Source organism: Pan paniscus, chromosome 15 (genome assembly GCF_029289425.2).
Source record: "Pan paniscus chromosome 15, NHGRI_mPanPan1-v2.0_pri, whole genome shotgun sequence".
NCBI classification, from domain to species: Eukaryota; Metazoa; Chordata; class Mammalia; order Primates; family Hominidae; genus Pan; species Pan paniscus.
Window position 1 is genome coordinate 102,615,648 of NC_073264.2, and position 487,511 is coordinate 103,103,158.

The 487,511-nt window shown below is 47.5% G+C and overlaps 3 protein-coding genes, 5 long non-coding RNA genes and 1 other non-coding gene across 28 annotated transcripts; 6 read left to right on the plus strand and 3 right to left on the minus strand.

Moving 5' to 3' along the window:
- Positions 1-308: 308 nt before the first annotated feature.
- On the plus strand, positions 309-13,811 carry LOC134728998 (uncharacterized). The gene is made up of 3 exons (XR_010109835.1): positions 309-448; positions 9,852-9,956; positions 13,431-13,811. It is a non-coding gene; the product is annotated as an uncharacterized LOC134728998 (long non-coding RNA).
- An 86,608-nt stretch (positions 13,812-100,419) lies between these two features.
- LOC103784051 (uncharacterized) lies at positions 100,420-103,806 on the minus strand. The gene is made up of 4 exons (XR_609657.6): positions 103,369-103,806; positions 102,917-103,142; positions 101,754-101,955; positions 100,420-100,940 (listed from the first exon to the last, which is right to left on the minus strand). It is a non-coding gene; the product is annotated as an uncharacterized LOC103784051 (long non-coding RNA).
- Positions 103,807-104,491: 685 nt separating this feature from the next.
- DIO3 (iodothyronine deiodinase 3) lies at positions 104,492-106,568 on the plus strand. The gene has a single exon (XM_003846065.5). It carries the CDS (start codon positions 104,614-104,616, stop codon positions 105,526-105,528), a length of 915 nt encoding a protein of 304 aa, XP_003846113.5. The 5' UTR covers positions 104,492-104,613; the 3' UTR covers positions 105,529-106,568.
- Positions 106,569-156,337: 49,769 nt separating this feature from the next.
- LOC134729001 (uncharacterized) lies at positions 156,338-299,375 on the minus strand. 2 transcript variants are annotated; one of them, XR_010109837.1, is made up of 6 exons: positions 298,914-299,375; positions 298,033-298,174; positions 172,100-172,309; positions 171,684-171,780; positions 165,875-168,607; positions 156,338-161,156 (listed from the first exon to the last, which is right to left on the minus strand). It is a non-coding gene; the product is annotated as an uncharacterized LOC134729001 (long non-coding RNA). The 2 variants fall into 2 exon arrangements; XR_010109836.1 differs by lacking the exon at positions 156,338-161,156 and having other exon boundaries at positions 162,581-168,607.
- LOC117975901 (large ribosomal subunit protein uL24-like) lies at positions 217,006-217,675 on the plus strand. The gene has a single exon (XM_034938172.3). It carries the CDS (start codon positions 217,184-217,186, stop codon positions 217,619-217,621), a length of 438 nt encoding a protein of 145 aa, XP_034794063.1. The 5' UTR covers positions 217,006-217,183; the 3' UTR covers positions 217,622-217,675.
- On the plus strand, positions 269,350-271,470 carry LOC130540810 (uncharacterized). The gene is made up of 2 exons (XR_008954812.2): positions 269,350-270,919; positions 271,179-271,470. It is a non-coding gene; the product is annotated as an uncharacterized LOC130540810 (long non-coding RNA).
- A 167-nt stretch (positions 299,376-299,542) lies between the features above and the next one.
- PPP2R5C (protein phosphatase 2 regulatory subunit B'gamma) lies at positions 299,543-466,100 on the plus strand. 19 transcript variants are annotated; one of them, XM_008959110.4, is made up of 16 exons: positions 299,552-299,658; positions 301,818-301,883; positions 324,627-324,792; positions 395,359-395,558; positions 420,864-420,974; positions 421,956-422,048; positions 422,131-422,261; positions 428,737-428,796; positions 431,493-431,601; positions 433,000-433,053; positions 440,217-440,387; positions 444,959-445,086; positions 447,981-448,082; positions 450,796-450,868; positions 456,225-456,341; positions 463,503-466,100. In XM_008959110.4, exons 1-16 carry the CDS (start codon positions 299,617-299,619, stop codon positions 463,632-463,634), a joined length of 1,755 nt encoding a protein of 584 aa, XP_008957358.1. In that variant the 5' UTR covers positions 299,552-299,616; the 3' UTR covers positions 463,635-466,100. The 19 variants fall into 19 exon arrangements, with proteins under 19 accessions (XP_063452462.1, XP_008957360.1, XP_008957358.1 ...); XM_055098024.2 differs by lacking the exon at positions 463,503-466,100 and adding an exon at positions 460,347-463,491 and having other exon boundaries at positions 299,555-299,658; XM_055098022.2 differs by lacking the exon at positions 463,503-466,100 and adding an exon at positions 456,621-460,325 and having other exon boundaries at positions 299,555-299,658.
- Positions 332,985-349,188, minus strand: LOC134729002 (uncharacterized). The gene is made up of 2 exons (XR_010109838.1): positions 348,803-349,188; positions 332,985-335,490 (listed from the first exon to the last, which is right to left on the minus strand). It is a non-coding gene; the product is annotated as an uncharacterized LOC134729002 (long non-coding RNA).
- LOC112437152 (U6 spliceosomal RNA) lies at positions 341,815-341,919 on the plus strand. The gene has a single exon (XR_003025801.1). It is a non-coding gene; the product is annotated as a U6 spliceosomal RNA (small nuclear RNA).
- Positions 466,101-487,511: the final 21,411 nt, after the last annotated feature.

Below are 487,511 nucleotides of genomic sequence, written 5' to 3' on the forward strand. Positions count from 1 at the left end.
TTCTGACTTTCTATGAAACTTTCTAAGCTATGCTGACATCCTCGAATACAACTATGGAATTAAAGAGGAGAGAAAGGCGAGGCACAGTGGGTGCGCAAAGAAAAAGAGGTTCTCAGCGGAGCGTGTGTGAGGCGGGGGGTTACGGGGGAGGGGAGACGGGGCGGGTGTGAAGTCTGTGCCGGGAAAAGAAAAATATGAGTGTTCTCTTTTGTGCGCGCACAAACAGCCGAGCGCGGGGAGGTCGGGCCCGGGGTCACGCGGCTCCGGGCTGCAGCTGCCGCCGTGGGGCGGGGGGTCCCAGGCGGCCACCGGGCGTCGCGGCCGCCTGCGGCATCAGCATTCCGGCGGCGCGGGCGGCCGCTGTCCTCGCGCGACCCCAGCCCGTCCAGAGCGCGCCCCGGCACCGACCCTCGGGGCGAGGCGAGCGCAGCCCCCGCGGGCCAGCAAGGTAAGCGCGGCGCCGGGAGCGGTGGCCGGGAGCCTGGGCGCCAGGCGACCCCTCGACAGGGCGCACGGACCGGTTCTCCGCCGCGCGGGTCGATGACCGACGGGGAGGCCCGAGTGTGGCCCCGACGCCCTGGCCCGGTGTCCCCGACGCGCCTGGAGCCCGGGAGGGAGGCGCGGGCCTGCCCTGGGCGCAGGTTGGGCCTCACTCTGGGCCCAGGAGGATGGAGCCCGACTCAGGGCCGTCTCTCCCCGCTTGGGGGTGCTCAGGAGGGCCCAGGGTACCTGCGCGGGCACCTTGACGGCGGGTCACCCTCCCTCCGAGCCACTCCGTCCGTGGGCAGCGGCCTTACCAGGTCCGAGCCGGACGCTCAGCGTTGCCCTCCGCGAGCCCCCAGCCTCCCCTCGAGCGCCGCGGGAGCCCCAGGTGCACACACGCAGGCCTGGGCCGGGCCTCCAGGCCTCTGTCCTTCGGGCGGGCTGGGAGGTGGCCCGGCGATGCCCGCCGAGGGGTGGAGAGGGCGAAGCCAGGGCGGCGTCGGCGAGGCCATCAAAGGCCGGGGGTGGCGGCCCGCCGCGTTGCCCATGACCAGGCCGAGGGCATGAAAGGATCTTTATCCTCCAGTGACATTGCCAGGCCGGCGCTTTTCTCCGGCCTCCCCCTCCCGCGGCCCTAATTGGGGCCGGCTGCTAATGTGATTAAAGGCCAGTTAAACGTTTCTCCGAGCAGGGGGTGGGAAGAGGCCGAGACCCCTGCCCCCTCCCCGGGGTCACGCCAGGCCCGTGGTCGGGGGTCGGCGACGGTGCCAGCCTGGGACGGCCTGGCCAGGTGCCTGCCGATTGTTCACCCCCAGGCGGGCGGGCCGGCGGGCTCCCGGGGCTTTATGTAAGCCGGTGGGCTTTGGGCCCGACCGGATTTAGGGATTCTTTTCGCACAGTTTCCATTTTCTGGCCTTTGGAACTGCGCCCTAAGCCCTCGGGGCCCTCCCCCTCCGGTGCCCGGCGCTGGCGGGGCCCAGCCACGGGGGCAGGCTGGGGGTGCCAGGCTTTGGGGGTCTGGAGGGCCTGAAGCAGGTCGCGTTGGGGGTCTCACTACCTAAGACAGTGACTCAGGACAGTGGGACCTGGGTGCTGTGCTGCGGCCAGGCAGAGCCTGCGACCCGCGGCGCCCCCCGCGGCCTCGGCGACCGCCCGGTTCCCACGTCGGCGACGGCGTGGGTGGTCCCGCCCGCCCGGGAGGGCTCCGAGTCTTGGCCGCCCGGGGCGCGGGGCCTGAGAGCGAGTGTCTGCGCCGCGCTGCCCGCCGCGCCAGCTTCCGAGGTCGCCCGCGGACTCATGCCCTGCGCCCTGGGGCCCCGGGGACCTTCTCCAAGCCGGCCTGACCTGGTGGAGGCTGTGCGCTGCGCTCGGGGAAGGCCGGGCTGGTGCCGGGGGGCAGCGGGTCCCAGCTCTGAAGTGCCAGCGCCGGCGCCCCACTCCCCGCCTGCTACGGTGCTCTCGCCCGGAAAGGCCCGAGGCCCTGGAAGGAGCCCCGCGGGGGGCCGCCGTCTGGAGCAGCCCTCAGGGGCGCCGGGCTGCCGCGACGCAGTGGCTGTAATTGCTTCGGGGTACCTGGGGATCGATGGCGTGGCCCAGCCGGGTGTCTGCGCCTCTGAGGTTGCAAATCTGGAACCAGTTAGGATGCGGGAGGCAGATAATAAAAAGCCAAATGGGCGCCAGGTGGAGGAGTGAGCTCTGCACGTTCCATCAGGTGGCCCGGGCCGCGCGCTCGGGCGGCAGCAGAGTCTCTGGGGCACGCGGGGCGGGCGGCAGCAGGTGGGACCCGCGGCCCGACCCGCGCTAGGGCCGCCCACCCCCTCGGACCCCGGCCGGGTCTCTCCACAGCCTCCGTGCGCGTCCCAGAAGGAAAATGCTAACAAACCGGAAGGCCGCACGGGGCCGAGCCGGCCTCAGCCCGGCCAGGAGAGGCCGTCGGTGCCCCGAGGAGGAAGGGGACCCGGCCCGGGACGGCCGCCCCGCGGTACCCAGGAAGGACGCCCGCCGTTCCCAGCACCCCAGCGTCTGAAAAATGAATGTGAACTCCGCAAGCGTGCTCCCGCGGACATTTTACATGTCGGTTGTTCACATTTTTCAAATATTCTCTGAAATAGTCTGCAGAACTTTTTCACATCTAACAAATGTCAGATTGAACAGATCAGAAGATAAGAAATGAACATGACATTTTAATTCAAGTAGAGAGAAAGCAGACGGTATTTTTAAAATAATATTTTTGTAAAAACGTATTGTGGATCTAAGATTTTGTCATGTTCAAAATGTATAATTTTTTGATATTTAAAATACACATTTTGTACATTTTCAACCAAAAAGACAGGGAAAAATTTAAAAAGCAAAAGCTGGAAACCAAGAAAAGCCTGGAGAGAAAATGGGCGGTAAGGAACCAGAGCCGGTCTTTCTCTACACCATTTTTTTTCCTTCCTAATAGCCAGAAAGAAAAAGAAAAAGAAAAAAAAAGTGAAAATAAAATAATTTCATATTAAACTAACACAGAGAACTAATTAATTTCTTTCCAGATGGGTTGAAGGGACCTGGCTGTTTTAGTGTGCTCAGAAAATGCTAGACTCGAGTTGGTTTTCTTTCCTTCTGCTGCTCAGAGAATCTTACGAAAAAGTAAACAACCCCAGCCTAACCATTTTTTAATCGGCTTATTGAACACAGATAAAATTAGAATCCTTTTTTATTTGAGATAAAAGACACACAGGAAAAGACTAATTTTTTTTTTAACCATGGGAATATCTGGGGTTTTTTTTGTATGAAACTGTAACATTTAACTAACATGTAATGAGCTGAACGACCTTGGGTTTGTTTCACTCTAGCTCCTCCTGAAATCTTCCATTTTTTTCTGAGATGGCTTTTCCAGTGATCTTGTGTCAGTAAGAGAGGAATATACAGTGCAGCAAATAATTTGTGCATTTGTGGTCAATACATTTCTCAGTCAAAAAATCAAAAACAGGTCAATGGCTGGTTATTAGGAATAACCTTTGAACCGAACAGGAAATGGGGAAAATACCTGTTTGTCGACGCTTGCACGCCCAGGAGGAGAATTGAGGTGCAGTTAGTTTCACTGTGTGAGGGGGAGATGCCGCTCTGTCCAGAGGGTTTATTGGAATGCCAGGCCCCAGGTGTTTGGGTGTGTCTATGCAGACAGTTAGTGCTGACCCCTGAGGATTTTGATGTGTATAATCATGCCGTAAGAGGAAGGCAGGTGGGTCAATTGTGCAGTGGGAGCACAGGAGATGCTGGGGCATGCCGGAGCCTGGGGAGTTTCTATCCTGATACCTTCCGTGTCCATGTTTTAGTCCCATATTGAGGACATGAAAGGTCCATTTTATGTTTCTCTCCTTTAAAAACTCCTCAGTGGCCTACTCAGCAGCATTGCTGGGGACCCACTGGTCATTTTTCATAAAAATAAGACCACAGTGTGGACCAAAACTTGGGATCTGAGATGTCCTTGAGCTCACCTGTCACATCGAGTCACCACCTGGAGAAGAAAGATTTGCTGACCTCCTACAAGCCAGGCAATAGGACGTTCAGCCTCAGTCCTGATTACGGGTGGGCAGTTGGGTTTATGTGTGTGTGTTTGGGTTTTTTGTTGCTGTTTTTGTTTTGTTCTGTTTTTCTGGGAAAACAAAGGTCCCTTTGGGGGTACCTGGGCTGGCCAGTACGGCAAATGGGAAAGCCAGCCAGGTCAGGAGGAGACATGGCTTCACGTTGGAATGCCAGTTTGCTTTGTGATTGTTTATTACAACTGAAGGTTTTGTGTCATCTAGCGTTGCCCAAAGTAAAAGCCCATTCCCAGGATGGATGAATTTGTGGTAAGAGATAAACACAAGAAACAAATGCCCAGGGGAGGAGGAGAAGCAGATTGCCTGGGGCAGGTAAGAAGGCTACACCTGGAAATGCATCTGCTGGGGTCCTCACCCACACCAGAATCTCTGGTCAGAGCAGCTCTCTTTGAAGAATGCCAGACAAACAGAAACCTGGCCACACCCCCACCAGAGTTACCTGATTGAAACACAAATCTGATCACCGAAAGCCTTCCTGCATCCGTCTGCTGCACGCAGGAGGCAGCTCGGCCTCCTTCCCCAGTGGCCTCCCAGCCCTACCTCTAGAATTTCCTGGCCCCTGCCCTCCTGCCACCCTGATATCCCTTACTCCCTAAGACACTCGCCCTTGTCGCCGACACTGGCCCAGTGGTGAGAGAGGCTCTCTCTCTGCCCATTGCCCATGAACACACTGCGTTCAGGGCTTCTCAGAGCAGGCCAGCCTGGTGGAGCTGCTTTGGGGCCTAGCTCTGGGGGTCTCAGGAGTACCCCAGCCTGCAGATGAGGAACCCTATGCAATGTATAAGGAAAGGAAAGCATGGCCCATGTGAGCACAGCATTAGGGCCTTGGAACTCCGTGTTTAGCACCCCCCATGCTGCAGCCAAACATTGGCACCCCAAGTTCTAGGACCCCATGAGATGGTGCCTTGCCTAGCCAGCTGCGTTGATGTGTGGGAAGGGGCATGTTGCGGAAATCCTCCAGCAGGTCCTGGCTCCTGTCCTGTGCCCAGCACTGGCGTTCTTGTTCAGAGAACAAAGGCCCGGAGGCCCCTGCAGAACCAAGAAAGCCTGAAAGCCGTGGCTTTCAAAGCTTGCTGACCGTGGCTGGGGTAAGAAATACATTGTGCATCTCAGCCCACAGCAAGCCAGACAACTATGTATAAAATAATTAATTAACTATACCTAGATAACCAAAACACAATTTTTGCAAAAGAATGGTTATCTTACTAGACGTCATGAATGCTGATATCTGTTCATCCTATTTCTTTTTTCCAAATAATGGCTGCCACCCCTGAAACCATCCCATGATCCTAATGGGCTGCAGTGTGGAGTTTGCAGACCGCCCTTTAGAGCTGAGGTTGTGTGGGTTAAGCCTGAGTGGAGGGAGACCCGCAGTTCCTTCCTGCTGCATCTCCTGCCCCCACTTCCAGCCCTGGAGTCAGAACCTCCTGCTGGAATCCTAGCCACCACTTCCTACTATGACATTGAGAGGCCACCTCCCCTCCTGAGCTGGAGCCTCTGCTTCTTCCTCTTAGAATGAGGAGGACAACTCCCTGCTAGGGTCTTAGAGAGGGTTCAGTGAGATCATGTACCAGATGAGGTCTTGACTCAATGTGTCTGCCCAGGCTAGCACCTGACAATCATCTGTCACTTTTGATCCTGTGCCTCCCTGGGGCCCAAGATGTCTTCTCCCCTACCCCCCAGTAGCCCTCCGGTAAAATCCTCCTCCCCCTTCCAATTCCACTCCAGTCTTCTCCTTGGGCCAGCTCCTCCTCAAGCCCCACTGCAGATTTTGGGACTCACAGATCTGTGCAGCGCGGATTAAGGCCTGCCACCCTGGTGGACTCTCAGGCCTGGGCTCTGCCTGGCTCGCCGGCATTTATAGACACGTGCCTGATTGCCAGTTAGCCCCGATCCAACCTCAACAGCACTGTGGACACAGAGGCTGTGCTTCTTCCCATTTGCAGATAAAGTATATGGGGCCCAGGAGGTATCATCATGTGACCGTGAGTCGCACAGTTAGTGGCAGAGCTGGGGTAGGCTGGCTCTCCTGGCCTTCAAAGACCATCATGCTCATGGCCCAGAGTCCTTCCTCCTGGCAGGGCACTAGGGCCCTTTCCGACAGCCTCACAGCAAACAGATTTGTTCCCTGGCTGCCCACCTCCACCTCCTCCACCCTGGGAGAGCTGAGTTCATTTTCCTTTGACTGTTTTTTTAATGCTTCCCTCAGGGGGCAGGCCACAGTCTTCCTGCACCACCCTCACGGGCTCTCACTGCTGGAGCGATTATTACTCACAGATTTACCCAAGGAGAGTGTGTACTTGGAATGGCTGTCCGTGTGTTCCCTGTGCACACACACACGCATACCCGCACATACACTGTGGTGACCTGACACACACACTTCCGTGATCTCACACACTCATGCACACACACACACTGCCCTGATCTCACACAAACACACAAACACTGCCCTGATGTCACACACACACACTACCCTGATCTCACACACTCATGCACACACACACACACTGCCCTAATCTCACACAAACACTGCCCTTTGCCCTGATCTCTCTCTCACATACTGTCCTGATCTCACACACTCATGCACACACACACTGCCCTAACCTCACACACAGACACACACACACTGCCCTGATATCATACACACACACACACTGCCCTGATGTCACACACACACAGACACACACACACTGCCCTGATGTCACACACACACAGACACACACACACTGCCCTGATCTCACACATACACACACACATACTGCCCTGATATCACACTCATGCACACACACTGCCCTGATCTCACACAGTCATGCACACACACACACTGCCCTGATGCCACACACACGGACACACTCACACTGCTCTGATCTCACACATACACACACACACTGCCCTGATCTTTCTCACACATACACTGCCCTGATCTCACACACACACACACACGCACACTGCCCTGATCTCACACATACACATACACACTGCCCTGATCTCTCTCACACACCCACTGCCCTGATGTCACACACACACAGACACACACACACTACCCTGATCTCACACAATCATGCACACATACACACACTTCCCTGACCCTATCACTCTGCACATTGGAGCTAAGCTCATGAAGGCTGCTCATGCATTTTATTTGGAAAGTCTCTCTCACACCTTTAATCACACTAGCCTGCCCACTGCCAATCAATAAAGATTAGGAAATCGATTGCTGACTTACTCTTGGGTTAGATAATAAAATTGTTTGAAACATGCACCTGGAGGAATTTATCCGTGAAGGGTCCTTTCAGAGTTTGTTTCAAGCTTTGCAAGTCTCTCATGGCTCTGAGGTCGGGGAGGCTGTGAGGGATCCTCCATGCCCAGCAGACATGGAAGGAGCCGACGTTCTTACGGGAGATGGACAGACGGTCAGCATGTGAATAGTCCCCTGCATGCAGGTGAGGACTGGGGCAGTGCAGAGCCGCAGCAGGGATGGGCTACGCCTGGGAGCCGCCAGCTCTGGATCAGGTGGCCAGGGACGGTCATGCTGAAGAGGAAGGCTCCAGTGAAGCTCTGGAAGAATGTTCTGGTGCCTGTATGTACAAAGGCCCCCCAGTTCAGGACCTGGCCCTGTACAGATGAGGAGCAGGAAGGAGCCAGTGTAACTGAGGCCAGTGTGGCTGCAGCAAGGGGCTGGAGGCGTGAGAAGAAACAGAAAAGAACGGAGGGCTCTTTCTGCCTCCCCAGTCCGGATCATCCTCCTCCTCCACCCCAGAGCCCCAGGGTGCTGAGCCCTGCGCCCCTGCCCCTCAAGGCTATGGAATGTCATTGCCACTCAGCATGAAGGTTCTGGAGGGGACCTCAAACACCAGGACCCTCTGCCCAGAGAGCCCCAGTGGACCCGCTGAGCCAGGGACGTGCTCCTTGGAGCCAACCACCTTGTGACTTGTGAATTGTGTTGAGTCCCATTTCCTTTTTCCCTTTTGTTTATTGCTTTGTGTATCTGGCAGCTTTATCCCAAAGCTGCTCTCACGTGGTCCCTCTGTCCCATCCTGCCATTTTCCTCCCTCTGGGGCCCCTTGCATGGGAGACTAGGAGCAGCGTCCACCCACCACCCAGCAGAGGCTCAGGGCCTGGAGTTAAAACAGAAGCACAGGCAGGGGACGCTCTCCAAACTTCCTTCAGCCTGCATCTTTGAACTCTGCAGTAGGAAGACTCCTGGGCCCCCATGTCCCCATGCATATGCACCTGCATGCATGTGACACACTTGTTGGCCCATGGAGACGACTGTCCGCACGGGGGTGTGAGCTGCCCAGCACCCACTGATCAATTGCTGCATTCCAAGCTGCCTTTAAGCTGGCGTGGGGCGCCCTCTGAGGCACGCCCAGCCCCTGGGGCCTAGACTCTGGTGTTCTCTAGGAACTGTCTACCTCTGTGTGTGGGAGCCACAGACTTGGGCTTTCAGACCCCCACAATGGATGGCTCAGGCCTATGGCTCACCCCCAGCATCTGTGACCACTACCACTGCCCACCTTCTTTGCCTAAGCATTACTTCTGGGGGGCAGTTCTTCACTTATGTGTGCAAGCCAGCCTTCTAGAAAACTCTTTGCTCTCCTCTCATGACCAGGCAGGCCTTGCACAGTCCAGATGGTGAAGCCCAGTTCCTACCTTCCAGTGAGGAGCACCTGACCCTTCAGGGGTGATAGACGGGGCCCTGCACAGATGGGACAGGACAGGTGGGGTGCACAGAGGATGGCAGGTGCCCTCTGAGAGGCAGGGTCGGGGCAGGTCGGGCAGGAGCCTGGCATCTGTGGCTGACTGTTTGGCCCCTCAAGGCCTGTTTTGCTCACAGTTTTGCTTCCTCCTTGCTCTCTGTTTTCCCTGCCACCTGGACTTGGTTGCATGCTGCTTTCTGTCTGTTGCCCTCAGCCTCTCACCTCAGTCATGACCCTTAAGCCAGCACCTCGCCCATGCATCTTACTCTGAGGTTTCCCAGGAGCATGAGCCTCCTCCAGTGTCATTGCGGCTGCTTTGATCTCCTTAATGGTTTTGCTTGAGTGTGGATTCATATTCAGACTCTTTTAGGGACACAAAGACCCCCAAAGTGGATGAATGCCCTATGGAGGCAGATGCCCAGTTGGGGGCCTGAGGTCTGGCTGGCCTGTCCTCCCTGCCCAGGGTTTGCTGAACACCCCAGCCACATGCTCCAGGCACACACCGAAGCTTCAGCTCAAGATTCACCTCGGAGGAGGGCATCTAGTCCAAGCCACTTCATCTAAGAGGCGACCAAGGTGGCCAGGACTTACTTGCCATGAGACCTTGGCAAGTTGACAAGTGCTGAAAGTGGTGGGAGGTGACAGGCTTCTCTACCAGCATTGGCAAGCACTTAAGCCAAGCCCCGAGGCTCCAGCTGCAAACTGGGACGGGAATCTGATGACACCCACCCTAGAGGGATGGGGGTAAATGTAGATGACATAATTTCCATATGTCTGCGTTGAGCGTTCACATACATGAGTGTCCTCAGAAGCATTATCTCCTCATGCTTCTCCAAGGAATCTGCCCTTTTCTTAACCCCGGTTGACTGAGTCCTACCAAGGAAGGAAAGGTTTCAGGCCACACCCCAGGGATAGCGCTGGATGCCCCCAGCCAGGCCAAGGTGGTCAGATTTCCTTGCAAGAGTTTGAGCAAAGACACAGAGATTGAATTAGACTGAGCTGGGCCTGGAGGCTTGAGGTCCTGTCGACGAGGAGAGCGATATCTCAATGTATGAATCTGTGGGTTTTCTGTGTGCCCTTGCAGCCCTGGGGACCCTCATGGCCCTTGGTGAGCCCACACTGAAGGAGAAGAACCAAGAGGCGGCAGAGGATCTAGATTCAGGCTGCAGAAAGTCTTGCTACTGCAGAGGTGAGACGAGGCCAGGGCAGGAAGGGAGCAGGGGTGGGGTGCAGGACCCTGAGTCCCCTAGAGGCCACGGTAGGACATCAGCAGCACCAGGGGGAGTCACCAAAGCTAAGTGCCAAGATGTGGTCGACTGAGTACCTGCTCCTGGTGCCCGCCCCTTCAGCCCAGAGACCGTGTGTGGTCCGTCTCCACCCAGCACAACCGTCCTAAATACCTGAATGAGTTTCCTTGAGCTCCTGCAGCAGAGACCCATAAAATGCTTAAAGGAGCAGAAATCTACTCCCTTGCTGATCTGGAGCCCAGAAGTCTAAAGTCAAGGTGTCGACAGTGTCGTGCTCCCTCTGAAGGTTCCTGGGGGTGCCCTTCCTCACCTCCTCAGCTCCTGGTGACCCTGGACATCCAATGGCTTGCGGCTGCATCATCCGCTCTCTGCCTTTGTCTTTCCGTGGCTGCCCTCCCTCTGCATCTGTCTCTGTGTCCACTCCTCTTTTTATAAGATCGCCAGTCCTTGGGTCTAGGCCTTGGGTCTAGGGCCCACCCTAATGCAGCGTGACTTCATCTTAACTAATTACATCTGCAAAGACCCTGTCTCCAAATAAGGTCATATTTTGAGCTTCTGAGTGGAAGTGGATATGGGGGACAGTCATCAACCCAGCACAATGCCCCTCCTCCCCATGCTCTCTAAAGAGAGAAGGATCTTGGACATCTTGATTGGACACGATGACACGAAGACAAAAGTTTCTGACTAGCTAGGCCAAGGGTGGACACATTTTCCCTGGAGTGACAAGTCGGGGCAGTGATCTTGTAGGGGCAAGCCTACATCCAGGGCAGTGCTGGTATAGGGGCAAGCCAACATCCGTGGCAGTGCTGGTATAGGGGCAAGCCAACATCCATGGCAGTGCTGGTATAGGGGCAAGCCAACATCCGGGGAAAACCAAAGGCCTGTAGGAAAAGCCTATGGGGAGGATGGAGAGAAGAGGGATGGAGCCCTGGATGTAACGGGGACCTGCATCCTGTGTCCCTGTCCCTATGATGCTGTGATGGTGCCTGACTTTCTGTAGACCAAAGCTCTCCTTTTTTTTTTTTTTTTTTTTTTGAGACAGAGTTTTGCTCTTGTTGCCCATGCTGGAGTACAATGGTGTGATCTCAGCTCACTGCAACCTCCGCCTCCTGGGTACAAGCAATTCCCCTGTCTCAGCCTCCCAAGTAGCTCAGATAACAGGCATGCACCACCACTCCTGGCTAATTTTTTTGTATTTAATAGAGACAGGGTTTCACCATGTTAATCAGGCTGGTCAAGAACTTTTGACCTCAAGTGATCCACATGCCTTGGCCTCCCAAAGTGCTGGGATTACAGGTGTGTGCCAACACACCGGGCCCCAAAGCCCTCCTTTTACTGGAGCTATTTTGCACGGGATCAATAGGCTTCTGCAGTGGTGCTGGCCATCCTAGCATCCCTGGCTTTCCTTCCCTGCTGTGGTCTATATAGTTTGGGTGGAGCTGAACCCATAGAGTTGCCGGCTGCACATGGGACCAGTGCCCTCCCTTTGGATGCTGCAATCAGCTTGGGAGTTTACTCACAGCTGAATTTGAGCAACATGAGGAGGGGAGATTCATAAACTGGTAGAATGAACCATAGGGCTGACAGTCACCTGGCCACTTTGAGGAGAAGGCCTGCTGGAGAATGAAGACCTGGAGGAAGCTGAACTCAGACAGACGGACAGACAGACTTGGTGACGTCATTGGAAGCACCAGGTCCAGCTGAACCTTGAACTCTGTGATCACAGGAACCAGTAAATTCACCTTTAAGCCCAAGTTGAGTTTCTGTCACTCACCCCCCAAAAAAGTGCTGATGGGAGGGTGTCTGGGTAACAACTGCATGCCAGTTGACCACATCCATGCTGCTGCCAGCCCCGGATCTGGGGTACAGTCTAGCCGCCTGAGGGCATCAAGTTTGTGGCCCATGAGGGTCGTAGCCATGCTACAGGGCAGAGGACAAGAACCGGGTCCCCTATGAGACCAAAAGGAGACAATAGGTGGAAAGGATGGCCTGCACTGAAGCCGGGGCCACCAGGCTTGTCGCCCCTCACTCTGTGGACAGACTGGGTTGCACCATTTCTGAGGGAATCTCCATGACTCAGTCCTGGGCATTGCGGCTGGGGCCAGTACTCAAAATGGCAGCAGACGCAGTCGGCCTGCCAGCCCCTGCTAGCTCTTGTTTCAGGTCAGAGGAAGAAAGTACTGGTGGCCTCTGGGGATCCAGAAAGGACTGGTGGCCTCCAGGTGTCCAAGAGTCTTCTCTTCAACGAACATGGTGAGGGGGAGCATTGTGCTGGGTTGATGAGTGTCCCCCAAACCAACTTCCACTCAGAAGCCCAAAATATGACCTTGTTTGGAGACAGGGTCTTTGCACACGTAACTAGTTAAGATGAAGCCACGCTGCATTAGGCCAGGGCCCTGTGTCCAGGGCCTTCCCTGTGAGGTGGCCGCCAGGAGGCCGACCTCAGGGACACAAGGACTGGAATGTGGGGGTCTTTGGAGAGGCATGAGGCCCCCTCTGTGAGTGGACAGACATCAAGAATGAAGGGAGCCCTCAACGGGGATGGAGCAGCCCCTGAGACCTGAGGGTCCCACCCTGGGACAAAGGTGCCCTGAGCTCAAGCCAGGACACCCAGCAGCTGCCGGCCAGGCTGTGCTTCCCCCACAGCCTCTCCACACCCTCGCTGTGTCTTCTGTAAGATGAGGTCCCCTCCATTACCCTGGGCCAGGGATCTCAAAACGGAAGGCCGCCAACCAGTCAGCGGCCAGGGGCTGGAGCCCACGGTTTCCCATGGCTCCCACTAGGACACTTGCCAGAGAGGGGGTGGGTGAGCTGGTTCCCATGGAGACAGGCTCAGGATCCCCAGAGGCCACCAGTCCTTTCTTTGTCTGACCTGAAGCAAGAGCAAGGCCAGGGGCTTACAGGCTGACCGTGTCTGCCTCCATCTCAAGGGCTTAGACTGAGACTGGCAGAGGCCCTCCAGGTCACTCCCATTGTTTCACAGATGAGGAAACCGAGGCCTACAGGGAGGGGGGGGGGTCTTCCGACAAGTCACGGAACTGATCGGGGGAGAGCTGGATGCCTGCTACACCGTGGCTCTGCTGTCTCCCGTGGAAACCCGGGCCTCTGTTCGAGCCTGAAGTGGCCTCTCTCCACCAGGCTGCTGGGAGACCTGCAGTCACCAATGGCAACGTCACTCTTGCAACAGCCAGTGGGGTGTGGGGCAGCAGACGAAGCTCGAGTACCGCCTGGGTTCCAAGACAGAATGAGACAAAGTGAGGGGTCATATGGGTGCCTGGCCTTCCAGGCAGATGTTTCTGTTACCAGGTGGTCTTTGAATTCTGTCCTGGACTAAATATAGTTCCTTGGGCATTTTTGATCTTGGTAATCATACAACCATGGTACAGAAATAATTGGTCCGCTCTCTTCTTTTCCAGATTACAGTTCGGGGCAGCTGAGTAGGCCCTGGGTGGAGGGCACAGAGGTATGGCTCGGGTGCAGGCGGGACCCTGGGTGACACCCACGCAGGGTAGAGCCCCTCCCCCGGCCTCGGTCTCCCCACCTGTGTAACGAGGAAGTGGACTGGACATGACTCATGGTTCTTCCATGTCCAGCATTCTGCTTTCAGCATCACGGGAACGAGAGGTGATTTCCGTAAGCAGGCTCCAAGGTGCCACCACCAAGCCCGGGAGTATCTTTCCCACTTTGCCGATTTCCTACAGACCCAGTATTCTCTCTTCCATGGGTTGAGTTTCTAAAATCACATGACTGTATTTTTCTTTTAATACAGAAAAGCATAATAAAGGCATAAAAGCCCATGCCCCTCTGCAGAGCACCCTGTTGACATTTTCTGAAAGTAAGTCATCCATGTACCTGGGAAGAAAGCACAGAGGACTCAGAAAGGCCAAAAACAAAAATGAAAAAGCCCCACCTCAGCCCCTGCCCCTCTCCCGGAGGAGCCGGAGTTGTCAGCCCATGCAGCAGAGTTGGTCAGGAGCTCAAGTTCACATCTCCCAACCGCCACATACTACCTGTATCACCTGGGCAGGTTCTCCCAATACCTCAGTGTCTTCATCTGCAACGTGGGTAAGATGGGAATGCCCACCTCCTGGGGAACTCAGGACTTGCTGAGTTAACTGCATTCAGGGACCTGAAAGAGACTTGCCAGGCAGTAACCCCAGTCCACTTGTTCCATGCTGGTGTGAGCAGTGACTGCATATTCTTCCAAAAGCATCTACCCCATCTATTTTTTTTTTTTTTGAGACAGGGTCTCCCTCTGTCACCCAGGCTGGAGTGCAGTGGCATGATCTCGGCTCACTGCAACCTCCACCTCCCGGGTTCAAGCGATTCTCTCGCCTCAGCCTCCTGAGTAGCTGGGATTACAGGCGTGCGCCACCATGCCCAGCTAATTTTTGTATTTTTAGTAAAGACAGGGTTTCACCATATTGCTCAGGCTGGTCTGGAACTCCCAACCTCAGGTGATCTGCCCACCTTAGCCTCCCAACGTGCTGGGATTACAGGCGTGAGCCACCGCGCTGCCTATACCATCTATTTGTTAAGCCCCAAATGGATCATACTTTGGTTCAGCCTCTTGCATTCTTTGCCTTGTTTATTTTAGAGACCTGTCTATCTCAATCCATGCAGACAAATGCCTTGCTTTTTCTTAGGCGCCACCAAGCGTAGACACAGACCTCCCCAATGCCCCATCTTTCGCCATTAATCAACAGTGTTGGGATGGTAGGACACCAGGAGTTAGACATCTCGAAGCACCGGTTCTGGCCACACTGGTTATGCATATTGTACTCGACTGATTCACACTCTCATGGCCCTGGATGAGTGTCTCTGGCCATCCCGCAGTCTGGGTGCTTCCCAGTCTGAGCGTGGTGGCCTGTTCTTCTCATGGCTATTACCCCGGGCCTCTGTGGGTCCACCAGCCAGAGTTCTGATGCCCGGCGTGCTCACAGGAGCCTGACTTGGGGACAGCTTTATGAGGCAGTGCAGGGACCTTGAGGCCATAGTGGTGCAGCAGAGAGGTGGGGATGAGGAGGGGCCGCCAGGGCCCAGGGCAGCTCCTGGACGCACCAGGAGAGCCGAAGTCCACAGCCAGCTCCTCACGCCTTGTCAGGCCTGCCCTGCACTCAGCTCCCAGATTTTATTGAAGGAAGTCCCTGCCTTTAGGCCCAGTCAAAAAAAAATTGGACTGGGATATTAACAACCAACTTTCCCTGGTGCTTTCCTGAGTCAACCTCTGCAGCCGGGGCTGGCTCAGATGCCTGCCTTGGGGCCCTCTGGGGCGGCGTGTGGAGTCAGGGCCATCTGTGATCTCCTCAGCAGGTTCCATCCTGACCCTGGAGAGCCGGCCGACTTGTGGAAACAGCAGGATGCCATTCTGAGCCAAGCCCAGTGGGGAGGTTGACAGGGCCAACCCAGGTCACCCATCAAGTGACCACAGAGCAATGACACCCATCTGCCCCATACTGTCACTCGCTTAGAGAAAGTTCCAGAAGAGGGGCTCCAAGCATGTGTCCCATGATAAAGAGGCGGCCTCTGCAAGGGTTAATTTCAGTGTCAACTTGGCAGGGCCACAGCGCCCAGATATTTGACCAGACATCACTCTGGGTGTTTCTGTGAGGGGCTTGGGGATGAGACTCACATTGGAATCAGTGGGCCAGGTAAAGCAGTTTCCCCTCCCTAATATGGATGGGCCTCATCCAATCAGTTGACAGCCTGAATAGGACAAAGGGGGTCCCATCCCCTGAGTAAGATAGAATTCCTCTTGCCTGCCAGCCTTTGAGCTGAATGTCTAGCTTTTTCCTGCCTTTGGACTTGAACTGAAACGTCAGCTCTGTCTAAGCTTGGGCTGCTGTAGACTGTGTGGCTTAAGCATCAAATATTCATTTCCCACCATTCAGGAGGCTGGAAGTCCAGCACCACGGTGCTGCCAATTTGATTTTGGTGAGGGCCCACTTATTGCTGGCCTTCCTCTCTCTACGTCCTAATGTGACAGAGATCAGAGAGAGAGAGCTGTCCTGTCTCTTCTTATAAGGGCACTAATTTCATTCATTAGAGCTCCACCCTCCTGACCTAATCACCTTCAAAACACCCCACCTCCTAAGACCATCACATTGGAGGTTGGGGTCCACCATATGAATTTTGGGGGGACATATCTAGTCCCTAGTAGCCTCTTCTGGGTCTCCAGCTTGCTGACTGAAAATCTTGGGACTTATCAATTCAGTTATTCCAGGAGCCAGTTCTTTACAATAAATCCCTGTTTGTGTGTGTGTGTGTGCGCGTGTATGTGTGTGTGTGTACGTGTGTATGTGTGTGCATGTGTGTACATTCTGTTGGTTCTGTTTCTCTGGAGAACCTTGACTAATAACACTCTCCAAGGTGACAAGGAGACTGACAGGGGGAGAGTGAAGTTTAACACATCGGTTAAAATAGTCACAAGATTCTCATCAACTGCCACAAATGGCATCTGGCCACAGCCACTGAGCTTGGCCACTTCTCCGGCTTTGCAAACGCCGCTGGATGCGCCCGGCCTGCTGTCCCACCGTCCCACCCTGCCTTCTCCTACGTGTCCTTTCTGAACTGCCTTCCAAGCTCCTCCCAACCCCGTAGGGTCCACCTCATTGTGCCTCCTTTGTCTCCTCCTCCGCAGCTCCCCTCCCAACACTGGGTTCCTAGCTCCTCGAGGTCAGAGGTCACACTTTTCCCTCTCTCTGTCTCGGTAGGTGAAAGCAGTGAGTGGCACCTAACAGGAAGTGATGGGGTTGGTGGGGAAGAGAACAAAGCATGGATCAGTCCTGAGGAGGCTGTGCAAAGACCCAGTGCTGGGTCCAAGGCCCAACCCCAAGAACCAGGATCTTGTGCCTCAGTTTCCTAACTGTAAAAGGGGATGTTGGAATCACGTGTGTCAAAGGTCCCTTCCAATTCTGTTCTTTGTGGGTTTTCTCATGGCTAGAGCTGGAAGAGGGGAAGCAGAGAACGCCCCCGCCTCCAGGCCCCGAGCACTGTGAGCTGTCTGCCTGCACAGGGCTGCCTGACCCCACCCTCCTGACCACATCCCCACTCCTGGGGATGGTTCCCGGCCTCCACGGCATCCCGGGGAAGGCAACAGAGATGGACTGGAGGGCACGGGAGGACACGCATTCACTGACCATCCAGCCCAGCAAAGCAAGAAACCGTCAAAAAGTAAAAATTCCATTTGTAAACAAGATCGAATTATTTGATTGTGAAACCAGGGTCCATGGAATTTAAAATAATTTAATATGAAACAATATCATTTGAAATGCTGGCCAGCCAAGGACCTGGACGGGGAGGGGGACTCTGTCCTCCTGTGCCCAGACACGTGGAAACCCAGCCTCAGAGAATAATAACAAATCATTCTACAGCAAGTGTGGCTGAGATTCAGCTACGTGGCAGCCCCAGGCCAGGCCCGGGGGCAGCCGGCGAAGACTCCTCGTCCTCTCGGAGTTTACGGTCTAACTGAGCAGACCAGGGTTGGACAATTAAATAACGATGCCAGAAAGCAGGAGAGGAGTGAGTGGGTGGCACTCAAGCCAAAAGGGAGGCCTGATAGAGCCAAGGGGAGTGTGCTGTGGGCCATGGCACTGCCAGAGGAGGCTCTTGGGTGCTCTGGCACCGCAGTGAGCAGCTGGGGGCTTGGTAAGTAGGGAAAGCCAGCACTCAGAGGAGAAGGTGGCAGAAAAAGAAATATTCAGAATAGGAAGCGTGATCATTTGCAACCCCAGCTTTGTCTTGTACTGCCCATGCCAACTTGGGCAAGCACGTTATCCCAAGCCTCAGTCTTCTCATCTACAGAATGGGAACAATCCCAGTCCCTACTTCCTGGCTGTTGTGAGGGTCGGAAGTCATTCACGTGCAGCCCTCTGGGAGCCCGTGTCCCTGACTGACAGTGGTGCTCCAGGTGGAGCACGAGGCACCGCTGGCGCTGTAAGCAGATGCCTGTGGAGGGAGGGGAGGAGCAGGTTTCCTAGAGGCCTGGGAGGGGCTGATGCCTCTGCAGTGGGCTCTGCACTCAGCTGCCTTGAAATCCCAGCAACAGTGCCTGCCTGGAGTGACGGGAGCAGGCTCTTTGGTGACCGGGGGGTCAGGAGGGCACGTGCACGTGCCTTGCAGCTGGTGCCTCTTGGAAGGATGGGGAGGCGGGGGCCCGGCAGACCCTGGTGCACCGACACTCCACAGCCATGTCTTCTGCCTCAACATAAACACAATTGGGAATAGTTCAGGACTGTAAGAGCAAGAAAAACAAACCCAGGGAAACCAGACAAAGAGCGTGCAAATGCTAACTTTCATGTCACATCCAGAAACCACATGTTCATCAAGCCACCTGCGGGCTTGTAACTCAGTGGGGAGACACAGGGTTGTTGTCTTTAGAAAAATCAAGCTATCCTTACAGCTGCAAGGGGAAAAGTCCAGTTGCTGCCTCCCCTCCATCATCCTGGACCAGGTCCCCCCACAGAACAGCCCTTTGAGGCAGCCAGGGAGCTTCCCGTCGCTGTGGCCACCTGGGGCATGGCCCCTGAACCTTTCCGTGCACATGGGGTTGGGAAAAGCCCCGGACCTCCAGGCTGATGAGTGGCAGGCCCAGAACCCCCATCAGGGTGCCCAGCTCCCCAGTCTCCCTGTCTCACCACCACCCCAACCTGGGCTCAGCCGCCCCTGTTCAGGGCAGGCAGGACTTGTCCTGGCCTCGGGGAGGGGCCGGGGAAGAGGAGAGAAGACCCCAGTGGGGCCCCCCAGCCCCGCACGTGCCGCCCGACTACCTGTGGGCTTGGGGAGGGCTCCAGATCACTCCTGCCCTCGGAGACGGCGATGCTGAGAAGTGTTATTTTTATTCCTCCCCAAGCCTTGCCAGATTACACTGTCAAGGCCAGCACTTTGGAGATATTTCCTTGGTTTCGCAATTCACACAGTGACTAACACATGTTACATTTTGAAAACTTCTCTGGGTAAAAATTTAAGCTGAATTGTAAATACATAAAAGTCTCAACGTTAATGGGGTACATGATATCTCAGTGACTATTGTGTAACACCAAGATTCAGAAAGGATGCGGAATTCCATATAGTCGAGTGAGGATGCCGTCCCAGAGCTGCCCTGTGAAAGCATCATTGTGAGCAGCAACCTTGCCTTTCTCTGCGGTTATGTAAGTTACAAAACCCTTTGCCTCTTGGCCTGGTGAGGCGTCAGGACCCTCAGGAGGCTGGAACTGCAGAGCTCCGCCTGCGATGATGAATCCCCTCCAGGGGGCATGTGCACACGTGCCCGGCACACCCTGCCAGGGGCTTCATGTTTGTGACCTCCTTGGCACCATGAGGCACTGGGCTACAGGTGACAAAACTGAGGCACATGCATGTTAAGGGACTTGCCTAAGGACATCCCCTGACAGAGGCAAGCAGGACTCAATCCCAGACGGAATGCTCACTGCTATGCCCATCACCCCCTCAGCCCCTGGTGCTGGGCAGCCATGAGCCATGCTGTGCCGTGTCATGCACACTGCACCCACCCCCAATGATGGCACAGGATGGCCCCCACCAGGACAGGCGATTCATGGGCGGTCACCTGGGGTCACTGTCAGAGCATCTGGACTACGAAATGAAGGGGATGGGCCACTTGGCAGTGTCCCTATGCAAGCCAGAGCTACAGGAGCACCTGGGCATAGGTGTGGGAAGGAGGCAGGGAGAGAAGGAAGGAAGCAGAGAAGCCAAGAGTGGTTGGGGAGTGGCTGTGTTGGGAGCCAGTCCCCCCACTGCCCAGGCTCCTGCCCAGCCAAGTGCCCAGAGCCCTGCCCATCTGCAGCAGCCCTGCCCAGCCCTCCCGAGCCTCCACCTGCCTGTTCATTGCTTTGCTGGATGATGCTTATCAGCCTCTACTTGGCCAGTTTTCTGTTTCATTTCCCCGTTCAACATTGATCTCCACACAGGACTGTAGACTCCATGCAGGCAGCACGCTGTCTGCCGGGCTCCTGGCCGCATCACCAGAGCCTGGCCCCAGGACTGGGCATGGTGGGCATTGAGTAGTTATTTGTTGAATGTATGCACCTCCGAAAGAAAGAGGGAGCCACCATCCTCGCCTCGCTGCTGTGGCTCACTGAGTGGCTTTACCACCTAAGATGCCTGCTGCCTTTCTCCTGCTCCTTCTGTGACCTCAGACAGGCAGTGCAGGGGAGGGGTAGGCAGGGCAGCTCCCTCCTCAGCAGAGCTCACCTTGGGCCACTCAGGGGCCAGGAAGTGGCAGTGCAACTCGAGACGTTTATGACACAATCAACTCCCTGCTGAATATTGATTTTTCTTCAAAGCTCGGGGCCTATCTGTCTGGGCTCCTCCCAGCGCCACCCCCAGCCCTGCCTGGCGAGCCTGGAGACTCCAGCAGCAAGGCTTCATGCTCCCAGACGCTGTAGGTCCCCCTACTCCGCCCTGGTCAGGACCCTCCCCACCGACATCCTGGTAACTTAGACATTGCAAGCCACAGCTGCCGCAGTGTGCCAGAAAACATCCCTCCAAAGACACAGGATTTATGAAGGACTGTTCTCTGCTGTGTCAGGAAGGGTATTCACACAGGTTGGGAAGCATCTCATGTGCTCCTTTATTGACTGTGCTGGGAAATACTGAAGTGGGCAAATGCCGTCCATCTGAGCTCTCAGGACACGTGGGGGATAAAGGGGAGTTGAGGCTGACCAGGAGGCTATCACAGGTCAGTGTGATAAGCACAAAAATAAAAGTATGCCCAGGGCACCAGGACGGCAGGATCCGCTCGAAGTGGGGTCGACAGAGGCTTCCCAAAGAAAGGAAGTTTCCACCATCTCTTGCGATTTTCATTTGGCATCTCCAGAATGCCTGTTCTATTAGAACCAACTAAGGCCTTAATGGGATTACTCAGCTTTCAGTAATAACAAGTTTGTCTAGGTCATGTAGGGAGGTACTTTAAAGTCATTCTTCCTTCTCTTTTATTATAGCAATGACTTACAATGCTTGAAAAGACATTTTCCTTAATTCAATTACCAAGTGAGCTAAATGCATTTGCTGGAGATAATTAAGAATCTTTATAAATATAAAACAATTATCCCATCAAAATACAGTGCTGGATGCTATTATTCATGCTGGGTTTTCAATCAGAGCCCCCTCTCCCCTTTTAAAGCAATTCCAAAGCCCCCTGTGCCTGCCTTTGCTGGCCGTCCCTGTGAGCCCAGGCCATTTGTCCTGCCAGCTCTCCAGCACCATGGAAGGGCGCCCTGTCTGCCCGACCCCTGGCCCGGAGCCACCAGAGCTCTCTTCGCTCACCTCTCTGGTCCTAGTCTTGGCCCAGAGCAGGTATCAAAAACAACGTGACACAGACCAGAGGAGCCGGGGGAGACGTGACAACTAAATGCAATGAGGTCCCCTGGCGTGGGTCCTGGAACAGAGACAGGACATTAATGGGAAAACTAGCGAAATCCAAATAAAGTCTGGAACTGAGTTAACAATGGCCCAATGTCAGCTTCTGAGTGCTGGCAAATGTACCACGGTAATGTGCGCGGTTCACAAAGGGAAGACCAGGTGGGGGGCGAACGGGAACTCTCTGTACTATCGTAACTTTTCTATAAATCTAAAATTGTTCCAAAATAAAAGTTTATAAAAACAAAGCAAAACAACAAATGGGACTGAGTGGGCAAAAGAGAAGGCAGAATGTCTCCATTGCTGAAGTGAGTATTCCTGGTCTTCAGAAACCCGCCTGGCCCCCACACCCACCCCCCACCTCCAGTTGCAGTCCCGTCTCAGTTCCCTCTGAAGACGAGTCTCAGGGACCAGCTGCCTGCGGTTGCTGCCTCCACTTCAACACTATCTCTCCCCACGCCATTTGTCCTGAGCCACAAAGTGAAGGTGAGGTGTCAAAGCGAGCACCTGCAGGACGGCACCCTGGATGTTTAGCCTAAGAAAGCTCCCCTGTCCTCCTTAGAGAAGCCCTCACATTGCACACCAGGGAGTGAGGCTGAGGCAGTGCTGCTGTCAGTATTCTCCAAGGCCGCTAACTGGACCTCTGGACAACCTGCTCTTCACAGGGCCCCCTCAGTCCCTCCTGTCCTGGCCACAGGCCACAGCCTCCCTCAGACAGGCTGGAATGAAGGAACGCACTGAGCCTGGTCTGCAAACCCTGGCGGGGGCTTGTACTCGGCAGCAGTGCTGACGTGGGGTGGGCTGAGTATAGCAGAGGCATAACTTCCATCCCCCAGGTCTGGGTACAGACACAGGCATGACTTCCATCCCCCAGGGCTGTGAAAAGGAGACGCTGTCCAAGGCACCTCATCTGACGGTGCTTGCGATGACCGCGCAGGACATCAGAGGGGCCAGAAGCACCCACGGCCCTGAGGTCGTATTTACCTCATCATTGCCATGCCTTTGAGGAGCTTTCCTGGGCCTTCTGAGTGCCTGAGCTTGGGAAGTAACCAGTGGCTCTATGAGATTTACCCCAGAGGGCACTGCGATTTTCATGGGCCTCTCCCACCATAAAAATACCTGTATTTAAAAACGTGTTTAAGGAATACAAATCCTTCTACCATAAAGACAGGCATGTGTCCTTGCGGCACTATTCACAATAGCAAAGACATGGAATCAACCTTGATTCGCCTCAGTGGTGGACTGGATAAAGAAAATGTGGTACCTATATACCATGGAATACGACGCAGCCATAAAACAGAACATCAGACATCAGGTCCTTTGCAGCAACAGGGATGGAGCTGGAGGGATGGAGCTGGAGGCCGTTATCCTACGCGAATTAACGCAGGCACAGAAAATCAAATACTGCATATTCTCACTTATAAATGTGACCTAAACACTGAGCACACATGGATACAAAGGAGGAAACAGGGGACACTGGGACATACTCGAGGGTGGAGGGAGGGGAGAGGCTGAGGATGGAAAAACTACCTTTCAGGTATTATTCGGATGACCTGGGTGACAAAATTATCTGTACACCAAACCCCATGACATGCAATTTACCCATGTAACAAACCTGCACGTGTACCTTTGAACCTAAAATAAAAGCTGGGGGGGAAATGGTAGTAAATGTCCCTAAGTATGAAATAAATAAATAAAATTTAAAAATAAAAAAAATTAATAAACCTTCAAATGCTTCCACATATTTTTTTCTGGTTTAAGCAAAGTTAGAGAGATGTTCTTGGGCCCCTAAAGGTATCAGGTTGAGACAGACATCCTCGCCCTGGGCCTGCGGAGCTTAATGGACAGGCCGGGTCCCCAGGCCACACTTACCAGTTAAGTGACCTGGGGCAAGTTACTTAACCACCCCATCTTCAATCCCTCATCTGCAAAACAGGGATAATGATACCTGCTCTGCAGAGCTTTTATGAGGATTGCTTAAGCTAATGGGTGTAAAAGCATTAATTCCAGCCTGGCCCCCAGGAGGCGATCAATAAAGAAGCATTACTCTTGCGAAATACTCTAGCCATCAGAGCAGGCAACAATGTTTCTGTCTTCCAAAACGTTCCCAAGAGAGCCTCGGCTTTACTCTACAAATAAGACCTCTTGATTTTATTCTGTGAGTTTAAATATCTTTGATTCTCTCATTAGCTGAAACTCAAGGTCCTTAAATAGTGTCTGAGGCCCCTAAACGTTCCTCTAAGTGCCCTGTAGAGCCATCACTTAGTGGCTGAGACACACTCGCTGGCTTTCCCATTGACAGATGCCTCGGTGGCCCTTTCTGGATCATCTAATCCCTGCTCCAGGCCACTGGCTCAAGTTCCCTCATTGTAATAAGTGCAAGGGAGGGTGTTTATGAAGGAAAGGGGGTTTGACTGAAGTCCAGGCTGAACTCGGAATTTCCCTGTTTGCTTTCTCTTCCTCCCCAGGCGTGCTGATGGACCAGACCTGCGGGAGCTAACTCGACAGGCCTCCAGCTGCCAGAGATTTGAGATGTTAGTCAGGGCTCAGGGGCGGGGGGCTCCGGGAGCAGGGAGCAGGGAGCTGGAGCCCTGAAAAGACCTCAGCGTCTCCTTGTCAGGACTGAACTTCCACCTTGGGTCCTCGCTGAGTCTTATTTTGCTAATGAGATCAGACAGGCTTGTAATTTTAGGTAACTGCAATTGCTAAGACTGGAAGAGAGACTCATTCTCTGGCATTCCCACAAATTCTTCCCGTTTGTTTAGCTTAGGAAATTAGGCAAGAGCAGGTAGAAAAACGGCAGGTCAAACACAAGCCATTGCAAGAAACTGACTCATGCTTTACCAACAGCATTATTCATCCCCCCGTTCCTCTCCCTGGCTATGTATTTATTCGTTTATTCAGCAAACATTGATCGAGCACCTAACATGTGTCTCTACCTTTTCACACCCCCAGGCCCTTGCCCAGGCTGCATCCTCCGCCATGTCCTCCCATTGACCCACTGTGTATCCTTCTAGACCAGGTCAAAGGCTACCTCCTCTGGGAAGCCTGCCCCAAAGTTCCATGCCAGACCCAATCCCTCCCTCTCTGTAGGAAGGAGACTACCATGGCTCCCAAGAGGAGCACTGGCTGCCGAGTCAGAAGAGCTTGGCTGAGAAGCACGGCTCCAGGACATCCCTGATGTGTGGCTTGGGCAAGGTACTGAGGCTTTCTGCTTTCTTTCCTCTTCTATAAAGTGTGAATACTAATACCTCCCAAAACTAAGTGCCCAGGGTGCTACATAAAATACACTACACATCACTTTCCACGTGGAACTGAGCTTACAAGAAAGGAAAGGAGTTTCCCAGAGGCCAAAGGCAGGGGAAAGCCAAGAGTGAGAGTGATAAGTCGGTGCTGGCATGAAGCCACCTCAGGTGTCAGGCAGTCCCAGTGGCTTTCATTGGCCATCCAGGGGCAGAGAGAAGGTGGGATGGCAGGATTGCCATCCTTGCACCAAACCAGAACCTCAGAGGTTCTAACGCCAGTGGAGGGGCAACTTGAGAAAATCCACCTGCTGCATGTGGAGGCTTCTACTGCTTACCCATATTAAATGCTCTTCTTCCTCCAGGCGACAGATGAACACAGTCTCTGACCCCAGCAATTAGCCTGGGCTTGGGACTAGCTCTGGCCAAAGGGCTCTGAGAGGAAGAGACGTGAATCGCTCCTAGACTAAAGCCATTGACACCACCAGACTCGGCAGCGCCATCTCTCTCCTGTGGCACATGTGGAGGCCGAGCCTGAAAATGGTAACCTGAACCCAGGCTGCTCCAGGGAAGACATTTCCCTGGAGAGTTACTCAAGTCCCCAGCAAACTTTGCAGGAGCCATAAAAGCAAGAAATAAAGCATCTATTGGGTTTAGCCAGTGAGAGGGTTCCTTTGTTGCTGCAGCAGAACTTAGGCTATCCTGACTAATTCAGCTAATAAAAGAAGCAGCAGGAGCACTTGTCTGTCTCTCTCTGGGATCCAGGTGGAGGACAAGTCTCCCCTGACAATCACAGCCACAGACCTCACTTCACAGGAGGGTGGGGTTCGAATTCATACTCCCTTTGTGTTCAAGGAAACTCCAAACCATAAAATTAAAGATATTTCAGGTATGTAGTGTTCCGTGACTAGAAGCAAAGTCAAATCCCCCAACCTGACTTCACAGGATTCCCACAAATAAAGTCTCACCAGAACAGGCAGCCGAAATCCCAAATTCAAACCCCAAGAACTTCAAACAAAAATTACTCACTAGGGAATTTTTAAAAATAATTTTAATGCATAAAGAAATGAATTGAGAGCCAAAACTATGGGTAATTAGCAAAGTACTATCAAAAGTGACTAAATACATTTGAAAGAGAACCAAACAGAACTATGAAAATCTTATTAATGATATGAAAACCTATTTGGTAAAACTGCAGATTCAAACTGGCTCAACACAGAATTAGTGAAATAAAAGGTAGAATTGAAGCAATTACCCAGAGAATCACAGAGAGAAATGCTGCTGGAGAAAAAAAAAAAGGTGAAGAGGCATCGAGGCAGAGTGAGTAGCGTGATAGCTAATTAACGTTCTGGAAGAGGACAGTAGAAATAACAGGGCTGGGGGTGCATGCCTAAAGCTATAATGGCTAAGAATGCTCCAAGATTGACAGTAGATGTGAATCTTTAGATTCAAGAATACTAGTGAGTCTATAGCAGGTAAATAAAAATATGCCTTGAGATATCATAGTAGAACTGCAGGATACCAAAGACAAAAGGAAAGCATATGCTTATTATAAATTCATCAGATTTATTAATTTGTAAGAGAAAAATTTATCAAGCACCTACTAGGTGCCAGGCAGTGTTGTAGACACTTGGGATATAACCGTCCAGAAAGAGACAGAATTTGTGTTCATTGTCACCAGGAAGATAGGTGATAAAAAATAAACATCATAAATAAGTAAATCATACAGTGTGTTAGATATTGGTAAACGCTATCAATTGGAATATATGGAAAAAGAAAAAAAAAAAGGATGAGGAGACTCTGAGTATGTGTGTGGTTGGGAGAGGCTGAGCCAGGGCACCATATTTAATAAAATGTCAGGGGAGTTAGCAAAGGGAAGAGATAACCTACAGGATAGGAGAAAATATTTGCAAACTATCCATCCAACAGGGGGTTAATAAGCAGAATGTATAAAGAATGCAATAGCAAATAATAACAATCTGTTTTTAAAATGGACAATAGACCTGAATAGACATTTCTCAAAGGAAGACATACAAATGGCCAACAGGTAGTTGAAAAAATGGTCAACATCACTAATCATCAGGGAAATGCGAATCAAAACCACAATGAAACAGCATCTCACCCCAGTTAAAAATGGATATTAGCAAAAAGACAAAAAGTAATGGATACTGGAGAGGATGTGGAGAAGAACACTGTTGGTGGGAATGTAAAGTAATACAGTCATTAGGGACAACAGTATGGAGGTTCCTCAAAAACCTACAACTAGAACTATCACATGATCTAGAAATCCCACTGCTGGGTATGGATCCTAAAGAAAGGAAATCAATATGTCAAAGTGGTATCTGCACTCCCATCTTTATTACAGCACTATTCATAATAGCCAAGATGTGGGATCAACCTGAGTCCATCAACAGATGAATGGATAAAGAAAATGTGGTATATGTAGGCAATGGAATATTATTCAGCCATAAAAAGGATGAAATCTTGTCATTTGTGGCAATGTGGGTGGAACTGGAAGTCATTATGCTAAATGAAATAAGCCAGGCACAGAAAGATAAATATGGCATCACATGTTCTCAGTCGTATGTGAGAGCTAAAAAAAGTGGATTTCATGGGGAGTGGAATGGTGGTTACTAGAGCTAGGAAGGGCAGGAGGGAGGGAGAGAAGTTGGCTTAATGGGTACAAAAATACAGTTAGATGGAAGGAGTAAGTTCTAGTATTCAATAGTACAGTACAGAGACTATAGCTAACAATAAGTTACTGTACATTTCAAGATAGCTAGAAAAGAAGAACGGGAATGTTCCCAACACAAAGAAAAGATAAATATTTGAGGTGATGGATATTCCAATTACTCTGATTTGATCATTACACATTGTATACAGGTATCCAAATATCACAGGTACTCCCAAAGTACACACAGTTACTACATATCAATTTTTAATATTACACCTGAAAACAATTTCAAGAGAGGCTTCAATGAGAAGGTAAAATTTGGGAGGGGAATTGAAGGAGAGGAAGGAGTTGGTGAGACCGAGATATGGAAGAGTGTCTCTCAGGAAAAGAAGCAGCTAGGGCATCCTGGCAATTTGTGTATCTTCATTTACGAAGTGTCTGTCCAAACCTTTTGTCCAACTCTTTAATTGTTGCATGTATTATATTATTGAGTTGTAAGAATTTTAAATATATTCTGGATATAACTCTTTATCAGATATATGTATTGCAAATATTTTCTCCCTGTCTGTAACTTGTCTTTTCGTTTTCTTAACAGGTCTTTTCAAATGCAGACATTGTTTATTTTGATCATGTCCATTTTTATCTATTTTTAGTTTTATGCTTGTGGGATTGTTGTGTTCTGTTAAGAAACATTTGTCTTCCTCAATGTAACAAAGTGTCTAGAAGTTTTACGGTTTTGGCTTTGTTTAGGGCTGTGGTCCATCTTAAGTTAATTTTTCTGTATTGTGTGAGGTAGGGTTGAAGTTTATATCTTTATGGATGAATAGCTAATTATTCCAGCAACATTTGTTTAAAAGTCTTCCCTTTTCCCAATAATTTAGCTTGGCCCTTCTTTCAAAAGTCAATTGAAAAAATACATATCATATAAAGACTTATTATACTATATGTATTTTTCCAGACTCTTTATTCTGTTCCATTGAGCTGTTCTTACACTACCACACTACCTTAATTATTATAGTTTTATAATGAGTTTTAAAATTGAATACTGTAAGTCCCCCTCACTTTTTTTAAATTGCTTTGGCTATTCTATGCCCACTGCATTTCTATATAAATTTTACAATCAGCTTGTCCATTTCTACAAAAAAGACAGATGTGATTTTAGTTGAGATTAAGTTGAATCTATAGATCACTGAGGGCTGAATAGACATTTAACAATATTGAGGCTTCAGATTCATGAACTTGGTATATCTCTTCGCTTATTTATGCCTTCTTTCATTTCCCTCAGCGATGTTTTGTAGTTTTTAGTGTACAGGTCTTGCACATATTTGTGAGATTTATCTCTAGGCATTTCATACCTTTTATGCTATTGTAAGGGGTATTGTTTTTAAATATCTTTTTATTTGGAGGTAACGTTAAAATATCGGAAGAGTCACATCCACAGGACAGAGACTCCCTGTATATTATTCACCCAGCTTGCCCTCGTGCTAACATTCTACATAATCACAATCTAATCATGAAAACTAAGAAATTAACATTGGTACAATACTATTAACTCAACTACAGACTTTATTTGGATTCTACTAGTTTTCCACTCATGTTATTTTTCACTTCCAGGATCCCATCCAGGATCCTACATTGTGTTTAGTTGGCATGTCTCCTTAGTCTTCTACAATCTGTGACAGTTCTTCAGTATTCCTCTCTTTCATGACTTGAAGATGTTTTCATGGCTTGATGGTCTGTCAGATATTTTGTAGAGTGTCTCTCAGTTGGGTTTGGTTTCATATTTTCTCATGACTATTCGTGGTCATGCATTATCAAGAATACTACTGGAGTTTTATACCCTTCTAAGTGCATCAAACTAGGCAGTTACCTTGTTTATTACTGGTGATGTGAGCCTTGGTAACTTGGTAAAGATAGTATCTGTCCTATTCCTTCACTGTACAGTTACTATTTTTCTTTTTGTAATTAGTAACTCTTGGGAAAGATACTTTGAGACTGTGCAAATGTCCTGTTTGTTAAACTTTTGCCCACTAATTTTAGTATTTGGTGTTTAACTTGCCTCCAGCAATTATTGCTGTGGAATTTCAATGATTTTTCTATTTTCCTCATTTCTTCTACATTTGTTAATAGGAATTCTTCTTTAACGAGGTGTTGTTCCTTTTCTCCCATTTATTTATTTCTTCTATTATTTATTCAGATCAGTGTGAGCTGCTATAAGTAATACATTATTTATTTAATATTGATACTTATAATTTAATATTATATATTGCACATTATTTTTATAATGTAAAATATAAAAATTATATATTTATTATGTATATGTGTGTGTGTATATGTAAAATAACCTGAGGAAAAGATTTTATTATTTTGGTTATAATCCAATATTATTACTATTTATTTTGTTGCTCAAATAAATAGTAATAATACTATTGGCCATTGGGAGCTCTTTCAAATTGGTTCCTGTGTCCTTTCAGTACCCATGATCCTTTTGCTTTTTGAGTATATGGTTTATCATATGGTATTATTTTTTATTTCAATCACCAACTGTTCTTTGTTAGTATATAGACATGCAATTTATTTATGCATATTTAAAATGAGTTTCTTATAGACAACAGGAAAGTGAACCTTGTTTTTTTATCCAGTGTCACAATCTCTGCCTTTTATTGGAGAGTTTAGACTTTTACGCTTAATACAATTAATCAGTATCATTGGATTTAAGTTTACCATCTAGCTATTTGTTTTTTATTTATCCTATCTCCTCTCTGTTCCTTTTTCTCCTTTTTCCTTGCTTCTTTAAGGTTAATTGAGTATGTTTTTAGGATTTTATTTCTTCACTAGTATCTAACAAACTATCTCTTTGTTCTAATTTTTAGTGTTTGCTCCATTATTTAAAATATACATATTTAATTTATCACAATCTACCTTCAATTGATATTATATTATCACTTCATGTATGATGTCATATTCCTGCTACAGTATATTTCAATCTTACCCCACCCATCCTTCATGTTTTTGTTGTCATAGATACTACTTTTTAATATCATAAGCCCAAAGTACATGGTTGACATTTTGTTTAAAACAGTCAATTGTCTTTTAAAGACATTAAAAAGTGAGAAAAAAGTCTTTTAATAGATGTTTTTAAATGCATGTAGCAGAATAATGTAAACAGTTCATGTAAAACACCAATTTATATTCCATATATATATATATATATATATATATGCATTGTTTCCTTCAGGTAATAGGTTGGAAGGGTTTAGAATAAAATGAACATGCATCACATCTGTTATTTTAAAATATTTAATCAAGTTTTTAAAATGTTTATGGACCACCAGAATGCCACTGCCACAAGTATCATTACCAATAACCCGTCTTTTTTTTTTTTTTTTTTTTTTGTGAGACAGGATCTCACTCTGTCGCCCAGGCTGGAGTACAGTGGCATGATCATGGCTCATTGCAGCCTTGACTTTCGCAGGCTCAGATGATATTCCCACCTCAACCTCCTAAGTAGCTGGGACTACAGGCATGCACACCACCATGCTCTGCTATTTTTTATTTTATTTTATTTTATTTTATGTATTTTTGTAGAGATGGGGTTTTGCCATGTTGCCCAGGCTAGTCTGGAACTCCCGGGCTCAAGCAATCTGCCCAGCTCAGCCTCCCAAAGCGTTAGGATAACAGGTGTGAACCACCACACTGCCTACAAATAACCATTCTTTAAGTGGGCTTTTATTTGTTTAAAAAACTTTTTTGTGTTTATCTACATAATTGCCATTCTCACAGTCTTCATTCCTTTTGAGAGAGCCAGGTTTCTATCTGGTATTGTTTTCTTTATGCTTGAAGAACGTTCTTTAACATTTCTGGTAGTACAAGTCTGATGACGTCTTAAAATGTTTATTTTGCCTTCATTTTTAAAAGATATTTTCGTAGGATACAGAGTTCTAGATTAACAGCTTCTTTCTTGCACTTCTTTTGAGATGTTACCCCATTGACTTCTGGCTTACATTGTTTCCAAAAAGAATACTGCTTTCATTTTCACCATGTTCCTGTGTATGTTACACGTCTCATTTTTCTCTGGCTGCTTCTAGGATTTTCTCCTTAACGCCGGTTTCAGAAAACTGCTTATGATGTGGCTTGCTGTGGTTTTCTTTGTATTTATCCTGCTTGGTCTTCATTGCACTTCTCGGATTTATAGATTTATGGTTTTCTTCAAATTTGGAAATTTTTCATCCATTATATCTTAAAACATTTTTTGTCCTCTCCTTGCTTTCGAAGACTTCAATTTTTCCATACCTTAGATGACTTACTATTGCCCCATAGTCACTGCGAATCTGTTTATTGTTTTCCAGTCTCTTTTCTCTGTGTGCTGTGTCTCAGATCACTTATGGAACTATGTCTTCAAGTTCACTAGTCTTTGAACCAGCTGTCAAGCTTATCCAGTGAAATTTGCATTTTAGACATAGCTCTACCAGTTCCACGTAGTTTCTTTTTATATCTTCCATTTATTTTCTCACTATGGTTATCTTTTCATTTAAGTACTTGAACATAGTTATAATAATTGTTTTAACATTGTTGCCCGGCATTTCCGTTGTTCGTATCATCCTTTGGTCTGTTTCTATTGACGGCCTTATCCCCTGGCTATGGTTCACATTTTCTGGCTTTTTGGCACATGGATTTTGATCAGATGCTGAATGTTGTGAATGTTTCATTGTTGAGTGTCTGTAATTTGCCATCCTCTTTTAAGGAGCTTTGGGGTTTGTCCTGCTTGGCAGTTTAGTTACTTCCAGTTCAGTTACACACTTTCTAGGCTCGTTTTTAGCTTTATAGGACAGGTCTAGAGGATCCTTTGTTCTAGAGCTAGTTTGGGCCCACTGCTGAAGTGTGGCTCTTCTAAGGTGTCTACCGAATGCCCGGTGATCAGCAAGAAGGAATTCTGAACTGCAATTGCAATTGAGAACTTGAACGATCCCATCTCCACATGGACTTTATGAACGAACAGTTCAACGCAGCTCCAGTGAATTACTCTTTGACTGACCTGGTGAGTTTCACCTGACTCAGGCTTTTTTTTTTTTTTTTTTTTTTTTTTTGGTATTCAGCAAAGATTAAAGAGGACCCCTTTGCTCCTATTCTGTAGCTCTTTTTTGCAAAGATCTTTCCTTTTTGTAAGTATGACCCCCGGCTTTTGGTGACCCCCCTGGAGAAGGCTCAGTGCTCTGCTTAGCTTCCCACCCCCACCCCGAGTCCTACACAGCAGCATGGAAACCTCCAAGCAGAAAGTCAGGCAAAGAAAGGGCTCCTTCCTATCTCCCGCTTATCTCCTCCTGGGAGCGCAGTTGTTTGTCTCTCTTGCCCAATGTAAAGAGGAAGGTCAGTGCAGCCCTTGTTGCTCCATCATCATGGTTGGGAGCAGACGTCTGTCCCACCACAGGGTTTTGAGCTGACAATTGAAAAGAAACACTCTGGCTTCTGAACTGAGAACAGACAATAGGAGTGCAAGGGCGGAAGCAAGGAGACTTCCTAGGGGGCTATCGCATCACAGCCATCCAGAAAATGAATGGTTGGGTTCAAAATGAATGGTAACATTTTGAATGTAAAGCTTACAGAAATCCCTGATAGATTGGATGTAAGGAAACAAGACACTTTGGGAGGCCAAGGCGGGCGGATCACGAGGTCAGGAGATCGAGACCATCCTGGCTAACATGGTGAAACCCTATCTCCACTAAAAACACAAAAAGTTAGCCAGGCGTGGTAGGGGATGCTTGTAGTCCAAGCTACTCGGGAGGCTGAGGCAGGAGAATGGCATGAACCCGGGAGGCGGAGCTTGCAGTGAGGCGAGATCGCACCACTGCGCTCCAGCCTGGGTGACAGAGCGAGACTCCATAAAAAAAAAAAAGAAAGAAAGGAAGGAAGGAAGGAAGGAAGGAAGGAAAGGAGAAAGGAAGGAAGGAAGGAGAAAAGAAAAGAAGAAAAAAGTCAAGATGATACAAGGTTTGGGTCTGAGCAACTAGAATAATCTCGTTGCCATCCATTGAGATGCTGCAGTCTGTGGGTGGAACACGTCTGGGGCTATTGGGAAATTGTTTGGAGACATGAGCTTAAATGTCTACGAGGCACACACACGTGGAAATGTCAAGCTGGGACTTTAAATATACAATTCCTGAGCTTGTGCAGAGTTTAGGGTTGGAGATATAAATTTGGGGTGAGTGTAGGATAAAGAGAAAGAACCAAATCTAACACTGAGAGGCTGGGGCATGGAGGACCAGGAGGGCTCAAAGGAGACAGAAGGAGCAGTCAAGGAGGAGTCAAGGGCCGAGGACCAGGTGGGCTTTGAGTCCTGAAGCAGAACAGTGCGTGTGAGAAAGGAGGATGGACAGCAGCAGCATTGTAGGTCAAGAAGAACAGGGCATAGTAGACAACCGCTGGGTCTGACAGCATGGTGGTCCCTGGTAGAATCATGGAGCTAAGAGCCTGACTTTGGGGTAAAGAAAAAGGAGGAAAAGGAATGGGAGACAGAGACTACAGACAACTCCTTAATGAAGCTGTGCTCTACAAAGAGGAGAAAAATTGGGACGGTAGCTAGCATGGGAATATCCAATGACTGATCCATGTGGATGCAAACGCCTGTCCCCTGGCCTCAATTCAGGACACCTTGGCATGGCCACCCCAAGTCCAGGGATCTCTGTGGGCTCCACCAAGATTCTGGTTGCAGCTGCACCGCTGTTGAACTCCTCCGGCTGCTCAATCCTGCTCCTCTCTCTCCCCAGCAAGTACACAAAACTCCGAGTTGAACCCCACCCAAGACACTTCCCCTCCCTGCACCCCCAAATAAACCACTTCCATTGGAATCCTGTCTCAGCATCTGTTTCTGGGGAACCCAAACTTAGCCCAACAACAGGTCTCAAGGCTGACAGGAATGTGGGAAATTGAGGGAAAGTGTGGGAACCAGAGGAAGATGGGCTGTGGGACAACACTAAGCAGGTGGGGGGGCCTGGATCCAGCGCACAAGGCGAGGGCCTGCCTTAGGAAAGGGGCTTGTCACTTGCAGCACTTGGTGCAGGATTCAGGTAGGTGGCATCTGCAGAAGATCCCTTCGGAATAATTCTATTTTGTCAGTGAAGCCAGAAGCAAGGTTACTACTAAGCATGAAGACTGGGGAGAAGTGGGGTTTGGAGAAGAAAGGAGACTGGTTTGGGGGCGGGGGTTTGCAGGGAGGAAAGTGAACAGACTAGACAGTGAGTCACAGGACAACTGCGGGAGGACATCCTCAAGGTGCCTAAGAAAACAATAGTCAATCTGGACATATACCTGGTGAAACTGTATTTCAAGGAGAAAGGTAAAATAAAGATATTTTTAGATAAACACAAAAGGAGAGACTGTCCCACCAACAACTCTCACAAAAGGACTTTTGAAATGGATGCATTTCAGGAAGAAAGAAAGTGATCCCAGACGGAAGATCTGGGCAGGAAAAAGGAGTGAGAATCTTACGGAAGGAGACAGGGAGTTGTGGATCCATCAGGCCTGAAATGTGATGGTCACTTGGTCAGTTTTTGTGAGTCAACATATTGCTCTTTTTTTTCTCTCTTTTTTTTTTTTGGATTGGTGAGGTCTGGCTATGTTGCCCAGGCTGGTCCCGAACCCCTGAGCTCAAGCGATCCTCCCACCTCGGCCTCCCAAAGTGCTGGGACTACAGGCGTGAGCCACCACGCCTGGCTCAACACATTGCTCCCTAATGTTATTGTTGCTTGCCCCAAGTTCCGTGGAGTCTTCTATCACTTGCAGCTGAGCACCCTGACGGATCTACACAGCCGCTTGAGAGCGCGCTTTGCCGCGTGCTTGGCGAGAAGGCGCCGATCAACCCTTTAATCCAATCATGCAATGATTAGGGCCTTCCAGGTGGAGGTGGAGCTGAGGTCCTTCCGGGAGAGAGAAAAAGCCTTACAGCAGGCTTACTCCTATAAGGTGACACAGACACAATCTCGTCACAGGATGAGGAGTAGGGAAATCTCCCAACTTAGGCACACAGCGTGTGATCTCGCCTCGCTTTTCTCCCTGGAGGTGCAGCGTCATCACAGGTGCTGGATGGACAGCTGGCAACCAATGTAAATGCCCGTTTCCCCAGCTCTAATAAACGGGCTTAACAGCACATGCCCTCGTGCACCTTAGGAAGCCACATGTATTGCAGCTGGGCCACTGGGAAAAGGCACTTCTTTCTTTCAGAATAAGGGCCAACTGATGTATTATGAATGACCCAACAACCCTACCTCTTAAAACGCGGTCTGAGAGCCTGAGCAAACTGGACCTCGCCAGTGGCTGGTGAGAGCTCTGTGTTAATGGTGCTGGATTCCTGCAGGGGCCTGTGATTCCCCGCTCCGTGGAGAGTAGGACAGCACCCCGCTTCCTCCGGACATTGCCGCACAGTGGGTGAGCCACCTGCTGCCCTGAACAGGAAGGGAAGGAGGAGCCGTCGGAGCTTGGGGCTAAGGACTCTCAAGAAGACCCACCGGCCCAGGATGCTGCAGCCACCCACGGCCATAAGGCAGGGGCGGGGCCCCCTCGCTGCTGGACCTCCTCCTTGGAGGACCTCGGTGGGCCTGGCCCCCCTGCCAGCCTCCCTGGGAAGCTCCCAAGGTCGCCTGGGCATCCTCAGCAGCCTCAGTGCCCCACTCACAGTGGTTCCTCCGCATCTCCCAGGCTTTGGCCCCAGCGTGGAACTCAAACCCTTTCCTTCCTTTCCTTGAGAAGCCCCTCAGAATGCCCACGCTGCAGCACAGTCCGCACTGAAGGCAGCAGGAAGGGCTCCGCATCACAGCCCTGAGGACCCTGCGGCCCCGACCTTCCCAGCCCCCACCCTACCCCTCCAGGACCCCATGCTAAGGGGATCACCCTCCCCTTCCCGAGCGGTTACCCAGAAATTTTCCTCCCCACGAAGAGCAGGGCCAGGACTCACAAAATTTAAGACAGCGCTGAAAAAAAGTCTCAGTGATGAAGATGTCACATTTTAACCAATATTTTTAAAAATCAAAAGTAATGTGAAAATGGTGGATACCTGCTGGGACACATCTGTCCAAACCCATGGAATGTACAACAGCAAGAGTGGGCCCTACGGTGAACCCTGGGCTCCAGGTGATCACGCTGTGTCAGTGCGGGCTCACTGAGTGCAAGAGTTGGTTATGGGGGAGACTGTTCAGGTGTGGGGGTGGGCGTCTATGGGAAATCTGTTCCTTCCTCTCAATTTCGCTATGAACCGAAAACTGCTCTTAAAAATACACATTTAAACATTTTATTTAAGTGACACAAATGTAACTCAACAACAAAAAATTAGCAACTTGATTCAAAAATGGGTGAAGGACCTGAACAGACACTTCTCCAAAAATGCTATACACATGACCAATAAGCCCATGAAAAGATCTTCCATATCATTAGTCCTTAGGGAAATGCAAATCAAAACCAAACTGAGATCCCACCTCATACTCATTCCTGATGGCTGTCATAAATTGGTGAATACACACAGAGAATGAGGGCTGGCCAGGATGTGGAGACATGGGACCCCTTGTCCATTACGGATGAGAAAGCAAAATGGTGTAAGCACTGTGGAAATCAGTGTGGTGATTCATCAAAAAGTTGCATGATGAAACGCTGTCTCTACTAAAAATACAAAAATTAGCCAGGTATGGTGGCACATGCCTGTAATCCCAGCTACTCGGGAGGCTGAGGCAGGAGAATTGCTTGAACCTGGGAGGCAAAGGTTGCAATGAGCCAAGATCGTGCCACTGCACTCCAGCCTGGGTGACAGAGCGAGACTCCATCTTAAAAATAAAACCTAGAATTACCTTGTCATACAGCAATTCCCAATACCCAAAAGAAAACATCAAACATCAGGGACTCAAATGAATACTTGCATGCTCATGTTATCACAGCAGCATTATTCATAAGACTCAAAAGGTGGAAACAAACCCAATCAATGAAATGTGGTTTCTTCACACAATGGAGTGTTATCCAGCCCTAAAAGGAAATGAAATAATGACATGCGCTGCCGCACGGATAAATCCTAAGGAAATTATGTTCCATGAAATAAGCCAATCAAAAAACGACAAATACTGTACAATTCCATTTATATGAGGGACCTAGAATAGTCAAATTCATAGAGACAGAAAGTAAAGCAGAGGTTACCAGGGGCTGGCAGGGGAGGCAGTAGTGGGCAGTTGGTTAATTGCACCGAGTTTCAGTTTGGGAAGATGGAAAGTTCTGGAAATGGATAGTAGGGATGGTTGCACACATTGCGAACATTCTTGATGCACACCTAAAAATGGTTAAAACTGAATTTTATGTTGTGCGTGTTTTACCACAATTTAATACAAAAGTAATGCAAAACACCCATGATGAAAAAAATCAAAATTTTAGATAAAGATAAGATGAGCGCCATGCCAAGCCATATTGGAGCCTAAGACCAAGGGGGACACCACTGAGACTGATTCTGTCTTTATTTAAACTTGTGATATTTTGGTCATTCTGGATTTCGATTCTTAAATATTGCAGTAACCTATGATTTTTCTAGATTACTGGGTTTAGTTTTGGGCCCAAGGCAAGTGCCTCACTCTCCTCACCCTCATTCTGGCCCTGAGGAATTCCGTTTCCAGCTACTGAAATTAGAAGTGCTCCTCAGTCCTCCCACAGCACTGATCGCAGTCACTCCATCCCAGCAGGGCAGGCTGTAGGGAGGGGCGCTGGGTCAGGGCCAACCCCTTGCTCTCTGAATTTCCCACTGCAATCACTCCACAGAATAAAACCAAAGGCCTCCCGGAATACTACTCAGCCTTTAAAAACAAGGAAATTCTGACACTTGCTACAACATGGATGAACCCTGAGGACGTTATGCCAAGTGAAATAAGCCAGACACAAATAGACAAATCCTGTAGATCCCACTTACACGAGGTACCTGGAGGGGTCAAATTCATGGAGCCATGTGGGGAACAGGGAATGGGAATTGTTGTTTGATGGGCAGAGCTTCCGTTTGGCAAGATAAAAAGTTCTGGAGTCAGATGGTGGTGATGATTGTATAACAATGTGAGGGTACTCAATGCCACACTTAAAAATGTTACAAAGGGGCTGGGCGCAGTGACTCATGCTTCTAATTCCAGCTCTTTGAGAGGCCAAGGCAGGAGAGTTGCTTGAGCCCAGGAGTTCAAGGCTGGCCTGGGCAACACAGTGAAACTCCATCTCTACAACAAATTTAAAAATGTATCTGGGCATGGTGGTACACACCTGTAGTCTCAGCTATTTGGGAAGCTGAGGTGGGAGGATTACTTGAGCTCAGGAGGGTGAGGCTGCAGTAAGCCATGATCACACCACTGCACTCCAGCCTGGTTAACAGAGTGAAACCCTGTCTCAAAAATTAAAAAGGTTAAAATAGTAACTGTTATGTATATTTTACCACAATTGTGTGTGTGTGTGTGTGCATGTGTGTGTGTGTATGTTAAAGAAAAAGGTAAAAGGCAAACAAACCAACAACAACAAAAACAAACCAAAAGACAGGCCCTGGTCCATGACTCTCCAAAGTGGTTTTGCAGAAGAAGCATTCACAGTGGAACTGCCTTTCTCTTTTACCCTCTGAGCTCCATGGGCCAAAGTCACTGTGTACCTGGCCCCACTTCATCTGGCCAGAGGCCACTGTTTGTAAAGCAGCAAAGATAAATATTTTCCACCAGTTTGGTTTTTAAAGTAATTATGTGTTTTGTTCCCCAAACACTTTTTCTAATCCTACGTTGTCAACCCTTCTTAATTCAGAAAATGCACCGGGACCACTCCTCAGGTCTCCCTGCGATTCAGTCACCAGTCACAGCTCTGCTGGGACCGCACACTGTCCCCCACACATGCCGCCCCTGACTGTTGTGACAAAGAGCTTCCAAGAGCATCAGCATAACAACAGCATGCAGAGGCTGCAGGGGTGAGTGGGCACCGATTTACACATCAGACAGTGGGTGCACCCCAAGCCTCCACGGGACTAGCCAGGGTCCTGTAGCTGGCCAGGCCTTCCCCTGTGGAGTCTGGCCCCTCCTCCGTCGCGCTGGACTTGTCCCCATGCATCTTAACCACAGCCCATCAGGCCCCAGCCCCACGACAAGTAACGCAAGCAAATAGGAGTTCAGGGTGAGCCCCAGCCCTGTCCAGCCAGGACAGGCTGGCCCGCCGGGCCTGTTTGCTCCTCCCTGCAGATGAGGTTGGGGGTGTTCATGACGGGGGAGGGCAGAACCCCCTGATAACAGAGCTCTACTGGCTCGAGATGCTTCTGCAGAGCCGGCGTGGCACCGTGGCCAGCACCCACTCCCGGCGGGGGCTTCACTGAGCCCAGCCGTCCTTCCCAGCGGGCTCCACGCTTCTGCTTGGTATGCGGCAGGGGTCCGTGACAGGGTCCAGCCGCCTTCCCAGGCCATTCGAGTCAACTCCAGAAAGGCTTTTTGTTGTCATTACCACCCTCAGCCATTAGCAGGGGCAGTTTTTGTCTTCCCAAATGGGAAAGTATCTTTTGCTTTTCTCTTTTGACACTGACTATTTGGCCTAACGCAGGGACCAATTAAACTAATTAATCCCCAGGCACTGTGCCGATGGAGAAACTAGGCTCTCACACTTCGGATCACTCCAAAGGAAGTAATCTGATTGTTGCATCATTTGGGGACCCTTTGTACAGCTCTGACCTTTGTGACCCAGACCAGAGACCCCAGTCTTCCAAGTGGCCCCTCCCCAGGACTCCGGGGCTATGTGTCTTGCACCTCCCCATCGGCCACCTCCTACCCCCACATTCGGGGGCCGTCAGACCCTCCCACCTCACACATCCTCACCTAGGATACAAGCCAGGCAGCAGCTCCAAGGGGAACCGCTTGTCACTTCCATGAACAATTAGCACTTTCTCTAAGAAGAGGAAATAAAGAACCCCAAATACAGGGGGTGGGGGGGGCTGAAGCTGTCCGGCTCCTCAGACTGCAGAGGGAGAGCCTTCAGCTGAAAGGAGAGTGCTCAAGGTGAAGTTCAAAGGCCCCTGGAGTCCTCTAGCAAGGGCGGCTCAGCTCCTAGCTAACGGGTGCCTCGTCAAATGCATTTTCTTCATGGACAACAACAGAATTTCTTTGGCTCCGGCAGGGAGGAGCAGCTGTCCACACTGTTTATTCAAATACCATCCTGGCAATATTCCGATTTTTTTTCTCTCTCTCGTCCCTGCAGGATCTGAAACTATCAGTGGGGCAGTTGGAAGCACGTCTCTACACATGGTTTTCCAGGGTGGTATCTTTGCAGCACGCAGAAATCCTCTTCTGAAGAGTCCTTTGCTGTATTCCCCCGTGCCTCCCCACCCCCACCCTCCCACCCCCGCTAATGGGCATGTTTCCGTGAACACTGAAGACGAAAAACATGAGATTTTGAATGTGTCTCTTTCACGGTCACACATTTCTTTTTATTGTGCATCTTGGCTGAGCCACGCTTTAAAATTCCCAGCAACCGTTCCCAAGTCAGTTTTCAAAGAGTCTTGCACCTTTGACCCAATAAAAACCAGAGAGAACTGGACGAAGACTTGTGGCATGTCTCGGAAAGCATTTTGTTAATAAAAGTTTCATTTCTTTCCCTTTGATTTCCCATTGCTGCTTGGCGCCCTGGGCTTGCTGACCCAAGGTTCGCTCCACAGCCTTGCACACACTGTACATCTTGACAGGCACCGTGATCCAAGGAGAACTTGCACAGTGCTGTGGCCGCAAGCACTGACAATGCGTAAAGCTGTGTTTCCCTGTTACTTTCAGAGGACCTGTCATTTTCAGGCCTCGATGCACCCCCGTGGGCCTGAACACCGCCCTCCTATTAGGTCTCTCTTGTTCAGTAACTCTCAGGGGCTCCCAGGCCTTCCAAATTAAGTCCAAGGCCTTCAAGAGGGTGTTCTGGGCCCCATCAGCATGCCCCAGCCTTCCTGGCCAGCCTCATCCTCCAGCCCTCCCTATGTGTCCACACACTGGTCTGAGAGGCTACTTACCATCCAGCAAAGAGCCTGCACCTTCCTGGGCCTTTCCTCGTGGGTTTCCTTCCCACCTCGGCCCTCGCACCATCTCCATCTCAGCCTGCTCACCTCCCACTCCACCCCACACACAGGAGTCTCCTGTTGCTGTCATAACACATCACTACGAACTTGGTTGCTTAAAACAACATACATTTCAGATCTCCCAGTTCTGGAAGTGAGGAGACTGGGATGGCCTCAGTGGGCGAAAATCAGTGTGAGCTGGACTGGTGGTTTCTGGAGGTGCCAGGGCAGAGTCCATCTCCTTGCCTTCTCCAGCTCTAGAGGCGCCTGCACTCCTTGGCTCATGGCCCCTTCCTCCATCCTCACGGCACATCACTGCCACCTCTGCACATCTACAGGCGCATCTCCTGCTCTCTGTGCCCCACCCCCCCAGCCTCTCTCTTTCCCTATGAGGACCTTGGTGGCAACACTGGACCCGTCAGAGGATCCAGGATTATCTTTCCATGCAAGATCTGTGGGCCCTGGTTCAGCCGAGCACAGCACACAAGCACCTGGTGAGCACCTTCCAGCTCACACCCATTCACCTCCACGATCCCATCTTGATTTCCCAAAGCAACTTTGCCATTACCTAGACAAAATGTTTCATTCCGTGTTATGGGTAAAACCACTGAGGCCCACACAGCAGTAAACATCAGAGCAAGACAGGGCAGGAAAGTGAAGGCTCAGGGACCCCACAAGGACGGCCAGCAGGGCTTGTCAGTCTCACCCAGGGAGGCCTGGCTCCCAGGGTCAGGCCCAGCTGCTCTGATGCAGGCGTCCTGGCCCTCAAGGCGAATGGCCACAAATGCCCGGAGCAGGTCAGCAGCTCGTTCCCAGCTCTGGATTCCCAATTCTGAACGCAGTCATTTCACAGTTAGAATGAAGTCCTCACCTCCCTCCGCAGACCTGCCTCTTTCCCAGGAGCTGCCTAGTGAAAAAAAAAAAAAAAAAACTGGGCAGGAGGACAGAGGAGCCAGCAGACCTGGGTTGGAGCCCAGTTCCACCCCTCTGAAGCCACGTGGCCTTGGGCTGGAGCAGGACATTTAGTGTCCAAACAGCAGCACACGCTCCCAAAGGCCATGCACACGCACACACATACACTCACACTCAAGTGGCTGGACTTCTTTGAGCCCTAGATCCCTCCTCACCATGGGGTATGAGTGGACCAGCATGTACACATTCCAGGCCCTAGACCTAAAAGGAAGGGGCAGGGGCGTTGCCTCCACTTCCTTTTCTCAGAGTGGCCCTGACTGGAACGCGCATGGGATGGAGGGAGATGCAGCAACCATCTTACGCCACGAGCTCAGAGTTCCTTGTTGAGGAGAGCAGTGCAGCAGGCTAGATGGCTTCCAGGCTCCCATGGTCTTGGTGCTGCCACATCATCCTGAACTCCTTGTGTTTCTAATGTTACATGAGAAAGAAATACACTTCCATCATGTGTGAGCCCCTAGCTGGGGGGAGTCTTTGCTCTGCAGCCAAGTGCCTTTCTTGGCTGTTACAGGTTTTGCCTCAACCAAACCAACACTCCATGATGTGGGCTCCACAGACCAGGGCTTCCGTAGTCCAGGACACAGATTTTGTGAGGGACAGTTGTCGACCCTGGTTGCACTGTGGAAATCCTTTCATAGAAACATTCCCTGTGGTGCTTAGAAGTCAGACCACATCCTGACAGCCCTGGAACTCTAGAACTGGTTCTGAAAACTCAGAATGTAGGTGTGTGTTGGCTGCCACTTGCTTCTTTTAGGAAGTGATACAGGAGAGCTACAAAGATGGCTCTGTAGGAGATAAGAGGCAGGCTCCATCGTCTAAGCGCCTCCCATGCACAGCTCTTAGCCGGGCAAGGGCAGCCAGCCCAGGAGCCATCAGCTGTAGAGGTGCTGCTGTCCTCCCGCCCAAGCCTGCTGGTTCAACTCGCTACCCGGGAGTTACCATTAAATGAGCGAGAAGAAGATGGGCCAAGAACAGAGGCTTGGAAAAAAAAAAAAAAAAGACTTTTTAAGCACAAAAATCCAGCTCTAGACAAGATCTTTAGGTGAGTCCATGTGCAACATGGAACTGACCAGGTGCAAATAGACCAGGAGCCTATGACATTTTAGAGGACATTCTATTGCCAAATAAACCAGAAGTGTGGCTTTCAAGAGCGTGGGGTTTTTTGTTCTTGTTTTTTTTTACATTCCCCCCACTAAAAAAATCCCTGGACTCCCCAAACCCACATAAGCCAGAAATGTGTGATGGAGGTTGAGCTGCTGACACCCGCCCAGCTGGGCGCAGTCATAGCCATGGACAGTGACTGTGGCCTTGGCCCTTCCTCTCTCTTCCAGGGCCTGTTTCAGTAGCAGTCCTGCTGCTCCTGTCCCAGCATCATCTATGAAGAGGGGCTGCAGACCACTGCCTTTTATGTTTGGAGTTTGTGGCTCCCTGCTCCCAAGGCACTGCCTCAGCCAGGATGAGGGGACTGCACGTCCCCCACAGATCCTGGACTCGGAGCTGGACACAGGGGAGGGACTGCAGGGCCAACCCCATGTCAAGGAGCTGAGTGTCTTTAGAGCCCAAAGAGAGGGTCTGTGTGTATATCGGGGCAGGGGGCCCAAGGGGGTGGACACGATGTAGATTGTTAGTCATCCCCCCATATCCGTCTGGCCCTTCCTTCTTCAGTAACGGGACCCATGACATTTTATGAAGGCCCAGAACCATCCATAAGGTGATGTCCCCAGCCTCCCTTGAAGCTCGAGGTGACTGTGGATGGGATGGGATCTGGAACACACAGCCCCTTAAGGAAAGAGCCACACATCCCAAGCTCTCTTCTCCCTTTTCTGCTGGCTACACAGTGGGACTGAAGGCAGACAGAGCCTTCTTCCTTCTCGAGCTACAAGGTGGGAGGTGCACCAGGGCAGCAGTGCTGTGATCAAAGGAGCCTGAGCCCCAAACTCCAAGGAGCTGCCGCTTCAGCCCTACACGACTCATGTCGGAAGAAAGAAGAGACCCTTCCTTGTTATGCTCAGAGTCGCACTGGGATCTCTGTTACGGCGGCCAGCCCCGTGATCTAACCAATACGGCAACAGTGTCTGCTACACGTAGGTCCCAAAGCACAGGCTGGGGAGGGAGGGGACCCTGCGTGGTTTGAGGGTTTTTTGGGTTTTGTATATCTTTAACCAGGAATAAACTGTCGTGTGATTTCTGCCACTCCTTATGTCTCCCTCGCAGAGGACAAGGCTGCAGCGTCAGTCTCCATAGCGATGCAGGAGGCGCTCTGTGGAACTGACCCAGGTTTACACACGGATGAAGTTACTGCTGCTGGAGCCCGACTCCCCCAGCTCTCACCTGCTGGGTGGATGATTTGCTTTTTGGGTTCGGTTCTTTCATGAAATACTGGACAAGCTGGGATCCTCAGATAATTGATTCATCTGTGCCTCACTTTTATCATCCATAGAAATGGAGCTCACAGCCGTTGCTGCCATTTGGGGTGGTGGCTGGAATGAAACGAGGTGGTGTGGGCCAGGCACTTGGCACAGGGCCTGGCACTCAGCTGGCTACCAGCACGGCCGAGTGCTCAGAGTCCCAGGAACCCCGAGTCAGAAAGCATCTGAGATGCTGCCATCTAGAAGCACCAGGGAGAGGCCTGATGGGGGGACCCAAGCCGAGCCTGGCAGCTACGGGGGGGAATAAGAAAAGCTTATCAGGGACATGCAAAGTCCGAGGTGCCAGAGGTGCCTGAGACCAGGTGAGGTGACCAAAAGAGAGGGGCCTGGAGACAGCAGTGTGCAGCCATGGAGGCTCAGGTACCTGTGAAGACATCAACTAGAAGGAGGCATCTAGGCTTGGATGGGAAGCAGAGAGGTCTCTGGCCAAGCCCTGGAAAGCAGTGGCATTGGGAAGAGGACGAGGAGCTGGACAGATGATGGAGCAGCAGCAAGGCAGGGCTGACCACATCCAGTCCCCTATTGGGGTCTCACAGTAGGGCCACTCGGATCTCCCCATCTTCAGCACCATTCCCTCCTGGGCCACGGGCTCCAGCAGAGCAGGAACCATGTCAGAGTTGTCATTCTATCTTCCAGGGTCTCTGTTCCTTCAGTAGCCTCCCCACCTGTCTCCCTGCCATGAAACACAGAAAGCGACCTCATCACTCCTCTGCGGAGAGCCCTCCAACAGCCCTGCACTGTGCAGTAGGTGCTTAGTAAATGCCTGGTGGGTGAGGGCTTGGCATGAAGTAGGTGCACAGTCTGCATCTGATGAATGAACATAGCAGGTGCTCAATAAATCCTCAGTGCACAGGAACCTGTCACGTAGTAGGTGCATAGTCTATGTCTGACAAATGAATGTAACAGGTACTCAATACATGCTCAGCAGACGAGGGCCTGGCACGCAGTGGGTCATTGGGTCTCGTGCTCCGAGGGAATCCAGGGGCTCCCTGGCCTAGCTTACTCCACACTCCCCCCTGGAAACCTTGGTCCCCTGGCTTCTCCTTGGCCACCTCTGCCAGGATCTGGGTGTCCTCAGGAGACCCCAAGAAGCGGGTGCCACAGAACTGGGAGGCAGTGTTCCTTTCCGTCTTCCCATCGGGCTAAGACTCAAAACAAAACTGTCAGATTTCAGAACATTTCACAGCAGCAAAAATAACTGCACTTGGGGAAAAAACATGCAGACACTTCTCAAAGTCATCTAGTCGCTTCAACAATGTGCCAAAAGCTTCTGGAATTGACAGGTTCGGTTTGCCACGCACCAACTGCGCCTACCCCTGCCAGCCTCGTCTCCCTAGGCCCCCAAGCTCCTTGTGTGCCAAAGCCCCGGCACAGAAAAGGCATCCAGGGGGATGCCCAGGAGCCACCTTTGCCCGGCCCTACTAAGTGCTGATCCAAAGCCACGCCCAGGATCCATAAGCCACAGATGCCAAACCCAAGGTGGCTGCGGCAGGGACAGGAAAGAGGAAAGTAATGTGTGGATAGGCACCTGATTACCTGCCGGGCACTCCCTGTCTGCCCCCTCATTGGATCCTCACACCACCTTACGAAGAGGGTCTGCCCACTTTATAGACAGGCACTGGGGCTCAGGGAGAGTCCTCAGGGCAGAGGCAATTTATTTCCCACAGAGGAATTCTGGCCGGCCTCTTGCTCTTTTCTCTCCTTCCAACCCAAGTTGGCTGACCCCACACCTGCCCAGCCGAGATCATCTCTCCCTGCCACCTGGGCAGCCTGGTGCAACGGCATGGTGATATTTGTGCACCGGATATGAGCAGAAGGACAATGTCCAGTGCCCCTGTTGTGCCCTCTCCTCCTCCCGGGGGCAGCAGGAGCTGGAACAGCATCTCAGGTCCAGTGGTGGAAGTCACACTGAGAGCTGCAGAGCCACAAGAGGGAAGGAGCCTGGGCTGCTGAGGCTGGGCCACTGTGCTGGAGGCCTGGATGGCACATCCCATCCAGGGTTAGGGACATGAACACTCAACCTAGGTCACACACCTGGCAACAGATTCGGCACAGCTGTCTCAGTGGTTCTGTATCAGGAGCCCGAGCAGGGCAACCTTGTTGGCCCCATGGAGGAGGCTGGACTGTATCCCAGGAGGATGGGGGCTACTGGACAGGAGAGCATTGAACAGGGCAGTGATTTGGTCCGACATGTGTCTTTCAAAGCAACTGTGGCCGCTGTACCCAAGTGGATTGAAGGGGATGGTCGGGCCTCTGAAGAGTGAGAGACAGTGGTGCTTACAGCTGGGTGATGCCAGAGATGGAGAGAAGCAGAGAGATCCCAGACATGTTCTGGAAAAGGACACGACAGATGCAGAGGAGCATGAGGAAGACCCCGGGGCTGAGCCCTACCCTTGGCTTGAGCAGCTGGGGCTGAGTTGGCGCCATGGACGTGGCAGCAGAGAACACTAGTGGAAGGGCCAGCTGGGAGAGGCAGGTCAGCGCTCAGCTCGGGCGAGCTCAGTCCAAGATGCTGGGAGGTAACCAGGGGGTGATACCGAGTAGGCAGGTGGGTTTCAGAAGATGGTGTGGGGGTCTAGGGGGAACTCTCAGGCTATAGTTGGCAGTGAATACCGAGGGAGGCAATGGAGTCAGCTGAGAGGAAGAGTGCCACAGAGGCGTGTGTGGACGGGCCTCTCACAGCGCCCACGCTTAGAGGTTGCTAGAAAGGGAGGGGGCCTCAAAAGAGCCTGTGGGGAGCAGCCAGAGAGGGAAAGGGAGGCCACATGAGTGTGGGAGCCAGAAGTCCCGAGAACAAGCCACCTCCTGTGTCAAGGCCGGGAGAAGAGGTCGCTGCATCCTCTTCAAGAGAGGCCACACCGGATCTGCTAAGAGTGCGGCCGCGGGGGAGGAGGGAGTCGGAGCCTGGCTGCAGAGGGTCTCGCAGACGGGGGTGACTCCGTGCACATCATCCCTTGGAGAGTTTTCCCCAAGACAGAATGGGGTGTGGAGAGCTGGCAGGAGGTTGGGGTCTGGGAGGGGCCATTGAGAGAGGAGGTGCAGGGACACGTGAGCGCCAGCGGAGCCCAAGGCTGCAGGTGGCTGACGCCAACGCAGCTGGCCTTGTACAGGGCTTGGCTGATTTTCGGCCATCCTCCACTCTAGACCACTTTTTACTTCATATTTCTCTGAGATTCAATCCTAAATACTGCCACTTTTTAAACCTTGGCCTTTTTCTAGGCAATATTCTCAGTGAAATCAGATTTGCTAGGCTATTTTTTTTTTCTAATAAACGTGAAAACAAATATGTAACTATGCAAAAGGCCCATTCACGCACCTCAACGTGGCCTTGGGACCCACCAGGCCTACCTTCCTTTGGGAACTCAGGAGGGAGGAGGGCGGCCAGCTCAGTCCCTGGTGTCAGGTGGCTGGGATGGCCTCCCGGCTCCATCTCTCACAGGCAGGTTACTGAAGGTCCCCAGGCCCCAGTCACTCATCTCCCTCCACAGCAGGCTTGGAGATGGAGGACAGCAATCCACGGACAGCCCTTGGCAGAGCCGGCAGCTGGCTGGCCTTGTGAGGTCTAGGCTCAACCAGGGTTGCCACCGTTACTGTTGCCTAAGATGCGGGAGAGCCGCGACCCCCGGGGTGGCCCCCATGGACAGTCACTGGACACCTGTGCTCTGCCAGCTCCACTCTGGCCAGGGTTGTGATATATTCGGTGAGGCTCTGGAATATATTACAAACCATGAACTGCAGAGCCTTCCATGCCAAACATGAGCATAGGCAGAACCAGAGTGTGGCCAGTCCACCCACCCCTGGGGAGATCCAAGAGTCTCAGAGGATCTAGCAGGGAGAGATGCTCCAAAGTGCAGACAGGCCCCGCCCCTCCGGGGGTGGGTGAGGGCTGTGGGTAAACAGCTTGGTACAGAGGCTGCCACCGGCACCCAGGAGAGGGTTCCAGCTTCCCCAGGGGCTGGGGACACACGTTGCTCCCGGGCTCTGTCTCCAAGTGAGAGGTTATATAACCATGGCCGTTGCAGCAGCCCCACTGGCTGGGCCCTTGCTTCTCGCACGAGGGCTAGAAACAACCCTCCTGCCCCCTTTTCACCATTTTCTAATTTGGTCCTCTCTGAGCTACCAGGATCTGCAAATAAAACGTCACACTCCTTTTCTAAAGTGGCTTCCCAATTATCTCCTTTTACAGGTAGGAAACTGAGACAGAGAGAATCCCATGACCAAATTGTGGAGTAGGACCAAACTTTAAAGGACAATGAGTCCAATCTTCTCCCCATTTGACAGATGTGGAAACTGAGGCCCAGCAGGGCAGAGAACTAGATGCCATCACCCGGCAAGAAGAGGCCATGGCCTGTGTGGCTGCCAGAGGCTCAGGAAACTGTTCTCCTGGGACCTTGCTGTCCAGGCAATACCCCACTGCCATGCCACAGGGGCTGCTGGAGACCTCACTTCCCTCCCTCCTCTGTAAAGTGCCCCGCTCCTTGCACGGCAGTCTGGCTGGGTGGTGGCTAACCGGGCAGAGCAGGAACCAGCTGAGCTCAGGTCAGAGGGCAGAGCTGGATCGGCCAGGCAATGTGTGTGCTTCTACACTGGCTGAGCACTTCGCAAAGGGCACTGGATTCCAACTGACCGCAGGAGAGCCCAGGCCGGCCCCTCCTCCTCTACTCAGCACCAGGACCCAGCCAAGCCAGTGACCCAGAGGGGCTGGTCTCGTGCACAGATAAGAAGAGCCTGCGATTCGCAGGCTGGTCACCTGCCCCGGGACAAATTAGGCCCACAGGGCAAAGGTGAGCCCCTGCCCAGCCCTGCTCAAACGACTTCAAGTTCCAAACTCATCAGGTCCAAAGAGCAGACCCAAACATGCTTCTCTAAAAATGTGTTGAGAAAGAAGATTCTCTGTTCACACTGGCCCTCTGCCTGCTTCCACTTTGGGGTTCTGGGCAGACTTTTAGAAGCAAACTTCTCACCAATTACCAAGAGCAAAACAACTCCCAGAAGATCTGAGCCAGTGCCAGGCAGAGCAAGGAACAAACCCCTTTTGCAAAGAGTTTCCGCTCGGTCTCTGGAAATCCCAGGAGATGCCCCTCGCATTGGCACCAGCTGCATCCACAGCCAACCAAGTCCCTCTCCACCCTGCCCCGGCCCACCCCAGCCCCTCGGCTGTCAGCAGCCAGCACCAGCTCCCCACGGACATGCAGGTCCAGCACCCCGCACTGAGCAGGCAGGGCAGCCACCCTGGGATGCAGTCGCCCCCCATCCCTCACAGTCACTGCAACTCTTGGGATTCTGGGCACCAGGGCCAGGGCTCCGCCCCACGCCATGCAAGGACGGCATGTATTCTGGGACACGGTCTTGGAGGAAGCCAGAGACTGACAAGGAGAGGAAGGCTCCAGAAGGCGAATCTTTCCTCATCTCCCATCACGCTGTTGCTGATCAATTAAAAGGAAGAACAGGAGGAACGCACTTCAGACGCGCTCTGCTTGTGGCTACGGCCAGGGAAGTGGGCCTCGCCGTGTCCCAGAATGATCCCAATACACTCAGAACGGGGCCTTTCTGGAGCAGATTGGAAAATCCCCCGGAGCGGGTGGGGGCCTTGCCAGCTGCTTGGGAAAATGTCTTTTCAAAGCTTAAGGGCGTCCTCTCCTCATTTCCCTCCCATTCAGGCTGTGAGCTGCGCAGCCCCGTGCCGCGGGAGGGAGGCAGGAGCCTCAGAGAGGAATCCAGCCTGTGCCCCTCACCTTTGCTCAAGGAGCCTCCACCCAGAGCCGGAGACAGTCCTGGCCAGAGACAGTGGCAATCTTGCAGGATAACAGAGGGCCGAGCACTGTGCTACAGGGACCAGAGGAGAGGTGCAAGATCCAGGAAGGCTTCCTGGAGGAGGTGGCTCCTAAGTGAGTAGGAGTAAGTCAGAAAATAAATGAGGGAAGGAAATCCCAGAGGGCAGGAGAAGAGGTGCAAAGGTCAACAGTGTGAGCAGAAGTGACTTGTGAGCAGGGCTGTGACACAGCATGTGTGGCAGTGAAGACAGAGTAGGCCGACCCTAGCAGAGAGATGGCTGTAGGAAGAGTGGACAGGCAAACTTGGCAGCCTGGGGTGGGGCATCTGTGCCAGAGTGTGGGCTTTACCTGGAGAGCAGCGGGAGCCTTGGAGGGCTTCAAGTAGGAGGTGACACAGCCAGGGTTCATGTCTTGGAAAGGTTACTCTGGTAGCCACAGAGCACAGGGCAGAGTGGAGAGAGACAAGCCATCGGGGGAGCCGGGAACATCCTTTCTGATTCACAGCTGAATATTCCCCACCCTCTCCACCTGGCCCCTTCACCAGCCTCACAGTCCCTGTGCTATGATTTTCCAGCCTCTGAGCCTTCACATATGCTGTTCCTTCTGCCTTTCCTTGCTCTCTGACTGTAGGACAAATGCTCAGGGGTAGGCAGGATGGCCTCCTGGTTCACCTCCCTGTCCACCCCTCTTCTGGCAGCAGCCTGGCCATGCCCAGGTGTGACAACTCTCTGGTCGGGAGTCGAACTTCGACCTCCCTGCCAGGCTGGGAGCCCAAGAAGAGCAGGAATGTGCCTCTTCCCCCTGAATCCTGAGCCCTCAGGCAGAGTGAGGCATGCAGGGAGTGGGGTCTCAGGAAAAGCTTGGATGAAAGGGTGTCCCGGGAGGCCTGCATCTGAGGTCACTGTGAATCCACATGGCCTTGCCTCTAGCTCGTGCCCAAACAGACCAGCCCATGGGGACGAGTTCAATTTGCCCATCCTGGGCAGGATGACAGAGACTGGCTGAGTTTTTATTAAACCATCTCCCTTTTCCCTATAGCCCAAAGCACCCTATGGCTGAGTGCCACCTGGTGCAATGCGCTCACCCCTTCAGCCTGACCCCTAACAATGACCCATATGTCTGCTCTCACTCTCCCCCGCCTACCAGGGTGATGGAGACACCCAGTGGGGGCTCCAGGGCCCTAGGGGTGGTGGAGTGGAATTCCGTGGGAGCCACCCAGCGTCCCCATCTGGGAAAAGAATGTCCTCCCCCACCTCTGGGTGAGCTGAGTGGCAGCTCTCTGCTGCTGGCCCTCTCCGGAAGGTGACTCGGTTGAAGAGGGCTCCCTCACCCAAACCATGCCCCTTCCCAGCGGGAGCCAAAGCCAGTATCTGCCAGCAGGGGGGTCTCAAGGGCCCAGCCCTCCACCTTGGCCTGGGTCACTCTGGGTAGCCTTCCCAGCTGTAGAGCTCCCTGTGGGGTCATCTGAGGATCCCATAGAAACAGCACCATGGCCCGCCTTCACTCTCCCTCTGCCTGGCCCTGCCATGGGAATTGATGGCAGGTGGCCGTCAAGCCCATCACCACTTCGGAGTCTGCTTCCCGGGAAGCCCGGCCTGCGACGCATGGTGCCAGGAGTGGTCTAAGCATACAGCCATGGAAATGGGACTGGGGAGTTGATCACCCACCCCCTAGCTGGCTATGACCCCTATTGCTGGGTCCAGGTGGAGCACAGGCAGCTCTGGTGGGAGGAAGGCCTGCAGTCACGGAAATGCTCACCAGGGCAGACGGGGCTGGTGTTCGGTGAAGGGGAGTGGGGGTGGTGAGATGCAGCCGGCATCTGGGGATACTTGGGGATCCGGGGAAACAGCAGCTGTAGGGAGAGGGGAATGGGATGTGGCTGTTGCACAGCTCAGTCAATGCTTGACTGGACATGATTAACCAGCAAGGAGAGGCCACGTGTGGGGAAAGCCACCAGGCCCCCTTGGCAGGCCGCTGATCGCAGGACTTAATCATACCAAAGGCGGAGTTTCCGCCCCAGGCAGGTCTGCTCTGCCAAGGTCAAGACCATGGTTGAGAACCATTAAGTCCCTGACACATGGGACAGTGACTTCTGAGTTGATGCAAATTCCCAGAATCCCCTGCACTCCTGGAGCCTACAAAAGTCGCCCACTTGTCCCTACGAAGGGCAAACGTCACTGCTTGCAGAATTCTCCTCACTACAGAACAGCAGGCACCCCCTCAACACTCCCCTCCACCGACCCTCCTGGCCTGGAGGTCAGGGAGCAGCATAGCTCCTCCAGGATCACGGTGGAAAGGGGAGGGGACCGGACTGCAGAGGATTTGACACTTGGCCAGCACAGGACTGGATTCTGAAGGTTCTGGCCACGGGAGTGGGACATAAAGTTGGATGAGGGAGTTTCTCGCTCTGGGAGCACTTTCCTAGGGTGTGGGATAGAACACCCTGGCGAGCAGCATGGGGGATGGTACAGACACACTGGCAGAATGGCACCGAGAAGCACGGAGAAAGTGGCAGCCCACACTAAGGGAGGTGTCGATGCCAGAATTGCTGTGGCAGATGGTGGGAGGATTGAGCAAAAGGTTCAGAGATGTGGGTGTGTTATCATGGGTACAACGCAGAAGGCCAAAACGTCCGCCGGACAGCTACTTTCCATGGGAGGACCTGGAAGATGCACCATTTACCAAAGTACCCAGGAAGGAACCAGCACCCCTGAGAAGCTCAGCAGCGGCTGTCCCGTATAAGCTGGGACTCACTGGGGAGATACCCTTTCAGCCAGGCTCACTGGCAGCAAAGAAGCTAAGAGGGTCCTGAAACAAGAGAGGCAAGAGGGCTGCGCTTCACCACTGAAGCCAGGGGAAACAATGACTGTAATGAGCAGCAAGGTCAGACTGGCAGCCGGGGGGGCATGCAAACAGTTAATCTAGCCAATAGAACATGGGCAAAATGGGTGGGCAGCCAATGAGAGTCAAGCACAGTCTGCACCATGAAAAGAAATCAAGAATGGGCCATCAGGATACTGAAGACAGTGGCCCCAATTAAAGGTCACAATTCTTGGCCCAATTTCTGATCCTGAGCCAGTTTTTAGACCAGGATCCATTGACTGAAGGTGTAGCCAGTCCCCAGGAGGAAGGACCCTGGACCACCACACGTGTATGTGGTAGTAGCTCCCCGGATCTTCCCCGTATGAATCTAAGGCGACTTATCTGAGTATCTTTACACTGGGGAAGGGAGAATGCCCAACCATTTGGAGACTGTGGGACACGGAGTTTAAAGTGACTCTGACACCAGAGACTGAATGATCCTGTTAGAATGAGGCCTGTGAAGCCTACATAATAAGTTGGGTCCTGACCCAGGTGGGGTCCCCATGAGTCCCTTGGGTCTGTGGACCTACCCAGTAGTTACTTCCCTGCTTCTTACAACCCTCACCTTGGCCTTGTCTGAAACTATCTTCCCCCACCTGGGTCAAGAGAGTAAACTAAAAATAACATCACTAACAGGGGAATGGCACAAATGAACATCATCTTTAAAGACCTAAAGGATGCAAGGGTGGTGGTCCCAGCATATCTCCATTTAATTTTCTGGCCTGGCTCCAGAAAAATCTGAGGGATCTTGAACACTGGCAGTAGATTAATACAAACTCAACAATGTAGTTGCCCCAACTGCAGTTTCTGTGCCAGATGCAATTTGTTAGCAGATTCATATGGCTTTGGGTGCATGGCATAGGGCCATTGCATTCTTTTCGAAAGAGGCTAGAAGACAATTTGCATTGACCTGGAATGGACAATAATATACATTTACAGTCTTGTGATGGGGCTGTGTTCTCGCTCCCATCTCTGCCATGTTATAGGTAAGCCATGGAGGTGAGTAGAGTGCAAGCTGAGGCTGAAGGGAACTTAGACAGTACAGAAGGAAGATAATGAAGGTCACTTGCAGCCCTAAGGCCAGCTGCAGCAGAAGGGCTAGAGTTTGTCCATTTACCTTCCTCTTCTGTGTTCCTGTTAGGAAGAGAGGCCACCAGAATCCTGAAGAAGTGGTCCCAGAAGGCATGTGAAGAGGTGGTTCTGAGCAGTCAGGGCCGGCCTGTCGTGAATGCTGGTAGCTAGAAGGACTAGTGCTGCCAGTCCACCACCCTCAGCTCTCTGGCCTCTGGGACTGAGTTGGCTGAAGAAAGCTGCACATGGCCATGCCTTCTCCTGGGGGCAGCCCACATCCAGTGACTGGTCAGTGTGACAGCATAAAGGCCACCCCCTTCGGCCATACTTAGAACCATTCTGAAGGGCTGTCCCAGCTCCCGAGACCCCCATGGGGTTGCGGAGGCCTTGGTGAGACTTCATTGCAGCTCAGCCTTCCCCTCTGCACCATCCGCTTCCTTCCTTTCCTTCCTGGCCCAGAAAAGCCACTGCCAGCCCCTCACAGACCCGTCGGGTAAGACGGCACCAGCCTCATGGTTCTCATCACCCCCCACCCCGGCCCGGGTCCACCCCATGCCCCACAACCCCCTAGCGGCTGGATTTTCTCCCCCTGACTCACTGAGGTGTAAAGTGAACTGCCTGAGCCGAGCTGGGCAGCTCCTTGGCCAATTTCAGTGGCGTGTGCTGCATAAACATTCCCGCCACTAATGAAGGCCTCTGAAGAGGCCTGCTCCCGGGGGACCCCCGGCTTCCTGCTCCTCGGGTGTGGTGTGGGAACAGGAACATCTCTCGGGCGTCCTCATTGGGGGGCAGCTGGAGTCCACGGCAGCGGAGCAGGCTGTGGCTGAGCAGGCCAGGCAGTGGGGGCAGGCCAGGAGGAGAGCCATCCCGGGCCTCAGGAGTGCCAAGCCCACTGCATCCGCTCAGCCTGGCCACGCTGAGCCGCTGCCGTCCACCAGGCCCTGCGATGGGTGCAGGAGTTACAGGTGAGGAAGCCCAGGCTCAGGCCAGGGACCATCCAAGGTCACAGAGTGGGGAAATAAAGGACCTGAGACTGGAACCTGGGCCTGGCTGCTGATGGTGTTCCCTCCCCTGCAGCTCAGTGTGGCCGACAGGCCCCAGGTGGAGGACGGGACCTTCTCCACACACCTTCCCAATGCCCAGGGAAACCTGGTCTTAGGTGTCTGGGGCACTGCTAGCTGTGTGTGTGCCAGCATATGTGATGCTGGTAATGCAGATCCCACACCTGGGGGTCCTGCCTGGATTATCCTTCCAAGCCCATCTGGGATACTGGAGTCCCTGCCTCCAGGAAGAAGCACAAGAGTCCACGAGCTTTAAAGGAAGCAAGGGATGCTCACCTCTGCCCACAGCTGTTGCTCTGCTGGTAAAAGGCTGTGACCTGAGTTTCCATCCTCTGCCTTGGTCACCCCACAGGGCAGATGGTGTTGGGACCCCAGCTGTGCCATACTCCTCCTGGGTGATTGCAAGTAAGGGACTCCGCCTCCGTGGGGCTCAGTTCTCACCCAGGAGAGCCACCAGGGCTGCAAGGCACTCAGGTACCTACAAACACCTGCTGGTCAGGCGTTTGCACGTTAGACTCCTCATCTCTTAGACGGCCCCCACGTGGCCTAGACGGCCCCCACGTGGCCCGAATCTTCTTCCAAACTGCGCCACCTTTGCTGAGAGTTGGATGGGATGCACCTGGGAAGGCATCTGGATTCATCACATGGAGCAGGGGACCCTTTCAATCAGAGACCACTTCCAGAAAGGTGCGGAAGCAGCCACTGAGTGTTCTCCCGTGACCCGCTCCCGTGGGAATCTGGCTGTAAGCCTGGATCACAGTGAGGAGGGCCTTTGATCTTGTCTGGGGCCAGAATGGACTAGAAGGACCACATGCAGGGGACCCACAGCAACCCTGCAGGATGCGCCTCTCCCAGGATCTCATTCTCCCCAGTGAAAGCCTCTGAGGTGCTTGGGGCCTCAGAATGCAAGAGGGGCCTGGGAAGCTGGAGGGGATTAGGATTTGGGGCCTTGAATACCAGTCTGTGGAGTCTGCGCTTCTCATCGCCACCCCACCCTGGGTCAGCCTGCAGGAGCAGGCACCACAACGCCAGCCCTGCAGAGAGAGCGCCCACTTGAGCTGTAGGCCGTGTGGGGCCCCCAAACCCAGTCCCAGAGGTGAAGGACAAAGTAAGGTGAGGTCAAGCATGTCCCATGCTGCTGCCGTCTCCCTAGAGGGCCACCTATCGCCCTGAGATGGGCTCCAACCCTTTTTGCATCCAAATACCGTTCCTTTGTGGAGTGACGGTACCAGTCAAGGGTAGCTGGCATTTTGTTTTTGTTTTCAATGCTCTTAACTTGGCAAAATACGAACCTGGCACCCTACGACAGGAACTAAAGTTGATTTTTGAAATTTTAATTGTTTGCGAAATCCACGGGCCTGGGACTTCATCTGAATCATCTCATTTTGTTCCTACGACAGAACCCACAGGATGGGGCACAGGATGCCCACATTGCAAGTGAGGAGATGATGGGCGGGAAGGGCCTGCCAAGGTCTCACAGCCTGGGGGACGGGGGTGCGGCTGGAGCTCCCCTCCCTCCCTGACTCGGCCCCACCCACTGCTCCCTCCTGTCCTAGGACTAGCCCCCACCCTCCTCAGAGGGAGGCCTCTCTGGTCCCATGCAGCCAGCAGCAGATGGAAGGACAGACATCCTGGCATTGGCCTCCAATGTGGATCAGCCTGCCCTGACTGAGGGCTCCCCTGCCCCTCCCTTAGCATGTGGCTGCCACGGTGAGACCCTCAGCCCCATTCCTGTCTCCCCTGGCAGGTTGGAAAGCCAGCCCCCAGAACAGGCACTGCGCAGACTCAGCGCTCCTGGCCCTGCCAGCCCACGGGCCCCCTCCATGTCCAGGCTCCAGCCCACAGACACGGAGGTTTGGCCTGGGGTAGTGAGCCCTGGGGTCCTGGGCTGCCCTACCTGGGCTATAGGCAGCCCCACTGACCTGAAATGGCCTGGACAGACTAAAGGGTCTAACTGCAGTTACTCAATGAGAATGAGGACAAGTTGTTTGCCGTGGCCATGTGCCAAGGGCTCCAACTGAGGTCTTGCCTCTCCTCGAGAGACATCTGGGAAGGGAGAAAGCGTGTCTGCACCAGGCCCCTCCGGGGCAGCCCCATCCTCACCACTCCATGCTCTTCAGGGCAAGGGCGAGCTCACACTGGCCAACCTGCTCCCTCCAAGCTTTTCCAGTAAACACCAGACTCCACAGACTGGTATTCAAGACCCCAAATGCTACCCCCCTCCAACTTCCCAGGCCCCTCTTGCATTCTGAGGCCCAGCCAGATGCCACCATCCCCTTCACTCATGCTGTCCCCTGTGACCGGAGTGCCCCGCCTCCCCTCCCCCTCACTTACTGGGTCTGTTCACCCCGCCCGGTCCCAGAGTCAGCCCAGCAGCACTCCCACCTCCCTGGTGCCTCTCTGGTGCCCCCTCTGGAAGGTCTCTTCAAGCTCTGAATCATGGTGGCACCTTCTCAGAGGCTCCATGTTTTCCTCTGTAAAGCAGGCACGGCAGTAGTGCCTAGCTTGGAAGGCTGTTGTGCGGGCCAAATAGGCAAGACAGTAGATGTCAATCTCAGTGACTCATGCTTATTAGCTGCTCAGTAAATGGGGGGTTGATTGGGAACATGATCACTGCTCATCCCCCTTGGCTGTGGGAGGTGCTCCCTTCTCCACCCACTCCACAAGTGCTGGCCTTTCCTGGAGCTCTCTCTGTATCCACTGGCCTTCTTCCTCTGCCACTCTCCCTGAGCAATCTCACCCTTTTCATGGCCTTAGCCACCATCCATGTCTGTCCTCAGCAGCCTCTCTCCTGGGCTCTACAGTGGCGTGTCCAGCTGCATTCAGACACGTTCACCTGGATGACCCTTAAGGGCCTCAAGTCCGCATTTCCAACACAGACACGCTATCCATCCCTTCTGACCTGGCAGTCTCTGCTAGTTGGGTGCTACAATATTGTTTCCAACACCACTCTTGATACCAAATCCTGTATTCTTTAGGAATGCCTTTGGCTACAAATAACAGAAGTCTCAGTGAATAACGAGTGGCTTCAGCAGAGTGGTTTGTTTTTCTGGCATAACAAGGAGCCTGTGGGTCGGTGCTTGCTGGCATGGGTTTCCTGGCCTGAGGCCGGGCCCTATTGGCTTCTTCTGGCTTTAGCTTCATTGTTTCAAGATGGCTGCCCCCGCTCCAAACATTCAAACAGTGTTCAAAGGCAGGAAGTAGGAAGAGGGGCGGGAAGGGCACTCCTCTTCACATAGCCTCTGTCTTGAGGGAGGACAAGTCTTCCCTAGAAGCCCCCAGTGAATGTCCCCATAGATCTCATCAGCCATAACTGGCTTACATGGCCACTCCTAGCTGCAAGGGAGTCTAGGAAGGCAGCATCCACAGTGGTGATCCGCACTGCCCTGTCACTCTTGCCAGAGACCTGTACCCTCCCCAGCCCCACCTGAACAGCCAGCACCCCCACTGCACTCTGCCTTCGCCCCCTCCTCAGCATCACTGATGCAGAGTTCACCCCCGCCACCCTTTTCTGACACACTCTGGGTCCCCTTCAGCTCTCTCCTGGCCCCCAGCCCACCTGCTCCAGTCCATGAAACAAGAAAAGTGATATTTTTCAAATCCAAACCTTTCCACAACCCCTGGCTTCTCTGGGAAAAGTTCAAGCTCCTTCATCTGTCTTCCAAGTCCTCCTGAATGGGCCCTGCTTATCTTTCCACCCTCACCTCCCACCATTCACCAATAACACCCAGACTTAGTATAGATCCCCCTTAAGCCAACCCTAGTCAGGGAATGGAGTGCTTGTGGTTTTGGTGGGCAGGGACCCCAGGAAGGGAGCAGGAAAGTTAGCCGGGCAGGAAGGAGCTAAGAAGAGCGTGCTGAAAAGCACCTCACCAGGTGGGGAACCCAAGCTGATCCCCGGTGCAGAACACTCATGATGGGCAAGGGAGCTGAGTACTTACCCTCCTCTCTCAAAGATCACTGGCCGAAGGCTGCTTCTTGAGGGGCAGGGTGGGAGTGAATTCTCTGGTTCCTGTGACTTTCCAGACTGACTGCTCCCTCGGGCAAAGGGTGCAGACTCTTGCAGCAGGAGCATGGCAGAGCTGGCCAGCCCACACCCCATGTGAGGCCAAAGGAGCACAACGGGCATGGGACAGCAGGTTCCCTCCCAGGGTACCCACCTCCTCCAGCATCCCCATGCTGCTGTTTGAGGCCCCACACCCCATCCAGGCTGCCGTCTCTACCTGCCCTGCCAGGATGTTCCCCTCCCCGTCGGCCCCACCCACCTTCAACCCAGCCCAACCGAGCCTCACTCCTTCTCTGGGACCGAGAACTCACTTCTTCCCCCAGTGGAACCCCATTCCTGCCCGACCGCAGCCCAGTCCTGCCTTGAGCCCTGGGTCAGTCTTCAACCCCTGCCCCTGCTGTGGCTCTGGGCCTAGGGACTTTCCCCAGCTCCCTGGAAGGGGAAACAGAAGAAGGGAGGGAAATGGAGACCAGAAAACACTGCCCCTCCCAGGTGCTGGCTCCAGCAGGCAGAAGAGCAGAGACTTGAGGGTCACCCACTCCACTGCTGGGAGTTGGGGAGGGGAACTGGAGACTGTGGCACTGAGGAGGGGGAGGACAACTTGGCCAGGACAGACAGAAAGCCCAGACCCTCACTGCAGCGTAGGAGACGGCTGACCCAACAAGGAAGGAGCAAGGTCTCTGGAGCCACCAAGGCTGGGCTAAAACCCTTTCACCTTGCTGGGCCTCAGCCTCCTCGTTAGAATGGGTACAATCACCCCGCATCATAGGCTGGCTGTGAGGAAGGCACAAACTCAGAAGGCCCAGGCAATGGCCAGCAAGCCAGGCTCAGCCCAGACCTTGGAGGGCCAAGAGACAGGCTGCCCCAGCCTTCCTGACACAGGTCCCCACACAGGCTGGCCCACTCTGGCTGCATGCCTTGCTTCTAAATTGGAGCTCCCGTTCAGTGTGCAAGGCCCAGTCCAAATGTTGTCTGACTGGGGCTCCAGGCAGAAAGGGTTGCTTCCTGCTCAGGCCTCCTCTCTTCAGTTGTCCCGGGGGGTGCCGGGGTCCATATCCTCACCAGTCCACCCTCAAGACTGGCAGCTCCACCAGGCAAGCCTGCACCCCCACTTCCCCCCTGGGGCCCAGCACAGAGAGTGCTTTCTCTGCCAGTGTTCCGGCGGGGTCGCGTCCTCGGGCTCAGCAGCCCAGCCCACGTGTGAGTTCCGTCTCAGGGCTTCTCCTGCACAGACAGCCCCACCCCAACCCCAAAGGGCAGGACAGGGCTGAGGGCGTCCCAGACTCTGGGAGTTCAGGGACCAGGGGCCCGGGGATCTGTCCCCTCGTGGGCCAGGGCTTCCAGGTGTGTCCTTTGGGCACATTCCAAGCCTGCTTCCCCAGATTCCCTCTGAATCCAAGCGACGGGAAGACCCTGAGAGGCCACCTGAAGGTGGGAAGGTGGAGGCACCAAGAGGGCAGAGAAGTGTCAGACGAGGCACGAAGAGGCCACACTCGGGCTGGGAGCTTCTCCCTCCAGCCCAGGAGCTCCCTCCTTCCCGCCTTCTCAGCCGGTGCCCTCGCTGAAGCAGAACCAGCCTTTCAAAGCTTCCTGGGCTGCAGGAAGGAGCCTGGGGCCTGGGGCCAAGGCCTGCAGCCATTCTCCTTCATTGAGCCTCAGTTTCTCCTTCAGGAAGTGGCCATCGGGGGCTCCTGGGAGACCTTCAAGCTTTAGCAGTACACACTGGGAGGGAGGTTGGTTAGAAAGGGCATGTGTGGCCTGGGGTGCCCTATGATGGAGAGGAGACCCTTCCCCAACTCTGTGTGTCCCAGGCCCATCTAACTGGCCCGTGGCCTCTGGGTGACGGAAGGCCAGTGGGGACAGGCGCAAGCACAGTGCAATGGAAGCAAGTTCCCAGGCCTCCTCCCCACTCCGAGGCCTTTTCCCCTGTGCCCATCCCTATCCCCTGGGGTTCAAGGGCTGATGGGGAAGGTGACTGAGGGCTGGAGAAGCTGCAAAGCCCAACCTCTTCTGACCTCTGCAGCCGGGTGGCGCCCGCGTATGGGCACGGGAAGGCTGCCAGTCTCACCAGCTGTGCCCTGGGGTGTGGGCCGCTGTACACCCGGCCCATGAGGCGGTCCGTGGGAGCAGCTACTTGGGCAGAGGTGGGGCTGGGAAAGCCCCAGGCTGTAGGCTGGGTTGGTGACAGGCGGCCCAGTGCCCAGGCCGAGGACAGGACACTGTGTTTTGATTATTTCCAGTTTCCTGACCCCCAAGTAGTGATTTAATGTTCCTGTTTACTCCGACGGTTAGAACAGGAGGCGGGACCACTAAGCCGGCCTCCCCTGGCGTCACCCCCAAGACTGCCAGTAGGAGTTTTGTGGCCAGAGGGAGCAGAGGATCCCAGGGGGTAGGCACGAGGCCTCTGCGTACATCAGGAACTCTTGGGATTGACTCAAAACTGAGCTTTGCATACAGCAGGTCCCGGGGAAGCATTGCAGATTGCAGGGTATGGCTGCCCACAGGAAGTGAGGCTGGGTGACCCGCCCCAGCAGGCCCGAGGGGCTCCCCCACTGTGGGGGTCCAGGGCCACAGAGCTCTCCTGGCCTGGTTAAGGATGGCTTCACCCTGGACCTCCCTGACATTATCCAGGGCTTGGACTTCAGCCGGGCCCATCTCCCCCATGGCATCTGAGTGTCTGGAAGGCGCTGCTAGGCAGGCAGGGCCAGCAGCCCGTGGCTGGCTGGGAGGGACTCCAGAAGTCACAAGCCCAGCCCCTAGCTTCTGAAATCTTGGCACATGGGGCCGGCTCTGAAAACCACTGGAAATACAGTTTTTCATGGCATCCTCTGAGCATGCATCTACATACAGCAAGCAAAGGGTGTTCATGCGGGAAATGATGACCCATGGGTTTTTTTTAAAACCAACATGAGTTTGTATCATTTGTTAGCAGAATATTAAAATGTCAATAGGTTTCAGCATAGGCATGTCCTACCCCACAAGGTCTATGCCTTTATTCAGAAAGCATCCACCTAGCAGGCACTGGGACCACGCAGACCCGTAAGAGGAAGGAGGGTGGCGAGGGAGGCGCGGAGGAAGGGCCTGGCTGGGAAAGCCCCTCTTGGAGAACCCCTGAGGGAGCTGCAAGGTGAGCACCCCAACCTCTGCCTTCAGCCCTGCCAGGTAGTGGGGCCAGAACAATCGCCGGCCCAGGCAGAAGTGAGGGGACGAGGACGGTGCCTGCGTCTAGTGCTGCCACGACTCCCTCTTCCCCTCTGTCCACTACCGGGGTGACAGCGAGGTCATGGAAGGCAGATGTGGGGAGCCAAGAATCCCAACAGTATCGGGTCCCCTTGAGGATGACAGGGACCAACTTTTCTTTGCCATTTCCAGTCTTCAGTTGGCCTTGGACAGAGCCCAAGATCTCATGAGGAAGGAGCAGAGAGGCCTTTTGGTGTTGCTGCAAACATCATGGGGCCCAGAAAAAGATGTCACTGAGATCCTGGGACAGCAGCACTGGAAGGGCCTAGGACATCACAACCCCACCCTGCTCCATCTTGACCTCAGTTTCCCCATCACTGGAACCAAACATGAGCTCAGGCTCATGTCCCCGCAAGTCCCCAGTCACCCACCATAACTGAGTGGGGTGGAGACGGAGGGGTTCGTTTTGGGGGGCACCTTGAGAGGCCAGACATGGCCAGGCCCTTCACGTACAGCGGGGCTGTTCCCGAACCTCCCACCTGGGACAGAGGCTGGTGGTGATGCCCCAGTTTGGCCTTCCTCACACCAGGAGTCACACAGATCTGGTGTCCAGCCCCTGCCCCATCACTTACAGCTGTGCAGCTTTGTGTAAGCACCTTGACCTCTCTGAGCCCGAGGCCACTGATGCGTGGAATGGGAATAAGTCATCACTAAGTGGACTTCAGAGTCTGCAGCGGCGCCCTAGATCACAGCGGCTCTGAGAAGGACTCAGAAACTGTGAAGGACGTGCACCTGGGAGGAATCCCAGCTACCAGGGCCGGGCTCGCCTTCCCTGAGCACACAGTGATGTGAGGTGGGGGCTGGGGGTGCAGACCCAGCCTGGAAGCCCAGTCCTGCCGTTCATTCATCAGGTGTCTGCTCCTCTGAGTGCTCAGGGTGGGGCTAGAATGATACTGGAGACCAGCGCCAGGCCTGTGCCCCGCACACAGCAGGCGCTCGGGAAGTGCTCACCAGAGCAGGCGCACGAGCAGAGGGGGCTTCAAGAAGCAGCCCAAACACTACGCCCTGGAAACCTCCAGGCCCAAGAGGTCAGACCTGCAGAACCCAGGGAACCACGCAGCCCTAGCCGCAGCCCCACCTCAGGGTGACCCCTGGGCTGCCATTGTGCCTGGAAACACTTGGACGGGTACCTAGCGGGGAGCTGTGGAGCTGCTTGTGGAAAGAAGTGAAACAATGGAAGCCAGATCATTCTGAGCTGAGTCCCTTCTTCCAGAGTGGTGATTTAGAAGGAAAAAAACATTGCCCAAATCACAGCGGCAAAATCCTGCAATTGCCAGAGAAACAGAGGTCGGTGGCCAAGAAGGATTGCAACACAATGGCCTGGGAAGACGTTCACTCGTGCCAAGCCCTGAAGGACCGAAGCTCAGGGCACCTTCCTGGCTGCCTGGCCTGGCCCCGGGGCCTGGAACCTGGACCCCTCACCCTGGATGTTCAAGTTCTACCCCCAGGGATGGACAGCATGCGACTAGGGTGGCCACAGGACTCCACAGTGTGCAAAGGGGTGCCCCGGGAGACTCCCGGAGCCTTTGAGCGTGGGGGTGGGGATGAGGACATCTAGAATCAGGAGATGGGGGAGGGGCTCGGACAGGTTTCAGGGATGGCTAGGGAGCCAGCTGTCTGCCTCCGCATTGGCACCAGCGGTCCAGAGCTGTGGGCAGGAAGCCTGGAGGAACTGAGAGGGGCAGGGGGGCCCTGTTAGGAGACACGGGAGAAGGGAGGGAGCCGGGCATTGCATTCCTGGAAAGGGGCCCTTGGTCCATACCCCCCCAGACCCCCATGGCCCCAGCATTGTAGCCCCAGCTCAGCCAGCCACCCCCGCCAGCCCTCCCACAGCAGGCCTTCCTGGCCATCCCCTGAACCGCGTGGGCCCGTGCTGCCAGGCTGCCCGGACTGGCCAGCTGAGCTAGGGATCATTTCCTGGACCCATTAATCACTGGATTGGGTTCCATGTCGGCAACAATAGCTCAACCCCAGGCCAGTTGGCCTCCGAGTCTGTCGACCCCCGCTCTGATGCCCCAGCTCTCCAGGTCTTGATCAAGGCGGTGGGGTTAAAAGTGGCCATCATGACTGTGTGCTGCCCACTTACTGTGTGCAGGGCCTGGGAGATCCCAGAAGAGAATGAGGCCAGTGCCCAGTGAGGACCCGGGGGCTCATGTGGGACAGGGAGCTAGCAGGGATGTCTAACACACAGCAGCACCCCCAGCTCGCAGAAGGGGCTGATGCTCACGAACCCCATTCTGCCATTACCTCCCTCCCCAAAACCCACATGTCTGATGCCCACAGCCCTCCACCAATAAAATACCGGAAAGGGAAAGGAAGGAAGAGGCTGCAAGTTCATCTGATGTCCAGACACTGGGTGTGGCGAGTTTCCCAGCAAGTGAGCTCACAGTTGGGAGTGGAAGCCCCCATCCTTCGGACCAAGGTCTTGAGAGCTGCAGCCTCAGGTGCCAGCCACGGCCATCACCCCTGCAGTCCACAGCTGCTGCCAGACAGTCTGGACTCCTGAGCGGAGTCTTGAGTCTCCGGGTGGGAGCAGAGCTGTTCTGGATGGGCAGTCTCTTCTAAGCAGGGTCTACAGAATCGTCCGTGGTGGGCAGTAGCCACTGTGGCAGGGCCTCCAGAGTGCAAGTGCTCAGATTTGTCCAGAAGCCCTGCCGGCCTCCAGAATCCTCAGGTGTGGAGGACATGGCATCTGCGGGCCTCGAAGGAGAGCAGGATGGAAGGGCACACTTCAGGTGTAAAGCACAGCCCAGGCAAAGCCAGGAGAAGGAGCCGTGCCCAGTTGAGAACCGGTGTGGTGGGCATGTAGAGAGGGCTGCGGCTCGTGACAATGTGAGCAGTGGAGTCTGGGGCAGGGTCCCAGCGCCGTGGGCCCAGGAAGATCCCAGGAATGCTTGCACTATCCCGGAAGTGTTCCTTTGGGGCAGTGTGGGGTGGCAGGGCCTTCCTCCTAACAGGGCTGCCACCAGATATGTGCATGTCAGGCCTCAGTGCCCTTGTACTTGGGCACACGGAAGCCCAGAGAGACAAAGCATTTCCCCAAGGCCACCCAGGGCCCTCGCCACAGAACTGGTCCCCACATGTTCTCCCAGATAGACGCTGCAGCCATCTGACCTGGCCATCTTGCTCAGCTTGTCTGAGGGGCAGGATCTCACAGGCAACAACCACACAGTTAGCGACTAAGGCAGTCACCAGCCCCTGTGATGCCTCTGTGATATTTAGAGAAAGGCACCTCCCCCAGGAGGAGGTAGCCCCCCCGGGGCCCACAGGAATGTGGGGATGGGCTGCATCCAGTGCCCTCACCCCTTGCTCAGCACACCCCCGCAGTAAGAATCCTGCCACGGTGGCGGCTGTATTTTAATGCTTACCATGCAGCAAGGCCTTGACGGTGCTTCCACAGGGCCCACCTGTGTACTGGATTCTGCTTGTTCAGGAGTGATTATATGAGCAAAGTTTGTCTCCCTGTAAGCAATGTGCAGGAGGATCCGGTTCTGTTTTGCTCAGCTGTGTATCCCAGCAACAAGTGTGCCCAGTAACAAACACTCCACAAACACCTATAGAACGAAGGGTCTCTTTTAGCCCTAATCAACCCCATTGTACAAATGAGGTTGGAGAGTTGACATGACTTGCCCCATTCATGCAGCTGCAAGTGGGGGGGCTGGAACTCCCAAAACCTCCTCTTCCAGACCCACCTGAGATCCCTCTGCTGACGGGGGCAGCCTCCCAGCCAGCAAGAAAGAGAGCCCTGTTCTACCGTTGACTTGTGATGTCCCTACTCATCCCTGAGCCTCAGTTTCCCCTTCCATAATACAAGATGTTTCAGCCCAGTCATGTCCAATATCTTTTCCTGAGACTCTGCACTCTACAGTTTGAAACAGGAATACTAAACCTACAGCATGCATGCCCTAGCTTGTACCCTCCATACTCATGGCAGACATCATCAATCAATCACCAATCAATCTTTCTCACTAAGCTCATATTAAACAACAGAATCCTTCTCCACATAGTGTACAGGGCAACCATTGGATCAAAAGTGACACATAAGATAAAACCTCTCAGCTGGCCAACATGGTGAAACCCCATCTCTACTAAAAATACAAAAATTAGCCAGGCGTGGTGGTGCATGCCTGTAATCCCACCTACTCAGGAGGCTGAGACAGGAGAATCACTTGAACCTGCGAGGTGGAGGTTGCAGTGAACTGAGATCGTGCCACTGCACGCCAGCCTGGGCAACAGAGCAAGACTGTCTCAAAAAAAAAAAAAAGATAAAACCTCTCTACCATCTCTGGCCTTCCCAAGGGAAGTCTCGGTGAATGGTGACTTCTGACTCCTGCTGGCAAGGAGCCCCAGGCTACACTGCATCCATGCCTGTCTCCCCATCAGACCCAGAGCCCCATGACCCAGCCACAAGACCCAGGCCCTGCATGCACCCTCAGAAAAGCTTGCCAAATTGTTGTCTCTGATGATTCCTTATTTCTGAGTGTGTTTAATGCTAACACCTCCTTAAGTATGAACTCAGATTTCATCTCGTCTGGAAATCCCCCTAAGATTTCCTCCCCTGTGTGAGTTAGGGGTCCCTGTTGTGCCTCTTCTAACAGTCCTGCTCTCCTTCAGCTGATCAACAAACACACATGTTGTATTTAGGTCAGTGCAAAATTCATTGCGGTTTTTGCCATTACTTTCAACGGCAAAAACTGCAATGAATTTTGCACCGACCTAAGTGTTTGAGTCTGTGAAGACACTGCGACCGTTCTCCAAGCCCAAAACCCAGGCTAGAGGAAGGTGAGTGAGCCTGCAGTGAGTGACAGGGCCGACTCACCTGCAAGCATGCATGGCTCATTCATTTATTCATTGACCAGGTGCGTGTTCCTGGGACACACAGGGATTCCACGCAGGCACCATCCTTGACCTCTGGAACTTACACGTTGGTGAGGAAGAGACTATTTAAGAAACAGTTATACATATAATTAAGTGGCCGTAAGTACGAGACTGTTTAAGAAGGGGACTGCAAAGGGGGGGCTCCCTGAGGCTCTGATGTGTGGTCAGAGCCCACCTTCTCTCATCGGTCTTCTCAACCACCACTTCGCAGAGGCCCCAAGAGGGGAGCATGCTCAAGGGCCCCCAGCCGGGAAAGAGAGGCAGATGCAGGTACCCAGCCCCCAGCTTCTCTCTGCGGTCAGACCCCACACTCCCCCTCAAGGAGAAGCATCCGGCACCAAGCTGGGCCCCTCTGGGTCTGCCTCCAGCTGAGCTGGGGACCAGGAAGACATCCCCTGGGAAACAAGGTGCCCTGTGGGTGGGAGTCAGCCCCAGGCTGCCGGTTCTGGTGGCAGGGCTGATTCCTTGTGCAAGGGTGACTTCAGCTCCATGAAGAGGGTGGGCAGGAGCTGGCGGGGGCAGGGGAGAGTCCCCACTCCAGCCGCACCTCGCCAGCACAAAAAGGTCGGCAGAGGAGTCTCCCCCGGGCCCCTTCCACCAGTGCCACTGGGTTCGTGCTGCCGTTGCGGTGCAGGGAGGCGCAGCGAGCAGGTCTGACAGCTCCCCCACCCACCCCCCTGCCAAATTGTACTTAATTATAATGATAAATGATGGCAGGCATCCACGACCACATCGCAGAACATGACAAACACTCCACGTCGCCGAGCCAACAAGCCCCGCTCCCTCCACCACCGTGTTTCTGAACAGGAGGCTGAGAGGGGGTTATCTGAGGCCACGGCTGGCTCCAACGGGGCCTGGCCCAGTCTGGACGCTGCCTGCCGGCTCAGGGTGGGCACTGCTGGGTAGCTGAGGGCCTGAACCCTCACCCACCCCGTTGTCCCCGGGCATCACCTGCTCCTCCTAGCAAAGCTTGCCTCTGCGCATGAAAAAACGGCCCACCGCCCTCGGGGAGGAGCTGAGCGAACACACTCAGCAGCCACTTTCTGGAGCCACACTGCCCACACAGGCGTCACCAAGGGGACCCTGAAAGGCTCTGGTGAGGCCACAGAGAGCACCCAGGGTGGGCGAGGCCTAGGAGCTCCTCTCCCCGACCGCAGCAAGTCTTCCTCACTCCACAGGGGTCGTGAGCATTCCTGGTACTGCTGGATCGAGAAAGGCATTTATCTCCCCTGGGAGAAGTCCCTGATGTGGATTCCAGCTCTACGAGGTGGAGGAGGGAAGGGGCCTATGCCCTTCCTCCTGATCATTGCCGCAGGCAGGGCTCTGGGACAGCGTGCCGGGGTCCTGGTCCCACCATGTGGCTTTAACATGACTGACCGCCCAGTGCTCTGTGCGGGCGTGCGGCCTCATCCCCACCACTCCATCTGCGTGGTGAGCCTTGCAGCGTCTGAGAGACAATAATAATATGGCAGCTGCCGCGGAGGTGGCCCTTCAGCGGAGATGTGATGTGTCAGGCGGCGAACCAGCAGAGGAAGGGTGACCATGCAGATGGAGCCTGTGTTTAAGGGCTCAGGGTCAAAGACGGCCTCAAACACACACAGGCAGAAATCACCCGAGAGGGGAGGCTGAGTGGCAAGGGGCTGAAGAGGGGGCTTGCCAGGGAGGGGAGTGAGCCCAGGCAGGCCCCATGGGTGGCAGGTGGATGGCAGGAAGGAGCTGCCTCCATGCTGGGGAGGGACAAGAACCTGGCCTATGGAGATGGGAGCAGAGATGGCAGGTGGGGCCAGTGGAGGGCAGTCACAGGACTTGGGGACAGAGGGAGGTGTAGCGGGAGGAGAAAGATCTGATTTGCACAACCAGGAGGATAGTGGTTCCACCCGAGAGATGGGGGTGACCCAGAGAAGCCAGTCAGCAGGGTGTTTGGGCTTCCCAACCCCCGCCACCAGATATCTCAGCACAGGCACCCAAGGGGCAGCTGGGGGCACGGGGCAGCCTGGCCTCAGCAGGGAGGCCTTGGAGCCAGCAGTGTTCAGCACCTATCCATGTTCAAGTGTGGGCGAGGTGGCCCAGGCAAGGTGAAGGCAGCGAAGACCCAGAGGCCCCTGGGCCCCGCCCCTACAGGTCAGAAATGAACACCCCGAACAGAACCCCGCGCTCTCTGGAGTTCTGGGCCCAGGGTGGGCCTGCCAGGGAGAAAGGAAACCAGAGCGTGAGGTCCCAGGCACCCGGAGAAGAGAAGGTTTCAGGAGGAGAGGTGTAGATAACCATACTGAAGGCCACTGAGAGGCCTGAGAAGGGACCCCTGGGTGGCAGGACAGAGGAGCCATGCCAGTCAGGGCCCATAGGAGACACTGGCCCACACAAATCAGGTGACATCAGGAACGCCTAGTAAAGAGGAGGGTTAGGAAGGTGTAGGGAGGGTGGGGGCAACGCAGGGCCTACTTGTCTTCCAGGGTAGTGACAGCAGGCACAGCTCCTCCCCACCCAGGTAAAGAAGGATGAGGGGAGGGACAGTTACTGGAGGCTGGAACCCAAGGGTGGAATTGGGTGGAGAGGACCCCAGGAGGGTAGGTCCTTTGTTCAGGGGAGCAGCCAGCTCACAACACTCGGGCAGGGGGTGGGGGTGCTGGAGAATCAGTACCCCAACTCACTCTCTACCCTCAGTGTCTGGGCAAACCCAAGCGGAAGCCAGTGGGCCCGAGTGCCCTGCATCACCACGGGGCAACTGGGACCCCCTCAGGACACGGAACAGGTAGCAGGCCGTGTTCTTGGAGCGGTTCCCAGGGGCGCACAGCAGCCATGGGCAGAAGCCTGCTGCAGGGAGGAACCCTGAGTGGATGACCTCGAATGTAGATTCTTCCACAAAGAGGAGGAAGGAGCTAGTAGGAGCTGGGGAGGCGGAGAGTTGAGGGCAGGTTTTGCTTTTGTTTTCTAAGTGCCTGGAGAGCATGGATTCAGGAGCAGAGAGCAGGGACACAGTTGATTCAGAGAAGACGTGGGAGTTGGTGGAACTGACAGCGTGATGAGAGGGAGACGGATCGGGTGGGTCTGAACCCAGCGGCCAGGCCACAGGGAGGGCCCAGGTGGGTGTGGTGGTTTGGCGGCAGGTGTGGCAGGGATGGTCTGCATCAGAGGGGAGTTTGCGCCCACTGGCCCTGCCACCTAGCTCTGTGTACAGGAGGCTCAGGGCTTTCCCAGGGTGGGGTCCTGCCAGGTGGGAGTGGCAGTGAGAGAGCTGAGGACTGGCTCAGTGGGACCCGTCCAGAGGGACTTGACATGGCAGGGCTGGGTGGGAGGGAAACTCAGAGAAGGTAAGGGGGGATGGGGGGCTGAGGTGGCAAGAACCAGGTACAGGGCGTCCTGAGTTGGGGGTTGGGGTATGGCCAGGGGAATGTTGGGGGACCCAGGCTTTCAGAGGCAGAGCACGCTGGTGTTGATGGAGTGTGGTGTGTCATAAGAGGGATGGGGAGGCACACTGGGGAGGGCTGTGGGAGCCGCGGGGCCTAGGACTGAGAGGCCAGGGTGGTGACTGAGGTACCCACAGGGATGTAGAGACTTGGGGGACAGCCAATGCAGGGTGAGAAGGAAGACTGAGGCAGGGTGGGGGCAGAGTGTGGCTGGCAGAAGGGTGGTCACGAAGCCCCAGGGGAGAGGAAGGCAGGGGTGTGGGGGCTGGAGCCACAGGAAGGTGACCTGGGGAAGGAGGAAGAGGGGTGGGCCTCCCCAGCGGGGCCGGGAAGATGGTGTTGACTTGCAAGGGGGGATGGGGGGGCACATCCAGGCTCCCTGGGCATCCTCAACCCACTGCATAGATGGGGAGACTGAGGCTTACAGAGGCAGAAGACGAGTGTCCACCCCCAAGGCCTAGACCTGCAGGACCCAGAAATGCCTCTCTGAGACCCCACTTCACACACAAGTCCCCCACTAGATTGTTTCTGCTCTTGTTGGGGGGGAGGGAGAGGAACACTGGGGCAGGGGGCCCACCAAGGGCCTTTGGAAAGCCCTGCCTGCAGGACCCGGGGGTGGGGGGCGTGGCAGGGGGCAAGCCCAGGCCTCGTGGGGGCAGAGAGGGGGGTGTGTCTGTGTGGAGGACAGAGCATGCTGGCTGGGCGGGTGATTGTGAACGCAGGGGTGCCCGGTGTCTTTTGGGAGGAGGTTGCAATTGTGTCTCCAGGCAGTGTGGGCAGCGGGAGGGGAGATGTGGGGGCACGTGGGGTCAGCTGCTGTGGGGGCTCTCTGCAGAGGGCATGGAGGGCCCAGGGTGGCCAGGGGCGCGGGGTGATCTGGGGTGCATCGGCAGCATGCACACACGTGAGCCTGCGTGTGGGAGGAGGGAGGATTCGGGTGGGTGGGAAGTAATTAGCTGGAGCCTGGTCTCCCTGCAGAGCCTGGACGCCAGCCCGTGTCTGGCAGCCTCATCTCTGCCTGCACCGCCCCCCACCCCTCAGTCTTACTGTGGCTCCCCCATCTGCCCCAGAGCCCCTGGCAGCCCACCGGGGACAGTCAGGCAGTCCTCACTAGGGTCTTCCCATCACTGCCAGCTGGGATGGGGCAGGGGTCAGCACAGAGATGATGTAGGAGGGCAAGGGAGGCTTCTGGTTTATCTCTGAGGTTCACATCCCCACGCTGGCTCCTAGAAGGCACAGGGGCGCTACCCAACCAGCCCATGATGGTCCACATGAGAAGCCCAAGGTGGAGGGAAGAGAAAGCACTAGCCCAAATCACAGAGCGTGTGGGAACAGAACCAGTTCTGCAGACCACCCCTACCCCACCCACACCTCTATGCTCAGGATCTTCTGGGGAATTCAAGCTCCTGGGCCAGCCTGGGGCAACAGCTGGGCTATCTGCCTCAGGCTGGTCCTGCCTCTGCTCCTAAGGTCACCTAATGCTTACATCTGCCCCTCTGAGGCAGCTCCTCCCCTCTCACCAACCCCAAAGGCAGCTCCCAGCCCTACCTACCTCACAAAAAACAAGGCAAACAAAGAGTTGAGAAAGGCAGGAAGGACTAACCCAGCCAACCAAGTGCAAAGCCGAATGCCCCAGGGAAACAGGAAAGGGGCCCCAGTTCTAGGGCTACAGGGAACAAGAGGTGGGCTCCTCCCCCGGCCCTGGCTCCCAATTGTCCTGGAGCAAGCACGGGCCTCTGGATAGAGCCAGAGGTCATCTAGGACCTGGGAAGGTCATCTAGGACCTGGGAAGGTCATCTAGGACCTTATCTGCCCACACCCCTCCACTCCTTTCCACTCCATTCTATGTGATTGATATCAACTCAACAACTATTCAATGCAAGAAGCTAAGGTGCATCCCCAGCCATTTCTCCATCTTCCATCATCATACTGCCATCTGCCCATGTGCCCATCTGTCCCTACACACCTCAGTCCATCAATTCACTGGTCTCACCAACCAGCTGGTAAACATCCTGTGATTTATCCAAATGGGTCCATCCATCTCTCTGTCCATCCAGCCTCCCATTCCTGTATATAATTCTGTTCATTCATTGATACAGCCAACCACTGGTCCACCCAGCCATCTGTCAATTCATCCAGTCATCCATGGATTCCTCCACCTACCGATCCACTATCCACTATCCACCCACAGTTGACTCATCTATCCATCCATCCATCCATCCATCCATCAGTAGATCCAGCCAGCCAGCTATCCAGCCACCCATGTGCCCATCCTGGGACCCTTCGCCCATTCAGTCATCCATGGGTCCAGACATCCATTCATCCACCCACTCACCCATCATGAACATCAAGCACTCGGGCCCCTTCAGAAGTCTGAGGAAGGCCAAAGCCCATTTTCTTCCTGGCCCCCTCAATTGCGGCTGACCCCAAACTGTGTGTCCTTTCCCATCACCTCTAGGCTTGCTGTCTGTGTACAGAGGTTGTTCTGTGGGCTCAGCCTCGGCTTCCCTCCTGGCCTACCAGACAGAAACCAGGAACAGCAAGTGATCCCACAACCACTTCCAGTGAAGGTGTTGACACCGCCCTGCCCCTGGTCCCTCTGACCGTATCCATGCATGACGAGCAGGGGACCTCCAATCCTCAAAACCTCCTCCCCACTTTCTGTCCATGCCCTGGATCCCATTGTAATGGCATCACATCGGCAATCATCACCCTCATGTATGTGGCACTTACTTGGGCCAGACCCTGTTCTGAGCACTCTACACATATCTGCTTACTTGATCCTGGCCATCACCCAGTGGCCCAGTCATCCTGTGAGGCTGGCAGTGCTACTACCCCCATTTTACAGACAAGGTGCAGACAGGTTAAGAGATGACCAATGATGCTGGTGTTGACTGGGCCCCGCCTACATGCCCGGCTATACTATGCTTCACATACATCATCCACTTAATCCTGGTGGAAATGGGAGTCCCTATTGCTGTCCCCATTTTACAGCTGGGTTCACTGAGTCCCAGTGAGTCATCCCAGGTCACAGACCTGGAAAGCGGGGATGCCGGAATTTGAACACAGCTGTCTGACTGCAAAGCCCATGCGCTTCACCAGCCAGGTTTCTGCAGTTGCTGCTGCGGCTGATATGTGCCCTGGAAATGGGGTTGTGGGGAGGGTGGCTGAGAGCCCAGGAAGCATTGCCCATCCCATCTGCAGGGAACACAGGGGTCCATCAGACCCCGGGTTGGAGGGCTAGGGAGATCTGGGGTCAAAGCAGGAAGTAAAGCCAAGAGGGAGGGAGGTAAGACAGAGCCAGGGCAGAGCGAAGAAGGACACTGCCGGGGCGGAGTGGTGACGGAGCCAAGGATCTAGCCAGGTGATGGGGAGAGGCCTCACAGAGGGTGGGGGCCCCACAGAGCCCACTGGCTGGGTCAGGGTCTCAGAACTGAGTCAACTAATGGGCCTACAACAGGAGTAAGAAGTGCAAGACAGGCGCCGGCATTTTCAAAACCTGTTCCAGACCTGAGCACCGTTCGGGAGGTCTCATCAGAGCCCTACCTTGGGAGCAAACCCAGGCAGGGATGCCTCAGGCGGCATTCAGGAGGCACTCAGCAGTCACTGGGTACCGCGGATGCCTGGCCTCCCCGGGGCTGTGGGCATCTGGAAGTTGCAATAATTAAATCCCTCCTGATTATTAAAACAAGACATAATACTGCAGAACGTTTTGGGAAATGAAGGAAAATGTGAAGAAGGAGAAAAACTCATCTGTGACTTGTGCCCAGGAACGCTGCAGGCTGCTGAGACGTGGCTGCTGGGATCTTAGGAAACGGCTCGCTCAGAACCAGCCCGGAGACTCCGCCAGCCTAAAAATATGCTCATTTCCCAGAGAGGGCTGTGTAGACACCTCCTCAGGAGAGGCAGTCTCCACCCAGGCCTCTGCTTTTCACATGCCCACTCATTCCTTCACAAACATTTATTAAGCACCTGCTGTGTGCTGGACTTTGGCCTGCCGGGGGATCTCCTGTCCAAGACAGGGGTGGGGATGGTGACAGGCATCGTGGTGAGTGGTGGCTTCCAAGCAAGCAGTTTCGAATCCCTGAGACCTCATACGGTAAAGTTTTTGAAGGTGTGATTAAGTCAGGATCTTGAGGGTAAGAGGTGATCCTGACTTGTCGGAAAGGGGCCCTAAACACCATCACAAGCATCCCTATGAGAGCCAGGCAGAGGGAGAAAGAACTGTGAAGACAGGCAGAGACTGGAGGGATGTGGCCACAAGCCAAGGAAGGCCAGCAGCCACCAAAAGCTGGAGGAGGCATCCTTATGGGTTCCCCTCCAAACCTACCGGGGTGAGCACAGTCTGCAGACACCTTGACTTGAGCCCAGTGAAACTGACTTTGGACTTCTGGCCTCCAGAACTGGAAAAGAACACATTTCTGTTGTTTTAAGCCTCTAAGTTTGTGAAGATTTGTTAGTGGTTGTAATAGTCAGGGTTCTCTAGAGAAACAGAACCATCAGGCTGTCTAGGGAGACAGGTTGAAAGAAATAGAAAGAGATTTATTGTAAGGAATTGGCTTTCCAGATTATGGAGACAGGCAAATCCTGAGATCTGCAGGCAAGCCAGGGACCCAGGATTGCCGATAGTGTGGTTTCCATCCAGAAGGCCAGCAGCCTCGAGACCCAGAGGGGCTGATGTTTCAGTTCAAATCCCCACCCCCACACTGGCTCCTAGAAGGCCCAGGGGCGCCGCCCCATCCAGCCCATGACAGCCAAGTCCAAAGGCAAGAAAAAGCCAATATCCCAGCTCAGAGACAGACAGGAAGCATTATCTCTTACTCAAGGGAAGGTTGGCCTTTTTGTTCTATTTAGATCTTCGGCAGATTGGAGGAGGCCCACTCACAATGAGGAGGGCAATCTACTGAGTCCATAGATTCAAATGGGAATCTCATCCAAGAACACCCTCACAAGCACCCCTGGAATAATGTTTGTGTGAATATCTGGGCACCCTGTGCCCTAGTCAAGTTGACACATAAAAACCAGCCATCAAAGCAGCTGAGGGAAACGAACACAGCTTCATGTGCCAGGATAAGGAGTTCTGCCTTGGTCCTGAGGACAATGGGGAGCCATAGAGGAGTATCCAGCAGGGGGTACACCAGGGTGAGGCTGGGCAGGAGGGAGATCCTGTGTGTCGTGGCTGAAAGAGAGATGGGGAGGAGGCCAAGGCCTGACAGAGGGGTGGAGAGACTCTACATACATCTATCTAGGAGGTGGGATGAGCAGGTCTGTGTGGTGAGGGAGGGAGAGTGGGGGTGACATGCAGGTTCCTGGGGCAGGTGCAGGCAGATAGCACGGGAATTGTGGGTTTTGCTTTGCAGGGGTGACCAGGAAACCCACAGCATTCACCTCTCCACCCCACATCTGCACAGACACCCATCACGGGGATGTGCTAACCTGGCGAGTGTGGCCACCGGATACTGGCCCGTGCGTTGGGACAGCCACCAGCCCCGGCCTAGGAGTGCTAGCCCTTGAGAGCGTGACCTTAGCCAAGGCCCAGATCACCTTAAAACTCAGGACTGGGGGTGGGGGGGGCACTGGGCCTGGGGGAGGAGAGGCTGAAAAGTGTCTTTTTTCATGAAGAAGACAGAAATCCTCGCCTCACCTCAGCTGTAATAAGCTAATTTTCTCTTCTAAATGGGGCGTAATCAAATTCAGCCCCATAGCCTCATTTCCAGGCAACTTTATTCATTGTTATTTTTATTCCAAGAATTCCTTGGCATTTTCTGGGAGCCACTGAAGTGTTTAATAGCTGCCTAAGTAACGGCGTGCCCTCTTTGGAGCAAAACTGAGGAGCAAAGATTCCTAACTGGGGAGGTCCTGGAAGGACATGTGAGGTCAGCTGGCCCAGGTGTGGGAATGAGGCCAGGGTGGCAGGGGCCAAGGGGCACCTGGCTGGCTCAGTGGGCAGGACCCAGGCTGGGCCGGGGCCTCCAGGTGGTTCTGAAAAGCCTGAGAGCTTGGGCAGAGGAAGCAGTCAGGGGCCTCTGGGTTGGTAGGGAGATGAGGCAGAGGTGCCATACCTGCAATGCAGAAAGTAGGGGGGTCCTCAGAGCTCCCACTCTCCATGAAGGCAGGGCTCCAGGGAACAGGGGGCTAGCATCTGCAGCTCTGAATCCCCATTAAGCCCAGCTTTGGGGCCCACAGGCTTCTTGGGGTGGCCCCAGCCCCTAGCGAGGAGTCGCCAGGCCTTTCCCATGCCTTCTCAGAGGCCAGACCACAGCACAGGGTGGAGGAGACCCTGTCCTACTAAGAGTGGGACAAGGTCTGCACCTCCTCTGTGTCCAGGACAGGGACACCGGGCAGCAGCAGAGGGCCAAGGATGAGCAGACAGAACAGAGGCAGCTCCAGAGGCCAGCAGGGAGGCAGCCACCATGGTCGGCAGGGTCTGGGCTGGGGCGGGGGGACAGGGGAAACTTCAAGGCAGACCACACAAAGGTGGCGAGTCCACCAGGCCGAGGGGACACTTGGATGTCCACAGCTTAGATACAGAGGAGGGGGCAGTGGGTGGCTGAGATGGACTGGAACTAGGCATCAGGGGAGGTTGATGGAACTTTGAGGAACCTGAGGAGGTTGGAAATGCTGGAGCCGAGAGCCGATGGGGCAAGAGGTTAGGGCTCACCTGGCTAGGGCTGCCCAGCCACTGCCAAACTCCGTGTCCCCTGACCATCCCCTCTGACACCTGTGTCCAGAGACAGGGCGTCCACTGCCCCCAGGAGTATTTTTAGCTTCTCCGGGTCCCCTCCATCCCCACTGCACTTGGCCACCAAGCCCTCCTGGGCACTGTAAGGAGCTGTGAGACCACGGTGGGTGCGGCCAGTATGGTTCTCATTCATGTTGCTTAAATCATTAACTGGCTCTTTTGTAAGAGTCATCTGACGTTCAGGAAGTCTTTTGATGCCTTTCAAAAGGCTTTTTTATAAGTGTTTCTAATCCTTTTCTCTTAAAAACAGGAAGTTACACTTTGCAACCCTAAACACCAGAAGGTCAGAATTTGGTTGGCGAGGCAGATGCCACAGGCTCCGGATGGCTGTTACATCTGCCCAGCCCTGGCCCAGCTCTCGGACTGAAGACACAGACAGGGGCCCAGGAGGAAACGGCTGGGCCCAGACCACCTCGTGGGTGATGCCTCCCCAAGAGAAGATGTGGTACACAGGTCTTCTCCAGGGCCCCTCCCCAGACAACGGACCCCCCGCTGCCCAAGCCAGAAAGCCGGGTGTCGTCCTCAGAGCCCCGTCTTCCTCAGCCCCACCCCCTGCTGCTGCCCTTTCTACTCCCTAGATCTGGCCCCTCCCTCCCTGCCCACTGCCTGGAATGGTGCTCCAGGGCCTTCACTTGCCTGTACAGGGCCCCCCAGGACTGGGTGGGGGGCTGCTTCTCTCCCCTTCCTTCCCACCTTTCACTCTCAGCTCCAACCCCAAACCACACTGTGGTTCCCTGGCTATGCCGTACCCTCACACACGCTGTTCCTCTGCCTGGACACCCGGTCTCCGCTTTTCCATGCAGTGAACTCCTACTCACCCCTCAGGGGCCCCTCCTCTAGCAAGTCTTTCCTTTTCTAGACTCCCTTTCCCCTGGATCCCAGGGCCTAAGTGCCCTGCCCTGGGCCTCCTTAGGAAAGAAGGAGGGTTGTATCTACAGCCTCTGTGCCTTTCACATCTTCTCTTCAACATGTCTGTGGGAACTGAAGCAACCAGCTCAACTGATGAATCTTAGCAGGAAACTATCTCACCAAAAGAACTTGGCCTCCACTCCATCTGTGCCCACGCCACCCCCACCCCCAGAGACCAGCCACTCTTGGCCACATTCCCCAGGGCCAGGCCTGCTGCAGCACCTGCTGTGTAGCAACTCTGGTCCAGCCATCCTTTCCAGGGTGGTGGGAACCCAGCCCTGCCCTGGAAGAAGCAGCCCTTTCCCCTGTTGCAGGATCCAGGCAAGTGCTGGGGCATCCAGGTCAGCCAGGCCAGCAGGGAAAGGGGCTGGAGGATGCGCAGCTCTGCCGAGGACGGTGTTCAGTATGGACAGAGCTGCCCAAGGCAGTGAAAGGGGGCACCCCATGCCCAGAGGTGTGCCTGTCCTGCCCCATACACCAGAAATGGAGTAAGCATGCATGCCCTCGATAGGAGTTGGATTTGAAGAACTGCCAGCTCCCTTCCAACTCACGAGTTGATTACCTGTTCATTCATCAAGGAGGTGCTCAGCCCTGTTGTGATAGATCAGAAGTTGGACCTGGTGGCCGGGGAGACAGAGGTGGACCAGGGACAGTGCTGCCCTCTAGGAGCTCCCAGCCCGTGGACTAACAGACCCAGAAATAAACGATCTGTCTAGAACGCTAAGCTCCATCTTGTTCACCACTGTACCCCACAATACTAGGCACAAGGGCTGGCATACAGTAGGTGCTCAACAAAGGTCTGCTGAATGACTAAGTGCTGTGATCGAGGCCCCACCAGGGGCTGAGGAGCCCCAACAGTATGTGGAGGAAGGAAGGTGAGGAGAGACCTCCTGGAGGTAAGGTCCCCAGGCTGAGCCCTTGGCATTCCCAGCTAATGGATCTGCTGGTCCAGGGCCAGCCAGGAGGCAAGGAAAGCAGGGCGCAGCCCCGAAGACACAGGTGGGCCGAGCACCAGGAGGCAAGGAAAGCAGGGCGCAGCCCCGAAGACACAGGTGGGCCGAGCACCAGGAGGCAAGGAAAGCAGGGCGCAGCCCCGAAGACACAGGTGGGCCGAGCACCAGGAGGCAAGGAAAGCAGGGCGCAGCCCCGAAGACACAGGTGGGCCGAGCACCAGGAGGCAAGGAAAGCAGGGCGCAGCCCCGAAGACACAGGTGGGCCGAGCACCAGGAGGCAAGGAAAGCAGGGCGCAGCCCCGAAGACACAGGTGGGCCGAGCACCAGGAGGCAAGGAAAGCAGGGCGCAGCCCCGAAGACACAGGTGGGCCGAGCACCAGGAGGCAAGGAAAGCAGGGCGCAGCCCCGAAGACACAGGTGGGCCGAGCACCAGGAGGCAAGGAAAGCAGGGCGCAGCCCCGAAGACACAGGTGGGCCGAGCACCAGGAGGCAAGGAAAGCAGGGCGCAGCCCCGAAGACACAGGTGGGCCGAGCACCAGGAGGCAAGGAAAGCAGGGCGCAGCCCCGAAGACACAGGTGGGCCGAGCACCAGGAGGCAAGGAAAGCAGGGCGCAGCCCCGAAGACACAGGTGGGCCGAGCACCAGGAGGCAAGGAAAGCAGGGCGCAGCCCCGAAGACACAGGTGGGCCGAGCACCAGGAGGCAAGGAAAGCAGGGCGCAGCCCCGAAGACACAGGTGGGCCGAGCACCAGGAGGCAAGGAAAGCAGGGCGCAGCCCCGAAGACACAGGTGGGCTGAGCAACATGACTGGGATTCTGTGGAGGGTGCTGGGAGACCCTGGGGTGCGGGGCCAAGGAGCAATGGGACCAGGTTTGTCTTGTGGAACAAGGATGGGCTGCAACATGTGGGAGACTCTGGGGCTGGGGACAAGGACAGCCCTGAGGGGATGCAGTGGGTTTGGCTGCACGTGGCAGGCCCAGAATGACAGTGGTTTAAAAAATAAGTTTACCTCTCACGGAGAAGTTTGAGCTGAAAGGTGCCCTCTGCTCCCCCAGGTCACGAGGGCCTGGCCTCGTTCCTGTTTCGGGGACTTCCCAGAGCGGGGCTCCTCCTGGGTGGGTAATCTGCTCCTACCCCATTGGACAGACAGAGTCACATGGCCACATCTAGCTGTAAGGGATGCTGGGAAAGGAATCTGCCGGGGCAGCCAGGTTCTGAGAGGAATTTTGCTGTTAGGGAAGACGAGAGAGAGGCTGTTGAGGGACAACTGTCAGAGGCTGTATCATGGGCACTGATTAGGGAGCACCTCGTGCTTTCCCTCTGGAGGGGAAGCATGGGGCCTGGGCCGAGACTGGCCAGGATGGAAGGCCTCTAGAAGGTCCCTGAGCGGGGCTGGGGCGTGGTGGGGCTGCCCGTGAGATGAGGAGCGCCAGAGCTGTGCAGGCAGCGTGGGATTTGGCAGAGGGAGGGCTGCGGGTTGCAGAGGTGAGTTGGGCCTTCTTGAGAGCGAACTGCCTAGGGAACAGCCCTTGGAGGTGTCCAGGTGAGGCTGGGGTGTGGGACCCACCTGCAGGAGAGGGCTGTGCTAAGGGTGGCTGGGCCAGGAAAGGCTGGAGGGAGAGGGGACCCTCCGGGGTTCACAAGAAGGAGGGGAAAGTGCAAAGGGGCCTCCCGTAGCTCCAAGGAAGAGGCTGGGACCACTGCGAGGACGGGGAGGGAAACCGTCCCTGAAGACAGTTTCCAGGAGGAGAGAGGAAGAGGTAGGGGCTGGGTGGGAGGGGCAGCAGTGTCCCCTTCTCAGTAAGTCCTCCTACCACCTGCCTGAGAGCTCCCTCTGGAAGAGGTGGGGAGGAAGACAGGAGGGGAGGCCCCCAGATGCAGGCCTGGAAGCAGAGCCATCGACCCACCTGAGAACAGCCAGCCCTTAGCCTGAGGGGCTGGGACAAGGTGTATAGCCTGGTTCACTCCTTGGGACACCGAGACCCCACTCCCAAGCCTTAACATCCCAGGCCCCTCCCAGCTGACAGCTGGGCTGGGGAAGGGGTTCCAGATCAGCCATCTCTTTCTCAACTCATGGGGGAGGGGTGCTAACCCCAAGTGGGATCCTGTACAAAGGCTTCATATCCACAATCTTATCTGACCCCACAACAATCCACCCTACAGAAGAGGAAACCGACGCCCAGAGTGGTAAAAGGCTGCCCACGGTGGCCCACTTAGGCGATGTGGAACCCTTGGCCGGGTGGTGGCACGGGATGAACACTCCCATTCCCCTCTTAAAGTCAGGGAAGCAGAGGCTCAAAGAGGTGCACAGCCTCCCTCCAGGTCACACAGCAGGTCAGGTCTATGCCAGTGCTGGCGCAGTCGCCCCAGCCGCTGTCTTTCTAGCAGGACCCTAGCTCTGTGCCATGTGGCTGCCCCTCAATAACCAGGAGAACAGAGCAGCCTGGGTGAAAGGGAGGGCCGAGGGCTTCAGGATCCTTCAGGATCCCCCAGGGAAGCCCAGCTGGTCTGAGAACTCCACAGGGGTTCATCTGGGGACCAGGGAACTGGAGGGGGGCTGTGCACCTTCTTCTTTACCCTACTGCTCCACTCCCCTCCTGCCAACAATGCCATAGCCTGGGCTGCCTCCACCACTCCCCATGCAACTCTGGGGGCCTGGCCTGGCCACAGACCACCACTTCCTGGAAAGAGTAACTGTTCCTGGAAAGCTGGAACTGCTGCCTCCCCAGCCCAGGTCGCCTCAACAGTGTGCAGAGGTCAGCCCAACCGGCAGCCCCGGGCCCCTCTGGGATCCCTCATATTTCCAAGAAAATTGCAAAACATGTAAAGAACAAATGGTCCTCATATCCCTCCCTCATTGGCTTAAAAAAGAGTACTGGGGATCCGGGAGAGAGCTGGGAAGATGCCACAGGCGGCTTCCTGATCCTCCAACCAAGCGCATCCCCAGGCATTCTGCAGCCAGGACACCCTGGGAGCGTGCAAGGTGGGCAGGGGAGGGCAGGGAGGAGGCAGCCAGCTCCTGGGGTGGGCACCTCCTGGGGGGAAGGTGGCTGAGACTCTGACGCTCTGGAACCTTCCTGCAATGCAATAAACAGAGCCTGTTCCCACCCTCTGCTTCCACCTCTCCCAGCCACAGGCCAGCCTCAAAGGGCAGGAGCCGGGATCCATTTACCCTGCGGGGATGGGGGAGAGCAGCTCTCAAGGATGGCCTCTGTTCTGGGGCCTCCCGCTGTGTAAGCCCTTCCCCCTGAGGGCAGGCTGCACCCTGAGCTCCACGTCCCAAATGGGACTGGGCAACCGGACCAGAAACTCCCAGATGCTTAGGTGCAGCACACGCCCTCGTGGAGCCTCCGTTTCCCCACCCGGATAGTCCAGAATTTCCCAAAAGGAAGTAACAAGACAATTTTGAAGGGTATCCAGAAAAAGTTGTTTTCTATTTCAATAGTTATTTATCTATATGGGTTGAGAAAAATACATACAAAACTAACATATCAAACCCAGGGCTTCAGAACCTATCATGTAGGTCATCAGTATTTAAGTTTAAAAAGCAAGTTGATTTTTTAAAAAATTAAGCAAATAATCAAGTTGACGATACAAGAATACAACATAAATCAAGTTGTGAGACTCCGCTGACCTGTATTTGTTGAGCAATGACTAAAATCTCCCCATGTCTACGTCACTGTTATTTTGCATCTTGTCGTGGTAGCCAACCTGGTTGCCTGACTCACGCCAGAGACCACGCAGCAGCCTGAGGAAAGATGTTCAAAGCAGAGAGAACAAAGAACTGAGCCCTCTTGGAGTCTTGCGGCTCTGCATTTGCTGAAGATGCAGCCCTGGAGTGCTGCTGGTGGAGCACCTCGGAACAGGACAAGAGGGCTGAACAGGACAGGGCCAGGTGGTCCAGAGCCCACCAGCCTGGCCTGCCTGCCCCCTCCCTGTGGTGGCCCTTGAAGCGTCTATTCATTCTGTGAAACCGTCTGTGTCTGCAGAGGCTGGAAGCCCTCCAAGGGTGAAGCCTCCCAGCACTCACCAACAGCTGAGTGCTGTTATCAGCCTCCCAGAACTCAGCGCCCACCTGGCAGAAAAGGTCTCAATGGATCTCGCTGAATAAATGAAACAGGGAGCCTGGGGACCTGCGAGTTCTGCCTCCAAACACCCAGTGGGCAGAGGGTCAGCCATGTTTGGAGGGCACCAAAGAGAGCCAGGAGAGCCTGGGTAGCCAGGGATCGTGGGCTCTCTTCCCTCGGAAGTGTGGGAGCAGAGGCTGCCGGGGGCAGGGCTGGGAGCTGAGGCCGAGAGTTGCAGCTCACAGCACTGAGTAGGACCAGGGAGGAAGCAAGTGAGGGGAAGCGGCCCCAGGATGGGGTTGGGGCAAAGATGCTGCCACTATTACCTCCCCACGCTGGGGCTCCCATGAGATCTCCCTGTCTGTCCCTCCTCAGCCACCAGGGCCTCTGGGGCCACAGGCTGGTTCAGCTCAGGGCAAACTACACCTGAGAATAAGCAGAGAGGCCATCCTCTCAGCTGGCGATCCTGGGCCCCAGTTGCCCTCAGGGGACCCACTGCCCTGCCCCGGGCCCAGCTTGGCCATACTGTCTTCTATTGCTCATGAAAAAATTGTCATCCTGGGCTGGGGGATGCTATCAGGCCCCCATAATCCATAGATTCAAGTCCAGAGCCCGGAGCAGGGCCTCTGGGGCCCTCCCAGTGAGCTGGCTGACCCCACCCTGCTCCTGGCCCACACTCCAGGCTCCAGACCCCAGACCCTCAATAGGTCCTCAGGGCTGCCCGAGGCCAGGCCCTGCTCCCAGGAACTCACAGAATCAAGGACAGAGCCTCACGCTTCAAATCATGCCGCACAGTAGGTGCCTGGAGAAGTTGGGGAGGGAGGTGAAAGGAGCCTGCAGACGGCGGCTCCACGGCAGGGAAGTCCTGGGAGTGCAGCTGGTCTGCACAGCTGGCTGGTGAGGCAGCGGGTGCAGGCTCCCCAAACACTGAGGGTGGGCACAAGGCTGGCAGAGCCGCACCTGCACTCCTCGACACACTGCTCTCAGCTAGGCCCTGCACTCCCCTCCGCAAGTTCCCTTCCAGCTCCTGACATGCTTATCCCTGCTCCCAATCACACAGAGCCATCTGATTGGCTTAGCTTGGTTGGTTGGTCTATTGGGCAGAGTCCAGCCCTCAAGTCAGGTGCCCATCCTCATCTACTCAGAGGCCTCCCCTAGCTCTCCAAAGAGCCCACATCTCCTGGGTGGTCAGGGTAGGTACCAGCCAGGTGAGGGCGTGGAGGGCGCAGTGAGTGGAGCTTCTCAGTGCCTGAGCTGGGCCAGAGCTGATTGACTTTGATTTCTAAAATGACACCCGGAGTGACACATCCGCAGTGGCAGAGGCAGACCTTGGTGAGCCTGGCAGGCATCTTTCAACTCCTCTGCTCCATGATGGAGTGGTTCTGGGTCTCAGCCAGCGGTACCTGCAGGTGGCCCCTGACTCCTGGCTTCTGAGTCCCTTCCCTCCCCTGCCCATCCTGGCCCCCAGCCCCTCCCCAGGCCAGCCCCCTCCTCCCAGCTGCAGCTAGTGCTTTCATTCACCCTCTGAGCATTCACCCAGCCCTTTTTAGGTAAGAGGCTGGTTCCAGCCCTGAAGGAGAGGAGCCTGTCCCTGCCCCGTGGAAGGGCATTAGCAACAGCCATGTCCTAGCCCCTCCACCCGCTCAGCCTCCAGGCTGAGGCAGCCTGGCCAGGGAGTATTGCCCACATCCACATCTGGCCATGGCCTTCCTCTTCCTAATGCCTCCCATGGCTCCCCATCACCCTCAGATAAGGCCAGACCCTGTGGCTAGACTTGTGCGTGCGTTACCTTCCATGGCCAAAGGGATTTTGCAGAGGTGAGTAAAGTAGGGATCTTGAGATGAGAGACGATCCTGGGTTATCTGGGTGGGCCCAGTGTCATCACACGGCTCTATTCAGTGTGGAAAGGGAGGCAAGACAGCAGGAGTGGTGTCAGACTCCAGGGCGTTGCTGGCCTTGACATTGAAAGGGGGCCATGGGTCAAAGAACACAGGTGGCTTCTAGAAGCTGGAAAAGGCAAGGGAACTGATCTCCTCTGGAGCTTCCAGAAGGAACACTGCCTTGCCAATCCACTGTGGACTTCAGACCTGCAGAACTGTAAGGTCATAAATTGGTGTTGTCTTAAGCCCATTTGTTTGAGGCAATTTGCTATTACAGCAACCATAGGCAACTCCTTGACGGGTCCCCAGGGCCTTTCTGATTCAGCCCTGCTGATGTCCCAGCCTTGGGCGAGCCCCTCCCCTCCCCCTTGCAGTGAGCTCCCTCTTCCCCGTTCCCGCTCCCGCTCCCCTACTTCCCTGGGCTCACCGCACCTTTGGCCTTCGCTCAGGCGGTCTCCTTGGCCTGATACAACCCTTCCCAGGGCCTGGCCAGCAGCTCCTCCCCCACACACCCATCCCAATGTCTCCTCCTCAGGAAGGGCCCCCATCCGCTGAGGGCTTGGCAGTAACCATCCCCAGGCCCTGGATCACCACCCAAGACTCAAGTTCTGCCTCATCATGGGCCATGTGCCCACCCAGGTCAAGATGGGGTGAGGCCCCTTAACTGATGGCCCTGCCCTGATCTAAGGGCCAAGGGAAGGGCTAGAACTTCAGGAATGCAGAGTTAACAGGTGCCCCTGCCCTCTCTGGTCCACCTCCCAAGGCTCGGTCACCTTGTCAGAGTAAGTCTCGCACTGGCACCCCTGTGTCCCCTCACCCAGCTATGGGTTCCTGAAGGGTGGCTCCTGGGTCAGAGTGGGGCCTGTTGCAGTTTGGACTCTCCCAGAGTAAAACCTGAGACGAGGATGTGGGTGCAGGTAGTGAACCCAGGAAGCTCACATGAGAAAGTGAAGACAACGAGGAGATGGGGGTGGGGGCGGAAAACCAAGAGAGGTGCACTAGGCAAGTGGGGCTCAGCCACTGAGGGCCCTCAGATGGGCCCGCTCGGGCCCCTGGTGGCTGAGGGTGTCACCTGCTGACACAGACTGCCTGGCATGTTCCCGAGCAGGCTGGGCAGGGATGCGTCCAGATGCAGGTGCTGGAGTGAACCAAGGACACCTTGCCAGGAATCGTCACCTGCAGCTGCAGGTCAGCTCAGAGGCTGAGGTCTCAGGAGGGGCATGAAACTCCCTGCAGGAAGACAAGGCCCTAAGTCTGGAACAAAAGAGGCTGGGAGTGTGGATTCCCTGAGCACACGCACCACAGACCCACAGAGGCCTCCAGAAAAGTCCCTACCCTCTCTGGGCCTCAATTTACCAGCTGTGAAAGGACCACCTCATATCCTCCCAGAAAAAGAAAGAGAAGAAAAGAATGATGGTGAAGATGAGAGACTGGAACTCTTGTACACTACGTTAGTGGGGATGTGAAATGATGTGGCCATTACGGGAAACAGTGTGGCAGCTCCTCAAAAAATTAAAAATAGAATGAGCCTATGACCCCGCGATTCCATCTCTGGGTACATGCCCAAAGGAATCGAAAGCAGGCTCTGGAAGAAATACTTGCACACTCATGTTCTCGGCAGCATCGTTCACAATAGCCAAAAGGTGGAAGCGACCCGAGTGTCCCCGACAGGTGAACAGATCAACAAAATGTGGTAAATCCATAAAATGGAATATTATTCAGGCCTGAAAAGGAAGGACATTCTGAGACATGCTGCAACACGGTTGAACCTTGAGGACATCAAGCGAAGTGAAACAGGCGAGTTACTAAAGGACCAATCCTGCAAGATCCCACTGATGAGAAGCACCTGACGTAGTCAGACTCATAGAGACGGGAAACGGAACGGTGCTCGCCGGGGGCTGGGGGAAGGGCAGAAGGGAGAGCTGGTGTTCAATGTTTCAGTCCTTCAGTTTTGTACAATGGAAAGAGTTCTGGAGATTGGTTATCCAATAATGTGAATACCCTTAGCACTACTGAGCTGCTACTTAAAAATGGCTAAGACAGTAGCCAGGCTCAATGCACAATCTGGTCACCCCGGCTACTCAGGAGGCTGAGGCAGAAGGATCTTTGAGCCCAGGAGTTCAAGCCCAGCCTGGGCAACATAGTGCTCATTGTTTTTATCTTAAAAAATGGATAAGACGGTAAATTTTATGTTACATGTATTTTACCACAATTAAAAATTTTTTAAAGGTAGTGGCTTTGAACTGCACTGTCCACTCAAACTAATTTTGTACAGTCAAGGAACTATCAGTTGATCACTGTATTACACCAAAGCTGAAGGGCACCCCATTCCCAAAGCAGGAGAAAGCAGGGCTGCCCAATTTGGAGTGGGGGTGTGTTAGTTCGTTTTGTGTTGCTATGAAGAAATACTGAGGCTGGGTAATTTATCAAGAAAAGAGGTTTATTTGGCTCATGGTTCTGCAGGCTGTACAAGCCTGGCCCCAGCATCTGCTTGGCTTCTGGGGAGGCCTCAGGAGGTTTTTACTCGTGGTGGAAGGCAGAGTGGGGAGCAGGCACACCACACGGTGAGAGAGGGAGCAAGAGAGGAGGAGGGGACGCCCGGCTCTTTTAAACAACTAGCTCTGCCATGAACTGATAGGGTGGGAACTCACTTATGACCGTGGAGAGGGCACCAAGCCTTTCGTGAGGGATCCACCCCCATGACCCAAACACTTCCCACCAGGCCCCGCCTCCAACACTGGGGAATCACATTTCAGCATGAGATTTGGAGGGAACACACATCCAAACCATATCAGGATGGGACCTCAGAGCCCACCTTCTCAGCCCCTCACTCTTACCTCCGCACCGGGTGACCCTTGGCACTTGGAACTCCCATCTCCACACCTCTCCAGCCCCTTCCAGGCAGGTGGCTCTTTGAATCGAGGGCTCCAAAGGTAGACAAATGCATCCTTTCCTGACTTTCCTGGCCAGAGCTGGAGGAGCCCTTTGTTCTCCCCTGGAGGTTTCCGAGGGATAAGGTCTGGCCCACAGAGCCAAGAGGTATGGGTACAGGGGAGATGAGGCAGATGGGGCAGTAGGTGGGACTCACCTGAAGGGGCAGCCAAGGCTAAGGGAGCACATGGGCAGCCTCTAGGGGCCCATCTTTCTGCAAAATTCAAAACTCCTAGAAAGGAAATCCCCCCCTCCTCCTCTACAGCCATTTCCAGGGATTCCAAGATCGTTCCTTTAAGTGTAAGAAAAGTCCTGGTGGAAAAAATTTGTTGTTACAAATGGAATGTTTCCATTTGGTTTCATTAAATCCACCCCCCTCCACCCCACCCCACTCCAGGGAAAGCTGGGGATTGCAGGGAAGAGGAGGGTGGAGGAAGAGGGGTGCTCCCAGTAAAGCCATTTCACCTGGAGAATTCAATCTGGAGAGGAACCAACGTGCAAGAGTGCCTCTGTCGCCATGCCCTTATGTGTGTGATGTCATCCGAGCCTCATTCTGCAAGGAGGACTGTCACCCCCATGTCACAGAAGAGGCATCAGGGCCACTGAGCCATTACTGACTTCCCCAGCATCCCACAGTTACGTGGCATGCCCAGCACTCAAACACACAGACGCATCCCTCTGTGACTCCAGAGCACCACAGGCCCTAAAAAGCAACCTCCACGCCGCGGCTCGCCAACCTCTGGTTAGTAACCGCTTGATCATTCTGCAAACAGTTGATCAACTTCTCTCTCTGGATCTATTTTAACTAGGATACATTTTGGCTACTGTAAGAAATGCCAAAATAACAGGATTAAACAGGACAGCGCCCCCCCACCCCCACCCTGCCCACCCCCCGCACAGCAGGCTGAGCTTCAGCAGTCTAAAGCTAGCGTGGTGGTGACACGGGCACACGGGCTTTTTGCAGCTTGTTGCTCTGTGATCCTCAACACCCAGCTTCCCTTCCATAATCCCACGGCTGCCCCACTCCTGCCATCACCTCGTTAATCCAACTGTGGGAACAGGGAGAAGAAGCGGGGGAAGGCACCTCTCTTCCCCCTAAGGTCAGGAACCCGAAGTTTCACAGGTCACTTCTTCTGCGTCATTGGCGAGGATTTGGTCAGATAACTACGTGTAGCTGCAAGGGAGGCTGAGAACTTGAATCTTTACATGAGCAGCCACGTGTCCAGCTCAAAGCTGGGATTTCTTTTACTTTAGAAAGAAGAGGAAAAGGGACACTGGGGGCAGCCAGCAATCTCTGCCACTGGGACACAGTCTTCACCCCTTTGCCGGACCATGGTGAGCCAAGGTCGTGGGGAAAAGGTAACTGCCATCTGGCGGGGAGAGAGGTGATTGGATGAGGAATCGGAGGAGGCTTCCTGGGAGGTCTGACATTTCGGCTAAGCCTCGAAGGACAGGTAGGGCTTGGGAAGATGAGATGAAAGGGAGCTCCAAGAGAAGGTGCAAGTAGCCACCTTGTATGGGTGGGAAATTCTAGCTCAGTGAGAGAGCCTGAACTTTGAGCCAGGAGACCCGAGTTTGAGTGCTGATGCACAGCCGGCACAGCCGTGCACGGGTTTCCTGAGCCTCAGGTGGCTTCCTCACTAAATGGCTGGGGGTCCTCAGTACGTCCCCTTGCAGGCCTGCTGGGGAGGGCAGGCATGTGGCAGGGCAGCTGTGGCAACATTTCCCTGGGCGGCGGGGGTGTCAGTTCAGTGTCAAGCAGGGACAGGGGCTGGAGCTGAAAAGGGAAGCAGAGACCCCATCTGGAAGCCCTGAAGGCCAGGCCAAGCAGTCTGGATGTTTTCCAAAAGCTGCAGTCCGTTCCATGGTAGGGCAGCCTCCCAAGCAGAGAGTGACCTAAAACATGAAGACATCTAGAAGACAGAGAGGAGGAGATGAGATCAGAGATGTAGAAACCCAAGAGGAGGCAGCTGCAAAGTTACCAGGGAGACAGCATGGAGGGGATCAGGCCAGAGCCAAGGAGCCCTTCCATCCCAAGCAGGCAGTCAGGGAAGACTTCCTGGAGGAGGTAGCCCGAAGCTGTCCCAGCCAAAGCAAGAGCTGTTTAGAGCCCAGGGAGTGGGGCTGCGGGGAGGGTTTGCCCTGGAGGGGACCAGCCACAGAAGGAGGGACCAGCCAAAGCCAGGCCATGCCCAGGGACAGACAGGCCCCACCGCTGCCTCGAGATACCCCTACCCCAGCCAATGTGAGCACCTCACGGAGCACAGGCTGCACCTGGCACCACATCCCCATCCCAGTGAATCTTCCCAGTGACGTCACAAGGTGCAGATCCTTGCCCAATTAATGGAAGAAGAAGCTGGAGCCCAGAGAGGGTCGGCCACTTCACTGAGGCCACACAGCAAGGATTTGGGTCCGGCAGTCAGAATCAGTGTACCCAGCACTATTTGACCCTTCCTGGGGCTGGGGGTGTCATTCAGAAACACTCTGACATTATCATCCTGGTCTCTGGAAGGGGTGAGGAACAAGAACTGCTCTATCCACATCCCATCCACAGCCATCCCTTACAAGGCAGGGACAGAGATGGAGTTACCCCATTGGACAGAAAAACAAACTGAGGCTCCAAGAGGTGAAGTCGCACGCGTGGGTCCGCGGCCCATCGGTGGCCGGCAGGACTTGAGTCCAGGTCCTTCTGACTCCGTGTCCTGATTCTCGGTGATTCTTGCTGAGGCCTTTCTCTCCCCTCCTACCCCTCCTCCCCCCCCAACCATCGCTGTTTTCCTGGCTCCCTCTCAGGGAAAAGAACATGCTCTGAGTCTCTGTTTCCCTGGGAGAAATCCATTTTCAGAATCTGGAGGTGTTGAAATGTGTTCTTTTTTCCTCTCCAAAGAGCCCTTCTTGAGGACAGAGGTGCCCCCGGAATCCCTCCAAGGCCAGCACCGGCCAGGTGGGGGGTGGGGATGCTGCCTGTAGGGGCCAGGTCTCGGAGACCCTTATTCACCCAGGATAAGGAGCAGTGGGGGCACTTCAAGAGCTCAGAGCACACCCTGGCCCCCCAACCCAGGACCACCCACCCTGGCCTCAGAAGACCCCACTTGCTATCCCTGCCTGGTTCCTGGCGACAGGCTTTGTGGCTCCCAGTAGCAGGGCAGTCACTGAGCCTGCCTGGTGGAGGTGTCCAGGGGAGGGTCCGTGGTCTCCACCAGACTGCCACCCTCCCCATGACAGCTGGGCTCCAATGGTCGTGGTTGCAGAAGTCTCTTGCTGTAAGGAGCCCAGCCCTCCCTGTGAGCATCTCCTAATGCATGCGGAGCCAGGCCCTGGGGAGCACGGGGTGGTGGGTGCAGGGGCTGCTTGCCACGTGGGGAAGGAAGGAAAGAGGCTGGGAGGGGCAGGTGGGAAGGGGCACAAGGGGATGAGATAGAAGGGAAGAGGGAAAGGAGGAAGAGACGGGGGAGGGCAGAGGGAAGGGAAGGGAGGAAAAGGCAAGGAAGGAGCTGGAGAGGGAAGAGGAGGCGGGGGGAGGAAAGGGAAGAAAGAAGGAAGAAGCAGGGAGAGAAAGAGAAGAGAGGGAAGGGAGGGGAGGAAAGGATGGGGGAGGGGAGGTGGTGGCTTGGTGTCCACATACACCATCATTCTTCCTTCAGGCCCTCTCTCCCAATGCACTCCCCTTACACTTGCCCAGATGCCTCCCTGCCCTTCCTCTTTCAAAATGTGCTCCAGCCTGGGGCCTGGGCAGCACCCCACCTGTCCTGGCCTCTCCACCCAGTGCTTGCATCTCCTGACCACAGCTTCCTGCAGCTGGACTAATCCCTCTCAGGGTTCCAGTCCCTTCCCCCAGGCTGCCCTCAGCTCCTCCAGGTCCCCACTGTACTCACCCCCAGTAGGGACCCCCAGGAGGCCTCGGTTCTCGGGAAGCAGTTCCTGGGTCTCCTAGAACCTATGTTCCAAAATTGTGAACCCGTGGATCCCACAGGCCTGGAAGGCCCATCAAGGCCAACCTACCCAGGACCCACTCCCCAGGCCCCCACAGCATCCCCGAGGAGGGACTCCCGGCCTCCATGTTCCGAAAGGAACGGACAGAGCTGGAGCTCAGGCACAGCGAGTCCATCGCCCCCAAGACTGCATCTCCGGGGACAGCCCCGAGCACCCGGCACCTGCCTGGGGGATGACACAGGCCCCACCTGCCTAAGCGTGGTGCCCAGACCCTGGGACTGCAGCCTTTCCCATCCACGTGGGACATGTCCCAGCAAGCGGCAGCCTCCTCGTCCTTCAGGGTGAGTTCTCCAGGGCTCTCCAAGAGATTCTCCCTCAAATGCGCCACATCCCTTCCCTCCTGAGGGACTTCCATGCTCCTGGCCTCCCAGCAGGTCTCCCTGAGAAAGCTCCTGGCCACCCTGAGATGCCGGGATTTTATCTCCAGGGCAACAGGAATCACTAGAGGACCTGAGGCGACAGCACCGTGGGAGAGATTTGGTTTGTGAGGCGAGGGAGGTTGTCACTAGAGCCTGGGTCCGTGCCCGTGCTAGGGTCCCACACGCTGCTCCAGCTTGGCTCACAGCACTCCGGCCCAGCCACCGAGGACACCAGGGGACCCAGGGCCAGGATGTCCATGGTGGCCTCAGGGAGCCCCACTGCAGGTGGTCATGAGGCTATTCTGCCGCCCCCCACCCCACCCCCAGTGCGAACCCACAGAACCCTCTACATCCCCAAATGCATCACACTGAAACTCCAGCAGAGTGATTGCTATACGGGTCATGAAACTACCTGTAGGAAGCAAGTCCCTGCAGAAGCCCCCAGTATCATCATCCTGTGCTGCTGGCCACAGGGGATAGAATCAGGACCAGGCTGTGCACGGGTTTATAAGGATAGCCACACAGTCTTCTATGGGTTACAGCCCCACCTCCTCCTGGACCCTCAGTCAGTGCTCTGGGGCCAGCATCCAAGCCAGCCAGTCATTCCAGCACTCACCTCCCAGACCAATAGCCCGCAGAACAGGCTCTAGTCTGGGTCATCAGAAAAGTGAAAGTACTGCAGATGCCAAATGGATGGATGGATGGACCGGTGGGTGGATGCAAAGATGGATGGATGGATGGATGGATGGATGGATGGATGGATGGATGGACAGGTGGACGCAAAGACAAATGGATGGATGAATGGATGGATGGATGTACTGGTGGGTGGATGCAAAGATGGATGGATGGATGGATGAATGGACAGGTGGATGCAAAGACAAATGGATGAATGGATGGATGGATGGATGGATGGATGGATGGATGGATGGATGGATGCATGGACAGGTAGGTGGGTGGGTGGATAGATGGATGGATGGATGGATGGATGGATGGATGGATGGATGGATGGATGGACTGGTGGGTGTGTGGGTGCATGGGCGGATGGATGAACTGGTGGATGGGTGGGTAAGTGGATGGGTGGAGGAATGGCCTGAAGGGTGGGTGGGTAGACATGCTATTCTACCTCTCCACCTCCTGGTTGGACTTTGGACACATGCTCCCCTCAAAGAGCCTTCATTCCACAGCTCTGCAAAGGGCACAGAGATCCCTACTGCAGGATTAACATGTGAAAACACACTAAGCTTAATATCTGGCACACAGTAGGGACTTAATTAAAGTTTGAAAACATCCCTGCTACTTCTGCCTGCCAGGCAGAGTAGTCTGTGCCCCCATCACTGTGCTCCTGAAAAATAAGTCAGCAAGGATTTTCCACAGTCATCCGGGTAACTCCATCTCCAGCATCTTGAACTGCTTAACTGCAACAGACTCCTGTCCCAAATAAAACCACCCGCCCCTCCCAGGAACAGCCACCCCCTAGGAAGGGAAGGGAGACAAGGCTACAGAGCCCTGCTTCCAAGGGACCCCCCACTCCCACCCCAACCCTTCTGCCCACAGAATTACCCTGCAGACCAGCTCCCAGGCTCTTAGGGTGAGGCCATTAGAATCATGGAAAAGGGTTCACATCACATACCCATCCCCCAACCCTCAATCCCTGCACGCTCCACCCCCCACCTCCGCTGAGGGGGGCTTGCAGAAGAGGAAGAGGCAAATAATTAGAGGCAGAGACTAGGCCTGTCCCCTCTTTCTCTCCATGGCTCACTCTCACCCTTACTCTGTCTCTCTACAAAGAGACTGAACCACAGCCCTGGGTGGTACCTTTCAAATCCCAAGTCCAGCCTCTATGGTACAGATGAGGCCACAGAGGCCCAGGGGGGCAGGACAGCACCCAAGTCTCCTGGCAGGACCATGGCCAAGAGGGATGCTGGGTCATTCCCTGGTTTGTCCCATAAGTCTGTGCCCTTCGGAACACAGGAGACCTCTAGCCTCCCACCCTGTCCCTGAAGCTGCCTTCCTATGGCTATGGAGTCCACCAGCCTTGGCTGCGGTTGTGGTAAGTGACGTGGCAAGGATCTGTCTTTCCCTCAAGACAGGCCTAGGTCTGGTCCAGCTGGAGCACCCAGATGGTGGGTGACGAGCACATGATCACCATCAGAAGTCCCAGGGTGACGCCCTGGCTCACTCCCTGTGACAGATTGCAAAGAGCCCTAATCTTCACTTCTCCCTGCACCAGACCCTTGGCTGAGCAGCCTCGCCGGGCCCTCTGCTCCCATGTGAGTGCTCACCCGTGGCTGCCGTGAGCCCATGCGGGGTGAGCAGACACAGCACAGGCGGCTCCCTGCCACTCATGTATGGGGGCTGCTTTCTTCGTGTGCCTCTGCCATTGCGGTGAGATCAGGCCTGGGCGAGTCTGCAGAAGATCAGAGGCGTGGAGCAGAGCACAGCGGCCACCACCCCAGCCGGGTCCGCCAGGGAGCCTGCCCTGGCTGACCCCTGGACCCACTAAATCCCCCGGCACCTGAGAAACGAGCATTCATTGTTTCATGTTTATTTGTTACCCAGCATTACAGTGACAAAGATGATGGACAAAGCTCTCAACTCACCAGGTAGCGCTACCTGCTGTGAGATGTGCCAGCACAACCCCTCATGCAACGGAGGCTGAGGGAGGCGAAGGGCTTGTTCAAGGTCACACTGGAAGTTGGTCCAAATCCAGAGGCCTCTTGGGACCTGCCCCCATGGTAAGCTGGCCTGGCAGACACAGGTGAGTCCAACTCTGCCCTGTCATCCGGGAGCCACAGTCTGGTGAGGAGGATTGAGTTGGGGAGGGGTAGGTATATTTGGGAATGTGAGGAGGAAGGGGCAGTTGTGCCAAGCCCTGAGGGATGAGATCAGTTTCTGCAGCTGGACAACGAGGAGCAGGAAGGCCCAGCCTTCTTGGTGGAAGGACCATCCTAGTCCACTCTGACCACATAGCTACAACTGCTACTGCATTCACAGCCCCTGACGCTGAGGCCAGGTGCATTTCGCCTGCCACCTTTCCATCAGACCCATCGGACGCCTGCAAAGGAAAAGCAGTTAACTAAGAGCTGCAGCTTGAGCCCTGTGTGCTGCCCCACCCTCCATCTCCGAAGCTCCCCATAAACCCATAAGGAGAGGCTACCATGACTCTTTCACAGATAAGCAAACTGTGGCCCAGAGAGGTTCCAGACACGCCCAAGGCCACATAGCCTCTAGGAAGCAGAGTCGGAATGTGAACCCCTGTCTGTGAGATTCCAAGCATCCCTCAGAAAGGGGTGGCCCTCGACTGGCGTTGGTGCCCTGGCACAGCCCAAGGGGCTTGGAAATGCCATGCTCAAGGTGTTTGCCCTAAAACAACGGCCAGAGAACTTCAGGCCCTGTGTCTGCCGACTACAAGGGCCTTGAACCTGTGGCCACAGTTGTAGACACTGTCACAGGCCCAGGCCGCAGCCTCTGCCATGCAGGTTCAGGCTGCCTTCTCCACCAAATGGGAAGTGCTTCCTGTCAGCAGCCGCCTTCCCCCCACCACTGTGAAATTCCCAAAGCAAAGCAAACAGCCATGATTCCCAGGATGCCGAGGCTCATGCCTCTGACCCCCAAATCCTGAACATCTCCTGAGGACCATGGACACCTCCAACTTAGCATATGTGCCCAAAAAACTCAGCAGCCTCCCCCATAAACCTCCTCTTCTCCAGGGTTCCCTCCCCATTGTGCAAGCCAGAGGCCAGGTCCTGGTGTCCCCTCCTCTTGGCCTCCCCTCTCCCCACCTCTCCACCTCCCTTCCCTCACCAGGCAGGCTCCTTCTGCCCCCAGACTACCCTGGTGAAACACCTCTTGCTAACTTGTGAGTGTGAGTTGTGGGGTCAGACCTTAGCTACGCGTCCATAGGCAAATCACTTCACCTCTCTGAGCCTCAGTTTTCTCATCTGTAAAATGGGGATGATAAAAGCCTCTCTATATCCTTAAAAGGTAGAATTTTCTAGCACACGTCATAACTTCTCAAGAAAGAGCAGCTTCTACTATTGTCACTATCCTTGCAGGGAGTGCAGTGAATGTGTGTGTATCTGCCAGCATCTCTCCTTCCCCATCCAATCCAGGATCTGCTCAGTTTCTGTGAATGGGGACTTTTCTCTCCCAGAGATGGGCACGAGACCCAGATCCGACCAAAGAGAGCCGACCCCCTCCCTCCTGTTTCCACCAGCTTTCTGCCATGGGAAATGATGCTTTCTCATCTGGGGATGGCCAGGACAGGTGCTACAAGGACTCCATGAGCCAGAGCTTCTGGGGCCATCTCACCCATGTGCGGAGAAATCCACCTACAGTGACGTGGACGCAGCAGAAGGCAGGAGCTGACAGCCTGCAGGGCAAGGTGTTGGCTGCACCTGTTGAGTGCCTGGATACACCTGTTGAGTGCCTGGATGCAGCCGTGCCTGAAGGCATGGCTCCTCCTGGACTTTTCACTGACTGGAGCCAGTACATTCCTTCTTCGCTGAAGTTGGTGTGGATTAAGTTTCTGCCATGTGCAACCCTAAAGGGTCCTAACAAAACACATGAATGGGGGATAGGAACGTGCTTGGGACCAAGAGGTGTCACAAAGCTGGGCTTCTGTGATGGGGAAGCCCTGTGACTTGTTGACCTGGCAGGGCCCTGGTAGGAATTTTGTGGGAAAGGAGTGGCCAAAGGTGGTGGCCCCTGGCCATAGCTTGTGAAGTGCCCAGAAGCAGGAGTCGTGGCTCTGGCCCACGGTGCTGGCTTATGTTGGGGGCTCAGTGCCAGCCGCTACTATTTCCCTACAGAGCACTCTGGTGCCCTGGGCACTATTCTAGGGGCTGTGCGGACGTGCCCCCACCTGTCCTCACAACACCCTCCCTAGGAGGTGGGCTCGGATGTGCCACCCATTTTACAGAAGACGAGATGGAGGCGCAGAGTTCAGGTAACTTGCCCGAAGCCACCCAGTGAGGATGTGGTGGCGTGGGCATGAAGCGGCACCTGTGCCGGGACACAGCCGCACAGGCACAGCCTCCTCTTGTCCTTCGCTGTCCCCCACCTGCTCAGAAGGTCCTGCAAATGACTCTTGTCCCCCTACGAGAAAAGAGCCCACAGTTTCCTACCCAGGCAGGTGCAGCTACCACAGGTCTGTTCCCAGGCGCCGGGCTTCAAAGGGGAGAGGCAAAGAACTGGAAGGCTGTCCCTCTGCCCATGGCCACCTCCTGAGATGCCTCCCAATTTGGCCCCACTTACCAAGTGTCCCTGCTACCTCCTGGAGCACCCCCATCCCACCCCGCCCCGCCCTGCCCTGACCCTGGGCCCTGCCAGGCTGGGGGACTCCTCGGGGGCAAAAACGTGCCTGACTCCTCGTGTGCCCAGAGCCCCTCCAGGACCAGTGCTTGAGTGGAGGAGGCCTCCCTGAAGGTCAAACGGTCCAGGAGGACACCTGCCACCACGACACAGCCCTGGGCCTGCAGTGTAGCATCATCAGTGAACACACCACCACGCACATCACCGTCACCTCTTGCAGGCATCTCCGAGCCACGGCGACAGCAATCGAGACTCCCTCTCCTCTCCGAGCTCTCTCCGTACACCTCGTCTCACTAACTTCACACAGCCCTGGGACATCTGTGCTCTGAGGATCCCAAGCTTCAGGCTTCAGCCGGAGCCCTGCGTGCCTCCCAAGCAGAGGGGCTGGGTTTCCGACCTGGCGTGGCCATGCACAGGCATGCGTGTGGCTCCGCTGCACCGCCCGTGTTTATCTTCTGGACACCGGGAACCATAGCCAATCAGACTTTACCACCAGGGTAATCAGGGCAAAACCTGCAGCTGTTCCATGGCCCAAGCGGAGGACACTGCGGCTGTACTTTGTCCCCTTATGGGAAGTATATCCTTCCTCTTGTTTTATTTTTTCTTCTCACTTGTGGTATCTTCTGGCATTCCAAAGCTTCTTAGAGGAATCCTGAAATCCACTCTGGAACAAGGCTGGGTTTAAGTAAACAGACACACACACACACACACATACACATACACACATACACACACACACATACACATACACACATACACACACACATACACACACATACACACACACATACACACACGTACACACACATACACACATACGCACACGTACGCACACATACACACACATACACACACACACGAACTCACACATGCACACATATAGACTTTACACTTGCCCCTCATGTCATGGTGAACACAACACATTCAAACATTAGGCCCGCCTCTCCAGTGAAGAAACTGAGGCTCAGAGAAGCACATGGACCTGGGATGCCTATCTGCTGGTCGGTTGAACCCCACCTTTTTCCAGAGAGGATCACAGATGGAAAGGAGGGACTGACTTGCAAGGTGGCCCTCCAGCCAGCCTCAGGGCCCGGCTCAGAGCAAGATCTGTCTTGGCACAAGTAGCCCGGCATCCCAGTGCCCCACCCAGCTCCAGGCAGGACCCAGGCACCCACAGGCAACCTCTGGCAAGGCATCATCCTGTGCCCTGGGGTCTGGCTGAGCACCAGGGAGCACAGTAGCACTCATGCCAGGAACAAGTCAGAGCCCAGGCCGGGCTGGAGGGCCCTGAGCTGCGGCAGGAAGCGGGCAGGTGGAGGCGGTACTGGGTGGAAGTGGCAGAGCATGAGGCCAGGTAGGACCAGCACTGGGGCACCTTCGTCCCCAAGTGGGGCTCTCAGCAGCCGCAGAACAGCAGTTAGAGCCAGAATAGCGTCTCCTAGAACTTCCTAGAACCTTCTGGCGTGCAGAATGACCCATGGGGAAGGCACTGGAAAGTCACCACCCAACCCACTCCTGATGCAGACGAGACCTGAGGAAGGGGCCAGAGATGCACAGGGTCACACAGCAAGTAGCCAGGGCACTGCCTCCTAGGCCTTCTCCTCTCCTTGGCCGGGAGCCCCAGACCTTCTCCAACCCCCAAATGCTGCCAAACACCCCTGCTAGATCCAGGCCCTGGGGCCCTGACAAGCTGTCCTGGCTGGGATCCCAGCCTGCCCAGTCACCCCAGAGTCCCGCCACCTCCCCTATGCCTGCCTCAAACTCCCAGAGGGATGGAGGTCTGCCATGTTGAGGACACCGCTCAGACCAGAGCTCTGGGTCCCTCAGCCATCTCCCACCCCATCCCCTGCAGGGTGTCCCCATGCTCAACCTAGCCAAGTGTTTGGATAGAAGAATTCATTCTTAAAGTAAATGAGAAGTGTAAATACCTCCATGGGAGGGCCCAGGTACCCGTGGGAAGACCTGTTTAGCCCAGAAAGGGAAATGGATTGGCCCAGTGACCAGGTGATGGGTGCATTCACCAGACACCACACCCCAAGGGGACTTCCCAGGAAGTGTTGTCTGCTCACAGCGGCAGGTCCTGACCCACCGTGCTCAGCCCTGGCTGCCGACATGCCGCCCCGGCTCACTGCTGCAGGTGTGCAAAAGGACAGAGTGAAATACCCTGAGTTTCTCCCCAGACAAGGAGTTTTCAGTAAGTACACACCGCACTCATTTACTCCATTCACGAAGGTTTATTGGGTCCCTGCCTGGTGCTGGTTTGGGTTAGTCACTGCAGAGGATCCATCTGGGCCAGCCTGGGAGGGGCAGGTCTGGAGTCCGAGGCAGACACGAAACCGGGGGTGACACCCAGGGGCTGTGGAGGCTGCCATGCCGAGGACAGCTCTGGGAGGACCGCTGAAGAGGATGACTAGCGGGTGGGGAGTGGGGTTTAGCCATCTCCCAGGAGCTGGGAGGGCCCAGGTGGAGGTGAGGGCAGCAGAGGAGGAGGAGGAATGGGGGTCTCCAGGTAGAAGAAGGGAGCAGGGAATAGCATGAGTGGAAGCCCAGAGGAAGGAAAGTACCCGGAGGGTCTCTGTGCTTCAACAGGCCAGTGGAGGGGACAGAGACAAAGGGCCAGTGGTGAAGCAGGGCTGACACCCAGGCAGCAAGGACACTGAGGCACACACCTGCCATTCACCAGCACTCTCCTCCAGGTGTGCACCAGCTCCTGCTCGAAGCCTCAGGAGGTCCTCCTGCAGGGGAACACAGGGCCACCAGAACCCACCCCACCCCAGAGGGAAGTCTCAGTGACAGCCTCTCTGGGCCCTGGGAGCTGCTCTACTGGAATGGAGAGAGAGGCTGTACCCATTGCAAACCCGCCTACCACGCCCCGCACTGGGGCAGTGAGGTCCGGCGGGGGGGTCCGCACCAGGGTTCACCAAACCCTCCCTTTCAAGGGAAGACTGCCCCAGGAGGATGGGCTTGGGATCAGAAGGCCATCCAAAGGCCAGCCCTCCCCTGGCTCTGCCAGGGCCCTGCTGCCTGTCCCCTCCCCGCCTCTCTCCAAGTTGTTCCTGGACACCAAATGGACCCCATCCAACTTGTCCCTCCTTTTCTTTCCCCTGCCCGCCCCCTGCTGGAGTTGTAAGAGGGCAGGCAGAAAGGGAGGTGGGGGAGGCCCAGCCAGGCTGGGGGACAGGAGAAGCAGCCCCAGTTCTAACTCTGCTTCCCCCACAGCAGAGCCTGCCAGGCCCCCGAGGGCCGGGACCTCTGGGTGATGCCTGGCGCTCCCCTAAGTCACAGGTGGAGCTGGGCCTTTGGCCAGTACTCTCCCTCCTGACCACTGGGATGGGACAAGACAGTAGGGGCAACAGGTAGGAAGGGCCAGGTCTAAGGTGAGCTGGGGGTGCAGCCCTAGAGAGAGGTAGGAAGGAGGGACAGGGGTTGCTCCGGAGGAGAGAGGGTTGCTCCAGAGGCAGAGGGAAAAGACAACTGGAGTGGGAGTCAGTGAGCCAGGTTCTGTGTTCCAAAGGCCAGCATTGCCTGGACCTTGGGTCTGTCCTCACCTGCATAAGAGGCTGCAGGAGCCAAATGGGCCTTCCAGCCTTGTCCAATATTATAGAGTCCCGAGGTGTGGAGTGTATTCTGTGGGCCCAAGAAACAGCAACAGATCCCCAGAACAGATGACAGCCCTAAAGAAAGGCTGCTTTCCTGAGCATCCCTGGGGCTAGAAAGAGTGTGGATCAGGTGCTTCCTATTGGGCTGGGCCTGCAGAGGGGACAAGAGGGGCCAGTCTTACAGCCACCCAGACCATACTTTCCACACACATGCACATGCACACACACACTTGCACACACACACACACACTTGCACACATATGCATGCACATGCCACCAGATCTCAGCCAGCACAGAAAGGCTCTCCCAGCCTTAGGTGGCTTATGCATTTTCTGAAACTAACTGTGGGAAAAGGGCTTGGGGAACCATCCCATGTGCCTGCACCAAATGCTGTGTGGGTGGGGCAGGACACAAGCCCTACACTGACACCTCCCAGAAATCAGGGAATCAGAGCTTGAGAGATTCTCCAGTAAAAGTTGGAACCCTCAACACCCCGTGACTCTGCCCAGGAGGAGCAACCTCCGAAGTCCCCCAAAACCTCCTCTCAGAGACCTGCCGAGTAGGAGGCTTCTCTCTCTACTCTCCTCCCCGCAAAAAAAGAGGCCAGAAAAGAGGATGATTGGCTCAGAGGTGCCCTGATGGAGGGGAGCAGACAAGGGGACTTCCAAGGAGAATTCCCTAGCCCACCTGAAAGACCCCTACCCAGAGTGGTGAGGGGCAGCTTAGGAGCACTGACGCAAGGGGGAGAGACCAGGCTGGCTTCCCTTTGGTAGTAAGTTCCTGGGGTGTGCGCCCCTGCCCCAGACAGCAGAGAAATCGCCTGACTGGGAGATGGAGAAGAGGGGCCACCTTCTCATGCCACCCCGCCGCCAATCCTCCAGGCACACTCGGGCGCTTGACCTGCTGAAGCCTGGAGCCTCAGGTCCAGTGAGGAGCTCACGGGACAGAGGGCCCTACCAGAGCCACGAAAACCGGAGGGGGGGACCTCCGCCCAAGGCAGGCGTCTCTGCGCGCCCGCTGGGGCCCTGGTCCTGCAGTTGGCTTCTCCCGACACGTTCCTTCGCTGCCGAAAGCGATTCGCTCGCGCTCTATCGAGCCCAGCCAGCTCCTACCTCGGCCCGGGCGGCGAGCGCTGTCTCCGTCCCGAGAAGAAGTTTCGCGGCTGGTCCCGGGGCGGCAGGCGCACGGGACGCTGGCGGCAGCGGCGGCTTCGGACTTGGGCTCAGACCCCGCCGCTCCAGACAAGTCCCCGCGACTGCGACAGTGTCTCGGGCAGTTCAGCTCCCCAGACGGGAGACAGACCCTCGCGACCTGGTTCAGTCCTTGCCCTGGGGGACACTGCAGTCCAAGGCGAAAGGAGACTTGCTCCCGGCCTCTGGGTCCCTAGGTCAAGGCACCTCCCCGCCCCGCCGCCCCTGAGCCCAAGTCGCCAACCCCGCGCCGCGCGCAGCGAGGGATCAGAAGGTCTCGGACGCCGCGGCAGGGCCGGCCAGGGCCCCACGAGTTAGGGAGTTGCCCCGCACCCCTAAACGCTCAGCACCCATTTACGGTTGAAAGTACGCACTTGACGCGTCCGGGCGCCTCCGCGGTGAGTCGCGCCGCCGCTCTCGGGGTCCGCGAAGGTGGCTCAGTTCGGGCGCTCCAGTCTCGACGTTCCCGGGGTAGAGAGCAACGTCCGGGGACGAACGGGACGGGTGCGCCCAGCGGCCGGGGCTGCGCTGGGCGAGGCAAGCGGCGAGAGGGGAGCGCTCCGGCGTTCAGGCAACAGCTACCCCTAGTGGGAGAGCCGCCCGGGGCCGGCGCCGCCCCGCGCCCGCTGCCCCGCGCCCCACGCCCGTGGCGCCCCGCGCCCGGGTCGGCTGGGGGCGCAGGGCCGGCGCCGCTTTCCCCAGCTCTCCGGTCTCCGGCGCCCGGCGGTAACCCGCCCGCGGGCTCTGCCCTCCGCACCTCTCAGCCGGGCCCCGGCGGCCGCTGACCCAGGAACCGCGGCGCCCCGCTGGAACGAGATGGGACGGGGCGGGCGCGGCCAGGGCGGCGCGGGCTGGGGCGGCGCGCGGCAGCCTCGGGCAGCGGCGGGGGGCGCGGAGCGCGGTGTGCGTGGCGGGGCGGTGCGGGGGGCGGCCGTGTGCGAGGCGCGAGTGTGAGCGCGCGCGGGAGGCGGGCGGGCGGGCTCCGGCAGGCGAGCGGCGCCCGCGGGCGAGCCAGGAAGGCGGCGGGAACGCAAAGTTGCCTCCTCGCTGGCCCGCGTCCTCGGTGGGGCTGGAGCCGGGGCCACCGAAGCGGCGGCCGCGGACCCGGCCTCCCGCGGCACCTGGGCAGCGGCCCCGCACGAGCGGCAGCGGCGTGGGCGGCGTTGGCGGCGGCGCGCGGGAAGCGAACCGGAGCTCCGGCGCGGCTCGGCGGCCGCCGGGGAGCTCGGCTCAGGTGCGCGGCGAGGGGGGCGCGGGCCGGAGCCAGGCGGCGGGGACCAGGGCGGCGCGCAGCGCTCGCGCCAGCTGGAGGACCTCCCCAGCGGACGCCCAGGTCCCTGGTCGGGCTCCCGGTCCCCAGCGGCAGCGGCTACCGGAGTCCCCCGCCCCCGAGAGCTGGCTGCGGGGCCCGGGCCCGCCCCCACCGGCCCCAGGCCCGGCCGCTCCGCCCTCCGCCCGCCTGCGCCCGCCCTCAGCCCAAGATTTCTAGGGCATTGGCCGCGCTGCTGGGTGATCCCTCCGGGCTCAAGTTGCAAGGGGGCGGGCCGGGTCGGAGGTGGAGTCTCCCGCCAATTGAAGCCTCCGCTATAAATTGAACTCCCTGCACTGCCGAAGCCCAGATGCCTCGCCAGGCCGCGTCGCGGTTGGTGGTCGGAGAGGGCGAGGGGTCCCAGGGGGCTTCGGGGCCTGCAGCCACCATGCTCCGCTCCCTGCTGCTTCACTCCTTGAGGCTCTGCGCCCAGACCGCCTCGTGCCTCGTGCTCTTCCCGCGCTTCCTCGGCACGGCCTTCATGCTCTGGCTTCTCGATTTCTTGTGTATCCGCAAGCATTTCCTGGGCCGCCGCCGCCGGGGGCAGCCCGAGCCCGAAGTGGAGCTCAACAGTGAAGGCGAGGAGGTGCCCCCCGATGACCCGCCCATCTGCGTGTCCGACGACAATCGCCTGTGCACCCTGGCGTCGCTCAAGGCGGTGTGGCATGGCCAGAAGTTGGATTTCTTCAAGCAGGCGCACGAGGGTGGTCCGGCGCCCAACTCCGAGGTGGTTCTGCCCGACGGCTTCCAGAGCCAGCACATCCTCGACTACGCGCAAGGGAACCGCCCGCTGGTTCTCAATTTCGGCAGCTGCACCTGACCACCGTTCATGGCGCGCATGAGCGCCTTCCAGCGCCTGGTCACCAAGTACCAGCGCGACGTCGACTTCCTCATCATCTACATCGAGGAAGCGCACCCCTCCGACGGCTGGGTCACCACGGACTCTCCCTACATCATCCCACAGCACCGGAGCCTGGAGGACCGGGTCAGCGCAGCGAGGGTACTGCAGCAAGGTGCACCCGGCTGTGCTCTGGTCCTCGACACCATGGCCAACTCCAGCAGCTCGGCCTATGGCGCCTACTTCGAGCGTCTCTATGTCATCCAGAGTGGCACTATTATGTACCAGGGCGGCCGTGGCCCCGACGGCTACCAGGTCTCTGAGCTGCGCACTTGGTTGGAACGCTATGATGAGCAACTGCACGGCGCTCGGCCCCGGAGGGTGTAAACATCCAACGGACAATTGACTGAACTTGGTGGGCTGGGCCTTCGAGCCTTCGAAGCCCACGTGCAAGCGCCTCAAACCAAGTCACGCTTGGCGAGGCCCCAGTGACACTGATGTGCTGAGCCACCATTTCAGACTGAGTCTGCACCCTCAGCCACATGAACAATCTCCCCTACCTCCCTGGGACTCTGCTTCTGTAACTGTCTCATTCACACCTGCCTGGCTCACTGGAAATCCTCTTTTGAGCGCGGGATATGGCTTGCCCTTGTCCGTGTGCCCCCAGGACTTTGCCTCTACAGCATTTTCTTACACCCCCTCCCCAGCGTGCCCTCAGCCAAGTGCTTTGGCCCGGTGCTTCCCGCAACTGCACAGAGACCTTGGCCACGCCCGCGCGCCCTGAGCGCAGCTGGGTTCCAGGAGACTCTCAGCTCAGCTGAGCTAGTTGCCTGGCACCCACCTGTCGCGCGCGGAGAGGGGGTTCCCTGTTGCTTTTGTGTCTGTTTCCTGTCCCTGGTAGGGGAAGTGATGTCGGGGATGGGGAGGGGGTGGGCAGGGTAGTTTCCCCCGCTTGTTTTGGGTGCACAGGAGCCCCACTGCTGATGACGAACTATCTCTAACTGGTCTTGACCACGAGCTAGTTCTGAATTGCAGGGGCCTCAAAGCAGCACCTAAACCTTGAGGGGGAGGGTGCTCTGGGTTTCCGTGAGGTAACCACCTTAAATGGGAGGGAAGTTGGGGTGTCTGCTTTGGGACCAGAGGAAGATAGCTTGAGAGCCATTGGCGAGGTTCGCAGCGCCCCAGGGAGAGAGAAAAAGCGGAGACTCCTGGGGAATGACGTTGGGGTGATGGAGTCCGGGGAAAGAGAGGTGGGGGGAGAGCCTGAGGTCCCCAAGTGAGGGGAGTCCTAGGCAGAGCTGCTGATTGTGGGGCTGGGAGGTGGAGGGCCCCTGATTCGAAGGCCATTTGGTGAGTGTTTTGCTGGAAATATTTCCTGTATATAAACTTCTTTCAATCTACAATAATAAAGGCTTGAGGTAAACTGCTTTCTGGTTGCCTTTGGTCCCTTTATTTTCTTTTCCCTCTGAATAGCGGCAGGAATTAAACACAAATCCCTCCCTCGCGTCCCCGTAGTGACCTTGGGAAGCGGGACGGGAAGGAGCCTAGGCTGGCAGGGGCGCTGGAGGAGGATGGAGGAGGAAGAGGGTCTGCGGCGGTGCCCGGGGCGCTCCTACAACCGCACGCACCCACCTGGACGGGGAACTTAGCTGCGGGAGAAGAGCGAGGTAGCGGAGCGCCGCGGGATCCTGGAAAGCGGCGGGAGAGGCAAGGGGGTCCTCTCTTGCTCCCGCGCGCGCACACACAGACCGAACAGATGCAGCTGCCCCTGCAGCCGCCGGTCTAACTTAACTGAGTATCCGGCGGTGTGTGGAGGGGGTTGGGTGAGGTGGAGGGCGAGAGGGGCTTTGGATCCGGTACAGCCTGGCTCCCGACCGCTGCAGGCACCACTGCGCACCTGACTCCTCCCTGGCCCCCTTCCGGCACCTGCAACCTTGCCTCTTGCCCACCCGCTCCAGGCAGCTGAGGTCCGCGGGAGGCGCGCCTTGGCAGAGGGGCGCCCTCACTCCAGCTGCGGCTCCTATTGCCGGGCCAGCGTGCTGCTGGGTGCGCCCCCTGCCCAGGACCCCCCCTCCTCCTGTCCCTCCTCCGCTTCCCCAAGCTCCAGTCAAACCCCACCACCCGCTCCGGGCTGGGAAGCAGAGGTGGGAGGCCGCTGGGATGAAGAGAGAGAGACAAGGGAGAGGTGAATGGTGGATTCCAGGGCTGGGGCGGGGATTCGGGGCCTTAGGCACAGGTCCCCTCTTGCAGTCACGGCCAGGGGCTCGCTCTCGCGCAATCCCCGCCCTCACTGTCTCGCCTGTTGCGCCCGGAGTGAGGGCGACCCGGGGGGCGCGGGATTAGCTTAGCCCGCAGCCCCTGTGCCAGCGAAACCTTGAACATGAAGTGAAAGGTGGGGGACACAGTGAAAGCCGCTGAGGCGGGAGTGTACGGATCCAGGTGAGGGGACTGGGCACGGCAACTTCCCTGGCGCGCCAGGACAATGCCTGGGAACCCAGGACTGTCAGGGTCGCCGGGGGTGGGGGTGAGTAGTGTCGGTTTGCGCGCTTGGATGTGAGCGCGGGTGTACATGGCAGGGTTGGGTAGGGGCGCAGAGGGGCGCGGCAGGCAGGATGGAAGAGACGCCCGCGTTCAGCCAACGGCGTCCCTAATTCTGCGCCCAGCCCCCACGCTGCTCCTCCGTAAAAACTTTTTGAAACTGACATCCTAAATTTGTGGATTTTTTTTTCCTTTAAAAGTATCTCAATTGAAAAATAACTTTAAAGAAAAATTTGGCACCCACGAAATTTCTGCATCTCCTCCCCACTACCACCACCCCCTACCTACCTCCGCGAACGCTCCTTCTCATCCCGAAACCGCCAGGAAGAAAAGGAGATCGCGGCAGGGACGCGGCCCGGCACCTGGGAGAGTCCTCCCTGACCTCCCCGCACGCGCGGCTGGCCGGGACTGGAGCTTGGTGGCGCGGAGGGTGGCCTGGGACAGCGTCAGCCTCCCGACCCAGCAGAGACCGCTCCAGCCGCTCCGCGTCCCTACCGGTGGCTTGGGGGTCCCCTTGGACGCGCCAAGCGACCTCTCCTACCCGGAAAGCCTGCGCCCCCTGGGCCTCCTGGAGCTTCCCAGATCGAAACTCCAAAAAGCGCTTTCGCGCCGCAGCGCCGGGACCTGCAGCGCCAGCCACTCCCCGCACGGGCCGCACTCGCTCTGGTCGCAGCTCCAGGGAAGTCCCACCACCCCCACTTTTTTATTTCTCTCTTCTTCCTTCCCTTCCTCCCTGCTTCCCCTTCATCTTTCCTTTTCTTTCTCTCTTCCTTTCCCCTCCTTCTTTTTCTGTTTCTTCCTTTCCTTTCTTCTTTCTCTCTTTTCCTTGAAAATGTCCCCTATGAAAGCAATGCAAGCTCATTGCCGATACAACAGAACTCCGAGAAGGAACTAAAACCAACCCAACTCTTCCTGCGTGTGGAGCCCCCTCACTCCACACTTGTCTCTCTGTGTCCCTCTCCCTCACACTTGCAAATACATATTTTGAAAACAAGGGCAGGGTGGTGTTATCCTTTTGTAGCCTGCCAGTAACTTCTTACTCCCAGGGCGCCCCTTCTTTCCTGCACCCTTCTTTCCGTGTCCATAAATAAGTCTTGAATAGCCGCGCATCGCACTCAATTGGATGACCAGCAGGGGTCCATGCGTGGGCATCCCAGATGTTAGGGATGTTTCATTATTACAAACAAAGTCGGGGTGAGCAGCCTATGAGCGCAGCTCTGTACCCGGTTACCCCAGCTAGTAACGTGTCTTAAAGTGAAGCAGCTCCGATGAGAAGTATGTACACCTTTAAAGAGATCTGTTTTGCCGCATTTTGCTGAGCTGCCTTCAGGAAGCCTGTTTGACTTTTATTGTTTTGTATTTTCCCATTGCTCCCTCTCTCTCCCTTTATTTTTAAGTGAAAAATTACAAAGACAATAGTTGAATCCATCCTCCATATTAAATTTTAAATACAGAAGAACACAGAGCAGAAAATGCAAACCCTCCCTCAGAGCAGGAGCTTTCAAACTATAAATCAGGGCCCAGCAGCGGGGCATGAAATCAATTTATCAGATCAAGTCAAGCATTTGGAAGAATGAAATAAAATAAACACAGTAAGAATAGCAGCGTACATTTCACCTAGGGTAGCTGGAGTTTCTGCAACTTTGGCTTCAGTTATACCTATCGTGTGAGTGAGTGTGTGTGCATATGTGTATGTGGGAGTGTATGTGTAAGCATGTGTATGTGTGTGTACCAGGCGGTTGAAATGAAGCGTATTTCTCCTGAGGGATCAAAAATGTTTGCAAGCCACCACCTGATCATCCCCATTCCTCCCTCAACCAGGACAGCCCCTGGTGACTGTTGGGTGCGTTTCTCTCCAGATTCTATTTCACATATTGACCGTCCAATATGTAATATCCTCAGATGAGAACAAGCACATTCTCAAACATATTTTCCCTAATTGCAATCATGCCACATAGTGTTTGATGACCTCCCCCCGCCCCGACTCACACACACACACATACATACTCTGTTCTCATGCCGTTCCTACCCTGGCCCCCTCACCTGTCAATCCATCTAATCTGAGCAGGTCTGCACCTGTAGGTTGATTTGTGCCTGGCACCATCTGGATGGCTGAGGCCCCTTGAGGAATGCTGGGATCAGTGGGGAACAGAGTGAGGAGACAGCCATTGCTGGTGTCGCAGTTGCCATCACCCTCACAATTAGTATCTTTTCAAGGTCCAGTGTGGCCTTAGCAGATGGTTTAGCCTTGAGCAAGGAGAGAGAGGAGGGGCATTAAAAGAGTTCATAGAAAGGGTCTTATTTGCCCCTCGAAGGCACAGGTGGCTCCCCAGGACGGCATAGATAGAAGGAAGGGCATCCCTGGCAGAGGGCACTGCCAGTGCAAAGCCCTGGAGGCCTGAAGGTGTATGTCATGTTCAGAAAGCAAGGAGTCCTCAGTGCGGCTACAAAGCAGGAGGGTGACAAGGGCAATGAAGAGGGGGAGAGGCAGAAAGGGGCCCAGCCAGCTTGAGAAGAGCTTTAGGCAACTCTGCTGAGCCTTTGGGGACAGAAGCCTCTGACAGGAAGGTGGGGCAGGCAGTCAGATGGGGAGGACCCACGGGAGGCCTGAGGATGGGGCTGGGGGCACATCCATCTACCCACCCCGATGGGGGTGGGCAGGTGCACTTTCAGGGCTCAGGCTGGCATCTCCACCTTCCACCCAGCAACTCTCCTCTAGGAACTTACCTGGAGGGAATAACCAAACTGGTGAGCAAAGGGGTGAAGAGGTACCAGGAGGTTCATGGCCCCCTCTGATCCACCTGCAGGGGAGCAAGAAGAGCAGGGAGTGACACTGGGGCACTTGCTCCGGGGGCCAGGTGCCAGGCAAGTGAATTATCAGGACGACCTGATTTGGTCATCCTAACACTCCTCTTACATGAATATGACCACTCACCCCATTTCATCGACGAAGACACTGAGGCTCAGCATGTTTGGAGTGAGCTGGGCAAGGCATCATGGGCTGACCTGTGTTCCTCCAAAGACTTTGTTCCCCAAAAGTCTTTGTTCCCCCAAAAGACATGTTGAAGTCCGCATTTTTGAGGAAATGCGGGTTGTTTGGAGATAGGGCCTGGAAAGAGGTGAGTACGTTGAAATGAGGTCATTAGGGTGGGCCCTGATCCAATATGACTAGTGTCCCTAAAGAAGAGATCAGGATACAGATACACAAAGGAAAGACCATATAAGGACACAGTAAGAAGGTGGCCATCTACAAGCCAAGACAGACCTCAATAGAAACCATCCTGGCTGACATCTCAGTCTTGGATTTCCAGCCTCCAGAACTGTAAGAAAATTAATTTCTTTTGTTCAAGCCGCCCATCTGCGGTATGTTGCTATAGCATGCCCAGCAAACCAATACGCAAGGTCATGTACTACAAAGTGTTTTTGACCATAGGCCCGTCTGACCCCAGTGTCTGGGGGTTTCACTTCAGGCTCCCCAGCATCCCTTGCAGAGGCTAAAACAACTCAGGACACTGAGATTTTGCAGTCTAGAGTGACAGGAAAACTCAGCTTATAGGACAACAGGTCTGAACTGGGGCAGTGAGTGTGTGTGCTCTTTTATAAATATCTGCAGAGACACTCACACACATACAGCTCTAGAAAAATCTACCCCGAGGTATTCGCAGTAGTTGTCTTTGTGTGGGTGGGATTATGAGTGTTTTCTTACTTTCTTCTTGTTGCTTCTCTGTAGCCTGTGATTTTTCTGTAGTGAATGTGTATTCCTCTTATGGCAGAAAAATAAAACACAAAACAGCAAAAACAGTGGCTTTGGTAAGTGGAATCCTGGAGGCGGGGAGGCCAGGGCATGAGGCAGACAGAGGTTCTGGCTGGAGATGGTGGGTTCTGGGCTAGGCCTTGGGTAGGAGATAGAGAGGTGGAGCCGGGGGAAGGGGAGAAGGAGCAGGGCAGTGCTATGGCAGTGAAAGGCTTGGGGGCATTGGGGGGATGGCAGGGGTAGGGCTGCTGAATAAAGTACAGGACACCCAGTTAAATCTGAATTTCAGATAAACAATTAATACAAAATGTTTTTGGTATAAGTATATCCCATGCAATATCTGGGACACACTTGTGCTAAACAATGATTTGTTTTTCATCTGAAATTCACATTCAGCTGGACAGTCTGGATTGTTTGTTTATTTTTCTAAATATAACAGCCCTGAGCGGAGGAAGAGTGGACAATGGTATAATCTGAGGCCCTGGGAGGAGCGGTCTCAGAGCTCAAAGGATGGGTTGAGAACAATGAAACCATGGTCCCTGAGGTCTTCAGTTCCAATTTCCAGAAATAGTTGAATGCCTGTGGCCAGACAGAGGCCCCCAGACTCTCCAGAGACTGCATCTGATGACCTGGGGCTAAGGAAGAAATGACCATCAGCACAGCCAGCTACATAAGCTGCAGGGCTCAGTGCAAAATGAAAATGTGTGTTCCCATTTCAAAAAGCAGGGGAAGGTGCCACTAAAGCTACCACATACAAAGCCTTTTCCTTTCTTCCATGGCATCTCAACTCGTCATGGTGTTTATTTGCTATATAATTCATTACAAATAAAGAAAAAGTAACATTTTAAATTATGTGTTAGTCTGGGTTATTCAGTGAAACAGAGCTAATAGGAGATAGATAGACAGATTGATTGATTGATTGATTTTGATTTACTGCAAGGAATTGGCTCATAAATATGACCCCAAAAGCACAGGCAACAAAAGCAAAAATAGACAAAGGAGATTGCATCAAACTAAAAGGCAAAAGAAACAATCAACAGAGGGAGGAGGCAACCTAAGGAACGGGAGAAAATATCTGGAAACCATGCATCTGATGAGGGGTTTATCTCTGAAATAGACAAGAAACACAAACAAGTCAATAGCGACAAAACAAATAACCCCAGTTAAAGAAAGGGCAAAGGCTGAAGTTGGTGGCTCACCTGTAATTCCAGTTTTGGGTGGCTGAGGTAGGGGGATTCCTTGAGTTCAGGAGTTCAAGACCAGCCTGGGCAACATGGCAAGACCCTATCTCTAAAACAAAAAAAAAATTAAATGGGCAAAGGACCTGAATAGGCATCTTTCAAAAAGAAAACATACAGACAGCCAACAGATACAGCTGATCCTTGAACTATACAGGTTTGAATTGCAAAGTTCCACTTATCTGTAGATTATTTGCAATCAAACACAGGTCGAAAATACAGCATTTGCAGGATATGAAACATGCATATACAGAGGGCAAACTTGATTTTTTGTATATGTGAGTTCCACAGGGCCAACTGAGGGACTTGAGTATGCTCAGATTTTGTAAATCCATGAGTCCTGGACTTAATCCCCTGTGTACACAGAGGGGTGAGCATATGTGAAAAAAAAAAAATGCCCCACGTCACTAATCATCAGGAAAATGCAAATCCAAACTACAATGAGCCATGACCTCACACCTGTTACAATGGCTGTCAAAAACCAAAAGAGATAACAAGCATTGGGCCGGGCACAGTGGCTCACACCTGTAATCCCAGCACTTTGAGAGGCCGAGGTGGGCAGATCACGAGCTCAGGAGATCAAGACCATCCTGGCTAACACGGTGAAACCCCGTCTCTACTAAAAATATAAAAAATTAGCCAGGCGTGGTGGCGGGCACCTGTAGTCCCAGCTACTTGGGAAGCTAAGGCAGGAGAATGGTGTGAACCCGGGAGGTGGAGCTTGCAGTGAGCCGAGATCACACCACTGCACTCCAGCCTGGGTGACAGAGCGAGACTCCGTCTCAAAAAAAGAAAAAAGAAAAAACCAATGTTGGCCAGAATATGGAGAAAAGATAAACCTTGCAACACTGTTGGTGGGAATGAAAATTGGTGTAAATTGGTGTAAACTGGTGTAGCCAATATTGAAAACTGTATGGAGGTTCCTCAAAATATTAAAAATAGACTACCATATAATCCAGCAATTCCACTTCCAGGTATACATCCAAAGGGAATGAAATCAGTGTGCCAAAAACAGCTCTGCACTCCCAGGTTCACTGCAGCACTGTTCACATTAGCCAAGATACAGAACCAGCCTAAGTGAACATCACTGAATAAATAGATAAAGAAAATGTGATACATATATGTAACGGAATATTATTCAGCCATAAAAAAGAATGAAATCCTGTCATTTCTGACAACATGGATGAACCTAGAAGACATCATGTTAAGTGAATTAAGCCAGACACAGGAAGACAAATACTGCACAACCTTGCTTACATGTAGAATCTAAAAAAGTTGAACTCATCGAAGCAGAGGGTAGAAGAGTAGTTACCAGGGGCTGAGGGTGGTGGAGAAATTGGTAGATGTTTGCTTGTCCCTGGGCTAGACACTGTACAGGCAGCAGTGGATGCTCGCCACCACAGTGCACCGGTACTCAGGGAGGCCATGGCCAGGGCTGGGCAGAGGAAGATACCAGAGAGACGTAGCTGTGTATGCAAAGGCCAAGAAACTGCAAAACACATCATTCAGTCAGATATGTAATGCAGGTGTGTGCCTGTGTGTGATGTGTGTGTTATCTGTGTTCATGTGTTCATGTGTATAATGTGCACATGTCTGCACATGTGTATGTGCTTTTGTGCATGTGCATATGTGATGATGCATGTGTGTCTGCATGTGTGTTCGTGTGTGGGGATGTGTCATGTCTAACGTGTACATGTCTGTGCACGTGTGTGTGAGAATGTATGGGGGTATACCACACAACGTCATCACTCTCTACAGCCTTGCTGAGTCCCTGATGCCCAGCAGGCCTGTCCCTGTCCCCACTGCCATCCTAACAGAGCAGACAGGATAGCTGGAGAAAAAGAAATCAACAACACAGAAAGCCTGAGAGGTGGGAAACCCAAGGAGGGAGGTCAGGGAGAGCTTCCTGGAGGAGCTGTATCATGAAGAAGAATTGGGGGAAAACCTCCGGAATGGAAGAAATGTCATGTATGGTGCCTTGGCAGTGAGGGCCATCCTGGCAGGTGTGGGCAATGGCAGTGAAGTCCACGAGACCAGGGAGGGAGAGGGCATGGACAAAAGGTGACGCTGGAAGGCACTGTATGGAGTTGACCCTTTACCTTGAAGGCCCAGGGGAGAGATAGGAAAGCGCCATACACATAAGCAGAGGGGGAAGGAGGAGGGTATCTGTGCTGAGGGGCTGCTGCTACATCATGATGGCCTAATCACCTGAAGGAAGATGGTGGGTTCCAGCTCTATCTGGGCCACAGCACTGTGTTCTCTGGCCTGGGCTTCCTCCTCCACTTTTTGGAACTACTGGGCCCAATCATGATGCTCTGGGCAGAGCTCAGGGCTGCCAAACACAGCAGTGAGAGCAACACCAGGCTCCAGCTCCATGTGCACAGCAGTGAGGGCAGCACCAGGCTCCAGCTCCATGTGCACAGCAGTGAGGGCAGCACCAGGCTCCAGCTCCATGTGCACAGCAGTGAGGGCAGCACCAGGCTCCAGCTCCATGTGCATAGCAGTGAGGGCAGCACCAGGCTCCAGCTCTATGTGCACAGCAGTGAGGGCAGTGCCAGGCTCCGACTCCATGTGCACAGCAGTGAGGGCAGCGCCAGGTTCCAGCTCCATGTGCACAGCAGTGAGGGCAGCACCAGGCTCCAGCTCCATGTGTACAGCAGTGAGGGCAACACCAGGCTCCAGCTCCACGTGCACAGCAGTGAGGGCAGCGCCAGGCTCCAGCTCCACGTGCACAGCAGTGAGGGCAGTGCCAGGCTCCTGCTCCATATGCACAGCAGTGAGGGCAGTGCCAGGCTCCTGCTCCATATGCACAGCAGTGAGGGCAGTGCCAGGCTCCTGCTCCATGTGCACAGCAGTGAGGGCAGTGCCAGGCTCCTGCTCCATGTGCACAGCAGTGAGGGCAGTGCCAGGCTCCAACTCCATGTGCACAGCAGTGAGGACAGCACCAGGCTCTTGCTCCATGTGTACCGCAGGTCCCAGCCCCCCAGCACCGTCCCTGGGGAAAGCACTTGAGCCCTCTCTAACCACCCCTGCCTGTGGCTGCACCCCAACCTTCACAGCCATCCCTATGGGGACCCATCCTCCTCTAAGGGCAATACAGAACCAGAAACCACAACGCACTATTCTTGTATGGAACACACTGAAGCCCCAGAGTAGATTCCACTTAAAAGTTCCACTGGTTGCAGGAGTTTGCATACTGTTGGTCTTCCCAGATTCATCACTAAATCCAATGCAATTCCACACAAAATCCCAAGAGGGTTGTTTACAAGTATATCCCAGCATTCACATGAAAGAGTAGAACCAGGCATAGCCAGGAGAAATTTTGGAGAAGAAACAATTGGAGAGACATTATGCACCCACTCCTTCCTTTGACAAATATTTATTCAAGGCCTAAAATGAGCCAGTCATGATTCCTGCTCCACAGGAAACAGAACCAGCAAAGTCTCACCCAAATGGAGCTCACACTTAGCTTAGGGGAGAACAATAATAAATACATAAGCTTTGGGTGTTAATAATAAGTCAACATCAAATAGTTTGAAGGTGTTATGAAGAAAAATGAGGTCAGCATTTTTGTTATTTATTCATATGCAATGGATCACCCCAAAACACAGTGGCTTAAACCAACAGCAATTATGTTATCATCACTTCTTGTAGCTCTGGAGGCTGACTGGGCTCTGCTGGGTGGTTCGTGCCTGAGGTTTCTCTCAAAGTCGCGGTCGGATGGCTGCTGGGCTGGTGTCATCTCAAGGGCTTCACATTTCTGGTGGCTGTGGCCGGCTGTCAGCTGGGAACTCCCTAGGCCTGAAGCTGGAATACCCACATGGTATCTCTCCAGGTGACCTGGCTTCCTGACCACAGCTCAGCCTGCCCTCTATGTGAGCATCCCAAGAGAATCCACGTGTGGTGGTGTGACAGCTAAGCCTCAGAAGTTACAGAGCATCACTTCAGAAAATTCCATGTGTCGAGGCGGTCACAGGGGTCTGCCTGGCTCCAGGGAGGGGACGTGGACCCCCATTTGATAGAAGTCTCAAGGTCACACTGTGGAAAGAGCATGGGGAAAAAGAAAGACGGCAGCTGCCACCTTTGGAAAAAACATACTGCCAAGTCCAGCATAAGGGAACAGAGCGACTTAGAGTCAGAATGAGGAGGCCCAGGAACACGCAGGATATACAGGTAGACCACAGGATAGAGCAGAGCCTGCAGAGAGGCTTGTCAGCATGTGGGGGCACAGCGTGCAGTTGAGGGGCTGTCAGCCATCAGTGGGAATGGAGGGCTGCTCCGTAAATCTTGTGGGGACCAATGAGGAGAAAAGCACAGTGGAGGAATGCCACGCAATCCTCAGAAATAAGTAGCTCATGGATAAAGATCTGAATATGAACAACAAACTGCTCTAACACCTAGAAAAATACATAGAAGAGTATCTATGTGCTGCAAGAAGACACCACCTCACACCCATTAGGATGCTACTATATTTTTTAGAAAGGCAGAAGGTAAGTGTTGGGGAGGCTGTGAAGAAATGGAAGCCCTTGTGCAGTTTGGTGGGAATGTAAAATGGTGTGATAGAAAACAGTATGGAGGTTCCTCAAAACACTAAAAATAGACTTGCCATATGATCACGCAATTCTACTTCTGGGTATATACCCAAAAGAATTGAAAGCAGGGTTTTGAAGAGATATTGGTACACTCACGCTCATAGCAGCGTTGTTCACAGTAGTTTAAATGTGGGAGCAACCTGATATGGTTTGAATGTCCTGCCCAAATCTCCTGATGAATTGTGATCCCCACTGTCATCCCCAGTGTTGAAGGTGGGACCTGGTGGGAGGGGTTTTGATCATGGGGGCGGACCCCTCATGGTTGGGTGATACCCTTGCAATAGTGAGTGAGTTCTCGTGAGACCTGGATGTTACAAAGTGTGGCAGCACCCACCCCTCACTCTCTTTCTTGCCCCTGCTTTCACGATGTGAAATGTTTGTTGCTGGTTCACCTCCACCCGTGAGTAAAAGCTTTCTCAGACCTCCCCAGAAACAGATGCTGGCACTATGCTTCCTCTACAGCCTGCAGAACCAGGAGCCAATTAAACCTTTTTTCTTATAAATTGCCCAGTCTCAGTTATTTCTTTATAGCAATGCAAGCACGGCCTAACACACAATGCAAGTGTCCATTGACTGGTGAATGGATAAACAAAATGTGGTCTGTCCATACAATGGAATATTATTAAGCCATGAAAAGGAATAAAATCCTGACACAAGCTGCAACACAGATGAATCCTGAAGACATTATGCTGAGTGAAATTAACCAGACACAAAAAGACAAATACAGTATGATTCTACTTATATGAGGTACTTAGAGTAGTCAAATTCACAGGAACAGAAAGTAGAATGCTGGTTGCTGTGGGTGGGGGCAGAGAGAGAAGGGGGAGTGGAGAGCGATTTAATGGGCATAGAGTTTCAGTTTTGTAAGATGAAGACAGTTCTGGGGATTTTTAATTTACCACAATTAAAAATTATATATATACATGCATACATATATATATAATAAATTGTGTGTATATATAACAAATTGTACATGTATATACAATTTTTTAAAATAATGTATTCATGGTCTTACATAATCTTAGGATAGGGAAAATTGTCCTATTTAAAACAGGAAAAAAGCACCCATAAAGCAAATATTGCTATATGACCAAATTGACATTTTCTCTGGAACAGAAGATGCTATCACAAAGCTGGGACATGCACTGTATTTACCCTGTCCCTGCACACCCGTGGTCACCTCTGCATCTCTCTGCCCTGTGAGACAGGTGGCCGTCTGGACTCTCCAGCCACAGCTCTCTTCCTTGGGTCCTGTAGGAGGGCTTGGGACTTGACCAGCAGGAGCCCAGGCAGGAGGCTGTAGGACTGAGAAGGGCCAGGTGAGGAATCTTAGTCCCAGGACCCTGCAATAGCATCACGTGGGCTTGCATAAGACCAGCTAGGCAGCTTTCTGCACACAGCTCCATCTCCCTCCAGACCTGGGGATGGCAGGGCTGTGGCTCGGTGCCTGCTTGGGGAACTGCAGCAGCCCCTGTTGGTTTCTCAGCACCTTTGCCATTAGTCCCTCTCTTAAACTCTCATCAAATACCCAATTTGAGGGTGCCAGTTGTTTCCCTGTTTGTTAGAAAGGGATAAGACCAACACTAGAAGCATATTCCTGGCAACCATAACCCATGGGAGGATATGCAGCCAGCCCTCCGTATCTGCAGACACTTCTGCATCCTCAGAGTCAGCTAGCTGAGAATCAAAAATATTTTTTAAAATAAATAATAATAATAGGCCGGGTGCGGTGGCTCATGCTTGTAATCCCAACACTTTGGGAGGCCCAGGCAGGCGGATCACCTGAGGTCGGGAGTTCAAAACCACCCTGGCCAATGGAGTGAAACCCTGTCTCTACTAAAAATACAAAAATTAGCCAGACATGATGGCATGCACCTGTAATCCCAGCTACTCGGGAGGCTGAGGCAGGAGAATGCCTGAGCCAGAGAGGCGGAGGTTACAGTGAGCCAAGATGGCACCAGTGCACTTCAGTCTGGGCGACAGAGTGAGATGTCATCTCCAAATAAATAATAATACAAGTTTGAAAAATACCCTTTAACAACTACACACGTAGCATTTACATTGCATTGTCTATTACAATCTAGAGATGATTTAAAGTACAGGGAGGATGTGCATAGGTTATAAGCAAATACCATGCCACTTTAGATCAAGGACTTGAGCATCTGTGGATATGGGTATCTGTGGGAGGCCGGGAACCAGTCCCCCAGGATACCAGGGATGTCTGCACACAGTGAACATCTACAACACAATAGAAAGATGACAGAGTGAAAACTGCTGATTGCCTAAATTGGAAAAGCGAGTGACCTACGAACACACATAAGGGGAGAGTCGCCTTCTGCACTCAGCAAAGATGTCCCATCCTAATCCCCAGAAGCTATTTATGTGTCACCGCGTATGGCAAAAGGGACTTTGCCGATGTGATGAAGTGACTTTGAGATGAGGCAAGCATCCTGGATGACCTGGGTGGGCTCAGTGTCACCACAGAAGTCTCAGTAGTAGAGGAAAGAGATGAAAAAACACTGCACTGCCGGCTTTGAAGATGGAGGAAGGAGGCATGAGCCAAGGAGAGAAGGTGTCTCGAGAAGCTGAGAAGGGAGAAGAAAAACATTCTTTCCTAAAGTCTTCAGGAGGGTACAGCCCTGCCGACACCTTGCTTTGCCCAGTGAGACCCGTGTCAGACATCTGGCCTCCAGAACTGTAAAAGAATACAGCATCTATGTTGCTTTAAGCCACTAAGTGGTGCTGATTTGTTTCAGCAGCAACAGGAAACTCACACACCTTCACTAGGAATCATGAAGAAGCAAACAAAAATGAAAATGGCACACATTCCACACCAAACAGGTGACACCGAAGGGTCCAAGACACAGAGAAGCTGGAGTGTGGGACAGGAGGCTCACTTGGGAGAACAGCTTAGCAGCATTCCAGGACACTGGACGCACCCACAGCCATGACTTGGCGAAGCTGCTGTGAGCCCTGTAGCCCAGTGTAGGGGCTGGTCTCGGGGATGGCCCCCAGTAGCCACGCATGTGTGGGCCCCTCCCACATTGGTGCTGGGTGAGCTTGTGACTTGCTTTAACCAGGGGAAGGCACAGCCTGGGTGTCTGTGTCCAGGCCATAGGGAGGCCTGGCGATTTCTGCTTTCATACTTCTGGGGGCCCAGAGCCCTGATGGATGGGCCAGCTACTCTGCTGGAATGGCCACAGGGACAGGGAGAGAGGCCCAGCCATCCCAGTGTCCCCCTCAGCCTTCCACTCTAGCTGCCATCTGACTGTGAGTGAGACCAGCAGAAAAACAGCCTGCTGCGCCCAGTTAAGCCACAGAAGCAAGAGAAATAATCAACAGGTTGCTTTAAGCCACTGAGTTCCGAGTGGTCTGTTATGCAGCATTAGGAAATCAGAGAATCTGGACTGAGGACCTTCCCCAGGAGCACAAGGAGAATCCCTCCACTGGTGAGGCCCTGGAATGATATGCAAGGGGGGTGGGCGCAGGTGGGTTCACCTATGATCTACAAAGCAGTGGACTCCTCACAGCAGCTAGGATGAAGGAGCTGGATCAACACGTCCCACCACGGGTGAGCCTTGGAGGTATCATGTGGCTATCGGATGACTCCATTTATGTGAAATTTCCAGCAGAGATAAATTCACAGAGACAGAAAGCAGATTGGTGGTTGTCTGAAGTGGGACTCCGGGTCGGGGGGCCGGTGTACTGCTTCATTGTATGAAGTCTCCTCTGTGGGTGCCAGAAATCTTTCAGAACTAGATAGAGGTGATGGTCACACCGCGTTGTGAATGTGCTGGGTGCCTCTCAGGCATACACTCTAGAATGGTTAATTCTATGTTGTGTGAATTTTACCTCAATAAAAGAAAATTATGTGGAGTGGAAAAAGCCATTTGCAGGAGGATATGTGCAAACTGATGTGTATGAAAAAGTACTCAAATAATCTCAAATGGATTTATGGACGTACACAGTAAAAACATAAAAACATCTACAGGACAGGTGGTAATCAACCTCAAAAGAGTGTCTCATCCAGGGAGAGAGCGGGGAATGAGTTCTGAAAGAGGTCGGGGCAACGGCGAGGGAGCGGGGTTCCAGCTGAATCAAATGTTTATTTCCTGTTTAAAAACCAAAAGCAAACGTTGCTCTGCATTGAATCTGAGTAGTGGGCGTGGACAGGGTTATACTTTTCTGTATGTTTGAAATATATCATAATTTAGCATAAAAAACAGAGCCCAATCCCATTTCCCTGCCCTCCCAAAAAGGAGGCGCCCTGGCGCTGGCACGTTGTCAGGGTTCTCTGAGAGGCCCTTCCGTGGGAAGATCTCAGGCCCTGCTGGCCCAGGGTGGTGCACGGGGCCAAGGTTAGGGCAGGCAGGCTCAGAGGAACTCACCCTAGGAAAAGCTGACACATGGTGCTTTCTCCAGCTGGCCCCCTAAGTGAATCTTCACAGCCACACTCCAAAGAAGGCCTGATTATAACTCCCATTTCGCAGATGGGGAAACTGAGGCATGGGCAGTGACATGACCCAAGTGGCAGGAGACAGAGCTGGGATTCTACCCCAGCCAGCTGAGCTCACAAGGACAGGCCTGACTGCGTTTACTACCCTGCCTGGCACCCCAGACAGTGTCCCACCTGAGTCCAAGTGATTGCACACGTCTGCCTGGGCTGCACCTGAAGTCCTAGGGGTTGGCAATTCCTTTTCAGAATATGTGCTGCCCTCACCAACCCACTGCCTGTGAGCCTCACTTCTACAAACTTCCAGCACCCACCCTCAGACGAGCCAAAGGAAGAGGAAATAACAGGTGAACCCCACAACCCCTGGGAGCCCCCAGATAGGGTCTGAGGGCTCTGAAATTGGCTCAGCGATCACCTTTGACTCCTAGTCCAGACAACTCTCCGCTATGACACCTGGGGTGCCTTGCACTCAGTGTCACCCGCAGACATGTACAAGGAGGGTTTTCAAGCCACTCCTCTGAACCTGGTGGAGAGCTACCCAGCTGTGAGCCTGGGAAGCCCCTGACACCACTGCACAGCCTCTGGGTAGCAAGTACAGGGGACAAGCAGCTGCTGTCTCGCCAGGCCTCAGTTGTCCTCCCCAGTGAAATGGGGGTGGTCCTGCCTGCCTCACGGGTGTGTAAGGACTGAATGGGCTGGTACCTGCAAAAAGCTCCCGGGGCAGTACGTGGTAGCCAGCCTTGATATTTCTGGATGTTGCCATTACTGATCAGGAGAGGTCTGGGCTGGGCATTGGTGAAGCGTTTGCTCTCAACTTTACTGCCACCATCAGTGTGCTGAGCTCCTTCCCTCCTAGACTCAGTGCTCACATCGGTGCAAGGGGTGAATAGACAGCCTGGAGGCAGAAGAGCTGCCCAGACCCTGCCCTGAGGCTGAAAGCCCTTCCCTCTTCCTGGGCCAGCTGGAATCCCTGGAGAGCCTGATGTCCCTGGAGCCCCTGTCCCCTCTGCTGTGATCCCCAGCAGAGCCTCATGGGCAATCTCCCCAGCTGGCCCTGCCTGAGCTCCCTGGCTGTCCCCCAGCAAATGCCCACAGAGCCCTGTGAGGTAGGATTCCTTCAACGGGGTGTCCATAGGGCTCACACTGCCAGGAAACTGCAGAGGTGGGATTTAAGCTCAGGGCTATGGACCCCCGAAGCCCAACTCCTTCCCCCTCCTTGGGAAAGAGCACAGTTACCACTGCATTCAGGCTCTGGGGCCAGGTGGCCAAGGCTGAATCTTGTGCTACCACTTATGAACTGTGTGAGCAAGGAAGAGCTTGTTCTGTTGTGCCTGTGTCCACATTTATAAAAGAGGGGAAAATAGTAGCACTGATATCAAAAAACAAAAGAATGATCTCATTCTTTTTCTGTGGCTGCATAGTATTCCATGGTGTATATGTGCCACATTTTCTTTATCTAGTCTATCATTGACAGGCATTTAGGTTGATTCTATGTCTTTGCTATTGCGAGTAGTGCTGCTATGAACATACGTGTGCATGTGTCTTTATTATAGAACAATTTATATTCCTTAGGGTATGTACCCAGTAATAGGATTGCTGGATGGAATGGTATTTCTGTTTTTAGGTCTTTGAGGAATCGCCACACTTTCTTCCACAATGGTTAAACTAATTTACACTCCCAGCAACAGTGTGTAAGCGTTCCTTTTTCTCTGCAACCTCGCCAGCCTCTGTTATTTTTTGACTTTTTAATAATGGTCATTCTGACTGGTGTGAGATGCCGTCTCACTGTGGTTTTGATTTGCGTTTCTCTAATGATCAATGACGCTGAGCTTTTTTTTCATATGATTGTTGGTCACGTGTATTTTTCTTTTGAAAAGTGTCTGTTCATGTCCTTTGCCCACTTTTTAACGGGGTGGGTTGGCTGTTTTTCTTGTAAATCTGTTTAAGTTCCTTATAGATGCTGGATATTAGACCTCTGTTGGATGCATGGTTTGCATAAATTTTCTCCCATTCTGTAGTTGTCTGTTCACTGTGTTGAGAGTTTCCTTTGCTGTGCAGAAGCTCTTTAATTAGATCCCATGTGTCAATTTTTGCTTTTGTTGCAATTGCTTTTGGCGTCTTCATCATGAAATCTTTGCCCATCCCTGTGTCCTGAATGGTATTGCCTAGGCTGTCCACCAGGATTTTTATAGTTTGGGGTTTTACATTTAAGTCTTTAATCCATCTTCAGTTAATTTTTGTATATGGTAGAAAGAAGGTGTCCAGTTTCAATCTTCTGCATATGGCTAGCCACTCATCCCAGAACCATTTATTGAACGGGGAGTCCTTTCCCCATTGCTTTTCACCAGGTTTGTCGAAGATCAGACAGTTGTAGGTGTGCAGCTTTATTTCTGGATTCTCTATTCTAGTCCATTGGTCTACGTGTCTGTGTTTGTACCAGTAATCATCTTGTATTATTTCAAATATTGTCCAGGCCACTTGAGAAGGAAAAGCAGCCAGTGGTCAGGAAGAGGGAGCTCAGCACAATTCCTAGAGTTATAAATTGTCTTTGGATGCCTGAGTAAAAAGGGGCTTAGAGAGAAATTTGTCCAAGACCCTCATCTTACAGGGGATGCCTGATGTCTGAATGCTGTTGTGACAGGGCCACCCAGCAGCCAGTGGTTGGAGCCGGGATGTGATACCCACTACAGCCTTCTCCTGCTACATCCCTGCAGCCCCCGGCTGGCGGCAAAGGCGAGCAGCAGCACTCGTAAAAGAAAAATTATAAATAAGTGGGACTTTCTAAAGCACACAGAGGCAGGAAGAAAGCAGAGCAGTCACCCGGGGGCTGTGTCACACAGAGTCTGGCATGCTGCAAGCCTGATACAAGTGGAAAGAGGTTCTCTGCAATGCTGGGCTGGAGCCATCCCTGCAAGGTTCTTTCCCCTTCCTCTTGGAAGGAAAAGGGCTTTTCTTTACCTAATGACTTTCTTTCCATAGCCATAACTTGGGAGAATGTACTTCCTGTCAACAGGCACATCAGCCTGGGGGCTTCTGGGGCTCCTTACACCCTGTGCCACACAGCAAGGAGGGAAGCGTCTGATCAAGTAGCCAGCTGCAGAGAGCAGAGTCCTGGGCGAGACAGTGGGCTCCAAGCCGTGCCCTCAAGGGGTCGGCTCTCGGCGGTCTGGTAGCACTAGTTTCATCTGGAATCTCTCAGGGCCAACCTGGTTCTTCCCATGTGCCCTGGGTCCCTGCTCCACACCAAGCCCAAGGCCAGGATGTTGGACAGCACCGAGTCAGGCTGGAGGAGCTGGTCTAAGGGAAAAAGCTCCCTCAGTGCTATACAGAGAGAGGCCTCGGTCAGAGTGGGCTCTGCCTGGGATCCAGGTGGGCCAACACTGGATGTTTGGCCCATAAGACAGTGAGGGAAAACATGTCAGAGATGTGGAAGGAATAGGGCAGGCAAGAAATGGGGCTGCAGTGGGCGGGGGGGGGGGGGGGGGGGCAGGGATTTTGGCAGAACAGAAAATGGGAGTCAGGTGGATCTGCACTTATTCAGAGCCCAGACCTGGCACCTGCCTGCCAAGGTGACTGTGAGTATTCATGGGAGAGAATGCAGGCAACGGGCTACACAGAACAAGTGCTCATGGAAGGCCAGCTGCTATCACTGTGGCAGAGGGCCTGCCTTGGCTTCTCAGCAAGATGTCCTGCCAAACCCATTAAAAGGCTTACTCTGGGCCGGGTGCAGTGGCTCATGCCTGTAATCCCAGCACTTTTGGTAGGCCAAGGTGGGAGGATTGCTTGAGCCCAGGAGTTGGAGACCAGCCTGAACAACAAAGTGAGATCCCCATCTCCATAAAAAATCAAAAAATTAGCTGAGTGTGGTAGTGCACATCTGTAGTCCCAGCTACTTGGGAGGCTGAGGCAGGAGGATGGCTTGAGCCCAGGAGGTCAGGCTGCAGTGAGCTGTGATCAGGCCACTGCACTCCAGCCTGGGCAACAGAGTGAGACCCTGTCTTAAAAAAAAAAAAAAAAAAGGCCACTCTGACCACAGCAGGGATCTATCTGTGGCAAGTGGCAGGTGTCTCCACTGAGGCCCATGTGCCCAGTCACCACCTGGCCATCTAAGGGAAACTGAGTCAGGGAGCGCCAGAATGCCCAGAGGACCATAGGAAACAGTGTAAGATTTACAAGGTCTAGGAATTTAGGGGATCCCCAGGACCCAAGGTAAGAGGATCAGTGGGAGGCCCTGGACTGACAGCTCCTGCCAATAGGGGAGGACCTGGGCCCTCCCAAAGTTGGGAGAGCTTGCAGCTGAGGGCTAGGGAACCAGGAGCCGCCACTCCCATCCCAAAACTGGGCTAGTCAGCAGACCCACCCCCATCCTTCAAACAGCCCTCCTCTGAGGCCGGGGTGACTTTCACCTGCCTACCTGTGGCTTCTTGTTTTCAAAAATTCAGAAGCAACTCCTGGGGCCCACAGCAGACAAAGATGTCTGATTATTTAGATGTAAGTGGATCTAAGACGTGGAGTTCAGAGCCTCGAAGAGTTTCCCTTTCATGCAGAGCAGACTCTGCAAGGGCACCACAGCCCCCCATTTCTGAGCACACCGCCCCCCATGCTCAGGTGCTGTCTCAGCATCACACGCAGACACACGCTACATGCCGACGTGCAAGCACAGACGACACACGGGCCAGGTGTGCGCACAATCAGGCACACACACACCTCCCACACACACGTGCACACACCCTCATGCCCTCACACAAACCCTCACACCCGCACACACCACACAAACATGCACACACACACCCGGCCCCTTTTACTCAAAGCCACAGACTTCCACGCTCAGGTCCCGCACCTGCACCTTCCCTCTCCTCTCCTTCCTCCCTAGCTTTCTGGAACAGAGCCTGGGGGCATCCGGATGAGGGTGTTGGGCCCTGAATTAGCAAATTGAATCCTCACCTGAGAGGACCAAGAGTATCCAGAGCTCGGGGTGGAGTGGGGGAATGCTCCTTCCTTGACTAAAGGCAAAAATGCTGTGATACCCTTACAAGAACCAGAGCCGGTTCAGACCACTTCTCCCCAAATCAGATAACTTGGCTCAGGAAGCTCCACCCATCATTCCGTATGTCCATCCAAAAACCACAGTCCATGCATCCGTCCCTCCCTCCTACCCAACCCAAAGTCCAGTGGGCTGCAGCAAACATTTCGATGACCCCTTCACTCCGGGCTGGGCCCTGGGACGGCCGTGGCAGGTCCCCAGTCTCGGTGTCCCCTTAGTTGGAAGCTCGGGGAGCCCTGCAGTGGCTGGACTGGGCCGCGGCTCAGCCATGTCTGCAGATCCGGGCGTCTGTACAGTCCTATGGGGGTCGATAAGGAAATGGGATGCTTTTCACATAAATATGATTTGCACATCCTGGGACTCCATCTGTGCAGCAAAACCCTTTCTCCCCGGAGGCTGGAGGGCGGGGCCGACGGGGCGGGCAGAGGTGGCGCAAACCAGCACCCGCGTTCCCCAGGAGAAACATTTTTATCGCTTCCGGAAATACGATCGAGCTGTCAAAGCTCATGAACTCCGCTAGTAAATTGTGAAACAGACGTCTCAGTTCTGTTCGGAGCCGCAGAAAACATGACAGCTGTAATCAATTAGGGTGGTTCCTGCCTCAAGCGCCGGCTGCCTCGGATTCCAACGGCTTTCCTGGCGGCTGTGAGCGCCTCGGGATGCAGACCCTGGCCCCGCGTCCTGCTCCCTGACTCCTCCGAGCTGGCGCCGTCCACGGGCTGGGGGCGATATGACAGCAGCCTTTCCGCCGTAGCCTGCAGGCCTGGCGCCCTGCGCGGAGGAAGAGGCCTAGCCCCGGGTACCCTCCCGGACGGCGAAAAGTCTCAGGGCACCCTCCGTTTCATTGGCCACAGCTGAGCCACGTGACTCACCAGAGCCAATCACCTGCCAGCACGGTAGGAGGCTGCTGATTGGCCTGGACTCGTGGCGGGCAGTCGCCATTACAGACACTTCCGTGGGCATCTAGTGCAGCCTGTTCCCCAAATCTGTGTCCTAAGCCGGACTTTTGTTTGTTTGTTTGTTCGTTTTTTGAGACAGAGTCTCGCTCTGTCGCCCAGGCTGGAGTGCAGTGGCGCAATCTCGGCTCACTGCAAGCTCCTACTCCCGGGTTCATGCCATTCTCCTGCCTCAGCCTCCCGAGTAGCTGCGACTACAGGCGCCTGCCACCACGCCAGGCTAATTTTTGGTGTTTTTAGTAGAGACGGGGTTTCACCGTGGTCTCGATCTCCTGACCTCGTGATTCATCCGCCTCGGCCTCCCAAAGTTCTGGGATTACAGGCGTGAGCCACCGCACCTAAACCGGACATTTTAATGGAACTGGCTTTCATTTTACGTAGCACTGTCTCCCTCCTTCCCTCCCTTTCTCCCTCTCTTCTTTCCCTCCCTCCCTCCCTCCAACAATGAGCCCCCTTTCCTGTAGGAAATCACCACATTCAGTGTGGAGAAGGGGCCAGTCCCAGCCCCACCACAGGACTGGGCACCTGACCCAGCCGCGGCTCCTCCGGTTTCCTGGGGATCGGCTAGATGGACCCTTGGGAGATCTCCTCATCTGCTGGGATCATAAACTGTAAGAAAAATACAGTCCCAAGACCTTCTTGTCCCGTGCATGCAGAAAGCCAAGACAGAGGCACAGAGACCCAGAAGATGGAAAAAGACACTGAGTCCCTGTAACACCCTGAGCTCCTAGACTCAACAGTACCTGAAATCAGAGCCACACACTGAGCTCCTCATTTTGGAAGCCTGTTTTTCTTTGTTTGTTTGTTTTTTCCTAAACTAGTCTGAGTTGTGTTTCTGTAATTTGCAATAGTCCATGAGATACATTGTGGCTATGCTTAGTCAATAGACATTTATTGAGTGCCTGTTGTATGCCAAGGTCCATGCTGGACACTGAGACCAATGAGTAGGACCCACTTTCCCCACCCAAGCAATTGCATCTCTTTCCTCTTTCAGTGGCAGACTCTAACTGCTCTGTCGCCACTCTGCGCCAAGAATTATTCTTGACACTTTTCATACATTTTCTCACTTAATTATTACAGCAGTGCAGCTGGACTGCCACATAGACCCTTGAACTTGCAGTCCAGTTGGGTAAAGAGGCAGATGTGTCAACCCCCAGTGGGAGAGCCTTGCTCACAACCGACTAGTCACAACAACTCTGTAGGGCTGGTCAGTAGGGATGGTCTCAGAGGAGACCAGTGTTGATGGATGGCTGAGAGGTGTCCAGGGGATTATAAGGGCAGGCATTGGCCCCAAGCAGAGAAACAGCAGACCCGAAACGGGAAACGTTGCAGAACATCTGTGATAATCTTGTAAAATCTGCATGGTCTCAGCTATAGACGGACATATGCCCATGTGCACAGTGTACCTATGCAGAGAGAAAAGATGGAAAGGAATGCAACAAAGTTGTCACTGGGGTTCTCCCTGGTGGGTGGAATTGCAGGTCCTTTTCATTTCATTTTCTAGGCTCTTCTGTATTTTCCAAGTGTTCTATAATAAGTTTTTAGAATAAGTAAAGCAGCCTGGGATCCACAGCACAGGGCAACAGCTTGGGCAGCACCAGAGACCCTCTGGGGGCACCTCTTATTCCAGCCACAACTGCAGTCACAAGTTTCACATGAGCCTTCACTCACCTGCAGTTGGGGACACCTAACAGGGCCTCAGGAGGCCCCTTGTCTCTCCTCCTACCCCTCCCCGGGGTCTTCTCTATGGGAATCCACTTTGCATTACACATGTCAACCCAAAGTATCTTCCCAGCACAGTGTAACAGAGCTGGGGACACTTGCTCCCTCTCACATCAGGGCGGAGGATCCTAAGACATGGCCACAGCCTCCGGGAGAACTTGGTGGGCCAAGCAGCCAGTGCCCACAGTAGGGGCTCCCCTCCCTCCTCTGTTTCACCCCTGACCTCCACTACACCCCCTGGCCACTTCCCAAATAAAGCTGCACTCAAGCTCAGTCTCAGGCTCTGCCTTGGGGGTTCCTGCTCAAGGCACAGACCCCCGCCACCCCGTCACATGCCAGTGTCGTCCTAGCGTCTCTGCACAGTTGTGTCCAGGAGTCCCTGAAGGCAGCTCCGTAGAGAAGGAAACTCCCTGTCGTCCTGGGTAACAGGAAGTTATCTTGTGTCCAGAAAAGGTCATCAGGGAATTGTTCTGCCCCTGCCTATGCCAAGGCAGAAGGTGGGGGGATGGAGAGGGGCAGGTGAGCAAGGCCTGGACTCAACCCTGGAGCAGTTCTCCAGCTGAGAAGGGGTCAGAAGTGTTCCTGTCCACAACAGAGGTGCAGCTGATGTGACGCAGCCCCTGGGTGCATGGGTGAACTCTGCCCAAGGGGAGGTGTCCGAGTTGACCCATAAAAGCGAGTGAGCAGGACAGAGAGGAGCGACATTCAGGGCAAAGGCCTGAGTGTGGGAGGAGGGCTGCCCAGGGCCTGCCTCTGCCGCATTCTAAGAACAGCAGGCCTGGTACCTTTGGGCTGGGGACACAGGGTGGCTGCCTGGAGACCTGGGTTTAAACCTCACGATGAAGACTTTGTACGGTTCCTGCAAGCAACAGGAGCTCAAAAAGAGGGCTGGAGGAGCTCGAGGCAGGGGGATCCGTGGAGTTCAAAAGAATCCATAGGGATTATCCAGATTTGGGGGCCAGGCACTGTGCTCGGTAATGCGGCTGCTTAAGTAATGGGGATTTGCCGTTTTCCAAGAACACTAATACGATAAATGCTCTCGCAGCTAAAACCGTTCTCTGCGCTGTCTAATCGTGCTTTGACGATGCCAAAGGCCTTGGAGGCTCGCGCAGCATTTCAGGACTGCTGTAAATACCCATTGTTCCCGTACAGTGAGCGGCGGAGGAAAACATGCGTGTGTTGTCGGGGCTTTGTTGGCGGTGCTGGTTGCTTAGACTCGGATGAATGCTCCACCGCTCCGAGGGGGCGCGGGCAGGATTTAGAGGCGGCAGGGCTGGCTGGGGTTTCTTTCAAGCGCTTGCCAGCTATGGAGCCGTGGGCAAGCCCTGTCATTCCTGAGACTGACGCTGGGCTGGAGTTCTGACTGGCACCCCCACTCCCTTATTGATGTGTGACCTGGGATCACCCCACTACCCCAGGCCTCAGCTGCTGCTTCTGTAGAATGGGAACAGTAGTCCCAACAAAAGCCCCTGTCTCTAGAGAAGGGGACGTGAAAGAAAATAGCTATCCTTGTAAAAAGCCCGGGGGGTGCATTCTCCCAGCTGTGGTTATCAGTGTCTTTTGCAGGACACCACTGGAGTTCTCTGGGACACCTTAGCTGCTTCCACCACCTAGGACCTGGACCGAAATCCCTTCCTGGGCCTAAGGCAGTGTCGTAGACTGCACACTTGCCTGCCTGTCTGCCTTTCTTCCTTCCATTCTTTCCTTTTTGTTTTTTCACCTCAGTTGCAGAAGGTGGCGTTAACCTGGTGCCTCAGCCTACAGCTCATGGGCATTACTGGTGCATGCACAGCCCCCTGCTCACTGCCTGGAGCCCCTTCCCCCTCCCTCCCCACAAGGGGTGGCCCTGCCCACGTGTCTGGTGTGCTCAGTTTTCATGGCATGTGCTCGACAGACTGGTTCTTGGTGTTTTGTCTGTATGCGGTTCCAATGTGCAGAAGCAGCGCTGTGTGGCAGCTCAGTGCTTTTCCTTGCACGTCTCCACTCGGCTGGCTGTTTCTCACATCCCTCGGTGCTGCAGTGTCTGTTTGGTCCTGGCTGCTGCTCAGTTTCCACGAGGCACATCCACCACCTCTCACCCCCCCACTCCCACCCCCACCAGCACCTCTGAGAGGGGCATCCTGGTACATGCCCCTCACCATTAGAATACTTCCAGGAAAGGATTCCTGCACACAGGGTGGGCACGGGGGTCACTCACCTCGCATCTCTACAGAATATCTGCACCAGTCTGCACGTACGAGAGGAGGCTCAGACCAGTCCCAGATCCCACGTCCCCACCAGCGCTGGCCTTCCTCTTTCAAAAGTGACATTTGCAATTACGAAAGAAGTAATCATTATTCTAGCTCACATTTAAAAGGGCTTACTATGTGCCAGGCACTCACATCAGCAGCACAACAGCCCCAAAAGGGAGGTGCTTTCCTCACTCCCATTTACAGCTGGGGAAATTAAGGTTTGGAAAGGTTAAGGGCCTTGTCCAGTGCTTCCAACCCATTTCTCTCTGCATTCCCGTGTTCCCAAGTCAGAGAAAATGACTGGGAGGAGAAGAGACCTTGCCCAAGGCCACAGGGGGGACTGGCCCCATAGCTGGGACAATATCCGCTGGCTGCCTGCCTGCCCCGACCATTTTCCTGTTTCTCAGAGCACATTGTCCAGGCCTGGTGGTGGGTGGCGGGGAGGGATTAGAGCAGTGACTCACTATACGGGACTTCAGCCTTGGTGGCAGGCTCCCATCTGCCCCCATCCGCACCCAGGGAGTGTGTGCCCCACACTCCATGCCCCTCCAGCTTAAAGATAATGGAGAAGCCACCTAGTTCCCATGCAAACCACTTTCCCCTTGGAAAGAGTTGCATCCTTTTCTCTCTTTCAAGGGGAAAGCTTACAGCTCTGACACCAGCTGTGTGCCAGGAATGATTCCTGATACTTGTGCATTTTTTCACTTATTTGTAACAGCACAACAATGGAACCGACATTATTAGCTCCATTTCACAGACAAGGCTGCAGAGACTCAAAGGGGTGTCTGGGCTTACCCAAGGTCGTACAGCTGGCCTGTGGGATGTCATCAGGAAGAGCTAGGAGTGGGTACCACAGAGTCCCCTAGAACCAAGCTGGCTTGTCTTCCCTTCAGGACCTAAACCGTGGTTGGAGGAGGCACTAAGCCTGGAGAGGCAGCACTTTACACCAGAGACCACCCAGCAATAAGGGGATCAGCTGGGAGGTGATGACTGGCCCCCTGGGAAATAGGGGAGGCCACAGGTGGGCTCCATCAGGGGCTGCCTCAGGGGACACAGAGGCCAGACTTCCAGAAGGCTGCCAGGCCTGCTTTCAAATCCCTGCCCCTCAGAAAACCCAGTACATCAGCCCAAGTGCACCAACACCCCAGCCTCTAGACCTGGGCGCCTAGATGCTTCCACCTGCCGAGGGAGAACCGGACACCTCCATGCACTTGTCCTGACTTGAGACTCCAAGAACAAAGCCAACTTGGGTTTGAGGTCTGTCAAAGGTGGCCTAAAGCTGTGGCTTAAGGTGTCTCCTAAGCCAGAACACTGGGGCACAGATACGTGATGGGGTCATGGCAGTGCTGTCTGCAAAGAGAGGACCTCAAACGCTCAGGCGTGGCTGTACAGGGTCTGGCCCTGACTTGGCCTCTCTGAGCTGTGATCTTGAGGCAGGCATTCAGAGGTCTGGGTCTCACCGTCCTCGCCTGTCTCATGGGGACACTCAGCCCTGCCCCAGGGTGCTTGTAAATGTGAAGTAACATCATGTGCATCATGGCAGCCAGCCCGGAGGGGGTCAGATTTGGGGGGATTTACTGAATGGCTTCTCTCTACCAGCCCCAGCACGTATCCCTGGGAACAAGGAGCATCAAGACTACATAATCCCCGTGTTCCTGGAATTCAGCCCAACCAGGAGGACAAATGGAAACCACACACCTCCACAGGCCCCGCCTGTCCAGGTCTGGGGACAGAGTGAGGACATCGTCGAGGGCTTTGTCACGCCTGTGCTGCAGCTTGACCCTTTCTTCTGTTCAAACTCGCTCCTTCCCCCTTCTTTTCACAGGGGTTGACCCTAATAAACATCTTTCACCCCAAATCCACCTCAGCATCCACTTCCAGACAAACCAACCTGAAACAGTTGGCACCAGGAATGGCCCAGGAAAGTAGATGAAGAGGTGGCACCAAAGCCCCATCGCTGGTGGGAGATGTGGCACCAGCGCAGCGTGAGGGCTCCGTTTGCTGTGTGAAGAACTGGGAGTGGCTGCCGGCAGGAGGGACGCTCTGACAAGAGTCCTGGACGGGGCGCTGAAGCTGCCTGGAGGCACAGGCGGTGTGTGGACGGCAGGACTGAGGCTGCTGCTGGGCACCACCGATGCCCTCCAGACAGCGAGGAACTGCTGAGGGTGAGGAACAGGCAATGGGAAGCTGGTGTGAACCCAGAGGGCCTCTTTGAAGCCCTCACCTCCTACCAGGGCAGAATAGAGGAGGTGAGGACCCAGGAGTCCGAATGGCTGAAGTTTGAAGAAGGCTACAGGCCCTGCCCAGGTAGGTCTGTTTTGCCAGACCTGGGAACAGGGACCCTGACATATGGGCCAGAGGCAGATGCTCCCGAAGACTCTGGCTTCCCAGGGCCAGACTGCAGAGGCACCTCCTCTCAAGTGCCAGCCAGCACTCCCCTGTGCCAGAAGACAGTGCAGGGGGCAGCCCACCCTCCCCCACCACTAAGCTGACGGGCACGTGCTGGGCCTGCTAAGGCAGGAAGCAGACTATGCTCAAAGGAGCCACAGGACCCAGCCAGCACGTTCCGACCAGGGCCGAGGGCGCACAGCCAGGACTCCAGTGTGATCAGAGATGTGGAAAGTAAAACTAGCCGAGAGGAATCTGCTAATCTGTCCCTCTCTTCCAACACACACAACCCAGGGGATGGTGCAGACTCAAGTGTGGGTGGCTGCTGGGAGCCTTGGACACGATCAAAGCTGAAATGCCAGGATTGCCAGGCACACAGGAAGGAAACAACTCAAAGGCTCAGGGAAGTGGACACATTGGAATGGACACACCATGTCAGGCCAGAAGGCCACCAGGTGACCATTTTCCAGGAAAGTGCCTGGAAGACACATCATCTACAGAGACCTGAGGAGCACCTGCGTTGATCGCTATAACATTGATGGTGAATTGTCTGGAGGCCAGGGCTGATGTCAGGCGAGGCTCTTACAAAACAAAGCTCACAGACAGCAATGGAATGGGGAGATCCATGTGCTAAAGGCTGGGGGCCCGATTCCCCAGGAGCTGGGACTTTGCCAGCATCACGATGACCAGCCAGAGTGTAGGGCAGCCACAGGAGCCCAACTTGCAGAGAGTCATGACCTCAGGGCCAGAGCAGACAGAGGGACAAGGACATTTCTTAGGTTGTGCCAACAAAGGAAATCAAGTATGGATCAACCAAAGGCTGCGGGAGGTCACAGCAAGAAAAAAGTCACAATCTTTTGCCCAATTTCCATACCTCAGTCAAGTTTTAGATCCATAACTCACTGGCTGAAGAGGTAAGTGGGTTGCAAGAAGGGAAGACTCTACCATATCATAGCAACTATATATGGTAACATTTTGCCCAGTTTTTGCCCCGAAGGGGCTTATGGTCATTTAGTCAGCTAATAATGCAATGGCTAATAGTGCCAATAACCAAACATTCTGAGGTCTGTTGGAGACCAAACCTGAACTGACTTTGACACTAGAGACATGAGGCATCCATCCCCCTGGCCCTCATGGAGTGGGGGCTGATAGACATCAGGTCAGTGGTGGAGCCCTTTCCAAGAGCCACCTTACTATCAAGCCACTGAGTCACTGGGTATTGATTTCTTTGACCCCCAAAGGGATAGTTGGAACCAGCACACTTAACATTCGGTGCGATTCCCACCTTGGATCCTTGGTCTGTGGGGTGAGAGCTATTGAAATGGGGAAGGCCAAGTGGAAGCCTTTGAAACTAACTCCTCCTTGACCAGTATAATAAATCAGAACAATAGCACATCCCAGGAAAGGGGGGTGACAGAAATTAGCACCACCTTTAAGGAGATAAAGGGTGCAGGGGTGCTGGTTCCCATCATGTCTCTTTTTAACTCACCAAATCTAGCCTTTGCAAAACTTACAAGATCCTGGAGGGTGGTGTAAACTACCTCAGCTTCACTAAGGAGGAGCCTGGATCATATCACTGCACCGGAGGTGGTACCTTTGCTAGAGCAGATTACCGTGGCCTCAGAGATGTGGTTTGAGTGGCAGATGGAAGCAGACAGGAAGTGGGTCTGAGCAGCAGACAGGAGCAGACGTGAGAGGCCACATGCCCCTTCCAGGAAGGCCTTGTTGTCCAGCTGAGAGAGTGTGGTCATCAGAACCCCTGCAGCTGAAGCTCCTCCAGGCCCTGCCTCACTGCAGGGAGCTGCCTCTCCTGATGTCGGCTCTTCCTGGCAGTGAGTGAGCCAGTGCTCACTGTAAAGTCCTGGCCAGTCGGGCCCAGTAAGGGACACTCAGATGGGCAATACCCATTCTAGAGCAACCCCCAGTTCCACAGAGGGAACTGAGGGTTCCCTCAGGCCTGTGCTGCAGCTCAGCTTCTCCCCATGCCCCATCCTGCTTCCTCCTCTTCCTTTCGCAGCTGCTGAGCCCTAGTCAACATCTCACGACGCAGGCTCTCACCGACTCATTGCCAGCTTTGGACAACCCGAGACACCAGCACTTTATCTAGTGATTTTAGGCAGGGGGAGGTGACACAATCGGGTCTGTGGTTTAGAAAACCCAGTCTGGCCCCCCGAGGAGGGTGCACAGGGAGGCAGCAAGAGGGCCTGCAGGAAGCCCAGGGGGTCACAGGAAGACACGGTGGGCTGGCCAGGCCGGAGGCAGGAGGGCAGAGAGGGGACACACTTGAGAGAGATGAGGGGTTTTTTTCAACCTATTTCCATAGGTTTGGGGGGAACAGGTGTATTTGGTTACATGAGTAGGTTCTTTAGAGGTGATTTGTGAGATTTTCGTGCACCCATCACCCGAGCAGTATACACTGAACCAAATTTGTACTTTTATCCCTCACTCCCTTCCCACCCTCTCCCCCAGAGTCCCCAAAGTTCATTGTATCATTCTTTTTTTTTTTTTTTCCTTGAGATGGAGCCTCACTCTGTTGCTGGGCTGGAGTGCAATGGTGTAACCTCGACTCACTGCAACCTCCGCCTCCTGGGTTCAACTGATTCTCGTGCCTCAGCCTCCCAGGTAGCTGGGATTACAAGCATGCACCACCACGCCCAGCTAATTTTTGTATCTTTAGTAGAGACGGGGTTTCACCATGTTGACCAGGATGGTCTCAATCTCCTGACCTCGTGATCCGCCCACCTCTGCCTCCCAAAGTGCTGGGATTACAGGCGTGAGCCACCGCGCCCGGCCTGTTGTATCATTCTTATGCCTTTGCATCCACATAGCTTAGCTCCCACATATGAGTGAGAACACAAGATGTTTGGTTTTCCATTCCTGAGTTAGTTCACTTAGAATAATCATCTCCAATCCCATCCAGGTTGCTGCAAATGCCATTAATTCATTCCTTTTTATGGCTGACTGGTATTCCATTGTGTATATATACCACAGTTTCTTTATTCACTCATTGATTGATGGGCATTTGAGTTGGTTTCATATCTTTGCAATTGTGAACTGTGAGCTATAAACATGCGTGTGCAAGTTCTTTTACGAAAAAGACTTCTCTTCCTCTGGGTAGATACCCTGTGGTGGGATTGCTGGATCAAGTGGAAGATCTACTTTTAGTTCTTTAAGGAATCTCCATGCTGTTTTCCATAGTGGTTGTACTAGTTTACATTCCCACCAGCCGTGTTCCCTTTTAGATAGATGAGGGTTGGAGTCAGGGGTCTAAGGGGATAGAGTGGGTGTGGAAGGAGAGAGAGACGGTAAGTCAGGTTTCTAACCTGGCTGGTGGGGTTCCATTGACAGAGGGGAGGGAACAGAGGGCAGGGCAAGCCAGGGCAGGTGATGAGCTCAGCCTGGTCGGACAACCTTGGAGGTTTTCAGGGGTCACCCAGGCAGAGACGGTCCGTGGGTCACTGGATCTGCAAGGCCAGGGCTCCTGTGTTTCGGCCGGGGAGGGGGCTTAGAGAGAAGGGAGACGGGTATGAGAGCCATGCTGTGGCCAGGCTCTCCCAGGCTCCAGTGTCAGAGAAGAAAGGAAGTGGGCACAGGGCCAGGCCCTGGGGGAATCAGTGTTTGATGTCCAAGTCTGGGAAGAATCCCCTTCCTGCCAGGCCCTGACTGGTGGACGTAAGATACGGGGCACACTCAGATTCCCTTCACACCGCATGGGCCACTCAGTGGACAGTTGAGGAACTCCTGCCGTGCTTCAGACTCCCTCAACCTTGATGTTTTCATAGAGAAGCTCCTCGAGGAGGCAGACGGCCCGTGTCATGGCGCATCCCTGCATCACGGTGTCCTCAGTGTGTTCTTGGAGGGCTCTGCTAGTATATTATTTCTGAGGGTGTGTTCAACATTCTGCATTGTTTGGATCCAGGAAGGACAAGACACCAGGGCTGTCAGTGAGGAAGAAGCTGGAGAGAGGTGTTCAGAGGCAGGTCTGCTCCCCATCCAGTGCTCTCCCACCCAAGACCCTCTCAACCTGCAGCTGTCCTTGATCCACCTCCAGCCCCAGGCCCCTGCCCAGCCTTCCTCCAGGGGTCTGGCTTTTCAGCAGAAGAACTGAAAGCAGTTCATGGTGGCCTGTTCAGTGAACTGAAAGTCAGAGGCAAGAGCTCAGACAGGTGGAGTCACAGATGCCACGTCCCCCACCCTTAAGGACAGGAAGCCAGAACATGGCCCTCTTTGCTCCTCCATGAAACCACAGGTTTGAGGTTTTCCATGTTCATGGATACCTTGAGATCTTTCAGAAGCAGGGGAGAGGAAACATCCACCAACACCCACCTGCCCCCTCTCCAGCGCCATCAAACAAGTCGCCGATGATAGCAAAAATTCACAAACACCAGGACATCCTGAGCCTTTCGAGAAAGTTGGGTTGCCCTCATTTCTGGGGTCCCCCCAGCCGAGAAAGAGCAAGTCTGAGGACACCCTAGGGGAGGCCCTCAGCCTTGGGTAGAAACTGACCTGAAGGCATCTGCTGGGAGGCTGGGGAAGAAGGTCATCTGGAGGCCTGGATGGGGGTGCTCCATTCATCAGCACACCCAGTGAGGGAGGGGTCTGGGTGGGAGTAGGGAAGCAGTGGAGGAAATGTTTCTTCATTCCCACCACTGTGTGCAGGGCCCAGGCAGGCCCTCGCAGAGCTTACTCTCCAGAGCGTAGAGGAATTCAAGTCTCACTCAGGTACCAAGGGAAGTCAAGACTCACTCAGCTACCAAGAGCAGGAGGATTTCTGAGCCGAATCCCTGGTCCCATTCCTCAGCACTGCACAGATGCCCACAGTGGGGATGGCTCCAGCTGGGAATGCACATCCTGGGTGCAGCTTTGCCAAATCCAGACTCACTTCTGCCAACATCAGTGCAGCACCCACCTACCAGCCTCTTCTGCACAGGGCCCTCCCTTCCTTCAATCCTCAGAAAAACCTGAGACGAGGACGAAATTTTTCGCATCTTGTCAATAAGCAGATGAGGCTCTCCTACTGTGTTCCCAAGCACTGAAGGCAGAAATAGAGTAAGAAGAATAAAGATGTAGATAAAGGAATAAGGGTGGAAAAGCAGTAAGAATACAATTCCTGAAACTGGGCTCCCATTTTGGCACTGAGCTCCCTAGCAGCCAAAGCAAAAAATGGATACGTGGTCTGTTATAAGATTCGCAATGTCCATGGGATGCAACCATGCTTAGGGGAAGCAAGTGGCTGTCACTTGCCTGTGACCCCCCAGCCAGAGAGTGCAGAGAGTAGAGAGGAGCTCCAGGTCCCTGGAGCCCCAGACACTTGTCTGCTGCTTTGTTAAGCCCCTACACAGTGTCAGGCTCTTAGCCAGCACAAGCAAGTCAAGTAAAACCCTCCTTCCCCTGAATGTCCCCAGGCTACCTTCCTGGCACCTGGAGAACAGCATCCCAGCTATTGGCTGCAGACCAGGTGTGTGAACATTTCTAGGTTGGGACAGAAAAAGAGAAAAGCTGTGCATGAGATTCCAAGCTGGGAAATGAAGATCACCCTGTCAGCTCCTTGGCAGTCACCTGACTGTGGGGCAGGCAGGGCGTCCAGGAGGCTTAGCCCAAACCTCTGTTGGCCCTGCTTTGGGGACTCTGCCCCAGGAAATGACCCACTAAAAGGAGAAAGATTATTAGCCCCAGATGGGGACAGCAGCGTCACTCACCACAGTGTAGTGGGGTTACTTATCACAGCCCAGACAAACTGGAGGGGGCGTCCAAGTAAGCCCTGGCTTCCCACCTAGAGACCTGTGGCTCTCTGACGTGGCTCACATGTGGCCTGTGTGATGCAAGAAGATGTGTGTGCAGAGAGGTCCCCACTGCCACCGAGCAAAGGCAGCCACCTCCCCATCATGGTGAAGGCCCTGCCCACCCCCGTGGTCGCATCTGTGTGCATTCCCCCACTCTTCACTTCAAGGAAGCAGGGCAGCTTCGAAGGGGCTTTTCAGGACCCCTGTGATGCCTCCTTTCCTGCACAGCTGGCTGCCTCTGCCACCTTCCTCTATCCAAGAAGGTCAGCATGGGCCTGGCTCCCAGAGGCTTGCAGCCCAAGCCCTCCCGTCTCGGGACCTCTGTGCCATGTCCCTCCACCCCTGGTTCCCAGGCCTCTCACATGTGAACAGGAGTGCCCAGAGCAGAGCATCTGGCCGGGAGGACTCAGAGGGTGTGCAGGCCCATTACTGGAGTGGGACGCCATGGGGCGGCTGCAAGTTTGAGCAAAGCCTGAAGCCCAGCAAGTGGGGTACTCTGGGGTTAGAGGCTCCCAGGAGAGCTTAGAGCTGAGTGGAAAAGCCGCCAGGCCCTCTGTCCTCACGCACTGTCCTCCCAGGCTGCCCCTGCAAGTCCCGGCCCGCATGGTGCCCAGCCTAGAGCATGTCTTCCTTCAGGAGGCTGGGGACGCTCAGAGCTGCCAGGTGAGGCAGAGGAGATGGGAAGGGACCTCTGCAGGCACCTGCCTGGGCTCCCTCCAGAGGGTTTGATCTGCACCGTGATGCTGTGTAGGGGATCCTAGCCCTGTGACAGGCAGAGAAACAGGCTCAGAGAGCTGATGCAATGTGTCCAGGTCTGTGCAGGAGCAAGGGCAGAGGCTCCGGAGCCTAGGGGCAGCCTGGTACTTTCCACATGGCTGGTCCTGGGGTCAGACCACTGCTGAGTGAACCAAGGACAGCCAGTGAGAAAGGCCCCCCTCGCCAGGCTGCCCAGGCTCCTGGTTCAGCCCTGTTGGGCACTCCCTAGCTGTGCACTCCTGACCAGTCCCCTCACCTCTCTGAGCCTTCTGGCCCATAAAATGAGGCCAAATGCCCCCTCCCCCACTGTTGGAAAGTGAGTGGTCCCTCAGGGCAGGGGGCTTCACTCCTGAATTAGATGGCATAGAAAGTGAATGGACTCAGCAGGCAGGTGGTCTGGGTTCGAGTCCCAGTTCCGGCCCCTGGCAGCCCAGCAGTCTGGGAATGGGGATACGGTCTGCTAGGCCTGGGCAGGGCTGGTGGTCTGGGTTCGAGTCCCAGCTCCGGCCCCTGGCAGCCCAGCAGTCTGGGAATGGGGATACAGTCTGCTAGGCCTCGGCAGGGCTGGCGCAGGAGCCTGTCCCACAGGCCCGCCCCATGTTTGGTGCTGGACCTGGGACTCCCCATCCGCGAGGAGCCTGGCACGGGACTGGCGCTTGTCAGCCCCTCATGTGGGTGTGCCTGCATCTGCGTCCCCACATCGCACAGGATAGGGCTTGTGCATGGCCTAGCTTGTCATGTGAGGTTGACTGGCACATCACAGGCACTGTCACTGATTCTCAGAGCCCAGGAGCACATCCCCTGAAGGACTCCTCAGCCTGGGCTGGGCTGGCAGCAGGGCCTGGAGAAGGTCAGAGAGGCCCCGCCCTCCTGGCAGTCCCAGTGCAGGGGACGCAGCACAGAGCGGGTGCCGGTCAGCCAGGGAGGCCGGGACGGGACGCAGCACGAGAACACTGCGCAAGGCAGGCCCGCAGTCAGTCAGGACAGCTGCCCAGAGTAGGTGGCGTTTGGGCCAGGCTTCGCAAGCTGTGTGGGGGTTCGCCCAGCAGAAGACGGCAGAGGGCGTTCCAGGCAGAAGGCTCAGCGTGGCCCAAAGCACAGAGGCACGGCAATGTCCGGCGCATCTGCGCACCAGCAAGAGTCCGGGGTGGCTCATGGGACAGGCTCGAGGAGAGGGCACTGTAGGAGGCCCCTGGGGAGGGGCCACATGGAGGGCCTCCGGCTCCGAGGTGGGGCCGCCAGAAGGCCCGACTCTTCCTCCGAGGCCCACCTCTGCCGAGAAGCCCTCCATCTAGAGGCTCCTGCCTCTAGTCTCCATAGAAGAAGCAGAAGATCAACCCAAGAGTGAGGGAGGGAGGGAAGAGGAGGAGATGGAGGGGCTCTTGTCCCCATTTTACAGATGAGGACACCGGGGATCTGAGAGACAGTGAGTCTGCAGGGACGTCCTAGGCCCAAGGTCACTCGAGTGCAGCTGTCATCTTCACTGTAAATGACTTTAAATGTGACCTCAGAGGCCATGCTGTTGGGAGAGTTTCCGGTAGAAGCCAGTAAGGGAGGCAGAAAGAGCTGAGGGTGTTTAACCTGCAAGGCTAAGCAGATCTGACTTGTTCTCTGGGGCCCCTGTGGACAACGCCAGGGCTAGGGTGAGGGGTAGAGGAGTTATAGAGCAGACCTCAACTTAGCCAAAGGAAGACCTCTCTATTGGTGAAGAAGGAGCCAAAAGGCCACACATGGCCCCTGGAGGTATGACACCTTTGCCCTGGAGGAGGGAGAAATGAAGAGGGGTCTGGAGAAGAAGGGTCCAGGCAGTGGGAAGGCCTTATTTACACTCTTAGGTAGGGTAGAATGACCAGCGGGGTCTCACACCGGGGGACCTTGAGATTTTTAGCTTCCTTAGGCCAGCCCCAGGGACTTGGATCTCAGAGCCAGAGGGCAGGGGCCCCTATGCCTGGTTCCCTTGCCGGCAGCCCAAATGGGACACCTGGCTAAGGAGCAGCGTGCAGCCTCGACGGAGAGGCCAGGAACAGGGGCGAGGACCCAGTGTCCACTCAGCCCTCCCGCAGCTACAGCCCTGATGCAGAAACACTCTCCTAGGAGGGTCTCAGCCCTGGCCCTGATCTGCCAGCACCACCCACTCCCTGACCAAGAATCCTAAACTTCCTTCTCAACAGCTTTCCTCACCCCTTTCTTTCCCAGATGAGGTTGTAGCTGGAAGCCCACGCTTCAAGGCAGCTATGGGGCACTCTGGGGCCTGGGAGGGGAAGCGGGCCTTCCTCTGCCCTTTCCACAGGCCGTCCTTCTCCAGTAGGCAGAATGGAGCTGGATGTTTGAAATGGAAGGGAAAGTGTGAGGGCTCTTAATCAGAAAACATTCAACTGGCCAGGTGTGGTGGCTCATACCTGTAGTCCCAGCACTTTGGAAGGCTGAGGAGAGAGGGTTGCTTGAGGCCAGGAGTTTGAGACCAGCCTGACAACATAGGCAGACCTCAATCTCCACAAAAAAAAAAAAAAAAAAATCAAAATTTGCTGGGCGTGGTGGCTACGCCTGTAGTCCTAGCTACCCGGGAAGCTGAGGCAGGAGCATCCCTTGAGCCCAGGAGTTCAAGACTGCAGTAAGCTATGATCGTGCCACCACACCACAGCCTGGATAACAGAGAGGAGACCTTGTCTCTTTTAAAAAAAATGAATAAAAAAAAATTGTAAAGAAAACATAAAACCAGCTCCTCAATCAAAAAATACATTCGGTGGAGAAGGTATGAGGCCAATATAACCTTATGCTTTTACTCCTGAAATCCATTGCAGGATTCATGTCCCAAAATTCAAGAGTCCCTCCCACCAGAATTAAAATTTTAATTTCATTTATTCAACAAGCTGAATGACTGCAGGGTCTGAAGCTTCAAGCACACACCAGCAATGCCCATCCCATAGGTTAACAGGCAAACATGCCAATAAAAATAAAGCTGGAAGGAAGACCACAGCAGGATGGGTGACGATGGTGTCGCCTCTAGCCTGAGTGAATCCCCACAAACTATTCGAGAGTAGGAAGGGGTGTTCCTGGCAAGGTTAACAGCAGGGACAAAGGCCCAGAGTCAGGAACAAGCTCATTGTACCCCTGGGAGGACCTGGCGGGAGCAGGAGAGGTAAGAAGGCAGATAGAAGAGGCAGAAAAAGTGGCTTCACGTCGGAAGTCAACACACAATCATGAGAGTGGGCCTTTCTCCTCCTTGGAGCAAAGAAAGTGGATGGAGGGAGGCACTGGGTTGGGGGACGGGGGTGCTGAGGTTTGGAGAAGGGAGGGGCCCGGGTGGGGAGGATAGAGGCAGAGGCGTGAATGAGACCCACACATACCCATTTCACACAAGATGGGGTGGGGGTGCCCCCAAGACTCTGCTACCGTGGGAGGGTGTGGGGGACCCAGAGTGTAGCTGGAGCTGGGCCTGGACCCTTCCCTCAGCATGAGGATGAGGGGCAGGGAGAAGACCCTGGTGGAGTCCCTGCTGTCCTCTCCCTCAGGAGGAGTGGTCTTGCAACACCCCCATCCCCAGTTTCCTCCACCCAAATCTTCCTGCTCCTAGTGCCCAGCTCTCTGGCCCAGGCAGGACCAAGCTGGGCTGGCTTCATCCTCCAGACCTAGGAAGGAAGAAACAGCTGGGCTGCCCTCAGGCCTGGACACTACAGAGAGGCCAGAGCCCCATTTCACAGAGCTGAGGTGGCCATGGTGCTAGAGATGCAGGGTCCTGAGACTTGCAGCCACACGTGCTCCTCTACATCCTGCCTCCTCGACCTCCAGTCACCCACTAAGTACAGGCAGCCCTCAGACCAGTCCCCTCTCTGGTGCCTGCCTCTGGGACAGTGGCCCCCACGCTCTACATCGGAGCCTCCTCACCGGAGCCTCCTCACCACCCCTCTGGGCCTGTTCTCTTCATCTTTCCAGTCTGCCCTCCACCCACTGGTGACCAGCAGCTGCTTCCACCCATACCCTGAGCCAGGGCTCCTGCAGTGCCCCTAACTTCTCCTTTGGCCCTCAGCTCTAGTCACAAGGTCTTCCTGGTTCTATCCCACCACAACCCTCACTCTGGCCTGAAGACAATCTCTTGCCTGACCACGTCTCCCAGAGCCCAGACACTCTCCTCAGTCCATCCTCCATCCTAAGTCGTATTCGTAACTAGCACTTTCATTTCACCTTGCACCTGCTCAAAAACCATCCATGGCTCCCTATTGCATCATATCCTGGCTTTCTGACTGTAGCACCTGCTGCTGTCTCTCATGGATCTTCTGGGAAACTTGACTTGTACATTATTCTCTGCACACATGTATTTCCCCAGGCTGTTCCCGCAGCCTAGAATGACTGTACTGCGCCCCATTCCCCACTAACTGGAGTTTATTTTTCAGAAGCCATCCAGACAATGTTCCTCAGTCTCCACTACCACTCACCCAAAGCTGGACACGGCACCTCCCTCAAGATTCTCACAGGTCTTACTGCACTTTCTTCTCACATCTGTGTAAGTGCTTAAAAGGTAGTGATTGCTCTATAAAGCATAGCTATTATTGATCGCTAACTTTTTCAGAAGGGCTCTAGGGTTTTTCTTGTTGCTTTTTGTATTCTAGACATTAATCTCCGGTCAGTTTTACATGTTGCAAGTAGATTCTCCCATCTGTCGCCCACCTGTTAAATTTGCCTATGACACAGATTTGGGAATTATTTGCAATTTAAAATAATTTTGATTAACATGTTAAAGCACTAATGGAACAAGTAGACAATATGTGATAATAGATGGATAAGGGAAGCAGAGAGATGGAAACTCTAAGAAAGGGTCAAAAGGAAATGCTAGGAGTGAAAAACACCATAACAAAAATGAAGACTATGTTTGATGGGCTCATCCACAGATGGGACATGGCCAACAAAAGAATTAATGTGCTTGAAAGTATGTCCATAGAAACTTCCCAAATTGAAAAATACAAAGAGAACAAAACATCCAAGAACCGGGGGACGATTTCAGAAAGTGCAACAGTCTGGGTGAGTGGTTCACGCCTGTAATCCCAGCATTTTGGGAGGCCGAGGTGTGCAGATCACGAGTTCAGGAGTTCAAGACCAGCCTGGGCAACATGGTGAAATCCCATCTCTACTAAAAATACAAAAATTAGCCAGGCATGGTGGCACACGCTTGTAATCCCAGCTACTCAGGAGGCTGAGGCAGGAGAATTGCTTGAACCTGGGAGGCAGAGGTTGCAATGGGCTGAGATCATGCCACTGAACTCCAGCCTGGGTGACAGAGCGAAGCTCCATCTCAAAAAACAAACAAATGAACAAAGAAAAAAGTGCAACATACACATAATTACAATAACACAAGGAGAAGACAGAACGGAATGGAAGAAATATTCGAAGCAACAATGGCTGAGAACTTTCCAAAGTAAACCACAGATCTAGGAAGCTCAGAGGACACAAAGCAAGATAAATACTAAAAACAAAAACAAAACAAAAACGATCTACACTTAGGTATATAACTGTCAAGCTGGAGAAAAAAGATAAAATCCTAAAAGAAGCAAAAGGGAAAAGATACCTTACCTAAAAAGATAAGAATCCATCAGACTTCTCAGAAAGCAAGCAAGAGAGTGGAGTGAAATGTTTGAAGTATTGAAAGAAAAAAATCCACCAACCTGTCATTCTATATCTAGCAAAATGATCTTTCCAAAGTGAAGTAGAAACAAAAACTTTCTCAGACATATAAAAGTTAAAGATATTCATCACCAGCAGACCTACCTTGCCAGAAGTATCAAAAGAAGTTTTTCAGGAAGGAGGAAAAATATATAAGTCAGAAACTCAAATCTACAATTTAAAAAAAAGTATCAGAGAAGGGTTTTTTAAAATAAAATAAAACATTTTGTTTTCTTATTCTTAATTAATCTTAACAGATAAATGTTTGTTAAAAGTAATAATAGTGCTATGGTTTCAAAGTTCCCACAAAGTTCATGTGTTGGAAACTTAATCCCCAAGACAACAGGATGGACTGGTGGGAACTTTAAGAATTAATTAGGTCCTGAGGGCTCTGCCCTCATCAATGGATTAACGCCATCATCACAGGAGTGGATTCTTGATAAAAGCGTGGATTCAGCCCCCTTCCTCCTGACCTTCCTCTCCTTCCTCCTCCACCTCTCCTCCTTCCTCCTCCACCTCTCCTTCCTCCTCCACCTCTCCTCCTCCTCCTCCACCTCTCCTCCTCCTCCACCTCTCCTCCTTCCTCCTCCACCTCTCCTTCCTCCTCCACCTCTCCTCCTCCTCCTCCACCTCTCCTCCTCCTCCACCTCTCCTCCTCCTCCTCCACCTCTCCTCCTCCTCCTCCACCTCTCCTCCTCCTCCTCCACCTCTCCTCCTCCTCCACCTCTCCTCCTCCTCCTCCACCTCTCCTCCTCCTCCTCCACCTCTCCTCCTCCTCCACCTCTCCTCCTCCTCCATCTCTCCTCCTCCTCCTCCACTTCCTCCTCCTCTCCTCCTCCTCCACCTCTCCTCCTCCTCCCCCACCTCTCCTCCTCCTCCCCCACCTCTCCTCCTCCTCCCCCACCTCTCCTCCTCCTCCCCCACCTCTCCTCCTCCTCCCCCACCTCTCCTCTTCCTCCACCTCTCCTCCTCCCCCACCTCTCCTCCTCCTCCCCCACCTCTCCTCTTCCTCCACCTCTCCTCCTCTCCTCCGCCTCTCCTCCTCCTCCACCTCCTCCTCCTCTACTCCACCTCTCCTCCTCCTCCTCCACCTCCTCCTCCTGTCCTCCACCTCTCCTCCTTCTCCTCTCCTCCTCCACCTCTCTTCCTTCTCCTACCTCTCTCTGTCTCTCTCTCTCATTCTGTCTTGTGCATGTGCATGCTGTCTTGCCCTTCCACCTGTCACCTGGGATGACACAGCAAGAAGGCCCTCTCCTCAACCTTACACTTCTCAGCCTCCAAGACTGTAAGAAATAAATCTCTATTCTTTATAAATTATCCAGTCTCAGATATTATGTTATAGCAGCACAAAATGGACTAAGACAAGTAGTAATAAAGTATTTTGTGATCATAGCATACGGCTAAATGAAATTAATGATGGCAACTTTAAAAGAGGAGAAAGAAATTGTAGATATTCTTTTATAAGGTAGTTGCACTACATGTGAAGTAATATACTGCTAGTTGAAGGTGGACTTAAATTAGTTATACATGTAAATTGCAAACTCTAGGGAAACCAGTAAATAAATATCGGTTAAGTATAACCGATATGCCTAAGAGAGGAGAGAAAACAGAATAATTTTTAAATGCCTAATCAAAATGATAGAAAGCAGAAAAAGAGGGAAGAAAAAGAAGTAACAAGTGTAACAAATAGAAGGCAGTTATAAACAAGGTAGATATTAATTCAACCCTATCAATAATCACCTTGAATATGAATGCTCTAAGTATACCAATTGAGAGACAGATATTGGCAGAGTGGATTAGGAAGACAAGACTCAACTAAATGGTATCTATAAGAAACCCACTTTAAATATAATGACACATGTAAATTAAAAGCAAAATATCAATGAAAGTGAAAAAGCAAAGGGATAGAGAAAGATATATCATGGCAACAGAAGAAAAGCTGGAGTCCGAAGAAAGCTGTAGTTGCATTGTTAATTTCAGACACGTCAGGCTTCAAAGCAAAGAAAATTAACAGGAATGAAGAGGAGCACTGAATAATGACAAAAGGGTCAAATTCTTCAAGAAGATATAATAGTCCCTGATGTGTATGCTTTTAACAACAGCATGTCAAAATACATGAGACAAAAACTGCTAGAACTACATAGAGAAACATGCAAATCCACTAACACAGTTGGAGACTTCAGCGCCTCTCTTTCAGTAATTGACAAAGCATGTAGAAAATCAGTAAGGATATTTTTGACTTGAACAGCACTACCAATCAACTTGATCTAATTGACATTTCTAGAAAACTCCATGCAAGTATGATAGAATACACACTTTTCTCAAGTTCACATGAAACATACGCCCAGATAGACCATGCTCTGGATCATGAGACGCACCTTAACAAACTGAAAAGAAGAGAAATCACACAAACTATTATCTCAGGCCACAGCAGAATTAAACAGAAAGTCAATAATAGAGATAAACTGGAAAATCCCAAAATATTTGGAGATAAAACGACACACTTCTAAATAACATATGGATCAAAAAAAGAAGTCTAGATAACTGTTTAATATTTTTAACTAAATGAAAATATAACTCAAAATTTGTGGATGCAGTGAAAGCAGTGCTTAGACATTTATGGCATTAAATGCATATATTAGAAAGGAAAAATCAAAAAGAAGGAAATCTCATCAATTGTGACAACACAGATAAACGTGGAAGGCATTATGTTAGATGAGATAAGCCAGACACAGAAAAATCTCCCTTATGTCTAGAATCTTAAAAAGTTGAACTCAGAGTTACCAGAATGGTGGTTACCAGGAACTGGGCAGGGAGTTGGGAGATGTTGGTCAAAGGATACAAAATTTCAGCTAGACAGGAGGAATAAGTTCCAGAGATCTATTGTACAACATGGTGACTATACTTAATAACAATGTATCATATTCTTGAAAATTGCTAAGAGCAGATTGTAAGTGTTCTCACCACAAGTAAATACGTGTAATAATGCATTTGTTAATTAGCTCAGTTTAATCATTCCACAGTGTGGACATATTTCAAAACTATTTATTGGATGTGATAAATAAGTAAATTTTATTTGTCAATGAAAAACCTAAAAATAATAAAATGTCTTTTAAAGATAAAGAAATGTAAAATCAGTAATCTAAACATTCATCTTAAGATAAGAAAGGAGCAATTTAAGCCTAAAGCAAGCAGAAGAAAAGAAGTAATAAAAATTAGAGACAAAAATCAATAGAATCAAAAACAGAAAAACAATAGAGAAAATCAGTGTAACCAAAAGCACGTTCTTTGAGTCAATAAAAATGATAAACCTCTAGCAAAGCTAACCAAGAAAAAGATGAGAGAAGATATAAATTACTAATATCAGAAATGAAAGAAAGTTAATCACTATTGATCCCATGGACATCAAGAGGATAATAAAGGAGGCTATGAACAACTCTCTGCGGATAAATTTGATAACTTAGATGAAATGGACTAATTACTTGAAAGACCCAGATACCAAAATTTCACACAAAGAGAATAAGACTATTTAAGTAGGCCTGTCTATGAACGAAATTGAATCAATAATGACTTTCCAAAAGAGAAAGTAGCAGCCCCAGAGAGTCTTACTGGTAAATTGTATCAAACATTTAAGGAAGAAATGATACCAATTCTCTACAATCCCTTCTAGAAAATAGAAACAGAAGAAACACTTCCTAACTCATTCTGTGAAGCCAGCATTACCCTAATACCAAAATCAGATAAATACATGACAAGAAAGGAACGCAGCAGACCAGTACCTCTCATGAACATGAATGTAAAAATCTTCAATAAAAGACTATCAAATCGAGGCCAGGAGCAGTGGCTCATGCTTGTAATCCTAGCACTTTGGGAGACTGAGGCAGGCGGATCACGAGGTCAGGAGATCAAGACCATCCTGGCTGACATGGTGAAACCCCGTCTCTACTATTTCCGTCTCTACTAAAAATTAAAAAACAAATAAATAAAATAACTAAATTAGCCAGGCATGGTGGCAGACGCCTATAGTCCCAGCTACTCAGGAGGCTGAGGCAGGAGAATGGCTTGAACACTGGAGGCAGAGGTTGCAGTGAGCCAAGATCATGCCACTGCACTCCAGCCTGGGCAACAAAGCGAGACTCCATCTCGAAAAAAAAAAAAAAAAAAAGACTGTCAAGTCAAATCTACTAATATATAAAAATAATTATAAACCATGACCAAATGGGATTATTTTCATGTATTCAAGACTGGTTCAACATTTGAAAATCAATTAATGTAATCTACCACATCAACAAGATAAGGAGCAAAACTCATATGTGCACATCAATAAATGCAGAAGAAGTGTTTGACAAAAATCCGACACTAATTCATGTAAAAAAAAAATTTCTCAGCAAACTAGGAATGCAGAAGAATTTCTCCAACTTGATAAAGAACATCTACAAAAACCTACAGTGAGTATCATGCTTAATAGTGAGAAACTGGGTGCTTTCTCTGTGAGACTAGGAACGAGGCAAAGATATTCCCTCTCACTGTTATTATTCAACATCATACTGACAGTCCAGCTATTGTAACCAGAAAAAGAAACAAAAATCATACAGATTTTGAAGGAAGCAATAAAACTGAATTTGTTCACAGTTGATGTGGTTAACTATAAAGAAAACCCCCAAAAAATCACATACATGTACACACACAAAACCTCCTGGAACTATAAGGAATTAGAGCAAAGTCAGGGGCTACAATGTTAATACACAAAAGTCAGTTGCTTTCCTATAAGCCAGCAATGTGAAATTTAAAAACAATATCAATTACAACACCATCACCAACAAAATATTAGGTATAAGTCTAACAAAATATGTTCAGAATCTGGCCAGGTGCAGTGGTTCACACCTATAAACCTAGCACTTTGGGAGGCTGAGGCAGGCGCACTGCGCCCAGGAGTTCGAGGCCAGCCTGGGCAACATGGTGAAACCCCATCTCTACCAAAAATACAAAAAAAAAAAAAAATCACCAGGCATGGTGGTGCATGCCTGTAGTCCCAGCAACTCAAGAGGTTGAGGTGAAAGGATGACTTTAGCCCAGAGAGGTCGAGGCTGCAGGGACCCGTGATCCTGCCACTGCACTCCAGCCTGGGCGAGACAGTGATACCCTGTCTAAAAAAAAATTTTTTTTTTAATGTTCAGAATTTATATGTGAAAAACTATGAAACTCTGATTTTTCAAAATCAAAGAATATCTAATCAAGGAATATTGTGTTTAAGGACTGAAAGACTCAATATTTTGAGACGTCAGTTCTTCCCAATTTTATCTACAGATTCAATACAATCCCAAACAAAATCCCAGCAAGCTATTTTGTAGATATTGACAAACTGATTCTAAAGTTATATGAAAAGAAAAACGCCCACAGGAGCTAAAGCAATACGGAAGAAGAACAAAGTCGGAGAACTGACACTACCTGACATCAGGACTTATCATAAAGCTACAGTAATCAAGACAGCCTAGTATTGGTGAAAGAAAAGACAAACAGATCAATAGACAAGAATAGAAAACACAGAAATAGACCCACACAAATATAGACAGCTGCTCTTTACCAGAGGAGCAAAAGCAATTCAAAGGAGAAAGACGATCTTTCAATAAATGATGTGGAACAATTGGACATCCGTATGCAAAAATAATAAGAATCTAGAAACAGATCTTATGCCTTTCACAAAAATTAATTCAAAATGGATTATAGCCCTAAATGTAAAATGCAAAGCTATAAAACTTCAGAAGAAAACAGCTGAAATCTGGGTGATCTCGGGTTTGATGATGAGTTTTTAGGTACAATATCAAAAGCATGACCCATGAAAAAAATTGGTAAGGGGAACTTCAGTAACACTGAAAATGACTGCTGTGTAAATGATACTGTTAAGAGAATGAAAACACAAGCCACAGACTCGGAGAAAATGTTCACAAAACACATAACTGATAAACGACTGGCATCCAAAATATACAAAGAACTCTTAAAACTCAACAGTAAGAAAACAACCCAATTGAAAATGAGCAAAAATTCTGCATAGACGTCCCATCAAAGAAGATCTGCATATGACAAATAAAAATATAAAAAGGTGGTCAATCACCTAAGGTCTGGAGTTCAAGACCAGCCTGGGCCAACATGGTGAAACCCCATCTCTACTGAAAATACAAAAAATTAGGTGGGCGTGGTGGCGGGTTCCTGTAATCCCAGCTACTCGGGAGGCTGAGGCAGGAGAATTGCTTGAACCTGGGAGGTGGACATTACAGTGAGCTGAGATCACGCCACTGTACTCCAGCCTGGGCAACAAAAGCAAAACTCCGTCTCAAAAAATAAAAAATAATAAAAATAAAAATGAAAGATGGTCAAAATCTTCTGTCATTAGGAAATAGCAACTTGAAACAATGAGATACTACTACACACATACTAGAATTGCTAAAATCTAAAAACCTGACAGTACCAGTGCTGGTGAGGATGCAGAGAAACAGAAACTTCCATTCATTGCTCAAGGGAATGTAAAGTGGTACAGTCACTTTGGAATATAGTGTGGCAGTTTCTTACAAATCTAAACATAGTCTCACCATACGATCCAGCAATCACACTCATAAGTATTTACCCAACTGATTTGAAAACTTATGTTCACACAAAAACCTATATGCAAATGTTTACAGTGGCTTTATTCGTAATTGTCAAACACTGGAAACAACTGAGATATCCTTAGGCGGATGAATAGATGGATAAACTGTGGTACATCCATACAATGAAATATTATTCAGTGATAAAAATATATTGGCCATCAAGTCATTGAAAATGTGGAGGAACTTTAAATGCATATTGTGAAGTAAAATAAGCCAGTCTGAAAAGGCTACATACTGCAGGATTTAATTATATAACATTCTAGAACACACAAAACTCTGTAGCGACAATGAAAAGATCAGTAGTTTCCAGAGTTTCAGAGAGAAGGAGAGAGATGGAACGGGTAAAGCGTAAGGGTGGTGAAACTATTCCGCATGATCCTGTAATGGTGGACACGTGATGTTACTCATTGTTCAAACCCATAGAACTGGACAGCACGAAGAAGGAACCCTCGTCTATGCAAATTTTTAAAATCATTTAGGTCGGGAGATTCCAAGAGGGATGTAGTTGATAGCAACAGACTCTAAAGGTGTTATAAATGCATGAAACCACCCCAGTGAAGCGGAAGAGGGAAAAGATGGTGAGCCAAGTGACTCTGGAAATTAATGGAGACAAAAGGAACAGTGCATAAACCCTGTGCTCTAGTTGATGGTTGTTTGCAGTCGATAGATGGTGGTACCGGTTAATAGTTCTGATACCGCTGGACATGTATAATGGAATTGAACAATTAAGTAAATGGATGGTGGAAGGTAGAATCCAGGTTTCTCCCCGTTGGAGTGGGAATTTACAGATAAGCAAGGAGAGGAGGTTAGAATGGCCCATAAGGTCAGGGATACGAGTTGGAGACATCACTATTGACTCACGTTTAGCTCAATATAGATACAGGTGGTTACATACAGAAGCATTTATAGATATGTTGATCTGTCAGCTGAGAGGGTCTAGAAGCAACCACACTCAATAGCAACAAGCAGGTCCGGCATCCAGACCTTAGTTTCCAATGCCATTCTGCAGTAGAACCACCCAGGGCTCCTTGAAGAAATGGCTGATTCTATGGCTGGGGCAGGAAATCTACAAAATGAGTATCTCGTAGTGCCAGAAATTGAGGAAGTGCTCAAAAATAAAACACAAAACCCCTTCATTGATGGGGGAATGTTAAAGGGACTCAGAAGTCAACTGTAAGTGCTCCCAGGGGCCAAAGCTGAAACGATTTGAGCAACAAAATCAACTATTATTGGATTATAGCCCAAAGTATGAAATAAATATCTGTGAGTCCATGCTGATATAAGTAAATGATTAACTAAATAAATAAGTGGGGGAGAAGAGAAAAATCTCCCTTGCAGAGGAATTCCAAATAATGTATATAAATATTTCACCCTCAAGGAGGAGGAACATAAATCCCCTTCCTTAACTTCGGGATGTGCATAGTGACATCCTTCTAAACAGTGTAGTATGGAAAAGGGGGAAACAGTAACTTTACAATGGAGAAAACTGATAAACATCTCAGCTGTGTGATCAGGGTCAATGAAGTCATGTTGATAGCATGTGCTTTTGATATGGTGTGATAAGAATCGCATTCTCATCTGGAAAAGCCTCTGTGGTTTTTCCACCCAAAACCTATAAACCCAGCCTAATCATTGGAAAAACATCAGACAAATCCCAATTTGGGGGCACTCTGCAAAAGACCTGACCGGTACTCCTCAAAAGTGCCAAGGTCATCAAAACAAGGACAGAGTAAGAAACTGTCATAGCCAAGAGAAGCCTGAAGAAACATGAGAAGTAAATGAGATAGGATCCTGGAAGAGGAGAAGACACTGTGTCAAAGCTAACAAAATCTGGATAAAGTCTAGAACTTAGTGGTTGAAAATAACATATCAATATTGGTTCACTATATGTAACAAAATGAGAGAAGAGTCAGTGAACTTCAAAATACATCAACAGAAATGATCCAATCTGAAGAACAGAGAGAAATGGGATCAAAAAGAAATGAACAGAGCTTCAGGGACCTGTGCAGAAATATCAAAAGGCCAAACACAAAAGTAATTGGAGCCACAAAAAGAGCAAGAAAAGAAAATGAGGGCCAGGTGTGATGGCTCATGCCCATAATCCCAGCACTTTGGGGGCTCAAAGTGAAATGACTGCATGAGGCCAGGAGTTTGAGACCAGCCCGGGCAACAGCAAGACCGCTGTCTCTACAAAAAATAAAAATAAAAAAATTATGCAGACATGGTGACACGTGCTAATAGTCCCAGTACTCAGGAAGCTGAGGTGGGAGGATCCCTTGAGCCCAGGAGTTCAAGGCTGCAGTGAGCTATGATCATGTCACTGCACTCCAGCCTTGGTGATAGAGCAAGACCCTGTCTCAGGACAGGAAAAAAAGGAAAAGAAAAGAAGGAAGGAAGGAAGGAAGGAAGGAAGGAAGGAAGGAAGGGAGGGAGGGAGGGAGGGAGGGAGGGAGGGAGGGAGGGAGGGAGGGAGGGAGGGAGGGAGGGAGGGAGGGAGGGAGGGAGGGAGGAAGGGAGGGAAAGAAAGGAAGATATTTAAAGAAATAATGCCCAAAATTTCCCAAATGTGATAAAGACAAAAATTTTAAGGATTCAAGAAGTTCAGGAGACCCCAAGGAGAATGAAAAAATGAAATAAAAACACATACTCATGCCCAAATAAAAACACAACAGTCAAATTTCAGAAAACTAAAGATAAACAGAAAATCATAAAAGCAGCCAGAGGAAACTACAATTACGTATAGCAGAACAATTGAAATCACCACTGACTTCTCATCAGAAACTATGGAGACAAGAAGACAGTAGATCTTCAAAATATCAAAAGAAAAAGACTTTCAACTCAGAACTCTATATCCAAAGAAAATCGTCTTCAAGAATGAAGGTGAAATAAGAACACTTTGAATCCAAGAAAACCAAGAGAATTCATTCCTGTACTGCAAGAAATCCTAAAGGGAGCTTTTCAGGCTGGAAAGAAATGATACCAGATGGAAATGTCAATCTTCAGGAAGAATAAAGAGCCTGGAAAATGATAAATGATACATACCTAGTAAATATTAACACTTTCATTCTATTTCTTAAAAAGCAAACCCCATTTTCCTATGGAGTTTATAATGTATGTGGATATCTTACATATAACAACTATAACATAAAGGATATATATATATATACACACATATATATGGTTGCAAGATTTCTACATTTTACATGAAGTGGTAAAATATTCATTTAAGTAGACTGTCAAAAGTTAAGAATGTATTTTTAATCCCTAGAACAGCTACCAGAATTTTTTAAAATACAAGAAGGTATAGCTAAAAAATGCAATAGATAAAACAAAACCCTAAAAACCATTCAAATTCTTCAAAAGAAGACAGAAAAGAGAGTCAGAGGAACCAAAAACAAAGGAAATAATCAGAAAACACATAATAAAATGAAAGATATGAATGAACCAAACAACATAATAAAAAGACAGAGATTGTCAAAATGGATACAAAAGCAAGAACCAGCTATAAACCTATACAGGTGACGTCCTTTAAATATGAAGACAGGGAAGGCGCAGTGGCTCACACCTGTAATCGCAGCACCTTGGGAGGCCAAGGCAGGCAGATCACCTGAGGTCTGGAGTCCAAGACCAGCCTGGCCAACATGGTAAAACCCTGGCTCTACTAAAAATACAAAAATTAGCTAGGCATGGCAGCAGGAACCTGTAATCCCAGCTACTCAGGAGGCTGAGACAGGAGAATCTCTTGAACCCGGGAGGCGGAGGTTGCAGTGAGCCAAGATCACACCACTGCACTCCAGCCTGGGTGACAGAGCACCTTTATTTATTTATTTATTTATTTATTTATTTATTTTGTACACTTTGAAAGTGTAGTTCAAAGTGAATGGATGTGAATAGAGAGAGGAAAAAAAAGTAGTTGTAAAAAAGCTGGGGTCAGCCGGGCGTGGTGGCTCACACCTGTAATCCCACATTTTGGGAGGCCGAGGCAGGCAGATCACAAGGTCAGGAGATCGAGACCATCCTGGCTAACACAGTGAAACCCTGTCTCTACTAAAAATAGAAAAATTAGCTGGGTATGGTGGTGGGCACCTGCAGTCCCAGCTACTCGGGAGGCTGAGGCAAGAGAATGGCGTGAACCCGGGAGGCGGAGCTTGCAGTGAGCCGAGATCGCGCCACTGCACTCCAGCCTGGGCGACAGCACCAGACTCCATCTCAAAAAAAAAAAAAAAAAAAAGCTGGGGTCATTATCTTAATATCAGATAAAAGAGACTTCAAGAAAAAGGGTTTTATTCGTGATCATGAAGACCAGCTCATAAAGATAAAATGGTTAATTCATCAAGAAAACATAAATATGTATTCATATAATAACAAAACCTAAAAATATATGAAGCCAAAATTAACAGAATTTAAAAGGGAAAACAGACAGCTCTTTGATCATCATTAAAGATGTTAACTCTACTCTTTTAGTAATTAATAGAATAATAGATTAAAAGTTCAGATATAAATGAAATAGTTGATCTGAATAACACTATCAACCACTTCAATTGATATTTATGGAATACTATATTCAACTACAGAGTCCACATTCTTTTAAAGGGCATTTCCAAAAATAGGCTATATTCTGAGCTATAAAACAAGGTTTAATAAGTACTGAAATCAGCCAGAGTACATCCAATAACAATGGAATTAAATCCAGTAATAATACAATATCTCAGAAACCCCCAAATGGTTTTAAACAACATACTTCTCAATAATCAATGGATCAAAGAAACCACAAAAACTGAATAATCATGAAAATACAGCATATCAAAATCAATGATATGCAGCTAAAACAGTGCTTGGGGGAAATGTATAACCCTCTAAGTGTATATAGAAAACAATAGAGAAAATTAACAAAGCCAAAATTTGGTTCTTTGAGAAGATGAACAAAATTGATGACCCCTTAGCTAGATTGATCATGAAAGAGAGAAAACACAAATCATCAATACCCAGATTTAGCAAGAGATGGTCACTACAAATCCTGCAGACAACTTTACATGAACAAATTCAACAAGTGCTAGGAAATTGACAACTCCCTGAAAAATACACCTTACCAAAACTAACACAAGATGAAATAGAACACTTTAATAGCCCTATAATTAATTTAAAAACTGAATTTGTTATCAAACCCTTCACATAAATAAAACTCCAGACTCAGATGTCTTCATTGGTGAACCATATCAAACACTGAAGGAGGAACACAGCCTCTTTGAAAAAATCAAGGATAAAGAGAACACTTCTCAAGTTATTTTATGAGACTAAAATAATCTTAATACCAAAACCTGACAAATACATTGCAAAATTGATAAATTTGCAGACAATTACAGTCCAATATCTCTCATGAAAACATAGACACAAAAAAATCTTAATAAATTATTAGCAAATAGAATCCAACAGTATATTTAAAAGAACAAAAGGATTTATCTCAGGAGTATAAAGTGTTTTAAGATTTGAAAATCAATATAATTTACCATATAAAAAGAAAGGAGAAAGTAAAAAACATATGATCAATTCAACACCCAACCCTGATAGCACTCTCAGAAAACTAAGAATAAAGAGAATCTTCCTTACCCAACAAAGGACATCTGAGAAAATGCTATGCTAACATCATACTAAATGCTGAAATATTGACACTGTCCTCCTAAGATAGACATTCTCACCACTTCTATTCAACATTATACTGGAGACCCTGGCATTGCAATCAGGAAAGAAAAACAGGATAAAAGGCACGAAAATTGAAGAAGATGCAGTAAAACTGTGTCTCCCTGCAGTCAAGAAGGGTGAGGCCAGAGGCTGAGTGTGCCAGGGTGCTGGAGCGTGGTCCAGGCAGAAAACTCTGGGGTGGAATAAACCAATGGGGCTACGACACCTGGACCACAATGGGAAGGAGGGAGCCCCAGAGTGCCAGGTTCCCTCACTCGGGAGGCAAATCAGGGGACTGTGGGAAGAAGAAGACAGAGCCCAGGGCGGTGAGCTGCTGCCTCTGCTTCATCCTGTGCACGGCAGCAATGGGGCCACCTGCCCAGAGACCCCAAGTGTCACACTTGCTGGTGGGTAGAGAGGGCAGACAGGCCTGGCCTGAGGCCTGTCCAGGGCTGGAGGAGGACACAGAGCCCCTTGGCCAGTGGATCCACGCTTGTTCTCAATAGCGGGACGGGCTAAACAGTCAGTGGCTGGGACCACTGGAGTCAAGGGTGGGTGGGGGTGGCACACAGGACAGGCTCAGCCAGGGAGAGCTGTTAATTTGACCACGTAGCCCAGCAGTCCTACACCCCAACCCCCCTCCCATCCCACTTCCCCCACCCCCACACACACACCTGTTCCCAGGTGTGCTCAAGCATCTTTGGAGTCTTCCTCTCAACTTGGATCCTCAAAAATCAGAGGCGGATGCTGAGTCCCTTTTGGGGCGAGGACATACCTTCAAGAAGCTGGAAATGGGGGTGGCAGGCCTGGATTCAGAGGCAAAGACACAGCTTCCAGGGGAGGCGAGAGTCAGGGTCAGGCACAGGTCACAGGCCACACCCAAAGGCTTCAGGTCCAGGGCCCCGGGCTGGCCCGCCTCAGCCCTCCTCCCAGGTTCCTTCCCCAGTCTCCTCTGGCCACAGCACGCTTCCTCCAGATGTTCCAGCCACCTGGCTTAGACACTCCTGCTGCCCTCTGAGCCAGCGTGAGACCATCTGCAGTGCTGGCATCAAAAGACCCCAGAGTCAGGGAATGTGGAGGCTCAGAGTTGGGCCTGGGATGAGCTGGACCCCAGAGCCAGGGAACGTGGAGGCTCAGAGTCAGGCCTGGGATGAGCTGCCCTTGGCATGGGTCACCTGCCCCGAGACGCGGGTCACTGTGGCTGTGCTGTCTCCATTTCTGTGCAGGTCCCAGGCCCCAAAACACCTCAAAGGAAGGAGCCAGGGCCTACAGGCTGGAGATGCCAGGGAGCTCCAGGCCCTCAGGCAGGATGTGGATGGGAGACCTGGAGTTGGGGTCCCAGGTGGGAGTGGGGGTGGGGACCAGCCTGGGCCAGACCCCAAGTCAGACACGTGGGTTTCCATCCTGTCCCATTTCCTCAGGCAAAGGCTGAGGTTCCCCGTCAAGCTGTTAACACTGGAGTGGGAATTATCTTCTCAGACAAGCCAGTCCCCAGCTGCGCTCTGAGACAGAGAGCCCAGAAGCAAAGAGTGAAAGTCACCAGTCAGGACTGGGGTGCCTTGGGAGACGGCTGGAAATGCTCCCAGCGTCACCTCGTACACCCTCCACAAATAACCGTCCCGTCATCTGTCTCTGCTGCTGAGATTCCCCGCTGGAGCTTGGGAACATTTCCCCACTGTCTCTGACAGCCCTGGGCCTGAAAACCAGAGCCCCACTTGCAGGCCGCATGTCTGGCAAATTTCTCACCTTCTCTGAGGCCCCTCAGACTCTACCCAGCAGGGGCCCTGCCCCAGGCCCCACGTCTCGGGGAGCTCCAGCTTTGAAGTGCCCTCCTCAAATTGTCTGAGACCCCTGTGGTGTCTGGGACAAGCCCTGACCCGGACTGTGGGTACCCTAGTTCCCCCTTCTCCCCATTTGGGGCACTCTCTAACTCTACCAACCACCACCCCACATGGGGTGAACCAGGTGTCCAGAGGTACCCTGGGAATGAACTAGGTCTGGGAGGGAGGCCTGGCAGGCCGGCCACTCGGCTGGAGGATCCACGCTTCTTTCGTGAGGTCACATGAGGCTGGGCCGTCAGAACCGCGCACGTGGGGTGGCACTCACCCATGTCAAACAGAAGACAAGCTCAAGTCTCTGAGTCCACCACCAACACTTGGACTTGAGCCACAGCGTGAGCCTGAGTGCTGATTCCCAGGTGCTGACCTCTCTCTGTTCTGGCCAGGGTGCTGCTTCCAGTCCGTGGCACCCAAGAGGCATGATGGTGACTGGCGCTAACCAGGTAGCTCTGCTGCTGGCAGCCACACTCTCCACTGCTGCATGCCAGGTCAGCTGTCCTCCAGGGTGCTCAGAGGCCACTGTCCCCAGTGCCAAGGGGCCCCTCCATCCATGTCTTCTCTGCCTTCAGTTGGAGGCAGAATGTACCTTCAGTCTCAGGCTGAATGTACCAGGGTCGGATGTTCACTGCATGAATAAAATGACTCTTCTCGGTCACCCACTGGCCGTGCAGTGTGGGAAGGCAGGGCTCCATCAGCCCCAAGAGAGAACACAGGGAGAAGAGATGTTTACCTTCCTGCTACTTCCTAAAGGTAAATTTAACATGACCAGAAAACAAATTAGTTTCCATTTTCCCACATCCTCTGGGTACAACTTGCATTTGTGGTCATGTCAACAAAAAAGCCACAGACGGGCGCAGTGGCTCACGCCTGTAATCCAGCGCTTGAGGAGGCTGAGGTGGGCCGATTGCTTGAGCTCAGGAGTTCGAGACCAGCCTGGGCAACATGGCAAAACCCCATCTCTACCAAAAATACAAAAATTAGCAGGGTGTGATGGTGCATGCCTGTGGTATCAGATACTTAGGAGGCTGAGGCAGGAGGACTGCTTAAGCCCAGAGGGCAGAGTTTGCAGTAAACTGAGATCATGCCACTGTAGTCCAGCCTGGGCAATAGAGAGAGAGATCCTGTCTCAAAAAAAAAAGAGAGAGAGAGAGAGAAACCACAACGTTTGGAGCAACAACCCCAAAGCCAACCAGGAGGAGACCCACAGTCTCCCAGAGCCAACCAGGGGGAGCCCGCCGTTCTCTGCATTGGCTGGACAGGCTCTCTCCTGCAGAGCCCCTTCCCTAGAATGCCCTTCCCCCTGTGCTGCTCGACCTGCTTCCTCCAGGCCTGGTTCTGCCATGGCCTTCTTCAGGAAGTTCCTTGTCACTGCCAGCAGGAAGGTAGAGCACTAGACGTCTTGCCCTCTCAAGGCCCGGCCCCAAGCCCCATCCCACCGTCACCTGAGGCATGTCTGAGCTGACTGCCCAGACTAAGAGGCCCAACAATGAGCGCCCAACCTGGAGTCAGAGGCCCAGGCTGTGTGACACTGGGCCCATTCCCTACCCATTCTGGACCCCAGCATCCTCACGGGCTGAGGAGAGACGAGACCCCTGCCCGGCAGGGCTCAAGAGAATCCGGGTAGCAGCGGGACCACCTGTCTCCACCGAAGCACCCGGCACCCGCTCAGGCGTTGGTATTACTCTCTCTCCCACCTGCTACATGCCAGAGCTGGGGCAGCCCAGGGAGGGGAGGACCCTGCCACAGTCCTCAGCTTGCTGCTGGGGCAAAAATCAACGAGACAACGACAGGAAGTGTGAAGAATGCTGGGCTTTCAGGGAGGGCTTCAGGCAGCCTGGGAAGGCTTCCAGGAAGAAGTGGCACGGAGCTCTGTTTCCTTGTAAGTTACCATTTCTTGGGTACTAGTGGCAGGCACTCGTTTATACCTCCAGCACCCCGTGAGGCAGGTACAGAAAGGATTACTCCCATTTTACAGATGGGGAAACTGAGGTTTAGTCCCACAGATGGTATACTCAGGGCCAGGTGCGGGGAGTGGGGGAGGTTTCAGGACGAGGGGAACAACAGTGTGGAGGCAGGAAGCAGCTGGGTGTTTTGGGGGCCGGACACTTTGGTGTGGCGAGAGCCTGGGTGGGAGACTAGGAGAGGTGAGAGCAGGAGCTACGGGAGGGCAGAGCCCTGGGGTCTAGTCCACCTACCAGGGCCACAGGGAGCCATGGATGGTGCTAGGCAGGGAGGAAACTGGTCAGATGGGTGGGTTAGGAAGACGGTTCTGGATCTAAGAGGGAAATAGCTCAGGAGGCAGGGGAGAAGGTGTGAGGGAAAAGGCAAGGGCCAGTGCAGGCCTGAGAGGCGCTTGTCTGGAGTCCAGGGGTCACTCCTGGCTCTCAGAGCAACGACAGTGGGGTGAGGAGCTTCCTGTGTTCCCAGCTCTGGGAAAAGCTTCTGCTTTCCGTCTCTAGGTCAGTGTCCTCTCCCAGCTCCAGATTCACGTGGCCACCTGCCCGGCAGCCACCCCACCCATAAACAGTGAATGGGTGGTTAGCTCCTAACCTGCCCCCTCAAGCTCCTCATCTCCCCAGCCTGCTCCACCACCATCCTCCCCATCTCAGCACCTCCCTCCCTCCAGGGCTTAGGCACCTCCCTCCCTCCAGGGCTCAGACCCAGACCCTGGAGTCATCTTAGCTCCTGTCTGTCACCCCAGCACCTGGCCCACCATGCAGCTCTGCTGTCTCCTCCTATCCAGGTTTATCCCAAATCCAGCCGGTCCCCTCCATAGCCACAGCTCTGGTCTGAGCCACCACCCTGCTCTCCTGTGGATCACAGTAGGGGCCTCTCGGCAAGCAGCCCCAGCCCTCACCCCACATCCTGGTTCTCATGCAGCCAGAAGCACCCTGAAATCCTGCACTGAATCACCACCCTGCTCTGCTCCAAACCCACCAGGAAGGTCCAGCTCACTCTCGGTCCTCACCCACTGCCACACCTGGCCTGGCCCCAACCCTGCCCTGGCCTCATCTCCCACTGTCCACTTTCCCCTCCGCTGGCCTGAGCACTCCTCAAACTCACCAGGCAACTCCTGCCTCAGGGCCTGTGCGCTTGCTGTTCCTGGAATGTCCTCTCTTCTCTCTCTTCCCCCTCCCATCCCCAGGCACATTGTATGCTCCCTGTATTCATTCCATTTAAATATCTCCTCTCCAGCCTGGCTCCTGTGGGACCCCCCTTCCCGTTAGTCTCCATCCCGTCACCCAGATTTTCTCCGCAGCACTGCACCTTCACCCTGCATTCGGTCATGATCGCACTGCTCACTGTCTGCCTCCCTCTCTAGATTGTCAGCGCCCTGAGATCAGGATTCTGACCTTCTTGTTCACAACTGGAACCCCAGTGCCGAGAAGCGGCCTGCTGCGAGCAGGGCAGAGCATGTGCACCCACCGAGTGAGCGAGTGACCATTGCAGCCTCACTCCTGCGCTGCATTCCGCAGCATTCTTTCACATCCATGGTTTCCCCCGAGGCCCCTCAGGAACAAAGGCTCAGAGAGGGTGGGAGAAGTGTGCAGGGTCACACGTGCTTCCCCTCCTCCCTTTATGGGGTCCTGTGGAGGAAGGGGAGGCCTGACTGCACATTGCAGAGGCCAGGGCAGGGCAGAGAGACTCCCACGCATGCTACTCCAGGGATGGGGCCTGGAGGGAGGCTCCCGTGCCTGCTAGTCCAGGGCCTGTGGAGGAAGGAGACGCCTGACCTCACACTGCAGAGGCCGGGGCAGGGCAGGGAGATTCCTGTGCATGCTACTCTAGGGATGGGGCCTGGATTCTTCAGTGGGTCCCTGGGCAAGTCAGGCTCCCTAAATGCCCCACTGCAGGTGCCTGCAGTAACAAGAACAAGAAGGGCAGGGCATGCAGCAAAGCCACAAGGCACAGGCTGCGCACACCTACTGGCTGTGTGACCCTGAGCAAGTTACATAACTACTCTGTGCCTCAATGCTCTCATCTGTAAAGTGAGAGTAACAATTTCTGCCTACCTGACAGGGCTAAGGGAGGATTAAATGAATCAATATCTGAAAGTTCTCAGCATGATGCCTGGCCGATGAAAAAAACCTCAGAAAGTGTTAGTACTACTACTACTAATAATAATAATAAGCAATAACAATGAAGAGTTCATGGCCCCATGACAGTGGTGCCTGGCACTGACCTCTGTGTTTGTTCTAATTCTCTCAAGACCCCTGAGAATAACGGCCACACAGATATCAGCACAGGGTCTGGGCCTCCCTGCCCACTTTCTGCTTCCCAGGAAGTGGCCAACTTCCCCCTGGCCAACTATGCTTTCCAGCCAATATGTAAGTTATGGCTTTTCCTCTGTGGCTCAGCATAGGGAGCAGGGCAGGAGACATGCAGGGACTCCACCAAGGTCACACAAAGAGTGCCAGTGGGGCCTGGTCCACCCTTCTCAGGAAGGTCTGAGCTCCCTGTCCTGTGCTCCCATAATACCTAACCTTCACCTTGCAGATGAGTCACTGCAACTGTGCTTGCTCTTTAAGGTCTACCTTGCCTGTAAAAGCCAGAGCTGTTCATGCAAAATTTCCTGCACCTGGGCCTGAGTCAGAGTTGGTTCTCAACCAATATTTTTTAGTGGATGAGTAGGTAGGTGAATGGATGGATGATTAGATGGATGGATGGATGGATGGATGGATGGATGGATGCATGGATGCATGGATGGATGGATGGATGCATGGATGCATGGATGCATGGATGCATGGACTGACACATGGATAGGTGGATGGATGGTTAAGTAGGTGGGTGGATGGGTGGGTGGATGGATGGATGGATGGATGGATGGATAGATGAGTTCCAGTGTGAATGGATGGGTGGATGGATAGGTGGATGAGTCCTGAGATGAATGGATGGGTGGAGGGTAAGTGGATGAGTTCCAGAATGAATAGGTCTGTGGATGAGTTTGTGGATGGGTTGTGGCTGGGTAGACTTCAGAGACAGCACTCTCCTGGGACATATCATTGAGCCTTTCCCCATAATCTGAAACACAAGGAGGCTTCAATGGTGTGGGATCCAAATGGGATCCAAAAAAGATTCTAAAATCTTCTGAGTCAAGTGCACTTGGCCTCAGTGGGCCTCAGTCTATCCATCATGAAGTTGCGAGAAGAGGACCAGCCTGCCTGTGTTTCACGATTCCCGGGATGAACCCTTAAAGGAGAGGTACAGTAGCACCTTGAAAAGGGTAAGTGCTGCAAAGACCTGGTTTAGAGGATAATGTCAGCCCTGCCAAGGGTACCAAGGGTGCAGCAGGGAGACACGCCCTGCCAGGCCTGTCCTGGGAGCATGCACGGGTTTGCCCTGGCAGGCATGCAGGTGGAGGGAGACAGCCGCCCTCAAGGCACTCATGCCCTCTAACCCAGTAATTCCACTTCTAAGAATGGACCCTAAGGAGGTAGTCAAGGATTTCCAGAGAGACTCACCTATGAGTGTGGTCGTTGCAGGGTCAGAGAAGGGAAGATGTCCACGTAATAACAGACTTCAGCGTAAATAACTCATTTCTCTACACTGCAGGGCACTCCTCCACAGCGGAATATTATGCAGCTGTTCAAAGCGGGTTTTTGAAGAATGACTACATGGCATGGGAAACTCTTAAAAGATTACTGGAAAAAAATCAAGATAAGACAAACTGCACGTGGAGTAAGATCTCATGCCTATTGGGAGGAAGTCTCTTTCTGAGTATTTGCTTGGGAAAAAAGTCCTCAATAGGTATATACCAGAATGCCTGGTTATCTCTAGGTGGGGGGATTATAGCGTTTTTTTCTTCCTAGTAATTTTCCATATTATCCAAATTGCATTTCAGGGGTGCAGGCCAGGGGGTGGCCCTGAGTGGGCCTCTGTCTCTGAACTTCCTTCCCTGGGGACCAAACAGGAAAACCCCCACCCTTCCCCTCCAGAAGGGAGGGATTCCTAAGGACAGAAGAGCTATGGAGGGAGGAAGTGCCCTGTCCAAGCCCTTTCAAACATCAGGATACATAAAACTCCAGGCCCTTACTGCCTGCACCTTATCTGAGAAGTGGGATTTTTGGAGCTATGTCATTGCCAGCTTTGCTGTCTCTCCGTGTTTTTTTCACCTTCCACATTTTTTTTTTTTTTTTTTTTTTGAGACGGAGTCTTGCTCTGTCGCTAGATTGGAGTGCAGTGGCACGATCTCGGCTCACTGCAATCTCTGCTTCCCGAGTTCAAGTGATTCTCCTGCCTCAGCCTCCCCAAACTCTCACTGGGACTACAGGCGCCTGCCGTCACGCCCAGCAAATTTTTTTTTTTTTTTTTTTTTTTTTTAGTGGAGACGTGTTTCACCATGTTGCCCAGGCTGGTCTCAAACTCCTGAGCTCAGGCAATCTGCCCGCCTCGGCCTCCCAAAGTGCTAGGATTACAGGCGTGAGCCACGGCTCCCGGCCTCACCTTCCACATTTTCTACAATGAACAAGAAGAACTTTGCAAGTCAAGAGAAGAAGCAAAGCCATAGAGAGCTAGCCAGGGGCGTTGGCCGGCTGTGGATCTGTCCAGACCCAGGCCGCCCTCCTACGCGGGCCTGCTGCAACCTGCGCTGGGGTTGAGGCAGGAACCAAGCTTGGGGCCAACCGACTGCGTGGGACGTGGCTCCCGGATCTGCCCCTCACCAGCTGAGGACACCGGAGCTTCTCTCTCCAGGACTCAGTTTCCCCATCTGTGAAGTGAGGATAGTCACACCCCCCAGCTCAATGGATCCCTGCGGGAGGAGGGAATGCGAGGCTGGTTGTGGCTGGGGGGGCCTCTTTCCGATTCTTCCTGAAGAACCCTGCACAGAGGAGACGGGGGAGTGGGAGGGCTGGGTGTCCGAGTGTGGGCACGGGGAGCTGAGGTCTTGCAGCTCCTGGGCCTGGGGCGCCGGGGTTCTGTGAGAGCCCCAGCTTCGTCACGTACGACTTCCTCTCCTCTAATTGAGGGAATTGCAGAAGCCCCGGAGGGCGGCTGGTTCAGAGACCGAAACAAAGGCAGGATCAGGACCCTGGATCAGAATGGGGTCCACGCGTGAGTCTCTGTAATTAACGCTCTGGTGTCTCAAATTACGAGAAAATATATAAAACATGTAATTGCTTCTGTATTTTGGACACTCATTAGGAGAATAATAAATGTTATTATTTATTAATATGGTAATGAATCATCTCGCTTTTAAAATTAAACATTAAACCGCTAACAAATTAAATGTAAATTATTAGGCCCCGAGTTGATGGAAAGAGTTCCCCGGGGAGGGGCCGCTGGGCTCCTTCTTTGCAGAAATGAGTGCGTCGCCCTTTAACTAGGCGCGGAGGCTGCGAGCGGTGCGGGGTGACTCGAGGACACCGAAAGACACGGGCGACTCGCGGGGACATCCTGCCCCCTGCCGGCCGCGAGCGGGACCGCAGCGGCCCGTGGGTAGCGTCCCGCCGCGGAGGTGGTTTTTCCTTGTGATCTTTCCAGAAGCAGTGAAGCCCTCTTGGGCACCCGCGCCCCTCGCCTGGCAGACAGCCACCAGCTCGCGCACGAACTCGCTGCACAGAGCTGTCAGGAGTGGGGCGTGTGGCCTGGAGCGAGGCTGCTCGCGTAGGCTGGGCCTGGGCTCCTGGCCGTGTTGTCACCGCCAATCCCCACACACGCAAGAGAAAGCAGCTTCTAGCCTCATCTCACACACGGGAAAGTGAGGCTCAGAGATGCGTGGCCTGGCCGGGGTGCACAGCCAGTATCCGGTGGGCCTGGGATGCCAGCCCAGCCTGCCCGGCCCCAGGGAGGCCATCATGGAGGGGGACTCCCGGGCTGGCCCCCCAGAGCCTGTTCCAGGCACGTGCATTTGAATTAATGGGGTTACTGTTTCCTGAGGGCTCTCGCCAGACACCAGCTACTTACTGCACGTGGTTGAGCCCAATCAAGTAGGCAGCGTGCCCTGTGCCCATCTTACGCACGAGCAGACTGAGGCACAGAGAGGCGTCAGCGACTTGCCCAGGTCAGCAGCAAGGAAGTAGGGGCAGGAGAGAGAAGTAGGTCTTGCTGAGTCTAGAGTTAGCTCTTGACCACTCCAGGCCAGACTGGGTTCTCCCTCCTTCCAGGAGGAGGGCAGGCAGCCCCATCTGTGCCCATCCCTGCGGTGCACAAAACAGTGCAGCTTCCGGGCCACTGGCTGTGTTTCTAGGGATCACCTGAGTTAAAGCAAGAAAAGGAATCATTATTTTCTTAACCAGCACATGATTTGGGGCTTAGAGGTTGTTTGCAGTTACTCTTATGAAGAATGTTGCAGCAGACACCGTGGGTTCAAGGTTATTTCCTTGGGAAAGACTTCCAGAAGTCAAACTGCTGGAACCAAAGGCTGGGACAGCAGGATTTTGGCATGCATGTTATTAGGATCCTTCTCATATGTGTGTCCCAGCTTGCACTCATCTGGGGAGGGACTCGGAAAACAGGGCCTCCTCCCCTCACAACCAGTAGCACCCTTGAGATGGCCCAGGCTGGCAGGGTTGGAAAAGTCCAGCTCATCTGTGGTCCAGTTCTCTGGTGGGCACTGACCTTGAGCCAGCCACACCCACACCCACACCCATGCCTGTGGGGATCAGAGGTCAATAGATCAGCCTCCAATGGTCTGAGGCTCCCTGACTTTCCTCCCGCCTTCTCTCCGTGTGTAATCCCAGCCCAGGGCCACCCTTCGGTGGCAAACACAGACACCCCTGTGTCAGCCATACGTATTCAGCCAAGGCTTTATGAGTACCTTCCACTTAGGAACCCTCACTTCTGTCTCTGCCTTCCCTTGCGATTATGAGTCCCAGCAATGGCAGCTGAGCACTCAGGATGCCCACTCCTGGCTCTGACTTTACGTCACTTTCTCAACACGTTACAGGTGAAGAGCCTGCCAAGTGGCCGAGCCACGATTTGGCCCCAGAGCCAAAGTTCTGTTCTTTCCTTGGGTCTCTGCTGTCTGCCCAGGCCTGAGCATGGTCCCTCAGACAGGCTCAGGAAGTATTTGTGGATGAATCAATGAATGACCCCGTGAGGGCCTTTGCCTTTCTCCCCTGTCAGGCTGGGAGCCCCCAGAAGACAAGTGGGGTTGACCATGTGCCTGGAAGGAGTCACGGCTCCTCTCTAGACTGGAACTCCCCACTAGAGCGATGGGGTGCCACAGGGTATCCCAGCAGGCCCGGCAAGCACATCACAGGAGCGTGGAGAAGCGGGACCAGCCGTGCCCCCATCCCTGGGATCCCTGCTCCCAGCCTTGTCTAAGGCCTCCCTTGCCCCATATCTGGTTGGGGGAGCAGGTTTCTCACCCCAATATGATTCTGTTCTCTGCCCCCTCTGCCCTCCTACCCCACGCATCCCAGCGTGGATGGACGAGACTTCTTCCCTGCCTCCTGCCCGGGCCCCTGCCATGGGAAGGGGACGCATTATTGCTCTCTCTCAGGGCTATTCAGACACCAACTAATTTATTTCCCTCCTGCCCCCTTCCTTATTGATCAATGCTTTAGCCGAGTGGCTGTTAAATGACTTGTTCCCATAGCAACCATCAGATACATGCTCGGATCTGATGTGTCTGTTTCCTGAGCCAGATCGCCTCCTAAGAGCTTGGAGAGAACAAATCTCCTTTCATATCCGTCGCTGTCTTCTGAAAGGCACAGGATATTGTTCAGAACAAGTCATTTTTTAAAACAATATTAAAAAAAACTAGGTTTTTCAACAGATATAAAGTTGTTTCATAAGGTGCATCATTCTTAAGAAGTATTAAATCAGATTTTAAAAGCTTTGACCAAGTTAATCTTTCTTCTGCCTACTTTTCCTTCTGCACAGGGGGAAGTATGGAAATGGTCTCTGCATAAAGATACTCTGCTGCATCATTTATAAAAAGAAAAATTGAAAACAGCCTAAAAGCACAATAGACGATTCAAATGATCTATGGTTCACATACCGGTGAGGGTTTTATAGAGATGCTGAAAAGCTGCTTAGAAGAGAGAAACACACATGTCAACAACGTGAAGTGAAAAAAAAGAAACAAGATTAAAAACTGTGTCTGCACGGGTGAGCATAATGAATGGAAAACAAAGCTAAATTATGTAGAGGAAAAAATACTCAGGAAAACAAACACAGTGAAATGTTGACAGAAGTGTTTCTTGTTGGCAGAGCCATGGGATTTTCTTCCTTATTCACTTACTTAATACATATTTATTGAGCACCTACTACGAGCCCAGCCCTGTCTGAGGCATTAACAGCACAACTGCTATTTCTACTGCCTATATTTTCCCAAATGTGTTTAAAGCTGTTTTAAAACTATGTATTTTTTTTCTTATTTTTGTTTGTTTGTTTGTTTGTTCTGAGACAGGCTCAAGTGATCCTCCCACCTCAGCCTCCCCAGTAGCTGGGAATACAGGCATGCACTACTACACCCCACTAATTTTTGTATTTTTTGTAGAAACAGGGTCTCGTTGTGTTGCCCAAGCTAGCCTCGAGCTCCGGGCCTCAAGCAATCCACCCACCCCGGCTTCCCAAGCTCTGGGATTACAGGTGTGAGCCACCGTGCCCAGCCAAGTATAATTTTTTTTAATGACAGGGTACATGTTTCACCTGCCACGTTGCCAACAAATAAACATAAGATGCTGTGTTGGTGAGGAGAGGATATAGGAACACCAGCCCCGCCTGGCAGAAGAATGAATGACCACGACCAATGAAGGACCAGTTATCAACACTTAAAACCGACATACTTTTTCTCAGCAACTCCGCCTGTAGTCATTGTCCCTACTGGGATTCTCTCCCACCTTTGTCGTGGGATGTTTACGAAGCTTGTTTACCGTGGCACGTGACTGCTGGAACCCCGAATGGTCCTCGCCAGGGGATGGCTACCCAGATCGTGGTTCAGACTCAGGAAAACACTGAGCTCTGAGAAGAACGAGGCGATTTGCCAGTGTGTGGAACACTAAGCTGAGGTCCCTAAGGGACAGAGCAAGGCGGATCACTTGAGATCAGGAGTTCAAGACCAGCCTGGCCAACATGGTGAAACCCCGTCTCTACTAAAAATACAAAAATTAGCCGGGCGTGGTGGCGGGCACCTGTAATCCCAGCTCCTTGGGAGGCTGAAGCAGGAGAATCGCTTGAACCTGGGAGGTGGAGGTTGCAGTGAGCCGAGATCATGCCCAAGATCTCTGCTCTTCCCCCGTCTTGCCTTAGTGATCCTGGGCATGTCCCTTCACCTCTGTGGCCTCAGTTTCTCATCTGCACAGTGAAGATGCTGATGCCCACCTGGCTGATACCTGCCTGGCTGCTTCCTGGACAGATTTCTCAGGATGTGCTGTGTGACAGGCCTTCCACACAGGCCCTCAGGCACCTTTTTTTCTTCCTGAGATGAAAACAACAAAAAAGTTGGTGCATGGTCGCCAGCGATCCCCAAACTATGACCTCTGCCCTCTTTTCCTGCAGACCCCTCAAAAATCACAAAAGGGGCCCTTGCAATAGGGGGTCTCTATGGACTCAAACAAAGGGCTTTCCCTGGGAGGGGCTGCCGGCCTTTGCCTATAACATGCGTGATGTAGTTTTTAAGACTAGCAAAAGCCCAGCCTGGCATTATCTAGCATTGAGGTACAGCGTCTCACGGAAAGTTCTTTTTTATTCCCCAGGCTGTCCCCTTCTCCTCCATTCCCGGATAAGCCTTCACTCACCTCTGCACCTCACCAGCATCCACTCAGAGAGACCCAGCCCCTCAAACCCAGCCAGCAGGGACCACGCTGCACATTAAGTTTGCTCAACTGCTCCAGGTTATTTGAAAACTTATGAAACATTTTCCTTAAAAAAATCAAAGTCCCATTGTGAGAGGGAATCCAGTGCTTTCTTAAAAGTATTAACTCAGCAGCTACAGGAATCTTCCTGACCTAAAGAAAGAGGAAGGAGAAAAAACACAATCACCCCTGGCTTCTGACACGCATACTCCTGGCTGGATTCTAGATTAGAACGAAGGGGACATAGGTCACGGAGCCATTTCTGTGCCTAGACACCACCTTTGATTTTGCAGGGTGGCGCACCAGGGCTTGGCCACAAGGGGGTCGCGATTCAGTGGGTATGAACTCCAGTGGGGGAGTGCAGGGAGAGACAGCAGGCCAGTGGTCCTTCGGGGAAGATGCAGGAGGGGGTTCTTTTTTAATTTTTCTGGTCTGTTCCACATAACTGAATGCCAGGGACCCAACCTGGATGGGTAGGGGGTGCCAGGTGCAGACCTGACTCTGCACTAGGAAGGAATGCTTGTCACCACCGGCAGGTATGTGTGCTTCTCAGCCCGTCCCAGAGGACAATCCCGAACCACTGATCCAAAGCCTTAAAACCCTGCAGAACTTTCGACCCAGGCCCCACTGCTAGGAATGAATAACATAGTAAAGATAGGTGGGACGATTGAGCTACCAGCGTGTTTATGACTACCACGTTTTCAGCAGGTGAAGTGCAAAGTGCCTAATGTTCACAAGAGGGGCTGAGTTGAGCAAAAGCAAATTTCAGTTCAGCCATACCCTAAAATATGAATACAAATATTGCCGTGGCTAATACCATGAAAACTCAGTCTCATCAAACTGTCTAGCAGATTACAAGCACTCTGGACAGTATGTTACTATGCAGAGACATAGGAAAATGTCTACGAAGAAATACACCAAAATGTTAATGACGGTCATCTCTGACTGACTTCTCTTTGTTAATATCTCTGCATGTTCTGATGTTTCCCACAATAAACTGATGTATCTTTTGTTGATTTCAGAGCGTGGCCTTGAGGATGTTCCTTCACCTCTCTGAGCTTCAGGCTCCTCACCTGTACAATGAAGACAGCACCTGCCTCATGGATTTGCTAATATATGCAAAATGCATAGCTTGCTGCCTGGAAGATAATAAGTACCCAAATGTTAGCTGTTTTTATTTTTCGCTCAATTTTCTACATATAAACATGTCATTGTGCTCCGTGCTGGGGATATGGCAGTGACAGCTAAACTCCAGAAGAGAAAGATTAAACCAACACTCACAGACGATTAATCCGCTGCCGTGAGGACCAATGATTTATTCATTACAGTTAGGGATGCTGTGGTGGGGGGCACGTCGAGAGCATTTATCAGGGGAACTTTGTTGAGAGTTTTGATCATTATCTTAAGAGCAACAGGAAGCCTGACATTGAAGGCTTCAAGCAGAGCTGTGAAATCAGAAGTTCATGGTTTAAGAACTCACCATGTCCACACTGTGGACTGAGAGGGGCCCCAGGGAGGTGCCTTCCCAGGAGGCTGCTGTGGGGGTGCGAACCACGGAGGAAGTGCTGCCACGGCAGATGGGGCGAAGTGGACAGACTCCAGCCCCTTCAGGAGGTGCAGTTTGCAAAATCTGGACACAGTGATGCCTCGGAGGGGCTTGTGGCGGGATGGTGGGGTGACCCCAGACCTCTAGTCTGATGTAGTGCGCCGATGGTTCCTGGATACAGAGGACTCAGTGGGGAGCAGGTCTGGGGCGTTGCGGAACGTGTCTAGGGGAGTGTGTCTGGGGACATGCGGGTTTTGGGTTGCCTGGGCGGGGAGGAGGGTGTCCAAGGGGAGACCCTGGAAGCAGAGCAGTCTGCGGTCGCTTTGAACTCGGGATCCGCGAGACCCCAGGGGTTCACCCCCATTGCATCCGGGAGAGACACCGGTTAGGGGATGCAGGACTCCCCAGCGCTGGGAGCGCGAGGCCTATCTAAAGGCCAGACGTTCTCAGAGTCCGAGGCTCGGGTACAGGTGTTGCGCCTCCGACGTGGAGGGGCGCGGGGCTGGGAGCCCACACCAGGTGCGCGGGTGGCCTCGCTGGTACACGAGGCGGCTCGGTCCCAGAGGGTCAGTGGGGGCCGGACCCTCAGCGTTGGTGGCCGCTTTCCTCTAGGGTGGGCGTATGGCCGCCTCCCCCAGGCAGTCCTCCTGCCTTGCCCGCGAGGCCAGCTCAAAAGCCTTTATGCCCGGGCTGCCCGCCAGGGGCGCCCTTCCCAGCCCGCGCTCGCCCACTCTGCCTCGCCCACGCTCGCCCCCACCCCTGCCCCGAGCCCTGCATCCCGGGCAGCCCCCTCTGCAGGTGCTCACTAACATCGTGGAATGAGGGAAACAGAGACCCGGAGAGAGGAGCGCGGGGAGAAGAGAGCCCACGATGTTCCCAGCCCTTCTCCCAGTGAGATCATGAGTCATTTTATGTTCCAGCGTCTATGCTTCAACACCTTCCAGATTTTCCTCCGTGAGCTGGCATCTCTGTTGGAGTCAGAAACCAGCATTTTTCTATCACTGTTTCTGAAGATGTGCTGAATACCAACCAAAGACCAGGGCGCTCCAGGGAGGGGACCGGGCGGGCTCTAGCTTTGCTAGGTGCCAGGGGGTGTTGGTAGGGGCTGTGCCTGCTGCTCCCCCAGCGTGGGGCGGTCCTGGCAGTTTTCTGCTTGCCTCCTGGGCTCCCAGACAGCTTCCTCCAGCCCAGCTTCCCTGGCCCTAGAAGGAGTAAGCAGGCAATCCCTGGGATTTGCTTAAACCACCTACACTCCCAAAAATGTGTGTCCCCCTTTACTGGGAACGTGTTTACAGCTGTGTTATGTGGGGGTGTGTCCCATGCCCAGCGTGGGCCCCTGGTGGTGAGTAGTGTTGGGTACAGCTGGGAGCCTGGACTCCACCTCAGCTCTGTCCCTGGGATGTCCAGGGCCATGCCCGAGCCTCCTTTTCTTTGAATGGGACTCACCAGGTACATCTCCAAAGGAGGTTGTGAGCATTAAGTATCCAGGACTTGCCAGGGTGCTGGCACACAGTAAGCGCTCAATAAGTGCTGGCTACTGTGAGAATAACGTGAAGGGAACTGGATGGGGTGCTGGGCCTTGCTTTCCCCAGTTGCCCATACTCTGGCCCTGTGTGGCTTCCTCCTTTGGCCCGGCCAGCGTGGATGTGGTTGAGGATGACATATGTCTGTGGAAGACCAGCTGACAGGCTCTGGGACAGCCATGACAAGTTAATGAATTCCGCTGTGGTTACTAAGGCACATGTCTGGGCCACGAGGACTTCTGTCTGCCGCACTGACCTTTAAAAGAGCGCCTCTAATACCCACCAATCACTCGTGCTCTGGTTGAACGTTCAGAAGATGAAACCTGTCTGAGCTGAGAGTGATCACTCATCCCTGCCGCCCCGTCACTGTCACTCCTTTCTGAATCATAATAAAACTTTGCAAAACTCTTTGGTTCACTCAGCAGCCTTTGCTGTGAAGACGGGGGCACTTTCTGACATACCTGGCGGTGAGGGCCAGCCCCGTACGCTCCTTCACCCACCCCAGCCCACACCGGGCACCCCTTGTGGGGAGGGGGTTCCAGCCCTGCCTGCGTACATAGCCTTTATTTTAATCCTTTAATAACCTTCTCATTCAACTTTCCATCTATCCATTGAAAAAACATTTATCAAGGATCACCTCAGTTTAAACGTCTTTGGCCACAAGGAACATAAAACCTCCTGTCTCAAGCTAAAACCATAAAAACATGGATCATTTCATCTAACAGGAAGTCTAGAAGTGGAATGAGGTTCAGGGTGTGTGGTAGCTGGGTGTGGTCCTCAAAGACCCTGGTGCCTTCCATCTCTCTGCTCTGTTTTCCTACCTCTCTACCTCAGCACTGGCTTCAAATGCAAAATGGAACCAAGATGGTGGCCAGCACTCCACTGTAGCTGGCCCCGACACCTCTCTCAGTGACTCTTTCTCTTTGGGAGTAACGAATCCTAAATTCAGTCACTCTTATTCTGGCACCTAAGATTGTATGGGTAGCCCCTCTCCAGAGAGTGCCCTAGATGCTACACCCAGGGGCATGACCTTGACCTTCCCATCAATCAGCCAACAGTCAGATTTCATCTAGCTGCCAGCTTTTTTAGTGAAGTTCTTTATTCTGCAAAGATATTTAGTTTTCTTTTTGATTAGCTCTTATTTTAATTCCCTCCTTAGAGGTCTATATTTTGTTTCTTTATCTTAGTGGTAATGACTGTTAGTGTTAGGTGCTTCCAAATAAAGCATAATTGATTTTGTTAATTGATATTTACAATTAGCCAGTTCTGATTCCTTTTTTTTTTTTTTTTTTTTTTTGAGAGGGAGTCTCGCTCTGTTGCCCAGGCTGGAATGTAGTGCCATGATCTTGGCTCACTGCATTTCCTCCTCCTGGGTTCAAGTGATTCTCCTACCTCAGCCTCCCAAGTAGCTGGATCTACCAGCATGCGCCACCATGCTTGGCTAATTTTTGATATTTTTAGTAGATGAAGGGTTTCGCCATGTTGGCCAGGCTGGTCTTGAACTCCTGACCTCAAGTGATTTGCCCGCCTGGGCCTCCCAAAGTGCTGGGATTACAGGCGTGAGCCACCTCGCCCAGCCACCAGTCTGATTCTTAACAAAAGTTCATAATGAATTATCATTTCAGAAATTTAAATCAATTTGTTTTAGAAACTTAAAAACAATGGTTAGGTTTTTTGTTTTTGTTTTTGTTTTTGTTTTGAGACCGAGTCTCACTCTGTTGCCAGGCTGGAGTGCAGTCACATGATCTCGGCTCACTGCAACCTCCGCCTCCTAGATTCAAGCGATTCTCCCACCTCAGCTTCCTGAGTTACTGGGATTACAGGCCCCCGCCACCATGCCCAGCTAATTTTTGTATTTTTAGTAGAGACAGGGTTTCACCATGTTGGCCAGGATGGTCTCGATATCTTGACCTCCCAAAGTGCTGGGATTAACAGGCATGAGCCACCACGCCCAGCCAGGTTTTTTTAAAATAGGAATTTAATATACTTTAAGCAAATCAATACATTAATGAGGGACTATCAGCATTTACAGCACCAGGAAATCTATCTTTTAAAAAGGTTCATTATTATACATGTGTGTAGATAATAGTCACATTGCATGCCATTTTCAGCAATTTAATTCCTGAATTAAATGAAAATCAACACTTTAATACATCCTATTTTATTTAGTCCATGCTTCAATTTTTTTATTTTTGTTTATTTTTAAACTTTTAATAATGCAGACAGCCTTTTTAAAATCAATCTTCAGAAGCTGTAAAGGCCTCTGGTCTCCTTAAGCATTTCATATCCAAATTGATGTACTTTTACAGATATTTTTATGTTCTCTGTAATTGACAATATTTTAATTAAGACTGGAAAGTTATAGTCACAAGACAACCAATAATTCCCCCCAAAAGTCTAAGTCGTTAGTTAGGCAACATAATGAGAACTATCACACATTGGGATTCGTGTGCTCCTGACAATTATCCCTTTTCTGCCTTAAAGTCTTATTTGGATGGGAGAATTATCCAGAGAGGCAAGGGCGCCAAGTGGCCGGCACCACCTCACCACGCAATGTGCTTTTTGCCCAGAAAAAAAGCTGTGACCTTTTCTAAGCATCCACAAGCACGAATTAAGAAACAAAGTTCTTGGCTGAGATCGATTGCCCCAGTATCCGATGGAGCCCAAGGAGCTGGCTACAAGGTCGAGCGATTACAACCTAAAGCCAAAATGACTCACGTAATTGCAGAATCGCTCATTCTAACAGCCTGACTGGAAATTGTCAACACTGTGTCTGGGACTAATGAAGCAAAGGAAATGGAAAAGGTGACATTTTCAAATAATATTATTAGTAAACGAATTGACAACATGTCAGATGACAAAGATGACACCAATCCAAAGTCTTATTAAGTCAAAAGAAGTCTTCATTGCAGATTGATGAATCTATATATTAATACATTACTAATTGGGCTCAGTTAATAGCACTAATTCGAATCCCAAAAGAAAAAGGCTGGGGAGGACAGTGTTTGTTCTTTTGAGTAGTCCCAAAACAAATTACTGGGAATGAACCATTCAAACTGGACAATTAATACTTCAAGACACACAGCTCATGGTGGAGGCCCTGCTGTGTTGCATACAGATGTGGCTGTAATGATGGAAGGAATAACAGCTCTCCACCAAGAGTTTGTTCTAGAAAACCCTGAGATGCCAGTAATGCATGGCATTATTCACAGCCTCTGGTATAGAAAGTTTGCGTGCAGATCTGACATCCACGTTAAATTACATGATCAAATGACTGACTCTAATAAAATCCAAGCTGTGACAGAACCGTCTGTTTCAATGTTATGTGAAAAAAAAAAGTGTCATCAGAATACTGGGCTCGGCTGTTCCATGCCAAAGTGGCTGTCCAAAGAATGAGACTTGTCGAGAGCTTAAGAGCTAAGAGAAGAAATGGGGGTGGAAAAGTGTAAATGATTCTCACTTAGCTTCTCACTCGGCTTCAAAAAATGATGTACTTAACTTGACATTTTTGAGCACCTGAATGAACTTAATTGGAAATTGCAAGGACTGTCAGGCCGAGCTGTCCTTCCACCATTCGGGCTATGAAAAGCCGTTTCAAATGTGCAAGAACCCAGGAAATATTGTACTCACAAGCCCTTCCCAAGAAAGCTACCAGAAGGCTGGTGGTGAGCATTAAATATGTGTAATTGTAGGTCTCAGACTAACAGAAAAACAGAGACCAGAGTAGAAGAATAATAGATAACTATTATATGTTCTGACAAAATAGAAATAATGAACTTAAAATGGGAGGAAAAAAAGAGGGAAAGGGGAAACAGAACAAACTCATGGATTGTCACATAAATAATAGGTGGCAGACAAAGGATGTCACTTCATGCTGACAAACCAAATAGTATTAGTTTGCACTGTGTGAAACTGACAATATCTGACCATCTTTTCCCTACAAAAATGCTAATCCTATATTGCTCAAGCTAATTAAACATTACAAAGGATATTAGAATAAAGACAGTCACTCAATCAAAAACACAAACATGTCTAAATTGCAAAAGAAATGTAAAAACAAAAACACACTACAATGTAGGTAAACCATGAAAATACTATGCTTAGTGAAATAAGTCAGGCATAAAATGACAAATGTCTGATTTCACTTATATAAAGTACTTAGAACAGGCAAATTCATAGAGACAGAAAATAGAATAGAGGTTACTATGAGCTGTGGGGAAAGGGGAGATGGGGAGTTATTGCTTAATGGGTACAGAGTTTCTGTTTGTGGTAATAAACTATTTTGGAAATAATGGTGATAGTTGCAAAACAACCTAAATGTACTTAACACCACTGAATTATACACTTAAAAATGGTTAAAATGATAAATTTTATATTATGTGTGTTTTACCATATGTTTAAAAACTAATGTAATAAACCAAAAACCACTGACTTGTACACTTTAAATGGGTGAATTGTATGGTATGTGAAGTAAATCTCAAAGCTGCTTTTTAAAAACATAACAACACAGAAATAAAGGAAGTTATGCTTTAAAAAAATAAGAACAAGGAAAGCATAAAGGAAGTTATGCTTTAAAAAAATAAGAGCAAGGAAAACAGACAACATGGAGAAAGAAAAAATAAATATTATATACAATAACATAGTAGAATGGAGACCAGCATATCAGTTATAGCAGTAACATGAATAGGTTTAACTCACTTACTAAAAGAAAAAGATTTTCAAATTGGCTTACATAGCAAGCCAACACTCTAAACACAGAGACTTAGAGAGACTGAAAATGAGGAAAATGGCCACAAACAAGCAGGGATTTGACTCTGCTTATTTATGGCCATCATTTTTCAGACAAGGTAGAATTCAGACCAGAAAGCATCAAGCGTGAAAAAGATGTTACATTATTAGGCCAGTGGAAATTGATCAGTTAAGAATACCTGTGTGGCAAGCAGCACAGCAACCACTTTATAAAGCAAAAGCTACAGGAAATATAAGAAGAAATAGACAAAAACATACTACTAATAGGAGACTTATACACTGCTCCTAGTCAAATGAACAACAACAAAAAAGCAAGGTTATGGAGTAACTGAACAGTATAATCAATAAGGAAGATCTTCTGGTTATGTGTAAAATTCATATCACAACAAACAAAGATATACCTTGTTCTCAGATATGCATAGAACATTCACCAAAATAAACACACACACAGATCACAATACTCTTCATAAAGTAGAAATGATACAAATAATCCTTGTTGGTTATAGTACATTAAAACTAGACATTAAAAACTAATTCAAAAAGCAAATTTTTTGCCTGAAAATTTAAAATCTCTCTCAAATAACTGTCAGCTGAAAGTTAAAATACAAATGGAAATTGCAGAGCTTTTTTTAAAAAAATATAATGGCAATGCTACATATCGGCATTTTGGGGATACTGTAAGATGGTTATCAAAGAAAAATTCATAACCTTAAATACTCATATCAGTAACAAAGATAAGTGAACTAACTTTCCAATTCAAAAAAATTAGAAAGTTAACAAAGTAAACCAAAAGAATGTGCAATAGGGAAATAACAGAGATAAAAGTAGCAGGAAGGTAAAATGATACAGCCAATTTGGGAAAACAGTCTGGCAGTTCCTCAAAAAGTTAAACAAAAAAAAAAAAAATTACCATATGACCCAACAATTCTGCTCCTAGGAATATACCCCAAAGAAATGAAAGCATATGTCCACACAGAAACTTGTACATGAATTATTCATGATGCCCAAAAGATAGAAACAACCCAAATGTCCTTCAATGGATGATGGATAAACAAAATGTGGTCTATCCATACAAGGGAACATCACTCAGCCATAAAAAGGAACAAAGTACTGATACCTGCTAAAACTTGGATGTACCTCAAGAATGTTAAGTGAAAGTAGCCAGACACACAAGGTCACATATTGCCTGGTTTCTTTTATGTGATATATGCAGATTAGACAAATCCACGGAAACAGAAAGCAGCTTTTCTAGGAAAGTACAATTTACCGAAATTGATCCCAGTAAAGATAAGAAGTTGAAGCCATCTAGTTCCAGAAAAGAAATAGAGAAAATTGTAAATATATGTAAAAAGAAATAGAATAAAACAGAAGCCAACAAAATTGGTTAACTATAAGAGTAGACACCTTAAATACAAATTTGTAAATGCTCACCTCCACTCATAGTAAGAGAAAGGAAAGAAAATGAGACTTCTCTGTACCTTTTTTAACTATTTTGACTTTTAAATCATGTTAATATATTATACATTTATAAAATAAAATTAAATAAGATTTGGGGGAACACACTGAAATTACATCAACAGAAACAAGTGGAGATAACTGTATATCAGTTTGATATCATAACCGCATAGAAGAAAATGATAATAACTACAAACACTTTTTGAACACATTGATCTGTTTGTGTAGAAGAAGAACTTAAAGAAATCCTGAACTTTATTGAAAAATTTGCTGTTGGTAGTGGATTTGGGGCTGCAGTCCCTAAACTATTTTCTGTTCATTGTAAGATTGAGCAAAAAGTAAATATATGGATGTTATTGAAAAGCAGGGTTCTTTTGGAGAGAAGGGGGATTCAAAAATGAAATGGGAGGAGGGGAAGAACTTCAAGATGTTGGAATGACATTAGAAGTACTGGTATGAAATAATTTTTGAATATTTACTTTTTATCTGTCTCTGCTAAACTGTCCTAGAAGCTGTTTAATAGGCCTGGGGCAAGGGAAGTAAAAAATATTTGTGCCAGAAAGTAAGGAAGCACTCAAAACTGATGGAGACATGTCAAAAGTTTTCAAGAACACTTGAAGAGGCTATCGTCTGAAAAATTTGTAAAAATGTTATCCTCAATGTACTATAATGCATTAAATTTTAAAAAGAAATTCTGAAGGGCAGTGGGATTCTGACTCTAGCCATGACAGAATGACTTGTAGAGCTAATCCTCTTACTGACAACAACTGCAGAAGATAGTTAAAACGGCCGGGCGCGGTGGCTCACGCCTGTAATCCTAGCACTTTGGGAGGCCAAGGTGGGCGGATCACGAGGTCAGGAGATCCAGACCATCCTGGCTAACATGGTGAAACCCCGTCTCTACTAAAAATATAAAAAATTAGCTGGGCATGGTGGCGGGCGCCTGTAGTCCCAGCTACTCGGGAGGCTGAGGCAGGAGAACGGCGTGAACCTGGGAGGCGGAGCTTGCAGTGAGCCGAGTAGAGATCGCGCTGCTGCACTCCAGCCTGGGGGACAGAGCGAGACTCTGTCTCAAAAAAAAAAAAGATACGTAAAACATATAAGACAATTATATGAAGGCATTAGAGACCAGCCAAGGCCAACAGAACTTGAAGGGTTATGAACACTGAGAGAAGGTAAGTACATGACATACATTTCACAAATATCCTCACATTTTCCATAAGGGCATTTTCTACTTCCCAATTCAGAAAAACAAAGTCCAAGAAGAAAGCAGAAGTCTTTGCAAGTTTAGGAGACAGAAGTTGGAGTTTAGAGCTGCCTAACCATCTGAGACTTAGGGGATAAAATTCTGAGGTGGTGGGAACCATGAGGAAGTAAGCATAAAACTCTCTGTACAATTCAAATTAGAGTTTTATAACTAGAGTGTTAAACATAATCACCACAGTAACCACAAATAAAATAGCTAAATAATATACCAAAAAAATGGAAATGAGAAAGAAGTTTAAGTGTGTCGTTACAAGACGAAAAAGAAACGAAGGTAATAAGGGACAAAAGAGCTATGAGGCTTAGAGAAAACAAATAGCAAATAACAAAATGACAGAAATAAGTTCTTCCTTCTTGGAAATTACTTTAAATGTAAATGGATTAAACTCTCCAATCAAAAGTGATTGGCAGAGTGGATTTAAAAAGCATGATCCAACTATATGCTGTCCACAAAAGGCTCACTTTTCATCCAAAGACAGAAATAGGCTGAAAGTGAAGAATGTAAAGATATTCCATGAAAATAATAACCAAAAGAGACCAGTAATAGCTATACTAATATCAGACAAAATAGATTTTAAATCAAAAAAGCTTATAAGAGACAGAAAAAGACATATATTAGTAAACCATTCCATACAGAAAGATGACATAAACAGTTAGAAACATTTTCACAACTGGTATATAAAGCATCAAATATGTAAAGCAAAAACTGACAAAACTGAAGAAAGAAATAGATCTATAATAATAGTTGGACAATTCAATATCCCATTTTTAATAATGGATAGAACAATCAGACGGAAGATAAGTAAGGAAATATAGGACTTGAACAACACAATAAACCAATTAAATCTAATAGACATGTACAGAACACTGTGCCCAATAACAGTATACACATTCTTCTCAAGTGTTCACGAGATATGTTCCAGGATAAAATATATGTTAGACTACAGATTATGCCTTAATTAATTTTAAAAGATAAATATAATACAAAGTATCTTCTCTGACCACAACAGAATGAAGTTAGTAATCAGTCACAAAAGGAAAACTGGAAATTTCAAAAATTTGTGGAAATTAAACAACACACTCTTAAACAGCCAATGGATCAAAGGAAAATAACAAGAGAAGTTAGAAAATACTTAGAGATGAATGAAAACAGAAACAAAACACACCAAAATGTATGTAACACAGCAAAATCAGTCCTAACAGAGAAATTTATACCTATAAATCTTCCTTTAAAAATTAAGAAAGATCTTGTATCAACAACCTAAATTTACAACTTAAGGAACTAGAAAAATGAAAACAAACTAAGCCCAAAGCTAGCAGAATGAGGAAAATAATAAAGATTTAAAATTTTTTAAAGAAAAATAATAAAGAAAATCAACAAAACCAAAAGTTAGCTCCTCAAAAAGATCAACAAAATTGACAATCCTTTAGCTAGACGGACAAAAAAAAAAAGGAGGGAGAGCAAGAGCACTCAAATTATTGAAGTCAGAAATAATTTATAAATTACTGGGAGTATTACTACGAATTCTACAGAAATAAATAGGATTGTAAGAGAGCACTATGAATAATTGTACATCAACAAGTTAGATAACCTAGATGATATAGACAAATGTCTAGAAACCCAAAACCTAACAAGACTAAAATGTGAGAAAATGGAAAATCTGAATAAACGTATAACTGGAAAGGAGATTTAAGCAGTAATTTAAAATCTTCTGACAAAGAAAAACTCTGGACATGATGGCTTCCTAAGTGAATTCTAAAAAACATTTAAAGATGAACAAATACCAATTCTTCTCAAACATTACTAAAAAATTGAAGAGAACACTCCCAAACTTATTCTATGAGGCCATCATATGCCGATATCAAAGCCAGACAAAGATACCACAAGAAAACTACAGACCAAGATTCCTTAGAAAATTATGCAAAATTCCTCAACAAAATACTAGCAAACTGAATTCAGCAACGTATTAAAAGAATTATACAGCATGACCAAGTTGGATTTATTCCTGAAATGCAAAGACATTTCAACGTATAAAAATCAATCAATATAATACACCACACTAACTAAAAGGGGGAAAAAAAGACACGGTCATCCTAACTGATATAGAAAAAGCCTTGTATAAAATTGAACACATTTTCATGTTAAAAACACTCAACAAGTCAGAAATTGAAGGAAATTGCCTTAATGTAATAAAATCCATATATGAAAAACCCACAGTAAATATCAAATTCAGTAGTGAAGGACTGAAAGCTTTTCCTCTAAGATCAGGAGTAAGGTAAGGATGCTACTGTTACCACTTCTATTCAACATAGTACTGGAAGTCCTAACTAGAACAACTGGGCAAGAAAAAAAGGAATCCAAATTGGAAATAAAGAGGCAAAATTATCCCTGTTCACAGATGAATTGTATGCAGAAAACTCTAAAGATTCCGAGAAAAATATCTGTTATAGCACTAATAACAAATTCAGCAAAGTAACAGGATACAAGGTCAAGCAAAAATTAGTGCATTTCTGTACACTGTCATTGAACAATCCAAAAAGGAAATTAAGAAAATAATTTCATTAATGGCATCAAAAAGAGTAAAATTCTTAAGAATTAACTTAACCAAAGGATAAAAGATATGTACAATGAAAACTATAAAATATTGCTGAAAGAAATTAAAGAAGACATAAATAAGTGGAAAAACATCCCATGTTCATGGATTGGAAGGCTTAATGTTGTCAGGATGTCAGTACCACTCAAAATAATCTACAGATTCAAGGCAATCCTGATCAAAATCCCATTAATGTTTTTGCAGAAATAGAAAAAGTCATCCTGCAATTTATGTGGAAGCTCAAGGGATCCCTAATAGCCAAAGCAATCCTGAAAGGAAAAAAAAGAACAACAAAGATGGAGGAATAACACTTCTTGATTTCAAAATTTGATACAAAGCTATAGTAATCAGAACAGAGTGGTACTGACATAAAGACAGACATGTAGACCAATGGAATAGAACAAAGAGTCCAAAAGCTTTGCATATATGGTCAAATTATTTTCTACAAGGATGCCAAGACCACTCAATGGGGTAAAGGCAGTCTTTTCAACAAGTGATGCTAGGAGAACTAGATACACACATGCAAAAGAATGAAGTTGAACCCTTACCTGAAACCACATACAAAAATTAACTCAAAATGGATTAAAGCCCTAAACATAAGACCTAAAATTATGAAACTCCTAGAAAAAACATAGGGCAAAATCTTCATAACATTGGATTTGGCAGTAATTTTTTGGATGTCATACCAAAAGCACAGGCAACAAAAGAAAAAAATAGAAAAAATTGACTTTATGAAAATTGAAAAATTTTATGCATCAAAAGACATAATCAACAGAGTAAAAAGAAAATCTACATTACAGAGAAAATACACAAAACTCTTTAAACTCAACACCAAAAAACAAACAACCTGATTCAAAATTGAGCAAGGATTTGAATAGACATTTCTCTAAGAAGTCTACAAATGGCCAATAAGCACAGGGAAAGATGTTCAGCATCACTAATCATTAGAGAAATGCAAGTCAAACACCTCACACCCATTAGGATGGCTATTAAAAAAAAAAAAAAAACAGAAAATAACAAGTGTTGACAAGGATATAGAGTGATTAGAGCCTTTGTACACTGTTGGTGGGAATGCAAAATTATATAGCCACTGTGGAAAATAATATAGCAGTCCCTCAAAACATTAATAATAGAATTACCATTTGATCCAGCAATTCCACTTCTGGGTATATACCCAAAATAATTGGAAGTAGGTTCTCAAAGAGATATTTTTACAGCCATACAAATAGTACCATTATTCACAATAGCTAAAACATGGTAGCAACTCAAGTGTTCATTGATTAATGAATGAATGAATGAATGAGCAAAATGCATTTTATATATTACTGGAATATTGTTTGACTTTTTAAAGAAAATAAATTCTGACATACGCCACAGCATGGATGAAGCTTGAGTGCATTGTACTAAGTGAAATAAACCAATCACACAAAGCCAGTCACAGACCATACCTTAGGAGTAAGGGGAAATTGAAATAGGCCAAACCTAACAGAGCTTAAAAGTAATGCTCAGCAAGATCAAGGTGGCCTGTTACTCTGCATGCCAGAAGAAAAAGTTAGCTCTCTCAGGAGGAAAATAACATTGTCCATAGTCTCTTCATATTTACACTTATAAGGGCTGACATCCAAACAAAAATTATGAAGCATGCTAAAAAGTGGGGCAGGGTTCTGGGAGGGTAACAAAATGGCTAAAAACCAAGAGATGAAAACAAACAATAGAAACAGACCCACAGGTGATTTAGATAGTTGATCTATCAGTGAAGAAATTTTAAAATAACTATGATTACTATGTTCAAGAAAACAGATAAATTCACTAAGGACTTGGAGTTTATAATCTTAAAATATTCTAATGGGAATTCTAAAAATGAAAAATATTAGAAGAAAAAATTAATAGATGGTAGTAGGAGCAAAAGGAAAGAGAAAATCCAGATTGAATCACAGAAATAAAAAATCTAATGAGATTGGAGACTATTATTCTAAGTGAAGTAACTAAGGAATGGAAAACCAAATATCATAGGTTCTCACTGATATGTGGGAGCTGAGCTATGAGGATGCAAAGGCATAGGAATGATACAATGGACTTTGGGTACGTGGGAGTAAGAGTGGGAGGGGGACAAGGGATAAAAGACTACAAATGTGATACAATATATACTGCTCAGGTGATGGGTGCACCAAAATCTCACAAATTACCACGAAAGAACTTAGTCATGTAACCAAATAAAAACTGTACCTCAATAACTTATGGAAGAATAAAAAATTAAAAAACTAATGGACAGAGTGTCTCATACACACAGAACAGACTGCAGCCTCAAGATATTCATAACCAGAGATGATTGAAACTAACTAGACCAACAACCCAGAACTGACCCAGTTCCTAATCAGTTCCTAATCCTATCTTCTTTGTGGCCTTGTCAAAAATTAGTTGATTGTACATGCTTAGGTTTATTTCTGGGCTCTCTATTCTATTCCATTGGTCTGTATGTGTTTTTTATACCAGTATTATACTGTTTTGATACTATTGCTTTGTAATATAATTTAAAATCAGGAAGTATGATGCCTCTGGCTCTGTTTTTCTTTATATATATATATATATATATATATATATATACACACACACACACACATACACACATATATGAAAAGAATATATATACACACAGTTTTTTAGTTTTAATTGACAAATAATGATGGTGTATATTAATGGAGTACAATGTGATATTTTGTGACACGTATACGTTGTGAAATGATAAAAATCAGGCTAACTAACATATCTAACATCTAACTTTTTTTTTTTTTTTGAGACAGGCTCTCACTCTTTCACCCAGGCTAGAGTGCAGTGGTGCAATCATGGCTTACCGCAGCCTCAACCTCCCAAGCTCAAGCAATACTCCTGCCTTAGCCTCCAGAGTAGCTGGGATTACAATGCCACCATGTCTGGCTATTTAAAAAAAAAAAAACTGTAGTGTCTCACTGTGTTACCCAGGCTGGTCTCAAATTCCTGGGCTTAAGCAATCCTCCTGTCTCAGCCTCCAGAGTAGCTGGGACTACAGGCACATGTCACCATGGGTGGCTATATTTTTTTAATTTTTTTGTAGAGATGGGGTCTCACTGTGTTACCCAAGCTGGTCTCAAACTTCTGGACTCAAGCAATCCTTCCACCTCAGCCTCGCAAAGTGCTGGGATTACAGGTGTGAGATGCCACACCCAGCCATTATCTTTCATTCTGTTAATGTGGTATATCACATTGATTGTTTTGCACATGTTAAAACAATTTTGCATCCCATGACAGATCCCACTTGGTCATGGTATATACTCTTTTTGATGTGTTGTCGAATTTGGTTGGCTAGTATTTCATTAAGGAATTTTGCATCTATGTTCATCAGAGACATTGGAATGAGAAAGACAATCACTAACACTGAAATGATATCGATGTTGGGATTCTCCAACAAGGATTTAAAGTGGTTCATCATAATGTGCAATTATAAACATGCTTGAAACAGATGAAAACATATAAAGTCTCAACAAAGAAATAGAAAATATAAAGAAGAACCAAATGGAAATTCGAGGATTAGAAAGTATAATAAGCCAAAATGTAAGAACTCACTGAATGGGATCAACAGCATAATAGAGAGGACAGAGGGAAAAAATCAGTGAACTTGAAGATAGAATAGAAATCAGTAAATCTTAACAGAGAGAAAATGGAATGAAAAATATGAATAGAACTTCAAGGACCTATGCAATGATAACAGAAGGTCTAATGGTCTAAGCGTTAGAGTTCCAGAAGAAAAAAAGAAAGAGGATGGGGCTAAAAACTATTGGAAGAAATAATGATGGAAACTTTCTCAAATTTGGCAAGAAACATAAATCTACAAATTAAAGGTGATCAAACTCCATACAGGATAAATGCAGAGAAATCCACACCAAAATGCATCATAATCAAACTTCAGAAAACTAACAACAAAGAAAAAAATCTTCACACACAGAAATGACACATAACCTACAGGGGAAAACCATTCGAATGACAGTGGATTTTTCATCAGAAACCATGGAGGCTATAAGGAAGTTATGTGATATTTTTCAAGAGAAAATAACTGTCAACCTTTAATTCTACATGGAGCAAAACTGTCCTTTAGGAATGAAAGAGAAATAAAACATTGTAACATGAAAGAAAACTAAGAGAATTTGATGCCAGAAGATCAACCCTAATGGGCTGGCCAAAGGAAGTTCTTGAAACAGATAGAAAGTGATAAAAGAAGTAACCTTGGAACATCGGGGGGAAAAAAGGGAAGAATATAAGGAGCAAAAAATGGGTAAATACAAAAGAGTTTCCTTCTCTTTTGAGTTTTCTAATTTATATTTGATAGTCAAACCAAAAAGTGTAACAGTGCCTGATGCAGACATCAATGAATAGAGAGAAAATGTTAAGGCAATTCTATTATAAACAGGGGAGGTAAAGAATGCAAAGGGAAGAAGGTTTTACATTTCACTCAAGCTAGTAAAATGTTGGCTCCAACAGATCTTTGTGGTATGAAATAGGTCTGTAACTTGATTGCAGTAGTGGTTACATGAATCTACATATGCCATAAAATGGTATAGAGCTATACAAACACATGACACCAAATGTAAGTATCTTGGTTTTGATTTTGCACTATAATTATATAAAGTGTAACTATTGAAGAAACTGGATAAAGAGTGCATGGATCTCTCTGTGCTATCTTTGCAACTTATAGTAAATCTATAATTATTTCCAAATAAAAAGGGTTTTTTAAATATATGAGGTAAAATAAAGACATTTTTAGAAAAAACAAAATCTAAGTCATCACCAACAAACCAGCAATACAAGAAATACTTAAGCAAATTAATAGCCCCAGATGGGAACACAGAATCATGAAAAAGAATGAAGAGTATGGGAAAGAGTTAATAAGTGGGTAAATATGTATTTACATTATTTATAAATAATGTATGTCAACTATTTGAGACAAAAATATTAAGGTGTTATGTGATCATAAAAATGAAGCAAAAATATATGAAAATTAACATAAAGAGCAGAAGGGGAGCCAGGCACCGTGCACTCACCTGTATTCCCAGCTACTTGGGAGGCTGAGGCAGGAGGATAGCATAAGCCCAAGAGTTCCAGGCTATAGTGTGCTATGATCATGTCTGTGACTAGCCTCTGCACTCCAGCCTGGACAATGTAGTGAGACTCCATCTCTTTAAAAAAAAAGTGAAAGGGGATAAAGTTAAATTTTTGTAAGATTCTCGCACTCTTTGGGAAGTGATAAAAGCACTAACTTAAGGTAAACTATAATAAGTCAAGAATGCACATTGAAATCTTTTGTCTTTGGAATCCACTAAAAATGATATAAAAATGTCTGCCTAAAGATCTGATAGATCTAATGTACTAATATCTGATTACTTCTAAATAAGACAGGAAAAGTCAAATAAAGAACAAATAACAGCTGGAACACACAGAAGGCATAGTAGTAGAATGGTAGACTTAAACCCAACTACATCAGTTAATTTTTATTAAATGTAATGAAATAAACATTGTCTGGATAAAAATCAACACCCAACTGCATGCTGTTTACCATGTCCGCACTTTATATATAAGGACTGAATGACACAGAAAGGTTGAAAGTGAAAGGATGGGAGAAGAAAAACCATGCTGTTGCTAACCAAAAGAAAACTGGAATGACTACAATATCACAGCACAAAGTTAACACTAAGCCCAGAAGTATTACTAGAAACAAAGGTATTCCATGATTATTAAAGAATCGATTCAACAGAAAAACATTAAAAATTCTAAAATAGGTCAAAGAAGAAATAGCAGGGGAAATTATAAAATACTTTGAAATGAAAATGAAGACACAACATATCCAAACTCATGGGGTGCTTAGAGGAAAATGTATAGCTCTAAATCTATTTATAAAAAGAAAAAAGAAGTCAAATAACCTGCCACCTTAAGACACTGAAAAAAGAAACACAAACTAAGCCTAGAGCAAGCAGAAGAAAGACAATAGAGATTAAAGAAGAAACTAATGAAATGGAGATAGAAAATCAATAGAAAAAATATCAACAAAACCAAAAGTTAGTTCTTTGAAACGATTAATAAAATTGGCAAATTCTTACTCGACTAGCCAAAGAAGGGATAAATTTCAAATTACTAAAATCAGAAATGAAAGAGAGTGCATTACTGTTAGCCTTAGTAGAAGTAAAAGAACTGTAAAGGAATACTACAAAAAACTATATGCCAATAAATTAGACACATTGGATAAAATTGAAATTTTTCTAAAAAGATGCAAACTAACAAAATAGACTACAGAAGAAATAGAAAATCTGACTAGACCTATAACAAGTTAGGCGATTTAATTAGTCATGAAAAAATGTCACCAACACGGAAAAGCCAAGACTTAGGTGACTGCACTGGTGAATTCCACCAAACATTTAAAGAATTAGTGCCAGTTCTTCACAAACTCTTTAGAAAAATAGAAGAGGAGAGAAAACTACCTAATTCATTCTATGAAATTAATATTCCCCTGATAACCAGAAAAATACATCACAAGATAAACAACTACAGACCCCTATATCTTGTGACTACAGATGCAAAATCCCTCCACAAAATACTAACAAACAAAATTCATCACCTAAAAAAAGGATCCCACCATAACCAAGTGGGATTTACCACAGGAATGCAAGGTTGATTTAATTAACTAATTAAGAAATTAATTGATATAAAACACCATATCAATAGAATTTTTAATAATACAAAAACTACAGTATTATCTCAATAGATGCAGGAAGACTGTTTGACAAAAATCCAGCACCCTTTCATGATTAAAAAAACACACACACACACACTTAACAAACTAGGAATAGAAGAGAACGTTTCATAGATGCTCTTTGAGGGGTCCTCAATCTGACAAGCATCTATGAAAGCATCTATGAAAAACCCAATTCATACTATTGGCTAATATCACACTGAATGGTGAAAGGCTGGATGCTTTTCCCTAAGATCAGAAATGAGACAAGAATATTCACTCTTGTCACTTCTGTTTAACATAGCACAGGACACTGTAGCCAGGGAAACTAGGTAAGAAAAATAAATAAAAGGCATCCAGATTAGAAAGGAAGAAGTAAAACAATCTCTATTTGCAGATGACATGATCTCATATGTAGAAAATCTAAGGAATTTATTGAAAATTTGTCAGAACTAATAAATATCTCCAGCATCTTTAAGATTAACAGGGTTTAATTTGTGAATTATGTCTTTCATCAATTTTGAAAAAATTATTGAGCAGTATCACTTCAAACATCACTTCTTCCCCACCCCTCTCTAGGACTTCAACTAAATGCCATACCTTTCATTCTTTCTCACGTGCTTCTAATGTTCCTTCTACATTTTCCTCTTTTTTTCCCTCTATATGTTTCAATTTTAATACATTCTATTGGTCTGTTATCTATTTCATTAATTCTGTCATTGGCTTTGTCTAATTCTTTGTTAAATCCTTCTAGAGAGTTCTTATATTTCAGGTACTGTATTTTTTATTTATAGAATGCTGTTTGATTATTTTTATGGATTTCAATTCTCTCTTGAAATTCACCAACCTCTCAAGGGTTTTCTCAATCTTCTTTCTGTTTTCTTGAGCATATTAATCATGGTTACCTTAAAACTGCTATCTGCTACCTCCAGTATCTAGATCAATTTTGATTCATTTTTTGTTGGGTTTTTGTCTTGGATCTCAGCTATTTATAATAGCTCTCTATTATAAATAATGTCCTCATCATTATACCTATACATGCCTATCATGTTTGGGCATTTGGGGTGGTCCTAGTTGGCTTGCTTCCACAGGGGTGACTTCTCCCTTTCTGCTTGATTTGCACCAAAGATGAGTCTTAGTTGCTGTCTGATGCACAAGCAGTTTTTTCTGGCACCACTCTTCTCTTCTAAGACTGATTGTGGGAGGAGACTAGTGGCATGAACCAGATACAGTCAGGGGTCAGATGAACGACTGACCAGGAGGGTCTTCATCTAGAGACCATTCTCAGGATTTGGAAGATTGCTCCCCCTTTCTTATACGTGCATCTAGTCCGCATCATAAGAAACATGGCAAGTGTTTCTTTCATAAGACAATGCCAGGTGGCATTGTCTCCTGGAAATCCCTGGGTTGGAAATCCCCAGGTCAGGCTGCATCATGTTGCTAAGTGACATGTATTAGCCCTGTGAGATGCCTAAGTGGGCCTTATGGCTACCATTAATCTGATAGCCATGATATGCCTCTTACAGTATACTATAATCTTTGTTTAATATGATCTTATTTTTCTAGTTTAAGGTGGAAGAAGAGGTTGATTTGAGAATTATCATTGGTAATTTATGTTTATTGCTACAATTCCCCACCCCCACTGTGGTGCTTTTACAGCATCCCACAAATCTAATATGTTGTGTTTTTATTTGCATTAAGTTTCCAATATTTTCTACTGTCTGTTTTGATACCTTCTTTGATCTATGAATTATTTACAAGTATGTTGTTTAGTTTCCAATTATAAGGGGGTTTTCCAAGGATTCTTCTGTTACTGATTTCTAGTTTAATTCCACTGTGGTGAAACAGCACACAGACATTTCGCATTTCATTGCACTTTGCTTCATTGAGATTCACAGATCTTGTGTTGTTTACAAATTGAAGGTTTGTGGCAACCCTGCATCAAGCAACTCTATCAGCACAATTTTTCCAACTGCATGTGCTTGCTTCAAGTCTCTGTGTCACATTTCAGTAATCCTCACAATATTTCAGAATTTTTCATTATTATTATATCTATTTTGTTGACCTGTAATCAGCGATCTTTTATGTTACCATTTTAATTATTTTGGGGGCACCACAAACTGCATCCGTGTAAAACAGCTAACTTAATCGATAACTGTTGCATGTTCTGACTGCTCCACCGACCAGCCATACTCCCATCTCTCCCCCTCTCCTTGTGTCGCTCTATTCCCTGACACACAACAATATTGAAATTCAGTCAATTAATAACCCTACAATGGCCTTTAAGTGTTCAAGGGACAGAAAGAATCACATATCTCTCATTTTAAATCAAAAGCTAGAAATAATTAAGCTTAGTGAGGAAGACATGTCAAAAACCGAGATAGGCTGAAACTTAGGCTCTTGCATCAGAAACAGCCAAGTTGTGAAGGCAAAGGAAAAGCTCATGAAAGAAACTGAAAGTGCTACTCCAGTGAACACACAAAGGATAAGACAGTGAAACAGGCTTATTGCTGATATGAAGAAAGTTTTAGCGGTGTGAGTAAATAAAACCAGCCACAACATTCCCTTAAGACAAAGCCTAATCCAGAGCAAAGCCCTACCTCTCTTCAATTTTATGAAGGCTGAGAGAGGTGAGGAAGCAGCAGAAGACAAGTTGGAAACTAGCAGAGGTTGGTTCATGAGGTATAAGGAAAGAAGCCATCTCCATAACGTAAAAGTGCAAAGTGAGGCAGCAAGTGCTGATGTAGAAGCTGCAGCAAGTTATTCAGAAGACCTAGCTAAGATCATTAATGAAGGCAGCTAGATTAAACAAGATTTTCAATGTAAATGAAACGGCCTTACATTGGCAGAAGATGCCATCTAGAACTTTCATAGCTACAGAAGAGAAGTCAATGCTGGCTTGAAACATCAAAGGACACACTGACACTCTTGGCAGAGGCTAATGCAGCTGGTGACTTTGAGTTGAATCTGGTGTTCATTTACCATTCTGCAAATCCTAGGGAATTATGCTAAATCTACTCTGCCTGTGTTCTCTAGATGGAACAACAAAACCTGGATGACAGCACATGTTTACAGCATGGCTTACTGAATACTTTAAAGCCACTCTTGAGACCCATGCTCAAATTTCTCTCAAAATATTACTGTTCATGACAGTGCCTGTAGTCAACCAACAGCTCTGATGGAGGTGTACAAGGAGATTAATGTTTTTATGCCTGCTAAGACAATGTCCATTCTGCAGCCCATGCATGAGTCAAAGGGTAATTCTGAATTTCAAGTCTTGTTATTTAAGAAACACATTTAATAACACTATAGCTGCCATAGGTATGCTTCCCCTGATGGAGCTAGGCAAAGTAAATTGAAAACTTTCTGGAAAGAATTCACAATTCTAGATGCCATTAAGAACATTTGTGATTCATGGGAAGAGGTCAAAATAGCAGCATTAACAGGAGTTTGGGCGGGCACAGTGGCTCGTGCTTGTAATCCCAGCATTTTGGGAGGCTGAGGAGGGTGGATGGCTTGAGTCCAGGAGTTTGAGACCAGCCTGGACAACATGGTAAAACCCCGTCTCTACTAAAAATGCAAAAATTAGCTGGCTATGGTGCCGTGCACCTGTAGTCCCAGCCACTTTGGGGGCTGAGATGGGAGGATTACTTGAGCCCAGAAGTCGAGGCTGCAGTGAGCCAAGATCACACCCACTGACCTCCAACCTGGGTGACAAAGTGAGACCTTGTCTCAAAATAAAATAAGAGTTTGGAAGACGTTGGTCCCGACCCTCATGGATAACTTTGAGGGGTTTGAGACATCAGTAGAGGAAGGAACTGCAGATATGATAGAAATAGCAAGAGAACCAGAATTATAAGAGGAGCCTAAAGATGTGACTGGATTGCTACGATCTCATGAGAAAACTTGAACAGATGAGGAGTTGGTTCTTATGGCTGAGCAAATAAAGTGGTTTCTTGAAATGGAATAACTCCTGGTGAAGATGCTGTGAACACTGTTGAAATGACAACAGAGGATTTAGAATATTCCACAAACCCAGTTGATAAAACAGTGGCAGGCTTTGAGAGGACTGACTCCAATTTTGAAAGTTCTACTGTGGGTAAAATGCTGCCAAATAGCATCACAAGCTACAGAGAAATCTTTCATGAAAGGAAAAGTCCATCAATGTGACAAACTTCATTCTTGTTTCATATTAAGAAATTGGGCCAGGCACAATGGCTCATGCCTGTAATCCTAACAATTTAGGAGGCCAAGTGGGGAAGATCACTTGAGGCCAGGAGTTCCAGACCAGCCTGGACAATAAAAAGAGACCTTGACTCTACAAAAAATTAAAGAAATCAGCCAGACACAGTGGCACATGCCTGTAGTCCCAGTTACTCAGGAGGCTAAGGTGGGAGGATCCCTTGAACCCAGGAGTTTGAGGTTGCAGTGAACTATGATTGTGCCACTGCATGCTAGCCTGGGTAAAGAGTGAGACCCTATCTCAAAAAAAAAAAAAAGAAAGAAAGAAATTGCCACAACCACTGCCAGCAACCACCACCCTGATCAGTCAACAGCCATCAACATCAAGGTAAGATTCTCCACCAGCAAAAAGACTATGACTTGCTGAAGGCTCAGATGATAGTTAGCATTTTTAGCAATGAAGTATTTTGAATTAAGATATGTACATTGCTTTTTAGATATCATGCTATTGCACACTTGAAAGCTACAGAATAGGGTAAACATACTTTTATTTGTTCAGGGAAACCAAAAAAATCATGTGACTCACTTTATTGCAATATCCATTTTATTGTGGTGATCTGGAACCAAACCCACAATACCTCAGAGGTATGCCTGTATTGATATGACTTGAATCATTTTAAATATGTTGAGATTTGTTTTATAGCTCACAATATAGTCAAATATGGTAAACATTCTGTATTTTAAAAAAAAGTGTGTCCTCCTGTTGTTGAGTAGAGTGTCCTATAAATGTCAATTAGTTCAAGTTATCAATAGCATTGTTCAAGTTTTCATATTCATACTGACTTTCTATCTAATTGCTCTCAAAAATTATTGAAAAAGAGGTATTGAAATCTCTGATTTTCGCTGTGTCTATTTCTCCTGCTGGTTCTATCAGATTTTCTTCATGCATTTTAGAGCTCTTTTGTTAGGTGCATTAACATTTAGAATTGTTTTTGTTCTCTTGGTGAATTGAAATCTTTATCATTATGAAATTGGCTTCCTAGCCATTTGTGGTGGCCCACACCTATAATCCTAGCGCTTTGGGAGGCTGGGGTGGGTGGAACACTTTGAGCTCAGGAGTTCAAGGTCAGCCTGGACAACATGGAGAAACCCCGTCTCTACAAAAAATACAAAAATGAGCCAGGCATGGTGGCTTATGCCTGTGGTCCCAGCTACTCAGGAGGCTAAGGCTGGAGGATCACTTGGCTCGGGAAGCGGAGGTTGCAGTGAGCCGAGATGGCAACACTGCACTCCAGCCTGAGTGACAGAGCGAGACCCTGTCTCAAAAAAAAAAAAAAGAAAGAAAGAAAAGAAAAGAGGAGAGAGAGAGAGAGAGAAAGAAATTAGTGTCCTTATCCTTGGTAAAAATCTTCTGCCTTAAATCTTTTTTTATATTAATCCAGTTATTCCAGGCTTATTTTGAATAGTGTTAGCATGGCATACTGCTTTTCATTCTCTTACTTTTCATCTATTTCTGTATTTAAAGTGCATTTTGAGCCAGGTGTGGTAGTGCACGCCTGTTGTCCCAGTACTCAGGAGACTGAAGTGGGAGGATTGTTTGAGTCCAGGAGTTCAAGGCCAGCCTGGGCAACATAGTGAGAACCTGTCTTTAATTAATTAAAATTTTGAAATAATTGACTAAAAATAAAATAAAGTGCATTTTGTATAGACAGGAGATGCTTGGCTCACTTTTTTATCCAGCCTGTAACTTTTAATTGGAAGTTTAGATAATTTATATCTAATGTATTTATAATTTTGATTAGACTTAAGCTTATCCTGCTATTTGTTTTCCATTAGTTCTATCTGTTCTCTGTTATCTTTATCCTTTTTTCAGCCTTCTTTTGGATTACTTGAATATTTTTTATTATGTCGTTTTTATCTGCTTTTTTGGCTTGGTAGGTCTCATTGTTCTATTATTTTTGTGATTGCTTTAAGAATTACAGTATACATCTTTAATTTATCACAATCTACCTTTAATGATAGATATTATACCATTTCATGTCTAATATAGGAAACTTGCACTAGTACGCTTCTATTTTCTCCTTATGACCTTTGTGCTATTGTTGTCATACATTTTTCTTCTATAAATGTATAAAACCAACAATATGTTGTCATTCTTTTTATATTTAAGATATGTAAACAATTTTTAAAATCTTACATATTTACCATGTAGTTACCATTTAAGATACTCTTCAGTCTTTTGTGTATATCCATATTTCTACAGGGTACAATTTTCCTTCTACTTGACATTTTCTTTAACATTTCCTGTAGTGCAGGTCTGTTGGTCATGAACTCCTTCAGCTTTTGTATTTCTAAAAACCTTTTAATTTTTACCCTCATTTTTAAAGATATTTTCACTAAGATAGAATTCTAGGTTGCAGGTTTTTTATTTTAGTACTTTAAAGATGTTGCTCCACTGTCTCTTTGCTTTTTCCTCACTGTTTCCAATAAGAAATGTGCTATTATTTTTATCTTTTTTCCTATGTACATAATTTCCCACCCCCGACCTCTGGCTGCTTTTTTTTTTTTTCTTGTTTTTGGGGGGATGGGGCTTTGCCATGTTGCTGAGGCTGGTCTTGAACTCCTGGGCTCCAGCAATCCTCCCACCTCAACCTCCCAAGTAGCTGGGATTACAGATGTGCACTACCAAGACTGGCTCTCCTCTGGCTGCTTTTAAGATTTTTCTCTTATCATCGATTTTGAGTAATTTGATTATGATGTGCTTTGGAATAGTTTTCCTTAGGTTTCTTGTGCTTGGACTTCGTTAAGTTTCTTAGGTGCGTTTACAGTTTTTATCAAACTTAGAAAAACATTTAGCTGTTATTGCTTCAAATATTTTTTCTGTTCCCTCTCTCTCTTCTCTTTGGAACTCCAATTATCCATATTACTCATATGTTAGACCACTTTGAATTTGTCCTACAGCTCACTGATGCTCTTTTATTTGGGTTTATTGTAAGTGAAATGTTTTATTGGTGCACAGTGTTCCATAAAATGAAAGGTTGCTATCTTTGTTCCTCTTAGAAAGAGAAAATACCCTATCAGATTCTCTGTCAGAGCTTGCCTCCAGCTTCTGCTAAAAGTGCTTCTCAGTATTAACTATTTTTCCAATTTCTTCCTTGTGGTAAAATACATAGAACACAAAATTTACCATCTCAACAATTTTCAAGTATACAGTTCAGTGGTATTAAATACGTTTTCAATGTTGTGCAACCATCCATTCCAGAACTCTTTTCATTGTGTACAACTAAAACTCTATAACCATTAAACAGTAACTCCCCATTTCCACCTTCCTCTAGCCCCTGGCAACCACTATCCTATTTTCTGTCTCTGTGATTTTGACTACTCTAAGTACCTCATATAAGTGGAATCATACAGTATTTTTTTTGTACGATAGGCTTTGTGTGATGGGCTTATTTTGCTGAACATAATGTTCTCAAAGTTCATCCATTTTGTAGCATATATCAGAATTCCCTTCCTTTTTAAAGCCAAATAATAATCCATTATATGTATACAGTTGTTCATCCATATCCATGGGTTCTGCATGCATGGATTCAACCAACCACAGATAAAAATATGTGAAAAAAATTGCATATGTACTTAACATGCACAGACTTTTTCCTTGTCATTATTCCCTAAACAATACAGTATAACTATTTATATAATGTTTACATTATATTAGGTATTATAAGTAATCTAGAGATGATTTAAAGTACATGGGAGGATGTGTATAAGTTGTATGCAAATAATACACTATTTTACACTGGGGACTTGAACATCTGTGGGTTTTTTTATCCACAGGAGATCCTGGAACCAATCCCCCATGTATACCAACGGACAACCTTATACATTTTATTTCCTCATTCATCTATCAGTGGACACTTGGGTTGCTTCCACATTTCAGCTATTGTGAATAATGCTGCTATTAACATGGTTGTATAAACATTTCTTTGTGAATCTACTTTCAGTTATTTTAGATACATACCCAGAAGTGGAATTGCTGAATCAAATGGTAATTCTATTTTTAATGTTTTGACAGATTGCCATACTGTTTTCCACAGTGGCTGTACCATTTTACATTCCCACCAAGATGGTACAAGGGCTCTAATTTCTCCACATTCTTGCCAACACTTGTCATTTTGTGTTTTTTAAAATAGCCATGTAATGGGTGTGAGATGGTGTTTCATCATAATTTTGATTTGCATTTCCCCAATGATTAGTTACGTTGAGCATCTTTTCATGTGCTTATTGGCCATCTGTATATCTTCTTTAAAGTAATATCTATTTGGGTCCTTTGCCCATTTTTTGAAGCAGGTTGTTTGGTTTTGTTTGTCTTGAGTTTGAGGAGTTCTGTATATGTTCTGAACATTAATATCTTATCAAATATATGATTTGCAAAATAGCTGTTGATTGCCTCTTGATGCACACAATTTTTCAATTATTATAAAGTCTAATAAGTCTATGTTTTCTTTTGTTGCCTGTGCTTTTTGTGTCATATCCAAGAAATCACTGCTAAATTCAATGTCATGAAGATTTTGCCCTGTCTCTTTTAAGAGTCTTATAATTGTAGGCCTTACAAGTAGGTAATCCATTTTGAGTTAATTTTTGTATATAGTTTTAGGTAAGGATCTGACATAATTTGGATATTTGTTCCCTCTAAATCTAATACTAAAATGTGATCCTCGATGTTGGAGGTGAGACCTAGCGTGAGATGCTTGAGTCACGAGGGCAGATCCCTCCTGAATGTCTTTGTGCCCTCCTCATGGTAATGAGTGAGCTCTTGCTCTATTAGTCACCATGAGATCTGATTGTTAAAAAGAGCCTGGTACTTTCTCCTCTCTCTCTTGCTCTCTCTCTTATCATTTGACACACTAGCTCCTGTTTCCCTTCTGCCATGAGTAAAAACTTCCGTAGGTCTCACTAGAAGCAGAAGCTGGTGCCATGCTTCTGTATGACCTGCAGAGCCATAAGTCAAACCTATTTTTTTATAAATTACCCAGCCTCAGATATTCCTTTATAGCAATGCAAAACAGACTAATACAGAGTCCAACTTTATTCTACTGTATGTGACTATCCAGTTTTCCCAGCACCATTTGTTGAAAAGACAGCCTTTTCTCTACTGAGTGGTCTGACACCCTTGCTGAATCTAATTTGACCATATATGCAAGGGTCTCTTCCTAGGCTCTGTATTCTATTTCATTGGTCTTTATGTTATTCTTTATGCCAGACTAAAGTGTTTTGATTACTGTAGCTTTGTAATAAGTTTTGAAAACAAGAAGTGAAATCAGGAGTGCTCCAGCTTTGTTTTCAGTATTGCTTTTTGTTTTCAGTATTGTTTTAGCTGTTGGGGTCCCTTGAGATTCCATACAAATTTTAGGATGGGTTTTTTCTACTTCTGCAAAAACATAATTGGGATTTTAATCAAGATTGCATTTAATCTGTAGATTATTTTGAGTAGTATTGACATCTTAACAATATTAATTCTTCCAGTCTTGAACACGGGATGTGCTTTTATTTATTTATGTCTTTAATTTCTTTCAGCAATATTTTGTAGTTTTCATTGTACAAGTCTTTCACTTCTTTGGTTAAGTTAATTCTTAAGTATTTTATTTTTTTCGATGCTATCACAAATGGAATTATTTTCTTAATTTTCTTTTTGGATTATTCAATGTTAGTGTATAGAAATGCAACTGATTTTTGCTTATTGACTTTGTATCCTGTTCTTTGCTGGGTTTATTAGTTCTAAAAGGTTTTTTGGTGGAATCTTTATGATTTTCTACCTATAAGACCATATCATATTGAAGCAGATCATTTTACTTCTTTTCTAGTTTAAATTGTCTTACTTGTTTTTCTTGCTTAATTTCTCTGGCTAGGACTTCCAGTAACTACACTGAACAGAAATGACAAAATGAGCATCTTCACCTTATTCCAGATCTTAGATAAAAAGCTTTTAGTCTTTCACTATTGAGTATGACATTCACTGTGAGTTTTTTATATATGGATTTTATTATGTTGAGGTAATTTCCTTCTATTCCTAGTTTTTTATGTTTTTGTCATGAAAGCATGTTGAATTTTGTCCAGTGCTTTTTCTGGACCAATTGAGATGACCATGTTGGGTTTTTCCCTTCATTCTGTTAATGTTGTGTATTATATTGATCAATTTTCATATGTTAAAGCATCCTTGCATTCTAGGAATAAATCCCACTTGGTCATGATGTATAATCTTTTTAATATGCTGCTGAATTCATTGTCAGTTCTGGCTTGGATTTAATTAATTTCTCTCCTCATTATAGGTTGTATTTTTCTGCTCTTTTGCATGCCTGTTAATTTTTGCTTAGATGACAAACATTGCAAATTTTATCTGATTAGGTGCTGGATATTTTCTCAGTCCTACAAAGAGCCTTCAACTTTGTTTTAGGATGCTGTTGAGGTCCTCAGAAATATTGTGATCCTTTTGGGTCTTCCTTTTAAGACTTGTTAGATAGACTAGAGCATTGCACAGTCTGGGTCTAATTACTTCCCACTCCTGAGGCAAAATCTTTCTGTGTGCTCTGTCAATGCCCAATGAATATTTAAGGCTGTCCAGTATAGCTATTTGGAAATGGCACTATTCCCAGCCCAGTGTGAGCACTAAGTACTATTATCTCTAATCCTTTGGGTGGTTCTTTCCCCAGCCTCTGATAGTGCTCTCACATGCATGCACTGATCAACACCCAGCTAAATACTCAAGGGATACCCTGCTCAGATCTCTGGAGTTCTGTCTCTATGCAGCTCTCTCCTCTTAGGTCCTCTGTCCTGCTAACACTAGGAAGCACCTCGCCTTCCTCAGACTCTCAGCTCCATCTCCTCAACTCAGAGAGTCCACCAAGCTCCACCTAAGAAACTCCCAAGGCAGCAAGCTGGGGTAATAATAGGGTTTGCCCCATTTATTTCTCATGTCTCAAACATGACTATCCTTTGGTGCCTGATTCTCTCATCATTTCATATATTTTGTCCATTCTTTGGATGATTCAGGTGGTAGGATATATCTGATTCCTGTTTTTTGATGTTTATTAGTAGTCCCTGGCTATTCTTATTTAATGTGATTATTGATATATTTGGTTTAAAATATATTAGTAATTACTGACATATTTGGGTTTAATAATTCTTACAATCTTTCACTTGACCTATATGCCTTTTTCTCTTTGACTATCTACTTTTGAATGAATTATTTTTTATTCCATTTTTGTTTGTCTGTTTTGAGATGGGATTTCACTCTGTTACCCAAGCAGGAATGCAGTGGCATAAAGACGGCTCACTGTATCAAACTCCTGGGCTCAAGCGACCCTCCTATCTCAGCCTCCCAAGTAGCTAGAACTACAGGCTTAGGCCACTACACCCAGCTAATTTTTAAAAAATTTTTTGTAGAGACAGGATCTCACTATGTTGCCCAAGCTGGTCTGGAACTCCTTGCCTCAAGCAGTCCTCCTATCTTGGCCTTGCAAGGTGCTGGAGTTATAGGTGTAAGCCAATGCGACTGGCATTTATTTTTCCATTTTTTTATTCTATGAGCTTGAAAGTTATGCAATCTTGTATTATTCTTTTAATAGTTGCCTTAGAGGTTGATTATAACATGCTTCTGGACTTATTATGTCTAATAATAAATGATAATTTTATGAGAATGCAAAAATCTTACAATATTTTAACTCCATCTATTCTCTCACAAATTATAGGCCAAGTTGCCGCACATTTTCATTCTATTCATATTTTTAACCCAACAAGATGTCATTGTCCTATGCTATGAATATTCATTTATTTTCTTTTATTTACTTATTTATCTATTTATTGAGACAGAGTCTCACTCTTGTTGCCCAGACTGGAGTGCAGTGGTGCAAACTCGGCTCACTGCATCCTCCACCACCTGGGTTCAAGCAATTCTCCTGCCTCAGCCTCCCAAGTAGCTGGGATTACAGACATTTGCCACCACGCCTGGCTAATTTTGTATTTTTAGTAGAGACAGGGTTTCACCATGTTGGTCAGGCTGGTCTCAAATTCCTGTCCTCAGGTGATCCACCTGCCTCAGCCTCCCAAATTGCTGGGATTACAGGAGTGAGCCACTGTGCCCGGCTGAATATTCATTTAGATTTCCCTATCTATTGACGCTTTTAGTTGCACTTCATGCCTTCCTGCATCTCTAACCTTTCGCCTGGGTTCATCCTTTGACCTGAAGATACCTTTTAGTATTTTCTTTTTTGTAAAACCCAATTGTATTGGTTCTGGAAGTATTCTCTTTAGTGTAGTTCTTCTCATGCCAAACATCTATATGAAGATATCTTTATCTTTAGTCTTGAAGAATATTTTCTTTTCATAGAAAATCCCAGTTTAGCAGCTATTTTTCTTGCAGCACTCTAAAAACATTGTTCTAATGCTGTTGACTTCCTTTATTTCTGCTGAAAATCAGCTATAAGCATAAGGAAAAGGGGTGGGCGTCCAGGACCCACCAAAGGTAGGCTCGGGGACCTCTCTTGCTTGGGGTGGGGACTAGTGGTCTTGGTGTAAGGGCAACCCAGAAGCATTCTAGCCTTCTTGAGTTGGAGAAGTAAAGTGCACCTTTGAATCATCACACTTCCTAAAACTGGATTAAGGCAACCATAGAGTTCTGGTGCCCCCTGGTGCCTGGCAAAGCCAACTTATCTCACACCTGGAGGGAGATCTCCTACATCTTGATGTATTTCTACAATAAGCCAATGAATGCCCTATCACACAATAAGCACATAAGGAGACAAGACAGACTCTGTAGGCAAACAAAACAGAATGGTCCACAGTCACCCAGATAACAGAATTATGATACACAGATCTCAAAATAAATATGCATTCTTTGTTTATAGAGGAAAAAGACAAGATTGAGAATTTTGGCAGAGATCTGAAAACTGTTAAAAAGAAAAAAAGAAGAAGAAGAAGAAGAAAGAAAAAAGAAAGTTACATCCATCCAGTGCCTCTTAAGACCTGGGCAGACTCTTTGGTCGCCTTGTTCTGGAGCCCTTGGCTGTGTGTTGACCACCTCAGGGCTCCATAGCAAAATTCCACAGGCTGGGTGGCTTACATAACAGATTTTGCACAGTTCTGGAGGCTGAGAAGCCCAAAGTCAAAGTGTCGGCAGATTTAGTTCCTGGTGGGGGTCTTCTTGGGGGTTTGCAGATGGCCAGCTTCTTGCTGTGTCTGCACATGGTGGAGAGCCAGGGCTCTGGTCTTATTAGGGGTCTAATCCTATCATGGCGGCTCCACCCTCACGACCTCATCTGAGCCTAATTTCCTCCCACTGAGGGTTAGGGCTCCAACACGTGAATGTCGGAGGAACACAAACATTCGGTCCATAGCAGCCATCTGTTTTGCTTCCACCACCCCGCTGGTCACCAGTTCTGTGTGGGCACCGCCTGACTCCACAGGGAGTGGGCAGCGCATTTCACCCTAAGCCTGCGGTGGATGCCACTTGTCTCCTACCTCGGGCCTTCCCTGTTGCCAACAAGGCGAGAAACACCCCAGGATTCGCTCAGTACCCACGCCTGTGCAATCCAGTAACCTGAGGTATTCATGCTCCACGGGGTGAACCCCTGATAAATGGGATTTGGCACTGACTGGTAAATAAATTATTCCCCATTCCTCCTCCCAAACAATGTGCTGAGAGTCTGTCATTTTACAGCCTCTTTTTTTGTTTTGTTTTGACAGGGTCTCCCTCTGTCGCCCAGGCTGGAGTGCAATGGCACCATCTCAGGTCAATGCAACCGCCAACTCTCGTGTTTGAGTGATTCTCCTGCCTCAGCCTCCTGAGTAGCTGGGATCACAGGCACCCGCCACCACTTCCGGCTAACTTTTGTATTTTTTTCAGTAGAGATGGGGTTTCACCTTATTGGTCAGGCTGGTCTCCAATTCCTGACCTCAGGTGATCCGCCCGCCTCGGCCTCCCAAAGTGCTGGGATTACAGGCCTAAGCCACCACACCAGGCCGTTTTACAGCCTCTTAGAAGGTACGTCTCTGAGAAGCGGTCATCAGTCACACTTGTCTGCAGCCCTGTCTCTGCAGTATCTGTGTCCCTCCCCTTCTTCCTCACTGCGCCCCCTGGATTTCACTCTCTAATCAAACAGGAGCGCTGCCCTTGCTTCGCACTCTGCCTTCCAGGGGAATCTGTTACCTAGGGAGGCCATGAGGATGCACCACAGCTGGGGGGCTTCACACAGCAGGAATTCATTGTCCCAAAGTTCTGGAAGCCGAAGTGCAAAATCAAGAAGTCAGCCAGGCTGTGCTCCCTCTGCAGCGTCTAGGGAGAATTCTTCCTGCCTCTTCCAGCTTCCAGTGGATCCCAACATTCTTCAGCTTCTGGCGGACCCCAACATTCCTCAGCTTCTGGCCGCATCCCTCCCATCTCTGCCTCAGTCTTCACGTGGCGTTATCACCTGCATGTTTCCCTGTCGTCTTCCCTGTATGTCTGTCTATCTATGTCCAAATTTCCCCTTTTTATAAGGAAGGACCCCAGTCATATGGAATTATGGTCCACCCTAATAACTTCATGTTGACGGACTACCTCTGTAAAGACCCAATTTCCAAATAAGGTCACATTCTGAGGCACTGGGGGTTGGGGTTTTGACATATCTTTTTGTAGAGGACACAATTCAATGAAATCCAATCACTAGGGAACGCTGGCTCAGACAAAAATCGAGTAAAAATCCCATAACTAAATAATAATAAAATAACTGAAATTACAAACTTAATTGATTAGCTTAATAGTGAGTTAGACTGGGCTAAAGATGGGCTGGGAGACAGAATCCAGAATAAAGCATGGAATAAAATAGGGAATTTGGGGGCATACTGAGGACAAAAACAAAAAGAATAGGGGAAAACCAAAAAAGCTGCTAAAAGAAAGAGAAGATAAAGAAGGACTGAGGCATATGTCGACCTTTTTCATATATGTAAAGAAAATACATGGGTGAGGGGGCAAAACGGTAATTGAACAATTGTTAATGGAATCAAATTATAATGGAAGAGATAACACCCTAGAATTTACCCAAAGTGTTGAAAGAGATCAAGCACAGATTTAAGAAACTTTAAAAACCCGAGCAGAAAAAGTACAAGAAATGCATACCTGGATATAGCATGGTAGAACTGCAGAAAACCAAAGAAAAAGAGAAAATATCAAAAGCAGACTATAAAAGATATATTACTTTCCAAAAAAGCATCATTCAGCCTCTCAGTACCTCCCACACTGAATTGGCAGTTTCTTCTGAGAGGAGAAGCAACCCAAAATGGTTTGTCACGTCTGCCAAATTTGGGGCCAGTATTTCTTCACTATTTTATTATGTCCTAATACCTTCAAGTAGATTTTTTATTTAGCTTTTCTGGCTGTCTTCAAAAGAAGAGCTAAATTACCTACATTTCATGTTTACCAGAAGCTAAGGTGCAAATTAATTTTAATGCTTAAAATATCTAAATGATGGCATCCCCTATAAAAGTGTTCTAGGCCCAAATGATTTTACAAATTAGTTTTAGGTTACATTCCAATAAGGATAATTTTTATGTTAGTCAAAGTATTCCAAGCCATAGAAAAAAATTAGAAATTTCCTCAATTCAATTTATGATGCTAACACACCTTAATATCAAAACTTTCTTAAGTTATTTCAAAAAAGAAATGAACAGTTTTCATTTCTTATGATAGATGGAAAAAACAAATATATATTAAAATCATACACTATGGTCAAGTAGTTTTTATTCTAGGAAAAGAAAGATATGTCAATATAAGACACAGCCACACAGAGACTACACAGCTGTGTTCTCACTGGTGACAGAACCACTGCACACCACCAGCAAGCACCCTTCTACCTCCCTGTAGGGGAAGGTCTTTCCATAGTGAAAACAGTCTGTGAAGTCTGCAAGAGGTGACTCCATCAAATATGCAGACATCAATGAAAGGCAACAAGAAACATGTAAAACCAAGGAGATATATCACCAACAAAAGAACACAATAATCTCCCAAAACTGACCACAAATAAATGAAAAAAAGCCACTGCACTCCAGCCTGGGTGCAGAGCAAGACTCCATCTAAAAAAAAAAAAAAAGAAAGAAAGAATTGAAAAAAAACTGACAAATAATTCAAAATTCAAAATAATTTAAGGAAGCTCAGCAAACTTCAAAAAATACAGAGAAGTAATTCAGTGAAATCAGAAGAACAATAAGCAACCAAAATGAGAAACGTAACAGAAAGATTGAAATTTTTTTTTTAAAAAAGCAAACAGAAATTCTGGCACAGAAGAATACAATGAATGAAATTTTAAAATGTAATAGAAAGCATCAGTGACAGAATGATCAAGCAGAAGAAAGAATCTGTGAACTTGAAGACAGATTATTTGAAAATATACAGTCAGAGGAGAAAAAAGAGTGAAAAGAATGATGAAAACTTATGGGACTTTGGGGAGAGTATCAAAAGAGCAAACGTTCACATTATAGAAGTTCAAGAAGAAGAGAGAAATAAAGGGGAAGGAAACTTATTTAAAGAAATAATAGCAGAAAACCTTCCAAACCTGGGGAGCAATATAAATATCCAGGTACAAGAAGGTTAAAGATCTCCAATCTGATTCAATCAAAACAAGACTACTCCTGAGACATAATCAATTTGTCAAAAACCAAAGACAAAGAAAGGATCCTAAAAGCTGCAAGAGAAAAGAAACAAATCACATGTAAAGAAGTTCCAGTAAGGCTAACAGTGGATTTCTCAGCAGAAACCTTACAAACCAGGAGAGAGTGGGATGATATATTCAAAGTGCTGAAGGGAAAAAAAAACTTCCAACCAAAAATACTTTACCCAGAAAAGCTATTCTTCAGAGATAAAAGAGAGATAAAGACTTTCCCAGGCAAATTAAAGTTGAGGGAGTTTATCACCACCAGACCTGTCTTACAAGAAATGCTAAAGGGAGTTCTTCAAGCTGACAAAAGTATGCAAATTAGTAGCACAAAAACATACAAAAGCAAAAACCTCAGTGGTAAAAGTACGTAGTACACAGTCAAATTCAGAATACTCTAACATTGTAATGGTGGTGTGTAAATTACTTATTGTTAGTATATAGGTTAAAAGACAAAATTGTTTTAAAATATATTAATTTGCTAAAGGATATACAATATTAAAAGGTGCAAATTGTGACATCAATACATCAAATATGGGGAGGTGAAGTCTAGAGTTGTTGTACGCAAAGTTAAGTTTTTTATTAGCTTAAAACAGCCTATTATAAGATGTTTTATACAAAGCAAAAACCTATAGTAGATACACAAAAAAGAAAGAGAAAGAAATCAAAGCCTACCTCTAAAGAAAATCATCAAATCACAAAGGAGGACAGCAAGAGAGGAACAAAGAAATAAAAACTCCACAAAACAGCCATAAATAAGTTAACAAATGGCAGTAGTAAGTCCTTACCTATCGATAATTACCTTAAGTGGAAATAGATTAAAATATCCAATCAAAAAACAGAATGTTGTATGGGTTTTTTTTTTAAAGACCCAACTATATGCTGCCTACAAGAGACTCACTTAACCTAAAAAGACACACAGATTGAAAGTGAGAGGATGGAAAAAGATATTCATGCAAATGAAAATCAAAAGAGAGCAGGGGAAGCTATACTTATAACAGATAAAATAGAATTTAAGCCAAAAAACTGTAAATTGAGACAAAGAAGGTCATTATGTAATGATATAAAGGGATTGATACCTCAAGGAGATATAACAATTATGAATACATAGGTATCCAACATCAGACCACTTTAATATATAAAGCAAATATTAATAGATCCGAAGAGAGAGACAGACTGCAGTATGATAATAGTAGGGAATTTCAATGCTACACTCTCAACAATTCACAAATCATCCAGACAGAAAATCAATAGGGAAACATTGGCTTGAACTATACTTTAGATCAAATGAACCGAACAGACACATATTTTAGGTTGGTGCAAAAGTAATTGCATTAATGGCAAAAACCTCAATTACTTTTGCACCAACCTAAATAGAACATTTCATTCAACAGCAGCAGAATACCCATTCTTCTCAAGAGCATATGCATGGAAAATTCTCTAGGATATATCATATGTTAGGCCACAAAACAAATCTTAACAAATTTATGAAGATTGGAACCATTTCAGACCCCAGTGGTATAAAACTAGAAATTAATAATAGAGGAAATTTTAGGAAATTCACAAACATGTGGAAATGAAACAACATGCTCCTAAACAAGGGGTCAAAGAAGAAATTAAAAGGAAAATTGTTTTAATATCTTAAGACAAAAGAAAATGGAAGTTCAACATACCAAAAGCAATCCTAAGAGCAATAAATGCCTACATCAAAAAAGAAAAGGAAAGATCCCAAATAAACAACCTCACATTACATGTCAAAGGACTAGAAAAAGAACAAACTACGCCCAAAGACAATAGAACAAAGGAAATTAAGATAAAGATCAGAGCTGAAATAAGTGAAATAGACACTAGAAGAACAACAGAAAGATCAACAAGCAAAGATTTGTTTTTTGAAAAGAGGAATAAAATTGACAAACCTGTAGCTACAGTAAGAAAAAAGAGAAGACTAAAATAAATAAAATAACAAATGAAAGAGGATACATTACAACTGAATCACAGAAATACAAAGGACTAAAAGAGACTATTATGGGCCAGGCACAGTGGCTCAAACCTGTAATCCCAGAAATTTGGGAGGCCAAGGCAGGCAGATCACGATATGAAAAGATCGAGACAATCCTGGCTAACACTGTGAAACCCCGTCTGTACTAAAAATACAAAAACAAAATTAGCCAGACGTGGTGGCAGGTGCCTGTAGTCCCAGCTACTCAGGAGGCTGAGGTGGGCGAATGGCATGAACCCAGGAGGCAGAGTTTGCAGTGAGCTGAGATCGTGCCACTGCACTCCAGCCTGAGCAACACAGCAAGACTCCATCAAAAAAAAAAGAGAGAGAGAGACTATTATGAACATTTGTAGGCCAACAAATTGGGTAACCTAGAAGAAATTAATAAATTTCCAGACATATACAAGGTACCAAGACTAAATCATGAATAAATTAACAATCTGAACAGATTACTAATGAGTAAGAGATTGAATCAGTAATAAAAAGTCGTCTCACATTTGAGACTTTTCCATTGAGACCTGATGGTTTCAATGCTGAATTCTATCAAACATTTAAAGAACACTAATACTAATTCTCTTCAAACTATTCCAAAATATTGAAAAGGAGGGAATACTTCCAAACTCATTTTATAAGGCCAGCATTACCTTGATACCAAAGCCAACTAGGACACTACAGAAAAGAAAATTACAGGCCAACACCCCTGATGAACATAGATGCAAAAATCCATAATAAAATACTGGTAAACAGAATTCAACAACACATTGAAAGGATCATTCACCATGATCAACTGGAATTTATCCCCTGGGATGCAAGCGTGGTTCAACATATACAAATCAACAAGTGTGATACATCATATTAACAGAATGAAGGACAAAGACATATGATCATCTCAATAGATGTAGAAAAGACATTTGACAAAATTCAACATCTTTCATCCTAAAAATTCTCAACAAATTAGACGTAGAAGAAACTTAACACAATAAAGCCCATATACACAAACCCATAGCTAACATCATTCTCAGTGGCAAAAAGTTGAAATCTTTTCCTCTAAGATCAGGAATAAGACAAGGATGCCCACCCTCACCAGTTCTATTCAACAGAGTACGGGAAGACCTAGCCAGAGCAATTAGGCAAGAGAAAGATGTAAAAAAAACCATTCAAATCAGAAAGGAAAAGGTTAAATTGTCTGTTTGCAGACTACGTAATCTTCTATGTAGAAAATCCTAAAGATTCCACCAAAAAAACTCTTAGAACTAATAAATAAATTCTGTAAAATTGCAGCATACAAAGTAAACATACAAAAATAAATAGTGTTTCTAAACACTAACAAAAACTACCTGAAAAAGAAATCAAGAAAACAACCCCACTTACAACAGCTATAAAAAAAAATCCTTAGGAATAAATTTAACCCAGGGGATAAAAGATCTGTAAACTAAAAATTAAAACATTGATAAAAAATTAAAGACACAAACAAATGGAAAGATATTTATGTTTATGGATTTAAATAATTAATATTGTTAAAATAAGTGATCTACAGATTCATTGCAATTCCTATCAAAATTCCAATGAACTTTTTCACAGAAATAGAAAAAAATCCTAAAATGCACATAGAACCACAAAAATCACTGAATAGCCAAAGCAATCTTGAGCAAAAAGAACAAAGCTAGAGGCATCACACTATCTGATTTCAAAATCTACTAAAAAGTTATAGTATGGTAAACCCAGGGGATTTTTTAAAAATTAAAAAAATTAATTTTGTTTTACATTTTTTTAAAGTTATAGTAATCAAAACAGCATTTTGACAAAGATTCCAATAAAACGCAATAAAGAAAGGACAGTCTCCTCAATAAATGCTGCTGGAAAAACTAGATATTGACATGCAGAAGAATGAAATTAGACCCTTGCCTCACACCATATACAAAAACGAATTCAAAGTGGATTCTTAAAGACTTAAACATAAAACTTAAAACTGTAAAACTACCATAAGAAAACATAGGGGGAAAGCTATATAATATTGGTCTGGGCAATGATTTTTTGGGTATGACCCCAAAAGCACAGGCAACAATAGCAAAAATAAACAAGTGGGACTATATCAAACTGTAAAGCTTTTGCACACCAAAAAAAGAAAGCAACCAACAGAGTTGGGAATCCAGAATATCTGAGACAGGTATTTAATAATTATAATTATGAAGTTTATTTTGCCAAGGTTGAGAATATCGGCCCATGAGACAGCCTTGGGAGGTCCTGACTATATGTGCCCAAGGTGGTCAGGGCACAGCTAGGTTTTATACATTTTAGTGTACATTGGTTCCATTCAGAAAGGCAGGACAACTCGAAGCAGGGAAGAGGCTTCCAGGTCACAGGTAGGTGAGAGACAAACAGTTGCTTTCTTTTGAGTTTCTGATTAGCCTTTCCAAAGTGGGCAATCAGATATGCATTTATCTCAGTGAGCAGAGGGATGACTTTGAATAGAATGGGAGGCAGGTTTGCCCTAAGCAGTTCCCAGCTTGACTTTACCCTTCAGCTTAGTGATTTTGGGGCCCCAAGATTTATTTTTCTTTCACATTTCCCCCCTTTTCTTTTTAAAATCTTTTAGAGAAAGCGTTTTAGAAGAAAATGAGTCTCTGGTCTCAGGTTTCATCTGATCTCTCATGGCTAGGATGGTTTATTCCTAAATGGGTAGGTTCCAAGTTATTAGGAAAGCTCATTTTTAGCAGGTTGTAAACTCTCATGTCCTATGAAGAGAAAATAGGGGGAGGAAGGAAGAAAAACAACAATAAACAAAAGAACAATCCTGGAAAATCAATATAGGTCACATTACTCTAAAGTCCTTCAGCAAAGTCTCAGGATACAAAATCAATGTACAAAAATCACAAGCATTCTTATACACCAATAACAGACAGAGAGCCAAATCATGAGTGAACTCTCATTCACAATTGCTTCAAAGAGAATAAAATACTTAGGAATCCAACTTACAAGGGACGTGAAGGACCTCTTCAAGGAGAACTACAAACCACTGCTCAATGAAATAAAAGAGGATACAAACAAGTGGAAGAACATTCCATGCTCATGGGTAGGAAGAATCAATATCATGAAAATGGCCATACTGCCCAAGGTAATTTATAGATTCAATGCCATCCCCATCAAGCTACCAATGACTTTCTTCACAGGATTGGAAAAAAACTACTTTAAAGTTCATATGGAACCAAAAAAGAGCCCGCATCGCCAAGTCAATCCTAAGCCAAAAGAACAAAGCTGGAGGCATCACGCTACCTGACTTCAAACTATACTACAAGGCTACAGTAACCAAAACAGCATGGTACTGGTACCAAAACAGAGATATAGATCAATGGAACAGAACAGAGCCCTCAGAAATAATGCCGCATATCTACAACTATCTGATCTTTGACAAACCTGAGAAAAACAAGCAATGGGGAAAGGATTCCCTATTTAATAAATGGTGCTGAGAAAACTGGCTAGCCATATGTAGAAAGCTGAAACTGGATCCCTTCCTTACACCTTATACAAAAATTAATTCAAGATGGATTAAAGACTTAAATGTTAGACCTAGAACCATAAAAACCCTAGAAGAAAACCTAGGCATTACCATTCAGGACATAGGCATGGGCAAGGACTTCATGTCTAAAACACCAAAAGCAATGGCAACAAAAGCCAAAATTGACAAATGGGATCTAATTAAACTAAAGAGCTTCTGCACAGCAAAAGAAACTACCATCAGAGTGAATAGGCAACCTACAAAATGGGAGAAAATTTTTGCAACCTATTCATCTGACAAAGGGCTAATGTCCAGAATCTACAATGAACTCAAACAAATTTACAAGAAAAAACAAACAACCCCATCAAAAAGTGGGCAAAGGATATGAACAGACACTTCTCAAAAGAAGACATTTACGCAGCCAAAAGACACATGAAAAAATGCTCATCATCACTGGCCATCAGAGAAATGCAAATCAAAACCACAATGAGATACCATCTCACACCAGTTAGAATGGCAATCATTAAAAAGTCAGGAAACAACAGGTGCTGGAGAGGATGTGGAGAAATAGGAACACTTTTACACTGTTGGTGGGAGTGTAAACTAGTTCAACCATTGTGGAAGTCAGTGTGGCGATTCCTCAGGGATCTAGAACTAGAAATACCATTTGACCCAGCCATCCCATTACTGGGTATATACCCAAAGGACTATAAATCATGCTGCTATAAAGACACATGCACATGTATGTTTATTGCAGCACTATTCACAATAGCAAAGACTTGGAACCAACCCAAATGTCCAACAATGATAGACTGGATTAAGAAAGTGTGGCACATATACACCATGGAATACTATGCAGCCATAAAAAATGATGAGTTCATGTCCTTTGTAGGGACATGGATGAAATTGGAAACCATCATTCTCAGTAAACTATCGCCAGGACAAAAAACCAAACACCGCATGTTCTCACTCATAGATGGGAATTGAACAATGAGAACACATGGACACAGGAAGGGGAACATCACACTCTGGGGACTGTTGTGGGGTCGGGGGAGGGATAGCATTAGGAGATATACCTAATGCTAAATGACGAGTTAATGGGTGCAGCACACCAGCATGGCACATGTATACATATGTAACTAACCTGCACATTGTGCACATGTACCCTAAAACTTAAAGTATAATAATAATAAAAATAAATAAATAAAAAATAAAGTCCATACATCAATAGACAGGTATAAAAGTGGCTTATTACGTAAAATGTTGCTGTTATTTTCTTCCAGAGATTAAGTTGTCTAGTGGCAGTTTGTAAGGCTTTAAGAAAGCACAGCTTAGTTTTCAGTGATTTTAAATTGGGAAAAATGGGGGAAATAAGGAAAAGAAAGAAGAAAAAAATTGAAAACATTATCTTGGAGATTTGTAGCCAGGAAAAATTAGAATTCAATCCAGACTGCAGAAAATAATAAAAATTGAAAAACATTAGGTAAGACTAGAATCTAACAACAGGTGTACCACAGTTTTTGAAACATAATTTTTCTCTCTCCAGTTTCCCATTTTTACTAAAGACAAATCATGTTATGATTGATTTGCCTTGTTATACTTGGCCAGATTATTTGTATAAAGTACAGCAAGAATAATGATTTTTCACATAGGATTTTTAAATTGGCTTTGATGGAGCTTTGTTCCATAGAAGGAATCTCAGATTAGCCTTTTTTTAAAGTCGAGCCCAGCCACAGATTTGTACCATCAAATACCTATGAGTTGGGTGAATTCCTCTCCTCTTGAGATCCCAAGATAACCTGGGGATCCTAGGCCTGTCAGAAAGTGACATTCTTACTTACCACAGGTCAGGAACCCTGTACGGGGACTATGTAGGTATGAGGTCAGTTTTCCTAAAGGGCTTTTATTGGCTCTATAAGTCAAGTTTGATTCCTTAAAGGAAAGCCTACCATTCCAGTCAAAGCCTTGGTAAAATAACCAGTTTCTCCAATTGTGTCCTATTACAAATGAAAACAGATTCTCATTGCACTTTTGCAAATAACTATATAGCCATAGGTTAAGAACACTCACAGTTTCCAAATTCTGGAGAATCAGGTAGAAACAAATATGCTTCAAATTTTGTTCATAAAGTATATTTAATTGTTAAAAGCTGTTAATAGCTCAAAAGAAAAGTTTCCTTACTCTGAAAAACAAAGGATCAGCAACATTTTAAGCAAAAAGTCAAAAAGACTACTTCAGTTTTCTATTAGTTCAGTCTATGCAGTTCTGCTTGATATTCATGAACATTTCAGCTTTCCAGGAGTCCTGAAAGGTTTTTCTCTATTGTGATGTCACCATCTCCAAAGTTATCAGAAACCTGCATTCAAAAGTACCTATTAGAATTTTATAGCTGATTGGGAGCAGGTAAGGATTCGGCGGGCAAGCGGGTGTAATCCACAGCTATCCATGGTTGGGCATGGTGGCTTCCAACCGCGGAGACCCCGAGAGTCTCCCGTCAGCCGAGTAGCAGCCAGGAAGGAGAGGCTGGGATGGTTTTTTACCTGTTCTCCCTTAAATCAAGGGCCGCCGGGCCGGAGAGGGATAGAGGGACTGGGGATTTGGGTACTCGAAAACAAGCTGAGGGAAGGGAGCCTGTGGAAATAGACTGGAGTCTGGGTAGTGTCGTTTCCTAGAGAATGGTCTCGAAGTAACTTCTTGGTAAAGTCTTCACGGAACTTCCAGACCACACTTGCCCACTGGGAGGCTTTTAGGACCTGAGACGTGTGCAGGCTTTTCCAGCCAAAATGAAGTTTAATCCCTTTGTGACTTCCGACCGAAGCAAGAATCGCAAAAGGCATTTCAATGCACCTTCCCACATTCAAAGGAAGATTATGTCTTCCCCTCTTTCCAAAGAGCTGAGACAGAAGTACAACGTGCAATCCATGCCCATCCGAAAGGATGATGAAGTTCAGGTTGTACAAGGACACTATAAAGGTCAGCAAATTGGCAAAGTAGTCCAGGTTTACAGGAAGAAATATGTTATCTACATTGAACGGGTGCAGCGGGAAAAGGCTAATGGCACAACTGTCCACGTAGGCGTTCACCCCAGCAAGGTGGTTATCACTAGGCTAAAACTGGACAAAGACCGCAAAAAGATCCTTGAACGGAAAGCCAAATCTCGCCAAGTAGGAAAGGAAAAGGGCAAATACAAGGAAGAAACAATTGAGAAGATGCAGGAATAAAGTAATCTTATATACGAGCTTTGATTAAAACTTGAAACAAAGAAAAAAAAAGAATTTTATAGCTGATTATAAAACCACCTTCTAAAGAGGACCAAAACAAGACAATTGTCCACGGATGACAAAAGGTTTTAGGGCACCCATAGTCAAAGACACAATTGACAAGGAAGTTTGTTACCTCTGTGACATAAAATAATGTCACATAACAATTATGGTTACTACTGATAATGTACACTGAGTCATATCAGAATTATAGGAGTTTCTCATAATTTTGGAACACGTACCAATAACATATTTATACAAATATAACCCAAAGAAAACCAAACACCATTTCATATTTGACAATACTTCCTGTATACATTTTATACCAAATAAGCCAAATATGCCATTTTGTACTTTAGGGAATCTAATATCTTAAAGGATTAATTAGGTCAGAAAGAGACATAATTTATAATTTTATTTTGGAAAATGTGTCAAATATCAAAGGCTTAAAACATTGGATATCACTAAATAGGATCACAGGTCATTGTAAAATAAGTGATTCATTTAGAGTGATAACTCAAGCATCTCAAAAAAAAAAAAGCAAAAACCTTCATTCTTTGAGAGAGGAGACTTAATTTTCCAAGCAATAAGCCCTAATAAAGTCAGCATGAAGCCAATTAAATTTGTTTTTTAAAATTTTATAAGCAATCTATAAAATGTTCATCTGACCATAAGATATAATTTCATAAGCCTTTTATAACCTTTATTAAGGAGTCAGTTAATGCTTCAAGAAAAACTTGTTAATCTGACACAGGGGCCCATTTGCTGGTCTTGCATCAGTGGGCCTTTGACATTAATGTTTAAGTTCAGTTCAGAGAAACAGAACTTATTTTATCTCTCAAAATCAGCCCTTACAATCTCATACACCCACCTTTTCTGCAATAGTTCTGGGCCTTGAGGAGTTGAATAGTTTAATTTCTGGCCCTGTGTCTCAGGAACGCAGTTTAATTTGATTGGCACTTTCTACCAGGCCTGAAGATGAGGCTTTAATTGTTGTCAGTGTTTCAGATTTACCAGGACTTGGCCGGGTGCGGTGACTCACGCCTGTAATCCCAGCACTTTGGGAGGCCAAGGCAGGCGGATCACGAGGTCAGGAGATCAAGACCATCCTGGCTAACTCGGTGAAACCCCGTCTCTACCAAAAATACAAAAAATTAGCCGGGCGTGGTGGTGGGCACCTGTAGTCCCAGCTACTCAGGAGGTTGAGGCAGGAGAATGGCATGAACCCGGGAGGCAGAGCTTGCAGTGAGCAGAGACTGTGCCCACTGCACTCCAGCCTGGGCAACACAGCAAGACTCTGTCTCCAAAAAAAAAGATTTAGCAGGACTTCATGTCCTTTTTGGGCAAAGGAGTCAAAGCCCCACAACTCAATGTCACGAGGACTTTAAAAGCACATACAGAAAGATATACGGATGTAATAACCATAATTTAAAAAAAAAAATTAATCTCAGTTTTTTTCTAAGCAAATCAAAACTTAATAATAATGGCATAGGAATTATTTTGATAAAACGTAAAAATCTGTTAGGCCAGTTACCAAGAGGCAAAATAAAAGACCTTCTGCAGTGCACTGAATATTATGTTGGAAGAAAACATTTTCTTTAGACCCTTAAGAAAACATTGTTAGCATCAGGCCACAGCAAACAGAACCCAATACGAAAAAAACTTACATGAGCTGAAAAATGAGTTGAAGGACAGTGTTATTTTGCACTTTTTAAAAGGGGAGAGGAAACAAAAATGATGAGATGCAACAAAAGTTGAAGTTTGGGTTATAATTTTTTTAAATTAAAATATCGGCCTGGCGCGGTGGCTCATGCCTGTAATCCCAGCACTTTGGGAGGCCGAGGTGGGCAGATCACTTGAGGTCAGAACTTCAAGACCAGCTTGGCCAATATGGTGAAACCCCATCTCTACTAAAAATACAAAAAAATTAGCCGGGCACTGTGGCATGTGCCTGTAATCCCAGCTACTCAGGAGGCTGAGGCAGGAGAATTGCTTGAACCTGGAAGGCGGAGGTTGCAGTGAGCCAAGCACACCACTGCACTCCAGCCTGGGCGACAGAGAAAGACTCCAGCTCAAAAAAAAAAAAAATTAAAATATCTTATAATTTATTAAATCAACACCTTAAGAAAATTTCATTGTTCTAACCAATTATTTAATGTATAAGTGATTTTCTTTACATTAAACCCAATCTCTAGAAAGGTCATTATAATTTCCCTTTAGTTATAGACAACTTGATCATATAAAACTTTTTGGGTTCTTTTTTTGTTTTCTTTTAAAGCTTTTTCGGTATATTTATTAGTTAATTTAATTAATTCTTTTTTTTATTTAAGTTCTGAGATACATGTGCAGAATGTGCAGGTTTGTCACATAGTATACATGTGCCATGGTGGTTTGCTGCACCTATCAACCCGTCATCTAGGTTTTAAGCCCTGTATGCATTAGGTATTTGTCCTAATGCTCTCCCTCCCCTTGCTCCCCAGCCCCCAACAGGCCCTGGTGTGTGATGTTTTCCTCCCTGTGTCCATATGTTCTCATTGTTCAACTTCCGCTTATGAGTGAGAACATGGGGTGTTTGGTTTTTTGTTCCTGTGTTAGTTTGCTGAGAATGACACCTTCCAGCTTTATCCATGACCCTGCAATGGACATGAACTCATTTGAGGTTTTTTTTTTTTTTAATAAATCCACTTATTGTGACTCACACAGACCACTCATGACATGTTTGGACTTTCTGATTTATCCTGAACACCCTCTTTCTTAAACAACCAGTCATTTTATTCTAGGACAAAATTTACCGTACGAAATTCTTTCTCACATAAAATTATTTCTCTTTAAGCTTTCTTACCAAAAAAATACCTCTTTTTTCTATAACTTTCTTTACATCTCTCTTATTTCCTGGTTCCTTTTACCTTGTTTTATACATAACCTCTAAATAAGCTTTGAATTAGACAAAAACAATTCACCTTTTTAAAAGGACATTTTTTTAGAAAGCATGTTTTCCTACAATATATTTTTACTGGAAAATACCCAAATAATGACATATCTACTGTTTAATTTAACTTTAGATTCTAAATTATGATTCTAAGTATGCCTACAGGTATTTATCCCATTAAATTTACCTAATTATTTTATTTTAATCATTTACCTAGATTATTTGTGAAAACTGTGACAGTCATCATTTAAACTTATGAAACCACTATAACTGAGACAGTGAAAAAGATCTGGCCTAACTTACTCCATCTTGCTTCTAACCTCCAAGCTATCCTTATTTATCCCTGGGCATAGGCCGAACTAACTTTGGGAGGAACTTAGTTTATAGTTTAGGTTTGAAACAAAGATGCTAACTGTCCTTTCCCAAAACAAATCTCCTTTCTGCCTGTGGACTAGGCTGCTAAAGCCACAAGATTAGAAGTTATGGTAATTTTACTAGATAATTCAAGATGACTATTTTCACTAAACCAATAACAATGTCTTATTTATTAAAAATTACACAAGCAAAGATCATTCAGTTTGGGGCTGAGTTTATAGTTTCGTAACCCTGATGCCAAATTTTGACACCTTATAGTATTTGGCAGGGATAAGTATGCAATTGCTTAATCAATAAATGCAAACAAAAATGTATGCTGGAAATTCTTAAGACATTTCTAACATTACTTTACCAATAATTTCAAAGCTAGCTTATTTATTAAAGATTTTACTTAAGTCATGTAAACTTGAAAAAGCATTTGACTAGTATTTCCTTTTTTCTGGTAAAGTATTTGATTTAAGTGCTTTTAGTTTCCTTTAAGCCAATTGATTAGAGCTCTTTTATATATTTTTAGTAGTGAAACGTGTACACAACACATAAATACATAAATGTATTAGGCATACCAATAGAAGTACATCTTATAGATTCCTAAGACCTTTTTTTTTCTTACCTTAGACTTTCAAACTCTTGATAACCTGTTTCATTACCCTGGCAGTTGTCAGGTAAATAGCCCTAAGTCTGCATATTGAAGGAAATAACTCTTAGAAGAAAAATCAAATGGCAAAATTTACATCTCAAGGTACAGAGAGAAAAAGTCTGGTGGAGCTAGAGGAAGATTAAAGATGAATGCCAAATCAAACATGAAATTATAGAAATCTATGATAGGATTGTATAAGGAGACCAATTTTATTTAGGTGGGAACTACCTATCTTTTAACTGGATCTCTGAGCTCTGGGCAGAGCCCACACTGAATCCTGGGTCTCCAAAAAGGGAGAGTTGACTCTAGAACACGTGATGCTTTTACAGGACACTTAAAATTTTTTTCAGTCAAAGACATTTCTAAGTGTCTACACTACAGTCTTCCTTAAAAACCCAAGAGTAGCCTCTGTTACAATAGCTATTTTAGTCAAAAAATCAGGTAACACAATACAAAAGCAAGCAGTTTAAGAGCTGAGACAAACTTGTCTGTTTACACTCTTGGGATTCCATAAGGAAAAACAGGGAGCCTGGTGCCTTCCCCATTTTCTTTAAGGAAATCCAGGCTATTATAAACTATTTTAGGTCCCTCATGCAGCAGAACATGCAAGAGAAAGGAGAGACAGCAGAAGTAAATGGAGAAAATAGAATTAAATCAACTGAGAAGAAAAACCTTTGCTCAAAAAAAGACAAGGTCCTAGGAGAGGGAAAAAAACAAAAACATGAAAGCCTCTTAAACGCAAACACGCACACGCACACATATACACATGCACACACACGCACACATACACACGTGCATACATGCACACATGTACATACATGCACACACGCACATACATGCACACACATACACATATACACATGCACACATACACATGCACACACATATACACATGCACACACATACACATACACACATGCACACACATACACACACACGTACACATGCACACATACAAACACACATGCATACATATACACAGGCACACATACACATGCACACATACACATGCATACATACACACACATCTTGGATGTTATCTTCAATTAAGCTGACTTTTAACCATTGAGCTCCTATTAAAAAAATCTTTTTAAACCTCATTACCATATTTTAGCTAGGACAAATTGCTGCTATTTCAGAAGTACAAGTATCAAACCAGAAAGGGCTTGATTTAGGAACCAAACCCAGGCTGTCATAGTGGAAAAAAAGAAGGCAGAACCTTAGCTATGAAACTGCAGCAAGGGGCGACAGCCATCGCTCTTTCAGTTTGGACTGGCTAGCAAAAACATAGCCCTGTTGTGTAAATAAATAAAGCCCCTTAAGTGGCCAAAATAAAAAATCTTCCCTTTTTTTTTTTTTCCTTGTGCTGGCTATTTTTCTCTCCCCACCACATCACCTTTTGTGTGTGGGGGTGGGGGGTGGAATTTAGCCAGTTCAGAGGACCTGTTCCCCATAATTTGGAACTTTCCTTCAGATTTGATCAAGGAAAAACACCAAAACAAAAACAAAAACAAAAACAAACAATAAAAAAATTAAGTGAAACAAATAATCACACAATGTGTGTGATTACTGAGTGCTCAAATGGTAAGGAGAAATTAAGACCAGCTGGTTGTTAATCTTAACTTTAGCCAAAACAAACCTCCATTCAGTTACTTAGATAGGGATGGGTCTCAGGCCGAAGACTGCTCTCTACCATCCTAGAAGCAGGAAAAAACTCAAAACTCATCTTCCCTGTTTGGGAGTGCGTTCAAACTCCATAAAAAAGTTGCCTGCCTTCCATCGTGATGGAAGCAGGAAAAACTTGCCTTCCTTGTGCTGGAAGCAAGTAAAACTCCACAAAAGGAGTCGTACAGCAAAATAAAATTTAGATCTCGACCAAATTTTGGGAGATCAGGGATTTTCCGGAGGGGTTGCTTCCAGGCCTCAGCAAATTGTCCCACTGGTTTGAGCCATAAAGATAGCTCAAGCTGGTACCAAGCACGAATTGGAGATGTGTCAAACGTCAGGGGCACCTCCACTCAGAATCCCTTCGTGGTTACCAAAATGTGAACCCAGAATATCTGAGACAGGTCTCAGTTGATTTAGAAAGTTTACTTTGCCAGGGTTGAGGATGCACGCCTGTGACACAGCCTCAGGAGGTCCTGATGACATATGCCCAAGGTGGTCGGGCCGCAGCTTGGTTTTACATATTTTAGGGAGACATGAGACATAAATCAATATATGTAGGATGTACATTGGTTCCATTCAGAAAGTCAGGACAACTCGAAGCAGGGAGGGGGCTTCCAGGTCACAGTTAGATGAGAGACAAACAGTTGCATTCTTTTTTTTTTTTTTTTTTTTTAATTGAGACAGAGTCTCACTCTGTCGCCCAGGCTGGGGTGCAGTGGCGCAATCGCGGCTCACTGCAAGCTCCGCCCGCCGGGTTCACGCCATTCTCCTGCCTCAGCCTCTCCGAGTAGCTGGGACTACAGGCGCCCGCCACCACGCCCGGCTAATTTTTTGTATTTATAGTAGAGACAGGGTTTCACCATGGTCTCTATCTCCTGACCTTGTGATCCGCCCGCCTCGGCCTCCCAAAGTGCTGGGATTACAAGCCTGAGCCACCGCGCCCAGCCGACGGTTGCATTCTTTTGAGTTTCTGATGAGCCTCTCCAAAGGAGGCAATCAGATATGCATTTATCTCAGTGAGCAGAGGGATGACTTCGAATAGAATGGGAGGCAGGTTTACCCTAAGCAGTTCCCAGCTTGACTTTTCCCTTTAGCTTAGTGATTTGGGGGCCCAAGATTTATTTTCCTTTCACAGAGTGAAGATATAATCTACAGAATGGGAGAATATATTTGCAAACCATACGTGTGGTAAGGGATTAAGATCCAAAATATATAAGAAACTCAACTCAGTAGTAAGAAAACAACCTGATATGAAAATGGACAAAGGGCCTCAATAGACATTTCACAAAAGAAGACATACAAATGGCCAACAGGTGTATGAAAAAATGCTCAACATCACTAAACATCAGGAAAATGCAAATTAAAACCACAGTGAGATATCCCCTCACACCTGTTAGAATGGCTCTTATCGAAAATACAAAAGATAAATGTTGGCAAGGATGTGGAGAAAAGAGAAACCTTGTACACTGTTGTACAAGGTACAATATACAAGAATGTACATTTGGTACAACCATTATGGAAAACAGCATGGAAGTTCCTCAAAAAATTAAAAATAGAATTTCCATATGATCCAGCAATCCCAACATTGAGTATAAATCCAAAGGATATGAAATCAGTATGTCAAAGAGATATCTGCACTCCCATGTTCTACAGTATTACAAGAACCAAGTTAGGAATCAACCTAAGTGTCCATTGATAGATGAACAAATAAAATACAGTATGTGTACACAATGAAATATTATTCAGCTTTAAAAAGAATAAAATCCTGTCATTTGCAACAATGTGGATAAACCGAGAGGACATCACATTAAGTAAAATAAGCCAGGCACAGAAAGAAAACTACGTAATCTCCCTTGTATATAGAGTGTAAAAAAGTCAAACTTATAGAAGCAGAGAGTAAAATAGTGGTTCCCAGATGCTGGAGGTTGGGGGATTGGGAAGATATTGGTCGCAGGACACAAAATTTCAGTGAAATAAGAGGAACAAGTTCAAGAGATCTATTGTACATCATGGTGACTACAGTTGATAACAATGTGTTATATACTTGCAAATCCCTAAGACAGTTGATTTTAAGTGTTCTCACCACAAAAAAAAAATGATAAGTATGTGGCATGATGCATATGTTCAATAGTTTGATTTAGCCATTCCATAGTGTGTCACAACATCAGGTTGTACACCACAAATATATACAATTTCTACTTGTCAATTAAAAAATAAATAAAATATATTGACACAGGAAATATGTACTTAAGTTCCTTAAAAGTCTTTTTTTTTTTTTTTTTTTGGAGATGGAGTCTCACTGTGTCACCCAGGCTGGAGTGCAGTGGCGCAATCTCGGCTCACTGCAACCTCTGCTTCCCATGTTCAAGCAATTCTCCTGCCTCAGCCTGCCAAGTAGCTGGGACTACAGGCACACGTCGCCACACCCGGCTAATTTTTTTGTATTTTTAGTAGAAACGGCATTTCACTGTGTTGCCCAGGCTGGTCTCGAACTCCTGAGCTCAGGCAATCCACCCGCCTCAGCCTCTCAAAGTGCTAGGATTACAGGCATGAGCCACCGCATCCAACCTAAAAGTTTTAATTTATGCTACATTATTCAAAATAATAATATTTTCAAAACAAAAGAAAAAAATGTGTGCAAAATGTTTAAAGGAATAAAGGCCACTGTTACAACTAACAGAGATCACTGGGGAAATATCAATAAAAGGACCCATGAAAAGACTACAAGCAACAATTCCTCAGGTCCAGTGAGCACCATAAGCATCTGATCTTAAAGACCGAATCCTTCCAGCCAGTAGCTCTTTAGAGAAGTGGCTGATTCAAGGTGCAGGACAGGGGGTGCCCAAGATAGGTCAGGGCATCTGTGCTAAAATCAAGGAAGAAGCCAAAGACTGTTTGGTTCTTGCCAAAAAGACATAGAAGCTGGCCGGGCATGGTGGCTCATGCCTGTAATCCCAGCACTTTGGGAGGCCGAGGCGGGTGGATCACCTGAGGTCAGGAGTTCAAGACCAGCCTGGTCAACATGGTGAAACCCCATCTCTACTAAAAATACAAAAATTAGCCGGGTGTGGTAGCATGCGCCTGTAATCCCAGCTACTAGAGGGGCTAAGAGGCAGGAGAATCGCTGGAACCCAGGAGGTGGAGGTTGCAGTGAGCCAAGATCGCGCCATTGCACTCCAGCCTGGTTAAAAGAGTGAGACTCTGTCTCAAAAAAAAAGACACAGAAGCCAGCTTGACACCACATTTGATGACAATTTGCATAAAGCAAAGTTCATCCGTAGTGGCGTTCATAAAAAGAGAAAGAAAAAACGGTGAGGAACTTTTTGTGAAAGAATGCCAGTTAATTCACCTAGAAGTCACGGATTTAGAAAATCACAATTTTGCAACCACCAGTATAACAACTGATTCAGGTGAGGGTCATTAGTGAATAACAGCACCAGGTAAAATATGGTTGGATGGAGCAGAATCATCACTGCCCCACCTACTTGCCTCAGACTCTCCACTCACTATGCCCCAGGTGACTTCCCATTGCCATTTCAGCATCTCCACCCTGAGGGCATTTTGCCCACACATAGGGGAAGCGGAAGTGCCGGGCTATTAACAACCCTCTGAAACAGCTTGCGCCAATGACTGATGAAAGTTGGTGCATAAATATTTCGGCTCCCTTGGCCCTCCTCCAAGTGAGATAACTCTAAGGTGTGTGTGTTACACAACTTCCCAGCATCTCCCAACAGTGTTAAGCTCTGGTTTCCCTGTGGTGGCTGGCTTAATGACACAACTTTGATTGGCTGTATCCCCTTCCAGGTATCACTTCTTCACCCAAATAAACATCCTGCTCTCAAATTTTCATCTCAGGATCAACTTTGGGAAGGATGCAATCTACAACCTTGGTGTCAGTGACAGAGCAGAAGCACTGCCATCTTGGACAAACGCCACCATTTTAAATTCCAGCTCCCTTTCTAACCTCATGCATTTCAAGGAAATCACTTCTTTTCTAACAACAAGCAGCCAGAAAGAGCAGACGGTAAAACACAGATAAGACAGCTCAGGCAGGGAGAGAGAGGGGAAAGTCTCTTGGGTAACCACCAAGCTTCACACCCATACAATGGGACCCAGCAAAACAGTAGGTCCAAATAAGCACATTCCTTTCTTTTCAGGTGCACTAAGATAGGGAAGCTAAAAGTAAACTCGGGGGTATGCCTGCAGGTGCAGGAAGATGTATGGGAACAGACACAAAACTCTCCCTCCCAGATAAGCAAGACAAAGAGACACAGGACATTTCAAGCCTGTGATAAGCTCTCCCACCCTGAACCCTTAAATACTCTTAGTCTGTAAGAGAGACTGCTCCCAACCTAACTCCGCCAGAAGGCTCTCTCAGGTTTACTCTCTGAAATAAACCTGTCTTTGACTACTCAGCCACTTTTCATGTTTCTTTCTTCTTCAATTCTTACAGCCAGGAGTAGGAGGCAGATCCTCTAGTGGGACCCTGGAATGAGACCACTAGCCACAGGGCCGCTGGTGTTGAGAGGTGACAACGTGCTAGCAGCCGTCGCTTGCTCTAGGTGCCTCCTGGGCCTCGGCATCCACTCTGGCCATGCTCCAGGAGCTCTTCAGCCCGCCACTGTGCTGTGGGGGCCCCTCTCTGGGCTGGCTGAGGCCGGAGCCGGCTCCCTCTGCTTGCCAGGAGGTGTGGAGGGAGAGGCACAGGCGGGAACCAGGGCTGCGCGCCGAGCTCGCGGGCCAGCACGAGTTCCGGGTGGGAGGGGCTCAGCAGGCCCCCCACTGGGAGCGGCCAGCCCGCACCACCTGCCTGGGCAGTGAGGGGCTTAGCACCTGGGCCAGCAGCTGCGGAGGGTGCGCCAGGTCCCCCAGCACTGCCAGCCTGCCCACGCTGTGCTCCAATTCACACCGGGCCTCAGCCGCCTCCCCACAGGGCAGGGCTCAGGACCTGCAGCCGGCCATGCCCAAGCCCCACCCCTCACCCCTGTGGGCTCCCCGGCGGCCCGAGCCACCTCAACGGTGCCACCCCCTGCTCCGGGGCGCCCGCCTGGTCCCATCGACTGCCCAAGGGATAAGGAGTGTGGGCCACAGTGCGGGACTGGCGGGCATCTCCGCCCACAACTCTGGCGCAGGATCCACTAGGTGAAGCCAGCTGGGCTCCTGAGTGGGGTGGGGACTTGGAGAACTTTTATGTCTGGATGGAGAATTGTAAATGCACCAATCAGCACTCTGTGTCTAGCTCAGGGTTTGTGGATGCGCCAATCAGCACTCTGTATCTAGCTAATCTGGTGGGGACTTGGAGAACTTTTATGTCTAGCTGGAGGATTGTAAATGCACCAATCAGCACCCTGTCTCTAGCTCAAGGTTTATAAACACACCAATCAGTGCTCTGTGTCTAGTTAATCTAGTGTGGACTTGGAGAACTTTTAGGTCTAGCTAGAGGATTGTAAATACACCAATCAGCACTCTGTCTAGCTCAGGGATTGTAAATGCACTGATCAGCAACCTGTCAAAACGGACCAATCAGCGCTCTATAAAACGGACCAATCAGCTCTCTGTAAAATGGACCAATCAGCAGGATGTGGGTGGGGTCAGATAAGGGAATAAAAGCAGGCTGCCCAAGACAGCAGGGCAACCTGTTCGGGTCCCATTCCACAGCGTGGAGGATTTGTTCTTTCACTCTTTGCAGTACATCTTGATGCTCGTTCTTCGGGTCCACAATGCCTTTAGGAGCTGTAACACTCAGCGAAGGTCTGCAGCTTCACTCCTGAGGCCAGCAAGACCACGAACCCACCAGGAGGAATGGACGACTCCAGACGCGCCACCTTAAGAGCTGTAACGCTCACCATGAAGGTCTGCAACTTCACTCCTGAAGCCAGCGAGACCACGAACCCACCAGAAAGAAAAAACTCTGAACACGTCCAAACATCAGAAGGAACAAACTCCGGACACACCATCTTTAAGAACTGTAACACTCACGGCGAGGGTCCACAGCTTCATTCTTGAAGTCAGTGAGACTAATAACCCACCAATTCTGGACACAGTGTGATTGGGGTTGTCTTCGCCCTATGGGGCATGTCACAGCATTGCCATCACAAGCTGTCACATATGCTGAACTGGGAGAAGATACAGGGAAAAAAGGTTGTACCTTCCTGTATTAGTCAGTTCTTGCACTGCTATAAAGAAAGACCGGGTAATTTATAAAGAAAAGAGGTTTAATTGGCTCATGGTTCCACAGGCTGTACAGGAAGCATGGCTGGGGAAGTGAAGGGGAAGCAGGCACATCTTCACATGGTTGGAGCAGGAGGAAGAGAACGAAGGGGCAGGTGTTACCCACTTTTAGACAACCAAATCTCCTGAGGACTCACTCACTATCACAAGAACAGCAAGGGGGAAATCCACCCTGTGATCCAATTACCTCCCACCAAACCCCTCTGCCAACAATGGGGAGTACAATTCAACATGAGATTTGGGCGGGGACACAAATCCAAACCCTATCCATTCCCATTTGTGAAATGTCCGTAGCATGTGAGAGATGCCGAGGGAATGGGGAGTTTTAAGTGCGGTGGAGGTGTCTGTGTGCTGTGAAGTGCCTGAGATGTGAGGCAGGGGAGAAAATTATGGCTCAAGTCAACCAACCACTAACACATGGAATGACGTAAGAGGCAGAGGCCTGTGTGAAAACGCAGAAAGTGACCTCTTCTCCTGTTGATGGAGGGCAAGACCTGATGCTGAGGGGGATAGAATTACAGAGAAGCCCAACCTCATATCCCTGGCAAATCTCTGCCACCTGCAAGGCTCTGCCAGGGGAGATGTGGGACCCTAAAACCAGGGAAAGAGACATCGGATGGGTGCATTTGGGAAATTTGAACACCCAGAGTCCCCCGTATCCTCCAGTCCTGTGGAAATCATGCACACCGCTTGTTAAAGGGTAGCTGCCTTCTTTCACCTAAAGCCCATTCCTGAGGCAAATGCTTTGCACGATGGTTCTTGCCTTCCTCAAGATCTGCACAGCTTCCTCCCCTCACAGCTTCTAGGACAATAAATAAGGTAAAATCTCAACTTGGCCCATCTTAGATTGGCCCAGGAATCAGGTCAACTGTGGCAAAAAGCAAAACCAGCGAGATACGAGTGGTCATGGGAGTCTGAGATAATAAAATCCAAGACTAAGGGCCTCAAAAAGGCTGGATCCTGCAGCTTCACAATTGAGAGGCTAAATAATTCACCAAATTTAGAAAAGCAAAGTGGAATATCCTTCAACCTCATGGTGCTTAGGTGACAAAGACCTACTGGAGAAGGCCCCAGAGGACCAGCGAGAGTTGAAAACCTCCAGGAGTATAAGCCGACACTAACAAGCTGCAACCACTTTCTCCTGGGAGCACTTGCCAATCTGGGTGCAACTAAGGGCTAATAAAGACACTTCTAGACAAAAAAGAAACCTAAGGGAATCTGTTGTCAGTAGGGTCTGCATTAAAAGAAATAATAGAGTTCCTCAGATCGATGGAAATGATGCAAACCAAAACAACATGGAAACTCAGGCAGGAATGAAGAGCACTAGAGAGAATGATTGTATGATCAAATCTACATGAATATTGACTGTGCCAGGCAAAACTAGAAATATTGTGTCGGGTTTAAAATCCATGCAGAAAGAAAATACGTTACAATAATAAAGCAAAAAGTGGGGAGGAATCATGGAGTTAAAAATATTGTGATGGATTGGCATTATTGGTGAAACGAAAGAGTAAACATCTGTACTAGATCACAAGTCAAGAATACACACTGTGGCCAGTTGCAGTGGCTCACGCACTTTCGGAGGCCGAGGCGGGTGGATCACCTGAGGTCAGGAGTTCAAGACCAGCCTGACCAACATGGTGAAACCCCATCTCTACTAAAAATACAAAAAATTAGCTGGGCATGGTGGCGGGCACCTGTAATCCCAGCTACTCGGGAAGCTGGGGCAGGAGAATCACTTGAACCCGAGAGGCAGAGGTTGCAGTGAGCTGAGATCACACCATTGCACCATTGTCGCCTGGGTGACAAGATCAAGACTCTGTCTCAAAAAATATATATATGTGCTGTAATCTCCAGGGTAACTTTTAAAAGGCTAGTAAGAGAATATATAACTTACAAGCAAATAGAAGGAAAAATAGAATAATTGTAAAAATTGAAAAAAAGCCAGAGAGGAGAAAAAAGAACATAAAACAAGTGAGTAAAATACAAAATGAATAATCGTATCATAGATATAAACCTAACTATATTAGTAATCACAAGAAAAATATTAAGATTGTCAGATGTGATAAAGAAACAACCCAAACATACATTATGTAGAAGAGACACAGCCGAGCGCTATGGCCTGTAATCCCAGCAACTCAGGAGGTTGAGGTGAGAGGATAGCTTGAGGACAGGAGTTTGAGACAAGCCTGGGCAACACTGCAAGACTCCATCTCTACAAAAAAAATTTCAGCCGGGTGTGGTGGCTCACACCTGTAATCCCAACACTTTGGGAGGCCAAGATGGGTGGATCACCTGAAGTCAGGAGTTTGAGACCAGCCTGGCCAATATGGTGAAACCCCACCTCTACTAAAAATACAAAAAATTAGCCAGGCATGGCGGCGAGTGCCTGTAATCCCAGCTACTCGGGAGGCTGGGGCAGGAGAATCGCTTGAACCCAACAGGCGGAGGTTGCAGTGAGCCGAGATCACACCATTGCACCATCATCACCTGGGCGACAAGAGTGAGACTCCGTTTCAAAAAAAAAAAGTGCTGTAATCTCTAGGGTAACTTTTAAAAGGCTAATAAGAGAATATATAACTTACAAGCAAATAGAAGGAAAAATAGAATAATTGTAAAAATTGGAAAAAAGCCAGAGAGGAGAAAAAAGAACATAAAACTGGTGAGTGAAATACAAAATGAATAATCATATCATAGATACAAACCTAAGTATATTAGTAATTACAAGAAAAAAAGATTGTCAGACGTGATAAAGAAACATCCCAAACATACATTATGTAGAAGAGACACAGCCAAGAGCTATGGGCCTGTAATCCCAGCAATTCAGGAGGTTGAGGCGAGAGGATAGCTTGAGGCCAGGAGTTTGAGACAAGCTCGGGCAACATAGCAAGACTCCATCTCTACAAAAAAACTTTCGGCCGGGTGCAGTGGCTCACACCTGTAATCCCAACACTTTGGGAGGCCGAGTGGGTGGATCACCTGAGGTCAGGAGTTCAAGACCAGCCTGGCCAACATGGTGAAACCCTATTTCTACCAAAAATTCAAAAAATTAGCCAGACGTGGTGACACATGCCCGTAGTCCCAGCTACTCAGGAGGCTGAGGCAGGAGAATTGTTTGAACCCGGAAGGCAGAGGTTGCAGTGAGCCGAGATCAAGCCACTGTACTCCAGCCTGGGTGACAGAGCAAAACTCCATCTCAAAAGAAAAATTTTTTTCAATAATCTGGGCATGGTGATATGTGCCTATAGTCCCAGTTTCTTGGAAGGCTGAGGTGGGAGGATTGCTTGAGTCCAGGAGTTTGAGGTTGCAGTGAGCTATGATTCTGCCCCTGCACTCCAGCCTGGGTGACAGAGCAAGGCCCTGTCTCTAAAAAAATAAGATGTACAACTTTAATGTAAATTTAAGATCACAAACAGGTTGAAAAAAAGGGGTGAGAAAAGGCCTAGTAGGCAAACACAAAATGGAAAGAGCAGGTACAACTATGCTAATACCAGATAAGATTTAAGGCAAGAACCATTACTAGAGGAAAAGAAGGACTTTTCACCAAAACAAAGAGGTCAATCCACCATGAATATATCAACATCCTAAATCTAGAGGCCCTAAAGAACACAATTTGGAATAAGTGAAACAAAAATTGGCATAATTAGCAGGAAAAATAGACAAATTCATTATCAGAATATAAGATTTTAAAACTGCTGTAACGGCCAGGCGCAGTGGCTCACACCTGTAATCCCAGCACTTCGGGAGGCCGAGGCAAGTGGATCACTTGAGGTCAGGAGTTCAAGATCAGCCTGGGCAATGTGGTGAATCCCTGTCTACTAAAAATACAAAAAATTAGCTGGGCGTGGTAGCACATGCCTGTAGTCCAGCTACTCGGGAGGCTGAAGCACAAGAATTGCTCAAACCTGGGAGGTGGAGGCTGCAGTGAGCCAAGATCATGCCACTGCACTCTAGCCTGGGTGACAGAGCAAGATCCTGTCTCAAAAAAAAAAAAAAAAAACTGCTATAACTACCAAAACAAACCAAAAAATAAGTAAAGATATGAGAGCTAAGCAACAAATCAGCAAGCTTGACTTACATGACATGTATCTGAAACTCTGCATGTTAGCCCTACTACCTAGGCACTGAACAGATGTCTATCTGCTGAAGGATGAATAAATAGTGTTCTACTTGCACAATGCAATAGTATTCAGCAATGAGAACCAACAAAATGCAACTACACACAATATGGACAAATCTCAAGCCAATGGTATTGAGAGAAGAAGACAGACAGAAGAGTACGTACAAAATTATTCTATTTATGAAAAGCTCAAACAGACAAAATTGTTATATAATAATCTGTAGTGTTAGACATCTGTAGAGAGATCACCCTTTGGGAGGTTTAAAAACCATAAGATGGCTTAAGTGGGGCCCCTGGTGGTTTGGTAATTATTATCTTTCTTGATCTGCATGCTGGTTACAGAAGTGTGTCTATTTAATAAAATCCATCAAACTGTACACCTGTATCTTGTGTAGCTTTATATATGTAACACTTGAACAAAAACTTTTTTAGATGGAGATGCTCTATATAATCCCTAGAATACTTCTTTGTAAAGAGTAATGGCTTCAAGAGAGGTGGCCTAATGCGATGGTTAGGAGCACACACTTCAGAGCTAGCATCTGTATTTGGAAACCTATATTCTGCCTGTCTAGCCATGTCACTATGGGAGATCTGAAACTCTGATTTCTTTCATCTCACAGCTTTTTACTACCTCAAACGTTGTTCAAAGATTAGGGTAAGTGATCTGAATGATACCATGCACATATTTGTTTATGTTAAAAGATAATTCTTTCTGCAACAAGTTTTGGATATTCCCAATAGGAAAAAGGGGAGGGAGGCTGGCGGGCATAGTGGCTCATGTCTGTAATCTCAGCACTTTGGGAGGCCGAGGTGGACATCAATGAACATCTAGGAAAACATGACATTACCAAATGAACTAAATAAGACACCAATGACCAATTCTAGAGTAACAGACATATATGACAGAGAATTAAAAATAGTTGTTTTGAGGAAACACAACAAAAGTCAAGATAACACAGAGAATGAATTCAGAATCCTATCATAAATGTAACCAACAAATTGAAATAATTTTTAAAAATCAAGCAGAAATCCTGAAGCTGAAAAATTCAACTGACATACTGCAGAGTGCATCAGAGTCTCTCAAGAGCAGAATTGATCAAGCAGGGAGAATTAGTGAGCTTGAAGACAGGCTGTTTGAAAATAGTCAGAGGAGACAAAAGAAAAAAGAATAAAAAAGAATGAAGCATGCTTACAAGATGTAGAAGATAGCCTCAAAACGGAAAATCAAAGTTATTGACCTTAAAGAGGAAGTAGAGAGATTAGGATAGAAAGTTTACTCAAAGGGATAATAATAAAGAACTTTCCCAATCTACTGTAATATATCCATAGTCAAGTACAAGAAGGTTATAGAACACCAAGCCGATTTAGCCAAAATAAGACTACTTCAAGACATTTAATAATCAAACTCCCAAATGTGAAGGATAATGAAAGGATCCTAAAAGCAGCAAGAGAAAAGAAACAACGTACAAAGGAGCTCCAATACATCTGGTAGCAGACTTCCCAGTGGAAAATGTACAGGCCAGGAGAGAGTGGCATGACATATTTAAAGTGCTGAAGAAACTTTTATCTTGGATAGTAAATCCAGCAAAAATATCCTTCAAACATCAAGAAGAAATACTTTCCCAGACAAACAAAAGCCAAGGGATGTCATCAATACCAGACCTGTCCTACAAGAAATGTTAAGGGGAGTTCTTCAATCTGAAAGAAGAGGACATTAACAATAAGAAATTATCTGAAGGTACAAAACTTATTGGTAATATTCTTAATATTGTACACAAACACACAGTATTATAACACTGTAATTATGGTATGTAAACTACTCATATCTTGAGTAGAAAGACAAAAAGATGAACCTATCAAAAATAATAACTACAACAACTTTTTAAGATACAGACAGTATAATAAAATATAAATAGAAAAAAGTTTAAACGTAGGGGGGATGAAGTTAAAGTGTAGTTTTTATTCATTTTCTCTTTGCTTATTTGTTAGTTTGTTTTTGCAATTAGTGTTGTCATCAGTTTAAAATAATGGCTTTTAAGATGTTTTTTGCAAGCCTTATGGTAATCTCAAATCAAAACACCTACAACAGATACACAAAAATCAAGAAATTAAAACATACCACCAGAGAAAATCACCTTCACAAAAAGGAAGACAGGAAGGAAGAGAAGACCACAAAACAACCAGAAAACAAGTAACAAAATGGCAGTAATAAGTCCTTACTTATCCATAACACCATTGAATGTAAATGGGCTAAACTCGTTAATCAAAACACACAGAGTAGCTGAATGGATTTTATAAAAACAAGACCCAATGATCTGTTGCCTACAAGAAACACACATAAGGACACATATAGACTGAAAATAAAGGGATGGAAAAAGATGTTCCATGCAAATGGAAACCAAAAAAAGGGTAGCAGTAGCTATACTTCCATCAGATTAAATAATATCAAGACAAAAATCTATAAAAAGAGATGAAGTTTACTATATAATGATAGGGGCAATGCAGCATGAGGATATAACAGTTGCAAATATATATACACCCCACACTGGAGCCTCAAGATATATAAAGCAAATATTATTAGATCTAAAGAGAGAGATAGACCCCAATACAATAATAGCTGGAGACTTTAATGCCCCACTTTCAGCACTGGACAGATCATCCAGAGAGAAAATCAACAAACAAACATCAGACTTAATCTGCACCATAGAACAGAAGAACCTAACAGATATTTACAGAACATATCATCCAATAGCTCCAGAATACACACTCTTCTCCTCAGCACATGGATCATGCTCAATGATAGACCATATGTTAGGTTACAAAACAAATCTTTAAAATTTCAAAGAAACTGAAATTATATCAAGTATATTCTCTGCCCACAATGGAATAAAACTAGAAATCAATAACAAGAGAAACTTTGGAAACTGTACAAACACATGGAAATTAAACAATATGTTCTTGAATGACCAGCAGGTCAATGAAGAAATTAAGATGAAAATTTAACATTTTCTTGAAGAAATGACAGTAGAAACACAACATACCAAAACCTATGGGATACAGCCAAAACAATACTCAAAGGAGGGTTTACAGCAATAAGCGCCTACATCAAAAAAGCAGAAAAATTTCAAATAAACAACCTAATATTGCATCTTAAAGAACTGCAAAAGCAAGAGCAAACAAACCCAAAATTAGTAGAAGAAAGAAAGAATAAAAATCAGAGCAGAAATAAATGAAATTGAAATAAAAAATGTACAAAAGATCAATAAAACAAAAAGTTGGCTTTTTGAAAAGATAAACAAAATCAACAAACCCTTAACCAGACTAAGAAAAAAAGAAAGACGACCCAAATAAATAAAATCAGAGATGAAAAAGTAGACATTACACCTGATACCACAGAAATTCAAAGGATGATTAGAGACTATTATGATCAACTATATGCCAATAAACTGAAAAACCTAGAAGAAATGGATAAGTTCCTAGACACATACAATCTACAAAGATTGAGCCATGAAGAAATCCAATATGTGAATAGATCAATAACAAGTAATGAGATCAAAGCCGTAATAATAAAAAAAAAAATCTCCCAGCAAAGCAAAACCCAGGACCCAATGGCTTCACTGCTAAATCTTACCAAACATTTAAAGAAGAACTAATACCAATCCTACTCAAAGTACTCCAAAAAACAGAGGAAGAGAGAATACTTCCAAACTCATTCTATGAGGCCAGTATTACCCTGATATGAAAACCAGACAAAGACACATGAAAAAAAGAAAATTACAGGCCAATATCCCCAATGAACATTGATGCAAAAATACTCAACACAATACCAGCAAACAAATTCAGCAGCACATTAAAAAGATCATTCATCATGACCAAGTGGGATTTATCCCAAGACTGCATGCATGGATCAACATACACAGGTCAATCGATGTGATAGATCATATCAGCATAATAAAGGAGAAAAACCATATGATCATTTCAATTGATGCTGAAAAAGCATTTGATAAAATTCCATATCCTTTCATGATTTGAAGAAAAAAACTCAAAAACTGGGTATAAAAGGCACATGCCTCAACACAATAAAAAGCATGGCTTTCATGTTGAGACATGTTCCTTCTATACCCAGTTTTTGCATCCTTCAACTTTCATATATAATATATATATGTATATATATATATATATATATAAGTTGATTATACTAATATCATAGTGAATGCGGAAAACTGAAAGCCTTTTCTCTAAGATCTGGAACAAGACAAGGATGCCCACTTTCATCGCTGTTATTCAACATAGTACTGGAAGTCCTAGCTAGAGTAATCAGACAAAAGAAAGAAGTAAAAGGCATTCAAAATGGAAAGGAAGAAGTGAAATTATTTTTATTTGCAGATAATATGATCTTATACTTGAAAAAAACGAAAGACTCCACCGAAAGGCTATTAGAACTGATAAACAAATTTAGTAAAGTTGCAGAATACAAAATCAACATACAAAAATCAGTAGCATTTTTATATGCTAACAGCAAACAATCTGAAAAAGAAATCAAGAAAGTAATCCCATTTACAATAGCTACAAATTAAACAAAATACCTAGGAATAAACTTAACCAAGGAAGTGAAAGATCTTTACAATAAAAACTTTTATGCAAGATATTGAAGAGGACACCAAAAAATGGAAAGATATTCCATGTTCATGGATTAGAAGAATCAATATTATTAAAATGTTCATGCTACCCAAAGCAATCTACAGATTCAATGCAATCCCTATTAAAGTACTAATGAAATTCCTCACAGAAATAGAAAAAAAAAATCCTAAAATTTATATGGGACCACAAAAGGCCCAGAACAGTCAGAACCATCATGAGGAAAAAAAAAAAAAAAAAAAAAAAAAAACTGGAGGAATCCCATTACCTGATTTTAAATTATACTACAGAGCTATAGCAATGAAGTAACAAAAACAGGATGGTACTGACATAAAAACAGACACATAGACCAATGGAACAGAATAGAGAACCCAGAAATAAATCCATACAGCTACAGTGAACTCATTTTCAACAAAGCTTTCAAGAACATGTATTGAGAAAGGGATTGTCTCGTCAGTAAATTGTGCTGGGAAAACTGGATGTTCATATGCAGAAGAATGAAACCAGATCGCTCTCTCACCATACACAAAAATCTAATCAAAATGGATTAAAGACTTAAATCTAAAACCTGAAACTATGAAACTACTAAAAGAAAACATAGGAGAAACTCTCCAGGACATTGGTACGAACAAAGATTTCTTGAGTAATACTTCACAGGCACAGGCAACCAAAGCAAAAAATGGACAAATGGAATCACATTTTAAAAAATCACATCATTAAAAAGCTTCTGCATAGCAAAGGAAACTATCAACAAAGTGAAGAGACAATCCACAGAATGACAGAAAATATTTGCAAACTATCCATCTGACAAGGGATTAATAACCAGAATATATAAGGAGCTCAAACAACTCAACAGGAAAAAAAATCTAATAATTTGATTTAAAATGGGCAAAAGATTGAATAGACATTTCTCAAAAGAATACATCCAAATGGCAAACAGCTATATGAACAGGTGCTCACCATCACTGATCATCAGGGAAACACAAATCAAAACTCCAATGAGATATCATCTCATACTAGTTAAAATAGCTTTTATCTAAAAGGCAGGAAATAATGAATGCTGGAGTGTTGAGAAAGGGAACCCTCGTACACTGTTGGTGGGAATGTAAATTAGTACAGCCACTTGGAAAACAACATGGAGCTTCCTCAAAAAACTGAAAATAGACAGGGCGCAGTGGCTCCTGCCTGCAATCCCAGCACTTTGGGAGGCCAAGGCGGGTGGATCACCTGAGGTCAGGAGTTCGAGAGCAGCGTGGCCAACACAACGAAACCCCGTCGCTACTAAAAATACAAAAAATAGCCGGGCATGGCAGTGCGTGCCTGTGATCCCAGCTACTCAGGAGGCTGAGGCAGGAGAATCTCTTGAACCTGGGAGGTGGAGGTTGCAGTGAGCCAAGATCATACCACTGCACTCCACCCTGGGCAACAGAATGAGATTCCATCCCAAAAAAGAAAAAAAAAATCAAAAAACAAAAAGAAAACTAAGAATAGAACTACCATAGGATCCAGCAATCCCACTGATAGGGATATACCTAAAAGAAAGTAAATCAGTAAATCAAAGAGATGTCTGCACTCTCCTGCATTGCAGCACTATTCACAATATCCAAGATTTGGAACCGAGGTGTCCATCAACAAAAGAATAAATAAAATGTGGTACATATGCACAATGGAGTACTATTCAGCCATAGAAAAGAATGAGGTTCTGTCATTTGCAACCACATGGATGGAAATGGAGGACATTATGTTAAGTAAAATAAGCCAGGCACAGAAAGACAAGCTTTACATGTTCTCACTCATTTGTGGGAGCTAAAAATTAAAACCATGGAATTCATGGAGATGAGAGTAGAATGATGGTTACTGGAGGCTGGGAAGGGTAGAAAGGGGTGGAGGGTAGGGACAGTTAAGGAGTACAAAGATATATTCAGATAGAATGAATAAGATATAGTATTTGATAGCAAAACAGGGTGATTAAAGTCAACAATAATGTATTAAATATTTTTAAAATAACTAACAGAGTATAATTGGATTGTTTGTAACACCAAAAAAATGATAAATGCTTGAAGTGATGAACACCCCATTTCCCCTGATGTGGTTATTACAAATTGCATGCCTGTATCAAAATATCTCATGTACCGCATAGATACATACACTGCTATGTACCCACAAAAATTAAAAATAAACATAAATGAATAAATAAGATATAAAAAACAATAGGGGAAACTGAATGAAGGGCACATGAGAAACTCTTTGTGTCATCTTTGCAACTTCTCTGTAAATCTAAAAAAAAAATCAGAGTAATTCACCACTTGTGATGGTTAATTTTATGTATCAACTTGACTGAGCCACAGGTGGCTCAGATATTTGGCCAAACATTATTCTAAGTATGTCTGTGAGGGTGTTTCTGGATGAGATTAACATTTCAATCAGTAGACTGAGCACAACAGATTGCCCTCCCCAATGTGGGTGGACCTCACCCAATCAACTGAAGACTTAAGTAGAATAAAAAGATTGAGTAAGAGGGAATGCCTCCTGCCAGACTTGTTGACCTGAGACATTGGTCTTGCAGGCTTTTGGGCTCAGAGAGAAACATAACTCTTCTTAGGTCTTGAGGCTGCTGGCCTTTGGATCAGCAGCTCTCCTGGGTCTTCACCTTGCCCACTGCAAATCTTGGGACTTCTCAGCCTCCATTATCACATGAGCCAATTCCTTATAGCAAATCTATATCTATCTAACTATCTATCTATCTATCTATCTATCTATCTATCTATCTAATATGGTTTGGCTCTGTGTCCCTGCCCAAATCTCATCTTGTAGCCCTACCAGGGCACTGCCTAGTGGAGCTGTGAGAAGAGGGCCACCATCCTCCAGATCCCAGAATGGTGGATCCACTGACAGCTTGCACCATGTGCCTGGAAAAGCTGCAGACACTCAACACCAGCCCATGAAAGCAGCCAGGAGGGAGGCTGCACCCTGCAAAGGGGCGGAGCTGCTGAAGACTATGGGAACCTACTTCTTGCATCCACATGACCTGGATGTAAGACGTGGACTCAAAGGAGATCATTTTGGAGCTTTAAGATTTGACTGCCATGCTGGATTTTGGACTTGCATGGGGCCTGTAGCCTCTCTGTTTTGGCCAATTTCTCCCATTTGGAATGGTTGTATTTACCCAGTGCCTATACCCTCATTGTATCTAGGGGCGGAATGATATGGTTTGGCTCTGTGTCCCCACCCAAATCTCATATTGTAGCTCCCATAATTCCCACGTGTTGTGGGAGGTACACAGTGGGAGATGATTGAATTATGGGGCAGGTCTTTCCCATGCTGTTTCATGATAGTGAATGAGTCTCATGAGATCTGATGGTTTTGAAAACGGGAGTTGTCCTGCGCAAGCTCTCTCACTTTGTTTGCTGCCATCCACATAAAATGTGACTTGCTCCTCCTTGCCTTCCTCCAGGATTGTGAGGCCTCCCCAGCCATGTGGAACAGTAAGTCCAATAAACCTCTTTCTTTTGTAAATTGCCCAGTCTCAGGTATGTCTTCATCAGCAGAATGAAAATAGACTAATTATCTATCTATCTATCTATCTATCTATCTATCTATCTACCTACCTATCTATATCTATCCACCTATACCTATATCTATCTATATCTCTCTATCTACCTATCCTATTAGTTCTGTTTCTCTCTGAAAAACCCTAATACACCATATTCACAGAAAGAAAAAAATGAGAAAACTCTCATGATTATCTCAATAGATGCAGAGAAGGCATTTAACAAAATTAATGATTAAAAACTCTTAGAAAACTGAGAATAAAATAACACTTCCATGATCTGAAAAAGAAGTCTACAGAAACCATCATAGGAATTGGTAAAATGTTGAAAGTTTTCTCCCTGAAACCAAGAACAAGACAAAGATGTCCATTATCACCACCTCTATTCAATATTGTATTGAAGGTCTTAGTCAGTGTAGAAGGACAAAGAATGGAGATGAAAGGCATCCACGTAGAAAAGAAAACTATAAAACTGTTATTATTTGCAAATAACATGATTGTGTTATTAGAAAATCCAAATGAACCTACCAATAAATGATTTTCAGTAATAAGTGCATTTAGCAGCATTGCTGTATACAAGGTCAATATACAAAAATCACTTGTATTTCTATATGCCAGCAACAAACGTTAGAAATTTAGAAAAGCTTTTGAAAAACATAAAACACTCTTAGGTGAATGAATATAATGAAAGATGTATAAGACTTCTATGCTGAAAGCTACAAAACACTATTAAGAGAAATTAAACCCTAAATAAATAAAGAATATATACTATGTTAATCATTGAAAGGCTCAATATTTTTAGATGTGAAATTCTCCCCAAAATCATTTAAATATTTCATATAATCACATCCAATTCCCAGGAGAAGTCACTTTTGGTGGAAAATGATAACCTAACTCTAAAATGTGTATGAAAATGCAAAGGCTGAGAATAACCAAGGTGATCCTGAAGAAGGAGGAGGCAGATGATGAGGATGAGAAGGAGAAAACTGAAGGTAATTAAGACACTGTGATATTGGTACAAAGGTAGAAATATAAACCAACAGAAAAAGAGTTTAGAAACTGATTCGAAAATATACAATCCCCTGATTTATGACAAGGACACAGGAGAACACTGGAGATGTGAGGGTCTTGTCAGTAAATGGTGGTGTTAATTGGATATTTATTTGGGAAAAAAAAAGGTATCTTCACCCCCTAACTCAAATCATGTCTAACAATTGAGATAGGAGGCGGTATTAGACTCCAGAGGTGAGGCTCAGACACCAGACCAAATTGAGGACTAGCTAAAACAGGTCTAGGGCCAAAGCACCTCCACATAAGACACACCCAGCAGTGTGCCACGCCAGTGTACCATTGCCATGGCAACACCAGGGATTTACCACCCCTTTCCGTAGCAACAACCTGATAACCCAGAAGTTACCGCTCTCATCCTAGAAATCTCTGTATAAACTACCCCTTAATTTGCATATAATTAAGCATGGGTATAAATACGAGTGCAGACCTGCCTCTGAGCTGCTGCTCTGGGCTCACTGTCTAAGGGGTGGCCCTGCTCTGCAAGGGGCAGTCCCTCTGCCACTGCTGTGCATTGCTGCTTCAATAAACGTTGCTGGCTAACACCACCAGCTCACCCTTGAATTCTTACCTGGCGGAAGCCAGGAACCCCCCAGGGCTAAGCCCCAATTTGGGGGCTTGCTTATCCTGTATCACAATCTATTCTAGACAGATTGTAGATGTAAATAGTAAAGATGTTTTCAGAAAAGTTTTCTCTTTTGTTTTCAATTGAGTTAGTTTCTGCTCTCATATGGTTTTTCTGTTTGTTTTTTGGTGGTTTTTGTTTTGTTTTGTTTTGTTTTTGAGACAGGGTCTTGCTCTGTTGCCCAGGCTGGAGTGTGGTGGCACGATCTCAGCTCACTGCAACTGCCGCCTCCCGGGTTCCAGCGATTCTCCTGCCTCAGCCACCTGAGTAGCTGGGGTTATAGGAGTGTGCCATCGTGCCCAACTAACTTTGGGGTTTTTTTTTTTTGTTTAAGACAGAGTCTCACTCTGTTGCCCAGGCTGGAGTGCAGTGGCACAATCTCGGCTCACTACAACCTCTGCCTCCAGGGTTGAAGTGATTCTCCTGCCTCAGCCATTCAAGTAGCTGGGATTACAGGCGCCCACGACCACACCTGGCTAATTTTTTTATTCTTAGTAGAGACGGGTTTTGCCATGTTGGCCAGGCTGGTCTCGAACTCCTGACCTCAGGTGATCCGCCCACCTCGAGCCTCCCAAAGTGCTGGGATCACAGGCGTGAGCTACTGCATCCGGCCTTATATGTATTATGTCCTGCTTTCTGTTTGCTTTGGACTTCTGTTGCTCTTCTTTCCTAGTTTCTTAATGTAGAAGCTTAGATATTTGATGAGAGACCTTTCTTTGTTTCTAATACAGAGCTTTAATGTTCTATCTTTAATGTTCTATATTTAATGCTGTAAATGCTTAAGGGGAAATTTATATAGAAGTGAAGTGTCACAATGTCTGAATATTACTTTCCAGTGGGTTGTGGGGGGAAGGTACATATATAAAAAGAGTGACAGAGAACGAACGTGACAAAAGAAGGCAAAATGTTAACGTGAAGAATTATGAGAGATTATCTGGGCATCTCATTTTTCCGTGGATTTGGACATTTTTGTCCAGTCCCCAGAGGTGACAGTGTGGCCTCTATGGCTGCCCCGTGGTCTGTGACCGGCGCATATTCACCACGGGTGAGCACCTCGAGCTGGGCCCTGGGGAGAGAGAGGGCGGTGCCCAAGCCAGGACCCTGTGGGCCGGGGCTGGAGGAGGCGCAGGTCCCGGCGTCCGTGTGCAGCCCTGCGGCCGGGGCGCGAGATCTCCCCGCAGGCGGCCGCTCCCCGCCAGGGGCTTCCGGGAGCAGCCGAAGCCTGAACCTGGACGAGGAGCCGCGACCGCAGCCGGCGGGGGGCGCCGTCCTCCTCGCCCTCCCTGGAGCCCGGCCCTGGGCCCACGCCGTGCCCCGAGCCTCCTCTGCGGCCCGCCCCCAGTTCCCCCGGTCTGTCGCGGCCGGGCATGGGGAGGTGAAGGCCTCCGTGGGGTGACAGGGGGCGCGGGGCCGCTTGTCCCCAGCGCAGGAGGAGAAGGGACCCGACGCGCACCCTCCGGCCTGCTGGAGGCTGAGCCGCCGCAGGGAAAGCACGTGGGTGAAGGGCCCAGCGCGGTGATTCCTTGAAAAAGCGGGAGCCTGGTCTCAGCTGGGGCCTGGGGCCGGGGCCTGGGGCCGGGGCCTCCCCCGCCCATGCAGGGGTCGCGGGAGCAGGGGCTCGGCCTCCTTCCCAGGCCGTGGCGGCGCCGCCCCGGAGGCAGGGACAGGAGCGAGCTCCCGCTGAGCCGCACTTCCTGGGAGAGGCCGCTGCAGGCAGCGCTGGAGGCACGTGCCCCGAGGGCCTCCTCTTCTGCCCCAGCTTGACATGCAGCCCTGGGAGGAGTGAGAAGCTGCTGGCGCCGGATTCCTGCCCCTAACTCCCTTCAGGAGGAAATTCATGAGGCCCAGGCCAAGAGAGGAGGCTTCCCGGCAAAAAGGGAAGGGCTGGGCAGGGGCAGCAGGAACCACGGCCCGAGGGGTGAGAGCTTCTGGGCTCCGAGAGCCTGACCCTGACTTTCCTTGGCCCGTGGACATGACCTCTCCAGGTCAGATTCCTCCTCCGCAGAATGGAGGGGATGGTGCTGGCAGGAGGTTGTACCGACCTCACAAGGCCATCTCGAGGGCTCGAGGAAAGGCCTACCACGCATGGCCCGTGGACAGAGCTGGTAAATATTGGCTGTCACTAAGTTCAAGGCCGCAGGGAACATGGCAGAGTGACCCAGGTGTCAGCACAGGCCTTGTGCATGAGGAAGCGCTAGGCGAAGGGAAGGAGACCTCTACACCCACTGCCTGCACACCCTGGGACAGGACTCCAGAAGTCCCCGCCCAAATCCCCCTCCATCTCCCCCTCTAACCTAAGCCCCAGGTGCTGTGCCGTATCCCCAGCACCCAGCACAGTGCCTGGCACACAGCATGACTGCCCACAGGGGCAGGGGCTGCAGAGAACCCGCAGGGATACAGCCGACCTGCAGGCCCAGTAACAACTAGGTTTTTAAAATCCAGAATGAGGGTCTGCGGTTCACCTGGAGACATGAAGACTGGGTCTGGCGCCACACACACACAGCAGGGTCTGTGGTCCCCGTTTCCAAGGCCCCCGAATCCCTGGCAGTCCCCAGCCCAGCTGCAGCAGGGACCAGCTTCCTTAGCTGGACCATGATCCCCCTCGAGCATTAGAGACAGGAGCTAGTTCTGAAGAGCCCGGGACAGGTGTAGAGAAGATGCCTGTCCCGTGAAATCCTCCCCTTTAATGAGGAGGCTGCCTACCGCCGGGGCCAAGGAACTGAAATGGAGCAAGAAGGGGCCGCAGGCAATTCACCACCAGCAGGGCCTGTGAGTCCTTGAGCCCCGCATAAAAAATTATCCAGCTTGGCGCAATCTAAGGTGTAATTGTACCATTTGGTCACCAGAGGGCGCTCAATAATCATCTTTGCTTTTAGTATCGCAAATTACACAGCAGAAAACTTCCCGCCCATTCAGCACACGCAAGCCACTGTTCATGTTTCTTGTGTCAGCTCAAGTAATTCTCACAACCAGCCATGAAGTATTTGTTGTTGCCCTTACACAGCCGAAGAATCTGAGGTTCAGAGTATTTGAGTAATTTGGCTGAGGTCACACAGCAGCGACTCTTAGAGGCAGGACCAAGCCCAGGTCTTGTCTCCAGAGGCTGCACTGTGCACCCCTATACTGCTTCCTGTTCGACCTGTATGATACTGCATGCATTTAAGTTCATTTTCTAGCAAAATATCTCCCTGTATAAGGTGCCAAACTTTTATTTGAAGTGCTAGGGGTGCACACAGTGCAGCACAGAGGAAAGTCCTCTGTTTTGTCCCAGGAGTTTGGGTCTGACCCTGTAGCAGGGTGTGCTTGTGCCAGCTCACAAGCAGACTATTACAGTGCAGGGTGTATAGTAGGACCCTCTGGGCTCCCTCATCCCCACCAGTGCTCACATGCTCCTGATCACCAAGGACAGCCGTCCTGGACCTCCCCAAGTCGTCATGCAGGCCATCTGAGAAGGGAATATGCCCAGGAGCTCCGCCTCTGAGCTGTTGGAAATGCATGCCCCAGGGTGGGCTCAGAGAGCAGGCAAACACACAGGGTATTGTCCAGGTGACAGAGGGGGTCCTGGGCCCGATCTGGGGGCTGCTGTAGGGTTAGCAGCTGAGAAAGGGCCTCACGGCTCTAGCCAAGGAGTCTTCCCTATTCACCCAAATCTGGAAGTTTCATATGGTTCTGGAGACCCGGCTCTGAGAGGACCCAGCTCCAGAGGGCGGAGGCCACATTTGCATCCCCCGGCTTTGCAAAGCCCTGCCACATAGCAGTGGACTCCATACATACTCAGAGGTAAAGAGAGGGTGAGAAAGAGAAAGGGAAGGATGAAGGGAGGGAGGCTCAGACAGAGGGTAGAAGGGGCAAAGACCAGCAGAGTCCATCTGGGCCCCACAAGTGGACCCAGGGAGCTGGCATGGGGCGTGGCTTGTGGAGGAGGGTGAGTCTGGACAGCAGCGGGCCACCTGTTTAGGCTTTGTCCCAGGAGTCTGGGTCTGACCCTGTAGCAGGGTGTGCTTGTGCCAGCTCACAAGCAGACTATTACATTTTCAGGAATTTTGCAGATCAGTTGTTAAGCACAGCCATTATTAACGATTAAATTATATTCAAAAACAGGTAATAAATACTCAAAACTTTCTAACATTTTACTCTACTTTATTGTTTTCTCTGCCGTTGAGGTTATTTCTGTGTGGTGCGTCTGTGTAGTAGAGCGTGTGTGACGATGTGCTATTGATCTCTTCCCCACGGCATAGTCAGTGACTTCAGATTGGTAGTCTGAAATTGGCCATGACAGGCAGATTTACACCATGGAAACTGGCAAACACTGCCAATCAGGGCTTTTTATCCAGAGCAGTCGTTAAACATTTACATGTAGTGCACTACTGTCCATAAGGGGCAGCATGGTCAGACTGCACTTTTAAAAGGTCTTGAGGGCAGGGGAACCAAGAGGCGTTCAAGTAAAGGAGTGAAGAGTCAGAGCGTGACGTAGTTTAGCGACTTGGACCAGGACACGTTTGAAAGCCCAAGTACCTTAGAGGAGCCACTGGCTGACGTCCAGATGGCAGAAAGAAAGCCACCCCAAATCAGGCCCTCTCATTCAGTGCCGAGGAGCACGGTCTAGACGGCTGGTTCAACTTTTAAACACATGGGAAAATAATCCCCACTGGGACACAGCCCCGCCGCCCTGGATCCCAGCCTGCCCCAGGGTGTCTGTCTGCTGCTTCTGCCACCCTGCAGCTGCGCAAATGTTTGGGGAAGGGTCCTATCTGGAGGGGCCTCCTTTCACCGCCCAGATGCAGCAGGGCAGGCCTGGGCAGCTGTGTTGGACACCAGCCCCACGCTGCCTCCGTTGCCTTCATTCTCAGATGAGGAGGATGCAGGGAAACAGGGCAGGGGTGGGGGATGGGGGAGGGACAGAAGGCGAGGACTGCAGTTTTGGGGCATTTTCAACATCATTAGCCACGTCGAGTAGACGGCCGGAGGTGGGTGGGAGAGGTATTTGGGCATTGCTGGCATGCAGGTAGGAGTTCCACAGGGGCCAGTGTAGGTAAAGGGAAGAACTGAGGTCGGAGAGGAGCTGAGAACATGTGGTGGGGGCATCGGTGGAGGCAAAGGGCCCCCCAAAACAGCTCGCTCCCTGGCTGGAGAAGCTGTGCCAAACAGAAAGAGGAGGAGGACTTCATCGGAGGAGGCCAAGCTAGTGCCACCTAGCAGTGCCCTACACTTAGGTTCCAAAAGCTTGGTGTCTTGGGTTCTCAGGCACCATAGGCCACAGTGCTCACATATAAAGGGTATATGGAGGTTAAAAAAAAAAGCCTCTGTGACCAAACGGTCTCCTCACCAACACACAGCTCACAGCTGAGTTCTGCCTTAAATGCAATGAGGTCTGCCTGACCCCATAATCTCACATCGGCCCCAACTGGCCAACACCAGCCACCACAACCGATCCAGAACCTTTGCTAGACCAGCTGAGGCTGCAGGAGAGAGGTCCTGGCTTCAGCGAGAAGGAAATGAAGGATACATCAGCCCAAGATATATCCTAGGTGGACCGGCCAGGTCACCTAGGCCCTGCCTATAGCCCAGGCCAGCACACGGGACCTGTCCCTCTTCCTGTTGGTCAGCACAGGGATCCAGGAAGCGAGAAGTGGGGAGGTGGGGCCTTTTATGCAGTGACCGTGCCCACCGACCACACCTGCTGGCCACGCCTACTGCTAAACGCAGCCCAAACAGTGACTCAGCTTCCACCAATCCAATCAGCATCCGTTCCTCCATGGGAGGTGTTTGGAGAGGGAGTAGGCTCAGAGATGAGCTGAGGTCTGGAAGACTCCTCTCCAACAAACATCTCAGGGGAACCCAAACACCAAGAGGCAGGAGCACAGCTGCTCTGGCCAAAGGGAGGGCCTCGAGCCCACTTAGTCTTCACCTCACTAGGAGCCAGGGCACACTGCCTGTGAGAACGCTGGGAGCCCACTCACTCCTTAAAACCACACTGTGAGGCCAGATTCACTACCCTTCTTGTACAGAAGAAGAGACTGAGGTTCAGAGAGGCCCACTATACACCCAATGGCACACAGCTGTTGGGTAGCAGCCTCACTGGCCTCCTTCACTGGGCTTGTCCGCCTCCAGTGACTGCCTGGTTAGGGACACCAGGCATGAGGCTAGGACAGGCACCCCATGGATCAGCTCCACCTGCCTCTCAATGGCTCACCCAAAAAGATGCCAGTAACTCAAAGGAAGGGGGTGCCGTGGTCTGAATGTGTTCCCCCAACATTTATGTGTTGAAATCCTAACTCCCAGGCGATGGTATTAAGAGGAAATTGGTACCAAGTGGGGGTGCTACTGTAGCAAGTACCTAAAAATGTGGAAGCAGCTTTGGAACTGGCAGAGTTTGGGGGTACCTGCCAGAAAACGCCTACACTGCCATGAATGAACCATTAAGGGTGATTCCGGGGAGGGCTCAGAAAGACAAGAGACTTGGAATCCCACAGACCATGTTCCCCGGGGCCGCCTGTCCACCCCCCTCACTCAACCACCGGGCCATCCAGTGCTGGGGATGAGGAAACAGCCGGGCCCCTGCCTGCCTGTGGAGGCCCCATCTGGCCATCTGCTGTCACCCATGATGAAGTGCAAGGAGGTCTATGTTTGAATGTCCCAGAGGCCAGCCCAGCCACTCCACTGAGAATTTCACCCCTCCCAGGCGTCACCTCCCTTCCCAGCTTCATGTAGCTCCAGGACACAGGAAACAGCATTCCTCCTTTACCCTGTTGCCTCCACCCTCCACCAGAACACAGACACCAGGCAGGCTCTTTCCAGCACTGTGTTCCCTGCAGAACCCCCTGCCACAGACCCACACTCATTCCCTGAAGGGAGGGAGGCAGGCAGAAGGGTGGCATGAGGACCCCCCTGCACAGAGCTGCTGCCCCAGCTGCACGGCCAGAGAAGGGGGGCAGCCAGTGTGGGGAGGGGTGGCGGTCAAAGGAGTGCCACAGGGGAGCAGCAGCTGGGGCTGGGTCTAGACACTCAACAGAGGTTGACTGGAAGCTTCCACTGTGGCTAAGGGACAGCCACTCCTGCCTTGTCCCCTCACAGGTCAAGTCCTCAGAGGAAACACAGAGGACAGAACTCAGCACTTCCCAACTGCAATCTCACCCCACCCAGCAAGATCTCACCCCACCCAGCGAGATCTCACCCCACCCAGCGAGATCTCACCCGACCCACCAATATCTCACCCCACCCACCGAGATCTCACCCCACTGAGATCTCACCCCACCGAGATCTCACCCCACCCACTGTCATCTCTCCCCACCCACTGTCATCTCACCCCACCCACTGTCATCTCACCCCACCCACCGAGATCTCACCCCACCCACCATCATCTCCCCACCCACCATCATCTCACCCCACCCACCGTCATCTCTCCCCACCCACCGTCATCTCACCCCACCCACCGTCATCTCCCCCCACCCACCGTCATCTCTCCCCACCCACTGTCAACTCTCCCCACCCACCGTCATCTCACCCCACCCACTGTCAACTCTCCCCACCCACCGTCATCTCACCCCACCCACTGTCATCTCTCCCCACCCACTGTCATCTCACCCCACCGAGATCTCACCCCACCCACCGTCATCTCACCCCACCCACCGTCATCTCACCCCACCCACCGTCATCTCTCCCCACCCACCGTCATCTCTCCCCACCCACCGTCATCTCACCCCACCCACTGTCATCTCTCCCCACCGAGATCTCACCCCACCGTCATCTCACCCCACCCACCGTCATCTCTCCCCACCCACCGTCATCTCTCCCCACCCACCGTCATCTCTCCCCACCCACCGTCATCTCACCCCACCCACCGTCATCTCTCCCCACCCACCGTCATCTCTCCCCACCCACCGTCATCTCTCCCGACCCACTGTCATCTCACCCCACCCACTGTCATCTCACCCCACCCACTGTCATCTCTCCCCACCCACTGAGATCTCACCCCACCCGCCGTCATCTCACCCCACCCACTGTCATCTCTCCCCACCCACCAAGATCTCACCCCACCCACCGAGATCTCACCCCACCCACCGTCATCTCTCCTCACCCACCGTCATCTCTCCCCACCCACCGTCATCTCACCCCACCCACCGTCATCTCATCCCACCCACCGTCATCTCACCCCACCGTCATCTCACCCCACCCACTGTCATCTCTCCCCAACCACTGTCATCTCACCCCACCGAGATCTCACCCCACCCACCGTCATCTCACCCCACCCACCGTCATCTCACCCCACCCACCGTCATCTCTCCCCACCCACCGTCATCTCTCCCCACCCACCGTCATCTCACCCCACCCACCGTCATCTCTCCCCACCCACCGTCATCTCTCCCCACCCACCGTCATCTCACCCCACCCACCGTCATCTCTCCCCACCCACCGTCATCTCTCCCCACCCACCGTCATCTCACCCCACCCACCGTCATCTCTCCCCACCCACCGTCATCTCTCCCCACCCACCGTCATCTCTCCCGACCCACTGTCATCTCACCCCACCCACTGTCATCTCACCCCACCCACTGTCATCTCTCCCCACCCACTGAGATCTCACCCCACCCGCCGTCATCTCACCCCACCCACTGTCATCTCTCCCCACCCACCAAGATCTCACCCCACCCACCGAGATCTCACCCCACCCACCGTCATCTCTCCTCACCCACCGTCATCTCTCCCCACCCACCGTCATCTCACCCCACCCACCGTCATCTCATCCCACCCACCGTCATCTCACCCCACCGTCATCTCACCCCACCCACTGTCATCTCTCCCCACCCACCGTCATCTCACCCCACTGTCATCTCACCCCACCCACCATCATCTCACCCCACCCACCGTCATCTCACCCCACCCACCGTCATCTCACCCCACCCACCGTCATCTCTCCCCACCCACCGTCATCTCACCCCACCCACCGTCATCTCACCCCACCCACCGTCATCTCTCCCCACCCACCGTCATCTCACCCCACCCACCGTCATCTCTCCCCACCCACCGTCATCTCACCCCACCCACCGTCATCTCTCCCCACCCACTGAGATCTCACCCCACCCACCGTCATCTCTCCCCACCGTCATCTCACCCCACCCACCGTCATCTCTCCCCACCCACCGTCATCTCCCCCCACCCACTGTCATCTCTCCCCACCCACTGTCATCTCACCCCACCGAGATCTCACCCCACCCACCGTCATCTCTCCCAACCCACTGTCATCTCACCCCACCCACTGTCATCTCACCCGAGATCTCACCCCACCCACCATCATCTCACCCCACCGTCATCTCACCCCACCGAGATCTCACCCCACCCACTGTCATCTCACCCCACCCACTGTCATCTCACCCCACCCACTGTCATCTCTCCCCACCCACTGTCATCTCACCCCACCCACTGAGATCTCACCCAAGTATAATCTTGCAGCACCGCTTTTGTTTCTAATGTCTTGACAAGCAGGTGAGAAGATGCTGAGTGTTCTTGGTCCATTGCTGTGGCTACAAAGGCTGGTTCTAGTGTCTCACTGGCTGTCTCCTGCTCAAGCATGGTTTTAGCAGTTCCCTTCTTATCCCGGGCCATACTAGACCTACTGTCTTCCCTGGCTTGCACTATGCTATGGTTTGAATGTTTGTCTCCTTCCTCATGTTGAAATTTAACCCCCAATGTGGCAGTATTGGGAGGTGGGGCCTTTAAGAGGTGATTATGCCATATGTCCCCTTCCCTCATGAGTAGATTACTCCATTCAGCGAGTAATGGGCTAATGGATGTTCTTGGGAGTAGGACTTGTGGCTCTATAACAAGGAGAGAGAACTGAGCTTGCACACTCAGCCCCTCATCTTGTGATGCCCTGGGCTGCCTTGGGACTTTGCAGAAAGTCCCTGCTAGCATGAAGGCCCTCACCAGATGCAGCCTCTCAACCTTGGACTTCCCAGCCTTCAGGACTGTAAGAAATAAATCTTGTTTCTTTATTAATTACCCAGTTTCAGGTATTCTGTTATAAGCCACAGTAAATGGACTAAGACAGGCTGTGGTAACAAACTACCATTAAATGGGTGGCTTAAATAACAGATTTATTTCTTAGAGTTCTAGGGTCTGGGGAGTCCAAGATCAAGGTGCTGGTAGATCCCCTGTCTGATACGAGCTCACTTCCAGGTTTGTAGATAGCCACCTTCTCATTGTGTCCTACATGGCAGACAGCAGACAGAGGAGGAGCAAACTCCACTGTCTCTTCGTATAAGGGCACTAATCCCATTCATGAGGGCCACACCCTCATGACCTAATTACATCCCAAAGGCCCACCTCTGAATATCCTTGTGTTGAAGGTTAGGAATTCAACACATGAATTTGGGGGAGACAAACGTTTAGTCCATAACACCTATAACAACCAAGACACAGCTACCAGCCACATGTGGCTACTGAGCCAGTATGAATTGGGATGGGCTATAAAATGCAAAATATACACTAAAATGTAATGATTCTGTATAAAGGCTGGGTACAGTGGCTTAGGCCTATAATCCCAACAATTTGGGAGGCTGAGGTGGGAAGATCCCTTGAGACCAGCCTGGGCAACATAGGAAGACCCCATTTCTAGAAAAAAATTTCCCAGTCTGGGCAACATAGAGAGAACTTGTCTCTGTAGAAATTTTTAAAAATTAGCCAGGCATGGTGCAGGCACCTGTAGTCCCATCTACCCAGGAGGCTGAGGTGGAAGGATACCTTGAGCCTGGGAGGTCGAGGCTTCAGTAAGCTATGATCATGCCACTGCACTCCAGCCTGGGTTACAGAGTGAGCCTCTTCTCAATTAAAAAAAAAAAAAAAAAAAAAAGATTTAGTAGGAAAAAAGGATGAAGGCAAAATATCTCAATAAGTTTTATTTTGATGGCATGTTGCGATGATAATATTTTGAGCATATCTTGGACTACATTAAATATATTACTAAAATCAATGTCACCTTTTTCTTTTTACTTTTGAAATGTGGGCACTAAGAATTTTTTAACACCTACATGGTTCACACTTGTGGCTCACATGACATTCCTATTGGGCAGAGCTAGTCCAGAGGATTCTGAGCCTTTGGCGCCAGTGCTTGGATCATCTGAGTTGTAGGCGCCCTCCCCTCATGCGTGCACAAGCAGTGAAGATCTTGATCTCACTCTTGGGTCGATGAGTTAAATGTGTGTGATACTACAGAGGGAGGCAGGCAGCCCAGGTGTTGCAGGGCTGTGAGTGGAAGCTTCAGGGGCATCTGCTTCTCTGTCTTGCGGGTCTTCAAGTGTTTGTCCGGGAACGTCTGGGGAGAGGTGGGAATACTGCAGTTGCAAACCCCAGTGCTGGAGGTGGGGCCTGGTGGGAGGTGACTGGATCTTGGGGCGGTTTCTCATGGTTTAACACCACCCCCCTTGGTGCTCCTGCTTGGCCTCAGCCATAAGTCAAAGATCCCCAAGGCCTCCCCAGAGGCAGATGCTGCCATGCTTCCTGTATAGCCTGTGGAACCACGAGCCAATGACACCTGCTTCCTTTATAAATTACCCAGTCTCAGGTATTTCTTTATAGCAGTGCAAGAACGGACTACAGCACTCCAGTGCCGGCCTCTCTCCAAGGGCAGCTCCACTTCCAGCCTCCACTCTTGGGTCATCTGGGACCTGTGGACATTCACCCCAAGCGAAGCCAAGAGTCCCCTTTGGGATGAATAAATCCAGTGGCTGACCAGGTGGTGACCTCCAGGCCTGGCAAAGCTGCCTCCCACAAAGCCCTATCTCCATATTGAGGATTGCAATTCCACATGAGATTTGGGCGGAGACAAAGATCCAAACCATATCATGGGTCAGAAACCTGAGTATGGAACAGGACGTGGCCAGTGAGGGCCGGTGGGGGGCAGCATGGAGAGTCACACTGGTGAGAACTCATCAAGGTCTGTCCACTGGGTCTGAGCAACACCCCCTGACCTGCCTGCCCCACCCCAAGTCAAGACGCCAACTGGAGGCTGCATCCCCTCTGCTGCTGGCTGCAGTGTTGAAGATTGGGAGGCTCTCCCTCTTCCGCAGGCATAGAATTTCAAATTGACACAGACTGCAGTGGAACCACTGACCCAGCACTAACCTCACCCATCCCAGCCCCTCAGCAGGCCTGCCAGGGGGTAGATTCCTGCCCCAGTCACCCCTGCAGGACACCAGCTCTCCATTCCTCTGGCACCCGTGTCAACCTCTCGTTCCCACAGTGGCTGCCTTGGCTCATGCCTTCACATGTTTCTCCCTTGCACTCTCCCAGGCCCCTGCACCTCTCAGCTCTCCCGCCGCTGCACCTGCCCACATTCCCAAGTCGGAGCCCCCTGCTGCCCACTGCCACCTGGGCAGCCTCTCAACAGGAGAGTTTAACCAACACCCAGCTCTGTGTGCACTCCTCAGCAGAGCCACCCTTGGCTCCCAGAATGCCCACCCTGTGACCCCTCTTCGGCTGGACTGCAAGGAGTCTCTGTGCCAACAAGGAAAAGGCGCCCCTGCTGGCTGCAGGACATGGGCTGTGGAGGGAAGTGTCTGACCCAGACAGTGCCCAGTTGTAATTATCTCACAACCCGCAGTCTTTACTTGTCTGACTTCCTTTTTAGACCATGGGAACTGCCAGGGCAGATCCCTAGACGCTCAATAAATGCATCTTTATTTAGAATGCACAGGTGCAGTTATCCAGCGGGCACAGTGGAAGTGGGGATGCAGGAGGTGCCTGTGAATGGGCAGCCGGGGAGATTCGAATGTGGGCAGAGAGCGGAGAGGACCTGGGAAGGAAGGGAGGGGCCGCGGCACTGGGAGTCACAGGCCAGGCTGTCGCTTTGAGGGTCTGCACAGAGGGCAGGACCAGAGGAGACCACCCTGGGACTGCACAGAGCCGGCTTGAGGGTCCAGCCCCTTAAAGACAATCCTCTAGAGGATGTAGAGTTTCCTCGAGCTGCCATAACAAAGCTCACAGGCTGTGTCCCCCAGCCACCCTTCACCTGCCGATTCCTGTGTTGAAGCCCTAACCCCCAGTACCTCAGAATGTGGCTGCATTTGGAGACTGGGCCTTTAAAAAGGTGATTGAGTTAAAATGAGGCCCTTAGGTTGGCCCTAATCCAACCTGGCTGACATCCTTTAAAAAAAAAAAAAAAAAAAGAGGTGATTCAGACACACAAAGAGACACCAGGGATGTGTGAGTGCATAAAAATAGAGCATGTGAGGGTGCAGCGAGCAGGCGGCCGCCTGCAAACCAAGGAGAGAGGCCTCCAGAGAAATCAGCTCTGCCGGCATCTTTGTCTCAGACTTCTGACCTCCAGAACCGTGACAGGACACATTTCTGTGGTTGAAGCCCTGCGTCTGTGAGATTTGTTAGAGTAGCCCTTGCTGGCTAATATCATGGCTTGGACTAGACACCACCCCTTAACAGTTTTGGAGGTCAGAAGTCTGAGACCACGGTGCAGGCAGGGCTGTGCTCCCTCTGAGGGCGCTAGGAAGGGCCTGTTCCTGGCCTCCCTCAGAGCTTCTGCTGGTTCCTTGGCTTGGGGCAGCAGAACTCCAATCCACACGTGGCCCTCTCCCTGTGTGCGTGTCTGTGTCCAAATTTCCCCTTTTGGATAAAGACATCAGTCAGGTGGACTAGGACCCACCCTAATGACCACATCTTCACTTCAATACATCTGCAATGACCCTGTATCCAAATAAGTTCACATTCTGAGACGCTGGGAGTTATGACTCCAACACATGGATTTTGGCAGACACAATTCAACCTGTTACAGACTGAATTTCTCAGAGAAATTCCGGTGCTGAATCACTGGCCTCCAATGCGACCACATTCGAAGATAGGGCCATCAGGGAGGTAGCTAAGGTTATGAGGCCACGAGGGTGGGCCCTCAAGCCAATAGGGTTGGAGTCCTTATACCAAGAGGAAAGACACCAGAGACCACCCCCTCTCTAAGTGTGCACAGGGAAGAGGCCATGGGAGGATGCCATAAGAAGGTGACACCCACAGGCCAGGAAGAGAGGCCTTCCCAGAAACCAACCCCATGGGCGCCCTGATGTGGACTTCCAGCCTCCAAAACCGTGAGAAACAAGTTTCTGCTGTTTAAGCCACCCAGTCTGTGGCACTTCTTATGGCAGCCTAAGCAGAAGAAAATGCCACCCAGAGCCTTCTCTATTAAATCGTTTGGTTGCAAATGACAGAAACTTAAATTAAACCACTTTAACCAGAGGAAAATTTCTAGCTGGGCATGGTGGCTCACACCTGTAATCCCAGCACTCTGGGAGGCCGAGGTGGGCAGATCCCTTGAGCTCAGGAGTTCGAGACCAGCTTTGGCAACATGGTGAAACCCCTGTCTGTACAAAAAATACCAAAAAATAGCTTGGTGTGCTGGCACATGCCTATAGTCTCAGCTACTCGGGAGGCTGAGGTAAGGGGATTGCTTGAGCCTTGGAGGTTGAGGCTGGAGCCAAGATTGTGGCAGAGTGAGACCCTGTGTCAATAAAAAGGAAAGGAAAGGAGAGGGGAGGAGAGGGGAGGAGAGGGGAGGAGAGGGGAGGAGAGGGGAGGGGAGGGGAGGAGAGGGGAGGGGAGGGAAGGCAAAGGGAGGGGAGGAGGGGGAGGGCAGGGGAGCGGGGAAGGAGAAGGAAGGGGAAGGGAGGGGAGGAGAGGGAGGGGAGGAGGGGGAGGGGAGGAGGGGGAGGGGAGGGGAAGGGAGGAGAGGGGAGGGAGGGGAGGAGAAGGGAGGGGAGGGGAGGGACCTAAGGAGGCATGTCACCTGAATGTCACGTGGAGTCCTGAGTAGAATCGTGGAACAGGAAGATGACATTAGGGAAAAACTAAGGGAATCTGAATAAAAGGTGGATTTAAGATGTCAAAAATGGTGCTATAATGGTGACAAATGTACCATATGCTGTGAGGGGAGAGGGGGGAGAGGAGGGAAGGGGAGGGGAGGGGAGGGGAGGGGAGTAGGAAGGATTCTTAGCTCAAGAACTGAATAGGCCAAGCATAGATCTGGGTGCAGCAGTCTCCAGGGCTCTTCGGGCCCCACCTCTGTCTGTTTCTACGAATGCCTCTCCCAGCGGCCCTCTCCTCCCTGGGTTCTGTCCTGGAGTAACTCTCCAGCTGTGCACCTGTCCGCTCAACAACTTCCATAGACAGGAAGCACTCCCTCCAGAAGCTCAGGGCTGTGTTGAGAGACTTACAGAGGCCAAGCAGCAGCTTACACAGGACACAGTGACAAGAGGACACAGTGACAATGAGACACAGGACACAGGACACAGTGACAACAGGACACAGTGACAACAGAGCACAGACACAGAGATGATGGGACACAGGACACAGGGATGACGGGACACAGGACACAGTGGATCACAGGGGCCAGACATGAAACAGGGAACTCAGAAGGAACCCACAGAGATGACGAAGGACCCAGGAGGCCCCTGAAGGAGCTCTCAACGGCCTAGGCTGGGACAATTGGAGCCACAAAATAAAACAGTACTGGGTTATGACCCAAAGCAGAAAACAAATGTCCTTGAGTCTGTGGGGATACAGATCAATGACTGGATAAACACCTGAAGAGGGGAGAGGAGGTGAATCTCCCGCAGAAGAATTCCACCTAATGTATGCAGAAACACCTCCCTCAAGGAGGAGCAGCAGAACTCCCGGCTCGGGAGCGTGGGCTGCACTGACAGACGCATCCCAAGAGGACAGCACAGGGGCAGGCCAGGGGGAGGAGCTCCGTTTTTATTTTCAGGGGAAACCCTATGAACATGATCTCCGCCGGGTGGTCAAGGCCAGAATCAACAGGGATAAGTGGCGTTGATGGCACGGACCCTTGACCTTGATGTGATGAAATGGCCTCCCATAACCCCAGTCTAACCATGAGAACATCAGACAAATCCCAACTGAGGGACATCTTACAAAGCACTCGGCCACTTATCCTCAAAACTGTCACGTTCAAACTGTCACCGTCGAGAGGAGCCTAGGCAGGCATGTCACCTGAATGTCACGTGGGGTCCTGAGTGGAATCGTGGAACAGGAAGAGGACATTAGGGAAAAACTAAGGGAATGTGAATAAAGTGTGGACTTAAGGTGTCAATAACGGTGCCGTAATGGTGACAGCTGTACCACATGCTGGGAGATGTTCGCAATCAGGGAGGTCATGTGAGAGGTACGGAATGCTCTGTACTAGCTTCGCAATGATTCCGTGCCTCTAGAGCCGTCCTAAAAGAAAACGTTTATTTAACAGTATCAATTTTTTTTAAAGAGGGGGCCAGTTGGGGCCGAAAAGGAATGTTGGATACTCAAGAAATATGGATCTATTAAACCTCACATCAAAATACATTCTGAATTCCAGATGGATGTAAGATCCAAACATATATATTTTTAGCCCAGGCGCAGTGGCTCACGCTTATAATCCCAGCACTTTGGGAGGCTGAGGCAGGTGGATGGCTTGAGCCCAAGAATTCGAGACCAGCCTAGGCAACACGATAAAATTCTGTCTCTACCAAAAAATAAAAAATAATACTAATAATTAGCCAGGCATGGTGGTGTATGACTGTTGTCCCAGCTACTTGGGAGGCTGAGGGGGGAGGATCACTTGAGACCAGGAGGTGGAGGGTGCAGTGAGCCGAGATCACACCACTGCACTCCAGCCTGGGCGACAGAGTGAGACCCTGACCCTATCTCTTTCTTTCTGTCTCTTCGCTCTCTCTCTGCAGATAGATAGATAGATAGATAGATAGATAGATAGATAGATAGATAGATAGACAGAGACACACACACATATATGGAGATATATATATAAATAATATATTATATGTTTATATATAAATATATTTATTTATATATATTATTTATATATATATAAAATATATATATATGAAATCATGAAGGCTTCATGGCAGGAAAATAGGGTCTGGAGGCAGGGAACGGAAGGCCGATTCACACTTCAGCTATGACAGGAAACACCCTCTCCATAGGGCATACGCCTTAAATGACTGTGTAACTTTACTTTGATCTCTCCATTTACATCAGGAATATCCAAAGTAACCAGTGCAATCCTCTAGGGGGTATTTAAACTCCCAAAAATTCTGTAACTTGGCCCTTGAGCCCCTACGCTCAGGCCTGCCCCCACACTGTGGAGGGTTCTTCCGTTTTCAGTAAATCCCTTCCTTCCTTCCCTGCTTTGTTTGTGCGTTTTGTCCACTTCTTTGTTCAAGACGCCAAGAACCTGGACACCTTCTACCGGTAATAAAGGTACTAAAGAGAAAATGGAGGTAAATACTTATATAATCTTAAAATAAAGAAGCTGGCTGGGCACGGTGGCTCACGCCTATAATCCCAACACTTTGGGAGGCTGCAGCAGAAGGATCACTTGAGCCCAGGAGTTTGAGAGCAGCCTGGGCAACATAATGAGACCATGTCTCTACAAAAATAAAATAAAATAAAAATAAAGAAGTTCTTTCTACATATCACTCCAAAGACAAAAACCACAAAAGATAGCTTTAACTACAGAAAATACAATACTATACATATGGCCAATAAGAAAAATAATATAGACACTAATAAAAATAGCAAATAATTATCTCATACTCGCTGTAGTCCAGGCCCTGTTATAAGTACTGTATTAACTCATTTAATTCCCACAACAAACCTACAAGGTACTGCAAAGGCTCTGGTAGGTGAAGCAATGCACCCAAAGCTACAGAGCTAGGAAGCGGTGGGGCAGTGTGGCTACGCCTGTGCCCTGAACCACAAAAGTAACAGGCACACGGCTGACTGGGGAAAACGTGAGAACATTTTGTGAACCATATCCGAAAAGCAAAGATTATATCTTTATGACGGTAATATATATATGCACTCTTACCAATAAGAAAAAGACAAACATCTCAGTAGAAAAACAGGCAAAGGAAGTCATTCGCAAAGGCAATCCACAAAGGAAGTCATTCAGTCAATGCTTGTAAAAAAAAAAAAAAAAAAAAAGTTCAACCTCAACAGTTAACAAAGAGATGCAAATTAAAACGGACATCTTCCCACCCCATCAAGCTGACTCAGATGCCAAAGAAATCAGTCTCCAGTCGCCAGTCTACGTAAAGTGAGCCTGGCACGTTGGGTTCTTAGGGAGGTACCACAGGATGTTTACGAGGGGCTTGCCTCGGCATCGGTGGAAGGAGGAGAGAGAAGCAGGGTTGGACGAGGGAGAAGGCAAACTTCCATGCAGACCCAGTGATAGCCCCAAAGACCAAACAGGAGCCTCCAAGCTAGAGTGGCCCCGGGAGACCTTCCTGACTCGGGCAGAGGTGACCCCCACATTGAGGTGTCGTTGAATGCAGTTGCCCAGGAAGAGTCCCGGCTTTGGACAGGGTGGCTCTTTGCAGCTGAACAGTCTCTGAAGGGACTGAGAGTTGAAGGCACCCCAAGCAGCTGGGGTAACAAGTCCTTCCCGGAAGGGGGATCTAGGTGGCTCATCACAGTGAAGACATACAAAAATGTTTATTAAAAGCCAGAGGCATGGTGGCTCATGCCTGTTATCCCAGCACTTTGGGAGGCTGAGGAAGGAGGATCAATTGAGCCCAGGAGTTCAAGACCAGCCTGGACAACATGGTGAAACCCTGTCTCTACAAAAGAAAAAAATTTAAAAATTAAAATTAAAATAAGTCACTGACATTAAAGAAATGCAAATCAAAACTACAATGAGATACCAGCTCACATCCATTAAGATGTACCATAAAAAAAAAACACACAGAAAATAAGTGTTGGGGAGGATGTGGAGAAATTGGACCCCTTGTACACTGTTGGTGGGAATTACAGAGGTGCAGCTGCTGTAGAAACAATATGGGTGTAAGGATTAATACCGAGTGTCAGCCTGATTGGAATGAAGGATGGAAAGTATTGATCCTGGGTGTGTCTGTGAGGGTGTCGGCAAAGGAGATTAACTTTGAGTCAGGGGGTTGGGTAGCGGTTGGCCCACCCTTAATCTGGGTGGGCACCATCTAATTGGCTGCCAGAGAGGCCAGAATATAAAGCAGGCAGAAGAATGTGAAAAGACTAGACTGGCCCAGCCTCCCAGCCTGCATCTTTCTACTGTGCTGGATGCTTCCTGCCCTCGAACATCGGAATCCAAGTTCCTCAGCTTTGGGACTTGGGCTGGCTTCCTTGCTCCTCAGCTTGAGACGGCCTATCGTGGGACCTTGTGATTGTGTGAGTTAATGCTCCTTAATAAACTATCCCATATATATATATATATGTCCCATATATATATATATAAACTATATATGTATATATAACTATATATGTATATATACACACATATGTATAACTCTATATGTATATATAACTATATATGTATATAAACTATATATATAAACTATATATATGTCCCATATACATACATATAAACTATCCCATATATATCTCTCCCATATCTCTCTCTCCCATATCTCTCTCTCCCATATATATCTCTCCCATATATATCTCTCCCATATATATCTCCCCCATATATATCTCCCATATATATCCCCCCATATATCTCCCATATATATATCTCCCATATATATCTCCCATATATATATCCCCCATATATATATCTCCCATATATATATCCCCCATATATATATCTCCCATATATATATCCCCCATATATATATCCCCCATATATATCCCCCATATATATCTCCCATATATATATCTCCCATATATATCTCCCCCATATATATCTCCCATATATATCTCCCATATATATCTCCCATATATATATCTCCCATATATATATCTCCCATATACATCTCCCATATATACATCTCCCATATATACATCTCCCATATATACATCTCCCATATACATCTCCCATATATACAACTCCCATATATACATCTCCCATATACATCTCCCATATATACATCTCCCATATATACAACTCCCATATATACATCTCCCATATATACATCTCCCATATATACATCTCCCATATATACATCTCCCATATATACATCTCCCATATATATATCTCCCATATATATATCTCCCATATATATATCTCCCATATATATATCTCCCATATATATATCTCCCATATATATCTCCCATATATATATCTCCCATATATATATCTCCCATATATATCTCCCATATATATATCTCCCATATATATATCTCCCATATATATATCTCCCATATATATCTCCCATATATATATCTCCCATATATATCTCCCATATATATATCTCCCATATATATCTCCCATATATATATCTCCCATATATATATCTCCCATATATATCTCCCATATATATATCTCCCATATATATATCTCCCATATATATCTCCCATATATATCTCCCAAATATATATCTCCCATATATATATCTCCCATATATATCTCCCATATATATATCTCCCATATATATATCTCCCATATATATCTCCCATATATATATCTCCCATATATATATCTCCCATATATATATCTCCCATATATATATCTCCCATATATATATCTCCCATATATATATCTCCCATATATATATCTCCCATATATATATCTACCATATATATATCTCCCATATATATATCTACCATATATATATCTCCCATATATATATCTCCCATATATATATCCCATATATATCTCCCATATATATATCTCCCATATATATATCTCCCATATATATATCTCCCATATATATATCCCATATATATATATCCCATATATATATATCCCATATATATATATCCCATATATATATATATGTCCTATTAGTTCTGTCCCTCTAGAGAACCCTGACTAATACAATAGGTATCCCTCCAAAAATTAAAAATAGAATTTCTATAAGATCCAGCCATTCCACTTCTGAGTATATACCCTAAAGAATTAAAAGCAGGCAGTCAAAGAGATATTTGCACACCCATGTTCATAACAACGGTATTAACAATAGCTAAAACATGGAAGCAGCCCAAAGTGTCTGTGGGTGGATGAGTGGATACGTGAAAAGTAGCCCATCCAGACAAAGGAATATCACTCAGCCTTAAAAAAGGACATGTGGCTCACAACAGAATCCCAGCACTTTGGGAGGCCGAGGCAGGTAGATCATGAGGTCAGCAGTTTGAGACCAGCCTGGCCAACATGGTGAAACCCCATCTCTACTAAAAAAAAAAATACAAAAGTTAGCCGGATATGGTGGCGGGCACCTGTAATCCCAGCTACTTGGGAGGCTGAGGCAGAAGAATCGTTTGAACTCGGGAGGCGGAGGTTGCAGTGAGCCCCAAGATTGCGCCACCACACTCCAGCCTGGCAACAGAGTGAGACTCCATCTCAAAAAAAAAAAAAGAAGAAGAACTTTATGCAATCTGCTACAATATGGGCGAACTTGGGGACACTATGTCACAAAAAGACAAATACTAGATGATTCCCCTTACATGAGGCACCCAGAGTAGTCAAAAATATAGAGACAGAAGGGAGAATGGTGAGGACCAGGGGCTGGGAGGGGCAATGGGGAGTTAGCATTTAACGGGTATGGAATTTCCACTTTGCAAGATGAAAAGAGTTAACGGAGATGGCTGGTGATGTTTGCACATTACAAACTGTAGGCTTAAAAAGGGTTACGATGGTAAATGTTTTGTTATGTATATTTTACCACAACAAAAAAAAATTGAAAAAAAGCAGTCATTGTGATATGCAGCCCATTTCTGCAGACTCTCTGATGGGGTCAAATGGGGGTTAAAAGGCCGGACATGGTGGCTCACGCCTGTAATCCCAACACTTTGGGAGGCTCAGGCAGGTGGATTGATTGAGCTCAAAAGTTTGCGATCAGCCTAGGTAACACAGCAAGACCCCGACTCACAAAAACATTTTTAAAATTAGCCAGGCATGATGGCGTGCACCTATGATCCCAGATATTTGGAAGCTGAGGTGGGAGAATCACTGGAGCCAGGGAGGTCAAGGCTGCAGTGAGCCGTGATCGTGCCATGGCACTCCAGCCTGGGCAACAAAGCAAGACACTGTCTGAAAAAATGAAAGGGCGTTAGAGCTCTGAGTAATTCTGACAAGATCTCCATGCCTCCCTCCCCCAACTCACACCCTCAGCTCTCACATCCCTCCCCCTGTCTGCTGTGGAGACCTCCAGGACCTATCCCATGGTGCCCTATACCCAGCTATCTGCTACAGGAACTGGCTTGCACCAGCTTGCAAGAGCCCATTGTTAAATGTTTAAATATTCCACAAGCCTGCTGTTAAACCACTGGTAGCTTGAAATGAGCCATGGTGGGAGTATTTACACCATGGAAAGTGTCAAAGGCTACATGTCAGGCCAAAGAGTGCGAGTGCACTCTAACAGCCTCAGGGCACAGCTGCAAACGCTGTTCTCCTCATTCACCAAAGACCCAGGACACCCAGGTCGTCACTTCACCCCAGGTCGTACTTCACACCAGGCCCTAATCCCTGTAAGGCCATTCTCACCTCCTAATCCAACCCCACCTCCAGGCCTCCTTACTCCCAAAACCCTCACTGTTTCCTCTGGAGCTTGAGACATGCCGGGAGCCACAGCTCCTCCTTCCCACAGCTTCTCTCCACCTGCTTGCTCTGACTGGAACCCCGGCCCCTGGAGCATCCTCCGTTGCAGTTACTTCCAGATCAACCCCCACCTTCCCCAAACCCGCCAGCCTTGAAGCTGGTGCCATCACACTATGCTCTGTGCCACCTTTCCTGTCTGGTTCTCTGCAGACCCTAGTCCCCTCCATCTTGTTCCTAGATGATTCCTACTCCCGGTTCATTGTCACTCTTGCTAAATCCCTGTCCTAATTCTTGCCGATTTAAATCTCCACAGAGATGATCCTCCTCCTTCCCTGACCTTTGCTCCTCCAATGATCTTGCCTTCTACCCGTGCTCGGCCACCTCTCCCATGCTCCTTCTCTAGATCCCGATGTGCCATCCAACAGAGTGGCCACAAACCCCTCAAAATGAGCCTGGTCCAAAGCGAGAGGCACTGTCTGTGTAAATTACACGCGAGGTTTCAAAGTCGTAGTGTGGGAAAAAATGTAAAATACTTCACTAATAATTCTGAATGTTGATTACATGTTGAGGTGACATTTGGGATGCATTTGGGTCAAATAGAATATAATTGTACCTTCTTTACCTCATGTCCCACTCCCCTTCTTCCCATGTGGACTCCATAGTCCATTGTGCCACCCCTCTCTCCTGTGCACCTTCAGCCCCCTCACCTTTCTCTCATTTCCTCATACTTGCCTGGAAAAAATCTCCAACCTGCTCAATTACAACACAGTGCCAGCACCTGTTAAGCTGAACAAGGTTGAAGGAAAACACGCAAAGATTCTGACCCTCCACTCAGGCTCTGGCTTCCCCCATTTCAGCAGTGCTCCACCACCACCACCAATTGTTGATTTGTCCTCCCTATCGGAGCCTTCCCATCATCTCCCATTATAATAATTCATTCATTAAAAAAATTAAAACTTGATCTCTGATATGGTTTGGCTGTGTCCCCAACCACATCTCATCTTGAATTGTGGTTACCATAATTCCCACTTGTCATGGGAGGGACCCGGTGGGAGGTAATTGAATCATGGGGGTGGTTACCCCCATGCTACTGTTCTCATGATAGTGAGTGAGTTCCCACGAGATCTGATGGTTCAATAAGGGGCTTTCCCCCTTTTTGCTCGGTACTTCTCCTTGCTGCTGCCATATGAAGATATGAAGAAGGACATATTTGCTTCCCCTTCTGCCATGACTGTAAGTTTCCTGAGGCCTCCCCAGCCATGCTGAACTGTCAGTCAATTAAACCTCTTTCCTTTGTAAATTACCCAGTCTCGGGTATGTCTTTATTGGCAACGTGAGAACGGACTAATAAAATCTCTCTCTCCCTTTCTTCTCTCCTTTATAGCAAGACTCTTTGGAAGTATCCATCTGGGCCAGAGTGCAGTGGCATACTCACAGCTCACTGCAGCCTCGATCTCCTGAGCCCAAGCAATTCTCGCACCTCAGCCTCTTAGTAGCTGGGACTACAGGTGTGCACCACCACTCCCCGCTAATTTGTAAAAATTTTTTGTAGGCCGGGCGCAATGTCTCATCCCTGTAATTGCAGCACTTTGGGAGGCCAAGGTGGGCGGATCACCTGAGGTCAGGAGTTGGAGACCAGCCTGGCCAACATGGTGAAACCTTGTCTCTAGTAAAAATACAAAAAATTAGCCAGGTGTGTTGGCGGGCACCTGTAATCCCAGCTACTCAGGAGGCTGAATGAGGAGAATTGCTTGAACCTGGGAGGTGGAGGTTGCAGTGAGCTGAGGTTGCACCACTGCACTCCACCCTGGGCTACAGAGCGAGACTCTGTCAAAAAAACAAAAATTAAAAAAAAAATTTGTAGAGACAGAGTCTTGCTATGTTTCCCAGGCTGCTCTGGAACTCTTGGCCTCAAGCAATCCCTACCTCAACCTCCCAAAGTGCTGAGCTTATAGGTGTGAACCCCTGCACCCAGCTGGAAGTATCTATTCTTATTATCTTCAATTTCTCTCCTCCCATTTTCTCTTGAACCTTTTCAATCAGTATTTGCCTCCTACCACCACATTGAAGCCCTCCAGTGGCTTCCCTATTTCATTTGGGATAAAATCCAAAGTCTTGGCCAGGTGCGGTGGCTCATGCCTGTAATCCCAACACTTTGGGAGGCCAAGGTGGGCAGATCACTTAAGCTCAGGAGTTCAAGACCAGCCTGGGCAACATGGTGAAACCCCATCTCTACAAAAAGTACAAAAATTAGCCATGTGTAGGGGCGCATGGCTGTAATCCCAACTACTTGAGGTGCTGAGGCAGGAGGATTGCGTGAACTTGGGAGGTCGAGGCTGTAGTGAGCCAAGATCATACCACTGCACTCCAGCCTTGGTGACAGAGCGAGACCATGTCTCAAAAAAGAAAAATAAAGCCAGAGTCTTCGCAGTGCCCACAAGACCCTACGTGACCTGATCTCCCATGACTCATTGCTCCTCGACAGCCACCACTCCGTTCCATGGAGTAGCCCAGGCCAACTACTCTGCAGCCAAACTCGGGGAAACTTGGAGAACATGTGTGGACCAGAGGACCCCTTCCTCCTGGCTACCAAAAGAACCCCCAAGTCCTGCAGCCCACCAGCTGTGTGCCCAGACACAATCTGGAGTAGAGGAGTAGACAGTGGCAGCCGTCAGAAGCCCCACTGGCCAAACACTTCAGCCTCAGAATGCTGAGCTGCTCAAAGAACTGGTTAAATGTTTGTATTAGACCAAGGTTACTAGAATGGATGTTTTTCCCCATTGTATTACCCAGCAGAGAGTACCTTTCAAGAAAGATCAGATTAATTAAGTAGGAAAATGAAGACACTCTATTTTCTTTGCACATCTGATGTATCGTGAGTGATTTTGTGACCCTGCTACGTGCACACATATGCACAGAAAAAAAAAATCTTAGAATGTAGACCAAAATATTAACAGTGGTTATGGATGAGTGATGGATGAGTGAACTAACTATAGATTTGGAAGGATATTGTCTGTTTTAAAAGAAAATGAACACTTTCACTCCCAAACAAGACGGAATGTAGAGACTGGATTTCCTCTCCTGCCTGAAAAAGTCAAAATAAATTGGACCAAATATATAAAACAAGAGTTCTCAAGACACTGGATGATATGGTTTGGCTATGTCCCCACCCAAATCTCATCTTGAATTGTGGCTCCCATAATTCCCATGTGTTGTGGGAGGGACCTGGTGGGAGATATTTGAATCATGGGGGTGGTTTCCCCCATACTGTTCTCGTGGTAGTGAACAAGTCTCACGAGATCTGATGGTTTTATAAGGGGTTTCCCTCTTCACTTGGTTCCATTCTCTCTTGTCCACCACCATATAAGATGTGCCTTTCACCTTCTGCCATGATTGTAAGGCTTCCCCAGGCCCGTGGAACTGTGAGTCCATTAAACCTATTAAACCTGTTTTTCCTTATAATTTACCCAGTCTCGGGTATGTCTTTATCAGCAGCATGAGTACAGACTAATACACTGGATATCAGGCAACTAGGCACAATGATTTCTGAGAATGTGGAAAATAAAGTGAGCCTGCAATTAACCCAGCATCCTTTCTTGAGAGGGTTTCCAAGCTACAGTATGGACAAGGGTACCCAGGTGGGGCCTGGCAGGCTCTTCGAGTTGGGAAGACAGAGCTGAGAGTCCAGGGAGACTCTGGTCACAGGTAGGGGCAGGGGGGTGATGCTGAGAGCCCCTGGGGCATGCCTGCCATCTAGAAAGCTCGTGGTTGAATGCAGGGAGGTGGTCTGGGGGTGGACTTGGGGAATGGGGAGGCTGCATGGGTTAGAGCCAAGCTCTCCCCTCCTTCCAGTCTGTCTGGGCCTCTGCAGCTCCCAGTAACTTTGCACTGATTCCAGAGACAGTGATTGCTCAGGTACCCAGGTCTGGGTGTAATTAAAAAAATAAAAAATAAAAAGCAACAACAACAAAAAACCAAACCTGGCTCTTGGTGCTTTCAGAGATGGCTCAGAGCAGGAATTCTCTAGCTTTGGGGTGCATCCTCAGAGGTGGGGGAGGCTTGCTGAAAAGACAGGTGTATGGTCCCACCTCAGGCCTGCTGAACAGAAGCTCTGGAGCAGGCTCAGGAGTTTCTTTTCTAACACGCTCCCCAAGAGATCCTAGCAAATGTTTGCACAACACTCACTTGGAAGCTATGTGACCAAAACCATGATCACAGGGTTGTCCCTGAACACGGTGGGGAAATAACCCTTCCCTTAAATCTCCCCTGCGTGGTGACTTAGAGGAGGAGCCGGAAGAGAGCAGTGCTTCACAATAAAAGGAAGAATTGCTTGAACGGAGGCGTTTCAGGCATGAGTCACAGGCCGGGTGTGGAAGAGGAAAGTGTGAAGCAAGGTAGGCTTCCCAGCACCCCTCCATGCACAGCAGGGGCTGGCCAGCCTCAGCCAGGCCAGATGGAGCCCTGGAGGGTGGGGCCGGCTGCCCAGCTAGAGTGTCTCCTTTTACTTCCAGCAGGAAAAAAAGGCCTCCTGTCAATAGCAGAATCATCTACGTTTTCCCTGCCTTCCTCACTTAAATGCTTTCAAGGAGTGGGAGGAAGAAATTGGAGGCTGGAATGAATACCCTTTGCCCTCCTCTGAAAGCAGCCTGGGAGGGGTGACCGGGTGTAGGAGCAGAGACCTCAAGTGGCCCCCACCTGCCAAACCATTCTCAGGGACAGGTACCAGCTGCGATGTTGGCAGCAGCCGCTCCCCTGCAAGGAGAACCTCCCACTTCCTGTCCCGCACACCTGCCTCATTGGAAAGTAACGCACCCACTGTTTGGCCTCGGCAGCCTAATGTTTCTCATCACACAGGAAGACGGTCATGCTACAGGAAGACCTCGGACTTTGCATCCAGCAGATGTGAGTTCAAATTCCAGCTTTGTAATTTGCAAGCTCAGAGGTGGATTTGCTGGGAAGCTAAACAAGCTTACCTGCAGAGCCCCCAGCTTGCATGGGCCCCTCCCAAGACCTTAACCTCATTTTGTATTCATAATTTTGTAGTCTTTTCCCTTCAAAAGGCAGCCCAAATTTAAAAGCATTAAGCCCCACAAGACCTGAGTCCACCTAGGAGGTGGGAGATATCCCTTGCAGCATGAGAATAATAATTACCACCTCGTAGGGTTGTTCTAGGGATTGTCAGACCGAGACCACGCCACACACCCAGAAGGCACCCAAGTCACAGAGCCTGATATTGTTCCCGGAGCGCCATTGCATCATCCTTGACCACAAGACCTGCGTCATTGGATTTGTCTCAAAAACTTGGGACTCTGGAGATAAAACCTCATCGCAAGGCTACCTTTGCCACTGCATCTTAGCAGCTTTTGAAGCAAAGCATTTCAATATTTAGACACTGTGTGTTTCTAATGGGTACTGGGATCAAAATAATAAAAACTCAGTCTGCAAAGGGAGAAGAATAGAAACCAGCAGATTTATTATTTCACAGAATGTTCCTCTCCTCTCAGGTAAACATGCCTAATAATATCTGCTTAACTAATGAGCACCCGCATTGTCAGTGGGGCCTTGACTCTGACGACGTAATGCATTTCTGTGCCATCGCACCCCCCACCCATCTCGGAGAGCATCTGAAAATTAAGTGGGGCAGATGTAATTATGCATCTAATATGCAAGGTACATGTGCATGTAGAAGTGTGCATTGTGTAAACAACTGTATCAAATCAACTGCATGTATCTGCTTGGCTCACGTCCTACAAGCACCATTTTCATTTTATTCCAGTTACTTCTTTTTTTTTTTTTTTTTTACAGAGTCTCACTGTGTTACCCGGGCTGGAGTGCAGCAGCGCCATATTGGCTCACTGCAACCTCCACCTCTCAGGTTCAAGCAATTCTCATGCCTCAGCCTCCCAAGTAGCTGGAATTACAGGCATGCGCCACCACACCCAGCTAATTTTTGTACTTTTAGTAGAGGTGGGGTTTCACCATGCGTTGGCTGGTCTCAAAATCCTCACTTCAGGTGATCTGCCCACCTTGGCCTCCCAAAGTCCTGGGATTACAGGCATCAGCCACCATGCCCGGCCTTCCAGTTACTTCTTGCTGGCTAATAAATCACCCCAGAACCAAGTGGCTTAAGACAGCCATGAGTGTTTTGTAACAAGCATTGGACGACTATTTCCCCCAGCCCTGGGGACTAACTAGGCTCAGCTTATCTGGGTCTTTCATCCAGTTGCAGTCAGTGGCTTGTGTTTGAGTCATCTGAAGCCTTCCTCACTCACACAGCCGGCATTGGTGTTGCCTGTTGGCTGGGATCCCAGCTGGGAGTGCTGGCCTCTGTGCATGGACTGGGCTTCCTCCTAGCATGGCGGCTGTGTTCTGAGGCCCAGCGTCCTGAGAGAGGTGGGCAGAAGGTGTATTGCCTTTTACGGCCTAGTCTTGTCAGTCGTGTAAGTTTTACCAAACTCACAGGCCAGCCCGGTTTCAAGGAAGGGAACATAGTCCTACCTCTCAACAGGAGGACTATCATTGCCACATTGTAAAAAAGAGCATGCAGGATGGGAGGCCTTATTTTGGCCACCTTGGAAAGTGAAACCTGCCACACATACCTTCCAAGTATGAATAGTAAATCATTGTGTTTTCCTTAAACTTCATCTCTAAGGAGGCCTGCTGGATGATTATTTGTGAATCTAGTGGTCATCACTGTCTGTGTTATGAACTTACAATTAATGAGCATGCATTTTCTTGGACGATAATAATCCATAATTCTGACTTCTTACTATTCAGATTAATCTTCTTCCCACTTTCCCGGTAAGAGTGACTTTGCTGTATTTCGGGGCAGATTCATCCTCCAAGTTACCCTTGCTGCTCCTGAAGCTGAGCAGATTAGCTCCCCAGAAAATAGCATTTTCCCAGAGGTGCAGGTTGATTTTCCCACGTCCCTCTTTCCGCATGGGAAACAGACTGCAGTTGAGATTCACATGCAGCAGCCTTGGGCTATTTCTTTGAGAATCAAATCCGCAGAGATGTGGCATGAAAGGAAAGAAGGCGAGTGCACAGCATGCTCGGGGCTTTCAGGTCACTCAGTGCTCCTCGGAGCCGCACCAGACACAGAAGACAACACAGGCTCCACCTGGGGGACAGGTTCCACACCGTGTGGCCCAGCGTGACAGTGAGGGTTCCTCCCATAACCAGCACGGGGCTCTATGCAAGGCCATTCCCTCCCAAAGGAAACTCTTGTGAGATCATTTTTAAGGCTAGTTTCTAGTCTTCTAGCAACCGGGCTGGGTTAGAATTCATGCATTTTTTTTAGACTTCCATCCTCAGCACTGAAGGCCCACTTCTGAGTGTGCTCCAAGCTGTGCCCAGGGCAGGGAGATGATTCAGACACAGCTGTGCCCTCCACAGGTCACAGGTGGGTGGAGAAGAGTCATCCCTGCCCACAGGGACAGTTGGTAACAGGGAAAAGGGAAGAACAGGGCTAAGGGAACCCAGGAAAAGCCTGAGTCAGGTGTTAGAGAAGCAAGCAGCCAGAGTGGGCTGAGGCGGGGGGACGCGGGGGGACGCAAGGGGACGTGGGGTGACGGGAGGCCTCCAGCAGGGGTGCAGCTGTGGAAACCCAAGGAGCGCTGCAAGCGACGTAACTAAGGCTGGGCGGGGAGGGGAAGAGATGAAGCTGAAGTCAGTGGAAACCAGATGGCCAAGGGCCTGGAGAGCCGAGCCAGGGGTGGAACTTCATCCTGAGGGCCGTGGCGAGCTACAAAGGGATTTCAGGAGGGCAGTAATACCATAAGATTTTGGAGTTTTCATTTTTTGGTTTTTTTTGGTTTCGGGGTTTTTTTTCTGACATGGAGTCTCGCTCTGTCACCCAGGCTGGAGTGCAGTGGCGCAATCTCGGCTCACTGCAACCTCTACCTCCCAGGTTCAAGCAAGCCTCCTGCCTCAGCCTCTTGTGTAGCTGGGACTACAGGCACCCACCACCATGCTAATTTTTGTATTTTTGTATTTTTAAGTAGAGACAGGATTTTGCTATGTCAGCCAGGCTGGTCTTGAACTCCTGACCTCAGGCGATCTGCCTGCCTTGGCATCTCAAAGTGCTGGGATTACAGGCGTAAGCCACCGGGCTCAGCTAAGATTTGGGTTTTCAAGGGGTGGTGCTGGCTGCTGGGCACAGTGGAATTGAAGGAAAGAGAAGTGGATTCTGGGGAGGGCATGGTGGCCACTTCAGAAGCTGCAGGATTCAGAGTTTGAGAAGCCCCAGTATGCATCAGACCCAGCACGTTGAAATGTACCCACTACAAAGAAAAGAAACTTTTTATCTGAGGAAGGCGAGCCCCCTTTAAATGATCAGGCCTAGAGAGGCACTGGAATGAGACAGCTGTCACATCTCACTGCCCCACCTGAGAAAAGAAATCTCCTGAGGCCGCTTGCTGTGTGGGCTCTAGGCTGACTGGTACCAGTAGCTATGGATGAACCTAACAATGCCACACACTGGACACCATAACCCGTGCCCTGTAGTTCAACAACATATAGACAATCACTCATCAATGTTATTTCTGTAAACCGATGAGAATTCCTGAAAAACAATTTTGCAATTGCCCCTTTCCTGATTTGTCCTCTTGTATTTAAAAGCTCGAGCCTCTCTTCTCTGGAGCACTTTCCAAGGTAACTTGGGAGTGCTTCCTGGACTACAGTCCTCAACTGTGGCCCAAATAAACTCTCTACCTGTGTTAATTTCACTTCCATTTCTTTCTGTTGGTCAACACCACAATCTACATTTGAAATGTCATTCTTCCATGCTAGAATATGTATTCGGAAAAAAAAATTTAATTTTTTTCTGAAGTTCCTTGGCTGTAATACATTTCATTGACTCTCGGCTGTGATCTGTTGACAATGACTGTGCACACCTACAGACTCACTCCTCATCTTCGTGAGGCTGGGATAAAGGTACACACGGAGGCTGATCCCACATCTGTAAAGGCCTCACATGCATGGCTATGGGCATCTCGGCCCTCATGTCCGAGCTCCATCCACCCTGCCCCTTAATCAACTCTCCCAACCCCACCCCACTTCAGGTCCAGGATGAACATTCCAGCAGTGTGGTCTGCCCACAGGGGAGACCCAGGGAAGAGGCCTGCACAGTCCTTAGAAAAAGGCTTAGGGTTTGAGGGTGAGGAATCCCAGGATCCCAGACACCTGGTGTGGGCTTCAGGTGGGCTCGTGCCCTTGGCCCTCCCAGCTAAGTGGTTCTGCTGGAGGAGGCAGACCAGAGTGGGACCCTCAAAGGCACAGAGCCCTGGGCCGAGACCCCCAAATGCTCAAGTTTAAGGGTGACACTATTCTCAGGAATCCTTGCAAAGTAGGAAAATTGAACCCAGTGATTGTTTTCAAGATAGCTTTATGTTAATACTCAATTTAACCAATTAAAGAAATCGACATAAAATCAACTAACCCCATATGTGGCTTGTTTTTGTTTTTGTTTTTGTTTTGGCCCCTGACTTTTGTGGAGACCCATGAGATGCTTGGTCCTGAGCCTAACGGATGCAGGGGCCTGGCTGGGACCCAGCTGGGAAGCTGATGCTCTTCTCCAGGTGAGCGCTTTACCAAAGGCTGCTCGGAACACTGCCTGCCTCCAAACTGCTGCTTTCCTAACAGGTCACAAGCACTTTGCAAGAAGCTGCAATCCGTCATCCCCTTCTGCTTGCATCCCCCCTCACATCTGCGGGTGGGAGAGAGGACAGAGCAGGGGGAAGCAGGAACTCTGAGGCTCCCACCTGGGGCACCCACACTTTGATGGGCAGGAGGTGCTCCTGGCCCACTGGGTGGGACCTCTCCCAAGAGGTCCATACGCCAACCTGGACGCTGGGGACACACCGAGCTCTCCCTTAGCCTGACCCACCTTCCTAGAAAGACAGCTCAGGATTCATTTCTCCCCAGGGCTTTCGTCGTGCATGAGAAGTCCCTTCTGCCTTCTATTTTCTCTGCTCCAGGAAACCTCTCTCCGCAGCCCAAATTCATGACTTCGAACTTTTCCAAGACTTCCAGCACCAAAGACTCAGGACTGACTGATTTTCTCAATATACTACTCCCCCAACCCCACCTTTGGACTCCCAGTCAATCTCCCTCCCCCTTTTTCCCCCTGTAAAAAACCTAAACTGCTCAGTTCTTCTCCCTCAACCCCCAGATCACATCAGCCCCTTTGAGAGCTCCACTATAGTCCACCACCTCCAGCAGAGCCACTTAGCTGGGAAGGCCAAGGGCACAAGCCCACCTGGAGCCCACACCGGGTATCTGGGATCCTGGAATTCCTCACCCGCAAATGCTAACCCTAATTTTAGAACCTGATCACAAAGGATTTCATCCTTGGAAGAAACTGGTCCAGCAATCTCGATTTCGACATGAGTCTGGAAAGGATCTTGAGTGCCACGTGGGTCCCACTGGGGTCCCACTGGGGGTCTCCTCCCAGTGGCTCCTGCTCCCTCCTGGCACGGCTGGCCTTTGCTCTGCACCTCCACTCTGCACTTGTGGTCCCTTTGGCTAGTCCTTGTGGAGGGGCCCCAGGAGACAGTGGGGAAAGCACAGGCTACCCCCAAAAGACTCCAATGTGGGCTCAGCCTAGTCATGCAACCCTAGACAAGCTTTTCACTTTCCTGGACCCCACAGCACAAGTAACCGCCCCTGCTGTTATGGGTTGAGTTGTGTTCCCCCAAAAAAGATCTGTTGCAGTCCTAACCCCCAGAACCTGAAAATGTGACCATATTTGGGCATAGGGTCTTTACAGAGGTCATCAAGGTAAAGTGAGGTCATTAGGATGGGCCCTAGTGTGATATGATTGGTGTCCCTACAAAAAGGGGAAAATTGGACATGGAAACAGACAGGCATTGAGGGAAGATGATGTGAAGAAACACGGGAGAAGATGTCATCTACAAGCCACAGAGAGAGGCCCAGAGCAGACCCTGTCACTGCCTTCAGAAGGAGCCAGCCCTGCCAATGCCTCGATCTTGGACTTCCAGCCTCCAGAGCTGTCAGACAATAAACATCTGCTGTTTCAGCCCCCATCCGTGGGACTTTCTTAAGGCAGCCCTAGCAACAAACCCACCTGCCCTGTTGACTTCCTGAAATGAGACAGCCACACGGTGGTGCTGTGTAAAGGGCAAGTGCCGCGGATTCATTCATGCCATGAGCAATCATTGAGCACCGACAGTGTACCAGGGACCATGCCTGAGCACTAGGGGTCTGCACCACCAACTTATATAAAGTCCTTTACTTGTTTCCTTTACATAAGTTATTCTCCCAGCCACCATGTAAACGGAATCATCTCAGACTGCTACAGTCCTCACAGCTCCTAGCTAATCATTAAGCACATTGTAGGTGCTTAATAAATGCCTAAATAATTGATTTAATACAGATTCGTAATGGCTACAAATTATTCAGTGTACAAGTCTGAACGTGGGTGTGCTGAATATTTTACAGTCTTCAGCAACATCCAGAAGAACTAATCATAGTTTGGGTCCAAAATAACCTCATTTATTTAGCGCCACGACAGGCTTGGCCTGTTCTGTAGGGTGTAGAATATTGAGCCCTAAGGGATGGCATCTCGTTTGCTTTCATGACCTCCTCCCCTCTTGCATGGATACAGATCATGGCTTTAGACAATTTTTGAGATGAGGTTACATTTTCTGGGTGTAGCCAACTGCAGATAAAAGATATTTTCTGTAATGCATCATGCAGGATCTTAATAATTCTAGGAGCTCATTTGAAAGTCATTTTAAACTGGCCTTTTGAGAGTTCTGCATTATTAGAAAGAAAGGGAGAGGAGAGGGGGGAAGTGGAAAGGGGGAGGGGAAGTGGGGAAAGGAGAGAACAGAGAGGGGAGAGGGAGAAAAGGAAGGAAGGAAGAGAGGGAGAAAGAAATCAGTCCCTGCAGCATGTGGACATTGTGTGCTGCTGGGCAGAAGGTTTTCAGCACGACAAGAATGAGAATGCCAAGCGCATAAATTATAATGCCGTCTTTTCCCTGCAAACAGTGAATAATTATAGATGCCAAGTGTCTCAGTGAAATCTGCTGGGCATATGGCCCCTTTTTGTCTTCATGCCACTTTTCTTTGCTCCTTCAGGGCAAAGAAGCCAGCATGAATTAGCACCTGGCCACAGTATCCTGACCTGTGAGAAAAAAATGAGGGCATGTTTTCAATTTCCAGGGAAGCATACATCCATGTTTGATTCAAAACATATTTACTGAGTACCTAAAATATCCCAGGTCCTGTGGAAATACAGGAAGGGCTCGTCACACAAGGAGTGCACAACCTTAACTGACAGCCCAGCGCCACAATCGTTTATTGAGTGACTACTGTACACCAGGTGCTGTGCTAGGTTGGGGGTGCAGATGGAGGCACCAAGATGAATATTCCATCATTCCTGCCCCCAAAGGGATTATAGATTCATGAAAAGGGAGATTCATAACGAATCACGTCTTTTCCTTTCATTCTCATAGCAGTCTACAAAGGCGGCACAATCATTCGCCCACCTTGCAGATGCAGGAACTGTGGCATGCAGTTTCAGTCACTTCCTTGCAAAGGGGACTAGGAAGTGGAGGAGGTGGGTGTGAACATAGCCTGGCTGTGCACACTGGGCTGACGTGGTCGTCTCAGCACAATGGAGCAGGAGGTGAGGGTTGTACACAGGCAAGCAGCCTGCAAGAATTCAGGAGAGGACAGAGAAAACACTTCCCAGAAGTGCAGAGATGCTGTCCTTGGAATCCAGAGGAGGGAATGATTCCAACAGGAAGACTGACAGAGGCATTTGGAATGGGGTGGAACTTCAGTAGGTGAGGAAGTTGGGAAAGGCCAGTGCAGAGGCAGGCAAGAGCAGAGGCAGGCCCATGGGGGCTGGGGATGCCAGGGAGGACGAGGGGCCTTGCGGGATGCAGAGGGAGTGGAAGCAAAGTCGGAGCTCAGAGGGTCCTGCTGGCCTGCTGAAGAGCTGGATGCATCTTATTTGTGCTGTCTTAGTCAGTTTCACACTGCTATAAAGACACTACCTGAGACTGGGTAATGTATAAACAAAAGAGGTTTAATTGACTCACAGTTCAACATGGCTGGGGAGGCCTCAGGAAACTTACAATCATGGCAGAAGGCGGAGGGGAAGCAAGGCATTTCTTACCATGTGAAGCAGGAGAAAGAGAGCATGCAGGAAAAACTACCAGTTTTAAACCATCAGATCTCATGAGAGCTCCCTCACTATCATGAGAACAGCATGGGGGAAACTGTCCCCATGATCCAACGACCTCCCACCAGGTCCTTCCCTCAACACATGGAGATTACAATTTGAGATGAGATTTGGGTGGGGACACAGAGCCAAACCATGTCATTCCACCCCGGCCCCTCCCAAATCTCATGTCCTCTTCACATTTCAAAACCAATCATGTCTTCCCAACAGTTCCCCAAAAGTATTAACTCATTCCAGCATTAACTCAAAAGTCCAAGTCCAAAGTCTCATCTGAAATAAGGCAAGTCCCTTCTGCCTTGCCTTCATGAGCCTGTAAGATCAAACACAATTTAGCTGCTTCCAAGATACAATGGGGGTAAAGGCATTGGGTAAATGTTCCCATTCCAAATAGGAGAAATTCACCAAAACAAAGGGGCCACAGGCCCCTTGCAAGTCCAAAATCAGGCAGAGCACTTATTAAATCTTAAAGCTCCAGAATGACCTTCTTTGACTCCATGTGTCATATCCAGGGCATGCTCATGCAAGGAGTGGGCTCCCAAGGCCTTGGGCAGCTCCACTCCTGTGGCTTTACAGGGTACAGCCCCCATGGCTGCTTTCACAGGCTGGCATTGAGTGCCTGCAGCTTTTCCAGGTGCATAGTGCAAGCCATCAGTGAATCTACCATTTTGGAGCCTGAAGGACAGTGGCTGTCTTCTCATAGCTCCATGAGGCAGTGCCCCAGTGGGGACTCTGTGTGGGGGCTCCAACCCCACATTTCCCCTCTGCATTGCCCTAATAGAGGTTCTCCATGAGGGCTCCAGCCCTCTGCAGACTTCTGCCTGGACATCCAGACATTTCAAATCCTCTGAAATTTAGGCGGAGGCTCCCAAAGCTCAACTCTTGTCTTCTGCACACCCAAAGGCCTAACACCATGTGGAAGCTGCCAAGGCTTGGGCTTGCAACCTCTGAGGCCATGGCCCGAGCTGCACCTTGGTCCCTTCTAGCCATGGCCGGAGATGCAGTGGTTGTTGGGACACAGGACACCAACTCCTGAGGCTGCACAGAGCAGCAGAGCCCTGTGCCCAGCCCAGGAAACCATTTTTCCATCCTAGGTCTCCAGGCTTTGATGGGAGGGGCTGCCATGAAGGTCTCTGACAAGCCCTGGAGACATCTTCTTCATTGTATTGGCTACTAACTTTCAGCTCCTCATTGCTTACACAAATTTCTGCAGCTGGCTTGAATTCCTCCCCAGAAAATGGGTTTTTCTTTTCTACATGGTCAGGCTGCAAATTTTCCAAACCTTTATGCTCTGCTTCCCTTTTAAACATAAGTTCCCATTTCAAACCATCTATTTCTGAATGCATATAACTGAACACTTTCAGAATAAGCCAGGTCACATCTTGAATACTTTGCTGCTTAGAAATTTCTTCCACCAGATATCCTAAATCATCTCTCTCAAAGTTCAAAGTTCCACAGATCTTTAAGGCAGGGGCAAAATGCCACCAGTCTCTTCGCTAAAGCATAGCCTGAGTGACCTTTACTCCAGTTCCCAACAGGTTCCTGTTCTTCATCTGAGACCACCTCAGCCTGGACTTCACTGTCCATATCACTATCAACATTTTGGTCAAAACCATTCAACAAGTCTCTAGGAAGTTCCAAACTTTCCCACATCTTCCTGTCTTCTTCTGAGCCCTCCAAATTGTTCTAACCTCTGCCCATTACTCAGTTCCAAAGTCACTTACACATTTTCAAGCTATTCTTTTTTTCTTTTTTTTTTTTTTTTTTGAGACAGAGTCTCACTCTGTCACCCAGGCTGGAGTGCAGTGGTGCAATCTTGGCGCACCGTAACCTCCACCTCCCAGGTTCAAGCGATTCTCATGCCTCAGCCTCCCAAGTAGCTGGGGTTACAGGCATGGGCCACCACCCCCAGCTAATTTTTTTTTTTGTATTTTTAGTAGAGACGGGGTCTCACCATGTTGCCCAGGCTGGTCTCAAACTCCTGAGCTCAGGGAATCCATCCACCTTGCCCTCCCAAAGTGCTAGGATTACAGGCGTGAGCCACTGCAGCCAGCCTCAGATTATGTTTATAGCAGTGCCCCACTTCCAGTACCAATTCTGTGTATTAGTCCATTTTCACACTGCTATAAAGACACTACCTGAGAGTGGGTAATTTATAAACAAAAGAGGTTTAATTGACTCACAGTTCCACATAGCTGGGAAGGCCTCAGGAAACTTACAATCGCGACAGAAGGCAAAAGGGAAGCAAAGCATGTCTTGCCACAGCAAAGCAGAAGAAAGAGCACAGGAAAAACTGCCACAAAACTGCCACTTTTAAAACCATCAGATCTCATGAGAACTCCCTCAGTATCACGAGAACAGCATGGGGGAAGCTGCCCCCACGATCCAATCACCTCCCACCAGGTCCCTCCCTCAACATGTGGGGATTACAACTCAAGATGAGATTTGGGTATGGACACAGAACCAAACCATATCAGTGCTATTGAAGGTGCCTGAGGAGGGATGTGGCATGATCCAGCCCATGTAGAGGACAGTAACTGGTAACCACAGGCAGAATTCATTAGAGAAGGGAATCAGGTAAGAAATCATCAGAGATATGGGATCATTTAAAACAACTATTGATCCTCCAACTGGGTACACCAAAAGGGTAACTAGGATGATGCTATGAGGGAGGAAGATGAAACAAAAAAGCAGTTTCCCAGGTAGAAGCTTCCATAAGGTCCATGGCAGTGAGTTAAGGGTGCCACCACTTGCTCACAGTAGGTTGAGTGAAACTCAGATGCAAAACTAGGTTTAGTATAATTACATATGTGTCAATGAAAAAAATGCATACAGGCTGGGCATGGTGGCTCACACTTGTAATCCCAGCACTTTGGGAGGCTGAGGTGGGTGGATCACTTGAGGTCAGCAGTTCAAGACCAGCCTGCCAGCCTGGCCAACATGGTGAAACCCCATCTGTACTAAAAACACAAAAAATTAGCCGGGCGTGGTGGTGCACGCCTGTAATTCCAGCTACTCAGGAGGCTGAGACACTAGAATTGCTTGAACCCAGGAGCCTTTGCAATGAGCCAAGATCACGCCACTCCACTCCAGCCTGGGCGACAGAGCAAGACTGTCTCAAAAACAAAACAAAAAACAAATTTAAAAATGCATACAAAAAAGTGGAAACATATACACAAAATGAGAACAATAATTGCCTTTAGGAGATGGGATTATAAATTTTTTTAACTTTCCTTTCTCTTGTTTACCTGCACTTGCTAAGGTTTGTGCAGTACATATTTTACTTTTGGAGTCAGTTAAGTTTTGAAAAAAGCAGAAAAAGCCCACAACTGTAACAGGTTCTTCCTCTCTGTAGCAAAGCTGATTCAAACAGCAGTTTTTGAACACAGTAGTATCACGCTGGTTGGTATCGTCTCGGTAGCAGAATGAGAACACAAAATCATCCAGGACAATAGGAGCAGCAATGTGTAGCAGAGAAAATAGCCCAAGTCAAATTTATGTCCAGCCAAGACCACTAATGAAAGCTGAAAACTAGCATCCCTGCTTCCTCTGCCCACCCCATCCCATCCCACCTTCATATACATCCGCCCACACCCATTAGCCAGAGCATTCCTTTGATGGCCTAAGTTAGATGTCATCTATGCCCCAGGGCCTTTGCACCAGCTGGTCCTCAGGTGCCAGTGCTCTCTCCCAGTGTCTCACATGGCTGACTCCCTTGTCAGGTCCCAGTTCAAATTTACCTTCTCAGAGCAACCTTCCCTGACCATCGTAGCTAATATAGCCAACACCCTCTAGCAGGCACCCCATAGAGTCTAATCCAGCTTTGTCCATAGAATTTTCTGTGACAATAAGACTCTTCTGTGTCTATGCTGTCAACTCGCCACATGTGGCCATAAGCACTCGAAATACGGCTAGTGTTAATTAAACATGGAATTTTACATTTTATTTCATTTTTTATTATACATAAGTTCTAGGGTATATGTGCACAATGTACAGGTTTGTTACATAGGTATACATGTGCCATGTGGGTTTGCTGCACCCATTAACTCGTCATTTACATTAGGTATTTCTCCTAATGCTATCCCTCCCCCTGCCCTCCACCCCATGACAGGCCCTGGTTTGTGATGTTCCCCACCCTGTGTCCAAGTGTTCTCATTGTTCAATTCCCACCTATGAGTGAGAACATGCGGTGTTTGGTTTTCTGCCCTTGTGATAGTTTGCTCAGAATGATGGTTTCCAGCTTTAACCATGTCCCTGCAAAGGACATGAACTCATCCTTTTTTATGGCTGCATAGTATTCCATGGTGTATATGCGCCAGTTTCTTAATCCAGTCTATCACTGATGGACATTTGGGTTGTTCCAAGTTTTCGTTATTGTGAATAGTGCCGCAATAAACATATGTGTGCATGTGTCTTTACAGTAGCATGATTTATAATCCTTTGGGTATATACCCAGTAATAGTATCTCTGGGCCAAATGGTATTTCTAGTTCTAGCTCTTTGAGGAATTGCCACACTGTCTTCCACAATGGTTGAACTAGTTTACACTCCACCAACAGTGTAAAAGCGTTCCTGTTTCTCCACATCCTTTCCAGCATCTGTTGTTTCCCGACTTTTTAATGACTGCCATTCTAACTGGTGTGAGATGCTGTCTCACTGTGGTTTTGATTTGCATTTGTCTGATGACCAGTGACGATGAACATTTTTTCATGTCTGTTGGCTGCATAAATGTCTTCTTTTGAGAAGTGTCTGTTCATATCCTTTGCCCACTTTTTGATGGGGTTGTTTTTTTTCTTGTAAATTTGTTTAAGTTCTTTGTAGATTCTGGATATGAGCCCTTTGTCAGATGGGTAGATTGCAAAAATTTTCTCCCATTCTGTAGGTGGCCTGTTCACTCTGATGGTAGTTTCTTTTGCTGTGCAGAAGCTCTTTAGTTTAATTAGATCCCATTTGTCTATTTTGGTTTTGTTGCCATTGCTTTTGGTGTTTTAGTCGTGAAATTGCACATGCCTATGTCCTGAATGGTATTACCTAGGTTTGCTTCTAGGGTTTTTATGGTTTTAGGTCTAACATTTAAGTCTTTAATCCATCTCGAATTAACTTTTGTATAATGTGTAAGGAAGGGATCCAGTTTCAGCTTTTTACATATGGCTAGCTAGTTTTCCCAGCACCATTTATTAAATAGGGAATCCTTTCCCCATTTCTTGTTTTTGTAGGTTTGTCAAAGATCAGATGGTTGTAGATGTGTGGTGTTATTTCTGAGGCCTCTGTTCTGTTCCATTGGTCTATCTCTCTGTTTTAGTACCAGTACCATGCTGTTTTGGTTACTGTAGCCTTATAGTATAGCTTGAAGTCAGGTAGCGTGATGCCTCCAGATTTGTTCTTTTTGCTTAGGATTGTCTTGACAATGTGGGCTCTTTTTTGGTTCCATATGAACTTTAAAGTAGTTTTTTCCAATTCTGTGAAGAAAGTCATCGGTAGCTTGATGGGGATGGCATTGAATCTATAAATTACCTTGGGCAGTATGGCCATTTTCATGATATTGATTCTTCCTATCCATGAGCATAGAATGTTCTTCCATTTGTTTGTGTCCTCTTTTATTTCGTTGAGCAGTGGTTTGTAGTTCTCCTTGAAGAGGTCCTTCACATCCTTTTTAAGTTGGATTCCTAGGTATTTTATTCTCTTTGTAGCAGTTGTGAATGGGAGTTCACTCATGATTTGGCTCTCTGTTTGTGTGTTAATGGTGTATAGGAATGCTTGTGGTTTTTGCACACTGATTTTGTATCCTGAGACTTTGCTGAAGTTGCTTATCAGCTTAAGGAGATTTTGGGCTGAGAACAGTGGGGTTTTCTAAATATACAATCATGTCATCTGCAAACAGGGACAATTTGACTTCCTCTTTTCCTAGTTGAATACCCTTTATTTCTTTCTCTTGCCTGATTGCCCTGGCCAGAACTTCCAACAATGTGTTGAATAGGAGAGGGGAGAGAGGGCATCCCTGTCTTGTGCCACTTTTCAAAGGGAATGCTTCCAGTTTTTGCCCGTTCAGTATGATATTGGCTGTGGGTTTGTCATAAATAGCTCTTATTATTTTGAGATACATTCCATCAATACCTAATTTATTGAGAGTTTTTAGGATGAATGGTTGTTGGATTTTGTCAAAGGCCTTTTCTGCATCTATTGAGATAATCATGTGGTTTTTGTCATTGGTTCTGTTTATGTGATGGATTGCATATATTGATTTGCATATGTTGAACCAGCCTTGCATCCCAGGGATGAAGCTGACTTGATCATGGTGGATAAGCTTCTTGATGTGCTGCTGGATTCAGTTTGCCAGTATTTTACTGAGAATTTTCACATCGATGTTCATCAGGGATATTGGTCTAAAATTGCCTTTTTTGTTGTGTCTCTGCCAGGCTTTGGTATCAGGATGATGTTGGCCTCATAAAATGATTTAGGGAGGATTCCCTCTTTTTCTATTGATTGGAATCGTTTCAGAAGGAATGGTACCAGCTCCTCTTTGTACCTCTGGTAGAATTCAGCTGTGAATCTATCTGGTCCTGGACTTTTTTTGGTTGGTAGGCTATTAATTATTGCCTCAATTTCAGAGCCTGTTATTGGTCTATTCAGAGATTCAACTTCTTCCTGGTTTGGTCTTGGGAGGGTGTATGTGTCCAGGAATTTATCCATTTCTTCTAGATTTTCTAGTTTATTCTCTGATGGTAGTTTGTATTTCTGTGGGATCTGTGGTGATATCCCCTTTATCATTTTGTATTGCATCTATTTGATTCTTCTCTCTTTTCTTCTTTATTAGTCTTGCTAGTGGTCTATCAATTTTGTTGATCTTTTCAAAAAACCAGCTCCTGGGTTCATTGATTTTTTGAAGGTTTTTTTGTGTCTCCATCTACTTCAGTTCTGCTCTGATCTTAGTTATTTCTTGCCTTCTGCTAGCTTTTGAAGTTTGCTCTTGCTTCTCTAGTTCTTTTAATTGAGATGTTAGGGTGTTGATTTTAGATCTTTCCTGCTTTCTTTTGTGGGAATTTAGTGTTAAAAACTTCCCTCTACACACTGCTTTAAATGTGTCCCAGAGATTCTGGTACATTGTGTCTTTGTTCTCATTGGTTTCAAAGAACATCTTTATTTCTGCCTTCATTTTGTTATTTACCCAGTAGTCATTCAGGAGCAGGTTGTTCAGTTTCCATGTAGTTGTGTGGTTTTGAGTGAATTTCTTAATCCTGAGTTCTAATTTGATTGCACTGTGGTCTGAGAAACAGTTTGTTGTGATTTCTGTTCTTTTACATTTGCTGAGGAGTGCTTTACTTCCAACTATGTGGTCAGTTTTGGAATAAGTGGGATGTGGTGCTGAGAAAAATGTATATTCTGTTGATTTGAGGGGAGAGTTCTGTAGATGTCTATTAGGTCTGCTTGGTGCAGAGCTGAGTTCAAGTCCTGGATATCGTTGTTAACCTTCTGTCTCATTGATCTGTCTAATATTGACAGTGGGGTGTTAAAGTCTCCCATTATTATTGTGTGGGAGTCTAAGTCTCTTTGTAGGTCTCTAAGGACTTGCTTTATGAATCTGAGTGCTACTGTATTGGGTGCATATATATATTTAGGATAGCTCTTCTTGTTGAATTGAATTGATCCCTTTACTATTATGTAATGGCCTTCTTTGTCTCTTTCGATCTTTGTTGGTTTCAAATCTGTTTTATCAGAGACGAGGATTGCAACCTCTGCTTTTTTTTTGCTTTCCGTTTGCTTGGTAGATCTTCCTCCTTCCCTTTATTTTGAGTCTATGTGTGTCTCTGCACGTGAGATGGGTCTCCTGAATACAGCACACTGATGGGTCTTGACTCTTTATCCAATTTGCCAGTCTGTGTCTTTTAATTGGGGCATTTAGCCCATTTACATTTAATGTTAATATTGTTATGTGTGAATTTGATCCTGTCATTATGATGTTAGCTGGTTATTTTGCCTGTTAGTTGATGCAGTTTCTTGCTAGCATCGATGGTCTTTACAATTTGGCATGTTTTTGCAGTGGCTGGTACCGGTTGTTCCTTTCCACGTTTAGTGCTTCCTTCAGCAGCTCTTGTAAGGCAGGCCTGGTGGTGACAAAATCTCTCAGCATTTGCTTGTCTGTAAAGGATTGTATTTCTTCTTCACTTATGAAGCTTAGTTTGGCTGGATATGAAATTCTGGGTTGAAAATTCTTTCCTTCAAGAATGTTGAATATTGGCCCCCACTGTCTTCTGGCTTGTAGGGTTTCTGCCAAGAGATCCACTGTTAGTCTGATGGGCTTCCCTTTATGGGTAATCCGACCTTTCTCTCTGGCTGCCCTTAACATTTTTTCCTTCATTTCAACCTTGATGAATCTGACAATTATATGTCTTGGGGTTGCTCTTCTCAAGGAGTATCTTTGTGGTGTTCTCTGTATTTCCTGAATTTGAATGTTGGCCTGCCTTGCTAGGTTGGGGAAGTTCTCCTGGATAATATCCTGAAGAGTGTTTTCCAACTTGGTTCCATTCTCCCTGTCACTTTCAGGTACACCAATCAAATGTAGATTTGGTCTTTTCACATAGTCCCAAATTTCTTGGAGGCTCTGTTCATTTCTTTTTACTCTTTTTCTCTAAACTTCTCCTCTCACGTTATTTCATTAATTTGATCTTCAATCACTGATACCCTTTCTTCCACTTGATCTAATCGGCTATTGAAGCTTAGGTATGTGTCATGTAGTTCTCATGCCATGGTTTTCAGCTCCATCAGGTTATTTAAGGTCTTCTCTACACTGCTTATTCTAGTTAGCCATTCATCTAATCTTTTTCCAAGGTTTTTAGCTTCCTTGCAATGGGTTCGAACATCCTGTTTTAGCTTGGAGAAGTTTGTTATTACAGACTTTCTGAAGCCTACTTCTGTCAGCTCGTCAAAGTCATTCTCTGTCCAGCTTTGTTCCATTGCTGGTGAGGAGCTGTGATCCTTTGAAGGAGAAGAGGTGCTCTGGTTTTAGAATTTTCAGCTTTTCTGCTCTGGTTTCTCCCCATCTTTGTGGTTTTATCTGCCTTTGGTCTTTGATGCTGGTGACCTACAGATGGGGTTTTGGTGTGGACGTCCTTTTTGTTGATGTTGATGCTATGCCTTTCTGTTTGTTAGTTTTCCTTCTAAGAGTCAGGTCCCTCAGGTGCAGGTCTGTTGGAGTTTGCTGGAGGTCCACTCCAGACTCTGTTTGCCTGGGTTTCACCAGCATAGGCTGCAGAACAGCAAATACTGCAGAACAGCAAATATTGCTGCCTGATCCTTCCTCTGGAAGCTTCATCCCAGAGGGGCAACCTCCTGTATGAGGTGTCAGTCGGCCCCTACTGGGAGGTGTCTCCCAGTTAGGCTACATGGGTGTCAGGGACCCACTTGAGGAGGCAGTCTGTCTGTTCTCAGAGCTCAAACACCGTGCTGGGAGAACCACTGCTCTCTTGAGAGCTGTCAGACAGGGACGTTTAAGTCTGCAGAAGTTTCTGCTGCCTTTTGTTCAGCTATGCCCTGCCCCCCCAGAGGTGGGGTCTACAGAGGCAGCAGGCCTTGCAGAGCTGTGGTGGGCTCCTCCCAGTTTGAGCTTCACTACTCAAGGGAAGCTTTGTTTACCTACTTTGTTTACCTACTCAAGCCTCAGCAATGGCAGACACCCCTCCCACTACCAGGCTGCTGCCTCGCAGATCAATGTCAGACTGCTGTGCTAGCAGTGAGCAAGGCTCCGTGGGCTTGGGACCTGCCAAGCCAGGCATGGGATATAACCTCCTGGTGTGCCGTTTGCTAAGACCATTGGAAAAGTGCAGTATTTGGGTGGGAGTCTCCCGATTTTCCAGGTACAGTCTGTCACGGCTTCCCTTGGCTAGGAAAGGGAAATCCCCTGACCCCTTGTGTTTCCCCAGTGAGGTGATGCCCCACCCTGCTTCAGCTCGCCCTCCATGGGCTGCACCCACTGTCCAACCAGTCCCAATGAGATGAACCAGGTACCTCAGTTGGAAATGCAGAAATCACCATCTTCTGCATTGATCACACTAGGAGCTGCAGACCAGAGCTGTCCCTATTCAGCCATCTTGGAACAGAATCTCTCATTTTCACTAATTTAAAAGTAAATGTCTATGTGGCAAGTGGCTAGCGTAATAGACAGCATAGGCCAAACCATTACCCACCTGTTTCTGTTTTCATAGCATATCACTGTCTGAAATGATCTTTCTCAACTGTTTACAAATTTACAGTTTGTCTTCCCCCATTAGAATGTAGGTTTTGGGACTGGACCCATCTGTTGTTAGTCATAAGCTAATTTACTGTGAGTTAGAACTCATTTACAAGCCTGTAGCACATGCTGTTACATACCTGAAATTGTAGGAATTTTCATCTTCAAGTCTGGATTTGATATCTACAAGAGCCAAGAGTAATGTGTGTCAAGTTGCATAAGGTAGAGACTAATGTCTGGGTTTACTTCTGTTTAAGAAGACAGCAGCACCGAACACAGGGCTCATGCCTGTAATCCTAGCACTTTGGGAGGCTGAGGCAGGTGGATTGCTTGAGCCCAGGAGTTCGAGACCAGCCTGGCCAACATGGCAGAACCCCATCTCTGCTAAAAATACAAAAATTAGCCAGGCGTAATGGTGCATGCCTGTAATTCCAGCTGTAATTCCAGCTACTCAGGAGGCTGAGGCAAAAGAATCACTTGAACCCAGGAGGCAGAGGCTATAGTGAGCTGAGATCATGCCACTGCAATCCAGCCTGGGTGACAGAGCAAGACTCTGTCTAGAAAAAGAAAGCAAACTGGCAATGAAGTGAAGTAATAGCAACAAACTAGGGCAATAAAGTCATCAAAACTTATTATTCCAAAAAGATACTCTAAAAATCTGAGAAAAGCACATAGTTATAAAAGGTATATCACCTTCCAAAGTAAAGAACTATTCCTCAAAAAGGAAATTTGTTTGGCCATAAAATTTATAACATTCATTCTAAGAAGGCAGCCTCATTGAATCAGTAATCAAAAGCCTCACAACAATGAAAAACTCAGGCTTAGATGGCATCATTGGTGAATTCTACCAAACATTTAAGGAATTTACACCAACCCTCCTCAAACTCTTCCACAAAATTGAAGAGGAGGGAACACTTCGTAGCTCATTCTATGAAGCTAGCATGATACTAAACTCAGACAAAGACATTATAAAGAAAGAAAACTGCAGACCAATATCTCTGATGAATATCAGTGCAACGAGCCTCAATAAAATACTAGCAAACAGAATTCAACGGCACATTAAAAGGATTATACCCCATGACCAAATGGGATTTATTCTTGGAATGCAAGAATGGTTCAACATACAAAAATCAATCACTGTAACACACTATATTAACAGAATGAAGGAAAACAACCCCATGATAATCTCAATTGGTGCATAAAAGGCATTTGCTAAAATTCAACATATTTTCATGATAAAAAAAAACACCCAATAAACTAGGATTAGAAGGAAACCACCCCAATATAATGAGGGTTGTACATAAACAGCCAACAACTAACATCATACTTAATGGTGAAAGACTGAAAGTTTTTCCTCTAGGATTAGAAATGAGGTAAAGATGCTTATTTTGCCACTTTTATTCAACATAGCACTGGAAGTCCTACACAGAACAATTAAACAAGAAAAAGAAATCAAGGTATCCAAATTGGAAAGGAAGACGTAAAATTGTTTCCATTTGCAGATGATAAGATTACACACACACACACACACACACACACACACACAAACACATAAAACAAATCCTGTTAGAACTAATCAATGAGTTCAGCAAAGTTGCGGATACCAAATCAACCCACAAAATCAGTTGTGTTTCTTACACTAAAAATGAAGAATCCAAAAGGGAAATTAAGAAAACAATTCCATTTACAACAGCATAAAAAGAATAAAATTATCAGGAATAAACTTAACCAAGGAGGCAAAAGACTTGTACACTGGAAACTACAAAATGTTGCTGAAAAAAATTAAAGACAACTAAATGGAAATACATCCTGTGTTCATGAGTTTGGAAGGCTTAATAGTTAAGGTGTTCATGCTACCCAATGTGACCTATAGATTTAATGCAATTCATACCAAAATTCTAATGGCAGTTTTTGCAGAGGAAAACTCCACCTTAAAATTCATATGGAATCTAAAGGGATGCTGAATAGCCACAACAGTCTTGGAAAAGAAGACCAAAGTTGGAGGACTCACACTTCCTGATTTCAAAACATACTACAGACATCAAAACAGTGTGGTATTGGGATAAAGACAGATATATAGACCAATGTAATAGAATAGAGAGCCCAGAAACAAAATGTCAAATGATTTTTGAAAAAGGTGCCAAGACCAATCAATGGGGAAAGGACAGTCTCTTCAACAAATGGTGCTGTGAAAATTGGATATGCAATGCAAAAGAATGAAGTTGGACCCTTACCCTATACCATACACAAAAATCAACTCAAAATGAACCAAAGACCTAAATATGGGAGCTAAAACTGTAAAACTCTTAGAAGGAAACATAGGGGAAGAGCCTCATGACATTGGATTTGGCAATGATTTCTTGGATTTGACACCAAAAGCACAGGTAACAAAAGTAAAAATAGATAAATTGGACTACATCAAAATTTAAAATTTCTGTGAATCAAAGGATATAATTAACAGACTGAAAGGCAACCTACAGAATAGGAGAGAAAATATTTGTAGATCATATATCTGATAAGGAATTAATATCCAGAATATATAAAGAATTACTACAATACAACAACAGCAGGAAGAAAAAACAAATAACCCAATTTAAAAATAGGCAAAGGACTTGAATAGACATTCCTCCAAAGAGGATGTACAAGTGGCCAAAAAGCATATGAAAAGATGCTCAACATCACTAATCATTATGGAAATACAAATCAAAACCATAATGAGATATCATCTCACACCTATTAGGATGGCTACTACTGAAAAAACAAAACATAACAAGTGTTGGTGAGGATGTGGAGAAAGGGGAACCTCGTATATGGTTGGTAGCAATATAAAATGGTGCAGGCTCTATAGAAAATAATATGGAGGCTCCTCAAAAAATTAAAAATAGAATTACCATATGATCGAAGAATTCCACTTCTGGGTATGATACGGTTTGGCTCTGTGTCTCTACCCAAATCTCATGTAAAACTGTAATCCCCACATGTTGGAGGAGGGGCCTGGTGGGAGGTGATTGACTCATGGGGTTGTATTTCCCCCTTGTTGTTCTTGTGATAGTGAGTTCTCACGAGATCTGGTTGTTTAAAAGTGTGTAGCACCTCCCCCTTCTCTCTCTCTCTCCTGCCACCATGTGAAGACGTGCTTGCTTCCCCTTCACCCTTCTGCCATGATTGTAAGTTTTGTGAGGCCCCCCCCGCCCCATAGCCATGCCTTCTGTACAGCCTGCAGAACTGTGAGTCAATTAAATCTATTTTCTTTATAAATTACCCAGTCTCAGGCAGTTCTTTATAGCAGTGTGAGAATAAACTAATCCAGGGTTATATACCCAAAAGAACTGAAAGCAGGGTCTCAAAGACATATTTGCACACCCATGTTAATAGTATGGAATTAGACCACTACTTCTCCTGCTGACCTTCTCATCTTTTCCATACCCCCCATCCCCATTTCCCTAGTTTATAAGACAGGAGAAAAAGGAGAAAGCAAAAAGTTGGAAAGAAACAGAAGTAAGATAAATAGCTAGATGACCTTGGCGCTACCACCTGGCCCTGGTGGTTAAAATAATAATAATAATATTAACCCCTGACCAAAACTACTTGTGTTATCTGTAAATTCCAGACATTGTATGAGAAAGTACTGTAAAACTTTTGGTTCTGTTAGCTGATGCATGTAGCCCCCAGTCACATTGCCCACGCTTGCTTGATCTATCACGACCCTTTCACGTGGACCCCTTAGAGTTGTAAGCCCTTAAAAAGGCCAGGAATTCCTTTTTCAGGGAGCTCGGCTCTTAAGATGTAAGTCTGCCAATGCTCCCAGCCAAATAAACCTCTTCCTTCTTTAATCTGGTGTCTGAGGAGTTTTGCCTGTGGCTGTCCTGCTACAATAGCAGCATTGTTCACAATAGCCAAGAGGTGGAAGCATCCAAAGTGTCCACCTACAGATGAATGAATAAACAATACAATACATGAATATTCATACAATGGAATATCAGCCTTAAAAAGGAAGGCAATTCTGACACATGCTACAACATGGATGAACCTTGAGGATATTATGCTAAGTGAAATAAGCCAATTGCAAAAGGACAAATACTGCATAATTCCACATTTGAGGCACCTGGAGTAGTCAGTCATTGAGACAGAAAGTAGAATGGTGGTTGCCAGGGGCTGGAGAGGGGCAATGAGGAGCAGTTCGGTTGGAACAGATATCAGTTTGGGAAGATGAAAGTTCTGTAGGTGGATGGTGATGATGTTTGCACAACAATGTGAATGTATTTAACGTCTTAGAACTGTACACTTAAAAATGTTAAGATGGTAAATTTTGTGCTGTATGAATTTTGTCATAACTTTACAAAATTAAAGGCAGTCTCATTAGTTCTCTGTTATAACTTGGATGCCAGTTCATGCAGAAAGGCAATCTCTTCAGGTCTCACAGGATGGAGTAGTGACCTGGAAGAGAATCCTGCTCACTGGAGCAGGGCGCTGCTCTCTTTCAAAGATGCAGTGGAGGTTGTCTCTTTTTCCACACAAAGGGCAGGAAAGACAACAATGGCAGGGTGTGGGGGGAGAGGCAGTGAAGTGCATTCAGCAAACTGTGGAGTTCCATCCAGAGCAAGAAATTCTCCCTACATGAAGTCTGTGGTACAGTTCTGGCTTTCAGGCCCACTGTCTTCTGTGATGCTCTTGGTAACCAGCAGAGAGGGCAGGGCAGGTTGTGTCATATCCGCTTTTCGTGAGTTTAGACCGGGGTTCTCCACCTCAGCACTATTATCTTTTGGGCCAGAGGATTCTGTTGCGTGTGGCTGTCCTGTGCATTGTTGGGTGTATAGTGGCATCCCTGGCTTCTACCCACTAGATGCCAGTAGCCCTCCCCACCCACCCAGTTGTGACAACCAAAAATGTCTCCAGACATCACCAATGTCCCCTGGGGGGCAGAATCACCAGTTTCAGAACCATTAGGTTAAAGGTTTTGAGACTCACACAGAGTCTGCACAAACCCAAGTCTTCTAATTCCAGATCTCCCATTCCACCATGACACCAAGTTATTCTCCACCTAAGGCCCCCTTGACAGCCACTCCTCACCCTTCTCCTCCCTAGAGCAGGACATCAAGGGATGCCTCGCTGGGCTCCCTGGGCTTCCTGGCCCTCTGGCTCAAGTGGGTCAGCAAAATGGGAGCCACTGGTGAGAGAGAGGAGGGGAGAAGTGAGAGGGTGGGGTGTGTCTTCACCTGTCCTGGCCTCCCTCCCTGCACACCGATGGGGACTATGACAATGAGTTGGCTACACCAGGCTCTGGCATGACCTCTGCCTCCCCCTGCCCAGTGAGGCCTGGGAACAAGGACAGCTCCCACAGCCACAGCCCCTGCCTGCTTCCCACTCCCTCATCCCTGGTGCGACCCTTGCATGCCTCTGTGCATGGACCTTTCATTCATTTATTTCCAATTAAACACTTCTGACTGGCTCATCTGTTCCAGCCTGTTAAAACCAATCACCCCAAACTTAGCACAAGAACTAAAAGTCAGCACTTGAACACGCTGCAGGTGATTATCCACACCCTCCCTTCCAGCAAGCTCTCTGCTGCTCTATTGAATACGTCTCCCCTCTCTGAAAGCCCCTAATCCTGCTCGCTAATGCTCTTACGGTGTGCTTCTCCCACCACCTTGGGTTAAGTTATTTCTGTCCCATCTTATCCCCTCCACTGGACTTAGGGATTTGGGAGGAAAAAAGAAAGGGATTGTATTTCACTCCATTTATATGAAAATGAATTATTTTGTGTTGTTTTCCATTTTTCTTCAATACTTGGATACAAAATTTTATTAAGATATTTTTAGAATTATTTTGAACTTTCACAGTTTTTAGAATAATCTATGAAATTTTCAGTTTTGGAAACTTTCACAGATTTCTTTCTACCTTTTGGATCTCATTGGGAAAGTACTCCAGGCACTCGTGGCATTATTCTCAGCTGTTGGGGACTAACTGGCTCACGGCATTTTTCAGAGCTCTACAGGGGCCAAACAAGATGCCCGGCTTAGTCTAATAAGCTCTCTGGGTGCCCTTGGGCCTGAAAATACTAACTTTTGGGTATTTTCTTAGACTCCTCAGAACCGAATGGCACCTCACTTCAAATCATGGTCCACTTGTTAAACTTACTGAGTGCTTGATACGTGCCTGGAGTGTGATCCGCACTCTTGATATATGGATAATTAATTCAAATGTAATCTGACTTAACATACTCTCTACTCCAACTCCGCAGGCAAATTTGTAGTGGAAGGAGTCTGGTGCATGAATAAATAGATACAAATTCAGTACAAAATGCGTGTTTCATGACATTTTCATGGAAAGGAAGTGAGGAAAGTTGGGAGGAGTAGATGTGATGAACATCTAGTTTTCGGGGAGGCCTCAGGGATGCCTGAAAGGAAGTCACTACCCAATCCAGGTAGCCCTGGGCCAGGAGAGGTGAGGAGGAGGGGCTGAGCACCTGGGGGAGCTAGTGACACAGACAGAGGAGGGCCCGTAAGCACACCACAAAGCTGGAGAAAGACAGCAGTTAAAGAAAGGCGGCATAAAGTCAGAAACAAGTCTGAGATGCAACAGTGTCTCGCTCTGTTACCCAGGCTGGAGTTCAGCGGCATGATCACGGCTCACTGCAGCCTCCATCTGCAGTGATGGCTCAAGCAATCCTCCTGCCTCAGCTTCCTGAGTGGCTGGGACCACAGACGCGTGCCACCACGCCCAGGCTGCTCTTGAACTTCTGGGCTCAAGCGATCCTCCCGCCTTGGCCTCCCAAAGTGCTGGGATTATAGGCGTGAGCCACCACACCCAGCTAGAATTAGTTTCTTCAAATGCTAGGCACTGAGTAACACAGAATGCCTAAGACATGATCACTGCCCCTAGGAAGCTCAGCTGAAAATCCAAGTATGCAAGACTGCCTGGATGCCCAGAAGGCCTAGGAACGACATGAAGAAACCTAAGCCCACAAGCCAGGGTCTGTGAGAGCCAAGGGAGAAGGCTTTCTGGGCAGGGTGACCAAAGCTGCAGCCTGGTAGGCAGGGCAGCTCTACACCAGCCTCAGAGGAGCAGGCAGGGCCTACTGTGCTGCAGGCATCTTCACAGAGAAGACGCAGGAAGGGCTTCTGAGGGCAGACGCAGGGAAGGGTGCGGGGCTGATTCTCAGTCAAGGGCCATCTTCTCTCTGCCCTGCTCATATGTGCCACTGATGGTATCCAGAGTGAAGCAGTGAACAGTGTAGGGCTGCAGCTGGTGGCTGCAGTGAGGTCAAAGACCTCAGTCCTCTGGGAACCTCTCTGATCCTCCAGAGACCTCAGGGGCACAAATAAAGCAATCCAACATACAGAGAAGACAGACATGGAAAAAGTATGTTTGGGTTTTTAGAGACTGTATTAGTCCATTCTTGCATCACTATATACAAATACCTGAGATTGGGTAATTTATAAAGAAAAGAAGTTTAATTGGCTCATGGTTCTGCAGGCTGTACAGGAAGCCTGGTGCTAGCATCTGCTCAGCTTCTTGTGAAGCCTCAGGGAGTTTTCGTTCATGGTGGAAGGCGAAGGGGGAGCAGGCACTTCACATGGTGAAAGCAGGCTCAAGGTGGGGGGAGGTGCCACATACTTTTAAACAACTAAATTTCATGTGAACTCCAAGCGAGAGCTCACTTATCACCAAGGGGATGGCCCAAGCCATTCATGAGGCATCTGCCTCCGTGATTCAAACACTTCCCAGCAGGCCCGCCTCCCACATCGGTGATTACATTTCAACATGGATTTGGGTGGGGATAAATATCCTAACCATGTCAGGGACCATCTCAAAAAAGTGTCCCAGAAGAGCAGGGGTTGGAAGAAAAGGAGTTTTGTGTGATGCAAGCAGTGCCTTCATGAACATGGAATGTGGGGCCATCCTGGAAGAGGTAACCCTCAGCCACACACACACACACACACACACCCACATAATGGCTTTATATCCTATCTCAATAGCTTGTCCTGAATCCCTTCTTTTGGGAACAGGAGCTATATCTATCTTTAGCGTTCCTGTAAATACCACAGCACCCAAGACACTGCATGAAACCCAGTGTGTTCTACGGGTAGTCGGTAACTAACTGTCATTAAAGATGGTCCTCCCTAATGTGGGCAAATGAAGCCAGTCCAATGGCCAGTGACGTACACATGCAGTTGTACAGGTAATGGTGTTGAGTCAGATTTCTCTGGTTGCTATGGTTTCAAGGTCACTGGATGTTAATCAGGCAGCTTTGCTGGTACCCTGTCCCTATGCTTTCCCTAAAACTCTAAACTGACCTGAGAAACCTCTAACCTGACATGCAACTAGTCCTCTATGCTATATTTCCAGTTGCCATCTTGGACACCTCTACCTACATTTTGCGGACACAGCAACGTGTCCCAAACTGGAATCTTGTTCCCTTGCAAACCTGCCCTCCACTTGCATCCCTTCCTCATCATTCACTGTGTTGCCCAAACTACAAGCATGAGCATTCGCTTTTTATCCTCGATTCTGGCTCTCTGTCGCGTCGGCGATCCTTCCCCCCGTTGCTGTGGAGATGCCTCCCTGGCACGCACCTGAACCATAGCTGGATGCTGATTGCTCTTTCTGCCTCCTGCTTTTACTTCCACCGTCACCTCCTCCACACTCCTGCCACCGATGTCTTCTAAAATGCAAATGTGAGTACATCACTCCCCACTTCAGTATCTGTCAGTGACCCTGAAATGCATTCAAAAGAAGTACAATATCTTGGCAAGGTCTACCAGTCTTAATTCAGCGTCGCTGTTCCTTCAGTCTCATCTCCGGCCATAACAAAACGTCCTGTGCAGTGCTCTGTCATGCTTCCAAGCCTGACCCCCCTCACCCCAGTCCTGTAGACTTGTCACATGTCATGTCCTTCTGATTGCTGGTTTTTTCTATTTCCATGCAAGCATGCGAACTGCTTGAGGACACGGGTAGTGCCTTGTTCACCATGAAATTTCTGGCATCATGCTTTGCACATAGTAGTTATCCAACAAATGTGGGTCGAATGAATGAATTGTATGCAACACCGGATCAGGAGATACGATACAAGGATTTTGGTGGCAAAGGATTGTCTCAGAGATGCCTCTAAGCCTCCCTAAGAGTTCATGGCAATAAACCAATAGTTTCAGAGCTACTCCTTTCTGATATGGATATATCCTGGACTTATTAAATTGACAGCACATATTTTATTTTTAAAATGTTATTAAGTTAACTAGGGGCATCGCTCTATCCTCAAAATTGTTTTGGAGACACCATTAACCCACTTAAATTATTAACAAAAAAGCCACTTATTCCGCACAAATAGTTGTTTGAGACTGTCCTGCTTACCTACAGATATTCGTCTAAGAGCCCGCAGACATTCAGACACCCGCAGACAGAACTTACTTTCCTGACCTCCCACAACATTCCTCCCTTTAGATCTTTTTTTTCTTACCCCGTCTTTCAGCTTTCTCATTGCAGAACTGCTGAGAATAATGGAAAATGCTTTGCCTGGAAACTTCCAAGAACAAAACTCCGGGGGCTAAGAGAACGCGATGATTTTTAAGCTGCCAGTTAAGATGCAGCTCCTTCATCATCACAGGTGAAGCACCAATGCCTCTCGCACGTGAAATCCGTACGCTCCTAGAGTCTTACTACCTAATGCATTTCTGCAATCTGGGACGCCTGTCCTTAGCGTCTTCAATAGTTTTGGGCACGAGGTGGACCGCGGAAGCATTGTATTGAAAAGTTAACGTTTTTCCCTTGGACACCCTCTCCTCACAGCTATTAACAAGCTGAGAGAAATCAGGTGACTCCCAGTCATGCAGAGGTTTCCTCACCATTTATGATCAAGCCAAATTAAAGAATAAAAATAAAATCCTATTGGCGCAGCGGCCACCAAGTCTTTGAGGCCTCGCCTCGGTGGGCGGGGCCGACGCCGGAGGAGAGGGGCTGCACATGTGGGCGTGACCTCGCGGAAGGAGCTGCGGAGGGCGGGGCCGACTGGGGAGGGGCGGGGCTGTCGGGTGGGCGGGACCTCGCGGCAAAAGCTGCGGAGGGCGGGACCAACCAGGAAAGGACGGGACTGTCGGGTAGGCGGGACCTCGCGGGAGAAACTGCGGAGGGCGGGACCAACCAGGGAGGGGCGGCGCTGTCGGATGGGTGGGACCTCGCGGGAGGAGCTGCGGAAAGCTGAGCTGGTGAGGGGAGGCGCTGGTCGAGGGGAGGGGTTGGTCGTGGGGAGGGGCTGGCCGAGGGAAGGGGCTGGCCGAGGGGAGGGGCCGGTCAAGGGGAGGGGCCGGTCGAGGAGAGGGGTTGGTCGAGGGGAAAGGCTGGCCGAGGGGAAAGGCTGGCCGAGGGGAGGGGCTGGTCGAGGGAAGAGGAGGGGAGGGGACGGGCTGGTCGAGGGGAGGGGAGGGGAGGGCAGGGGACGGGCTGGTCGAGAGGAGGGGAGGGCAGGGGACGGGCTGGTCGAGAGAAGGGGAGGGCAGGGGACGGGCTGGTCGAAGGGAGGGGACGGAGGGGAGGGGAGTGGAGGGAGGGGAGGGGAGGCGGGGCCCAGCGGTGTCCCGCGAAACTGCCGCTCGCTCGGTTCCCGGGCCTCCCCGTGCGCCTCAGTGCAAAGCGTGCCAGGCACTCTTGACTGCAACGAGAGCCGCGGCGGTGAGGGGGCAAGGCCAAGAGGCCACGGTTCGCGTTTCGCCGGCTGCAGAAGTTGTTGCCATACATTTCAAATGTGCATTTCCTACGTCTCACGCTCTGTCTTGCGCCTCCACAGCGGGCCACGGCCCTGTCACCGCAGTCGCAGCCACGTGCTCCCTCCCCTGAGTCGGCTCAGCTCTGCTCAGCGGTCAGCCCCGCGCCAGGAGGCCGCGGCCTGCCTGAGGCCAGCTCGCAGCGACTCGCGACGGAGGGCGGGGGCGTGAACGGGTCGCGCGGAGAGGGTGGGGGGAGCAGGGAGCGTTAGGGCACGTGGGGGCGCGTCGACCAATGGCAGGGCGCTGTTGAGGGCAGCGGGGCGGGGCCGGGCGCAGGGGCGGGGCGAGCGGCGGGCGGGGAGGGGCGGGGCGGCCGGCCGGGGGTGGGGAGGAGAGGGGCGGGGCGGGCCGGCCGGGGGAGGGGCGGAGAGACGCCGCCGCCGCTGCCGCCGCCGCCGCCGCCGCCGCCGCGGCTGCCGCAGCCTCTGGGAGCCTGGAAAAGGGGAAGCGAGAGCAAGCGAAAGACTCAGTCCCCGGGCGGCGGCGGCGGCGGCGGCGGCCGCGGGGGCGCGACGGCCGGGGCGGGGGCGCTGCTGCTGCGGGGGCAGGCGGCGGCAGGGGCGGCGGCGGCGGCGGCGGCCCGCTCCAGCCATGCCGAATAAAAACAAGAAGGAGAAAGTGAGTCCGGGCCCGGCCGCGGGACGGAGGGAGCGGGGAGGGACTGCCGGGAGAGGGCGCGACGGCACCGGGGTCCTGCGCCCGGGCCCCGGCTCAGTTCCCCGCCTGACGCCGCGGGCTTCGCGTCCCCGAGGGCGGCCGAGCCAGACATCCCCGGGCTTCTCTCGGCCTCATGCCCGGTGGGGGCGGGGAGCCCGGGGATCGCGCCGGAGCCGCGGGGCGCAGGCCCGGGCCGCTGGGACCTTCGTGATGGGCCGGGGCTGGGCGTGGAGGGAGGGCGCGGCCCGGGGAGGGGGTCGGAGGGGCGCCCGTTTCCGACAGCGCGGCGTGGGCTTGGGCCGGCAGGTGCGGCCGCCGAGGGGGTTCGCAGCCTCGCAGACTCCCGGAAAGGAGCTTCAGGGATGGGGGCTGTAGACGCCTGGGGAGGGACCCCTGGACGGGGGAAAGGGAGCGAGAAGGGACCGCGCTGAGAGCTGGTAAGGAATTATCTGCCGCCCCGGAGGGACGCTCTGGGGCTCTCAAACACTATTATTATCCTGGGTGGCGGCGGCGGTGAGGGCTGCGAGCAAGGGTGCTGCGTTTGCATTCGGGGGGGCGGGTATGTTTCTGCTTCAGGTGGAGCTCTGTAGCGTTTCATTATCACCCCAGAAATCCTCACTCATAGGGTTTAGGGTGGGAGGGTAGAAAGGGATGTGATGTGGATCTCAAAATGCCAGAAGCACTGTATAAATTGGATTTATCTGCTTTCTGCTTGAAGTTTTCAACCTCAAATGCAGATAAAACGAAAAGAATCTGAATGGGGGGTGGGGGGCATTGCACTGTTGGAATCCTAAACGGTATGATATAGAATTTCCTAATGGTATGAATTAAAAATATCAGAAGCTGTAGTTGTATAAATCACTTTTAAAACTGCATTTGGCTTATCTGATGTTTACCTGTCTAAAAAGTGAGAAGACTAATTGACTTTGCTTGATGTTTACCAGGAATCACCAAAAGCAGGGAAGAGTGGAAAAAGTTCAAAAGAAGGACAAGACACAGTAGAATCAGAGGTAACTGTCATCAAATATTGACTTTGTATTTTATACACAGCTTTTAACTTAAGGTAGAAAAACCGAGAGTGATAAAGCCTAGAATCTTCTAAAATGTTTCTCTATGTGAGGTTTTTTTTTTGTGGTGTCTTTCATAACCCTCAATTTTAGTTGTTTAGGTATTTACTGTTTTGCTTTGGAAAACTATTAATGATTTTATGAAAATTGTGCTTGCCTATGGAGTTTGTTTGTGGGTTTTTTGGGGTTTTTTTGTTTTTTATTTTTTTGAGACGGGGTCTCACTTTGTCACGCAGGCTGGAGTGCAGTGGCGCAATCTCTGCTCACTGCTACCCCTTGCCGCCCAGGCTCAAGTGATCCTCTTACCTCAGCCTCCCAAGTAGCTGGGACCACAGGAACATGCCACCACACCCAGCAAATTTTTTTTTTTTTTAATACAGTCTCACTCTGTCGCCCAGGCCGGCAGTGCAGTGGCGCGATCTTGGCTCACTGCAACCTCTGCCTCCTGAGTTCAAGCAATTCTCCTGCCTCAGCCTCCTGAGTAGCTGGGATTACAGGCACCCGCTACCACGCCCGGCTAATTTTTGTATTTTTATTAGAGACGGGGTTTCACCAGGTTGGTCAGGCCGGTCTTGAACTCCTGACCTCGTGACCCGCCCGCCTTGGCCTCCCAAGGTGCTGGGATTACAGGCCTGAGCCACCGTGCCCATCCTGGATCTGGTATTTTTAAGTTAATTTCCCACACCTCAAACCCAGCAACCCTCCTGTATAGATTGGTCTTATGCAGTCTATGGTGTTGCTATGTTGCTTTTAGCTTTAGGGTCATCCCCCCACCGCCACTTCCATTGCAAGCTGCCAGGCAACTCAGTGGTTAGTTCTTTTTCTTCCATCACCTTGTTTTATTTCAAACCATCTCTGCTACTGACGTCCTGGGCTAGCTCCCTATTTCTGTTGACGGTCCCTTGGCCTCTTTCTCCAATAATGTTGGTATTTGAAAAAATTTACCTAGTTTTGGTATTTTATTATTGTTCACATTGTGTGTGTGTGTGTGTGCGTGTGTGCGCGCGCCGGCCACTTGTGACTTTCTTTGCTTCTTGGCTTTGGCCTCATTGAGGAACAGCTGGAATGCCAAGTGAGCCTTGCATCTACTTGACCAAGGTTGATGCTGTTCCTTCACACCGTGAAGTGCCTTCAGAGGATTTGCAGAGTCACCACTTTCCTTTGCCTTTTCTTCCTTGTGACTAATTGTTGAACTAGAGCACCTAGGGCCAAGGGTCCAGGAGCTGCGTGGACCCAGGCAGAGCCAGTAGGTCCTTTTGAATCCATGGGTAGCACATAATTGGGTTAATAGAGTGTCAGTTATCCAGAACTGGATCATTGAGGCCCCAGTCTTATCACAAATGACGTTTATTTGCCAGTGTCAGACTTCTTCCTGTAAGCCAAATTAGAATGAGTTCAGTTCTGTCTGGGAAACACAGTTAACTGGCGATGATCTGCAGTGGACTTTTTTTTAGCCCTGCATTCTCTCTTTTCTATCATTTGGTGTATTCTGAACCTCCCTTCTCTTCAGCAGGTGGTTTATTCCAGCAAATCTGTTGCCCTCCCCAAAGCAAAAAGCAGAAATCCAAAAGATTCCTTAAATGTCAATAGTTAGGATCATTTGTGCCAGTCTGTCCCTCCCTGTCTTTATAGCAGACAACTGAGGTTTACTGTGCCATGCTGGGATTTGACTTGTTTATTTCTTCCCTGTCACCCTTTTGACTAAATTCATTTCGATGAAGATGAAATGTAGGTGCTTTATGAAGGTATATGCTATATGCCTTTTTTTTTTTTGGTCTTTTGATCTTTCATTAAAACTGCTAAGATTTCTTCTCCCCAGAGCTTTCTTGCTAATGTGCCTATGTCCTCTTACTTTAGCTATATTCCTTATACAAAGGAGCATCGGTGTGTATATATCATTTATTTCTATTTTTAGTGGGAAGATCCTGGCTGTAAGGATGAATAATGTTAAGTTTAAACCTGAAAAATCTCAGTAGTTCAAAGATACCAAAATCACTACTATGTGAAATGTGTGTTTTGAAAGCAGTTTGCCAGCTGTGTGAGACCTGCGGTGTGGCCTGCAGTGCCTGAGTATGATGCCCCACTTGTCTTTTTGTATTTTTTCTAGTGCTACTGTCTAAGAGCTGGAGCTACAGAGCTTGAAATTACCACTGAAAACACTGAAATGTTGGGGCCTTCACTGCTTCCTCATAAGGATACCAGAGGCAACCTGGCATATTAAGCTTGACACTTGGCAGATCACTGTGTAAATTGTTTTTCAGGAATACAAGTTGGGACACTTCTGTTCATTTGACCTTTGAGTTGACCCTTAAATTTTATTATTGTTTTTTTTCCCCTCAGTCTTCAGCTCACTGCTTCACTTCTAGTTCCACCCACTTACCAAATATGATTGACTCATGCAGGTGAATTAAACCATTATTGCACACTTTTTCCCTCTCCTCTCTCTCAGTATTACTCTTAACTTGAATATTTTAACCTGAACAATTTAAATAGGCTTGACATTCCCATGCTGCTTTCAAGCCTTTTTTTTTTTTTTGAGACAGAGTTTCACTCTTGTTCCCAGGCTGGAGTGCAATGGCGCGGTCTCGGCTCACTGCAACCTCCACCTCCCGGGTTCAAGTGATCCTCTTGCCTCAGCCTCCCAAGTAGCTGGGATTACAGGCTCCCGCCACCATGCCCAGCTAATTTTTTGTGTGTGTGTGTATTTTTAGTAGAGACGGAGTTTTACCTTGTTGGCCAGGCTAGTCTCGAACTCCTGACCTCAGGTGATCCGTCCGCCTCAGCATCCCAAAGTGCTGGGATTACAGGCGTGAGCCACCACGCAGCCCCTTTCAAGCCTTTTAACATCATGTCACCTTCACAATGAGCAGTTGCTCCCATTACCCAGTGAACTCACCCTCTGATGGGACAGTTACCCTAGTTGGGGCTTCTCAGCCTTGAGAGATGTGCAGAGCAGGGACCTGTCCAGGGCAGAGCAGCCAGACAGCGTGGAAATAATCCAAACAGAGAAAGCATTCAAGAACCTGGCCTCTGGTTGACTTAACACACTGCTTCAAGTATATGGCAGGTCTGTATAATAAACTCCTGCCTGTCTAGTCTTCAGCCTCATAGAAAGCAAGGAAGCAGGTGGCGTATGTTGCAGAACAATTCTTGGGTAGAACAAGGGGACATTTGATGGTTTGGGTTTTTCAGTAAGAAAGATGAAGTCCTGGAGTATAGGGTAGAGTGGTACAGTGGAAAATATTTCAGCTTGGGGGTTAGAAAATAAACATGCCGATTCTTGCTTTGCCATAAATGATGTCACCTAACTTGTGTGACCCTGTTTTCTCATCCCTAAAATGATTTGATAAGTTTAAGATTAGGCTATTTTTAAATGTATGGAAGAGATTGGGTGTTACCCTTCTTGAAAGACATTTTCCCTGCAAGTATGGCAGGCTGTATCTTTCAGTGTAACAAAATTCTATTAAAGGTCATAACTGCTGCCCTGTAACTTTTGCCTTATTCTAGAAACTTCTCCTTGAATGACATGTGTTGGTACATGTTTCTTCTCTTTCAGATAGAATGGTTAATTTTGACTTGTTGCTTCTGCACATGTGTCCTGGAAATAAAAGTTTCTTCCCACTACTTATTGCTGGTTTATTTCATAGGAAGTCTTAAGGAAAGAGGCAAAAAACGGGCTCATGGGTCACTTGAAGTTGGAAAATTCTGTGGAGATTGACAAAGGAGACTCACTTTTGAGTATCTGTTCTCAGTGTAGCCTTCAAATCTGTGGAAACATAACTAGGCACATTTTATGATTATTTAGAATGTTAATAAATTGCTCTGAGTTTCCTCAAGTCCATTTTGTAAGATCAGACCATAGGTGGGTGTTGTTTCTTTTAAGTGTGTGTACTGTGTCCAATGTTACATTTTTAGAAGTGTTCATGCTTTTTGTAAAGTGATTCGTTTTAAGCACATTAAAGGTCGTTTGAGTATTGTCATGTATTTTACACCTGCTTCAGCTTAGTTTTGTTTGAAAGTCTCTACAGCAACTCTTACATAATATCTGTTGCTGAAGAGAAAGAACAATCCTCTCTCCAACTCGTTAGCTAGCTTTGCCACCTTCTACCTTTAGTAAATTTTTTCCTGTTATAATCTGTCCCTTTACTTTCCAGTGCCACCACTCCCTGATGGTCTAGACCTAGGGAGACTGACAGTCGCCTCAGGTCGCATAGGTACTAGGCGGAAGGGTAATTTTTTTAGAAATTAAAATTGAAATTTAAAAAATATTTAATAATACACCCATTAAATGTTAACAACATTGTTATGAAAAATATCTTTGCAAGAAATACTCCTTTTCACAGTCTCTGTAGCAAGAGTTTTCACCTGAGTAAGGAGGAGGACAAGGACAGTCATTTTGTTCGGCACGACTCCTCCAAGGAGAGCCCCTGACACCCCTGTAGGCTCACTTCTGAGCTTGGAGCTTTCGCTAGAACCTCCCATGCCTTAGCTTCCATCAGTCTCTTCCCACCTTTTTTTCCATACAACCCTAAGCTGAACTTCAGTGAAACCCAGAGAAGACCAAGAGAAGTAATACTTTAAAAATCTTTTTGAAACTCATATGTAATGATTATGGAGTAAATGGAATCATTTGCTTTTAATTGCCACGTCTTGGCTCCCTCTTCCCAGCGCCTCCCCATGGTCTCTCCTTAGACCCCAGGGGCATCAGAAAGAGGTTCTGCGGGGAGGATCCATCCCTGGCAGCCGCAGCCTCCGCTGCCGAGCTTTGGGGTTGTTAGGAGGCAGATGTCCTGAGCTTGCTGCCCTTGAGGCATGAGGGAGTGGTGGGTTCTTCCTTAAGCGGCTCCCTTCTCTAGCCCCCATTCCTGTCCTACATCACAAGCTGCAAGGTCGGTAGACCCCAGGTACCTCCTTTGTGACCTCCACTGCTCTAGACCAAGGGTTCCCATCTGAACACTTGACTGTGGGGCAAGATATGTTGTTGTGGGGCTGCCCAGTGGTCCTCTACTTTGTAGGACATTCACCAGCATCCCTGGCCTTACCCCTGGATGCCAGTGGCCCACTGCCCCCACCAACTGTGACAACCAAAATGCCTCCAGACATTGGACATTGTCTAATGTCTCCTGGAGGATCAAATCGCCCCCTGTTGAGCCACTGCACTATAAAGACACCTTTCCAAAATACGTACATTTGCTTACAAACCATGCCTGGCACATATTCATCTGAGCATTATATTTCCTTTAGAACAGCAGTGAGTGCTCACACAGAAGGGAGATCACTCCTTTATACTCTTCACAATTATCAAGCACCCCAAAGAGCTTTTATTTAGTGAGTTATATCTATCTACCGATATTTTTCCTTAGAAATTAAAGCTGAACGTTTTTAAATAGTTCATCTAATAATAACAGTAACACCCATTACGTGTTGACATAAAAAACACTTATGTGGAAAGAATTTTTTTTTTAATTTGCTGAGAAAAGTGGCATGGCTCTGTTTTTGCTAATCTGTTTAACGTCCGGCTCCATCGAAGGTAGCTGTCTGCCCCTGCACGCAAGCTGTTCCGATTTCATATGTGTAGCCTGTGAAAAACTCCCCATAATGACGCTTTAAAGGGCAAATCACATCTTCATGTTATCATAAAAACCGTTTTGACCTTGTGGACTCCTGAAAGGGTCAAGGGACACACCCCAGACCACACTTTGAGAACCCCTCTTTTAGAATGCTCTACCCCCATTCGCTGCTGGCCATCTGAATCCTTTCATCTTTTTTTTTTTTTTTTTTTTTTTTGGGACGGAGTCTTGCTCTGTCACCCAGGCTGGAGTGCAGTGGCGCAATCTCCGCTCACTGCCAGCTCCGCCTCCCGGATTCACACCATTCTCCTGCCTCAGCCTCCCGAGTAGCTGGGACTACAGGTGCCCGCCACCACGCCCGGCTCATTTTTTGTATTTTTAGTAGAGACAGGGTTTCACTGTGTTAGCCAGGATGGTCTTGGTCTCCTGACCTCATGATCCGCCTGCCTCGGCCTCCCAAAGTGCTGGGATTACAGGCGTGAGCCACTGTGCCCGGCGCCTTTCATCTTTTTAGCTCCAACTCAATCTCATCTATCCAGAAACTTCAGCGAAGCTGTTTCTCACCATCTTGAACTCTGTGTTTTCCATATTTTAAATGCTTATAGCAATTACTTACTAGACCAGCGGCTGGCTGTACGCAGTTCTGTGTCATGTACACTGTGTTAGATGACCTTCGTTCCCCTGTGACTTGCCTTGCTAGCTAGATTCAGTCCTTGAAGGCATCAGTTGAGCTCGAGTCTTCTTTGATCTTGCCATATATATTAGGGCCTAGAGTCAAGAAGTATTGAGTTGGTGGGTTTTAAAAGTACTGAAAAGGAGACCTTGAAGACAGTTAGGTTGCTGATTTTTCTGATACTGTAAATTAGCAACAACAATAAAAAACTTGTTTATTAAGAGGCTTATTTATCACTTTTTTGATCCAATAAGGGAACTCTAATGTAGAATTTTTATTCAGTTTAATTCATTTTAAATAAATAACAGTATACTAAAGCAGAAGATTATGGTACTTAGGTTTTTTTCTAATGTCTCGGGAAAATTTTTAAAAGTAGAGTATTTTGGTTTTTTTCTTAGTTTTCTTTTACATATTCAGTGGAAAAAAGTGTAGTCTCATAAGATCTTGGTTAAAAGGTCAGTGGTAAAAAGTATAGCCTCATAAGATCTTGTTTTAATTAAAGCACTTCAAAATAGGATTTCCATTTAAATACAGTTATGCATCGCTGAATGAGGGGGGTACGTTCTGAGAGCTGTGTTGTTAGGCAATGTTGTCGTTTTGTAAACATGATGGCATGTGCTTAACACAAACCTAGGTGGTAGTCTGCTACACACCTAGGGCATATGGAATAGCCTGTCACTCCAGGCTACACACCTGTACAGCATGTCATTTAACTGAACCCTGTAGGCACCTGTAACACAATGGCAAGAATTTGTATATCTAAACATAGAAAAGATACCATAAAAATATGGTGTTATAATCTAAGGCACCACCATCATTTGTGCAGTCTGTTGTTATCTGAAATGTCATTATGTGGCAGTGACTGTAAAGGTTTCTCTGTGATCTTTTATGCTTTGTGTTTCTTAATTTATTTTGGGAATGTTTCTCAGTAGAGCATACTTACATATATATTTAATATGTTTTATAAGATAGGGTTTGTCTTGAGCATGTCTTGTTCTGTGCGAGCACTGTGTTGAGGATTGAAGAGATAAAGACCTGTTAGGAACTGAAGTAGTGGCCGTTTCCATCATTTTTGAAGTGTAGCACCTGTTGCTTCTGGACATCCAGTGTACTTGGGAGTAACTTGGCCCCCACTCAGTTAGATCTTATTGTCCTTGAGTGGATGGGACAAGATGGAACCCATTTCATGTAAAGAGCCACCTGGAGCTTTGGGTGAGAAAATCAGACGCTTTAAAGCATCTATGGAGACACAGGCTTACCATAAAATTATGGAGTTCCAGAAAGCACATTGGACCCTAGGGTGTGTATCATGGTTAAAGCCAATAGATAAGATCAGCATTCCTCTCCCTCTTCAGTAAAAGCTTCGCTACGGTATATGCAATTCTAGAAAGAGCTCATCAAGCAAATGATATGAAATCTAAAATTTTCCAGTTCAAGAAAGAAGCTCAAAGTTCCTACGTTAAAGCAACAGCAGGGTGAATGGCAACTTATAGCCCTGCCATGTGATGGTGGAAAGGTTTCCACCTGCATCCTTAGCGGAGCTGAGTGAGTCAGTCTGCCACCAACATGAAATGCGGTGATGTTTTCCTAAATCACAGGGAAGATTCATCTGGAATATTTCAATTCGAAGACGGGTCTCCAGTGTTTCCTTAAACACTGGGTACCTGCCAAAGGGCAGGGCACAGCGGTGTCTGGTTTAGCACAGTGTCCTCTCTAATCCCCTCACACGTTCCTATCAGTATGTTGTTTTAAGCAGAGACTCTCCAGTGCTCCTGCAGTGAAGGAAGTGCTGCTTCCCAAATCCAAACAGCGTTGTCATCTTCATGTTCTCCACCTGGGGGAGTGAGAGAACAGGCCTAGAAATTAAGCTCTCCAGAAGGGGAAAAAAATGCTTTACTAAGGGCATTTGGCTTTTTCTTCATCTCGTGTGTGTGTGTGTGTGTGTGTGTGTGTGTGTGTGTGTATGTATGTGTGTGTGTGTGTGTATGTATTTTTTTGAGACAGAGTCTCACTCTGTCGCCCAGGCTGGAGTGCAGTGGTGCGATCTTGGCTCACCACAACCTCCGCCTCCTGGGTTCAAGCTATTCTCCTGCCTCAGCCTCCCAAGTAGCTGGGATTACAGGTGTGTGCCACCACATTATCTTGTATATATTTTCTTAATATAAGATTGAGCGGCTGGGCACGGTGGCTCATGCCTGTAATCCCAGCACTTTCGGAGGCCCAGGCGGGTGGATCATGAGGTCAGGAGTTCAAGACCAGCCTGGCCAAGATGGTGAAACGCTATCTCTACTAAAACTACAAAAATTAGCTGGGCTTGGTGGCAGGCATCTGTAATCCCAGCTACTCGGGAGGCTGAGGCATAAGAATTGCTTGAAAAGTTGGGCGGCAGAGGTTGCAGTGAGCTGAGATCACACCACTGCACTCCAGCCTGGGTGACAGAGTGAGACTCCATCTCAACAACAACACAAAAATGGCCCCCAAGAGATTAATTTCAGATACCCTGCAGCCTGCAGGTGTTAGCTCTGACCAAGGGCTGGCATGGCCCAGTGGTAATATCAAATTACTAAGGGGCTCTGAAGGGGTTAGACCTGCCCTGGCCAAGATGTTTGTTGTTTGCTGCATATGGCTATTTTAAATTTAAATTTAAATTAATGAAAATTAAAATTATGTAAATAATTCAGTCCCTCAGTTGCACGGGCCACATTTCAAGTGCTCAGTAGCCACATGTGGCCAGCAGCTACTCTGTTGACCAGCAGATATGGAACATTTGTGGCTTCACAGAAAGTTCTGTTGGACAGAGCTACTTCAGACCCTACCAGTATTTTCCAAAATAATTCTTATGGGAGTGTATTTAATTTAATTGAACTTATTTTGTTACCTATCAATCTTCTTAATATGAAATATCAAATTTAAGGTTAAATTTAAAGGAAGAGAAGACTTATATTGGCAAAAGAGAAGGAAGTAGATAAAATTAAGGAAAGAGGAGGGCGAGAAGAAGAGGGAATGCGTGGTGAGACGGGAGGGAGGCCCTGTCTACTGCTTGGTCTGTGGTTGGCCTACACCTGATACCCACACGAGAAAGACTCCATTGCCCATAGGAGCGGGACTTGGACAGACCCAAGAGCAGTCACGACCTTTTGTCCTCCTAGTCTTTCTTTATAGACATTTTCTCTTATTTATTTATTTATTTTGGGTTCAAAACACGAAATTTATTTTGGGTTAAAAAATAAAGTAATGCGGCTGGGTGCAGTGGCTCACGCCTGTAATCCTAGCACTTTGGGAGGCCGAGTCGGGTGGATCACCTAAGATCAGGAGTTCGAGACCAGCCTGGCCAACATGGTGAAACCGCATCTCTATTAAAAATTTTTTTAAAAAGCCGAGTGTGGTGGCATGCACCTGCAGTCCCAGCTATTCAGGAGGCTGAGGCAGGAGAATCCCTTAAACCCAGGAGGCAGAGGTTGCAGTGAACCAAGATTGCGCCACTGCACTCCAGCCTGGGTGACAGAATGCAACTCCGCCTCAAAAAATAAATAAATAAAAAATAAAGTAATACGGAAATCAAGGTTCTCCCTTCACCTTCCTCCCATTCTCAGACCTGCTTCACAGAGCACAGCCACTTTGTCCTGCTGATGATGAATGGGGCCACTGTCCAGATCACGGAAGCTGTGCAGTGTGGCAGAGGCTGGGCTCTGGAGTCAGGTCCCCCTTCTGTCCCCTGGAGGGATCATACCCTCTCTCGGTATCATGTTCCTGTTTATCTTGGCCGTTTTCTCTGACATTGCAGCTTCCCTCCAGGGGATTCCTTCATTCTCAGTCATCCAGCAGGTTCATTCTGAGACCTGGCATGTGCTGAGCACCATTGCGGGTGCAGAGTTCCTGCACTCGTGGAGTTTGCCTCCAGTGAGGGCACAGAAGTGGAGTGTGGAGCTGCAGGTGTTTTCTGCGGGGCACTAGTGACATTGGGCGTGAGAGCGTCTCACCTTTGCAGAGCAATGGCCCTGGGGATCTCAACACCATGATGACAACCAAAACCACTCACATAGCTCCACACACCACTGGTGGACAGGACCTTCTGGCAGCCCCTCTGCTGGAGATTGGGAGGCTGCTTCAGGTGGTCAAGGATGGTCTCACCAAGCAGATGACATGAAAAGTGAAATGTGAATGTCAAGAAGGAGGCCACAGTGCAAAGATCTAGGGCAAGATATTCATTCAGCCAGAGGCAGCAGCTAGTGCAAAGGCCCCATGGAGGAAGTGAGTTTGCCGTGTCCACTGCCAGGTGTTCAGTTGACTAAGGAAAAGTGAGGGTAGGCAGAGCAGGAGGGATGGAGGTAGGGAGCCGAGCACAGACAAGGTAGGGTAAGATCTTATAAACAGCCTGCCTAGACAGGGTTTTGGGATTTTGGCAGGGAGGGGGAGTTGTTTTGGGGTTTTGTTTTTAGAGACAGAGTCTCACTCTGTTGCCCAGGCTGGAGTGCAGTGGTGCAGTCCTAGCTCACTGCAGCCTTGAACTACTGGGCTCAAGCAATCCTCCCTCCTCAGCCTCCCAAGTGGCTGAGATACAGGTGCACACCACCCTGCTCAGCTGATTTTTGGATTTTTTTTGTAGAGAAGGGGTCTCACTGTGTCAGCCAGGCTAGTCTGAAACTCCTGGCCTCAAGCGATCCTCCTACCTCGGCCTTCCGAAGTGCTGGGATTACAGGCATGAACCACTGAGTCTGGTTGGGCTTTGAGTTTTTATTCTGAGGGTCATGGGAAGCCACTGGGGTGTTTTGAGTAGGGAAGTAAGAGGATCTTCCTAGCTGCTGTGTGGGAACGAGGGGCAAGAGCTGAACAAGGAGACCAACTGGAAGACTTTGCTTCTCAGATGAAGGGTTTCTTTGTTCACACAGGCAAAGATGAGGCACTGGCACAGCTGGCTGTGGGTGGGCTTGTCATCTGACCACTTGCTTTAGAGGCCTTGGCTGGGAGCTGGCTCTTGTGACTTTTGGCCCCTAGAGACTAAACTGCAGAGAATTTGCTTTGAGGTGCCAGCTCCTACATTAGCAGCCTTAGTTTTTCCTAGACAGACTGGTTTCTTTGGAGAATCCCTTTTTCTTGTCATAACCACTCAGTTTACCAATGTTCTGCAGAGAAGGTGTGTGGGGATAAGGTGGCTATGGAGAGATCAGTATTCAGACCTAACATCAATCTCCTTTTCAGCTGCATATCTCACTCCTATCCTCTGCTATACCCAGTCTATGAGTGCGTGGCCTCGGGGGGATTCTGTAGGGACAGGGCACCTGCTTTCTCCCTCCAGCCCCACACTGCTTTGTGGTTGCCAGATGGAAGTTGCATCTGTTGAATATTGCTATGCTGAGATGCACCAGCGACTGCCTCCGCAAATCTTTTTATTACTGGAGGTCGTAACTTGCCTCTTCCTTCACTCTCACTTGTAAGGCAGGCTCAGGAGGTTTGCTGATTGTGAGTGCATCATCGACCTTGATCAGGGAAATCTGTCCTGTTTTCCTTTATTTCTTCCTCTCATCCAGAAATTGTTGTCCTGGCACGAGAATCAGTAAACCTTTTTCTGTAAAGGGCCAGATAGTAAATATTCAAGGCTTCAGGGGGCACGTGGTCTCTACTGCAACTACTTAACTCTGCTGTTGCAGCAAGAGAGAAGCCACAGACAACAGGTGGATAAACAGACTTGAGTGTATGCCAGTAAAACTTGATTTACAAAAATAACCAGGAGGCCAGATGTGGTTCATGGGCTGTGGCTTCCCAGCCGCGGCCTACTGGAATCCAAATCGGGTTCGGCACTTGGAGAAGCTGCTAGTATGGGTCCCTGGGCCTGTATCTGAAACCAGTACTAGCCATGGTCTGTGGAAGAGGTATCTTTTTGGTTTGACTCTATTCACCATCTAAGAGATACTGAGAGATCAGTGATTCGGCCCTGCCCAACTGAACAATAAATATCTTATATCTAGTTGTGAATTTTGAGAATTGCAGTGTTTAAATGAAGGGAAAGAGCTGCTTGTTTCATTTGGTAAATCCCTTATATGATAAAACATCTAGGAGAGAGGCTTTGTCACAAATCCAGTTGCCCATTTTGCTGTTTCCATGAAATATTTCAAAGTAGAGAGACATAGACTTCCATGTATCTGCTGCACAGATTGCCTTTTACTCCCAATATACTGGGGTGCTGTTGCCTGGCTGCACGGAAGGTTGTGGGGTGTGAGGGCACTTGGACATTCGGGCTTGCTGTGTCTCTGTTAGAAACTAATGGGGCGTTGTCCCTGAGTGTGAGGGACGCCTCTGGCGTCTTGTTTCCTCTACCTGAGGAAGTGCAGCCATGCTTGTTGGGAAGACTTGGGAGAGGACCATGTACCACTGAGGCAGGTAACACCCTTTGCCTCTGTACCTCCCTGTGGGCCTGGCAGTGGGGCTGGGCCCAGGGCCAGCAGTCCACCTACCCTGGCTGGGAACCTGAACTCCTGCATAATTTCAAGGCCTTTCTGGGCAACACCTTGCCTTGCCATGTGGACTGGCCACCTCATCTTCCCTTGTCTCCAGACACCCCCACCACCTCCTTCTCCCAGCCAGAGACTCCAGAATCCCAGATCCTCACAGCAAGACACATCCTCCCCCAGGGACCCCGTGTCTGTTCAGTGGAGAGGCTCTGGGAAGGGGAGGGAACGACTTCCTCTTTATTCCTGTAGCTTCCATTTGAGTGGCCGACAAGTGTCTCAAATAGCATTTCAGATTGTGCCCCCCCCCCACTCCACCCCCGCCTTCCTCCTAGAAAATGCAGCTGCTGCTCGTGTGCAGCCACTGTTCAGACACGTGGAGGCCACAGTGCTCGCTTGGAACCCTCTGGGACCACCGACTTTCAGTGGCTTCTACTGAAGGGAAGGGCCGACTATTTTGATTTGGGTTTGACAGATAATACTGAGTTTGAAAAATAATTTCCCATCATTAAGCCAGACATCAAGAGGCCAAAGTAAATTCTAGGTCATCTCTCCCCTCACTGAGTGAGTTCCCTGTAACCAGCATTCCAGAAGAGGGTGAAAGGGGAAGAATCAAGTCCTTTTTTTTTAGATGTTGCCCAAACCGGATCGCTAAACAGTATCATACCTTTTTACTGCGATTTCTTATCATTTTAAGATAGATACCCAGTTTTTATTTTAGGAGTAAACACTTAAACTGAGGAAGCACACCTGTTGTTTCTCACTTCCTATTCAGCCAACACTAATGCCTTCTCTGTACTGAGAACAGCTGATCCTCCCAAAGCGTGTGTGTCTCCCTGTCTTCGTGGGGCCCTTGATGTTCTCACCATAAGCCCAGAAGACTCAAGGATGCTCAGCGGGTCATGCAGCCCTCTCCACCACCTATTCCAGAAAGTCCTACTCACCCTAAAAGGAAGCCCCATTCCCACCAGCAGTCACTCCTCACTCCCCTTCCCCCAGCCTCTAGCAGCTACCAGTCTGTTCTCTGTAGATGTGCCGATCCTGAATAGTTCATAGAAATGGAATCATGCAATATTTGTCCTTCTGTGTCTGGCTTCCTTTACTTCGCAGAATGCTTTCAAGGTCCATCCATGTTGTAGCGTGCGTCATACCTCATTCCCTTTTTTTTTTTTTTTTTGAGATGGAGTCTTGCTCTGTCACCCAGGCTGGAGTGCAATGGCGTGATCTCGGCTCACTGCAACCTCCACCTCCCAGGTTCAAGCCATTCTCCTGCCTCAGCCTCCCGAGTAGCTGGGACTACAGGTGCACACCACCATGCCCAGCTAATTTTTGTATTTTTAGTAGAGACAGGGTTTCAGCATGTTGGCCAGGATGGTCTCGAGCTCCTGACCTCGTGATCTGCCCGCCTCGGCCTCCCAAACGCTCGTTCCTTTTTATAGCTAATATTCTATTGTTTGGATATAGCACATTTCATTTCATCAGTTGATGGATATTTGAGTTGTTTCTACCTTTTGGCTATTGTGAATAATGCGCTGTGAACATTGTATACCGATTTTTGTTTGAACACTTGTTTTCAGTTCTTTTGGGTATATGCCTAGGAGTGAGATTGCTGGGTCATATGGATGGTCATTTTTGTTTGTGTGTTTGAGACAGAGTCTCGCTCTGTTGCCCAGGCTGGAGTATAGTGGTGCCATCTCAGCTCACTGCAACCTCTAACTCCTGGGTTCAAGCGATTCTCCTGCCTCAGCCTCCCAAGTAGCTGGGATTACAGGCAAGCACCACCATGCCCGGCTAATTTTTGTATTCTTAGTAGGGATGGGGTTTCACTATGTTGGCCAGGCTGGTCTCAAACTTCTGACCTCAGGTGATCCACCCATCTCCGCCTCCCAAGGTGCTGGGATTACAAGCTTGAGCCACCATACCTGGCTTTGGATGGTAATTTTATGTTTAACTTGCCAAAGAACCACCAAACTGTTTTCCATATCAGCTGCCCCATTTTACATTCTCACCAGCAATATACAAGGGTTCCAGTTGTTGTTCCACGTCCTTTATGACACTTGTTTTTTGTTGAGACAGGGTCTTATTCTGTCACTTAGACTGGAATGCGATGGTACAATGATGGCTCACTGCAGCCTTGAACTCCTGGGCTCAAGCTGTCCTCTCGCCTCAGCTTCCTGAGTCGCTGGGACTACAGGTGCATGCCACCATACCTGGCTATTTTTTTTTTTAATGTAGAAAAGGGGTCTCACTATATTGCCCAGACTGGTCTTGAACTTATGGGCTTAAGCAATCCTCCTGCCTCAGCCTCCCAAAGTGCTGGGGTTAGAGGCATGAGCCATGGTGCCTGGCCATGCTAACAAGTTATTTTTCAGTTTGAAAAAGAATAGGTATCCCAGCAGGTGTGAAGTGGTATGTCATTGTAATTTTCATTTACATTTCCCTAACATCTAAAGGTGGTGAGCATCTTTTCATGTGCTTGTTTGGCCATTTGTATATCTTTTTTGTTGAAATGACTGTTCAAGTCCTTTGCCCATTTTTTAATCGGGTTTTCTTTTTGTTATTGAGTTGTTAGAGTTCTTTTCATATTCTGGATACTAGACCCTTATATAATTTGCAAATATGTTCTCCCATTCTGTGGGTTTTTTCACTTTCTTGATCGTATCCTTTGCACAAAAATGTTTAATTTTTATGAAGTCTGGTTTATCTGTTTTCTTTTTAGTTGCTTGCACCTTTGGTGTCATAGCTAAGAAACCATTATCAAATCCAGGGTCATGAAGCTTTACCTTTGTATTCTTCTAAGAGTTGTGTGGTTTCAGCTCTTCTGTTTAGGTTTGTGATTCATGTTGAATTCGTTTTTTTCCTATGGTGTGAGGGGGGATCCACTTTCATTCTTGTCCATATGGCTCTCCAGTTGTCCCAGCATCATTTGTTAAAGACGCTGTTCTTTCCCCGGTGAATGGGCTTGGCTCTCAATTTTATTCCATCAATCTGTATGTCTGTCCTTATGCCAGTATCATACTACCTTGAGCCAAATGCACTTTTAAAAGATCCAAGGCTGGGTGCAGTGGCTCACCACACCTGTAATCCTAGCACTTTGGGAGGCCACAGCAGATTAGATTGCTTGAGCTCAGGAGTTCAAGACCAGCCTGGACAACATAGTGAGACCTTGTCTCTACAAAAAATACGAAAATTAGCCAGATGTGGTGGTGAGTGCCTGTAGACTAAGCTACTCAGGAGGCTGAGGGAGGAGAATCATTTGAGCCCAGCAGGTTGAGGTTGCAGTGAGCCGTGGTTGTGCAATTGCACTCCAGCCTGAGTGACAGACAGACCCTGTCTCAAAAAAATTAAAAATAAAAATAAAGTATCTGAAAAGACATACAAAACTAGGTTTTGTCTGGGAGGACAAGTAGTTTGGTATTGCTGGAACATCAAGTGTGCATGGAAGTGGTTGTGTGAAGGCTGGAATTAAGGACGTGAGAGACAGTGACTGTGTGAAGGAGACGCAGCAAGCTCCGGAGCCTGCCTGAGTGTTGGCAGATAACGGGGACATGAGATGTGTCCATGCTCTCAACAAGCTCAGAATCTCTTTGTAGAAGCAGACATGGGATTCCAAGCCTGATGGAAGTGTAAGGGAACCCCCTTAAGAACACTGAGGAGATGGTGGGGCCTGGCTGCGTGTATGAGTGGGGAAAACATTAAAGAGAATGGCATTTGAGCTAGAACTGAAGGCTGAGTAGATCAAAAGCTTTGTGTGGGGGTGAGAGTTTGGGAACGGGAGGAGGGCATTTCACGCTGAAGAAACAGGCATTGAAACAGGGCAGGGTCAGAGAACATTTGAGAATCTGAGAGTGGCCCAGCATTCCTGAAATAAAGGAGAGACTCATCTCTCCCATACATTGAGAGATGAGTCCTGGAAAAATAAGTGTGGGGGAAACAGCGGCTGAGCTCAAACCCCATGCTACGGAGTTTGAACTTTCTCCCGCAGGCAGTGGGGAGCCACTGGCATCTTGTGAGCAGGGGAATGGTCTGATGGACCTTTAGAAAGGTCAGTCCGATAACAGTATGAAAATATGATTGGAGGCAGCTGTGCTCACCACTGTACCACCAACACTGAAAATACGATTGGGAGAAAGATGAGGGAAGGTGTTCTGATTGTCTGGTCTATAGAGGCTGGGGTTAATGCAGGGAGGAATAACGTGTTCATTTGGACTATTTTCACATACACAGTAGTCGAGGGAATCATATAGGGAAGCCCCAGGTCCCCATTGCCCAGCCTTGGCCATCATCCACTGCAACCCATCTTGTCTTATCCAGGCCTCCTCCTCCATATGCATGGCCTTCTCTTCACACTACATTATTTTGAAGCAAATCTCAGTCATCGTATTTTATTTGTAAGTCCCACCTGTGGTATCCTCCAACAAGGACTCCAAGAACCAGAACGTGATTGCCTCACCTAAAAATATTAACTGCAATTCCTTACTCTCAGGAGTAAGCATTAAATCTCCCCTCCCCTCCGCCCTTTTTCATTTGGTTGGTTTGGGTCCTGAATTGAATTGAGTCCTGAGATCCAAATCAGGTACATACATTACACTAGGTTGTGATATGTGCTGGTTCCTCCTCTCCTTTTTCTCCTTGCAATTTAATTGTTAAATCAGGTTGTTCCCACACGTTTGAGAGATATGATAGTCAACCAAGGGTGATTTTGCCCCCCAAGGGACATTTGGCAATGTTTGGAGACGCTCTTAGTTGTCGCCGCTTGGGGGGAGGGTCTGCTTGCATGTAACAGGGCCCACAGCGGAGGCTCACCTGGGCTGAAGTGTGGTGGCTCGACTGCCAGGTGCTGCGGGAGGACACCTCCTGCCATTCCCCCACGTTCCCTGGTTCCCTGCGTCCAGATCACTTTGCTTTTGGTTAACACACTCCTCTCTCTCTTGTATTTTCCTAAGAACTGGTGGTTAGACCTCAGGGCTTGATCAGGTTCAGGCTGGACTTTCCGGCATTAAAAATACTTCTTAAGTGGCATATCACTTAGTCCTTGGCACATAAGTGGTGGCAGTTTGTTCCGTTTACGATAATATTGCAGAAAGAGAGGATTTTGAGAGGCACTGGAGCATGGAATTGCTCCGGTGTGGGGTGTAAGGGGGGAGTTGGGGTCCAGCATTTGGCTCAACCCCAGACCCAGAGTCCAGGGACTGAGGCTGGGGCTTGGCTGCAGCACTGACTGGGTGATTTCAGGCGCTCACCCCACAGCCTGAGCCTTGCTTTCCTCTCTGTAAGCTAAGGATGCGCCAGCTCGGCCTGAACCATGGAATGCAGCGTGGGGCAGCCGCTCCCCAGCCTTCCTCCCTAGCCGTCTCCCTCCAGCTACAGGTGCCTTGCGGTGCCGCCACTGGAGGAGTCTTTGCAGGGAGGGAGCCGGGTGTCGGGGCTGCGGCAGGGTCCCCGCCGGGCTGTCCACGAACCAGCGAACCAGCGGTGTTGGTGGTGTCTGGTGCCCAGGAGGAGGGCTTGTTTACAGCTGCCGTATTTCCCGGGACCCTGGCTTCTGTCCTCAGGGACCCCTTCAGACCTTCCCCACCCTCCGAAGCCTCAACCCGCCCTGCGCCTCCCGGTGGCACAGCGACCTTGGCGGCTTTGGCCCCTGAGCCGCTGGGCTGCCAAGGCGCGCTGTGCGCGTGGGGCCAGGCTCGACCTCACTCCTGTTGTCGCTGCAGACCCGCGTGGGCTCCCGCCGGGCCCTCCTGCCGCCCCCCAGCCTCCCCGCCCCTGCCCTTGCCAGCCTGCGCCTTCCTGGGCGCCTGACGCACCCCTCTGCCCCAACCACGTTTTCTCAAGAGTGTTGTCTGTCCCGGCCTTCCAAGGAGACCCTTAGCTCCCGCCGGCCGCCTCCGGAGCCTCCGGCAAGGGCCCCAGGCCGCGGTCCCGCCTTTGCCCCGGCCTCCACTGCCTCACCCCAGAGCCCGGAGGAGGGGAGCCGGCCGCCCGGGGAAGAAGCGGAGGACGCCGATCTGGCCTCCTGCGTTGCGCGCTCCAACCCTCTGCTTGGCCACCCGCGAACCGCGCTCTCCCGTTTCCTTTCCGTCCCGTCTCGGGGGCTTCATCCTCCAGCCGTGGCCGTGGCCGTGGCCAGGTGTACCGGAGCGGCACCCAGGAGCCCGCCCCAGCACCCGCTCCCGCTCCCACCTCGTCTGCGCCCACCCGCTCTGGGCAGCTGCTCCCAAGGGAGCCCCTCGCCCTCCCTCTCTCCTTCCCTCATTCCCTTCATCCTTCTCTCCCTGTGTTCCTCCTTCCCTCCCTCCCTCTCTCCCCCTTCTCTCTTTCTCCCTCTCCCACTCCCTCTCTCCCCACCCTTTCTTCCCCCCCTCCCCCTCCCCCTTCTTCCCCTCCCCCTCCCCATCCCTCTCTCTCCCCTCTCTCTTTTTCCCCCTCCCCCTCCCTCTCTTTCCTCTCTCTCTTTCTCCCCCTCCCTCTCTCCTCCCTCTCTGTTTCTCCCCCTCCCCCTTCCCCTCCTTCTCTCTTTCTCCCCCTTCCCCCTCTCTCCCCACCTTTCTCCCCATTCCTCTCCCTCTCTCCCCCTTCTCCTCCCTCTCTCCCCCTTCCCCTCCCTCTCTCCCCCTTCCCTTCCCTCTCTCCCCCTTCCCCTCCGTCTCTCCCCTTCTCTCTCTCTTTCTCCCCTTCCCTCTCTCTCCCCTCTCTGTCTCTTTCTCCCCCCTTTCCACTTTCTCTCTTTCTCCCCCCTTCCCCTCCCTCTCTCTCCCCTCTCTCTTTCTCCCCTTCCCCCTGCCTCTCTTTCCCCTTTCTCTCTTGTTCTCCCCCTTCCCCTCCCTCTCTCCTCCCTCTTTTCCTCCTCCCCCTTCCCCTCCCTCTTTCTCCCCCTCTGCCCTCTCCCCCTTCCCCCTCCCCTCCCTCTCCCTCTCTCTTTCTCCCCCCCCTCTCTGCCCCCTCTCTCCCTCTCCCCCCTCCCCTCCCCTCCCCCTCCCCTCTCTCTTTCTCTTCCTCCCTCTCTCCTCCTCTCTTTGTCCCTCTTCCCCTCTCTCTTTCTCCCCCCTTTTCTCTCTACCCCCTCTCTTTTTCCCCCTCCCCCTCCCTCTCTCCTCCTCTCTCTTTCTCCCCCCTTCTCCCCCCTCCCCCTCCCCCTCCCTCTCTCCCCATTTCTCTTTCTCCCCTCCCCCTCCCCCATCTCTCTCCCCCCCCTTTCTCCCCCTCTCTTTCCCCCTCCCTCTCTCCCACTCTCTCTCCTTCTCCCCCTCTCTGAGCCCAGGTTCTTGGTGGCATCTGCTTTGGGCGGCTCTGCAGCTCCTTCCTCAGGGAGATCACCTCACCTTCCCAGGGACAGACAATGTCTCATGCGGAGAGGCCCTGCCCTCCTGAGCTGATGTCCCGTCGGGGAGGAAGATGCCCCCTCAGAGTTGGTGGGAGCACCAGGTCACGGTGTTGTGGGGCAGGCAGCTGGTGGCTGGGCTGGGCAGAGCAGGCAGACTGGCTCCTCTCTCTGGTCTTGGCCCTGACGAGAGAATGGAGTGAGGCATGGTGGCCAAAAGGCCAAGGGCCCCTTTGGAACTGTGCCCGAGGGCTGACTTATTTTCTCAGGGGCAGAAGCCTATCCTCAGTGTGTCCCCGTGGCAGTCAAGACCCATGGACTTGCTTCCCAGCCCCCTAGGCTGGGCCACCTTCCATGCAGCCGACCTTCCAGCTGGGGTCAGAAGCCACGGGGGAGCCCTGTCATTGGCCTCTACCCAAGGTCCTCGCTGTGAGTGCTGGGCTGGCACTATAGTGAAATAAAAAGGAGATGGAGAACATTATCTACTGGAACACGCACGTATGTGACTGAACATCAAAAGCCAGGACAGCTCCTAGGAGCAGCTCCTCCAGACTGTGGAATCAATGCCAGGGGCACCCAGAGAAGGCGGAGCAGAAACCTGTCTAACTGGGGGATTCTGTGGAGGAGCTGGTTATGGAGGGGCTTTTAGGGAAGAAAGACCCAGGCTTTCATGGCAAAAGATTGACAGATGTCAAGCTCAGAGCCCAAGAAAGTACCTTTTGAGGAAAAAGCCACAGACTGAGGGAGAGAAGGGAACCGAGACCCCTGCCTCCCAGGTCAGAGGCTGCCTGCTGTTCCGGGCAGTCTGTCACATGAGACAGCGCTTTCCAGGCATTCCTAAGCACCTTAGTAGAAAGTAAAGCAGCTCTTATTGCTTATGAAAATTTCATTCAAGGATGAGAACAAATTAATGTTTGGGGCTGGAGTTGGTGTGTCTGCTCTCCTTGGCCCTAAACTAGGTAGGTTTGTGTCTCCAGGATGGAGTCTATATTAGTTCATTTTCACACAGCTATAAAAAACTACCTGAGATTGGGTAATTTATAAACAAAAGATGTGTAATTGACTCACAGTTTCACCTAGCTGGGGAGGCCTCAGGAAACTTACCATCATGGCAGAAGGTGAAGGGGAAGCAAGGCATTTCTTACACGGCAGCAGGAGAGAGAGAGAAAGTCGGGGGGGGACTGCCAAACACTTGTAAGTCATCAGATCTCGTGAGAACTCACTCACTATCACAAGAACAGCAGGGGGGAAACTGCCCCCACAATCCAGTCACCTCCCACCAGGTCCCTCCCTTGACTTGTGGGGATTACAATTTGAGATGAGATTTGGGTAGGGACACAGAAGCAAACTGTCTCAGAGAGTGACAGCCTTTTTAAAGAGCACATATGCAGACACAGACTCCCTTTCTTTGGGCAGAAAGAAGGGTGGGCAACGAGCACATTATGTAAATCATCTTGACGGTGGACACAGCAGCTGTTGGCTGTCACTGCTGGATAGTGGTGGCAGCAAACAGCTGTGGGCCAGGTCACTGCTTGCTACCTAGAGAGCCCTTCAGCTGGGGGGCCCAGAGCACAGCTGAACTCCACGGGCCCCCTTGGTGAGCTCCTTTGGCCTCTGTGGATGACAGGGGACCCCTGGTTCCTCTGCTTCGTGCATCTTCAGACTCTTCTCCACCTCTGCTGAGTAGTTCAGTTGGCAGCGTTGCAGGTTGGCTGCAGGGGTGTTGACCAGCCCTGGAGCTATGGTGCAGCCTGGGAATGAGCACGAACACCAGGAGCCTAGGACAATGGCAGCAGAACAGCTCCAGCGGAGCGTTTCCTGGGGCTCAAGGAGAAGCACTCAGATGGCCTGCTTTGGGTGTTCAAGACTGAGTGGTGAGCCAGCAGGGAACACCTAGCATTTTGTGAGATACTCAGCCGTATTCATCTCCTTGTACCACTGTACAAGTTACACATGCAGTGGCTCCAAAGAGCATAAACTTACTATGTTACCGTTCTGGCATGTAGGTCTGAAATGAGGCCAAAATGAAGGTGTCAGCAGGGTCGTGATGGCTCTGGAGGTTCTAGAGGAGAATCTATTTCCAGCCTTTCCCACCTTCTAGAGGCCACCTGCCTGCCTTGGCTCATGGCCACTTCCCTGCATCTTCCAACCCAGCCATGTAGCATCTTCACATCTCTCTCTGACCCCTGCTTTCATTGTCCCATTGCCTTCTCTTGTCTCCCTCTTGCCTCCCTCTTGTAATGACCTGTGTGATTCCCTTGGGCCCACCTGGATGATCCAGAATCATCGTCCCATCTCAAGATTCTTAACTGAATCCCATCTGCAGAGTCCCTGTCGCCAAGCAAGGTCCCATATTCACCAGTTCCAGGAATTAGGATGTGGACATCTTTAGGCGTCATTATTTAGTCTACCACATCAACCTATGTGGTAAATATTTAGCAATCAAAAGTTTGAAGGAAGATACGAGAAATTAGGCATCTTTGAATCTTTCAGTCTAATATTGCTGAAGGTGGGACATAAGCCCCATACTCCAGCCACTCTAAGGAATGATGTCTTCCATGGAGTGAAGGGGAATGCCCCAGAGTAAGACTCATGTATATGTTTTTCTATATTTTAATAGTGCTACAAAATACAACCATTGTACATATTCATTTGTTTTTGTTTTTGTTTTGGAAGCAAATTTCCGTCAGGAAAAACAGCCTTGTTGCTGTCCCGTCTACAGTATCTGCTAAAATAAAAGTACCAGTCTCTCAGCCCATAGTGAAGAAAGACAAACGGCAAAATTCTTCAAGGTTTAGCGCAAGCAATAATAGAGAACTTCAAAAACTACCATCCTTAAAAGGTAATTTTTATTTGTCTTTTAAAAGTTAAATTGTGGCTGTTGGAGTGAAGGAGCAATGTTTTGATAGTGTGCTAATTTATTTCTTTGCTGTGTTTGTATTTTGTGGGGTCATCTTTTCTGTATTGAGGGGTTTTTTTTTTTTAGGTTGAATGTCATTAAGTTATTTACTCAATTAACATTTTAAATTCCAGAGCTATTCAAGATAAAAGTTTAACAACACAGTATAGGCATAATACACTAAGGAAACAGGAAAAGCTGAACATCTTTTTATTTATGGTATTAAGCTAGCCAGTTTTTCTTTTAAATTAATTTTCATTTGTTTGTCTTAGAACTAGCAATTCCAAAAGGAATTACTCCAAGTACAGTAATTGTAAAAATTATAGTAGAAGTTCCCTATGTTTCTAAAGTAAGGACTGTAGCTATAGTACATTATGGACTTGCTTTGTAATGAGTCATTTGAGGATTACCTCTACTCAAGCATTTCTTATATGAAATTAGGAAAAAGTGCTCTTTACTTTGAATTTTCCCCCAAATGACACAGCCATCTCTTTCCATCTCAGGTTGTTTAATCCCTAAAAGTCTTCCTTTAGATTTTGAGATTGAGATGCTTAAAACCTTATCAAGGAAAACAGAGTAAGGACCGTAAAGTCAAATGTGAACCTCTGAAAACCTTTATAATTACTAAAATATAAGCCAGATATACTAAATAAAATACCATTTTTCATACCTTAAATTTATAATAATGGATCTTTTACAGTTAATTTCCACTGAATATTAATTCAGCAACCAGTCCAGTGGCTCGCGCTTATAATCCCATCACTTTAGGAGGCTGAGGCAGAAGGATCACTTGAGCCCAGGAGTTTGAGACCAGCCTAGGCAACATAGGGAGACTCCGTCTCTACAAAAAAATAAAATTTGCTGGGCATGGTGGCACACACCTGTGGTCCCGGCTACTCAGGAGGCTGAAGTGGGAGGATTGCTTGAGCCTGGGAGGCCAAGGCTACCGTGAACCATGATCGTGCCACTGCACTTCAGCGTGGATGACAGAGTGAGATCTTGTTCTCAGGAAAAAGAAAAGTAAATATGAACTCAGTGAGAGCAGGCAGTCTGTCATGTTTATAGCTGTATTCCCAGGCTTTCCACACTGTAAAGCAGATAGCAGATTTGCCAGGTGGAAGGAGGAAGGGAGGAAGGGAGGCTGGGTGGATGGTGGATTTATGGGTGGGTGGATGGGTGGGTGGATTTACAGGTGGATGAATTTTCTTGCCCCCTACTTGCTAGAAATCCAGGTTCTCGGCCGGGCGCAGTGGCTCATGCCTGTAATCCCAGCACTTTGGGAGGCCAAGGCGGGCGGATCACGAGGTCAGGAGATCAAGACCATCCTGGCTAACATGGTGAAACCCCGTCCCTACTAAAAATACAAAAACAAAATTAGCCAGGCGTGGTGGCGGGCGCCTGTAGTCCCAGCTACTTGGGAGGCTGAGGCGGGAGAATGGCGTGAACCCGGGAGGCAGAGCTTGCAGTGAGCTGAGATCGCGCCACTGCACTCCAGCCTGGGTGACAGAGCGAGACTCCATCTCAAAAAAAAAAAAAAAAAAAAAAATCCAGGTTCTCGCTTGCATTTTCTAGAGCTTGTATTTGGCTTATATTTGGTTTACCTTTGTGGTAGATAATATGCATGCTAAGTCATTTTTTATTATTAGTCTTCCTCTTCCCAAATAGGATATACCTTTCTCATGCTATTCATTCATTCAGCAAATATGTGTTGAGCGCCTGTGAAAGCTATTCTAGGTACTAGGGGTACAGAATTACACAAAACCAAGCCCCTATTCTCCTGGAGTGAGCAACCCATTGGTGAGACAGCAAGGAAAGGGATAGGTATCAACTCCTCCTTCCAGTACCCTCCGGAGGCCCAGAGTCAGAGGGAGGGAAAAGGCTTTGTATAACCATTGTTGGGCCTTCGTGTCCCAAGCCCTGTCCCTAATGCCCGTCACAGCTGGGGCTTGGATCTGCCATGGTACAGAAGGTTGGCCATGTGCCCCATCTTTCCATGCATGCCCCGCCTCAGCCAGTGCATGCTGGGTGTGTACTGCTGCTGAATTTGCTCAAATGCCATAGGATTTTTCTCCTTAAGATGTTAAGATTATAATTGCTGTGTTGATAGATTTTTCTGGTTTTGAACCATCTTTGCATTTGTCAGTTTTGTCGCTGTATATTATTCCATGCGCGGGGCAGAGCCCATGCAAGTACCGGTGTGTGCCGGCCTCCAGCATACTTCCTTTACCTCTTCTGAGGAGTCGCTGCACAAGCCTCTTTCTACATCTGTTCTACATCTGTTTTCTATTCTCAACCTCCGTTTCCTTCGTTTTTCATTATACCTAGTAAGAATGGCATGCAATATACTTCCACTGACGCTTACATTTTCACTGTTCCCCAAAAGGGTAAATTCTCCATAGTAAATCCACATATCCAGGAGAATTTCACATGCATCAAGCCAGTTCCCCTCACTGGTCTTGTTTAATAATTCTCTCTTGGCTGTTCTAAAACATTAATGCCTATGTATATATAATAAAATAATTTCACCTAGTTCAGAAAAATAGTAATTGATTGGAATTAAAGTTATATATTAATTTGGTGAAAATTGATACCTTTTTTCCATCTAGGAAGATGGTATATATCCCCCATTTTTCTGGGTCTTGTTTTCTGACTTATAAAATTTTACGGTTTTCTTGTAAATCTCTAACTTTCCAGTAAATTTATTTCTAAATACTCTATAGCTTTTGTCACGCTTGTGACTGGGTTATATTTTTTCCCATTTCCACTTCTAATTGGTTTTTGTTAATCTCATGCAGAGCTATTGGTTTTTAAATATTTTCTTTTGCCGTCACCTTACCACATTTTCGTATTAGTCTTAATTAATTTTTCCACTACAGTCTGCATATATAGTCCTGTTGTTTGCAATAGATTCTTTTATCTCTCTTCCACTATTTATGCCAACATAGACTAGTTATTTTAATTTTATTCTGCCACTAAGAAGGACCAATAAAACCTGGAACAGAGGTGATAGCAGGCATTCCTGTTGTCTCCCATTTCAGTAAATGGCTTCAGCGTTTCCTAAGTTGATGGGAAAGTGGCTCTTGGTTTCTGGTAAGCAGCCTTTGCGAGGCCGCTGCTGCTCCGGAGTCCAAGCTCGCAGGACTCTTCCCGGACCCATGCAGGCTGGTTGGCGCCATGCCAGTGCATGCTGGGTGGGTACTGCTGCTGAATTTGGTCAAATGCCATATGATTTTCCTCTTTAAGATGTTACTATTATAATTGCTGTGTTGACAGATTTTTCTGGTTTTGAAATATCTTTGCATTTTGTCAATTTTGTCACAGTGTATTTTCATAGTGTTTGGAACTAATTTTCTTTAGAATATTTGCTTCCGTATTTACTACATGGAGCTGGTCTGCAGTTTTCTTCTTTTTCATAAACCTGTATTTTGTCCCGTCTAAGATTCGTTGTCACCAGCACTTTGTGAAGGTTCCTGGGGTGGCCTGCAGCAGCTTTTCCCGCAGCCCCCTCACACTGCCACCTTATGACAGGGACCATGAGATGGACCCGGATTTCAGAAACAATAAAATGTGGAATGTGTCCATGAAATAGGGTTGAAAGGTTGACTTGGAACTCAGTGGGCCTGTTGCTTTTCTCTATGAAACATCTGTAGCTTCTTACCACAGTGCGTCCATTTAGAAAGGGGGTCTGTTAACCAGTACGTGGTCATTGTTTAATGCACCTTTCAACCTCTTCCTTATCAGTGGCGGTTATGTCTCCTTATAAGTTCATTTATTCTTTTGACTGTTCTGTTTGTGTTCAATATTATTCATCTGCACTTTTATCTTTAATTATCCTGTCTTTTATTTTAACCTTTTCTTCATTTATTAAGTTGAATAGAGTTCACTTATTTTTAGTTTGCTTTTTAATCATAAAAGAATTTAAAGCCACATATTCATTCTGAGTGTAACTTTCAGCCCTATCCCTAGATTTTATTTTTTCCTAACTTTTCAAGTCATAGGTTTTTCTTTTTTAGAGTTAATTGAGGCATAATTTACATATCCTAAAACTCACCCATTGTAACTGGAAAATTTAGTTATTTTAGCGAATACATAGAGTTGTGCAACCGTCACCACAATTCTGTTTTAGAATGTTTCCATCTGCCTCCAAAAGTTACCTCGTGCCATTCACCATTAAGTTCCCCTCCGGGCCCCAGCTGCAGGCACCCACTGATCTGCTTTCTGTCTCTAGACTTACTTTCTTCCGGACACTTCATATAAGCGAAGTCATATCATAGGTAGTCTTTTACACCTGCTGTGAGGTTTTTGAGGTTCATCTGTGTTGTTTCTTTTTAATGCCGCATCATATTCAGTCAGATGGATACACCACATTTTGTTTATCCGTTCACCAGCTAATGGACATTTGGGCTGTTTCTTAGCTGGTATGAGTAACAGTGCTGCTGTGAACATTTGCATAGAAGTCCGTGCGAGCAGATATTTCATTTCTCTTGAGTAGATACCTAGGAGTGGAATTCCTGGCTTGTGTGGTAAATTTATGTTTAGCTTGTTAAGAAACTGTTGGCTGGGCACCGTGGCTCACGCCTGTAATCCCAGCACTTCGGGAGGCCGAGGCGGGCGGATCATGAGGTCAGGAGATCAAGGCCATCCTGGCTAACACGGTGAAACTCCATCTTTACTAAAAATACAAAAAATCAGCTGAGCATGGTGGCACACGCTTGTAGCCCCAGCTACTCGGGAGGCTGAGGCAGGAGAATTGCTTGAACCTGGGAAGTGGAGGTTGCAGTGAGCTGAGATCACACCACTGCACTCCAGCCTGGGCAACAGAGCAAGACTCCGTCTCAAAAAAAGAAAAAAGAAAAGAAAAGAAAAAGAAACTGCCAAACTGTTTTCCAAAGTGGTTGTACTGTTTTACATTTCCACCAACAATATATGAGGGCTCTGATGTGGCCACATTCTTGCCAATATTTATTATTGTCTTTTCGATTATAGCTTAATTCTTGTGGGTGTGTAATGGTGTCTCACTGTGGTTTCCATTGGCCTTTCCCCAATGACTGGAAATTTTAAGCATCTTTTCATATGCCTGTTAGCCATTTGTCTCTCTTCTTTGATGAGATGTCTTTTTTTAAGTTGGTTGTCTTCTTCTTGTTGAATTGTAACAGTATGTTTTCCCAGATATGAGTCCTTTATTTTAACAGAAAATAAAATACAGTAAAAATAAATTATTACAGAAGTACAAAATACACTGTGTATAAAATAGTGTTTTTATTATTATAGTCAGTAGACATAAGATTACCCTGTTAAGTTGATACGAAAGTTTTGAAACGCTTGTTCTCAATTTTTGTTATTCGTTGTAAATCTTCAGATTTGTCTATATGTGTCAAACCCTTCTTTTGAGCTTTTAATTTCAGGGGTTTTTTTTTTCATTTATGAAAGTTCTGTTTGGTTCTTTTTTCAGTCTGCAGTGCCATTTTAAAATATTTTCCTATTCTCTTGAACATACCATCAAAACTTGTCATAAGTATAGTAAACGCAGCTGTTTTATAGCCTGCGTCAGGTCACACTAGTATCTGAGGTGTTTGACACATTTTGTTCATGATGTCTTATTTCCTTGTGTACCTGATTTTTTTTATTGTATATTGGTCATTGTATTCAGATATGTGAAATAAATTGAAACCTAGAATCAAAGTGTCTTCTTCAATAGGGATTTGTTTTTGCTCTGCCAGACACCTGGAGGCACTGCCAATCTGGGAGTGCCTTAAACCACAACACTGGTTTGTTAAATCAACCGACCCAGTTGTTGTGCAGTATATCCCACTTACCCCACTGCGGTTCCTGTAAATGGAAACCTTTTTTAGCTGAAATACATCAGAGGCAACGCTTTATAACTTAGGAGATAGTGACATTATTGTGAGAGATGCATAGCCTCTGGTTGCCTATCATCAGAAGTGATGCTAAATTTTCAGTTTTACTAGTGAATTCAGTTGATGACAGATTGATATCTCTATTGAACAATTACATATTTCCCTTTACAATTCAAAAAGTACTAGTAATAATCTGCAGTGTATATTTTGGCATCCTACCAATGTGTATTCCCTGTCAACCATGTGCTAATGTCTTGAACAACAGTTGATAATCCTTGCCTGAGTCAGTAGTTTCAGTTTCACTAGCGAATTCAACATTTACTCTAACGTTCTTCTGAAAGCAGTGATTTTTCTTACCAACCAGAGATACTTGGTTATCTTGAAATGGAGCTCCCACTGAAAAAGAAGAATAAGCTTAATTCTTTGTCTTTTATTACCAGTTCCCTCTAATGGTGACAGCTGAAGCTTTTTTCTAGCTTTCTCTTTGTTTTAATATCATTGTGGACTAATATATTGTTGATTTCAGTGTGTTTTCATGTACCAAAAGCATTAGTCTTTCTGGTGTTCAGATGGCATAATTGCAATCATTAAGTGCCTTTTAGGGTAGCTCGTGTGTTTTTTTGTTTGTTTTTGTTTTTTTACATAGCCTCATTTATTTTTGATTCCTTGATTTCTGACACAGTGAGACATCCCTTGGGCTCATTTAATACCTTCTCTTCCCCAGACTTCAAATCAGCCATTTTTCTTTTCTTTTTTTTTTTTTTTTTTAATTTTTATTTTTTGAGACAGTCTCATGGTCTCATCCATGCTGGAGTGCAGTGGTGCAATCTTGGCTCCCTGCAGCCTCCGCCTCCCACATTCAAACGATTCTCCTGCCTCAGCCTCCCAAGTAGCTAGGATTACAGGCGTGTGCCACCATGCCCAGCTAATTTTTATATTTTTTGTAAATATGGGGTTTCACTATGTTGGCCAGGCTGGTCTCAAACTCCTCACCTCAAGTGATCCACCCACCTCGGCCTCCCAAAGTGCTGAGATTACAGGCATGAGCCACCACACCTGGCCAAATCAGCTATTTTTCCAAGAGCCCTGGTTCCTTTCAGTAGTAAATATATTAGCAACCAAAATCTGGGTCAGAGGGATGTTTATTGCTACTGGTCTGACATTACTTTTAAATGCTTTCAATGGAGGGAGCGAGGATATAAATTTTCTGAATCGTACATTCATATTGATATTTTAAATTTAATTTTAACATTATAGTGTTTTTGAAGCAGGATATTTCCCTGACCACTTCACGGGCAGGAACTGGAGTGCGTGGGTGTGGGAACTAGCTGGCCCCTTCAGCGCCAGCAAGGGCGATCTCCACTTACTCGCTGCTCCACCCCTCGTGGGAGGGGAAGTGCAGGTGAGCTGGTGCAGGAGCACTCTTGGGCACCAGCAGGAGCAAACCCCATACCAGCCCCATGGCAGCGTCTTCAGGGGTCCCTGTGATCCCTGAAGCCCCAGAGAAAGTGTTGCAATACTCTTTTAGCTCTGCCATCCGTGGATGACTTAAGTGTTAACAGCTCAGTGGAGGGTCAGTGGGACAACCTTTTACACCCATACTCATGGCACCCAAGTTGTTGTCCAGCATCCAGGAGGAATGAGGTTGCATGAAGGAATTGAAGACGGTAAATGCAGGGGATTTTATTGCCAATGAAAGTGGCTCTCAGTGGGAAGGGAAGCTAAAAAGGAGACAGAGTGGGAAGGTAATCTTCCCCTGAAGTCTGGCTGTCTCCAGCCAGATTCTTCTCTGAAGTTACGCCATCAAGTTGTCCCTCTGAAGTGAAGCCGCTTCTTTCCAACATCCAACTCTAGTCTCCTATGTCCAGTTGCTTCTCTTCTCTCTACCAGCTGAGCCTGGGGTTTTTATGGGCACAGGATGGAGGCACGGGGCAAGCCATGGGTGGTTTTGGAAAAGGCAGCATTCGAGTGGGGAAACAGGAATGCATGTTCTCACTTTGGACCAAGGTTCCAGGCTTTTTGGCTTGAGGCTAGGGCCCTCACAAGGGACGTGCCCTCTTCTGCCCAGAACTTCCCTGCTTCCTGTTCCTATCACTTTCACTTATTTCTTGGCTTTCATAGTTTTATCTCTGTCTTACACTGAAAATGTTGATTTCTAGCATCACTAATGTAATTATGGGTATATTCTCTTAAACAGTTCCCAAAAACAATATTGATATTACTGCAAACAGTTGGAACTTTGAATTGACCCATAGTCATTGCAGAAAGAAACAGCTGTTGACTTTATTTATTTATTTATTTTAGAGACAGTTCCATGCGATGTTGCCCAAGCTGGTCTTGAACTCCCGGGCTTAAATGATTCTCCTGCCTCAGCCTCCCAAGTAGCTGGGATTACAGGCACGCACCACCATGCCTGGCTACTGTTGGCATTTTTATTGGGATCCTGTTACATTTTGCAAATATCTGAGGGAGGGCTGGCATCTTGTGATGTGTGCCTCCTCGAAGAGTATGCTATGACTATTTTCCAAGGCCACTTTCATGTCCTTTAAGGCTGTTTTTAAGTTTCCCTTGTCGGTTTTGCATGTCTCTTACTAAGCTAATGCCTAGATAATCATTATCATCGCTCTTGTAAATAGAGTCTTTTCTTCCATTGTGTCTTCTAGTTATTAGTTGTTTATATGAAGGCTATTGAATTTGGGGGCCTTGCTTTCATAACCTGCTTCCTTACTGAATTACCTGATTGTTTGCATCAGTTTTTCAGTTGATTCTTTTGAATATTCAGGTATTAATTAGAGCATCTGCACATAATTTCACCTCTATTTATAATTGTAAACTCACATGTCTTTCTCTCTAGTTGACTAATAAATTCAGTAAAACAATTTCAGTAAAATGTTACATAGTGGTGGTGAGAGTGGGCATACTTGTCTTGTTTCTGACATTAGTGGGAACGAGAGGCATGATTTTTAGCAACCGTTTATTATTTCATTCTGTGGATACCCCAGTTTTTCAGTTATTATAAATGATACTGTTCTGTTAATCTTTTGTTATTGTTGTTCACATCTTTGAACCTTTCCTTAAGCTTGATGAAGGAGGTACTGGATCAAAGAGCAGGCATTTTCAAAAACCCTTAATAGATATTGTCTACACACTTTCCAGAGAGTAGCACCACATACAGAGTATGTGAGATGCCTGTCCGTCGTACCTCTCCAATGCTGAGATCATGTAAAAGTTGTAGTTATTTGATAAGTAGAAAAAGGTATTTCATATTTTTATTTTTTTTTAACAGTGAGGTTGAATATAGCCCTCAGACCTGTTCATTGTAAGATTATTCTGAATTAATGCCTTCATTTAACATTTTTGGACTGGAAGGTGGAAGTGTTAAATGTTAAATAAAGAGACCTTTTTTTTTTAAGATACTTATAGGAAGAGTAAATTAATCACGGACTTGTTTTTTGAGGCCAGTTTTAGAAAAGAAAAGACTAGGAGAAGTCAAAGTTATAGCAGAATAATGTAGGACTTATTATCGGCTAGCTAACTGGAGACCCTGGGGCAAAAGAGTTGCTGAGTATTTGGTCTTTTGTGAAAGAAGTCATTACATTATTGTTAGAATTTACTTGAATTGTTTAAAATTGGCTTTTGAATACCAGTTAAATATTTTATATCTCTTGCTCTCCTCTCATGCAAATACAATACTTCACCCTCATTCAAAGCAGTTTCTTTTCTTTTTTGAGACACGGTTTCGCTCTGTCACCCAGGCTGGAGTGCAGTGGCACAATGTCAGCTCACTGCAGCCTGGACCTCCCAGGCTCAAGCAGTCCTCCCAGCTCAGCCTTCCAAGTAGCTGGGACCACAGGTGCGCACCACCACGCACAGCTAATTTTTGTATTTTTAGTAGAGACGGGGTTCCACCATGTTGCCCAGGCTGGTCTCGAACCCCTGGGCTCAAGTGATCCACCCACCTCCGCCTCCCAAAGTGCTAGGATTACAGCCATGAGCCACTGCGCCCTGCCTATTTTCTGATACAATTGAAAGCTTTACCATAAAAGTAGAGGTTTAACTGCCTACAAATGAATTATGCATATATTTACAGGAACTTTGGCTTCTTGCCTGTTAGTTGAAGAATAATAAAAATGGACTGTGCGGAAGTTATCGGAGTGCCTGCTGCTCTTCTAGTCAGCTTAGAAAGAGCCGCACAGGGAATCTCTGCTTTCATTAGTCTTTTCTTCTCTTGCATGTTTTGATTTTTGTGTCTTCTCGTGATTTGCCATGATATCTTAATGAGAGGACACAGTCCCTGGATTGCTGAGGCAGTTCACACTGGCCATCTGTGCTTCTCAGAGCAAGGGGGAGGTGTTCAGAGCGATGACCCAAGGTGGCCCTTGCCCTCAGGGAACCAGCGGGCCCGGAGTCACAGCGGTGTTCTAGCTTCAGCCCCTCTAAGCCACAGAGAGGTACCACCAGGGCCACTCCCTCTTCGGAACACTGGGGAGCCCGTTGCCTGTCAGACAGCCTGAGCCCAGCCAGTCAGCCCAGCCCCTCCAGGGTACCCCCTCTCCATGGCCCGGGGCTACACACATGACCTTGGCCGTTACTCCATGGTCAGTCTCAGCTCTCTCTGGGTGGCACCCATGGGGTTTAGTTTCCAGCTGCCAGCTGTAATCTCGGCTCATTACCGCACACAGAGACCACTTCTTGGACATTCCCGTCCTCTGTCTGGTCCAGCGCCCTGCTGCCTCTGCTCCTCAAGTGTTTCCTGAACTGCCCTGGCTCAAGCCGTCCTTATCTAAAAAAAAAAAATTTAAAAACTGAGGTAAAATACACGTTAAAACATAATATTTATTATTTTAACCATTCATAAGTGTACAACTCGGTGGTATTAAATACATTCAAAATGCTGTACACCCATCACTACTATCTCTACCCAAAACTTTTCATCATCCCCAACAAAAACTCCATTAAACAGTAAGTGGCTGTCTCCCCATTCTGCTTTCTGTCTCTATGATTTTGCCCACAGTAGGAGCCTCTTAGAAGCGGAATCGTACAGTATCTGTCTTTCTGTGCCTGGCTTATTTCCCTAAACATAATATCTTCCAGGTCCCCCCACATTGTAGTACGTGCCAGACCCTCGCTCCCGTCGAAGGCTGATGCCATCCTTCAGTGATGTGTGGACGGACACATTCCGCGTATCCCCCCATCAGTGGATGGACGCGTGGGTTGCAGAGCACGCCACACACATTCAGTCAGTACACGAGTTAACAGTTGCGTGCTTGTCTGCCTGTGTCATCCATTCGAGCATCTGCCAAGGACCCAGGAAACACACAGTGTGTCCCCTGAAGGAATGAAAAGCCCTCCTGGCCCCTCTGCCCTCTTTCTCCACCCTCTCCATTTTCACCGAGATGGTTGTGGTGTCACCTCTCGTGGGGTGGCCAAAACCCCAGCCAGGGCCACCTCTCCCTTCACCTCCCTCCACCTCGGATTTCCTCTTGGAAAATGAGGCTCCTGACTCACTTGACCTACTGTGTAGGCTCCTAAAAGGGTGTCGGCAAGTTGGCAAGTTAAAAAAAAAAACAATCAGCATGAAAGCACTCCGATGTATGCATACTTTTACTTCGCGTTGGTTCCCTACGTTCTTAGAACAAGGAAGGAGTGTGAGTACTTGCTTTGGATTGAAAGGTTTTCCAGACTAGCTGTAGGAAGTATGAAAGTAACCAAGGTCTCACACACAGCCCCAGCACTCTGGGTGGATTTCACTTCATCTACTCCACTCACCTACGCTGAGCTTCCCTGTGGACAAGCTCGTCCATCCTCTTTAATCACTCCCAGGCCTCGCTCACACAGCAACAAGTGCCTGTCCCTGTGTCCTTGCTGTTGGCAAGCAGAAGTTCCCTGGCAGCCTTTGAACATAGCTGAATGTTAGGTATCTTTGATCTGTCTAAGGAAAAAGTCTATTTTAAACTGTGAAGTGAAGCCAATTTTTTTAGTTCAGATTCTTACCCAACAAAGCATACATCATCCATGCTCATATAGTTTCCAGTTTAAAAAAAAAAAAAAAGTGCTGGCCAGCGCAGTGTGAGTGCACTGTGCGCATGATGCCACCGTTCTCTAGGTTCAGAACACCAGCCTTCTGTTAATTACGATAAAATGTCTTCACTAAAATAGAAGCATATTTAATTTGCCTACAAAATTGCTTGGAGAGCCTTAAGAAATAAAACCTTCAGCCGAATGATGTAGAAATGAAAATTTGAAAGTTTTAATCAGAAATACTACCTAGAAATAAAATCAGTAGGATGTATTTACAGGTAGTTTGTTTTTAAGTAAAGAATAAAACAGTGACAGAGGGATCAAAGAATAAAGAATAATTCCTTTTCAAGCCAGGCACAGTGGTGTGCACCTGACTTCTCAGCTACTCACTAGGCTGAGGAGGGGGAGAATCATGAGTTCAAGCCCAGCCTGGGCAAAATAGGGAGACCTTGTCTCCAAAAAAATATGAAATAATTGTTTCTTCATTATTGTCTAGTACATAGATTATTGTAGTTATGGCATTTGACGGGAGACCATATTGAGCACTGTGGCCTTGTTGGCCCATTGAGCTGTGGAAGGTATGCTAGGTGGGCTGGGCCCAGCAAAGCGCCCTTCCTTGGTCCTTGCTCAAGCCCTTCACAGGCAGCTGCAGTCTCAGGAAAGGTTCAGAACGTCGCTGCGAGGCCAGCGTAGAAGGCAGGTAGGCGTGTCACAGGAGGTGAGTGGAAGGCATCCACTCCTTAGCAAGTGCATCATGGGGGGCCTGGAATGGGGTCTGTGATCAGGGGAGAGGGAAATGCTGTTCTTGAGATGATTTGACGGCATATCCCTCTTAATTACGTGCTACCTGGAAGAGGTGTAAAGGGTAGCAAGGTGGTTTTGTAAGATCGGAATTGGGTGCAACTGCTTGATTCATTCATTCAGTACATTTGATGAAACACCTGCATGCCAGCCATTCTCTAGGAGCTGGACCAAGGAAGAGCTTGTGGTCCAAGCCACAGACCGGGAGGGAAGAGGAAGCCTGCCTGGATGAGGGTGGTCTAAGCAGAGATTCCTCAGGTGGCTCTGCTGCATCCCCACGCCGCAGCTGAAGGGATCTTTCTGTTGGCAGATGGCCCGTGTTTTTCCAGTGGGACAATGCCCACTGCTTCCTGCATTTTGCTCTGATGGCCGGAGCTGTATTTAGTTGTGTCCTGCCTCAGTCCCTCCCAAGCTGTCCACCTCAACTCAGCATGGGGAGCGCACTCCATATCTGACGCTGGCTTCTCTAAACGTGAGGGGATAGGGAGATGACATATATGCCCTTTTACGGGTGAGGAAAGGACCAGCGGGGGTTTATTGAAGGCAGCCTCGCTCCCCATGCTGAGCTGTCCCCTCTGTCTAGCCCCTCCCTAAGCAGGTGATGAAAACCTGGCCCAGTGCGAGCGACATGGTTGCATTATGAGCCTCTTCTGGGTTGCATTTACTTAGAGTTTGTTTCATCAGTGAGGAAAGTACTCTGGAGACCCAATTGAACTCTGATAGCTTCAGTGAGCCTACAGACTCAATGCAAAGGTGACAGGCTTACAGGAGAAGGTCCAGGCGGTTCAAAACTGATTTGAGACAGGGAGTCAACCTCCTCTAATCTGTGTTGGTTCCATTTTCCATGCCTCATTTCAGCTAATTTTGTTTGTGTTTTTTATGTACCTGATCTCATTTATCCAGATTTCCTTGGTTCAGACTTTCTTGGTTCTCATCACAGCCCTTTCTTTGTTCCTAGCCTGTGCCTAAGAGACAGTATTCATTAAGGGATTCTCCCTGCAGTGACTTAATCTATATCTCTTTTTAAAAATTATTTTTAGGCCAGGTGCAGTGGCTCACGCCTATAATCCCAGTAATTTGGGAGACCAAGACGGGTGGATCCCTTGACCCTAGGAATTTGAGACCAGCCTGGACAACCTTGTCCCTACAAAAAATTTAAAAATTAGCCAGGCATGCTGGTGCACGCCTGTAGTCCCAGATACTTGGGAGGCTGAGGTGGGGGGATCACTTGAGCTCAGGATGCTGAGGTTTCAGTGAGCTGTGATCATGCCACTAGGTTCCAGGGTGGTAGGGTGAGACCCTGTCTCAAAAAATGTACGTATTTTTTTAAATCGTTACTTTAGGCCAGGCACGGTGGGTCATGCCTGTAATCCTAGAACTTCGGGAGGCCGAGGCAGGCGGATCACCTGAGCTCAGGAGTTTGAGACCAGCCTGGGCAACAAGGCGAAACCCCGTGTCTGCTAAAAGTACAAAAAATTAGCCAGGCATGATGGTGCCTGCCTGTAATCTCAGCTACTCAGGAGGCTGAAGCACAAGAATTGCTTGAACCCAGGAGGCAGAGGTTGCAGTGAGCCAAGATGGTGCCATTGCACTCCAGCCTGGGCAACAGAGCAAGACTCTAACTCAAAATAAAATAAAAATTAAAAATATATATAAAATAAAATTGTCACTTTTAATTACTCTGAAAGTAATGTATGCTTGTTTTAGCAATACCAAAAAAAAAAGGGAAATTTTAGAAATAAAAAACATCCATATGATCCTACAGCCTTACTGCTGGGTATATATCCAAAAGAAAGAAAATCAGTATATCACAGGGGCACCTGCACTGCCATGTTTGTTGCAGCATCGCTCACAATAGCCAAGAAATGAAATCAACCTAAGTGTCAATCAGTGGATGAATGACTAAACAAAATGTAGGACATATAGACAATGGAATATTATTCAGCCATAAAAAAGAATAGAAACCTGTCATTTGCAGCAACATGGATGGAACCAGAGGTGATTGTGTTACGTGAAATAAGCCAGGCACAGAGAGACAAATACCATGTGATCTTACTCATGTGGGAGGTAAAAAAATAATGGCTCTCATGGAGGTAGAGAGGAGAATGGTGGTTACCAGAGGCTGGGAAGGGAAGATAGGGAGAGAGGGTGGTTAAGGGCTGCAAAAATACAGTCAGAAGGAATAAGTTCTAGAATTCAAGAGTACAGTAGGGGAATTGTAGTTAACAATAATTTATTATATATTTCAAAGTAGCTGGAAGAGAAGAATTGTAATGTTTCCAACACAAAGAAAAGATACATGCTGGAGGTGATAGGTATCCCAGTTACTCTGACCTGGTCATTACACATTGTTAACAGGCATCAAAATATCACATGTCCCCTCCAAATATGCACAACTATTATATATCAATTTTAAAAAAGAAAAACTCATACCCATACCACCCAATGATGACACTGTGGATATTTGGGGAGTGATTCTTCCTATGATCATTTTATTTCTGATTACACACTGCCTCTTTCACTTATATTTTCATTTTATACATTTATAAGTATTTCTGATGGATATGTAATATTTCACTAGGTATGTGGGATAATCCCTTTGGCATTAAAGTAGTTTCCAGTATTTTAGAACCATAAATAAAACATGATGCCCTCAAAAAGAGTAAGATAGTTAGAAATGAAGTTATCAAGGAGAGAAAAGACTTGCACACTGCAAACTATGAAATGTTGCTGAAAGAAATGGAAGAATACACCAACCAATGGAAAAACATCTCTCGTTTATGGTTTGGAAGACTTAATGTTGTTAAGATGTCAATACTGCCCAAAGCAATCTACAAATTCAGTGCAATCCCTATTAAAACTTTTACAGCATTCTTTTCCAGAAATAGAAAAGTTTCATCCTAAGATTCATAGGGAATATCAAAGAGATAAGCATAGCCAAAACAATCTTGAAAAAGAACACCAAAGTTGGAGGACTCACACATCCTGACTTTAAAACTTACAGCAAAGCTACAGTAATCAAGACTGTGTAGTACTGGCATAAAGATGAGCCCAGAAACAAACCCTCACATAGGTGGTCAAATGAGTTTTGACATGGTTGCCTAGACCATTCAATGGGGAAAACACAGTCTTTTCAACAAATGGTGTTGGGAAAACTGGGTACTCACATGCAAAAGAATGAAGCGGGACCTGGCCAGGCGCGGTGGCTCACGCCTGGAATCCCAGCACTTTGGGAGGCTGAGACGGGCGGATCACAAGGTCAGGAGATCGAGACCATCCTGACCAACATGGTGAAACCCCGTCTGTATTAAAAATACAAAATTAGCTGGGTGTGTTGGCACACACCTGTAGTACCAGCCACTCGGGAGGCTGAGGCAGGAGAATCGCTTGAACCCAGGAGGCGGAGATTGCAGTGAGCCGAGATCGCGCCACTGCACACCAGCCTTGTGACAGAGCGAGACTCTGTCTCAAAAATAAAAATAAAAATAAAGAATGAAGTGGGACCCTTACCTTCATAACACATACAAAGATTAGCTCAAAATGGATCAAACACCTAAACCTAAGAGTAAAACTATAATGTTTGAGGAGAAAACATAGGAGAAAGATTTCATGACATTGGATTTGACAGTGATTTCTTGGCTATGATACCAAAAGCTCAGGCGACAAAAATAAAAATAGATAGATTGGACTACATAAAAATTTAAAACATCTCTGCATTAAAGGGCCCAGTCAACAAGAAAAGGCAGGCCACAGAATGGGAGGAGATATTTGAAAAATCATATAACTGATAAGGAGTTAATATCCAGAATATCTAAAGAACTCCTACAACTGAGCAAAACAGCTTGATTTTTTAAATGTGTGAAATACTTAAATAGACGTTTCTCCAAAGAATATAATATCTGCAAATGACCAATAAGTGCATGAAAAGATCCTCAACATCTCTGTCATTAGGAAAATGAAAATCAAAATTACAGTGAGATACTTCACACCCACTAGGATGGCTACTATTTAAAAAAAAAAAAAAAAAAAAAAAGGAGCGAAGGCAGGCAGATCACTTGAGCTCAAGAGTTTGAGACCAGCCCGGGCAACGTGGTAAAACTCCATCTCTACTAAAAATACAAAAACTAGCTGGTAGCACGTGCCTGTGGTCCCAGCTACTCGGGAGGCTGAGGTGAGAGGATTGCTTGAGCCCAGAGGGTCAAGGCTGCAGTGAGCCAAGATCATGCCACTACACTCCAGCCTGGGTGACAGAGCAAGACCCTCCCTGTCTCTAACAATAAAAATAGTGCTCGCTTCAGCAGCACATAAACTAAAATTGGAATGATACAGAGATTAGCACAGCCCCTGCGCAAGGATGACATGCAAATTCGTGAAGCAGTTGCATATTTTTAATAAATGGCATTGGGAAAACTGGATATTCATATGCAGAACGGAACTAGACCTCTCTTTCTCACTATATACAAAAATCAAATCAAAGTGGATTAAAGAAATCTAAGACCTCGGCCGGGTGCAGTGGCTCACATCTGTAATCCCAGCACTTTGGGAGGCCAAGGCAGGTGGATCACGAGGTCAGGAGATTGAGACCATCCTGGCTAACACAGTGAAACCCTGTCCCTACTAAAAATACAAAAAATCAGCCGGGCTTGGTGGCGGGCACCTGTAGTCCCAGCAACTTGGAAGGCTGAGGCAGCAGAATCACTTGAACCTGGGAGGTGGAGGTTGCAGCGAGCAGACATCGCACCACTGTACTTGCACTCCAGCCTGGACAGCAGAGCAAGACTCCATCTCAAAAAAAAAAAATCTAAGACCTCAGACTGTGACACTACTATAAGAAAACAATGGGGAAAATCTGCAGGACATTGGTCTTGGCAAAAATTCCTTGAGCAATACCCCACAAGCACAGGCAACAAAAGCAAACAGGGACAAGTGGGATCACATCAGGCTAAAAAGCTTCTGCACAGCAAAGGATACAATCAATAAAGTGAAGAGACGACCCACAGAATGGGAGAAAATACTTGCAAACTACTCATCTGACAAGGGATTAATAACCAGAATATATAAGGAGCTCAAACAACTCTATAGGAAAAAAAATTAATAATCCGATCACAAGATGGGCAAAAGATATGAGTAGACATTTCTCAGAAGACAGACAAATGGCAAACAGGCCTATGAAAAGGTGCTCAACATCATTGATCATTAGAGAAATGCAAATCAAAACTACAATGAGATACCATCTCATACCAGTTAAAATGGCTTATCCAAAAGACAAGCAATAACTAATGCTGGAGAGGATGTGGGGGAAACGGAACCCTCGTACACTGTTGTTAGGAATGTAAATTAGTACAACCACTATAAAGAACAGTTTGGATGTTGCTTAAAAAACTAAAAATTGAGCTACCATATATTCAGCAGTCCCACTGCTGGGTACATACCACAAAGAAAGAAAATCAGTATATCAAAGAGATATCTGCACTCCTATGTTTGTTGCAGCATTGTTGACAATAGCTAAGGTTTGGAAGCAACCTAAGTGTCCATCAACAGATGAATGAATAAAAAATATATATATACACAATTGAGTACTATTCAGCCATGAAAAAGAAAGATCCAGTCATTTGCAGCAACATGGATGGAACTGGAGATCTTTATGTTAAGTGAAATAAGCCAAGCACAGAAAGACAAACATCACATGTTCTCACATATTCATGGGATCTAAAAATCAAAACAATTGAACTCATGGACATAGAGAGTAGAAGAATGGTTACCAGAGACTGGGAAGGGTAGTAGTGGGGGTTGGGGGGGGGGATGGTCAATGGGTACAAAAAAAGTTAGAATAAATAAGACCCACTTGATAGCACAACAGGGTGACTATAGTCAACAATAACTTAATTGTACATTTTAAAATAACACTAAGAATGTAATTGGATTGTTTGTAACTCAAAGGATAAATGCTTGAGGGGATGAATACCCCATTCCCATTCTCCATGATGAGCTTATTTCACATTGGATGCCTGTATCAAGACATCTCTTGTGTCTCTTAAATATATATACCTACTATGTACCCATAAAAATTAAAAATAAGTTTTAAAAAATAAGTGTTAATGTCCTCGTGGAGAAATTGGAACTATTGTTGTGCACTGTTTTTTGTTTCTTAGGGTCTGTTTGTTTGAGATGGAGTCTCGCCCTGTCACCCAGGCTGGAGTGCAGTGATGTGATCTTGGCTCACTGCAGCCTGCCTCGGCCTCCTGAGTAGCTGGGCCTACAGGCACGCACCACCACGCCCAGCTAATTTTTGTATTTTCAGTAAAGATGGGGTTTTGCCATGTTGGCCAGGCTGGTCTCAAACTCTTGACCTCAAGTGATCTGCCTGCCTCAGCCTCCCAAAGAAAGCGCTGGGATTACAGGTGTGAGCCACCACACCCGGCCCTGTGCACTGTCAGTGGGAATGTGAAATGGTGCAGCCACTGTGGAAAACAGTATGGCAGTTCTTCCAAATATTACACATATACCTTGAAACTGTGTATCGCTATTATGCATCAATTAAAAATAATAGAATGGGAAAAAAATAAAAATAGAACTGCCATATGATCCAGCAATTTCACTTGTTGGATATACACCCAAAAGAACTGAAAACAGAGGCATGAGCAGATACTTGTAGCCCCATGTTCATGGCAACATTATTCACAAATGACAAAAGGTGGAAGCAACCCAAATGTCCGTAAACAGGCAAGAGTGAATAAACAACTTCATTGTATGCCAATGGAATATCATTCAGCCCTTTAAAGGTAGGAAATTTTGGCACTTGCTACAACATGGATGAATCTTGCGGACATTATGCTAAGTGAAATAAGCCAGTCCCAAAAGGACAAACGCTGTAAGATCCCCTTATGTGAAGTACCCAGAGTAGACAAGTTCATAGAGACTGAAAGTAGAGTGATGGTTGCCAGCACTGGAAGGAGGGAGAATGGAAAGTTACTGTTTAATGGGGACAGAGTGTCAGTTTTGCATGGTGAAGAGTTCGGTGGATGGATGGTGGTGAGGGTTGCAAGACACTGTGAATGTGCTTAATGCCACAGAACTGTATGCTGAAAACAGTTAAGATGGTACATTTTGTGTTGATGTATATTTTAGCACAATTTTTATTTTTATTTTTTTGTTTTTATTTTACCTTAAGTTCTGGGATACATGTGTAGAACGTGCAGGTTTGTTACATAGGTGTACATGTGTCATGGTGGTTTGCTGCACCTATCAACCTGTCATCTAGGTTTTAAGCCCTGCGTGCATTAGATATTTGTCCAAATGCTCTCCCACCCCCTGTCCCCCACCCCCCGACAGGTCCTGGTGTGTGATGTTCCCCTCCCTGTGTCCATGTGTTCTCATTATTCACCTCCCACTTATGAGTGAAATCATTTAGTGTTTGGTTTTCTGTTCCTGTGTTACTTTGCTGAGAATGATGGCTTCCAGTTTCATCCATGTCCCTACAAAAGACATGAACTCATTCTTTTTTATGGCTGCATAGTATTCCATGGTACTTATGTGCCACATTTTCTTTATCCATTCTGTCATTGATGGGCATTTGGGTTGGTTCCAAGTCTTTGCTATTGTAAATAGTGGCACAATTTTTAGACAATTGTTTTTTAATCAATTATAATATTATTAACTCCTTGTATTTATAGCATTTATATTTCCTTTTGCTTGCTTTTGGAGAGAACATACAGAAATTTGTGATTTTAAGATCGGGCATGGTGGCTGATGCCTGCAATCTCAGCACTTCGGGAGGCTGAGGCTGGAGGAACACTTGAGCCCAGGAGTTAAAAGACTATTCTGGGCAACATAGTAGAGACCTCATCTCTACTGAAAATGAAAAAAATGAGCAGTTGTGGTGATTCAAGCCTGTGGTCCCAGCTCTGCAGGAGGCTGAGGCAGGAGGATCACTTGGGCCCAGGAGGTCGAGGCTGCAGTGAGCAGAGATCATACCACTTCCCTCCAGCCTGGGTGACAGAGCAGGACCCTGCCTCCAAAAAAACAAACCACAGAAATTTGTCATTTTTAATATGAGTGCTATTCCTGAGGGGTTTGTTCAGAGGTATTTACATGTTATTTTTTTGCTTGAGAATTGATTATTCACTTTCCCTTTCTTCTAAAAGTTATAGGGATTTGGGGGGGGGGTGGTTTTGATTGATTTTTATTTAACTGTTTAAGCCACGTCAGATTTTATTCTGGTGTGATGTTAAAAGACTTAAATTGACTTTTTTCTGCATATAATCAGTTGTCTGCCCCAAGATTGCCAAGCAATTATCTAATTCTTCCCCTTCCACTGATTTGAGATACACTCTTTATTATATTACATTTATGTCAACATATTTCTCAGTTTGGGGCTGTCGCTTCTGTCCCATTAATCTGCCTCTTTTGCCCCATCACACTGTCATTAATTCATACAGCTTTATAGTTGGTAGGACTTGCCTTTCTCATTAGTAGTGTTCTCATTCTTCTTGTTCTTTTATTTTTTGCAGGTGAACTTTAGAATACTTTTGCTAAGTACCTGGAAAAATAGAGGCCCACCTGAATTTTAATTGGAAATACTTTAAACCTGTAGATCAGTTAGGGGGAAAATTATCAGCATAGCTGCAGTATTTATATTTTTTATATTTCCAATTCAGAAGTACACCTTACCTTTATTCAAGTCTTCTTTTCTTCCCTCATAGTATTTGTTTATTTATTTCTATCTTAGAGTCTGTTTTATCAATGATGGCCAGATCAGCCTTGGAGTTCTTTAAAGAACTACTTACATGCACAGGGTTTCAAAAGAGCGTGGGGTAAATCACTAATAAAGGCAAGATCCTTTGATCTGAGATCATTAGGAAAAATACATCAAAAACTGTCTTCACTGTTTCTTTGACTCCTATTTCGTATATTATATATAAAGCTCTTAGGAGCCTTTCCCCCTTATTTCTGTATTCCCACTCATCAGCACAGTTGTAGGATAGGCACATTTTTTCATCTTATCTCGTATGAAATATTAAATCATTGGAGGGCAGGTCTCTGTCTCCTTAAAGCCCAGATCTTCAATAAGCATCTGCTCCTGGGCTCCTTCCTGAGCCCCTGAACGCCTCGTTCCTAATTGTGTCTGAGTTCATCTGGCATCACTCGGAGGAGGAGGAGGAGGAGGAGGCTGGGGTGTGTGGCAGTGAGAGTCATCAACACTGCTTCCTAGTGGTTGTTGGTGATCGGTGGCCGTCCCCTCCAGACAGACAACCCCACAGGTCAGCAGTGAAGGCTCAGAGGCAGGAGGGCAGCTAAGATCTAAATTCCTCTTACCCAACCGAAAGCACGTGCTCTTTAAAAAAAAAAAAAATTTTAATTCTGCTGTTCAGATAGCAGCAAAGTCAGAGCAGGTGTGAGGCCGGCAGCCTGCTCAGGTGGTGCGTGCCCACTGCCCACTTGTGTTAGAAATCACATCATCTCCTGGCCAGCCATGGAATCCAGCAGTGTCTGTCAGCTCTGGGGAAAGAGGGGGAAGGGTGGGATTTGGTTTGCTTTTATCTATTTATTTTAATTGCTATTGATACACACAATAAAAGCTACATTCTTGTGAGGGAGGACTTGATTAGCAGCCCTGAAGGGTGGCAGCAGTTCCCTTACTCATTGAATGTATCTGGCGCTAAACCCTCAGCTGGAACTGCGAGCCCTAGCTGTGTTTCAGGTGTTTCTTACTCCACTATGAATTATGTTTAGGAACTAAAGGGCTTTTGTATCCTTCACAAGTGGGCGGGAAAGAGCAGGGGAGTTGTGTGAGAACTATTAAAAATGAGGAGCCATGGTTTGGACAAACTGCCTTGTTGGTGTGAAGAAAGGAGGAATTTTTTTCAGTTCCACCTGCCAAAGAGGCTTTTCTTATAGTTCGTTTTCATTTGGAACTACTAATAACACTCATTTTTGTAGGGAATCATCTCACCGCACCCCCTCATGGGATCCTGCAATACTCCATCCAATTCAGAAATAATGTTTTTCTCCTTGGAATAGCTTTTTACATTAACTGTATTTGAAGATACAAAATTTAGATCTGAATAGCAGCTTTTAATAGCCCCATAAAAATAAGTGAAAATATCTTTAATTTTAAATTTAAACAAAATATCTAAAACTTAAAAGGTATTTAATATGTCAGCATATTTGCAATACAAAAATAAACACACTCCATTTCATTTTTTTGCTTTCTTACTCCCATGGCCAGGTGATATAAATATTTCAATTTGTGTCACTTTCTAGCTATCGAATTTATAAAGCGGCTTTCATTTTCTACGTAAGTTTTTAAGCTTAATTTTTTCAGGGAAAAAATAGATCTCAAGAAAAAAAGTGTTTGGGATCATAAGTTAATAACTTGTCCTATTGGTAAGGGAAGTTGAATAAGAGTCCAAACTAATGGATTAGAATTGTGTAATATTTGATTAACCATTTGTTAAAAAAAAAAAAAAAAACAACACTGGGTTGCCAGAATCCTACCTAAGATGCAGATATTAATTAGAACTAGCAAGTCGAAGTTGCACAGGTGGGTATAAAATGAATTTGGGATCCCTCACTGGGAAATGCTAAAGTTCACACAGACATATACACACACTTTTTTTTTTTTTTTTTTTTTTTTTGGTGGCTCCCTCGAAATCATTTGTTTAGTCTGGCCAGGGTTGTGGCCTCCAGTACTTTCCCCTAAGAGATGGGATCTTTGCCTAAAAGTTACTGAGAAACGAAGGCTGCAAAAAGCCGGAAAATGTCCAAGCTTTTAACGCACACTGACAGCCAAACAGAACGCTCTTTCCGTTTGCAGTTTTTTTAGTGTCATTTTAAGTTGCAGCTTCCGGCCAATCAGCGAGCTTCATGCCTGCTGACATCACGAACCAGCCAGTTCCCTCCAGCTGCAGAGAGCTTCAGTTTGTCTTTTTTTTTTAAACTAAAATGGAGGCTGGTTTCTTGCCTTAAGGAGCCCATTGCCTTTCCCGCTGAAGTCTAGATGTTGACATGTAATAAAGCGGGCAGCAGGATGGTGGTGGATGCGGCCAACTCCAATGGGCCTTTCCAGCCCGTGGCCCTTCTCCATATTCGAGGTAAGTTATTGTGTGTTTCACTGAATCGGAACCTTCCGTGGGTAGTTAATAAATGGCTATTGTGCTTCAGATAAGAAAAGCAGGAAGTCCTTTCTAGCAGAATTCACCCCATTTCGCTGCAGACTTAACCAGAGGAGGTTGGGTGTGTCACTGCAGTTTGGCATTTTACGAACTACTTACAGAATTTGAGGCTTGAAAGAGGCCTTGCATGCATAGTTCAAAGCTGGTTTTTCTGCTTTCTGCTCGCTCTCCCATCCCCCTTTCAAAGCTGTGCTGATGTCAAAGGATGTGAAGTCACTGCCCAGGGAAGGTATTGGGTGGGGGTAGGAAGGAGAGGCGGGCCCGTCGCGCCTGGCCAAGTTGTTCGTACGCAGAGTTTCTGTTACATTTGTGTGGCTTAATGCTGCAAAGGTTTTGTCGAGGACACATCTCAGAATTAAAGATGAATTGCAGTCAGAAAATATGCACAATTGATTGGAAAAGAACTTCCTTTAAAAGGATTGTTTTCATTCTTGCCGTGGAGCCTGAGAGAGAAATATGCTCCACTTTGAAATATTGAAATCTATCGTGGGTCATCATTTTTGAAATGTTAGCGTTTTCGTGGAATATTAGGAAATATTTTGCATTTAAATAGGCTCTGTGTTGCCAGTTGGCTTTTAAAATTTTAAATGGCAACAAGTTTTCAAGGTATATAGAGATCACTGTTTTAATAATTAGTTTGCTTCTTTTTATGCATATTTTGGTTTCAAAACTTAGCCTAAAAGCACAACTACTCTAGTAATTAATAGCGGTTATATTGAACTACAGGCATCAGGGTAGTAGCCTACTTATTCTTGGTATTTTAAGATATATGAATTTTTTTTTGGTCATAATTGGGTGAAATAGAAAAATGATTTTAAGCTTCATCAGATCACTTTAGAATTTATAGTATAAGAGCTGTGCCCCAACAAAACTGTTTCTCAGAATCTCTTTTAAGGAAGGGTGGGAGCAAGATTTCTAGGTGACTAATAATCTCTATGACTAAAACGCCAGACCAGACTTTTCAGATCCCAGGGTGTACCCAGGCACATGCAGACTCAATCTACTGGAATAAAATGGGTGGTGCTTTTCTCTCCAAACCATCTTTCATGAAGGTGGAAATCAGCATTCAATGACCAAATTCTAGGACAGGCTGTGAATTTATTGTTTTTGTAGTGCATCCAGTAAAAAGCAAAGGTTGCCTACAGGTAACATTCAGGTATTTTAGCTGCAAGAACCAAATGGGCAAGAACAAAATGTAATTGTTTGGATTTAAGTTAGATAGCTTTTGTTTGTTTTTTGGGAGACAGGGTCTCACTCTGTCACCTAGGCTGGAGTACAGTGGTATGATCACAGCTCACTGCAGCCTCCACCTCCCGAGCTCAGGTGATTCTCCCACCTCAGTTTCTTGAGTAGCTGAGACTTCAGGCACGCACCACCATGCCCAGCTAATTTTTTAATATTTTTTGTAGAGAAGGGGTTTTGCCATGTTGCCCTGGTTGGTCTTGAACTCCTGGGCTCAAGCGATCCTCCCACCTCCGCCTCCCAAAGTGCTAAGATTACAGGTAAGAGCCACTGTACCTGGCCAAGTTAGTTCTTAAAAACGAACTAGTTAGCAGTAAGATAAATTGACTGCATATAAAATGTAAATTTTTATACTTTTAAGGTATCCACTTATAAATAACATAAATCTTTTTGGTTTGTGTTTTCTGGTTTTTATTACATGCCTAATGTACTACTCAGTTTTTGAATTATGAACTTATTCTGAAATAGAATCATTTCATGTTGTGTCTTGAACCACACTGATTTTTTTTTTTTTTAATTCCAAGACCTTATTATGGCCAGTTTGGATTTGTTGCTGTTGGTTGGGTAGTTGGTTGCTTGCTGTATAATTGTGGAGGGAAAAAGTAGTGAAGTGTATTAGCCTGAAAGAGACTTGAGTTTTTAAGAAGGGATAACTTTGGAGACCTAAGACTAACTTCTGACTCAAACAGTGGGGCTAATTTCTAACTTCAAAATTTGAAGAACGCTTGATTTACTCATAAAGACTTTCTGGAGCGAGCATGTTAATGTGAGATTTAGCAAAATTTGATTTATTTATTGGGCCTTAGAGTCTTAGCTTAACATCCATTGAGCAGCTCCGGTGTGCCAAGTGCTGAGCGTCATTACAGTGATTAAGTTGCAGCCCCTGTCCCAAAGGAGCGAATGGAGAGACCCAGCATAGGAGCTCTGCCACGAGAGGGCTAGAGCAAGAACACACCGGCAGGGTGCCCGGGAGAGCAGGGGCTGGTGTCGGGAGCAGAAGGAACCAAGGAGGGCTGCGCCCTGGGCTACCCTGCTCACTCGGATGGGGTGGGGATGCGCTGTCCTTCCCGTTTATTTAGGAAGGAGGGGTCTTTCCCACTGAAGGAGAAATAACTTACCCAAGGTCACACAGCCTGGAAGTGGTGGAGCCAGAATCCAAACCCAGACTGTTGTGTTGTTTTGTTTTGGATCTTTTTTTAAAAATCATTTTAAAATAGGAATGTTGGCTGCTTGAAGAACATTTTGCTACAGGATTACAATAGTGGTATTTTCCCCAATGCCTTACCATTTATTTGGCTCGATAGCCTCTTTTTGTATAACAGTTTTGTACCTTGGGCTCATTTATTAATCATTTTACAAATATTTATTGATCCATACCACATGCCAGGCAGGGTTCTAATGTGGATATGAGCAGGGGCTATGGCCCAGCTTTCCCAGTTTACCATCCATCAGGGTGGGGACCAAGTAAGTAAGTAAGGAAAATGATCACCTGATTTGTTGTCACGATCGCTTTGACCATTATTGTCTACCAAGTAGTCTGGACTTTGCGATTAAAATGGTGAATTTGCACATCCTAATAAGTTTGAGTGTGAAAGGGACATATTTTTGAGAGTTAGTGTAAGCCCTTCTGTCTGTAGAAGGACAGTCACCTGGAACTTGATGGCTGTGAATGTAGCTTGGTGACATAAATCCTTACTCTCAGCTGTGTCCAGGAGAACTGTCTGCTGTGGTGGAAATGTTCTGTGCTGTCCTCTGCAGCAGCCCCTGGTCACCTGCGACTGCTGAGCACTTAACATATACAGCTGAGAAAGTGAATTTTTAACTGTAGTTATTGTAAATTTGAGTGGACACACCTGTCTTGTGGCTAGGATATTGGACAGCACAGTCCTAGACTGGAATTGTTCGACTTTTTTGGAAAAGGACCAGATTGTAAGTAGCTTTGGCTTTGTGGGTGAGAGCAGCCATAGACAGTAAATGAATAGGCATAACTGTGGTCCAATAAAGCTTTATTGACAAACAGGTGACAGGCTGGATTTGGCCCATGGACCATAGTTCACCAACTCTGTTCTAGACTGTTCTTTGACTTTCGGAATTGCCTGTTAAGGATAGGAAAGCATGTTTCCTGCAGGCCTTCAGTCTAGTGCCTCCTCCCTGTGCTGGGAAGCTGGGCCAGCCGTGATGCTGTGAGGCGTGGTGGGTGGGCCCGCTTCCCACCCTGCAGCGCATGCTCACTTCAGGAGCCAGGTTTAAGGCAGTGACAGCCAAGCCGGAAAGATGGTAATGGCCAGAGAGGAAGCACACAGTTTTGAGCCTTTTCCAGCTGGCCCTTATTCTGGGCTTCAAGAATGTTATTAACTGCTCTCATCTTGTTCTAGTCATTAGCAAACTTATCCGGTGGATGAGTCTGTCCTTGAAAGACTCAGGAGTAGCTCCAGCCTGGTGGGATGTTGGAGAACAAACCATTCTTTTGATGTAAACCCATTTTTTCTTGGGAAGTGGAGGTCTAATGGAAAAGTTTATTTTCTCACAAGTACTTCCTGAGTCACCAATTTGTTGAAGGTCTTCACCTTTCCAATAAAAATTCATTAAAAAACATGCAAGAAGCAAGCACAGAACTCAAACCCATGGCTTTCATTTCCTGCTGCGCTAAATCTGGTGACTTAACCTATATTAATAATAACAACAATAGCTATACATAATGCACATGGGTTGCTAAATTAGTAACACACCTGCATGGTGTGAAGTCAGTAAGTACTAGTGAGAATGGGTGCCCCCTGTTATCTTTATTCCCTAAAATTAGGAAGGAAAAATGTTTGAATGATGACTAAACAGTTCTTCAAATAATTAAACCAGTGATCCTCTGAACAGTGCCTCAGCTCAAGATTTTTACTTCACAAACATCTCTTTCCTATGTAACTGTAGCTCTCTGCAAAGTGACGTTATAGAACTACAGCCTTAACCTTACCCGTATCCTATCCTGCATCCAATCCTGTATCCTAGGTGTGAAGTTGTTTCTTTTGTATTCCTGGTGGTGTGGAAGGTAACCAAAGTAACAGATAACTCTCTGAGGAAACAGGGGTGGGTATGTTTGTGTAAAGTCTGTACACCTTTTTGTTCCTTAAACACACACATTTATGCTCATAAACACACTCTCATCCACCTCCCTCATCCATACGCTCTCAATCTCAGAGGCAAAAACAAAAGCTTACCATCCAGCTTGGGTCTAATGTCTGCTCAGGAGATTTTGCCTTGCAGCAAAAGCTATCTTCTAAAATTTTCTCATTAAAGTATGTTGTGTAGAGGAATGAAAGAAAAATAGAGGTAAGGTTATTAGTCAAGAATAGGGTGTGTGTTTTTAAACCCAGGAAAAGAATAGACAGAAACACAAAGACAAAGTGGTTTGGGATACATCCTAACTTTTGGTTCCACATGTCAAATAAAATTGCGAGGTGGTTCTTTTTGGATCCTACAGCGCTTTGCCAATTGTGACAAGCTGTTGTGAACACTCATGTACTTCTTCCTCACAGCACTCCTGCCTGGCAGGTGAGCAGGACAATCCTAGTATTTCTCCTCCCCAAGGTCACCCAGCCTAGAGGGCCCAGTCCAGGGCTGTTGGCAGCACCAAGTACGAGGTCCCGAAGCTGCTGCTGGTGGCTGTCCCAGAGGAGAAGCAGCGTGCGTTGAGTGCCTTCAGTGTGCTAGGTCACAGCTGAAACCCTGTACCTCTGTTCTCTCTCTGAATCTGCCCAACACTGTGAGGCATTATAATCCTCCCCCACTCACTACCGCCCCTGCCTTTTTTGTCCCCCCGGGAGAAAAAAGGGAGCCTCTTGCCCAGGGCCACAGAGAATGTAGTGAAACAAGATTTGAGCCTCAATCAGTCTGATAGCAAAGCTCATGTTCTTTGCTCTGCAGACATCAGAGTGTTGAGAGATGCTGGTGGAAGCTCCCACCTCATAGGTACTTTTTGATTTTTACTGTTTTCTGTACAGTGGTAATGTATTTGAGTGTCTGGAGTTCAAAACTCATTTCAGGGTTGAATAGGAGTTTGTTAAAGGTTTACATGCGTATGTTCTTGGTGTGCAGGGAGAAAGTTGATAATCTTACCTGCTGTCCCAGTTCACTTACCAAATCTGCCAGCTAGTAATTGTTGACTTATCTCCTCCACAAAATCAGGAGTATCCTGAGGACAGTCCTGTTGAACTTGTTCTCTGGTGACACTGAGCATTATTCCTAGAGTAGAGGCATCAGTTAGTGTCAGTGGATTAAAAATTAAAAGTTATCTCTGAGTGATCACTCAGGAAATAGCTATCTACTATATTTCTTTTTTGAGTTGGAGTCTCGCTTTGTCACCCAGGCTGGGGTGCCGTGGCGTGATCTCGGCTCACTGCAACCTCTGCCTCCCAGGTTCAAGTGATTCTCCTGCGTCAGCCTCCCGAGTAGCTGGTATTACAGGTGCACGCCACCACGCCCGGCTATTTTTTGTATTTTCAGTACAGACAGGGTTTCACCGTGATGGCCAGGCTGCTCTCGAACTCCTGACCTCAAGTGATCCGCCCGCCTTGGCCTCCCAAAGTGCTGGGATTATAGGCATGAGCCACCACACCCGGCCTGTCTGATGTATTTCTTAGCTAAATACCTCATCAGTGGAATGAGAAGCTCATGAGAAGCTGTACTAGACCTCTATACGCTGTAGTTAACGTATTTCAATGAAAAACATATAGGAGATGGCTTTTGCTGCAAGGCAAAAACCTGCTGAGCAGACGTTATACCCAAGTGCAGGAGTAAGACTACCAAAAAGATGACAGACTTTACACAAGGTGGCTGGTCGAAAGAGCGACACAGGTGCCCACTCCACTCTAGGCCTTGCTCAGGTGCTGTTTCCGCTCCCTGTCACACTGGAAATAGGACTGCCAAGTGGAGAACTTCGAAACGTGGTGTAAATCATTTCTCTCACTGACATCTTGGAAAGACACTGGCTAAAATGCATGGGGGAAACCAGTACTCCCACAGCAGGTAGAAGTCTGGCTTTATTTGAGGCCCTTGAATTACACATAAATCAAAAACTCTTCTAGTTTCAAAAAGAAAAAAGACTAAAGAGATATAACAGGTACAGTGAGTGAATCTAGATCAGATCCTTGTTCTAAAAAGTGTGAAATCAAACCTATTAGAGACATTTTGAAGGCAGCTGGAGAAAGTGAAGTGCAGAATGATGTTGGATGTGTGGAATTACTGCAAACTTTCTAGGTGTAAAAAGGTGTCCAAATTTTGTAAGGGACTTTTCTTATTCTTAGGGAATGCAGAATGAAGTATTAATAAGTGAAGGATCGTGATTTCTGCAACTTTAAATGGTAAAGAGAAAAGTGGGTAAAAAGCAAATATGTCAAAGCATGAACAGTTGTTGAATCTAGCTGAGGGGATATACAATATACAATTATTCATTGAAATTCTATGGAGATTTTAACTTTTTGTTTGAGAGAAATAAATATATATATTATATATATAATTATATATTATATATATAATATTATATATTTATATATATAATATTATATATATATATATATTTTTTTTTTGAGATGGAGTCTTGCTCTGTTGCCAGGCTGGAGTGCAGTGGAGCAATCTCAGCTCACTGCAGCCTCCGCCTCCTGGGTTCAAGCGATTCCACTGCCTCAGCCTCTCAAGTAGCTGGGACTACAGGCACCCACCGCCACACCCAGCTAATATTTTGTATTTTAATAGAGATAGGGTTTCACCATGTTGACCAGGATTGTCTCGATCTCCTGATCTCGTGTTCCACCCGCCTCGGCCTCCCAAAGTGCTGGGATTACAGGCATGAGCCACTGCCCCAGGATGAGAAATATATTTTTAAAAAATAGGCTGTTTCGCTCTCTTATCATTTCAATATTCTCTGGTGAAGGAAATATCTTTAAAAAGGTTCTGCTTTGGAAAAAATGTACAAAGAAAATGTAATAACTTAGCTACTGTTTCCTAAGCCATGAGCAGTGGCCTTTCATATTTGAGTCTTTGCCAGCCAGTGTTTGTCCTCTGGTTGTAACTCACAGTAGCTGCACAGACGGCCACACCATCTGACCAAACAGCATTTTTGGGGTGCATAACCGTTTTTGATGTTCATTGGCATTTTTATTGGTCTTTTGGAGTGTAACTGCCTTTAAGGCACACTAGAAGATAAGATAAAACCAAAGTTTCCTCCACACTTTAAGAGGCAGGGGGTTTGGTGGCTGAGGGTAGGACCTGGAGCCACACGCCAGGGTCAGATCACCCCCCATCCCCCACCCCGCCCACCCCAGGCAAGCTGAACTGTCTAGGGCGTGTGACTCACTCTCTGTTTCTAGAAATGGAACGTGAAATGGGAATAATAATACAACCTACCTCTTTGGGGTTTTTTGAAAGTTAAGTGAATGCACGTAAAGAGCTTAAAATGGCGCCTGGAGTGTCGTGAGACTCAGTGCTCATGGTGTCTGTGGTTGTCTCTTTCGTAGGTCACGTATGGTACTCTAGGGCCCCGCCACTTAGCCATAATCTGTTTTCTTTTTCTCCAGCTGTATTATCTGTATTTGTTCATCTCAAAGCTCATCTGTCTCTCTCTCTCTCTTTTACCCAGCCTTTTCATCTCTTGCAGTTTGCTTGGCATTTCACCATTTGGAAGAAATTAGTATCATCAGTACCCCTGGAGTTTGCACTATGCTCTGCTTATAGATTGTGTATAGTTACCTGCTAAGATGGTCCTAAGCACATGTCCACGGCCTCAGTTCAGAGTATACTTAATGCTCCCTATTCAGTCTTTCTGTTCCCGTGCTCCAGTCCGTGAAGTCTAGAGTAAAATAAGAAATTGGCATTTATATACATCTCCCCTCCTCATCTTTAACTCTTTTGAAGAAAAGAGTTTTAGTATCACATTCATAAGAAATTTCATCTTTAAAAGTTAGTATTACAGGCGCAGTGCCTCACACCTGTAATACCAGCACTTTGGGAGGCCAAGGTGGGCAGATCACCTGAGGTCAGGAGTTCAAGACCAGCCTGGCCAACATGGCGAAACCCCATCTCTACTAAAAATACAAAAATTAGCCAGCGTGGTGGCGAGTGCCTGTAATCCCAGCTACTCGGGAGGTTGAGGCAGGAGAATCACTTAAACCTGGAGACGGAGGTTGCAGTGAGCCGAGATCACGCCACTGCACACCAGCCTGGGCAGCAGAGTGAGACTCTGTCTCAAAAAAAAAAAAAAAAAAAAGTGAGCGATATCTGTGGTTAATCTCAAATAGGGTGGCTTTCCGTGTCATTTCCCTTTAGTTGTTTTTAAATGCAGATGTTGCTTTAATTAAATAATATTTGGAATAAGTGGAGTCCCAACTATAATCTTATATCTTATTGTTTTTAAATGTTGATATTTTGGTGTTTTCAGTAGAATTTGAGCTGTTAACAGTGATTAGGTTTTTTCAGTTTCTTTGTCATCGATGTATGTGACCTCGTTGTAATACACATGGATTTTTGTCTGCTGGTTGTGTTACTCATGAGCAATGTGTTCTAATTATGGTATTTTAACTTATAACTTAAGAAAACAGTAATGTTTCACTCTAGGGAACAAGTCCTGAAGAACCCTCAAGCCCTAAAGTACCACCTCCCCTTCTTCCTGAGTTGCTGGTTCTTATTCTTGGTGGGCTTCAAGGAAGAGGTGGGTGGTGAGGGTGTCTGTATATGTGTGTTTACATTTGTAGACAGTTTCTGTACATGTATAATTAGGAATGGGTTGCCGGTTTTGGTTTTTTTCCCAGCTTTGTGTAATTGGTCAGACTTCTCAAAGGGGGGTAGCATTTGATAATCGCTCTCTTGGAACTCTGAAGCCTTTGCATGGAGCAGTGTTCACCCTGGGCAGCCTGTGGCCCCTGGGGTCACAGAGCTGCTTTCCAGGGGGTTTGCAAGGCCGTCACTGCCTCATAAGATTACCAAGATCTAATTTACCTCTTTCGCTGTGTGGACGTTTGCCCTGGTGGTGCAAAGGCAATGGCGAGGAACGTGGCGCCTTTCTTTCATCAAGCAGGACAGCGGTGTTCAGCTAGCAGCACACCAGTCTGACCCAAGAATGTCCTTGATAAAGCATGAAGTTACTGGCTTTTTAAGTCTCAACTCTTTTGTATACCTTTTTAATTTTGTTTTTGTTTGGGTTTGTTTTTAGTTTTGTTTTTGTTTGGGTTTGTTTTTAGTTTTGTTTTTGTTTGGGTTTGTTTTTGTTTGGTTTTTTGGTTGCTCAGGCTGGAGTGCAATGGCGCAATCACAGCTCACTGCAGCCTCAACCTCCCCAGCTCAAGCATTCCTCCCACCTCAGCATCCTGTGTAGCTGGGACTACAGGCAAGCACCACCACACCCAGCGTGGTTTTTTGTTGTTGTTGTTTTGGTGGAGCTGGGGTCTCACTGGGTTGCTCAGGCTGGTCTCAAACTCCTGGGCTCAAATGATCCTCCTGCTTTGGCCTCCCAGAGTGCTGGGATTAGAGGCGTGAGCCACCGCACCCAGCCTCCTTTTTAATTTTGCGTGACGAAATGCAGAGTTCACATAAAGCCCTTCTAGCATGCTGGAGTGTGATGGCCATCTTGAAGAAAAGCGCCCATGTGATGTGTGAGTTATGAGCCAAAATAGCCACTTTTTCCAGGAACTTTAAATTATGGGAATAGTAATGTAAAATCATTTTTACTTGACAGAACAAAAAGCAGACAAACTGTGGATATTAAGACTTAAATATTTGGCTGATATTTTCTAGAAAATCTATGAAGTGAGCTTATCAATTCAGGGGAAAACAACTGCGACACTGTTTTTGGCCCATGATAAGATTTGAGCTTTCAAGAAAAATTTGAACTTTGGAGAACTTTTATCTGCCAGTGTAAATGTGGCAGCTCCCAGTGCCACAGACTCTTCTGCTGAGAGGGGTGGTGACATTAGCAAGTGGGGTTTCTTGATGTATACGGTGGAAGGTCACACACCACATGCAGCAGTGTGTTCTCAGTGACCAACGAACGATGCTACAAACAAGCGTGGGTGAAGAGCCACCAGAGTGTAAGACACACTGCCGGGTGTTCATGTAACTGACAGGTTCATCAACATGGTTTCAGATTCCTCATTGCAACTAATCTTTAAGGAACTATCACTTGTTGAATTTTAGCGTAGGCAAAGAAGAACATCGGCAATTTTTTGAGAAGCATTGAAACCTCCCTTTTCCCACCAGACATGTCTGTCTGAGCCTGGGGTGTTTCTTTACATATACTTGAACCAGAATAGCATATCACAGCAAGTTGAACACAGAAGCACGTCGGCAGATCCGCCTGTCTTCTGTTGAGTATTGAAGATACATGCAAAAATGTACAACAGGGCCGTTTTCTCGCTGGTTTCTTTTTGAAAATAAGGTTATTTTCATAAAATATTACTTAACATGAAGTGAACCTATTGCTAATTTAAATGAATAAGTAAATATTTTTAAAATTTTCAAGTATGGTCAGTATCAATGGATATAACCCCCATAATCAGAGCTCTTTAGGGTTATCCATACTTTCTAAGAATGTAAATAGGTCTTGACACCAAAAAAATGAAAAACACTTGGACTTGGAAATTTTTCTCGAATGGGCTGGATGTGACCCTGACCCTGTTTTTACCAAGCCTCCTTGGTTTTTTCCCTCTTTTCTCTAAAAAAAAAAAAAAAAAAAATTAAGTAGTCAGCAGAATCATCTAAACTGGTCTCTGGGACCATGAGAGCTGAGAGCATCCGGAGCCCACCTAACCCTGAGCCTTCCTCCTGCCTTGGTCAGTTTTCTTCTGTTTTTCAAATCTTTTTTTAAAAGCCATTTTCAAGCAATCAATTAATATGTGAATACAGCCCCATTTACATTTTTTCTTCATTGCAAATAAAACTGAAATTTTCCCTAACCTTATCCCCTGAGATTGGTCTACCATCCCCACATCTCAAAGTGACTGCTGCCTGGAGTTTGCTGTGTGTCATTCCAGACCATTTTCTCCCTGTGGGGTGTGTGTGTGTGTGTGTGTGTGTGTGTGTGTGTGTGTGTGTGTGTGTATTTATCCACATAAATAATATAAATATGTATTTATTCACAGAGTATATAGCATTTTTTGTTTCATTTCTTTAAAAAATTGACATGAGAGCAGTTTTAGTAACAAAAACCTTTTATACGTTTTTAGGATCTTGGTAGCGCCCTCGGTTCATAAGGCTCTGAGTTGGTGTTACGTCATATTATCCTGTATTGTACTGTGTATACATACGTTACGTAAATGCTTAATGTGGTCTCGCATGTTTTTCTGTGAATTTGGCTCAAACTTTCAGACTAGGCATCTAGGAGGCGGCGGCAAGTGGAAGGTGGAGCTGTCACAGACACTCAGCCCCCGCAGCCTGTGCATAGGTGCTCCAGGCTAATTTTACAGGTGTGATGACCGGGCCAGAGTGAAACCATGTTGTCTGATTTTAGAACAGAGGTCACTTATGCTTCACCAAGCTGCTGGAAATGTGGAATTTTGTTTCTCAATTCTTGGACCTGGTCCTGAGGAGATGTTTCCCTTTAGAGAACATCATTGATGCTTTTAAGAGTATTTTACTAGATGTTGAAAACGTTGAGGTCTTATTAATGTAGTGACCCCCACCACCACCCCCCCCGCCCCCCCCCCCACACACACACATCCCTTGCCAAATTATTACATCAAATCATACAGGAATCTGGCACTATCAGAGCCAGGGTTAAGGCCTAATAGTGTCACTAGTTACTGAGCTTCTTGATTAAGTCACCTTACTTTCCTGAATCTCCAAATAAGTCACATTAAAAATGCATCTGATTAAATTACTTATTTTAGAGGGAGTTGGAAGAATTCTGTGATTGGCGTTCCAATCTAATCCCCCAAAGAGAAAAACACAAACGAGAATGAACACATTTCTCCTTTTATATTATTCTTAGTTAAGAGAAATGCTCTGCCAGGAGAAAACTTAAATGACTATCCAATGGGTAGGGTTTTTTAAAAGAATCTAATCAATTCAGATACTTTTTCTTTTTACACAGTCACAAATGATGTTATGTTGATAAGTGTTTTTATGACTTACTCTTAAACAACATTTAAATTTAAGCCAAAGTTAAAGTTGTGATTTTGGGAAATTTTTTTACTTATTCTTCCTCTCTTCCCGACTTCCTTCCCTTAAGAACCCCATTCTTATTTTCTCATTTAAATCCTGGCTGAGGCTATCAGGTATTGAAACTGGCCTTTTGAAGACATGTAAACTTCTGGGGACTGACTTTTCTCATTCAAATAGTCTAATATCAGTGATATGAATTCTGCATTTTTTTACTTCTAAATCTTATGCATCATGTAAATGTTAACTTTCCAAATATTAATCTTGAATTTTCACATTTTTGTGTGAGTTGGAATTATTATCCAATTAAATGAACATAAATTATACTGCCTACATAGATTGGAAAAATATCTTTTGGTGGGCCGTGCGTGTATATGCACACATGTGTTTATGTAAAACCAAACATCAACTTACAAAAACCAGTTCAGTCTTATAGCCTTGTATAGTGTAACATATGGGCTGAGATATTTGCTTATTTGAGCCTTTTCACCCTTTATTTGTAAAAAGGAGGAGAGCCTTTAAGTGAAATGTAAACTAAACTTGGAACCCCTAAAACGATTTTGAACACTACTTGACGTTTAAATGTTTATTAAAAATAAAGCAAAGTTTAAGAAGCATGTTTGGTAAAGAGTTCTTTGGCAGGAAATGGGGACTTATCAGCCAAGCTAATAGCCTTAGCTATGGCATCCATAGTAACTAAGACACGCTGCCGATGTAAATATTTATGCCAGCAAGCAGTGCTGCAGAACCCCGGCCGAGCAGTTCAGAGCAGTGAAGTTAAAGCATCAGCCGCCAATGTTTGATTTCTTTTGTATTATCCGGTATTCCAAGCATTGCCGTCATTCATCTCTTCTAGGGTTTTTCAAAATAGTTTAGCCCTAAGAACAAGAATCCTAGAAGACCAGTTTACTCGGAGTAATTCGGTACCCTCTCCCCCACAGCATGATAGATACCCAAATGAGAATAGAGAGGCTGTTATTGTTTGTCATTAGCACCCTGGAACCTTTTTCATCTTCAAAGCTCCTCGCAAAAGGGTTCATTAACCGTCGCCCTCTTTCCTGTGAGGGAGTAAACAAGTATGATTAGTCCTACTTTGACAGTGGTGGAAACTGAAGCAGAGAGGTTCTCCAACTTGTCTGAGGTCCAAGAAGGAGCTGGTGACAGAGACCAGATACCGGACCAGCACTTGGGTTTTCTGACTCACGGTTCTGGGCTCACCCCTCTCTGAGCATGCACTGAGCCTGCTCTTGCAGGTTTCTTTATCACAGGGATCTATCTACACGGTACTTTCTGCTCTCAGCTTTTTACAGTGGTGTAGAGTGCAGTGCAGCTGAAACCAGGTTAGTTGATCTTATGGTGTCATCTAGAAAAACAAGAGATGCAGATTCTGGGTCACGAAGGTAAGGCTGTACTTTTAGGGTTTGTGGTTATGGATGAAATTAACTTATCTGAGCCTTATATTGTCTCACTAGGCACAGTGCCCACTTGTTCCGTGGCACAGCCCCAGAGCTCCTGTTGAAGAAACAGACTCCAGGACTGACTTTCCACTTGATTTTAGGAGCTCGCACATCCCGAGAGATTCATGTTCAAGCTGCATTTTAGACATAGCTGGCAAGAGTATTTTCGTGCTAAACGTAAACTTACTATTGGTAAAGATTCTTAATGAGTAATTCTTAGGATTTAGTACAAAATTAGATATATTCTTTTTATTCGTAATATAGCATGAAGTTCTTGCGGGGTAGGAGAGAGAGGTATTCATCTGAAAACTGGCTCTGTTTTAGTGTAGACATTTGTCTACAGGGAAACAGTAGGAAAGCATCAAGAAATATTTCTTGATGTGTACAATTGAGGTGATGTTTACAATGTAGTGAAAAAAACCTATGCACGCATGTTCCTGATTTTAATAAACCTCTGCAAAGATTTCCTTCCTCATTCTTTGCTTTTGATTCAGCGTATGTGCTGTTGCTAATTTAAGTGTTGGTAACCCTGTGTCCTTTGTTGTGCCAAACAAGGTTAAAATTAAGACGAAAAAATTTCTGAGTTCATTTCAAATGGAAGGACAACATGATACCTAACACAGAAGAGAACGAATTTAGTTTTGACTTTCTGCCCTATGTCCACCTAAAGCTGTATTTCACTCACTCACTAATATTTAGAAATCACCCACTTGGTGGTTGGCTCTGTGCTTAGTGCTAAGAACTGGTCGTGTTATAGGTGCTGTGGGTGCGTGTCTGTGCTGGCTTCAGGAGGAGGGAGCAGGCCCTGTGGGGCCCAGCAAGGCCTCCCAGGAGAAGCAATGTGTTAGCTGAAGTTTAATGAACTAATTGGTGGTCCTGGGATGCAGTTGGGAAGATGGGATGATTCAGCCTGCTGGGGTATGTGTTGGGGGTGGTTGTCGCACTGTGGTGAGAAAATTCCTGGAAAAGGGTGTATGTCAAAAGGGTGTAAGTAGCATCCCTTTATGACTGATGAAAGGAGAGCAGCAGAGAGCAGTTAAGTGGAAGGCAAGACGTAGCAGTGGCGTCTTGCGCCATCTTCGTCACTACACAAGGGGAAGTTGGGCTAAGAATAAATTTGTTTTGGTTCCAGGATGAAACTCAAGAGATACGGAAGAAACTGAAAGTGATACTTTTGGCAGACGGATAGGATAAGAGGGTTTTCACTGTGTGTGTGTGTGTGTGTGTGTGTGTGTGTGTGTGTGTGTGTGTGTATTGATGAATGTATTACTTATTAAAAAAATGTAAAGAAGGCATAGCATTAAAAGTGGGAGACATATACTGATAATGGAATCCGGGCATTGCTATCTTTCTGTGTCTTAGAAGTTCCTGCTATGATTTTAGCCACTTAACTGGCTAGAACAGTTTTGAAAGGCCAAGATCATGGGTTTAAGATTTGAGACTTGGCCAAAAGGTAGCTTTCCTAGTCCTTATCGTAGAGTGCACGCTCCCAGCTTTTGCCCAGCCTATTTGGGGTGCACACGCTCATCGGTGAGGGCAACAGAACACAGCATGCAGGCGGAACTGTGCAGGTTAGTCACCACTCCACCTCCTAGCCAGGGTGTCACTCCAATTCCATCATTCGGGTTTCACTGAACTTTCATGTTGGCATTTCATTTAGTTGAATGAACCAGTTTTGTTGTATTTCAGATATTCTCACTGTGTAGTTAGCCTGTTCAGTTTTTGTAGGTGAATGGTAAAGCTGTCAAAACCAGATCTGCTGAAAACCAAAATGTTCAATGTTATCTTCAGCAGAGGGGATTATCAGAAACTTCTGGGGCAGGAAGGGAAATTTAAGAAGGAAGTTGGGGAAGGTAGGACCTCATGGCTTTGGTTTTTCTGGTAGTCCAAGAGAGGAGGCCTCTAGAGAATTGAGGGGGAACAATAAGTGACAAGCATGAAGAATGAAGAGGGAACTGACCAAGGATCAGTGAGAATAGGAGGTGGCCCAGAGGGCGTGGTCAGATGTGGCTATCACAGCTGTCACAGCAAAGTCTTTATGTACTCCGAGAACCAAGCCTTTATCATATATATGTTTTGCAGATATTTTTCTCATACTGTGGGTTGTCTTTTTCACTGTCCTGATGGTATCATTTGCAGCACACGTTTTTAATTTAGAGGGAGACCAGTTTATCTTGTTTTCTGTCTCCTATGCTTATGGTGTCATAGCTATGAAACCATTGTTGAATCCAGACTTACTCTTACACATTCTTCTAAGAGTTTTTTAATATGAGTTCTCTTACATTTTGGTCTTTGTTCCATTTCATGTTAGTTTTTATATAGGGTGTGAGGTAAGGGTCCAACTTCCTTTATTTGCATGTGAATATCCAGTTTTCCCAGAACCGTTTGTTGAAAAAACAATTATTTCCCCCATTGAATGGATTTGGCACACTTGTTGAAAATCAATGGACCATAAATAAGCAGGTTTATTTCTGGATTCTCTATTCCATTGGTCTGTATGTCTGTCCTTATGTCTGTACCACACTGTCTTGATTTCCGTAGCTCTGTTGTAAGCTTTAAAATCAGGAAGTGTGAACTCTCCTACTTTGTTCTTTTTTTCAAAATTGTTTTGGTATTTTGGGTCCCTTTTGGTATATTGGGTCCATTTTATTCAATGGTGTAATGATATGTGTGTTTCCATATGAATTTTAGGATCAGCTTAGCAATGTTCCTTGTCTCTTTCTTCTAATTCTGTAGCCTTTCCTGGGTTAGAATCAGTTAGACTAGGACTAGGACAGTGCTCCCTGGAATCTGCCCAGTAGCTGCTCTGACTGTGAGCAGAGAACCTGTGGGCATCTGGGCACTTAGTCTGAAATGGTCCATAAAGAACCCCTAAAATGTTTAAGTTTCTGAAATCCCTGGTTGTATTGTAAAAAGCTATTTGAATTTAGTATTCTGTTTCATGATTATTATACTTAAGTGTAAAAATGTTTAACTTTTTTTTTTTTTTTTTTTTTTTTTGAGACAGAGTCTTGCTCTGTCGCCCAGGCTGGAGTGCAGTGGAGTGATCTCGGCTCACTGCAGCCTCTGCCTCCCAGGTTCAAGCGATTCTTGTGTCTCAGCCTCCCGAGTATCTAGGATTACAGGTGTGTGCCACCACACCCTGCTAATTTTTGTATTTTTAGTAGACACAGCGTTCCACCATCTTGGCCAGGTTGGTCTCAAACTCCTGACCTGAAGTGATCTGCCCGCCTTGACCTCCCAAAGTGCTGGGATTACAGGCTTGAGCCACTACACCCAGCCTTGTTTAACATTTTTCAACTGCATGGAAAACTGATATTCTAGGATGTATATTGTGTTTATCATTTATCCTGTGGCTTTATGCACTCTCCAGAATGCATACCCCAGCATAAAAGGCCAAGTTAGGGAGAAACCTGCCTGCTGGAGTTCTTAGATTTATAAATCTTGTTTCCTTAACTGTCTGCCCTCTGACCTCTCCAGACCACAGCCAGCAGAGGAGAACTAAAGGGCAGAGACAACACTGATCTCCTGCCATCTGCACTGGGCAAGATGGCCTCACCTGACTCAGAGCTGTTGCTTTCTCTCGCGAAGCTTCTATCATTTCCTGCTGATGCTTAAAATAGATTTGGATCTTGTCGATTTTGGTCGTCAAAAAGATTGAACTTTTACAGGATGAAATCCATTATTTTCCTAAATTATCTCGTTTTGGGAAATCAGTTCTCGGCCATAAGTGCAGGCTCAGGTGTGCTAAGGAGGGCACCCCAGACACCTGTGCTGCTCTTTGACAGGACTTACCTGTCAAAGGCGAAAATAAGGGTGATGTCATGTGAGTTTTCCATTAAGCTAAATTTATTCCATGTACAGGACTATCTTTTATTCTGAAATTGTCTTCTTGTTCCCTATAACCTCATATTGGAAGTGAGATACTGTCTTTTTGGGTATTAAAATGTCTTTTTTGTAGGATCGTTTTTTTAACTGATCTTATTTGTATGTTAGGATGATAGCCCAGTGTCAGTCCTCAGGATTCTTTATGAAATGTTCCTAGTCTGTGAAATTCTAACTCTACAATTTCAGTTTAGACCACAAATCCCAGATTTTTACCTTGTTTACATTTGTAGTTACCACATAATATTGCAAATGATTTATGTAACCTGAAAGCCCATTTTTTTATTCTTTTCATATAAAATGTCCAGAATAGGCAAATCCATAGAGACAGAAAGCAGATTAGAGGTTGCCAGGGGCTGGGGGGAGGGAGGAAGGGGGAGTAATTACTTACAGGGATGGGGAGTTCTTTTAGGATCATGAAAAAGGTTTGAAACTCGACAGAGGGCTGATTGCACAACATCGTAAATGCACTAAATGCCCCTGAAGTGGACTTGAAGTGGTTCATTGTATGTTACATGAATTTTCCATTTTTTTGAAAAGCCCATTTTATTCAGTGATATAATGATATATAAGAAGACTGGAAGGTGTAGGGGGAGTGTTGTATTCAGAGGATATACATCAAGGCAAGGATACTCTGTATGCTTGTACACACACACAAATACATATACACAAAGAACATACCTATTATTAATTTCTGTTTCTAAGTATGATCATTAGAAGCTGATTAGGTAAATAAACTTTCTGCTTTGGGACAAACAGAAAGACTTAATTAACACTTAACTGAAATTCACAGATACTCTTTTTTTTTTTAGACAGTGTCTCATTCTGCCTCCCGGAAGGCTGGAGTACAGTGACACGATCTCGGCTCACTGCAACCTCCGCCTCCTGGGTTCAAGCAATTCTCTTACCTCAGCCTCCCGAGCAGCTGAGACTACAGGCGTGTGCTACCATGCCTGGTTAATTTTTTGTATTTTTAATAGAGACGGGGTTTCACTATGCTGGCCAGGCTGTTCTCAAATTCCTGGCCTCAAGTGATCCACCGGCCTCGGCTTCTCAAAGTGCTGAGAGTACAGGCACGAGCCACCGTGCCCAGCCTCAAAAGATATTCTTTTTCTTACCTCAGAAACTATGTTTTCCAACTTTTCACAGTGGAAAGTTGAAGTCGTGAAAATATCCTCAGGATAAATCTGAATCGTGTTTCTTTTATTGCTGAGTCCGGTTGGCGTGTTCCTGGTATTTAGTGGAACTCTGGTCAACACAGGCTGAAGTTAGTGGGGTTCTCTCTGTGGGGTTCTAACCTTGAAATAGGAGCATGGGGCTTGCCTTCCCCTTCTCCATTCCTCCAAGAAAGAGAAAGGAAAGGAAGAGAAAAGAAAAAGCACCCTGTATTATGTTTAAGTTTGTAAGAATCCTTACTATGAGTTCTGAGTACAACATCTTTTTAACTCTTTTCTCTCCCTCTCCTGCTTCCTTCTTCAATCTCCAGCTACCGTTCATTTCCTGATTTCATTTATAGGTCTTACCAGGCAAGAAGGCCAAGCAGAAGGAACCTACATCAGGGAAGTGCTGGGCTAGGGGCCCCACCTGGACTTGGGGTTCTGGACAGCCTGAACACAGGTTTCTTAGTTTCCTGAAGTAATTGAGCTTGTTGCCTTAACTTCAGTTAAAACACTGATCATGCTTTACTTTTAACTGAGCATCGAGACTTCTTGTAATATTCCATAAGGCTGGATATTTTTTTGAGGAAGACGATTTTTCCTCTTAACCTTGCCTCTGTGTTTGTGTGTGTGTTTGGTCAGTGTTTAGACAGTTTTCCATGCATGGACCTTGATTACAGCGGGAGCAGGCAACATGAGGTGCCCCCAATCAGACATCCAGCTCCACATGGTGGCCTTCCTGCCCCCAGCTCATCCTTACGCAGTGCCTTCAAATTGAGTGTCTTCAAAGGTGCTGCTTAGTCTCACTTTGGTTGTTCTGTCGCTGTCGTATTTTTCTTTTTTCGCAGTATTGAAATGTTACTCCTAGGGACCGAACACTGGTTTTAGTGTCCATAGTGGCAAAAAAAAATTTTTTTTTAAACTTGTTTCTATTTGGTCCTCTGTGACCCAAGTTGTTGCTTAGCTTTCTTGCCTAGTAAGAGCCAGAAATGAGATTAGGACATGAATGGTATTTTCTGAACCCTCAGAGTGTGTACAATACCATTTTGTAAAGAAAAGCATCTATATTCAAGGTAGATCTAAATAATTCCTAGAAATGCCAAATTGTTCTCCCATTCATTTTTCAAGACAAATATGTTCTAATCCATAGGAGAGTGAGAATTTCCAAGTTCATTAATTCGGGTTCCTGTTACCAACTCATGTTTTACAGCCCGTATGAAGTTTTATTTCACTGAAACCTTTGATTATCACAAGTAGAACTTGGGAACTCTACACTGCTGTCTCCAGACAAGACACAGAGTTTCACTTACATTAACAAAGGATGATCCATTCAGAACTGTAAACAAATGCTACATTGTGCCCTTGGTGGTTGTGACCCGATTCAGTCCTGCTTTGAGGCTGAGGACAGCCAAGTGTTGGCCCAAATCAGCATAAATCAGAGCAACAGAAAATTCACCCGAGGTGGGGCCCCGGATTGGACGTGCTTTGGACAGCAGGTCCACAGCCTGCACCTGAATGAATCCTGAGGCGGGCTTCTGACTCTGCTCTAAACACTCATCCTGAAGTGTATCTGGATCATTTTAAGTACCACTCTAGCAGTGGTACTTAGTTACAATTAATATAAACATGTCATTCCATTAAAAGAAACCTGCAGCTTCTGTTAAGTTGGGTCAAATATAAGATACTGGGGTTTAAAGATGTAAATAGAAAATTCAGTTTCATCCAGCAAGGAATACAGAGAAGCAGCAATAGAGTCTGCCAGCCCTCAGGGAGCTTGCAGTCTAAGAGAACACAAATATGTATAATTTAAAGTAAAATGGAAGTGTCGCTAGGGGGGTGAGAGGATGCAAAGATTGCCTTCAGTTAGAGTGATAAGTAAGTTACCGTCACGGCAGCATTTGCAGGTATTGGGGCTTTATTGTAAGTTTCTTCATTCAGCAAATACTTCCGAGCACTTTTGTGTCTGATCCTGTTACAGCTGGTGGAAAATTATAGACTAACAACCCATGTGCAAATGACAACATCGTGTGGCATGTGCAGGGCTGGCAGCTACATGGGGACATTAACAGAGCCCAGCAGAAGGGCACCTCACTCCACACCTGGGGAGAAAAGAGGTGTGCTGAGTTTTGTTTATTTTTTTATTTGCACTTGTTTTACCATAAATGAAATATGACCCTTCTTAATATGTTATCTGTGATATGTTGGCATGGATATCTTAATGTATAAAACATGCTTATATTTATATATGACATTATGTTTATTTTTGGCTACATCCAGAAAAGAATTTGATAAGGCTTAAACTATTAAAACATGTGCAACAGGCTATTAAAGGAAACAAAATAACTAGAAACCAGTTAGGAGGACCAGTTCAGCTTTTGAATGGAGCTATTCAACAGTTTCAGAAATTTTTTTTACGCTACTAATGGGCCAGTGGGCATAGCATCTTTTTAAGCTTCCTTCCAGTTTGTGGTACTAAAACCATTGCAGATGCATAAAGGAAGATGCTTATCATCCTGAGTTGTAAGATGGGACACAACTCCTTATCATAGTACATTCCTTAAATAAGTACAAGAATTACAGTTGACCCTTGAACGTCACAAGTTTGAACTGCACAGTTCCACTTATATGTGGATTTTTTTCAACCAAATGCAGATTGCAAATGCACAAGATTCGAGACCTATGTATACAGAGGGCCAACTTTCCATACGCACGGGTTCTGCGGGCCGACTGTGGGACTTGAATATGCGTGGATTTGGGTAAGCGTGCTGGTCCTAGAAGCAATCCCCAACATGGACCACTGTAGTCTGTTACTTACATTGGCTTTAAAGTTGAGTTTAACTTGTCCAAAGACATTCTTATTTAAGCAGCAATATTATGATACAGCTTTGAAGGCAAAACTTAAAAAAGAACCCATGGATAGCCTTGGAACCATGGACAGATTCTAACCCTGAGCTTCTAAATAGTATTGCATTTGTAGAACCAAAGACTAGCAGGGGATCAGCAAAGGCTGAGAGCAAGCGGTCTGTATGTCCTCATAATGAAAAGGAGCAGAACAGAACAACAGAGGTAAAGTGATTTTCTTGCTCCTCATTCAGGTAATCATTGGAGATTTGTTCAGCAATAATAGTCAACATAGAAATCTACAGTGTAGGCCAAATAGAGGATTTCTTGTTATCTTCTTTCTTTGTACTGTGGGATAGATAGCCCAGGATTCCTCCAAGTGTGGCAAGTGCACACCACTGCTAACGGCAGTTATTTTAAGTGATTCAGAGTTGAGTATTATTTTACTTTAATAATTATATATTGATGAATGTGAAAATATATAATTAGCACATCAAATCCATGGTTTCTTGGGTTATTATTGCTTAGGACAGGGCTTAGTAAAAAGTGTATCCATTTAAAGCAAAATACCAAGTAAATAAGAGCCTGACTGTACACAGATTTGTGACGATCTTGAAGGTGTTCATGCAGGACTGAAGTACGGGAAACCCCAGGGTGGGCGACTCTGGGTTCCACCTGGGGAATCTGTTCCGAAGACACCTTCCCATCTCTTTCTTGGGTTACAAGCAGTGGAGACACACTTGGGCTTGCATAGATGAAGACAAGTGTTTTTAAGGCACAGTCACAGAGGGACTCCACACAGAGGAGCAGGGTGGAGCTGGACTGTGGAGCCAGAAGGGTCCAGACTCCAGCAGCGTGAGTGACCCCTCTGTGTCCTCATCCACCCCGCCACTCCCAGTCTTTGCGTGTCATGCCCCTTCTTCCCCGCGCTTTACCATGTAATTTCTCTGCATGCTCTCCTGCATTTACTCAGTAACATAATACAGTTAGCAGTTGTGGGACCTCCAGCAAGTATTGAACTGTTGAGTGGCTGTTCTTCATTTGGAAAATGGGAGTGGTAACAGTTTCTCTCTCACAGGACAGTTGTGGATAGTCAGAGAGGTTGCGGTGTGAACACTAGGCACAGCATCTGAAACGTACTGGAATCAATCATGTCCACACTGGCAGTGATTAGATCTGCCTGATTCTTCCCATGTTCCGTCTAGTGAGAAGTCATCGGTAGCTTCAGTTTTCAGGAGGAAAACTTTGACTTGGTCAAAACTTTGTCCTTGATCAAGTTGTTTACTCTCACGCCAAGCCACCCTGGAGTGTGGTCCAGGAAAAACATGGGCGCCTAGGTCCGCCCCTCGGCCAGCCGTGGCCAGAGGCCACTGGTGCTGCTGTTCACATGGCCGGTGTCAGGGTTTTAATTCGAGGTGGAGCTTCCCAGCCATTCTGGTAATGAGGAGTCTTGCCTGATATGTCTTGGCCAGCTCTGATTGGTCAAATGTTTGAAGAAGATAGTGTTACCAAAGATTCCTAGACTCTCCAAGTTTGGCAGAAGTTGTTAGAGGATCACACAGTTACTAAAATGATTGGCTTAATTATATGGTTTGATCATTCTTCAGAAACCACCACTTTGGGTAAACCGTTGTTCTTAATTTTCCCTTCATTTTTTGCTCTCATTGTCTGGCCCCAAAGACACACCCCCTTGCGATTTTGTAAAGGATGCATTTCATTGAGAGGACACAGTATGAGGGAGCAGCACATGGACCTAAACTTGAGTTCCACCACCCCCAGCCAGATGAATTGCTGAGTCAGTTCACTGTTCCAAAACTGTTTTCTCAAGGCATTATGGTAACAGGCCATGTGAAATTCCCTAACATGACTAGGGGTTTTCACTTCCCAGCTTTATTCAGTCAAAGGGTTTTTTTGGCATTTTTTGTTTTTAAGACGGAGTCTCGCTCTGTCACCCAGGCTGGAGTGCAGTGGCGCGATCTCAGCTCACTGCAACCTCTGCCTCCAGGGTTCAAGTGATTCTCCTGCCACAGCCTCCCATGTAGCTGGGACTACAGGCACCCGCCACCTGCCACCACGCTCGGCTAATTTTTATATTTTTGTAGAGATGGGGTTTCACCGTGTTGGCCAGGCTGGTCTCAAAACTCCTGACCTCAAGTGATCCACCTGCCTCACCCTCCCAAAGTGCTGGGATTACAAGCGTCAGCCACCACACCCGGCCTGAATCAAAGTTTTGACATTGTCTCTTCCTCTGGGTGGCAAATGTGATCCATTCAAGACTGATTATATCCCATGTGAAGAGTCACCCTGAGAATTTGAGCAGGGTGTGCTGTGTGGTTACTTGGACTCCAGACCCTTGTCTGCAGAACTGGTGGGACCTTGACCTGGTCCGGTTCTCCTGTCTGCACATGCAGGCCATGGAGGTGCTGAGGTTGCAGCAGTGACGGCAGCACTGAGGGTCAGCTTCAGGGGGACCCTCTTCAAGCCAAAGAAAAAGTCTTCTCAAAAAATGGAACTAAAGATGGTCCCTTGATGTGGCGTCTCAGTACGGCTGCTGAGGTATCTCACAAGGCCACCAGCAAGTTAATCTAAGGAGGCATTTTCCTCTTGTGATGAGGCAGCTGTTCCAGCAGAAATGGCTCAAGGAGAAATTCTCCTCCCAGATTCAGTGTCTGGTGGGTGAAACTTCACTGGTGCGTTGCCAGCCCTGGCCTCCAAATCTCTTTAAATTATGAGGTCATAGAATGCATGCTTAAAGCCCCAGGCCTGTCAAGTTGCTTGGGGACATTCATACTGAGGATTTATTAAGATAATAATTTGGTTATCAGGAGTCTGGATGGGGATGAGAGGAGGGGATCTTTATTACATGCTGGGAAAATCAGAAATCAACTCTCTAATTGACTACCTCTACTCTTTCCTCTCCCAAGATGACTTTGCCAAAAAGCTGTGAGAAAAAGTCCTCAAATCTCAGAGATTGACTTGGTACTTGATTATATCCAGCTTGCTGGTGGGCCTGTGGCCACAGAGCCTCAGAGGAAGGTTAGAAGGTCTGGCCAGACTTTAGCTTTGCTCCACTTACTTGGTAGGGTCAAGCCTACTTGCCAGTGGCTTGGAGAAGTGTTTTGTTTTGTTTTGTTTACTTTTTAGGAGTGTATTCAAAGCACGTTCACAGTAAGGAAAAAAAAAATGCAGCCTGTGTCTTCAGGGACTGGGAGTCTCTGATTCCAGCACAGCCGACTGTCCAGCAACCCCAGAATTGGTAGGCTGGACACTGGGCTGCTCCTCATGGTGGTGGGAGCATGGGCTGCTCAGCTGGGGCCATCCAAGGAAGCAAAGATGTGGTGCTGTCCTGTGGCTGGGGGAGCAGAATGAATTGGGATAAGGGAAGCCCAGGGCAGGGTGTTGGCACAGAGCTGGGAGGTGCATTACACCGAGGAACTGACGTGGCCTAAACTCCACAGTGACTTCCACCTGGGATCACAGTTTACAGTCAGCTGAGTGCTCAAGAGAACTCAGTAGAGGGGAATGTTGATGATTCAGGTATTTGGTTGGTGATCATGTTATCAAGTCAGACTTGCAGTTAAGGTAGTGTCCCAGACGTTTGTTCAGAGGGCTCCTTCCCACTTGTCATCTGTAATGCCGGCTAATGGGAAACCTGGCCCATGTCAAATTTGTATTAGGAACCATTGATTTCAATTCACAGGCTTTTTCCATTGAGGAATTTAAAGGTCTTAGAAGTAATATTCTTGTTAAGGCATCTGAGGTCTCCCGGGGGACAGACACAGTCTTCATCTTGAGCAGGAACGGTGAGACCACTCTTCTCCCTGTAAGGGACCAATAGCATGTGTGGGACCACCCCGCCTGCACAGCCGTCCCCTCACGGGGTGCCTCTTGCCCTTGCAGATCACCAGGTGCTCCGAGCTGCCCTGCCTGGGCTCAGGCATCAGCACGGTCCCATCTGAGCGTCGCCTTAACCTCTCTGTAGACCTCTGTCCTTGTCTATCTAATGGGGATGATGGTAGCCCCTCTGTGTGTTCTTACTAGGATTAGTGGGCTGGGAAAAGTTACAGTAATATATTACCAGCATGTAGAAAATACCCAATAATGATGAACTATTAGTATTCCTTAAAAGAATTAAAAGTGAAAATAGTAGGAAACACTAGTAAGATAAAATACAATGGGAAATTAAATTTTTTTAATTACTTAAGGAAATTCCTCAATCCACAAGCAACAATAAATAAGAAACTTAGATTTCCTAGCAGCTGAAAGGTTTTTTTTTTGCAGTTGAGGCTGTGAAGCTGGGCAGGGTTTCAGCTGAGCTGAGGTTGGAAGTCCCTGACCTTCAGCTGTGGCCGCCTACGGAGCAGCAGGGAGAGCAAACCCATGGAGAACCCCGCGGCCCCCAAATCATGGACGGAGCTGCCAGCCTTCTCCCCTGCCCTTCTTCCTCTACCCCCGACCTGCCAGCCTTCTCCCCTGCCCTTCTGCCTCTACTCCCGACCTGCCAACCTTAGCCTAAAATCAGAGCTGCTAGAATCACACACACTGTCGTAACTGGTTTTGTATTATAAATGAGTCATTCTGTTATTTTGGAAACTTACGTCTCATGCCAGGATCTGCAGATAGTTCTTTTTCAAAATATTGTTTAGACAAAATAAATTTCTTTAAATATAATATCTCTACTTTAAATGCCTGGGGTGTTGCATGCATTTTTCTAGGCTAGCAAAGCTTAAAGATTATTTCTATAATTTCAGTTACATTTACCTTTATAGATGCGTTACTCTAAGTAACAAATTAAACAAACATGGATCTTCTAACTTTGGCTTTAAATCCTAAGAAGAGATAGGTAATATATAAAAGAGTATTAAAAAGAAATAGAGAGTAAAGGTATATGTCGGGCAGATGCAGAAGAAAAGCAAGGGTCATGACGTCAATGCTGGGCAAAGCTAAATTGTGAAGACAAAACAATAATCAAACAGGGTTACTCATCACGCTAAAGCGTACAGTCCATAGGATGATATAACTACCATGAATTTGGCCTAAATGATTGAACATTGAAACACATAAAGCGAGAACTGTAGGGGATTAAAGACAAAATCAGTGAGTGCAGTGCTGGTGGGAGACGCGCCTGGACTTGGCCCCTCACAGGTCATGTGGTAGACATAAGTTGTTACTACTGTGAGCCGGTAGAGACTTTCAGGTTCGATGGCTGGAAAACAAATGCTCATCTTATAAGTTTTTTTTTGTTTTTTGTTTTGTTTTTGAGATGGAGTTTCACTCTTGTTGCCCAGGCTGGAGTGCAGTGGTGCGATCTCGGCTCACCGCAACCTCCGCCCCTTGGGTTCAAGCGATTCTCCTGCCTCAGCCTCCCAAGTAGCTGGGATTACAGTCATGCACCACCACGCCCAGCTCATTTTGTATTTTTTTTAGTAGAGACGGGGTTTCTCCATGTCAGTCAGGCTAGTCCTGAACTCCCGATCTCAGGTGATCCGCCCGCCTCAGCCTCCCAAAGTGCTGGGATTACAGGCGTGAGCCACCGTGCCCGGCCCTCATGGTATAAGTTTTTAAACTTAATATATACTAGTTTACAGAGGAAACTGATGTGATTTCCAAAAATTTGAAATAATTAGAAACCTTATTCTCACATTATAATGCAATAAAAATAGAAATAAACACACAGGCGGAAACCAGGCATCCCTGGGAGTCCCTTGGGGCAGAGAAGAGCTTCGTCACTCAAGCAAAACTTCCATGGAGGCGAGGACTGTGGGCTTTGTTGGAAGCTTTATCTCCAACCTCTAGAACACGAGCACTAAGTAGATTCTGAACAAATCTTGTTAAATGAATAAGAGCTAATAATCCTAATAAATATGTTGAAAGCACTATTCTAAGCATGTACATTTATTATGTCACTCACTCCTCACAGTCCCTGTTCGAAGGAGGTGCTGTCCTCATCCGCATTTCACAGATGGGGGAATGGGAAGGGTAGGCTCAGTCACTTGCCCCAGAATTGACAGCTGGCAAGTGGGAGACTGAGATTCAGGCTGGGCTGTCGGACTTGGCTATGTTCTCATGTGCAGAACCACCATTGCCTCCAAATTAATGAAAAAATGAGATAAGGTAATGGCTTACAGAGTTAATGTGTAAAGATTGTTATTAAATAAGAATCAAAAGAAGTGATTTAAACACTAAAGAGGTAGCAAAGAACCAAAGTAAGTTGAAGAATTACTGTGTTCTTTAAAGACAAAAGCAGAAATGAATCAACTAAGAAAAAGAAAGAATGAAAGCAAAGAGCAGGTTTTGGAAGGGGGCAGACAGCGATGAAGCGGGGAGAGTAAAGACAAGTAGACCTGGAGCCGGTGTGGTGGAAAAAGGAGAGAAATCATAGCGTGCAAGAAGTAGTAATCGTCGAAGGCAGGTAAATGCAAGCGTCTCGTGAATCTGAAGATGGCATTTGGTAAAATTCACTTTCCATTCCTGATTTGTAGTTTGTTTGCTTATTTGTTAACTTTCTTAAATAATTTCAAAAGAATGGAAAAGTTGCAAGAATGATATAAAGAATTTAATCAAAATTTCACCCATTTGTCAATATTTTGCCACATTTGCTGCACATTTCTCTCATATGCTCTATATGTTGTAACGAGCAGGCGGTCTTCCCAGCCCCTCCTTTACCTTCAGGGCCCTGGCCTCACCTCTTGTCCCGCTCGCCCCAGGAGGCTGTGAAAAGCAAAGCACTGTGCCTCCCAGGCACATGATCTTCTCAGAAAGGAGGAGCCCCAGGGAAGGAGGAGGCAGCCCCTGGCACACAGCCTATCCTTTGAGGGTTGTGTTGTCCTTTCTTCTTGGTTGTATAAATCTTCACTATTTTGGCTGGGCATGGTGGCTCATGCCTGTAATCCCAGCACTCTGGGAGGCCAAGGCAGGCGGATTGCTTGATGTCAGGAGTTTGAGACCAGCCTGGCCAACATGGTGAAACCCCGTCTCTACTAAAAATACAAAAATTAGCTGGGTGTGGTGGCAGGCGCCTGTAATCCCAGCTACTCGGGAGGCTGAGGCAGGAGAATCACTTGAACCTGGGAGGCAGAGGTTGCAGTGAGCCGAGATTGCACCACTGAACTCCAGCCTGGGCGACAGAGCAAGACTCTGTCTCAAATTAGAAAAGAAAAAAAAAAAAAAAAGGCCGGGTGCGGTGGCTCATGCCTGTAATCCCAGCACTTGGGAGGCTGAGGCAGGTGGATCATCTGAGGTCAGAAGTTCGAGACCAGCCTAGCCAACATGGTGAAACCCCATTTCTGCTAAAAATACAAAATTAGCCGGGAGTGGTGGCACATGCCTGTAATCCCAGCTACTCAGGAGGCTGAGGCAAGAGAAGCACTTGAACCCGGGAGGCGGATGTTGCAGTAAGCCAAGATCGCACCACTGCACTCCAACCTAGGCAACGGAGCAAGACTCTGTGTCCAAAAAAAAAAAAGAACACTCATTTCCAGAGTCAAGTTACGTGACCACAGGTGGCACAGGGCCTGTGAGAACAGCCTGCGACGACTTCCTGCCAGTCCTCTTCTTCCCCATCTGTGCCCCTACTCCACGGGCACCTGTGGACACCCTGACCTGAGCTGGTGAGGCTTCACCAGTGCACGCCTGGCTGCTTCCCTGCCTGCCCTCCGGCCCTGTGATCCCATGTCCTGGAAAGTGTAAACTCTTTACAAAATTCCCTGTCTTTTTAGTGAGGTTTCAGAAGAGAGTAGACTCAGATAAATGTATTCCATCCTCCATCTGTAATCATAAAGTAAAACATTATTTGTGATGTAATGCTTTTAAAGAACACCACGAGAAGCCTGACTTGATTTATTGAATCGTAGCACACATGCCCAGTGAAATTTCAAACAGTTGACAATGGCATTACCTATTTGTTGGCATGTGAGACATGCTGGACACGGGGGTGTGGGTAGAGAACAGAGGAGCCCATGAGGCCTGGCTCTCAGTGGCGCGCTCGTCCGCACACACTCGGAGATGCCAGCAGTGTTCTCTCTGGGTTGGCCTTTCCTGTGTTGTTGGGATTTTTTTTTTTTCTATTTTACAGTGAGCATGTATTATTTTTCTGAAAAGAAAATTCTTCAAAAATAAGTTATACATGTTTACATATCACATTAGCCGTTGAATACTGAGTTGTTTCATGTAAAGACCAGTGGTCCCTATACACAGAGCGAAAGATTTCATCTATAGGTTTTTATATGGTCCTTCTTGTAGTGCCCACCTTGTACCTTATTTTCCTGGATTAAAAAACATACATATCACATTATTCTCTTCTCTGTTCCTGTTTAGAGACCCTGTTGTATTTTCATTTTTTCCCCCTCTCTGGGATTTGCAGCTGGCACTCAAGTTCCTGAAAGAAGCATTCTCTCATAGTCTCAAAAGAGTCAGAAAGAACCTCATTTTTCAGGTGTAGAAACTGAGGCCCAAAAAGGTCAAGCAGCTGGTCACGGCTAGTTAATAGCAGCGTCTCTTGCCTTTTTCGTCCGCTTGCTGCTTTCTGGTTTTTATCTTCTTACCCATGTGAGCTTCCAGCACCACCTGCTCCCCCCACCACCAAAAAAAAAGCTCCACTCCACCGGTCTTTTATAACCTATCAAACTTTAAGGATATTTTTCCATTCAAATCTAGTTATGCCACAGATTGATAATACTAAGATGTTTGTGAACTCACCAAACAGATTGGCTCCCCCATGACCTAGTGGGTACATCTGTAGTAATTGGATTTGGGGTTCATTCAGCCTCTTTCAACCAACATTTAAGTAGTTCCTATTGCACTGCCCTGTTACAAGATCAAGAACAGCAAAGCACTATTGCTGTGCTGTTTATCAGGGCATATGCATAATTGTGTTATGCAGAACCAGACATTGTCAAATTGAGATTCCGCCTTTCATTTGGTACAAATTTAGTTGCTGAGTGCAGTGCATTAGAGGCCTGCTTGGACATGCCTGGAGAGGATGAAAATGTTGCTTCCGTTAGTTGCTTCCGTTAGTTGCTTCCGTTACCATCAGGAGAGTAACAAGATTGAGTTATAGATGCTGGTAAGTCACTTGATACATCATTAACAAAAAACAAAAACAACATTTACTGAGGACATGCTATATTTCAGGGATTTTTCTAAGCACTGTACATCTCTTAATTCACATCAACCCCAGTAAAGACAATTATTCCCATTTTCCAGTTGAGAAAACTGAGGCCCAAAGAGATCGCTTTCTGCCCAGGGTCACTGAGGTAGTCAGAGGTGGAGTTGGGATTCCAACTGGGCTTTCTGCCTGGGTTCTTCACACCTTTGTTTTACTGCTGCTTCCTGTCTTCGAGGCTTTACAGATATTTGCTAAATGAAGGATTCAGAGTTAGAAATGAAGGGGGCGACTGTGCCTAGTAATGGCCTCAGAGTGCTGTGCCTTGAGTGTTTTTAGTTTAGCTATAAAACTTGGACCATAGGGAGCAAGTCCTAGGAAGTACTGTGTACAGAAAAGTAGACTCTAGAGGACAGCCTGTGGAGGTTTCCCCAAATGCCACCACCTCTCAGATCACCCAACTGAGCTTCCGCATTGAAAGACACGGGGCCGGCTCGTTCCGTGTCCAGACAGACACTTTCACTCTGTGCCTCCGGAGGCGAGGCTCCCTGCTGAGCGGTCAGTCCTCACCTGAGGAGGTGGGGCGAGGAAAGGGGGTTGCCCACAGTCACTGTGGTGTTGGTGTTCTTTTTGAAGTGAAACCTTCCAGTCGCAGACACAAAAGCCGTAGAGAGTAAGGCAGAGGATCGGCCATGCTTCTGGGAGGCAGGGGAGGGGAGCACCTGTCAAAGGGGACCCTTTGAGGCCAACTGGGGCAGTGGGGCCAGGTCAGGGAGCAGGGCTCCAGGGCCAGGTGGACAGCCAGGAGGCTGGAGTCGTGCAGTCCCTCACAGGCTGCCCTAGGCTTAGTCTGGAAGGTGGGGAGCGCCTCCTCCTTCAGAGACCACTGAGCTCTCAGCTCCCCATGGAGCTTCTTGGCACCTGATTTCTAGTGCCACCTTTTGCGGCTCCTGTGGAGAGTCCACCTCGCGGAGGCCCCCCAGAGCCCTCGTTATACCTGCAGGTTCCCCCCACCAAACCCTGCTGTGTCAGGAAAACAGAAATTCAGTGGCAGCGCAGACTTATGGGTAGAGAAGGGTCCCCTGTCTTTCAACACTTACCCAAACACTAGAATGTTCCTCATTTCCATGAATAATAAAAATATCAAATCTTTAGGTGACATATCTTCTCCAGTGGAAAAATGAACCTTTTAGCTGGTAAACCTCTTGAATAACCGGCCAGCCGTATTACAGTCGTGTTACTTAGGGAGTGTGATATGATGGGCCCTTTGAGAAAGTGGTCGAAAGCCAAGGTTTCCGGGTGCATCCTGCCCCCTCAAGTCCCCACTGAAACAGGAGGAGAGGGCAGGAGCGCCCGTGAGCTCTCAGTGGCTACGTTGCTTGTTGGTTTGCTTTCCTGCCTGGTGAGCGGCCACTGGAGCATCCTGAGGAAAGGGGAGTGAGGAGCAAGCTGGGGTTCGGCCCCAACCGGGGTGCTCTGCGTGCACTCATCAGGGTCCCCACCCAGGTGTGCTGGTGACAGGCATGAGGGTAGTGTACTGGGGAGCTGTGAGTCACCACCTGAGGGCCGCCTGCTTCTATCCCAGAATCATCCTCCAGGTCATGCATCTATGTCCAGCCCTTCCCAGGTGTGGTCAGTCCCCTGAGGGCAGCGTGGCCGTGGTGCCTGCTCACACCTGGCATGGGTAGACCAGCCTTAGCTCGGGAGGGCATGGACGGGAGTGATGTGTCTTTTTTCTTTTTTTTTTTTTTTTTACTTTATTAAAATACTGAGTTTTATTTCGCATGTATTTTTTTTATCTCCCCACCATTTCCGTGTCTGATCACCGCTACTACTATGCCCTATCATAACATTCCATACGTACTTAAAACCAAGCAGAGAGTGGAGTTCCATCTTTAATAACTAAACAGGCATTTTGGGCTGGGTGCAGTGGCTCACACCTGTAATCCCAGCACTTTGGTAGGCCAGAGGGGAAAGATTGATTGAGCCCAGGAGTTCAAGACCAACCTGGGCAACACAGCAAGACTCTGTCTTCTACAAAAAAATAAAAAGATTAGCCAGGAGTGGTGGCATGTGCCTGTGGTTCTAACTGCTTGGGAGGCTGGGGTGGGAGGATCGCTTGAGCCCAGGAAGTTGAGGCTACAGTGAGCTGTGATCACACCACTGCACTCCCGCCTGGGTGACAGAGCAAGACCCTATCTAAAACAAACTGGCATTTGGGAACAACATATTCTTGACAATGGAACCTGGACAGCATTGATCAAACATGGTAGGGAAGGTTCTCATTCTGCATTACAAAAAGGACTGCCAGATATCAACTGTTAGAGATATGAAATAAGATGGAACATTTTTAACTGTTTATTTTCTTAAAGAGACTTCCTGCCCTGCCAGAGATCTTGAGTAGCCCCCTAGTCAGTCATCCAGAAGCCATTCACATAATTGATTATCTTGGCTTCCACTCTGAAAAGAGAACCACCTTTTGCTATACTTGGCTGCATTTTTGCTTTAATGTCTTCTGCAGAACTAGGTTCTTCTGGTGTTTTAGGAGTATTTTCCTATTTTTTGAAGGATTCCTGACCTTTTCTTGACATTGGTGACTTGGAGTCTTTTCCATTCTGGTTTGATTGTTGTGCATGATTGGGTAGAGTATCTCGTATAGATTTCTTCACTGGAGATTTGTCCTCAGTTTCCTTATCATCATCATCATCATCTTCAGCAACAGCAAATTTTACTTTTTTCTGTGGAACCTTGCTGCCACCTCCAGGGGGAGATCGCTTTCCAGATATTCTGAAGAGTTTCACATCCTCCTGTCTCTGACTCTGCATCTTCCTCCCCAGCTACTAAGTGCCATCCATTGATACACACGGGCCCTGAACCACACTTCACCCACAACGCCACAGGTGGTGGTATTTCATAGCCCAAGGGAAGCCCTTGGCTGTACAGATGTTTTCAAAGCCATCAGTGTTACCTTAATCGGACTACCTTCATCATTCATTGCCTCTGCTTCAACAATGCACAGTTCATCCTTTGCCCCTACAATCATTCTTAAAGATAGCTAGTGCTCATTTTCATCATCATCCATCTTAAAGTGATTATCTGTTTTTGGTTTTTTGGTTTTTTGTTTTTTTGTTTTTTTTTTTTTGAGTTGATGGCCAGGTGAGGTGGAGGCCAGAACGCAAAGTAGGTTAATACCAATACCAGGTAACTAATTCGAATCTTAGAGAGTGGAACGGTGGGTATTTGACAAGTTCGAGGAGGCTGGCAGCTTGCGGGAGGGGCCGGAGCGGTCTGGCACTGGTTTCTCTCTGTCTCACCTCCCCAGAGATTGGACACACACGTGCACACAGTCCTGATATCGTGGTTTCTGGCACGTGACATGGTACCCGTGTTGCTCTGTGGCCCTGATCCCCCGGCTGCCCCTGCAAGGCTGGAGCTCCGGCAGCACGACAGGGCCCGGTAGGTCCTGGCACACAGGCCGCATGCTCATTGGGTTGTGTCTGTCACCGACCCTCCCTGCTGTCATCCCCGGGCTGGACGTCATTTGAAGGAAGAGCCAAGTTTCAGCAAGAGTTCGTGTCTAGAAGGAAGCACTTGAACCTCCTCTGTCTGAGACATGGAGAAAGGAAGTAGAGAACATAAAAAGGGCCTGAAAAAAATGTGTGTGTATTTTCAGTGTATCTTTTTCACGCCTCTACACTGCTTTGTCTGCTGGTAAACATATTGAAGGTTCTGGAATCAATTTCAAGATGGAATTGAAAAGAACTTATTACATCTTCTTGTCAAATGTTAAGAGCTGTTACTTTTCCTGAGACAGTCCCTGCCTTTGTTCTTTGGATAAATGAGCTACTGCATTGTTGGAGCTTCTTGTCACCAGGTGCAGTAATATTGTTAACATTCAGTATTTCACCAGTCATGCTAGTGAAAGTGGAAGATGAAGCGATAACGGGCTGCACGAAGGGTGTTGAGCATTTAGTAATCAGTGCCCTGAGTGCCTGTTCTCCCCAAGGCTTTCTAGAACTAGAGTCCTATGTGGGAAATATGGCCTGTATCCGGAAATAATGCTGTGCTGGATTTATATCTTTATCCCTAGGAGTTTGTTTGACCTGTCTCAACCTTTCCCTGTTTAAAAAAAAAAAAAAAAATTGAATCTTCCAATTCAGCTAACACCGTTGAATTCCTCTTGTTGCCTGCAGCCGGAGTGAAGGTTCATTCTGAATGTGCATGTGTGTCCACAGGAGATTTTACAGCTGAGGAACCTGAGGCTGAGAATAATTTCATGACTTTACCATGTTCTGATTTGGCAGAGTCTGAACCGGGAGTTAGTTTGTTCTTCCATATGACTCCCTTTACTGAAAAATTCACTGAAGAGCTTTTCCGAGGAAAGCAGCCTCTCCTGGCCTTTGCCCATTTCAGCCTGACTTCTCTCCATCCGGGGCGCCTCTCCACTCCACCCCACCCCACCCTTCCCCACCCATTCCCTGGTAGAAGCTGCCAGTCTTCATGGGCGGAAAGCATAAATGAGCTAGAATTTAGCTTCAACCACTGCCTTTTGAAATGAAAAATATCTGCCTTATTAAATTATACTGTTAATTTCATGAGAAAGGGATGATGGGGTTGGTGGTAGAAAGTTGTGGGGGAAGTGAATACTACCCCTTTCTTCATATGCAAATAAAACCAGGCTAACAAATCAGAAAAACCCAAAGGGTTTAAGGTAGGAGCAGCTCAGGTTTGTGAGGGAACCCCAGCTTGGTCCTGGGGTTAGCACATCTTCCTCTCCAGGAAAGATAATGTAACCTTGGTACATGTGTACAACAAAGCTGGATAAACCACAGCATTGGAACGTTATGGTGGACTGTGAGCCATGGGTTGTCTCTATCCAAACATGTAAACGAGTGTCAGTGTAGAAACTGCAGACCAGCCCCACGTTACCAAATTTATACCCAAATGAAGTGTACCTGGCGGTACTGTTCATTTTGCCCGAAATCCACCCACACGGAGTGGAAAGATGGTTTCAGCATCCCTGGTGACAGGAAGGGCTGTGCACCACCTCTCCAGGTTTCTCATGGGGCCCCGCCAAACAGACCTAGCTACAGGCAGCCACACGCTGGAACCGGGAACACTTAGAGTGGGCACGTTGAAGCCAGCTTGCTTCAACTCCTTCACATTGGGTGGTACAGACAGACCCGGAGGGAGGCGGGGACATTGGCTACATTTGAATGAAATAACATCCATTTAGAAACCTGAGCAGAGGCACGGGTGTGCAGGGAAGCTAAGATACCATATCTCATCACACCTAAGGCACTGTTCATTGTAGTCCAAACCATTTTTAAAGAATTACCAAAAAAAGAAAAAGGAAAGTGAAAGATGTAACTTGATTTTAGAGACATTAATATGAAAAATGTATGTATTAGAATGGATAAAATAAGACACTTGCACTTTGAAATTAAGAAGGATTTATTGTAAATTTCAGAAGTCATCTACCGAGTTACAAACAGTACGAGAAGATTAAACCAATTTTGAAGTTATGTAGGTGCTAAGGGTCAGGGTAGAAGTTAGTCTTGACATTTTGTAGATATATAGAAGTATTTCATTGTTATGTTTATCGAGCTTTCAACTTGTAGAAGCTTGGATTTATAGAGTAAGAGATCCTTGTTACCAAAAATGAGGGCTGGCAGGCCTGTACCGGGGAAGGCAGAGCTTGTGTGTCGGGTTTGCCTGGAAGAGGGCTGAGGGCTGGGTTCATGGGCTGTAGCTAAGGGCCTTCTCTTCTGAAGGAGAACTGCCTACCTCTGGCTTCTTGGTTTCAGTTCACCCATGTCTCTCCTGAACAGAGATCAAGTTGGATCGCTCATCTGCTTAAAAATCCTCTGATTCAAATCTCTCTTCCCACAGAACTTTTTAGATTTTTCTATCAAAGCACCTCTGACTGCAGAGATTCCACAGAAGAGAAATGCCTACTAAGAGCAGTTTCTTTGAAGACCTGAGTTTTATCTTAAAAGTTTATGTAGATGTTGCATTCTACTCTGATACAGGTGGCGTTATTTTGATATAAATATATTTCAAACGGTACCTCTCAGTTAAATTACCTGAGTTTGTTTTCCTCAGATGGATCTGTTCATTCAGCAGACATCTGTGGTCCCACTATGTGCTGGCCAGTTTTAGATGCTGAGGATAAAAATGGTAAAAAGACAAAGTTCCTCCTCTGAGAAAATTTATAATTAAGCATCCAGTATGATTAATGTAGGGTATGTAAATTATTATCAATTGTTCTCGTTTTTAAGATACTGTCTTTTGAGGAAAATTGATTTTCCAGGAGAATGCAGCCTGATTAATCTCTCCTATAACTTCAGGCCCCTGTGATTGACAAGTGAGTGCCTCTAGACAGTCTCCCCATTTAGTGCGGCCTTCAGTGCCTTCCCAGCAACTGCAGCCTCTCCTCAGCTGTGGTTCCTGTTCTCCCTGAGCCTTCATCCGCATGTCTCCCAGCAGAATTCATCACCTCCCATGTTCTGGTAGTTTTCTTTTAGATCAGATACTGTGTTTTAATGTATCTATCATCAGTGCCTAGCACAGTGCCTGGCGTGTATGTATGGGATGCGTTTGCGAAATACTTCCTAGTGATGCAGGCTGTGTCCTCATGGTTGGGGCTGCTCTGAGACTGTAGTTCTTTTTTTTTTTTTTCCTGAGACGGAGTCTCTATCGCGAGGCTGGAGTGTGGTAGCGTGATCTCGGCTCATTGCAACCTCCGCCTCCTGGGTTCAAGCGATTCTCCTGCCTCAGCCTCCCGAGTAGCTGGGACTACAGGCACGTGCCACCACACCCAGCTAATTTTTGTATTTTTAGTAGAGACGGGGTTTCACCATGTTGGCCAGGATGGTCTCAATCTCTTGACTTCATGATCTGCCCTCCTCGGCCTCCCAAAGTGCTGGGATTACTGCGCCACTGCGTCCGGCATGAGCCGGGCATGAGCCACTGCGCCCGGCCTTGAGACTTTAGTTCTTATATCCCAATTGCTCCCCACCCATGCTTTAGATCTGATAAGCACGTCATACCACAGTTTTTATTTTATCCATTTGCAAGCATAATTACTGATCTTTCTTTTAAGAGAGAATCTTTATATAAATAGAAAAAAATTAGAGATCACCTAGATCCTTATCTTAATTGGGAAAGTTTTTCAATCAAAAAATTAGAAGCTTAAATTCTTCAGCATGACACACTATGTAGAGGAACGTTAGAAAGTGTGTTGGGGGGCCGGGCGTGGTGGCTTATACCTGTAATCCCAGCACTTTGGGAGGCCGAGGCAGGCGGATCACAAGGTCAGGGGTTCGAGACCAGCCTGGCCAATGTGGTGAAACCCCATCTCTACTAAAAATACAAAAATTAGCCAGGCGTGGTGGCGAGCACCTATAGTCCCAGCTACTCAGGAGGCTGAGGCAGGAGAATCGCTTGAACCCAGGAGGCGGAGGTTCCAGTAAGCCGAGAGCCAAGATCACGCCACTGCACTCCAGCCTGGGCAACAGAGCGAGACTTTGTCTCAAAAGAAAGAAAGAAAGAAACTGTTGGGATTTCGTGAGTGCGAGTATGTCTTCTGGTCTCAGGTAGATCCAGGTGAGTTTAGAGGTCGTCAGTGTTGACACATCTAAAACCAGGCAGGAAACGGCTGACGATCGTGCACCCGAGTGTACCCCTGGAGCAGCCCAAGGACACCCCGATTGGCAACAGCGGGAGTTGGGAGAAGAGAGGGAGGCCAGAGGGTGGGTGTGTGGAAGGAGACTCACGTCTCACTAGGTTCTTTCCATTTTCATTTTTTAGCCATATGCATGTATCTTTAGCCTTTGTTATTTGAAATATAACTCACATACAGAAGCATATGAAACAAATGTGTAGTGAATAATTATAAAGCAAATACCCACATAACCACCATTCAGGCTGGGCACCCTAAAAGCCCCCTGTAAGTCTTTTATAGTTTTAGGGATTCCTGTTTCTTCCTATAAATGAAATTATACTGAATAAATCCTCCTTATCTGCCCCTTTGATGCAACAGTATTTTGTAAGGCGTATCCATATTGTGTATAGCTGTATTTCATTCATCTCTATCGCTTTGGAATGTTATATAGACTGCATTTGCATTTACCTAATCCACCACTGATGGGCATTTGGTTGTTTCTAGTCTGAGCTGTTAGGATGTTGTGCTGTGGACATTCCTTTACCTCGGTTGTGATGGACATGTATGTGAGTGTCGTGAGGTGGTATGCCAGGAGTGCTGTCCTGGCTGTCAGCCACGTGTATCCTCAACACCACTGATAACGCACTGCCCCGCCCATGGGTGGTGTTCGGGCTCCAGCCACAAAGCAGCTCCTTGAGGCGCTATTTGGTGTTGTCCGTAGTGGTTTTAATTTGCATTTCTCTGGTGGTTATTAATGAGAGTGACGAGCCCTTCATACGTGGTTAGCCATTTGGATCTATTTTGTGAAGAACCTGATTAAGACTTTTTCCTATTTTTCTATTTGTACTCTGAAGTTTTCTTACTGAGTTATTGGACATGTTTATATATTCTGGATATGAGTCTGTTGGTTATATGTATTCAAATAGTTCTATCCTGTGCCTTGCCTTTTCATCCTTGTGGGTGTCTTGATGAAGGAAAATGTTTAATCTCAGTGTAGATCAACCAGTCTTGTAACGATTACTGGCTTTGTGTCTAAGGAAGTCCTTCTCTACTTCTTTCCCTATGTAAGACATTCTTCTATATTATTTTTTAAAAGCATTAGAGTTTTGCCTTTCAGATTTAAGTCTATAACCCACCAGGAGTTTGTTTTTTTAATATATATGCATATAATTTGATCCAGTTGCTTCCTTCCTTTCTTTCTTTGCTCTTTTCTTTTCTTTCTTTTTTGTCCCTGTGTACCTAGTTGTCCCAACACAGCGTGTTGAAAGGCCGACTTTTCCTCACTCCTCTGCAACCCTCTGCTGTCACAAGTCAGGTGTCGATTTATGCATGAGCCTGTGTGACAGCACAGAGCCTGGCTGTTTTCATTCATGAAGCTTTACAGGAAGTCTTGATTTCTGGAACAGCAAGTCCTCCAGCTTGGTTCTTCTCAGGGGTGTCTTGGTTAGTCTTAACCCCTTGCATTTCCACATACATTTTAGAATCCATGTATTCAGTTCCACAGAAGTGTGTGTTGGGATATGGATTGGGATAGCATTGAATCCATAGGTCAGTTTCTTACTCGGGTAACTGTTATCCACAGGCTGCTAGAGCAAGCATCAAATCAATGGTTAGCTAGTAAAAGCTCCCCTCTGAGTCGGGGATGGGTGCAAGGGGCTGTTCTCACTGCTCCTCTCAGCGTTGCTCAGAGGTCCTGGTCAGCGCAGTAGATAAGAAAGAGAAGAACAATGTGGGGACTTGCAGATGAAAGGAAAACCAGAGGGATTTAGCAAGATAGCTACATATAAAAGTGATACTCAAAAACCATTTTTTCTGTATTGCAACAGCAGTTAGAAAATTAAATGTTTTTAAAGATACCATTGACGATCACATCAAAACATAGCAAATACCTAAGAATAAAATCTGAAAATTAATGTTTTGCATATTTTGAGAAGAAAATTAGAAGACTTTATTGGGAGACATTTAAAGAGAACTTGAGTAATTGGCGAAACAGTCCATGTTCATGAATTGGAAGACTCAATCCTGCCAGATTCTTAAGTTCTCCGCAGATCTGTATGGGAGATATAAAGGGCCATGAGCAGTGAAAACGTGAGGAGGGACCAGGCGCAGGAATCAACCAGACATTAAGTCTTCTAGGGCTCTAGAAACTCAGACTCCAGGTGGTGCAGGATGAGGCAGTGGCCAAGAAGAGAGAGAGCCCTGCCTGCACAGACACTGCTCTAGGACAGAGGAGACACTAGAAGTCATGGAGAAATGGTCATTTCAAAAAGTGGCATGTAAATATTATCTTTAAAAACAAAATAGAACTGCTGAGCTTTTGTTTGCTTGGTGGGGGAAACTCATCCTGTGCTACGTTTCCTCATCTGGGACATAGAGGGGAGTGGAATTTAGTACATATTAATGATGAATCCCAAATTTGCCCCAAGTTGTTAGTTCAACTTTGTTCCTACTCGTTTTGTACTAAGAATAAATACATTTGAAAGACAAGATGGCACCGTCGCTAAATGTTGGCTCCTGCCTTTCCGAGAGCTTAAGCGCTTCTTTCTGTTTTGCGTGAGATCTCTTGTCTGTGGGCTCGCGACTTGCATACACCTCCCCAGGACCCTGGGAGCACCTTGCATAGAAGAATACACGTGGGGCTGGCATGGTGGCTCACACCCGTCATCCCAACATTTTTGGGAGGCTGAGGCAGGAGGATCGCTTGAGCGCAGGAGTTCAGGACCAGCCTTGGCCAACATAGTGAGATTGTGTCTCTATAAACAATTTAAAAACTAGCTGGGTGTGGGTGCATGCCTGTAGTCCCAGCTACTCAGAGGGCTGGGGCAGGAGGATGGCTTGAGCCTGGAAGGTCAAGGTTGCAGTGAGCCAGGATTATACCGCTGTACTCCAGCCTGGGCAACATAGTGAGACCCTGTCTGTAGTTAAAAAAAATAAAAACATGCATGGAAGCTGAGGGTGCTGCTTGACCTGATGACGCTGTGGTCTCTGTGTTTGAAACTTGACTGCTTCAGCTGCTTAGTGAATATTACGTGAGTGACCAGGGAGTACTTCCCACCCTTGTGAGCCTGCACATTCTGGGGTATCTTTTGAGTTGTCACTGTCTAGGCTGGTAGTTTTTGCAGCTGTGTCTCCTTGCTCCATCGGGGTAATGCTTATTTGGAAGGCCCCAACATCTGTGCAGCAGAAAGTCCTGGTTCTGCTGTCTTTCTGCAGCTGCCATGCTGAAAGTTGGTCCTTTATGGTGTCTTGGAGCATTTCTTTTGACCACCAAGACTTTTCATGTAAATGTGGGCTTGGCTTCTTTTTTTCAATCAGTTTCCTATCCACAGTTTACATGATGCCTCTTGGTGCATAGTGACAATTTAGTAATTCAGCCTTACCTCCTCATATTCTATGATTTGGTGGCTAAGCATGTATGTCACAGCTCTCACTCCCTTCTGTAATTGAGGTACATGTTGCTAGCAACATCGGTGAAGTTGGCTGTGGTATTCGCCGTTTAGGACTCATTTACAAAAGCCTTCACTGCCCAGTAGTGGTCTCCAAACTCTTCTGTCCACGCTTGCCTGGCAGCAAAAACAACCTCCAGCACACACCTCCACTGCGTGTAAATTTGTCTGTTGAATATTAGTATGTTGTAATTTCTTGTTCTTTGTAGAAGAAAGTATAAATAGACACCCTGCTGTTTTCTTCCTACGTTCCAATCTTGAGTAACCCCGAGGCTCACCCTGCACTCTAGATATCAGTGACCAGTGAAACGCATTCAATTTCTGTAGCTCCCTGACTGTTGGGACCAGGAGCATGTATAAAGCTAGACAGGAATGCTCGCAGCCTACTTTAAAGGAGATCTTTGTTAAACATCTCTATTTATCACTGATTAATAACAGGCTTCCCTTTAGTAAATACGTTTTTTAAAGAACAGCACATTCTTTTTTTTTCTTTTTTTTCTTTTTCTTTTTTTTTTTTTTTGAGACAGAGTCTTGCTCTGTCACCCAGGTGGGAATACAGTGGTGTGATCTCAGTTCACTGCAACCTCAGCCTCCCGGGTTCAAGCGATTCTCTTGCCTCAGCCTCCCAAGTAGCTGGGATTACAGGCACCTGCCACCACGCCCAGCTAATTATTTTGTATTTTTAGTAGAGATGGGGTTTCACCATGTTGGCTAGGCTAGTCTCGAACTCCTGACCTCAGATGACCCACCCACCTCGGCCTCCCAAAGTGCTGGGATTACAGGCGTGAGCCACCGCGCCTGGCCAGAATAGCACATTCTTATCTCCACCTTCTTTCTGTCATTTTGGATGCCCTGGGTCTTTTCTCCTCTCCCCCTACGGGTTTTGCATGAGTATGTCCATGTATATTGCTCCGGGGTATGATTGAGGATTTATCTTGAAATATTTGGAAATTGTCTCAAATTCACAATAACATATTAATTAAATAATGGGAAAAGCTAAAATGATCTATACAAGTATGAGGCATTTGTAATAACACTTTACTGTTACAAATCAGAATGCGTAAAGGTATGAAGCATATTCTTCCACCACCTCCACCCATTTTTGTTTCCCCGTGGTACAGTCCTGTCAACGCAGCAGAAAATAAGATTTTTAAAATATGTTGATGAAGAAGTTGTTAAATTAACTTGCATTAAAAAAAAAATGGAAATATTTGATAGGGCCCAAGGATGCAGTTTTTTACTTTTTTACCCAATTCATTGTTACAGGTTTTTTTTAAAACAGTAAAATTCTTTTAAAAAAAAATAGTCAAATGAGATTTTTTAAATGAAAAAAAGAAATGAAAAAAAGAGCTCATGAGATTATAATCACAAGCATATCTGCTTATGGTCTATAAGCAAAAATTCTACAGAAACACCCTGTCTGGAAGCCTAGAAGAATTGAAATTCACTTGCCTTTTAGAACAGTTTGGATAGAAATTTTATTAAAAACTGTGTTACTCTGCTCTTCCTTCTTAATTGTAATAAATTTGCTTTTGTGTTTGAATGACAACTTAGTCTTTTATTCTGAGTATCAGTTACTGTGCAGTGTTTATAAAGCGAATGATGCTTTTAGGGCATTTTGAGGCATGTAAGAGTGATTTAACTCCACTCGGAATGATCCCAACATCCTTTTGAGTTTCAGTTCCCTGAAAAGGGTACATTTGGCCCTCGTGTCCGTATCTGCCACTTCATAGCACCGTGGCCTTAGGCAAGCTGTGTTGGCTCTCGTACCTGTGTCCTCGCCTCTAGATCGGGGTAACGGCACTGGCTTGAACTGCTGTTAGGAGGATTTGGCGAGGACATGTCCTTAAAGGACTTAACTGGCTACTCCTTAGGAGCCAAGCTGTGCATAGCGTGGCTCGTAGGGAGAACGGTGGACTCTCAGTTCTCTGCAGTGCCAAGAATGTGAGAATGCCAAACAGCTCCAAATACACAGGCTGCGACAACACACACGAGCTCATTGAAGGTAATCCTGGCAAATTAGGGTACAAACAAAGGTGTGGAATTGATGAGAATTGAAGGCACGCAAAGAGGTAATTCCAAAAATGAACATTTTTCATCGAAAAAGACTGGATATCTGAATGTGAAGAGTCCTGAACGCTGTAATGACAGTTACTCGTTTCAAATAGTTGCACAGCCACTGAGTTCTCAGAGTATTTAGGAATAAAATTTTTGTTCTCATGGTGTTTTAGGATCCTACAGGCAGTACACCCCACTCCCATGGCCTTGCGTGTGTGCTTCTGATCTCTGAATGCAGTGTAGGAAACAGGGAAACCGTAGCTTCCTACAGAATGGGTCTGCTCAGACAGCAGAGTCTGTGTGCTTGTTATTTGCAAGGCTCAATGTTGGGCCTTTGGGCATATAGAGAACTAGAAGACATAGTCACATGGCACCTACCCTCAAAAAGCATCTAGTTGGGAGTAAGAGGTACTAAGCAGATAGCTAACTGTTTAAAGCACTAACAAGTGCCAGATGACTTGCTCAGAGTCATACATCTTACCTAGGCAGTAAGGAAAGGCCTTGTAGAAGAAACCTCAACAGGAAGTTGACAGTAGGGGCAGGGAAGGGCAAGAGGAGTGTGGAAATGCTCGGCACCAGAGGAAGCAGAGGAGCTGCAGGAAAGCAGCAACACCCCGCCGCCCCCAGGACACTCCCTGGAGCGAGGCTGGCATGGGGCAGTGGGTCTCAGGGCCCCAGTGCTCCTAAAAAACTCTGCAGGACCCGAAAGAGCACTCTTTATGTGAATTTAGCTATTGCTACTGACCTATTTGAAATTAAACTGGAGAAATTTTTAAACGTGTATTTATTAATTTATTAAAATATAATAAACATATTACATTTTAACAGAAATAACACATTTTTAAATGATCTAGCCACGTTGGCCAGGCGCATTGGCTCACACCTGTAATCCCAGCACTTTGGGAGGCCAAGGCAAGTGGATCACTTGAGGCCAGGAGTTCGAGACCAGCCTGGCCAACATGGTGAAACCCCGTCTCTACTAAAAATACGAAAATTAGCTGGGTGTGGTGGCACACATCTGTAGTCCCAGTTACTGGGGAGGCTGAGGCACAAGAATCATTTGAACCCAGGAGGCGGAGGTTGCAGTGAGCCAAGATCACACCAGTGCATTCCAGCCTGGGCAACAGAGTGAGACTCTGTCTCTAAAAGAAAGAAAGAAAATACCCATGTTTTCTAAAACAAAAACTAATTTGGTGGTAAGAGTGGCATAGTTTTATATTTTTGCAAATCTCTGCAATGTCTGGCTTACTAGGAGACATTAAGACAAGGATTCCCCTGTCCGCTTCTGCATTCGGTCTGTTGCCATATGTTGCTTTGGTGGAAGTTTGGGAAAACGTGGTTGGGAAGGGAGGAGTATTTTAGTAGCCTTTTCAGATAGTCGTGGACATTTGCTTTGATATTACACCAAAAGTTAGTATGGGTCGTTTCTTAAAGGAATCTGTAATGTGGAATCTGAAACCATATCAGTGAAAGCCGTCTGTAAATTTTATTCCATTAAATCAAGTGGTCTACTTTGTACTTTGAATGGCTCTTTTGCCCTTGAATGGTGTTAACACTATTTATTCATCATTTGGAAAATACTTGTTCACCGAGTTATGCAAATCTCCTAAAACATTTTGCAAATCTTTGACACATTTCAGTATGTATGTCAGTCAGTCCCGTTTATTCGTGTCACCACTGATCTCCTCTTCAGCCCAGGGAAGATGTCACGCTCACAGTGGCAGACAGAAGTTTTCCAGACTTCCCAGAATACTGGACCGTCATTCAGAGCTTGGTTTGAATTTAGCTTCATCCACTTGCCAGCACTGAGTGATTTTCTAAACCTCTTTCTTTATGTCTGTTGTGCTGTTATAAAGATTAAATGGCAAGAAAGTGTCAATATGTGTAAAGTTTTTAGGATGATGTCTGGCCCAGGTAAGCACTCACTAAGTAATAGTTATCGTTATTGCTGTTTCTAAATTGCCATCATCATTAACGTCAGTCGTCGTGTGTGATAAGCCTTGACTGTAGACCAGGATGAGGGAAATGCAGTGTGCTTGGTGGGGCTCTAAGGTGCTAACTCTTTGAATGTTTGGAAGTTAACAGTCAGTTTGGACTGTTACATCTTTGGACTGATGCCAGTTGCTCTGTCATCTAGCAAGCGTGGACAACCACCTGCCCTTCCCATGTTGTAAGCTGAGGGCCTATAGGCAGACATAAGGAGGCATCCTTCCCCCTCTGGTCTTTTTTACCCTGCCTGAACCTAAATTCTGCAGATATCACCTGGTGTCAATGTGTCCACGCCCTTTCCCCAGACATGGACCTTACTGGTTGCCTCTCATTCCACTGCCCAACACGGTGCCTGTGATCATTGCTGCTCAGAGAGTATTTGTTGAATGAACACATGTAGATGGAGTTTATATCTAACAGTGCTCTCAACATGGTTTGAAAGAGTTAAAAAGCATAAAAACTTCCTCATACCAAACATATAATATGACCAGCGACTAGCTGGGTTTTTTCGTTTTATTTTGTTTAAGGAATATTTAGCCTTTGTTTACCCCACCCCATCTCCTTTTTTCTTGAATCTCTATTCAAAATAAAAATAGAAGAAAGCTTAAATGTGTTTCGCAATAACTTTGGGTTAAGCACTTTTGTGATCAATATACTTTGCTTTCTGCTTTTCAGATGTTCCTCCTGCTGATCAAGAGAAGCTTTTTATCCAGAAGTTACGTCAGTGTTGCGTCCTCTTTGACTTTGTTTCTGATCCACTAAGTGACCTAAAGTGGAAGGAAGTAAAACGAGCTGCTTTAAGTGAAATGGTAGAATATATCACCCATAATCGGAATGTGATCACAGAGCCTATTTACCCAGAAGTAGTCCATATGGTAAGTGATTACAGTTTAACCAGTGTGTCCCAGTTCTGATTTATAAACAGGACAGGCCAAGATCTCTGAGCCTAACACAGTGCTACCCAGGAGAAGAATCCTCCTGTTCCAGAATTTGTAGTTGTACTTGAAGAATGAAAATTTTCTTTGTATCCTGGATTGTAATGATAATAATAAGGGAAGTCAGTTGCCTTCTAGGGACCAGTCTAAGTGCTTTGCATTTATTAACTCATTTAATCCTCACAACTACCCTATGGAGTAGAAGTGATAGAATTTGTATTTCTATTTATTATTTTATCTTCTTTAAATTTTTTAAAAACATATTTAACATTAATATACTAGTGCCTTTTTATAGTTCAGAAGTAAACATTTTGTCCATCCATGTGCAGGAAAATTCTAATGATGGGATGGAGGTGAAATATTGACAGAACCAAGCTGGTGTCAGAATAGTTCATGCTGATTGGCTGAGAAGGCCTCCACCTGTCAGTGCTGGGATCAGGACAGCCCATGCTGATTGGCTGAGAAGGCCGCCACCTGTCAGTGCTAGGATCAGGACAGCCCATGCTGATTGGCTGAGAAGGCCTTCCTCTGTCAGTGCTTCCTCTGTCATTCCTCTATCAATGACAGTATGTCCTGACTGGCTGAAATAGCCTTATCATCCTGCAGTTAGTTCACTGTTGGTTTTATTCAGCCCCCAGATCTCAGTCCTCTGAAGTGTCATACTTTACAGCCCATTCCTCAGTCAGTACCACCTGGAAACACTTCATTCAGTGCCATTACCAAAATTCATTGTTTGACACTGAAATCCAGTTTTCTGTTGATTTTTCTTGAATTGTTGATATTTTATCTGCCTTTGAAACTAGTACCCCCCACACACACACTTACTGGGGAGTCAGTGTGGCTTAGTGTAAAATGTTAAGTCCAATTTTCATTGAACTCTTTGTTAAGTTACTGATTTTTTTTTCCAAAGCTATATATTTTAGAATTGACTGGACTTCTTGACCTAAAATACTTTTATTTCCTTCTTTAGTATGTTTGCTTTGGAAAAAGATGAAAGTAATGTTCTTCGTTGTAGTTCAGTCTACTGTGTCAGAGGTTGAGATCAACTTGATTGTTTTAACTTGTTGTTTTTAACTCTTAAAGTTCAGAATTCACTGGCATGGCTACTGTGTAGTCAGCCTAAGGACTGCAAAGGCCATGCGGGTTCCTGACCCAGACTTGTGCCTGAAGAAGAGTAATAGGCATAAACTGAGCAGAGAATATATACCCTAAAACCTTACCTGTTCAGACTAATGACACTTGGGGAATAGCTTTTTTCTTTCATTAATTTTAACTCTCAATTACTTTGGAGGCCCACTCTAGCCCCAGAATCATAAAAATCTCTAATATTTTCTCCTATTGCTTTCATAATTTTGTTTTGTGCATTACATTTTATAATCTTTTTTTCTTTTAGGTATGGATATGTAATAGTTGTACATATTTATGGAGTATATGTGATATTTAGGTAGAAGCATAGAATCCGTAATGATCAAATCAGGGTAATTGGGGTTTCCATCACCTCAAGCGTTGATCATTTCTTTGTGTTAGGAGCATTCCAGTTTTTTTGTTTGTTTGTTTTTTGTTTTGTTTTGTTTTATGATGTGGGTTAGGGATAGAACTTCATTTTCTTTTAAATTTATTTTCTTCTAAAATTATTGAAAAATTATTTCTCCCTACATCATGTATTGACTATTTCATTTCCCCCTATTGCTTAATGCTTCCTTATTATGTGTTCATTTTATTTTACTGTATGTTAGATTTATAAGTATATAAATTCTATATTAAGTTTACACGTGTGGAAGATTTTCCTATGTTTAAGAAAGTCTCTGATTCCCACTCTTTAACCTAAGAGGGAAGAATCTACAAAGAATGACAAGACTCCCGCTGGCCTGGTTCAGGTCAAATGCCCGCCCTTGAACCGAGTGTGCTCCCGACTGCTTGAAACCGCCTCTCGTTTGTATTTCACAGTAGCAGCGTGGGTTACTGGCACCACTTAGGATACTTAAAAGCCCTTGAGGCTGTTTTTATAGATTAAGTCATCATTGCCTCTCCTCTCCCTGTCATAATTGTTTCCTAACTTGATTCTCCTCCTGCTGTATTAACTTGTTTCCCACCCAAACCTCGCGCTGGGCTCCAGAGCGTTGCCAGCCCCCGGGCTCCCTAAGCAGTAAGCAGACACTGAGCATCCATCATGGGCCAGGCACGTTTTGGGGTGAGGAAATAGAATGGCGAACAAGACTTCTGCCCTCCTAAAGCTTTCATTTTCACCTAAAGCTTTCATTTTCACGTGGGAGACAACCATAAAATAAGCCAACCAATAATTTTCATTTTAGATTACGGTGATGCCGTGAATAAAAGTAATCCAGATGAAATAGATAGGGTTGCAAGACTGGGAATGTGATTTCTGCCTTATGCCCACGTGGGCGGGAAGAAGGCACAGAGTGGAAACTGGGTGATGAATTAGACTGTCCCGTGAAGATGGGCACACATGAGATGCTGTCTGTGGTCACTGTGAGAGCAGGGGACATTTTCTTTCCTTTCTGCTCTAAGTTCAGAAGGCAACATAGCCTTTCCCTACCCCTTGTTTGTCTGGATCTGGAGGTAGAATAGGGGATGGGGACAGATTGGATTTTTGGTTTTGTTGTTGTCTTGTTCTGTAGCTAGAGGGCATTGATGAGAAGTATAGTGAAAGAAGGAAGAACACAGGCGGTGGGATGGTGCCTGGCCTTGGTTTGTGACCCTCTTGTCAAGAATTTAAGCAACCAGTACAAGGCCTCTGTCCCAAGCAGTGCCTGGGCCTGGTGTGGCAGGCAGCAAAAGCCTGGGCCTCTTTGTGGTTCACGTCTGATGAGAAGCTCTGCAGCTTAGAGCCCCTGTGTGCCCAACACTTAAGCAGCCTTTAGCCATGCCTGTTTTTCTCTTTGTTTCTTATTGGGGATGGGGGGTGTGTATATTTCGGTCATAACAGTTTTAGAGACATTAATTTCCACTTTTTTTTTTTGAAGAATCCAAAGCTTTATAGTTGTTGTACTCCTGATGCTGCTACTTTTAAGTATCCTGCTTATTAGACTGGACTGCTAGATGGTTTTTTTTAAACAGATCTACTGAGGTATTATTCACATAGCCTAGAATTCACCCATTTAAAGTGTATGAGTCAGTGATTTTTAATATGAATATGGAATTGTACAGCCAATATCACATCTGGTTTTAGAACAGTTTCATCCCCTCAGAAAGAAATCCTGTACTCATTAATAGTCACTGCCATTGTTCCCTCCTCCCTCACCCACCCCCAGCCCTGAGCAACCACTGATTGACTTTTCGTCTCTATGGATTTGCCTGTTGTGGACATTTCATGTTAGTGGAATTACAGAATATGTACCCTTTGGTGTCGGCCTTCCTTCACTTAGCATAATGTTCTCAAGGTTCATCCACGTGCCAGTACCTCATGCCTTTTTATTGCCCCATAATATTCCATCATACAGATATAGTACGTTTTATTTATCCACGTATCTGTTGATGGACACTATATTATTTCCATTTGGGGGCTGTTATGAATGACTGTTGTGAACATTGATACGCAAGCTTTTGTATGAACGTGTGTTTTCGTATCTCTTGGGCATATACCTAGGAGTAGAGTCGCTGGGTCATATGGTAACTTTAACATTTTGAAGAACTACCAGACCGTTTTCACAGTGGCTGCACCATTTTACGCTTGTATCAGCAGTGTACGGGAGTTCCAGTTTCTCCATATCCTCAACACTTGTTATGATCTGTTTTATTACAGCCGTCCTAGTGGGTGTGAAGTGTACCTCATTGTGGTTTTGATGTGCATTTCTCGACAACCAGTTGTGTTGAGCATCTCCTTGTGTATTGTGTATGTTTATATATCATAGACTTCAGACCTAGAAATTAATGGAAACGTGCTGATCATCTAGCTTGACCCTTTTCTTTTCCAGATAAAAAGGCTTATTGGGTTCAGAGAGATGCGGGTGGTGAGGAGCAATTCCCAGGGGAGCCAGTTCTTGGCGTGCAGTTTCCCAGGCCTAAGTTATACCAGTTCCATCATTAATTTCAGCCGTATTTAAATATAATCAGCCTCCTGTTTTTTCAATTAAATTATCTAGTTAATCCGTTTCTCGGGCACGGACCTTCTTCTGATAGTCACAATACCAGTAGCAAAACTAATTGTAGCTTTTAAAAAACTCAATGTAGTAAAAGTAAAGCTGCTTTGTTAACAGTAACTAAAGAGTTAGGGTTAGGGGTTGCACCCTTTCAAAATCTGAAACTTTGACATATCTAGCAGTTTTTACATGATTTCAGAGGGTTCAAGCCTCTTAGAGCCTACAGTAGACCCCAAATTAGGAAATGTAGAGTCTCTTCTAAATCGGGATTCTCATCCAAATCAGGGGATCACAGATACCTGGTCTCCTTGAGAGCCTTTCGGAGGGCCTGTGATGTTAGAACTATTTCCATCATACTGCTAAGACTTTAATTGACTTTTTCACTGTATTGAAATTTGTACCGATGGTGCAGAAGCAGTAGTGGGTACAACATCGCGCACCTTAGCAAGAAGCACAGTGATGGCACCAAGCTGACAACCACACACCCCAGTAGAAACAGAAACGGCCGGTTTCACTTAGTGGTCTAAATGAAGCAATAGAATAGATTAATTGTATTATTTCATGACCCTTGTGCACACATGGTCTTAGGACTCTATGATGAAATGTGAAGGTTTCATAAAGCTCTTCTGCTGCCGGCGCCGGTCAGGAGGGAGAGCGCTTGTGCGATGGAGCTGCCAGCCGAACGTGCCGCTGTTTTCATGGAACACCATTTTTACCTGAAAACTGACAGACAAACCAGTTATTCGGACTTTGAATATTTGGCAGGCATCTTCTGAAAAAATAAGCAAAATGAGAAAGTCACTTGAAGGAAAATAACTGACAGAGTTTGTTGTCAGTGATAAAATGTGAGCTTTCTAGGGAAGTTTTGTTTCATTTTGTTTTTAGAGATGCGGTCTTGCTCTGTTGCCCAGGCGGAGTGCAGTGGCACAGTCATAGCCCACTGCAGCCTCGAACTTCTGGGCTTGAGTGATCCTCCCACCTCAGCCTCCTGAGTAGCTGGGACCACAGGCATGCACCACCATACCCAGCTGATTTTTTAAATTTTTTTGTAGACACAGGGTCTCCACTCTATTGGCCAGGCTGGTCTCGAACTCCTGTGCTCAAGCAATCCACATGCCTCAGCCTCCCAAAGTGCTGGGATTATAGGCATGAACTATCGCACCCAGCCAGAAATTTTCAACTTTGGAAAATTTGTATGCACCAGGGTGAGCTTCAGCCTCCCAATGCTGCAGACATTCCTGCTGAGCTCAGTGGTGATGGGAATGAGCGGGATTTTTAATAGATATGATGAAGTGAGTCACCACTTGGAAGAGCCACCTAACTCAATGAACAAGTATTTTCCAAATGACCGGTAAAGGTTACAGAGTCATTTGTGGCAAGAGAGCCATTCAGAGTGCACAATCCAGCACTGGATTTGAATGTGAGAGTATAGACCCTCATTGATAAGGTTTCAGCACCCATGCAGGAGCTCACCCCTAATAAACTACTACTGGTTGAGTTTTGATGTAGACAATGACCTAAAAACACTATTAGATAGATACTCCTCCCTTGTCAACTACGTTGTCTGTGTGAGACCAGACTTTCATCCTATATTTCAACCTAAACATTCTGAACACAGAAGCAGATATGATAATCTAGCATTTTTCTATTAAAACAGACATTAAAGAAATTTACAGAAATGTAAAACAGTGCCACTTTGCTCACTTAATTTGTTCTGGAAAATATAGTTATTCATAAATACATGTCATTGACACTAAGACATGATGGATTTTTTTTTTTTTTTTAGATGAGGTCTTGCTCTGTTGCCCGGACTAGAGTGCGGTGGCATGGCCATTACTCACTGCAGACTCAAACTCCTGGGCTCAAGCAATCCTCCCCCTCCCCCGCCTCAGCCTCACAAGTAGCTGAGTCTACACTGCAAGTGTGCGCCACCACAACTGGCTAATTTTTTTTTTAAGAGATGGAGTCTGGGCCAGGTGCAGTGGCTCATGCCTGTAATCCCAACACTTTGGGAGGCCAAGGCGGGCGGATCACCTGAGGTCAGGAGTTCAAGACCAGCCTGGCCAACATGGTGAAACCCTGTCTCTACTAAAAATACAAAAATTAGCTGGGTTTGGTGGCACACTCTTGTAATCCCAGCTACTTGGGGGTCTGAGGCAGGAGAATCGCTTGAACTTGGAAGGCGGAGGTTGTAGCGAGCCGAGATTGAGCCACTGCACTCCATCCTGGGCAACAGAGCGAGACTGCTTCTCAAAAAAAAAAGACATGGAGTCTGGCTATGTTTCCTGAGTTGGTCTTGAACTCCTGGCCTCTAGTAATCATCCTGCCCCAGCCTCCCAAGTTGGGATTTTTTTTTTAATTTCTCTGGTTTAATTTCTAATATAGCCAATATCAATAGATATAATTCTTATAAACAAAAGTTCTTTAGGATTTGCAACCGTTTTGAGGAGTTTAGTAGGGGCCTGAGACCAAAAAGTTTCAGAGCTACTTTTCTAAAACAGTGCCACTCAAAGGCTGCAGCTTCAACAGCCTTTAGGCTTGTTAGAAATGCAGATTCTTGGCCAGGTACGGTGGCTCACACCTGTAATCCCAGCACTTTGGGAGGCCAAGGCTGGCGGATCATGTGAGGTTGGGAGTTCTAAACCAGCCTGGCCAACATGGTGAAACCCCACCTCTACTAAAAATACAAAAAATTAGCTGGACGTGGTGGCAGGCGCCTGTAATCCCAGCTACTTGGAAGACTGAGGCAGAAGAATCACTTGAACCCAGGAGTGGGAGGTTGCAGTGAGCCAAGATCGCACCACTGCACTCCAACCTGGGCACCACAGAGTAAGACTCTGTCTCAAAAAAAAAAGAAATGCAGATTCTTTGGGTCCCACCCTAGACCTGTGGACTCTCTGGGGGTGTGTTGCAGTGCTGTGTGTTTTCAGTGTTCTCCAGGTCATCCTCAGGCAAGCCAAAACTTCAATAACTGTTTTGAATAATCGTCCTGCATTGTCCCATCTTTGGATCGTCAGTTCCCCCAGAGAACAACTTGTTATACTCTTGCATTTCTTCCACTGAATTCAGCACACTGCCTTTTATAGACTCAATAAATATTCATTCAATATGAGGTTTTCTGCATAGACTTGGGCATTAAGACTCGTCTTAACAGTCACAGATGAAAATAACCTGAAGATCAGAAAAGGAATTGCTTGGATTGGTGATTGAATGAGTCGGATGACTCAGAAGTACTTCGCCTTAGAGTGGACCTCTCCAGAAATATCCAAATCTATTGTGCTGGACCACTGAGAAGGCAACCTGGTGTACTCACTCAATCATGCAAGAAATGTGTATTGCAGACCCCATGCTACCTCTTGGGGCTACCCCAAGGACTAAAATAATATAGTCTCTATATGGCATCCACCCTTACTGGTCTGGGAGGCAAGAAGAGGCAGCAGACGTAATGATACGAGGGCCAAGGACTGCGGTGGCGGTCAGTGTAAGGTCTGGTAAGAGCACAGGCATAGGAGGCCTAACCCCTTGCCAGGGCGCCCCAGAGAAGTGGCCTCTCTACACCAGCGGCCAATGCTTCAGGACTAGCTGGCTCAGTGAAAGCAATATAGAGGAGGGAAGGGGAGGGGAGTGTTCCCAGCAGAAGGAACAGCTCCTCCAAAGCCCAAAGACTAGAGAAAGTTAGACGTGTTTGGGTTTGAGCCAAGCCTGGAGCTCCCGATTGGGTGGGCTGGAGTCTGGATCCTGGGGAGCTTGATGGAACCCGAGGACCTGAGGTCAGGTGGGAGAGCTGGGACCACCCCGTTTGCTCTGGCTGCAGTGTGAAGAATAGGTGGGAATGGGTGTCAGAATGACGCATGAAGGGACCAGCTCAACATCTGCTGCGGCATTTCAGGAGAGAAGTGGTGGAATGAGCCAAGCGGCTTTGATGGCAGAGAGAAATGGGCAAATGCAGAGATGTTAAGAAGGTAGAAACACGATTCGGGGTGGATTTGTTTGAGATTCCTGGGGAGAGGAACCAACGCGCAGGTTTCTAACTTGAGCAAGTGGAATGCTGGTTCAGGGGAAAGAGCATGGGCCCTGGTGTAGGAAAGGCCTGAGGTGGGTCTCATCTGTTAACATTATTTAGAGCTCTTTGGGTTAATGGGGGCAGACACCCAATTCACTGTTGTTTACACTCACAAGGGAGTTTACCAGGCAGACACTGGGTCACTCACACTTAGTCCACAGAGTCACAGGGACAGCTTTTCCTTCCGTGTCCCATGTCCCCGCTCTCTGTATGCAGCCTTCCTTCTTTGGGGCATCCCTCTATGATGACAGAGGAAAGCATGGCCCTTGCTGGCTTGCCAGAAGAGGCCTGATGTCTCCTGTCTCCTACCTGCCCTTGATCCCATTGCCATAACTAGGGAGATGGGGTACTGTGGTCGTGACTCAGACTGGGTCATGTGCCCACCAAACCATGCGACAGAGTCAAGGAGCAAGAATTCCCCAGAAGGGAGGGAGTTGTGTGCTTCTCTGGGCAGATGAAACGGTCAGATCTGTACCCAACTTTAATCTGCTAACTGTGCTACTTTAGGTGAACAGCTTGGTTCTGCAAGCTTGGTTCTGTCTGCTGCAGACAAATAGCTGTAATGCTTCTGCCTCACAGAGCAGCTAGGATGAAAGGGGAACACATGGAAAGCTTGGACAGCCCCCGTGACAAAGTTGTCAGTGTCCTCAGAAGTGGCCAGAAAGGGACAAGCCTCCAAGATTTCTCAGAATGCTTACCAGGGGGACGCCTCAATGCAGCCTTCTTTCTTCATATTCATACGGGACTTATTTCTAATTCTCGCTCCAGACTCTGATATCTTGAGGTTACTTAACTTTTTTTTGAGACAGAGTCTTTCTCTGTCACCAGGCTGGAGTGCAGTGGCGTAATCTCGGCTCACTGCAACCTCCCAGGTTCAAGTAATTCTCCTGCCTCAGCCTCCCAAGTAGCTGGGATTACAGGCATGCGCCACCACACCCAGCTAATTTTTGTATTTTTAATAGAGACAGGGTTTCACCATGTTGGCCAGGATGATCTCAAACTCCTGATCTCAGGTGGTCTGCCCACCTCAGCCTCCCAGAGTACTGGGATTACTGGCGTGAGCCGGCGCCCAGCCTCTGTTTTCTTATTTAGAAAGTTATCATGCTGTGGAACTACTTCATAGAGAGTTAGTTAGATTAGTTTAAATGGTGATTGGAAGATTAAAAATACATGGTCTGAAGTATGATTTCATGTTTGTAACATATAAATAAATTCATGAAAATAAAATCAAACTTAGGGAGAGAAGGTAACTTGTGAAATACTCTACAGAGTACGGTGACCCAGCCCTGTGGCACCATCCACACCACAGATTGATTTGGTTCCATTTTATCGATAGATTTTTAAAATAAAGCTGAAGGCCTCGCCAACATGGTGAAACCCCATCTCTACTAAAAATACAAAAATTAGCTGGGCATGGTGTTGCACACCTGTAATCCCAGCTACTTGGGAGGCTGAGGCAGGAGAATCGCTTAAACCCTGGAGGCGGAGGTTGCAGTGAGCCAAGATCACGCTACTGCACTCCACCCTGACGGACAGAGCGAGACTCCATCTCAAAAAAATAAATAAATAAAAAATAAAGCTGAAGGAATATAGTACAAACTGTTAATAGTAGGTGTCTTTGGGTGGTATCATTAATTTTTCCCTTTTACTATACACTTTTGTAATTTTTAAAAAAATTCAGAATGGGCCAGGCACAGTGGCTCATGCCTATAATCCAACTTTGGGAGGCCAGGGCAGGAGGATCACTTGAGATCAGGAGTTGGAGACCAGCCTGGGCAACGTAGCAAGACCTTGTGTCTACAAAAGAAATTTAGGCCAGGCACGGTGGCTCAAACCTGTAATCCCAGCACTTTGGGAGGCTGAAGCGGACAGATCACCTGAAGTTAGGAGTTCAAGACCAGCCTGGCCAACGTGGTGGAACCCTGTCTCTACTAAAATTACAAAAATTAGCCAGGCGTGGTGGCGCATGCCTGTAATCTCAGCTACTCGGGAGGCTGAGGCAGGAGAATTGCTTGAACCCAGGAGGCAGAGCTTACAGTAAGCTGAGATCATGCAACTGTACTCCAGCCTGGGCGACAGAGCGAGACTCTGTCAAAAAAAAAAAAGAAAGCAAGAAGAAAGAGAAAGTTTTTTAATAGCTGGGTGTGGTGGCGTACGCCTGCACCTATATGCCTAGCTACTCGGGGCTGAGGCGGGAGGCTTGTTTGAGCTCAGGAGCTTAAGGCTGCAATGAGGTATGATTGTGCCACTGCACTCCTACCTGGGCAACAGAGCAAGACTCTGCCTCAAAAAAAAAAAAGAAAAATTATGTACCACATTTGTCATCATCAAAAACCAGTAAAGATATTTTTCTTTCTTAAAAATAAAAACAAGCGGCCAGGCGCGGTAGCTCATGCCTGTAATCCCAGCACTTTGGGAAGCCGAGGCAGGTGGATCACCTGAGGTCAGGAGCTCGAGACCAGCCTGACCAGTATGGTGTAACCTCATCTCTACTAAAAATATGAAAATTAGCCAGGCGTGGTGGCGGGCACCTGTAGTCCCAGCTACTCGGGAGGCTGAGGCAGAAGGATTGCTGGAACCCGGGAGGTGGAGGTTGCAGTGAGCCAAGATTGTGCCACTGCACTCCAGCCTGGGCGACAGAGCAAGATTCCATCAAAAAAATTAATTAATTAATTAAAAAGATAAAATAAAAACAAGCTATCTGTATGTAATAGTAGTACTGTTTTTATCAGGACTCTTGTTGGTTTCCAGGGAAAACTAGTTGATCACATTATTTTAATCCGCACTGTCTGTAAGTGATTTGATGTTGACTTACACGTTTTATGGGCATGAGAGTGTTCTTAGGATCTGTTGGCCAGGTCCTGGGGGAGGTCTCACACCCTGCACCCCCAGATGGGTGTCCTGTGCTTCACTTAGGGACTGATGTGGGGCACGTTCCTTCTTCTATTTTTATAGCTGATATTTACAGTGTGTTCTGGAAAGTTTTACTTGCTATAAGGGTGATGATAGTTTGGGAGAGGAAAGAATGTGTTGAATTAAAAGGGATAGTACATTGACCAATGGAGTTGCAGTCAAATTTATTTCAAGTGAGGATTTAAATCATGCACTCCCAAGTACTTTTTGAAATCCAGAGAATGATTTTTCTACTTTAAATATCAGTAAGCTGTTTTTTAGAGGTTTGTTTGTTCTTACGATTTTGAGATTTTCCTTTGATGTTTTTAAATTATAAAAGAAATACATGCTTATGTGATAACAAATGAAACAAATACGAAAGCATTTTAAAAAGTTAATCTTTTTCCTACTTCACCCCTCCCCAGTTCTACCCATCTCTACCTCCAGTCAGCCAATTCATGTTTATTGTATTTTCAGAAGGCTACTGAGAAACTTTTGGGATGATGAGTATGTTCATTATCTGATTATATGATTGTTTCACAGATATATGCATATGTTAAATATCAAATTGTACACTTTAAATATGTACAGTTAATTGTATATAAATTATATCTCAGTAAAGCAGGGTGTTTTCAGATGTCCAAACTTGTTAGGTATTTCTTTTGGTCTAGGGGTGCAGTGAAGAAATTACTAAGACACCAAGGGCATTGTGAACCAAGAAGTTTTGGGAACTTATAACCTAGTGAATATCTTTCCATAACTTTTTTTAAATTAATTTTTTATTTACATATAGTGAAATTCACTCTTTCTTGTGGCCAGTTCTCGGAACTTTGATAAATGTGTATAGTCACGTCTTCCCCACCACAGTCAGGATATAGAACAGTTTCTTTTGTTTTGTTTGTTTGTTTGTTTGTTTGTTTGTTTTTGAGACGGAGTCTCTGTTGCCCAGGCTGGAGTGCAGTGGCACGATATCAGCTCACTGCAACCTCCGCCTCCCGTGTTCAAGTGATTCTTCTGCCTCAGCCTCCCGAGTAGAAGAACAGTTTCTTCGGCCTCCAGAAACATGGCTTTATGCCCACTTTGTAGTCAGAGCCTTCCCCTTCTTTTCTCTCTGCCCCTCACTAGTCTGTTCTCTATCACATCATTTTGTCTTTTCCAGAATGGAAACGCCATAGAAATGGACTCAGTGTATAGCCTTTGGGTCTAGCTTCTTTCGCTTAGCTTGATGCATTGGACATTCGTCCATGTTGTCACACAGTTTGTTCCTTTTCCTTCTCAGTGTTGTCTCATTATATAAAAGTAACACCATTTGCTTATCCATTTCCTATGGAGGGATATTTGAGGTGTTTCCAGTTTTATTTGGAGCAATAAAACTTTTATAAATACTTACATACCGATTTTAGACATAAGCTTTTATTTAACTTGGGTAAACACATAGGGATGCAATCGCTAGGTGAATGGTAAGTGTGTGTTGAGCTTTCTAAGGAACTGCCAAACCGTTTTCCAAAGTGGCTGCCCCGTGTGATTCCCCCAACGGTGCGTGAGTTCTCATGCCTCCCGTATCTTTGTCAATATTTGGTGTCATCAGTCCTTTTATCTCATTTTGATTTTAATTTGCATTTCCTTAATGACTAATTATGCCAGGCTTGTTTGTTTGTTTGTTTTTTGGAGACAGGGTCTCGCTCTGCCAGCCAGGCTGGAGTGCAGTGGCTCAATCATGGCTCACTGCAGCCTCCACCTCCCAGGCTCAGGTGATCCTCTCACCTCAGCCTCCTGAGTAGCTGGGACTGCAAGCGCCCACCACCACACCCACCTCATTTTTGTATTTTTAGTAGAGACAAGGTCTCACTGTGTTGCCCAAGCTGGTCTCGAACTCCTGAGCTCAAGTGATCCCCCTGCCTCAGCCTGTGAAAGTGCTGGGATTCCAGGCGTGAGCCACCACACCTGGCCCAAGCATTTTTTCCCTGCACTTTTTGTCGTTTGTATATCTTCATTGGTGAATTGTCTGTTCCAATTGTTTGCCTGTTTTTCAATTGGGCTTTTTTTTTTTTTTTTGAGTTTTGAGTTTTGAGACTTCTTTACATATCTGGGTATGGATTTTTTGCGAGATACATGATTTGCAAATATTTTCTCTCAGTCTGTAGCTTGTCTTTTTTTTTTTCTTAAGTGTCTTGTACAGAGCAAAAATGTTTAATTGAGATAAAGTCCAACTTAGGATTTGTCCTTTATCAGTAGTGCTTTTGGTAGCATATCTAAGAAGTCTGCCAAACCTAAGCTCACAAAGATTTTTCTCCTATATTTTCTTCATCGTTTCACATTTTACATGTAGGTCTGTGATCCATTTTGTCTGCAGTTCGTTCTTTGGCGTATGGATTTCCAATTGTTCTGTTTGTTGAAAAGACTGATGAATATCCATTGAACTGCTTTTGTTCCTTTGTCAAAAATCAGTTGAGCATGTTGTGAGTCTTCTTCTGGACTCTGTCCTGTTGCGTGTTTGTGTATCTCTGTTTGCCAGTCTCACACTGTCTTCAGTACAGTACTTGATAGTAAATTTTGAGATCAGGTTGTGTGACTCTGCTATAACCTCTTTCTTCTTTTTGAAAATTGTTTTGACTATTCTAGTTATTTTACCTTTCCATATAAATTTTAAAATCAGCTTGTTATCTACAAAATATTCTTCAGGGGTTTACTGCATGCAGTGAACATGTAGACTTGGAGACCATTGACCTCTTAACAGTGTGAGCTTTGCAGCCCATGTACACAGCATGTCTCCCCATTTTGGTCTTCTTGTTTTGTAGTTGTCAGCAAACAGATGCTATAAATATCTTCTTAGACTCATAAATTAGTATTTTGGTTTTTGGTTGTCATTGTAAATAGATCTGTTTATTTCCCATTTGTAATTGTTTATTGTCTTTTTTTCTTGTAATTATATCAGGTTTTGCTTCATGTTATATATATTCATATAAATATTCAGTGTATATCCCCTCTTGGTGAATTAACTCTTTTACCATGATAGATATGACTGTATTGCTGGTAATATTATTTGCTCTGAAATCTACTCCGTCTCACCTTAATATAGCCATTCCAGCGCTCTTTTGACTAGTGTTGGCATGGTATGTCTTTTTCTTCCCTTTTACTTTTGATCAGTTCGTATCTTTATACGTAAAGTGGGTGTATCGTAGATAGCGTATTGTTGAGTCTTGGTTTTTTTTTGTTTTGGTTTGGTTTTTGTTGTTGTTGTTGTTGTTGTTGTTTTGAGACAGAGTCTCGCTCTGTCACCCAGGCTGGAGTGCAATGGCACAATCTCCGCTCACTGCAAGCTTCACCTCCCGGGTTCATGCCATTCTCCTGCCTCAGCCTCCCCCAAGTAGCTGGGACTACAGGCGCCCACCACCACACCCAGCTAATTTTGTATTTTTAGCAGAGACGGAGTTTCTCACCATGTTAGCCAGGATGGTCTCAATCTCCTGATCTTGTGATCTGCCCGCCTCGGCCTCCCAAAGTGCTGGGATTACAGGCGTGAACCACTGTGCCCGGCTGAGTCTTGCTTTTTTATTCAGTCAGACAATCCCTGTCTTTCAGGGTGTTGAAACCATTTATTTTTCATGTGATTATGAATGTACTTGGGTTTAAATGTACCACCTTCCTATTTTTTTTCTATTTGTCCCACCTGTTTATCGTTTCTCTTTCTTCTTTGTCTGCATTCTTTTGGATCAATTGAGTACTTTTTATGATTCCCTTCTATCTCATTTGTTGGCTTCTTTATGATAACTCCATATTGTTTGATTTTAATTGTTAGTCTTTTCTAGAACACACCTTTAACTTATCACAATCTACCTTCAAGCGATAACATACTATTTCATATAGAATATAAGACATTTACAACAGTATACTTCTATTTCTCCTCTCCCAGCCTTTCCGCTATTATCATACATAAACCCCACAATATCTTATTATTTTTGTTTTAAAGAAATTTAAGTGATTTTTAAAAATCTTTTTTTTTATTATACTTTAAGTTTTAGGGTATTAAAAATCTTTTATATTTACCCAGATAGTTACAATTTTCAGTGTTCATCATTCCTTTGTGTAGATTCAGATACCCATCTGATATCAATTACCTTCTGCTTGAAGGACTGTCTTAATATTTCTTATAGCACAGGTCTACTGATGATGAATTCTTTTAGCTTTCGTGTATCTGCAAAAGCCTTTCTTTTCTTTTGCCTTTTTTGTTTGTTTGTTTGTTTGTTTGAGACAGGGTCTTGCTCTGTTACCCAGGCCAGTGTATAGTGGTGCAATCACGGCTCACTGCAGCCTTGACTTCCAGGCTCAATCAGTCCTCCCACCTCACACCCCAACCCCAACTCTGCCCCAGTAGCTGGGATGACAGGCACATGCCACCATGTCCAGCTAATTTTTTTACTTTTTGTGGAGACAGGGTCTCACTAGGTTGCCTAAGCTGGTCTCAAACTCCTGGGCTCAAGCAGTGCTTTCATCTTGGCCTCCCAAAGTACTGAGAGTACAGGCGTGAGCCTGGTCTTGCCTTCAGTTTTGAAAGATCTGCTTGCTGGTATAGAATTCCGTGTCGACCGTTTTATCCTTGAAAAACTTTTGCTCGCCTGTTGTCTTGCTTGCATTATTTCTGATGAGATGTCTCCTGCCATTCTTTTCTTTGTTCCTTTGGACATAATGTACCCTTTCCCCCTCTGGGAGCTTTCACAATTGTCTCTTTTTAAGTCATTTGATTATGATGGGCCTTGGCATGGTTTCCTTCATTTTGCCTGTGTTTAGAGTTTGTTTATAATTTTCATCAGTTTGAGAAATTGTCTCTTCAAATATTTTTTTCTGTCCCATGACCCTTTCTCTCCTTTAGGGATCCCAATAACGTGTATTAGGCTTCTTAGAGTTGATGCCGATGCTCTTTTTCTCTTAATTCTTTTTTTTTTTTTCTGTGTAACATTTGGATAGTTTCCTTTGCTTTCTTCAACTTCTTTAATCTTTTCTGCCGTGTCTATTCTGTTAATTTTTATTAAAGTAAACTTTTCATTTCACACATAATTTTTTTAATTAAGTGAGCAAATTTACTTAAGCAATTAGAGATCTGTGGGTACATATTGTTGTTGTCATCTCTAGTGGTTTGATTTGTGTCTTTTTAAAATATCTTTCACGTCCACCTAACTTTTTGGACACAATACTGTATTCATGTCCTTTTCTGCTAATTCTAACATTTGTGTCAGTTCAGTTTACTTCAGTTGACTGGTTTTTCTTCTCATTATAAATCCTTCTCCTGCTTCTTTGCGTGTCTGGTAATTTTTAAGTGGATGTCTGACATTGTGAATTTTGCTTTGTTGAGTGCTATATCTCTATTCATGTTCTTGAGATTTGTTTGGGGATGCAATTAAGTTACTTGGAAATAGTTTGATCCTTTCAGTTCTTGCTTTTTCAGATGTTTTAGGCAGGAACAGTTATATTAAAACCAGAGCTAATTATTCTCCACCACTGAGACTTTTCTGATTAGGAAGCCAGTGCCCTATGGATTATGAATTTTTCCCATCTGGTTGGTGGGAACAGACACTGTTCCCAGCCCCGAACAAGTACTGGGTTCTCACTAATCCTTTCAGGTGGTTCTTTTCCCAACCTCTGGTAGTTTCCTCACACAAATATGCTGATCTGTACTCTGCTGAATAGTTGAGCGACCTCTACAAATAAATCACTGTAGTTCTTCTCTGTGTGCAGCTGTCTCCCCTGTGGAACTCTGCCCTGCAAATTCTAATCCCGTTTGAATCCTGGGTCCCACCTGGGTTCTTTCTGCCTATACTACAACCTAAAAATCTATCAAGGCAGGAGGCTGGGGCGGTGTGGGACGCGCCTCACTTGTTCCCATCTCAGGGATCACTGTCCTTATCCTTCGTTGTCTGAAATCCAGTGTCTTGAAAACCGTAATTTTATATATTTTTGCCCAAATATTTGGTTGTTTCAGGCAGTAGCATAAACCTCATCCTTGTTACTCCAGCTCATCTGGAAGCATAAGTCTGCTTCATTTATAATAGATACTCAATAAACACTTAACTCCGTCCACCCAGGGGATCTAGCAATTATTATAAAAATGAAAGACTGCATAATTTATAATGCCATAATTTCATACGTCATTTGGGGTTAGGGGAAATGGCTGTGCATACATGACTGGGAAGTGATAAGGAGTTTAGCTCTGAAACTTCCCTTCTCAGTTGATTTATATCACGTTGGATAGAGAGTATGTTGTTCTGCTATTCTAAGGGATTACTAAACTTTCTCATACCTTACTGCAAAAAGAAATCAGAATACATGATAAAGCAAATATATTAGAATGCTAGTGGTAAAATCTAGATGATAGCTATTCGCTATAAAATTCTTTCAACTTTATTGCATTGAAATTTTTCGTAATAAAAACATTGGGAATACATCATTCAGAATCTATACGAAACTAATCTTTGGCCCAGAGTAAATAACTTAAGAGCACTTCCAAATCCAGTGTTATCTTTAAATGACACTAGTTGAATTGAATTATAAGTATTATGAATTATTTCTTATGTATAAATGTTCTAAACTCAAAAAATATAAACTCATGCACATAACTGTAAATGATTTATTTTCATGCTTATCTGAAGATGATCTTGTTATGAAACTGTAGAAAATTAAAATATTCATTGTTTGAAAAGTTTAGACTAAATTTCCTTTATTAAGTATTCTACAAAGGTTTGTAAGTTGTTTGTTTGTTTGTTTTTTTAATTTGAGACAGAGTCTTGCTCTGTCGCCCAGGCTGGAGTGCAGTGGCATGATCTCAGCTCACTGCAACCTCCACCTCCCAAGTTCAAGCAATTCTCCTGCCCCAGCCTCCAGAGTAGCTGGGATTACAGGCCTGTGCCACCATACTTGGCTAATTTTTGTATTTTTAGTAGAGACAGGGTTTTGCCATGTTGGCCAGGCTGGTCTTGAGCTCCTAACCTCAGGTGACCTGCTCGCCTCAGCCTCCCAAAGTGCTGGGATTACAGGGGTGAGCCACCACGCCTAGCCCGTAAGTTTTTATTTCCATATCTTTAACTGCTATTTAGGAACATATTTGAATAGATTGTAAAAATAGCAAGTTATTCAAAGTAAGAATTTTCAATGTTGTGGTTCTTTTCTTGACTGTCACATCATGGCATCTATTTGGAGGTGAAATCGATTCTTTGAAAGCAGCTCTTGCTGTGGAGGAAGCGCGAGGTAGATTTGTGGGAAGAAGACTCTGCTCTCCCTTACCTCTCTTCACTGCCGAGCGCTCATTGTGTGCCAGGGCCAGCAGGAAGACATTAAACCAAGGACTTCCCGGCCACCCAGTCATACTTGAGATAAATATTCCAAAGAAAATGTACAGCATCATAGAAGAGCTTAAAATTAGGGGCGCAATTAGGACTGTAATTATTTTGCAGCTGAGACGTAAAGGTTTAATGAGACATTTTTCACAGTTTCCAGGTAATTAATTGGTGTTGCAGTTAATAAGGTGACTGATGCACGCTTTTCCCAGGATCCATTTACTCTCAGCAAGTGTTTGAGGACCTCCTAGGTGCCAGGCACGGTGGTAGGTGCTGGGATTGCTGTGCATTTATGTTCTCTAGATGATAGCTGAGTTCTGGTGCCATGAAAGCAGATTCAAACTCACTTTACAAATGGGGAAAGGGGTAGTATCTCCCTTTAAGACTACTACTACGATTTTTACTATTCTACCTAAATTTTAGGTTAAGTTCATTGAGTTCATCAAAAATTCAGTTTGAGATTGTGTCTGCTTTATACATTGCTCTGCGAAGTTCCATCTTTGTAATATGATGTCATTCCACATCAAAGGTTCCTCCGTTTTTTCGGGCATTCTTCAGTGCCTTTTATTAGAGTTTTCTGCTTTCTCCATCAAGGCCTTGTAACTAGGTCAGTAATTCCCAGGCACTTTGTAGTTTTTGTGTCTGGGTAGCTGGAGTCTTCGTCTCTGTTTCTTTTTTGTATTTCCTTAATTGTTAGTGGAAAGGTGGTTGCTGTTGGTTTCATATTTTTGATATTTGCATGTGGTAGTCTAGTTGTGATGGTCTGTCTGTTGCTTCTGTTTTCCAGCTATATCATTTGCAAACAAATGACAATTTTATACTTAAATATATATATATTGCGAAGGGGCTTAACACTTTCTGCCCTTCCCAGAAATGTATCTCTTAGCAATATGACTCGTAGAACCTAACAGTTCCATCACAGGAGGAAGTGTTCTGCAGTAACTGTAATTTGGCCTTTGATGGATTCATCTGTTATAAATCCTGTTGACATGAATAAAACAGAGAATAAATAACAGAATAACCCTTGTGGTTTTGAACAGAGAACTGTAAATAATGAAACCTTTCTTTCCTGTTGCCTCTAAAGTTAGACTATCAGCGGTTTTTTTTTTAATGTATCCCTTCATGTCTTAAAATTTTTATATGTTACACTGCTGCAGTTATGTTACGGCATAAATATTCACTCATTGGTAATGAATGATAACACATACAGAAAGGCTGCATGATATTGCTGAATTGTAAGAATTTTCCGTAAAGTTGCTTCTTGGGCCATTCTAGTTTACATCTAATTTAATACATTTAGCAATTTGGAGAACATCTGCAGCACTGATGTAAGTACTGAAAGTGGAAGTGTCAGGGAGGCAGCAGAAGCAGGTGCTTCCTGATATTAACCAGAGACGGTCCTGGCACAGATGGGGCCGTGTGAATCACATGCAGACATACGTGTGCACTCACGTGCGTGCCATTATTTTCATGTGGAGGTCAAACAGTCAGAAACGTTTGGGAAGTGCTGTGTAATGCTAACTGTTCATGCATAATGTTTTCCCATTTAGTAAGTGCTGTTGCATGCGTTTTCTGTGATTCTCACCACAGCCCAATGCAAAAAATAAAAAAAGGATTTACGCTTTTTTTTTTTTTTTTTTTTTTTTGAGATGGAGTCTCACTCTATTGCCCAGGCTGGAGTGCAGTGGTGCAATCTCGGTTCACTGCAACTTCCACCTCCCAGATTCAAGTGATTCTCCTGCCTCAGCCTCCCGAGTAGCTGGGATTACAGGCACCCACCACCGCACCCAGCTAAGTTTTGTATTTTTAGTGGAGATGGGGTTTCACCATGTTGGCTAGGCTGCTCTTGAACTCTTGACCTCAAGTGATCCACCCGCCTCGGCCTCCCAAAGTGCTGGGATTACAGGCATGAGTCACCGCGCCTGGCCTTTACCCTTTCCAACGGAGGAGAAAATTGAGGCTCAGGCAGGCTGTTTGGTCTGAGGTCCTTCTTCTAGGTGGGAAGAGGGTGTAGAGAGACTGTTTCCATGAGGCTGTGCTGCCTTTGTTGGGCAGTGTGATTCTGCATCTGTGCCTCTGGGTGTGCGCTAGATCCGTAGGTCTCATTTGAGAGATCACAGTGACCCTGTGTGCTGCCCAGAAGACCCGGGACTCCTTAGACCTCAGAGCTTCTTTGGTGTTCACTGCATGACGTTGATGTCTTCTCTGTTTCCTCAGACCGGATCCATGCATCCAGGTAGCATGGCAGTGACATTTGCACACAGACATCAGCACCCCAGGTTTCTGTACCTGGGGCTCCTGCCCCTGATTCGCCCCTGCAGCTTTTGTGTTAAGAAATGTTGCTAGGTCAGAAACCCGAGAAGAATTTGAGGTGATAGACCGTTGGCCCTCTGTTCCTTCCCCCCGCCCCAGTATTACTTTTTACTTAACCTTTTCTAGAGATATGCACTAAATTAATGCAATGTAATGTGGTAAGAAAGGTGTGTAGAGGTTAGAAGTGCAAGTTTTTTTCCTTACACATGAGAAATGACTTTCAATCAATCAGAATTGGCCTGGAATGAACCTTCCCGGACCTAGGTCGGTCATCAGTCAAGGACGCTGTATCAGTCTGCTCAGGCTGCCGTAAGAAAATACCACAGGCTGGTGGCTTAAACCACAGAAATGTGTCTTCTCTCCATTCTAGAGGCTGGAAAGTCTAAACTCAAGGGTGTAGCAGGGTTTGTTCCCTGCTGAGGGCCTTTTCTGGCTTGCAGACGGCCACTGTGCCCTCCCATGGCCTTTGCTCCGAGCAAGTGCAGAGAAGGCGAGTGTGAGCCTTCTACCATCCGTCCTTACAAAGACACTAATCCTGGAGGGCCAAGGCCCCACTGATGACTTCATTCACCCTTCATTATTTTCTCTGAGGACCCATCTCCAAATCCAGCCACACCAGGGTTTAGGTCTTTAACATGAATGTGAGGAAGGGAGGCCACAACCATTGAGTCCATGACAGACACTGCAAAGAGGACATTGTGTTCAGAGCAAGCCATCTGAGTCACCTTGCAGGCCCTCAGCTCAGCATCAAGGATTCAGTGAGTGTGCAGGTGTTTGAGACGGGGCCTAGCTGCTGGGCTGACTGTCACTGTGCGGGAGAGTTTCAACTGGAAACCCTAATCACTAGCTTTCCTGCTAGTAGAAACCACCAGTTTACTTAGGAATCTCAGCTGACTGGGTGCCTCAGTCAGGGCTGTGCAGAGAAACAGCAGGAGAGACAGAGATTGAGATCTCAAGGACTTGCCTTCTGCAGTGGGTGAGTCCAGCGGGCAGGTCTGGACTCCGTGGACAGGCAGCGGGTACGAGACTTGGCCGTGGTGGACACTGCAGGCCGCAGGTGGACTCTCCTCAGAGAAGCTGCAGTTTGGGTCTCACAGGCCTCTCAGCTGACCGGTTGAAGCCCCTGCATTCTCAAGAGTGATCGCTACTTGAAGTCCGTTGATTATAGGTGTTAACCACATCTATAAAATGCCTTTACAGGAACACCTACAGCAGTGTTTGGACAGCTGGGCACTGTGGCCTAGCCAGGTTGACACATACGGCCAGCTGGCACAGTCGGGGACATTTTACTTTTTTTCAGTTATCGCCTTTAACCATGATGGGTGAAATCACACTTTCCTGTCCCTAAATAACATCTTGGGCAAGTTGGTTAACTTTTTAGTCATCCCTGGTTACAGAAATCCAATCTAGGTTAAAGCTTTAATCTCAGACCCTCTGCAAATGGCATCTAAGCCGCACCCCAGGCAGCCTGGCCAGGGAGGGACATGCTGTGGGAGAGGAGGGGAAGCAAGGGTGGCTCCGAGCCCCTCTTGCCCGCCCTCCCGCGGGGCTTTGAGCAGCACCCAGAGCAGAGGGGAAGGGCAGCTGCCTGTTCTGCTCAGTTGCTCCCTGTGGCCTCGGCCAGAATGGTGGTCTCTTCCTCTGTGGCATGTCTGTGACTCTCGGGCAGCAGGCCTCTTCCAGAGAGACAGCTGTTTCCTCTCCCCCAAGACCTACAGCCTCGTCTCTGGGTGAGCTGACCCCTCTCTCCCTTGGCAGCTTCCTGGGCGGCGTGGCCCTACGGCTCCTGCTCTGGCCTCTGTATCCCTGATGGGCAGCCCCAGAAACCTCGGAAGCGGTGACCGTGCTTTCCTTCCAGGCGCCATGGTTCCTCAGGCCCTGATGTCACAGGCTGTTCCCAGAGTCTCCTGCCAGGCATAGTCCTGTTCACAGATTCCTCTGCCACCCAGAGTTCGTGCCCAGGCTCTGCCCTCCCCACACTGTGCTCTGCCCCTGTTGGCACCAGGCCGGGCCCACAGCTCTAACCCACCGAAGAACAAAGTGCCATCTCCCTTTCCTGAAGGTGACCCTGTCCTGTGGGTGACTGGACCCTCACCCCAGTCTCTTGGCTTTGAGAGAGAGGGTAGAAACCCCAGTTCACGAATGCTACACTCCCCGTAGGAGCTAAAGACTCAATTCAGACTTTCCTTTCTCTGCCCTTCATGGCCCTAGAAGATATGGAGAGCTTCAGCAGTGGCTGCTAATGACAGGACCAGTTGTGTTACATCTCCACACGCCCTGGGAGGAGATGGCGGCCTGCCCAAAGTGTGTGTGTGTGGCCTTTCCTTAATAGTTGAGCTTTTAGCATCTGCTTGTTCACGTCTGTGGGCTTTGGGGTCAGGGTGCCAGGAGGGGCAGACTAGACCCCTGTCTGCGCCGAGTGCCTGTGGGCCAGCAACTGAGGCAGGGCCGTCCACCTGTCAATCACTGTTCTTTGGGAGGCTCCTTGCAGTACCTTATACACACACTAGCTTCACAGAGGAGGGGACAGTCCCTGGAGAGTAGACATTGCCAGAAATTATAACACCAGTGAGAGTCAGGTTAACTCTCGGTTTTAGATTGCAAACCTTTGTCTTTGTACCTATGTCTTAGGAACATTACTCATACTTTTACTAAAAGTGTTTTTTAATTAGTTGTTCCTGGCTTTTCAGCCCCTTTTTTCATCCCTGCGTTTCTACAGTATCCGTGAAGGCCATTACAGTTGGTCTTTACGTCAGCTCCCCTCTCAGATGACACAGAGAACAAGCTCAGATGCTTGATGCTCAGATGCTTGATGCTCAGAGCTTTTATAGCTGATGACTTTCTGAAAAATGATATTAAGGTTTGGAGTTCAGTATCAATACCAGTAAAGAAGGGAAGAAACAGGCAGGTGCGGTGGCTCACGCCTCTAATTCCAGTACTTTGGGAGACCAAGGCAGGAGGATTGCTTAAGCCCAGGAGTTTGAGACCAGCATGGGCAACGTAGCGAGTTCTTGTCTCTGCAAAAAATAAATAAAATTAGCAGAGCATGGTGGTGCGTGCTGGTAGTCCCAGCTACTTGGGAGGCTGGGGCAGGTGGATCGTGTGAGCCCAGGAGTTGGAGGCTGCAGTGAGCGATGATGGCCACTGTACTCCAGCCTGGGCAGCAGAGCGATGCCCTGTCTTTAAGAGGAAAAAAGAAAAGGGAAGAAACAGCAGTGGTGACATTGAGTATTAGCTTGGTCTTTACAAGACTGGGTATCTAAAGCCAGCCAAGTTTGCCCTGGACTCTCTAGAAACATCTTCTCGTTGTTATCGTAGAGTCAGATTTTAATCTTTTATGTCAAAGGTTTTGATTTTGTGCTTCTGAGAGTGGTGGGACTGGGGTTGTGATCACCTATAAGAGCCATTCACCAGAACCCAGTTATGTAACTGGCATACGATCCGTTCAGAGATTCAATAAGGTAACCAATCATATTTAGACTTAGTATAAAAGAGGGTTGGGCATGGTGGCTCACGCCTGTAATCCCAGCACTTTGGGAGGCTGAGGGGAGCGGATCACTTGAGGTCAGGAGTTTGAGACTGGCCTGGCCAACATGGTGAAACCGTGGTGAAATCCCATCTCTACTAAAAATACAAAAATTAGCCAGGCATGGTGGTGCACGCCTGTAATTCTAGCTACTCAGGAGGCTGAGGCACAAGAATCGCTTGAACCCAGGAGGCAGAGGTTGTGATGAGTCGAGTTCGCACCACTACACTCCAACCTGGGCCGCAGAGGGAGACGTCACCTCAAAAATAAATAAATAAATACATAGATTTAGTACAAAATAAAAATAGGTTATAAATGTATGACATGGAAACAGTAATCTTTTCTGTTTATGTCACTGATCTGTCAGTATGTGTTATACAAGTCCAAACAGACTGAGAGAAATCTAACAGCCCATGCCTGGGCGCACAGCCATGCTGCCCCTACCGATCCTCTGTGCCCCTGAGCAGTCCTTTCTCTGGAAATGATCTTAGCTGCTGACTCAAAGGTCGTCCCACCCTGACTGTTGCTTTCCTCATCGTTGCGGATTGCAGAGGATGTCGGTGCCATTGTCACACGGGTCCTCCCTGCGTGACGCAGCCCTTGCCATTTCCAGCATTTTCAGCTGTGAATCTCCGCTGCGTCTTTCGTCATCTCATCCCTTTCTTACTCTCATTTTGAGCATTCTCCTTGGTCTTGCACCCACTGGACAGTATAAGACCTCAGAAGTCATCACTGTGCCATCAGCCTTTGTTGGTGTTGGTTGTCATTCAAAGTTTGACAGTCAAGAGTCCAAATAACTTTGGTGGTCAACTTTCGTGCACACCTGTCCAAAGTGATGTTTCCTGCTGCAGTTTTGATCCAGGCTCTCTCTGAGGACCCACACGGCTTCTGCGTTTTGAGGATATGGAGGAGCTAAGTTACCATGGGAAGCGGCTACTGTTAGAATTACCTAAGACTTTATAAAATGTTGTCTGTAAATATTTTAAATGCCCTGATTGTAATTATAGAATATGTGGATTTTAGTTTGCAGTTAACATGTTTCGAACATTACCACCTTCCTCCAATCCTACGGGAGCGGAATTTGACCCGGAGGAAGATGAACCAACGTTAGAAGCAGCCTGGCCTCATCTACAGGTATCGGGCTCTGGGTGACCAGACTCGGAGGGCACCGGTGACACATGGGAATGGCCTGGGATCCACAGAGCGGGCGCACTGGTCTGGCCAGATGGACCTCTCCTCCTCAGTAGCATGGGCCTCGCAAACCCATGTGTACAAGAAAAATATTTCAGCAGAATAAAGTTAATGTGTGTGTTTGACCACTTTACAACAGCCAGTGAAGATGTGTAATTGTGAGTATGTTCTCAGTGAAAATGGCCGCTGTGTTGATGGCCGTTGAATTCAGGCCCAGAGGTCCTAAGCCAACAATCTCCCAGTTTTTGCTCCTCATATTTAATATGTGCCTGCTGGGCCCCCAGGTCCTGCGCTGGCCACTGCCTTTCCCCAGGACATTTGTAAGGCAGAAGGTTGGTTGGCAAGGAGGCGCCAGGGTCGGCATGAGCAGAGCAGGAGCCAGGTGTGCGGGTGGGAGGGCCATCCATCCGTGACAGGCGGCCCATGCTGTCCCACCCAGCATGTCTGCACAGGGAAAGAATTGTCCCAGCTCCAGGAGGTCATGGTTCAGGGTCCACATCTTAGGGCCCTCTTACCTGGCAGCCCCAGAGTTCCTGGCATTTGGTTGGCTCTGCGCCTTGGCATTGTGGGACACTCCTAGGCGGCAGGCTGCAAATCCCCCCTGCAGAGTTGGGTCATGGCTTGGTTTGTGGCATCTGTGCCCTGTAGTCCCTGAACAGTGTACTATAACTGATGACATCAGCCATGGAGATCATTTTGTTTAAATGCCGTTTAAGGGTGTAGTCTGTGGGTTTCACCAAATAAAATAATTACCATCACCATTTATCATTGAATTAAGCCATGTAATTTAGCATTAATTCTGTAGATATGTGGCTTTGAGAGGCTAATATTTGCGTACCAATAAAGATTCAATTTCTGGTATATTTTAATCTCCATTCAATAAAATCTCATGTTATTTGACTCATTGTTTTTTTTTCCTCCTAGCTTGTTTATGAATTTTTCTTAAGATTTTTAGAGTCTCCAGATTTCCAACCTAATATAGCGAAGAAATATATTGATCAGAAGTTTGTATTGCAGGTAAGGTACAAATTAGCTGACACTCTAAAAGCCCTGATGGAATGATGACACCCAGCCACTAAGTGTCTTTTTCTTCTCAAAGCTTTTAGAGCTCTTTGACAGCGAAGATCCTCGGGAGAGAGATTTTCTTAAAACCACCCTTCACAGAATCTATGGGAAATTCCTAGGCTTGAGAGCTTACATCAGAAAACAGATAAATAATATATTTTATAGGTAAGTCGCGTGTGGATGGCGTTGTCCTTGTGTGTGGTGATGCTCATTTCCCCCCTCGATGCTCCCCCACCCCATTGTCTCCTCTGACAGGACTCAGCATGTGGAGGGGGTTTCTCAAAGCCTATTTGTCATGTGCAGGTGGACCCCCTTGTGCACTGTGTGCAGGGGGCTGCTGGGCTCATCCTCCCTGCCTTCCTCCCCTCTCCCCACAGCTCCCTCCTGAGCCACCAAGCTCCCCAGCGCCTCATCCTGGGTCCCTCCATCGTTCCTGTTTCTACTGAAAGGTCAAGTTTCCTGGAAATGTGGATGAATTGGTTCCATCCAGACCAACTGTATTAGTGAAGGTTCTCTAGAAGGACAGGACGCATAGGATAGATGAATATATGAAGGGGAGTTTATTAGGAGAATTGACTCACACGATCACAAGGTGAAGACCCACAATAGGCTGTCTGCAGGCCGAGTCCCAAAACCTCAAAAGTAGGGAGACGGACAGTGCGGCCTTCAGTCTGTGGCGGAAAGCCCAGGAGCCCCTGGCAAACCACTGGTGTAGGTCCAAGAGTCCAGAAGCTGAAGAATTTAGAGTCCAATGTTCAAGGGCAGGAAGCATCCAGCACAGGAGAAAGATGGAGGCCAGAAGACTCAGCCAGTCTAGCCCTTCCACGTTCCTCAGCCTGCTTAATTCTGGCCGCACCGGCAGCTGATTAGATGGTGCCCACCCAGGTTAAGGATGGGTCTGCGTCTCCCAGTCCACTGACTCAAATGTTAATCTCCTTTGGCAACACCCTCACAGACATACCCAGGCACAATACTTTGCATCCTTCAATCTAGTCAAGTTGACACTCAGTATTAACCTTCACACCAGCTTTTTCCTTCTACCTGTGCATCATCTCATTCTTCCCGTGGAGTCTCAGTGAGAGGAGGCGGGGCGAGAAGTGATGTCATTCATCTGTAGAAAGCCTGAGATCTGTGCACCTCGGTTAAAGGTTTGGAGACTCCCACTGTGCACCAGGGGAGGGAAAGCCCCGCTGGAGCAGCCGGTGGAGGAGGACAGAGTCCAGTGGCAGGCCCACCTCCAGGCCCGCCCCTCCCCAGCCAGCCTCTGCTCAGCTCCAGGCTCCTTCCACGCCAGGGCTCTGTAGCCAGTGTTGGAGCCTCCTGGGATGTCTTTTTTACACCAGCCCTTCCCTCAGCCTCCCAGGCTTCCTGAAACATCCCTTCACTGGGAGGCTCTGCCTGACTTGGCGGTGGGTCTGGTCTCCCGCAAGGGCAGCCACCATGTCAGTTGATTTGTCGCACGCCCCACCCCACTGCCAGTTTCGTGCTCCCCACTGCGGTGGCACCAAGTGAATGTCAATAGAGGAAACAGTTCCTGTTGTTTCTTTTTGTTCCTGGAAAGTTCACTAAATGAGCAGTTTCTTCTACAAGTTACAGCTTCTCGGGTCAGCTTGCCTCTAAGGCACCTGACTCCAGGATGTTGCGAGGTAGTGACACATCCTGGTGATGGTGGGGATGGTATGATGGCGTGTCTCTGTGAGATAAGAGCATGAGCAGGTCCCACACAGCCTCGCTGCAGGGCCAGGGTGTGGACAGAGCACGGGCCACGGCCTGGAGAAGGGGCCAGGTGTCAGCCACGCCCAACCCGGGCCTCAGGGTCCTTTCTTAGTCACAGTGACCACGGGAAAAGAAAAGGGGCATCTGAGACAGACAAATGGCAGATGAGACCCCCCTGCCAAAACCCACAGCCCCGGCCCCTCCCATCCCGTGCCGGCTCGCACAGCCTGCGTCGGGAGCACCCTGCCTTTCCCTCTGCAGTCATTAGGGCCCGCAGCCCCGGCCTCTCCCATCCCGTGCCGGCTTGCACAGCCTGCGTCGGGAGCACCCTGCCTTTCCCTCTGCAGTCATGAGGGTTGCATTCCCTCCCGACCTGCACACCTGATAGGGCATTTCGGCGTGAGAGCCTTTGATTTTGCGTGTGGCTTTCCTTTGAACTCCTTCCAAGTACCCCACATCTCATTTGTAAAATGGAGCCCGGTGCTGGACATAGCCCAGACACATTAACTATAACAGAGAATGATGTCACTTTCCTAAATGTTATGTTTCTATTTTATGTTTCTTGGTATCATGATTCCTTTTTAACAAGATCATTACTTGCCTGGTATACTTATCTATGAAAACATAATATACATTATTTAACATACAACAGGTACAATTTAAATTTCCAGTCTTCTTGACCTAAAATTAAAGCTCTACCTAACATATTTCTGTTTTCTTAATTCTAGTAGGTTTTGTTCAGATAGCAGAATCACAAATCTATTGAACATCTGCATTTAAGAATTAGAAAATGGGCCAGGCGTGGTGGCTCACGCCTGTAATCCCAACACTTTGGGAGGCCGAGGCAGGCAGATCACAAGGTCAGGAGATCGAGACCATACTGGCTAACACAGTGAAACCCCATCTCTACTAAAAATACAAAAAATTAGCTGGGCGTGGTGGCGGGCACCTGTAGTCCCAGCTACTCGGGAGGCTGAGGCAGGAGAATGGCGTGAACCTGGGAGGCGGAGCTTACAGTGAGCCAAGATCATGCCACTGCACTCCAGCTTGTGCGACAGAGTGAGACTCTGCCTCAAAAAAAAAAAAAAAAGTAGTAGAAAATGTTTCATACCTTAAAGAACCTTAGGAAATACTTAAATAGATTAGTATTCCAAAGTTATTACACATAATTTACTTCAGTTCTCACTAAAGGCTTGGTGCTAGAATATGGCATTTGTGTCTGTGTACATGCTTTTGATAATCTCTTCTGTAATTGTCCTGATATGCGCAGTCAAAAGCAAGCATACTATCTAGATTCCGTGATTGGTTTGGGTCCTCCTTGTCAATACCACTACCTCCTCATTTCATGTGAGGAAAAAAAAAGAAGAAAGATCTTGAGAGTTGCATTCAGCTCATCTAGGTTTTTTTCTTTTCTTTTCTTTTCTTTTCTCTTTTTTTAAGGCAGGGTCTCACTCTGTCACCCAGGCTGGAGTACAGTGATGCTGTACTCCATAGCTCACTGCAACCTCAAACCCCTGGGCTTAAAGGATCCTTCTACCTCAGCTTCCCAAGTAGCTGGGTCTACAGATGTGTGCCACCACATGCGGCTAACTTTTAAAATTTTTGTAGAGATGGAGATCTGTCTCACTGTGTTGCCCAGGCTGGTCTCAAACTCCTGGCCTCAAGTGATCCTCCTGCCTCAGCCTCCCAAAGCACTGGGATTACAGGCGTGAGCCACCACACCCAGCCAGCTCATCTAAGTTCAATATAGAACAGCTGTGTCTTGTAAGAAAAAACATTTTGAACATATTTGGCTCAACTTAACTGAAAATGTAAATATAAGGTTGCTGTTTATTTCTATGGTTTATCATTATCGTCAGCTTAAGTGTGAGTTAAACAGTGCTGTCCATAACCCATGGTGCCTGCTCTGGCACACAGCGGGACCTGGAGGCTGGGCGGGCAGGGCAGTGTGCCATTCCTTCTCTTGCTGCATAACCAGCCATGGGTCATGCTCTATCCTCACCCTGGCCCTGCAGCAAGGCTGTGCAGCACCTGCTCATGCTCTTATCTCACAGAGAGATGCCATCAAACTGTCCCCATCATCGCCAGGATGTGTCACTACCTCACACCATCCTGGAGCCAGGAGCCACCGCCAGCTCAGTGGCTTCCGTCAGCATGGTCCATCACTCCTCATGATGCTGTCATCTACGCTAGGCTCATCCAGACGGTTCTGCTCCGTGGCGTGTGCTGGGGCTGGAGTGTTCACAGGGGCTGCTGAGCAGGTCCCCACGCTGCCTCTGTGATGCCTTGAGCTCCTCCAGGTTGTCTGAGTTTCTACAGCCACGGCCACATCCAAGAGGGGAGAGGCAGGACCCCCAGTCCTCCTAAGAGTTTGGCTTGGAACTGGTGCAGAGTGACTTCTGCCCTTTGTGTTGGTCAGAGCAGGGCACAAGGACAGCCCAGCTTCAGAGGAAGGAGAAATAGAGTCCACCTCTTCCCATGAGGCCAGAATACATCATACAGGCAGGAAAGGCATTTAGAATCCTTTCTGGAGACTTCTATAGCCAGCAGGTTCCCAGCTTAGTGTCTGGGGGGTCTGATTCCCTTTCTGCTGAAAGAGTGAGAAACACTCTCTCCGGCTCCCAGGGATCTCTGTTTCCCTCCCAGGGTGTCCCTGTCTGTCTCCCGCTGGAAAAGGAAGAAGGAAAAGAACTGTCCTTATTTCTTCTTTCTTCTGCCTACATCAAAGCAGGTTTAAAAAATTAGAAATTAAGAATTTATCAGTAAGAATGTAGTAATGTTGATTTAGGAAAACAAAATGGCTTATAACTGCAAGCCATCCTTATGTAAATGTTAAAGCTGATGGAGCTAGACCAGAAGGGGTCCAGGGGTCTTTGTCTCGGAGAGGCCCAGATCACAGCTCTCCAAGGCCCATGCGAGAGGAATAGTAAACTGAAGCCACACGGCTGCAGTGTATGCAAAGGGAGCCTGCAGGGTGAGTTTCGTAAATTAAAGCACCTCTCGGTGTAGACACACACAGACTGACTTCTGCCTGGTCACAGCTTCCAAGCCTCAGGGTAGGTGCAGGCTGAGGGACACCAGGTGCGAACATTTTCTGTTTCTTGTCATGGCACCAGTGTGGTTCCTGTCACCCACGGCACTGAGCTCTGCCCTGGTAACGTCCCTCCCTCCCTCTTAGGCTTTGGCCACCTGCATTGTTGTGCTACTGGGTCTCCCTGCTAAAGGTTCTGCTTCCTGGTTCCTGCAAGAGCAGATCTCAGTTTTTCTGTTGTGTTGTTTTGTTTTGTTTTGTTTTTTGTTTTGAAACAGGGTCTCTGTTGCCCAGGCTGGAATGCAGTGGCGCCATCTCAGCTCACTGCAACCTCCATCTTCCAGGTTCAAGTGATCCTCCCACCTCAGCCTCCCACATAGGTGGGATTACAGGCATGTGCCACCATGCCCGGCTAATTTTTATATATTTAGTAGAGGTGCAGCTTTGCCATGTTGGCCAGGCCCGTCTTGAACTCCTGACCTCAGGTGATCCACCTGCTTCAGCCTCCCAAAGTGCTGGGATTACAGGCATGAGCCACTGTGCCCGGCCAGATTTCGGCTTTTCTAAGCTGGCCTTCCAGCCTCTCCATGCATCTTGCCCACCCCACTCCACAGCACAGACCTTTGTTCCAGCCAAACGAGTTCTTCTCCCTCTCCACACTGCCATATAAAAAAAAAAATCTGTGAAAATCCTCCTTCAGTACCCAATTCAAGCACCACCTCTCAGTGCATTCTGATGTTTGGGAACATAGAAATGTTAAGACCCATTCTTCAAAAATATTTCACATCTGTGGATGTTAAGGTCACACTATTTCATTTGTTTCAAACAAAGTGAATGAAATTTCAGAGTTGAATTTTTTAATCTTCTCAAACTTATTTTTGGCTTAGAGCGGTCTCTAATCAAATGGTTTTCATCTGATGGGCAGGGATCTTTCAGACCCTCTCACTGCATGCAGGATACCCCTCGTGGACTGCTCTAGACCAATCCCAGGTGCACGAGGCTTGGGGCAGGGGAGGCTTCTTTGTTTCTGTAGGAGCCCTTTGCAGGGAGGACATTTTCCTGTTTCCTAACATGTCCCTGTTCCCTCTCTTTGTGCCCGGTTTATTCAGCAGACGTGTTTTCAGCATCAAACAGATGCCAGGCTTGCTCCTAGCCCTGGGAACATAGTCACGAGAAGTCCTTGGCCCTGTCTTTGCAGTGGCCCCATCTGGAGGGAGACAGGCTGGCACAGAGGGTAGGGTGCGTGTCCTGGGGCTCCCCTAGAAGCAGGCGCAGTGGACAGAGATGTCTCAGAGGAAGGGAGCTGGGTCTGTCGCAGATGGGTGCTTCAGAAAGATCGTACCTGAGGCAGCACGGAGGATGCGTGTGGGTGTCAGTGGGGAACTGGGCAGGTAGAATAAGAGGAGTTCAGGAATCACTTCTACCCTTTGCAGGAACTGTGCTAAATATTGCGGGCTTTAAAATTAAGTAAGACATTGGCTTATGTTGAAATACAGCAAAAACGTAAGATGGATTAATGAACGAGTAAAAGATGGATGAACAGATGTGCGTGTGATCAAGCAGATGGAGCACATCGCTCGTGGTCGAATCTGGTGGTTGAAATGGGTGTTCACTGTAGAATTCTTTCCGTTTTCCTAGATGCTTGAAATTTTCCAAAATAAAATATTGAGAAAAAAATTCGTGCAAGACCAAGTTCTCTGCCCTCGAGGCATTTACAGCTGCAGGCCTTGAGGAGTTTGTTTGGTTCCTGAAGGGCTGCTTGCTCACCACGAGCAGTGTTTGCACAAATAGACGCGCTTCTTGTTGCCTGGCTCCGTGGCTCCTCCTAGAGCATTGTTTTCTTATTCAGGTTAGTTCAGTGTCTAATTCTAATGGGAAAATTGTTTTTTCTAGGTTTATTTATGAAACAGAGCATCATAATGGCATAGCAGAGTTACTGGAAATATTGGGAAGGTAAGCCTCTGTTATGGGTAGCAAACGGCTGTAGATGGAATTTATACCAGAGTGATCCATTTCATTGAGTCCAGCTGCCCGCTTTAAAGCAAGGCAGTTTAAACCATTCTCTAAAAGAATTCAAATACAATTTCACTGAAAGCAGGAGTTGGTGAGCTCTTCAATTAGAGCACGCCAAATGACAAATCTCTCCCATTTTTATGGTTCTGTACGTAGATTCTACTTCGTATACCTCAGTATCATTACTATGGAAACACAATTGCAGTTATTTCCTCAAGAGCAATGTTAAAAATAGTTAACCTAAGAAGGTTTATATTAGAAGCTTGAAAGAAGAATAGATTGTACATTTGGGGTATCATGTAAATGCTAATATTTTTAATTACTTTGGTTTTTTATATGTATATTTATAAAATAATTAACATTTCAAAACTTTCATCATCTTTATCCAAGTAAAGTTTTTAGTTGCCTTTTTTTTTTTTTTTTTTTCTTTTCGAGACTCTTGCTCTGGCACCCAGGCTCAAGTACAGTGGCGCGATCTCGGCTCACTGCAATCTCTGCTTCCCTGGTTCAAACGATTCTGCTGCCTCAGCCTCCCAAGTAGCTGGGACTACAGGTGCCCGCCACCATGCCTGGCTAATTTTTGTATTTTTAGTGGAGATGGGGTTTCACCATGTTGCCCAGGCTGGTCTCGAACTGCTGGCCTCAGGTGATCTGCCCGCCTCACCTCCCAAAGTGCTGAGATTACAGGCATGAGCCACCACGCCCGGCCACTTTTATTTAATTGATAACCCGTAGATTTTATATTAGACCTTCTAACCCACTGTTTCCCAGAGTTCCTCAGGGTCCCATGGCTAGTAAGTGTGGAAGTGCTTTTTCCTGCACCTTTTTAGGGATGTAGTGTAGATGGGCAGTTCCGGGTTCTCAGGAGCCTGTGGTGGAGAAGCCTGGCACTCTGGGTGGATCTAGTGATGCTCTGCAGCTCCTGAGCACAAGACTGTCTTCTCACGGTGGATCAGGTCCTGCCCAGTAGTTCTGAGAAAAGCTATTCTTGCCACTTTAGATGTAATTTGAAAAAATGTCCTCGCTGACAATTCTTTTAGTTTAGACAGACTTGGGCGGGGTTTCTCCCTCAGTGCAGTGCAGTGAGTGGTGAAGAGGATGCCTCTTACTAGATGTGTGACCATGGGCAGGTACTTCTGTAAGATAGGCGCATCCTTGCATTTCCCTCCTAGGTTGTCGCAGGGACCGGAGCGCTGTATGACGTGTGTTCCACAGCCCGCCATGCCGTGTGCATAGGGCCCCCATGTGCATAGGGCCACCAGGCAGCTCCCGCCGAGAGGCTGATTAGTTTTATCCTTCTTCCAGATGAGGCTGAGCCTGCGGGTGACCCTGTGAGTGAGCACACCCTCCTTGATGGGCCACTCCAGGCTCGCCCTTCCCGCATTGTCCGCTGTGCCGAGCAGAGTCAGTAATGGAAGACCAAGTTAGAGACAGCTCTGTCTACTTCTGCAGCTCAGTGGCAGTCACTCCCATTTGCCTAATTACAAAACCAAGACAATAAACTAGTTGTTTGAGACAAAAACTTTGCTTTGGAGGCTCTAGGTAGGACCCCTTTTCTTGCACAAGGGAACAGCTTTCTGTTTTTTTGTTTGTTTTTTGTTTTTGTTTTTGAGATGGAGTCTCGCTCTGTCACCGAGGCTGGAGTGCAGTGGCCCGATCTCAGCTCACTGCAAACTCCACCTCCCAGGTTCAAGCAATTCTCTGCCTCAGCCTCCTGAATAGCTGGGATTATAGGAGCCCGCCACCACGCCTGGCTATTTTTTTGTATTTTTAGCAGAGATGGGCTTTCACCATCTTGGCCAGGCTGGTCTTGAATTCCTGACCTCAGGTGATCCACCCACCTCAGCCTCCCAAAATGCTGGGATTACAGGTGTGAGCCACCGCCTGGCCCTAACTGATTTTTAACCAGCTCTCATCCAGCATCCACTGGGTCTCTGTTACCAACATTAGAATAACGTACCTGAATTACTCCAGGCAGCAAGAATTCCTCCCAGATGGATAAGGCTGAGGGAAGGTGTTGGGTGGGGGGCGGGGGGGTCCCACGTGAACTGTCCCGTCTTCCTGGCCTGTTTAGGGGGGAAGATTTTGCCACCAGGAGCTCCTGCTGTTGAGCCAGCTTCCTGCTGTTCTGGGTAACACCTGTAAACCCAGAATTTTTAAATTATGTAGTTACAAAGATAAAAATAACTATACTTCCTGGTAGGCATTTAGTATTTTTAAACTTTTTGCTGGTATCCTCTTTTTTCTGATACACACACACATACACACACACATATGTATATATATATAGGAAGAATCCTCGGATTTCCCTCTTAGGCTGTTGCAGGGACCGGAGCACTATATGAAGTGTTCCACAGACCCCTATATAGGATCTCGCTATACTACCCAGGCTAGAGAACAGTGGCTCTTCACAGGTGTGATTATAGCACACTACAGCCTCGAACTCCGGGTTCAGATGATCCTCCCGCCTCAGCCTCCCAAGTTAGCTGGGGCACAGGTGCATGGCAACATGCTTGGCTACGTATATTTTGCCTGCTGGGTTTTGATGGTGAAAACAAAAATTGAAAGACGGCAAGATATTTGTTTAAAACCTGGAATTCGTAAATGTTCAAACCTAATAAATGTTCTTTTTACAGTATAATTAATGGATTTGCCTTACCACTAAAAGAAGAGCACAAGATTTTCTTATTGAAGGTGTTACTACCTTTGCACAAAGTGAAATCTCTGAGTGTCTACCATCCCCAGGTAAGGAGCAGCGGGGCTCTAGGAACACAGCTGTTGGCATTTGATCAGGATTGAACACGAGATAGTGAATCCAGCCTTAACTGAGAGTGCTTTCTTCTTTATAGGCCTTTACTAACTTTGGTAACAAACTTCTGGTGATAATCGAAAGAATAAGGGGGTAAAGAGAGATTCCTTTTAAGAAATTCAGAAAAATCTCTGTAATACAGAATTTTTCAGTTTTAAGCATTGAGAAAGGAGTAACTCTCTGAAAGGAGTCTAGGAAGACTTCTGAGAGGAGTTTTCTGTAGTGTAATCTAAAATTCAGTACCTTAAAGAGAAAAGCCTATATAGGTCCATGGCCAATGAATGGCCTATGAAAACGTTTTTTAAAAAAATAAAGCTGCCTATAATCCCAGCACTTTGGGAGGCTGAGGCGGACAGATCACCTGAGGTTGGGAGTTCAAGACCAGCCTGACCAACATGGAGAAAACCGTCTCTACTTAAAATACAAAACTAGCTGGGCATGGTGGCACGTGCCTGTAATCCCAGCTCCTCGGGAGGCTGAGGCAGGAGAATCGCTTGAACCCGGGAGGCGGAGGTTGCAGTGAGCCGAGATCGCGCCATTGCACTCCAGCCTGGGCAACAAGAGTGAAACTCCATCTCAAAAATAAATAAATAAATGAATAAATAAAGCTGTGAATTTTTTAAACTGTAGTAATCTAAGTACAGCTGTACTGAAAAATTGGTCAATAAGTGGTTAATGGACTGCATTTACCTGGATTTGGTTTTCTCTCACTCTTTGGCTGCAGTGGGCGTCTTTGTTCACTTTCGGTTGTCACAGGGCCAGGCACTGAGCAGTCACGCCCCAGCACAGGCGCAGGGGTGCACAAGGCTCCTCTCTGCCAGGCCCCACTTTCAGAGCTTATGGTAGGGGCTAAATGACAAAAAGTATATTCTTTAATTGATTCTTCCTAGAGCATATTTATTTTCTCTGACTGCTCTTAACTGGTAATATCTTTGCATCCAGCCAGATTATCATATTGTTGTACAAAAGAAATTAATAGTTCAGAGATTTAAGATGGAACCAGATTTTAATTTGTTGTTCCCCACTGTTAGATGACTTGTTGATTGTAGTCTGCACAAGGACCCCAAGAAAATCCCATCATACTGGATTGACTTAGCGGTAGTTAGACTAAAAAGACTGTTTCCTGATTTATTTTTCTTATTTTTATTTTTCAGCTTTCTGATCTATCACCAATTAATGGGCATAAATGTTAATGCCCGTTAATCACACAAGGGCTTTGTCTATACCGTGGGTCCTTGTCTTGCTGTGGGAAGGTGTTTAACGATGATTCTAGAAGAAGCACAGCAGCATTTTTATGTTGAAATGTTAATGCTCTTTCTCCTTTTACTTTTTAGCTGGCATACTGTGTAGTGCAGTTTTTAGAAAAGGACAGCACCCTCACGGAACCAGTAAGTACTGATGCTAGCGCGTCTTGTAAGATGTGTGCATTTCACTAAATGTAAATATTACAACATCTGCTTCACCAAATTGCCATTCATTCAGACTTTTTCATCTTAAATTGCAATACTAATAAACAGGCTCATTTCATTCATGGGTTATAGGTTTTCAAAGTATAGTCATTTTAATTGCAGATTCCTTTATTATAGTGATTATTTTATGTAATGAGATTGCCACTTTGTCCCTCATTGCACTTTACTGTTTGAACGTAAAGCACTTGAGCGGTTACTGTAGCCACTAAATTTTAGTGTGCAATTCAGTAGTTTCACATCTGCTTGGTTTGACAACATATTGAACTGATTATGATCAGAGGAATTATAGTTAGGGTTTGAAATTATTGTTGTACTAAAGAGGCTTTACTGCCTTGAAAATACTTCCCAAGTTACACTGTAACTATTTTGTGATCATTGAATCACAAGTGAACGTTAGATTACTGCTGTTCTGTGCGTGGATTTGTAATTTTTTTTCAGCCTCCATAATTATGTCAGAGGATTTATAATTTTCTTAACATTTTATGTTTATTAAAATAGGCTATCATAGCCAGGGTTAACAAAGCCAGACATGTCAGGTGCCAGTTTAAGCATTTAAATACATTTTTTGAAACAACTTTATTGAGATATAATTCACATACCACACAATTCACCCATTTAAAGAGTACAATTCAAAAATTTTTGATATGTTAACATTTTGAATTTTTTTAAATTGTGGTAAAATACATATAACATAAAATTTGTCATTTTAACCGCGTTAAATGTACAGTTCACCAGCGTTAATGACATTCATAGTGTTGCGCAACCATCACCACTATTTCCAAAGCTTTGTCATCATCCCAAACAGAAATTCTACCCATTAAACAATAACTCTCCGTTCTCCCTCCCTCCGGCCCCTGCTGACCTGTAATCTACTTTATCTCTGAATTTGACTATTCTAGGTACCTTATATAAAGAGAATCATAAAACGCTTGTCCTTTCACACCTGGCTTATTTCACTCAGCGTAATGTCTTCCAGGGCTCATCCTTGGGTTGCATATCAGAACTTCATTCCTCATCATGGTTGAATGCTGTTCTATCGTATGGATAGAACACATTGGGTTTATTCATTGTTTTTTCAGTGTACACCTGGGTTGTTCCCACCTTTTAGCTATTGTGAATAATGCTGCTATTTGGATACTGGTGTACAAGTATTTGCTATAATCCCCATTTTCAGTTCCTTTGGATATATATCCAGGAGGGGAATTGCTGAATCATATGGTAATTGTATGTTTAGCTGCGGGACAGACCCCCATACTGTTTTCCACAGTGACTGCCCCGTTTTACATTCCCTGCAGCAGTGCACAAAGGCTCCCATCTCCCCACATTCTCACCAGTGCTGCTGCTGCTGCTGCTGCTGTTGCTTTCTTTTTATTTATTTTATTTTATCTTATTTTTTTGAGAGAAAGTCTCACTCTGTCACCCAGGCTGGAGTGCAATGGTGCAATCTTGGCTCACCGCAACCTCTGCCTCCTGGGTTCAAGCGATTCTCCTATCTCAGCCTCCCAAGTAGCTGGGATTACAGGTGCCTGCCACCATGCCCGGCTAATTTTTGCATTTTTATTAGAGACAGAGTTTCACCATGTTGGCCAGGCTGGTCTCCAACTCCTGACCTCAAGTGATCCACCCGCCTCAGCCTCCCAAAGTGCTAGGATAACAGGCGTAAGCCACCACACCCGACCTGTTGTTTTAATTATAGCCATCCTAGTGGTGTGAAAGAGTATCTTGTTGTGGTTTTGATTCGCAGTTCCCTAATGACTGATGATGTTGAGCATCTTTTCAGCGCTTGTTGACCAAAATCTGTATATCTTCTTGTCCGGGCACGGTGGCTCACGCCTGTAGTCCCAACACTTTGGGAGGCTGAGGCGGGTGAATCACTTGAGCCCAAGAGTTGGAGACCAGCCTGGGCAATATGGCAAAATCCCATCTCTACAAAAAATACAAAAATTAGCCAGGCATGATGGCGTGTGCCTGGGCAACACAGTGAAACCCTGTCTCCAAAAAAAAAAAAAAAAAAAAAAAGTGTATATCTTCTTTGCAGAAATGTCCATTTAAATCCATTGCCCATTTTTTACATTGGAGTTTTTTTTTAATTATTTGAGTATCAAAGTAAGGAATGTTAGGAACCAATTCAAATGTTTGAATGCTCTTTTAAAAGTCACTGTTAGACTAGAAAAAGTAGATCTTGTCACTCCTGGGCCCTTTCTCTCTTTCACAGTTCTTTTGTGACGTTGTAATTTTTATAGTGAAATTGCATGAGAAATTCTTAACATTGAATTTCTGAGTTAAACTGGCTTTTGGGCTCTGCTTTCTTGTAAGTTTTTAAATTCTATGTGTAGATTCCCTCCATTTCACCCACAAAATTCAAGAAGAGCTCTTGTCCTATGACTGCAGAGGTAGCAGGTGCTACAGAGCCACGAGCTGGGCCCGCCCTGTCCTGCCGGGCCCTCGTGGAAGGACGCATCCCTGCACACTCTCCCTCTAGCCCCTAGATGCCTCCGCCTGAGATTTTGGGGACCTCCCAAGGAAATGTACCAAATCTCATCACACTTCAGCATCAAGCATAGTCAAGGCTTAGGGTGAGGAGGTGTTATTTTTATCCTTCTTAACTGACTGAAGACATGTTTAGGTAGGAAAAAGAAAAATGAACAGTGTTAATAAAACTCATTGGGGACTTTTTTTTTTAAACTGTATTTTCTCCAGTGGTTACATGCCCTAACTCTTCTGCCTATATCTGAGGTATTCTCCAAACTGAAGGGTGAGAGGTTGTATTTTTTTTTTTTTTGAGACAGGATCTCGCTCTGTCACCCAGGTCCCACAATAGCCCGTCTGCAAGCTGAGGAGCAGGGAAGCCAGGCCCGTTCCAAAGCTGAGGAACTTGGATTCCGATGTTCGAGGGCAGGAAGCATCCGGCACGGGAGAAAGATGCAGGCTGGGAGGCTAGGCCAGTCTAGTCTTTTCACGTTCTTCTGCCTGCTTTATATTCTGGCCTCTCTGGCAGCTTAGGTGGTGCCCACCCCCATTAAGGGTGGGTCTGCCTTTCCTAGCCCACTGACTCAAATGTTAATCTCCTTTTGCAACACCCTCACAGGCGCACCCAGTGCATCCTTCAATCCAAACAAGTTGACACTGAGTATTAACTATCACAGAGGTTTTACTGGAGAAAGTGATATGTAAAAAAAAAAAAAATTTCTCTCTCCCCTCCTCTCCCACCTTTTCCTATTCAAAAATAAAAGACAGCTGGGCACAGTGGCTCATGCCCCTAATCCCAGCACTTTGGGAGGCCAAGGCAGGAGGAGCCCTTGAAGCCAGGAGTTTGAGACCAGCCTGGGAAACATAGTGAGACCTCCTCTCTACCAAAAAAAAAAAATTTAATTAGCTGGGCATGGTGACATGTACCTGTGGTCCCAGCTACTCGAGAGGCCGAGGTGGAAGAGTTGTTTGAGCCCAGGGGGTCAAGGCTGCAGTGAGCTATGAACGCACCAACTTCACTCCATCCTGAGTGACAGAGTAAGACCCTGTCTCAAATAAATAAGTAAATACAAATGGAAGGGAAAAAAAGCTATGGAAGGAGAGATTTTTGAAAGTATGTATTTTTCTTTCATGAATTTTCTTTGTGCGTATTTCTCATATCCTGTAGTGGCCGAACAATTCACCAAATGCCACATTGCGTTTACCACAGACAGAGGCTGCTCCCACCTAAGCTGCTGTCCCGGCATCTCTATTCCGCCATCCACTGTCTGTCAGCCTGACCCTAACCTTCTCCACCGAGGGCTCGGTGAATGAGCCTCACCCTATTCTCTCTTCCACCGAAAAGTAACACAAAAGCAGAGAATGTTTGTAAAAGTTTTAAATTCCCACTAATATAGTAAATAAAGTGAATATCACTTTGCAAGAGTGAGAGCTGTTAATTGCAGTCACGTCTAAAAGAGGGCAAGAGACCCCGTGCCGGCTTCAGTTGGGTCCTTCCGGCGTAAATGTTACATGCAGGACTCTGACTTGGCACCAGCACAAAGGAGGTGCAAACCCCACCAACCTAGGCCCCGATGTTCCCACCCGGGGACACTTCGTTGCTTAGTTTCCTGCTGCACAGATAATGTAATAGTACCATCCTGGCTTTAGAAAGCAGATTCAATTTCCTACATGTTAAGAACATTCAGACCCTCATGTCAGTAAATTCCCTCTTTTGAAATGCCTATTTATGAAAACACAAAGGCCATTTTGTCTTATTTCAGCATTGAAAGCTTGTTAATGAGATGATCAAAGTATAGGCTTTTGTGCAGGTGTACATCTCTTGGTAGCACTAAGGACACCTGGTGTCCACGTCCATCTCCCAGGCCTGCACCAAAGGGACCCCTGAAGCCATCAAATGTCCAGGCTCAGGAATGTTTAAAGTAAGATCCACTTAGAAGACTGAGATATGAAGGACATGTGTTGCCCCATTTGTAGCCTGTAATTAGTATTTTTCATTTGCTGATTGTGTACAGTGCTCAAAAGCTTTCTGGGCACATGAAACACTTTCTCTGTTGGAAGAATAACAAAAGCTCATCAGAGATTTTACAGAAGTAAAACTGTGTTCCGTTTTCACCCACCTGCCTCTTCAGTCTCATCACGTTTTACTACATGGCATAGTAGCGGCTCTCCTTTCTCCTTGGTCTACCAGGACAGGAAGGGGGCTCCCCAAGACTCAAGGCTGGGGCCACTGGCTCGCCTGCCCTCTGCAGGGAGCGGGCAGTCCTTGGGCTTCCAGAGGAAAACTCGGGGCCTTGTGCTGCACCCAGCAGCACACAGCCATTGTTGCCTCGGATTCACATTCCCTGAGTAGACACCCTCCTCCCCAGAGCACGCCACACTGACGCGGCAAAATAGCTGGTACCGATCACAGCTCATTCCAAACAATGTGAACAGGAAGGCCCGTGTGTGAATCCGATCCCAGAAATGATACCTTTTCCAGAGAAATGGAATAGCTAAATCGGTTGTGTTGTATAGTTCACAAATTAACATATTTCTCCTAATAAAATTCCATTTGACAAATGAAGAGAAATAGATGTAGGAAGTGATTTCCATCTGCTGTGTCCTTAATAGTGATTCCAATACACGCAAAGTGTGGTAGGAACACAATAAATACTTATTCAATAGTTTTGAGCTAGGAGAACCATTAAATGATGCATTTTTAGAAATAATTCCTTTTAAAGACACTTGTATGGTAGATTTTTATGTCAGACTTGAAAACTAGCAGCACTTCCTTTTTTATTTTTATTTGGCTCTTTTGGGGTTTTTGTTTGTTTGTTAGATTCTTGGAGTACAGTGGCGCAGTCATGGCTCACTGCAGCCTCAACCTCCTGGGCTCAAGCAATCCTCCCACCTTAGCCTCTCGAGTAGCTAGGACCACAGGTGCCCATCACCACACCAGGCTAATTTTTAAATTTTGTGTAGAGACAGGACCTCACCACGGTGCCCAGGTCGGTCTCCAACTCCTGGGCTCAAGCATTCCTCCCACCTCGACCTCCCAAAGTCCTGAGATTACATGCGTGAGCCGCCACGCCCGGCCTTACTTCCTTTGTTTCATAAATTTTGGAGTTTTATAAAGTGCAATATCATAAAAGATTACCTGGGAGCCCAAATGCCAAAGCATCAAAACAAGATTTTTCTAAATGGATGTTAAATGTCCACCTTTTTAAAAAATCACCGTAATGATTAAAAGGCTGGCCTGCTAAGCCATGAGTTGGTGCGATCTACTGAGCTGGAAATGACTCGTGAGTGAAAACGACCAGGCGGTCCCAGGGGCCAGCATTTGCGGCAATTGCACAGCACAAGAGTCGGGTAGAAGCCCCGCGATGTTGCTGTGACTAGGCCAAACAGCTGCTCTAACGCACCGGATTGCACTTGTACAATTCAGTGTGTAAGCGCATATATGCACTTCATATGCAAATGCCTGTTTTGGATTGTTGTACTCTTTTAGAACTAAGATGGCTAAACTCTAAAAATATTATGAAATCTGCATGGATTCAAATTCAGTATTTTGTACTGGTATGATTGTGGTAAGACATTTGGAAACTACAGGAACATATAAAGAAAGGTTGCCCAGTGGAAATCCTTTCTAGCTGTCTGACTTGGCCAAGGAACATAAAACATCCACTATCCACAAACTGGGAAACCACTGCAGTCCGACGGGCTGTGCCTGGCAGAGAGCTGGTGGCACAGACCCTCTGGGTGGTGACAATCCTGGCTACAGCTGCCACTGCAGCCTGCTCACCGCAGGCCCAGCACTGCTCAGGCTGTTGTATCTGACGCCCACAGGTGTGCGCACAGAGAGCACAGTACGCCCTGCCCGGGAGGTCCCATCGCAGTACCTGTGGATGTGAGTTAATAAGGTCAGCTTAATTCACATCACTCCTTTTGATATATTTTAACACAGTTGAAAACACTGTCTATGCATACAGAAGTATGTGTGTTTGTGTATAAACACATATGGATGGTTGATAAATTTGAGAAAGAAATGGGTTGTGTACACGTGGCCCACAGTTTCAGTACTGGCTGCTTCCACACTAAAATGTACACATGAATTGATAATGCTCTGTGTTTTCTCCGTTGATCTTATTCTTTCTAAATTATTGTCCTAACTTCTTATTTTTTTTTCTTTTTTTAAAAAAAGGAATGGACTCTTACTGAAATGGTGTTTGATCAGAGAAAGTGGGTTATATAAACTAAAATTGTGTAATTTCTGAAGTATATAAAATTAAGCCAGGCAGGTGGTAGGTGCCTGTGGTCCCAGCTACTCAGAGGCTGAAAGAGGAGGATCACTTGAGCCAAGGAGGTCAAGTCCAGCCTGGACAACATAATGTGACCCATCTCTAAATAAATTGATTGATCAGATAGTTAGATAACCAGACAGACAGACCTACTTCTCAAATACAGAAAATCACGTATGATGACTGAGTCACTGTTCCCTCTGTAAGGAAGATGGCACCATCTCCGTGTGTTGCCTTGCAGTGGGGCCACCGCAGTGAAAACACAGACTTCTTACCATGCAGGTGTTGGGGCCTCGTGGGCATCAGTCACTCCACGTGTCATTTCTTTTGTAGGTGGTGATGGCACTTCTCAAATACTGGCCAAAGACTCACAGTCCAAAAGAAGTAATGTTCTTAAACGAATTAGAAGAGATTTTAGATGTCATTGAACCATCAGAATTTGTGAAGATCATGGAACCCCTCTTCCGGCAGTTGGCCAAATGTGTCTCCAGCCCACACTTCCAGGTATGTGGGGCTTGGGGGACCTGATTAAATTCTTCCAGTGTTCATTTGGGAAAGGAAAAGTTCCATGCGTAGCTGGCCATGCTTTGCCTCTCATGCAATTTAAAGGTAAAATCCAAGTTTTTACTTGAATTATACTTCAAATACGATGCTGTAACTTGAATTCTATAGAATACCCTTGAGCATCTTGTCCCCTCTGCCGCGATACTTTTTCTCACTAAGAGCAGTCATCTGGCTTCTCTGTAAAGCTGTCTTTGTCTTCATGTTCAGTGTGCTTCCAAGTTCATAAAAACCCTCCTTTCCACACCTGAGCATCAATATTGATAGACAACGGGTGGCCAAAGCCTCGGCTCTGAGATGCTCTTGCTGCCGAGGCCCTTCGTTCCTGACACTGTGTAAATCTGTCTCCCTTTACCCTTTCAAAAAGGCTGATAGCTCTGACTTTTGTCACTGCCAAATTCCTGTGCGAGAGGACGACCTTGGTCAGAGCTACTTTCTACTTTCTTTTCCCAATTTCCTTAACCCTTCAAGCCAGCCTCGGCTCATCACCTCTTTCGAAGGCCACCCCCACCCACCTCCCCAGCCTGCCTGCCTCTGTTGGACGTGCTAGCTACCTGTCCTCTTGCATCATCCCACCTTCCCAGCCTGCCTGCCCCTGTTGGACGTGCTAGCCACCTGTCCTTTTGCATCATTGAGCGGATTTTATTGTGCACTCATCATGAACAAGGTGAAAATAGGCACAAAATAAGCAAGACCTCCCGGTGCCCAGGGAGCAGGCCACACAGTGGAAGAGAGTAACCATGTCACACCACCACCTTACAGCCAAACGTGAAGGGCCAGGTGGCGTGTGCAGCAGGCTCTCGGAAACACATGGGCAGTTACCTTAGCACAAGTCTAAGTGGTTAGAAAAAGTCCACAAGAATGAGGGGTCCTCCAAACTGAGCCTTTCAAGATGGTTTTGGAAAGAGATCATTGAAACCAACAAAACTAAGACAAGAAGGCAAGTGATAGAAGAGTAAGAAGCTCTGGAGCACGGGCAGCCATAGTAAAGTGAGGCCAGGCTGAGTCGGGTTAAAGGAAGGAACTGCCGTGGTGTAGTCTCTTCCATACAAATATTCAGGTTATTTTCATTTTATAAATTCCAATGAGTTTTCACATTAGGAACTAAGAAAGGAAAATTATGTTTTGGGTTTGTTTTTTTTTTTTTCATCAGTCCTGGCCAACAGAGAAAATAATGTTTCTCAAGGCTTTCAGTGTGAGCACTTTGCACAAAGGAGCATGGTTTCCTAGAAACTGTAGAGACCAGCGCCACGGAGCCCTGGCTGAAGTACAGGGCGTTCGTATGCCAAGGAGAGACTGGCAGTCGTGGGAAGTGTCCCAAAAACTTGAACCCCTTCCCCAGATGCAAAATTAGCTATCGCTGTGGGTAACGTTAGACCTTCAAGAGAAGACAGGGACAAGCGGACTCACAATGTGCTGTTTTGCATAAAAGCATGTGACAGGGCAAGGAGGAAGGGAAGTCCAGGTGGGGAAAGCAGAGCCAAGGTGGCCGCGCAGCTGCCAGTGGCTTGGGTGCCACTCCACATGTCACAGAAGCCTTCATGTCCCTGCCAGGAACAGAGCATGAAGGCTGCCAGGGCGGCCTGCCATGCCTCTGATGAGGGAGTTCAGTGCCAGGACCCACTCAGGCCTTCAGCTGCAGGCCCAGTCCCCCAACTCACCCTCGTCTGTGTCCCCCTCGCACGCTTGCGCCCATCTTGGCTTCTGCTTCTTAGAGGACCTGATCAGCACAGAGTACATTCCAGAATCTTTTCCAGACACATATACATAAGGCCAACTCATTCTTAATTTTTTTTTTTTTCCTTTGAGATGGAGTCTCACTCTGTCCCCGAGGCTGGAGTGCAGTGGTGCGATCTCAGCTCATTGCAACCTCTGCCTTCCAGGTTCAAGTGATTCTCCTGCCTCAGCCTCCCGAGTAGATGGGATTACAGGTGCGTGCCACCACACCCAGCTAATTTTTGTATTTTTAGTAGAGACGGGGTTTCACAATATTGGCCAGGCCGATCTTCAACTCCCAGCCTCATGATCTGCCCACCTCGGCCTCCCAAAGTGCTGAGATTACAGGCATAAGCCACCGCGCCAGCTCATTCTTAACTTTTAGATGTTTTTTTCACACCCAAAAAAAGTACTGGTTTTAAAAACTGGAAAAATTTAAAGTTTAAACCATCAAGCATCTTAAGCTTCTGTTTTCTAAATCAGGCTTAAAATATTACCCCCAAATATATTGGTGGGTGGTGGGTGGGTGGATGGATGGATGGATGGTTTTGTTTTTTGTTTGTTTTCTTTTTAGACAAAGTTTTGTGCTTGTTGCCCAAGCTAGAGTGCAATCTCAGCTCACTGCAACCTCTGCCTCCCAGGTTGAAGTGATTCTCCTGTCTCAGCCTCCCAAGTAGCTGGGACTACAGGCACCTGCCACCACACCTGGCTGATTTTTGTATTTTTAGTAGAGACGGGATTTCACCATGTTGGCCAGGCTGGCCTTGAACTCCTGACCTCAAGTGATCCACCTGCCTCGGCCTCCCAAAGTGCTGGGATTACAGGCGTGAGCCACCATGCCCGGCCTAGATGGTTGCTTTTTAAAGTACAAGGTATTGAACTCTTAAGTAAGAACTAGCCTAGGAGCTGTGATGCGATTGTGCCTTGTTTTGAATCCACGCCGCACTCTCATGCATGCCCTCCCCTCCCGCATTACCTAACTCACTCCTTTTTTGCAAAGTTCATCCCAGCTCACTGCCTCTGAGGAATCAGCCCTGATTCCTGAGCCTGGCACAGGCTCACCTGCCATTCTCTCAGCATCCCACCCATACACACCGCACCACAACCTCAGGATCTCTAAGCTGGAGGCTTCTGGCAGGAGAAGCGTCAGCCCCATGCTGCTCAGAGCCTCCAAGTGCTGCTGTGAGTTGTGTGCAGATGAAGGGTGTTGACAGTAGTTATACAGGTGAAGCTCCTCTTCCCAGAGGCATACATGCTGTGATGGGGACAGACCAAGTGTCCTGGTGACTGCCTCGAACTCCCAGATAGTTCTGTGGAACGTGCACTTGTGTGCTGGTTTACTACGGAGAGAAAAAGCAAATAGGGTAGGGTATGAACAGTTGTTGAATCTGGGTGGAGGGAGGTGGGCACTCATTATGTTAGTCTTGCAGCTTTGTCTGTTTTTGAAAGTTTTAGTAATAAAAATGGGGGGCTGAGTGCAGTGGCTCACGCCTGTAGTCCCAGCACTTTGGGAGGCCAAGGCGGGCGGATCACCTGAGGTCAGAAGCTCGAGAGCAGCCTGGCCAACATGGTGAAACCCCGTCTCTACTAAAAATACAAAAATTAGCCAGGTGCGATGGCGCATGCCTATAGTCCCAGCCACTCAGGAGGCTCAGGTAGGAGAATCGCTTGAACCCAGGAGGCAGAGGTTGTAGTGAGTCGAGATGGCACCACTGCACTCCAGCCTGGGCAACAGAGTGAAACTCCATCTCTTTTTAAAAAACAAAAATGGATGGGCTAGGCGTGGTAGCTCACGCCTGTAATCCCAGCACTTTGGAAGACCAAGGCAGGTGGATCACCTGAGCTCAGGAGTTCGAGACCAACCTGACCAACATGGCAAAACCCTGTCTCCACTAAAAATACAAAAAAACCGGGTGTGGTGGCGTGCGCCTGTAATCCCAGCCCCTCAGGAGGCTGAGGCAGGAGAATCGCTTGAACCCGGGAGGCAGAGGTTGCAGTCAGCCAAGATCACGCCATTGCACTACAGCCTGGGCAACAAGAGCAAAAATCCATCTCAAAAAAAAAAAGAAAAGAAAATTGGGGGAACCACCCTCTAGTGGCTTCCCGTGAGTAAGCGCCAGTGCACTCAGGCCCTGTTCCCCTGCCCTCCTACTGTTCATGCCCCCACTGCCCTCTGCAGTGGTCCTCTGCCAGCCCCATGCTGACAACTCAGGACCTCTCCTCCCTCTGGTCCTTGCTCAGATGTCACCTCCTCCCCATTGAAGCCACCCCACCCCACACGCACCGCCGCTGCCTGTTCTCCTGCCCTGCTGCCCTTTGTATGTGACTTATCGTTTCTAGTAAATTAATAATCATCCATCACCTGTCTCCTCCCCACTAGAATGTAAGCTCCGTGGAGTCAAGGATTTCTGCCTTGCTTTGTTCAGTGCTGAACGCTCAGCAGAACACAGCACGCCCTCTTGACCTGACAGATGGGGGAGGCGGGTGGATAGGTGGAATGGCCTCCTTTGAGTTGTCTCCTCAGCATCTAGCCAGCATCTAGCATAAATGTTTATGGAATAAGTAGAGAAATAGGTGACAATGTTCTTGATGACTTGATGTACAAGAAGTTGTCTGCCTCTTTGTTGAAGGCTCTTCAGGGTTACAGGTTACAGTCTAGAATATTTTGAATTTGTAGAAATAATCATAATTTTCTGGTCCAAGGTAGTTCATTACCCGACTCACAGGTTTAACAGCAAGGACAGCCACTTGATGTCTCAGGCACAACCTCCAGCAAGCCATCCACTTGTGTCTTTCAGGTGGCAGAGCGAGCTCTCTATTACTGGAATAATGAATACATCATGAGTTTAATCAGTGACAACGCAGCGAAGATTCTGCCCATCATGTTTCCTTCCTTGTACCGCAACTCAAAGACCCATTGGAACAAGTAAGAAAGAACTGGCTGCCATCTTTTTCAGTCATTTTAAAATATGGCACGTTTTACTGCTACTTCAGTAAGAATAAATATCAGAATTTTAAATATCAATTAAAAAACAAGAATGTCAGTTGCTTTGTGGACTCATAAATTAAGTAGCAGCGTGGGTTGTTTCTGTGGCCGTTGAATTTACCACCTTATACCTTCATTCCTGCCAGTATAGAGGCACATTGGTTTGCAGCCACCTCCCAGTAGCAGCAGTTTCTAGGCCTCTTCCTGAGCGTCCTGCAGAGAAGCTGAAGGTCTCTGCAGAGCCCAGTGGGGCTCAGCCCCAGCAGGGGCACAGTGGCCACTGCATTCTCGGGGTGTCTATTGAGCTCTGCTGACATGCACCCTGGATGAGCCCCTGTGTGAGACCCAAGAACCACCCCACAGTGGTCACTACCTGGAGAAGAAGAGGGAAGCCAGGTGATCTGAACACAGCCCCATAGTCCCAGCAGCCAAAAACATTTCCTCCTACTCCGCTCCTTCATCTTTTGACTTAAAGAGGATGAATAAATCTGTTTACTGAGCAATAGTCTTCTGAGACTTTAAAAGGAAACTGTTGATATGGGTGCCACATTATTTATTTATTTTTCTTTTTTTAAATTTGTATTTTATTTGTTTATTTTTAGACAGGGTCTTGCTATGTCCCCCCGGCTGGAGTGTAGTGTCACAATCATGGCTCACTTCAGCCTCGACCTCCTGGGCTCAAGCAAACCTCCTGCCTCAGGGTCCTGAGTAGCTGGGACTACAGGCACCCACCGCCACGCCTGGCTAATTTTTGTATTTTTTGTAGAGATGGGGTTTTGCCATCGAACTCCTGGGCTCAAGTAATCCACCTGCCTCAGCCTCCCAGAGTGCTGGGACGACGTGAGCCACTGCGCCCAGGCCATATTATTTATTAATATGGTATCATCTAATATTCCTGCTATTTAAAGAAATACGACTATCTGAGTTTTTCTTTCCCCACCTTCTTTCATCTCTTTCCATTGTATATTGTAATTATAACTCAGAACTTAAAGAAGAGCAGGTTATGCTATCCAGCCCTCCTCCCTTAGTTTACGGGTGAGGAAGGTGAGACTTGGAGGGCATTCGCAGCCCAGTCTGCGGTCCCAAAGCTGGTGAGCGGCACTCTGGCCCGGTGCGGTCTCCTAACTCGCAGTGTCTATTGGGCACCCCTCTGGCTGTGCTGCACAGTCACCCTGCTGCCGGCGGACCAGCCCTCTCCCATGCACCCTCTCTCCTTGTCCGCTCGAGGCTGCAGGTGGCACTGCCTCCTTCCCAGAATTCTGCAGGGCAGCAGCCAGACAGGTGTTAGCCCTGGAGCTCTGAGCCAGACCCCCGAGCAAGGGTCCAGCCAGTCCACTTGCGTCAAGTCCTCTGAGGGTTGCCACCCAGAAATTCAACAGAGAAGGGCAGGCAGATCAGAGTGAGGATGACTTTGGTTCACATTCCTGCCTTCCCCCTGACCAGCTGTCCGAACCCGGGGAAGTTAGCTCTCACCAGGTCTTTCTTAGCCACGGTTTCTCTTTGGAAAAACTGAGAAAGTAAAGTGCTTTGCCTTGCAACAATCTTCACTTGGTTGTGAGGATTAAGAGAAAGTTAATATGCGTAAAGTACCTGGCTTATGATAGGCACCAAGTAAGCATTTGCTGTCACTTAGTGGCTGTAGGGCCAGCAGCCATGCTGATAGCAGTGGAGGCAGCAGCCAAGACCCTCATGGCAATAGCGTGGTGATTGTAGTTGTTAATACAGCACATCCACCCTCAACAACCTGTTCTTTGTAGCATTGATTTATTTTATTTATTTATTTATTTTTGAGACGGAGTCTTGCTCTGTCACCCAGACTGGAGTGCAGTGGCGCCATCCCGGCTCACTGCAGCCTCCACCTGCCAGGTTCAAGTGATTCTCCCACCTCAGCCTCCCAAGTAGCTGGGACTACAGACATGAGCCACCACTCCTGGCTAATTTTTGCATTTGTAGTAGAGATGGGGTTTCACCATGTTGGCCAGGCTGGTCTTGAACTCCTGACCTCAAGTGACCCACCCGCCTCAGCCTCCCACGGTGCCGGGACTACAGGTGTGAGCCACCGCGCCTGGCTTGCAAGTGTTTTCTAAGTACAACTTGGGTTTTATTACAAAGTGGATTAAGAAGGAGTTATGATTTGAGGGTTACGTTTTTTGGGATTTGTTTGTTTTTAGCTACTGGCACCTGTTGCTCACAGTCCTGCGGGTCGAGCAGGTCCTGCTGCGCAGGCTTTCGCTGGTGTCTGCTGGGGGATCGGGGCTCTTACAGGGCTGCAGTCCCATGGCAGCTGGGACTAGAGTCACCCAGAGGCTCAGCTGGGACAATTTGGCCTCTTTCCCTCTCCATGCGTGTCAGAGCCTGAGAGCTAAGCATTGATTAAGCTGTTTTATGCTCATTTTATTTTCTCTTTCAAAGCTCTGTGTTGCCATTATTAAAATTAATTTTTCTGTCCTCAGGGAATAAGATGAAAAGAAACTGACATTTATAGGAAATAAAGTATTGCCATTATTGTCCTCTTTATAATTTTGTCTTAACTATATTTGTTCAAGTTTCAATGTTTTTAGTTCAGTTTCTGAGCAAGGTCGTTTTTGGCTACTGTCAGCTGGAGACAGTGAGTGGAGTGGCCTCCGTGGCTGTGTGAGAGCCACTGTGAAGAAAGTCTCGGGATGTGTGGCTGTCAGAAAACAAGTAACGCGGAATGAGCAGGCCTTGCATTTTAGACCTTAGGGATCCTGTGCGATGTGGGACTGTTGGAATATGGAGCAGCCTGAGTGTGGAGAGGTGAGGGCTCAGCAGGAATGCGTGCTCCCAGGCTCACCGTGCGGTTTTCTTTATAGGACAATACATGGCTTGATATACAACGCCCTGAAGCTCTTCATGGAGATGAACCAAAAGCTATTTGATGACTGTACACAACAGTTCAAAGCAGAGAAACTAAAGTGAGTTGTTCCTTTCACAAGTTACTGTTTCCAGGATTTTTTTCTTAATCCTAAGTAAACCTCTTCCACTGTTTTGTCCTAAAACGGTATTCTTCACTCGAAAGCAAAACCAAGCCTTTCATACTTGGAAAGCAAATTAAAACTGTGTTATAATAACGTATTTTGAAAGAACAGGTGTTTAAAGTTAGCTGTTCTCCCCCCTTGTATTGCCAGATTAATCATCTTTGCAAAAAGTGCTTATGTAAGCAAGAATTTAACATTCAGAATTTTTTCTTTTCTTGGGCTATAATGGGCTTAAAGGCTATAATGTGTAGTCCATTCTCATGTTTATAAGGCAGGGATTTGAATTATATCCTATAAGGTTTATCCCAGAGAGCAAGAATCTTCATTTCAATGTAGCTTTATTCTGATTTAATGAACTCAGTGATGTGGGTGTTCTCTGGAATCTAGTCTGTCCTTTGCAAAATCAGGGTCCTGCCCTCATGCCTTTGAGCCCACATGTGTCCAGGGATGATCTAAGTGACAAAGTACTTCGTCCCTAGGCTGTGCAAGTAATAATGTGATTAAATAGTTGTTGGAGGTCACTTCTTCCAAGTTGAGTATGGACTATTGGCAGATTTTATTTTTTGCTTGTCACTTAAAACTGGCTAAGGTAGATAAGCTTTGCACGAATGTAATTCAAAATACACTGTATACATATGTGTGTATGTATGTGTGTGTGTGTGTGTATATATATATGAAACAACTGCCATTTAGTCATTCCTTAGACAAGTATGTGAATATTTACCTTATACACCAGGCCCTGTTTTAGATTCTGGCAATATAGCAATGAATAAAACCCACAAAAATCCTTGCCCCTGGGCCGGGTGCGGTGGCTCACGCCTGTAATCCCAGCACTTTGGGAGGCCAAGGCGGGTGGATCACAAGGTCAGGAGGTTGAGACCATGCTGGCTAACACGGTGAAACCCCATCTCTACTAAAAAATACCAAAAAAGGGCCAGGCGTGGTGGCTCATGCCTGTAATCCCAGCACTTTGGGAGGCCGACGCAGGCAGATCACGAGGTCAGGAGATCGAGACCATCCTGGCTAACACAATGAAACCCCGTCTCTACTAAAAATACAAAAAAAAAGGCCGGGCATGGTGGCTCATGCCTGTAATCCCAGCACTTTGGGAGGCCAAAGCAGGCGGATCACCTGAGGTCAGGAGTTCGAGACAAGCCTGGCGAACACAGTGAAACCCCGTCTCTACTGAAAATACAAAAAATTAGCCGGGCGTGGTGGCAGGCGCCTGTGGTCCCAGCTACTCAGAGGCTGAGGCAGGAGAATGGTGTGAACCTGGGAGGCGGAGCTTGCAGTGAGCTGAGCTCACACCACTGCACTCCAGCCTGGGAGACAGAGAGAGACTCCGTCTCAAAAAAAAAAAAATACAAAAAAAAATCAGCCGGGTGTGGTGGCGGGTGCCTGTAGTCCCAGCTACTCGGGCTGAGGCAGGAGGATGGCGTGAACCTGGAGGCGGAGCTTGCAGTGAGCCAAGATCACGCCACTGCACTCCAGCCTGGGCGACAGAGCGAGACTCTGTCTCAAAAAAAAAAATCCTTGCCCTTTTGGGGTTTATATTCTGGGTAGTGTGGGGAAATAAAAGAACGCAAAATACACCTAAGTGAACTATAGAGCATGAGAGATGACAAATCAGTCAGGAAAGGGCCAGGGAGACAGGCCAGCCATTCCTCTAGAGCTGCCAGCTGCGTGGTCCGTTCTCATCTCAGCTCTCAGTGCAGTTCGCAGGTAGGAAGCATGCAAGCAGCAGGGCCTTCTGATGGCAGATCCTCCTCTCGTGGAATCCCACAGCTTTCCCAACAGGACCTTAAAGGTTGTGTAGTACATTTTCTGGGTTGAAAAACTTGGATCCTGGCCGGGCGCAGTGGCTCACACCTGTAATCCCAGCACTTTGGGAGGTTATGGCTGGTGGATCATTTGAGGTCAGGAGTTCGAGACCAGCCTGGCCAATATTGTGAAACCCCATCTCTACTAAAAGTACAAAAATTAGCCGGGCGGTAGTAGCACGCACCTGTAATCCCAGCTACTCGGGAGGTTGAGGCAGGAGAATTGCTTGAGCTCGGGAGGTGGAGGTTGCAGTGAGCCAAGATCCCGCTACTGCACTCCAGTCTGGGCGACAGAGTGAGGCCCTGTCTCAAAAAAAAAAAAAAACTTGGATCTGAGTTAAGCGATTGAAAGTCATGTGACTCGCAGTGGAGTCAGTCAACAACCCAGGTCTCCTGGCTCTTAAGACGTTTCCTTTTTAATATTATAGGAATGGGAATGCTGGCTCCTTTTACAGTACTGGTCCCTTTACACTGTACTGCATACTCTTTTTTTCAGTGGATATATGAGCTTCTTGTCAAAATTATGTGGGTCCCATGAAGAAACATCTAACCAGGGGAAGGGGGAGGGAATGAGACATAAGACGTACTTATATAAGATTTCTTTTAAGAATTCCAATTCTTGGACATGTTAAATTTTTTGATATTTTCTCATGTTTAAATCTCAGTTCGTTTTTCATGCTGTGCTCAGCACTGTGAAGTGTGGGGAAATGGAGCAGGGGGGCTGCGGGAGGAGCCGCTGGCTGTGCTCAACATGCCTGTGCCTTTACCCCTTCAGTGTGTTCTTGTGTCTGATTCATCTCTAACACAGATGACATTTTACTGTTTTTCAGAGAGAAGCTAAAAATGAAAGAACGGGAAGAAGCATGGGTTAAAATAGAAAATCTAGCCAAAGCCAATCCCCAGGTACTAAAAAAGAGAGTAACATGAAAACGCCCAGGGTTACTTGAATGTTTTTATAAGATAGGAATATATGTCTTCACCATGGGGGGGGTCTCGATTTCACTAACGTTGTATATGAAAATGTCTGCAATAAAAAGTACTTTTAAACTTTGTAACCCTCCTTTTGTACAAGTACTTATTTTGCCCCATATCGTTTTTACCACAGAATTGACTTTTTTCCTCTGCTTTTTAAATAAGATCTGAATCTTATGCATATACTGTGGTAAAAAGAAAACTTGAATACAGCCTGAGACTGTGCCTCCTCTCTCAGATATCATAGATGCTGTCACTCAAACAGCATTTCCCTTTCTTTTTCATATGAAATTAGTTCTAAAAGAAAGGAAATTAGATTGGAAATAGATTAAGTATGACGTTTTGATGTCCTCTTTCTTTGTATGAGGTTTCTGTAAGCCCAGCCTTTTATCATTAAAAATCAGCTGAATTCTGCCACATTAGCAGCTAACCCTCCTTCCCACCCCAGCAGCGGGTGCCAGTGTGCTCTGGTGAGTCTGTGCCGATGGCCGGACGTCCCGGAGCTGCCGGCAGTTCCAGCTGCCGGGGCTGCCAGGGTCCGGGAGGGTTTCCTGGTGTCATGGTCTTTGGGTTTGATGTACACTGCTGTAAATGATTAGAGCATTATGACAGTTTCTTCACGTTCTGTGTGCCTGATTATAACAGTGCCTCTTAAAAAGAAAATCTTTTTCAGAAAATCTTTTGTCTGAATCTTTGCCACTCTTAAGAATTCTCAAGCTTTCCTTCAACTCTCCAGAAAAGATTTTACCGAACAATGTATTTCTTTTAGTGAGAGATATGCATAGTTACCTAAGTTGGTTTTTAGATTTCTCTGACATTTAATAAAAAGTTATACATGAATATAAAGTTAAAAGTATATCTTTACCTATATAACAACATATTGGTTTGTCTACTCTGATAAAACTGCAATCAGGAAACTCAAATCAGGAAAACGGAATGACATTTCTAATTGTAAGCCCTTGAGTCCACCTAAAACAGGTAGCCAGCGTTTTTCTAGCAGTTATTTACTCATGCTGACAGAAATGCTGTTTTAAGATTACTGTCTAAAACTGTATAATCCTTAATTGAGGTAGGTAGCTATAGGTGTCTCCTTTTAATGAATTGAATTGATGTTGAAAGTGTGGTTAAAATACTGATATTTGTTTTAAAACATGGTAACACTATAAACCTGGGCAAGTTTATAAGGCCCAGCCCTGCCTGACGCTGCCCTGCGTGTCTTGCTTTGTTCTGAAGAGCCTCAGGCAAAGTGGGTGCTGATAGCCCTCAGGATTGTCAAGGACCCCAGTACACATGCAGTTGAAATCAGTAGCCTCGAAAACATGTGAGAAATGAATACACACACACACACAAACACACACACACACGAATCAGAAGGTCTGATTTTATGTACCTAGAATATAGAGATAACTTATTGAAAAATTGCATAAAATTGTTACATTACAAATCAAGAGCTGGTTGTTTGTATTGACAAACATGGCCCAGTTTCACTACTGTACATACTGTACGTAACCAATGTTTCTTCTGAAATACGTATTGTTCTCTTTTTTCTTTTTCTCAACTTTTCCTGAATGTTCTCAAGTAACTTTCTGTATTCTTTTTGGTTGCTCTCTTTGCAAACGTCTGTGGTGGTGGCAGGCATGCCGTGGTTCTGCATAGGAGCTTTGACGAACTGTGATGCTGGGAGCTTAGCCCTGCCTTGTCCTCATGTCTGTGTTGACGCCATCTGTGACGCAGTCCCCATGAGTCTCGTCCACATGCCCTAGTCGCATGGCACATGGTCTCCTAAACAGAAAATACTTCATGGGTCAATACCTCAGAGCTGGAAACTCTGGCCTCGTACTTGCTTCTCATTCTCAGGAGAAAATATCTAAATTCTGATCACTGCTTCCCATTACAACAGCAACAAAAAGTCAGTAATTTTGTGGATAATACAGTCTGGTTATTTCTGTAGTGAAAATAGTTGGGTTTTCAAAGTTTGGTTTTCCATCTCAGATCTGCCTGTGGAGAATTGGTTTGCGGGCTTTGTTTTTAAGGTGGGTTCCCAGGGACTCGCTGTGTGTTCCCTGATGCCCCCCGTCCTTGCAGACCGAGCCTTCGTCCACTCAAACGTGTGACAGCACGTACCCAGCAGGCGTTGGGGACCCGGGAAGGCTGCGGTGCCCTCAGGACTGTGTCTTGTTTGAGCAGTTATGGCAGCTTTACTGGGGTTTTTAATGTCACACATGATTTAATTTTCTAAAATCATGAAACATTGGCAGTTTCTAACATAAATGTGTTTCTCCTAATCCATCAAAAGGGGCCATATAATATTTTACTCCTCACTTCCCCCAGCTTTTGTGGGAACCATATGAAATGAAGACAGGCACTTCTGTGAGACTCAGAGTAGCTGTGGCTCAGTGTTTGCAACGACCAAAACTGCCATGAGCAACCCAGGGCAGGGTCTGGGACGGATGCCTGCCTTTCCTTCGAGAGAGGAGCTCATGTGTGGAACGCACCTCAGTGAAGGTTTTTGTTTTGGTTTGGTTTGGTTTGGTTTGATTTGGTTTGGTTTGTTTGAGATGGAGTCTTGCTCTGTTACCCAGGCTGGAGTGCAGTGGCGTGATCTCGGCTCACCACAACCTCCGCCTCCCAGGTTCAAGCAGTCCTCCGGAGTGCCTCAGCCTCCCAAGTATGCTGGGACTACAGGTGCACGCCACCATGCCTGGCTAATTTTTGTATTTTTAGTAGAGACGGGGTTTCACTGTGTTGGCCAGGCTGGTCTCGAACTCCTGACCTTGTGATCTACCTGCCTCGGCCTCCCAGAGTGCTGGGATTACAGGTGTGAGCCACCGCACCTGGCCTTCAGTGAAGGTTTTTATTCCTAGTCAGAACCCTCTCCTGCCGGTGCCCGCTGTGTGAAGTTTATTTTGCTGTGAACATCTGGTAGCATTCTTGTGTAGGGACACTCTCCTTTGCCCCGAGGGCCAGAGAGCCGTGCTCCAAGCGGAGGCTGTTGGTGGGTCCCATGAAGAGCACTGCTTGTTGCCTGGAGTAGTCAAAAGCAGAAGAAGCATTGGTGTGAAACAGTCCCCGCAAGTCTCAGGAGTCTTGCAGCCACTTAGGTTTCTGTATCTCCCACCTGACTGTGAGCCCCCTCGAGGAAAGGTGCTGTGTCCTGAATTGTGGAAATTTCTAGGGATACAAAGATGAGAACAAGACATAGCCCCCAGCCTCAGGGAGCTTACAGTCCATTAGGAGAGGCAGATGAATTCAGCTCAGATGATCAGATTGTATTAATAATATACCTGGGGGAGTGTGCTGGAGATGGCAGGACCAGCTTATTCGTTCCCATCTCTAAAGAAAGACACACACAGTACGGGGACCTGGCCTCTTGGTTTGACTGAGGGGGCCTCACCCAGTCAGACTTGAGGGAAGGTGCCCGCGGCAGAGGTAGAGAAAAGCAGGGACACAGTGGGTGACAGGTGTCGGTCCTGGTGGGGTGTCAGTTATGGGGAGGGCCGGTGCGATCTGCTGAGAGGTGAGGGTGGAGAGGGAGCAGAATTCCCCCAAAATGTCAGCAGATATTAAAGAGCCATAAAGGGCAAAATGGCCCAGCCCGACTTGCATTTTTGCAAGCTCTTCGGCGCAGCATGGATGGAGTGCTGGGGCTGTCGGGGTAGGGTGTGGAGATGTGTGGAGATCGTGGTGCTGGGCGGAGCTGTGGGAGTGAAGGCACAGGGCGCTGAGGACCTGGTCTGACTGGTCTTCAAGGAAGGAGCCCAGCTGAGGGTGTGTGCCCCGTCTGTTTTTGGGGGACGTGGAAGCCAGGTGGGCCGAGTTGAGCAGCAGGGCCTGGGCCTGGAGGCATGGAAGCCAGGGTGAATAAGGAGGGGCAGAGGGTGTGGGAAAAGGCCGAAGACAGCCCACAGAGGAAGGAGCCCAAGGCACCTGGAGGAGAGGCTGGGGTCACAGAGACCGAGGGAGGGTGCAGGTTCAGGGCTGAATGATGGCGTCCACGGTCATCATTCCTCAGAGAGGTCCAGTGAGGCAAGGCCGGGAAGGGCTTAGCAGCCAGAGGGCACCCATAGGCCTCGTGCCAGAGGTGGCTCCGTCAGAGGATGAGGGCCAACACCAGACGGTGGCTGAGAACGGAGCTGCTCTGGGCTGGCAGGGTGTGAGGGGCAGGGGTGAGGGGGCAGGGTGTGAGGGGCAGGGGTGAAGCAGGTCAGCAGGAGGGCGCTGCTGTGATAGGAGCTCAGCCTGAAAGAGGCCGAAGCTGTGGGACTCGCTGGGCAGAGAATGGAGGGGTGTGGATGACAGCAGCCTGGGCGGGAACCCCCACTCCCCTCTCCTGAACTCAGAGGCCCTGAGCAAGTTCCCCAGCCCCTCCATGTCCCAGTTCCCCCATCAGCCAGGTGAGGGTGGCAGTACACACACACGACCACGCAGGACAAACAGGCGCCCCACACACTTCCCAGCTCACAGCAGACACAGATGCCGCTTCCTTCGCCTGTGCCCTCAGAGCCAGCAGACGCTCGTCACAGTCATGCTGTCCCATGCACCCTGTCTCATGGAACCCTCACAGCCACCCTCCGGGGTGACCTTACCCCCGCACTACACTCATGGAAATGGAGTCACCCAGGCCCAGTGACTGAGGGCTGAGCCATCTGTGTTTCAATCCAGAGCACAGGGAGAGTGGAGAAGTCCCAGGGCCGCCCGTAGGGAATGGAGAGGGAGCGTCAGGCTCACCCAGGCTGCGTTTGTTTTGGTGGAGAGCAAGTCACCTGGGATGTGATGAGAGGGTTTCATAAGCAAGCCGGGAAAATGGGATAAAGGGGAGAGAGAACCGTGCCAGCTGTCTCGATGAGAGGACATGATCGTGAGAGGAAAGGGAAAAGAATCATGAGGTTGGAGGTCGCTGGCAAAGAATGGGCGGCCAGAGGTGAGGGTTCCAGTGGTGAGACAGCTCCCACCACCGAGCCCAGGGTGCGACCTCGCACTTGGCTGCTGACGTGGAGTCAGAACTGCAGAGGCCATGGGGTGTGGGCCAGGGTATGGGCCACTGTCCATCAGATGCAGAGGGGTCAGGAGGGGACCAGCTGCTTTACTGTCTCCACTGAGTGCTTTCTGGTTTCAGAAGTCAGCAGCCGCATCATGTTGCAGGTGTAGGCGAATCTCCCACTGAGTGGGCTTCCTGCGGGAGAGGGCCCTGGGGGGCGGCAGGGGAGATGAGTCCCTGGCCAGGATGAGAAGCTTGGAGTTCAGAGCCTGGGCACCTAACAGAGCAACTCCACGCTTTGCATTGCAGTACACAGTGTATAGTCAAGCCAGCACCATGAGCATTCCGGTTGCAATGGAGACAGATGGGCCTTTATTTGAAGATGTGCAGATGCTGAGAAAGACAGTGAAGGACGAGGCTCATCAGGTAAAAGTGCACCGAGCTCAGCTGGGCACCCATGACTGATTTGCTTAAGAAATGCACGTTTTTGTAGGCGATGTGATTTGCATCAGTGCCTTCTGTTTAAGCTGAAATTAAAACTTAAATTTTGCTAGTCTTAAAGGAAACATTGTATCGATAGATCTTAGTGATCAAATTACTAGAAACAGTTTTTAAGGATTAAGTATGTGCCTGAGATGTGTATCTCCATTTACTAACAGCAGTAGTAATCCCAACTCTTAACTGTTCTTTAAATGTTCACTCCAGCAAAATCGAAAGCTTCACAGCCATATCCACCCCTCGCTGTTTTCTTCACAGCCCTCTGGCTTCTGCTTCGACCCAGAGAGGCTCCGTTAGCTCTTCACAGCAGGTGCTAACAACCCCGCTCCCTAGGACACCTCACCCCCCCGCCCCTCCCCCTGTCCCCTCACCCCCCCGCCCCTCCCCCCTTGCCCCCTCACCTCCCTCGCCCCGTCCCCTTCCCCCCTCACCCCCTTCATCCCCCTCGCTCCTCTTGCCCCCCACCCCTCCCCCACCCCTCAGCCTTCTCCCCTCGCCCCCCTCATCCCCCTCGCTCCTCTTGCCCTCCCCACCCCTCCCCCTCTCCCCCCTGACCCCCCTCGCCCCCCTCGCCCCCTCCCGGGCACTGTCTTTCAGTGCTTTTGTCACAGGCCACCTCCAAAGAGAGCCTCCGACTACTGTTACTCCTCAGCTGGGCCTGTAGACACTTAGGACAACTGACTCAGTTCCTGCCTGGGTTCAAGGAGCGTTTCAGCTGCCGTGTTTCCCTGAGCGTCCCTCCCTGTTTCAAATGCCTGTAAACTAAAACAGTAGTCCCAAATGGCCTGGGGACATTGGCCTTTCTCACTGAGAAACTTTAACCTCTTTTTGACCAGTGAAAGAATTCCAAAAGACATCCCCTTCTAGAATGCTGAGGTAAGAAGTGAAAGTGGGCGCCCCGCCTGTGGAGTAGCCATTGTTTTACTCCTTTACTGGATTAAATAAAATATGTTGTTTAAATGAATGCCCCCCATTTCTTTTTTACTTCTTGAATGTGACTGCGAGAAGATTCGGAATTAGCACGTGGCTGGCGCCGTATCCCGATGGGGCTGCGCTGGCCCCGGCTCCTTTCCGGAGTTACACAGGAAAGGGCTCGCGGCACCAAGTCCCCACGGCAGCCACGGTCATCGGCCTCTTCTGCCCCTCTAATTCCTCAACTCAGGTTAAGAGCAAAATAGATGACTGAATGCTTTTCTTAGCTCATCAAAGCCTGAAAATACTAGAAATACAGTGGAAAAGCTCACTGAAGACTTGGAATATCAGTAACTAATTTTCTATCTAATCCAGTTGGATTCCATATTCTCCTCACCATGAATGTTCTTAGCAATGAATAGATGTCATCAAAAATATGAAAATCTGTATATATTTCTCTCTTTGTGGGAGTGTTAATGTTCTTCTTGATATTTTTTTTTAACTCAGGAATTTAACGTTGCCTTTTTATACCATTTTGATTTTGTGGCTTCAAATTTGCTCAAGACTTGTTAAGTTGACCTTGTTACTGCACACAGAAGGAAATCACAGTCGGTGTCTCTCCTGTGAGGGAACCTGCCTGGGAGTTTGTGGCCACGTGTTCATTTTTAAGACACAAGGCTATACACAGTTAAAAAGCCAATTCTTGGCCGGGTGTGGTGGCTCACGCCTGTAATCCCAGCACTTTGGGAGGCCAAGGCAGGCAGATCACCTGTGCTCAGGAGTTTGAAACAAGCCTGGCCAACATGGGGAAACCCCATCTCTACTAAAAAATACAAAAATTAGCCAGGCTTGGTGGCAGGTTCCTGTAATCCCAACTACTTGGGAGGCTGAGGCAGGAGAATCGCTTGAACCTGGGAGGTGGAGGTTGCAGTGAGCCAAGGTGGTGCCATTGCACTCCAGCCTGGGCAAGAAAAGCAAAACTCCGTCTCAAATAAAAAAAAAAATAAAAAAAAAAAAAAAAAAAAAAAAAACAATTCTTACACATTAAATAGCTTAGGGTTGGGGAATTTTTATTTTTGGTATAGCCTTTGACTTAGGTCAGAATTAAAGCTAGACGAAGAATAAACTAGGTCCAAAATGTGATGTACCTGAAAGGTGTGTGCATATTTGCAATTTAGGTCCTGCTCTGTAGTAGATCAAGAACTTGATCAAGAATGCAAACCAAAATAGCATTCTCTCCTGAGTAAAGCTGCCTTTGAAAGTCAGCCCTAGTATCTGTGTGATATTCGGGGCCCCAGAACGTCCAACTGCTTGGTCTGTCCACTGCCCTTGGAAAGGGGCACGTCCCCTCCTGGGAGGGTTACCTTATACAGTGACAGGAAGGAACCAGTCCTGTGGCCATCCACTTGTCTACTTGTAAATACACACACAGGCAGGACAGTTCTTGGAGAACTCCTGTAGCATGTCTGCTTCCTTGTTTTCACAACTCTTGAAATTGTGTTCTGTCACCGGGTTTCCTGTGTGACTGATATTCTTAGAACAGTGATTCCCTCACCTCATCCTTAGATCTCTATGAATTATGTTCCTGAGTCAGAAGACTCAGAAGAGTCATTGGGATGTCTGTTTTCCCCAGATTAACGTGCTCTCCATTAGAATCTCAGCAGGCTTTTTATCCTCAAGAAGTTGAGAAAGCTAATTCTAAAATTCACATGGAAATGCAAAGGATCTAGAATAGCCAAAACAACTGTGAAAAAGAGCAAAGTTGGAAGACTAATAATACTATGCAATTCCAAGACTTCTTATAGTTTTTGTTTGTGTTTGGAGACAGGATCTCACTGTGTCACCCAGGCTGGAGTGCAGTGGTGTGATCACAGCACACTGCAGCCTCAACCTCCTGGGCTCAGGCGATCCTTCTACCTCAGCCTCCTGCAGTGCTGAGATTACAGGTGTGAGGACCTGTGCCTGGCCTGACTCCTTGTAGATTTCTGTGGATCAGTTGAATCAATTGAATTCAGTTGAATTCAACCTATCCAGATGAAGGTATTTATGAAGTGCAGTCTCTAGGTGTAATATTTGAAATGATAAATTCTGCTTTTTTTTTTTTTTTTTTTTTTTTTTTTTTGAGACAGGGTCTTGCTCTGATACCCAGGCTGGAATGCAGTGGCACAATCTTGGCTCACTGCAGCCTCGGCCTCCTGGACTCAAGCAATCCGCCCACTTCAGCCTCCCAAGCAGCAGTGACTACCGGCACCACCACACTCAGCTGATTTTTGTATTTTTAGCGGAGATGGAGTATTACCATGTTGGCTAGGCTGGTCTCAAACTCCTGGTCTCAAGTGATCTGCCTGCCTTGGCCTCCCAAAGTGCTGGGATTATGGGCATGAGCCACCGCACCCAGCCAATAAACTTTTCTTAAGTTGAAAAATGTTTGGAGTTGTTTTCTGGAAATTCTGAAAGCACTATGGTTAAAGCAAAAAGAAGGTACCAATTCAAGTCTGCAGTGAGCTATGATCGCACCACTGCCCTCCAGCCTGGGTGACAGAGCCAGACTCGGACTCTGAAAATTAAAAAAAAAAAAGGTACCGGGATGCAGGAAAAATGTGCACAATTTGGTGACCAAATTGACGTAAGAAATGATAGCTAAAAATTAAGCTTTTTTGGTTTTTATATATAGTCATTTGATTATATTCAGTGCCCTTTTAATTTTATTTTCAGCTAACTTTATTTTTCCAAAATAATTTCACATTTCTTTGAGATGATGTGAGTGTTGGGTAGGGAGAGGTGTGAGAGGTAGTTGAAGGAATAGCTGGAGAGTGGGAAGCAGGCTCTGATGCTGATGGATGGAGTAGGCTGGATTTTTGTGGAGAAATTCAACCATGTATTTACCTATCCTTTATTTACATTTCCTTCAAGAAACTAGTATAACCCTATACAGAACATTCAAAGAAAACTAGCAAATATCATGTGAATAACATTTATATTATAGACATTTAAAATGTTTGCAATTCTCATTTTTAACAGTTGGTCGGGAGAAAAGCAGTGTCAACCACGCAAGTAAGGAAGGTGTAGAGAGACGGAAGGTGGGCAGTGCAGGCTCTCATTACTCAACATGTAGAGCACATTGAAGGCCTGTTCTCCGGGAGAAGAATTGACGAGTTAACGTGGACATGAAGTATTTTCCCTTTTGTCCATGCCATTCCAGATTGTGATGGTCAAAACAAAGAAAGAAATTTGGCAGCTGGGAGGCCGGGCACAATGGCAGATGCCTGTAATCCCAGCACTTTGGGAGGCCGAGGCAGGCAGATCACCTGAGGTCAGGAGTTCGAGACCAGCCTGACCAACATGGTGAAACCCCGTCTCTACTAAATAACAAAAAATTAGCTGGACGTGGTGGCAGGCACCTGTAATCCCAGCTACTTGGGAGGCTGAGGCAGGAGAATCGCTTGAACCCAGGAGGTGGAGGTTGCAGTGAGCCGAGGTTGCACCATTGCACTCCAGCCTGGGTGACAGAGTGAGACTCTGTGTCAAAAATAAATATAAAATAATTTTTAAAAAGAAAGAAATTTGGTGGCTGGGCACCATGGCTCACACCTGTAATCCCAACACTTTGGGAGGCCGAGGCAGGAGAATTGCTCGAGGCCAGGAGTTTGAGACCAGCCTGGGCAACACAGCAAGCCCTCATCTCTAGAAAAAGAAAGAAAAAAAAAAAATAGCCGGGCATGTGGTGCATGCCTGTAGTCCTAGCTACTCAGGAGACTGAGGCAGGAGGATCCCTGAAGCCCAGGAGTTGGGAGTCTGCAGTGAGCTGTAATCACGCCACTGCATTCCAGCCTGGGTGACAGAGACCCTGTCTCTAATAAAAATAAAAATAAAAATTTTAAAGAAATTTGGTCCCTTAAGAAATGTTGATTATTTCTATCTGAAATTAAGTAGTAAAGTTTAAACTTACACCTTTATAAGAGGAAGGAAACTTGCATAGCCATGTATGCCCAACCCCTGGTGTGCTTTCAGCATTTACGGTTTACATTGAGCCTTCCGGGTCTGCCCGTGGGCTGCAGAAAAGAGGCCACCTCTCTCTGACTTGTGTCTCCTGTGGTCCGCTCCGCCCCTGCCAGCATGTTCACCTGCACATCCCCTCTGCCAGGCCCTTCATCAGCCTGCCATCTGCATGCTGTCTTATTCTCCCTGCCTGCTGCTGCTCTCATTTTTTTGCCTTGTAGATGGTAAAATTATTCTCTGCTTTACACATCAATTTAAAATGTCTAAGCAGAAAGGCCCAGATATATCCACTGGTTTTCTGTCCTTTCAGAAGCTCTGGGGTCATGTTTGTGTTCTCAGTTTGCATTCACTGGTTCCAGCTCCAAGCTTTTTACTGTTGCCTTTTTCTATGAATATGTTTCTTCTCTTTGGAGTGCCTATTTCAGCTGTAATTACATATTTCAAGTATATAAAAATCTTGGTTTTGTTTTGCTTCACTTTGTTTTACAGATCAACATAGAATGGGCATAAAATTCAGGGTAGAATTTCACCTCTGGGTTGAAGGTAGACATGCTTTACATCCTCACACGTTAACACACTCTTACAAGTACCGTGATGGGTGAGGGGACCGTGACCTTCACCATCTCCAGAGGTGGATGATTCTCCTAAAACCCTCACGCTGGTTTCCAGGGAAACAAGAAACCAAAAGTCCTGCCCCTACCATGAGTGAATGTTAATATTCAAACAACATTTCTAGAAATAATCCTAAAGTGATGTGACAAAATTCTTTTTAAACCTTGACATTATTGCTGTTTTCATCGGTAAATTTGCAAAGAACCCTGCTGAGAAACACTTAGCAAAAATTTGAACTTTACATTCAGGACTTCTGCAGGTCCTTGAATTTTTCATTAAAGCGAAGGAAAATGTATTTAAATCCATGTCAAAATCAGACATCTGGAATTTGTAAGGCGTTTTTACGCTTACGTTCTTTTTGTTGTCAAAAGACTGACTGAAATTTTGTCTGCTAGACATACCACAAAAGTAACTTAGTCTTTTTCAATACACTGAACAAAAAGGAAGACTTAATTTTGGTGAAGAAACTTTATCCAGAAAAGTTTCTAACTAATTGGCAGTCAGTCTTCTGGCATATACATCATGTTTGGGTGATTTAGATGGTTTATTGTTTTGTTTCAAAATATTGGTGTCTCTACTTTTAAACTGAATTATGTGTTTATTCATGGAAATGGATGCTTTTCATATGTAAACTCTCCAAATTAAGTTTCCCTTTTATTGCAGATACAGTTATCCAAATCCTCATGCAAAAATGGGATTCACTTAATTTTTTTTTAAGTGAAACCAAAATTTCCTAGACTTTAGAAAGACAATGGATTGGAGAAGAGAGTATATATTTTTTTCAATTTGATAGAAGTTTGAAATCCAATTTAAATATGTTTTTTATTCATTCTTTTTCTTTACCTCCAAGGAAATTTCTACGTCTTTTTTTTTTTTTTTTTTTTTTGAGATGGAGTCTGGCCCTGTCACCCAGGCTGGAATGCAGTGGTGCAATCTCGGCTCACTGCAACCTCCACCTCACGGGTTCAAGCGATTCTCCTGCCCCAGCCTTTCAAGTAGCTGGGATTACAGGTGCGCGCCACTACGCCCATCTGATTTTTGTATTTTTAGTAGAGACGGGGTTTCACTATGTTGGTCAGGCTGATCTTGACCTCTTGACCTCGTGATCCGTCCGCCTCGGCCTCCCAAAGTGCTGGGATTACAGGCGTGAGCCACCGCACCCAGCCAGAAATTTCTGCTTCTTGAAATGCTTCTGTAGGGGACATGCCCATGAAATGGCTTTAATGACATTTATGAAATAGGAGGTTACTTAGGAAATTTACTAAAATGCATGAATTCTGCATATTAGAGGTACTGAGTCCTTTGTACAAGCACTGCACATTTCAGAAGACCAGAATGCCAGTATTGAACACACAGGTCCTCAAACGAGTCACGATTTTTAGTAGCAAGACATTTTTGGCACATTTCCATGATAAGACCTACGCCGTTTCCCTGTGGCCAGGGTGCCGCCAGCGAGTGGGTGAGGCACACGTGCCTCGCGGTTATCCTTTGACTTCCACCTCAGAAGTAAGCTTGCTTTTCAGATAGCTTAGTTTGTAGCCAACGCCATTGCATTTCTAATTCCAGGCACAGAAAGATCCGAAGAAGGACCGTCCTCTTGCACGCCGCAAGTCCGAGCTGCCTCAGGACCCCCACACCAAGAAAGCCTTGGAAGCTCACTGCAGGGCCGATGAGCTGGCCTCCCAGGACGGCCGCTAGCCTCCGGGGCGCCGCGTCGGGGCTGGGCCCGCCAGTTCCTTCCTGGATTCTGTAGAAAATACATACTTTCTGTGCCATACCAATCAGTTACACTCAAAGCTTTCTTGGACCCCGTTCCGTAGGCAATAACGTGCGTCCGCCTCAGCGCGAGATTAGGAGTTCAAACAATGGTGACTTCCCAGAGCCCGCTGGCAGAGCCGCGGCTTGACGACGGTGTCCTCACAGTGTCGCCGCCACCCCAGCGTAGTCCAAGTCAGACTCTTTCACAAAGTCAGAGCGATAGGAAAGCACCCTGCCCTTCATCTTCGTGTTCTCCCAAATGGAACTTAGGATCTTTTCACATAGGTGGTTCTGTGATAACATCAATGTTTTCCAAATCAAAGGAACGCTTTAAAAAATAGGACCTATTTTTTAAGACTTTACAGCCTTTGAAATGGTTTCCACGTGATTGTTACGCCAGCAGTTCTCGTTTGTTTGTTTTTCAATCTCAGTGACATGGCTCTTTGCTTTCGAGTTCTCACACAACGTACTGGGCAAATGACAATCCTCAGCCGCTGGTATTTTCTAAGGGGTCTCTTCACTTTGATGAGTGACATGAACGCCGTGTCTCCTTCTCTTGTGTGTACCTAAAGCCATATTTCCAAGTCTGTGGTACTCCAGGATTCCAGGAGTAAGCTTGTAGAAGAGATTTATTTTAAAAGAGATTGCTCTGAAATTTATCTTAAAAGAGCTTGCTCTGTCTACCTTGACAGAAATTGGAGTTTAAAAATTATGTGTTAATATTTTTATTTGCAGATTTCGTTTCCATCAACTTAAACATTGTTGCCCTTCAACAAGGCTCTTGAATTAATAGAATTATAGTCTCTAAGAATTCCACATTTTATGGAAAGTTAGAGCAAAATCATTTTCAGTTAAGCCAGTTCTTAGCCTAATGCAAACTGCAGCGCCTTTGAGCGTAAAGTAACACAACAGCGTTGCACGGGGCCGGCACTGCCGCTGCCTTCACTGAAGGCTGCAGTGCTGCTCTGGGAGCTTGGAGGAGGCACCAGCGAGGATGACGTTCAGTGGCGCTCTTTGTTGAGAAGAGCTCACGTTATCAACACCTTGTAAGGAAAATACAGTGTCTGAGTTTTCATCGGTCTTCACATGCTGCTATGTATTCCACAGAGTTCCTTGCATGTACTGAGCTTTTGTTTTAGATGGAATAGCACAAGGAGAAAAATCTTTAAACTTAGTGCTTTGTCTATTCTTTATTTCTCTCAGGGTGGCCAGTATTTTGACTTATTTATCCTGCTTGAAAGCTACTTGAGATGTGTACTGCTATTCTAAACACGTGATCTAGTTTCTTTCATCTCTGGCATAAGATTATATAACTTAATGTTAAGTGTCTTGAGGCATAAAAGACAAAATGTGGCTTATTTTAGGATCTGTTTTTTCATCGAGGTCTCGGGTATCCTTTCAAAGATAGTGAGAAGCAGACACTGCTCCTTGTGCAGCTCTGGTACCTGCTGCCCACTGCTGTCATTTCAAGCCACTGGCAATGCCTCTGTCCTCGTGTCTTGGAGGAAAATCACCTGGGGGGAGGGGACTTCTTGTGGAGAGAGCAAGTGCAGGTATGAAATGCGAAGACTGCCCCAGCTAAAAGTGGACAAGTCCGCTTTGTGAGATGAATACTTCCTGAGAAACTTGACAAGTATCTCTCCATTTTACCATTATGAAAACTATCATTAAAAAAAACAGTTTAGATGCCTTCTCCTTTTGAGGGAAAAAGGGTGCTTTTTATTGTATAAAGCAGCGTCTTATGTATTTTGATATACCATTGTTTGAACTTCCGTCTTTAGCTGATAGACTCTCAAATATCCTTGATTTTGGATGTTCAGTATGTTTGTGAGAGAGGTTTCTGGGAAGACTCTCTTTTTGCCCTCGGGAAAAAGCAAAATATCAATGTTTGGGTGACTGTGTAAAGCTCAGTGTGTAAGAACATCTTTTTGTCTAGGTTTTCTTTCTGCTCTTTATTGAAGACAAACACTCACCAAAAAGAAAAATAAAAGTTTTCAGAGAAACTAATTTTCTTTGGCAAGAGTATTACTTAATATTTTGGCCTCCTAAAGTTTCCCTAGTTAGTACTTGGACTCCTGTGCTAATTGTCAGCTTACATATCATTGTATAGAGACTGTTTATTCTGTACCAAACTGATTTCAAAAGTACTACATTGAAAATAAACCGGTGACTGTTTTTCTTCATAAAGTTCTGCGTTTGGCATCTTCACTCTTTCCAAAATGTATCTGTACATCAGAAATGTCACTATTCCAAGTGTCTTTTTAGTGTGGCTTTAGTATGGCTTCCTTTTAATATTGTACATACATTGTATCTTTGTTTTATGGTAATAAGTAATAAAAATGTAGACTTCATATTTTGTACAAAATGTCCTATGTACAGAATAAAAAAGTTCATAGAAACAGCAAATATAGGTAAGTGGCACAATTATTTTTCTTTAGAAAATATCTGTAACTTTATGCATTAGTGAAATGTTAAGTACCGACATATTTTTTAACATTTTGTAATTCAAAACTTTTTGTTTTGACATTGTTTATGAAGAGAAACTTCATACACTTGCCATTTAATATGCTCTTTTATCTAATTTTCAAAAACTCTAAAAAACGGTGTATCATATGGACTAAATAAAGAACATGTGAATTTTATTGCTCATCATGAAACTAAATTTAGCCATGGTGTTGAGCAAGCTGGCTCTGACGTTATCGGGTTCCCGTTAGGTCAGGGCCGCCCACACACAGGGACGCTGACTGCAGAGGGGCTGGCCATCTCCATCCAGCCCGCCTGGAGCGCTGGCTGCGCCAGATGCTAGCCACAGCTGTTCAAAGCTAAGTCTATCCACTGATTTTTTTACTTACTTAGTGGAAAAGGCAGTGTGACTTTTTATAGACCACCTCTTGGTTTGGTTTGGGTTTGGGGGCTTTTTTTGAGTAAGAAAAGGTGAATCAATACAATTTATAGAAATGAAAGTCTTGAAAATAGGGAATTGCTGAAAGTATGAATTTGGGATCCTAGTTCGCCCACCTCCTCCTCAGTGGAGAGATCATTATCCTCGCTGATGCTCTTGCGAGAAGCCCATGGAAACAGGAGTAAAGTGTTATCTGCTCGTGTCGTGGTTATAACCTCACCTCTCCATAGCTGCGTGTGGTCAGCACGCCGGCTGGCGTGGGAGGGCAAGCTCTGTCCTTAGCTTCCTTCTCTACCCAGTGGCGTCTGTGCTCCCTTCGCACTGACAGAGGTGCAGACGCCGTCACTCTGCAGCTGGGGGCACGTGGACGAGGCTGAGACCCAGGCAGAGTGTGGCCTTCGCCCAAGGGTCCGGTAACTTTGCTGGCTGTTTCGAAGAACCGCACACGCCCCACTTCCACCTAAAAGTGGACTCGCCAGCCAGAAGACTTCACATCCTGCACCGCTACTCACGTCGATGTTTCCGCAGACTAGATGCTCGCCCGCTGCGGTCCTTATCCCCCATCTTAAAATTGGAGGAAACCTGGTGTTTAGTAACTTCCTACAGCACGAGAGTTGGAGAGGACTCACTCACAGAGGCATGCTGCGATTTCAGCCCAGCTGCATGCTGCTGCTATTTTGGGGTAGCAAGAAGCATAAAGGCAAAACTGTACTGGCTTCGTGTCTCCTTCCGTGAGGGTTGGCAGCACCCATCAGCAGTAATGACAAGGAGAACTCATATTTCTTACCACTGCCTTTATGCCAGGAGCTGTGGTGGGTGCCTCATTTCCCTGGGTTAATTTACTTAGTTCTCACAACCCACCAAATAATTTACTACTATTATCCTCATTCACAAATGAGGAAACTGAGGCACACAAAGGTGAAGTCACTTGACCGAGGTCACACAAATACTGAGTGGAGCCAGGTTTCGACCCAAGCAGTGTGGCCTGGGGTCCAAGCCCCGACCGTCATGTTACATGGTGGAAATGCCTTCTAGATGGGCAGCATCATGGGTGACGGTGAACACAGGTGAGGGCCTGGGGACATGCCCGCAGCACCACGCCAGGCCATAAGGAACACACCCAGGTGGACAGTGTGAAGTTACGGTATTGTCAACCTAAAGGAAGAAACTGAGACAAATTAATATAGGGAGAGGCCAGGCCCCACGGCTCATGTCCGCAATCCCAGCTACTCAGGAGGCTGAGGTGGGAGGATCACTTGAGCCCAACAGGTTGAGACTGCAGTGAGCCGTCATCTCACTCCTGCATGCCAGCCTGGGCGACAGAGCAACACCTTGTCTCAAAAAGAAAATACAGGGAGAGAGCTTATTTGGGCCAAGGTTGAGAGCTGCGGCCTAGGAAACACTTCCAAGTTGCCTTGAGAAATGCTCTGGGGGAGAAAAAGAGAGGCTTCTGCATTTAAAGGAAAAAGGACGGATCAGGAAAGGGGCAATTACTCAAGTTGTTTTTCAGGAGTTCTCATTGGTTGACAGAAACACTTGGTTAGTTCTCATTGGTTGACAGAAACACTTGGTGAATGATTGGCTATACATTGTTGAACTACAGGCCACGAGTTACCGTGTCCAACGTGGCATTGTTAGGTACATGGCGTAGCTATTGGTACCAGTCTGGAACCCACACAGCAGGTTTCAGGAGACGATCTCCCAAGGCAGGAGGGGGAGTGGGGCGTGGCTGCTGTCTCATTCCAGTGCCTCTGGGCCTGATCGCTGAAAGGGGGCTCACCTTCCTCAGGTAAAAAGTGTTTCCTTCTTATCCTGAACTCCAGGTGAAACCCGTGCATCTGCATTCACCACCACTTGACACAGGAGAACCCCGGGCCCCGCAAGGTCGAGGGGTGACCACGGTCATGGGCCCCAGGGTCTGTCCTTCATGACCATTGCCCCATGGAGACACCCAGGGCCGCCTGGAGCCCATGCTCAGCCCCGATGTTGCATTGGGGAAGCAGCCCCTATGGAGACAGTGTCAAGGGATAGCTGTGACAGCTGTGGGCTCTGATGGTGCACTTGACCCCAGAACCAGAAGAGCTTGATTCCAGTCCAGTGGCTCCCGTTCCTCGGAGGCTATTGTTTTTTTGTTTTGTTTCGTCTTGTTTTGTTTTTGAGACAGAGTCTCACTGTGTCGCCCAGGCTGGAGTGCAATGGCGCGACCTCAGCTCATTGCAACCTCTGCCTCCTGGGTTTAAGCAGTTCTCCTGCCTCGGCCTCCGGACTAGCTGGGATTACAGGCGCCCACCACCACACTCAGCTAATTTTATATTTTTAGTAGAGACGGGGTTTCACCATGTTGGCCAGGCTGGTCTCAAACTCCTGACCTCAGGTGATCTGCCCGCCTTGGCCTCCCAAAGTGCTGGGATTACAGGCGTGAGCCACCACGCCCAGCCTGAGGCTTTTGTTTCTATGTAAGTTTAGATTTTATAAAACTTTTTTTTTTTTTGAAACGGAGTCTCACTCGGTTTCCCAGGCTGGAGTGCAGTGGCGCGATCTTGACTCCTCACAACCTCCGCCTCCCAGGTTCAAGTGATTCTCCTGTCTCAGCCCACCAGGGAGCTGAGATTACAGGCCTGTGCCACCACACCCAGCTGATTTTTGTACATTTAGTAGAGGTGGGGTTTCACCATGTTGGCCAGGCTGGTCTCCAACTCATGACCTCGTGATCCGCGTGCCTCGGCCTCCCAAAGTGCTGGGATTACAGGTATGAGCCACCGCGTCCAGCCTGAGGCTTTTGTTTTTAGGTAAGTTTAGATTTTATAAAACGTCAGCATTTTTTTAAACAAACATGCTAAATTTCAGCATATTTGGAGACCACCAACACATTAGCCTCTGTTCTCATTATATTACTAGTGTGAACCTATAAAATTATCAAAAATTCAGCTCTTATTTAACATGTAGTTTTATGTAATGTTTCATTTGGAGGGAAAAAAATGGATTCTACTGTCAAAAAGTTTGAAATGTTCTAAGCTTAATTCAGTTCCTTTTTTAGAGACGGGAATAGACCTAGAGGTGCAGAGATGGGCCCAAACTGACTGGAAGCCAAGTGCCCCCTACTCTCATAAGACTTTCTGCTTCGTATGAAAAGCATGATGTAAATTCCACAGAACTTGGGGGTGGGGGTGGGGGCAGGGGCCACATAAAAACTCCATAATCTCTAGAATTCCTATTTTCCTACTTACAGGTCTTCCTGGTCATGTCTGGTGTAGGGTGGTTGCTCTTGAGGGGCTTTTAGAAATACACAGCTAAGGGCACAGCAGGGGAGCCCTGATTTTTAACAAATACAGAATTGTATTTAAAAAAAAAATACACGGGTAAATAAACAAGCTGGGGCTGGCCCAGGTGTACTGATTTGTGTACTTTTATAGGATAATATGTAACAAATTGATTACTGGCCAATCCAAGAGGGGTTTTTGTTTATGTTTTGGGGCCTTTGTTTTTAGAGATGGCTTCTTGTTGCCCAGGCTGGCCTCAGACTCCTGGGCTCAAGCGATCCTCCTCCCAAGTAGCTGGGACCACAGGCCTGTGCCACCACACCTGGCAATCCAAGAGTTTTTTGACCTATCTTCTTAATTTCTGTAATAAAAGCAACCAGTAACAGATACTGTTGGTGAACGAACACGCAGCACAGCTGTGATGGAAAAAGAATAGTGGAGGGGGAATGAGGAGAACCAGTGCTCAGGAGCCCCAGAGATGCTAAATGGGCACTTTACAGCCAACAGCGCTGCTCAGGTGCTTCTGCCTCCCAGAAGTGTCTCACACTCACACACACACACCTGGCCACCCCCAAATCAGAATATGGATCAGAGGGGGTGCCAAGCAAGGGGAGGATTAGGCTGGATCCTGGCGCTGAAGCATAACATTGAGAAGCCAAAGGCTGCCATTCTCCCCCGCTCCTCCCTCCCTCCCTTTCTCAGGTGTGGTGGCCTCATCCATCTTCATTTCTGCCTCCAAAACAAGGCTCCCTTCCTGCTGGCGAGCCAGCCCCCCTGCTGACTCTCCCTTGGGTTCCCCTCTGTGCGCTGCCCTGAGCCGGAGCTTCCATGTCTAATGCAACGCAGGTGAGCCCGTCCGCCAAGTACTTCTTGGGTGTTTAGGTGCCTGTTGAAAATGGGTCCTCAATCGGCAGGGCACGGTGGCTCACGCCTGTAATCCCAGCACTTTAGGAGGCCAAGGCGGGCAGATCACGAGGTCAGGAGATCGAGACCATCCTGGCTAACACGGTGAAACCCCGTCTCTACTAAAAATATAAAAAATTAGCCGGGCGTGGTGGCGGGCGCCTGTAGTCCCAGCTACTCTGGAGGCTGAGGCAGGAGAACGGCGTGAACTCGGGAGGAGGAGCTTGCAGTGAGCCGAGATGGCGCCACTGCACTCCAGCCTGGGCGACAGAGTGAGACTCCGTCTCAAAAAAAAAAAAAAAGGAAAAGGAAAATGGGTTCTCAGTCAAAGAGTGACCCCCAGAGTGAGCGCCATGCCTGAGGCTTAGAGCAGGGTCACCTCCTCCTTTCAAACAGGAATCCATGCTGAGGCTGGAGCCTCTTCAGACCCACGTGGCCCCACAGCCCACAGAACCAAGGCTGACCCCAGGGCTTGAGCTAAAGCAAACAGTCACGTATATCACGTGTTGCCATCAGATGACTTGTGAGAAGCTGCCTTGTTTCCAGTGCTGTCAGAGCCCAGGTGATTCTCTAGCAAATGCTTTGCCGGGAAACCTGGAGGTTTCTTCTTTCAGGATTGCTTCTTTGTGAGTTTCAAACAGAGTCAAATAAAAAGTCCGCCGCAGAAAATTGACATCATAATTAAAGGCCCAGAGGTCGGCGTGAGACTGGCATGAGGGGCAGAGGAAGGACATGGGGCCCACCCGGAGTCTCCGACCACCCCCAGGCTCAAGAGTTCCCTCTAAGGACTCACGGAAGTGAGTAAAGCTGTCGGACACATGGCTACAATTATGACAGTGAACGGACACTGATGAAAATCAGCAAGAGGACAAGATGCACAAGGCAGGGCCATCCAGGAGATAGCGGGCTCTGCTCAGAGCTGCCAGCCGTCCTCTCCCCGTGGAGCCCTGCGGCGCGCTGGCTTCTCCTGGTGACGGTGTGCACCAGCTCGCATGGAGTATCGCCAACCAGGGAAGCTCGCCCGAGCCTTGGCGTCCACGGTTTTACTGGTTAATCATGTGTACATGGTGGCCTCAGTGTCCAGCCCCTCCAGAGGTGGGGCCATCCTGTGTGGCCCAAGACCCCCAGCATAAATCACGTTTGCCTAGACTGTCCAGCAGGGCCCAAGGCCCCCAGCTAAACAAAGCCACTCTCACCAGGCACAGCATGCCAAGGGCCTCTCGGCTACTGCAAAGCTGGGGAAAAGGCCCGACTTCTCTTTGGACAAGGTTGAACCTTTACTGAACAGCTGTCCTCCCCACAAGAGGAACTAGAGCACAGAGGGGCTCATCTGCTGGGCCAAGGTAGCTAAGGGCAACGTGAGTGTCTCACAGTCAACCAGGACCTCCCTAACTCAAAGCTCTTCCCGCTACACAGCAAGAAGAAGGGACTTCCCAGCTAAATGGTGACATCTGCTTTCCACTGAATCTGAGAAAGGAGAAGCTTCCAGAATGAGACTAAATAATTTGCAGAGGAGAAGGAACAGAACTTGCCTTCAGAATGTGGACCACTCCCCGTAACTCAGAGACAAAACAATCCCATATCTTGAAGGAGCTTGGAGATGAGCTTTATTTTATATCAACATTAAATACATATGGGTATACCTAGCTTTATTTCCCCCCTCAACTTAGAGTCTGAATGTGTGGTAAGCGTGTTCATCGCTGGATAAGCATCTGGTATGGTCTAATCGGCAATAAGTAGGGGAGTGGGGGCCGGGCTCCATGGCTCACACCTGTAATCCCAGCACTTTGGGAAGCCGAGGTGGGCGGATCACTTCAGGTTAAGAGTTTGGGACCATCCTGGCCAACACGGTGGTGAAACCCGGTCTCTACTAAAAATACAAAAAAATTAGCCAGGTGTGGTGGCAGGAGCCTGTAATCCCAGCTACTCGGGAGGCTGAGGCAGGAGAATCGCTTGAACCCGGGAGGCAGAGGTTCAGAGGTTGCGGTGAGGTGAGATTGCGCCATTGCACTCCAGCCTGGCAACAGAGCAAGAGTCCGTCTCAAAAAAAAAAAAAATTAGGTGTGGTGGTGCACGCCTGTAATACCAGCTACTCGGGAGGCTGAGGCAGGAGAATCACTTGAACTCGGGAGGTGGAGGTTGTAGTGAGCCAAGATCGCGCCACTTCACTCCAGCGTGACAGAGTGAGAGTTCATCTCAAAAAAAAAAAATGTAGGGGAGTGGAAAGTTTTCAGGGAACCCGAGAGCCTGAGTCTTCCTGAATGAGCTCTCCAGCAAGGTGAAAGCCCAGCAGAGTCTCCAGTGGGCAAAAATCTCAGGCAGAAGAAACTTCTGTGACTGCATTCACTTATTCATAACAGAACACCCACGGCCCCACTGCCCCAGCTGAGGATGAGGAAAGCAACCACAGCTGCCGCTCTCACTAGCTTCTTTCTCCAGCCTGGAGACTGGCGTGACTCCATCTCGCCGTGAGGTGCCCGGGGTGGGAGAAGACATCATGGCCATGGTGGGCAGCCCGTGGCTTTATGAGTGAGGACAGCCAGGAGCACCGAACCCCAATACCCAGAACACTAGCACAGCAACAGTGCCAGGCAGACCCCAATCTCTCAATTCCTGGCCCCGCACTTGCGTCAATATGGTACCGCAGTGAGACCCTAAAGCTGCTCCACCAAGGCTGACCCTGGAACCAGTGCTGGATCTCTGATGACTAGGAGGACCCGGTGGTTGCCAGGGTCCCCACAGCCAGTCTGCAGACCTGCCCAGGCATGACAGTGTTTCCATGTCCTCATCAAAACAAGAGAAAAGACGGCTGGGTGAGGTGGCTCATACCTGTAATCCCAGCATTCTGGGAGGCTTAGGTGGGAAGACAGCTGGAGCCTAGGGGTTCAAGACCAGCCTGGGCAACACAGTGACACTGACCCTGTCACTACCAAAAAAATAAATTAGCTGGGTGTCGTGGCGCGTTCCCATAGTCGCAGCTACATGAGAGGCTTGAGGTGGGAGGATCAATTGAGCCCAGGAAATTGAGACTTCAGTGAGCCGTGCACTTCAGCCTGGATGACACAGCAAGACCCTGACTCAAAAACAAGAGAGAAGAGCAATGGAATGGGTTCCTCTGGAAACTCAGTTTGAAGAAGGACCCTTTTTCTGACATGCTCTTCCTCTGCTTTTAGCATTGAAATATACCTTTGGAAATGGCAAGTGTAAATACGAGTTTCTTTTATAATTCTCCGCTTGAAAAAAGTCGGCAATACCGTTTTAAAATTTGAATAGTATGATAATGCTGATCGGCCTCCAGACCTATGAAATCTCAAATTCTAGGAACCCCTGGTCTAGTTCAAACCCTGGTTTTACAGAAAATGAAATAGAGAAATGGGAAAGCCCCATAACTGGCGAGCCAGCCCCTGTTGTGTATCTAATAAGATCTCACAGAGTTAGCCGGGCGCAGTGGCTCATGCCTGTTATCCCAGCACTTTGGGAGGCCAAGGCAGGTGGATCACTTGAGATAAGGAGTTCGAGACCACCCTGGCCAACATGGTGAAACCCCATCTCTACTAAAAAACAATACAAAAAATTAGCTGGGCATGGTGCTGCACCCCAGTAGTCCCAGCTACTCGGGAGGCTGAGGCAGGACAATCGCTGGAGACAGAGGTTGCAGTGAGCTGAGATTGCGCCACTGCACTCCAGCCTAGGTGACAGAGTAAGACTGCGTCTCAAAAAAAAAAAAAAAATTCACAAAGTTGTGCGTTTGTGGGTAGTACTTTATCTTGACTACCATTTGGTTTCTTTCTAGATTGTGAATTTTTTTAAAGTCTCTAGGAAAATGAGGCCGGGCGCGGTGGCTCACGCCTGTAATCCCAGCACTTTGGGAGGCCGAGATGGGCAGATCCCCTTGAGCCTAGGAATTCAAGACCAGCCTGGGCAACATGGTGAAACCCTGTATCTACAAAAAAAATAAAAATTAGCCAAATATGGTGGCACACACCCGTAGTCCCAGCTACTCAGGAGGCTGAGGTGGGAGGATCACCTGAGCCTGGGAAGTCAAGGCTGCAGTGAGCCAAGATTGTCCCACTGCACTTCAGCCTAAGCAACAGAGTGAGAACTTGTCTCAAAAAAAATAAAAAATAAAATCCAACCCCCTTGGGTGAGGATTTGACCCAAATGAAGACAGTGAAAAGAATTTCGATCAACAGGTATCTGTGGGGTGGCACATGCGGGCACTGGGGCCTCAGTATGCCCTGGACAGCATCACCCTCTGGGTAGACAGAGTGAACACCCACAGCATAGAGGGGTCAGTGCTAGCAGCATGGGCCACACCTGCCCACCCCCTCCCAGCCCAGTCCCTGAGATCTTCTTCACCCAGGAACTGACACCACCACCCAGCAGACTCATCAAGCCAGAAACCTGGAGGTTGGCCATGATTCTTCCCTCCCTAGGATTCTTAGATCCTAGAGATTGCACCTTAGCCCAGCCTTGCTCTCCCACCCCAGCCCCGCCCCTTCCCTAGTCTGCAGTGACAGCTTTCTCTCCAGAACATGTTAAAATAGAGATCACGTCGCCCTCTTGCTTAAAACCCTCGAGTGGCTTCACATGGCACTTAAATAAAGCCTGAGACCTCCCCATGCTGACCTCTGCAGCCATGGCCAGCTGTGCTCCCACTGGTCCATCACTGGTTTCTGCTTCTCACCCACCAACCTCCTTCCCGCCCCAGTGCCTTTGCACACACTGTCACTGTCACTTCCTACTTCTAGCCCCTGAAGTGGCGGGGCTGACTGTTTTCAACCTGCAGGTCTAAAATGCAATGGTTTCTCTCGAAAGGGGCCTTCTCTGACCACTGTCCTGAAATTGGGAATCCCCCATCCCCTTACTCTCTGTCAGGGCACCCCATTTTCATCAGAGCCCTGGTACAATTTGTCATTTCATTTATTTCTTAGTAAACTGCCTCCACTACAAGGCAAGGAGCTCATCTGCTTTTTCTTGGAGGTGTCTCCAGTGCCCAGCTCCATCGCCAGTGCAGACGGGACAGCTTGCTCAGCTTGTGAAGTGAATGAGGTGTGAAGAGCAGGATGCACACCCACAGTGACTGTGCCTGAAGGGGGCAGAGCCGTGGGAGAACACTCGCTCATCCCAATGTCTGTGGACCGTGCCAATAACGGCGGTGAACCCAATGCAGATGCCCCTGCTTCCATGTCCTGAGACAGTCCAGCAAGTCAGGTTCCATGGCAGGAAGCCAGCACCGCACTGGGGAGAGGGTAGGGCACTGCAGGGAGGCTTCCCACTGGGCTTCCCCCAGTGAAAGTGGAGAATGTCCCAAGCAAGAGGACCCGTGCAAAGACCCGAAGATGAGGGGGGCTGGAAGATTTGCCAGGGTTTGGCTCACAGAGTAGCAAAGAAAAACAAGGAAAAACTACTTATGACAATTACATACATACAGAAGGCTTCACAGGTAAATCAAATCTATCCATCCAACCTTTTTTTTTTTTGAGATGGAGTCTCGCCCTGTCGCCCAGGCTGGAGCGCAGTGGCGCGATCTGGGCTCACTGCAACCTCCGCCTCCCAGGTTCACGCCATTCTCTTGCCTCAGCCTCCCGAGTAGCTGGGGCTGCAGGCACCCGCCACCACGCCCAGCTAATTTTTTTTGTATTTTTAGTAGAGATGGGGTTTCACTGTGTTAGCCAGGATGGTCTCAATCTCCTGACCTCGTGATCTGCCCGCCTCAGCCTCCCAAAGTGCTGGGATTACAGGTGTGAGCCACCGCTCCCGGCCAATTTTTTGTATTTTTAGTAGAGACAGGGTTTCACCATGTTGGCCAGGCTGATCTTGAAATCCTGACCTCAGGTGATCTGCCTGCCTCAGCAGGCAGATAGAAAAAATATTTTTTTAAAAAAGAAAAAATATTTTTTACAAAAGTAAAATAAAAAAAGAAACGTAATCCCCAGTGCAACAGTGCTGGGAAGTGTAGCCTTTGGGAGGTGACTGAGTCATAAGGGCTCTGCTCTCATGAGTGGGATTTGATGACCTTATAAAAGGGCTTGATGGAGACAGTCTGACTCTTTTCACCCCTTTGCCATGTGAGCACACAGAGTTCATCCCTTCAGGAGTGCACAGCAGTCAAGACACCATCTTGGAAGGTGGGGCCAGGCCCTCACCAGACAACAAATCTGCTGGTGCCCTGATCTTGCACTTCCAGCCTCCAGAACTGGGAGCAATAAAGGTCTGTTCTTTTTTTTTTTTTTCTGGAGACAGAGTCCCGCTCTGTCGCCCAGGCTGGAGTGCAGTGGCGCATCTCTCTGCTCACCACAACCTCCGCCTCCCAGGTTCAAGTGATTCTCCTGCCTCAGCCTCCCAAGTAGCTGGGATTACAGGCACGCGCCACCATGCCCGGCCAATTTTTGTATTTTTAGTAGAGACAGAGTTTCACCAGGTTGGCCAGGATGGTCTCGATCTCTTGACCTCGTGATCTGCGCACCTCAGCCTCCCAAAGTGCTGGGATTACAGGCGTAAGCCACCACACCTGGCCAAAGTTCTCTTCTTTATAAATGACCCTGTCTGTGGTATTTTGTTATAGCAGCACAAATGGACTAAGACAGACTGTCAAGGACACTAGAGACAATGTGAGGCTGAGGGGCTGTTCCTGACAGGAGGCTGACGAGTCATGGCAAGGAAGTGCCATGCACATTCTGGATAGAGAATAGGACAGAAGGGAAAGAAGACTTTGCGGGTATCTGGTGAAATGGAATGGAGTCTGATGTTGATTCACTTTTGTTTTGTTTTGTCTTAAGGCAGAGTCTCGCTCTGTCACCAAGCTGGAGTGCAGTGGCACAGTCTCGGCTCACTGTAACCTCTGCCTCCTGGGTTCAAGTGATCCTCCCACCTCAGCCTCCTGAGTAGCTGGGATTACAGGTGCGTGCCACATGCCTGGCTAATTTTTGTATTTTTAGTAGAGACAGGGTTTCACCATGTTGGCCAGGCTGGTCTCGAACTCCTGGTCTCAGGCAACCTGTCCACCTCAGCTTCCCAAAGTGCTGGGATTACAGGCGTGAGCCACTGCACCCAGCCAGATTCACATTGTTTTTAACAGTGTTGATTTCCTGACACAAGGTCCATAGGAAGGTCAAGTAGGAGAGGGTTCCTGTTTGTGGAGGTATACTCGGGGAATCAGGGCTGCTGGGGCATCAGATCAGATAAAGACAATATATGCATATGTCTATAAGAGAGAAGGTGGGCCTGGCGAGGTGGCTCACCCTTGTAATCCCAACACTTTGGGAGGTCAAGGCAGGCGGATCACGAGGTCAAGAGATCGAGACCATTCTGGCCAACATGGTGAATGTTGGCCATCCCGTCTCTACTAAAAATACAAAAAAAAAAAAAAAAAATTTGCTGGGCATGGTGGTGCACGCCTGTAGCCCCAGCTACTCGGGAGGCTGAGGCAGAAGGATCACTTGAACCTGGGAGGTGCCACTGCACTCCAGCCTGGGTGACAGAGCAAGACCCTGTCTCAAAAAAAAAGGATAATCACATAAGAGACATTTTGGTGATTAGGGAACAGAAACAGAGCCCTGCTGTAGAGGACTGGTCAGAAGAGGAGATTTTATTTTTATTTTTATTTATTTTTATTTATTATACTTTAAGTTCTAGGGTACATGTGCACAACATGCAGGTTTGTTACACCTGTATACATGTGCCATGTTGGTGTGCTGCACCCATTAACTCGTCATTTACATTAGGTATATCTCCTAATGCTATCCCTCTCCCCTCCCCCCATCCCACGACAGGCCCCGGTGTGTGATGTTCCCCACCCTGTGTCCAATTGTTCTCATTGTCCAATTCCCACCTATAAGTGAGAATATGTGGTGTTTGGTTTTCTGTCCTTGTGACAGTTTGCTCAGAATGATGGTTTCCAGCTTCATCCATGTCCCTACAAAGGACGTGAACTCATCCATTTTTATGGCTGCATAGTATTCCATGGTGTATATGTGCCACATTTTCTTAATCCAGTCTATCATTGATGGATATTTGGGTTGGTTCCCAGTCTTTGCTATTGTGAATAGTGCCGCAATAAACATACGTGTGCAAGACTAATAAAGAAGAAAAGAGAGAAGAATCAAATAGATGCAATAAAAAATGATAAAGGGGATATCACCACCGATCCCACAGAAATACAAACTACCATCAGAGAATACTATAAACACCTCTACGCAAATAAACTAGAAAATCTAGAAGAAATGGATAAATTCCTGGACACATACAACCTCCCAAGACTAAACCAGGAAGAAGTTGAATCCCTGAATAGACCAATAACAGGCTCTGAAATTGAGGCAATAATTAATAGCCTACCAATCAAAAAAAGTCCAGGACCAGACGGATTCACAGCCAAATTCTACCAGAGGTACAAAGATGAGCTGGTACCATTCCTTCAGAAACTATTCCAATCAATAGAAAAAGAGGGAATCCTCCCTAACTCATTTTATGAGGCCAGCATCATCCTGATACCAAAGCCTGGCAGAGACACAACAAAAAAGAGAATTTTAGAAGAGGAGATCTTAAAAGAAAGCAAACACTGGAACATATCTGTGTGTGATGGGGACAAGCCCATGCAGTGTTTATGAAGGGAACGGGCAACTCGAAGCCAGAGCTCAAGGGAGGGGCTGGTCTTAAACAGGAGCAGAGCATCCATTTTAACAGAAGGCAAAAAAAAAAAGATTTAAGGAGCAAATGCAGGTAAATATATAGATTTGGGGTGGGTTGGATTAAGGAGTTGCCCTCTGATACCCTCGAGTTTCTCCACAAAGTATGAATGTTCAAGTGAAGCTTTGATCAAGAATTTAAAGTGAAACCAGTGGCATGCTTCTCTGTGGCCACACTGGGGTAGGGAGGCTGGGGGAGTGGAAGACCCAGAACTGCTGCCCACCTGTATGTGCCCCCTTCCCCAGGACTGAGGTTTTCCTCAGTGACTGGCACCATTTGCCCTGTACATGTCCTTTCAAGGGAGACTATGGGTGATGACTCAGAATTGACAAGAGGTAACTGGCATTTCTCCTTCTAAAGGGATGCTGGGGGAACTTTGTTTCCTCCTACAGCACCTCCCCGGGAAAGCATCCCTCTAAACTGTGACAAGGCATGAAACAGGTAATTACCATAATATTCAACAGAGCTGTGACAACGAAAAGTCCCAAATGCTGGGGGGACCCACATCTGTACAACTTTCTAGCTCAGGCAGGCTCTAGGGAGGAGTTTCTTTTCTTTCTTTTTTCTTTTTTTTTTTTTTTTTGAGATGGAGTCTCACTCTGTCACCCAGGCTGCAGTGCAGTGGCGTGATCTCTGCTCACTGCATTCTTCTGCCTCAGCCTCCCGAGTAGCTGGGACTACAGGTGCCCACCACCACGCCTGGCTAATTTTTTGTGTTTTTAGTAAAGACGGGGTTTCACAGTGTCAGCCAGGATGGTCTCAATCTCCTGACCTCATGATCTGCCTGCCTTGGCCTTCCAAAGTGCTGGGATTACAGGCGTGAGCCAACGCGCCCAGCCAAGTTTCTTTTCTTTTTATGAGATGGGTCTCACTCTGTCACCCAGGCTGGAGTACAGTGGCACGATCCTGGCTCCATGCAACCTCCGCCTCCCTGGTCCAAGTGATCCTCCCACCTCAGCCTCTTGTGTGGAGGGACTACAAGCACACACCACCAGGAGCAGCTAATTTTTATATTTGTTGTAAAGACATGGTCTTTGCCATGTTGCCCAGGCTGGTCTCAAACTCCTCAGCTCAATCGATCCACCCTCCTTGGCCTCCCAAAGTGCTGGGATTACAGGTGTGAGCCACTGCACCCAGCCAAGAAGAGTTTCTTGATGTCAGAGTGGAGTTGCAATTTCAGCTCCATTTGCCTCTCAGTGGTCTCATCCGTGGAAAGGAGATAATAATTCCCAAGACTAAACCAGGAAGAAGTTGAATCCCTGAATAGACCAATAACAGGCTCTGAACTTGAGGCAATAATAAATAGCCTACCAACCAAAAAGTATGTCTTCAGGAGGATCATGTAAAGCAGGCAGAGGAAGCTCAGCAGATGACACCTGCTGTCATTAATATCATTGTCCTATCCCCATTTCATACTGAGAAAAAGGCTCTGAGAGGGAAAGGGGTCCACTGAAATTAGCAGCCCTGGCTGGGCACCGTGGTTCATGCCTGTAATCCCAGCACTTTGGGAGGCCGAGGAGGGCAGATCACCTGAGGTCGGGAGTTCGAGACCACCCTGACCAACATGGAGAAACCCTGTCTCTACTAAAAATACAAAAAATTAGCCAGGCGTGGTGGCACATGCCTGTAATCCCAGCTACTTGGGAGGCTGAGGCAGGAGAATCACTCGAACCTGGGAAGCGGAGGTTGCAGTGAGCCGAGATCACACCATTGCACTCCAGCCTGGGCAACCAGAGCCAAAAAAAAAAGAGGCTGAGCACGGTGGCTCACACCTATAACCCCAGCTCTTAGGAGGCAGAGGCGGGAGAATAGCTTGAGTCTAGGAGTTCGAGACCTGCCTGGGCAATATAGCAAGACCCCGTTCTCCACAAAAAGGAAAAAAAAAAGACAAAATAAAAAAAGAAATTAGCAGCCCTGGTGGGACAAGAGATTCCAATGGTAGTGGGGAAGATGGGAGGAAAGAGCATTTTAGTTTATTGTTGATGGCTACGCAGATTTGTACAACTCTTTGGAAGGGTAATTAGGTAATGTTTAAAATGTTTAAAATGCTAAACATTTAAAATGTCTAAAATGTCATACCTTTTGACTCTGCAATTCTGCTTCTAGGAATTTAGCCACCAGCACTTGCACAAAAGAATGACAGCTACAAGCCCAAGAATGCTCACGACAGCATCATTCTCCATAATGAAAAAGACATAGAAGCCGTGAAGAAATTACTAAATGAATAAAAGTGCATCCTGGCCAGGCGTGGTGGCTCACACCTGTAATCACGGCACTTTGGGAGGCCGAGGCAGGCGGATCACTTGAGGTCAGGTGTTGAAGATCAGCTTGGCCAACATGGTGAAACCCCATCTCTACCAAAAAAAAAAAAAATACAAAAATTAGCCAGGTGTGGTGTCATGAACCTGTAGTCCCAGCTACTCGGGAGGCTGAGGCAGGAGAAATCCCTGAACCTGGGAGGTGGAGGGTGCAGTGAGCCAAGATTGTGCCATGGCACTCCAGCCTAGGCAACAGAGGGAGACTCCATCTCAAAAAAGGAAAAAAAAAAAAGTGCACCCTGAGAACTGCAGACCTCTCAACACATGACAACTCCATTCTAACCTCTGCACTAAGAGATGACCAAACAGTAGCATGCTTCTAGAAGCACAAGTTCCTAGGATGATCCCAGCACCCCCATTACAATGCCTGCCAGAGAAGCTCAATGATGCCAGAAGAATTTACTATTTGTTTTAGCCAACACCTAATGAAAGACTCCTGGGCCCTCCCTTTGAGCATTTACTAAAAATGGCTTGCAAATATGAATCCCGCCTCTATCCCTTTGAGATGTATATCTATCTCCTTCAGCTCAGGAGTGTCTTTCTTAAGGACCTGAAAGCCGTCCTTTTGAAATGTAATCATGAGGAAGGTTAGACTCCTCCAGTCTCTGTGGGAAGACAGAATCCTAACTTCTATAATTGACAGCTGGGCTAATCACATGACATTGACCAACCCTTTGTGATTTTTCACTGGAGTCCCTTCTTTCGCAGGTACCCCTTTGTTTCCTCCCTCCCTCCTGCCTTCTTTCTTTCCCATTATCTTTCTCCCCTGTTTTAACCACTTGTAAATTCTCACCTACCTGAAGTGTTGCTAAATTTTCTTTTTTTTTTTTTTTTGAGACGGAGTCTTGCTCTGTCGCTTAGGCTAGAGTGCAGTGGCACGATCTCGGCTCACTGCAGCCTCCACCTCCTGGGTTCAAGCCATTCTCCTGCCTCAGCCTCCCGAGTAGCTGGGACTACAGGTGCCCGCCACCACGCCCGGCTAATTTTTTTGTATTTTAGTAGAGACGGGGTTTCACCGTGTTGCCCAGGCTGGTCTCCGACACCTGAGCTCAGGCAATCCACCCACCTCGGCCTCCCAAAGTGCTAGGATTACAGGAGTGAGCCACCGCGCCCGGCTGAGTGTTGCTAAATTTTAATCAGAGGGGGGAGGACCTTAAAGATTGAGTCTACCTCCCAATTTACAGATGGACAAATCGAGGCCCAGAAACGTTCCCACACATGTTCAGAATTCTACATCCAGCCTCTGTTCTGGCTGTTCTCTTTCCGCCTCTGGCTGCCCAACTCCCTCCTGCCCTTGCACCGCTAACATTAACAGCCAGAGGGATCTTCCAAAAACACCCATCTGATCCATTCCGAACCCTGCCTAGCAACCACCATTCCGGAAATCAAATCGCTGCCCCAGCTACCTTCTCTCCTCTTGTGACAGGTCAAATCTTACCCAGGAGCCTTCCAACGTGCTATTTCACATCTTGCCCTGACTTGGCTTTTTTTTTTTTTTCTTCCGAGACAGAGTTGCGTCTTGCTCTGCCGCCCACGCTGGAGTACAGTGGCTCCATCTCGGTTCACTGCAACCTCCGCCTCTCGGGTTCAAGCGATTCTTCTCCCTCAGCCTCCCAAGTAGCTGGGATTACAGGCACCCGACACCACGCCCGACTAATTTTTGTGTTTTTAGTAGAAATGGGGTTTCACCATGTTGGCCAGGCTAGTTTTGAACTCCAGACCTCGTGACCCACCTGCCTCGGCCGCCCAAAGTGCTGGGATTACAGGCGTGAGCCACCGCGCCCAGCCCTGACCTAGCTATTGACTGCTTATCCTGGAGTCTAGGATCTCTCTGGTGCCAGATCTGAGACGCCCGCAGCCTCTCCCCCATCTCCAACCTGTCTCCCCCGCTAGATCGTGAGCTCTGTGGGAACATTGCCCAGGCTTGTCTTGTTCACCAACGTGCTTCCAGTGCCTGGCACTGTGCTCAACCCCTCCACGCCCTCGCTCAAACTCAATGGATGTTTGATAGAAAGATGAAGAGAGATTTGTTCGGTCAGAGAGAACAGCATGATGACAGAAGGAAGTCGTACAATCAAAAGCTGTGTGCAGGGCCAGGAGCGGTGGCTCACGTACTCCCAGCACTTTGGAAGGCCTAGGCGGGAGGATCACTTGAGCTCAGGAATTCAAGACCACCCTGGGCAACATGGCGAAACCCCGTCTCTACAAAAAATACAAAAACTAGGCCGGGCGCAGTGGCTCGCGCCTGTAATCCCAGCACTTTTAGGAGGCCGAGGCAGTCAGGAGTTCGAGACCAGCCTGGCCAACATGGTGAAACCCCGTTTCTACTAAAAATACAAAAATTAGCCGGGTGTGGTGGGGAGCGCCTATAATCCCAGCTACTCGGGAGGCTAAGGCAGGAAAATCGTTTGAACATGGGAGGCGGAGGTTGCAGTAAGCCGAGATGGCGCCACTGCCCTCCAGCCTGGGCGACAGAACAAGACTCCGTCTCAAAAAAAAAAAAAAAAAGAAAGAAAGAAAACCACTAGCCGGGCGTGGTGACGCAGGCCTGTAGTCCCAGCTATTCGGGAGGCTGAGGCAGGAGGGTCGCTTGAGCCCGTGAGCCGAGATCGCGCCACTGCACTCCAGCCTGGGCGACAGAGCGAGACCCTGTCTCAAAAAATTAAATAAATAAATAAATAAGGTGTGTGCAGGTGACAGCAAGTAGTCTTAAAAGAGTAGACCGAGGTGTGTGCAGAGGGCAACAGTTGGGATATTTGCTTCTAATTAGCACCTTTGGACATTTGCGTCAGGCTCTGTGCTGACAAAGAGCGCACTGACGACCACAGTAGAGCCCTGCCAGTCCTGTGATGGCACCCAGCATTTAAGTGTGACAGAAGCCACCCACAACAAGCTACATACTGCATATAATTTAAGGGTGTCACGGCCCCAGAAGCCCAGCCATGGACCACGGTTTAAGTACCCCTAGTCCAGCTGGAACAATAAACATGAAATGAGTGCCTGGCTTGGAATGCAAGCCAGGCCGTGACAGAAATGAGGAAGGAGCCGATGGTTTCAGAGGCTGTCGCGAGGAGAGGGCCTTAGAGGCAGGGAGGGGACGACAGCGGACCTAAACTTCCGGGCCCAGGAGAAGTTCGTTCTCTCCTCCAAGATACCCGGAGCCGAGTGCAGGATCTCAGCGAGAAATGCCCCAATCTCAAGGGCGGCACCGAGAGGTGACGCAGGCGGCGCGCGAGGTTGCGTCAATGCAGGACCGCCCCGCCTCCGGCCTGTGCATTGTGGGACCTAAGGGCACCTGTCAGACCCCCAATCTCGCCAGTGAGCGAGATTCACGCGGAACGCAGAGGTGAGAACGGGGAAGGCCCTCCTCGGCAAGAGTCCCGCCCCCTGAAGGGCATGGGCCAATCACAATGCCTCTCCTTCCTGGCCGCTGGGATTGGTCCGAGGGTGCACATGACCGGACTGCGGGACATGTGACCGTGCCGATCTAGGTCGTGTGACCCGTCTGGTGTAGTCCTGGAACAAGGGTTTTGCTGCGGAGGGAAACGGCCAGAGAGACCTCGATCTAAGACCGGGGTTCGGAGACTGGCGGGCCTCGGAACAGCAGAGCTAGCGGACTTCCGGTCTGGCCCTCCGCTCACGGCCGAGGGCAAGGCGGGTTAGGTCACCTGCTGAGGAAAGAGCCCAATATGTCACGTGTTCCTCTCCCAATGACGTGGACCTCAGTTCCCTCTCCAGTGAAGTGGGCACAGTGTTGCCCGAAAAAGGGTGCTCTGGGGCTTGCCTGAGACGGGACGCGTGGAAATGCCCTGCCGAATATGAATGGGGCGATGGCCTCGCGGGACGGAGCAGCCCAGGAGAGCTGACCGTGGGCTGGGTTGTGGAGCGGAGCCCCAGGGCCTCGGCTGACTTAGCGGCCAGTCGTACATAGCGGGTATGCGGCGGGCCCGACGCCAGTCGTTGTGGACCACTGACTTGTAATCTTTACGACCTCAGTGAGGGTCAGAAGTGTCCGCGAGCCCTGTAGGCGAGGAGAGGCCTGGCTGAGGGCGCACAGCCTGGAAGGGGAGAAACTAGAGCTGGACCCTGCTTGACCCACAGACCCTCCGCCAGGTTGCCTTTGCGAGGCAAGAAGCGAAGGTTGGCGAGCCAGCTGGGAGTACCCACCCCCTCCATGCCTGGTGGAGTCACCCAAGCCCCAGCGACACCCCCGGCCTGCCCAAGGTACTGGTGACCCTGGAGGCCGGGGCCCTGGCTTCTCAGTCAGGGTCTCCTCCCCGTGGCGGCAGAGCTGTCTGGCGTTTTGAGCCCTTTACACCAGGGGCAAGAGGGCTGCAGGCCAGAGCCAGCAAAAGAGAAGCAGCAGAGGGAATGAGAAACCTAGAAGGTGGAACGGGAAGGAGGGAGTGAAATGGGCAAAGGCCCCAAAAAAAAAAAAAACAACTCCCCCCTCCTAAGTTTAGTGCATTTAACTCTATAAATATCTATTGAACACCTACTGGATGCCAGGCACTTTTCTAGGCACTGGGCAGCTAGCATTAAACAGGAGGCAGAAACCCCTGCCTTCAACAAAATCTATGCTGTGTTGAATAAGTGATACAGGGAAAAGCTGAAGATGGGGAGAGAGGTGGGGAGGGTATAGAGGATGGGAAGAAATTTACAAAAGAGGCAGGGAGGGCTTTACTGAGAAGGTGACTATGAAGGAAGTGAAGGAAGGGCATTGCAGGCCAGGGGCTCATCGTGTGCAAGGGCCCTGGGGTGGAAGTGATCATGCAGTGGCGTGAGTGTGGGTTTGAGTAGCAGGTGATGGTTAGAGGTAATACGTGGCCACCAAAAGGACTCAGTGGCGGCCGGGCGCAGTGGCTCACGCCTGTAATCCCAGCACTTTGGGAGGCCGAGGCGGGCGGATCACGAGGTCAGGAGATCGAGACCATCCTGGCTAACAGGGTGAAATCCCGCCTCTACTAAAAACACAAAAAATTAGCCGGGCATGGCGGGCGCCTGTGATCCCAGCTACTCTGGAGGCTGAGGCAGGAGAATGGCGTGAACCCAGGAGGCGGAGCTTGCAGTGAACCGACGTCGTGCCACTGCACTCCAGCCTGGGCGACAGAGACTCCATCTCAAAAAAAAAAAAAAAAATTATCTTCACATGGTGGTACGCACCTGTAATCCCAGCTACTCAGGAGGCTGAGGCAGGAGAATCGTTTGAACCCAGGAGGCGGAGGTTACAGTGAGCCAAGATCGTGCCATTGCACTCCAGACTGGGGGACAAGAGCAAGACTTCGTCTCAAAAAAAAAAAAGGACTCAGTGGCATAAAGCCATGGCAGGATTCTAAGGACTGACATGGTCTCTGCATTGTAGCGGGTGCACTCTGCTGGTCTGTTGAGAATTAACTCTTTGAGACCAGAGTAGGGTCAGAGAACCCTTGGAGGGTGGGGGGCTACAGAGATAACCCAGAGATGAGGGTGGCTTGGACCACAGTGGCAGCAGTGCAGAGAGGGAAAAGGAGTTGGGTTTTGAAGGTATTCCAAAGGTAGAATTGGATGGGTGCCAGTTCCAGATCACCATCCGTAGGCTTGCTGTCCTGGAAACCTTTCTTCCTCTTCATGAAGGCACCTTCCCTTCACTTTTGCTTCAAGTTTCCATTCCACAGAGGGACAGAAACTCAATCTCAGTCCATCCAGGATCCCATCCTTCAGTTCTGGGGGTTGTGGCAGCCAAGTCATGGGTGGTGTGGGTGGGGAA

Excerpts from the sequence above, each read along its gene's own strand:
- LOC117975901 (XM_034938172.3), top strand. The coding sequence starts at position 217,184 with ATGAAGTTTAATCCCTTTGTGACTTCCGACCGAAGCAAGAATCGCAAA.
- PPP2R5C (XM_008959110.4), top strand. The coding sequence starts at position 299,617 with ATGGGTGGGACCTCGCGGGAGGAGCTGCGGAAAGCTGAGCTG. Across the intron at positions 445,087-447,980 it reads TCAAAGACCCATTGGAACAA|GACAATACATGGCTTGATAT; the intron begins GTAAGAAAGAAC and ends TTTTCTTTATAG. Across the intron at positions 450,869-456,224 it reads TAGCCAAAGCCAATCCCCAG|TACACAGTGTATAGTCAAGC; the intron begins GTACTAAAAAAG and ends TTTGCATTGCAG.